We start from the raw sequence: 496050 nt of genomic DNA on the forward strand, positions 1-496050 counted from the left end.
TATGGAACTTCATGAAATTGTCATTGTTTCTTCGAAGTGTGTACAATTTTCTTTATGCATGTTTGTATTTCTCTCAGAAAGGCAACGCTGTTTTCATAAGTATTTTTTCCCTGTCCTACCCTTTATTCTTGAGAAGTCTTTTGTCACTTCCCGAGCTATGCGTGATATATTGTCATGAAGAGTGGTGTTGACGTGGGTCTTTGCTAGGCGTTGCTGGAGACTTATTTTTAACTAGGATCATGCACTGGTTCAATGCACCTCTCAGCAAGTAGTTTCGTCCAAGTCTTTTTACTCTCCCTTTTTTCATTAAATTCCGTTCTGTATATATACCAGGGGAAAAATATGGTTTTCTCCGCAAGTATCACTTTATGAACATCGTCGTTAAATGAAGGGCAGGGAGCACAAGGCGCATAAAAATAGGTTTTGCTATTTCAAGAAATACGTGTTTGAAGTTTTGAGATTACATGCATCCTTATGGCAGAAATATAGTTAAAACTGACACTTTGACGCTTAAAAGTCAGAATTTGAGACCGAATTTTTCAAAGAATATGCATTTCGACTAGTTTTACCTGGAATCATTAATATCTCAATTTTTTCAAAAACTGCACTTATGTGCTTAGTCCTCCAAGCCCCTTTAATAAGTTCCGAGGGGAAGAGTTTTGATGTATTTAATTAAAAAACAAGAAGAAAAAATCCAACATGAATATGTTGGAAAAGCGTGCCGAATAACTGAAATGTTGGTTAAATACCTCTTATTTTCACGTCTTTGCTTTTTGCATCAATTGGTACTTTTTGCTAAATTTGGGAGAAAATATTGATTCATGAACGTTGAATGTACATTAATTTTAAAGATTCCGTCCAATTATCTTGATTTTAAGCTGATATGCGGCATTTGCGCACGACCGTGATTTGGGCGAACTGCCGTGCATCGAAATCGCGTTCAGTTAATTTCTTTGGATTTCGAACTGTAACTTCTCTCCTATTCGGCCGATTTGTACAAATGAGGTCTCTTTTTATTTGTACTTCAACGGAAAGTAAGGAAAAACTCGCTAAATAGACGGAAAACAATTTTTGAGAAAATTTGGTGGATCCTGGCATCACGGTGAATGGTTAATCGGTTAATCGCCTCGCCGTCTTTTATTGCCTTGCTCGAAACCGGACACCCAAAGCTATATCGCGAGATAACTGTAGTGGTTTAAGTGGATTTCGGCAGGGGCCATGGTTAGTACATAGTATAATGAGTCGCGAGGCTCATCACAGATTGCACTTACAGTGCAAGACGCTCATTGGCTATAGAGTTTTGGCGGGAAAGAAGGTTCTAGAGTTGAGTCCTCCGAGCGTAAGAAAGCTCCTATGAGGTTTCTGTCAAATTGAATAATACGGTTTTGACAGAAAAATGTTCTCAAGGGTTTCCAATTAGCAGTTCATTAGATTTTTTGGTAAAAGACCATCAGGGCTTGACAGTGTAATGGTTCAAAGACAAAGAAACGGGTGCGAGGAAAAAAGTATTTGGACGACCCGTTAAATAGCATTGGTTGATCTGTGTGCTGTACTATGGTACATCCGAGTGATTTCAAAAAGCGAGCCCTACTGGCACGCTTAATAAAATATATGGGCTCCTCGCAGAATTGAATACGAGGAAACGTTCGTATTAGAGAAGCACTCAGGTGTTTTCTATGTAGGCGCGTTTTTAAGTTCCCCCGAAAAGATGAGCAATGCTAAAAATTCGCTCACCAAAATTTCAACTATTAATTTTGAGAATATTACGCTACTGCTATACAAAAATAATTATAGAGAGACGATTATCGTCCTTTGTGCTTTGGCACCAGAGACATTAAATCAAGGCTTCACAGATTTATCTATTCTAAGTATTTTAGGTCCCTCTCCGTCATTTTGTTTTGAGGTGGTGCGCCATTCGAACGCGTTGCCGCCAGTATACTAGAATTCTAGAAGCAGGTTGAAATTAAAAAGCGCTCCCTATAGTTCCAGTTATACGATCAAATTGAGCCATCAAATTGGGCCTCTCATTGGTCTTATCCTCACCTCAGGTCTTTTTCCACCAATCAGAGCTTCAGTTTGATGGCTCAATTTGATGGTGTAACTGAACCTTATCGGCTGAGCGCTTCATTAAGGGCTTGTCCTGCACGGTAAAATGACTAGCCATGTGCCCCTGAGGATTCACCTTGAGTCTACCCATAGAGAGACTCAAGTGACACTCAGGCATCGTTTGTGCCTAAGCTCAGGCGCCGGTATTTCCCCCGGTAATTTTATGCTTAGAGAGGATAATGATGGTTCTGATGATCTTCCTTGGATGCTTTGAGCTCAAAGTCGGCACGTCGCACTGTGGAACGACGCTTTGGCAGAAGGTCGGATACGACATTTTCAACCAATTGCGCAAATTTTGATCTTTATTTTGCCACATAATGAATTTTAAGGTGATTCGATGGACGCCATATTTCGTGTCTGAATGGCATGCGATATATCGCATCAATTGGTTCCATTTTTTCAGCTATTCATCATTTTTCTCCAATTTTGAGATCGCAATTCTGTTTTCAGGAGACTAAAGCACTCACTTACCAATTTTAACAAAGAAATTCAACGTAATAAAGGCGTGGTTTTTTCAGGGAGAAAACATCGCATTCGATACTGATATCGAAACTGCACTCGAATGCGATATTTTCTCTCTAAAAAAAAACCACGCCTTTATTACGTTGAATTTCTTTGTTAAAATTGGTAAGTGAGTGCTTAAGTCTCCTGACAACAGAATTGCGATCTTAAAATTGGAGAAAAATGACGAGTAGCTGAAAAAATAGAACCAATTGATGCGATATATCGCATGCCGTTCTGACAAAAAATATGGCGTCCATCGAATCACCTTAAGGAGTGCCACTTACGAGATATTTCATGACAAACCCGATCGAACCACTTTCAAACTTCTACGCTTCGTATTAAAGAAGTTTCCATTCTCCCGAATCATGTCCAAATTTTTTCGTTGACTCGTTCTACTTTGTGCCGGAACGTCGCTTTGTCACTTGCAGGAGTAAAATTTCAGTCCCGCCCAGCGCCGGACGACCCTGTGATGAGCGAGCTGTACTTCTTCCTATTTCTCCTTGCATCCGTGGCAGGGTACGTTTTTGCCAAATGGGGCGGTTGCGAAATCCTTTCTCAAGAGGTGCGTAAAATATAAAAATGCCCGAATTATTTAGGATTTTATTTAATAAATTTAGTTTGTATTTTATTCAATAGAATTTTAGCAGAGAGAGAGGTGTTCAGGTTGACAAGAAACCCAACAGGTTTCGAACGGAAAAAATCTCGCGGCATCAGGTTTCCTGATGTTACGCGAAGTTGCTTGCTATACATCATTCGAACTGGTTTTTGTTGGTTTTTTTCTCTACAAAAAAAAAAAAAAAAAAAAAAAAAAAAAAAAAAAAAAAAAAAATACAATTACACAACAAAAATTTGATGAAAGGGTATATCACACTGAAAAGAAAAATCTCGGTGTATTCACTAAGAAAAGGGTGAAATTACCAAGAATTCAGGGTTATATTTGATCCCAGTTTTTTCTTGGTAAAAGTACCATTCATGGAATTGGTAATTTTACCGAGAAACATCGGTAAAATTATTGAACTTTCTCAGTAATTTTACTGGACCTTGGTAAAAACGCCAATATTTTTTATCGACGGTGGTAGAATTACCGAGAGAAAATGGCAAAGTTAGCGGGCATTGATTACCAATAAAAGTGGTATTCTTACCTAAAAAAAACAGTAAAAATACCGGTATTTAGGTAAGCTTACCGGTCTGTCTTGGTAAAATTACCAATAATTGGTAAAAAACGTGAGATGGTAAAGGTACCAACGGACCTTGGCAAAAACGCCGATTTCAGTGTATCACATGTAAATATGAATGTTGGTTAAAGTGAAAATAACTGGACCACATAATCGAATATAATTACCTACTGCACTTACATTTTTTCTGATTTTAAGTCTCATCAGATTATTTGCATGGCATCTTATTTGGGGTATTCTGTGTGAATCAAGAGCCAACATGACAACATGAGGCTCCAATCTGTTTCCACAGTATTCATTGCTTATGCCGGCCTTCTTTGGCACTGAAGAGGAGTAGAGAAGGTAAGAGGGATAGGAGTGGGGATATAATCATATATGAGCTCAACAAGGAGGTCTCGCTGTGGGTGAGGGGGAAACTACCCTCCCCCCGGGGGGTGAGGAGGGTCGAAATAAAATTAAAGACTGCAGGAGCACAAAGGGCGTGTGTCTTTTTGGAAATGCAGTTGGGCGACTTGAATCAAGTCCTGCGGAGCTATATTAGAGGCGAGCTTGCCAGATTGGAAGAAGGGGTTTATTACGGTAGTATCAGTCAGGAGAAACCATGAAAGTATGTAAATTTTATGTAAAAAGAAACAAAAAAGCAACACCTTTGAAAGTTGGAAAATTTTGCCAAAATCGAAAGGGTTTGCTTGTGTTTGTTTAAAGGGAAGACCTTGCTGATCCCGAATCTCAAGCCATGTCAAGATTTTTTACAAATGAGAAACCTATATTCTGTAACAAGATTCTGATATCTGAGGCTTTGTGAGTCAAAAATTTTAACTGGTCAGAAGCTATGGTTTTGTCATGTAAATTAAAAGTTTTTTCCTTTGGCCAATCAGAAAACAGAATTTTTCACCTTTTTATTATAATTTTTATCGCACGAAGTCTAGTTTTTTGGAGGCATAATTAGAAGAGGAAACGTTCTTTACTATAATATAACCACTACAAATAGCATAAAACTTTGACCTTGCGCATCAACGTAATAAATTCAAATGAAATTGAGCAGAATAATCCCAACCCATATTCTTGCAAAGGAATATTAAAATCAACCGATCATGTATTTTCTTCTATTAGAAAACTACAAAATCGACAAATGAATATTCAGTGCGCGTGAAAAACTTATTGTCAAAACGCATCTTGGTGGTGAAACCATAGGAACGCGTATCATAGTTTGCGACATTGCTTACTGACGAGTTGATACAACTATACGTACTCAATGGACGCGCGTGTTGCATATGCAAAAATGGAAGGCGCTCCGGTCACTCTAGTCCATGAAGCAGAGCTAGCAGCCTCTCGTGGCGTACCATTATGAATAATGTGGCAAGATGAATTTCTCTAATAAATAAAAACTAAAGCAAAAGAACAGAAAAGGGTATTTTCGCACCACTTTCATACGCCAGGATATTATATCCCACGGCATATCAAGTCGAGTTACCAGTGTATCGCTAAAATGAGAGAATTTGAAAAACTGCAAATGTGATACGCGTTCCTGGAGTATCACCGTGAACCTTCATTCTTTCACAAGAATAGAACTTTAGAGACTTTTCTCTTCCATTCACTCGATATGAGTTCCTTTTTTGCCCCTGAATTTGGTCCAAATAAAATATTTACAAAATATTACGACAGATCCCGGGCTTCCTTTCCCTGTAAAATCTTCGACATCCCGATAAAAGGCCTTTCGCAGCATACTGCTCAATAAATGCTGCGGAACGGACGGTGATAGCGGAATTTATTGAATTTTAATGCAACGAACGTCAATATTTCACTTCAAAATGGAGATGTATCTGCTGGAGGCCTTATCTGTATCTACTAAGCGCGGGACTTTTCTGTCTTTATGTCGCGTGCCAACCCATAAATCCTTTTCAAAGGTAGAGCCCCTGGCGTCTAGGATCGGACGGATTCAGATTTCACTCCGCGCTACTCTGCCATGCTAAAGGAAGAACGCCGTATGAGCCTTCAGACGTTGCCAAGTTTCCTCGGATGAAAATCGAATTTACTGGGAAAATTGTTAATAGCTATTTTTGTCCAAAATTTTCAGACATTTTCATGCGCAATTTGATCTATAATACCTAAACATTTCAAAGAGAAATGTGCATGATTGCCGTCAAAAATACGTGTTTTTTCAAGGGAAATTTGGCAACTACCGAAGGTTCATACGGCGCTCTTCCTTAGCACGGCAGTTTTGCTGACTGTTGCAATACGGTAAGGAATTTTTGACCAATCTACCAACCGCGTGCCAGCGGACTTGGACCAGAACGACATCCCTGTTAATTAGAAGCAATTTTAATCGACATCTAATTTATAGCCCGGCCATAACGCGACGACGCGACGCCGCAAAGACTGCAGTCCGCTTCGAGGTTGCTCGAAAAGTGAGGAAAAGTTTCCGGCTTTGAGCCGTCCTCTCTCTCTCTATCTCTCCCCCTGTATATCCTATCTCCCTCTCTCTCCCCCTTCTAATCCTCGCAAGGACAAAAGGACGCCGAAAGAGAACTTCATCAGTGGACGGATCAGGATGATGGGACTGTCTAGTGCTCATGGACTATGCGAGCAAATTGGTATCGACGTGGAGAGAAAACGAAATCTTTTCTGTGTATCTTCAGATTAGATTAGATTAGAGTTTTTCCCAGCTCCAAACGGAGGATTTAATTAGAAATCTAAAACTTTTACCGTTTTTTTTTATTATAAAGAGAAATATTATTTTTTTACGCCGCAAGGTTGCCAACAAGGATTTTTGAACGGGGGTTTCAGTTTCAGACACATTTTTAGGCCAGATCTCGAAGTTGAAGACCGCGCGCAAATTGCAAGAAAGCACCATGCACCATGTACTTATCAAAACGAGGAAAAGGTACATAGAAACACGCTAGTTGATAAAATCCCGTCTTGTTACGTGTGTTTTGGTGGGCTGGTTTTGGCCATGTTGAACATTGTTTAGTGTCTTGGTACGCAGGGGTTGGTTGGAACGGCTCCTCTTACAAAATGCTCGCCTGTCCCGTAGTATCATTTTTGAATGGACAGCTTACAAAACACCTTATAATTATTTGCAAATCGTGAAGTTGGGAGTGTATTTCGAACTTTCCCGATGCGTTCAAAGTGATTTTTCAGCCATTGTCTGTAAGGAACAACTCTTCTTTCGGCTCCAGCTGAAGTTCGCAACAGACCCATTGCTTCCTACGAAAGGTGCCTCCCCTCTCACCCCCCAAAATGGAAATTTGCAGTAACCTTGCAAATAAAATGAAACAAAATGTGCTAAGACGTTGAAGGCCTGGCGACTCTTCATAGCCTCTAATTACACCCTCTTGCGGTAGAATCCGGATATTATCCACCGTTGCCAAATTACCGCAAAATTCTGGTTTTTTTGTTCCCCCCTCATATTTATGGTGGGATATACGCTTCCTGCATGCGAAATTTTAAGGCCTCTTTGTGACAAGAATGCAGTTGACTTTTTGAATCGTGATAATTGAAATTGGGGAGCTTTTAGAGTCTTACAGTTTTAGGTCTTACGGACCATACTTCAGTTCAGGTAACTAAAAACCGGAACTCGGAACTAATTTGGAACTAACTCGGGATAAGAAGACACATTTTTTGTCAGATAGAGGATGAGTTGTCGAGATCGTTTAATTTTTTTAAAGATTTTGTTTCAACTTACTAAGTGTACACTAAGGTTTTGAAATTCACTAAAAATTCATTGTAAAATAAGAAAACAAATATCATCCTGAACACAAAAAGGACATGACTAAAAATTATAGTTTTTGATTACCATCCCTCGCGAGCATTATTCCAAATTCGAGAAAAATGTTATTTTTCATACAGCAAGGATCCGCTTTTCGGCGCCGCATAGCCCTGGTAAAAATTGGCGATAGGAGCTGCGTTTCAAAATGCCATAGAAGTTCTTATAGCCGACTGAAGAGGGCGATAGAAAATCATATAGCTGGCTGTAGAAAGTGGGAAAAATACTACGGCCGGGCTACACGAAGCGATAAAAAATTATACAGCCGGGCTATAGTTCCTATCGCCGGGCTTTACACTCTATCGCCTGGCTGTTGCTTTTTCGCCATCGGCTATAAAAGGCTATAAGAAATTGTGTAGAAATTATTGTGCTTTGTAATCTAAAGTTTGTACGGAATCACCCTAATATTTACAAAACGCACGTTATATTTTCCTTCACTACATATTTTTTTCATCAATTAAAATGAGAATAATTCATACAGAGTGTGCAAACATTTCAAAGTCATGAGTTGAATAACGCTGACTCCGCGAGATTAAATATAAGAGCCCAACACAAAGCGGAGCAGCGGCGCACTGGCGCCTACAAACCTAACTGGGATACTTCACGCATTGCGCAATGCGTGAAGTATCCCTGTTGGGTTTGTAGGCGCCAATGCGCGTTCAGCGCTGGCTGCCCGCCCGCCGCGCTTGAAGCAACTATTTCACACCAGAGGTATTGCACAGTATCATACGAAATTGAAGGCGCTCCAACATATTCGGAATGACAGGCATCCTTCAAAAGTACGGAGCTTTCCTCGCAAAATAAATCAAGATACTGCGGCCCAAAAAGAGAGCGGTAGTCCAACAACTCACCAAGTCCTAGCATCGGTAATAAGTAACGTTTAGCAAACATTTTATCGCCAGGCTGTTGCTTAATCGCCATCGGCTATAAAAGGCGATAAGAAATTGTGTTGCCGGCTATAGAAGCTATTGGAAATCTTACAGCTGGCTGTAGGTCTATGGTATTTTGGAACACAGATTCTACTGCCGATTTTTACCAGGGAGTGGACCGAGTCAATCAGAGAGGTCGGACATGTTTTTTTTTTACTAAAACAGCAAATTTTGATGTTTAGTTCGTCAAATTTTACATTTTAAGGGGTATTTTAAGAGGAAAAATCCCACGAGGAAACCTATGGAACCATTTTTAAAATCTCAAAATTTCGTATGAACGAAGTTATAAGCTTTTAAAGTTTCCAAATTTTGCCCGACCTCTCCTATTGGCTCGATCCACTGTGTGTCGTTAGCGTGCCCAGTCGCCTGAACACTCTTAACCCACTCTCAACCCGAGTAAATTCCCTGAGATTAACCCACCAAAGATAAACAAACCACGTAAGAAGCAGTTTTTTCTGTGCATAAATTTCGAGGGTCCCGAAACGTTGCCGCGTGCTCAGGTCGGGCGCCTCGAGGAAGCTAAGCTACTATCATCGACGATATCGCAGGGACAGAGGCGTAAAATTCCGGGCCATTAACTTGCATCATTGCCAATTCGCTATTTTAATGGAGGATATTCGCATTATTTTAGGTTCTCAGCAATTAACAGGGTGATTCAGATGCTCGTAATGATAGTATCTTATTTTCTTCAAAAAAAGAAAGTGTGTAATATTTTAAAATATTTGTTGCAAAAATTTCAGATTTCTGTGTTATTGTCTAGAGAAGATATATGTATATACGACAACCGAATCATGCACATCACACAAGGTACCATCCTTAAATTACGTAACGCTAAATTTGCGATTTTTGGACACCCCCACTCCCCTGTAACGATCCGTAACGCTGTGCTAAACCCACCCAAAAAGTACGTTATGCTTGCCTGGACCCCCCCCCCCCCCCTGATTTCGATAACAAAAATCTAAATATCGCCTTACATTTACTGTGCGGATTGGCATTTCTTTTTAGCGAGGAAAATTGAAAGTACTGCAGAGAATGTTCTCGAGATTCTTTAAAAATTCCAAAGACAAGCGAACATTTTTTTTTACAGAAACTCGAAACAAAAAGCACTGAAACTTGTCATATAATAGCTTCATCATATTTCACCCGTGAACTTTTTAAAGCTCACAATATTCACTCTGAACTTTTTACCTTTGAGGAAAAACGGTTTTGGGTAAAACACGTGACACTACATTCAGCTATTGACTCTACCGCCTACAGTTGTTGCCTAGGTTTTCACGTCAAGCTGCCCTCTAAGAGCTTATTCACCCTGTATAGTTAAAAATCTTTGCCGCAAAATTGGCAACACCGATATCATAGAGCTTAATGATTTTATTTCCTCAGCCAATTACCGTTTAAGCTTTCTTAACTTGAAGTTTGCCGAGTCGGTGCGCGATAGTAGCGGGTGATCAAGCTTCTTAGTCTCGTAAAATGACTGGAATTGGATTTTGTACTCAACAACTTCGGTTTTAGCGACCGTCTTCAATCGTGTGGTTTCATTGCGGATAAAATTGCTACTATCAACTCAAATCAATGTCGTTTCATGGTTCAATGAATGATCAAGAAAAGTGTCTTAGTAATTACAACGCTTAACAAGATAGTTACCACTTTTACCTATCTATGTATTCACTCGTACCTCAAGACTATTGTCATGCTTCTGACACATTTACACAATCCATCTCCTAAAATAAACAATTTTCCATCGGACAAACGAACTATATCTTCGATTCCAAGACTTCGTTCGGATAAAAAAGAAATTTCGCAATTTTGAATACACTGCAATCGGTTTAATTTCATTTCCATCAAATGGACGTATTTCTACCAAACAGACCTATGTGCAAGTGAGAAATTTGGGGTGTGCTCGTTAGTTCTCTTTGCGTAAGAGTGAATTAAAATAATAAAGCGCCAGTGACGTCAGCGGCAATGATCAACGAGGAGCGCGACGGGGAGATGGTCGTCGGGGCGCTTTAACTCATGAGCCCTGTCCACAACGCTCTCTTGCCATGCCCGCGGCTCATGAGTTCCGCATTCAGTTGCCACATAGGTCTCTTTGATAGAATGTAAAATCCCGCTTTTCCAATTCCTCAAAAGGAATCACGCCCACAGCCACTTTTACATTGCTTCTTATGCAGCTTCCACGAGCATACCCCAAATTTCTCACCTGCACGTAGGTCTGTTTGGTAGAAATACGTCCAAATGCAGTTCACGCATGGGCGGCAGCTATTATTGCTAGTTTGACTTTAGCCTCTTCTTCTTATTGTTCAAAATCAGCGAACATCATAATGCAATGTCTGACGGTAGTAGCACTGAATATATTGGAATTTGGAGTGTAGCCGAGTGCTAGAAATAATGTAAAATTCCTTTAAAAAACTTACGTTTTATTGACAAACTTAAACCGAAACTTTTCGAAGCAAACGCTTCATCGTCAGGGTCACAAAATCGACATCACAGAGGCCATAATTTAAATTTCAAACAAGGTAACAGATTTCATTGATGGTAACAATTGATAACAAGCTATAAGATCAAATTACTCTTAATAATCAAAACATTGTCAATGTGTGCTGTTTCTCATCAGAGATGGCAGCACATTTTATGTGTTCAGCACATAAAATGTTCAACACATTCTTCTCGTTCTCTTTGATTAAAAAAAAGGAAACCTGGTTTATTCCCAATGCAGCATCGTGTCTGTAACTTATCCTAACGACACTCCGCATCCTACAGATGTCGCTGATGGCTTTTATGAAGCTGGCGGTACATTAGGAGCCACAGTCGATAATGTGCGTTGCGATGAATCGATCGATCTGCCGTTTAAACCCATAGAAAATGATCGATTATCTGGTATACCTCAGTATTCGATTTTTTACCACAGTTTCCAATGGCCGAAAATCGATATCCGCTAATTCACGCCTCGCCGTTGAATTAGAAATGCCGAGGGCCGAGTGCTGAGCAGCTGGGGCACTTTAACTTTGACCGCTCTCCATTCGGCCCTGCAAACGCGACTCGCGGGGTCCGCCCGCGGCCTTGGCGAGGGTGTATAAATCAAAGCAACGACCGGATATGCTTCCAACTAGTCATGACGTCATGACCATTTCCGCTCAACACTCTTCCGAAAAGCTCCTCGCCCTGATTTATGCCCCCGCGTTGCCTCGCGAATTCGACCGCGCTTAAAGGGAGGATACTACTCCATTGGGGGAGGGGGACTGCCCAGCCGAAATTGAATGGTTTCTAGTATCTTTTAGGTATATCACCTCATGGAACTTTTAAACCAATGGTTTCAAAATAGTATATTTTTGAAGCATGGACTATGGTTACAATTGGTCTTTCGGCTTTGTTAAAAATTTGACATGCATGTGTGGGTTAGAGTACTGCTTATGGACGGAGTAAACGGACAACGGCGTGATTATTGCAGTGGCGTGGCATGCTTTGCGATATATCGATTATTATGCCATTTAAACCCATGGTAAAGGATCGATTATTAAGGTGTTCACTGCGAACACCCTGTTTATCGATCCTTTTTCATAGGTTTAAATGGCATAATAATCGATTTATCGCAAAGCACACAACGCCACTGGATTATTGCAATGTGTACAACCTGTCGTTTGTTAAGTGCGTATTTGACTTAGTTTCTGCCAGTGGCGTACGGCGTGCTTTGCGATAAATCGATTGATCTGCCATTTAAACCTATGGAAAAATATCGATATACAGGGTGTTCGCAACGAACACCTTAATAATTGATTCTTCAGCATACCTTCAAATAGGGAAATATTGATAATCGATCATTCACGCCACGCCACTGATTTCTGGATAAATTTACTCATTTTTGCGGAAGAACGCTCCTATTAACATTCATGGCCATTTTGACTTGATATTGGAATCTGAGGACCTGGCAGTGACAATTTTCGTTTTCAAAGGTTATGTCTGTTCTTTTGGGCCTATTTTCACAGGTAGTCTACCTACACATACACTCTAGTTTTTGCATGCAATGTACTCATAGTTCAATTACCAATTACGTAGGGCGTTAAAGCATCTCCCCAATTGCAGCTAACATACAACTGTATTCAACTCAGTGACGGTCTTACTTAACGCTATTCTAAACATTAAAAACCGTACTTCCGTTCGAACTGAAAATGTTTGTTGATACATTTTGATATTTTACACGGAGTCGGCAAATATTAAAGGGTGCTTACATTGCGAGCCCGATGCAGTATCAATGACTCTCAGAAGTCAAGGAGAGAGATTTCGTTTGCTAACGGTCCATCTGCACCCTCATAACAATTGAAAGTGGACAAGTCTCATTCTGGAGCAGCGCGAAGTTGTCTCCAATTGCAAAAGTTTCCGCCGAAGCGTTTCATCGTCCCACACTGCTCCTTTTCTACATTCGTCTGCCGACGCGACTGTTCCGAGCGGTGGGATCCGGGTGATTAAACTCCAAATTATTTCTTCCGAACGAGAGTTCAACCTGGGGTCGTTCATTTTTATTACCCTTTAAATTGATTTTCGGGAACCGAGCGTGCAGAGCAATTAGAGTGGCGTCACGTGGCGCTTTAAGACCTCATAAGTTCGTTTCGAATACCGAAGGCGTAATGCCTTGTTTTCTTCTCGATCACTCAAGTGTACACTGAAAAAAAGATTCGTGGATTTTACCATTCCTTCACGCTGTATTTCACACAGCGACAATTCAGAGTCAATTCTGCGAAAAGAAAGGTAAACGTTACTATATACTGGTATACAGGTAACAATTCCTCTGGCAGAATTGACTCAAAGATTGGTAGAATTTACCATTGCTTCACGCTGTGTGAAATACATGAAGCACTGTCAGTGTTTGTAATTGAAAAATAATGACATGATTAAACCATTTGTCACTAATGTTTCCTGTTAATTTTTTGGTTTCAGGTAAGGTATGAATTCATAATCCATATGCTGAAACCGGCCATATCTATAACAACACCACAAATCAATTTGCGTAAGTCCAATCAAATCATCTAACAAATAATAGTGGCTGTCCGAGAAATAATGGACTTTTACAGAAAAAAGCCCAAAATTGAGTTGTTGGCACCACAGCTAGCATGGTCAAATACCCTTCGAAACTAACATGCCAAGAACGCAAAGAAAATCAAATAAAGCTGATCGCGCTAGTAAAAGTGAATCAGACTGACGTCAGGCTATGTTTCATAAACTATCCTGAGTCTGACTAATTCAGACTGACATCAGTCTGACTCAGGGTGATTAATGAAACATAGCCTGACGTCAGGCTAAATCACTTTTACTGGGGGAAACTCTTAATCTAATAATATTTGGAGAAAGCTTTTTAAAATTGTACCATGCTATACTTAAGGGGCAACATCCCAAATTTTAATGCAATTTTACGCCCTCTGTTGACATAAATTAACTAAATCGCTCGTAACTTATTCCGTGGGACATTAAATAATTTTTAAACTCTAATTCCAATTTCTCAAATCACCTTGTTGAAACTAGGGGGCATGCCCTATGGCCACCAAAGAGCGCTAGAAAGCGGCTTTCATGTATGCATGGTTTGTCCATTCTGTGTTGAATTGTTTTGTGTATTTACAATTTGTAAAAAAACTCTAGCGACAAAACCTGTTATCAAAAATCAAAACAAGACTGCATTATTCACCATTTAAATCCGGATCAAAGATACATAAACTGAACGATTTTCATGAGTGCCTTCTCTCGATATATAGCAGAAACTGTCATAAAGAAGAATGCATTCTCTTAATCGAGAATAAATTTCTGCAAAAACCGCGCTTTCTCACTGCCCGGAATAAATGGTTACCCCCGCCTTCTGGCTTCATCGCCTTAAACTAGCGATAAATCAATGGACGTGTGTTGCAGCGGCATTCCATTGCTTCTTCAGGGATGATGCATCGATTCTATGCTCAGCATTCCCATATTCTTTGGTTTATGATACTTTACAGCTATTCATTCCCGCAGCTGCAAAATCTCAAGGAAAGATAGAATTATATATGCTCAAAAAAACTGCTTTCAAATTTCTTCAATCAAAATAAAGAATAATGAGACAAGCAAATATTTTTTGTACTCCTATACTCCGATAATTCATTCTAGTATAGTTCCTTGTAGCTTAAGTACATTCAAATAGAATACATATTGCAATTGAATCAGTGAGCTTGAAAACACACCAACTCTGGCTGCTCAAGGTTGGGAAAATTTGCAAAGTTTCGATCCTCAAAATGTATTTTTTCTTATTGTCTGACGTTATTTTACATGTAAAGTAAGTGAAAGAATCAAGATGGCGGATCTTCTGTCACAGTCTAAAAATGCGTAAACTTATTTGGCGTGAACTTAAAAGTTGTGGTTTCATACAGCCATATTCATAGTCAAATCATACTCCCAATATTTCAACTCGTTCTTTATTTTCGGCAGTGCTGCCATTTTATTTTCTCAAAATATTTACCAAAATAATTCCGATTTCCGGAAATATATTCTGATTTGCCAAAGTTTCAAGAGAAATTCCGATTTTTCGAAAATTCCGGGGAAAAATTCCGAAATACCCCCGGCTTCGTTCCGAAGAACGTTAAATTTGATCAAAAAGTCCCTAAATGCCACTGAAAAAAAAATTATGGTAACATCTACTATTAATATACTTGATTTCTTACACAGTGACGCTATTTAGTTAAAATTACCAGAACTATAGTGGTATTCGCCAGAACTCTAGTGACACTTACTAAAATATGGTAAATGCTACCAAAAAACCTGATGTTTATTACCATACTCGGATCACTGTATCGATTATGGTAAAATCTACTATACTCTTCTTTCAGTATGTGATCAAATAAATGGGCAAACAGGCAAAAAACCGCCAATCTCGAGAAATTCCGAGAATAGCTGAAAATTCCGGAGACTCAGAAGATCCCGGGAAGAGTTCCAATTATTTGAAAAGTTCCGAATTCCGAAATTAATTCCGGGAAATGGCACCACTGATTTTCGGCCTCATCCTATATAGCTGCGGGAGTTGGCATTGTAGGCGCGGCCACCAGTTGCGGAACTTCACAGTTCTCTTCCGCGGGGTTCCACTCCGGAGTCTGAGTCCGCGGGGGGGGGGGGGGCGAAAAGGGCACCGCGTACCCGGCGCAGCGCCCCCCGCTGCTAGCTCCGGAGTTTTGGACCGCGATTTATTTTTATGCACACGTTCTTCCGCGCCATTGACTCCTCCGCTGCAGGTAGCATAAATCTATGGTCGTCCAACCCCCTGTTGCCACGTTGCACCCCGTAGAATCAAATTGAGATGTTGCATGTGCGAGGGATTTTCAATTTGACCATGGTTCCTATGTAAAAGTTTGCGAGAAACACGATGGTGCCACTGATTTTCTCTGAAATCATCTCCCAAGCTCAAAAATAGCACTCAAAGTGAGGCCAAAATGGAGGGGATATCCCACCCTACCCTGAGAGTCCACCTCTACATCAAGACAAACTCTCCATTCAAAGATAGGGAGCAAATACATTGACAGGGCTGCCACTTTATTTGGGGACTCCAAAACTGAAAACACGGCATCACTGCTAATGTATTTGCTCCCTATCTTTGCATGGAGAATTTGTTTTGATGTAGAGGTGGACTCTCAGGGTAGGGTGGGATATCCCCTCCATTTTAGCCTCACTTTGAGAGCTTTTTTTGAGCTTGGGAGATGATTTCAGAGAAAACCAGTGGCACCATCGTGTTTCTCGCAAACTTTTACATAAGAATCAATGGTCAAATCGCAAATCCCTCACACATGCAACATCTCCATTACTATGGGGCCATCCAAGTATTACGTAAAGCATTTTGGCCAACTTTTTTACCTCCCCTCACCCTTGTAAGGTACCCGTAAGAAATCTCTGACCCCCCCCCCCCCTGTTAAATTACGTAAGATTTGCCGGGACCCCCCCACCCATTTTTTTTTTTCAGAAAAAAAACGGAGAGAGCCTAGTAAAATAGCTGGAATAAATTTAAGGATTTTACCTCTCACCTATGGAATAATACCTCTCTGTGTTGTTACAAGCAAGCTTTGAGACCAAACGTGATTATAATCACTGGCGAATCCAGCAAATCGACAACACTGTTTTTCTCCATTTAAACCTATGGCAATGTATCGATTCTCGGAGGGGCCAGGTGCCCCGACAAGAATCGATTATTTAACGTTGGTTTAAAAGGAGGGAATCCGTTGTTGCCAAATCGTTGGATCCGCCCTTGATTATAATCTAGCAAATTCACACTTTTACCTACACGGATTGAGAATGACTGATCAGAATCGACCTAACCAACAAAAACTTAGGCGGGTGTGTTTGTCCTGCAACTGAATTTTCATATTTATCAATCATCAATAATTTCAAATTTGATCTATAAAACAAATACATTAGAATAAGTAGGACTTAAACTGATTTGCCCACCTTCAAAGCATATATCCTGTAAAACTGTAAACGTAAACATTGTTACAATTCGGTCATTCTAATTATAATCAAAAAGGATGTATACTATTTGGAACAAGCTATACAAAAAAATTCCAAGGTATATCGGATCGAATTGAGAATAAAAGACATGTAATTTTAATTCTTTAAGATGCAGAGTTAGAGATACAGTCCTATGCCTATTTTCATGTTCAACACATCTTTTCTTGACTTTCATTTTTCACAAAGGAAAATGCGCGGCTGGTTAAGGTAAAGAATCCTCAAGCTCATTTTCCCCTCAAAATCTGCCCCCGTTCCATTCTGTTAAGTCTAATTGGCATCCCAACGAAAGTTTGCATAATTGATCCTCTTGAAACGTGCATCCAAAGCACGAGGAAGTTCAGTTTTCTGCATCCCTTCATAATAACCTCATTCGAACGTAATCTCCTTTAGATTGACTCTCTCATGTGTCTATTAATTTTTTCCGTGTGACCTCGAAACCGCTCCGAGGGTCGAAAACGAGTGTTCGGATGTGGAACACAAGGCTTAGAGGCATCCCCGCAAAATTGAAAAAGTCAACCCAACGGAAGAGAGCTTTTAAATTATTGAAGGCGTGTTTATGGCTAATTAGATTGCATGAATGGGTTTCTGCTTAGTTTGGACGTTTAATATTCGCCGAGATGATTGTCGGGCCCGAAGCTATCTTGTCTCCGGCATCTATGCCAACATTTACAGCCACAATTAATTTCTAACTATGCTTTCCGAGTTTAAAGGCCATCGGCATGGTGCCAAATTGCATGGCAACGAGCCTCATTAGCCGTGAGTCATTTGACTGAGTGGGAAAGTCTGGCTTGTCACGGAAGTCCTTTGATGGCTGAGTCATAAAAAGTATGAGCATCGAAAAAATAATTTTCAGCTTTAGCACCTAGGATGTCAACAATATATCTAACGAGTCCTTGATGGTGGTTTGGCTGCCACCGCAGTTAAATTAGCATCCTTACGATGTGCAATTAACCCTAGAAGTAACTCAGCAGCATTAAAAGACCGGGGCACACACTTTTAGCATCAAGCATGCTGTAAAATTATTTTATTTTTTCGAGTAAGTTCCGCGTGCAAATATACGAATAAGGTTGTCACGTCTAGAGTCCCTTTATACTGAGAGTTTAGACAATGTGAACCCCTTTCTGCTTGGTTGCCGTATTTTAGGCCTCCACAGCGTCACAAACGGGAATAAAGATTACATTTTCATCAATTTGTAAAGATTATGATCTAGAAAGGACCGAGGAATTAGATTGTAGGACATTTCGTCAATGATTTTTTGTCCGCGCACCTGTTTTTTCCAGTAGTTTACGTCCACGCGTTTTTTCGGAAGGGGAGTTTTGGTCCACTTACCACTTGAGACCCAAAGTTAATTGGTCTACATGTAAAAACAAACGACTATTACTTACGACGTTTTTGGATGAAAATGTTTAGTGTCTTGGAAGAATGAGGGTTTGCTCATTTTTTGTTTTTGGTTAGTTTGCTCCAACGGAGAAAAATATATGATTGAGATTTTTGGTAAAAATGAGGGAGCGTTATTTCCATGAGAGAAAATTTACTAAAACTCCACACCTCTTTGGTGCAACAGGACTTAATTATCTTTCAAGAAAATCAGATATTTTTATACCTGAACTGGAAAACCTTTTGATTTGCCTCAGCTAAAGGATCTCATATTTTTCCTGTGCATGATAACTTCGCTTCGGTACTGGTTTTCCCGCAGCGCTTCGAGCTACAATTTTGCCACGGAGGTGTTGCACAGTATCATATAGCATCGAAGACATCCCAACGTATCATGATTGATGGCATCTTCCAAAAGCACGAAGTTCCCTCGCAAATTAAATCGAGTGACGAGAACAAAAAGAGAGCGGTAGTCGAAAAACTTACTGTCTTAGTGTCTGTATTTAATAACGTTTAGTATGATTTTTAACTTCATTAGAGGAACAAGTGACCTAATTTAAGGAGAAATATCCTCAAATTTACCGCCGAGAAGATTTCCTTATGAGTTAATAAAGTAAATAATGTTTTCTTGAAGGAGAAAAGATGCTTTTATAAAAAGGAAAGTCACTTACATCAAGCAGAAACCCACTTTTGTTCACCTAATTTATTCTTGAAGCAAAAGAAAATCTTCTTGACGGCATAGGTACTCAAGAATGCTCCTTTATCTCTCTTATCTCGACTTATTTTTAAAGGAAAGTTTCGTACTCTTAAAGGATGCCTGTCATTCTTATTGTTGGTTTGTTGGAGTGCCTTCAATTTCGTGTAATACTGTACAACACATCTATTATGAAATAGTGAAGCGCCGTGGCACGTGGCACGCTGCGGCGCGGCCGGCCAGCCAGCCGACACGGAACGCGCATTGGCGCCTACAAACCTAAGGGATACCTCAAGCATTGCGCAATGCGTGAAGTATCTGCTTAGGTTTGTAGGCGCCAGTGCGCGTTTTGTGCTGGCAGCACGTCGCATCACTCCGCTTTATGCTAGGGCCTCTTGTTTAAACTCGCGGAGTCAGCGTATTACAACTCATAATTTTTATATGTTTGCACACTCTGCATGGATTACTTTAATTTAAATTGATAAAAAAAATAGATATATATGAAAGGAAAATTTAATGTGTGTTTTGTAAATATTAAGGTGTTTCTTTGTCGTATTTAATGATTTTCAAAGCACATTAATTTTTTTTTTTTATGTTTTGTGCTTTTGCTATGCTGCAGCGTGGTGTGATCGCAACCAAACACTCAAAATAGGACATATTTGACTCTGAAAGATCGATGTACAAATGGGCTAAAACCGAAGATTGCGTGCTTCTCGGTTTTTCCCCTCTTTTATTCACTTGTGCATAGATTCTCTCGACACAACTACTGCTCATTGACTTTAACATCGTGCCATCGCTTGGAAAAGGGTTTATAAATATTCGCCTTGTTTGAAAAATGTAAATTTTTTTAAAATAAAGTAATATTTTTATTTTAAAAGTAAAAAGTAAAAATAAGGTAATATTTTTATTTTAAAAGAAAAGTATTTATAAGGTTCATATTTCATCGAAAATTGTAAGGATGGAAATAAAACCAAATATTCACCCATGACAATTTAAAAAGATTGATCAAAAGAAGGAAATAACATTTCATTTAAAAAATGAGTTACCACAACAACTCTTCCGTCTCTCTTAATTTTCTCATTTCATTAGTGTCAATATAATTTTACATACGGACTAAAATATGACACTTGGACCAAGCCACTGTTGCTTATTTGACACGTGGACGTAAACTACTGGACAAAACAGGTGTGTGGACAAAAAATAGTTGACGGAATGCCCTGAAACCAGGAATTACGGGTTCGACAAGGAACAAACAGAATGAGAGAAGGAACGGAGATAGGAATTCGGGAATGGGTTGATCAAAGATTTCAGCTGACGTCCGATTTGTGTAATCTTTATTCCCGTTTGTGATGCCCACGAGCCGCGTTGTCTCAACTCTCTCTATAAAGGGACTCTAGTCACGCCAAAAGGGTCTTAGACACGGTATTTACAATAACAAGTCATTGCATAATTTCTATCCGCAAAATCTTAATCGATCTAAATCGATCTATAGTCAATGGGTGCCCTAATAACTTTGTCTGTAAAGTTGGTCTTTTAAGGACGTCAAAAATGTTTTTAAATTAAACGAGCGAGAAAACTATTTTTGTTCTTTTCTAAGTAAAATTTAATTGAACTTAATTTTGAATGAAAAGTTATGAATAATTGAAAGATAATTAAAATAATCTAAGAAAATAGAAATCGGCATCAAAATGTAATTTAATTCTAAAAATCATTCATGCTAAACGCAAAATAAACCGCAATGTACGCCACATAAAAATTAAAATAATTTCAAATATCAGCAAATCTTTTGATAAAAGTTAATTAAAGAAGGCGATGAAAAACTTAAAAGAGCAAGACTGCGTTTTCAATTAAAAAGGACTAAAAAAAATTTCCCAGCTTGGATGTTTCAAAAGTTTTTTTGAGAGACTATTATTTCAAACATTTTTAGTATTTTTTTCTTCTCCTTCTTTTTTTTAACAGTCAATGCTCCTAGGGTGGTTCCGATTTGAGAAACGACCATCAAATACAGCCCCTTGATGAATCGAAATCACTTAGGCTGACTGCTGAACAGACACGAAACGCCCCTCCTGAATATATCCCGATGATTTGGCAGTATGCCAACGAGCAATAATTATGTGCCGGGTAAAGTCATCGCAGCTCCCAGAATCGGTTCAACTGACGAGGATCTCTGTTTTAACCAGAGACCTAATGCAAGAACCACAATCGTAAAACACTGTTGTACTGGGTAAACAATAGTTTTAGAAGATCGTATTCCGAAAATCAGAATAGGGCGTGGCTATCCGTCATAAAGTAGTCCATCCGATGGGACGTGAACAGCAGCCCTATGGTGATTCTCGTAAACTGGGCGTTTTTAAATAAAAAAACATATCTCCGTAAATATCTTCAAATATATCCATTGAATATTTCCTTAACGATCTCCATTGTGATTTGGGTCTTGGAATCCATAAGAATGCATGTACATGTATGACACAGCTAATGTCATTAAGGAAATACTTCCTTTTCATTTAAATTCGTCAAATTTTAAGATTACTGCTAAGCAAATAAAGCATGGGCGGATCCAACCATTTGACAATGACGGATTCCCTCCATTTCAAACTACGTTAAATAATCGATTCTTGTCGGGTCATTCGGCCCCTCCAAGGATACATTGCCTCAGGTTTAAATGGAGAAAAATAGTGTTGGCAATTTTCTGGATCCGCCAACGAGCAAAGGTAAAACGCCGTATGAGCATTTAAATGTTGCAAAATTTCCCGCTATTAATTATTTACTGATGAAAATGATTATCAATATATTTCTTTGAAGTTTTTAGCAACATTTCATAAATTCTTGGGTAAAGTTACCCGTAAATTTTGGATTAAATCGTTCACAAGGTTGACGAAAAATCAATATAATTAATGAAAGAATTTGGTATGATTGGCACGATCGATTAGAATTAACGTGTGATTAAAATTGACCTGAAAAAATTAAAAAAGCGTTTAAATGCCACCATTTCTTATCTCCACAAGCGTTTCAAAGCCTTATTGAGATATTTTTATTATATGCCCCGTTTAAAGATACATCTCTCAAACATATTATTTGTTCTCAGAGATAGTTAAAAAAAATTTGAGCATCATTCTGCTACTGGGGTTATGCATATTATGTGGCAACTTCTATTCCAAACGTGTGATTAAAGGGTGTAAGTCAGTGGTTGTCCTGAATGCGAATCCCCTCTTACCCACTCTCTTTGCAGGTATTATAAACTAAAGGATTTTTTTTTTTTTTTTTTTTTTTTTTTTTTTACCCACACTTAAGTTAGAAAATGCATGAGAATCAGGGCATCCGATTGGAGGGAATACCTGAACGCGACAAGGGTACGGCGCGCCCTACAAATTGTGTTGTCGGACACCCAATTATGTTTCGCATGCAAATAACGCACCAGTTAGCATTTATTTGCAAGCACAAAGAGTTCCGAGAGCTCCCTTTACGGGGACTGCTAACAGCAACATTGCCATGTTTTTTGTTTTTTTTCTCTCTCTCTTTCACTCTTTCCCTTGAATTATTATTCCTCTGCGGCTTTAGAATAATGGCATACACAATTAATGCTTCACTTTTACTCGAAAAATCAACAACCCTAGCAGACATGCAGCTTCGTAGATGTCTACTTATCTAGATCAGGCGGGGTGGGGCCTAGTTTTGGGTACCATGAAATCAGAGACAACAGATCGATGGTTAAAGTTGCACAAAAGGGATATTTCGCTGAAATACGACGGGAAGAGATCAAGAAAGGCGTGGAAAGATTCATTCGGGAAGGGCGGCGTTTCCAATTTTTGCACTTTTTTTTCAAAATCCCCTCCCGGCTCGAATTTGTCACGTAACGCTGGGCTTTACCTCTTTTCTCTCTTAAGTGTGTTACGTTATACTTTAACGGCCCTTCAAAACATATTTGGAAAAAATGAAATTGCTGATTTGACAATTTTGTAGTTAAAAAAAGTGCCCGACATGTTTCAGTGCAGATTGTACAATAAAATAATAATATTTTAACCACCCTGGGGTATTGACTACTACCTTTCCACTTTTGTAAAATGTACGTTTGAAAAATGTTGGACATATTTTTAAACTACAAAATTATTAAATCAGCAATTTCATTTTTCTCCCGTGAAAATGTGTTTTAAAGGGCCGTTCACGTAATACGTAACGCACTTCGGGAGAAAGAGGGGTCACACCTAGCATTATGTAACAAATCAGAGCCAGGGAGAAAAAACTTTGAAAAAAAAGTGCAAAAAATTTAAAATGTCGCCCTTCCCGAATGAATCTTTTCACACCTTTGTTGATATCCTCCCGTCGTATTTCAGCGAAATATCTCGTTTCCGCAATGTAGCCATCGATATGTTGTCTCTGATCTCATTTAATTGTTAAATCAGGAATCCATGTTTTTTTGTATTCTACGATTAAGGTCTCGCAGCAGTCGAAAATCGGTCGCAGGTGATGATCCATTCGTTTGGAGGCCACATCGGGCGCGCCATGTGGAGGCGTTGAATCCACGGAAGGGACGTGCTCTCCCGATGCATCCGCGAGGAGGGGGGAGGGAAGGATGGGGAAGGGATGGGGGATCGGGAAAAGGAAAGGGACAGGCATGAAGAGTGTTTTAAACCGCGGATGGAATGATAAGTCACACCGTATTTCCTCGTACCCTACATTCTCCAATCGGGCTCACACGAGTATCCCCTTCCGAGCTGCCGTGCTAAGTAGGAACACCGTATATGACTTCAAACGTTGCCAAATCCCGTCTATGAAAACATTTATTTTTGAAGGAAGTTTTGAATCTTTCTCCTAGAAATTTTCAGACTTTTTAGATCAAATTACGCACAAAATCCTCTGAAAATTGGAGAGAAAATAGTCACAAATGGAAAAGTTGCATGAGTGAGGAATTTGCGATTTGACTGTTGATTCTTCTTATAAAAGTTCGCTCTATTTGGGGACTCCAAAACTGAAAACACGGCAACCCTGCTAATGTATTTGCTCCCTATGTCTTTGCATGGAGAGTTTGTCTTGATGAGGAGGTGGACTCTCAGGATAGCGTGGGATATCCCCTCCATTTTGGCCTCAACTTGAGACCTTTTTTTAAGCTTAGGAGTTGATTTCAGAAAAAAACCAGTGGCACCTTCGTGTTTCTCGCGAACTTTTACAAAAGAATCAATGGTCAAATCGCAAATTCCTCACACATGCAACATCTCCATTCTCTGAAAAATCGGAGGAGAAATAATCACAAATTGTCTTGAAAATTTGTGATTTGTTGAGGGAATTTTGGCAACGCCTGATGGCTCATACAACGTTCTTCTTTAGCACGGTAGCAAGGATCGACTTCGTGTTAATCGAGGACTCGGATGTGAGAATGTTTCAAGGTGAATCCGAGATTCGTTCGAATGAAAATTGCTGTAACCGATGGCTTTACTTTGCGATATATCGATTGATCTGCCATTTAAACCAATTGGAAAGGATCAATGAACACGGAGTTTGCAAGGGACACGTTACTAATAATCGATTCTTTACCATAGCTTCTAATGGGGAAGTATCGAAAATCGATCAGTCACGCAGGGCCGGATTTACCTTCTTGCCGCCCATGGGCCGCCTGTATTTTTCCGCCCCCTTTCCATTCGTTTTGAAACATCAATGAAAACCATCAAGTGAACGTGCCGGAGGGAGGGGGGGTTGCATATGACGCGTTTATTTGTGTTGGGCACATTTTTTGTGAAAGCCGTGTCAACACTAGCAAAATTTCACGGAGCTTTGCGCGAAAGTTAAGTTCCGTACACTTATTTCTCTGTGGATCAGGCCTTCCATTTATAAGAAATGAACGAAAAAATTATGAAAGAATAAACATAAATGTGATTTAATAATTTTAACCTCCGCCGCCGCAACGCGCTGAATGCACTGGGTTTGATGCAGTCCGTGAAGTATTCATGCAGTCTTGAAGGCGCTATGCGTTTCACGCCGAGGGCCGACGGCTGCTGACCGCACTGTGTTTGACGCAATGCGTGAAGTATTCATGCAGGCTTGTAGGCGCTATGCGTTTCACGCCGACGGCCGACGGCTGCTGACCGCACTGTGTTTGACGCAATGCGTGAAGTATTCATGCAGTCTTGCAGGCGCTAATATGTGTTACGTGCCGACCGCTGCGCCGAGGGTTTCTCCTTTTCATCTCAGAATCTTCGTCATCATTGCTCTCGGCGCCGCGACGCTCCAGGTCAAATTGGGTGTTGGGTTTCTCTTTAAATCGACTAATTTAATGTGCTACCTCTTGTATCACCGAACAACGACAAAATTAGAAATTACTATATACTCTAGAGATGAGAGATTTTGTCGCCTTTTCTACTTTCCTGAATCCGATTTTTTTATACCTATATTTTAAAAAAATACAGAATTTGCCGCCCCATAAATTTGCCGTCATGGGCCGCAGTCCATGTGGCCACCCCCTGTATCCGGCCCTGCAGTCACGCCTCGCCTTTGGCTGTAACTATGAACAAGAAACAACGAGCAACAATGAGTAAGAAATAATTAAAAGAATAATATCTAAAATTCTTTCAAAGAAAGAAATTTTATTTCTTAATAAATATGACGATCAGGATAATCAAAATACCGTCGAGGTATTCTTCCAAGGTCAAGGAAATGTTGAGAAAAAAAATGTTAGTTTCACTCCCATAACTAAGTATAAAATTAAGAGACTAAGCTATAATTATTTAGACTTACATTCAGAATCAAGGGAATTCAATAAATAAATCCGCCTTCAATAGCAAACAGCAAAAATAATTAATATTGATGAAGTATAATGAAACTGAGAAAGAAGAAACAAATAAAGAGACTCAAGAACACAATTCTAGCTTAATTTCTACCGTTTTTTTCTTGTCTTATAATTCTAGATCTGTCAATTTTTTCTCTGCTAAAATCCCTTCTTACAAGATGACTTCATATCATGATCTTCAATTTGTTGTTCATTTCACAAAGAACGTGATTATATTTCAAATTGTATTTGCAAATTGTATTCCCACCAATAGAACCATAGGCATTTCTAACTAAAAATTTCAATGATTTGTACCCGAATCTCATGCAAAAATCAGATCTATTTTGGACTAGCCTTGCACATATGCATTTTTTTAAAAAAATAAATTATTTGAGTCAATTTTGCAACCTCGGATTGGAGTTACGTTCCTTCGTCCCGCAAACGACGAATACATTAAGATTACAAGATTGCACCGCGGAAGAAGGTTGAAAATAGGAGTAATAAGTTTTTGAGTCAAATTTATTTTGCGTTTTCGTCTGAGAGGAGAACTTTTTCTACCTTGAATAGTGGATGTTTAATTTTTTCCACCCCTAAAACTTTAAAATAGTTGCACAGTGCTCTGAGATCTTACGATGTGGTGCGCAACGATTTTCTTTTTTTCCTCCGTAATTTATAGTAACCATTAAGAGTAAATAGCATCACTCGACGTGATAATGACTGGAAATCCTCTCCATTGGTCGCACGGTGGTGGAAATTGTGAATTTGCTGGATTCTTATTTCTGCGTTGCAAAGAAATACCTATCCAGTGATTGTGAGTTTCAACCTTACGTAAGTAGTGACGGAATGTTTCACCGCCAATTACCAATGAAACAAGTATCATAGTTAATCACCTGCGTTTGAAAAGTGCCGAATGTGAAATCTAGACACTTTTTTTCGGCGCTGGCAATTTTAACCATCTGTGTCTAAATGGAATCGTGTTTTCGTCACTGTGGTGCATGTTTCTTTTGGCTACAGTTCAAGTTCATGCTGTTTTGAGATCTATCGTTTTATTTGACAAAGTGAACAAAAATCGAGCATAAATGGTGAAAAGATACTTGTCAAGAAGTCCGAATTGATGAGAATGTTTTCAAAGACTGGTTTATTTACATCAATTTCGGTTATAAAGTTGAATTGGGATTTTAATCATTTCAATGTGTCTGATCAATACTACTTTCCACGAATCGAATTGTTTTAGGAAATCCACGAATCCACGAATCCACGAATTGTTTTAGGAAATTCTTAATATATTAAATTCAATCTTGTGATACTTAGAGCTCTACTCTATCCATCTCACCATAAAAAGACGAATTTTTTACCGAAAGCTGACGATACATACCTGAGTATGGTTCACAGCTCGAGAATCATAAGTTCACCAACCATTATTAGTGGTGTCCTACATGAACCAATAATTGATTTAAAAAGCTAAAGATTTTGCTCCGTGAAAGGTCTGGCATTTTCATTTGGAAAGCCTTGTAGTTGGACTACATTTCACAATTTATTGAACTCCTATGTCTAGCTCAGTTTGAAAATAATGTATGTACCATTAGTTTCCCTATGCGCTGTGTTTTACTGAACTTGCTAAAGACTGTAGTTTTTGATTGAAAAATGTAGTCCTATTGTTCTTCTTTTCATTTTGAATTTTGAGAACAGTCTTTTTTTTGGTTTTCTTTTTTATCACCCTTCTTTATTCAGACAGGCTGGCGACAATTTTGGAACGACAGACAGCAAAATGAACCCACTGTGCTGCGTATCAGTCTCAGCCACAGCATCAAGTGTGCCAAGAGGGTTCGGCAGCTTGTGAGCGTGTGGAGGGGGGGGGGGGGGGGGGCTAGGCCGAGGTCTTTGCGGCCAGCAAATGGGTCGGAAAACGTTTCGCTTTTTCTCGGCCTCGTAAACTTCCCGTTAAGCCCGAAGTCGCTTCCGATTTTTCTCCTCCTTCCGGTTCCGTTTTCTTTGTTCTCGCTCGCGGCCCGCAGCAGACGGGGCGGCATCGAAAGCGAAAGAATTTGGCGTTTCCGGAACTTTCGGAGAAAGTTCGACCGCACCGCGCCCGTCACTGTGTGTCGTCTCATCGCTGAGCGGGGATGAGCTTTTAAGTGACCCACACTGCTGAGTTAAGGAAAAACCCCGTAAGTCCCCGAATATTGGCACTTAAGACTCTAAGAATACGATGTTGTGGGAGTCTGGAGAGTCAGTCCGCCTTCAATTCTGTGAGTATGCAACATGCACATTCAGTCAACACGAATTGTTGTATATCAAGGCGCCAGAAAGTCCCGTTTTATTGATACTTAAGACCTTGATAATAACGATGTTGTGGGGGTCTGGAGAGTCGGTTCGCCTTCAATTCTGTGAGTATGCAACACGCACATTCAGTAAACACGAATTGTTGTATAGCAAGGCGCTGTAAGTCCCGCTCTATTTAGACTTAAGACCTTAATAATACGATGTTGTGGGAGTCTAGAAGGTCAGTCCGCCTTCAATTTTGTGAGTATGCAACACGGACATTCTGTAAACACGAATAGTTGTTTAGCGAAAGGCTTAAAAGAAACGTTTCATTTTCGTCGCTGCGTGGCATGGTCACTGGTCAGACGGTCACCCGTCCTACCAACAACCAGATGCTGCCAATTTTTCACAAATTAAATAAAATCAGTGATTTTTTTTGTAGGTTTAAATCAGTGTCATTGGTATATATTTTAATACTGGCATCTTTCTCAGCGAGTTAGGGCACTCTGCGACACCTAACTGCAACAGAAGTCGGTCATGGTGGAGATTTTCCGGGGGTTGGCATCAGTGGCGCGGCGTGCTTTGCGATATATCGATAGATCCGTCATTCAAACCTATGGAAAAGGATCGATAAACTGGGTGTTAGCATCGAACACCTTAATATTCGATTCTTTACCATCGCTTCAAATGGAGAAATATCGATAATAATCGATCTTTCATGCCACGCCACTGGTTGGCATGTCTCCTCTCTCCATCTCGTTTTGAATGCCTTTTATCAAGCTTTTCGCTGAACGCCTCTTCTGACGCCTGCTTGCTGGCTGATTATTGAAATTGATCGACAAAGTGATAGACAAAGAAGTCAACAAGGATATGGAGGAATCCTATTGGTGGAAACGGGTGGTTGCAATGAACAAAGGAGGTAGCTAATAGACTAACTAACTATAACCCACGAGAGACCCGATAGTAAATCTATCATTTCCTTCCTTAGTCTACAGGAAGCACCCATTTCAACCAATAGGATTGCTCCATACTCCCTATGCCTTCTTAAATGTATAGCTTTGTCAATTAATTTTGAGAATCAGCCCGCTGGAAAGTTTTCCATTTCAGTGATTTATTTGAAGGATTATTTGGATGGAATTTTGTAAAAAGGAACCAAGAGCATTCCGATGTTTCTAGGATTGTGCAACTTGCTATCTCCGCAATGAAATTAATGAAATTATGCAAAAATTAAATTTACGACGGCACTTTTCCTCTTAAATCTATAGTAAATTGGGAGTTACGTCAAAACTTGTTCAAAATGATCAGTTGATTACAGTAAGTTTGCAATAAGGAAGCAATATTTCTGGCCCATTTTAGAAACAACATACATGGCATTGGTTTAACTATGTGAAAATGTGCTTTTATGGTATAGCCCTGTTCCTTATTGCAAAATATAATCAGTTTATATTTGCGAGGTATACAAAGTTGCACAATCGTAGCGACATTAGAATGCTCTTGGCTCCTTTTTGCAAAATGCAATCCATTTTATATTAGCAGTTTAATTTGATATTCCAGCAAGTTTTTAGAGAAAACATTCGTGATTTTTTTAACAAACGCATGCTCTATCGGATTAAATTTGACATCATTCGAATTTTTGCACAGAATTCTTCTCAGAGCTGAGCAATGTATCGGTTATGTGGCTCATTGAATGGTGACATTGCCGCGTATTGAGGCGAAATACACATGAGCAATAACAGTGATTTTCCTGTGCTATCAATGATAATGCATTGATTATTCTTTCAAAGACATCAGATACTTTTCCGTGGCATAATTTTGAGTTAATCTACGTACAAAAAAAAGAAAAAAAACCCTTTGCGATGCGCTTAAATTCTTTACTGCACCAATTGCCTCTGTTTAAATTGGTGAGCTTCATGAGAGCTGGCGCGAAGAGCAATGAAAATGAATTGAACATAGCCGGGGGAAAATAAGTTTACGCGAGAAAATGAGGATAATCTGCTTAAACTTTCCTCGTATAACAATAAAAGATTAGAATGCGAATCGACGTGTGGGAAAAAATGCAATCCAATCAAACTATCTGAACACAGTTTCATGCATTCAAACAACTGCTCCCGTAACGAGTCTTCTACTTCTCTTGAGAAATTTAAAAAGAAGGGTGGAAAATAAAATTTAACTTTCCTTCCGCCCGACGAATGAAACCGCGCCTTCGATCGAATAATAATGATGCGTTCGAATTTGCATACCAATCAAATAAGGAGAAGCGGGTCAGAAAAATGGAAATGAATGTTTCTTTGCCTCTATTCGCAGTCTGATTATATTTTTATAGGGGAAACAATAAAAACGATGGAAATATCTTAACCATACAGTTCAGTCTTTGTTTGCATTGTTTGACATTCTCATTCCATATTCTTGTGTGACATTTTAGAGCAATGATCAAAAAAAAAATCCAAAGTTCAGCATATAAACATTAAATTGTAAATTATAATTTATTGTTGGAGCATTGTTGGCCAATTTTCTGGATCCACCAACGTGTTTTATAGATTTCAATAGGATGGGGTTTCTATAGTTGTTGAAAAATCGTTTCGTCGTCGTGTTGAAATTTGCGGTAGGCCCTTTGAATTTGCTGACGTTTCGGAGCGAAAGACTTATTTGAGCATCATCAAACAATAAGCTAACATCTCAGGCACCCGGGTGCCAGATGAGGAACTGATTCTATGTTCCTTCGAATATTTTATCTAGTAAATGAAATGGAGTCATTAATAATTACCCAAAAGTTAAGTCAGATGAGCTCGGATTTTGGTAAATTGCTCATTTAAACCGTTCTTTAGTCCAGAAGTATTTCCACAGAAATGGACCTGGACCATTCGAAGTATGCGATAGGTCGCGATATTTTTGCTGAGATCAAACGAGTGAGCTATGCTGCCGTGCTAAGGAAGAACGCCGTATGAGCCTCCAGACGTTGCCAAATTTCCTTCGATAAAAACCGAATTTACAAGGAAAATTGTGAATATTTTCCCCAATAATTTTCAGACAATTTTGTACGCAATTTAATAAAAAATATCTGAAAATTTCAAAGAAAAATGTTCATGAATGTTGTCATAAAAACACGTTTTATCAAAGGAAATTTGGCAACTCTTAAATGTTCATACGGTGTTCTTCCTTAGCACGGCAGTATGAATCTTGGTGCAGTATATCGGAAGAAGTGACCATGCTTACGCAATGAATCATTTTACATTACCACCGATCATCGAGGTTTCAATCCCACAATGATTGTATTCTCTCAAAATTTTAAAATAGCCGTTATCCCCCCATGACGTCCCCCAAGAATTGACAGCCAGCCAGTAAGGCAAGCCATTCTCGGTTCCCCAGCCAATTATCCGGGCCGCGTGTCCGCCTATCTTACGACCTTCCGTATGCACGTAGACACCTGAAAAGAAGAGGACAGATTCTTAAGTTTGAACCAAAGGCTCTTCATTGTTGGATCCAGCAATTTGGCAACATTGTTTTCCTCTGTTTTTTAAAATGATAATAAATCGATTCCTGAAGAGGTCGCGCCTCCAGTAAAGCGTCCAGCCCACCTTCAAACTAGGAGCTTCAAAGAGACTCACACCGAAAAAAATAATATGCTGTTTTAGCATCTAGGATGTCAAAAATGAGTCTGGTGATCCCAAGATGCTGCCTTTACTGCCCCCGCAGTTACTTTTACATCCTGTGAATGCAAATTCAACTGCGGGGGCAGTAAAGGCAGCATCTTAGGATCACCAGACACATTTTTGACATCCTAGATGCTACACCAGCATATTATTTTTTTCGGTGCATCGATGGAACTGTTGACTGTTGCCTTTCAAAGATTGTCGGCCCGACGATCTTTGAAGGTAACCGATGTGTTCAAGATACATCACAGATCAGATCTTGAAATTTTCAAGGAATTTTGTGCAGAAATGGCTGAGAAATAGAAGAATTGGTGCCAGTTTGAGAGCCCTAGTTTGTAAGTGGGCTGGACGTTTAAAAATCGATTGCAGGTTTGAACCGAGCGAAGCCAGTGTTACCAACCTAATGGATCCGCCAGTGGTGAGGCGTGAATGATCGATTATCGATATTTTTCCATTTGAAGCTACGGTAAAGAATCTATTGTTGGGACGTTTATTGCGAATACCCGGGTTATCGATACTTTTCCTAAGGTTTAAATGGTAGATCAATTGATGTATTGCAAAGTATGCCGCGCCACTGAGATTCTGAGGTCGGGGTTCCTCACTTGACCGCTATCCGACCGAAGCCTCGAAATATGAACCACATTTTGCAATATGGGACCACTTTTTCTGGCTCATTTCAGAAACAGCATATGAGTCGTTAGTTTCCCTATGCAGAAAGGTGCTTTTATGGAAAGGCCAGAGATAATGGCTCCTTATTGCAAGATGCAGTCCATGTATGATTTTAGCCCTGTTGGGTGCAGCTTTCAATATTTATTCATTTACATAATAAAAAGCTTTTCGATCAAATTTTCCATCCTCAGGACATTCAGTATTTGAGGAAACAATCTGGATAAATGAAATTTACTAACATTATCATACTGTTAAAAATTAGCCTAGGATATAATAAAATATCTTATGATTAAGTGATGAAATCATCGCAGGTTAAAAAGTGGGGGAATTTTAATCAAAATCAGACAGTAAAGTAACAACTGAATGGGGCGGGAGGCTGCTGTAAAGTACGAAAGATGACATCAAGAAAACTGGGAGAATATGAGTATGGATATGGCTAAGGTCTCTTTTTTTCTCCAATACGCTAAAGTAAGGATGCGTTATTGAAACCTTTTCCCATTGTAATATTTGAGCACGGAAAAACATTTACCTGATTTATAAGGTAGAAAGTCAGCGTAAAGAACAAAACTAGCCACTAAAGGTCCATTATGCATTATCTCCCATTGTATATATGGAACATTGTTTTCCATGTAGAAAGCATCAAATGCTGAAAAAACAGAAAATTAGACTGATTATCGCAACGTGAAGGCCAAAAACTGGTTTTGATAAGGGAGTATTTATTGATTGTTGGGACCATTAGACAAAGGGTGAATTTAAGTATTTTGATACTTGTTTTTCTGCAAAATTTCACGTATTAATTAGTTATTAAAAATAAATCTTAACCAAGATATTACAGGTCTTTGATGCGTACATTCAAACTTCCCACTCATGGGGAAAAAAAAAAAAAAAAAAAAAAAAAAAAAAAAAAAAAAAACTATCTACTTGAGAGAAATCGCACACTAAATGTTTACCGTAACAAACTTCGTAGTATGAACAAATGACATCTCAATTTCGGCGTTTTGACCCAACTGCAGCTCGTTGTATACACTTTGAACAACTCAGTAGGGCGAAGAAGAAACAAGGATTTATTATAAAATTCCTCACAATACTATCGTAGTGCGTACCTTGATTCATGTAGGCTTCAGCTTTCCTTATGAGCGAGAAAATTACACTTTTCGAGACAACTGACAAATAAAAGTGTTAGTACTATTGTTAGGAGCTAATTTCAGTAATTTTCGCTGCCTGAATATCGTGCTGTACGAGCAATTTTGAGGAGGAAACTTATATCCGAATGTTTCAACGCTTACCTTTTTTTTCAACCAATTTCAAATAGCCTATCAGCTAATCCCACGCTTATTACCCCATCCCCAGGTGGCCATTGCCTGAGCAGGCCCGCCACAAGGGGGGGGGATACTGGGTCCTTGGTACCGGGGCCCGGGCCCTGGAGGGGCCCGTGACGCAGGTGACAAACCACTACGAATTCATGTGTAACCCTTGTCTCGTAGGGAAAAGTGAAAAAATTACCCTAAAAATTCTGCAAAAGGTGAATAAAGTTTCAAAAACACGCTAGGGCACTATAAAATTTTTCTTACTTTTTTTAAAGATTTTCAAGATTTTGAGTATATGTATAGAATGATATTTTTAGTAACTGTGTTTCATTTTCTTCCGTTGTCGGATGCTAAGAGGCTCCTTTCTGGGCATTCTCGACTTCAATGGCTTAACTCCCTTGCCATAGACGTACGAAAGGGGAGTCTAGGGGGGCCCGGCTCCCCATAGAATTGAAAATTATCATCTGCCCCCTCAAAAAAAAAATTTATAGATGTTTTGAATGCAACAATTCGAAAGTTTTTGGTGCTGAAAGTAAACAAAAAGGCGTAATTATTCTGCAGAAATTGATGGAAAATCTCCATCATAAGAGCTTCATAATGCGTCCAAATAGATTTAAAATTTCAAAAGTTTCCCGGGGGAGGCCCCCCGGACCCCCCCCCCCCCCCCCGCGCTAGGGGCCCGGGCCAGAAAATTGGTACCAGGGCCCGAGATGGGATGTGGCGGGCCTGTGCCTGAGACCATCAAACTCAGGTCACCTGGCCGGGAATCGAACCCGAGACCTCTCGGTTATAGGGCCAGCGCAGTGCCACAGCCACTGCACCACGGAAGGCCAACCTTGCCCATTGAAACATTGTAAGAAACTGGCCTTGATTCGGTATACAACTTAAGCTACACTAAACAAATAATCAAAACCACAACTACACGCCTGGCTGATTTTCTCGCCAGTTATCAGAGTAGTTTTACCAGAACGAGGTATGGTTCATCCAACTATATACTTTCGACTAACTCAACCCCTGGCTGGTGCAACTACTTTTAAAACTGGCTCCAAAATCAGCCAGGAGTATAGTTGGATTGCACTTTGCTAAAATGAACCAAGAGCATTCCAATGTTGCTAAGATTGTGCAACTTCCTTTACCTTGCAAACGTAAACTAAGCAACTAATAAGTTGTATCTTTACTTCCAAGAATTTATAAATTCCAGAAGAAAATTAACCGGGTGATTTTAATTTTTTGCATGATTTTAGTAATTTCATTGCAAAGAACATAAGTTGCACAATCCTAGCAACATTGGGATACTCTTGGTTCCTTTTTGCAAAATGCAATCCAGTTGAGATTGTGATATTTTTTGTAGCCTGAAAAACCTATCAATGAGATTGTCAAATATCATGAGGATACTACCAATCAGAATATTTTTTGAAGTGGAGGACTTACTTGACTGTCTATCATGACTGTACTGAATACGGTAGTATGGATTGGTGCAGAAACGTTTGCATTTTGGCGTTGCGGCTTCTTCTTCCTCGCATTCTGGCTGCCCAATACTGCCACAAGGCATAATTGAGTACGGCTGACATCCCTGAAAAATTTAAAAGTACACTTATGCACTGACTAAATGAAGGTACAGTGAAAAATATTTGTGAAATAGTCCGACTAGAGTTTAAGTCTTTTTACGTAGAGGCAAAATATCAATGTGTCAGTTGCACTGGTCACAGAATCGCGTTTCGGTGCTTGATTTTTTTAGATCACATGTAACCAGTGGTGTGGCGTGAATTGCGATATATCGATTGTTATGCCATTTAAACCTATGGTAAAGAATCGATTATTAAGGTGTTCGCTGCGAACACCCTGTTTATCGATCCTTTCCCATAGGTCTAAACGGCGTAACAATCGATACATCGCAATTCACACCACGCCACTGAATGTAACGAATATGATCCCTCCAAACAGCAACTCTCTACATTGAATATTAACCAAGATATCGCATCGATTTTGAAAAAATTGGTTATGAAGTCATCCACCGCGGTAGTGACACCCTTCGTGTCTTCCACCTTGCTTTCATTCGAGTTTCACACACATCGTATTCGATAATGGTTCGATGTATCGTTTGGGTTAAAACAGTAGAACATAACTTCAAACAAAAAAAGTAGGAAAAGCTGAAAATGAGGAAACTCCTAGCAATTTCACTTTTCATTACCATTTCATACTCATAAGAATCAAACATCTATAACAAGAAACCCGTTCCCTCGGCTTACTCAATTGACTTTTGATGCTATGATTGACATGTTGAACCTATTGATATCGATACAATCTCACCTGTTTGATGCATCGAATACGATCTATAAACGAGAGTTTAAAAAAACAATTAAGATCATATATGTATGAATAATTATGAGGTACTCACATCGAAAGAACCATAATCTCCGCCTGATACCTCCCCGTTCCTCATAAAATGCCTCCAAGTTTTGTCAATAAAACCACCATTGCAGCCGCTACCGCAAGAAGTGCAGCAAGCAATCAAGTCTTCGGCTGACATATTTATTTGGTAAGGTGTTTGGATGCAGAATCGATCAGATAGCGCTGCAGCTGAAGTGACAGCCTGAACCAAAAATTAATCAAGATTATAGCTGTGACTTAACCTATCCCGCAAATATAATGACATTTAGAACATTTATATACTGAGGGAAATGAATTTCGGCCGAAATTCAGGGACAGTCTAAAGATGCTATCACAAAATGTCCACGGAGCCCTGATGATACAACACGAGGCCCCTAAATGTTTTTTTTCTCTATTTTATTGGGTTGTAGTAATTGTTTTTTTACAATGTAAAACCATATTCGTAAAAACGAAACTGATCCAGAGACGGCCATGAATGTAGCTGTCAGGAAATAAAAATTCAATCCTGTCCATCCTGTGTCGCCTTTTTGTATGTATAACACCATAAAAGGTCGGAATCGTAAAGTGTAGGAGGTCGGCAGGAATTTCTAGGAGAGATCGGATCCTTAATGATAGAGTGCGTGTGATTATGGAAGTCGAAAATAACATCGGTTTCGACGTCATGACAAAACAGATTGTCTGGTTCGTCATATTAAACGGATAACAAGCAGAGGCGGATCTAGCAGTTTGGCTACACCGGATTTCCTCCATTTAAACCTATGTTAAATAATTGATTCTTGTCGGAGCTTCTGGCCCCTCCGAAAATCGATAAATTTGCATAGGTCTAAATGGAGAAAAACAACGTTGCTAATTTGCTGGATCCGCGAATGATGACAGGAGATTGGGTTCCTCCTGGGAGGAGACAAAGAAGACGCCCAGTGAAAGGGTGGCGATAGGGGGATGTAAATAAAATGAGGGAGTGCTAACTCCTTGTGTGGCAGGACCGAGTACTGTGGCAGTTAATCATCGCTGAGCGCCAGACAGCGCTGTAAAAGTGACTATTATGCATGTATAAAACGGTAGAAGTTTTCCAAAATACCTTTTAAAACACCAACGGAAAACTTACCCAACATGAGCCGCAGTTGGATTGATCTCTGACTGACGATAAAGACAAACAACGAGAATATTGCTGACGAGCGTCGAAAAATGGAGGAAGGTTTAATAAACCTGTTAAATTGGAAAAAGCCTCGTGGCTTTTTTTGGGAAGGTCAGGTTTATTCAAAATAGTGCTTCCGTACCGCTTTAATTCGCGCATCGAAAGAGGTCTCCCAAAATTGTCGCCAGCCTGTTTAAATAAAGAAGCAAGCCTTTTTAATAAAATAAGAAAGCAAAGAAAAATCCGTTCTCAAAATTCATAATATAAAGAAGAATAATTGGTACATTTAGCGACCAAAAACTACAATATCTAGCATATCCATTAAAAAACGAATGTGCAAAGGGAAACTAATGATACATTTATTATTTTTATTTATTTTTTTTTAAACTGAGCCAGAAATTATAGTTCATAATTGCAAAATGTAGTCCAATTACAAGGGCTCCTGCGTTGAGTTAATTCTTTTGAGCGCAATAAGACATTAGTTCCTGAACGATGTTTTTTTGTTCTAAACCGTTTTAAAGAAGGGATAAGGTTCCTCAAATTCATGTAAAAATAATACATTTAGTTCCTTTAAAATTTAGCATCAATGAGCCTTATTACATTATATGTAATCTACGAAAGTTTCTTCACACGTGTCATCCATCCATGGCCACAAAATATGCCAGCGCTCTTAGAGATGCTCTTGAATTTAATTTTGGGTTTAAAAATACTAAAAATTGAACATGAGTCTAATTTTTTAAAATCTGGCAATTCCACCCTTTCAATTTTACTTTTTTGTGGGTGAAAAAAGATAAACCGCATGACAGTTTCCTCGTAAATTAAATGTACGTCTTTCGGTTGTGACCCGTCGCCGCAATTTGATAAAACAAAAAAAAATATTTTAAAGAATCTTCAAAACTTCATAAAAAACCTTAAAAACGGCTAAATCTTTTCGAAATTTATATACTACGTCACTAATAAGAGCAGATGTAGAATTGTTTTATTCTCTCGATGCAAAAAATGCGTACTCACGACCCATTTGTTTTGCTTAGCGTTGATTTCGTCGGCGAAAAGTTTCTGGTCAATAATTCCGAGATTAGGATCAAACCCTCGCAATGATCCATCGGCAAACGAGATGACAGCCAAGACTAGTGTTAAAACATCTCTGAGAAAATAATCAGCAGTAAATAATATTAGATTACATCTTATGAACCTCAGCAGAGTTTCGAAGCAACGATGGAACACGACTTTCTTATCGTGAGTGTAAACATTATTTATTACCCTCGAGATGTTTACCTTGAATTAATAACAAATACAAATGAGAAAATTAAAGTTCCCTATTAAAATGCTCATCAAAATAAATCATAGAATAATTATAAGAATTAGGAGGCGTAGGATATCTGTGCATTTCAAAAGGAATGAAAACTGCACCCGCCAATCAGTGAATAAAATTGAAATTCAGAGAATTTATAAAATTGGAAACTGAAAATAATATAGGTACCCATTTTACATTTCTTTTAAACATCAAATCGTATTTTTCGCTTTAGTCCATGTAATTTATTCTTCATCCTCAAGGGCCCCTAAAATTGTGGTACTACTATCCCAATTTTTTGATGATATGGACATTTCCCATTGAGCGTTGTAGTGCTGCAACATTTGGGTTAGTAGCCTAATTTATTAGGGTACTGCCACGATTAATTGCGGAATTGTTCTTATCATTTAACCACCCAATGATTTTTGTTTTGTGGAACATCGGTTTAATTTGAGGTTCGCTTATAATGAACGACCCACTGATGATAATAAAAGGAATTTCGAGACTTACATGATTGATATTTTTTCACCTATATTCATTATCACGGTCTTAGAAGGATGACGTGCTGCACAGCTTCAACTTCGGAACGATGAAATATGGTTGGGAACTAACAATTCGAATGAAAACACGAAATTAAGCGCTGGCAGCAAGGAATGTATTTTTAATCTAAATCCGTATGCACTCGTCATTGAGTGTAAATTTACGACCTTTCTCATGGGAAATATACTTGAGAAACGGATGTTGTTCTAGATAAACCGTTCAACCGAGTACTACGTATTTTAAGCTACCACAATTGAGCATACATCGCCGTCCCTCCGACGTAAGGGCGTATCTCTATTTCCACATGAGCCCTGGAAAGCATAGAGTTATACGGAGCACAGGGGTCACGTGGAATTAGAGATACGCCCTTACGTCAGAGGAGCGACGACATGTGGAGAGAGTCATCATAATGAGACGCGATCACTTCCGTGATAGTGACCTGTCGGGAAAAAAAGAAAAAAAAAAGCTTTAAGTTTATTATGCTGTAATATACGAATTTTTGGTGGCAACAAAAAATTACAAGCAACACATCCTGGTGTCTACGGCCATTCTGAGTCGTTAAGGTAAAAAGAGCACAACGCAGAGTACTGTAAAAGCATGGAGCTGTTAAACATTATGTTATTATCATCGAACTATTTGGGGGGGGGGGGGGGGGGGAGCTTGAAAAACGTTCATAAGCACATGGTGGCATGGAAATTGCATATCTTACTGCAGTCTGTTAAGACTTCCCGTGACTCAATGAGACATTACACTGGAAGGAAACAATCATTATTATATTGAGACAATTTTGCTAAATTACTGGGCTTCACTGTAAATTTGGGTCTGATGCTGATCAATGATGCCCCGTAAACACATTTTAACTCCCCCCCCCCCCCAGAGAATCTATTTCTCAAACCCTGAAATAGAACTGAAAGTATGAGAACGTGAAATATTAATATTCCATTCAAATCGCCAAATAGAACAGCTAGATACCGCGTTCGAATACTTTCAGCTATAATTCAGAGTTTAAGAACGATATTTTTTTTAGGGTGAACGGATAAAATGAGCCTCCAGACGTATTTGATCCATTTTGCCAAAAATGTTAAAGAATATCAGAAAAATGAAATTAGCTCTATGTGCTAGTGTAAATTAATGTCAAGCAGTTATCGATTGAGATGGATTATCCGATGAGATTGGGCGCAACTGTGAGATACAATTCGTCATCCACAGGGAGATGGCAGGCCCAGCCTCTGTCATGCTTCACTTTCAGGAATTTTGTTCGCTTCAAATACAAATTGCTCGGATAGAAACGTCCAGATGATTCAAATATCATTATAACTACGGTAAAAGTTTGCAACAACTTCACTCTCACGAAGTTGAAGTGTCGAATGAAGATATCAGCAATGAAGCTGTTGCAAATTAACTGCAGCAAGAGGCCGTTTCCTCCGAAATGATGTTCAACTTTAACTCCATCAGTTGTATGCAACAGGCCGAAAGTTATGAGAATCCCTCTCCTAGCCGCAGCGTAGCAAAAACTCAAATTAAGTCTGTAAATGGACCAAGTTTAGCAGATAGAAAGTAAGCCACAGTAGCTACTGGCAAATTTAATGGAGCAATTTAATTTTTTACATGAAAACGTTTTCGTGGATTTTCGTGCGAATTTCAGTGAATTGTTTGCTTGGTGCGATGGGAAATCATTAAATTTTTCAAAGGAATCCGAACAAGCTCATCGTGTTAAAAATTAAATTTTTCAATTAAATTTGGCAATAGCTCACGTGGCTTGGTTCCTTCCTGTTAAATGCGGTCCAAATACGATCTTCAAATGCAATTCAAATCCACAATTGGGACGAGTTGAACTCAAATCTCATGATGTTGGAGCCAAGAGAATTACACTTGAAGTTTCATTCCTCTCTGAAAGTAAAGGGATAGTGTTCAACTCTCATTTTTACATTCTAGATGTGTTTTAGGGACGATTCTTCGTAAGAATAGCTAGTTCGACATTTTTATTAGAAGCTTTGAGCAACTTACAATGAGGCTGCTTATGTCTTCATAGAAAATCTGAAGGGAGAGTACAAATGCAACAGCTCAGATTCTTAAATTCATGAAAGCAATAAATTTCAACATTTTGCTTACAACACTGAAATCATCGGAGGTTAGTGGATTTGCATCCCTGTTGACTGTTGGAGTGAAATTCTGTGAGCGGAGGTCCCTTAGGGCAAAATAATACCGCAAGGAAGCCTATCTAAGGCCTTTGGGAGTTGGAGTGATCGTTGCTGAGAATCAAAAGTTGCACGAACCTATGATATGATATTTTCTGACTCCGTCGAGTTTCTGGACTGCAGAAATTTTCACGCCCGTCCCAGCATAGAAATCCTCTGATTTCGCTCAACGGGATGGGATAGATAACGTTCCATGTTCCTTCATTGTGCGTGCATTGCACTGAAATCTCCGGCATTGTCTAAATAGTCGATTCTTAAACTTCCCTTCGCGTGACTAGCTTGCCATACACGTACAATTTTCAGGAGGAAACATTAAACGTGGTGCCTTAATTGAAGGAATTTAAGTGAAATAAGCCTAACCACAACAGACGTTGCCTATTTTCTCTTGATATTTATTTTTTCAACAGGAAACTGGACCAAATTCTCGTTTGAAATAATGTGGGTATATTCTTTGTAACCGAGGAGGAGCGACATGCCGTTCGTTTGCTTTCTGTTCAAAAAATTTACCTTGAAAGGAAATTAGGCAGCATGGAATAAGATTAGACTGTTTTCAACTGGAAAAGATAGACTGATCTTGTTTGATTTATACTCTTTTTAGTGATTTTTTGCTTTTTAAGGTAGATAGGGAGTAGGGACCGATATCAATTTGAGTCTTCTTCATTAAGTAAATTTTACATTTTAGGAGTCTGGCCAGGGGCAAAATTATTTGATTTCAAGATTTTCCAACCAGCAGACTGTGGGAAGTTATCCCCTAAAATTGTGGTACTACCCTAATTTGTTGGATGATATGAGAATTTTCAGTTAATTGTGATAGTATATCACAACTTAAGTTGGGGCCGTACCGCAACTTTTGGGCTAGCATCTTTTTGGGTACTGTCAAAATTAATTGGGGTACTACGACAATTAATTGAAAATGCCTCTATCATCCAACAACCCCTATCTCTTTTTTCCCCGTGTAAAAACTTCCTTATGATACAGTTTGACGGAGTGGTCATAGTCAGAGAAGCTTACTTGGTAAGCCGATCATTTGGTCATTGTTATCCGGAGACAAAGTAACTTGCCACAAGGCCTAAAGTACCGTTCATATGGAACTTTAATCATACAGAGTTTTCATCGTTAGACCAAACTTCAGCTCTGATACCCAAAGCTCTCGGTTTACTAATCTTAAAATGCATACTAAAAACTTCAGTTATCTGAACTGAAGTTCGGTTTCTATGACTGAAAACTTTGGTTAAAAAATCGCACATATAAATCGCAGGGAGTTATTACTTCCTGTAGACATTGCTTCCGTAATGGGTAAGTTACGCTGGTCACAGAATCGTGTTTTGATGCTTTATTCTTGCAGATTAACTAAATATAAGAAGATATGTACAAACAGCAACTTTCTGCGTTGAATATTAACCGAGATATCATCCTTTAAAAAGTTGGGGTTTTGACGTTACCTACCGCGGTAGTGCACATCATAGTATGTACTACCGATTTGAATAACGTCATAAATCGAGTTTTTCAAGGCGCGATATCTCAGTTAATATTCACGTAGAAAGTTGCTGTTTAGACAGATCTTATTATTTGTAGCTAATCTACAAGAATCAAGCATCAAAACGAAATTCTCTTACCAGTGCAACTGGCCCATTCTCATCCAGGACATAATTTTCCGAGTATCATTTTGAAAAGAAAGCGCACAACATGGTGCTTTAATACGTAGTTTTTATCGTGCACCATTATAGTAACATCTCAATACTAGGAAATCACTAGAGACACGAAACGCTTATTTTAGAGCACATCAAAGGCCTCGCTTTGAACAATAGAGGGTTGCCAAAAACTCCAAAATATCCAGTTTACGTAGCGTAAACTAACAAATTTTCGACGAAACTTGGCGCGGCTAGCCCCAACGCCCCACCCGCGAGCCCTGGACATAAAATCAGAGGGAGAGAGACGCAAATTGGGGTTGCCGCGGGAAGGAGAGAGAGAGCGCGCCACAGTTCCCGCAGATTTATGGGCAGTTTATCTGCAGTTAGCGAATATCTCAGCGCTCCAAGCGGTGGCCCGGGTTCATTATAATTCCCCTTTTTCCTGCGTTTTTATTTTGTCACCCGACATTCCACCGCCACCCTCTCCACAGTGGAACCAACCCGCCGGATTCTGGACCCGGAACTTCCGGATAGCCTCAAGGCGTTTCGAAGTGCAAAGTCTGTTCGATGGAGATGTTGCATGTGTGAGGAATTTGCGATTTGACTGTCGATTCTTATGTAAAAGTTCGCGAGAAACACGATGGTGCCACTGGTTTTCTCTGAAATCATCTCCCAAGCTCAAAAAAAGCTCAAAAATTGAGGCCAAAATGGAGGGGATATCCCACGCTATCCTGAGAGTCCACCTCTACATCAATACAAACTCTCCATGCAATGATAGGGAGCAAATACATTGACAGGACTGCCACTTTATTTGGGGACTGTAAAACTGAAAACACGGCATCACTGCTATTGTATTTGCTCCCTATCTTTGCATGGAGAGTTTGTTTTGATGTAGACGTGGACTCTCAGGATAGAGTGGGATATCCCCTCCATTTTGGCCTCAACTTGAGAGATTTTTTTGAGCTTGGGAGTTGATTTCAGAGAAAACCAGTGGAACCATAGTGTTTCTCGCAAACTTTTACATAAGAATCAATAGTCAAATCGCAAATTCCTCACACATGCAACATCTCCATTCTGCCGTGATATAGCAAAGAGAGCAGTAAGTGTAAAAATGAAGTTTTGAGAAAACGGGCTCAGAAGCTTCTGATCAGAAAATTTAATGGAAAGAAGCCTCCGTCAATGGTCAAACTGCCACTAATCGACCGGAAGACTCCTAAAAATCGTTTGGATGATTAAAAATCGACTGATTTTATTTTCATTGCGTGAAAAAGGTATTTTTCATTTTTATGCTAAGTTATTGTTAGGCAAGGCAGCCGTAAGTGCTATCTACAGCATGCTTTCGTGGTTGCGTTTTGGACACACAACGAATACATTTTCAGGTTTGCAGAAGAGGGCGGCACTTTACTTTAGAGCACTGTTTTCATTGGCTCTCTGGGAGAATATTGCCACTTCTGCTGTCTTGACTAAAACTACGTTATTTTTTGCACACTGACGGCTTTCTCATACGTCTTGTTTAGATGAAATTAGTATGAATTTCGCAGTTTTAACAATTTCATCTAAAAGAGTTTAGACGAATTTTGAAGAAAACTCGATTTTGAAAATTTGAAACTTACTGCTCTTTTCGCTATCACGGCAGGATTACAAACCGGATTTTGGTGATATCTCGTCGAATTCCGGCCAAAATGTCGCAAGCGCCATTCGACGGTTCAAAATTTCCGCCGCCATTTTATTTTTTTACCGATAAATAGTTCAATGAGGCTGTTACTTCGAAAATTGCTCTGAATTTTTTTCGTGCTGCCGATAAAATTCAGTGGAATTTTCAAACAGATTCAGCCAACAATATCTCTGTAAACTAATTAAGTGGCGGCCGAAATTTTGAAAAGTCGCATGGCGCTTGTGATACTTCGCCGGAAGGTGACGATGTAGTCCATAACATCTTCGAATTAAGCTTTCTTGGACACTTCCGAAAGCTTCTCTGATAGCTGATAGTGTATTGAAGAACCTCACATTCACAGATGTACAAAATTCCTAAAAAATTGCAAAACACTCGTGAGGTAGCCTTATTTCGAATCGTGTGCCAACAAAGCTACCTTGAATTTTTCAAAGCAGTGAATGAAGTGTTCTTCGGTATGTTATCAGCTTTCAGGAAAGTCCAAGGAAACCTAATTCGGAAATGACAGGGACTAAAGGTCACCAAAATCCGATTTCTAATTGAACAGACCTCGTAGAATACCTATTTGGGGAGAGTGAGAGTACGGACCTGTTGAAATATGGAGCTCCTGGGGCCCAAAAGGACAGCCATCCTTCTTACACAAAAAAACTTCTCTGCCAAGCTTCAGTTCCCAATATCAACCAAGATGGCACAAATGTTCATAAATGAGCGTTCTTCCGCAAAAATAAGTGAACTTATGCAAAAAATTAGGTCAGATGTATGCTGAACAAACGCCGCGCGCTGAGTCGTAGAAATTGTAATAATGAATCACTTCGCGGAGAATTTGAATTCATAGAGGGGCTACCCTTTTAGGCCCTATAAGCACCTTCAACCTCAACCTAACCTCAAAATTCTCTAACCGATTTGTCCGTACTCTCCCAATATAGGCTCTGCTTTTCGATGAACATAAATCACGAATAGAGTGTGCCAATAGACATTTTATCGATACTCAGTTCGCCATTTATGTTTATCAAAAAGGAGAGGTACCTCCTAATTTTAATCGGCAACACTAGAGAGTCGCACTGATGCCCCATTTTTTCGTTTTTTGTTTCCTGCACGGAAAAAAATTAAATTGCAGATTCAACAATTCAATTGCTAAATACAGTGAGTGCGATGTTTCAATGTAGATTTTACAACAAAAAAATGCTACTTTAACCACCCCCGTGATTAAATTAGTTTACAATGTGGTTAGAGTAGCATTTTTTTGTTGTAAAATCTACGATGAAACATTGCACTCACTGTTTTTAGTAATTCAATTGTTGAATCAGCAATTAATTTTTTTCCGTGTGTTTAAGAAATCTACCCATTGCTTACCGTCTAAAAGTAGTTTTTAAGATTCACGAATTTCAACAAGGAGCCGAGTTCCCTTGCACTCCGTGCCACAGTGCGCCCTCTTTCGGTGCGCCTCGGATGTAAATTCCCGGCCGGGGGGTTTCAATTACAGGGTCCCGAAGTTGTGAATTTGGAGCCCTGCCATCGGCGTGTCCGATCGGATCGTGGGCAATGCGGGGGTTGGGGGCTCGAGGGGTAGGGCCCAGGGGGTGTGGTATTGGTTCCTCATCTTATCCGTATAATTAATAACACCCTCACCCCCCCCACCCCTCCGAGCGCGCTTTGGAGTTTATAATAACAAAGTGTTGATCGTAAATTACGCTCGGGGGCAGTGACGCAACCCGCCCTACTCGATGTGGTGCGCGGGAAAAATTAAGAGCGAGAAAGGGAGGGAGGGGTGAGCTATGTAAATTGAGTTGAAAATTGAGAGGGAGCCGTGTACAGCAAAATTGGGAGTGGAGAAAATAATCACAGGCATCGAAGTATTTTGAAAATTTATTTGACGCTGAAATAAAACTCATTCAATTTTCAATCAATTAAATTTAGCAATATGAGTACTTGATCTGGCTTGGTTGCTCTCTGCATAACGCGGTACATACGTCACCTTCCGGCAAAATTATCATAAGCGCCATGTAATGTCATAAAAATTTCGCCGCCATTTAATTTTTTTACTGAGAAATTGTTCAACGAAGCTGTCCGAAAATTTTACAGAATTTTCTTCGTGTCGCCGGTAAAATTCGGTAAAATTTTCAAACATATTCAACCAACGAATAGAGAATTTGCAGGTGTCTAAAATTCGATGAATTTCGTGTTTAAGTGGAAACTACTGAGCCAACTGAACACGAGGATACCCTTAGTTTATGAATCAAACAATTATTGGAGAAGATTTGACAAAATTATCTAATCTGCTAAAATACGTGTGCGTTTAAATGGGAAATGCCGCCAGATGACGTCACTAAGCGGTGCATTTTCTCACTTTTACATCTATTTTTACACTATTTCTCATATCAGAAAAAAATTATGAAAAATACTGCGAAATCAACTCTTTAAGCACTTTCAGATGAAGCAATAAAAAATTTGCATGCAATTCTCCATTCTCTGTAAAAAAAAACAGATTGCAGCGGAAATTTTGAAACGTCGCATGGCGCTTGTGATACTTTGACCGGAAGGTGACGGTACGATGCTGTGATGATTAATACTAACAACATTGATTGCAAGTTTGAGCATTGATATCGAGCTTCAACCGAAAAAAACAAACGATGCTTTTAAATTCAACGCTAATGAGTGCACCCCTTGACGACACGTTCGAGACTGCGAGTGCAAAACTGGGAATTGATACATCGCGGGGAATAAGGGAAAAGTGATATGGAACTCTCCGCGGACCGGGGCACGGAGACGCCAAGGCGCGGAACCCAGTTCCATTTTATTTTGCCGAGTTGGAGTAATTGTTGGTGCAGAAGGGAACAGACTCATAAACGACTCCGGAATGATGCGTCGGCATCCTATCGAGTAGCGAGGAATAAAAGAGGTCATGATTCTCATCCTGCTTTTGAATGGTGATAAGTGCAGTGCACTGGTGCCAAGTTCAGTTTCCTTTCACCGAGAAAAATAATATGCTGTTTTAGCATGCTAGGATGTCAAAAATGTGTCTGGTGATCCCGAGATGCTGCCTTTACTGCCCCCGCAGTTGAATTTGCATTCACAGGATGTGAAATTAACTGCGGGGGCAGTAAAGGCAGCACCTTGGGATCACCAGACACATTTTTGACATCCTAGATGCTAAAACAGCATATTATTTTTCTCGGTGTTTTTAAGCGATTCAATGCGTCAGCAGGATCCCATCATCCGACCATAGATTTATGGTTCACCTGTTGGATCCAAGGAAAAATATCCCGATCCATCGCATACCCACTTCAAATTAATCGCATTTAGCAAAAAGGAACCAGCACGATTACAGTGTTTTCAAAATCGTGAAACTTCTCATTTTTTTTAAAAAAAAATACGGAAAACATGTACAATATTAAAATTTACACACTTACTTTCCTTTAAAATTGACAATTCTTTGTTGGGAAGTCAAAACTATTTGCTGTTCTGGGAGATTTTTTAGATATATTTGAAGAAGCAACATTTTTACATTACTCTAATCGCGCTGGTTCCTTTTTGCTAAATGCGATGCAAATGGTCTATTTCTGCAGAATTACTTCTGGACAACTTTGGATCAGTTCAAATGATCAGTTTTCTATTCGAGGATACCATTCCAAGCTCATCTGATATAACTTTTGGGTACTTGGACCGCGTTCAGCACAAAGGAACCAAATCACACCAGATAGTGACGAATCGAATCGGACAATCTAATTTTTTGCATGAACCCGATTGTGAAAATGTTTGTGCAAATCTCAATGAATTTTTTGCACAGTATGAAGCAAATTCCTCAAAACTTTCAAAGGAATCCGTACCGACGTTCTCTTGTAAAAAATTAAATTGCCCAGTGGGCTGATTATTGAAATTGACAGACAAAGCTATTGACGAAAAAGACAAATTGAGAATGAAGCGGCTCTATTGGTAGAAGCGGTTGATGCCAATGGAGAAAGGAGGTAACTAATAGACTAACTAACGGCAACCCACGAGTCCCCCTGCAGTTAGTCCTTCATTTTCCCCTTTAGTCTATAGCAACCACCCGTTTCAACCTATAGGCTCACTCCATGTTCCCTATGTCTTCTATGTCTATCGCTTTGTCTACCAATTTCAACAATCAGCCCGCAGTTAAATTCGGCAATAGCTGATGTGGCTTGGCTCCTTTCTGCTGTATGTATCATGTTCTCTCCGGTTATTAAAACACTGTCGTGTTAAGGATTTCGGGATTTTCGGTTCCAGGTTTCAGATGCCGATGGGCCCCGGTGAAGGATGTACAGTGTAGTTGCCCACCAGAGCTATGGTCGCGGCGATCGGAGGCAGCGAGGGCAGCAGCAGAGCGGGGGCGGGCAGCAGGGACAGCAGCAGGGACAGCAGGACGGCAAGGACGGCGAGGCCTCCCGGAGGCGACGCGCCAAGCACCGCCTCTCCCTCACCGCCAAGATCATCAACTACATCCGAAGACGCTTCAATAATGTCGAAGGTAAGTCCGCAACACCGTTTTCAAACTCATATCCCTCATAGCCATGCCACTCATGAGATGGATCTCTGCACGGAGAAAAAACTTCGTGCGTGGGACCAGAAGTGGACGTATTTATGCGAAATGTAACTATGTGCAAGTGGAAAGATGGGGTGTGCTCGTTAGTGCTCGGGCCATAAGAATGAATGCGATTTTAAAAGCGCCAGTGACGTCAGCGATGAGGACCGGGTACGAGGAGACGCGACACGAGCGACGACGACTAGGTCCTCGATCTTTAACTCATGAGCCCTGTGCGCAACGCTCTTGTGGCATGTCCACGGCTCACGAGTTAGCGCTCAGTTCCTTTTGATTTAATGTCAAATCCCGCTTTTCCATTTTCTCAAAAGGACCTATATCCACTTTTACTTTGTTTCTTATGCGCAGCTCCCACGAGCACACCCCATCTTTCCACTTCCACATAGTTACTTTTAGCATAAATACGTCCAAGTTGAGGTCATCTGAAGTTTTCGGATCACGTATCTAAAAAATTGAGATCTAGCTGCCGAAGTTCGGGTCAGACATCCGTAGTACTTCGATATATACCGAAGGGTTCGGGTCACACATAGGAAGTACTCCGGTACATACCAAAGTGCCTCGATGTCTGACCCGAACTTCGGCAGCTCGACCTCAAGTTTTCGGATGCATGATCAAAAAACTTCAGAGATCCATATGTCCTCAACTTCGGGTGCCATGCACGAAGTTTTTTTTCTCCGTGTGGCGTAGATCCTCTGGTATTTCCATAAAGGGGCCGTTAAAGCATTACATAGCGAATTTAGGGGAAGAGGAGGGTTGGAGTTCAACCAGCGTTACGGTGCGTTATAAAGGGGAGAGGGGGGGGGGGGGGGGGGGTCAAGCCCGGCGTCATTCATTCTAATTTCTTTTAAACAATTCAAAATCGCCAAACTTGTAATTTCAAAATTGTCGAAAACTGGTTCGCCTATCGATGTAGAAAGCTATTACCTACCAAACAAAACCAGAATCGTTTAAAAATCTTCAAAAGTTCCTATGAAAAACGTTCCTATGAAAGTGACATAGATCCACATGCTTTAGCATAGGGCAGGGTACTCCGGGACTCCCCTTAAGCGAACGTCAAAGGGGCAGGGAGGCAGATCAAAGGGAATCGAAAATTTCCCAAAACCCAGCTCAGCATTACTCGACGCACAGCCTTCTCAATGGCGAGGTTTGGGAATGGATTTTAACTCATCAATGATTATAGGTCCTTAATGGGGGAAGGGGGGCGTTTGAAGGCGCTTTCAAGTTCCCACGAAACACCGGCACTGCATTCTGTCGGGAGACACATCATCGCAACCCAAGATCCGTTCCCTGTCGGAATACTTAACCAGCAATTACCATGAAAGCTGCCGTACTAAGGGAAAACACCGTATGAGCCTCCAGACGTTGCCAGATTTCAATAGATACATTGAACATTTTGAAGGAGGTCTGCGAATAATTTCCTTCCAATTTTTTAGAGAATTTAATCCGCGATCAGATCTAAATTATTCGAAAATTTCAAGAGGAAAATATGTATAACTCTCTTTAATGATGAACATTTTACAGGAGAAAATTTGGCAACCGTGGAATGATAATACGCCGTTTTTCTTTATCGCGGCAGCGTGAGGGTAGCCCGCTTGCTTCGCCGCCAAGACGAGGGATTTCAGACGTGGATTTATACTGACGCGCTACCGCCCGCGGCTAAGCCAGAATCGCGTAAGTGCCGTGAGGATCTTATCTGAGATCCGCGGTTTTTCCGCGGGAGGGTAGCGTAATCCTACACCGCGACACGCTTTGAATGCATGCCGCGGTGCGGGTTTTTTTCACTGAGCATCTTGCGCCGACTCACAGTGGAGTGAGCCTTTGGGAGAATTTGGACGTGAAACATTTGAGTAAAGTGAAATTTTAGTGTGTTTTAAGCCACATTTAAACCGCGTTCAATAGAAATGAGCTAAGCCACATCAGCAATTGCCAAATTTAACCGGGAAATTCACTTCCTTACAAAAGAACGTTTTACTAATTATGTTTATACCATTTCCCAAATCGGAAAAAATTATAAAAAATATTGTGAAATCAGCTTTTTAAGCACTTTCTGATGAATCAATAAAAAATTTGCATGCAAATTCGCCATTCGGCGTATATGTATGAAAATTAGACATAAAAATATGAGAACACCATAAGTGTGCAACAATTGACGTTGTTTCGGACAAAACAGCCGTTAGGAGCATTATTCCGTCAGAGTCAATGAGAGCAGTTTTTTTAAAATAACATTGGTAAAATAGTGCTAGGTCCACACTATTTTGCGGGGAAGACAAGGCGTCGTACGTTGTAACTCTTAGTGTAAAAAGAATCAACTATTTTTAAACTTCTTCATTCCGTGTTAACGAAAATATGGATAGCATTTAGCAAAAAGGAACCAGCACGATTACGGTGTTGTGAAAATGTTATTTCTTCATAATATTCTAAAACAAATCCCCAGAATAGCAAATAATTTTTACCTCCCGTAAAAAAATTGTCGATTTTGAAGGAAAACGACTGGGTGAATTTTAATACCGTATGTATATTTAGTATTTTTAAAGGAAAAAAGGTAGTTGCACGATTTTGAAAACACTGTAATCGGGCTGGCTCCTTTTTGCTAAATGGGATCCATACAAGGTTTAGAAGACTCCCCACCATGTTCCGACTTTCTTTAACGGCTTGTTCCCCTGAGCGCCGACAAGGATATCCTAGATTTGACTTGATCGTGATCTCCGCAGTCCCGGGGAGCCGGAACGCCACCCTACATTAAACATTCTTGTGAGGAATGCGAGTGGTCGTAGAAGAGGGATCCATTCGGAGCGGTGCGACTTATTAAAACCGTGATGAACATGATGAAGAATATAAATGTCTTTACCTTTCCCTTTTATTTCGCTGTTTTTTTTTTCTCTCACATACACCCCGTTTTGGATGCAGAGATTTTATTCTATTTGCTTGTAATAATATGGTAAAATAGATTGCATTTTGCAAAAAGGAACCAAGAGCATTCCAATGTTGCTAGGATTGCGCAACATCAGTGGCGAAGCGTGAATGATCGATTATCGATATTTCTCCATTTGAAGCTGTGATAAAGAATCGATTATTAAGGTGTTCGCTGCAAACACCCTGCTTATCGATCCTTTTCCACTGGTTTAAGTGATAGATGAATCGATACATCGCAAAGCGCGCCACGCCACTGCGCAACATGCATTCTTTGCATCAAAATTACTGATATTATGAAAAAAATCATATTTACAAGGATAATTTTCCTCTTGGATTCATAGTATATTGAGAGTAAGATAAAATTTGTTCAGATGAATAGTTTAGACTTGCAGGTTGAAGAAAGTTGCACAATCTTAGCGACATTGGAATTCTCATGGTTCCTTTTTGCAAAATGCAATCCGAAAGTGCTGGGCCAACACTTTTTTCTGGAACAAACAACGACAAAAAGATAAAAAATTTCAATTACAACCAAAAATTGAGAGCTCTAATACGCATCAGCATAAGACTGAGTTGGTTCGTTCATTTCTTCGTTTCAGTCGTTCGTTTGGTTCGTTCTACCTGCTCTTAGTTCTACTTTCTCGTTCATGCCTTTTTTTCCCTTCTTACTATTCCCTCTTTTCCTGCTACCTCAAAAAGAATGATTAGGAAAAATAGTAATGTTCAGGGAGAAGTACGGAATTATTTAAATATCAGGGAAAATTTGTGTTTAAGACAATGACAAATATTTACAAGTCACATCAAAAAATCTTAAAATTATTATTTATCGTCCAATACCGTCTTAAAAGTCGAAAATGTTCTTAAAATTGGTCAGAGAACATACAGGAGTGTCAGAAAAGTCGAATCTTTTTTGGTGACCACTTTTGTTTAAGGAGGTTTCATGTTTCCATGCAAGACCGCAAGTATTCACTCTAGATGATCATAAAGACACATATAGTCACTTACATTAAAACATTATGCAAATGAGTGCTATGATATACTCACTTGTTTGATTTTATATCCAATTTATGACGACAATTGAATCTTGAATCATTAGACGCAGCAGATGGCGCACGAGGTTTCAAAGCGAGCCTTTACGTCCAGCTCACGCGAAGTGCCTGCAATGTAGGATGTAGGCAATTTTAGTCTCTTACGAAGTTGAATAGTTATCTATTCAGCGCCTTGCAAACTTGAATGAATGAATGTTTGCGCGATCTGCAATTCAAAGCGAAAACGCCATACCTCCTTTTGAAAATTCGGCGGATTTTGAATCACCCAAACGATTTCTAAGAATCTTTTGGATGAGTAGTGGCAATTTGATTGATGATTATTTGGCAAGTACAAAATAGTGTATGAAGTTTCCTGGTTTGACGCATCTGAGCCCGTTTTCTCAAAACTTCATTTTTGCACTTGGATCGCATTTTGCAAAAAGGAACCACTAGCATTGCAATGTTGCTGAGATTGTGCAACTTCTTTTGTCTTGGAGGAAAAACCCGATCATCCATTATAGTTTCTATTTTACCCGCTAAAAACTGTGAATTTAAGACAAAAATCACCATCTAAATTTCATAGTTTTTCACGATTACCGCAATATTATTGCAAAAGATGAAGTTGCACAATCTTAGCATCATTGCAATGCTAGTGGTTCCTTTTTGCAAAATGCAATCCACTTACTGCACTCTTCGCCATCTCGGCAGCACTGCTTTCCCGGCAACACGGCAGTATGTAAATATCGCCGTAAGGTTATGGCAACATAGTATCGCCGATACGGCCGAAGCGGCAAACAGAACAAGCTCACTCTTCCAGCTCACATCACGAGTCATTATGAAGTTTCTCCAACCATTCTTGCATTAATAATTTTCAGCGAGGCGCCCCCCTCCCCCCTCCCTCCCCCTCCCCCCCCCCCCCCCTCCCTCCTCCCTCCCCCCACCCGCACACTATGCCCCCACACTCCGCGGCAGCGCACCCCAGGTTTTCCCCTTTTTATCTGCGTCTGTCCCTTTTTTGTCTCTCTCAACTGACGGGGTACGCGGGCGCCGTGCTCCATGCTACAGAAAACAGCAGTAAGTACACTTCACTATGAGCCACGATTACTATGTATTTTATAGTCTTCAAGGCTCATGCCACAATGTGCTTCCGTCGTGCGCCGGGAGACAGCCGTAAGTCCACTTCGGTGTGAGCCGTGGTTAACATTCATCCTTATAGGCTTCAGGACTCACGTCTAAATACACATCTGCCGTACTCCGGGAGATAACAGTAAGTACACTCTAGCTTGAGCCGCGGTTGAGACGCATTCATTCGGGCGTTGGAGCTCACGTTGGAATGTACTTACTGCCGTGCTTTGAAGGACGATCGTAAGTACGCTTCGGCTTGAGTTGCGGTTTACACGCGGCCTTATTCGCTTCTAGGCTCACATCGAGATGGACTTACGGCTGTTTTCCGGAGCGTGGGGTGACTTGAGAGCGCCTTTGTTGCGCTGTCATCGGAGCGCACTCTTGGGTGAGTGACATCCTGATTTGTCCTGGTGAGAGGTTTTTCGCTCGGTAATAGGGCTGTTTTCGCATGCGACAATGCGAGTTTGGTTAGCGTAGTTCTTTGCGGATTCCGGTGGGTGGCTGAGTCCCGTGGGAAATATCATTAACACACTTTGAAAGAGATTGTATAGTCTTTAGGCGATGTTATTTTTTAACAAAACACCCATCGCATTCAATATGTATTCGTGTATGTACGTTTATTTGAGAAATAGCGCAGATGACTAAAACTTTTTGAGTAGAGGTGAAATTCAAAAATTCCAATATAATAATCATATTGCCATCCAGGTTCTTATCTTTCGTGGAATTGCCCTTTGAACTGACAATGAGAGCATAAATGGATTGCATTTTGCAAAAAGGAACCAAGAGCGTTCCAATGTCGCTAAGATTGTAAAACTGTTTTTACCTTGCAAATATGAACTGATCATCAAAATAAGTTTTATATTTACTATTGATTAATAATAAATTCAAGACGAAAACTACTTTTGTAAAATTAATGTTTGCATGGCTTCAGTATTTTGTTGCAAAGAATGTAAGTTGCACAATCCCAGCAACATTGGAATGCTCTTGGTTCGTTTTTGCATAATGTAATCCAAATAAGCTTTGGAGGATTTCCTGAAGTCAATGTCCACATTTTTGAGACTGAATTTGATTGACAATACCAAATAGTGTAAACGCAAACGGGTATTTACACCGAAGGTGGTTTAAATTTATACAACTTGTATTGGCAGCAGTTGGAATGATATTCTCAGTTCTTAGCCAGAATCATCCTCACTGCATTTTTTGTTGCCAAATTAACTCTCAAATTGTATTTTTTCAACGAAGAACTCAACGATAACACGCCTTGAAACTTTCTGTTCAAGATTCTAGCTTATAAAAAAATAAGACTTATCGTCAGTAATAGTTTATGGAGCAAAAATTTGATTCCGAGGTATTCACATTTATTCATTTGAAAACTGCTGTGGCACAGACCACTGGAACTATCCTTTAAGCGTTATACGCATTACTCTAAATTGTAGGTAGGATTCATCTCCTCGTGAAGCCTGATATCCATGCTGTTTAAAACAAATTGCTACGTATAGCTCAAATTTCGATTTTTTTGGAAATTATCCCATTTGATGATAAGTCTTCTAATATACTCACAAGATTTCAGAGAATGTCGATGAACAATCTGTCAGAAAGATGAAAGATGAAAGGAATAAATCAAAGAACATCTGGCGTAAGTAAGCTGCGTGCTGATTATTGAAATGGCTAAACAAAGTGATAGACAAAGAGACAAATGGGAAATGGAGCTATCCCAATGGTGGGAGCGAGTGGTTGCAAGACAAAGAGACAAATGGAAAATGGAGCTATCCCAATGGTGGGAGCGAGTGGTTGCAAGACAAAGAGACAAATGGAAAATGGAGCTATCCCGATGGTGGGAGCGAGTGGTTGCAATCGATAAAGGAAATAATTAGCAGACTAACTGATGGCAACCCGCGAGGCACCCTATACTTGGACGTATTTCTGATAAACAGAACTAGAGACGTGTGGAAAGATGGGGTGTGCTCTGATGAACTGCGTAAGATACAATGTAAAAATGGGCGTGAATTCTTTTCGGGAAATTGAAATGCGGATTTTACATTAAATCAAACGGAACTAAGTGCCAACTGTATGCTGACTCATTAGCCGTGGGCATATGATAAGAGCGTTGTGGACAGGGCTCGGCTCATGAGTTAAAGAGACTCGTCCGTGCGTGTCCCCATTGTTGCGTCGCCGATTACGTCACTGGTGCTTTACAATTCCCATTCATTCTTACGGCCCTCGACTGACGAGCACACCCCTTCTTACCCACCCGTCTCTAGTTCCGTTCAGCAGAAATATGTCCATCAGTCCATCTCCCCCCTTTGTCTTTAACAAGCATCCGTTTCAACCAATAGCATTACTCTGTTTTCCCTTTGTCTTCTTTGTCCATCATCAATTACAATAATCAGCACGCTTGTCCAGGCTAAATCCGTCCAGCAATCCGATTATTGAAATCGATACAAAAAGCTATAGACAAAGAAGACAAAAGAGATATGAAGGGATACTATTTGTGGAAGCGAGTGGTTGCAATGGACAAACGAGCTACACTGGAAGAATTGTTTCTTAAATCAACAATTTTTCTGCTTAATATGAACTACTTTTTTGCTTACCCTAAGCATTATTTTTCTTGTATCAAGAAAAATTTAGCTTAAATCAAGATGAAAAATAATTGTAGGCGGCAAAGTCAAGAATCATCATGCTTGAGACAAGGACATTTTTTTTCAGTATAGGTAATAGACTAACGAACAGCAACCCACGAGAGTCCCGATAGTTAGTCAATCATTTTCTCGCTTGGTCTATAGTAACCACCAATGTCAACCATTAAGATCGCTCCGTCTGCTTTGTCTATCGCTTTGTCTATCATTTTCACTAATCAGTCCGCAGTTATCTCCCATCGACAAATTTCCGGAGCGAGGATACGCGGTGAAATCGCAGCCGTTGAGAGGGAAACACCGTCTCCGCAATCAATCTCGCGAACGGGGGACGCGTGCCCCACGAGGCGAACCTCCCTCCCTTCGCGGGGGGGGGGGGGGTGCAGAAAGGGGGGGCGATGGCACCGCACGCGCACCCGTATCATAAGCGACTCCGTGCACCTCATTAATCGCAACCCCCCCCCCCCCCCCGCCGAGTGCGCGGTGTCTCGAACTCATGCATTCGGGATCATGCGGGGAGTACCCCTGCTCCGTCGCTAATCATGTGTGGAGTTGATTCTTAGTTCGTTGAAACTTTGCCCTCCTGTAGCACCCCCCCCCCCCCCCACCGTTTAACTTTTTTTATCGATGAAGGAGACTTAAGGTGATTCGTCAAGCTCAAGTGACGTGGGCGAACTGGCAAGCGATATATCGCATCGAATAGGTAAAAAATCTCGGCAGATTTTGAATTTGTAGCAAAAAAGGGCGGTAGTCCCTGCTCGTGGGCCTAAAGAATCATTCTGAAGCCAAAAATTGACAAAATTCAGAGAAATTAAAGCAGAGTAGCGTTTGGAAAAAACCTCGAATTCGATTCGGCAATCGTTTTCTGCATAGAATGCGTAAGTATCGAAATGCGCGTAAGTTTGTCATCTTAACCCTAGTCTGCCAAACATGGGTCAAATTGACCCGGCAGGCTCTAAAAACATGCATAACTTTCTTAATTTTCGGCCCACGGACCTGTGCTTCAGATATAGGTCCACAAAAACCCTCATTTATGCAAAACTATCATGATTTTGTGAAAAAAAAAATTTCCGACCCGTGGTGAATTTTTATTCAAGACTACCCCTTAAACGGCAATTGAGGGGTCTATTTGACCCATATGCAATTCTATAGGGAATTTTTGTTTTTCAGTGCATTTGATGTTGGCATCACTGTGTGTTTTGATTCGCACGTTATAGGTTATGTAACCATCAACAAATATTGCATCAGAAAAGTTATCTGTGATAAATATAGTCTGATTTTTGTGTAATGGTCAGCTAAAATCAGGTAAGATTTTGAAGACATGTGTTGGAACTGGAATTCCATTTTTCCTACTTGACTTAGATTTAGTTCTTTATTTTTCTCTTTTTATCTTGTTACCACGTTCCTCTAAGGAAAGTAGTATTCTAAATTTTACCAAATTCAGAGGCAATTTCTAGTTGTATTTGAAGATTTTCGAACTATTGTGACAAAGTTTTTGTACTAATATTAGTAAATTTTTCTATTTTCATGATTATTTGTAGCCTTGAAGCCTTCAAAGCAATATATTATAACTGTTTCTTTCCAAAAATGTGTATGAGTGAGTATTCCAGTCGTCCTACCCAAAATGCGAAGAAAATCCCCAAAAAACCTAAAAATTATCCTTGATTATCGGGCTGTACAAATGATGCTAGATCAAAAACAGTGCAAATTGCATAACCTGAACAGTGCAGGATGTTTTAGGAAAATAAAAAATTCAAAATGTAGGCCCTAACTATCATTAGAATATATAGTTACCAAAAAAAGTGTAAAAAAAAGAAGTAAAATACAGCAAACACATGTAATTCAAATACGGGTCAAAATGACCCGTAATTGGCAGACTTGTAACAAAAATCCGTTTGGCAGACTAGGGTTAAAGATATTTTTAACTCACAATGAAGGTTCATTTGCTAATTTTTCGCCCGAAGTTTGTTCAAATTTGGGTGGAAAATGGACGGAAAATGGGTTGAGAATCACGGTCCATTGATAATACACAAGAAAAAGTCGACAACTTTAAATGAAAATTTCTCGCTTGAAGCGCAAAACGCTCTGAGCGGTTGACATTTTCTTAATCCGCACATATCCATTTTCAATACTACCGAACAGACTTTGCGACTTTTTGCGACTATCAGAGATATTTGAAGTTAAAGTTTGTGTGTTTTACGTTGCTTTTACATTATCAACATAGGGCTAATTCGAGGTTCCCAACCTCAAATCAACGTTTTTCGAAAAATACGCAAAAAATCTCGAGATATACCATTTTCTTATTCCTCGAGTGTTTTACTTCGATAGTTCCAAACGCGTTTCCCATGTCGGTGCTTCTATCTTCATTATTTAAAGTTAAGTGTCTTTTACCGATTTTTGTCCGCATCCTCCATAAGGATGCCGCTATGTGCGGCGCGGCGCGCCGGGCGAGGGTAACAGTAACCAGCGCTACACCCGCATTGGCGCCTACAAACCTAACAGGATACTTACGCATTACGCACAGCGTGAAGTATCCCCGTTAGGTTTGTAGGCGCCAGTGCGCGTGCCGCTCCGCTCTGTGTTCGACTCTAATATTTAAACTCGCGGAGTCACAGTTTTTCATCTCATGATTTTGGGTGTTTCACGTTGCTTTTACATTATTAACATAGGGCTAATTTGAGGTTGCCAACCTGAAATCACGGTATTATATTTAAAGATTTATTTATTTAAAAATCTCCCCAATTTAACAAACTAGCCAAAAAGGGTTAGGTTAATTTGTAAAGTTCTAAAGGGTCTTCTTGTCTTTTGATTTGATTTAAGATTTTTCACTTAAATATTAATTTTTACTATTTAAGGCATATTTTAATCAGGCTATTTAAGGCTGCCTCTGAGATTGCTTTGGGTTTGATCTTAATCGCAAAAAATCTCGAGATATACCATTTTCTTATTCTTCGAGAGTTTTACTTTGATAGTGCCAAGCGCGTTTCCCATGTCGGTGCTTCTATCTTCATTATTTAAAGTTAAGTGTCTTTTACTGATTTTTGTCCGCATCCTCCACAAGGATGCAGCACTGTGCACCGCAGAGGCTCCGTCAAGAGGTCACGGAATGAAAGATTAGAGGAACACAACGACGGAGAGCCGCGGCTGAAACGAGACGAAGGATGGTCCCGGCGGTGGCGAGGAGCTTGAAAAATGCAGGCTTCCTCGCGGCAAATCCCTGAGGGGGGATCTAAAAACGCTCAGAATCACTCGCAAAAACGAGACGGACAGTGTCACAGCGGACGGGACGGCGTCGTGTAGTTTTTTCGCGCGTCCCTTGACCGGTGTCCCACTCATGGTCATCCCTCCTGGATTAATCTAAAGCCGCGGGATCAGAGACCACGAATCTTCATTCGCGGTAAGTGTCAGCTCTTGCGGTGTTGGCGCTGGAGCGCCCTGCGGTTTGCGGCCGTTCATGAATAAGTACACCAGTGCTTCCTTGCTTAGGAAGAACGCCGTATGAGCCGCCAGACGTTGCCAAGTTTCCTTTGATAAAAAAAAGGGAATTTCCTGTTGAACTTATGCATATCCAATTGTACGTATTTCTATCAAACGGACCTAAGCGCCATAGGGTAAGGAAGGTAGAGGGGGGCTTGGATTGGCGGCGGAATCGGGCGTCCGGCTTATTTCATCCTATACTCGCAATGTTTATCCATGGCGCTTAGGTCCGTTTGACAGAACGCGCTATCCGGGATTCTAAATTCCTCAAAAGAAACTCAAATTGGCGCTTAGTTCCGTTTGATGGAAATACGTCCAATTGTTCAGATAATTTTGTTCACAATTTTATCTAAAACTCCTGAAAATTTCAAGGACAAATATTAATTACTTTACTCAAAAGTAAACATTTAATTGAAGGAAATTTGGCAACTCTCGAATCTTCATACAGCGTTCTTCCTTAGCACGGCAGTATGAAGGATGGAGTTAATTCGTCGTTTTGCGGACGAAGAAATGTAACTCTATTGCAGGTTGCAAAATTGACCGGAATGGTTCAATTTTTACATATGGATTACATTTTGCAACAAGGGACCATTATTTTTGGCTCATTTTAGAAACAACATATATGCTTTTGGTTTCCCTATGCAGAACAATGCTATTACAAAAGAGCCAGAGCTAGTGGTTTCTTTTCGCAACATTTAATTTATATGAGTATACCCTGTGCAATTTTGTTTGCCTGTCATCAGAAAACAATCGGTGAAGTTTCAATTTGAAATTCCAATAATTTGTCTGGTGAAAATTCAATTTTGAAGGAGAAAGTTGGCAACATAAAAGGTAATTACATTGTTTTTGTGAGGGAGATGGGTTTCGAAGATGAAGTTAATTCGTCGTTTCCCGGACGAAGAAATGTACCTCCATTCCAGGTTGCAAAATTGACCAAAACGGTTCAATTTTTTACATATCGTCAATACCTACCTCCGGCCAAAGTACCACAAGCAACATACGACGCTTTAAAATTTTCGCCGCCAATTTATTTTTTTACATTGTTGATTGAATAGTGTATTGACTGTTGGTTGAATCTGTCATAGAATTTCACTGAATTTAATCGGCAGCGCAAAGAAAATTCAATGAAATTTTCGAACAGCTTCGTTGAACGATTTCTCGGTGAAAAAAAAAAAAAAAAAAAAATAAAAATAAAAAAAAAATGGTGGCAGAACTTGTTAAACATCGCATGGTGCTTGTCATAATTTGACCGGGAAGTGACGATATGAGTGTACCTGTGCAATTTTGTGCCTGAGATCAGACAAAATCTGTGAAATTTTCAGTTTAAAATGCCTAAGTGAAAAAGTAGATGCTGCAGTGAAAGCAACCTGTCCAGGAGAGGCAACTCCAAAATCAAACTCTGGTTCCCCTGATCGGGGGCTGACTCTCCGATGCTCATAAAAAGTACATTGTCAAAAACCCCAAATCTTCGAGCCTAGGTATCAATGAAAAATGCCGAACATTTTCTGCTAAAAATGCAATTTTAAAGAGTTTGGCATTATAAAATGTAGTTACGTTGTTTCCAGATGGGAAACTGAAAATGTCACCAATTTTTTTCTCATCTCAGGCAAACAAAATTGCAGAGGTATACTCAAATGTAAAAATTTGAATCGTTCCAGTCGATTTTGCAACCTGGGAATGGCGTTCCAACTTCCTCCGAATGCGGCGAATTAACTGCAGCCGAGTTACGCTTTTTTGCAGTTTCACCGTCGGCGTGCGAGGCAACGGCTTTGAATTTCACTATATTTGTGCAGGGCACGACAGCCGTATTACGGAACTCCACCGGATCTCAAACTGCAAAGGCAGGACTGCCGTGCTGAGAAAAAACGCCGGTTGAGCCTTTACACGTTGTCAACTTCCCTTCAATAAAGACCGCATTTACTGGAAAAATTTTGAATATTTTTCTTCACATTTTTCAAACAATTTTGTTCACAGTTCGATCCAAAATATCTGAGAATAGTCGTATTTCGTTCGGAAGCAACACTCCCAACATGTTGTGAAAACAAGCAACACTCGTATTTTGTTCCAAGTTGTTTTGTGTAAGTTGTGGGGACGGGGCTTATTTTCGCGCGCAAAATTTGGGAACCCCCACAGCAACATTGATGTACGACAACTGCAACGTGCTCAAAGCAAGTCGTTTTTATGTTGTCAAAAAAGCAACGCTGTCTTCTAACCTAAAATTGGAAGTTGCTCTCCCATTGGTTGTTCAAAATCGCAAAAAAAAAAAAAAAAAAAGGAAACATTTTGTTGTTTCGAAGCAAATACGACTAATTTCGAAGGAAAATACGTATATTTTTCCCTCAAAAATACACGTTTTATACTGGAAAATTCGGCAACCCCCGAATGTTCATACGGCGTTTTTTTCTTTGCACGGCAGAAGAGATGGAGATACGTGCTGCTCTCAGGAATTTGACATCCCTGGTCTCGATATGAGAGACGCATCACCCACGAGTGACGTCACGGGTAATTCGTCATTGTCAAAATCGTCTTCGCTCTGATGCGCGGCATTAGGCAACATAATCTCCCCCACTCCCCCTCCCCCTCCACCCCTCTTCTGCAGTTTGCAGCCCTTGATCGAGCCACGCGGATACATATCAGGAAGGGGTGTTCTAGCTGGAATACTGACCCTATTCTGCCGTGCTAAGGAAAAACGCCGTATGAGTCTTCAGATGTTGCCAAGTTTCTTTCAATAAAAACCGAAATTACTGGGAAATTTGTGAATATTTTTATCCCAAAATTTTCAGACAATTTTGTGTGCGATTTGATCTAAAATATCTGAGAATGTCGAGGAAAAATGTGCATAAATGTCGTCAAAATTAAATATTTTATAAAGGGAAATTTGGCAACTCTCGAATGTTCCTACGGCGTTCTTCCTTATATCACGGCAATATTGTGCTGCTCCTTATTAGTTACTTGAGATCCGGCCCTTACTTTTACGCGGCCTGACCTCAGCCCCCTCCCCTCTTTCGAGAGCTCTTTATTTTCTGAAAGTAATATGTCCAAGATTCATGATGCATAACTTATGAGTTATAATTCAAAAATTCCGAGAGAGCAAGGTCCTCAAGAGATTATTTTCCGCAGATATTCGAACGATCATCGAGGTTGGGAACGGTAGATTTTTCAGTGAAACCATTAAAATAGATGAAAATTTGGGGCATTAGAGTACTTGCAGGCTTGCTGTAGTAAAAATCATTGGTGCTTGGCTGATAGATATATTTTGTTTTCCATATTTTTTAATCAGTATATCTATCTCTTATACACACAAAAATACTTAAAGTTTTATAGTAACACCATTTTTGGTAAAGGTAAAGGTGAATAAGATCCTCTAATCATTTTCCAGTTACCCGCATACCTTTATTGATATACATTATAATGGTCTATGCTACCAACTTTTCGAGTATCATAAATGGAATATGATGTCAAAATCAAGTAGACTTTACCCCGGAATTGGTCGTCCTTTTTTTCCGCATAAAATATACGGATTATTAGAAGCATTCGGGGCTTAAAGTGTACAAATCTGTACTTAAATCGTAAGTTCCTGACTAATGCAAGAGTTCCATTCCATGGAGATTCCAGGCTCAGGGTGGCAAAATTAAATGAAAAATAAAAACTTGAAATTTCACGTGAAATATTTCATAAAATTTCAAATATTTATGAAATGTATTGAAAAATACCGGTTCTCTTTCATGTTTCGCAAAATCTAAAAATTGCGGCTTTCTTCTGTTTTTGTGTATTTGAGTGCGGGTTGCATACTCTAGCTCCTGAAAATTATGAAATATTTCACAGCCTCGTGAAATTTCCAATCTATCATTTCCCTCTTAAGTTTCATGCCTCCCTGTCCAGGCTATCTCATTTGAGAAACTGACTTGTCTGAGTATGTGATGTCAGATGCTGAAAAGGAGCTCTGAAATGTCCTCTTATCATATTTCAATTATTTGGCCTGAGGCGAACCCTCTGCCCCGTTCCTTTCACGAACCGGAATCTCTCATTACACGCATGAAACCTCGAAATTTATGAAACGTTTCTGTTTGTCACACTTCCTTCCGCCCATTTACCCTCTCAGCGTGGAATCTGTCCACCAAGAGGGGCAAGAGGGTCGTTGAAGATTCGGTGAAAAATTAAAATTTGATGAAGGTCGTGACATTTGGACCGAATGGACCATTAGTCGGCAGGAACACTTAAAAGGCTCATGCTGTGCGAACGCCTCATGCTGATTCCACTAAGCTCACGTCGGCCCGCTTATGACAAATTGAGATTTGATGAAAAGGAGCCCTGACTCTGATGTCAAATCAGCTCGCAATTTCTCCCATCCCTGCCGAATGGAGATGTTGCGAGGAATTTGCGATTTGACTGTTGATTCTTATGTAAAAGTTCGCGAGAAACACGATGCTGCCACTAGTTTCCTCTGAAATTAACTCCCAAGCTCAAAATAGCTCTCAAGTTGAGGCCAAAATGGAGGGGATATCCCACCCTACCCTGACAGTCCACGTCTACATCAAGACACACTCTCCATGCAAAGATAGGGAGCAAATACATTGACAGGGCTGCCACCTTATTTGGGGACTCCAAAACTGAAAACACGGCAACCCTGCTAATGTATTTGCTCCCTATCTTTGCATGGAGAGTTTGTTATGATGTAGAGGTGGACTCTCAGGGTAGGGCGGGACATCCCCTCCATTTTGGCCTTACTTTGAGAGCTTTTTCTGAGCTTGGGGGATGATTTCAGAGAAAACCAGTGGCACCATCGTGTTTCTTGCGAACTTTTACATAAGAGTCAACAGTCAAATCGCAAATTCCTCACAAATGCAACATCTCCATTCTGAAAAGGGCAGCAATGATCGAATTTTCTATATTGTGTATTCTTCAAGAATTGAAGAAGCTAAATTGTCAGTGCTCCTCAGCAAAAAGGCAATCGAAAAATATGGATCGCTGATTTAACAATTCAATTTTTGAAAAATATATCTGACTTGTTTTAAATGCACATTTTACAATACTTCCGTTCTAAAGTAAAACGTCGTATGGAAATTTAATGGTTGCCAAATTCCCCGGATTAAACATGTATTTTTGAGGAAAGTTGAGCATGATTATCCATGAAATTTTCAGATATTACAGATTCAATTGTGGACAATATTGTCTGAAAAATTGGAAGAGAAAAATTTACGAGAAATAATTAAATCCTATCCCGAAAGCATGAATATGAAATTCGTCGATTCTTAACTACTTGCGATTGTTTTTCTACCACAGTCGGACGGAGTCAACTAAGATCAGCCTAACTTCATTTAAGTTTACCTCCCTTGTTCCATCTTTTTAATAAAACACGAAACAAAATGACTCCTGAACATTTTCTAAATATTTTTTTCAAGAGTATGAATGGATGCTTATGGAATTTTGAATTTGAATGTTGCTTCGTTTTCTAGTAAGAAAAAAAATAAAATATGATGAAACATTGGGCAACGTCTGACGTAGTTAGTCTGATTTTAAGTGAATTCATCCACTGAATATGCAATTTGACGTATTTATGCTAAAAGAAACTATAATGCATGCAAACATGCACATAACTCTTTTTAGCATGAACACGTCCAGTTGCTGAAAGGTTCGTCCTAGAAAAGTCCCTATTATTAAAATTTTTTCAAATAAAGTTGACTGATTATGAAATGATAACGAATTTTGAAAGTCATGAAAATGTTTTCACAGAGCTGTATCTCAAAACCAACTAATTTCAAATGAATGAGGTATGCGGTAAATTCACAAAAATAATTTTTAGAGAAGAAAAAAATAAGTATGACTGCATTATGACAAACAGCAGTTGAAAATATGACATTTAGTTAGTTTATTACATTAAAAAACGAAAACTACACTAACACATTACAGTAACGTAATTGTACCTTAAAACTACCATATTTGACTGTGTTGCTCACGTGGCTCTTGAAGCACCTCTACAAATGAGACAAACGGGAAAAGACGTAATATGAAATTGGAGTAAGGGAAAGGAAGCGTGTTGATGACGGCGCAGAGATACAACTATTCATGCTTGATGGATGTCCGTGTTGTATCTACAAAATTGAAGGCGTTATGGCGCCAGGCATGCAATGATTCGCTCTGTGCTGCCAATGAGGTGTTGTTCAGATTCGAGAGGGAAGTTAAAAAAACAAAGAAGCCCGATTGCGTTTCTTCTACCTTCGGTTGTGTTGACTTTTTTTCCCTTTCTATCCGATGCCTGATTCTTTGCGAAAATGCGAATGTCGAAATCGCCCGTTGGTGGTTAATGTGCAAATAATTGTAATTGAACAAAACGATGTTTCAAAGAAAAATTTCCCGCCAAGCGATATTTTAATGACTTTTTCCTCACTCTGAATTTTAATTCCTTTTTCGTACTTTGGTGAAAAGTCAACATTTCCTGATTTTTTTGTGGTTTTCCTCGACGTTGTCAAGTTCGGGTGTATTTCCGAAACTCGATCGCACGAGTCGACTTGGCCCTGTCTTGAGTATATAGGAAAGTTTCCCTGTCGCATGATTTTGAAGTAAACCAAATCATGCGAATTTGAATCAATAACAAGAACGAGGAAGAAGGAAATATAATAGTTATAGAAAAAACCGGTGCCAGCTGTAACTATTCCGAACTATTTATAAGCATCAAAACTTTTTTTAAAGTAAATAAATTCACAGGCTAATATATACATCTACACCAACAGCTTTATTTGGGTTGCATTTAGCAAAAAGGAACCAGTGATATTTCAGTGTTGTAAACATGTTCCTTTTTCATAATTATCAAAAAATTTTCCCAGAATAGCACATTTTTTTTCTTCCCACCAAAAAGTTGTCAATTTTAAAGAAATATAAATGTATATATCTTAATATTGTACATATATTAAGTATTCCTAAAAGAAAAGAAAAGGTTGCAGCGTTTTGAAAACACTGTAATCGCGCTGGTTCTTTTTCGCTAGATGCGATCCATTCGATGAATTAAATAGAGCCAGAATGAAATTGGACGAATGAAGCAAATATCCTCGTAGAGACGAAAATTGCTACACGGATGGGAAAAAAATTAAATACATGGAGCGAAAAAGAGAAAGCACTGATGTATGGTGCATATTATTCATTCATTCCCTTTTCACTTAAAATATTTTTAGATGACGCTTTGGTATTTAGAAGAGGGAATCGTGGGCCTTGCTAGTTGCTTCTTCGCAAATTGAAACAAATCTCTACTAGTCTACAGCTTTAACAGGCGAAAAGGTTGGCTGTGTCATTAGACAAAAAGCTTTGACTAACCGGCTGTTGTTGCGAGGAGAGCGCTGCCAGTTCTGCTCTAGAAATGATTTGCACACTGAAAAAAATCTCGGTGTATTTACTAAGAAAAAGGTAAAATTACCAAGAATTCAGGGTTCTATTTGATCCCAGTTTTTTCTTGGTATAATTATCATTTATGGAATTGGTAATTTTACCGAGAAATCTTGGTAAAATTATTGAACTTTCTCGGTAATTTTATTGGACCTTCGTAAAAACGCCAATATTTTTTATCGACTGTGGTAGAATTACCGAGATAAAATGGCAAAGTTACCGGGAATTGATTACCAATAAAAGTGGTATTCTTGCCTGAAAAAACAGTAAAAATACCGGTTTTTATGTAAGCTTACCAGTCTGTCTTGGTAACATTACGAATAATTGGAAAAAAAAGTGAGATGGTAAAGGTACCAACGGACCTTAGTAAAAACGCCGAGAATTTTTTTTCAGTGAAAGTTCACACTGAGCAAGAAAAAAACTACACAGCCTTGCTCCGAATAATAGGGCTATGTTCCCAGTATGTCAGATCCGAACCTGCCCCTTGAACGTTAACATATTGTCTGTTTTTGATTGAACTACGGTAAAAATTTGAAATTTCTCTGTAAATTGACAACATCGACCGGTTCATGGATCCTCACGCTGCAAAGAAAGTTTTTGATGTTTTTTGATGCTTACAAATTGGAATCTGGGAGCGATTTTTCTTCACAAAATATGCATCAAGACTAGTTTTACTTAAATCATTCATATCTCAATTTTTTTCTAAAAATTCCATTAATGCGCTTTGCAATCCGAGCCCCTCATTGTACCTTTTGTAATTTTTCTTTAAAAAATAAGAAAAGAAAAAAATTACTTACAAAAGTTCTCTAAAACAAATTTTACAGTTTTTAAAAATTTTCTATATTAGTACGTCAAGTAGTTTTCTGTTTAGAAAATTAACCATTAATATGGAGTTTGTAACACCTCAATCTGAGGTACTCTTTTCTGTAGTTTCACTGTCGTCATATGATATGTCACACTAATTTTCCATTTGTTCATTCTTTTTTAAGGGAAATATGTATATCTTTTTCGGTTCAAAAGAATAAAAAATGTAAAAGTATACAGTATAAATAAGTATAAATATAATGCACGTGTATTTATCATCGACCATAACGACGGTAATCGGATCGATACATAATTTTCACGATTACAAAAAGGCGCTAGCAAGCATGGTTTGAACGCAGTTTCAAGAGTTGATCTTCGACGGCAAGGTCAACAGCAAAGTTCAAGCACAGCTCTTGAATTCAAATGGCACAATAAATTGCATTACTTCGCCAACAATTGAACTAATTTAGAAATGTAACACAGACGTGCACTTTCATGCTAAGGCAAAACGACGTATAAAAATTCGAGAGTTGCCGAAATTCTCCAGATAAAACGTGTCTTTTAGAGGATAGTCATGCACATTTTTCCTTAAAATTTGCCGATATTTAAGACTAAATTGCGAACTAAATTGTCCAAAAAATCAGAAAAATGAGATTATCAAATCATACCAGTGAATTAATTTTTTCTCGAAGACAATCTGACAATTCTTGAAGGTTCATACGACGTTTTTCCCTAGCACGGAAGTGTAGGAGTCACATGTTTCACACAGTGGCGTGGCATGCTTTGCGATCTATTGATATTTCCCCATTTGAAGCTGTGGTAAATAATCGATTCTTTAAGTGTTCGCTGCGAACGCCCTATTCATCGATACTTTTCAATAGGTTTAAATGGCCGATCGATCGATGTATCGCAAAACACGCCACGCCGCTAGTTTCACACCAACTCCAACTCTCGTTACGCCATCTGGCGACCATTATTGGATCCCATTTATTTTTATTAGTCTCAAAACGAGCTCTATTTCAGGATGTATATGCAACAAAACCACGTTAAAAACTCGTATTTTTTTTCGGAATCGTCGTCGAGAATTCAGAGATCTAACTCAGTCCCGAAATGCTGTTATTGTCATACCGGGGGAAGGAATGAAAATGACACCCTCAGATTTTAACACTCATTTTGACGTGGATTTTATTTTCCTTATCTTTGTAAAAAGTTCTCGTCGTAAACAGATTCATTTCATCGTTTCGCAAATTAATTAAAAACGAGGGATTAGGCTTCATTTTTTCAACGAGTTTTACTTTGTACGTCTCCAAAAAATAATGTATTTGCACCAGTGCTGCCGACTTAAGGATGAACGCCGTATGAGCATTTGAATGTTGCCAAATTTCTTTTCTTCTTTTTCTTTCCTTTTTCCCCTTGTTCTTGGTCCTTCCTAGAGTCCCTTTATACTGAGATTTAAGACAATTTGAATCCATTTCTGATTGGTTCCCGTATTTTAGGCCTCCACAGTGTCACAAACGGGAATAAAGATTACATTTTCACCAATTGCAAAGATTATAATCTGGAATGGACCAGGGAATTACGGGTTCGGCAAGGAACAAACGGAATGAGAGGAGGAACGGAGAAAGGCATTTGAGAATGGGCCGATCAAAGATTACGAAAAACGTTCAATTTCTGCAATCTTTATTCCCGTTTGTGACATCCATGAGCCGAACTGTCTTGACTCTCAGTATAAAGGTACTCTAGTCCTTCCTCCTCTTTCTTTCTTTTTTATTCCTTTTTTGCTACAAGTTTCCTTTTTGCCTACTATTCGGAAGACCAAGATTCCGCTCGGAAAAACTCCCACTTGTCAGACGACTTGGAGTCCATGAAAAATCAGCTATATCGAGGGAAATCTGGCCCCGGCAAATCCACCGTTCCATTTAGCTTTCCTTTACTCTAACGTCTTCTTGTCGTTATTTTAGCTCACTCGCTCACCCCACGCTGAGAGGCGAACGCCGTATTAATCTTGATAATTTATTAAGAAGATAGGTGCTATATTTTACTCGCGCTAGGCGACCCCTTATTCGCACTCATTTTGAGCCACTGAGTAATTAGTTTAATAATGTTGCTGCAGCTGAGTGCGAAATGAAAGGGCGAATCGTTTCCCCCCACTGTGCGAATCGCGAAACACGACGCGGGGAAAAATTAAAATAAAATATGTAGTTCATACGTTTCGCTAATGACTTCTTTTTTTGGCGAAAGACGGGGAGAGGGAGGGGGTTTACGAGCACTGGCACGGTAAAACACACTGGATGCCCCGTAAATTTTCATGCTCTAATTTTTTGACATTCCTGATGAAGTCGTAAAAATTAAAATTCTGGAGGTCATGCGTTTCTAGTACTATTTCATGGCGGTTTTTGAACGTATACCCTGTAAATCAGGAGCGTTTCCAAAGACATTTTTAAAACATGGTAATTCATTTAAAAAAATCGAGCTACATGCCAAAATGAACAAGTAATATTTCAAACTACACGTACATGAGAAATAATATGGATTACATATTGCAAAAAGGAATCACCATCTCCAGCTCTTCCACAAAAGTACCTTTCTGCATAGGAAAACCAATGGCTCATATTTTGTACCTAAAATGAGCCAGAAATAGTGGTTCCTTATTGCAAAATGTGGTCCATATAAGACTTACAAGAAATAAATGTAACAATGTAATTTTTAAATGTATTACCCACGTTGATAGGATGTTTTTAATGATAAGAGTATTGCCAAAATATTCTTTAAATTATTATTAAATAATTCCAAGACCAATTTACTCAGACGATTTCAGAGAAAGAAAAATAAAGTGACAAACCCTTCAACGGTTCTCTCGACAATACTGTAAGCCTAAGATGGATAGTTGAAAAGTTTACTCGAAAATTATACAACGATTTGACTATTGTCAACAAACAATATATGAGACAGTTCTCGCGGTGAGCACTGTTCGGAAATGTGTGACTTTCCAACGACTTGAGCCACGACTTGCACCGTGGTAAACGCGCGATGCATGAAGTATCCGGCAGACTTGTAAGGCGCTATTATGCGCCGCGATTACGTAGCATGGTGTCAACGATCATGGTGTCAACAAACAGTTTTTCTAAGTTTTTGTTGACACCATGATCATCCAAAAATAAAAAATTCTGACCCTTATGAAAAATGATCACGGCGTCAACGATCACGACGTCAACGAAACTTAAAACTTGCCTCAATAACACCTTTTAAATTTCAAGTCTTGTTTTTCTTGTGTTATTTACTCGAACCTAACCTAACCTAACCTAACCTAACCTAACCTGACCTAACCTAACCTAACCTAACCTAACCTAACCTTACCTAACCTAACCTTACCCACCTTTACCTAACCTTACCCAACTTTACTTAACCTTACCCAACTTTATCTAACCTTACCCAACTTTACCTAACCTTACCCAACTTCACCTTACAAGACCTATCCCACTTTCACAGAGCTTAACTTTCCCCGCCCTTATCCTACATAACTTTAACCTTACCTACTTATTCTAACCGTACATGTCCTGACCTAAACTAACCTAATCCAACTATACGTGACCCAGACCTCTCCTGTACACTTAATTTTTTAATTTTACTCACAAGGAAGAAATTTTTCTGTTTGTTGACACCGTGATCGTTGACACCATGCTCAGGGCCCATTTTTGCGTTTTACTGCCTGATCACGACGTCAACAATCGTTGACTCCATGATCAGATTTTTGGTTTGTTGACACCATGATCGTTGCCACCATGCAACGTTACCTGCGCCGCGGGCACAACAGTACTCTATGCGCAACGCATGAAGTATCCTGCGGTCTTGCAAGGCGCTACTATGCGTTCCGAACCATGTGCGCTAGCCCCGCGCTGGCCGCGCTGTGTTTAACGCGATTATTTCAACTTATGATTGTGAAGTTTTTGTACAGGTTTTGTACATCGGAATTATTGTCATAACCAATGAAAAAACATTACATAAAACCCAACTAATTTTCTTCTCTTCTTTTCAATATTTGTATAAATGATTTTAAACAGAAGCATGCAAGTAAAACGAATTGTACGCATAGACTCCCTCGTTGCTCAGCGATGTAATGGTGTGATGATTTGTACTAAATTTTGCCATTCGGAGCTCAAATTTCGGGCTCATCCGTAAAAATACCTGTGTACAAAAGGAAGCTGTTATTCCTAAACGAGGCAAGATATTTTGGTTCCTAATTGCAAAATGAAGCTCATTGCTGATCAATGAATCCTCTCAAGACATAGGGTATGGATTCGATCGACATTAATCGATTGACGTGATTCGATCGACATGAATCGATTGGCGTGATTCGATCGACATGAACCGATTGACGTGATTCGATCGACATGAACCGATTGACGTGATTCGATCGACATGAACCGATTGACGTGATTCGATCGACATGAATCGATTGACGTGATTCGATCGACATGAATCGATTGGCGTGATTCGATCGACATGAACCGATTGACGTGATTCGATCGACATGAATCGATAGGCGTGATTCGACCGAAAAATTATTCAAAAACCGGCGTCGATTCGATTGACATGGATCGATCGACAAATAAAAACGTTAACCGATCGGCGTGGCCCGAAGTACATCGATTGAATCGACAAAAATTGTCAAAAATTACATGTCCAACTTCCTCCAAAGACTCATTCTGTCGTGTCATGGGATGAATCGTGGAACTAACCGTGGGGTACGATACAGTGGCGAGGCGTGAATGATCGATTATCGATATTTCCCCATTAGAAGCTGTGGTAAAGAATCGATTATGGAGGTGTCCGCTGCGTAGAACCTGTTTTTCGATCTTTTTCCATGGGTTTAAATGGCAGATCAGCCGATTTACCGCAAAGCACGTCACGCCACTGGTACGATACCCGCGCCCAGCGAGCTTTTTCTCCGCGAGAGGCCGGAGCCATAAATCGCACGACGTCAATATTCCGACGCCGGCGAGTGAACCTGACGAGCTAAAATTTCGGGTTCATCCGTAAAAATGCCTGTGCACAAAAGGAAGCTGTTGTTCCTAAACGAGGCCAGAAATTTTGGTTCCTAATTGCAAACTGAAGCTCATCAATGCTGATCAATGAACCCTTTCAAGACGTAGGATATGGAATCGATCGACATTTTTGTCAAAAATTTCATGTCCGACTCCTTCCAAAGACTCATTCTATCGTGTCCAGCGGGTCGATTATTGAAATTGATAGACAAAGCTATAGACAAAGAAGACAAAAGGGATTTGGAGGGATCCTATTGGTGGAAGCGGGTGGTTGCAATGGACAAAGGACGTGGGTGATAGACTAACTAATGGCAACCCACGAGAGACCCGATAGTTAGTCCATCATTTTCTCCCTTAGTCTACAAGACCCACCCGTTTCCACCTATAGGATCGCTTCTTACTCTCTATGTCTTCTTTATCCATCGCTTTGTCTATCAATTTCAATAATCAGTCCGCTGAGGCGGATCGTGAAACTAACCGAGGGGTACGATACAGTGACGAGGCGTGAATGATCGATTATCGATATTTCCCCATTTGAAGCTGGGGTAGAGAATCGATTATGGAGGTGTCCGCTGCGAACACCCTGTGTATCGATCTTATTCAATGGGTTTAAATGGCAGATCAGTCGATATATCGCAATAAGCTTTTTCTCCGCGAGAGGCCCGGGCCATAAATCAAACGACGTCAATATCCCTACGCCGGCGAGCGGACTCGACGAGCCATGCAAAACTGACTGGGACGGAAATAAAACCCGGCGTTCAATCTAATAAAATTAAGTGCTGATCCGACCCAGCTCAGCCCCGGCGCTGTGCAAACAGTCCACACCGCACCGCACCACCGCGGAAAGAACACCGCCTCTCAACGTAAAGGGTCGGATCAAAGGGCGTCGAGGGGCCGGAGGGGGAGGGGGAGGCTGCTAACCATAGAGTAATAAAATTGATACAGCGGCGTTGTCTTCCCGCGTAAACTTTGATACTCCCGTAATGTAAGAAATGTTTCAAAAATAGTTTGAATATATCGTGGAGTTCTGAAAAAAAAAGATTGGTAAAATTTACCATTCCATCACGCTGTATTTCACACAGCGTGAAGAAATGGTAAGTTCTACCAATATTCAAGTCGATTTTGCCAGAGGAATGGTAACCTGTACCAGTATATAGTAACGGTTGCCTTTCTTCAGGCAGAATTGACTCTGAATTGACGCTGTGTGAAATGCAGCGTGAAGGAATGGTAAATTCTACCAAATCTCTTTTTCCAGTGCATGGGCCATCAGGTTATGCAAAATTTCCTTCAACATATCACACATTTTCAGGAAAAATTGTGAGTGTTCTTCCTATGATTTTTCAAAGGATTTCGTTCATAATTTGATCTGAGAAGTCTGAAAATTACAAGGAAAAATATGCATAACTCTCCTCAGAAATAAATATTTTCGAAGAGGAAATTTAGCAACATTCGAATGCTTGCACGGCAGATTTTCGGTTGAGTTGGATTCTAGAATATTTTTTGACTTGTTGACTGTAAAATGCTAAAAATTGTTAAAAATATTTTTTGGAACGTTTGAAATATTATAAAATTGCAAAGCGGGTGTATTTAAGGCGTTGGGGACAGGGAGGCCATTTCTCGTTTGCGGTGTTTCTGAATCTTTGGTGCTAATTTATACTTCAGAGAGGAAACTATCGGGTGAATTTTATGAAATTGTACATTTTCAGCGTGGTAAAATCACAAAGAATATTCAATACAAGTCTATAGGTTTTTTCACAATGATCTTCGCAATATTGTATAAAAAATCTCTAAAATATTGCTGATTTACCAGATACCAACCATCAAAAATTCATACTGGTTTTAGTGTATCGGTAGAAAAGTTGGGAGGTTTGATTGTTAAATGGGCGTATTTCTGCCAAACGGAACTATGTGCATTAAGACATGAGCCCCAAGACGCATAAGAATATATGCGTGACAGGGCTCACGTCATAATTCACATAGTTCTGTTTGGCAGAAATACGTCCAAATGATTTAACAAGTATCCGAGAAGTCACAAAATTCCAGATTTTTCCGGTAACTTTTCTACTTGACAATAGTTTTTTTGCTCTTTATCATTTTCCTACTTTACTCTGTGTCCGATGATTGTGCTGTGGTACGAGAGGAAGTCGTAAAGTTACCAGGCACTAAGGGAAAACAATAATTACCAACAATTGAAAAATTGGACTTATTTAGGCCAAAAGGAACTATGTCTCGCGCAAACCCTATGCACATAGTTCCTTTTAGCATAAATACGTCCAATTAACAGCCCTCAAAGGTTATCCGGGAATTCTAGATGATCGGAGCATATCGAGATAGTGATTGTGATTTTATCTCTTTCTCTCTCGCAGTTACTGGCGTTCAGATAGCTTTGGACGAGAAGGAACTTTGGGCTCTCTCTTTAGAATGCAACAAAATCGATGATCAAAAAGAACTTTAGATGATTGAAACAAACATGATGATCACTCAGAAATATATTTTGTCCGCTTGTTGTAAAGTTGCGGGCACTTTATCACAAGAATAAGTATATATCGCCGTTTCCCCCACGAAAGAACGTAACTAAATTTCAATGTTGCCAAATTTCCTCTCAAAAATTTCAATTTTAACCGTAGAATCTTGGGCATTTCTAACTGAGAATTTCACTGATTTTTCATCTGATCTCATGCAAAACTCTGTTAAATTCTTAAAAAAAATTGCACAGACACATGCTCGTAAAGAATCGAATTACGTGAGTCAATTTGGCAACCTTGGAATGGAGTTACGTTCCTTCGACCAGGAAACGACGATATGAGCGATATTTGTACGATATTCGGCAACTTCTAATGACCATCAAATGATCCGTCCGGAAAAGCTTCCACGAGAACAAACAGAGCGTATACACAGTAAACAACATAGTTCCCATATGCTCCGTTATCCAATAAGGAAACCACATACGAGGATGAAAGCCAATGCATTCACATGAATTAATTCGCTTGCATGTTAGAATGTAGACAAAACGACCTCAAATACGACAAGATTATCCCGGATCTCAGACTAGGTGGAATGTTGCTGTTTCTGACGGATCATTTGACCCAGACAAATTGCGAAGCTTCTAAAAGAATTGCGATTCGTCCATACCGTCGATTTGAAATACCTCGATATGAAAATACAATTTTGCCTTTGTTTAGCTATTGGCAAATTTCTCATAGTCAAATGCCAACATTTATGTTCATTTTTGGTTTTTGTCAGAGCCACTTTGGACCAATTTTAATGCTTTTAACAGTTTTTTCTGAGAGTTACAATTTCGAATTTAAACTGTCACGAAGATTGGCTGCCTCTTCTTCATGCAACGGACCCATTACTTTTGCATTCTTTCATTTATGTGTAGCTCCTTTCAGCATAAATATTTTCGTCCAAATATGAAACATGTTAGATACAAAGGGGAAACAGTCACTGCATGTTTCTAACTTTCAGATTACACCGAACAAATTTAATTTTTTGAGGGCATGATGAAAGATTCTAGCTAAATTTTGCTCCTTTTTCCTGGAACTAGTTGCAACTTTTGAAACTTTCGAGATTTTTCTGACATTTTTTCGGAACCCTTTTTTTCTTTTTTTCTTTTTTTTTGAGAGCTTGCACACTCTAGATGTGAGTCACTTGGCCTTAGTCGTTAGACAAACAGCCACCGCCCCTGGAAGTCTTCACTGAAAAAAAAAACTCCGGCTGTGGGAGCTGCAATTACGGGCTATATAGACATACCGTTCGTTCCGGGCTCAAAGGCCGAAAACTCCGGCTACTGAAGCCGTAGCTTCGGCCTCTGAACCCGGAGCAATCGAAGCTACGCCTCTAGCAACCGGAATTTTCGGCCTTTGAGCCCAGAACGGACGGTATGTCTATATAGCCCGTAATTGCGGCTCCCACAGCCGGAGTTTTCGGAGTTTGTTCAAGTTCCAGAAATGTTCCGGATCTTTTGCATTTACCGGAACTTTCACGGAGCGTTCGAAGAAATCTAAAAGGAATCCCGGAACGTTTAAAGAAATCTACAATGAGTCCCGGAACTTGTGTCAGTCACGGAATGGGAGTAACGGAAGTTTCGGGGTTTTTCCCGTGGACAAGAGGGATCTCGATCGGCATTGCGGGATTTTCCGGAGTTATAAACGGTGATTTGAGTATCGTAGTCACGGCACGTACGCAGCAGTGCAACCTCGTCGGGTCCGCTGGACATGAGGGAACATACCCAGGGGGCACGTCCGTCATTAATCCCCCATGAGCGGGCCGCCCGGTTGTTATTCAATTAGTCATCATTATAGGCTACGCCGTGGGAAAGGGCCCGATTGAAACCTGTCATCACGAGGCAAAGGTTGCCAGGGTGTTGACACAGTTTCCTCCCGCGCGAGGCTCCAGCTTTTGGTTCGATGTCGAACAGGCCGTTAGCATGGCTCTTATTCATTTTGTATAAGGACCGAGGTTTAGGTGATTCGATGGACGCCATATTTTGTGCCAGAATGACATGTGACGTATTGGTTCCATTTTTCCAGCTACTCGTCATGCTTCTCGTATTTGAGATTGCAATTCTGTTGTTAGGAGTCTAAAGAATTCACTTACCAATTTTGACAAACAAATTCAATGAAATGTGGTGTTTTTAAGGAAACAATTGCATTCGATACTGATATCGAAACTGCACGCGAATGCGTTATTTTTCCTCTAAAAAAACCACACCTTTATTACGTTGAATTTTTTTGTCAAAATTGGTAAGTGATTTCTGTAGTCTCTGACAACAGAATTGCAATTTCAAAATTGGAGGAAAATGACGAGTAGCCGAAAAAATGGAACTAATCGATGCAATATAGCGTAGGTCGTTGTGACACAAAATATGGCGTCCATCGAATCACCTTAATCAGGAATCAACGGTAATGGTGAGGGTTGGTTCAAATAACGTTTAACGTTTTTTAAACTTTTCGTCCTTACCGTAGACCCTGAACGGAGACTGAAATTTAAGGTGAATAAAGTCTTAAATGTTTATAACCATTTTTGGCCGTCAAAATTCACGAGACCTCGATATATTCTTGATGAAATTGAAGAACATTGTCGTCAAAATTTGAGTTTCTTTTAGATATAGCACTGTGCAGTTTTTGCTTTTGCGAGAAATACCTGTTTGAAGTTTCGGCATTATATGAATCCTCATGGCAGAAAGAATGTCCAAACTGATTTTTTGATCCTTTAAAATTTGAATTCGGGAGTGAATTTTTCATAGAATATGCATCAATGCTAGTTTTACTTAATATCTTTAATATTTTTATTTATTTCAAAAACTGCACTTATGCACCTTGTTCTCCAAGCCCTTCATATTCTTTTTCCCCCTTTAATGAAACCTTTCTCTTATATACCACCACCAAAAATCGCGTATTGTGAAGTTACGAATTTAACCAATTCCGATTTAAATTCATGGCAGGGTAAAAATACTATCAAAAGGGATTGTTTGATATTTGAAATTGTGCGCCATTGAGATAGGTACATATGGGTAGGGCGAACCTTAAAAGCCACATATACCCTCATAAAACATGAATCATCTCATTGTGTCAAGCTTAAGCTCCCATGCTCACAAAAGTGCCGAAGCATTGAAACGGAGACTTAACGAGCAGAGGCGAAGCGTGACCGATCGATTATCGATACTTCCCCATTGAAGCTATGGTAAAGAATCGATTATAAAATGTTCGTTGCGAACACCCTGTTCATCGATCCTTTTCCATAGGTTTAAACGGCAGATCAATCGATATATCGCAAAACACGCCACGCCACTGTTAACGAGCACAAATTCCCCGACCCCTTATTTCAGTATCTTTTGGTTTGAAGCGCACATTAACACCAATATTTTAAAGTGAGTAGCCCTCTTAGGGTGAAATTATTGTTTTCACGATGCTCTACTAATGTGAATTCAATATTTCTATTAAACGCTGCTGAACAATTCTGCCGTGCTAAGGAAGAATGCCGTATGAACATTCGAGAGTTGCCGAATTTTCCGAAATTTATCGATTTCTATTTATCGATATCGATTTCGAAAATTATCGGAAGGTCATTTCACACACTGGACACTAACCTATCCCGGCCTTCCCAAGCATATCGAAAAATGGGAGCTCCTAATTTTTGTCACGCGTGCTGCAACACCTCACTGAAACGGACATCGTTTTTGGTGGTGGCAGAAGTTTATGAGAGCCCTCTGCTGGCATCTGTGACAACGTGCTTTGCCTCACAAAACGTCGACTCCTGCACCAGAGAGCAAATCTAGGTTGCAATATTTCAGCAGTGTTTCAGCATCTGCTTTTACGGTAGCGTATTCGAAAGCTCAAAATTGCGCAATTTTTTTACGTAAATCGTGATGTTAGGAGAGAATGGGTTTGTTGCGCTGGTTACAGAATTGTGTTTTGATGCTTGATTCTTGCAGATTAGCTAAAAATAATAAGATCTATCCAAATCGCAACTTTATACGTTCAATATTAACCAAGATATCGCTCTTTTAAAAGTCGGGGTTTTGACGTCATCCACCGCGGTAGTGACACCCGTGATTTCTTCCACCTTGCTTTCATTAGAAAGTGACGCACTGGTTACTCAACGTGAAACTTGGATGAAAACAAGGTGGAAGGAACCAAGGGTGTGACTACCGCGGTGGATGACGTAAAAAACCCGAGTTTCCAATGTGTGATATATCGGTTGGTATTGAACGTAGAAAGTTGCTGTTTGGACGGATCTCATTATATTTAGCTAATCTGCAAGAATCAAGCATCAAAACACAATTTTGACCAGCCCAACTGACCCATTCCAGACATTCCCAATGTGCTCATCGTAATGGGTCTGTTGCGCTGGCCACAGAATCGTGTCTTGATGCCTCATCCTTTCGGTGCTGCACGCTCAAATTTCCATTAATTTCCGATCAAATGGTGACTGGTGCGCACCATCTACCATCAAATTTCTTCGGCCTGCAAAAATTTGATGGTAGATGATGGAGCTGTGGGGCTCATCCTTCATCTGATTTCCACACAACCGTGCTTATTTCATGCTTATTTCAATCAACACGCTGCTTTAATTAGTTTTACTCATCAATCTAGATAACTCTCGACCGCCATCTTGGTCATTATTTTGATCGGAATTTGACGGAAATTTGATCGTGTAACCAGGCCATTGCAGATTAGATAAAAATAATGAACCTATCCAAACAACAACTTTCATCGTTCAATATTAACCAAGATATCGCGCTTTGAGAAATTCGGATTATGACGTCATCCATCGGAGTGGTGGCACCCTTGGTTTTTTCACCTATTAATTGGTTTCATTATACACGGAGACTCACATTTGCAGTACATTGTGCATTGACACCCTTGATTTCTTCCATCCTGTTTTTATTTGAGTTTCACGTTGAGCAAGTAGTGTAAATGAGTGCATTACCGGTTAATAAATCCAAGGTGGGAGAAATCATGTCATGCATAATCACCGTGGATGACGTCATAAACCGAATTTGTCGAAGCGCGATAACTCGGATGATATTGAAAGTTGCTGTTCGGACGCTGTGACCAGCGCAGCTTACCCATTTTGGAGGCATATTTCACGAAAAACATTTTAATTTTCGCTCTGGCAAAAATTTTCCTCTGCACTTTCCTGAATGCTCAATCAAACTCACGCAGTTCGATCAGTACAGACCTTATGCATTCCAGTTGAGTATCGAGCTTATGCATTTTTCTTAGGTAGCAAACTTAATCAGCTCTGTGAAGGTAATCGGAATTTTAATGGTGGGATTTGAACGAAACACCACTCTGTATGAATCAAACTGTGACCCAACTTCTGTGTAATGAACGGTCAATGTTACTCCATTTTTGTTTTCTGAGTATGTATGTTGGCACATCATTTGAAGCGGAAGGAATTTAACTCGACAAAGGGTATTTTGCGGTAATTTCGTGTTTAGTCACCCAGTCTGTCAACGGTGGTGAGATCTTGCTTGCATCGGTCGCGAAGTTGGCTCCAGTTCAAAACTGAGGCACTTCGGTTTGAGCTGTTCACAACTTAAATCGAGCCACGCAAAGGTTGCCACAGAATCGAACATTCCATTGATCGATTTTTTTTTCTGAAAATAACTAAAAATCGACGTTTTTCCAAAAGAGAAAACGAACGACAAAAAACTTTCCTTAAAAACATTTATCGGTCGCACTGGGTAAAAAATTGTTGCATCTATGAAACAACCTTTCCCGTTAAATTCTAGTTGCGACACATTTCAAGCACATTTTCATAGCTAGTCAAGCACATTTTTATAGTTTTTTTAACAAAGGGACAGAACATTTCTGCCGTGCTAAGCAAGAGCGCCGTAAAACCATCAAGATTTTCCCTCGCTTTTTGGAACTTAAAACTTTATAACATGGACGTATTTCTATCAAACGGAATTAAGCGCCATTTTGAGTTCCTTTTGAGGAATTTAGAATCCCGGATAGCGCGTTCTGTCAAACGGACCTAAGCGCCATGAAAAAGCATTGCGATTATAGGACGGAATAAGCCGAACGCCCGATTCCGCCGCCAATCCAAGCCCCCCTCTACCTTCCTCACCTTATGGCGCCTAGGTCCGTTTGATAGAAATACGTCCAAATAAAAACTGTTTACCCATGCGCCTCAAATTTTCAGGTTAAGTTCTTGATACAGGCTTAAGACTTTCGAACGCTTATACGTGGTTTGTCTTTTAGACATCGAGGCGCTCCATAGGCGAGGCAGGAACGACCCATTACCGATGCTCCTTATTTGGTGTTTTGGTAAAGAATCGACCGAACACTTTGTTTATCGATCCTTTTGCATAGATTTAAATGATAGATCAATCGATATATCGCAAAACACGCCATGCTTATGATGTTTGATATTGTATCGATATTTTGGAATATCGATATTTTAGACCAAAATATTGATAATATCGTATCGATAAGTCAACGTTTATAAATCTTCCGTATCGATACATTTGTCCCTAGAAATATCGAATCATTTATTCTTTCTTTTTTCTGCTTTGATGTGTATTTTATACCCACAGTTTTGTAAGGAAGGAAACTTTGGAGGATAGAACTTCCATCCTACGGGGATTTGTTCACTACTTTTGTAGCAGCCATTCTCATGAAATAATAATGAAGGTAATCGATATTTTACTTGGAAAAAATGCAAAATTAGTAAAAATTTGCAACGTTGCTTATAAAGATGTGTGATTTTACGCCGTCGATATATCGGAAATTCTAGGGGCCAATATGCAGCAGGGCAAAGTGTTGGTAAAATATCGAGTTTTAGGTTCGGTATTTCGGAGCTTGATATATATCAGTGGCGTGGCGTGCTTTGCAATATATAGATTGCTCTACCATTTAAACTCATAGAAAAGGATCGACAGACAGGGTGTTCGCAACGAACACCTTAATAGTCGATTCTTCACCATATTGCTTCATAGGGGGAAATATCGATTATCGATCATCCACGCCTCGCCACTGATATATATCGGAATTGATTTATTTTAGCAAATAATCGATATATCGGATATCGATACTCCCATGCTAAGTAAAAATGCCGTATGAACCCTCAGGTGTTGCCAACGTTCCTTTGATAAAACACGACTTTCCCAGTAAGCGTAATTATATTTTCTTTCCCATTTCTCGGATAATTTTGTTCGCAACTTCACTGAAAGTTCCTGAAAATTTCAGGGGAATATATTCATATATTTCCTCAAAAATAAACATTTTAGTGAAGGAAATTTGGCGACTCTCGAACGTTCATACGGCGTTTTTCCCTAGCACGGCAGGATACCAACCGTAAATATCGACAACACTATGTACCAAGGCGCACCTGAGCCCGAGGATCGGAATCAGAGCGCACGGCTCATGAATTTTAAACGGACGTCTGGCCCATGGGACGCCGGATTCGTCTCTTGTCCGTCCGGATGGGTTCTTGAGGAGATGAAAGGGGTAATCTACAGCCCCCCCCTCCCGTTGCCACCCCCTTGCATGTCTGAGTCCATCGAGACGAGGGTAATTCAATTTGAGTCGACTCTGTTGCTTCCGCGCTCTTCGGCGTACGTGGCTCCTTCGGCGTGGTTTGTCTTCCCATCGGCTGATTTGGCACGTCCGAGGATTTGTTTTACTCTCATCCTGTCGAGAGGGAGGTATCTGGTATCTTGCAGGCGTCGTGCCGGTCGCCAGTCGCGAGAGCAGGTGTCGCTAAGCAGTGGTGTGGCGTGCTTTGCGATATATCGATTGTTATGTCATTTAAATCTATGAGAAAGGATCGATAATCAGGGTGTTCGTAACAAATACCTTACTAATCGATTCTTTTCCACAGCTTCAAATGGGGAATTATCGATAATCGATCATTCGTGCCTCCCCACTGCCACTAAGATTCCTTCCGCGGCTCAACTTTTCCTCGTGAGTTCTAATTCATCATTACCGCCGTGCCAAGGGAGAAATCCCCTCCCGTTTTCCTGAGGAAAATTTCATCCCATTTCCTGAGGAAAATTCCCTCCCGTTTTCCTGAGAAAATTCCCTCCCATTTCCTGAGAAAAATCCTCCCGTTTTTCTGAGGACAGTTTCTCCCGTTTCCCGGAGGAAAATTGCGGAAACAATAGGGTCAGTTTCCAGATGTTCCTTTTTTGTTGCAGAAAAACTTGCGAAGACCATAGACTTGTTGTGATTCCGAATGTTATCAATGATTTTCGAATCATTAACACTAAATTTATTAAAATAATATGTTCTTGTAGATTAGGGTGTATCATCATGGTAAATACGCCTACGCTAAGCTGGGCGGCCAGAACAACTCATTTTGACAACTCAAGTACAATTCAAACAAACTGATCGCATTCGTTCCGTGTTATTATGGTAAAAGGCCTCGATAGACGATCAAATTCCCGAACCGATTCCGATCAAAGTAGCATCAAAGAGTCGGGAGTCATCAGTCTTAAACTCATTAATTTGCTTCATTTTAAAATGAAAACTTGGCAGAAATGTTTCCTGTGGCAGGAAATGATGAATGGTGGCACTCCGTTCTGATCTTACTTTAAACAAAAAAGTGCGGGCCCGTCAAAATTTGATGGTAGATGGTGACCACCAGTCATCAGCATGTCTATTTTGATCGGAATTGGTTCGGAATTTGATCGTCTATGCAAGGCTATATGCGCCCTTGCTCTGCCAGGCTTTAATAACATAACATGGTTGCAGGATTTTTAACGAATTAAAACTCTAAATTACAGGGGGAATAAGAGTACGTAAGTTCCGCAGGGCACTTTTTTCATGATATTCGATGTCTCCGAGTAGCCCACGGTTTGGGTCAATTTATAATGCATAACTGTGTTGAGCAACCAAGTTCTTTAGGTCGGCCTGACACAAAAGAAAAGTAACACAGAGTGACATCAATCTCGGTCATTTTTATCCGTGTAGTATAACGGGAAGTCTGACTGTCTGCCCGAGTTTCGGGTTTTTGCAGTTTCGCCGTCGATATTTACTTCAGCGCACGACGCACAGTGGATCGAGTCAATCAGAAAGGTCGGACGTGAATATTTTGACTAAAACTGCAAATTTTGTCGTTTGTTTTGTCACATTTTAAATTTCAAAGGGTGCATTCAGAAGGAAATTTTACTAAAAAAACCAATAAAACAGTGGAAAAACAAAGATGAAAAACTTTCTCTCAGATCCCGGCCGCCACCATGTAGGGCTCAGGTTTTTTTCTCGTTTTTTCTTTTAAATTTTTATTGTCTCCGACTGAAAATGACTCAGTTTTGAGTCGAAAAGTCTCGGGTTCATAAATTGTGTATTTCAGCCTTGTTTCCCGTTTTTTCATCTTTATCATTTCTTTTTGTCTTTCCACTGTTATCATTGTCTTGGGCTGCTCTTGAAAATTTGTATCTAAACCAATAAAACCCCTGTTGAAATCTCAAATTGCTGTACACTGAGAAAAAACTATGGTTTATAAACCTATTAGAGGTAAATATGGAACACCTATAATAGTCGTAAATAAACTAATGATTCTCGGTCTGTGAACCATACTAAGGTCTCTGTACCTAATTGAGGTACAGGTACCATAACTAAGGTATATGTGCTATTATTATATGTAGAGGTACTACTATTAGTGGTGTTCCATATTTACCTCTAATAGGTTTATAAGCCATAGTTTTTTCTCAGTGATGAACGGAGTCATGAGCTTTCAAAGTTTCCAAATCTTGTCCAACCTCTACTATCGACTCGGTCCGCTGTGTGACGTAAGAATAAAGCGAGACAGAGGGCACGGAAACAAAGAAGGAATTGGAATAAGAGGAGAAAATAACCGCACTCAGTCATCTATTATTCGCAGTGTATTTGTTTAATAAATTGCTCCGCGAATTACGGGACGCCGGAATTCATTTCGCCGCGCGCGGTTTATTTGTGTGCGGAGAGCGAGGGGGTGGTTCTTGAAATGTGATCCGTGTGCACGGCTCGTAAGTGAGAGTGTAAGTGGCAAAAAACCCCTGAAACCGGGGCTGAACGTAGTAATATCTCATCGCTTGACTGAAGGCAGATTGCCGGGGTTTTTTACGAGAACCTGTCGGCCTTCACGGCGGATTGGAGACTTTGAGTACCGCGGGAAAGCCAGCATGATGAGCTCCGAAGTTGCTAGATTGCGCGATGAAATGTGGCTATTTTGTGTGAACTTAGATGGAAAAAGTGCCGCTTCTCTAGCGCTACTTAGCAACAATGAAGGGCTCCGAGTTAAGAGCGACAAACCTGACCTTACATAATATGTGTTCATGTAGAGAGATCCTCCACTTAGCTGACATTGACGATTCAAATTAACAGTTGGGTCAATCGTTGAAACTAGTGCGCTTATGCTTTACTGTTTTATGAAAACACAGGATAGAGTGATTTTTTCAATGTCTATTTGCGTTTTGATTGGCGCCTTACAAGACCGCAGGATACTTCATGCATTGCGCGTATAGCACTGAGCACGCAGCGCATAGTAGCGCCTTACAAGTCTGCCGGATACTTCATGCATTGCGCATAAACCACGGTGCGCGCTCAAGTCGTTGAAAATCGTATTTTTGAAAATGAAGAAATTATTTTATTCCTCCTTAACTCTCGTATTATTCGTCTTCTTATTCTAGTCTTTCTCTTTCTTACCATCATCCTCGTCCTTCTTTACACTATTCCTCTCTTCTTCATCCTTCTTTGCTCTTCCTCAAAACCCCCTTATTACCCATGATCTTTCATTTACTTCCTATTTTTAACTTCCTTTTCTTCTCATTTTCCTCTTTGCTTCCCTCTCATCTCATGTCTCCTCTTATTTTTCTCTATTTTTAGTAAGAGTTACAGACACATTTTTCACCATAACCAAAACTTTTGCTCCTGCAATAGAAAACCACGATTACCTGGATCAAAAACGGATCAAAAACATATGTGTTCTAAATAAACCAACTTTCTCTATATGCGCGAAGAAAGTACCAAACTGATGAGACATACAAATTAAGTACTCACCGTTATGACACATACATTTTCAATTAGAACAAATATTAAATCCTGCAAACTTTTTCTCAACACTGTCATGCTAAGGAAGAACGTCGTATGAGCCTTTAAATGTTGCCAAGTTTCCTCCGATAAACACCGACTTTATTAGAAAATTGCAAAGATTATTTCCCAAAATTTCCAGAAATTTTTTTACGCAATTCCATCTAAAATATCTGAAAATTTCATGGAAAAATATGAATGAATGTTGTCAAAAATCCATGCTTTATCAAGAGAAATTAGGCAACTCTCGAATGTTCATACGGCGTTCTTCCTTAGCACGGCAGAGCAGGCAAACTTCAGATTTCTCCAAAACCTCACGTTCCCTCGCTCTAAACGCTGCCCTCTTAAATTCACTCCACATTTTCAATTGCAAAACCCGTAAAGCGAAAAACATAAAGGGCTGGTCTCAGGACTCTTCCATTATGAAATGCGACCCTGCTATTCATGGGGATGATAAACAGTACAGTGTGCTCATTCGTACGAGCGACTTTCGTAGCAAATTTTACACGCCCTTGCTTATTCGTTACGAGCGCGACTTGCATAGAACTAACCGGTGGCTTCGGAGTCGTCTGCCAGTGACTGCAGTCAAACTGCGGTACTCGTATTTCAGGGCCTTTCAAAGTTTCGCGCTCTTGAGTAATTCGTCCTGAGTGTTGGCATTTTAAAAGTGTTGCCACGCCAGCATTCTCAGCCCTGATCTTACAGACTCGGATAGTAGGGCTCGTAGGATATTCAGCAGGCTGACTCTGCAGGCTGATTCTTGAAATTGATAGACAAAGCTATGAACAAAGAAGACGAAAGGGTTATGGTATCAATATTCCATGACTTTCGGTATAAAACCGTTGCCAAAAGTCTTAATTTAGTAAAATTGACGATTTTTTGAAACATTTGGGGAATGAGGGGTCACTTGGGTCAGTATGTCGTAGCTTTGGCTGGCGGCTGTTGTGGAAAAAAAATGAGGAAAAACTTTAATCCACAAGGTCAGAGTTACACCAGGTGTTTCAAAATTTGCTGCTGAGACTATTAGGCTGTGACAAAACGTAACGAACAACAGTCATTTCGCACCGTTAGGTTAAAAGACTTACGAAAAAAAGCTGGTTTTAACACTTTTAAACTCGGCAAAGCAGCAACCGCATCAAGATGCTCAATACTGAGGCAAGATCTTGCTAGATGAACCCACATGAGAACAAGGATATGATCGCAGCACATTAGTTGAATCGAAGAAAGAGGCCAGCGCGCTGGCCTTGTAACCTTTTGTAAGGTTTTGTAATCCTTTTCAACATCCCAGACAGTGGGCGTAGAAGAGCATCAAAGCAAGTTAGGTCCAGTTGGGTTAAGCAACTAAACCAACTCCGCGGTGGTGCTTAGAGTATCATGCCCAATTGAAGGCGCTTCGCTGCGTTCTCGCAAATCACTTCAACGATTCCCACAATGTGCTTGATCAAAAAATGAAATGGAAACATCTATTCATGGGGCATTAAGGACCTTGTGGTAGGATACTTTCACTAACACCCTAGCCAAAAATTAAAAAAATCCTATCGGTAAAACATCCTGGAAAATGAAGTCCCTTAGAAGTTTGTAAGGGTCGAATTCAGGAGCGCGACTGGGGGAAAATCCCCAGCACCCCTTTCAATGCTTTGATGGAGTTAAAACTTTTACATTGTATTATTTTTTATCAGAAATGATAGTTTCAAGACCCCCGAAAAATTTTCTCCCCACTACAGCGTTGCCAAGTTGAAAATGTTGAAAAAAAGGAATACATTTATTAAGGTGCGCTTTACGGCAAAAAACCTTTCAGGTACCTATATCCGTGTGTATAATGTTTTAGTGGCCGCAGCCTCTTCAGTACCTTCAGTGTTTAAAAACTTGAAAGAGGAGGTCGCAGCGGGTCGATTTTTGAAATTTATAGACAAAGCTATAGACAAAGAAGACAAGAGTGATATGGAGGGGTCCGATTGGTGGAAGCGGGAGGTTGCAATGGACAAAGCAGGTAGGTAATAAACTAAATAACGGCAACTCACGAGGGACCCTCTAATTAGTTTATCACTTTCTTCCTTAGTCTATAGGAACCAACATTTTCAACCAATAAGATAGCTTACTACTCTCTTTGTTTTCTTTGTCTATCGCTTTGTCTATCAAATCACTTTGTCTGCGTATTCTAAAGTGGTTCAATGTATCGTTTTGTTCAAAACAGAAGCACATGACCTCGAACTAAAATTTTAAGAGTTTAAGTTGGAAAAGCTGAAAAAAAGAAAATTTCCACTAATTCACTTTAGATCACCATGCGGTACTCATGTGGCCTTTTCAGTGTCAAAAATGGGAATAAAGATTACAGTTTCACTAATTTCAAAGATTATAAACTAGAATGGACCGGAGAATAGGAGGTACGGCACGGTACAAGTGGGATTGAAGACAGGAATTCGGGAATAGGTTGATCAAAGATTACAGGAAACATCCGATTTGTGTAATCTTTATTCCCGTTTTTGACACCCATGAGCCGCGTTGTCTCAATTCTCCCTATAAAGGGACTCTGGATTTTAGGTCCCCGGCTTGGTCCAGGCCTTAATTCGTTTCTGCGCCGCTTGGCAAGAGGGCGCTGCGGTAGCAAGTAACAACAGATGCCGGAAGTTGGCGGGGACAGCCGGAAGTGTGAAGATAAGACGCGAGAAAAACCAACCGAGCGGGGTGGAAACCGGTGAGAGAGGGTGTACAACGGATGGGGCGGAGAAAGGTGAATGTGAAATAATGTCGGTGTATTATGCACCTGTTTGATTTATTTCCGGTTCCGGGGGTTGTAACCCCAGTTGCCGCTTGGCGTCTCCGTTGGGATGCGTTCATCCCTCTTACCTTCTTCCTCCTTGACATGATGATATGAGAGTGCTCTTCATCCTATGCTTTCGTTACGTATGGAGTGGATGCATGAGTCTATTTCGTCGTCTCCAAGACGACAAGGCGTAGCTTCATTCTAAGTTTGAACAACTCACTCGAATAATTTGATTCTTTTTACAATAATACGAGACAGCAGTATGTGTCAATGTGTCATTAATTTTGGGTACTGATTTTTTACCTGTGATTAGAGGGAAAATTGCTGGAAGTTTTCGTTAGCATTGCTCTATGGTGTCCTTGTAAAATTGCAATTCACCAAACACTTTTGACGGGACGATGATTCTAACCACCTGATAACAATCGGCATGTTTACATTAACATTTTTCTCGCGTCGATAGATATCCGCTTTAATTGGACTGCATTTTGCAATTTGGACCTATAAATTCTGGGTCATCTGAAAAAACACGTATGTGCATTGGGAAACTAATGGCACATACGTTGTTTTTAAACCGGGCCGGAATTATAGGTCCAAATTGCAAAATGCAGTCCAATTGACCTCGTGCTCTCTTCAGCTTGCGCGCTAAAGCGTCAGCTAAGTCTAACAAGGATTGACTGGAATGACTCCTGTAACGAAATGTTCATCTGTATAATTAGAGGGAAAATTGCTGACATTTTTCGTTAGCATTTTCCAATCGTTTCCTTGTAAAATTGCAATTTCCAATGAAACTACGTGGGATCGAAATGCAATCACGTTCTTTTTTTTCTTCTTCATTTTTGGGATTGCGACGATACGGCGGTCGAGAGTTACCTAAAATGTTATCTAAAATTAATTTAAACACCGTGTTGATGGAAATAAGCATGAAATATGCACGTTTGTGTGGAAATCAGATGACGGATGAGACCCACAGTTCCATCAGCTACCATTAAATTTTTGGTGCGCACCAGTCACATTTTAATCGGAAATTGATGGAAATTTGAGCGTGTATCCAGGCCATAAAACATCACCCCTCTCTTTTCTCCAGCCGAAGTTTGCAGCAGACCCGCACTCCGAGTGACGCGGATTCCTGACGTCACGTTGGCTAGTCACCAACTCGAGTCATCCATTTGAGATCCGAGACGAACTCGACGAAATGCGGGCGAACTGCTTAAACGCGTCCAAACGACTCTCAAAGGAGCATTTGAGTGGAAGCGAACAGATTCCAGATTCCGTAAAGCCCCCGTCAGGGACCGCGGGAATCTTCTGAAGTTAAGCGTGACTTTTTCCGCTACGCGACGTTTGCCGACAATTAATCACAGGCCGAGGATTATGATTTGTGGGAGGCATTGAGATGAGGTCAGCTGCCCTCTTAATCCTAATCCGCCCTCACGCGGCGTTGCCATGCTTCATCACAAAATTTGATCATTAGTTCTAGAGCAGATACCGGTGCCGTGCTATGTGCTGGTTACACGCTCAAATTCCCATCAATTCCCGATCAAATGGTGACTGTTGCGCACCATCTACCATCAAATTTCTGCGGCCTGCAAAAATTTGATGGTAGATGATGGAACTGTGGGGCTCATCCTTCATCTGATTTCCACACAACCGTGCTTATTTCATGCTTATTTCAATCAGCGCGCTGTTTTAATCTAGATAACTCTCGACCGCCATCTTGGTCATCATTTTGATCGGAATTTGACGGAAATTTGAGCGTGTAACCAGGTCACTGGGTAAAAATAGAGTCCCTGTATACTGTGAGTAAAGACAATGCGAATCCATTCCTGATCGGTTCCCGTATTTTAGGCCTTCACAGTGTCACAAACGGGAATAAAGATTACAGTTCCACCAATTGCAAAGATTATAAACTGGAATACCGGGGAATACTGCCGTGCTAAGGGAAAAACGCCGTATGAACGTTCAAGAGTTGCCAAATCTCCCTTGATAAAACGTGTATTTTTGACAACATTCATGCATATTTTTCCTTGGAATTTTCAATTATTTCTGATTAAATTGCGTTAAAAAGTGTCTGAAAATTTTGAACAATAATATTTACAATTTTCCCAATAAATTTGGTTTTTATGGAAGGAAACTTGGCAACGTCGGAAGGCTCATACGGCGTTCTTTCTTAGCGTGGCAGTCTTGGTGTTGCAGAGCGTTTAGGCGCGCTGTAGGGGCGAAATCTATGTATGCGCAATGACTGCAATTCGTCGCTGGGCGGCTGACATAAGGGCGTCATTACACATTGAGATGAGCTCGGAAAAGCATTGAATTGTATGGAAGAAAGGGTTCATCGCAGAGTGTAGTTACGCCCTTATGTCAGGAGGGCGACGAATTACTGTAAAAAAATAATCCTTTCAGCAGCGATAAAAATATTTAGATATTTTTTCCTTTTTTTGAGGGGAGAGGGGTCAAGTTATTTGGATGCTATCCAAATGTCATGTAGGCAAGAAACAGGCATCTACAAACGACTGAAAACTGCACTTCAAGTCTTGAAATCAAACTCTCGCCAGGAACGGCGAACCGTATAGGGAATAAAATAGACGAAGTTTTTTCTCCGTTGCTGGATGTTTCAAGGTGGGAACGGTCTATTCAAGTGTACGTTCTAGAGACTTATTCCAAGCATTCAAGTCTTTCCGGAGTTAGTTTTCAAAAAGCTCCGCATTCATCGAGTTGCATGCATAGTCTTACAGAGAGACGAGATGAAGTTTAAACATCCGATCTGAACTTGACGACGCGTTCAGCTGTGAACATTTGTGGTCAGCGCACAGTAAAGCGAGTCCATGAGAACCAAAGCGAAGCACGAATATTTGACTATAAATCTTTCCCCAATGGAGAATATGCACGAAAAAAAATGTATTCCTTCATCTGAGAGTGCCTTAAGAGTTGAGTTCGCAGTATTTTTCATAATTTTTTCCTGACATGGGGAAATTAGAGAAAAATGGATTCAAAAGTAAGAAAATGTGCCGCCTTATGACGTCATTTGGCGGCATTTTCCATCTAAACACATGTATTTTTGCAGATTAGTTTATTTTGTCATATATTCTTCAATTTAGAAACGAAGGATACCCTCGTACTCAGTTTTCCTAGAGGTATCATTTTGAAGATGAAATTCACAAAATTTCATACACCTGCAAATTCTCTTTTGAGGCTATTCGATTGTTAAAAAGTGCGTTGCGAACACCCTGTTTATCGATCCTTTTTCATGGGTTCGAATGGCAGATCAACCGATGTATCGCAAAGCACGAAACGCTTTTAATGGGAACAGATCGGACATGATGTGGAACGTTAAAAAGCTTCGATCTTCGTTGATGCCAATCTTAGTAGTTCAAAGGTGACATCAGTCTTTAAGAAGCGCAACTTAAAATTTAAAATCTTACGAGATAAACATGAAAATTTCCAGGTTCAGTAAAAATTTCCATATCCGACCACTTCCATAAGACTGTCACACTGTGCGGTGCCCCGAGTGCTCTGAAAGTATCGTCAGCCGTACGACGTAAGATCGTAACTAAATTTTCACGTGAGCCCTGAAAAGCATTGAGCCTTATGGACATTAAAGCTCCTTGCTCATCTTCACGTAGAGTTGCATCCTTAAGTTAAATGAGCGATGGTATATGACATCCCAGTTCGTAGCGAGTTAGTGGCCTGCCCTTGTCGTCTACGTTTGACCTGGTTTCCTTCGCGTCGTTGTGCATGTAAATGGATAGTAAGTGAAATGAAATACGAATGTGTTTGCAATTTTTCGGGCGTTGCAAAGTACCAGGGTGTTGACCTTTTGGACACATCTTCGTCGAAAAACGGAACAAATTTGAATCGTTTGTTCACAAGGCATAATTTTTTCGCAAAATATTGGATTTAGAGCCACACAAATATTTTTCATTGTTTTTCTAATTTTAATTTGTATTTAGTAAGATTTGCAAGGATTTAGTATATTTTGGATGAAAGTTGCACTGCATTATACATCGCTAAGCAACGAGGGAGCCTACACGTAATAGCCGTTTCGCTTGCATACCTCTATTTAAAATTATTTATAAACATATTTAAATGAAGTATATGAAATTAGTTGTGCTCTTCAAAATGGGGTAATCCAGAGAGGCCTCGAGCGTACGTACAAATTTAACTAAAATAAATGTTATGCACGGTATAAAGGTGACTCTTATTTTATAGAAAAATGTAAATACCGCTACCAACATGTTTAAAAATAGAAATTAGTTGGGTTTTATGTAATGTTTTATCACTTGAAATGATAATAATTCCAACAAACTGTACACAAACTTCAAAATCATAAGTGGAAATCCGCTGACGCCGTAAGTTTGAATAATCTCAACTCAATCAAATACAGTGCGGCCGGCGCGGGGCTACCACGCATGACGCATGGCGCAGAACGCATAGTGGCGCCTTGCAAGACCGCAGGATACTTCATGCATTGCGCGTAAAGCGCACTGTTTGCGCGGCGCATAGTAGCGCCTTACAAGTCTGCCGGATACTTCAAGCATTGCGCGTATACCACAGTGCACGCTCAAGTTCTTGGTGTCGAACCTACCCCGGTGTACACAATTTCTAATAGTGCACACTGCGAGTTTGCAATCCTAAGATCACAGGATTCTAGAGATTTTGCTTTATTGTATGTTTCCTGGTGAAAGTAAAATTTACGAGTGGAAATTTTTCAAGTTGGAATACTGTTACTGTTTTCTACGTCATTCACCGTGGTACTGACACCATTGGTTTCTTCCACCTCGCTTTGATCAGTCCGGAAGTCACACATTTGAACTGGTCACTCATTATGAAACTCGGTTGAAAGCAAGATGGAAGAAACCAAGGCGTCATAAATCCAATTTTTCAAAGCACGATATCTCGGTTTATATTGAACGTAGAAAGTTGCTGTTTGGACAGATCTCATTATTTTCAACTGATCTACTAGAATCAAGTATCGAAACACGATTTTGTGACCAGCGCAACTGACCCATTGTTAACAAGGAAGTGTTGAAACACCGAAAGGCTTCCTCGATGCCAAGAGGATCGTGGAGGGTGTCTGGCCTCTGATTGGGAAAGCCACATGGAATGCAAGAATGATGAGGAGCAACAAGTGGGGCCACATGCTGTTGCCGCGGTTGTGGTTATGACCCGCTATTGATTCCCGCCTTATCGTCGCTCTTACCGCGGCCGTCAGAGGAAGCTTTAGTTCACAGGCGCGTCGCCAGAGATCGGGCCCTGTATCGTCAGCCGGCATGACCTATACTGCCGTGATAGCGAAGAGAGCCGTAAGTGCAAAATTTTCAAAATCGAGTTTTCTTCAAAATTCGTCTAAACTCTTTTAGATGAAATTACTAAGACAGCTAAAACAGCAAAATTCGTTAATGAAAACGAGACGTATAAAAAAAGCCGTAAGTGCACAAAAAATGATATAGTTTTTTTCAAGACAGCCGTTGGTGCATGAGAGCCAGTAAAAACAGTGCTTTCAAAAGGAATGCCGCCATCATCTGCCGATTTTTAACCTGAAAATGTGTTTGTTGTGTGTCCAACACGCTACCACAAAAGCACGCAGAAGATAGCACTTACGGCTGTCTTGCCAAATACTAACCTAACATGAAACTGAATTTTATCTTTTTCATGTACTTTAAAATAAAATCGTTCGAGTTTTAATCCCCCAAATGATTTCTAAAAGTCTATCAAATGATTGCTTGCGATTTGACAAAGAAAGGTGGCTTCTTTTAATAAAATGTTTCACTCAGAAGCTTCTAGGACCATTTTCTCAAAACTTCATTTTTGCTCTTACGGCTCTCTTCGCTATCACGGCAGTATACTGCCATGACTGCCGTGATAGGGAAGAGAGTAGTAAGTGTCAAATTTTCGAACTCAAGTTTTCTTCAGAATTTTCCGAATCTCTTTTAGATGAAATCACTGAAATAGCTGAAACAGCAGGATTCATCCTAATTTTATGAACACGAGGCGTACGAGAAGGCCCCGCAAGTTTTTCACCAACCACACATTTCCTCACCTATCACCAAACTAAATTCCTTTCTAACTAACTCATACTTCATATACTCAGCATTATGCTGAGCATAATCTTGTCAAACTTTCTGTGGACGTCTTGGTAAACCCAAATTTAGCCTTTCAATCAAGCACCTCTTAAGTCATCCGATTGGGCTAATCTAATGCGCATTGCTTACAATCTTTTCAATAGTAATTTGCATTGCTGCCGACTTTTGAAAAATCCTATAAACGCGTAGAATTCGAAGGTTTGCTGACTTTTCTGTGGGCCCTGTCAATATGCAGACTGTCGCGGACTTTCGAGGAAAAATGCGGGTCCTTTGGGGATATTTTAGATAATTGCAGATTTGTTTCTAGTTCTGCAAGCGAGCGCTGTAATGACGCTGTAATCATAAAAAAAATTCAATGCGACCATCCACCTGAAGGACCTATTGGTCGAGGACGAATCACTAGGCAAATAGGTGGTAATGTTCCTTCAGTATCGTACACTTATCCTCGTCATCAATACCCAATCTAGTTCATATGGAAATTCGCTGATGCACTGAACACAATTTTTCTTGAGGTAATACTTTAATTTAAATTTCCGTTTCTAATCAACAATTTTTTTTTTTTATATTTTTAAGGTAAACCCGTGCAAATTATACTCAACATCAGTTTTTTTGAATAGAATAAAAGTCGTTTTTTATCGTTAAGTTTAAGTTAAAAGAACAACAACAAAACAACGTTTCTCTAACTCGGAAGAACCAAATTTTGTCGAAAAGAAACGACGCTTTAAGTCGAAGTAATATCTCCAGAAACATTTTGCCCAGTGTGATGCAGCATGCACCTTAACACGCGACAAAACCGACAGCTCGATCTGTTGGGAGCTTTCCCAACGAAGCTCAAGTCCCGTAAACCGACCGCAGATAGCGGCACTTAGTTCGCGCCCTTCGAAAGCTCAAATGCCGCTATAATTTAATCATTCCTGCACGGGAGAGGAGCGCTCAGGAAATGATTTTTTCCCCTTTTTCGCCTTTTTCTTCTTCTTCGTATCGTCGAAAGGAGCATCTGTGACCGACACGTTTCTCCCTGTTGGGCTCCTCGGGTTTTCGTCGTCATCACAATTACATTTGAAGACAGGTGGAGCGGAAATTGCAATTTCCTACATCTAATGCTCCCCATTTGTCAGTCTAATTTTGACTTGAATTTAAGGACTCAATAGGTGAGCCGATATTTTTTACTTTCGCTCATGCGCAAGGGATTGCTTCGTGTTTGGCCCCGTCTAGGGAATGATACAGACTCCCATATTTACATTCCTAACTAATAACATTAAGGTGATTCGACGGACGCCATTTTTTGTGTCAGAGCGACGTGCTATCTATCGCATCGATTCATTCCATAATTTCAGCTACTTGTCATTTTTTTCCGAATTTTGAGATCGCACTTCTGTTGTCGTGAGTCTAAAGAATCTATGTACCAAATTTGACAAATAAATTCAACGTATTAAAAGCCTGACCTGGAACCAAATAACTTACGAATATTTCAACTTCTGATTGGCTCATGATGCATCTTTGACAAACAGAGAAAACTAATCTCAATATACCGCCGTGTTACGACGGAGAGCAGTATCTACGTTTCACGCAATTTGAGCAACGGTATAGTACATATTTTAAGGTGTCTCGAGGCTCATCTGAAACTGCAATTTTTGCAAGGGCAGTCTCTTTTTCGTAACACAGCAGTATAATAGCTACATATCCGTAACAACTCATGCACGACTATTTTGACATTTGCGTGGCAAGTATCGCTTGTCTTCATGCTTATATAATAGACATTGATTTAAATATGCTTATTTGATGTTTCACTCCAACTGGTTTCATATTTTAGACCATATGTCTTTCGTTTGCAACTGCTGCAGGATAGCAAACTGACGTTAATATACTTATTCAAATCTCTGTTTCAGGTCAGTTGCATGAATTCGTACCTCTATAGATGGTGCTGGTGAGGTAAGCATGAACTTTATCCGTAAATTCTTCATATTGTCTTGCATTTTTCATCTTTTATTTGCATTCTTAGTGCTCAGTGCACTTGCAAAAATGAATTGATGTTTTCTTTTAGTGTTCGTTTTCTTCTCCTTTGATCCCTTCTTTGTCGTTTCTGATATTTTACCTTCGAAATACTCACGCAGGCCAGGTAAATATGTAAAGTAAGTATGTGTAGTAAATATGTATAGTCGGGCATGTTTTTGATGTCCAATGATGGTGACATTTTTTATTATTTTGATATAATAATATATGAAAATTTTAATGATATCTTCCGATGCGTCTGGCGATTGGTTGACAGTTATTCAGAGGATAAATCAACGTCAAATCTTGCTCCTTGCAGGTTTCATGTTTCTTACCTAATTTCTCAATTTGCTTTTATGTAGTATCGCGGATTTTAATTCGTCCTGAACTTGTCTAATCCACTTTTATCCTTTTCAGGTCCTAGATTTGAGCTCCAATTAAAAATACTGAATTCTTTCTGCAATTTATCATGGTTTTGCATTTCTGATGCGTCTGCATGGAAATAAGATTTTGCAAAAATTGTTTTTCTTCATTTTGCGCGTGATATTTTTTCATTTTGATTTTGAACTTTAACTTTCTTTGCTACCTTTTGATCTCATTTAATGCAGAGGAGGGTGGGTGTATAAATTTACTGTTAACATCATGTGTTGAGTGTATTTGCGCACCGGGGTCCTTTAAGCGGATTGTTGCATTTGCATCACTAACGGTCAGGTAAGTGAATTTTCACAAGCTTTTATCTTGTATGTGAATGTTTATGCGCCATTGGCATGAACGGACAGAATAAACCAGTTCTGTTGAGAGGACAGAATACGATTGTCTCCCGTGTTGATAAGTTTCTCTTAAAAATGTAATTATTTAAAAATTAAAACAATACTAAGTTTTTAAAGGAATTATTTACAGGAGGACTTAAAATAAATGAGCCTGAAGCATCTAGTCATATGGAATTAAAAGTACGTAAACGGTAATGTAATATGCCTAGAAAGATATAATCCTTCAATGGAGCTGTCTCGAAAAAAATTGCGATTTTAACTGGATTGACGGCAGAATAACTCAGTTTTATACCTGGTATGCTGATTAAGTGAAATAATCACAATATCTCTGCTAACTTTAGAAATAATTTGCAGAAAATGACCAGGTTGGAATAAGTTCGAGATGACATTGCTCACAGTCAGTTTTGAGCTTTGTTGATGTCAATATTTTGTCAATATGAACTTGGTCAAAGAGAGCGCTGTGTTACCAATATTTCATCATGATGTTCCCATAATTATAATACGCTGATCGCAATATGGTGTAACGCTAATGACAAATATTTTATGATCTAAGTCAGAAAAACTAAAAGAGAGGGTATTCCTAACAATTTCACATGTCATTGTCATGTTAAATACATAAGATTCAAAAATCCACCGCGGAAATTTGTTCCTACAGATCATTCGATTGACTTTTTAGGCTATGCTTAAACATGATGAACCAATCAATATCATTACTATCTCAGTGATGGAACGTCTGATTGATGTATCAAATACGATCCATTTACATTTTTTTATCACCATCATTCGGCAGCTAAGTTGAGAGTATAATTTTAATACAACGCAGCAACAATAAAACACAAATAGAGGCAGATGATTTTAAACACTACCGGAATGACAATTGCCCCCGTTAATGTATTTTTTCTTTTTTGAATCACCAGGGTAAAACAAAGCTCCAATGCACTGGCTCACTATGTTGATTCTCATAAAAACAGGGCACTCTTTTTCTCTTAGCTGGATCGAGCAATTTGCTTCATTTGGCGTGACGCGCCATTCTCGGATCACAGTACCAAGTGATGACGGTTTCAGCCGAAATTCGTCAATTTCACAGCACCTCTCATCGGAAATAGGACGATTCTCAGTCTGATTGGCAACACTGCGGAATCCTCAGGTGAGTACGTCGATGGGAAAAAATTTATGCGCATCGTGGAGTTTTCCAATTCGTCACGCTATTGGGTCCGCCTAACGGGCGAGGTGATGAGTCAAACGTGGGGATTGATTACAGTCTGATTAAAAAGTGCGCACTGAAGTATTTGTTGGAAACGTGTTGGCTTGTTTTAAAATAGTTGTCTCAATGAAAATACTAGCGAGTTGCGTACAAACATTTGTTTTCAATGGACTTGTTGTAAACTTTAGCTAAACAACAGGGAGAGTTGAAGTTCATAAGAAATGGCTAAAACATCACAATGAGGGCATCGGGAAAGTCCGAGATACACTCCCAACTTCACAGCCTGACTAAGAAATGTGCCTCGTTTTAAGAGTAAAAGCATCATTACTTCTACCCTAACGTCTTAAATTTGTTGGCGTAAAGTTTAAATAAAGGCTTTCAGGAAATAGTGGACATGACATATAGCTCAGGGTCAACTATCATGATGTGAACAGCCGTATGTGCGAATTTAAATTTACAAACATATGAAAATAAAAAAGAACCATGCACATTAAATTGATGTCAGTGGCAATTCATGAAAACCGGCAAAATTGTTTCCTTGACATTTAAACGTAATTATGTAAAGTAATTGATTCTTGTAAAATCGGTATTTTGAACTGATTTAAATGGAGGAAGAACTATGTTGTCAACTTGCAAAATTGCCACTGATTTCCACGATTAATGTTAATTTACTTTATTGGTAAATATGGCTCTCTCTAAAATACGCTTATCTGGAGCAGGAGAGTGCGAGAGAAGGCAATCACGTAATATTCTTCCTCTTCTCTGTTTTTTTTATTCATTTATTTTTGTAAGAATAATCTGTGTCGCCCTATAGTGATGTAAAAATACCCATATTGCAAATATATTGCCTCTTTTTACCGATCATCCATATTTAAGTGTCCTCACATCACTAAAACCCGCCAATACAGGAATTGTTTCAACCCACGTGTAGTAATCTCTGCCATTTTCTTTCTTTTCACTAGGTGGCCTATAAGTTTGACTGGTCCTCTCATTAAATAAAATTATAGGATGCCTGATAAGATTTTTTACTCGATTTTAACTTGCAAATCGACCAAGAGATTTGACATGTAGCGGCTCTAGAGTTGCGCTGCTAGGACATCTATGACCTGGCATTGCTTGTTGTTGGCAAGATTTGTTTTAAAGGAACGAATGACTCGAAAACCTCCAATCTGGATCATTTTTAGGTATTCAAGATAATTCTTCTGCAAGGATTAGAACGAACGATCGCACCACCAACTCAGATTGCAAAGTAAGTTCCGTAGCTTCATTTTAAAGAACATGGTCGCGAGGAATAAGCAACAAGTAGCCAATGAATTTACTGAAACATACATTTTCAACAGTTTCCTTTCAGACCCCTCCCTTTCCTCCCACCTATCAATAACTGCACTGTTCCATAGAAAGAACACCGGAAAAATATTTGTCCTTCACAGACAAAACGGTTTCAGAGTCCTTCATAAGTGATGACTGCATGGGTTGGGTGTTCATTTTGATTTCCTCTTCACACAAAATTGTGAATTCTGGCATATAATGCGAATAAAAAAGGCGGTCTAGGCCAGGAAGAGATGTAGGTACAATAGTGAAGAAAGTAGATTTACTTAACATTTTTCAAAATGGCAGCGTCTTGATTTTTATTTGCCTTCTTTCAACCATTGTGAAGAGGGGAAATTACGCCGCTTCCAGATGGTAAGTGAAACAACGGTTAATAGTAACATATGTTCTTTAATTGAATAACATCGAGCTTAACGTTTATAAATAACTTTAGTAGAACATTAATAGACTAGAACCAATAAGGGCGTCTTGTGGCGTTTTGCAAGTAATTCTGTTTGTACTGGTATTTTGCAAAATTGCATCACCTTATTCAGTCACTAAAATACTTGATCGTATTAATTATTCGTATTCTAACCAAAGTGTAGAATATTTATGCCTTTGCGATGCTATTGAAAGTATAAGCTACTCGATGAAAAATTAGGAATCACGCGATGGGAGAACCAAACGTCTAAGTTACAGAAATAATTTATACAGGATGAACAAACGCAAGCAACACTTTTCCGTCATAAAAGTCTTTTCGCAATTTCTTTTTCCTTACTTTTTTTCGCCCGTTTCGCCCCATTTTTCCTTTATCTGCCCTCCCTTCCCCGGCGAATGTAAAAGAGAGACGGAGTTCCATGAATTTAAAATAGCAAAATCATTACGAATCCTTGCGTAGCTGTTCTCAATCAAATTCATTCTTCCTATCACCTAATAATCAAAGCTCCTACTTTTTATCCCTAAAGAGCACAAACATTATAATTTGACATTTTTCGATCATTCATCCTGTCACCTTCATAATCTGCGGAAAAATATAACTAGTTTGAAACATAAACATCGAAAGTTGAAGAGGAATGAGGAGCAAACGTTCCTGTTTTTTTTTCCACTTTTTCATTTTTCCCGGATTGATAACGGAACTCAATTGAATCTTTTTTTAATCTTTACCTCAAAAATATTTTCATCGAAGAAAATTCTTCATCTCAAAAATTTGTCTTAAAATCAAAGAGCTTTTTTTCCCCTACACTGGAAAAAAAAAACACATTGGATCTAGAGTCCAGACTCTTGAAAACATTGACAAGAAAAAAAATTCTTGATTCAATCGGATTTTTGTTTGAATCAAAACAAAATCCGCTTAAATTAAGAGGCTTGGTTCTTGATTTAAGCTGGATTCTGATGGAATTAAGAGTGCTTTTTTTGTCGATGTTTTTAAGAGTCTGGACTCTAGATCCAATGTGGTTTTTTTCCATTGTAATTTAATAAACAAAAATTATTTAACCAGTTTTTTGAGAATACACACCGTGCCGCTCAATTTACAATCACTGAATACCCAAAGCACCAGAGGGTAGTTCAAGGAATTTTCTAGCTCCGAATATGAATCGCATTGAGAAACACAAAGGTTTTCGTGGAGCGATTTCATCCTTTTAATTTAATAAAAATGATGCCTTCAACCAGTTTTTTTGATAACATATCCAGTGCCGTTCAATTTACAATCACTGAATACCCAAAGCACCAGAGGGTGGTGCAAGGAATTTTCTACCTCCGAATATGAATCGCATTGTCTCAATGTTTTCGAAGGTTTTCGTGGAGAGATTTCTTTCTTTTAATTTAATGAAAGTTATGTCTTCAACCAGTTTTTGACGATATATCCAGTGCCGTTCGACTCGCAATCACTGAATACCCAAAGCACCAGAGGGCATTTCAAGGAATTTTCTAGCTCCGAATAAGAATCTCATTGAGAAACACAAAGGTTTTCGTGGAGAGATCTCTTCCTTTTAATTTAATTAATGTCCTCAACCAGTTTTTTGAGGCTACATACAAAGCCGTTCAATTTACAATCACTGAATACCCAAAGCATCAGAAAGTAGTTCGAGGAATTTTCCAAAGATGAATCGTATTGAGAAGCGCAAAGGTTTTAGTGGAGAGATTTCTTTCTTTTAATTTAAAAAAAATTATGTCCTCAAACAGTTTTTTGAGGATGCATACAGAGCCGTTCAATTTACAATCACTGAATACCCAAAGCACCAGAGAGCAATTCAAGGAATTTTCTAGCTCCGAATATGAATCGCATTGAGAGGCACAAAGGTTTTCGTGGAGAAGCGCTCGGGGCGTTGAGTGTTCCGTCATTATTCCCCCGCTCGGACTCGGCCGCATCACAGACACCAGAATCGGTATTCGAAGTTGGGTGCGCGACGAGCCTTCGCCACCATTCAATTAATTTCTCGTTGATTAAGTTTGATGGTAACCGCCGAGGTACGTCGGCAGTGGCTTTTCCGCCCATATATCTCTCTTCCGTCGCCTAGTAGCCGCCCGACACACCCACCAGATCGGACGCAGTTATACTGCCGTGCTAAGGAAAAACGCCGTATGAACCTTCAGGCGTTGTCAAGTTTCCTTTGATAAAAACCAAAATTACTGGGTAATTTGTGAATATTTTTCCCCAAAATTTTCAGACAATTTTGTACGCAATTTAATTTAAAATATCTGAAAATGTCAAGGAAAAATGGATTTAGCTTCTAGCGGTGGTGTGGCATGCTTTGCAACATATCGATTTTTATGTCATTTAAAATTTATGAAAAGAATCGGTAATCAGGGTGTTCGCAGCGAACACCTTAATAAGCGATTATTTACCATAGGTTTAAATGACAGAGCAATCGATATATCGCAAAGCACGCCACGCCACTGGCTACTAGTTTTTTTCGAATTTTGAGATCGCACTTATCTTGTTAGGAGACTAAAGAATTCACTTACCAATTTTGACAACATATTCAACGTATTAAAGGCGTGGTTTTTTTTAGAGGAAAATTATCGCAACTGATATCGCGACTGCACTCAAATGCGATAATTTTCATCTGAAAAAACCACGCCTTTATTACGTTGAAACTGTTTGTCAAATTTGGTACATGAATTCTTCAGTCTTACGCCAACAGAAATGCGATCTCAAAATTCGAAAAAATGTCAAGTAGCTGCGGTATTACGGAACGAATCGATGCGATATATCGCACGTCGCTCTGACACAAAGAACGGCGTCCGTCAAATCACCTTAAACATGCGCTCACATGGAAAACAGCCACGCGATTCCCTGATACAAACGTATCAGAGCTTTCCCGCTTTTTTTTATTTTAAGTTCGAATTTGATAAAACGCGAGCATATATTGGCGTGTCGACATCCGCCCCGAAAACCGACGACAAGCGTTGAAGGATTACAGAGTGATGGTGCTGCGAGGGGGGAGGGGGTGGGGGAGAGGGGGGAGAGGGGGGAGAGGGGGGAGAGGGGGGGGCTTTGTGAAAAATGACCGCAAATCATCGGGAGACGGGATGGGCAATCGGGCCAAGTTTTTATGAAATTAATGGTGGAACGGAAGTAACGCTTACGTGATTCGGGCCGTCAGAAGCGGTCACGGCCAACGCGCGCTCATCCGCACGTTGACGTGACGACGAGACAAAAACGTCGTATGAGCCTTTAGACGTTGCCAGATTTACTTGAATAAAAACTACATTTTCTTGGAACATTGTGAGCATTTTTCTTCAAAATCTTTCGATAATTTTGTTCGCAATTTGATCTAAAAGATCTGAATGTCCTGGTTACACGATCAAATTCCCGTCAAATTCCGATCAAATGGTGACTGGTGCTCACCATCTACCATCGAATTTCTGCGGCCTGCAAAAATTCGATGGTAGATGATGGAGCTGTGGGGCTCATCCTTCATCTGATTTCCACATGCACAACCGTGCTTTTTTCATGCTTATTTCAATCAACACGCTGTTTTAATTAATTTTACTCATCAATCTAGAAAACTCTCGACCGCCATCTTGGTCATCATTTTGATCGGAATTTGATGGGAATTTGATCGTGTAACCAGGCCAGAAAATTTCAAGGAGAGATATGGATAACTTTCCTCAAAGAGGCATGTTATACATGTTGAACCAATCTATATCGATGTAATCTAACCTCTTTGATGTTCCGAATACAATCCATATCCCCCTGCGAAAAAAGAGGTTAGAAATCCTTGGTAAAGACTTAAGAATTTTATGGCGAACTGCTGAAACGGGTTAGTGGTTGAAATGAAAAAGACGTGCAAAAATTTCAACATAACTTTAAAGATGCGCACTTGAAAATGAAAGACCGATAAGCATTAGGATTGCCTAAAAGAATAACAAATACTTCACATAACTGGAAGGTGAGAAAGTCTGATTCTGATCTTGATTTACTTAAATTACTCTTAAAATTTGCATTTAAGGTAATCGATTAGTTAGAAAAGCAGCAGAAATAGTCAAAATAAGCGCGGTTATTTTAAAAACTGATGTTCATAGCTTGACATGTCTCATTTGGTAAAGCAGTTTGTTTGAGTTAGGTTCCAACCTAAGAATACAACTATATCAACTTCGGCGTGTTGCACAGTATCAAACACAATTGAAGGCGTTTTATATTGGCCCGATCGTGACGTGCGGCAGTAAGAGTCTTGATGCAGCGATGACTGTGAGTGCTATTTCATCATACGTCGAACATACATCGAATGTGAAATGATGAGTGATTTTACTAGACTGTGTTTCGAAGAGCCTAAAACGGTATCACGAGTTATACCTCGAGTTATCTCTATTCCTACGCCCCTTTGAGGGATTTCGCTGTGACTTGAAGCAAATTCCTGAAAGAATTTAAAATAAATTCTTACACTTGTCCTTCTGTAATTTTTTCCCCTCTCTTTTTCCATAGCAATTGCTTTGTTATTTTTGCTGAATTTTGTAAATTTGACTTCATTTTACCATTTGTGACCCTCATTTACGGCTTATTTTAGAAACAAAAAATGTGCAATTGGTTTCCCCATATCCTCGTTTACCTCACAAAAGAATGTAACTAAACTTCACTGTTTCCAAATTTATCCTCACAAACTGCAGTTTATTGGAAGTATATTGGTCTCTTCTAACTGAAAATTTTGCTGATTTTTTTCTGATCTTAATCGAAAATCAGAAAAATTTTCGACAAAACGTACACAAGTACAATCTTGTAGAAAGTTAAATAGTTTGAGTCAACTTTGCAACCTTGGAATGGAGTTACGTTCCGTGCCGGAAACGACAATATAAGTAGGTTCTCATATAGATTGACCAGAGATAGTGGCTCCATATTGAAAAATATAGAGACCATTAATCATGATGAGTAGAGTCCCTTTACACTGAGAGTAAAGACAATGCGAATCCATTTCTGATTGGTTCCCGTATTTTAGGCCTTCACAGTGTCACAAACGGGAATAAAGATTAAATTTTCACCACTTGCAAACACATATAAACTGGAATGGACCGGGGAATTGAGGGCACGGCTAGGAACAAATGGAATGAGAGAGGGAACGGAGACAGGAATTCGGTAATGAGTTGATCAAAGATTACAAAAAACGTCCGAGTTGTGTAATCTTTATACCCGTTTCTGACACCCATAAGCTGCGTTGTCCCAACTCTCTCTAAATAGGGACTCTAATGATGAGTAGTTCCCTCCTCTTCCACGCCCTTCAACCGGAAAGAAAGTGAAAGTTCATTCTCCAGCTCAAATGGGTGGCCAAAGGCGACTTCCTTCCGGACGAGGCGGAAATTGAAAGCGTGGAATAAAATTAATCCTGACGGACGGTACATTGAGTAAATAGAAAGTTCCATCGTCTGAGTTAAAACAGAAGAAGATCCTACGGATCTAGCTTGGTAGCTGGTAAAACTTAGCAGTGGCGTGACGCGTTTTGCGATATCTCGACTGATCTGCTATTTAAACCTTATTTGGAAAATGATCGATTAACAGGGTGTTTGCAACGAGCATCTTAATAATCGATTCTTTACCATAGTTTCAAATGGAGAAATATCGATCGTCGATCATTCACGCCTCTTCACTGACTCCTCATCAATGACCTGCCACCATCGCATCGTGGAACAAACAATGGACCATTGGACAAGGTACGAATTTCAGTACTCTGTTATATGTTTCTGAACCAAAATTTCACGTAGAACATGATTCTTTTATCGAAAATTACTGGAATTAACTGATAACTAAGATATTAAGGTTTTTATTGTATGTCGGTTTCGGGAAATTTGAATTGCCCGGTCACAAGAAACTCAATACTCTACGCGTGTCAACTTGAGCCTTAAATGGGTCTTGCAAAATCTTCTCAATCGATCATTGTTCCTTTCTCACCTTTTATTGTTCAAAATTTAAACAATGTGCTATAACTGAGCCAAAGCTTCATGATTGAGGCTACTGTATTTTGTATCGCAAAGACTGCCACGGTAAGATTTAGTGTGTGATTTGACTCACGCAGACCCTTGAGTTTTCATGAGCGGAAGGTTTGAATTCACCCGTCAAGAAACATGGTATATCTTCGTTAGGATTTAGTTTCAGTAATTTTCGTTCCTTGATAGTGTTGTACGTGGAATTTCGGTTGAGACACATGTATCAGAATGCTTGATTTTGTACCTTGTCTAGTGATCCATTCCGTATTAAAAAATTCAATAATCAAAACAAAATTATGTGAAACACGACGATGAAGTATTCTGGGAGATGTCACCTCTGATGCTGTTTTTGCGACGACGATTTTTCTTTCTTCTCATTCCGAGCGGTAAAAAGGCTGGACCCCTCACAGGGAGATACGATTCATACCCCAGCCGGACGCTATCGATACGAGACGAAAGGGACACCATGCTTCGGCGCACAAGGGATCGAGTCCAAAGGAGAGGTCGGACAAAATGTGGGAATTACAACGGGTTGCATTTATCGGCACGCAAAAAAATGGTAAATTCACGGAAAAAGTATGTTTATCACGAAATCGAAAATGAATATCACAGTAATTGTAATAATTCACGCAACTAAAAAATAATTCACGCAATGGAAAAAATTTTGCACGAAAAATCAAAGTTGTGAACAGAAAAAATATACTTACACGAAAAATGAAGTGAAGAACAGGAAAATATATCGGACCTCGCACGCAAATTTAAAGTGCAGGAGCGGTAATCAGACGTCTTAAAGCTCATTAAAAATTCATAAAAATTCATAAAAATTCATAAAAACGTATTGTTCGTCGTATTGTTATAATTATGTTTTTAAAAGAAATATACTAAAAATGAAACGTCTTAATCTTGAACCAACAGAGCTTGCTTGGCTTTTGCGGGCCGTCCTCTCTTTCGCTTCTGGCCCAACGGAATTGTTTTGGCCTCTGGTGGTGCATTCACTAATTTCAGCCGGATTTGCATTCCCAATGTATGTTTACAAATGTGTTTTTTCAGAAAGTGAGGGCATGTGCAATCGAAGTCATTAGTATCCTGTTCATTGATCACCTGCAGCAGAATTCTGTGGTATCAAATTAAAATGTCGTGCAAAAAATACCGCGCAATTCAATACATTTTGCGTGCATTCAGACGATTTTTGCAAAAAAAAAATTGCGTGCAAACCTCTTTTTTTGCGTGTGCTTTATTATTCCCCAATTACAACAGCTTATAAATCTGTGTACAAAAATTTGAGGCTCTAAAAAGGGTTCCCTTGGTTTTGTCGTGACATTTTCTGGACGAATCACCTCTTAAAATTTAAAATGTGACAAAATAAAAGTCAAAATTTGCAGTTTTAGTCAAAAATTGTAAGTCCGACCTCTCTGATTGACTCAGTCCACTGTGTGGCCGCTATCGATACGAGGCAAAAGGGACACCAAGCTTCGGCGCACATGGGTTCGAGTCAAAAGAAGAGGTCGGACGAAATTTGGAAATTTTAACAGCTCATAAATCCGCTTATACAAAACTTTGAGGCTCTAAAAAGGGTGCCCTTGGTTTTTTCGTGACATTTTCTGCTGGAAGCACCCCTTAAAATTTAAAATGTGACGAAATAAAAGTAAAAATTTTCAGTTTTAGTCAAAAATTTTATGTCCGACGTCTCTGATTGACTCGATCCAATGTGCGGCAGGAAAAGGCGAACAATGGCTGGCGCAAATATTGCCTCGGGGAACGAGTGAAAGGGTACGGGTTGGATTCATTAAAAAATAGTTTTGAAACAAGATACAGGTTCGTGCGCAGCGAATGACACTCTGTTTGACAAGCCCCGTAGATTATAATGTGACACTGGCAGCATGACGCGGCCTCCCCTCCCCCCACCCCTCCCTTTGCCCGCGACTATTTTGTCCCCCATCAACTCCCTTTTACCCCCTCTTCCTGTCTCGGTTCATGGTTGTTTCGTGAAAAGCCATCTGCCACTTCTTATTTTCTAAACTTTCTCAAGCTTTAAGGACCTCAAAAACGTCCCTTTGCCAGCCTTTTTTTGTGAAATAGAGAATTTGCACGGAAATTTTTTAGTGCTGTATATAAGAATGCTGACTGACCTACGTTCGCAATATTTTTCACAATTTTTTTCTGTTATGGGAAACTATAAATAAAAGATTTATAAAATAAGAAATGCACAACTTTATTCCTTCATCATGCGGGATACCCCTTTGAGACATACGAACTTCAGCAGAGGTCATTTGCTTGTAAATCCTTCAATAGACTGGTTCACTGGCTACGTCACGGTTCAATTGTAAACAAACACATAACCTTGGCTCTGGTTCGCGCCCTTTTCGCCATATTGGCAAAATGCGTCTAAATTGTTCTTGCAATCGAAATTTCTCTTGTATAAAACATTATTGACTGAATGGACCACTAGACAAGGTGCCAATTTAAGCAATCTGATACATGTTACATGTTTCTTAAACAGAATTTCACGTAGAGCACGATTCACACAACGAAAATTACTGAAACCAACCCCTAACGAAAATATTAACGTTTTTATTTCACATTGCTTACGAGGAATTTGAACTGCCCTCTCACAAGAAACTCAAAGCTCTGAGTCAAATCGCGCACTACAACGGTTTCGGCAAGCTTCTTACTCGATCAGTTTTCATGTCCCACCATGTGATGTTTAAACTATGAGCAATTTGCTATGGCTGAGCCAAAGCGTCAAGATTGAGGTTGCCGGATTTGTATATCGTAGAGACTGTCATGATAACGTTTAGCGCGTGATGTGAATCACGTAAGAGCATTAAGTTTGCATGAGCGGGTGGTTTGAATTCACGCATCAAGAATCATTAAATATCCTTCGAAGGAGTTGATTTCGGTAATTTTCGTTGTGCGCATCGTGTTTTACGTGAAATTTTGGTGAAGAAACATGTATCAGAATGCTGAAATTCGTACCTTGTCTAGTGGTCCATTGTAATGCATTATTACAATTAACTCATACAGAATTTGTACATGAGGATAGAATGACGTAGACTAGAATTCTAAAGGCAGGTTGAAATCAAAATGCACTTTCTATCGGCTGAGCGCTTTAAAACCAACCCATATTGACCATAAATACGAACATTTCTAAATGTGTGAGGTTAACGCCGGTTTTTGGAAATCTATGGCATCAGCGACTCCTCTCGCTTCAGAGGGAGGGACATGCAAGTGCAGAATAATGAGGTTACGAGAGGAGAAGGAGGACGTATCGAAGCATGATTTATTGAGTTAAGATTTGGTGCATGGTCGCAACATGCCATTTTTCTTCGCAACCATGTTCAAGCTGTCATCATTCAGTTTTAAACCCTCTGCATTGCTACGGACCTGCCCTCCGTTCTTGCGGTATATCGATTGACGTGCCGTTCAAACCTACGGAAAAAGATCGGTTATCAGGTCGTTCGCGACCAACAGCATAATATTCGATTCTTTACCGTGGCTTCAAATGGGATGATATCGATAGTCGATTATCACGCCTTGCTCGATAACGGGGTCATTGATCGTGCAGGGTGAAACAATGGAATTTGTAAAATTAAAGCTAGAATATAAAAAAAATTATATTTAATTGTAGTTAAAAGACAAATAACTAAACGAGAGTCTATTAATTACACTGATAAAATGATAAAGTTAATTATCTTTGTCTTTAATGTTGAAAATGTTTAATAAGGATATTTACCAATTAACTAACGCTAATTAACTAATGCTGATTAACTATGCTCCCGTGCTAAGGAAAAACGTCGTATAAGTATTTGAGTGTTGCCAAATTTTCTCTCAGAAAATATTAATTTTTTTTACTACTTCAAGTAGCCCACAAGGGCTAATCTTGCGCTTTCTGGAGACAGTAATACATATTTTTTCCTGATATTTTCAGACACTTTAGATCAAATTACGAACAAAATTCTTCAAAAAATCGGAAGAAAAAAATGTAAAAATATCCCCGAAAATTCTTGATTTCTCGAAAGAGATTTGGCAATGACTGAAGGATCAAACGGCGTCCTTCCTTAGCTCGGAAGTGTGTGAATCCGATTGCGCTGTTACGTGCGCTTGCCGTAAACTAACGAAAACGCCTTCAATATTTCGGGTTTGCATCTTGGACATCCGTCAAGCTCGAATAGTTGCATCAAGGCTGAAAAAATTGATGTTTTAACTGAGATTCACGTGCCTTCCGAATGGTTCCTAATTGCACAATTGAATCCATATTTAATTTATGCAAGGAGGTTTCGAAAAGAAAAAAACCGCATTATTTACTCTCTAAATGCTTCAGTTGATTCGTACTTCTTTCCAAAGAAAAGTTTTTGCATAATTTAGTTCTGTTGGATTAAATGCGTTTGAATAACCCCTTGAAAACGGATATTGATGTGAGCAAATACAAGTTTTTACTTGATTTGACAACGTTGCTGTGAACCGCATCGACAACTGAGATGGCAACCTTCCAATGGAGTGAGCTGCTAACTTGCTGAATTCGATTCCTCAAGAAGCTTTGCAGTCACAGGAACTGTAAGAATACCGAAACTTTCTTTTTCTGGAGAAGAGTGCGAGGTGGTGGGAGGCCAAAATGTTTCCCTCTCGTAAGTTTTTGAATAAGCCTTTTGTGGAGATTCTTGGAAGGTAAGCGGGCTTCTTATGTTCTTCAAAGCAGAAGCCATCTCGTAACTGTATGTGAAGGAGCAATGTTGCCATTTTAACGCCTGTAAATGGGCCATTAATAATCTCTAAACGCTTTATTATGGAACAACATGTGTTCCAATGGTTTCTCTCGGCAGATATGTGATTTTGTGGATGAGCTAGAGACAGCGTCTCCTCATTTCAAAATGAAGCACATTTATTTTTTATGCTACTTCGTTTTTATTGTACTCTGCTGAATTTATGGAATCAATCATATTTAACTTCGTAAGTCATAAAAAACGGAAGATCTGGATCTTTCCTCAACTTATCGTTTCAGGATTTTCTTTTGTCATCATTCTCAAAAGCCAAAGATTCAATTTATCGTATCGTCCATTTGACCTTTTTCCCGCAGACGATTCTTTTAATACGGGACAACATCAAGACCAAAGAGCAATAAAATTACAGTTCTGTTGCTTCAGGATCCACTCGACGTTTTCAAGAGGCATTCGACTTCCCATCAACGTTTTCCTTCCGTCACAAGCGCGGCAACACACTTTCTTCGCTTCCAACCGTATCGCCAAGTGCCCTCGGTTAAATAAACGTGTTTCTGCTTAACGAAACTATAGACGCACAATGATGCCATGCTAAGGAAAAACACCGCATGAACCTTCAGGCGTCGCCAAATTTCCTTCCCGATAAAACGAGAATTTTCTGGTAAAATTATGAATATTTCCTTTCCAATTTTTAAGATGATTTTGCTCGCAATTTCACCTAATGTCCCTGAGAATTTCAAAGAAAAATAATCATAACTTTCCTCAAAAATGAACATTTTATCGAAGGAAATTTGGTAACTCTCGAATGTTCATACGGCGTTCTTCCTTAGTACGGCAAAATGGATCGAGTCAATTAGGGAGGTCGGACATGAAACTTTTGACCAAAATTGCAAATTTTGATCCATTTCGTCACGTATTAAATTTTAAGGGGAGCCTCTAGAAGAAAATTCCACGAGGAAACCAATGGAACCACTTTTAGAGCCTCAAAGTTCTGTAAAAACGGAGTTATAAGCTTTTAAATTTTCCAAAGTTGTTCTAACTTCTCTCATTGACTCGGTCCAGTATGATACGATTGGAAAAGATGGGGTGTGCTCGTTGAGGCTGCAAAAGAAACAATGTAAAAGTGGGCGTGAGTCCTTTCGCGGAGATCGAAAAGCGGGATTTTACATTAAAGCAAGCGGAACTAAGCGCCAACTGTATGCGATTTCATGAACTGTGGGCTTATGACAAGAGTGTTGTAGACAGGACTCAAAAGTTAATGCTGCATCGTCGAGCCTGTCGAGTTCGGTTGTTGCCACTGACGTCACTGGCGCTTTATAATTCTCATTCATTCTTACGGTCCTCGACTTACGACCACACCCCTTCTTTCCCACCTGTCTCTGGTTCCGTTTAGCGGAAATACGTTAAAATAAGAGAGGTAATTTAGATTTCAGTAATTCGCAGACTGTCATGTCTCATTTGGTAAAGCAGATAGCTTGAGTTAGGTTCCAACCTGAGAATACAACTATATCAACTTCGGAGTGTTGCACAGTATCAAACGCAATTGAAGGCGTTTTACATTGGTCCGATCGTGACGTGCGGCAAGTAGAATATTAATGCAGTAATGACTCTGAGTGCTATTTGCGCCAACTAAATGCTAACTCATGAGCCGTGGGCATGTGAAAAGAGCGTAGTGGGCAGGGTTCATGAGTGAACGCGGCATCGTTGAGTCCGTCTCTCCCGTCGCCACCACTGACGTCACTGGCGCTTCATAATTCTCACTTATTCTTACGGCCCTCCACTAACGAGCACATCCCTTCTTTCCCACCTATCGTTGGTTCCTTAGCATAAATACGTTCAAATAAGTCTGTTTCGCCTAATAAAACTTAGAGGTATTGAGGTAGTGTTTTAAAATGTAAAATTGCCTGAAAAACATTTTCATCAAAATACCTTCACAAAAACCTTGAATTTATCCCCGCTATTTTACCAGGCTTTCTGAAAAAATGGGGGGAGGGTCCTGGCCAACCTCACGTAATTCAAAAGGGAGGTCAGAGATTTCTTACGGGTGCCTTACAGGGGGAAGGGGGATCGAAAAGTTTGCAAAAATGCCTTACGTAATACTTGAACGACCCCTTACTGCTCTTTGCTATCACGGCAGTATACAGGATTATTCAAAAGTCACACACCACTAGCCATAACTTAAGTTCTAATATCGATATCGATTTGCGGTTTAAGACGGTTTTCCTCATATCGAAGGGGGGATGTTTTTAGGCACTTTCCAGTTTTGATCCCCTCGGGGGGAGGTGGGAGGTGGCAGGGTGCAACTCAAAAATTGCAAATGCGCGGCAAAAATTAAATTTCTTATTTAAAAATTCAATCGCTAAAAAAAGTGACTGCAACGTTTCAACGTAGATTTCACAACAAAAAAATGCTACTTTAACCACTGCTGTGAGCTAATTTAACCACAGCGGTGGTTAAAGTAGCATTTTTTTGTGGGGGTTCTACAATCCACATTGAACCATTGCAGTCACTTTCTTTAGCAATTAATTTGTTAAACCAGCGGTTTAATTTTTTTCATATGGCCACCCACTCACGGCCAGCATTGCGTGACTTTTGAATAACCCTGTACACGCACCCTAGCATAAACGACCCTTACCTCCTGCCTGCGGTGGTTAAAGTAGCATTTTTTTGGTTGTAAAATCTACATTGAAACATTGCAGTCACTTTTTTAGCAATTGAATTGTTAAATCAGCGATTTAATTTTTTCCGTGTGGCCACCCCCCTCATTGGCCAGTGGTGCGTGACTTTTGAACAACCCTGTATACGCACCCTAGCATAAACGACCCTTACCTGGGGCCTGGGCACTAGCACGGAACCGGCGGTAAGCAGCATCGCCACGCAAAACCGCCCGCGGCGAGCGGCGAACGCTCGAAATAAAGTTATTAAACGAAAACGATTCAACCTGTTCCCTCCCCCCCGGCCCCCGCGCCCTGCCCCGCACTGACGCAAGCGTTTGCATCCTTCGCGTCCCTGCGAGCTGCGAGCGAGAGCATCCCTTGCGCGTAGCGCCGGGTATCGTCAGTACTCCAGCGTCCTTCGCTCTGGCGCAACGCGAGTTGCGAGCCGCGAGTCGCGATCCAAACGCGCGTGCGAACACCTGGTGATCAGTGACGGGCGAGTCCCTAGGGATAACAGCTTCGGATCGGTTGTTGGTGGATTCTGGTAAGCCGCTTTTGGGATTCATTCTTCAGGTCTCTATAAGCCCTGCATAGACGATCAAATTCCGAACCAATTCCGATCAAAGTAGACATGCTGATGACCGATGGTCACCATCTACCATCAAATTTTGACGGGCCGCACTTTTTTGTTCAAAGCAAGATCAGACCGGAGTACCACCATTCATCATTTCCTGTCACAGGAAACATTTCTGCCAAGTTTTCTTTTTAAAATGAAGCAAATTAATGAGTTTCAGACACTTTGATGCTACTTTGATCGGAATTGGTTCGGGAATTCGATCGTCTATGCAGGTCTATAGACGATCAAATTCCCGAACCAATTACCATCAAAGTGTCGGGAGTCGTCAGTCTTAAACTCATTAATTTGCTCAGTTTTAAAATGAAAACTTGGCAGAAATGTTTCGTGAGGCAGGAAATGATGAATGGTGGCACTCCATCCTGATCTTACTTTGAACAAAATAGTGCGGCCCGTCAAAATTTGATGGTGGATGGTGACCATCGGTCATCAGCATGTCTACTTTGATCGGAATTGGTTCGGAATTTGATCGTCTATCCAGGGCTTTCCATGTCGATCCCTGGCACTCGTGGGACGTTCAACGTCCAGCAGCCAGTAGCAATTGGATTGCATTTCGCAAAAAGGAACCAAGAGAATTCCAATTTCGCTAAAATGGTGCAACTTTTTTTACCTCGCATCACATTTTGCAAGAAAAGAACCAAAAGCCTTTCAATGTCGATAAAATCGTTCAACTTCTTTTACCTTGCAAATATAAACGGATCATCTAAACAAACTTTATCTTTACTCCCGTTAATCTATGAATTCAAGAGGAGAATTACCTTTGTAAATTTGTTTTTTGCATGAATATAGTAGTTATTTGCAGAGAAAGTAAGTTACACAATCTTAGCAACATTGGGATGCTCTTAGTTCCTTTTTGCAAAATGCAATCCAAATTTAAACTGGATCGCATTTAGCAAGAAGGAACCAGCGCGATTACAGAGTGGTACAAACGTTGTTCCTTCATAATTATCCAACAGAACTCTCAGAAGAGCAAATAGTTTTTGCTTGCCACCAAAAATTGGTCAAATTTAAATGAAAATAAACGTGCAAATTTTAAAAGAATGAAGAAGTCGCACAAATTTGAAAACACTGTAATCGTGCTGGTACATTTTTGCTAAATGCGATCCAACTGATCATCTATACAAGTTTTAGCTTTACTCCCAATAAACTATAAAATCAAATCGAGTCTTACCTTTGTAAATATATTTTTTTGCACTATTTCAATAATTTTATCGCAAAGAATGTACCTTGTACAGTCCTAGCAACATTGAAATGCTCTTGGTTCATTTTTTGCAGTATGTAATCCAATTAATGTCTGATAGGTGGGTATATAGCCAAAGTGGTAAAAAGTGTGCAAGCATTAACTTACATAAAAACGGTTTTATTTAATTATAATATTTGGTCGTAGCTTATCGGCCCAATTTCAATCGTCAAGACAATTAGAGTCAGAAAACTATATTTTAATACATTTCACAGTTAATAATAACAACTTTGGTAGGCTCTTCGTTAACTAGGCAGGAATGTAAGTAAAGTTAAGATGGTTCGAGGAATAATCACAGATTTCAACCAGAGTTCAAACAAAACACAGTTGGCTGAACTCTGTGATTAATACTTATTCTCCCGAAAAGCTTCGACCAAAAATTATAACTATTTAAAACAGTTTTTTTGTAAGTTAATTATCACACATTTTTCAACACTTTGGCTGCATATCCTTCTGTCAAGATAACGAAGTGTTACTATCAGTGTGTGACAAATTAATGAATCAACGTCTGAACTAGAGAGAAATACCGCATGGTTTCTTCTGAAAAACTTACGCATCAGGAAATGATTTGCGCTACGAAATGTGAGATATTACAGGGAAGTAAAAACCAAAAAGTTAGGATGGTAATTTTATTTTTTCCTGTAGCAGCATTGGGAAAAAACATGTTTTGGATGATAAACGGAAACAGTGAAATAATTTATGTTTCCTTTATATCGAAAAAACTGCGAAAAAAAAATGAGATACTATTCTACTGAGATAAACTATTTCAAATAAAACATGTCGTAAAATATATTCTAAAAAAAATTCACTAATAAATTAGAATTTTTCAGTCTCAAAATGTGCATTTCGAGGTGCATTTTAAGGTGCCTTGCATTTCCTATCCACCTTAAGGTTCCAATGTAATTTTGAAACTTTAAACGCGTATTTATCGATAACTGCTTTTATGCGTTTTGTCTTCCCAGCCCTTCGTTCGTATTTTCCAATGAACCAGTTTTGATTGAAACACTCTTTTGTCTAGAAGTTGATTTTGAGACTTCCTGTTGGAAGATTCCTATTTTTCGTAAAGTTTTGAAAATTTGGTTTGATGCGTAAAGCTTCGATTCATCACTTTTCCAGGGATGCATGAAATCAATTTATTACGAGAATGATTTTGACACAGTGTTTTCTCACTCCTTGAGACGAGAGTAATTTTGTTTTGCCGTCGAAAAGGACAGATTTATTAGCCAAAATCAGTCCGAGTGCATTTTCAGAAGTGCATTGAAATTTCAGAAAATATTTTTAACGAATCACGAAGAAAAATCACAAAGAAGTCAACAGAACATTTGCGACCGTTTTTGAGCGAATCATACCATTAGTACATGAAACTTTGCAATGCAATATGTTACGTTTCAGAACCGACGCCAACCCCTCCTGACAATCATTTTACATCATATAATGGTTTTTGTTTAACACCTATCAATATTCCATGACTTTCGGTATAAAACCGTTGCCAAATTTCTTAATTTAGTAAAATTGAAGATTTTTTTTTAAAAATTTAGGGAATGATGGGTCAGTATGTCGTAGCTGCGGCTGGAAGCTGTTTTGGAAAAAAAATGTGGAAAACCTTTAAACCACAAATGCAGCGTTACACCAGGTGTTTCAAAATTTGCTGCAGAAACTAAGACTGAGACAAAACGTAACGAACAACACTTATTTCGCACCGTTAGGTTAAAAGATTTACGAAAAAAGCTTGTTTTAACACTTTAGGACTCGGCAAAAAAGCAAACGCACCAAAGATGCTCGATTTACAGGCAAGATCTTGCTAGATGAACCTACATGAGAAGAAGGGTATGATTGCAGCACATTAGTTGAATAGAAAAAAGGGGCCAGCGCGTTGGCCTCTATTCTTAGTTGTAATCCTTTTTTACATACCGAACAGCGGGCGGTGAGGAGCATCAAAGTGAGTTAGGTTCAGTTGGGTTAAGCAACTAAACCAACTCCGCGGTGGTGCTCAGGGTATCATGCCAAATTGAAGGCGCTTCACTGCGTTCTCGCGAATCACTTCAACGATTCCCACAATGTGCTTTATCAAATTTAAATGAAATGGAAACACCTATGCATGGGGTTTTGAGTACCTTTCAGTAGGATACTTTCACTTACACCCTAACCAAAAATTAAAAAATCCTATTGATAAAACATCCTGGAAAACGAAGTCCCTTTGAAGTTTGTAAGGGTCAAATTCAGGAGCGCGACTGGGGGAAAATCCCCAGCACCCCTTTCAATGCTTTGATGGAGTTAAAACTTTTAATATTGTATTATTTTATTAGATATGATAGTTTCAAGACTGCAAAAATTTTCTCCCCATTAAAGCGTTGCCAAGTTGAAAATGTTTTAAAAAAGGAATACATTTCTTAAGGTGCGCTTTACGGCAAAAAAACGTTCAGGTACCTGTGCCCGTGTGTATAATGTATTAGTGGCCACAGCCTCTCCAGTACCTTCAGTGTTTAAACACTTGAAAGAGGGGGGCGCAGCGGGTCGATTATTGAAATTTATAGACAAAGCTATAGACAAAGAAGACAAGAGTGATATGGAGGGGTCCGATTGGTGAAATCGGGTGGTTGCAATGAACAAAGGAGGTTAACAGACTAACTAACGGCAACCCAAGGGAGTCCTTACAGTTAGTCAATCATGTTCTCCTTTAGTCTACAGGAACCACCCATTTTAACCGTAGTAGGAGCAGAGGTGGAATAAGCAGAACAAAAAAGAGAAGTAAAGAGAAAAGCAGGATAAGAATAAGATGAGTCAGAAGAATGCTAAAAATAAGGAGAAGAGTTTTAAGATGATTCGATGGACGCCATATTTTGTGTCAGAACGACTTGCGATATATCGCAACGATTGGTTCCATTTTTTCAGCTACTCGTAATTTTTCTCGAATTTTGAGATCGCAATTCTGCTGTCAGGAGACTAAGGAATTCACTTACCAATTTTGAAAAAGAAATTCAACGTATTAAATGCGTGGTTATTTCAAAGGAAAATTATCGCATTCGATACTGATATCGAAACTGAACTCGAATGCAATAGTTTTCCTCTGAAAAAACCACGCCTTTCTTTCTTTAAATTTGTTTGTCAAAATCGGCAAGTGAATTATTTAATCTCTTGACCACAGAATTGCGATCTCAAAATTTGAGAAGAATTACAAGTAGCTGAAAAATGGAACCAATCGTTGCGATACACCGCATATCGTTCCGACACAAAATAGTTAGTTAGTTAGTTACTTTATTTTAAGACATTCAGCGTCACAGGCTATTCATGTCTTTACAGAGAATTTTGAAAATGGGAGTATACACGAAAATTTAGATTTTTAAGTTAAAGGAGGTAAAGAGTTTCAGAATTTTGGTAGTAACATTGGGGTCATCGCATCTAAGTGGGTTTGTATTTCTGTTGATTGTAGGGGAGTAGATCTGTGATTGGAGATATCTGAGGGCAGAGCAGTCTATAAGTACGTGTTTGATAGTTAGAGGTGATAAATTACAGAAGTTACAGATGGGTTGATTTTTTTTTCGAGATTGCCGTCCATCGAATCACCTTAAATGGATGAAGAAGGAGGATTTCCTATTTTGACCGCATAGAAAACGCCCCTGCAGTCTGGCGGTTTAACGCGCGGACACCCTGTGTATAGGTACTCGAATATGAACCACTAATTTTTCTCAATACACGGAGAGTCGAACATGCTAATGACACCCTCAAGAGCGGAGGCAAATAAACTGGAAATCGATGAAAATCCAGCTCTCAACAAGGTCCAGCTCACACACTCCGACTGAATTAGAGCGATGAGGGGACAATTTTTAATTCAGCGACCGCACCGCGCCGCGCCAGCGTCTGTCCCGGATCGCGCGGGGGAGGGGGGTGGGGGTTGGGAAAAAAAACGCGTCGGGTTTATCGGTCAAAGGCTCGGACTGTCCACTCCATTTGCCCGGTTTTGATCGGCTTGATCGCATTTTAATGTGCTCCGCTTAATGGAGATTATCAGCCGAGGACGAGCCCGACGCCGCCGCCGGATAAACACTCGCCGTGAAGCCCCGCTCGCGAGTCGCCTGTGATCCGCCGCGCCGGTCGAACTAACCGATACACTTTGACAAATCGGATGAAACGCCGTGGAATAGGTCTTCCGCCGTGTGCACACGAAAGTTACGGTCAAGTCAGCAGGCTGATTATTGAAATTGGTAGACGGTGCGGAAATTTCGGTAGATTTGAGGTTAGGTCGTGGACCCTTTAGGGCCCAAAAAGACAGCCAAACTATGAATGGAGATGTTGCATGTGTGAGGAATTTGCGATTTGACTGTTGATACTTCGGTAAAAGTTTGCGAGAAACATGATGGTGCCACTGGTTTTCTCTAAAATCAACTCCCAAGCTCAAAAAAAGCTCTCAACTTGAGGCCAAAATGGGAGGGATATCCCACGCTATCCTGAAAGACCACCTCTACATCAAGACAAACTCTCCATGCAAATATAGGGAGCAAATGAATTAGCAGTGATGCCGTGTTTTCAGTTGTGGAGTCCCCAAATAAAGTGGCAGCCCTGTCAATGTTTTTGCTACCTATATTTGCGCAAAGAGTTTGTTTTGATGTAGAGGTGGACTCTCAGGGTAGGGTGGGATATCCCCTCCATTTCGGCCTCAACTTGAGAGCTTTTTTGAGCTTGGGAGTTAATTTTAGAGGAAACCAGAGGCACCATCGTGTCTCTCGCGAACTTTTGAGTCAACAGTAAAATCGCAAATTCCTCTCACATGCAACATCTCCATTGGTAGACGGTGCGGAAATTTCGGTAGATATGAAGTTAGGTCGTAGACCCTTTAGGGCCCGAAAAGACAGCCAACCTATGAATTCAAAACATTTAGAGTGCTTTATTATTACAAAAGAGAGTTTGTAGGTGTCTGAAAGTTGATGAATTTCGTGTTGAAGTGGAAACAACTGAGTGAACTGAACACGAGGATACCCTTGGTTTATGAATTGGACAATGATTGGAGAAGATATGGCAAAATGATCTAATCTGCTAAAATACAGAATTTACAGAGCAAAGCAAAATACTCAATATTTACTACGCACTAAAATAAAACGGAAGTTTCTGACGAATTTGAGTCTTATTGTTAGTTATAACAACCCTCAAGCGCATATTTACTGGAGTCGATAAAAAAGAAACAGTACTAAAAAAAAAAAAAAAAAAAAAGATTCAGCGGGGTTACTTTATGAGCAGAGGACAAGGGGTTGGGGGGGGGATCATTTAAAAATCCAAAAGGACGAATCGAAAATAAGACGGATCCACCCTGGGGCTAAATTGACCCCCTCCCCTCGGCTGCAGCCGAGGGCACGATATTCAAGAGTGCTCAACAAAGCGTAGCCAATTATTCACAAAACACTGGGAGCGCTCTCTGAGGGAAACCGGGATAGCACGAACCGGGGAACATATGCCGCGGGTCTAGGAGTGGGCAATGCGTGGGAAGGGGGGAGGGGGAGGATGGAGGGAGGAGGGGGGCGAAAATAAAGGCGCCCGGCTACGGGTCTGAAGCGTCGGAAGTGGGTACTTCCCGTCGGATGGACGATGATGCGGTGAATAAAAAAATCGACTTCCGCTCCCCCCCCCCCCCCCCCCCCCCCCCCGGTCGAATGCCCAGCTTCCTTATATATGCCACTATTGCCTCTCCTAATATATTGTTGTATCATCCCAAGAATTCTTCCGATAGTTTTGCTTAAACGCATAGTGGAGATTCTTAAAGTTGGTGACATTCTCAAGTTAGTGACATTGTTTTTTCTTTATTTAAAAGTATGTAAAACAATCGATTCCAAGAGACTCTACACTTATTCTATCTGTGAAAAATAAGTGTGAATTTAATAGGTGCAAATCGGTCCTGCATTTTTTGGAAATATATATAGCCCAAAACGGGACCGTTTAGATAGAATTGACATGTCGGTTTTCCAGCGTATTCTGGAAATCGCACATCACCATTAATCTTTGAACTTGGAGTAGTCACATTTTCACGACCGTTAACTACGTCCAAGAGGTCGAGCTAGAGGTAAATAAATAACTAAAATATGAGCGCTGCCCTTTTCCGAGTTCATCATCGTAATCCGACTCAACTGTGCCCCCCCCCCCCCCCTTACATCCAAGGGTAATGCAACGCGAATGTCAACTCTTGAGCTGTTTGCGATTTCCTTGGAGTAAGATCCGTCGCAAAAATATGTCCAAATACTCATAAAAATTTTGAATCATGTGATAGACTTAATTTGCCCCCCACAAGCATTCAATTTAGCATGCGTGGATTAGTTTTATGCGTCACATAACTTTTACTATCGCTACGTATTCTTTTCAATGGAGCACCCCTAAAAGGACAGAAACGTTATATGTTTTAAAGTATCACTAGAAACAATGAAATGCTTTAAAGAAATGCCTTAAAAATTACTCTGAAACTTTTAAATGAACAATATTCTAACATTCACTCGTTACCATGAATTTTAAAGTCATTTTTAAATTATGCAAAAAAAGCTTTTAAGAAGGTAAAAACCAATGAAAGTTTTGAAGTTTTCTTTCATTACATGTATTTTGAAAACACTTTTGAAGGATTTTGTTAAATAAGTGTTGGAATTTCATGATAATGATTCGGAAATGAACGTATTTCTGCCAAACGGAACTATATGCGTTGTGACGTGAGCCCTGTTATGCATGTATTCTTACACGCCTCAGGGTTCATGTCTTTATTCACATAGTTCCATTTGGCAGAACTACGTACAAATATTGTCGTAATTATGTACACTTGTTATAAAAAAAATGGGACATTATTTTATGGTGTTAATTTCCCCTTGGGTATGATAACGATATGCCAGTCGGAGCAGCTGGCCAATTATTGAAAATGTAGCACGACGAGACATCGAAATGCGATAATGCATGCAGATTGGCCCATGTCCTGTCTTGTCGTATCGACTTAGTCTCGAAAATCGGGCCGCGGGCAGATCAGGCGTCAACGCGACGCTCTCTAAAAAAATGTTGTTCTCGCGAAAGAAGATCGGACGGTCAATATTTGATAGGAGAATCATGTCCTCAAAGATTGAAAGCGGACAGAGCGAGGATCGTATCATATCGAACCGTGACCTTTCAACTACCAGCATACAGTCGTCGATCCATCGATACCCAAAAAGCTCACTCATGGAGCGTCTGGTCCGCCCAAAAAAACCGATAACGATGTGCAAAAAAGCGTACTTCAATTTCACCCTGAACTCTTCAGCCCTCGCCGCACAGTAGAGCGAGCCAATGGGAGACGTTACGTTGGACATGCTGTGAAAACTTTACGTAAATCTTAATATTTAATTTGAAAAATAGAATGAAATTGTGAATCAACCACTGTACTAATTGCGAGGGGCGTTGGTTCATTTGAAAGGTGTTGTTCTCAATGCTTCGGGAAAACTATAAATTATTTTCTGGGGTTCGTCCCCGATTTTTAAATCCCTAAAAACTCATAAATTGGATGAGGGGAAGTGGGGGTTTTTTGTTTTTTGTTTTTCGGAAAAGTTTTGTTGCTACGCATCTTACTTTACTGTTTGCTGTCTTTTTATCAGCTGTTTTCGTTCAACAATCATCATTAAGTGAGGTTACTTCCAACACTCAACTGCCATCAACTTACATTTTTCTTTTCCCGCGTTCTTTTTTTTTACGGTTTTTCATGATTGGTTCCATCTTTTTATCTTTTTCCTATTGCCAATTTTTCCTCATTAAGGCAATAACCTCCAAGTTTTTTTTCTCATTTCCGATCAGAACTTTTCACGCTGTTTCTTTTCAATGTGTATAAATATGTTTATTATTAATTTCCATTTTCATTTCATCTTTTTTCTTCTGATTTATTTTTTTTAATTTAAAAATTGAACTTTTCAGTTATGATTTTGTTAAAATAATAATAATTTTTACTAATTTTAATTTTAAAAAACAGTTGTTATGAGTGAAATTTTGAATGACCGAGGCGGTCGTCCTCCAAAACGTGGTCGCGTTTTCCACAATTCTTCCCATGTTCGTTTAGTGAAGCAAGAACTTAACTCTGTTATTAGTATAGAAAATCAAAGTTTCATTTCTTCATTTCGGAAGTATAAAATTGATGATCAGAACTTTGATGAAAATTTTGTTACCAAATTTTCAGTCGGTTCAATGAATATAATTTGTCATCATTGTGATGCTCGCCATTTTCAGGGTGAAATGTCCAATGGTCATTTTAATAACTGCTGCCAAAATGGCTTAATTTCTTTACCGAGTATTCGGACAAATACCGATTTGAAATCATTATTTTTATATTCTCCAAATTTCATAAAGCATATCAGAAATTATAATAGTGCTGTTGCTTTTGCCTCTTTCTCTGCAAATCGAATTGATATTCCGGGTGATGGACCTTATTGCTTTAAAGTTCAAGGATCCATATATAGGTAAGTTTATTTAATATTTACCGTTACGTAACGTACTTTTTTCAGTTTCTCAGTCCGTCCCTCCCTCCTTCCCACCCCTTAACGCATCCGGAATGCAGCTGCATTCCGGATACTGCATTTAAATCTTTCCTCCTCTGTTAGTTACTATTTGGACTTTGTCTATTCCGTTTTGTTCTAAACATTTTAAAAATAAACAGTTCAGAGAAAATAATAAGACTTAAAAATCTGTTTAATAGTGTTGTTATTATTTTATTACTCATCTCTAAATTTTATTTTTTGCATTGAAAAACACGTGAAACGATATCGGGACGATCACATGGTTTTTCACCGTTTTTAAGTTCGTTTTTGATTTCCGGCCAGTTGGGATTACAAGATGGGGTAGTAAGATAACGAAACAAGAAAAAGATAACATACCAACAAATACGGAAACCAGAAAGCAGACTGAACATGGAAAAAACGAAGAAGAAAAAGCGGAAAAATTAGATGAAGTTAAAACAGGAGCAGAAAAAGAAGAAGAACCAGAAGGAACAGCTACTGAAGAAGAAAACGAAGAAGCAAAAAAAGAAAAGACAAAAGGAGGAAAGAAGAAGAGCAAAGTTGTAGGAAATATAGGAAGAAAAGCAGGACAGAAATGGCAAAAGAAGAATCAACAATTTAATCGAAAAAAAGCAAAGTATTTAAAAAATAAAAAAAGATCTTCTTTAAAATTTATTTGAGAACAAATGTAAAACCTAAAAAATAATTTTGTATGAAGATTAAAACAAAATTTTAGTTTAAAGCTTACTAAATAAAATTACAATTTTTGAAAACATTTGTTATATTTATTCTCTCAAAGAAATAATTAGACCCGATTCAAAGACAAAACAGAAAATTAAATGAAAATGAATAAATAAAAAAAAAAAAAAAACATGTGAAAGTGAAAAGTGTACAGGAAAAATAAGGGGCTGCGAAGCAGCCCCATAAGCCCCTAGTATTTGTTAATACGAAAGTTATATCTTAGTAAATACGAAAGTTTAAAAAAGGTTTCTCGTCACCTTTGAAGGCACCCTTCAACGTTTATGATGTGACAAAATAAACTTTAAAATCTGATGATAATGGAGATGTTGCATGTGTGAAGAATTTGCGATTTGACTGTTGATTTTTATGTAAAAGTTCGCGAGAAACACGATGGTGCCACTGGTTTTCTCTGAAATCATCTCCCAAGCTCAAAAAACCTTCAAATTGAGGCCAAAATGGAGGGGATATCCCACGCTATCCTGAGAATCCACCTCTACATCAAGTCAAACTCTCCACGCAAAGATAGGGAGCAAATACATTGACAGGGCTGTCGCCTTATTTGGGGACTCCAAAACTGAAATCATGGCAACCCTGTCAATGTATTTGCTCCCTATCTTTGCATGGAGAGTTTGTCTTGATGTAGATGTGGACTCTCAGGATAGCATGGGATATCCCCTCTATCTTGGCCTCAACTTGAAAGCTTTTTTTGAGTTTGGGAGTTGATTTTAGAGAAAGCCAGTGGCACCCTCTTGTTTTTCGCGAACTTTTTCTTAAGAATCAACAGTCAAATCGCAAATTCCTCACACATGCAACATCTCCATTTCAAATCGAATCTCTTCCAATGCTTGGTTCAACTGTGCGCCGATGTCTCTCCGTACCCTTTCCCAACCTTCCCCCCACCCCGCCCTCCTCCGATCGAAGCAATCTCGTTATTTATCACGGGATATTGGAAACGAAAATCCTTATGGACCCTACGCGATGGAAACCTTATCCAGTGCTGGGTTGACCAACGAGCGGTGTAATTTTCGTTTTATCGATAGGATTGTGGAATTTCGTCGCCATCCTAACGTACTGTCCTAACTTACTGTCCTAACGTACTGTCCTAACGTACTGTCCTAAAGTACTGTCCTAACGTACTGTCCTAACGTACTGTCTTAACGTAATCCTAACGTAACTTAATTTTAATATGAGCTCTTAATAACGCAGTGCTTTTGATAATCCACATTAAAATTAATTAACGACTTTATCGTTGTGCTAAGGAAACATATTGGCGGATCCAGGAAATTGGCAACATTGTCTTTTCTCCATTTAAACCTATGGAAATGTATCGATTCTTGTCAGAGCATGCTCCGACAGCATTTAGCGTAGGTTTAGATGGAGGAAATTCGATGTTGCCAAATTGCTGGATCCACCTCTAAGGAAAAACGCCGTGTGAGTATTCAAATATTGCCAAATTTACTTCTTTAGAATATTAACGTCCAAGAAAATCGTAATATATAAATGAGCAGGGCCGCAAATTTCATCACGCATGCTAAACCAATCGAAATTCAAAATTACCGAAGTATCGTTTTTATAGCGGGCGGCTTCAAAAAACGCTTATTTCCTGCGCAGATTCTGAAGTTCAGAGCGTGTATTTGGAGTATTTTAGACTTTCCCGATGCGCTCATCATGATTTTTGAGCCATTATTCATGCGAAAAAACTCTTCTTTTTGCTCCATCTGAAGTTTGCAACAGGTCAATTGGGAAACTCTAAATGCGTCCATCGTATTTTTCGAAAAATATTGAGTCGAAGACAATTCGACGGTGTAAGTCGGCAATCACATAACTCGGTTTGCAACGTCACAAACTTCCTGTCATACTTTATTTTTTGAACGGAAAACTACTCAACGGCAGCTTTTTAAAACTGCCGTGATTTTTCTTCTCTGTGCCAAGAAAATTCTGCAAAAACTTCAAGGAATAAAGTAAATTTGTTCTCCTTTAAAAAAATAACAAAGAGGCGGAGATTTTCAGACACCGCAAACGAGTTGTGTGATTGCCGACTTACACCGTCGAATATATTGAGGTTATTCGCACCTTATTAAGGGGTCCATTAGAAACAATGCGATACGTGTCAAATTTGTCAACACTTGTTGACAAACATTGTCTTACTGTTACATCACGTTTGGAAAAGTCTTCCAAACATCATTAAAAGCTCCCAAATGAAACGGTCAAAGAGGAGGAGAGCTATTTTGATGATGTTGACTCAATGATGCGAACTGAACAATTCTGTACCGACCCGGTGCAATCGAACGCTTTTTATTAACCTTTGGGGAGTCATTGTGCTGATTGCGCGGTTCTTGGCACCGATTTCAACGTGTCTGCTTCGTGTTTCGAATAGTTCTTATTGCAATCGTTGCATTTGTTCTCTGCTTTGAACTTTTACGAATGCTCTACCCCAAGCTGTGGGTATGAAAAGGGATTTAGAATGATCAGAAGTGCTCATTTCAAATAGTTGTTTTTTTCCGAGTATAGGTTCATAACCTGGAGTAGAATCCGTATTTATTGCAGTTTCATTTACAGAGCCCTTGGTTAGAGCCTCACGTGGCAAAAATCGTGAAAATTGGATATTTAAAGAGGTTTTTAGAGTAACATGATTAAATGACGATTTTTACAGAACTTAAGTGAAATTCATGAGGTTGTCCTTGGAAATAGATCCATTTAAAGGAATCACATTGATTTTGCCACTGCAAAATACGCTGAAAAAAGTGCGGTTAGATGTAGTGAAGCTCAGTCCACATGGAACACGGAAAAGTTTGATTTGTATAACCGAAATTTTCTAATAAGAACCTAAGTTTTCGGTAAACAATTACCAAATACGTAGTTTCGCATAACCGAATTTTGTTTCAAAAGAGCGAATTTCCAGGCCGTAACCCGAATTTTTCTGTATTTCATATGGATTGAACTACGGTAAGTACAACCGAACTTTTTGTAGGGATATATATAGTACAAATAAAAGGAGCTCATGTTTTTGACAGGCATCGTTCCTTAAAAAAGGACCAATATACTGAAAAAAAGTTCAATTAGATGTAGCGGAGTTCGGCCAGTATGGAACCGAGAGAAGTTTGGCTTGTAAAACCGACGTATCGGTCTGCTGAACCGAAGTTTTCGGCGGATAAGTACCAAATAAAGGTTATTTAAAGGAAATTAAGGTTCGCATAACCGAATTTTGATTCAGAAAATCGGATACTCGGGTTTGGAAACCGAATTTTTTCGTGTCTCATGTGCGGGCGAAAGTACGATAAGTGCAACCGAACTTTTTAGTTATATATAAAGTAGAAATAAGATGATTATTGTTTTTAACAGGCATCGTTCCTTAAAAAAGGACCAATCAGCAGGCAGCGCAGTTTTCCTACAGTAAAAATTGAAGGGATCCAATACAACTCTACTTAGATTCTCTAGACTCTAGAGTGCTTGCGATCCTTGAATGCTTTCTGTGCCCCTCGAAATTGAAGGAAAATACTAGGCGCAGGATGAGAGACCGATTTTACCGAGAACCGATTGCCGCCACGACGAGAGAAGAAGCAGAGTGAGATAACTAAAATCGAAAACAAACAGGAGGAAATGAGACTGGGCAGCTTTCGGAATGATTTGGGAGGGGGGGGGGGGGGGCTGAGGAACGGTCGACGAAAATGAATCAGTTGTACCGGAGTGAGGTAGGAGGGTGAATGGGCAGAGAAAGCTGAGATGTAGTCATTCCATGGTGACAACACTTATGAACTGCCAAATGAACCGAGTCTAACCGAAAAGAGGGATGTATTAACTTTTGCCGGTTGCCAGACTTTTCGTGATGAAATATTGTATTATATTTTTATTAATTTTAAAGAATTTAATGTGCATACGTCCCTAAAATTTTCAGATACTTCAAATTAAATTGCAAATAGAATCCTCTGAAAAATTAGTGGGAAATTTTTCGCTAAATTTCCTGGAAATCCGAATTCTATCAAGGGAAATTTGGCAATGCCTGAAGTCTCTTACGGCGCTCTTGCTTAGCACTGTAGAATAAAACGTTCAATTTAAGTAATTTTAAATTACATGAGGGAAAATTAATTTCCGCTTCCCCATTTTGTAAACTATGAATCCAGCTCAAAGCTGTCAAACTGCAAAAGGAAGTTCCCGAATCTCACTGCCTGGGGGGAATTTTCGGAATTTCAGCGGGAAAGCATAGACGTGAAGGTATCTTTAAGCCGAAGCTTAAGATAATGTGAGTTGCGGCTCAATACTTATCTTGTTCGAGTTTTGAGGCAGTGGCGTGGCTTGCTTTGAGATATATCGATTGATCCACCAAGGAAACCCATGAATAAGTATCGATGAATAGGGTGTTCGCAGCCAACACCTTAATAATCGATTCTTTACCATGGCTTCAAATGAGGAAATATCGATAATCGATCATTCACGCCTCGCCACTGTTGAGGCCGCGTCGTCAGCAGAGACGGGGGTTGAAGAGCTTTCAAGAGGGCTATGTGTAAAAGGTTCTCGGAATTGAACTATATGAGAATCTCAACTTGCGCTCTTGTTGATGAGGGTTTCAATCGCAGCCGCATTACTAAAATTATCTTCAAAAATTAAATAGATCCTCAAAGTGTACATCAAAAGTCGAGTACCTGCAAGTTCGGTCAAAAGTGCTTCAGTATAAATGAACTTTTAAAAGCTTTCCATTATGTTTGAAGCACAAAGCTCAAATATGATTAAGTAATCTCGTCTGGCAAAGCTTATTGAACAGAACAGTTTCTATATGTCCTATGGGCCCAGCAAGCCACTACGGTAGAAAAATGAACTGATGATTACACGGAAAAAAATAATGTGCGAGATGTTTCAAATGCTGATTTTATATTAAAAAATGCTAACTTTACTTTTGAATATGTTAATTTAACCGTGGCCGCGGTTAAGTTAGCATTTTTTTCATGTAAAAACAGCATTTGAATCTTCTCGCACATTTTTTTAACATTATAAATGCTAAAGCAAGAATTAATGTTTTTCCGTGTACTGCGGTAGTCAGATGATTCTGCGACCAGTTATTTTAAGAATCTTTTAAAAATGTCCTACTAAACGAGAAGATAAGTATTTTCTCTAAAATTAGCAAAACTTAGAATTTCAATTCTGGCAAAAATATATTTGACAAAATGAATAATTCGATTATTCACCTGGGACATTAATATTCAAGCTAGAGCCCTCTGTTTCACTTGAACTGGGTTTCAAATCAAGAAATCCTCCAAATCGGCACCGTGGATCAGTGACGCCGCGTTAATAATCGATTATCGATATCTTCCCATTTGAAGCTATGGTAAAGAATCGATTATTAAGGGGTTCGTTGCAAACATCCTGTTAATCGATTTTTTTCCATACATTCAAGTGGCGCACATCGATCGATTAGTCGCAAAGCACGCCACGCCACTGCCGTGGATCCCGAGGCAATCTCCACCATCGAGGACGGAAATGTAACACTGCCCAAGCGTGAAATAACCGAAGATGCTTATCGCGGAAGCTGTGAACTCCCCCAATGCTAACGTCTCCTTCGGACGAAAACGCTCAGAAATGCGCAATTTGTCTCCGGTGCGGCACGACACGGCAAGGCACGGTGAGTGAAGCGCTCTTTTGAGGCAAGCAGCACGATCTAGCGTCTAAAAAGGAATAAAGAGAGGTTCGTCGGGCCTCTACTCGGTCCTAGCTCGTTTCCCGTTTCCTTCGGGGTGGGGTTGCCAAAGTGCGGGGTGAAATTAACATATTCGTGACCGGCGAAGTGGAAACTGCCCTACTTAGAAAAATCGCTTTATGAGCCTTAGGATGCTGTCTTCCACGTAATTTTTCAGGAAATTAATAAATACTTTTTCATTTAACTTTTGGGATGATTTTCTTCGTGATTCGATCTTAAATGTCTGATTTCAAGAGAAAATATTCAACATTTTCTTCAAAAATGATATTTTTTTAAAGTAAATTTGGCAACGTTCAGATGCTCATACGGTGTTTTCTCTAATCAGGACATGAATTGGGCGCTTAAACCGAGTTTAACGGAAAAATAGCCGCATCAAGTTTGAATTGAGAAAAGCAGGCTCGAATGTGGGTACGTTCTTCCATAAGTCGTATTGTTAAACAAAGTCCAATGCATATTTTCAGTTTCAAAACATTCTTCTGTGACCTATGGATTCTTGACAGAAGAAAAATGTCAAGCTGCTTCTCAAAATGCCTGCAAACTAATTCATTTTCTCCCAAACTGCGACTCAGTAAGTCTTCGTTAAACTCGGTTCATTTCTCCGTTTTCAAAATGAGAGCCTGCCGTTAGGTTGTTATCCTTTTTCACTTCCCGAACAGTGGACGGTAAGGAGTATCGAGGCAGCTAGGTTCGGTTGGGTTAAGCAACTAAACTAACTCCGCGGTGGTGCTTAGGGTATCAAGCCAAATTGAAGGCGCTTCGCTGCGTTTGCGCAGATCACTTTAATAACTCCCACTATGTGCTTGCTCAAATTTGAATTAAATGGGAACACCCTCTTATATGGCCTTGACGACCTTGTAATAGGGTACTTTCACTAACACCATGGTCTAAAATTAAAATATTATAACGATAAAGTATCCTGGAAAATAAAATCCCTTTGAAGTTCGCAAGGGTAAATTCAGTAGAGCGACTGGAGAAAAATCTCCCGTACCCCTTTCCATGCTTTGATGGAGTTACATCTTTCACATGGTATTCTTTGGTATAAGAAATGATTGTTTCAAGACCCCCCCCCCAAAAAAAAAAAAAAAATTCTCCCCACTACAGCGTTGCCAAGTTCATTTTTTTAAAAAATGAAGAAATTTATTGAGGTGCGCTTTACAGAAAAAAACCGTTTAAGTACCCGCGGGTAATGTATCAGTGCCCCTAGCCTTTTTAGTACCTTCAGTGTTTAAAATATTGGGGAAGAGGGGGCTAAAAGCAATTCCGTGACCTCTTCTCTTTGTGCCTTCATCTGATTAATCAAATTATTTGACTGTTTTTTTTTTTCTTACATTTAAATACCTGTCTTTGCTGTTTACTGTTGAAGGAATATGATCATAATTTAAAATTGTAAACATAGCTACAAAGTTTAAAAGTTGTGAAAAAGTCGGATGGCCATTATTATGTCATATTTACTGATACTTACAACGATTTTAGACCGTAAATTGAAATTCAATAACTATTTTCTTTTTGCAAAATTTATTTTCAACATTTTCAACTTGCCAATGCCGTAGCGGGGATAAAATTTTTTGGGTGTCTTGAAACTATAATTTTTTTATACCAAAGAATACCATGTGAAAGATGTAACTCCATCAACGCATGGAAAGGGGTACGGGAAATTTTCCTCCTGCATGTCGCTCTCCTGAATTTACCCTTACGAACTTCAAAGGGATTTAATTTTCCAGGATACTTTATCGATATGATATTTTAATTTTAGACTGGGGTGTTAGTGAAAGTACCCTACTGCAAAGTCTTGAAGGCCATAAAAATAGGTGTTCCCATTTTATTCAAATTTGATTAAGGAGTAGAATCAAATAAGTTTTGCTCTTGGAGCCATCGTTTTGTAAAAAAGTGACTTTAGTTATTTCAAGACTTCAGGATGTTTTCTGAAGTCCTCATACTCTTGGAAAGTCGATTTTAATAGTGGTCAATCTTCTTTTTCAACAGAAAAAAATTTTTGGCCTCTTTTATCGCTGGAAGTTAAGTTTTTTTGTCCGTACCGTAGACCAATTAAACAGGCTTGTTTCTCTATCAATACGGGCGATAATAATACCGTTTTAAGTTTTTTTGCACTCAATGAGATATATTCTTGTAGAAGAATAAAAAAAAATTTCCTTCAAAGTTTTTACTTCCAAAATTTAGCACCCAAATTGCTCTAAAGTCCGATTTATAGAATTTTGCGCCATCATTTTTCTCCTATAAAAACCGGGAAATGTAATTATACGATTAATTTTAATTAATTTCTTTGGAACTAACTTAGAAGATGTGGTAGACAACTTTTTTAAAGAATTTCTACAGGTTTGCTCTTTTTAAAGCTACAAATTGTACAATTTTTTACTGGTCTACGGTACAGGACAATAACGTCACGGTACGGACAAACGGGCTGCGGTAAGGACGAAGAGGCATTCGTAAATATTACTGTATGCAAGGGCCGAATTATAAAGAACTGAAATTCATTGGGGAATAAACTGCTAAGTTATAGCATAGCTTATAAGTGCCACTTTTATAAATAATTACAGGCAATAAAGGTAAAAAGAGTAAGTAAATCAGTTTTTCAAAAATAATGAACTGCTTTTATTTTAAAGTAAACGCATTAAATAATTAGGGACAAATCTTAGAAGCTGAGTTCTTAAAACAAGCTTGACAACGTTAGAACGTTTCAGGTGCACTTTTACAAAATGAGAAAGAAAACAAAAAGGTAAATTTATCGAAAATGTGGTCACAAATCACCTTAAATAAATACTCAAAGGACAATAAGAAAAAAATAAGTTAGATATTAACGAATAAATATTAAACGAATAAATTGCTATGAACTTCAGACGAAAAAGAGGACTCAAAGTTCTAAAAGAAAAAATGAAAAAATGAAAAGATGGCGATCCTTATGCAATCATCGAAAAAAAAGCCTCCTTCTTCTAAGTCGCGTTGTACTAAAAAAAAATACGTCTCTCTTTTTTTTTTAAATTCCAAATTTTGGTGATAGATAAAATAAAGTAAAGTGGGATGATCTATCAAACAGCGCACCGATTTTTGGATGACTTTCGCATTTTGTCCGTACTTACCGTAGACCCGGCCGCATCGCGCGTCAGCTACGGGCTACGGTACCGGACGGCTACGGGCTACGGTACGGACGGCTACGGTGCGGACAAATCGTGTGATTATTGGCAACGGTGCTCGGGCATATTCACGCATGTGGTTGAAATTCTGGATTTGAGGTTAAGATATCAGAGCGTATCAAAAAATACCAAAATTCGAGAGTTTGAAGTGATTTATGCTTTAAAAAGGTAGGTATACGGTAAGGACATCCCAGATGGTCGTTAAACCTAGAAACTCATAAAAAACGGTCAAAATTTACTGTTTCATTGCGGTTTTTTTTCCTCTGCTCGACATCAGCGTGTGATAGTCACGATAACACAAAAAAAGTAAACAAAGTTCATAAGTGCTGCACTGTAACGGACGAAATGATGCTGAAAAAAGGGGGCTACGGTACAGGACGCGAATTCCGCAGACAAGGCTGCATGACGCAAAGACGGTCAATATTTTCACTTATTTGGATGAATATAACTGAAAATAATAAGTTAGGTACAAATTGAGTGTGAATTTACAGCAGAAGTGGAAGTATTTAGATGCAAGATGATGGTTATGAAGCGTTAAAGTTGCGCACTTGAGTCGCAGACAGGCTACGGTACAGGACATTTCAGCTGTTTAGGGCCAAAATTCTGATATTAAATGGCAAAAACTGCCTAAAGCGATGTTGGGACCTGATTAAGCGTAAAATTTTGAACAAATTTGAAAAAAAAAAAGGTCAGATTTTTCCATTTTGAAGGGCTAAAAAGTTGGCAGACATGGTAGAGCAAAACTTATTTGATTCTACTCTAAGCACATAGTGGGAGTTGTTGAAGTGATCTGCGAGAACGCAGCGAAGTGCCTTCAATTTGGCTTGATACCCTAAGCACCACCGCGGAGTTAGTTTAGTTGCTTAACCCAACCGAACCTAACTGTCTCGAGACTCTTCACTGCCCGCTGTTCGGGAAGTTAAAGAGGATAACAAATAGACAGCACATTCTCTGTTACGTCTTGTTTCCGCACCATAAGCTAAATATAGAACAGCAGACGTGTACATTCGAAACCTACAAGCGCGCGGTTCAAACGCCGTTTTAAGCCACCCTAATTTTCGGCACTTTCGAATAAATTTTTCTCGCGTTTGCAGTCATAAAAAAAAAAATTAGGAAAAAAACTGTGAGCTTTCGGTCACTTACTGCTTTAGAATGACACAATAAAAAAATGACTTAACTGACTCATTACTGCGTATTCAATCTGTGCTACTTGAGGAGAGATCTTTTAGCCGAGTCATACGGGAAATTTACCAGTTTCTATCACAATTCGGCAATGATGCTAGGAAATGGATACGTATCGGACGGAAAGGTAGAAACGAGTGAAAGAGGGGGGAGGGGGGAGGGCAAAAGGTGTTTTATCATGGTTGTTATTGGAAATCCACCGAGTAGATGAGAACTTGAGAGCTTGGGCCCTTTCCCAGTCGTTTGCGTCGCGTGGGGCTTTGCCGCGAGTGGAGCAAGACGGCCGACCGTCTACGGACGTTTTCATCTGTTTTTTCGCGCGCGTGTCCCTTTCCGCTCGCCTGCTTGCGATGAAAGCGAACGCCCGCCGCACGGTGGATCGGCAGGGTCCCCCCAAAAAACTAGAGTACCTTTATAGACAGAGTATGGCCATTTCTGTGCCGGTTTTTCATTGCTCGCGTGAAAATAGGCTGGCACGATGTTCTTGCGGCCGTAAATAAACAAACAAGATGACTGTTATCAGCAAGCAAGTTTGAGGTTATGCACATCTTACATCCTCCTGAGATTAAGGCGAAAGGCACTTTAACAGTATTTTCATGTGTTTTTTCAAGTGCGTTATTTCTAGACATGCTGGTTTAAATTGTTACTGCCGTATACTTGGAATTTTTGTCAAATTTTAGCTTCTTATCGATGTTACGGTGAGCCGCCATCTTGTTTGTTTATTTACGGCCGTAAGAGCATCATAAAGCCTAAAACTTGTTGACCAATCAAAAAGCGGCACAGTTTTCCTGTAGTATAAATATACGTATGGCCATACTCTGTCTATAAAGGCACTCAAAAAAAAAAAAAAAAAAAAAAAAAAAAAAAAAAAAAAAAAATTTCAAATTCTTACTTGTCAGGCGCAACCTCGTATCAAAGGGCATCCAAATGGATCGCTGTTTTGCCTAAAACTACGTCATTTTTTGCTCACTTATGGCTTCCATATATGTCTCATGTTGAGCTTTTGTAAGGCAAGATAGCCGTAGGTGCTCTCTTCTGCATATTTGCGTGGTTGCGTTTTGGGTACACAACAAACATATTTTTAGGTTAGAAATCAGCAGGAGAGGGCGGCACTTTGCTTGAAAGCACTGATTTCATTGGCTCTCTGGAGGAATGTTGTCACTTACTCCTGTTTTGTCTGAGGGCTTGGGCTTAAAATTTGATTTTTGCGTATGAAATGTGGTCAGAAGAGAAAGACTCCGTTTTTTTATAAAAAAAAAAAAAAAAAAAAAAAAAAAAAACTTCGGAAAGGCATATCGATGGCCGAAAAGCGAACTACCGCCGAAAACTACCTATCTTAATTACAATGTTTCCAAATGTATTTCCCTATTCATTTCAACTCTCTCTGAATGTATCCGCGATTTTAAGATCAATTTTTAGTGCCCGTGTAAAAAAATTAAGAAGCAGAGAAAGTCAGGCAATATCCTATGCAGTCAGCTTAATTCCAGTTATTATAACTTAATTAATTAAATTTCAGTTGGGCTAACTCTAGACAACACCATCCATTTGTTATATGATGAGTCAAAATGTGTGTCCCGCGATAACGACTTAATCGACCCAAAGTGCGTCGCGCCATAAAGAGGCTTCACGATTTAGTCGTGAACCTTTGAACGCCGATCTGCAGATCAGGCGATATTAAAACCTCATAAGTCAATTTTCTCGTGCGCTTTCAGCTTCATGAGAACGCCTATATCCTGTGGATGATCACGTAATGCACAACCTCGGTTTCAACATCGACTGGCCATGTACGGAGCGGCACGACTACCCTGTGAGAGGGGAGGAATGTTACGAAGGGGAGGGGGTGTAGGAAGAGGGAGGCGGAGGTCATCTGAATTCAAGCAAGCAAAGATTCAACTGTATCTTTCGTCCGCCTTTCAATTGGACGTATTTCTGTCAAACGGAAGTACGTATATTATGACGTGAGCCCTGTAATGCACATGTTCTTATGGATCTCAGGCATCATGTCTTGATGCTCATAGTTCCAATTGGCAGAAACGCGTCCAATTTTCATCCACGACACGCCACCCGGGCGCAATTTGGACGGCCTCGATTTTCATTATCGTTCCTGTGTGTTCCGTTATCGTAGATTCGTGCCCGGGGGCATGAGAGCTGGGGAAATTCAGCAGCGCTATGGATTAACGCCGTATGAGAATTCAAGCATTGTCACGTTTCTCTCAATAAATTACATATTTCCGGGGTATTTCTGGATTAATTTCTTACAAATTTCAAACATATTTCATTTGCAATAGACCACTAGCGGGCGGATTATTGAAACTTATAGACAAAGCTATAGACAAAGACGACAAAAGGGATTTAGAATGATCCTATTGGTGGAAACAGGTGGTGGCAATGGACATAGGAGGCAGGTAATAGACTAACTAACGGCAACCCACTGAAGACCCGACAGTTAGTCCATCATTTTCTTCCTTAGTCTATAAGAACCAACCATGTCAACCAATAGGATCGCTCCATACTTAATATGTCTCCTTTGTCTATCGCTTTGTCCATCAGTTTCAATAATCGGCCCGCTGGCCAGTTTTGGAATCGCTTATCGTCACGTTCCGTCCAAAGTATCGCAAGCGCCATGTGACGTTCCTGAATTCCGGCCGCCGTTTTATTCCTATACAGAGAAATTTTCGGTTGAATCTGTTTAAAAATTTCACTGAATTATGTCGGCAGCACAAAAAAAAAATTAGTGAAATTTTCGGACAAGTCCTCTAAACAGTTTCTCTGTAAAAAAATAAAATGCAGACAGACATTTTTAAACGTCACATGACGCTTGCGATACTTTTTCCGGAAGGTAACGACACCACAATGAGTCCCCAAACCATGAACGAATTTCGACTTGCAAAAACATTTTCTATTGGTAAATCAAGCGCAGAACACGATTCGCAATTTAAAAACGGGAAAAAGTAAACCAGAAAGCGATAAACAATTCGCAACTTTTCTGCAAATTTAAAACGCCCCGGTTTTGCGCCGAACCGAATGTTGTCATCCAAGGCACCAAGCAGAAGCACTTACGAGTTACTATGACTTTTTCTGATAAAGGAAATTGCAGTGAAATAGACTTTAAAGTGATAAAAGCTGCCGCCTTGTGGCGTCATCAGGCGGAATATCCCATTCAAACGAATGCATTCTGGCAGATTAGGTCATTTGGTCATATCCTCTATCTTAATAATCTTTCATTTTAGAATCCAAGGATATTCTCATGATCAGTTCGGTCAGAAGTTCCCTCTAGAACCAAAAATTCACAAACTTTCAGCCACCTGCAAATTCTGTATTTACGCCTAAGTTTTTGTGGGCTAAGAGTTGTTTCTGACATCAGGACACACTTATAAATTTCCGTATTTGATGTCACTCTTTGTTACTTTTCCTTTGTCAACCTAAAGGACTTGGTCGCTCAACACAATTTTGTGTTAGATCAATCCAAACCGTAGGCTACCTTGCGACACAAAATCATGAAAGAAGTGTCTTGCTAAACTTATGTACGCCTGTTTTTCTCCCGATTCTCAGTGGTGACTTTCAAGTGACTAAAGCATTGGTCTACCACTAACGCGATCCACGTTCGATCCTGGAGGCTGTCAACAAATTTTTGACAAACCCGCAGATTTTCAACCAAAATATTTGGTCGATTTGACACAAGAAAAACCAACACCCTTTGTTAATTCGTGTTATACTTCCTATATTAACACAATCTTTTGGTGACTTGTTCTTCATCCTCTGCCGAGGCAAGTTAAGTTTGGTTGGGTTAAGCAACTAAACTAACTCCGTGGTGATGCCCAGGGTATCAAGCCGATTTGAAAGCGCTTCGCTGCACTCTCAAAGATCACTTCAACGACTCCTACAATGTGATTGATTAAATTTGAATAAATTGAATAATTTGTCTATTCATAGGGCCTTGACGACCTTATCTAAAATTGACAACTTCAACACTAAGTATTTCTTATGGGGCAGTTCCTCCTCGATCGAGTTAACCTCCACTTCAAACCCCAAAAACGGGTGTTTGGAGGAATTTCTAAAAAAAAGTATGCCTTTGTGTTAGAGAAATTGAGGAGCTCTCCGGAAAAAGGACACACAGCAAAAAGTTGCGTATGAGAAAAATGCATTTTAAGTTTTCATTATTACTTTCCGGTCACTGATGATAGCTTAGATCGCAGCTTGGACTCCCAATTTTGAACGTAAGTCACAGTCAGTGGCCATAGAGTAATGATGGAAACTTCAAATGCATTCTTCTCAAACGCGATTTTTTGCTATGCGCCCTTTTTCCGGAAAGCTCCTCAATTGTCTTGATCAAGAATATCATAACAATATTTGGAAAATTTGAAAGTTAATTTTATTTTTTGTTCATGGGATTCCACACTGTGCGGCCATGTAAGCTGCAGAATCGCTCTTGATTTTCCTCTCTCCTTGATTTTCAAAATTTGAAATTTAAATCTTAAAAAGTCTTCGAATAGCCTCGACGGACTCGGTGAAACCTGGTTTCAGGCAAATCTAGAACAAGGTGAGAGGAGGCCGGTATGTGCAAACCAAAAGCGGCTTTCCAACCGGGATACAAACGGAAGAACGGCTAAACGAAAGGCCGGAAGGAAAATAAGCAAATGTAACTCTCCCTTGTTGCCGTATCGTCATCTTCACCAACCGGATTGAGTATGTACTTAAGGTGGATCGCATTTAGCAAAAAGGAACCAGGGCGATTACTGTGTTTTCAAAATCGTGCAACTTCTCTTCTTTAAAAAATTCTCAAAATATGTACAGTATTGAAATTTACACAATTAATTGCCCCCAAAATTAACAATTTTTCGGCGGAAAGCAAAAACCATCTGGTATTCTAGGAGATTTTTTTTTAATAATGAAGAAACAACATTTTTACTACACCGTAATCGCGCTGGTTCCTTTTTGCTAAACGCGATCCAGGTTATGTTAGGTCATAGTATTTGTTTTGGTAACATGATGGTATATAACATGATGAATGACGTAGTCACGAATTCAGTCAATAATAGATGCGTTGTTAAACTTGATAATGAATCTGAAGTTTTCAGATTGAGCATCTGAACACTTTAGGTCTAGCTGTCGAGGTTCGGATCACACATCTGAAACTTCAGTTCATACATCTGAAGTACTTCAGTTCATACATCTGAAGTACTTCAGATGTAAGAACCTAAGTTTTTCGGATGTGAAAACCGAAGTACTTCAGATGTAAGAACTGAAGTTTCAGATGTGTGATCCGAACCTCGACAGCTGGACCTTAAGTGTTCAGATGCTCAATCTGAAAACTTCAGAGATCCATATGACCTAAACTTCGGGTCCCACGCACGAAGTTTTTTTCTCCGTGTATAAGTTTGATATTATACCGAACGACGTAGTCACTAAATCAGTCTCTTCCAGAACAGTCTGGCATCATCTGCTCGGCGGTGGTGATGCGAAGTCCATGCGTGGCGTTGCTCGTTTCCAGGGCGGCTCGCGGGGCCGGCTCCCCGTTTTCCGGTTTGGTCAGCGGAATCAAAAGAAATTTCCATGCAAGACGAATCCCGGAGCGGAATTATGAATTCTTTGAGGGTTCCGCGGATCCGTCCGCCGTGGGAGGGGAAAGTAAATACCCAAGCTGATGAGCAGGCAGTCTTCCCCGTTCCGGGCGTCCGGGCGTCCGGGCGTTCTGATCCCCGGGAAAACTTCATTTTTCTACCTGCGTCGTTTTCCCTCTCATATTTTCGCAGCCGGCTTTCCCGAGGACGCGGTGATAGCCGCGCTGGGAATAAAACCGCCGCGCTAAGGAAGAACGCCGTATGAGCTTTCAGACGTTGCCAAGTCTTCTCCGATAAAAACCGAATTCCCTGGGAAAATGGAGATGTTGCATGTGTGAGGAATTTGCGATTTGACTGTTGATTCTTATGTAAAAGTTCGCAAGAAACACGATGGTGCCACTGGTTTTCTCTGAAATCAACTCCGACGCTTAAAAAAGCTCTCAAATTGAGGCCAAAATGGAGGGGATATCCCACCTTACCCTAAGAATCCACGTCTACATCAAGACAAACTCTCCATGCAAAGATAGGGAGCAAATACATTGACAGGGCTTCCACTTTATTTGGGGACTCCAAAACTGAAAACACGGCAACCCTGCTAATGTAATTTCTCCCTATCTTTGCATGGAGAGATTGTCTTGATGTAGAGGTGGACTCTCAGGATTGCGTGGGGTATCTCCTCCATTTTGGCCTCGACGTGAGAGCTTTTTTTTGAGCTTGGTAGTTAATTTCAGAAAAAAACCAGTAGCACCATTGTGTTTCTCGCCAACTTTTACATAAGAATCGATAGTCAGATCGCAAATTCTTCACACATGCAACATCTCTATTCCGAATATTATTTCCCAAAATTTTCAGACAATTTTTTACGCAATTCAATCGAAAATATCTAAAAATGACAAGGAAAAATATGCATGCATGCTGTCAAAAATACATGTTTTATCGAGGAAAATTCGGCAACTCTGGAATGTTCATACGGCGTCCTCCCTTACCAAGGCGGTAAACCCGACACGAATTAGTCTCTTGTTTTCACCTCCTGGTGAAACTTGAAGGACCGCGCTTGATTTACTTACAACTTCGAATGAGTGTATTACCGAGAGCATCAAAGAGAAAACAAGAGCAGCAATATGAATGAGTCGTATTCGACACATCGAACAGGTCGGATTGTATCGAAATCGATTCGTCTAACACGGAGACGTACCCTCAAAAGTCAATTTAGAAATCTGACACATACCCAACACACAAAACACACCCAACAGTTCGACCTTGAATTTTGTATTTGTATGACACCGGGAGCTATTTTCCAAGTTGAAACAGCAAAATTCAAGGTCGAACTGTTCGGTGTGTTGTGGTCCTTAGGGGGTTGGGTCGCGAAGCGGCCAGGGATCACGCCCCCTAGTGTTGTATTATACTGCCGTGCTAAGGAAGAACGCCGTGAGAACATTCGAGAGTTGCCAAATTTCTTTCGATAAAATGGTTATTTTTGAGGAAAGCCATGAATGTTTTTCCTAGAAATTTTCAGGAACAGTAGGAGAGATTACGAGCAAAATTATCTGAAAAATTGGAGGGAAAATATTTACAAATTTCCTAGAAATTTCGTGATTTACCAAAGGAAATTTGGCAACGCCTGAGGGTTCATATGGCGTTTTCCCTTAGCACAGCAGTATAGTCAAGTAAGCAAATCGCACGCAAAACAACTTCAAGAGAGCAGCCTCCGCTCGAAAAACATCGGTTCGCTTTGAAAATCGGTCCATCGCGTGTTTTGAAAACTTGTTCCCTGGTTTAACGCCGCTCTCTTTCACGATAATAAGCTTATACATTTTTTCCCGTAGCTATTATAAGACCCACACGCTAGCTGCTCTCGACCGCGGGGAGCTTTTGATGAGCAAGCACAAGTGTTTGCGTATGGATTTCAGAATTTATATCGCCGGCTCGGATTCCTGGCGATGCTCTTGAGGCACTTAATTATTTTATAAAAAAAGGGACGGGCAGGGAGCGAGGTGCGGCGGGAAAAAGAAGAAAAACCCCAAGTGAAAAACTTCCTACCCTCAAGGCAAACAAGCTGCGAGCTTTTAAAAAGTCCCCGTTGCCACCAGTTCCCATCGTCGGTGTTGCCGGTTTTAATGCTCCCATAGAATTTTACAAGCTGAAGTGGTTTCTTCTTTGAGGTTGAATAAATAATTGCATTATTTATCCAGTCGCGTGTTGTAGGCACCGAGCTTTACTTTATCGACTCACGTTGTATTTATTTATTTTCAAAAGGCCCACCGGGGCTAATACATAGCTGAATACAGATGAGTCACCATAATTCAATCAGCGTGCACCGTACGCACACAGGGTCAGAATGGCATGAAACGTAAGAAACAAATAAAAGATTGGAAATATCTGTGAAATGTTTCATGAAATTTCACGAGGCTGTGAAATATTTCATATTTTTAGGGGTTAGAGTATGCTACCCGCACTTCAACACACACAAATAGAAGAAAGTGACAAATTTTTTACTTTGCGAAACATAAAAAGGAACCTGTGTATTTCAATATCTTTTATTAATTTCTGAAACTTCATGAAATATTTCACGTGAAAAATTTCTCTGTGAAAGATTAAAATGGTGGATACAATTTTTAAACGTCGCTATGAATATGTGTTCCCACTTTGTTCAAATTTGATCAATCACATTGTAGGAGTCGTTGAAGTGATATTTGAGAACGCAGCGAAGCGCCTTCAAATCGGCTTGATGCCCTAGGCATCACCGCGGAGTTAGTTTAGTTGCGTAACCCAACCGAACCTAACATGCCTCGACAGAAGATGAAGAACAGGTAACCAAAATATTGTGTTAATAAAGGAAGTATAACACGAATTAACACAAGCTGTTGGTTGATTTTTTGTGCGTTAGTTTTCTTTGTGTCAAATCGACCAAATATTTTGGTTGAAAATCTGCGGGTTTGTCAAAAATTTTACCACCACTTTTAAGAATCGGGAGAAAAGCAGGCGCACAGAAGTTCGGCAGGACACTTTCTTCATGATCTCATCGCATGTGATACTTTGGCTGGAAAGTGACGATAAGTGGCTCTAACTCTTTTATGCAACAGATGCATTTTTATAACCCACATCGAAAAACGTGCAATCCGATGCGACGATGAATTTAGATTTCTAATGCGTGTCTGAATTATCGCGGAACCCCGCGGTGCACAAAAACGGTTCCAAGACCGTAAATATTGAGGGGGTTCGTTAGGGGCACGACCGCGCGACCCTTTTTATGTTTATTTACAGTGACCTGGCTGTAATCGTGGGGAAGGATCTCGACGACCCTTGTCCTTGTACTTACACATTCATCCCCGTTTTTGCTCGCTCAATTAGCGAACCAACGGGCTCGTGTTTTCAAAGCGTCCAATGAGGGAGCTACAAGCTCACAGCTTGCATCCCAATTTCGCAGCACGCATATTCGAGCCTACTGTTTTAGAATTGTATAGTGCACAGAAGTTGTCAACTTTCGATAAGACGGTCAAGGCCCTATGAATGGGTGTTCCCATTTTATTCAAATTTGATCAAGCACATTGTGAGAGTTGTTGAATTGATCTTCGAGAACGCAGCAAAGCGCCTTCAAATCGTCTTGATACCCTAGGCATCACCGCGGAGTTAGTTTAGTTGCTTAACCCAACCGAACCTAACTTGCCTCGGCAGAAGATTAAGAACAAGTCACCAAAAGCTTGTGTTATTACGAGAAGAAAAACACGAAGTAACACAAGCTGTTGGTTGATTTTTCGTGTGTTGGTTTAGCCTGTGTCAAATCGACCAAATCTTTGTGTTGAAAATCTGTAACTTCGTTTTATTGATTGACTATTTTAATTTATTACCCAGAGCGGTAAGTCCTCAATTTTTCTGACACAAAGGTATACTTCTTCTTTGATTTTCCTCCAAACGCCCGTTTATGGAGTTTGAAGTGAAGGTTAACTCGATCGAAGAGGAACTGTCCCATAATAAATACTTAGTATTGAAGTTGTCAACTTCATATAAGGTCGTCAAGGCCGTATAAATAGACGTTCCCATTTTATTCAAAATTGAGTAAGCACATTGTAGGAGTCGTTGAAGTGATCTTTGAGAACGGAGCGAAGCGCCTTCAATTTGGCTGGATACCCTAAGCATCACCGCGGAGTTAGATTAGTTGCTTAACCCAACCGAACCTAACTTGCCTCGGCAGAAGATGAAGAACAAGTAGCCAAAATATTGTGTTAATATAGGAAGTATAACACGAATTAACAAAGGGTGTTGGTTGATTTTTTGTGCGTGTTAGTTTTCTTTGTGTCAAATCGACCAAATATTTCTGTTGAAAATCTGCGGGCTCGTCAAAAATTTGTCGGCAGCCTCCAGGATCGAAAGTGGATTGCACTAATGCAATCTACCACTAATGGTAGACCAATGCTCTAGTCACTTGGAAGTCACCAGTTCTGAGAATTGGGAGAAAAACAGGCGTACAGGATACTTTCTGCATGATCTCATTTCACAGGATAGCCCATTTAGAAAAACTATTCTCGACAACTTGGGATATCCCTCTGGGTGATTCACATTTTCTCATTCTTTGGACAATCAACTTCAATCCTGCAAAAGCACATTTGCGACTTTCGGAGGTATTTAAGTTCAAATTTTGGTTAAAATCAGGTTAAACTCAGCATTTTTAGTCGCAATGTTGAGTTTCATAACTCCTAATACGTGTATTTAGTGCATAGCCACTTTTGACCTATTGTGCCACCTTCCGAATAGTTGGAAAGTCAAAATTCGTTCGACAAAGGTTCAGTGGGGATCAATTTAATAGCTCATGCCTTATTTGGTACCGTATGTCTATTTTAACGGTATGCCTTTGAGATTTGTCCAAACTACTCATGGGAGCAGTTCCGCACTGTGGGTCGTACTGTGAACAAAGCAATCCGTGTTTTTTCGAACGTTTATCGATATGAATTCACTTTTGTTTAAATCAAAAGAAAAATGCTAATTACTTCTCTGATTCATAAAATACTTTGTTCATTCAGTTAGACGCTTTCATGCAGAAAGGAACTTTGCACACAGTGTTTTCGTGTAACATAATTACTTGTATTATAAATAGGCCTCATTCGATTTCAAACGCCACCGTCTCATCCAAACACACGCACCTGATAACAACGTATTCCGAGCGCGTCCCCCTTCGAAACGTCTCAATTTACATACACTGCCTTCATCTCATAAATGCGCGCGGATGTGGGTTGCATAAGCCTACTTTCGCGGGCGCTGCGACTTTCTCCTCCGCGCTGCTCCGCAGCAGGGAAACAAGACTCGAGCTCTCGCACTCACACCAGCTCGGGGGCTCACGCGCACACTAGCTTGAATGCACAATTACGGCCGACAAAACAGCGGCGTGTTGAACAGAGACGCCGGAAATCTTTTGATGCTAGCGCCGTCGCACGTACGACCGAGTCAGAAGGAGAGGTCGGACAAGATATGGAAACTTTAAAAGCTTATATTTTTTAAATTATGAACGAAAGAGGTTTGAGATTGGCTCTATTGGTTTTGCCGTGAAATTTGTCCTATAAGAAAAACCCTTTGAAATTGAATTTTAGGTGATTCGATGGAGGCCATGTTTTGTGTCAAAGGGACGTACGATATATCGCATCGATTAGCTCCATAATTTCAGCTACTTGTCATTTTTTTCGAATTTTCAGATCGTACTTCTATTGTCATGAGACTTAAGAACTCATATACCAAATTTGACAAAGAAATTCAACGAAATAAAGGCGTGTTTTTTTTTAGAGGAAAAATATCGCTATCGAGTGCAGTTTCGATATCAGTATCGAATGCGATATTTTTCCTCTAAAAAAACCACACCTTTTTTTCGTTGAATTTCTTTGTCAATTTTGGTACATGAGTTCTTAAGTCTCATGACAATAGAAGTGCGATCTGAAAATTCGAAAAAAATGACAAGTAGCTGAAATTATGGAACAAATCGATGCGATATATCGCACGTGGCTCTGACACAAAAAATGGCCTCCATCGAATCACCTTAAGCCAAAATAAACACAAAAGAAATTTTTGCCAAAAATTTCATGTCCGTCCTCTTCTATTAGCCCCTTCTACTGTGCGCCGTACATTGGAATTAGTTAATGAGGGAGGCTGAACACGCATCTATATATTAAGTGGGAACTTAGAAAATATCGTATGTGCGTTTTAACGAAATAGATAAGTTTCAAAAGGAATTCGTTGGTTTTCTCGTATTTCCGGTAAGAATGTAATCCTTCAGAAACCAAGAACGAATTTTGACTAGCGGATGCATTTTTCTAAATATAAATGACATGGAGAACACGGTGCGAACATTCAAAAGCGAAAAATTAAATCAGAAATCGCAAAACGCCCCGGTTTCTCGCCGAACTGAATTATGTCATCCGGCACCAATCAGAAGCAATTGCGGATTCCCACGACCTCCGTCAGGTGTCTTTCTACTCTTTCTACATAGAAACGATAGGAAAGTCTGAACTTTATTTTCAGAACTAAAGAATTGAATCTCATTTATGTTAGCTGTAGTAAACAAGCAACAATAACATTGAAATCCGTTTTATTTTAACAAAAATCAGTGTGGGAATTGAGAGGAGATGACGATTTGACTGCCGTAGCTCATCATTTCCATCATTTTCTCACCATTTCAACAAATTCATTTGAGTCCTTGAACTTTTTGAAAGCGAGCTTGTCCGGAATTTCGGCTTCACAAAACATAAATCACCAAAGAATCTACTATGGTACTTCCAGAATACCAAACGAAAAACGTAAATTTGAGTGACCCATTTATGATGTGTCGCAATGAACATCAACATTTGCAATTTAAGTTGAAAATTTTATGTCTGACGTTCTTCAATGGCTTGTTTTACTGTGCACCGCACAATGGATTGAGTTAACTAGAGCGGTCGGATATGGAATTTTTTACTAAAACTTCAAATTTTGGTGTTTATTTTGTCACATTTAAAATTCCAAGGGTTGTTTATAACAGCAAATTTCATGAGGAAACCAACAGGACCACTTTTAAAACCTCCAAGTTTTGTATAAACAGAGTTATAAGCGTTTAAAGCTCCCAAATTTTGTCCGACTTCTCCCGTTGACTCGGTTCCATGTGCGCCGTGCTAAAAGCTAGGCACAAAGGAGGCGAGAAGGATTTGCGCGGCCGGGCACAAAAATAGGACGACAAAAAGTTGGATTTTTGCACTCGGCTTGTGAGACTAACCGCGTTGTTGTATTCATGCGTTGCAAATGATACTTTTTCTAGTGGAGCAGAAAGTATATCTAAATTAACTCAAACCTTTTAAACATATTAAGACTTGCTCCCAAAGCTTTTCAAAGTATATGAATTTAAAAATCTAACATGCAACCAATGGTTTTAATTGAACTTATTTTCTCCTATCGAGTTGATAGACTTTGAATTTTAATTTACTGGTTCCGTGGACGATTGCGTACAAAACTTTATTTACATTTCCCATTTGAGGCATGGAATGTATCATTCTAAGTAAACAGTTAGAACTTAGGATGCGGCAGTTTTTATGTGACGGAGGGAATGTGCCTAAAGAGTGGTCAATAACTCCTTTCTTTTCAACTGTACTCTACGCCTTCGGAAATGGGCGTATCTCTTATGCAGCCTCCAAGTTTTATTTGCTTTATATGAAAATAAAAAACAAAAAAAACCCCTCGAAAAGAGCAGCGAGCCCAAATTAATCTCCAGGAAGTGGATCAAGTGCTGTGCGAGTGGAAACTTTTATGAAAAAAGTCTTTCGTTCGACGGAAAATTTGTATTGCTCATCCAAAAGACGAAGCAGAAATAATTTCCATTTAAATGCACAATGCGTGTGACATGAGGTACGTAACGAGCCAATCTACAAACATCACTATTTACACGCATGAGAATAACGCAATAGAAATACAGAGGGTGAAATCACAACGCTTTAATATAACTATTCCCGTTCGTAGTCAACTGAGGCTTTAGGTTGCATACATGAATGTTGAAGGCGCTCCAGTTTTTGTGGATTTGTGCTAGTTCCAACAATCGGGGGGCACTTCACCAACCGTGCTAAGGAAAATCGCTGTATGAGCTTCAATCGTTGCCAAATTGCCTCTCAGAAAATATTTTTTCGTAAAGATTTTTATGCATATTTTTCCTTGAAATTTTCAGACACCTCAGATCAAATTACGAGCAGAAATTTTCTTGCAAAATTGGGAGAAAAATATTTACAAATTTTTCCGATAATTTGTGATTTCTCGAATGAGATTTTGTAACGCCTGAAGGTTAACACGGCACTCTTCCTTAGCTCGGGAGAATGTGAATCCTGTTACGCTGCACCGTGCGCTTGCCGTAAGCTTACGAAAACGCCTTCAATATTTCGTGTATGCAGCACGGACATCCGTCAAGCTCGAATAGTTGCATCAAGGCGTTGAAAGAATTGATGTATTAACATAGATGTACGCGTCTTCCAAATGGACCCCGAGGTTTGCGATTTTAAGCATTATGAAGTGTGTTTTTTGATCAAAATTTCATGTAGAACTTGATTTTAATAACGAGAACTATTGAAAATAACTCCTTACCAAGATATTAACGTTTTTTCATGCATCAATTCAAACTTTCCGCTCATAGGGAAAGCAAAGAGTTAAATCGCACGTTAAATCTGGAGTCCCTTTATGCTGACGGTCAAGACAACCCCCCTTATGGAGTCACCAACCGTTCCTTCTCTCATTCCGTTTGTTCCTTGTCGAACCCATTATTCCCCGGTCCATTCAACATTATAATCCTTGCAATCGGTGAAAATGTAATCTTTACCGTTTGTGACACCGTGGAGACCTGAAATACGGGAACCGATCAGAAATTGATTCACACTGTCTTGACTCTCAGTATAAAAAGACTCTAGTTAAATCATTTAGCACTGAACTTAAATGTTACCGTGAGTATCTTTATGCAATGAAAATGTAACACTCTCGTGCAATCTCGGCGCAATTTTTTTCCTCCAAATATCCTCTCAGAGATTTCTTTCTGAAGACAAAAATGCATAGTTTTCCTTTACCTTTTCAGACACTTTAAGTTACAAACGGACTTTTCTTGAAAAATCGGGAGAAAAATAAATACAAGTTTTTCCGATGATTCGTGATTTGTAATGGGAGATTTGGCAATGCTTGGCGGCTCACACAGCGTTCTTCCTCGGAATGGCAGAACCGGGGGCTTCATTCAAACCAAGTCGAGGGTATTATCGAGCAATACCACGACATCAATTACCCAGAACTTATCAATTTAATCAGATATGCATCAATAAAAATAATTCAGTTCAAGTGAACCGAACAGCCTGGCAAAATTTTGTAGCAACTTTTGCTCAAGTTTGCTTAATTTTTCGGTCAGCAACTAAGAATAATGCTAGCTGTATCACGGCATGCCTCCCGTTCAATTAAACTTGATTTTTTGAATGCCGGAAACCGGATACAGTTCTACCGCGCTAAGGAAGAACGCCATATGAACATTCGAGAGTTGCCAAATTTACTTCAAGAAAATGTTTATTTTTGAGCAAAGTTATGAATATTTTTCCTTGAAATTTTCGGGAACTTTAGGCGAAATTGAAAACAATATTATTTGAAAAATTTGAAGAAAAATATTCATACGCTTACCAGGAAATTCATGTTTTATCATTCGAAATTTGGCAACGCCTGAGGGTTCATACGGCGTTTTTCCTCAGCACGGTAGAGTTGGTGTCCGCTTGAAGCTTAAAGAATGGGGTTGTTGAAAAGTTCGCGTATGCATTCGCTAATTTTCGAGTTGTTCCGGAACTCCCTGCATACCCCCCTCCCCATCCCCCCTTCTGCTCCCCGGGCGAGAGAAAGTCGTTAATTAGCAAATAACTCCGCGCTCCCCGCTTCCATCACGACTTGACGCTTGTCACTCTCTTCCGGTCTTGAAATCACCGCCGTTTTTTTATTCCATCCCATATTTTCTCTGCGTCTGTTTGAACAGTGCCTTTTCACAATTTTCGCGTCGGTCGTCCGTTTTAGCGGCTCTGGTGCTTGCACTAGAGCTGCTATTCCGGACGGTCCCAGCTGGGGAGTATCAACGGACCATGTTACATTGGAGAGACCGCGTGTTGGTTGATGGGAATCGGCGCCATTTTCTGCTGTTTAGGGGGGACTGATTTTACTTTAATTGATATCTTTTTCCTGTGAGCGAATGCTATGTTGTGTAGTGTATTTTTGGAATCATGGTGATACTGTCAATAATTCAAAACGGGTCTGTGCTTTAATCTCGCACTGGAAAAAATGTACTTTACGTTTAAAATTTGGAAATTCAAATCTATAAGTTTTCGCACTTTTTTCGAAGAATGCCGTGGTTGGAGCTTCCTAGTCATACTACTCGGCATCAGCTGATAGCAAACAAAGGTTACCAAGGAAACCGTAAACGCGTAACAACTACCTACCGTCGCCAGAGCCGCTTTCCGACGCGAATGCGTTGGAGCTTCCTGCTTGTTTTTTTCTCCGGTTGGCTTCTCTGCGCTTGATATGTGCGAAAGAGGAGGCTCATTGGGTATTGTACGTGCTCGTTTTTATCCGCTTTTCTTGAGACGCCGCATATGGTTTATAATGCACTGGAAAAAAAAAACGCATTGGATCTAGAGTCCAGATTCTTGAAAACATTGACAAGAAAAAGGACTCTTGATTCAATCAGATTTAAGCTTGAATCAAAAGGAAATCCGCTCAAATTAAGAGGCTTGGTTCCTGATTTAAGCTTAAATCTGATTGAATCAAGAGTATTTTTTCTTGTTGATGTTTTTAAGAGTCTGTACTCTAGATCCATTGTGTTTTTTTTCCAGTGTGTGATTACAGAAAACGTGAGGAAATCCTTAACCTAGAATTTTTTTTCTCCTGTTTATTTGGCCTCCATTCCTGACAATTCAGTGACTTAGGAATCTACAGCCATCTGAGTTTTAACGTATATAGAGATGATTTTATTGTCAGAAGACATCAGGGGGATTTTGGCACATCCATGCTCCAGCTTTCAAATTTTCAGGGATTAAGGTCGAGTAGAATCGGTTTCTACAGATCCACTCGTCAATGCCGTATCTAGAATTTGAGAAAGTGTAATGGGTCTGTTGCACGTTTGAGTCGTTTTCTAGCGAGAGTTGAGACAACGCGGCTCATGGATGTCACAAACGGGAATGAATATTATCCAAATTGAACGTTTTTTGTAATCTTTGATTAACCCATTCCCAAATTTCTGTCTCTGTTCCATCTCTCATTCCGTTTGTTCCTTGCCGCGACCATAATCCTCCGGTCCATTCCATTTTATAATCTTTGCAATTGGCGAAAATGTAATCTTTATTCCCGATTGTGACACTGTGGAGGCCTAAAATACGGGAACCAATCAGAATGAATTCGTATCGTCTTTAGTAGCAGCATAAAGGGACTCTATTACATGCATGAGATCCAGCGAACTGAATTCACTTTCTAAGCGTAAGTTCACTAAAAATCGCGTTGGGCACATCAAAAAAGTCTGAAATCCACCCCTTAGCGCACAATCTGCGTAGTTTATAACACGTTTTGTTACATACTTTACCGCGTCTGTGGTCAGTTTTTCTTGGTGACCGGCAGTCAGGTTTGCCCGGAGAGAGACCTTGGTGAGAGTTCCTCAAGAGGGAAAAACGTAAAAAATTGGAAAAGAGGTAAGAACATTGAATCAAGCTCCAGATACAAAATCTAGCTTCGACTGTTTTGCAATGACTGCCAGTCTTTCATTCCTTCAATAGATAAACATTCTTGAGATTCGAATTTGCATTTCTGCACGGCTCTGATTTCGTTTTGTTTCTCTTCCTCTGCATTCTGGGCGAGTCGAATCAAATTAAAAAGTTTCTTGAAGAGCGACAAACTGTTATGCTTCCTTTTACGCATTTTAAGAATTAATTTCAAACTCTGTTGACCAATGTCCTAGTTTTCTCCTTTTATAAATTTATTGATGCTAAAATGTTTTAATGATGTTTTAAAAAGAACTCATGGTAGGATGAAAGATGTGAAATTAAAACAAACTAGAAATGAAACAAAATAGTGAAGAAAAACGAAGATGAATTGACACCCTTCGACTTGCCCCCCTTCCCCCCTAAATGAATTAAGAGGCACACAAATCATTCAAAAAATGAATTTGATTGGATGGCAAACATAACCTAAGGTGCGCGAGTACTGGTAAAAATTGGACCTTGATGCTCTCTCTACTTTTTAAACAGGAAACAAAGGGTCAGCGGCGTGGCGTGCTTTACGATATATCGATTATTCTTCCATTTAAACCTATGGATAAGAGTCTATAAACAGGTTGTTTGCAACAAACACCCTAATAATCGATTCTTTACTTCATCTTCAAGTTGGGAAATATCGATGACTGATCATTCACGTCTCGCCACTGCAAAGGACCGCCTTGGAAAAAAACAAGACCAGAAACATAGGTGTTTTTTATCCCGATCAAATGCAAATTACACTGTATAAATGACGTTATTTGCATTTCCGCTATGTAAGCAATGGACCACTAGACAAGGTACGACTTTAAGCATTCTGATACAGGTTTCTTAACCAAAATTTTACGTAGAACACGATGCGCACGACGAAAATTACCGAAATCAATACCTTACAAAGATATTTAATGAATCTTAATGCGTGAATTCAAACCATACGCTTATGAAAACTAAATGCTCTGCGTCATTCACATCGCGCGCTAAACGTTATCATGATACGCTCTGCGATATAAAAATCTGGCAACCTCAATCTTGACGCTTTGGCTCAGCTGTAGCAAATTGCCAATAGTTTGAACAACACAGGGTGGGAAATGAACATTGCTCGCTTGAGAAGCTTGCTGAAACTGTTGTAGTGCGCGATTTGACTCACGTAGAACTTTGAGTTTTTTGTGAGCGGGCAATTCAAATTCCCCGTAACCAATGTGAAATAAAAACGTTAAATATCTTACTGAGGAGTCGATTTCAGTAATTTTCGTTGCGCGAATCGTGTGTTACGTGAAATTCTGGTTAAGAAACATGTATCAGATTGTTTAAATTCGTGCCTTGTCTAGTGGTCCATTCCATTGGCGCATCTTTACGTTCGATGATGCAATGCTTGAAGTATTCATACGACTTTGAAGGCGCTTTGAATGGTCCTCGGGACGTGATCCGCCCCCGCGCTGCGTCGCTGTGCACGTCTTTGAAAAGCAAAAATGGACGTATTTCTGCTAAAAGGAACTATCTGCATATGGTTTGCATGTAACATAGTTCCTTTTAGCATAAATACGTTCAAATTATCATCATCGTTTTTAAAATTGGGCTATAAAAGCTTCATGACTTAACCTCAAAATCACCGACGTGTCCGCACTCTCCCTGTATAAGTCTGCCGTGCTGAGCTTGAACGCCGTAAATCCATCAAGATTCTCCCTCGTTTTTTGGTGCTTAACACTTTATAAAATAAAAACTGTTTTACCCATGCACCTCAAATTTTCAGGTTAAATTCTTGATAGCATTTGTGAATGAATTGCCCCAAGGCACACAAGTTTATCTGCCATGATACATTGTTTCCAAAAAACGTAAAATTGCGTTTACGGCGTTTTTGCGTTGCACGGCAGTATTGACACCGCCATTTCATTTTTTACAGAGAAATTTTTGTTTGAATCTGTTTGAAAATTTGACTGAATGTTATCGGCAGCGCAAAGAAAATTTAGTGAAATTTTCGGACAGCTTTTTTGAACAATTTCTCTCTAAAAAAAAGAAAATGGCAGCGGAAATTTTGAAACGTAATTTTAATTTTTCTTAAAATTTGTAATGTATTTTTCCCGAATTTTTCGCTCCCGACACTTTGACCGAAAGGTGGCGATAAAGACACTCTAATTTTGGGGCCCACAGCCGATGTTATGCCGTCAGGCGCTCCCGGCTCAACGCACCCTCCATCCTAATCGAGGGGGATAGCGTTTCTCAGCGAATTTTACTAAGCCTAAAGTAAATTTCCTTATTTAGCCTTTATTTACTGTCTAATTTGCAAAACAATGTAGCATTTTGTAATTCATCTGTTGCTGAATAAATAATAAAAAAATTGAGGCTCATTTGGCAACATTGGAAGGTTCATGCGGATTTTCCACGAGAAAGGTTGACGGAGTCGAGTCGAATCCTGGAGTAAGAGTGTCCTGCAGGGCTGTCCCGGCGGAAGAAGTTGGCTTCTGATTGAAAAGACTTTCATCCGCGTGAAAAATAGAGTGCGGACGGCGGGGGGGGGGGGTGGGGGGCGGAGACCCGAGAAGCGGGGGCATTTTTTAATGATGCGCCGGGCTGCACCCGGTCCGGGCTCGGGTCCGGGATGAGGCGGCATAATTAAAAAATCGCGCGTTTGAGCGAGCGGCGCGCGCTGGAGAAAGCACGGCATTCCTGTTGAACGCCGCTACACTGTCTGGGCTCGATCGATCCATCAGAAAAAAAAGAGGAAAAAATTCCACCGCCACGCACAAGGGACCGAGCCGGCCGGAAAAATCGGACGAAACCTGGGAATTTTTAAATCTAACAGTTTTGAAAATATGGAACAAAAATTTTTAAACCTCTCTGCTGTCCGAGTGTTGAAATTTTGTGTTTGTCGGGTGGAAATGGATGACGTAGGTTGAATGGCGAGGCGTGATTGGTCGCACTGAAAAAAAAAAAAACACATTGGATCTAGAGTCCAGACTCATAAAGACATCGACAAGAAAAAATACTCTTGATTCAATCGGATTTTTGCTTAAATCAAGAACCAAGCCTCTTAATTTAAGCGGATTTCCTTTTGATTTAAGCAAAAATCTGATTGAATCAAGAGTATTTTTTCTTGTCAATGTTTTCAAGACTCTGGACTCTAAATCCAATGTGTTTTTTTTTTTTTTTTTTTTTTTTTTTTTCCAGTGCGGCTATGTCTTATCGCTGCTTTGTCGGTTGAAATGGACGACGAACTAAAGGCACCTCTTGAGGACCCGACAGTATGTCGTCCATTCCACCCGAAAAAGCACGACAAAGCAACGGTAAGACATAGCCGACCAATCACGCTTCGCCATTGAGCCTGTGTCATCCATTTCCACCCGACAAACACCAAATTTCAACAATCAGGCTGCAGGCATAGCGTTAAAATTTCGTAACGACAAATTTTGGGGTTTCCTAAAATTAAGTATTTCTTCTGGGGCGTGATTTTGCAGATTTCTACACAGTTTTAAAATTTTGAAAAAAATCGGTACTTAGAGTTATTTAACCGAGTTTTAAAATTGATTAGTGTCCCGCGGAATCTTAGATACAAAATTAATTCATGCCATAGCGGGTTAAAATCGTTTCCACTGGTTTTCCCTTGAAATTTCCTTTCGGAGACACCCCTTGAAATTGAATTTGTGACAAAATTAACATCCAAATTTGAAGTTTTAGCAAAAAATGTCTTGTCCGACATCTTCTATTGGGTGTTCCACCGTGTCACGGGGCGCCGTTTTGCTTCGAAGTTGATTCTCAGAGACGCTAATGCACTTAGGCCCCGAATCACGTCGGGTTTCTGTATACTAAGAAACAGTGTTCAAAGTAAACACTGTCAAGCAAATCCCAATGAATGTTTGCAGAATTTCGAATACCTAACCAAAACCTAACCTAACTTTCATGGGCGTACGAAGGACGCACCCTTCGCATCTTAGAAGTGAAATTACTTTACTACATCGCATGGGAAGAACACTGAACACATTATAACACGTGAATGAAACTAATCGGGCCGCACGGATGTCCGTGTTGCATACCCACAGAAGAGAAGGGGTTTTGACTCTCGAGGCCTTCTCCACTTCACCCGCAGCTCGGCGAAGGTTAATGAACGTATCACAGATGGATTTATTCTAAATACGTTAGGCCCCGCTTCACTATCTCGTTGTCTAGTTGGTGCGTCATTTGAACGCATTGCTACTAGTATACTAGAATTCTAGAGACAGGTTGATATGAAAAATTGCTCCCTATCGGTTGAGCCCTTAAAATCATAATTTTTTCCAGAAAATTGATATTTACCCAGGATGACTCAGGGTTAAATAGCTAGACTGCAGGAGCGTGTTCTATGGGTTAAAATAAGACTCTTCTGTTGTAAAATGTGTTTTACCAAAAGGGTCTCCAAACGGAGCCAAGCCCCCCCCCCCCCCCAAATTTCGGAAAGTAAATCGTTTCTCCTGAATTTCGGCAACGGTTGTGAACCAAATCTCATGAAAAGCACTCTTTAGTACTTGTATGCCCTGAATTCATAAATGATCTTAAAAAAAATCGAAATCTCAATTGAGGCACTGGATGCGAAAAGGGCACTTCTCGATGACATGACGGTGTTTCAGAATCTCTGTTGCTAATTAATCCCTAGGAGAAGCATTACATGGGTAATTTTTCCAGAATTATTTCCGGAGAAAATTGGAAAATCACGAGGTATATTCAGTAAAATTTTTGGTGAAATGGGTACATTCCCTTTCCTTACAAGGAATGAAATATTAGAGGAGACTCTGAAGCACTGCAACCGAGAAGTGTCCTTTTCGCATCCAGTGCCTCAATTTAAAGAGGGGGTTTTGGGTTGTTTCGGCTCTTGCAGTCTGGCTGTTTAAGGTGATTCGATGGATGCCATATTTTATGTCAGAACGGCATGCAATATATCGCATCAATTGGTTCCATTTTGTCAGCTACTCGCCATTTTTTTTCCAATTTTGAGATCGCAATTCTGTTGTCAGGAGACTAAAGCACTCACTTCCCAACTTTAACAAAGAAATTCAACGTAACAAAGGCGTGTTTTTTTTAGAGAGAAAACATTGCATTCGCTACTGATATCGAAACTGCACTCGAATGCGATATTTTCTCTCTAAAAAAACCACGCCTTTATTACGTTGAATTTCATTGTTAAAATTCGTAAGTGAGTGCTTAAGTCTCCTGACAACAGAATTGCGATCTCAAAATTGGAAAAAAATGACGAGTAGCTGAAAAAATGGAACCAATTGATGCGATATATCGCATGCCGTTCTGACACAAAATATGGCGTCCATCGAATCACCTTAACCCTGGATCACCCTGTATATCAGAAGAAACGTGGCAACGTCTACATTTCCTTACGGCATTTTACCATCCGGCGGAGCTCAACACGTGAACTCATGTTCGTGAAAAAAGTGCAGCGGGACCCACGGTGCATTCGTCGCATGTGCAACGAGCTTTCTCATGCAAAGCCGGAATATTACGTCGGGACGCGCGCATTTTCTCAGGCGGGCGAAATTCAATTCTAGCGATCACGTAGCCAGAGAATCCCAAGCCCGACGACAAAAAACGCATATCCAACACAACAATATCATCAGAGCTAAGCGGTTCTTCCCCAACGTAACCGTCGTCCATCCGGGATGTTATTTTTCCGGCACCGGGTGACGTCCAATATTTTCTTTACCTTGTCCCCCCACTCTCGTTCGAATCGACGGTGCACATCGAGGTATCGAATTTCGATCTTTTTGTAGGGGGAGTTAGGGCCGGATCGACCGAGAGTCGGACGACGGGTAGAGCTCTTGTCTCAAAGGATAATAATTCAGGATTTGTAAGGAATAAACGGATTTGAACTGTGACGGGTCGAGAAAACAAAGGGATGAGCGGGGCGACTCAAATCAAAAGAGGACTTTTGTTCTTTCGCGGGTTCCGTGTTTTACTTCCGTCGCGGGAGTGTTTTCGTTTGGCCGCTCCGCCGCCTGATTCGTCTTCTGCCGCCGCTAATTTCGATTTATTTTCAGGTCGATTGATTTTTGGGGACGACTGATGATATTTGTTGAAAGGCCAAGGAAGAAAATAAAAAAAATATATCCGACCAGTTTCTTCACTTATTTTGACAGATACTAGAGTCCCTTTATACTGAGAGTCAAGACAATGTGAATCCATTTCTGATTGGTTCCCGTATTTTAGGCCTTCACAGTGTCACAAACGGGAATAAAGATTACATTTTCACCGATTGCAAAGATTATAATCTGGAATGGACCAGGGAATTACGGGTTCGGCAAGGAACAAACGGAATGAGAGAAGGGACGGAGAAAGGAATTTGAGAATGGGTCGATCAAAGATTACGAAAAACGTTCAATTTATGTAATCTTTATTCCCGTTTGTGACTCCATGAGGGGGTGTTGTCTTGATTCTCAGTATAAAGGGACTCTAACAGATACTAAAGTCTATTGTCGAAACGATAAATAATTCTGCGATGGAGAAACGTTCAATACCAGTGGCTTTGCAATATATCGATTGATGTATCATTTGAACCTATGGGAGGGGATCGATAAACATGGTGTTCACAACGGGCACTTTGGTAATCGACTCTTTACTACAGCTAGAATGGGAAAATATCAATAATTGGTCATTCACGCCTCGCCACTGTTCGTGCGTAACGAACGGACAGGAGACGGGTTGGATTTCTGTTAAATAAGGTTATAAAGAGGCCGGCCAGGTTGGCCTAGTGGTCACCGCGTCTGACTCTGGGTCAATAGGTCCCGGGTTCGTATCCCGGTGGTAACGACAAATTTTCATGAAACATTTGCAGGGAATCTGCAGAAACAGTTTCTATTCGGCCATAATCCCTGAAAATTTGAAAGCCTGGATGTGCACTAACCCTAAACCAATGCTCATTCAAGGTCGCAGAATCCTTAAATGGACGTATTTCTACCAGACAGAACTATAGGTGCAGGTGGGAAAGATGGAGTGCGCTCGTTAGTCGGGGGCCTTAAGAATGAATAGAAAATATAAAGCGCCAGTGACGTCTGCGGCGACGATGAAGCCAGAGAGTGAGGATCTGACTGATTAACTCATAAGCCCTGCCCGCAACGCGCTATGGTCCAAAACTCAAGAATAGGAAGAAGTAAGTCGGTTAATGTCCAAAAGATCACGAAAGTTTTTCTAACAGATGTTTTTTGAGTCACTAATTTCGAATTTGATGTCACATTTCCCTACATTTTAACACCCTGACCTATGAATTGTGGGCAAATTTAAGGCACGCTGCGGCACGACGTGCTGCCAGCTTGAAACGCGCACCGACGCCTACAAACCTAAGTGGATACTTCAAGCATTGCGCAATGCGTGAAGCATCCCCTCAGGTTTGTAGGCGTCAGTGCGCGTTTCGAGCTGGCAGCACTCCGCACGCCGCGCCAACGGTCTGGACACATGCGTACGGTTCAAGCGGCCCATGGCGGCGTCCCGTAAACAGCTGACGGATAGTTCCGTTTGATAGAATGTGAAATCCCGCTTTTCCAATTCAGCAAACGGAGCTGTGTACCAACTGTATGAGGGACTCATGAGCCGTGGGCATGTGTCAATAGCGTTGCGGGCAGGGCTCATGAGTTAATCAGTCGGATCCTTGCTCTCCGGCTTCATCTTCGCCGCTGACGTCACTGGCGCTTCATATTTCTCATTTATTCTTACGGCCTTCGATTAACGAGCACACCCCATCTTTCCCACCTGCACATAGTTCTGTTTGGTAGAAAGACGGCCAAATGGATTTAAGGCCTCAAATAAGACGGATTATCAGCCAAATGACACATTCTGATCTCCCACTCCACCCCCTGCGCCAACCTTTTACTGAACGTCCGAGTTTTATTGTACCATCCTATTATTTAGAGTTATCTTTACCACTCTTCTTCTTCTTCCGATGTTGTATCAATAACTATATTCTGGGTTTTTCCGATACGATCACAAAAATATAATCCCAAGCCATGTTGCAGTGACGCACAGTAGATCGAGTCAATTAGAGTGGTCAAACATGGAATTTTTGACTAAAACTGCAATTTTTATGTTTATTTCGCCAAATTTTAAACTTCAAGGGGCGTCTCTTGAAGGAAATTTAACGTGAAAACCGACGGTACTCCTTTTAGAAGTTCACATTTTTGTATTAACAGAGTAATGGTTTAAAATTTCCAAATTTTGTCCGACTTCGCCTATTAACTCGATCCACTGCGTGACGGTGGGGTCCATTTTCACGTTCCGCGTTTCAAAGCAACTAAGCCAAGCGGGCGGTCTGCAAGAGTATGATCTGGCCAAGGCAGGGTCACTGAAACCTTTCAACATAATCAGAGGAGAATTCGAGAGGCTCCGAGGCTCTCAAAGGCCGACCGCGATGCCAACAAAGAGAGACAAACCCGGAGATGAAACACCCGCGTTGTTGTCGGGTTCCTGTCTGGTAAAAATCAGCTGCTGGAGGATTTTAAAAAAATCTCCCCTCAAGCAAAATTTCAGCGTTGAGGCAGGGTTGTAAGGTTCAAAAGTTTTATTTCTTTGTCTTTCTTCATTTGCAAAAACAAAAGCTGTGAGGGACCGGTCAAGCATTACGTAAGTAAGGCACTTTTGGGGGGGGGGGGGGGGATAAAGCCGAGTCTTACGTAAGCTTTCCGCTGCAAAAAACACCCATGAAAGTCCCCAATTTCGGTTTTTATAACTGGTAAACACCCTACAATTAAATTTGCGATATTAGCGCCTACATGGTCGCTTCGCATTGAGAAATCGATTTTCGGTGAGGTCGTCAACAGCAGTGAGGAATTTGCGATTTGACTGTTGATTTTTATGTAAAAGTTCGCGAGAGACACGATGGTGCCACTGGTTTTCTCTGAAATCAACTCTCAAGCTCGAAAAAGGCTCTCAAGTTGAGGCCTAAATAGAGGGGATATTCCACGTTATCCTGAGAGTCCACCTCTACATCGAGACGAACTCTCCATGCAAAGATAGGGAGCAAATACATTAGCTGTGATGCCGTGTTTTCAGTTTTAGAGTCCCCAAATATAGTGGCAGCCCTGTCAATGTATTTGCTCCCTATCTTTGCTTGGAGAGTTCGTCTCGATGTAGAGGTGGACTCTCAGGATAGCGTGGGATATCCCCTCCATTTAGGCCTCAACTTTGAGAGTGTTTTTTGAGCTTGGGAGTTGATTTCAGGGAAAATCAGTAGCACCATCGTGTTTCTCGCCAACTTTTACACAAGAATCAACAGTCAAATCGCAAATTCCTCACACATGCAACATCTCCATTAGCTATCGGATCCTCACTATTTGGAGATTGGCTCGTCAATGTCGGCAATTGTCGCCGAGCTCCTAAACGTAATATTCTTCTCACCACATGATCTTGGCAACTCCGAGAACGGCTGCGGCTCTAGAAAATTTTACTGAATAAAGAGTTGAACTTCCGCTTTGCAGACGTAATGATGAAAGAGCTTTCGCAACGTCAAGTACTCGAGCGTTTTTGGTCTGAAAGAATAATTTCTGTAACTTCTCCTCACTTCCTTTATTTGGACTGCGTTAAGCATGAAGAACCGAGCCACACCAGCTATTGCCAAATTTAATGGGTCAGTTACTCTGGTCACAGAATCGTATTTTGATACTTGATTAGTCGAAAATAAAAAGAGTGGAGATGTAGCATGTGTGAGGAATTTGCAATTTGACTGTTAATTATTATGAAAAAGTTCGCGAAAAGCACCATGGTGCCACTGGTTTTCTCCGAAATCAACTCCCAAGCTCAAAAAAAGCTCTCGAGTTGAGGCCAAACTGGAGGGGATATCCCACACTATCCTAAGAGTATGAAGCACATTCCCTAAAAATATCAACGGAATCCGCACAAACACTCTCTTGTTTGTGTGTGTATGTCACTTTTCGGCGCGCTAGGATGCTCTGCGACGCCTACCCGCCACAAGAATCTGTCATCGTAGAGATCTCCCGAAAGCTGGCAAAAAATTAAAAAAAAATTAACTCTTAAAAATGTACACTCGTAAAAAATTAAATTGCCCAGTTAAATTTAACAATAGCTAATGTGAGTTGGTTTCTTTGTGCCGCATACGGTCAACTTCTCCTTGACAGCAGTAATGACCGAACAGCATTTCACCATACATTTTTTTTAAACAACAATAGCAATGTTATTTTTTACACAACGATAATGTGGGTTTTTTTCGATGGTTTTTATGTTCACGGACAATGCACAAAATGATACCCACACTTGGCAGCGGGAGGAATCTGTGTCAGTGGGATGAGGAATCATGTCAAAAACATCTGGCGATTCTGTCACACTGCCTCTCTAGCACTCACTTCAGCGTGCCCCTACCCTCCTCCCTCCCTCCCTCTCGCGATCTCGGAGCACAGTGGATCGATTGGACAAAATTTGGGAAATTTAAATGCTTATAACTCCGTTTATGTAAAACTTTGAGGTTCCAAAAGTAGTTTCATTGGTTTCTTCGTGAAATTTCCTTCCAGAGGCACCCCTTTAAATTCAAAATGTGACGAAATGAACAAATCAATTTGCAGTTTTAACCAAAAATTTCATGTCTGATTGACTTAACCCACTGTGCGGGGCCTCGCTGAAGGATAGAGAGAGAACTACATGGGGGGGGGATGCAAAAAGGCTGTCTCCGCAAAGGTCCTCACGGTGATACTTCAGCGGTGCCATGCCGCAATTTCAGCGTCTCTTTGGCGAAACTCCCTCTTAATTTCTTCATCCCTTTTAACACGATACCGTGTGTGTAAGCATGTTTACAAACGAGTTCATACAAGTTTGCCACTTAAAATACACCTCGTACAGACTGCCAGTCTATTTGAATACCTGCCTCGAATGCGGGAGTATTTAGATTGACATCGAATGCGATAACATCCGATTTACGATATCCCGGATGTATTTACGAGTGTTCTCTTTGCGGGCTGTAAGTTTATTTTTACTATACGAAAGAGTGTGAAGTTAGAACCTGGTAATTGCTTTTATGATACTGGGATTGTGAATGATGAAGTTTACGCTGCGTCCTATTCTGCCGTGCTAAGGAAGAAGGCCGTATGAACCTTCAGGCGTTGCCAAATTTCTCATGGCAAATCACTAATTTTCAGGAAATTTTTTGAATATTTGCCTACCAATTTCTCAGATAATTTTGTTTGTAATTTGATCGAAGACTTCTGGAAATTTCAAGGAAAAATATTCAAAATTTTCCTCAAAAATAAACATTTAATTGAAGGAAATTTGGCAACTCTCGAATGTTCATGCGGCGTTTTTCCTTAGCACAGCAGTATTTGCAAACAGTTTGAACCAAATGTCAACCATGTGGCATATTAAAACACCCCGGCTTACGGAAATGTCGCTGGCTGTGAGTATTTGTCGGAATTTGTTAATTGAAATCGATAATTATTCTCGCGAATTTTAGCAAATTATGTTGAACTGAATCAAAATAAATTAGAAAACGTACGGAACTCTTATATTTTATTTACTCAATATAACACCGAAATATCCTAAGGTAAGCCAAGAGCTGGGAACCTGCCCATCCGGCATCACCGCATCGAGTGAATACTGCCGCGATAAGGAAGAACGCCGTATGAACCTTCAGGCGTTGCCAAATTTCCTTTGAAAAAACACGAATTTCCTGGTAAACTTCGAAACATTTTCCTTCGAATTTTTCAGACAATTTTGTTCGCAATTTCACCTGAAGTTCCTGAAAATTTTAGGGAAAAATATACATATCTTTACTCAAAAATAAACATTTTATCGACCGAAATTTGGCAACTCTCGAATGTTCATCCGGCGTTCTTCCTTAGCATGGCAGAATAAGAGAAGTCGGACAAAATCTGGAAACCTCGAAAGCCTATATTTTTGAAAATTTGAGAGAACAAGTTTAAAAGTAATTTAATTGGGTTGTTCGTGAAATTTCCTGTTAGTAACACCCCATGAGATTGAATTTGTGATTAAATAAACAACAAAATTTGAAATTTTAGCCAAAAATATCTCGTCCACATTTTTTTAGGCGTCCATATTTTAGCTCATTCAACTGTGCGCGGCATCAGTCACCGGAGAGTAATGGAGAGTACAAACCGCCTCAAAAAAATTACTTCATCTGCGCTCCAGCACATATTCACTCTATTTAATTCTACGTATATGATGTAAAACTTGGATTTGGACGGATCTCATTATATTTTATCGATCTGAAATCATCGGACTAGCACAACTGACCCCGCTCAACGGTATCGGACGAGACTGTTGTCGAAGTCAAATTTGATTGGGGAATTGGAGAATCATCGACAATGTTATCGAAACTTATTCCATCGAGAAAATGTACCTTTTGATTCGAAAATCGTGCTCCATTCAAAAGTTTTGCGGCATGTTTAGATTAAAATCAGTAGTGGCGGGGCGTCCTTGCGATATATCGATCAATCTATCATTTAAACCTATGGAAAAGGATCGATTAACAGGGTGCCCACAGCGAACACCTCAAATCGATTCTTTACCACGGATTCAAATGGTGAAATATCGATAATCGATCTCTCACGCCACGCCACTGGTGAGGGTCCAAAAGGGGCATGGTTTTGCACCTTTCCCTCCTCTCCGATGATGGGGTGTAGTAGAGTCCCTTTATACTGAGAGTGAAGACAATGCGAATCCATTTCTGATTGGTTCCCGTAGTTCAGGCCTTCACAGTGTCACAAACGGGAATGATGATTACATTTTCATCAATTGCAAAGATTATAAACCGGAATGGACCGAGAAATAGAGGTTACGGCAAGAAAAAAATGGAATGAGGGAACGAAGACAGGAATTCGGCAACGGGTTGATCAAGAATGGACCACTAGATAAGGTACGAATTTCAGCATTCTGATACATGTTTCTTAACCAAAATTTTACTTAAAACACGATGCACACAACGAAAATTACCGAAATTAACTCCTTACGAAGATATTTAATGATTCTTAATGCGTGAATTCAAACCACCCGCTCATGAAAACACAATGCTCTACGTGATTAACATCGCGCGCTAAACGTTATCATGACAGTCTCTGCGATATAAAAATCTGGCAACCTTAATCTTGACGCTTTGGCTCAGTTATAGCAAATTGCTAATAGTTTGAACAACACATGATGGGAAATGAACATTGCTCGATTGAGAAGCTTGCTGAAACCGTTGTAGTGGGCGATTTGACTCACGTAGAGCTTTGAGTTTCTTGTGAGCGGGCAGTTCAAATTCCTCGTAACCAATGTGAAATAAAAACGTTAATATCTTCGTTAGGAGTTGGTTTCCGTAATTTTCGTTGTGTGAATCGTTTTCCACGTGAAATTCTGGTTAAGAAACATGTATCAGATCGCTTAAATTCGTACCTTGTCTAGTGGTCCATTACAAAAAACGTCCGATTTGGGGAATCTTTATTCCCGTTTGTGACATCCATCAGCCACGTTTTCTCAACTCTCAATATAAAGGGAATCTAGGGTATAGTACCCCAGCATTAAAAAAAAAAATAATCCTAATCCAAAAAAACGCCATCAACTTGTTTATGGAGAATTTGCACGCAATTTTTTTATTGCTTCATCTGAAAGTGCCTAATGAGCTGAGTTCGCAATATTTTTCATAATTTTTTTCTGACATGGGGAATTGGAGAAAAATTGATTTAAAAATGAGAAAATGTGCCGCCTTGTGACGTCATCTGGCGGCATTTCCCATTTAAACACATGTATTTTAGCAGAATCGGTTATTTTGTCATATCTCCTCTAATAATTGCTCAATTTATGAATCAAGGATATCTTCGTGTTCAGTTCACTCAGAGGATTCCACTTAAACAGGAAATTCATCAAATTTCAGACCCTTGCATATTCTCCATTGATCGTGTAAAACTAATCACCGTTCATTGAAGAAGTATTCTTTAAGGCAAAGGAGTTTCATGATCCTGAAATGAACACTCTAAATTAGGTTAGTGCCCGTCTGTTAAATGCAGTCCATTTAAAAGCGACTCCTCCAAGATGCTTAGAGCAATGAGTTATGTTCTGCTCGGAGCATTAAACAAGAGCCAACTTCGAGTGAATGAGATTGGAGGCATCAGTAAGTGCCTTTCTGTATGACCCATGATTATTACATGCTTCTATGGGTCTCGAGGCTCATCTCAGCATCCACATACTGCTCTCTTCGCCATCACGGCAGCATTAAATCGCCGACGGAAGTAGTTATTGAGGCCGGGTAGACGCTTTTCAAGTCAGACTTGCTCGTGATTTGCACAACTATTCTGACATTGTAAGGAAGACGCCGTATGAACCTTCGAAAGTGGCCAAATTTCCACCGATTAAATAGGTAATTTCTAGGAATGTTATGCATAGTTTCTCTCGAAATTTTCAGGTAATTACGAGAAAATTGCGTACAAAATTGTCCAAAAATTTGGAGGAATTATATTTCACATATTTTCTTAAAAATTCGTATTCTATCTAAAGATATTTGGCAACTTCTCTGGAGGTTTATACGGTGTTTTTCTTTAGCACGGCAGTATTCTGCCGTGAGAATACCGTATGAGCATTCCAACGTTGTCAAATTTCCTCAGATAAAATATTAATTTTTGAAGAACGTAATGAAGTTTGTCCATAGAATTTTCAGATTCTCTGTATTAAATTACGAACGAAATAGTATGAGACATTTGCAGAAAAACATTCCAAGGTTTTCCGGACAATCCACATTTTATCACAGGAGATTTTGGGACGCCTGAATGATCTTACGGCGCACAGTACACTGTGCGCCGTAAGATTCCTGTAGTGCCCCAACGGCTCGATCCACTACGCAGTGGATCGAGCCGTTGGGAGAGGCTGGACAAAATTGGGAAACTTTAAAAGCCCACAACTCCGTTATTTCGAAACCTTGAGGTCATAAAAGTGGTTTCATAGGTCTCCTCGTTAAATTTTGCGCTAGAAACACCCCTAAAATTTCAAATGTAACGAAGGAAACATCAGAATTTGCAGTCTTAGTGAAAAACTTCATGTCCGACCTTTCTGATTGACTGGATCTACTGTGCGGCGTTCACCCTTAGCAAGGCAATTTCGCCCGAGTTTCCTAACTGAGCTGGAACCATCCGCTCTTCAAAGAGGCAGAGCTATTTGAATCCTCAGTTAATAGTCGTTTTACAGACCAAAGGACGTAAGTCTATTCCAAAGTTGCAAACTTCAATCGAACAATATAAGTCTTTTCACGACTGTAACTGCGCAGGTTTTCTCCGTGATTTTTCTACTCTAATTTCTCGTAAAAATCGGAAGGAATGTCATTGAAATTATCAGAAATGAATGCCATGAAGTTTTCAATAATCAGTACAATTTGCGACAGTGGTGAGGCGTTAATGATCGATACGATATTTCCCAGTTTGAAGCTGTGGTAAGGGATCGATTATCAAAGTGCTCGTTGCAAACGCCCCGTTCGTGGATCCTTTCCCATAGGTTTAAATGGCAGATCAATCGATACACATACGAGGGTCATCCAAAAAGTAAGGTTCATTCCGAACGAAAATAGAGATAAATCAAATCGGTAAATAATCACATATTAGGCATACTTTAAGCTTTATAACAAGCTCAAGTTTTTGAAAATCGGTCAAGGAATTCGCGAGAAAACTTAATTTTACTGAGACGACCTCCTGTCACAGCGGTCGGCATGTAACACATATTAGCGCCTACAAGACTGCATGAATACTTCACGCATTGCGTCGAACACAGTACGGTCAACAGCGGTCGGCGCGGCTTGAAACGCACAGCGCCTACAAGACTACGTGAATACTTCACGCATTGCGCCAAACGCAGTGGGGTCAGCGCGGCACGGCGCGGCGCGAGCGGCGCGTGCCCACCTTCGGGGTCAGGATGCGCGGAAAGTCGATTATTTCAGGCTCGGGAATTCGCCTCTAAACATCACATCAAAAAGGAGTTTAAAAGTTTTCATTGAGTGGGTCTTAACTCACTTTTTGACGTAGTCTTTATATCTTTTTTAACATTTCTGGTATCTTTACAGCAGCTTCTTGATGCCGTCCGCGTAAAAGCTCTCGCCTTGGCTCCGAAACCAGTTATTGACAGCGATCTGTACCTCTGAATCGGTTGGCAATCACTTTTAATCGTAGAAGTTTTCCCACTCGGGAACAGATGAAAGTCACATAAGGCTAATTAAGATAGTATGGAGGTTTGGGGAAACATTTCGCCACGCAAAGCAACTGATTTGGAAGTGCTGATTGCTGTCAATGACTGGTTTCGGAGCCAAGGCGAGAGCTTTTACGCGAACGGCATTAAGAAGCTGCTGTAATGATATCAGAAATGTCAAAAAAGATGTGGAAACTACGAAAAGTAAGTTAAGACCTACTCAATGAAAACTTTTAAATTCCTTTTTGATGTGATGTTTAGGGCATCCTGACCCCGGAGGTGGGCACGCGGCGACAGGAGGTTGTCTCAGTAAAATTAGGTATTCTCGCTAATCCCTTGACCGATTTTCAAAAACGTGGGCTTATTTTAAAGCTTAAAGCATGCCTAATATGTGATTATTTACTGATTTGATTTATCTCTTTTCGTTCGGAAGATACAAGGTAGGGAACCTCACTGTAAATAGGTAGAACCTATTTGTATTATCACCAAAATTCATGTTTAGAACTCCTCGGAAATACCTTGACGGCCGTTAAAAGATCTTAATTTTGATCATGAAAAGCTGCTTTGGACCATGTTGTTTGGTGCGAGACAATCAACCGCAAATTTTTGATCAAACCAAATGTTGACGTAATACTCAAAAACGAAGAAACAGGCTCAGACACAGTTGCACGGCTATAGAGCAAATTGTTCCTTTGTTTTCGTAGGTTAACTATAATCTGGCGGTCGCTGCGAATCCTTGCTTCGTGATTTACGGCAAGATTCAGTTTCAGACGACGTCGAGTATCTATGGCCGTGGCATCGTTGAACGCCTGCTTTATCTACCGAACTAATTCGCTAAAATAAGGGCTCTGCACCAGGACAAAACCAACAGTATGAGTTTATATCCCAGCTCTATCTGCAGATAACCGCACTCTTGGGTTTGAACAACCCTCTTGAAAATATCCTAATCTTGAATGGAACGAAAACTTTTTTTTTACAAATCAGATAAAATACAGGCAAAAACCCCTAAAAGTTCAGTATAACAATGCTAAGACAAGCGAGAAGTGTTCGTCTTAGAGAAACGCTCAGCTGTTCTCTATGTAGGCGCGTTTTGTTTGTAAGTTCCCTCAAAAAGCAGAGCACCGTTGATATGAAAGAACTCGCTCACCAAAATTCCAACTATCAATTTTGAGAAAACTACACTACAGCTTAAACAATAAATTATAGAAAAACGATTATCTTCCTCCGTGCTTTGATGTCAGAGGTATTAAAGAAAGGTATTACAGATTAATCTACACCGAAAAAACGATATAGTGCTGTACACTAACTGTTCAGATTAAGTGGAGCCAGCTAGTATGGCAGGAGTGCTGAGCATAAGGGTGGTTCTTATTTTAGTATCTAAGTAGTGCCGCCGGGGCTGACACGTCTGCACTCTGCAAGCGAGAACTTCAAATTCTGGACAATTACGTTTTTTCGTCATTTCGCGAATTTTTTTCTCTCCTTCTAAACGTGCTGCGGCTTTCAAATTTTTTGAGGTTACACAATTTTTAGGGTCTTTTACGAGAAAAATAACACAATTTACCCCACCATTTTTAAAATACCCCCTACCTCCCCTAAAGTGGCCACATCCTGCGATTTCGCCTATATTTTTCCTAAAAAATCGGCATGTGATCTAAGTTTTTGGTACAAGTTTGTCACGGCAAAAAGGAGCAAAATAAGTCGACATTGACGATTTCACCAAAAAACGTATGCCTTATCGGAGGGATTTGGCATCGACGAACAGAAGTGACAAGAACGAGGTGAAGGATTGGTTCCAACTCGGTTGATTCTTCGCTCCCAAATTTTATCGTAATTCGTCACAATTCAATTAGGTACCTCAGTTTGCTAATCGGATTTTGAATTTCATTAAGGCGAAGCGCGCTGCAACCATTGTTGCCGCTTCTCCTATTAATTCAGCGTACGCCATTTTGCCCTCTCTGAATCGTTTCGTGATTCACTGAAAAAAAATCTCGGTGTATTTACTAAGAAAAGGGTAAAATTACCAAAAATTCAGGGTTCTATTTGATCCCAGTTTTTCCTTGGTAAAATTACCATTTACGGAACTGGTAATTTTACCGAAAAATCTAGGTGAAATTATTGAACTTCCTCGGTAATTTTACTGGACCTTGGTAAAACCGCAATATTTTTTATCGACTGTGGTAGAATTACCGAGATAAAATGGCAAAGTTACCGGGAATTGCGATTACCAATAAAAGTGGTATTCTTACCTGAAAAAAAAAAACAGTAAAAATACCGGTTTTTAGGTAAGCTTACCAGTCTGTCTTGGTAAAATTAACAATAATTGGGGAAAAAAGTGAAATGGTAAAGGTACCAACGGACCTTGGTAAAAACGCCGAGAATTTTTTTCAGTGTTCAGAGTGACGAAGAACAATCTCGGGTTATCGAATAGACCTAAGAAAATGTAGCCTCAAAACAAGTTTACTAACCGCTCAGCCGATAGTGATTTTTTATTTCAAACTGCCTTTTGCATTCTAGTATACCAGTGGCAATGCATTCAAATGGAGCATTCGAGAAACTCGAGGCAATTTCCCTGAAAAATCCTCAGGGGCTGTTCAATATTAAATAGATTAATTTGGCAACACTGGAAACGTGAGACCCTAGAATTCAGTCCTTCCCTCGGCATCATTCAACGGTCTTGTCTCTGAAATTGAAACCTTTTCAATCGTAGAAGTTGTTCCCTCCTAACTTCTGGTGGTAATTGAAATATCTTTTTAGGAAGCCAAAAGAGGGTATAGATCCATGAAAACTTATTGCGCTGTACATGCACTTCAAGGAATATCATCGAAGAGCAGGTTAAGAACCTAAAATATATGTGCCTTTAATTGTAAGTTATTAGTTACGTATCGATGGTGAAAGTGCAGAAACATGCATCTTGCTTTTGCAGCGATGCAGATTTCCCATCGTACAATCGTACATACATATATACTTAATTTCCTTTACCGAGAATTTCTAAAAGTCATTTACTGAAAACTTCGTAGATTTTTTACTCTCTTTGCGAAGAATATTATGCGAGTAAATTTTGAGCTATGATGCTGGTTTGGTCTCTTTAGAAAAAATAAAATGGAGGTGGAAATTACGAAACACCGCAATTCAGGCACGCAGTTTCACAGCTTCGCCGTCACAATGTCCATTTTTAATTACAATCGTATCTTAGCGTTCGTATTTTAGCGATTAATTATCAGCGTACTTAAATAAAATAAACGTGATTTGGAAAAGCCTAATGTTCACCAAGCACGGTTATCTATCAATCAATAACGAATAAAATCGTGGAAAATTAAAGCTCTGTGAAGCACAAACGAATTCGAGTCCAGGTAATGAAAATATTTGTACATTTCAAACATCTGGCAACATCGGACAGCAGCTGAGCAGGACAACAATGCTCTCTCTTTACTGACGCATAACGAACAAGTTGTGGGAGATGGAACTTTTAACTATACTCCTGATCATTTTAAACAAATTTTTGCACTCTTCATGTGCTCAAAAATGGGTTCTACATTCATGTCATTACTTTCTTCCTATCCTCAAAAACTGAAGACATATTCACTAATTTGTTTTAAATATGTCTCATATTTTTCTCGAGTCAGTGTTCGAAACTCACCTTTGAGTTTTAAGAGCCAAGTGGCGCATCAAGGCCGATTTTTAGGCGCCATTGAAGATTTTTTAGGGGCCAAATTAACTTTTTGCCTATATATTACGGCGCATTCAGTGAAAAGTAAGATGCAAGATTTTTTCGTAACGGAACTAGTAAGTATCTGTAACTTGGGGAAGACAGAAGCACGAAGGATGGAATCGTGGAACATAGAAAAAGCTTTCACTTGCAATGCTGAAAATGTCGAATAATTACCTGATATGAAAATTCAGATTTTTAGGGGGCAATCTTTACGGGCCACGTTGGCGCAGAGCCTTCATTTTTTAGGCGCCATGGCCGATTTTTTAGGCGTATTTGGCGCATTGGCGCCTGTGTGTTTCGAATACTATCTGGCAACGCCTGAAAATGCATACGACGTTTCTGCTTAGCACGGCAGAAATCCCGCGCGCAATCATGCTAGCAATCTCCTAACATCATACACACACGCTGTTCACACTCGAACACTGTTCTCGACGTTGCCAAATAGCACAGAAAATTATTTGTGCGGCAATGATAATCAGAAACAAGCAGGAAGCTCCAACGCATTGGCGTCGGAGAGCGGCTCTGGGGGCAGTAGTTGTAGTCAAGAATGAGGGCCTAGACACATTTTGTCATTGATGTACAATCCGACAACTGTCGATTCAATCAACGAAAACGATTCAAACTGTCGAATCGCCCCAATGGCCACGATAGTTGTTAGACGTTTACGGTTTCCCTGGTAACCTTTGTTTGCTATCAGCTGATATCAAGTAATATGACTAGGAAGCTCCAACCCAGTGGTTAAAGCTTCCTTAACCGCGAAAACTTTAAAATTCAAATTTTCAAATTTTGAACGTAAAGTACATTTTTTCCATCACGAGATAAAAGCACAAACAAGTTTTGAATTGTTGACTGTATCACCATGATTCCAAAAATACAATACACAACATAGCATTGACTAACAATAAAACAGTATGCAATAAAATAAAGTCATGACAAGGAACATAGCCGAAAATGGCGCCGATTCCCATCAACCAACGCGCGGTCTCTACAATGTAACATGCTGCATTGATACTCCCCAGCTGGGACCGTCCGGAATAGCAGCTCTAGTGCAAGCACCAGAGCCGCTAAAATAACCACTAATGTACTTTGTGCGGAAAAGATAGTCAGCCGAGATCTGATTTGTGCGGCAACGCTAATCGAAAAAATGTTCACAAATGTACTTTGTGCGGAAAAGATATTCTGCCAGCGTGGCAACAATTCTCTCGAAGAACTATCACAGGGACGCGGCTGCAGGTGCATGTGGCGACAAGTGCAGCCGGAGGTCGATCCGGACCTGGGATGCTCCCGATACTTCCGGGCAATTGGATTTACGCCGAAAGTTAAAGAATCGGACTCAGACCCGCCAACTTTTAATTAAAACATCCTAACGGTACGAGTGCGAGGACGCCCCCGGGCGTCGATTGATGAGCTTTTAAACCCTGTCGACGGAGCTTTCAAACTTCCTCCGAGCCCCGTGATTACATTTTTGCGGTTGGCAACCCCTGGTGTCGGATTTGTCGGCCATCGGAAGGAAAACATATCGATGGGTCAATGCTGAACCACGTATCACGGTTTGCGGTGTTGCGGATTTTAAGCACGATTTTTCTCCTCCTGAAAGGTCACTAAATGAACCGTTAAGCAGAAAGGAACTAAGCCACATCAGCTGGTGCCATATTTAACGGGGAAATTTAAGTTTATTTACAAGAGAGGGTTTGTGCTGATTCCTTCGCAAATTTCGAGGAATTAGCTTCGTACTGTGCAAAAAATTCACTGAAATTTGCACATAAATCCGCACAACAGTTTTGTTATAAAAAAATTAAATTGCTCAATTAAGTTTGACAATAGCTGATGTGGCTTGGTTATTTTCTGCTCAACGCGATCGAGTTCGGAACCTTGTGTCTCGGTTTGGAGATTTTTAGCCCGATGTTTCCGTCTGAAAGGTTACTAAATAATAATTCAAGGCGGAACAACTGGACCACGTTTAGCAGAAAGGAACCAAGCCACATCACCTATTGCCAAAATTAACTGATCAATTACATTTTTTTCAAGAGAACGTTTCTATGAATTCCTTTGAAAATTTTGAGGAATTTGCTTCGGACTGGGCAGAAAATGTGTGAGAATGGGTTTTTTGTGATTAATTTTTTACTCTAATGAGTACCATATCGCCACAAAATGTGTAATTGTTAGGAAATTCTGCTTTTTCTAACTTCAATTAAAATAACTTAACCCACAATTTTTGTTTGAGATTATGCTCTATTGTTTTGAATCAAACGATACATCTAACCGCAATAGGATACGATCCATTTAGTCCACGGAGCAGTTTCCTCACGAAATCTCAAAAAGCAAAACATATTCAGTTAAGGCCTTTCTGCTCCAAGCCACGGATGTCAGAAGCCCGTGGAAAGCGACAACACCGCGATCGAATAATTCATTCCACGATTCGATGAGCACCTGTCCGGCGCGTAGCGTATTCCATAAATTAAAAGTCCCCGCTTTGATCACTTTCCCCCCTGCCGAACCCCCCGCGTCCGCCTTGAACTCTTGGAAACGGTTTTTTTTTCTTTTTTTTCCGGTCCCGATTTGTCAATTCCAACGACGCGACCGGGAGATGGATGAAAAAAATATTCAGAAATATCCTCCTCCGTATGTCGATGCGAAAAGTTGCGCCCAGGATCTCTCCCCCCCCCCACCCGTACCCTTTACCTTCCCGCAGGAGCCGGCTTTTTACAGGGCAGTGATCGATTCAATTTCACACGTGTCCGTTGAACCCCTGCGCTTTATACGCCTTTTGAGACTGGCGCACGGCGGAGGGCGATGGGGAAATTCATCGGTGCATGTAATGTTTTAACAGCAAAAAGTGTGCTTTGTGGGGGATTTTCCGAGCGGTAGGCCAGGTCCACGGATGAAATAGCTCGGAAAATGACCGGAAGGTATTTGTTTTTCGTCGAAACCGCGAAATCGCGTTTTTTTCATCGCTTTGAATAGTGCGCGGGAATTGACTAACTTCGTCGGACAAAAACGGCTACTCAGCTATTCTGCCGTGCTAAGGGAAAACACCGTTTGAAAATTCAAGAGTTGCCAATTTCCTTCCATGAAATGTTAATTTTGGGGAGAGTTACGAACATTTTAACTTGAAATTTTCAGATAATTTAGATCCAATTATGAAGAGAATTCTTTAAGAAATTTAAGGAAAAATATTCCCTAATTATCCCAATTTAATCTAAATAAATTTGGCAACTGAGGAAGTTTCATGCGGCGTTTTTCCTTAGCGTGGCAGTATTGTTGGTTAGTTTATTTTGTTGAAAAAAAGAGAGAAAAAAAATGAAAGGTACTTTGAATACAGAGCAAGTTTCTCGGTATTGAATGAGAAATTAGGTTTTTGAAACACAGATCGATTAGGTTTTGTAGTCAATAACCAATTAATAATGTTGGGACGTTTAAAGGGGCGTGTTTATGTTTCACAACGTACTAACTGAATTTACTTAACTGCAACCTAACCTACTTCCCAAATTTAAATTTATTTACCTTACTGTACCTGATACGCAGAAGTGATATTTAAATGCGCCACGCACTCGCAATTTTAAGTCACAGCATCTCAGTGACTTTTTGAGAGACAAGAGTACATTAGATCAGCAGGACACTTGGACGTATTCCTATCAAACGGAACTAAGCGCCATAGGTGGGGGAATTCATTAGGTTTTATGTAATGTTCTATCATTTGTTATGACAATAATTCCAACAAACTGTGCAAAAACTTCATAATCATAAAATGAAATCCGGTGACGCCTTCAATCGCGTTAAACACAGTTCGGCCGGCGCGGGGCTAGCGCGCATGGTGCGGAACGCATAGTAGCGCCTTACAAGACCGGGGAATACTTCGTGCATTGCGCGTACGGCACTGAACGCGCGGCGCATAGTAGCGCCTTCCAAGTCTGCCGGATACTTCATGCATTGCGCATTTACCACGGTGTAAGTCGTGGCTCAAGTCGTTGAAAAATCGTATTTTCTTGGTGTCGAACCAACTCCGGTGTACACATTTCCAAACAGTGCTCGCCGCGAGGACTGTCTCATATATTTGTTGTTGACAATGGTCAAATCGTTGTACAATTTTCGAGTAAACTTTTCAATTATCCATATTAAGCTTACAGTATTGTCGAGAATACCGTTAGAGGGTTTGTAACTTTTATTTTTTTTCTGAAATTATCCGAGTAAATTTGTCTTGGAATTGTTTAGAAATAATTTTAAGAATATTTTAGAACAATCTTATCATTAAAAATATCCTACCAAAGTTGGTAATTTAAAAAATCACATTGTTATATTTGTTTCTTGTCAGTCTTATGTTATTTGAACGTAATTCTACCAAACGGAACTAAGCGCCTAGAGGGGGGCTTGGATTGGCGGGTGTTGCGGAACGCGATGCTCATTCCGTCCTATACTCGCAATGCTTTTCCATGGCGCTTAGTTCCATTTGACAGAGCGCGCCATCCGGGATTCTAAAATCCTCAAAAGGAACTCAATTTGGCGCTTAGTTCCGTTTATCAGAAATACGTCCACTTTAAATTCATCCCCAGAAGTCTCAGAGTAACCCACGATTTAGGTATCGATTTTACCGAAAATTTGGTCGATCAACCAGGTCATTTTTTTTCTTTTTCTTTTTTTCATCTGGTAAATAAAACGTAATTCTATGTAGCCCAGTAACCAAGGAAACAATAAACGCGGAAATTCTTAAGGGAGTGATATCACGTGTCTTAAACTTAAAAACACACCGAAATGCAAGTCTTGAGGAGCACATGTAATTCCTCGACTTCCAACGTACGAGGAAGGGTTTAAAACGGAAACGTACCGAAAATTTGGTCGATCAACCAGGTCGTTTTTTTGTTTTTTGTTTTTGTTTTTTTTTCTCAATCTAGTTAATAAAACGTAATTCCATGTAACCCACTAGCCCAAGGAAAAAATAAACGCGGAAATTCTTAAGTGAGTAATATCATGTGTCTTAAACCTAAAAACGCCCCGAAATGCAAGTCTTGAGGAGCACATGTAATTCCTCGACTTCCAACACACGAGGAAGGGTTTAAAACGGAAACGTAAATGAGATTATCAAGATTCCTTGGGAGCGTCACAGACCTCGCCCGCCTTTGGCGTAAGGCCGCATCTCGCTTCCCGCATGAGCCGCGGAAAGCATGCATTCATACGCGAAGCAGGGCTCACGTTGAAAATGAGATATGCCCTTACGAGGAGGAGCGACGACCTGCGGGAGAAAGCCCAATCAATCAGCGAAGCGTGCGCGGTGGAAAGATTACGCTTCATCCTATCCACAGTTCATGGACACCACGAACAAAAATCTTAAATTAGTGTGTTCAAACTATCCACGTTCGTGGACTCCACGAACACAAATTTAATTACAAATAACTGAGTAAATTTGGCACCGTGCATAAGCTTGTACAAGTTCCAAGTTTTTAAAAGTTCAAGTTTAAAAGTCTAAAGTTTTCTTCAAAAGTTGCAAGTCCTTATCATAAGTCATGCGTAAGCACAGCTTTGAGTAATTTGTGAAAACTTGGTTCGTGGACTCCACGAACACCTAAAGTAGATTTAAGGTGTTCGTGGATTCCACGAACACCCAGGAGTGTTCGTGGACTCCACGAACACATACTGAGTAGACAGCAAAGCAGACTTTTGATCACTTAGTAAGCCCATTATGAAATGGATGAGCCTCTCCTTATTCCAATAAGTTGTATAAGCTGACGGTAGGCCAAGCATATACTTTGGATTACCTCACATTTGATATGATGCAATTAAAATCACCGCAAAATCAGTGGGTATGTAAACGCATGGTTGTTGTAAAACTCAAGTGATATAAGTAACCCTATCCTATAGTAAACAAGATGACTTACTTGATTCTGGACCAGAAGTTCCCACTGAAAACATAAGTAGGTAACATACCTCACTTCTGAGGTGATATGTGAAGTTGATAAATTCACAGGTCCAAATGAAGAATGCCTCAAACTTAACCTTGTTAAAGCTGCAGGATTCCATACTCAGACTTAAGTGATAAAAAATTTAGGCAAGTATAAATTTCAGCATCTGATTGCTCAACACAGTGAACAGATATATTCCATTTGATACTGTGGAAAAACAATGGGGGAAGAACGGGGCACAAGGCTAAAATACACAATAAATAAAACCGGGACGTTTCGACTCAAAACTGAGTCATTTTCAGTCGGAAACAATTAAAATTTAAAATAAAAACGATGATAAAAGTAAAACCTGAGCCCTACATGGTGGTGGCCGGGATCCAAGAAGTTTGTTTGTTTTTATTTAGGTTGATGTTGTATTTAGGAAAAATTGATAACAATAAAAAGGCACATCGATGCCAGCAACCGATGACCGAAAATGATCGACACGCTAGTTCGCGATCCACTCACAGATGGCAGCACTAATCGGTGAAACAATTAAGTTTGAGGAAAAGCCGATAGGTGTCGCTGGGGTGCCACCTAAACCCGACTTTTAAAAATTGAGTGGTATATCGCGCTAAGCCCGCTGATGTCAGTGCGGTAACTACACAAGGTCAAGGAGTCCCCATGTTTGAGGATTTCGATCATTTCCAGGACCAGCCTCGGAAATAACTTCTCTTCTTTAAATAAAACCACCTTATTAAAATTGAACCGGTGACCAAATTCTGTTTGGTGCCTCTTGAGTGCTGTTACCTCACTGTTGTCATATTTATGACAACCAAGCCTCTTCTTAAGAAAAATAATACTCTTCCTAAATCGTATTATTCTGCCTCGGCAGATTTCGGCTTTAATGCATTCAATTTGATAAAATATGGCAATGGAACATGATAAAATGCATGGTGAATGGCATATGATAGCTAATTCTTGTAAAACGCAAAAACGTCATTTTTGATGAGAAATAACTTATGCTAAGTCAGCTCCTGTTCGATCGATTTTCGTGAAACTCGGTGTTCGGGGGTACTTTTCAATAGGAAACTCGAATTTTTGGTCAGATTATCAAAATTTCGAAATCCAAGATGGCGGCCGTGGCCTAAAATGCAAGTCGGGGCATGATCCATCGATTTTAGTGAAATTCGGTATTAGTAGAGTACCTCCTGTATAGGGAGAGTAGCGACACATCTGTAACTCCGAAAGTCCATCAGGCCTTCACCGATGAGCGTGACCATCTGCAGGAAAGGCCTCGATAGACGATCAAATTCCCGAACTAGAACCGGACAACACGAATGTCAACAAAAACCCATCTCTTGTCGATGATGAATGCGGTGACGGTTTGACGTCCACCAAAAACCTAGCGGGAAATTCGAATAAAGACGAGAACGAATAGTACATTCAGTGAGGCTTAGAGGTGAAATGAGTAATTTTAAAATGTCTTGGGAAGAAACTGATTTTAGAGCCTCTGGAAATTTTATTCACAAGAGCTGATGACCTAACCTAACCTAACCTAACCTAACCTAACCTAACCTAACCTAACCTAACCTAACCTAACCTAACCTAACCTAGCATAACCTAACCTACCCTAACCTAACCTAACCGCTAAGTCAGTAAAACCACCGATGCCTCCGCGAATAAAGTTAGGGCCCAAAAGGGCAGCCAACCTATGAATTTCAATTATCCAGAGCGATTTACTGATACTATTGTTACGAACCGTCCATTATTAAGCACGTGTTTGACTCAGTTTTTGCATAAATATACTCAATTTCGCGGAAGAACGCTCATTTCTGTACATTCTTGGCCATCTCGGTTAGAATTGGAATCTGCAGGCCGGCAGTGAAATTTTGTGCGTTAGAAGTTGGTTAGAAGGGTGGCTGCACTTTTGGGCCCTAAGCCCTCCATGAATCGACGTGTCGCTACTCTCCCTATACAGGTACTCTAGGTATTAGAGGTTACATTTCCACGGCAAACTCGAATGTTCTGTCGGATTTTCAAAATTCAAAAATCCAAGATGGCGGCCGTGGTCTAAATTGCTATCTCAACTTCCGATCCATCGATTCTTGTGAAATTCAGTATTAGGAGGTGTATTTCGACGGGAAACTCGAATTTTTGGTCAGATTTTCAAAATTTCAAACTCCAAGATGGCGGCCCCGCACATATATGCGGTCCCGGCTCCTGGAACATCAATTTCTGTAAAACTTGGTGAAAAAGAAGATTAAGACAAAGATGTTGTCTTCTCATCAATGTTAAAAACTATGCGGGGTGGTGGCGGCTCGCGGAGCGAGTTGCAAGTTCATCGCGAAGCGAAGAACTTGGGTCCAGGGGCACTCCCCGGTAGATGTGTCAGCTCGCAAAGCGAGCTAATCACGAAGACTAGTACTTTAATAATTTTGTTGTCGACGCGTTTCGGGACCACGTCATGCGCCAGGGTCCCTTCTTCAGGACGTGATGCGTGCTGTTCCCCGGTTTGGAAACAGTTAATTTTAACCATTATAGCAAAAACTTTCACGGTTTGTTTAAAATTGTTTTATAATACTTGGGTAAGTATTTGGTAGTGGATTGCCACTATCACTCCAATAAAAAAAAAAAAAAAAAAAAAAAAAAAAAAAAAAAAAAAAAAAAAAATAAAAAAAAAAATAAAAAAAAAATGCTTGAATGTTTTAGGCTTGGAGTGAAAAAAGTGAAAATTGAGAAACACTATTTCTAGGCGATTCTTGGCCTTCTAAATGCATCCCCAAAAGTTTCAACAAATCTCATGAAATTTCACACGATTAAATTTCATAAAATTTTCCATCTCTGCCTGAACACCGTGAGAGACAATGTAAAAATCCCTGTTTAGTTACTGGTATCTCGCGTAAGGATCCTTAAAACTTGACCGACCCCGTAAAACCAAAATTAACATCCCAAAATAGCAACACGTCAGTCCCCGCCAGTCGCCACGATTACCTGGACACTTCGCTGACAATTTGCATTGGACTGGGCAGCAACTAGAGACCAGCAAACAGTATTAGAAAATAATGGACTAACTATAGGGTCTCTCCTGGCTTGCCGTTAGTTGGTCTATTAACTTCCTTCTTTGTCCATTGCAACCACCCGCTTCCACCAATAGAATCCCTACATATCCTTTTTCTCCTCTTTGTCTACAGCTTTGTCTATCAATTCCAACAATCAGCCCGCTGTGCAGAAACCTCGAAAATAGTTCGAAGTTGCGACAATCGAAGTTATTTCTTCCCTTTTTAAAGATACCTAATACACGGACTGTAGTTTTTTAGACATTGAAAATTGCCTACATGGGCGTATAAATTTGGAGTAAAATTTTCATTTTCATTACAAGGAACGAAAATTCCGACCACTTACCTATCATAGTTTGAGGCATATTTACGTTAATTGCGTAAACCGCATATACACCGTTTTTAATCCAGTAATCATGATAGTTGTAAGGCATTTTAGTGAGTTGCAATGATAAATTTGCGCTGGAGCTGAACTTTACTCCAAAATATACTTTTTCAATGATTAAAAATTTCAGTCGAGGTGGTAGAGATCTTCAAAGAGGTATGATATGTAACCATCGTTTATGCAGTCAACCCTGATGATGTTGTTAATAATACTGTTTGCTGGTCTCTACTTGCTGCCCAGTCCAATGCAAATTGTCAGCGAAGTGTCCAGGTAATCGTGGCGGGGACTATGATGTGTTGCCATTTAGGGATGTTAATTTCGGTTTTACGGGATCGGTCAAGTTTTAAGGATCCTTACGCGAGATACTATAGTAGGGCCCACGAACGATGATCCCTGAAAAATAAACGCATGGACCATGTAAATGACAACGCTGCAAGGTCGAGCACGCACATCGACGAGACCGGGTATTGTGAACGCGAAAAGCTACTGTATGCGAACTGCTGATATTCTACCCCTATCTTTAGGTCAAAATTCTTCATAGGAAGCTATTTCGTATTTCGTAAAAGATCAATTTCTTGTAATTTTGCCCCAATCTCTTCGTCCATTACATGATTGGATTGCTCGTAAAATTCTGAGATAAGTCATATAAATTGCAATATACAATTTTTATTTTTTCCTTATTTTTCCTTTTTAAAGCGAAGTCCAATTTTTATTTATAACATCGTATCTCGAACTGTAACCTTGCTGCAATTTGACCGATTTTTATAAACGAGGCCTCTTTTTACTCGTGTTTTAAAGGAGAGTAAGGAAACACTTGCTAAAAAAATGTTACAGAACTTTCAACAAATTTTAGTTTTTTCTAGCGGGAGCGGGAGGGTGAAATTCGAAATTACGCGTAAGTAATTAGAATTAGGGTTCGATCGTGGCTCGGCTCGGCATTGTCCGCGAACTCGAGACTCGGTTCGGGCCGGGGTGTCGCTGTTGCCAGTGTTTGCAAGAAATACCCGCGGCTTAGGGATTACCGTTTGTGGGCCCTACTATAGTAACTACTCAGGGATTTTTACATTGGCTCTCACGGTGTTCAGGCAGAGATGGAAAATTTTATGAAATTTAATCGTGTGAAATTTCATGAGATTTGTTGAAACTTTTGGGGGTGCATTCAGAAGGCCAAGAATCGCCTAGAAATAGTGTTTCTCAATTTTCACTTTTTTCACTCCAAGCCTAAAACATTCAAGCATTTTTTTTTTTTTTTTTTTTTTTTTTTTTTTTTTTTTTTTTTTTTTTTTTTTTTTTTTTTTTTTTTTTTTTTTATTGGAGTGATAGTGGCAATCCACTACCAAATACTTACCCAAGTATTATAAAACAATTTTAAACAAACCGTGAAAGTTTTTGCTATAATGGTTAAAATTAACTGTTTCCAAACCGGGGAACAGCACGCATCACGTCCTGAAGAAGGGACCCTGACGCATGACGTGGTCCCGAAACGCGTCGACAACAAAATTATTAAAGTACTAGTCTTCGTGATTAGCTCGCTTTGCGAGCTGACACATCTACCGGGGAGTGCCCCTGGACCCAAGTTCTTCGCTTCGCGATGAACTTGCAACTCGCTCCGCGAGCCGCCACCAATGACACCTCTTAATACTGAATTTCACAAGAATCGATGGATCGGAAGCCGAGATAGCAATTTAGACCACGGCCGCCATCTTGGATTTGGAAATGTTGAAAATCTGACCAAAAATGCGAGTTTTCTGTCGAAATACACCTCCTAATACCGAATTTTACAAAAATCGTTGGATCGGAAGCCTAGATAGCAATTTAGACCACGTTCGCCATTTTTGATTTTTGAATTTTGAAAATCGGACCTTAAATTCTAATTTCCCGTCGAAATATACCCCCTAATACCGAATTTCACAAAAATCGATCGATATCAGGAAACGATAAAGCATTTTAGGCCACGGCCGCCATCTTGGATTTTGAAATTTTGAAAATCTGACCAAAAATTCGAGTTTCTCGTCGAAAAATACCCCTGGACACCGAGTTTCACGAAAATCGATAGAACAGGAGCCGACTTAGCATTTTAGGCCACGGCCGCCATCTTGGATTTTGAAATTTTGAAAATCTGACCAAAAATTCGAGTTTCCCGTTGAAATAACCCGTGGATACCGAGTTTTACGAAAATCGATATAACAGGAGCCGACTTAGCATTTTAGGCCACGGCCGCCATCTTGGATTTTGAGATTTTTAAAATCCGACCAAAAATTCGAGGTCCCCGTTGAAAAATACCCCCGCTTACCAATTGCCACAAACATTCGTCGAAAAATACCTCCTAAAACCTTAAATTTCGTCTATAAGGCAGTGACGTCACGCAACAGGATTGAACCTGTTCGGCGCGATGCGCGTAAACAACCGCGTATCTCCAATGTAATACTATATGGAGAAAAAACTTTTCGCTCTTGCGGGCGTCCTAGGCAGCGGATTTGAATGGGAATAATTTTGATCAACTCCTCTCTACAATAGCTAAGCGTGTACCAAGTTTAAAGGAAATCGCTTCGGCCAATTTTTCTCTAGGGGGGGGCAGAGTGAGCCCGTACGGCAGCTTTATATAGAGTAACTAGTCGTGATTAGCTCGCTTTGCGAGCTGACACGTCTAGCCGGGGAGTGCCCCTGGACCCCAGTTCTACGCTTCGCGACGAACTTGCGACTCGCTCCGCGAGCCGCCACCGCCCCGCACAGTTTTTAACATTGCTGAGGAGACAACATCTATGTCTTAATCTTCTTTTTCACCAAGTTTTACAGAAATTGATATTATAGGAGTCCGGACCGCGTTTTCGTGCGGGGCCGCCATCTTGGATTTGGAAATGTTGAAAATCCGACCAAAAATGCGAGTTTTCCGTCGAAATACACCTCCTAATACCGAATTTCACAAAATTCGATGGATCGGAAGCGAAGATAGCAATTTAGACCACGTTCGTCATCTTAGATTTTTGAATTTTGAAAATCGGACCCTAAATTCTAATTTCCCGTCGAAATACACCTCCTAATACCGAATTTCACAAAAATCGATGGATCGGGAAGCCAAGATAGCAATTTAGACCACGTTCGTCATCTTCGATTTTTGAATTTTGAAAATCGGACCTTAAATTCTAATTTCCCGTCGAAATATACCTCCTAATACCGAATTTCACAAAAATCGATCGATATTAGGAAGCTATATAGCATTTTAGGCCACGACCGCCATCTTGGATTTTGAAATTTTGAAAATCTAACCAAAAATTCGAGTTCCCCGTCGAAAAGTACCATAGATCTCCGAGTTTCACAAAAATCGATCAAACAGGAGCCGACTTAGCAATTTAGGCCACGGCCGCCATCTTGGATTTGGAAATTTTGAAAATCTAACCAAAAATTCGAGTTTCTCGTCGAAAAATACCCCTGGACACCGAGTTTCACGAAAATCGATAGAACAGGAGCCGACTTAGCATTTTAGGCCACTGCCGCCATCTTGGATTTGGAAATTTTGAAAATCTGACCAAAAATCCGAGTTTCTCGTCGAAAAATACCTGCGGATACCGAGTTTCACGAAAATCGATAGAACAGAAGCCGACTTAGCATTTTAGGCCACGGCCGCCATCTTGGATTTTGAGATTTTGAAAATCCGACCAAAAATTCGAGTTTCTCGTCGAAAAATACCCCTGGATACCGAGTTTCACGAAAATCGATATAACAGGAGCCGACTTAGCATTTTAGGCCACGGCCGCCATCTTGGATTTGGAAATTTTGAAAATCCGACCAAAAATTCGAGTTTCTCGTCGAAAAATACCTGTGGATACCGAGTTTCACGAAAATCGATCAAACAGGAGCCGACTTAGCATTTTAGGCCACGGCCGCCATCTTGGATTTTGAGATTTTGAAAATCCGACGAAAAATTCGAGAGCCCCGTTGAAAAATACCCCCGCTAACCAATTTCCACAAAAATCCGTTGAAAAATACCGCCTAAAACCTTATATTTCGTCTATAAGGCAGTGACGTCACGCAACAGGATTGAACCTGTTCGGCGCGATGCGCGTAAACAACCGCGTATCTCCAATGTAATGCTATATGGAGAAACAACTTTTCGCTCTTGCGGGCGTCCTAAGCAGCGGATTTGAACGGGAATAATTTTAATCAACTCCTCGTTACAATAGCTAAGCGTGTACCAATTTTAAAGGAAATCGCTTCGGCCAATTTTTATCTAGGGGGGGCAGAGTGAGTGGGAACAGCAGCTTTATATAGAGTAATAATAATAAGTGGTGACTTTGAAAACAGGTAATTTTAACTATTATCACTTGGTAAGTGTTCAGCACAATCTATGATTGCAAATGTTTTCATTCAGTTGCTTGAGAGATTAAATTTGGACAAAATTTCTCTCTAAGCTCCCCTTTGTACCCCTTTTCGTGTAAAGCACCTATGCCGAGTAACATAATACTGCTGCATCAACCGGAAGATTATTTGAAACGTTTGCCAGTCTTCCGAGTGTTTACTTCATAATTCCGATAAAAATTTACAAATTTCAAATTTTGTGAAATTATTCAAACCCCTTGAAATTTCATTTTCAGAGTTCACTCAGTTCATAGTTCTATGGGGCCGACCACAAATTACGTAAGGGACTTTTTCCGATTGCTAGACCTCCCCCCCCCCCTCACCCCTAAGGCATCCGTAAGGCTGGCCTGGACGCCCCTAAATAATTACGCAAGGTCGACCAGGCCCTCCCCCCTCCTATCGTTAAAATGCATGATTTAATAAAAAAAAATGGTGTTGAAACAAGTCGGTATTGTTTTAAACATTACTAATCGCTGGTAAGAGATCATGAAGAATAACAGTTGTATTGAGAAAACAGCCAGTTTTTAAATTCAAAAAGTTCAGAAAAAATAACAGTTTAACAAAAGAATCGCGATTAGAAATCAGAATCGCGCCTTGAGCGGTGAACGAATCCCCCCTCCCCCCCTTTAGTGCCTCACGTAATGGACGGCCCCCACAGAACGTAACTGGCCCCTGTTAAGTGGGAAAACACGCACGGCAACTGAACCAGGGTGGCATGAAACCCAAGAAATGAAAGATAAAATTCAGTGAAAAAATTCAGTGAATATCAGTGAAATAATCAACATCATCATCATTAATATTTAATCCGTTGGCAATTTGTCCGATAAATGTGAATATTTTACATGAGTTTGAATGGGGGAGGAATGGAGGATGCAGCTGAAAAAGCAGTATATCTGGCAACAGTTGAGTCTTGCAGGGACGAGGAGCTTCCATCCTGGGAAAACCCATGATTTAGCCGGAAATGTCATTAAGTATGTGATATTGGCTGATCTCTTCTCACTATTAGCGAGCCGAAGGTCACTCACGCGAGTGACCGGGGGTCCAGCGGGCCGATTATTGACATTTAAACCAGCCCGATGAGACATCGAATTGCGATATATTGCATGGTTAAGATAGGGCTATATGTCTTGTCGTGTCGGGCTGACATAGTTTCAATAATCGGGCCGCAGGGGGCGCTGCCCAATGGCTAGTCGCGACGACGGATGCGCGGAGCGCGACCAGACCGGCTAGTATATCATGAAATTCGACGAGCCCGTGAAATATTTCATATATATTTAAGGGGCTACAGTATGCAACCTGCACTCAAACATTCTAAAATAGAGGAAAGTCTCAAGTTTTACATTTTGCGAAACATGAAAAGGAACCGGTATTTTTCAATTTCTTTCACAAATTTCTGAAATTTCAAGATTTTATTTTTTAAGAAAAATTGCCACCCTGACTGGATCCGCCTTTTCGTGTATTTTCGGTCGGCGACGGCAACGCAGCACAGCTCATTGTCAGTGTGCCGTTTCATTTTTTTATTTGAAGATTTGGCACCTCTGTATGATCGACCAACAAATCAACAAATCCCTAGAAATCGCGCTGCTGCCAGATATCTTATAAATCATCTAATTGACGATCAATGACGATGACTGAAATTATTATTCTGTCACTTAGAACTTTCAATATATACTTCCATAACAAAAACATTTGACCATGTGTTGGCAGTGAAGGCATTCAAGTCGTTCTAGCATTATGAACCGAACAAAATATTTCAACAGACTCATCTTGATAAAACCTGAAAGCAGGCAACAGTGTTTGTTGTTTACGAACGCAGCGCAGAATTCATAACCTCTCCTTATCCGCCTTGTCCCAAAGACGACCCTCCCTGCCGAGATACGGCAAACGAGTTTCACCGAAAAACCTTCAATTTTCTGCACAAACCACAAACCGTTGGGAAGCTGTTTGTGAGGTTATAAACACATTTTTGATAACATAGATAAGGGCTGATGCTGATATGCTGATAACAATAGTGCAATCATGAAAGAAATAGACTATTTCTTTCATATTTCATGAAATAATTAATTTTTTCTTAGCCAGATTAGTTCGGTACTAGAAATTCAAATTCAAAGCTATTCACTCGATCCAGGTTCTCTAATTTTCGTGTCATTTTCATAGTTCTGTCGTCAAAAGTTCAAAACTTGGAAAATCTGTTTAAGTTGTACTTATCCCTATTTATCGCATCGTGTTTCTTTTACAGCCAATTAGGATCAATCAATTTTTTGTTCTTTACGCTCAAACTGTATAGTACTTGAATTTTTATCATACTGTTTGATGAGTGGATAAAAATTGAGGAGTTGAATCATCGGATTCTTCAGAAAGAAACATCTTCTAATTGCATTGAGAAAATACCTGTCACACTTCAACTCAACAATCCGCAATGTATAAATTTTTGCTCACTCTTGTTTCGTACTGGAGGTTCGCCTTCTTGGGCCCTAATATTCTGGATCTATATGTTTAGATGAGTGACATCATTATAAGAGCCAAAGATTCAACCAGCAATTCTTGATATTCATTCACCTACAACTCAGTAAAGGATTCAGCCACCCTCAATTAAGAATGAGAGGTCATATTGATGGTGCAAGTGTGTTCACAAGTTTTTAACTTTAATATATCATAATTGTATACAAAAATGTTGAATTTCCTTTCCCTTCTGTAAAGCAATTAATCTTGTATACTGTAAGTGAAACTTTATCTCGCTCAGAAATTTCTTTACAGCCAATAATTGTTTTACTGTTCACAATTTTCTCTTAATGAGTTTCATCCAATGAACTCAGACTCGTCCAAGTGATTGTGAAAATTTTGGAACTAACCAGATATTCTCGTGAATAACGCGAATGACACATTTTTCCTCTGTGTATGGGCATCATTGAAAAAAGCTTATGTTATTTATCATTTTATTTCTTTGATCTCCTGTAAGAAAGTGACACATTAGGCTTTAAATTTTTTCATGACGCTGCTGATCAGCTTCTTACCGTTTTTGCAATTGGGGGAAAATTACAAATCAAATGAGATTTGACTTGCTCTCAGTATGCTTATTGAAGAAGAAAAATAAAAGCGGGGCATCTCGGTTATTTTGTGCAATATGATCGACAGTCTCCTCGTCAAAGACATATAGGCATCCTTGATCAAATCAAGCTATCAAATGGCTAAGGCCGGAAACTTTTTCTTTAAATAAAAATGGCCCACTTGTATTTGATGAGATGAGTGCACACCGATTCACCAGCTTAGCTATATCAATTACCTGCGGGCTGCTGGTAAGTATTTCGAAAAAAAGTCTCTGACCTCGTCCATTTGATTTTAACTCTGAAATCTCTAGTAAGTAGGTAGTACTTGCTCCTGCCAATGCTTTCAAGCAGATGTTACTTACTTATCACTTGGTCGACTTGACTGATTTTAAAGGTAGCTATTGAAATACTCATGCTTTGATTCTAGCATGCCATCATGTTTCGTGATGGGAATGTAGATAGAAATGTGATGTATAGGTAACAATAATCAAGGAAAATGAGGCTCAAGGTGAAAGTACACAATTTTCAATTATCAAAAACAATGACCAAAGTTATCACTCTAAGCCCAATTCACATACACTATCAGTCTTTTTATCCAACATTATCTAATTGGACGAAAAGTTGGATAGTGTGATACTGATGCGATAAAAGACAATTTGATGAAAAACAGAACAGAAGCTTGAATGTGATGTCACATTCAACGTGGCGCCTCCAATTGGATGGAAAGTTGGACGGAAAGTAATCGAATGAAATTTTTATCGCGTTCAACTTTCCATCCTACTTTTAACTTTCCTTTCCTTTTTTTTTTTTTACGTCCAATTATGTTGGATGAAAATTTTGATAGTGTGAATTGGGCTTTACCTATTTTCTGTTCCCCTTCTAAATACCTCCATGAATATACGATTCAAACTTTAGGTCCTTTTCTGCGGAACTCAATTACACATGGACTAAGTATTTAGGTAATGTAGATGCACCAATCTTGAACCGTAGGAATTAGATTCAAAGGTTTATTCCTCTACAATGATGAGGACCAAGTTTGAGGATTTTTTGCAACGTTAAAAATATTTTGACAGAGAAAAATTTAAGGCTCTTGTTTAATGCAAAACTACACCCAAGTCATTTTTTCCACAATGCACCTAGCATTGATAATGATTGCAAGGATCGAAAAGCTTCAGCTATAATTTAATAAATATCGACGGTGAAACTACCAAACCACGTATCCCGGTTTGCGACGTCGCAGACTTCCTGTCATACTTTATTTTTTAAATGAAAACCTACTCAACGTCCAGTCTTGAAAATTTCTGTCCTTTTTACTCTTCGTGCGGAGAAAATTCTGTGAAAATTTCAAGGAATGATAGTGATTTGGTCTACTTCAAAAAAATAAAATGTGAGCGTAGATTTTTAAACACCGCAAACGAGATACGTGGTTTGGTAGTTTCACTGTCGATATCTTTCTTAACACCTTGGTGTCATGTATTCATATATTCCTACTATAAGTAATGCACTTTATTGCATTTCTGTCAAACTATTCGTTCAAATGATGATACTGCGATGTTGCTTACAAGTTTCTAGAAATTTTAAGGAACAATGAGTCAAAATTGCATCACGACATCAAGTCTAATGATATTGAGATCGTGTCAGTAGTTCAGCATCAATATTACTGGATGAAAACCCAGTTTGCTTATGAGGAAAGCATCAGTATTTGCTGCTCTCAATTCGAACTTTATCAGGTACCTATTGCGCAACATGTATGAAATGGTAAGAAAAGAGGAACTAATCTAGCCATCATAACCAGAGACAAATCATGATGGGTGGGTAACATGGCAAAATGTAAAGTATGTAATAGTAGTGTAACAGAATGGTACTATGATCTTCCTGGCTAAGATTCTCACTGATACTTCTTGCATCCTTGGAAGCATTCTGTTTTGACACAAACAGAAGCTTCACGAAAATTCAAATAAGTAGCTCATGTATATAAAGGAAAAATATGTAAAATATATACATTACAAAAATATAGACAAAAATACAATGGCAGTGAGTGATAAGCAAGTGATAAGAAGAAATCAGTTTCAAAAGCGCGGTGTTTACGTTGAGATAGTTGAGAGGTGACACTCCTTGGTGTACGTTGCTTGTCGTTTGCCGCATCTCAGCAGGAAGCAAAAACCTTTGTCCCAGCTGCTGGCGGTGCGGTCGTCGTTGAGTTCTGAGAAATGTCCGAATGTCTTTATTGTTTAATTCCTGATCAGTTTCAGTTTCGTTTCTTCTTCTTGCAGAGTGAGAAAGTGAAAACTGCCTCGGATTTCGTATCATACATTCATAAATTCGTAATTCACACTCTCTTGCCAACCAGTAACTTAGTTATTTACTTGAGTGAAGGCATTGATTCTAGTAAGTTAATGTCCCTCCCGCGTCCCCCTGGTGCGTATCACTTCTGTTAGCTGTCGACTATGTTCGATTTTACCTCTAAATCAGTTCTAAGCATGTTTCACGGATCTTCACTCTGTAATATCTTGAATGTTAGATTCGGCGCGGGTGATCATAAAGGTACCTAGTGATTACTGACGAACTATAACACATATTTTAATCTAGTCGCCGGATTCAAACCCTCAAATCAACAAGTGAGATTTTTTTTCTGTAGCCCCAAGTTTGAGCTAAATATTGATAAGTGCAGATCTTCGTTATTTGTCACTTAAGTCTGAGTATGGAATCCTGCAGCTTTAACAAGGTTAAGTTTGAGGCATTCTTCATTTGGACCTGTGAATTTGTCGACTTCATTCATCGCCTCAAAAGTCAGGTTTGTTAAGTAAATTTTCAGTGGAAACTTCTGGTCCAGAATCAAGTGAGTTACCTATCTAGTTTACTTACCATAGGATAGGCTTATGTCTCTTTGAGTTTTACATCAACCATGCGTTTACATACCTACTGATATAGTGGTGATTTTGATTGCATCACATCAAATGTGAGGTAATCCAAAGTATATGCTTGGCCTACAATCAGCTTATACAACTTATTGGAATAAGGAGAGGCTCATCCATTTCATAATGGGCTTACTAAGTGATCAAAAGTCTGCTTTGCTGTCTACTCAGTATGTGTTCGTGGAGTCCACGAACACTCCTGGGTGTTCGTGGAATCCACGAACACCTTAAATCTACTTTAGGTGTTCGTGGAGTCCACGAACCAAGTTTTCACAAATTACTCTAAGCTGTGCTTACTCATGACTTATGATAAGGACTTGCAACTTTTGAAGAAAACTTTAGACTTTTAAACTTGAACTTTTAAAAACTTGGAACTTGTACAAGCTTATGCACGGTGCCAAATTTACTCAGTTATTTGTAATTAAATTTGTGTTCGTGGAGTCCACGAACGTGGATAGTTTGAACACACTAATTTAAGATTTTTGTTCGTGGTGTCCATGAACTGTGGACAGGATGAAGCGTTACCGGTGGAAAAGCGGCGAGGACTCGGAAGCCGTAATTCTGTTTCTGTTGCGCATAAAGAATCGCTGGCGGCACGTTAGGAAGCTATGTTCCCGGCGAGGAGTTAATCGTGTGCACACCGCCCGCGCGCCCCGCCGCCGTGAATAACTCCCCCGACGACGCCAGACGGCCCCCCGATCTCGGCGGGAAACTGCCGGCCGTGCTGCACCCCACGACTCGCTGGTTTCCAGAGCATATTTTTCGGGAAATTTATTCGTAACGCCGTGGCGGTGCTTTATTGGGGCCTTTTGATGCCAAATCGAGGGACTAATGCACCCGTGCTAAGGAAAAACGATGTATTAGCCCTCTGGCGTTGCCAAATCTTCTTCGGCAAATCGTGAGTTTTTGGGAAAATTAGGGAATATTTTTCGGGAAATTTATTCGAAACGCCAGGGCGCATAATGGATCGAGTCAATTGGAGAGATCGGACATGGATTGGACGTATTTCTGCCAAACGGAACTATGTGCGTTAACACATGAGCCCTGAGACCCATAAGAATATGTGCATAACAGGGCTCACGTCACAATGCACATAGTTCCGTTTGGCAGAAATACGTCCAATGGACCATTAGACAAGGTACGAATTTCAGCATTCTGATACACGTTTCTTAACCAAAATTTTACGTAAAACACGATGCACACAACGAAAATTACCGAAATTAACTCCTTACGTAGATATTTAATGATTCTTGATACGTGAATTCAAACCACCCGCTCATGAAAACTCAATGCTCTACGTGATTCACATCGTGCGCTAAACGCTATCATGACAGTCTCTGCGATATAAAATCTGGCAACCTCAATCTTGACGCTTTGGCTCAGTTATCGCAAATTGCTAATAGTTTGAACAACACATGGTGGGAAATGAACATTGCTCGATTGAGAAGCTTGCTGAAACCGTTGTAGTGTGCAATTTGACTCACGTAGAGCTTTGAGTTTCTTGTGAGCGGGCAGTTCAAATTCCTCGTAACTAATGTGAAATAAAAACGTTAATATCTCCGTTAGGAGTTGGTTTCAGTAATTTTCGTTGTGTGAATCGTTTTCTACGTGAAATTCTGGTTAAGAAACATGTATCAGATCGCTTAAATTCGTACCGTGTCTAGTGGTCCATTCATTTACTGAAATCGCAAATTTTTATGTTTATTTCGTCACATTTTAAACTTTGAGGGGTATCTCTGACAGGAAATTTTACGAGAAAACCAATGAAGCCACCTTCAGAACCTCAAAGTTTCGTGTAAACGGAGTTATAAGCGTTTAAAGTTTCCAAATTCTGTCCGACCTCTCCTTTTGACTCGATCCATTGTGTGGCGGTGCTTTATCGGGGCCTTTTGATGCCAAATCGGGGACTAATACTGCCGTGCTAAGGAAAAACGATGTATTAGCCCTTAAAACGTTGCCAAATCTTCTTCGGCAAATCACGAATTTTCGTTCTTCCTTCGCACTTCAGATCTGGCGAGAGTTTGACGGTGGAACTTCCAAACCGCATATCTCATTGCGGTGTTTAAAAATTCTCACTTCGTATGTTATTTTTCGAAGGGCATATTTTGCGGCAAATTAATTCGCAACGCCATGGCTGTGCTTTATTGGGGCTTTTTGATGCCAAATCGGGGGACTAAGGGAACTAAAGACTCTTGTGTCACGAGACAGTTCCTCGACTAAAAATAAACCATAAAATTACCCCGATGCCCTTATCCTATTTCAAAATATTCAGTTAGAATTTTGCAACAAAAAGTGTTGCCAAAGCCATGCTGATTAAAATTATTTCATCGTTATTAAAGTAGTTTCACTGGCCTTCAACTACATAGCTTGATTATTCTCAAAGCTGAACCTATAGAATTACGTTTAATAATGCCTCCAGCCAGACTTTACGTACTGCCGTTAAAAGGAACATACATCACACCAGAGACACTATTGGCTTAAAGAGGTGTAATGAATAATTAAAGAAGTATTAAAATAAAAGATTAAAGTCACTACTTATTGTTAACCGAGAGGAGCTGACTGTATGCTAAAATATGTTTGAGGGAGAACACCCAATAATGTTCAAATCCCTTAAGACATGTCTTATGGTAAAAGTTGTATCTTTTTAATGATAAATTTGGCAACGCCAGGCTCAATCTATTTGATTTATTCGAGCCCATCACATTTGAATATACGAACCCGGCCGCAAGTTAGTCTTTTCATACGGCTCAAAATATTTTATTGTTTATTTATTCCAATTACCCACCACGGTGCTTTAACAGATGCTAATACGAATTTTGCAGTGAAAAAACGAGCCAGGAAGCTGTTATTACTTTCCATTTTTCTTGGTGATCTTTAACAAAACGTTCCTGCAAAGCATCCCGAGCATTTTCTCCTCCGCATGCAATAATTCGATTTCTGTTTATTTGGATTAGTCACATCTATGGCTAAAGTGCGAGACCTTGGTGTTTCAAAATCTCTGCTCCTATTTTGTTTTTTCGAAGATAAACAAGTCAACCATGTAACTTGAAATTTCTGCGGAATATTCTGCTGAAGGAGATACTTCAATGGAAGTTTTCAAAAAATTATTTTGACTATATTATTTCAATGAAAAAATAAAGTTCATGACAGAAATTTTGCAACGTTGCAAACGGAGATACGTGGATTCGCACGTTGCCTATATGTTGCTCCCTGACTGCTCAATTTTACAGTTTTAGTCATATTTTTTCACAAATTTCTATGATTTTTGGAAATATTAGCTAGTGAAGATGAATGTATTATCTCCATCGCCGTTTCCGACACCGTGTATCATCAAAACTTCCAAAAGGAAGTAGCGCGCGGAAAATATAGCGGTATTTTTCTAAAACATTTAAAACAAGACGATCAGATAAAATCTAAAGAATACGACTTGATCCAAAACTGCTACTGATTATACAATTTCTAGCGGTTAAAGATTTGTGAACTTACTTATAAAATTTAAGAGTTAATACGGAAATATAAACTGAACCTGGAGCCAACCATGAGTCAAAAGCTGCATTCGATGAATGTGCATATCTCTAATAATGTATCAATTCTTTCAACGCCTTGATAAAACTATTCGAGCTCGACGGATGTCCGTGTCGCATACACGAAAAATTGAAGGCGTTTTCGCGCGCCTACGCTGAGCGCACAGAGTAACCGGACCCGCCACTTCATATGCGTATCCTTAATGTATCGTTCACGATGTATTTCAAACACCCCGCGGTGACATTTTATCCATCCTAATATTGACTAAAAACTAAAGAGTTATGCAATTGGTTCAGAAATCCTAACCTAATCTGCTTGAACTCGCCAAGCAAATAACTCTTCCCGACATTAATCAATTGTCATTAGGCGCATTTTATTTGAATTCCTGTTACTCATCAACTACTATCGGGCAAAAAATACCGTTGACCACCAACTTTATCACTTAGATTCTTAGTGACGAATCTTTAATAACAGAAACCAAACAAACGCCTCTCGAGATTGAGGTTATGTTTCCGTTCCGGCAGAAGCCATCGACTTCATCAAACGACTTCCTACTCAACCTTCTACCGGCGAGACAAATCGGATTAGGCGATGAATGGTAGGGGGGGGGGGGGTGAATAGGCGGCAAAGGTGGGTGGGTGGTGCAACAAGAGAGGGGGGAGGGGAAGCGCAATCAGCGTTTCCTCGTGGGGAAATCTGTTGAACATCGTCGATCTATATTTCAGACGTTTTGCACAAGTGGCTTACAGCCGCTTCCTCGCACTTGTTGCTACATTTAAAGTTAATCTGCGCAGTGGTTCGATTGTTGAATCGATTTCGAACGCCAATGATCGATATAAAGCATTACTAAGATAGGGATTTATCGATCAGGGTCATTCGATAAACGATCAATTCGATAAAGCGCCATGTGAGCATTCGAATATTGTCAAATAAGCTCCGGCATTACTCTTTGAATTTTTCAGAGAGGAGCTTCCAGGATCCAGAATATCCTTTATGGAAAATTCAGGAAAAAATATTCTTATAACTCTCCGCAAAAATGAGTAAATTATAGTGGAGAAACCGGCAATAATCAACTGTGAATATATGACGTTCGTCCTTAGCGCAGCAGCTTTGTGAAAATGGAGAATTTGCACACAACAATTGTATTGCTTCATCTGAGAGTTCCTAATGAGCTGAGATCACAGTATTTTTCATAATTTTTTTCTGGCATGGGAAATTGGAGAAAAATAGATTGAAAAGTGAGAAAATACGCCGCCTACGACGTCATCTGGTGGCGCTTACCATTTAAACACATGTATTTTAGCAAATTAGGATATTTTGTCATATTTTCTCTAATACTTGTCCAATTTTGAAACCAAGGGTATCCTCGTACTCAGTTTTCTTATTAGTATCAAGATGAAATTCACAGAATTTAAGACACCTGCAAATTCTCTATTACTTTCGAAGGGTAGAAGACCGGTGGCGAGGCGTCAATGATCGATTATCGATATATCTCTTCATTTGAGGCTTTGGTGAAGAATCGATCATCAAGGTGTTCGTTACCAATTCTTGGCATGAACCACCATTTCAATAAATCCAGCTTGACTTCTTACCGTTATACGGCCAAGGAAGGACTTATGCTTGCGATGAAGCATAACATCGATTAAAAACATTTGAAAATGCGATACAATTTAACATTATTGCGTATTCTTTAGTGTATGAAATACTGTGCGACTTTTCTTACCTGATGATTATTAAACATGTATTGTTCATTAAACACAGTTGTTTTGTGATTGATTTTTTCTAGGTTTGAATCCACTTTTTCTACCATAGTGCTTGGATATAATACGAAAGAATACCAGCGCGGAAAAACTAGCAAAATTTAAATTTCATTAATACATTTGCCAAAATCAATTCTGTTGTCCTGATCGTCTCAAAAATTTACACCGGTAAGTAGAAGTATTTATTAACACGCCTTCATATTAAAGTTTAAATATCAGCAAAAGGTAACGAATGAGCTTGTTGCAATTTTCAGCAAGAGCGAGGAGAAGACTTATTTTTTCACTTTGAATGACTCAAAAATCACGATGAGCTTATCAAAAAAGTCTGAAGTATACTGCCATGCTAAGGGAGAACGCCGTATGAAAATTCGAGAGTTGCCAAATTTCATTGGATAGAATGTTTATTTTTGAGGAAAATTGTGAATATATTTCCTTGAAATTTTCAGACTTTTTAGATCGAATCAATCTGAGAAATTTGCAGAAAAATATTCAAAAATTATCCTGAAAATTATTGATTTGCCAAAGGAAATTTGGCAACGCCTGGGGGCTCATACGACGTTCCTCTTTAGCAGGGCAGTATACTCCTAACTTCACAATCTGCATAGGGCATATTGACAGTGAAACTACCAGACCACGTATCTCGCTTTGCGGCGTTGTAGACTTCCTGTCATACTTTACTTTTTAAATGGAAAACACCTCAATGACAATTTTTGAAAACTCTCTTGTTTTTCCTTCTCTATGCGAAAAAAACTCTGTGAAAATTTCAAGAAATGACATTGATTTTTTCTCCGTCAAAAAAATAAAATGAGAGCGGAGATTTTTAAACACCAGCACAAACGAGATACGTAGTCTGTAGTTTCACCATCGATATGCGTTTTTTCCTTTTATTTCTCGTATCTCCAACAACGAAGATCAACAGAATCGCCGAGGTGGAACCGAGTAATGTGGTAAAAATGAGCATGCTGGTCCGTAAAGTGCAAGTACACTATCATTACTCCTTCATAAAACGAGAGCGGCTCTCGGCCCACGATGACGTGTCATAACGTCTCTATCGTCGTCTTTTACGCCTGTTTTTGAATAGCGACGATTAAAAACGGAAGCGTCGTAAACAAGCCTCCGGCTCCTTGCCAGCTGCCTCAAAGCTCATTAAAGCTCCGCTCAGTGGCTGGACGTTCAAGTACTCGGCTTGGAAAGCATGAGTTAGAAATGAATGAAGGCCTCCTTGAGTCAGTTCCTTCGAGCACTGAAAAAAAAAAACACATTGGATCTAGAGTCCAGACTCTTGAAAACATTAAAAAGAAAAAATCCTCTTGATTCAATCAGATTTAAGCTTAGATCAAAAGAAAATCCGCTCAAATTAAGAGGCTTGGTTCTTGATTTAAGCAAAAATCCGATTGAATCGAGAGTATTTTTTCTTCTTGATGTTTTTAAGAGTCTGGATTCTAGACTAATCCAATATGCTTTTTTTCCAGTGAGTTGAAAGGCTGCACTCCAAGTAGCTTAAGGTCGCGATAAGTATTGCGATTTGATCGAAGAATGTATCTGACGAAGACAATTAGTCAAATCAGGTGTTTTATCAAATGTCTACGCCGGTAGTCAAATTTTGACAGTTTACGGGACTCTGTAAATTTATGGTGACGAGTTCAAAGGTTTTCAATACTTTGCGATGAATAACTCTTCACATCCACAACTGTGCTTGTTCCTCCCTTTTTACATGCCTTTAGTAAGTTTAAATGTTACAATTTTAAAAATTCCATGTTTTATGTCGTGCTGAAAATTTAATGATAAATGTGCATTCAGAATCTTAAAATCGATTAAAACACTCTTGTATGCTGCATATTGTTACAGATACTTATTTTTAACAGGAGCAAAGAATCAGTATGTCTAAAATTAGGGTAAAAACTCAAAATTTCAATCCAAGCAAGAGTATTTGACTGTTTGCCTAGGCATTTGACAAAATGCCTGATATGACTGTTTGCCTTCGACGTATCGATTTTTATCGACACAAATTTAATCACAACATTATCGAAGAAAAAATCGTGATAAATTGATATACAATTTTGATTTATCGAACGCGATTTAATAGATGTCACCAGCGGGGCATCTATATTTAATATTTTGTTAAAAATTTTCTGAAGATATTAAGAAAAATAGAACACCATTTTTGTTGAGTCAAATTTTAGCTTAGAAAACCGATTCAGTGTCATTAGAGATCCAATCTCATTTTAAACGGGATTATACTGTGCCAGCACTTTTCCTGTCGCCGCGGCTTTCGAATAAGATTAGCCTGTTGCTAACTTCAGCAAGAACAAGATGAAGAGTCATAACTAATAGAAAATGGCTTAAAAATTTCAATGAGCGCATTAAGAAGGTCTGTAATTCACTCCTTTTTTTGCAATCTGCGTGAGAAATATGCGTTTTTTTAAGCTTTCCGCTTCAAAAACGATACTACGGCGCGACGTCGTAAACCGAGTTATAGGATTGCCGACTTACACCGTCGATATGGTCTTCATCAACGCAAGGGAAATGTAAATAAACATGCCAGTTAATAAAATCCCGTCCCATCACGTGTGTTTTGCCGGGTTGGCGTCGGCCATGTTGAATATAGCGTAACATCCTAATGCGCAAGTGTTCGATGGAACGACTCCTTACGAAATGTTTACCTGTGCCCAAGGGTCGTTTAGAATTGCATACTTTATGGGCAGATTGTAAAAATAGGAGCGTATTTCAGACTTTTCCGATGCGCAAATCGCAAATTTTAAGCCATTATATATAAGAATTAGGGTGAGTCGATGGACGCCATATTTTGTGTCAGAGCGGCATGCGATATATCGCATCAATTGGTTCCATTTTTTCAGCTACTCGTCATTTTTCTCCAATTTTGAGATCGCAATTCTTTTTTCAGGAGACTGAAGCCCTCACTTACCAATTTTAACAAAGAAATTCATATTTAATAAAGGCGTGGATTTTTTTAGATAGAAAACATCGCATTCGATACTGATATCGAAACTGCACTCGAATGCGATATTAAAAAAAACCACGCCTTTATTACGTTGAATTTCTTTGTTAAAATTGGTAAGTGAGTGCTTAAGACTCCTGACAACAGAATTGCAATCTCAAAATTCAAGAAAATTGACGAGTAGCTAAAAAAATGGAACCAATTGATGCGGTATATCGCATGCCGTTCTGACACAAAATATGGTGTCCATTGAATCGCCTTAACTGAAATTTTTGTTCTAGCTGAAGCTTGCATCAGACCCATTTAGCAGTGAGTTGATTCTCTGTTTCCTTGGAAGAGGCGAGAATTATGATTACTCTAAACTGAACCGGTGAGCGGTGGCTTGGGGGGTTCTTGGCGAAACATCCGTTGCCTCTTGAGCGCAGCGGGCCTGGTGGACTTTTAATTACACAGTTTTTAAGGCCTATTAACGGATTACAACGGCTCCATCTCATGCCGACGATTCCCGCTTTTATTATCTCTCCGTTTCTCATTAACGCGGCGTATGACTTTCGGCAGATAACCGACCGTCTTCTCAGTCGCAAAGTGGTCACACATTCATGTTTCTCTTCCCGAATCGCACATGTTTGTGCAGGAAGCATGTCATTCTATGTACTCGGAAGCAATCACAAAGCGGTGGCTGCATTCGGAGATGTTCATAATTATCCTTGTAAATGCATTGATTTTTTCAACCCATGGATGCAACTATTTGAACTCGACGGATGTCCGTGTTGCATACACAACAAATTGAAGGCGTTTTCGTGTGCTTAGGCGAGAGAGGGCAGCCCAACCGGACTCCCATAATGCGTATCTTCAATGTAATATTCAAAATCTTCACTTACGTTTTATTTTTTACAAGAAAACCAAGCAGAGTATTTTCTGTAAATTATAATCTGTGAATTATTTTGTATTAAAGAAGAGAGCATTTAAAGAAAAAAAAATAGTCTTCCCATAAAAGATTAAACATCAGTAAAAATTGAAAACGTCAGAATCGGAGAGACGCGTATCAAACATTAGCCATCTATATGCACATAACCTCCCTAACTCCCAAAATTATCATTTTATGCCATTGTTGGTTGTAGAGATAAAGTGGGCTAAATTTCAAGATTTTTTTGACTATCGACAGACGATAACATCAAAATAACCTTGCTCACTAAAAATTTCAAAAATATGTTCCAAGTCCCCCCCCCCCCATAAAATGAAAAAAGTGATAAAAGATAAATAAGTGATAAAATTGTGAACAATATGTATTTTAATTTTAGTTTTTCAATGGAAATCTGCATCATTTTTCATCATTCGTTTCATTATTTCATCATTTCTTAATGAAATGTTTACGGTCATCTAGAGTACCTGTATAGGGAGAGTACCGACAGATCTGAAACTCCGAAAGTCCATCAGGCCTTCACCGATGCCTCCGCGAATAAAGTTAGGGCCCAAAAGGGCAGCCAACCTATGAATTTCAATAATCCATGCGATTTACTGATACTATTGTTACGAACCGTCCTTTATTAAGCACGTGTTTGACTCGGTTTTTGCATAAATTTACTCAATTTCGCGGAAGAACGCTCATTTCTGTACATTCTTGGCAAACCTGGTTAGAATTGGAATCTGCAGACTGGCAGTGAAATTTTGTGCGTTAGAAGTTGGTTAGAAGGGTGGCTGCACTTTTGGGCCCTAAGCCCTCCATGAACCGATCCGTCGGTACTCTCCCTATACAGGTACTCTACGGTCATCTATAGATAATTCGTCGCTCCTCTAAAGTATGGGAATCGATTTTCTTATGGGCCCCAATAAGCATATAGTTACACGGAGAATAGGGCTCAGGTGAAAATTGAAGTACGTCCTCACGTCAGAGGACCCTCAGACTACCGAATGTACTAAAGTAAGACCCGGGCAAGCATCCTCTGGAGGTCGGGCCGCATTGTAGTCAGCGGGCATGCCCTTAACATATTATAGAGATCTCGTGGATACATGGCTGAAGACACCACCACAAACTAAAGTTTCTGAGCTGCGCGCTCCCGTGGGCAAACGAAAACGCCTTCAATTGTTCGTGTATGCAACCAGAACAGTCGTTGAGCTCGAATAGTTGCATGCAGGAGTTGAAAGAATTCTCACGTCGCATGCCAAGGTGAGCTATGATGTCTATGCTACGGAGCTGAGAAGAAAAGCAAATTTAACGTCGCGTCACCTTTTTTTCTGATTGATCATTAGCTTACAAGAAAACTTGAGATACCTGTCCTCTATTATTTACGAACAGTTTTGTTAGCACTTTAATGCAGGAAAAAAATCTGAGAAATTAAGCCTAAAATATTTATCGATTTTCTGAAAATTGAATATTAATTTGAGAAAAATCAGCAACAATTCAATACGTGGACTTGATCGTGTTGCGTGTTTTTAGCAGATAATTAAAATGAAATAAGAAGTCATACCTTACACGCATGTAACAAGCGTTTAAGGCAAGACTTGTCATTTCATTTTAAATAAAAATTAAATGTTCACGCACTTATTTTCCACAACATGGCCATAACTCACAATTCTAAATTGCGTTTGATACATTAGTTAGAGAATGGCCATATTTATTTTATCAGTGGGGAAGGTGAATGCTGTAATGCATAGATATCAAGAGGAACCAGTGCTAAGAATTATATTTTCGAAAATTTTAGTGTCTCACAACCTATTCTACCAGGAAGACAAAGAAACAAGAAAGAAAATGAAGAGAACAAGAAAATCCAGAATATGCAGTTCAGTATTGCTTCTACGAGACATAAAATTATAGTAATCTAATCAATTCCGTATTTGAAAGGTACAGAAAAGTAACCTAAACCCATTTTTCCGAGAAAAAAGTTTCCTTAAATATAACAAGGTTTAGCTTTTAAACAAAAGAAAGTTTTAAAAAGGCTAATGGTCTCCCACTGTGCGCTGCACCATCTCTTCGCTTTAATTAGGTTCTCAGCCGGAAATGTTTGAAAAGAACTTTAAGAGCTTTTCGAATGACGTTTTTATTTTCCCATCACTCACTCCTCATTTCTGTATTTTTAAAGGATTTTCCACGCAGAGCACAAAACCGAATGAATCCTTATGTTAATTATCTGACGCTATGGCAGGCTGCTCCTCAAGGTCTTTCAAGTGTTTAAGATGACCTTAATCATTGTAGTTGGCACATAAAAAAAAGCTTGAAATGGCGAAAGCTCTTTATTCAAGTGGCTTTTGTTTAAAATTGGAATGTGCAGTTATTTCATTTACAGAAACGTATTCCAAGTCTAGAATCGTGAAAGAAAATTCTCTCAGGTTGATTTTCACCATAATTGGTATCTTCGTTGATAGAGGTAATTTTTATGGAAGCTTTTTTCAAGGAAGATAACATTCTAGTAAAAATAATACAATACCGTGATTTTCAAATGGACTACATTTTGCAATTTGGAACTATAAATTCTAGCCCGATTTAAAAACAACGCATGTGTCATTAGTTTCCCCATGCACATAAGTGCTTTTTCAGATGAGCCAGAATTTTTATTTCCAAATTGCAAAATCCTCATAGATGGGCTAAGCTCTCAAATGACAATCAAGACAGTATTGCTGGATAGTGAAATGGTCCGTTCTTCTTTATGTATACTTGGAATTCACGTGCCATACAGTGGCGAGGCGTGAATTATCGATTTATCGATAATTTCTCATTTGAAGCAATGGTAAAGAATAGATTTTTAAGGTGTTCGTTTTTTTTTTTTTTTTTTTTTTTTTTTTTTTTTTTAAGTGAATTTACCCTAAGAAAGTATATTCAATTGGCTGTATCTCTTGCTTGCAACCGATCCATTCTACTTTAAATGCTTATTTCTGCACCATGAAGTACAGCAAGCGATCCGAAGACTCCAAATATTGACTTCTTGAGAGTTTAATTGGAGTTTAAGAGTAAACAATAAAAAACAAGCAGTGAACTCCAACACAATGTGTTGATAAGGCGCGTCATTAACTCGCACATATCAACCCCTTTAGTTTTCATTTACAGAGATTTCAAAATAGGCAAACAGCATAAAAAGAGAATTCACGATCCAACACTGCGAGGTCAAAGACGCACCTTGACGAGACCGTGTATTGTGAAAGTAGAAAGCTATTCGATCGAATTTAAGTTTTTTGATCTGCCTCAAGCAAAATCTTATCAGATTCTTGAAGAAAAGTGCTACGGAATAATTTAAGCGAAGAAAGGAAAAATTCTGTCGAACTCCTAGAAGATAAAGTCGATTTAAAGGTATTTTGGGGCTAAAATACCCAAATCACCGGTAGTAAAAATCCCGTTATATTATTGAAAAGAAATTGACTCGATATAAATGCAATTGCATTAAATACGTCTTGATTTTGTTATTTTAAACGTCTTTCCATGCAAAGAAGTTCAACCATGTCGTTGCTTTATTCATTCATGAATTGAAAGTAAGCAATCTACATCCCGAAAATCTACTGATTTGCCGTAAAAAATTGCAGAAACTTGATATACCAGGTCGATGCACCCACTCGTTGAATTTACCAACCAATTTTGTGAGTGCAAATGTGTAAGAATCAATATGCTATAGTCATTTTGGGTGCATTTATTTTTCATGAAACAATAATAATTTCAATCCCGAAAAACCATCAATTTTCCGTATAAAATCGAAAAAATCAAAATATGTCAACTCCCCGACGTGAAAATTAAATTCTACGTATGTAAAATGTAAATACTTATGTATCGATATGCTGAACAGAACTATGTGTGGACAGTCAGAAGCCCGCGGCAACATTAATTCAACAGAAAAAACTGTAAAAATTAGATAGGATTTTAGCCGCTTTGCCCGCCTCTCCTCGCTACTTACAACAAACCGTTCTTATACTCATCTCAAAATTTTTCTCAGAGCTTTGGGTTATTATCAGCTTCCATTTAAACTCCGGTTCGATGGCCGAATCGGCTGCCAAAAAAGCAAGCCACTGTTGAGGGGTTCTATGAGAAATTCGTGATATTATCGGCTCTCAGGAAATCACCCCATGGCTAAAATTGGTGGTATAAATGTTTAAGTGCTTAAAATAATCGTATTCAAGAAACTAAGGAATTAAACTATGGAGTCAATTTCTTTTTAATAATATAACGAATTTACTACCGGTGATTTAGCTATTATAGCCCCAGAATACTTTTAAAGCGCCTTTGCGTTCCAGAATCTCGACGGAATTTTTTTTTTTTTTTTTTTTTTTTTGCTTAAACGATTCAAGAAACATTGTAGTTAAAAATATAAAGATTTTTCGATTTGGACGTATGAAAAATGTTTAACTCGTTCAGGCACACCGTGTATTGTATGGAGTACTGCTGTTATTCGACCGTTGTCTTCAGGTCAAAATTCTTACAAAGAAGCCCCTTGCAAGAGGCAAATTTTTTGTAATTTCTCCCAGTTTTTCAGCGTTAGGTATATAAATGAATTGTTTGTCAAATTTTGAGGTCAATTATATTTAATTGTAATTTATACTTTCTTTTTTCCCCTTCATTTTATTTTTCGTATCGAGGAGTCGAGGTTTTGTTGATTTCTTCGGATTTCGATTACTGTAACTTCTCTTCTATTCGGCCGATTTTTATGAATGAGGTCTCTTTTTATTTGTGTTTTAACGGAGAGTAAGGAAAAAATTGCTAAATACATGCGAAACAATTTTTTTTGAAAATTGGATGAATCCTAGCGTGACGGTGAAATGGTTAATGAAGCGTGAGTAATTGGGGTACGGGTATCGGCCGCGTTGGGACCCAAGGCCCATTGTTCTTCGTGACGCCGACGCAGTGATCAGGAGCGTGGGGACGAGAGGGCTTAGTGGACTCCTGTATGAGCCACGTTTAGCAAATGGTCTAATGAGTCTCGAGGCTCATCACAGATTGCACTTACCACTATCCTGGTGGCCCCGGCTATCAGAGCAAGGAGTACCAACTTTTGAAAAGGATAACAGTGTTGTGGAGATATGTCAAAGCAACGTTGTGAACAAAACGGAGTGAGTGAAATTCTCATTCAAGGAGTGCCGAACTGGTCAGCCATCCTCGAATCAGTTCGCTTGCTTCCGCTTATATATGCATATTTTAAATCAGCGCGCCCCATTCTAAGGTTTTTTTAAAAAAAACCAAGAAACGTAGACTCTTGGTATTCATTACACATAAACTAGCGAGCCCCAGAATGAGAAACAAATTTTAATCATTATTATTGACGGATTAGTAAACTTTTTACACGCTTTGGAAAATCTCAGAAGTTCGCGGTAGTCACTTTTCGGTAAGGAACTAGGGGACTCGGTTATTGTATCGAGGGGGGGGGGGGGGGGGGTCGAAACGATCGCAAAGGCGGTATACTACGTATACGCGCCAAAAGATGTGTAGCTCAAGTTTTGAGACGCTTTCACGAGGAAAAGTCTTGCTTCCGCATCGGCAAGACAGGGTTTCTGATGGAATATCCTGAAAATCGTGTACAAAGTTTGAACTCAAAAAAAAATCTTACTCCTTACTCGAGCGTTTCATCGCTGACACTGCAGTTCCTGAGCCTACAGCTTTTATAAAAATCAGGGTTTCGAATAGGGGCACACATAAGGGTCTGGTCATCTCCCTTTGTAGAGTAGAACATCATTTTAAAGAAGAGGCGCATCAGAAAAGAATTTTAATGCAGTTTTCAAGAAGAGAACGCGCTCCGCAATAACTCAAACAGAAACATAGCTCTTAGGATCACAAATGGACGTATTTCTGCCAAACGGAACTATGTGCAATAAGACATGAGCCGTCATAACAGGGCTCACGTCATAATGCACATAGTTCCGTTTGATAGAATTACTTCCAAATGAACGAAACTAAAACGTCAATGATTGAGACCGTATCCGTCCACTTTGAAAGTAAAAGCATGCCTCAGTGGAGACGACCATTGTAATTTGACCAATCAGTGAAGACTGACGTTAAAGGAATTTTTCACCTGAGTTGAGCTCCATAAAAATGATGTTTGAAACTGTCATTAGTCAGGGCGGCACTATAATTGACATCAGATCAAAAAGGAAGTAATAACCAGCTAGAAATATACAAGCCTTAGGAGCTTATATAACCATACATCATGCAAATTATCCTTGCTACGCTATTGTGCAAGTTCTCCTCTGTCGGTGCCAAGTTGATGCAAAACATTTCTTGCTGTAAATTGTGATGAGTGTAGGCGTAGGCGTTTTGTGCTGCAAGTCTTCTTTTTCATTATTTGAGTTAAACGCACCTAAAAAATCAGACGCAATGGTAGTTTTATTAATAAATGAAATGAATGGTACATTATAAAATTAAGCTGAAAATGATTTCTTAAGAAGAAAAAATGGTCCTTGCCGATTAATGTATGATCCACACATTTTTTTTTTTTTTTTTTTTTTTTTTTTTTTTTTATTTATTTATTTATAATTGTAGACTTGATTGATTCCCTGATTTAGTAATTTCGTTTTTCAGCGATTCCAACTTTTGGTGTTTAAATTCTTCTAAATACTAATATCCTAAAAATAAATTTGTTCTTGGCTGTTACTACACAGTAAAAACTGCACTCCCACCCATGCACTTTAAAGCAAAATTATTTTGTTATCGCATCGTTATATTTACTAAGTATCAGTCAAAAATATTAATTTGTAATTAGGAATATTTAGATTCGCACGTATATTTGGCTCTATTGTTGTGCATCAGTGTGTCGCCTAATAAACAGAATTTAACACATTTCATCAGGTTGCAGAGTGTAGCTGGCTTTCATTTGAAAAACAACTAAATTAAATTAAGGCTCCCAGTTGGATATGAATCTAAAGCGCTCTTTTGTTGCAAGCAATTGCTTTTTAAATCCATTTCCACCACTCTGTGTCTCGATGTAGGACTGAAACAGAAACATCCACGATAAAATGAACCGTTATATCCTGTAGTTTGCAGAGATTTCCAGTCAAAACATTTCCTAGAAACGTAGCTCCGATGTCAAAAAAGAGCCAGATGACGGTGTTTTACTGTGACCATATCGAGTATGTAGCTTTCACAGCAACGAAGCTTAAATTTAGTTTTTTTATTAGCTCACTTTTCTCATGGAATACCGCTTATATTGCTTTTGCACAAAACTTCACGTGATTGTTCTTCATACTTTCGATATTACGTATATTTTATTATAATGTCATTCAAAAACGCTTAGTAACAAAATTCTCTAAAAAAAAAAAAAGAAAAAGAGATGTGATAATTTTGAAGCATCTAAAACAAAATGTGTGCTTAAAATCTCGAAGTTGATCTCTATCAAACCAAAGTAGACAGAACATCGTTTTCCAGACAAAGGAACGTAACTTAATTCTAAGGTTGCAAAACTGGCACAAAAAAATCGATTTTTGACAAGAATGTACCAAATTTTGTCAAACATTGTTCTGATTTTTGTTGGAGATCAGGAGAAAATCAGTGAGATTTTCATTGTGAATTGCCCATGATCATTCTGCTAAAAATGCAATTAGCAAGAGGAAATTTGACAACATTGGAATGGAGTTACGTTTTTTTGTACGGGAGACAACGAAAAGGGCCTAAGGATGAGCTTGGTTTTTTCTCTTTTTATATTGCTCGTCCAAAGCCACGAGATTTATCCATCAAATAATGTTGCTGTGACAGGCGCCAATCCCGTCACTGCCTCACACCAGTTTCACAAACATGAAGTCTCAAAATAAAACACTAAAAATAACCGATATTTCCACGCAGAAAAACACGCGTCTTTCAAGAAAAAAATATCATCAAGGGTACAGCGTCCTCGCCCGTTCCCCTTAATATCAACAGGATTAAACGGTTTCCACCGAATGAGCGTTGTTGCAGGCTAAAACTCGCTTGATTTCCCCCGATGCTCGCCGTGCTAAGGAAGAACGCCCTACGAGCCTTCAGGCGTTGCCAAATCTCCTTCGAAAAATCTCGAATTTTCGGGATTATTTGTAAACATTTGCCCTCCAATTTTTGCGAAGAATTTTATTCGTCATTTAATCTAAAGTTTCTGAAAATTTCACAGCAAAACACGCATAACTGTCTTCAGAAATTAATATTTTCCGAGGGGCAATTTGGCAACATTCAAATGCTCATACGGTGTTTTTCCTTAGCGCGGCAGTACTGCGGGCGAGTTTTCTTTTTTTTTCGATTCGGCGACGCAGCGATGAAACATCAATTAATTTTCCAGCTCGGACAGCCGTTCACCGACTGAGCCACGGTAATGCGACGTTGTTGCCACTTCTCGCGCTATAAACTCGCCTCACAGGAGCAAGAATCACGGATCCCCGTAAGTTTTACATCGGAGGTATGCTGTTTTTACCACCGTTCGGGAAATTGGCAATTTAAGGTCATTATCTGGCGGGAACGGTGCAATTATGCAGCAGATTGCATTTGCCATAACCTCTTTCGGAATCAATAACTCAAACCCGTATTGTTCGGGTTGTAAACGCGTGCGATTCAGTCTTGTCTCCCGGTTTGAGTGCTCGTTCACGCGGGGGTTGATTAGACTTGGCGTTTCGGGTTTATGAGGTGTCACTCGCTATTCTCGCCTGGAGCCGATTATCAAATCTCAATCGACGACCAGGTGTTGATTTATCGCAAAATGTTATACTAACAATAGGGATGTTCATTAATGCATGCTTTAAAATCGATTTTGATCGAAGCAGGCCTTTTTACAAGAATCGATTTCCTATGATGGATTTAAATGGAGAATAAGTTTGATAAAGTGTTCGATTATCGTATGTTGAGAAAAAATAGTCTCGTTCACATAGTAATCTATCAATGTTGTCAGTGGCTCAGGCGTGAATGATCGATTGTCGATATTTCCTCTTTTGCAGCTATGGTAAAGAATCGATTATGACGGTGTTTGCTGCGAACACCCTGTTTATCGATCCTTTTCCATAGGTTTAAATGGCATCAATCGATATATCGCAAAGCTCGCCACGCCACGCCACTGAATGTTGTAATATTTAATTTTAAAACAACTTTGAAAGTACATTCATATATGTAATAAATGAATCTCTTTAAAAAAAATAAAAAAATAAATCACCATTTTCGCTATACATACTTTAGTCCTTTATTTCGTGTAGATTGTAATGTTTACAGTGAAAATGGTGAGCTTTTTTAGCCATTTTTATTTTTACCCATTTTTGCGTTCTTTTTCTCTGATATTTAAATACATAAAGTTTAAAAATGAAGGGAATAAACAGCGTGCATTTTTGCAACGCAGCGTCAGACAATTCCACACGGATCGGAAATTGTTATGTAACACACAGTGAAAGTACAAACATATGTAATAAATCAATCTCTTTGGGGGAAAAAAAAAAACACCACAGTTACCATAAATATTTTAGTCATTTTTTTCATGCACATTGTAATATTTACAGTGAAAGTGGTGCGTTTTTTATTTTAAAAAAAAAAATTGTTTTATTACCCATGTTTGCGTTCTTTTTCTCCTGATATTTAAATAAATCAAGTTTAAAGATGACGGGAATAAACAGCGCGAATTTTTGCAACGCAGCGTCAGAGAATTCAAGAAGGATCGGAAACTTTTATTTTTTCAATTCAGGGAAATCCCTCTCTTCGTCGCTCCTCCGACGTAAGGGCGTATCTCATTTTCCAGGTGAGCCCTGCTCCCCGTATAACCCTACGTTTTCCAAGGCTCATGTTGTGATAGAGATACGCCCTTACGCCAGAGGACCGACATCTTAAGTCCGGAGCCCGGGAGCAATTTCAATCACTGTGTTGCACTACGGAACACGATTCCCTACTTTCCCGCGAAAACTTCCCAGGAATTTCAGCTTCCAACTCGAGGGATTTCAAGCTGGACGGATCAAATTCTTTTAATCAGCGATTGAAATCAGCTTTCCAGGGAATCTTTTTAACTACATTCTGAGCTCTCTTCGTCCCGTTTTTAACCACGGTGTTTCAATACAAAGAATCGCAAAAAATCTGTATGATTGATCGATGTCACTGGAAAAAAAGTCGCTTGGATCCAGAGTCCAGACTCTAAAAAATATTGACAAGAAAAAATACTCTTGGTTCAATCGGACTTTTTGCTTGAAACAAAACTCGACATAAATTCGAAAGGGGAGAGAATAATGACAAAACTAGCTGAATCAGAGGAGCGTGCATATACGTGAGAAGGACAAGGAAGTGTTGGTTAGTTCGTTAGTATATTTTGAGACATTCAGCGTCACAGGCTATTAACGTCTTTACAGAGAATTTTGAAAATGGGAGTATATACGAAAATTTAGATTTTTAAATCAAGAGAGGTGAAGAGTTTCAGAATTTTGGTAGTAATATTGGGTTCATCGCATGTAAGTGGGTTTGTATTTCTGTTGATTGTAGGGGAGTAGATCTGTGATTAGGGATATCTGAGGGCAGAGTAGTCCAAAAGTACGTGTTTGATGGTTAGAGGTGATAAATTACAGAAGTGATAGATGGGTTGATTTTCTTTGGAGATGATATGATTGTGAGTGAAAAAAGTGTGACCTATCCTGAGACGCGCAATTTGGACTTAGATACACACATGAGCAATATACACTATACAGGCGAAATCGCACACCCTGGATTCATTTATCAAAAACGAATCTAAATCTCAATTTAAAAGGGGGTTTTGGGGTGTTTCGGCTCCTGCAGTGTGACCGTGTAACTCTGGATCACCATGTATAAGCACTCAATTCGAAACAAGACTGAAAGCTCACGACCCGTTTCCCAGGGACAAATTAAATTCGTAAGAAAGGAAAGAGTTCTCAGGGGCGGGAAATAATCTCAATAACCGACTGAAGTACTTTTTGGGAATGTAACTGCGTGCGAATTAGCGTGCGATCGAGCCAGGACCGACGGAAAGTAACGGCGAGCGAGGCTGAAAGTTGGGAAAGTTCACGGCCGGGCTAGGGCGCGTGGGCAAGTTCGTTCCCGATTTCGCCCCATTATTACATTTTGAATCACCCCCTTCTCCCCCCCCCACTCCGCGGGGCCCTGGACCGTCTGCCGCTGCGTTGTTACGGGACACCCGGCTTCAACTGAAACCAGGTCGACTCTGGAAAAGACCAATATGCTAAATCTGTAGGCGGCTTTTACACCGGCCTCACCGGCTCTCTGTACTGCCGTGCTAGGGAAGAACGTCGTATGAACCATCAGGCGTTGCCAAATTTCCTCCGATAAAATACGAATTTTTATGGGAAATGTTGGATATTTTTCAGTGGCGTGGCGTGCTTTGCGATATATCGATTGTTATGCCACTTAAACCCATGGTAAAGAATCGATTATTAAGGTGTTCGTTGCGAACACCCTGTTTATCGATCTTTTTCCATAGCGTTAAATGGCATAACAATCGATATATCGCAAAGCACGCCACGCCACTGATATTTTTCTTCCAATTTGTCCGACAATTTTGTACACAATTTAGTCTGAAATGTCACAAAATTTCAAGGGAAACTATATGCAAAACTTTCCTTACAAATTCATGTTTTGTTCGAGGAAGCTTGGCGACTCTCGAATATCCATACGGCGTTCTTCCATAGCACGGCAGTATATACATCGCGATTTCGGAGCCTGATTTATACACTATCGTGTTGGATAAGAACGCCCAAAGAGCCTTCAGATGTTGCCATTTTTTCATGAAAACATATTTTTTTAGGAAACGTTCAAATTTACGCGCTGAAATGTTTCCATTGACAATTTTTTCCCACCGTTAATGTAGTAATCCTGAAAATGGCGTCATTTGCTTTCCTCACTCAGTCCATTCTTATCAACGAACGTGTACTTTATCTCGAAAATAATCAGAACAGAGTTGCCGACTTGTAATTTATTTTGCCCGTTTTCATTGCCTGAGAAAAAGTAAAGCTGCATTGTTGTGCTCGTCTGACAACGTCTTATCTATATCAAATAAAATAAGCAGTGAGTGTTTGAATTAGAAGATGAGAAAGTGTTTGTGTTTTAACCATGTCAGATCGAATATTTTGTCTGGTGCAAAGTTGTAATGAGGTTAGAAACTAACTTGCTCTCAGTGAGTTTTATATCGGATGTATTTTGTGGAATTGTCATCTTGCCTGTAAGTTATTACAAGTCACTCTCAAATTTCCCCGTCTAAAAATGTTTCCTTGCGGACTGCAAAGTAATATTCCGCACACGATTTTTTTAAACAGTGTCTATAATTGATGAGGCACGTGGGAACTACCTTTTGGACCTCTTTGACAATTATTATTAAGAATTTCTTTCGCGCCCTAACCAAGTTTGTCACGTATTTTTGACTGAGCTGATTTAAAAGAACTTAGGAAAGTTATTCAGTACAATCTAAGCATACGGAATCTCACAAATATACGGGAAATCGGGGGACAATCCCCAACATTGTATGTATGTAAATTTCAAAAGCTTCATAAAAGTTAGTTCTTATGCTCACTTAACTGAGAGATGCTACACTAAGTTTCCAAAAGGTGATGTTTTCATCAATATTAGTTAAAAAAAACTTTGGTCTCGCATTACTTTTTTGAAATTTTTTGAATAATCTTCAACCATCAAACTACGATTCTGCGAGAACACATAGATAAAACTCCGGCCGTGGAAGCCGCATTAATGGGCTGTATAAACATAGTGTCCATGGCCTGGGCTTAGAACCCAATAGTTCCGGTCGGAGCACCGGTAGTAGTCGAAGCTACGGCTCCAGCACCCGGAACTTTCGGCCTCAGAGCCCGGAACGGACAATGTGTCTGTACAGCCTGTAACTTTTTTCTTCAGTGTATAGCTTTACTGACCCGTCTCCACCTGTTTGCAGCTATGCTTGTTTACCCTGGTCAACTCCTCGCCACAGACGCATGCTGCAAATGCTTACGTAGAAGCTCTAACAAAGTTCGAAAGTTGTGACAATGTAGGGACTTTCGCCAACTTCCTCTTCGCGATCAAGTCCATGGCGGCAAGTTTCGAGATCTGGCGGCCGGATGAGTTCAGCGCCCTCTTGTGGGCATTTCCTAGCACCAGGCGGGACTTGTTTCCACATTCGCAGTATAAAATGCGTGACAATTTGCTAATTCCAGGCAGATTCGACGTACTGCTGCTCAGTCACAATCAGACGCTCTTCGCGATGACAGTAAGAGGCCGCCATGGGGCGCGCGCATCCCTCCAATGTCTGGTCAAACACTTCGGAAATACATCCACCGTAGACTACCCCTTTAAAAGTGGACGACAGCCCGTCAAGCGAAAGATACTCGTTGGTTTTGGCTACTCACAACTCCAAAAGGCGTGGCAAGTTTCTGGGATGTATTTAAATGATACTTCAGATCTCCTCAGAGCGATTGGACTCACGGTTTAGTTAAGTTAATCCGAGGGCTTATTAACGTGGCCAATACGTCCGTATTGCTACGATAACCGTAGGCACTACAATTCAGGGTCCCGCAAAAAACTTACTGTAATATTGATGATTTATCAATCTAAGACTTTTCATGAAAAACCGCTGGAAATGAAACCTTTCAATGTTGTCTCTGGTATCGGTTTGCAAAAATCAACCATAGATGCTTGAGACAGCTATATAATTACACTTTTAGTGGAAATGGCGAATCGAAAGTTAATACTCTCCTACCTGTAATTTTACGTTAATTTAAAAAGTGATTATAAATCAAATAGATACATTCACTGCATTAATTGATTTGTGTGTTTAGAAAACTGTTTGAAGATTACGATATCGTCAATTGATCGGGTGATCTTAATCAATAATGTGTCAATAATACCAAGACACCGATCTCGATTATTTACCCTCGCTCCCTCGCATTATTAAACAAATTATTTTAAAAATATTCTTCCAAGAATTGACAATGTCAATTCTTCAAACGGGGCAAAAGTTTGAAAGCTCATGAGCCAATGGGACACTAAGCCTTGTGTTTTTAATTCAATATTCCGAAAGTCTCGGGTTAGCAGGTTGCGTCGTGATTCATCGAGTATTTTTGGAGCCAGAATCTCGGACAAGCTGCCCGCTTTTAAAAATTGGAAGCACTCAAAGGAGCTTCAAACGTGCCGGAACGGTGGGCAATTGATGGAAGTGATGCACTACGGCAGTCAAATCGCTATCTCCTCTTATTTTCCACTCAAATGGGTTAAAATAAGACGCATTTCAATGGGGGACGAGTATTGTTTGTTTACTACGGATAACATGAATAAAATTCGATTCTTTATCCGAAGATAAAGTTTCGACTCTTCTATTGTTTTCATTGACAATTAGTAGAGAGAAATTCGACGGAAGTCGTTGAAACCTGAGTTCCCCTCTGATCGGGGTCGGATGACATCCTACGGTTCGGCGCGAAAACGAGTCGTTTTAAATTCGCGGAAAAGTTGCGCTTTTTATCTGCGTATTTCTCAGTTTCTAAGTTACTATTCACGTTTTCAATGTGTGCATCGTGTTCTACACGTCACTTATCTATTCTACCGTGTTAGGGAAGAACGCAGTTTAGGGCCCTCAGACGTTGCCATATTTCCTTCAATAAAAATAGAATTTACTGGGGAAATTTTAAATATTTTTCTTTAAAATTTTCAGACAACATTGTTCGCACTTTAACATAAAATATCTGAGAATTTCTAGAAAAAATATGCATAATTTAGTCAAAAATACCTTTTTTAATCCGGGGGGGGGGGGGGGGGGGTAATTTAGCAACTCCTGAATGTTCATACAGCGTTTGTCCTCTGTATGGCAGTATTGCCAATTCGCCCGGCCGAATCCGAACAAGATCAAACAAATTAAAATCTGAACGAAGCTCCGACGCGTCCGTTGCCCATTACGGAGTCCGTAATAGCCGGGCTTAGGAGCGGCCCGAAAATCCGCATAAACAGGGCTATTAGCCGTGCCGATAATCCGTGGGACGGGCCGAACGGTCCCTTTCGGGAGATAAAATCTTGACGCGGGAGAGAAAATAATTACGGACTCGTTCGTGGCACCTTATTAATCAACGCGCCTGTCGACAAGTTTACCCTTCCAGCGGCGAGGCGAGAATGATCGATTATCGATATTTCCCCATTCGAAGTCGTGGTAATGAATCGATTATTAAGGTACACCCTTTTTATCGATCCTTTTCCATAGGTTTGAATAGAAGATCATTCGATAAATCGCAAAGCACGCCCCGTCACTGTGCCCTTCGGAGATACCGTTTCGCAATAACCCCACCCCCTCCTCCCTCCCGCCATTCCGTTCTCATGGAAGCCCCCCCCCCCCCCCCCCTGAATTCCCTCGGAGATTATCTCGGACGGGAGTTTTTCAATTTCCTCGAATCTGAAGCGCCGAAATCAAAGGAGACAACTTCGTTCTAGAAGAAAAACCAGCGTGAAGTCTTTAAGGTATATTATATGGTCTGCATGTTCGCTAATCGAGCAACGCAAGAAGAGGCCGAATAAAAAATGTTCCCGATGCACCCATGTCAATGGAATTTTAGAAGGGTAACATATCGATGACTGAATTTGGAAAAAACCTTTCTCATTTGTAACTTCTAAAAGTTTCCAGTCGTGTATTTTCTCGAAATAAGACCTACCGGAATTAAAAGATTATAACTGTAACCAGTGCTTAAATTGGATCGCATTTAGCGAAAAGGAACCTGCGTAATTACAGTGTGGTTAAACAATTGCTTTTGATAAATAATCTTTCAAATAGCAAATAGTTTTTGCATCCCACCAAAAATTGCTAATTTTAAAGGGAAACAATTATGTAAATTTTAAAACTCTACATATACATAGTATTTTTAAAAGAAAAAAAAGGATTTGCACGATTTTAAATACACTGAATTGTGCTGGTTCATTTTTGCTTCATGCGATCCAATAGACACCTTGTATAGTGGTCTACTCCTCTCCGAACGCCAGGAATACGTGCACAGTGTTTTCCACCGGCGATGAGTCTACTTAAAAAACGGGATTTAGTGCTAACTGCAGGCGAGCAGCGATCCATTAATTTTTCAAAGCCCAAGTCACGGTATTTAATCTAGCAAAAAGGCCTCGGACAGCGTTGCCGTTTCCGATGGCAATAACCACACATTAACACTAATCTATCTCTATTCTAATAAAAGATGATAATGAATTTATTTAAATCCATTACGAACCATCGATTTTAGGCGAGAGAACCTGCTCCGATGCGTATCAATTTTCTTACTCACCCTTAAAATGATCGGGACCCAATGTTGTCGACCTCTAACTGCTTCGCTCTACTTCACACTGTTTTCCTCCACGAGTGGTGATGGGTATTTTCCATGCAATTTGGCAACCGCGCAAGCTCGCAACTTCATGTTCCCGCGACTTAGTCGGCTCCCGACGCCATTTAATATTCCGTTTGCCCAATCTCTCGCCTCCAATCTCACTGCCATGTTGTGGGAAAACGCCGTATGACCCTTCAAATTTTGCAAAATTTAGCTCGATAAATCATGCATTCCCTGGGAAACATGGAGGTATTTTTCTTCTAATTTTTCGAGAATCTTATGCGTGATTTCGACGATCTTGAATCAAAAGGAATTATATCCATTCTGACATAAGCCGTGCGGTCCATAAGAGTGCATGCATAACAGGGCCCATGTCGAAATGGATATCGACGGCTAACAAAGAATACCGCCTCTTTGCCACTTGACAATTTAGCATATTGGAGGGAAAACTTCGCTATTTTTGTAATTTTAAGGTTAGATTTGCAATTTTTTTCATACACTACAGTGTCATCAAAGCGTTCTCCTGCAGAGTTGGGAAAAAACTGAATCATCAGATTTCGTATTTTATACTGCAGAATGCAGCAAAGTCGCTGACCCTGTTTTGCCATAACTATCAGTTAGGCGATATTTTTCGTTGATTTCTGGACATTCCGTCAAAAATTCCTTGTCCGCGCACCTACTTTGTCTAGTAGTTTACGTCTACGCGTAAAATAAGAATTGTGTTGAAAGAAACTATACAAAAATGAATAAAAAAGGGGAAAAAACCAAGAAACACGCAGTTATTAGTTTTAACCCGTATGTACATAGATCTTTAGAGTCGAATAAATCCAATTTTGAGCGTTTGGTTGCGCGTACATACGCTGCAGCACATTAAAAGCACAAAATCTAAAAAAAAAAAATAATTAAAATGCTTTGGGGATCATTAAATTTGACACGAAACCACCTTAATATTTACAAAACACATTTTATATTTTCCTTAAATACATATGTTCTTTCCATCAATTTAAATGAGGAAAATCCATGCAGAGTGTGCAAAAATTTCAAAATCATGAGCTGAAAAACGCCGACTCCGTGATTTTAAATATTAGAGCTTAACACAGTGCGAAGCGGTGTGCTAGTGATACCGCGGCGGCGCGAAACGCGCACTAACGCCTACAAACCTAAGGGGATACTTCACGCATTGTGCAATGCTTGGAGTATCCTCTTAGGTTTGTAGGCGCCAATGCGCGTTGGGAGTTGGCCAGCCGCCGGGCCGCAGCGTGCCACGGCGCCTCAAGCAACTATTTCACAACAGAGCGCACAGTACCAAACGAAATTGAAGGCGCTCCAACATTTTAAGAATGATATGCATCCTTCAAGAGTATGGAGCTTTTCTCGAAAAATAAATTAAGGTACTACGGCACGAACTCCCCTGCCGGAAAAACGCGTGGACATAAACCACTAGAAGAACCAGGTGTGCGGACAAAACATTGTTGTCGAAATGTCCTTCAACCTTTTCGTTAGCCCTCGATAGAGTTCCTTTTGATGTGAGTGTGTCTATATGAAATGTGGATTCTAGGAATTTCAGGGGAAAATATTCACTACTTTTCACAAAAATGAATGTTTTACCGTCGGAAGTTTGGCAACTTTCATTCTTCATTAGCACGGCAGTATAGGTCTGTGCCCTCGGCACAAACTAGGTTCCCGGTTAACTCATCTAACACCAGAAATAGAGGGCCTATGGGATTTGTGACCCTTAGATTTATTTAAGATTATCAAACGAACAAAGTGCAATGGGTCAGCTGCAATATTAAGGGGCAAAAAGAAGAGTGACATTTTTTGTGTCACGGGTTTATTGGCTGGTCTTTTAAACCTTATAAGTTTCCATTTTTCGTAATTTCCGCACTCCTTCTGTAGGTACTCTAGCAGCACTGCCATTTTCTGAAATTCATTTCGAATTTCAGAACTATGTTGAAATTTCTCGAAATCTTCTAAATTCCAGGAATTTCCAGCTATTTTTGGACTTTCCTTTAAGGACCCTACAACAAAACGGCCAAATCGGCCTAAACACAGAATCGTACGATTTTCTCAGGGATGATAGAGGGTCTTCCTAGAAACTCAAAACTGGTCATATTTTTTGCCTAACCCCCAGGGAAAAGGGGGGGGAGGGGGTCAAAGTCAAAATCTTTAAATTAGCATAACTTCTCAACGGTTTGTCGTAAAAAGATTATCTTGGTGTCAAAATTTCCAGAAAAATGAGAGCTTTTAGAATATATGTATGAAATTAATTAAATTTTAAAATTTAACCCACTTTTAGGGCATTTTACAAGGTCCCCCTTTCGTAAATTTTCGTTTTTTGAGATTTCCGGTTGTTCGGTTCGCACGGATCAAAACAAAAACAATTTCAAATGAAAGTAGAGCGTTTAAGCTTTAAAACAAGTCCAAGATGATCTTGGGGAAACGATTCGAAGCGGAGTTATGAGTCTTCAAAGTTGACGCGGCGCGCGGGAATCTTGTATGTTCCGAGTCTCAAGGTCACCTGCGCGCCCCGGATTGCCTGCAGGTTGCAAGTTTTTGTGTTTTTATGCTCCTGTAGGCCATTTTTAATGTAAATCATTCAATGAAGATAGAATAATCGAAATTTTTTAATTTTACGGGAGGAGCGAGAGGGGGCTTAGAGTATGAACCATTATGTCCATCATCCATCCTGTCCTGTCCATCCCTGGGGGTTAGGCAAAAAATATGACCAGTTTTGAGTTTCTGGGAAGACCCTCTATCATTCCTGAGAAAATCGTACGATTCTGTGTTTAGGCCGATTTGGCCGTTTTGTTGTAGGGTCCTTTCGTGGTTTTCCGTCTAATTGCCCAATTATTTGATCAAATTTGACGATTATTTTTTTAAATCAAATTTGACGGTCTTCGCAACTTAATCTGGCTAACTAACTAAGCTCCGAGAGCTCCATATTTCGAAAAGTTCGTACTCTCCCTATAGGTACTCCAGCAGTGCTGTCATTCCCCGGAATTAACTCCGAACTTCGGAACTTTTGCAAGTTTTTCGGTATCTTCAGAATCCCTGGAATTTCCACCTAATTTTTGGAATTCTCTTGGGATTTCTGGGTGTTCCGCCTGTTTGCCCGATCATTTGATCAAAGTTGATGATTTTTTCACTGAAAAAAAAAAAAAAAAAAAAAAAAAAAAAAACTCCAGCCGTGGGAGCCGCGATTACGGGCTATATAGACATACCGTCCGTTCCGGGCTCAAAGGACGAAAATTCCGGCTGCTGGAGGTGTAGCTTCGATTGCTTCGGGTTCAGAGGCCGAAGCTACGGCTCCAGCAGCCGGAATTTTCGGCATTTGAGCCCGGAACGGACGGTATGTCTATATAGCCCGTAATTATACGGCTCCCACAGCCGGAGTTTTTTTTTTTCAGTATACATCAAATTTGACGGTCTTGGGAACTAAATCCGGGCGTACTTCGGATTTTTTTCCCGGAACTTAGAAAAAGAAGGATCAATTCCGGAATCTTCGGTAAAATAAAATGGCAGCAGGGCACTCTAGAACCCACCCCCTTTCATCTCGCCACTTGAGCGTCAGGCTGGAACGTGGAACGTATGCTCGTCGGAAAGGCGGCAACGGGGGTGGCTAATGAACACTAATCATTAGGTGGCACTTGAGGCTGAGTGAATCCGCCAGGACCGGAACGAGGAAGCGGAAATCCGAGTCGCTCGCATCCCGTATCGTATCGCGGCACAAAGCCGTCCTCTTGACGAATTAACCAGCCCACTATCTTCGCACAGCCACTCTCCCGCGCTCGGGAAAAACGCCGTATCAACATTCCACAGTTGCCGAATTTCCGCCGAAAAATGTTTTATTTTTGAGGAGAGTTATGTAGGGTCAGTGCAGGGTGCCTGTATACAGGAGAGTGTTGCCGTCTGAATCCTTCTACTACAGAAAAAGTGTGAGACTCTCTGATTGGTCGGCTGTCGTGGAGCCCCAAAGTTGGACCAATGTAAACAAACCCCAGCCCCTCCGCTCCTATGTTGGCCCAATGTAAACAAACAAGATGGTGGAAAAGTTCTACAAAGTTCTAACATTCAAGAATTGCCAAATTTCTGCCGAAAAATGTTTAATTTTGAGGATAGAGTTGTGTGGATTACCTGTATACTGGAGAGTATTGCCATCTTAATCCTTTTACGACAGAAAAAGTGTGCTGCTCTCTGATTGGTCGGGAAAACACAATTTTGTGACCAGCACAATTGACATTTAATTACGACCCGTCGTTTGTTATTTTATGTTTTGTTTCTTTTTCAAAAATTGACTTATATTTCCGGAAGAACACTTATTTAGAACATTCTCAGCCATCCTGGTTTGATATGGGAATCTGAAGATTGTCAGTAACATTTTGCGTGTTGTTTGCAGGAGGTTGAATGCCCTTTCGGGCTCTAGGAGCTCCATCTTAACAAGTCCGCTCGCTTCTAGTTGTGCCCATCCAGTTATAAATAGTTCCTTTTGAAATGATCCGATAAATTAGATCTATGACTGCGGATGAAATTCTCTGAAAAATTGGAGGGAAAATAACAACAAATTTTCCTATCAATTTGTATTTAATTCCAGAAAATCTGGCAACGTCTAAAGACTCATACGACGTTCTTCCTCAGTGCGGCAGCACTCCGCACCGGCGACCCGAGTCGGCCTATCGTCGGTCGCCATGTGCGCGACGGATTAAGCAAAATCCCCGGTTCGATTTAAGCCTCAAAGTTTCAAAAGTTACTCGGAATATGCTTAAAATCTCTTCAAATGTTTGTTTGAAACTAAAGTACATACTCGAGGAGAGCATAAACATGTCGAAGTAGAGAGCTCCCAGGGCCAAAAAGGGCAGCCAACCCTTCAACAGAAAAGACGTCACCGCCAATTTTTAGATACCAATATCAAAACAAGATGGCCAAGAATGTTCATTGATGAGCATCTTCAGCAAAAATGAATTTTATGATGAAACTAAGCCAAAAGCGTCCTTTACAATTGACGGATTGTAACAATTCGACGATGAAACTACCAAACTACGTATCTCGTTTGTGGTGTTCGAAAATCTCCGCTCCCTTTTTATTTTTCTGAAGAGGAACAAATCAATATCATTTCTTGAAATTTTTACCGAGTTTTTTCGCATGGAGAGGAAAAAAGCACGCGAGTTTTCAAGAATTGACGTTGAGTGGTTTTTCCATTCAAAAAATGAAGTATGACAGAAAGTCTACGGCGTTGACAACTGAGATGCATGGTTTGGTTGTTCCACCGTCAAATTTTAATATTAAATTACTCTGGATAATTTGAATTCATAGGTCTGCTACCTTTGTGGGCCCTCAAAGCTCCACGATCCAAGCTCAAAATTATTATTTTTCTTCCTTGTTTGAGGGTTTAATGGTTTTATACTCCAGTGAGGAGCTACAGCCAAGGTATAGACATATAACCTCAAAATTACCGACTAAACTTCGAGGATACTGTCTCTAACGGTCTTCTCCTCATCATATTTCTAGATCCACGATTGCATTTTCCCCCAAATCTGGCGTGAAAAATCGTTGCTAGGAGCGGCAATTTCAAGGCAGGGTAGAAGGGTCACCCGTTCCGTTATTGTAAAGGCCCGTCAAAAACTCCGCGAGGAGAGAAAAATGGAAAAAAAGAAGTTACATATACTTACCCCCTCCCTCCTCCACCCCGTTAGCGTGTCGAGGGTGCATTTCACGACGCGTCGGCACGCTATCCTCCGCTAACAATTTCGCAGACATTTATAAATCGTCGGACATCATTGGCCCTTGACACTTGCCGCTCGGAGAAGCGTTTCAAAATCGTGCGACACCCCACTGAATAACCCAATAATTCCCGAGTTTTTCGGTGCGATGCGGCAACGCCGTACGATGTAGGCGCGATTAATCGCGACTCGGTTTCGATATTTTTACCGGTGATGAATGGAGATATCGAGCGAGGTTGAATTTAGCTCTGTTTTGACAGGAGGTTTCGTGAGAAGGAGGCCTAACGAAAAGACGATATCCGCCCTGTTTAGGAAGATCCGCGTATCTGCGCGTGAGGTTCCTATTCGAGTTGGGCGGTTCTTGCACATGCCTCCTCGGCGCATTGGACGGGCGTGTTAGGAGAAGATTGAATTACGGAAGGATTTTTATTGAATTACTTCGCGTAATGCCTCGGATTTTATGGGAGTCCCCGAGTGGGTGTTCCATCGTTGTATCAGCATGAGTTCTCGACTGGATAGAGAATTGGGTTATGGGGAGACGGCATATTCTATGAAGATTAAAGATCTAGAGCCGAGAAGGCATTTCAAATGATGGACGCGGATATTGTCTAAAGTTTAATGCGTTGCTCTCGTATTCTAGGATGGATCCTCTCGAATAAATCTATTTTCCTCTGTGCGATTTGGATGGCTCCTACTTATCCACCAGCCAACGTATTACCATTGGACCGCGTCAAGCAGAAAGGAACCAAGCCACATCAGCTATTACCAAATTTAACTGGGTAGTTTGATTTTTTTACAAGAAAATGTTTGTGCGGATTCCTTTAAAAATTTTAAAGAATTTGCTTCGCACTGTGCAGAAAATTCACTGGAATTCGTTCAGCAATCCTCACAATTGTTTTTACGTTGACAATGGACCACTAGGTACGAATTTCAGCATTCTGTTACATGTTTCTTCACCAAAATTTTACGTAAAACACGATGCGCACAACGAAAATTACCGAAATCAACTCCTTTCGAAGATATTTAATGATTCCTGATGCGTGAATTGAAACCAACCGCTCATGAAAACTCAATGCTCCACGTGATTCACATCGCGCGCTGAACGTTGTCATAACAGTCTCTGCGATATTAAAATCTGGCAACCTCAATCTTGACGCTTTAGCTATCAGCTATAGCAAATTGCTTATAGTTTGAAAAACACATGGTGGGAAATGAACAGTGCTCGATTGAGAAGCTTGCTGAAAATGTTGTAGTGCGCGACTTGACTCAAGTAGAGCTTTGAGTTTCTTGTGAGCGGGCAGTTCAAATTCCTCGTAACCAATGTGATATAAAAATGTTAATATCTCTCGTTAGGTGTTAGTTTCAGTAATTTTCGTTGCGCGAATCGTGCTCTACGTGAAATTCCGGTTAGGAAACATGTATCACATTGGTTAAATTCGTACCTTGTCTAGTGGTCCATTGAATTGCCTAATTAAATTAGCAGTAGCTGATGTGGCTTGACATGTGGCTGATTGTTCCTTCCTGCTTAAGGCGGTTCAATTTATGAATTCCTTATTTTGGTTTTCCTTTTATGATTGGTTTTCATCGTCCTCACAACGGAGATGAGCGTATGCCATCGACCCACTGTGCGGCGGTGGCATACGCTCATCTCCGCTGTGAGGACGATGGGAACCAAAACGCCTTCAATTTTTCGGTATGCAACACGGGCATCCGTTGAACACGAATAGTTGCATCCAGATGTTATGTAGAAAAAGATTGGGAATTCGAACCGGGTTGGTGCGGTTCACGCCTGAAAAATGTATACCCTCGAGAATTTAACTGGATATATTTATGCTAAAAGGAACTATATAACACGCAATCCCTATGCACATACCTTTTAGCATTAATACGTCCTTATGTGAACAACCTATCTGCTGTGATAGCGAAGAGAGCCGTTAGTGCAAAACAGAAGTTTTGAAAACAGGCTCAGATGCGTCTAAGCGGAAGGTTTAATTGAAAGAGGCCTCTATCCTTTGTCAAACTGCCTCGAATCATGCGAAAGGCTCGTAGAAATCGTTTAGATGTGTAAAACTCGACAGATTTTATTTCAAGTACATAAAAAGGGTATTATTCATTTTCATGTACGGCAAAACAGCCGTAAGAGCCACGCTCTGCATGCTTTCGTGTTTGAAGTTTGAACAAACGACAAACACATTTTCAGCTTAGAATTTGACAGAGAAAGGCGGCATTTTACTTGAAAACACTGTTTTCATTGGCTGGGAGGAACAATGCCACTTACGGTTGTTGTGTCTGAAAAACATGTCTCCGACATGTTTTGTGCATTTGCGGCTTTCTCATACGTCTCGTTCTAATAAAGTTCAGACGAATTTCGGAAGAAACTCTATTCTCAATATTCGAGACTCACGGCTCTCTTCTCTATTACGGCAGTCTAGTAAAAGCGCAAGGTGGCAAAATTTCATGAAATAAAATCTTGAAAGCTGTGAAATATTTTATGAAATTTCAGTTTATGAAAGATATTGAAATATACCAGTGCATGGCTTTCAGACGGTTTTTTTGTCACCAAGGGGCTTAAGCAGGGATGTTGTCTGTCACCGACGCTGTTTAAGATATATCTAGAGCACGTTCTGAAGGAATGGAAAAGAAAGTGTGCCGGCATGGGCGTCCCTCTGAATGACCAGGAAACACTGTTAACGCTATGTTTTGCTGACGACCAGGTAGTCATAAGTCAAGATCACGATGACGCGGAGTATATGACCCGGAAGTTGGTGGAGGAGTACCGCAAATGGGGCCCTCGAGGTTAGTGTCCGTAAGACAAAAAAGATGGCAGTTGGAGGTGCTCAGCAAAGCATAGTCCTGGAGGATCGTCAACATATAGAAAGTTGCGAACAATACAAGTACCTGGGGGTGAAGCTGACTTCGGATGGGAAGCTGGATCAGGCCATTCGGGACCGTAATCTTCTAGAAGGAAAGCCATCGCCATGCTTAATGGGATCCTTTGGGACCAAAGGATTTCCAAAGACAACAAGAAGAGGATTTATAACTCGGTTGTCAAGCCTATTATCACCTATGGCAGTGAAGTGTGGCAGTTGAAGAAGCGGACCCAAGAAATGCTCAAGGCGACCGAGATGGATTTCTGGCGAAGATCGGCTGGAATCTCGAGGAGAGAACGTGTCAGGAATGAACGTGTCCGAGAGATAATGGGCGTTGAAGGGACGATTGTGCACGATATCATGACCAAGCAATTGGTATGGTATGGGCATGTGCAGAGAATGGCTGATACCAGGTTGCCGAAGAAGGTGTTGGAGTGGGTCCCCCCAGGTAGGCGACGGAGAGGGCGTCCAGCCAAACGGTGGGTAGAGGGCATCCATGAAGAGATGGAGAGATGCCACCTTCCGGAGGATCTCTATCATGACAGATTCCTGTGGAGAATAGGCGTCGCAGAGCGCCCTAGCGCGCCGTAAAAGCGGCTCGTACATACATACATACCAGTGCATTCTCACGTGTCGTTAATTTAAACAGTTACAGGGTGGCTTCCCTCTATTTTCGTGTGTTTGAGTGCGGGTTGCACACTTTAGCCCCTGTAAATATGAAATATTTCACAGCCTTGTGAAGTTTCATTAATTATTTCCCTGAAATTTCCAATTTTTCATTTCTTTTTCACGTTTCATGCCACACCGAAAAAAAAATAGAGGTTAATTTAACATTCTGGATGTAAAAAAATGTGCGAGAACTCAACCGCTACAGCAGTTACTTTAGCAATGTCAAGATGTAGAACTAAATGCTGTGGCGGGTAACCCAGCGTTTCGTAAGTTTTCGCACACTTTTTTTTTACATCCAGAATGTTAAATCAACTCCACTTTTTTTTCGGTGCACCCTGTGAAAGCGGGATCTGGGGCCAGAGGCGACAACAGCGCACTCTCGCGTGCAGCGCGGTCGTGCCGGCCCGAAATCAGTGTCGGCTAATGAGCATTTCCCGAATTAACAAGCTCAAAAAAGCGCGAGATTAATGGCCAGGGCCCCCGGAGAGCCGGGGAGCGGGGGGGGGGGGGGGGGCACCGGGGACGGAAAGGAAGTCCGACAGGGTGTCGTCCCCGCTGACCGCGTAAACTGTCCTGCGCGACCCGCTAAGACTTTATTTATTGATACCGTACTCATGCCGCGCCGACCCCGGGGCTCTATTGCTTATTTATTAGATCCTGCGGCCGTTGGATAGCGGATTCATTCTCGCCCGCGGTGTTTCCTCCCTTCCGCGCTCATGCGGATTTCAAGATGACTAAACTGGTTTTCGCCAATCTTTGAAAGATATTAACCATAATTTACTTGACTGTATTTCAAGTTAACTGGTTTTCCTCTCATGCATAAATGTTGGGATTATTAAAAACACTGAAAGTTTCAGAAATCATATGCATTGCGGATTGGTCTGCTGCAAAAAGTCCGTGCGAAAATCCCTGAAGGAATTTCCTTTCGCAATATTGAATAAATTGCCTTCAATTACTCGTATATGCAATTTGACTGCTTTGCCGTTCGAATGGTTGCTTTCACATCGCCTTAGCTTTTCACACTGAACTGAGCAGGCGATGGGTCTGTTGCACGCAAGGGACACAACCAAATAAATATAAATAAAGAATAAACAAGATGAGTAAACTAGTTTTCGACAATCTTTAAAAGACATTAACCATAATTTACTTGACCGTATTTCAAGTTAACTGGTTTCCTCTCATGCATAAATGTAAGGATTATCAAAAACGCTGAAAGTTTCGGAAGTTATATTGCGCATTGGTCTGTTGCAAAAAGGCCGTGCTAAAATCCCTAAAGGAGTTTCCTTTCGTGATATCGAATCAATCGCCTTCAATTATTCGTATAGGCAATTTGACTGCTTTGCCGTTCGAATAGTTGCTTTCAAGTTGACTGGTTTTCTCTCATGTATAAATGTTGGGATTATTAAAAATACTAAAAGTTTTAGAAGTCATATTGCGAATTGGTCTGTCGCAAAAGTCCGTGCAAAAATCTCTGAAGGGATTACCTATCGTGATATCGAATAAATCGCCTTCAATTACTCGTATAGGCAATTTGACTGCTTTGCCGATCGAATAGTTGCTTTCAATTTAACTGGTTTTCTAATAGCATTGATTAGTCATATGATTTCAGCTATTTGTCATTTTATGCCCTTTGGCTAAATTTCGTAAAAAAGTGAAGAGAGCAGGTAGAAAAGGGATTTCAGCTCAGTATTACATAATAAATCAAGGGCGATCAAACTTGTCGAGACGATTGCGTAACATGGAGGAATGGATGGGGGTGAAGAATAAGGGAGTAATTGTCTTTTAACACTCAGACGAATATATTTATTTAGACTAAGAACACTTTGAAACGTAAATAATTGAGGAAGTAACTCATTGGGCTTCCGCGTCGCGAGTAGTTCGACTAAGGAGTGTAATTATTATTTGGATGGAGTCTGAATTATTCTCGATGAGAACAAAGCAATACGCCGAAACGGCACGGCATCCAGACTAAAACGGAACAAATGGAGAAAGGCTGGATCATAATTGAAGTTTAATTAGTTCGCGAAAAGCTCGAATCTCGCAAATTTGAGAGTTCAATCTCAGAATGACAATGAGTCATGCTTTTCTTTAAAAACGTAAGCGTGAGTGCCAGATCACTTTGGCCTGTGGTTTTTCCTCCAAGGGATAACATATGAAAATCCAAAGATCGCCAAATTACTTCTGCCAGAATATTTGTTTTTAACGGAAGTTATGAATTTTTTTTTTTTTAAGAAGTTGTTTTATAACCCATATTTACTTTCAACTTTGAAAATTCAACAATAAAATTACTATAACAATTTGATCAATATCAGTCGCTCTACTTCTCTTACATTAACTAAGTAGTTCATTTTATGCCCCCCACCCCAAAAAAAAAGAAAAGGTTTTTCTGTAAAAACACCAGTTGTGGTCTTTTTCAAAATCACTTTTTCTCGTTGATATATGCTTCAAATGTTTTCAAAAGCTCATTGTTTGGAGGAAGATTTGCTCTATAGTAAAATCTTTGACCGGGTCCTATTTGCTGCACAGACATTGAAACGTACAGTTTTGAAAATTTTGAACGCGATTTCCTCAGAACTTAAGAAACACGACATCCGCTGTTCATTAATATAGGGCCTCAAATATGTTCGGATATGTAGATCCATTCGCTCAAACTTCAGTTTTGGACTTAGCGCTCACTTACGTGACAAATACAGTCTAGTTTAATCACCGTTTACCATAAGAGAATGTGAGATGTGACATATATATTTCGTAAAGGCCTGATGCAACTATTCGAACTCGACGGATGTCCGTGTTGCATATACAAAAAACTGAAGGGGTTTTGTGCGCTTATGAAGAAGGCGCAGCAAGTAACATACTTCGGGGTATGCCTCCAATTAATTTGCGTGAGGGATCTAAAATTTTAAACTTGCACTGAAAAAAATGAGTTAGCGTCAGATGACTAAAAATGGTTTCTATACACTAACTCATATTGTGTGATTTGGACACACATGATTTTTGGTTTCTGTACACTAACCACTATTAGTGCTGGGAACTAATTCCGCTACTCTAATTCGCATTCGGTAGGGTTGGGTCAACCTAACCTCAAAACTGAGAGAGGAGAAAACGGCTTAGCGAATGATAACTGGACAATACTTTCAGGAAAAGAAGATTTCTTAAAAGATGAGAGGTAAAAATCAACTGACCGGTTCCAAATGAACGACAGAGGAAAGGAATATCCCATAGGTATGTGCAAGTAGACAGAATTATCCTTTAGAGAGACACACACTCACACATGAAACGGTAGCGAATGTTCACACTGAATAAACATATCTCGTCCGAACACTTGAGATATTCTTTTGAAATTACGGGAGAACACGAACTATAGAAGTAAGCAGTAAGTTCACAGATTTTCGTAAAATATAAACTGAACGCGGAACGCTTTAATCGCAATTTAATACAGAAGATTGACGACTCCAACGAATATCATGCTTGTTTACGTTTTGAATCGAACAGACGATTTCTAACCTTAACAGGTTTATTTATGTTGCTTTCGAACGTTTTTAAGAAAGAGAGGACACTATAAATCATACCGGGAGTATTTACATTGTCAAACGAGCCCGAAATTTCACATTTTAATTGATTTTCACGAGCTGACGCGATTGAGGCTGTTGTACCGACGCCACTTTTTCGAAACTAAATAAATGTAACGGACAATGTGGCAGTTAGTGTTGAGGGCGAATTAGTTTGACCCGAAGGTGAATTTGTCTTACCACAGCGCTAATTTTACAGCTAGTGCTGTTTTCCAATTCTGGTTCGCGCTCTAGTAAAGTCAAGTCAGCGTATGAAGCGAATTGATTGGTGCTTCAGTACAATAAATTAGTTCTGAAGCCTAATTTTGATTCTACTTGGCGAGAACTTACCAAATTAGTTCTCAACGCTAACTACTTTTTTTTCAGTGTGAGGCCGCTAAATCTTCACAATTTATCCCCTGTATCTGAATCCAATATGCAGTGAAGTCTGAGTTCTAAGGCGTTCCTTAAACGGCTTATCTCCTTAGGAAGGCCTCACATGGTTTGCAATGCAACTAAAGGAGGCTTGTGGACGCCTTTAGAGTAACATATGATAAAATGAACGATTGTAACGAATTCCAGGTAAAATTCAACAGAATAACTTTTGACGTAGACCCTCGGTAGCAATGATTTGCCTCTATGAAACGCTATACAGAAAAGCTAAATGGACTACATTTTGCAATTAAGAGCTATAAATTCTGGCCCAGTTTAAAAACAACCTATGTTGCATTAGTTTCCCTATGCTCATAAGTGTTTTTTCTGATGAGCCAGAAATTGTAGTTCCGAATTTCAAAACGCAGTCCAAATAACGTCACGTATACGTTGTCTTCAAAATGAGACATAAATTAGTGGTTCGATGGTGCAAACTGCTGCCCATCATTGTCGTGCTGAGAGGAAAATGCCGTGTGAATATTCGAACATTTGCTAAAATGCCAATAAATCACTAATTTTATGATTGAGTTAGGCATTTTAGTATTTAAACCCTCCAAAAATCTCGTTGTAACCTGGCTCTATTAAAAATTCAAATAAAAAGTATTTCCTTTGGCGCCATTGGCGGGTCCAGCAAATTGGTAACATTTTTTCCATTGAAACCTATGAAAATGTATCGATTCTAGGAGGGGCCAAGTGCTACGACAAGAATCGATTATTTAGCATAGGTTCAAATGGAGGAAATCCAGTGTTGCCGTATTGCTGGACCCGCCTCTGTTTGGCGCTGATGGCGCTTTTTCTAAATAAAATTTTACTGCAACACATGAACCACGAGTGCGACTTTTTCAATGTGCTCAACACTTGGCTCAGCTCTTCAATGCAACAGACTCACTGTTGTATTTAAGTGCAAAATTACGTTTCCTCTATGACCCATGAAGAGGATGCTATGAATTGACAAGTTGCTGATCCTGCAACATATTGGCCGAGGATTGTCGACCATGAGTTTGAGCGTTGAATATAAATTGGAGCATCAGTTATCGAACAATAGTTCCGCGCTTTCCTGCTGTTTCAACGCTTCTTTTAACGACGCAGTCTTTGCAAGCACGCATATTTCTTCCGCGAGACGGCAATAAAAAATGGTACTTTCTGAGGAGAAAAATCATCGGGTCAAACCCTGCAGCGGCGGAGCGTGCAATTATTTTACCAACTACACCACTCTACCTCTTCTAATCTTTCCCTTGTGGTGTGAGCGGGTTTTCCTTTTTCCATCCATCCTCCGCCAAGAATGGGAGAATAAAAAGAAATCCTCGTTGCACTGTCGTCAGAAACAGTCGCCGTTGTGGGTGGGGATAAAAATGGACATATTTATTTTGATCCCCGAACCATCTGTTCTGAAATACCCTTTCCCGTGGTTTCAACCGGAAAGAGTGGCCTGTTTTTCGATTTATCAATTGATCTGCGATTTAAACCTATAGAAAAGGATCGATAAAAACGAATGCCTCGACAATCGACACTTTACCAGCTTCAAATAGGGAAATTTCGATAGTCGATCGTTCACGCCTCGCCACGGTTTTAAAGTTACTACGAACATTAGAATGGTTGTAATACGGTGATACTAGTTGCACGTTGACATTAATAGAATGAAATTATTTGTGTACCTAAGCTCTCTCACTCTTCAACTCTCTAACCCACAAAACTCCTCCTGCAAAAAAGCGTGCAGATGTACTGAATCGCTCTTCACAGCTTAAGGTTGTTTTTCAAGACCTCCATCACAGATATATCCGTTTCCGATGGGCTAAACAAAATCGCCGTGTGAACATTCGAGTGTTGCCAAAAGTACTCCCAGAGAACACTCATTTTGAAGAAACGTTTGAATATTTTTCATTGAAATTTTCAAAAACTTCTCTACAAAATTCTACGAAAAATTGGAAGAAAATATTTACGAATTTGCTCGAGCTTTGACAAAGGAAGTTAAGATATGTCTGGAGGCTCATACTAATATTTCCCTCAGTACGCTACGTTTGGCCTGACGATATTCAACCAGTGAACCGATTCAAAGCTCTTGCCTTGTATGAACATTCGAATGTTGCCACATGTACTCTCAGAAAATACTCGTTTTCTAGAAAAGCTTCACATTTTTTTCATTGATATTTGCAGAAACTCCAGAACAAATTACGAACAAAATTCTATAAGAATTTGGAAGAAAAATATTTACAAATTTTCCCCCAAAAATCTTGATCGGTCGAAGGAGGTTTGGGAACACCAAGAGGCTCATACGGCGTTTTTCCTTACTACGGTGGGTCTGGCCTAACGATGTTTAATCAGTGAACCGATTCAAACTCTGTACACCGCATGAACATTCGAATGTTGCCAAATGTACTCATGAAATACTCATTGAAAATACTCATTTTTGAGAATAGTTATGAATATTTTTTATTGAAAATTTTAGAAACTTAATATCAAATAACGAAAAAATTAGAGGCGAAATCTTTACAAATTTTCTCCAAAAAATCGTCATGGAGATGTTGCATGTGTGAGGAATTTGCGATTTGACTGCTGATTCTTATGTAAAAGTTCGCGAAAAACACGATGGTGCCACTGGTTTTCTCTGAAATCAACAGATACATTGACAGGGCTGCCACTTTATTTGGGGACTCTAAAACTGAAAACACGGCATCACTGCTAATGTATTTGCTCCGTGTCTTTGCATGGAGAGTTTGTCCTGATGCAGAGGTGGACTCTCTGGGATAGTGTGGGATATCCCTTCCATTATGGCCTCAACTTGAGAGCTTTTTTGGGCTTGGGAGTTGATTTCAGAGAAAACCAGTGGCACCATTGTGTTTCTCGCGAACTTTTACATAAGAAGCAACAGTCAAATCGCAAATTCCTCACACATGCAACATCTCCATTGTGGCACTACCCTTTGTTGGATGATATGGACATTTCCAATTAATTTTGGTAGCACCGCAACACAAGTTGGGGTAGTACCGCAACATCTGGGTTAGTAACCTAATTTATCGCATGCAGCATCTCCATTGGTCGAAGGAGGTTCGGCAACGTTTGAAGGCTAATACGGCGTTTTTCCTTACCACGGTGGGTTTGGCCTAACGATGTTCAATCAGTGAACGGATTCAAAGCCCCCGCCTGTAAATCCGTTCACCTTTTTCGTGGAAAATCCCGCGGAAAAGAGAGACACCAGTGCGCTCCAATCACCCCCCCCCCCGCGTTCTCGTTCCGGAATAAATTAATTAATTCGCTCAAATAAACTTCTTAATTAAGTCGCGGAAGTGTTTTCAAGTTGATAAAGGATGAAGCCGCGCACTCTTTCCGTTTCGGCGAGTTGGCGGCGCCAGCTTCCCAGATGGTTGCCGAATCGAGCACCGAAATCCAGCGTTTCTCGCGTTTTTAGTGGGGTTTCGGGGGAATCCGGCAACGCTTTCAATCAAGGCCCCAGTGAGGAGTCACAAAATACTTGAGCCCCGAATGAAAAGTTAGCGTAGTTTATTCGCTTGACTCCCGAGCCGGCTAATCGCTAGATTGAAAATTGAAAGGGCCTTTCCTCGGTAATTTTGACACGTTGGTTCCTCGACGCCAACTTGCCTCCTCGCTTCCAAAATTGAAGCCTTTTAATGCTAGCATTGGCACGTATTAATCAGAAATTACGGAAAAAAGTGTTATCCCTTAAAATTGTGGCGCCACCGCAATGGAGAATTTATCCAAAGATTTTTATCGCTTTATTTGAGCGTGTTTAATGATTTGAGTTCGCCAGAATTTTCATAATGTTTTTCTGATATCGGAAAATTTAGAAACAAGATTTAAAAATTAGAAAGTGTACCACCTCGTTACGTCATCTGGCGGCAGTTCTCATTTAAACATTGATTTTCCCGTCAAATCTCCTAAAAAAATCACTCCAAAATGAAATGTATAATATAATAAAATAAACATTTAACAAAAAAATAAGTATAAGTGAAAAATTTGATGCTTACCTTCTGTAATAAAACACGCATTCCTCATATACGGCGCACGGTGGATCAAGTCACTAGGAGAGGTTGGACACAATTTAAACAAGCAGTTCCAACGCCAAAGCGTTGGAGGGCGCTTCTTTAACACTGCGCATGCGAGGAACGTTTTCATACGGCCAAGCGAGAGTATTGCGGACGGACGATGTATAACAAATTGCCTACGTGAAGGTGGTCCGGCAGCAACATACCCGCCGCTAGTCTCTGGAAAACAATAGAAAATAGTAGTTGCGTACGTTGCCAGCGAGCGCGCTGCGAGCGCATCTATTTCAATTACCTAGCATCGAGTCGGGCCTCTAACTTTCTATTCTCTCTGACATAACCTTAAACCTTCAACCCAGAGCCGCAAACAGCTGACGCTTGACGATGCTGCGCCGAGAAAATGAACCAATCACAAAATAGCACAGTAATACGTCACTAAAATGAAGAGATCACGTGACTGTTCGTGATTTTTTCGAATCAATCTGAAACTACAACCTCGAATATGAGGCATTTAAGCATAACGAAGCCCCAAAATAGTTTAACCAGGTAATACGTCCGTGCGAGATTGTTATGCTTAAAAGCAAAACATTTCACGAAAACTTTTACGAATACCAGATGCAGAAAAAAATAAAATTTTCCCGGGTGTACCAGAATGGCGTCATTACCCATAAGGCAAAACGGTATGTAGTATAGTACATGTTACATCGGGGGAGTCGAACGGCTGGAAAGGGCGCATCTGGTACCCAGAAGCGCCCAAAACGATAAACGCTCATAACTCCGGTTATACAAAACTGTGAGGTTCAAAAAGTGGCTCCATTAGTCTCCTTGTGAAATTGTCCTCTACAACCAATTAACCACCCCTTAAAATGTGACGAAACAAACATCAAAATTTGCGGTTTCAGTCAAAAATTCTACGCCCGACCTCCCTAATTGACTCGATTGTTTGTGCAGCGTTTCCCCAGCATGGGAGTATTCTACCTATAGTGCCACAAAAACATACTGTTTTATTCCAAACCGTCTACAATTTCTCTTGGCCCGAAAGAGAGGTCTTCGGAGCGTATTGGGGTGGATCTCCGTTTTTCGCGTGAGCCCTGTGCTCCATAAGACTCTATGCTTTACGGGGCTCATATGGAAATCGTCAAGATGCGCCCTTACATCAGTGGAGCGACGAAGTGACAGAGCTATTTTGACATGGCCGAGGTGAATTCGAGACGAATGAGAATAGGGTTGCGGGGGAAGAGAAGGGGTGAAATTGAGACGTAGGTCTATTTGTCGTCCCCTGGCGTAAGGGCGTGTCTCAAATTTCACGCAAGCCCTGTTCTCCATATAATCCCACGATTTGTAGAGCTCACGTGGAGAAAGAGGTACGTCCTTACGTCAGGAGGTCGACGTATTCGGCAGACGACGGCGGGCTTTTCACAAATAAAGCGCTTTTAGTTTCCTGCTTCGCCCCCGTTCAAATTGAATTATGCTCGTAAGTTCACGAGCCACGCAGTCCCGGAATATCATGGTCTATGGGCAAATGCACGATGCATTTTTGCAGCGGGTCAGTTGTGCTGGTCACAGAATCGTATTTCGATGTATATTTCTTGCAGATTAACTAAAAATAATGAGATATGCTCAAATCGCAACTTTCCACGTTAAATATTAACCGAAATATAGGTTAGCCTAGCGGTCAGCGCGCGTCTGACTCAAGACCAATAGGTCCCCAGTTCGAATCCTGGTATTGGCAACGCATTTTGACGGAGCTGACGAGTGGATCTGCAGAACTAGATTCTACTCGATCTTAATCCTTGAAAATTTGAAAGCCGCGGCATGGATGTGCCAAAGGATCCCTGATGTCTACTGACAATAAAAATAATAATCTCTACTTTAAACTCTCGTTTGTAGATGGCTGTAGATTCCTAAACTGATATAGAAGCCAAATAAACTGCAAAAATAAATAAAGATATATAGGTTAATACGGCAAAACTCGATTCTTTGACTAGCGCAACTGGTCCATTGAAAATGAAGAAACGTTTGAAAATCAGGCCAAAAAACTATTCGCTCCATAAGATCGAAAAAATAATCCTCGAAACATTAAATTCATCGATGTTGGTAGTAATGACAACCATATCAAAAAGTTCAGACTTACCCAGAGACGATATTTTTGAAGACTTTTTCATCGCCATTTCCCCCATAGCGGGAAGGTTACTTTTGAAAGACAACGCTTAAAATCGTATAATTTCGGCTCTCGACCTGAATGGAGGCGGAATTCTTTTCCCGATCCTAATTTTCGAAAACTCACCTGGCGAAGTGATCACCGCGATATTAATCAGTTATCGTAACATGGAATTTATCTTATTTTTGCCCGAAACGAATTGTTACTCTCAGGGTGCTACATATTTTATAGAGAAGAAAAATACTTGCAAAACTTTAACCAAGTCTGATTACACTCTAATTTTTTTTTTTTTTTTTTTTTTTTTTTTTTTTTTTTTTTTTTTTTTTAAAAAAATCAATCTCTTCATATGGTTCCACAGGTATTCCAAATGAATCTCACAATGTGCCACTAACCGATTTCAACCCTCCTTTATTTCGCTTCGCTACCACAATTGCTGCGTCCACATTTTCCTCGAATTTTTCGCAGCCCTTTCCCTCCTCTGACGTGGCCTCAGGTGAATTTTCACGAACGGAAAGCATATTTATTGAAAAGCGAGGTAAGAGAGTGTGGAATAGAGAACAATACTGCGTTTCATGTACTCGTGCAGATTTTATGAGGATTTAACCTCTGAGTATGAAAGAAATTCCATACATACTGTGGCGCACAACAGACAAAAAACTCAGCCAACAGTAGTGCAAACAACTTAACCGGAGAGTTTTTCCTTTCATTCTTTTCAAAAGTGTTTCATTTAATCATTTGAAAGGAAACTTTTACCACACATGTTGCGTACGCTTTTTGGAGTTGTATCCTGCCTTTTCCATGCTTACACAAGACTTAAGTGTTCCTCGAGATTTTTATAAAGTAAGTTTTGTAATTTTTTCATACATTAAATCGTCATGGAAGCGTTCTCCTATACTACCACGCTGAGAAAAAACGCCGTATGAATCTTCAAGCGTTGCCAAATTTCCATTTATTAAACAAGAATTTTATGGTAAAATTTATTAATGTTTTTCTTGTGAAAAATGTCCAATTTTTCAGATAATGTTGTTTGCAATTTCACCTAAAGCTTCTCAAAATTTAAAAAAAAAAATATTCCTAACCTTCTTCGAGAAAAGACATTTTATTCAAGGAAATTTGGTAACTCTCGAATGTTCGTACGGCGTCCTTCCTTAAAACGGCAGTATAGGATTGGAAAAAAAAAATAAAATCATTATCCTGCGTATTTTATACTGTAGAGTGCGGTAAAGTCGCTAACTCATTTTTACCAATATTGTCAGTTCGGTGGTTTTGCCCTTAAGACGGGGCCTCTAAGGGAAAGGATCCGTTTCAGGAACAACCATGAACCTAAAACCTCTCATTCTACGATACGTACGACATGCAGTGGCGTGGCGTGAATTGCGATGTATCGATTGTTATGCCATTTAAACCCATGGTAAAGAATCAATTATTGAGGTGTTTGCTGCGAACGCCCTGTTTTTCGATCCTTTTCCATAGATTTAAATGGTAAGGAATCGATTATTAAGGGTTCGCTGCGAACGCCTTGTCTATCGATCCTTTTCCATAGGTTTAAATGACATAACAATCGATATATCACAATTCACGCCACGCCACTGACGACACGAGTTATCAAGTCTCGAAGATGGGGCAAGGGCATTTTCTCAGAGATCGGATGAAATTTATGCTCGTATACTTAAATTAGGGTAATGGCGGGGGCCCAAATACCGGGGGCCTACGCTCTCGGGATTGGAAAAGTTGGAGCCATGCGCGGGAGGCCAGGACTTGTGCCGACGCTCCATATTTTCCTGCTAATTGAAGCGATAATAATGTTGTTCGAGGAGGCAACTTTTCATCAATGCCGGGAAAAAAGACCGGGAACTTCTCGAAACTTTTCTTCGGCCGGGTTTTTTCGTCCTGTCGGATTCGCTCTCCTCTCTCTTACTCCGTCGAAGGAGGAAGAGAAAAGACTCCGAGGAAGAAACGGCGTATGAATATGCCGACGTAACGAAATTTATTATAAAATATCTATTTTTTTGGGGGGGGGGGAATTAGGTATATGCGGTACCGAGGATCGAAATCTTTGGAAGAATCCCCCTCCTGAATCTTTGGATCCTTTTTATTCACGGAGGAATGAGAGACGACTCCGACAAAGAAACGGCGTATGATTAAGCCGACGTAGCGAAATTTATTATGAAATATCTATTTTTTTGGGGTAAATTACGTATATGCGGTACCGAGGATCAAAACCAATGGAAGAATCCCCTTCCTGAATATTTGGATCCTCTTTATTCAAGGAGGAATGATAGAGGACTCCGACGAAGAAACGGCGTATGAATATGTCGACGTATCAAAATGTATTATAAAATATCGATTTTTTGGGAAAATTACGTATATGCGGTACCGAGGAACAAAATCTTTAATTTAAGATTATTTTTTTCAAAGACCTTGCGTATTTTGCATATACAGTATCCCCATACTGCCGTGCTAAGGAAGAACGCTGCATAAACATTCAAGAGTTGCCAAAGTTCCCCCGATGGAACATGTATTTTTGACGACATTCGTGCACATTTTTCTTTGAAATATTCAGACATATTAGATTACATTCCGTGCGAAATTATCTGAAAATTTTGGGGGAAATATTCAAAGTTTTCCCTGTGAATTCGGTTTTTTATCGAAAGAAATTTGGCAACGTCTGAAGGCTCATACGGCGTTCTTCCTTAGCATAGCAGTATAGGTCGAAATATCTGCCATGATAGCGAAGAGAGCGGTAACTATCAAATTTGCGAAATCGAGTTTCCCTAAAAATTCGTCTATTTTCTTTTAGATTATATCACTGAAATAGCTAAAACAGCGAAATTCATCTTAATTGTGTCAAAATGAGACATGTAAGAAAGCCATAAGTGCGCAAAAAATGGCGTAGTTTTAGACAAAACAGCAGTAAGTGACAGCATTCCTCCGGAGAGCCAAACAAAACTGTGCTTTCAAGGAAAGTGCCGCCCTCTTCTAACTTGAAAATGTGTTTGTTATGTGTTCAAAACGCAACTTGAAAGCTTGCAGAATATCGCCATTACGGCTGTCTTGCCTAAAACTAACCTAACATGAAAATGATTAAACACCCATGCCATATTCAGTACCCAATACGATTTTGTCTAAAAAAATCGAAGGGAACTTTTCATGAACTTTCAAGAAAATTCGATTTTTGATTGGAAAGGACCCTACAACAAAACGGCCAAATCGGCCTAAACACGGAATCGTACGATTTTCTCAGGGATGATAGAGGGTCTTCCCAGACACTCAAAACTGGTCATATTTTTTGCCTAACCCCCAGGGAAAAGGGGGGAGAGGGGGTCAAAGTCAAAACCTTTAAATTAGCATAACTTCTCAACGGTTTGTCGTAGAAAGATGATCTTGGTGTCAAAATTTCCAGAAAAATGAGAGCTTTCAGAATATATGTATGAAATTAATTAAATTTTAAAATTTGACCCACTTTTGGGGCATTTTACAAGGTCCCCCTTTCGTAAATTTTCGTTTTTTGAGATTTTCGGTTGTTCGGTTCGCACGGATTAAGACAAAAACAATTTCAAATGAAAGTAGAGCGTTTAAGCTTTAAAACAAGCCCAAGATGATCTTGGGGAAACGATTAGAAGCGGAGTTATGAGTCTTCAAAGTTGACGCGGCGCGCGGGAACCTTGTATGTTCCGAGTCTCAAGGTCACCTGCGCGCCCCGGATTGCCTGCAGGTTGCAAGTTTTTGTGTTTTTATGCTTCTGTAGGTCATTTTTAATGTAAATCATTCAATGAAGATAGAATAATCAGAATTTTTTTAATTTTACACAATGGGCCTCGGGCGAGGTACACCTCATTAACGTCAAAAAATTTTAACTGCGTTTCAAGTAGCCCCCTCAAGAATAACTAAGACTTGTTTTGAAGCTCAAAGCTCGTCTGCTTCTACGAGAAACTATTTGGCTTTACCATGTGAGTTCCGTCAAGCGCTGTAGCTTATAGCTCAATTAAAAAAATTTAAAATTAGGGGTACCCCAAAATTTGGCATCAATGGGTTATAATTTCTAAATGGTTCAGTTCTGTATGGAGCATATGTACATTTGAACTGAGGGTCCATGGTTTCCTCTAAATTATAAGAGCAGAATCGTCATCGTCAGCAAATGTTTAATGAGGTATGATGGACATAATGGTTGATACTCTAAGCCCCCTCTCGCTCCTCCCGTAAAATTAAAAAATTTCGATTATTCTATCTTCATTGAATGATTTACATTAAAAATGACCTACAGAAGCATAAAAACACAAAAACTTGCAACCTGCAGGCAATCCGGGGCGCGCAGGTGACCTTGAGACTCGGAACATACAAGGTTCCCGCGCGCCGCGTCAACTTTGAAGACTCATAACTCCGCTTCTAATCGTTTCCCCAAGATCATCTTGGGCTTGTTTTAAAGCTTAAACGCTCTACTTTCATTTAAAATTGTTTTTGTCTTAATCCGTGCGAACCGAACAACCGAAAATCTCAAAAAACGAAAATTTACGAAAGGGGGACCTTGTAAAATGCCCCAAAAGTGGGTCAAATTTTAAAATTTAATTAATTTCATACATATATTCTGAAAGCTCTCATTTTTCTGGAAATTTTGACACCAAGATCATCTTTCTACGACAAACCGTTGAGAAGTTATGCTAATTTAAAGGTTTTGACTTTGACCCCCTCTCCCCCCTTTTCCCTGGGGGTTAGGCAAAAAATATGACCAGTTTTGAGTGTCTGGGAAGACCCTCTATCATCCCTGAGAAAATCGTACGATTCCGTGTTTAGGCCGATTTGGCCGTTTTGTTGTAGGGTCCTTTCCAATCAAAATCGAATTTTCTTGAAAGTTTATGCAAAGTTTTCTTCGATTTTTTTTTGACAAAATTGTATTGAGTAGGTACTGAATCTGGCATGGGTGTTTAATCATTTTCATGTTAGGTTATGTTTTAGGCAAGACAGCCGGTATTGGCGATATTCTGCAAGCTTTCAAGTTGCGTTTTTGAACACATAACAAACACATTTTCAAGTTAGAAGAGGGCGGCACTTTCCTTGAAAGCACAGTTTTGTTTGGCTCTCCGGAGGAATGCTGTCACTTACTGCTGTTTTGTCTAAAACTACGTCATTTTTGCGCACAGTCTGGGAAGACCCTCTATCATCCCTGAGAAAATCGTACGATTCCGTGTTTAGGCCGATTTGGCCGTTTTGTTGTAGGGTCCTTTGGCTACATATTCATAGTCATGAGACTTTTTTTCGTACACTGCAGTATTAAATGCCTGAGTTCCTGAGCTGTATCCAAAACCTGAGATGAAAACTTCGTAGAGGGTTTTAAAAACGATTGTACATAGATTTTAAGGACTGTTGCATCGGAAATAAGTTATCCACTCGACGCCCTTCTCCCCTCCCGGAGTTTAAAAAGTTGTTTTCCCACTTCTGGTGAAAAGAAAATTAATCTGAGTTATAAAATTGGTGGTATTTCTATCAAACGGAAACTATGTGCATTATGACGTGAGCCCTGTTATGAACATATTCTTATGGGTTTCAGGGCTCATATCTTCATGCACATAGCTCCGTTTGAGTAGAAATACGTCCAATTGGTGGTAAAGCATGCACTCGATGCTAAGTATTGACTTTCCAAATGCTTTTCGCTTGGCTCCCATCTGATAAAGGAAAGTCCTTCTCAAGTCAGCACTTAAACCATAAAAATGCAGCAAATATTAAAAAGGCATGAATACCCTAAATAATCCTGTATAAAAAATGTTTACCTCCAATAATCTACAAAGAACTTTACGTGGCAGGGTTTCTTATCTCTTAAGCGTGCGACAGGTCCATTTTCTCCCCGTTTCACTGGTTTATTTCGCCAATTTTCCGTGAAGGCATACTCTTTAAATGAAAAGGAATACAAATTATAAAATTTTGCAGTTTCGGCAAAAAATTTCGTGTCCAACATCTCCCGAAGGCCGGTTCGTCCATCTATTCGTCAATTTTGGTTTTCGACGCACAATGGATCAAAACCCGTGGGAGAGGTCAAATATGAATTTCTTGACTAAAACTGCAAATTATATATCGACAATTGTAAGTCGGCATATCACGTAACTCGGTTTGCGACGTCGATGACTTCCTGTCATACCTTATTTTTTAAACGGAAAACTACTCAATGACAATTCTTTAAAACTGCTGTGATTTGTCTTCTCTGTGCGAAGAAAATTCTGCAAAAACTTCGAGGAATGATGACAATTTGTTCTCTTTTAAAAAATAACATATAGAGGTGGAGATTTTCAGACACCGCAAACGAGTTATGTGATTGCCGACTGACACTGTCGATATTTTCATTTCGTCAAATTTTAAATTTTGATGAGTGCTTTTAACAAAAAATTTTTATGAGAGAACCAATGCGGCCATTTTAAAGGCCTCAATATTTTGTAAAAGCGGAGTTATGAGCTCTTAAATTTTTTACGCAACAAAATTGTCCAAATTTTGTCCAACTGCTCCCATTGACTCATGTTATTGTGCGAAGTCTTGAGACCATCCGTATGAGAACGGGACGATCATTTTAAGCCTTTACAGCCACTGAAGGGGGTATCGGCCGGGTTTATTGCCTGTAAAACGGTTGTTAAACTGCTACACAGCTGTGGCTACATTGTGGTCCACGACTCGTTTGAGAAAGTAACAGGTGGGCGCCAATCTTAATCTGCCGTGCACGGGAAGAACGCCGTATGCACATTCGAGAGTTGCCAAAGTTCCCTCAGTAAAACGTGTATTTTTGGACGAAATTCATACACATTTTTCTTCGAAAATTTTCAGACATATTAGATTACATTGTGCACGAAATTATCTGAAAATTTTGGGGGAAAATATTCAAAATTATCCCTGTGAATTCGATGTTTATCGAAGGAAATTTGGCAACGTCTGAAGGCTGATACGGCGTTTTTTTTCCATGGCATGGCAGTAATGCTCTCACTTCAGATGAATCTACTCGTATGTGTACCTGTGCGACACGGTTAAGAGGTTGGCTTGTTAGACGTTATGCATTGGGTGAGTTTATCATACACAAGTGTGAAAGTAAATGGCTTATAGAAAATTCATAGAGTGCACAGAGTGCATAGAGTGCATTTAGTGCATAGAGTCGTAATGTAAATGGGAGAGCTGCTGGCGCCACTTTTAAGTATTTTCCAGGTCCCAACTGCCGAGAATCTTTTGTCACATCGTGTCACTTTTTCGATGTACACTGGAAAAAAACACATTGGATCTAGAGTCCAGACTCTTAAAAACATCGACAAGAAAAAATATTATTGATTCAATCAGATGTAAGCTTAAATCGAGAATCAAGCCTCTTAATTTGAGTGGATTTCCTTTTGATTTAAGCTTAAATCTGATTGAATCAAGAGTCCTTTTTTCTTGTCAATGTTTTCAAGAGTCTGGACTCTTGATCCAATGTGTGTGTGTGTTTTTTTTTTTTCCAGTGTAGTTTTCGCAATTTTCGAGTTGGCCTGTCTCCAAGGTTTACATTTTTATGACGGGCAATATTAATGCGAGGTAACTTGAAATACGGCAGCTAACAAGTAAACATGCCTTATTTGACGGAGCAGTTTACTTGAGTTAGGTTCCAACCTAAGAATACAACTATATCAACTTCGGTGTGTTCCGCAGTATCACACGCAATTGAAGTCGTTTTATATTGGTCCGACTCATAGAGTACATTGAGTCGTAAGTAAGTGGGAGAGCTGGTGGCGCCACTTTTAAGCATTTTCCAGGTCCCGAATGCCGAGACTCCTGTGTCACGCCGTGTCACTTTTTTTATACAGTTATCGCAATTTTCGAGTTGACCTGTCTCTAAGGCTTACATTTTTAAAACGGGCAATATACCTGCGAGACAACTTAAAATACAGCAGCTAACAAGTTAACATGCCTTATTTGACGGAGCAGTTTACTTGAGGTAGGTTCCAACCTAAGAATACAACTATTTCAACTTCCGGTGTGTTGCGCAGTATCACATCCAATTGAAGGCGTTTTATATTGGTCCGACTCATAGATTACATAGTGTCGAAAGTAAGTGGGAGAGCTGGCGCCACTTTCAAGAATTTTCCAGGTTCCGAATTCCGAGGCTCCTGTGTCACGCCGGGTCACTTCTGCGATACATAATCGATTGTTTTCGATATACGGGGAGCCGGCCATGAGTCACTAACGTATTCCATACCACCATTTTGGACCGAAAATGTATCGAAAAAGTGACCGAAGCTCGGCGTACACTCGTCGACCAGAACATGGCACCAGCTCTCCTCTTTACATTACGACTCTATGTACTCTATGAGAAAATTCCATGCCGTAAAATGTTTGGTTCATTTAAAAATAATGAACAATGAGAGGAATTCAGACACTGTAACATGCAGTAGCAAGTAGAGTGATAAAGAATAGATTTAATAAGATTTAAGTGCTTCACTAATAAATCAGCGCTTAAATAAATATAAATGTATAGACAAACAGAATAGTTTGAATAATAAATGTTAGTAAGTAGAGAGTTAGAGGGATAGATTTAATAATACAGTTTACCTCGGAATATCCGAATTTGGATTATCCGTACTCACTTGTCGAAACAATTCCTCACTTTCACCCCGACGGTATCAAATGAAAATGACGCATCTCAGATATAGCCTTTTCGTTCTTCATTGTACCCAATAAGTATATTAACTATTTTTATACTAATTGTTTGTACTAAAGTATAAAATTAAAGTAGTTTGCATTAAAATCATCGACATTTCATCCATTTTACGTCCGGATTAAACAAACATCCCGTTAACCAAACAGTTTACATTAACCGGTCATTAGCACGGAGGCTAGATAAGGCTCCACTGAGGTTTATCACCTCAAGATATATGAATTTCGAATTAAGGGTTTGAGCCTGTTACTTGAAGATTTCGATTGATTTGAAGCTCAGCGAAGAGTCATATTGAACATCATATTTTGCGTGGCACGCTACCCGATGATTTTATATTGTGGAGTATGATTCCATAATCGCCCCATTTTCGTGAGGAAAGTTCGAAACTTTCGCAAATCTGGGCGGATGCATCGTTAAAGTGGGCGCCCTCGTCGTCGGCAGGCGCCAAAAAACAGGCCGGGTCCCTGACAGGGACAACGCGCCATTAAAGCACAGCAGCGCCCCGCTCGAAGTTTCCGAAGAGCGAGCGTTTTTTGAGCGCGCCAACATCAGCGGATGACGTTTATTAGCGTTTCGAACTCTAATTAAAAGCGCCGAAGAGAATGAGGACCTCCATTGTTGTCTTGCTCCTTTCCACTCACTGCTCGGTTCGGAGGACCCATTGTTACACACTCACGTATTGAAGTATGATGATCTGATCTTTGCGCCCAGAAAATGCGCTTTGCTGTTAAATGGGCCAGTTTCTGCTGGTCACAGAATGGAGATGTTGCATGTGTGAGGGCTTTGCGATTTGACCATTGATGCTTATGTAAAAGTTCGCGAGAAACTCAGATGGTTGCCACCGAAAGTCAACTCCCAAGCTCGAAAAAAAGCCCTCTTAAGTGAGGCTGTAATGGAGAGGATATCCCACCACTATCCTGAGAGTCCACCTCTACGTCAAAACAAACGCTCTATGCAAAGATAGATAGCTTATGCATTAGCAGGGATGCCGTGTTTTCAGTTTTGAGTCCCACAGAAAACACTGGCAGCCCTGTCAATGTATTTTTGCATGGCGAGTTTTTCCTTGTTGTAGAGATGGACTCTTAGGATAGCGTGGGATATCCCCTCCATTACGCCCTCAACTTTGAAAGCTTTTTTTGAGCTTGAAAGTTGATTTCAGGGAAATAACCAGTGGCACACGGTTGTGCCACTGGTTGTGGTTGAGTACGATTGTTTCTCGCGAACTTTCACATAAGTGTAATCAACAGTCAAATCGCAAATTCCTCACATCATATCCATCGATGTCTCAACATCTCCATTTGATGTTTCATTGTGTGGATCAGCTAAAGTAATACAATGGAGGATTAGCACCCAAATATTTTTATGCTTAATGTAAGAGTGCTTAAGAAACTGATTTCGCAGTATTTTTATAATTTTTTTCTGATATCGGAAATAGTGTGAAAATAGATTTAAAAGTGAGAAAATGCACCGCTTAGTAACGTCATCTGGCGGCATTTCCCATTTAAACACATGCATTTTAGCAGATTGGGTATTTTGTCATATCTGGTCCAATAATTGTCCAATTTACGTGTCACGGGTACCGTTGCAATCAGTTCTCTCCATAAATCCACATAAACACAAAATTATCGAATTTTGGCCACCTGCGAAGTCTCCGTCCGTCTAAAAAGCAACTTTCTGTTGTTCAATCTTAACCGAGATATCTCACTTTGAAAAATTCATCTCTGCACTTACGGCTTTCTTCCCTATCACGGCTGATACGGTATCGGACTCCAACGTCCGCTTGGCAGCACTGATCCTCAAATAGTGGTGCAAGAAAGAATATAAATTTAGGTAAGGGGCACCCGGGAGGGGGCGGGCGGGCGGCGGGGGGGGGGGAGAAAAATGAATTACATTTTATTCATTTTTGTCGCGGCGTTTTAAAGTAATTAATGAGCTGATATTTTTCCCCGCCCCGAGTTTCTGGAGCGGAGTCGTTTCCGAAATGATAAATAAAGCGTCCTCAGTCTTTGTCTCTTCAAGTTCCGCCTCTATCAACTCCGCTCGGGGAAAGTTACAGCGTAGTCTCCAATTTCGCCGCTTCTCTGCAGTAAAGACGTATCCCGATCTCAACATGAGCCCTGTTTTACATGTGAATCCGTGGTTTTTTGGGGCTCGTGCTGAGATCGAGATACGCTGTTACGTCGGAGGAGCGAAAATTTAGCTCGCTCGCCGAGGAAGACCCTACTTTTTGGGTTATTTAAACTCTCGCATTGCTCGCTTTGACAAATTTGATGTGCCTCGCCGCGCTGAGTGATCACTGGCCCAAAGTGCCCAGGTGATTATCATTCACCGCTGATGATGCTATTGGACTGCATTTCGTAATAAGGCATTACGATTTCTGGTTCGTTTTTTAAACCACTCGTCTGCATAGGAAAACTGTCGGCGAGTGCGTTGTTTTTCAATATGAGCTATACATAGTATATGTATGAAGAAAAAACACTAAGAAGTGGCCCGAAACCTGTATGTAACAAGGTGGATTATGGTGCTGGGTCCACACCATTTCGTGGAAAAAACAAAGCCAAGAAGTTCCAAAAATTAAAATTAGAGTCAAAAATAATTTTTTGAACTCTAATGCGCACCAGTACGAAACTGACGAGGGAGAGTGTGAGAGTGAGTGTCACTGCCGAGTGTGATCTACTGATGAAGTCCAAAAAGGCCCAAACCAGTGTGGATCTCTCGACGTGACTCCAACTTAATATTCCATTGCAAACTGCCTGAGCTGAACACTCTCCCTCATCAGTTTCGTACTGGTGCGCATTAGAGTTCAAAAAATTATTTTTGACTCTAATTTTAATTTTTGGAACTTCTTGGCTTTGTTTTCCCCAAGAAATGGTGTGGACCCAGCACCATTTCTCCACCTTGTTACATAGTATATGTATATAGTTTAACAAGAGACACAATCCAACAGGGGGGAAAAATGCTAAAAGAACAAAAATAACCGAGGGACGTTTCGGCTGGCGACCCAAGCTATTATCAACAGCTTAAAAGATATACAAATAAAAGTAAGGCGAATATAGAGTATTGTATATGTATGATATAAAGTTCCTATACTTGCAAAATGAGATCCAATTGTGCTCCTCATTTTGTCAAAAATGTACACACAATTTCTCCTGAATATATACAGAGCAGTAGCAATTTTGAAGGTCGGTAACACTGATTTGGTCCATTAAAATCCACTAAAAATATCGATTTAAGCACCGAAAATCGATTGTATTTTATAAATTCAAATGGAGAAAAAACGGATGACATGGTAATTGATTCAAAATCGAACTACATGCAGTTCGCTTTGTTCCTTGTAAGTTTTATATTATTTCTCATCTACATGTGGTTTGAAATATTACTTGTTTACTTGATTTTTTGCTTGTAGCTCAATTTTTAACCAATTACAATGTTTTAAAACCAACGACACCGAGAACCGTCAATTTTAACATACACAAGAAGAAGTTAGTTTGTCAAATTAACGTGTCTTAGTTTTTTAAAAAAAATGTACGAGACGTCTGTCTCAACCACCCCTGCTGCAGTCCACTGAACATTCCGAAAACGTGAAATTAACAACATAGACAGTTTTAACAAAACTTTTGAGGTCACTGCACAGTCATTTAATAACCAGAATGTTGCTTCGAAATACTCCTTTTTTCGACGAGGGCATGAAAATCGCAAAATCGTTTAATCTTTAAGGTGCGGGTACGTTTATTCGCCAAACGCTGCAACTATCCCGAGCGCCCTGCTTTTACTCATTGGATTGAGTGCTTACTTTGGTCTGTTTGAAATTGAACGAATGGAAACATCTTGACAGCTCTCTCTCTTAAAAAGCAGCGGTACGATGTGCGAATGCTCACGGGGGTAGTAAGAAGCGTAGGGGGTGGGGGAAGGAGGGGGAGCTTCCCTTCGCGAAGTGTCTAATTCTGGCCTCACCTCTGATTTTCGAGCAAGCTAAACCCTAATTTTGCTAAGTGTTTCCTATGATTCCATGCGCCCCGGCGCTGGCGCACAGTGTATCGAGTTAAAAGGAGAGGTCGGACAAAATTTGAAAACTTTAAAAGCTTATAACTCCCTTAAACCAATACATTAAACTTTTAAAAGCGTTTCCATTTGTTTATCTCGAGAAATTTACTTCAAAAAGCACCCCTTGAAATTTAAAATGTGACGCGAATTAAACATCAAAAATGGCAGTTTTAGTTAAAATTTCATGTTCAACCTCTCTGATTGACTCGATCCACTGTGCGGCGAGCGTACGGTGGGATGAACGTCAAACTGTCTGAGCCCACGTTTGCTTAGAAGTATCGTAAAACTTGGACCGGGTCCAATATGGTAGGGCTTCTTTCTCAGTAAATTTACAAATAGAAACTCGCCCGTAATACCATGCGGGGTTGAAGCTTTTTTATTCCGGGGTTTGACAATTTCCTATGGTTTCTTATACCTAACTTCTTTCATGCCTCTACGGTACATCTATTCTACTTTCGGGAGTATAATATAGATATTTCTGACTTGCTTGATGTGTCAGTTAAATAGTAAAATCAGACATTTTATCAATGTCTGGGCATGTAATCAAATATTCTTACTAGATTGAAATTCGGCTTTTTCCCCCCGATTTTAACTAAAATAACTCAATGCTTCAGTGAGAAAGAATTCTCTGTAAAAATGTGCATGGCGCAATTGTATTTGAAACGATTTTTAGCTCCTGGACGAACATTTTTCTTGTAAAATGACCATTTCTCCACCTCGTTACATTTTTTCAGCGTTTCATAAAATGCATCATTTTTAAAATTTAAAATTTGACTACATGAGAAGCGTTTGAAGAGGAAGTAAAAAGAAGAAATGGTAGATTTGATCAGTTATTTTTCCCAAAATATTGAAAATTTGTGAGCTTTCTGTCATTAATATATGAAACTCTGTTAACTGCCAAAATTTGACCAGCTACCAAGGCATTTTATTAAAGGCCTGCATTGACTATTTGCCTACGACAGTTGCGATTTTCGTTCGATTCAAGGTGTGAAAATTCTAATTAGTGTCTGGAGCGGACATTATTAACAGGCGATTTTTTTTATTCGCAAGTAAGGGGCAGTTTTGCCGGTCACAGAATCGTGTTTTGATGCTTGACTCTTGTAGAATAGCTAAATATAATAAGAGCTCCAAACTGCAACTTTCTACGTTGAATATTAACATTGATATTAACCTTGATAATTAAAAAACTTGATTTATGACGTCATCCACTGCGGTAGTACATACCATGTGGATTGCATTTTGCAAAAAGAAACCAAGAGCATTCCAATGTTGCTAGGATTGTGCAACTCACATTCTTTGCAACACAATTACTGAAATCAAGCCAAAAATTAAATTTACAAAGGTAATTTTCGTCATGAATTTAAAGTTTATTGAGAGTAAAGATGAATTTTCTCTTATTGATGATCAGTTTATATTTGCAAGGTAAACACTGTTGCACAAGCTTAGCGACATTGGAATGCTCTTGGTTCCTTTTTGCAAAATGCAATCCATGTTATGTACACCCGCTGTGGATAACTTGGATTGCATTTTGCAAAAAGGAACCGAGAGCATTCCATTGTTGCTAAGATTGTGCAACTTACAATCTTTGTAATAAAATCTCTGACATTATGCAAGAGGTTAAATTTTTAAAGGTGATTTTTGTCTTGAATTTATAGTATATTGGGAATAAGGATGAAATTTAGTTAGATGATCAGTCTATAGTTGCAAGGTCAAAAAGTTGCACAATCTTAGAAACATTGGAATTCTTGTGGTTCCTTTTTGCAAAATGCGATCCACTTCAATAGTCCAACTTTTCAAAGGGCGATATCCCGGTTAATATTGAAATTTACTTCGACAGAACTTATAATTTTTGGCTATCCTACAAGAATCTAGCATGAAAACACGATTCTGTCACCAGCGCAACTGGCCCACTCTCCTTGGTGAGTTCGAAAACCGAGGAGAAACACCCACTGAGCGGAACCTCGCAGGACCCTTCCTTCCCGCGTCTCAATTCGCGTCGCGCTCATTTGATGTAAGTCGCATCTTCATTTCCACGTGGTCCCTGGAAAACAGGGAGTTATACGAAGGACAGGGCTCATCCGAAAATAGAGGAACGGCGTCACGTCAGAGGAGCGACGAATTTGGACGGGAGCAGTGCGGTCTAAGAGCTCTCGGCTTGCGGTCCGCGGGACCAACAAACGGGGACGTGCAAGACGGCAGCTTCGCTCGGGTGACGTTTGCATCTGCCAAGCCGACGTTATCCTGTCCGCACAAACTGATCCCGAGCAGAAACACAAGCTTCCTCTCGATTTACGACAGCCCGTTGCCAGTCGACGCGAATTTCGGGACGACCAGACTCCTTGCGATGAACTTAGTGTTGCTGCTTTAGACGCTGTGGATCGTATTCGGTATATTAAATAGGTGAAATTGTACCAGTCGAAGGCGAATAGTCTAAACATGCATTTTGTCAAATGTCTAGGCAAACAGTCAAATATTCTTGCTTAGATTGAAATTTTGATTTTTATATCCTAATTTTAGACAAAATAATTCGTTGTTCCTGGTCATAATTTATCAAATGCCTGGGCATATAGTCAAATATTCTTGTTTAGATCGAAATTCTGATTGTTTTCCTAGCTTTAGAAAAAATAAGTCATTACTTCAGTACGAAAGAATTCTCTGTGAAAATGTGTATCATGCAATGGTATTTTAGAAGATTTTTAGCTCCTGGACGAAGATTTCTCTTGAATGGATATACTGTTGCTGCTATAGATGCTATGGATCGTATTCGATACATCCAACAGGCGAGATTGTATCTGTCGAAAACAAATTGTCTAATCATGCATTTTATCGAATCGACGGTGTAAGTCTGCAATCACATAACTCGGTTTGCGACGTCGCAGACTTCCTGTCATACTTTATTTTTTAAACGGAAAACTACTCAACAGCTATTCTTTATAACTGCCGTGATTTTGCCTCTCTGTGCGAAGAAAATTCTGCAAAAACTGCAAGGAACGACGTCAATTTGTTCTCCTTTAAAAGAATAACACGGAGGCGGAGATTTTCAGACACTGCAAACGAGTTATATGATTGCCGACTTGCACCGTCGATATGCCTTGGCAAACAGTCAAATATTCTTGCTCAGATTGAAATTTTGATTTTTTTTACCCTGATTTTAGGCGAAATAATTCGTTGCTCCTGTAAGAAATAATTCTCTGTAAAAAATATGCGGCATACAATAATGGTACACGGAGAAAAAAACCTCGTGCGTGGGACCCGAAGATTAGGCCATATGGATCTCTGAAGTTTTCAGATTGAGTATCTGAACACTTTAGGTCTAGCTGTCGAGTTTTGGATCACACATCTGAAACTTCAGTTCTTACATCTGAAGTACTTCAGATGTGAGAACCGAAGTTTTTCAGATGTGAGAACCGAAGTTGTTTGGATGTGAAAACCGAAGTACTTCAGATGTAAGAACTGAAGTTTCATATGTGTGATCCAAACCTCAGCAGCTGGACCTTAAGTGTTCGGATGCTCAATCCGAAAACTTTAGAGATCCATATGACCTAAACTTCGGGTCCCACGCACGAAGTTTTTTTCTCCGTGAACTTATAAAAAATACCATAAAAGAATCACTCAGATAATCGCCGTGGAAGATGAAAAACAAAAAGAGCACTAGGTCTCCAGTTTTCAGCACTTGCAGTTTCCAATTCCGGTCTCGAGGGCAACCTGTTGCGCACTTCGGGACTATCGGTGCCAATTACCCCCGCCCCCCTCCCCCCTTAAAGGTCTCCTCGCGGGACTCGTCGGCCAAAGTATCTGGCCAATGTAGCAACTTCGATTGCCTGTCGGTCAGTAATCAATTCCGAGTAAACTAGGAGCTTTGTAAGGGAGGAGGGGGGTAACTCTCGCGCAGTGGCGTGGCGTGCTTTGCGATACATCGATTGATCGGCCATTTAAACCTATGGAAAAGTATCGATAAAAAGGGTGTTCACATGCGAACACCTTAATAATCGATTATTTACCACAGCTTCAAATGGGGAAATATCGATGGATCGAAAAGCACGCCACGCCACTGCTCCCGCGAATTCGACTACGACCGGCTGCCGGTCGGAAACTCTAGCGAACGGGACGTTTTGAATAATTCTCGCGACGTTTAATTGGGGGACGGCGGGGAAATTACGGGGGCGTTGGGCGAGGGGGGTTACTGAAAGTTTCTCCGTTTCCGGGGTCTGCGAAAAAGCCCGTCGACCTCCGTCGGACGGCGGCGCGCGTCAACTTCTCGCCCAACGTTGCCTAATTTTTGTCGCTATTAGTCGTTTTTGAAATTTACAAACGGGTCGTTATACCATGAACGAATGTTGTCACCTTCCGGCCGAAGTATCAAAAGCGCCATGTGACCTTAAAATTTCCGCCGCCATTTTATTTTCTCACAGAGAAATTGTTCAACGAAGCTGTCCAAAAATTTCACTGGATTTTCTTTGTGCTGTTGATAGAATTCGATGAAATTTTCAAAGAGAAACGACTGAAAATTTCTCTGTGAAAAATATAAGGGCGGCGGAAATTGTAAACGTCGCATGGCGCTTGTGATACTTTGACCGGTGTCTGACGATATTGACTTGCGAATACAATTTTCGCAAGGTAGAACACGATACACTGGAAAAAAAAGAATCTTACATTTGCCGCCAAGAAGTATTTCTTCTTAAATCAAGAATTTTTCTGGTTAATACAAGCTACTTTTTGCTTAACCCAAGCATTATTTTTCTTGTATCAAGAAAAAGTCAGCTTAAAGCAAGAAAAAAAATTCTTGGCGGCAAATTCAAGAATCATCATGCTTGATCCAAGCTATTTTTTTTTTCAGTGTACGTACTTTAAGAATGCGGAAACGGAACTTAGAAACCGAGATATACGCAGTTTAAAAAGCGCAACTTTTCCGCAAATCTAAACTCCTCAGTTTCGCGCCGAACCGAATTATGTCATCTGGCACCAATCAGAAGTGAGCTCGGACTTCTACGACTTCCATCTAATGTTTACCTACTCTTCGTACATGACAATAATAGGAAAGTCAAAACTGTATTTTCAGAATCAAAACTGTATACCTAGGGACTGCTTAATCTTCTCTTTCCTCTTCTTTATTTATTTTTTTACGGTAGTCAGAATTTTTCAGTGTCGATACATGGTTAAAATGACGCGCAGAGTGAATAAGCAGAGTTGGGGTTTTTCGCCTTTTTTTCTTCGCGGCATCGTCGAAAGAGACCTTTTCGACGACAAATTCAAATCGAGACCTCGTGTCCGTCTCTGATTTTATTTTGAATGGGGTAATTTATGCGACCCTCCAGACCCCAGAACCCCCGCTTCCCCTCCACTGCCTTCCACTCCTTGTCCCTGTTTCTCATCATTGCTGCACATTTTGCCTTTTCACCCCTGCTTCCATCCCTCCTTGAGCAGCATCGCCACTGAAAAAGGCACCGTTCGTTAGGAATTCATCTCTGGCGAAAACACTCCTAATCGTCAATTTCCCCGTCTGCTAGTTGCCACATTTCGAGCAAAATCACAAAAGAGAAACAGCGCAATAGGCGCTTCAACAATCAAATCCAATTGTTGGTTCTTTTATGGCATACTTAGAAGTGTGAGAGGGATACCTTGAAGCACAAGAGGGTTAATCTAAACTCCTGAGTGCAGAATGCAGATATTCACGACACGCCATCTCATTGTCATCTTATTTAATCCCACTTTTTCTGAATTTTATGAAGCTTCAAAGATCACATGTTCTTTTCTTCTCGGCGTCAACAGGGAAAATTTCCTACTCGTATATATTTTTGCTAAAATTGATAACTCAATTTTTGCATTGACTGATGGACTCATGGCGATCCGCACGAACTCTAAATATAATTTAATACAGACCAATCACTTTTCTTACCCATCCTGATGTATTCTGAATTAAAAGAGCCAAACCGGCAATACCTAGTACCCGTTTATTTTGTGGCAGATCAGCGAAACATCACAGGAAATATGTCGTTCAATAATTTTTCTACTTTCACTAAGCTCTTACAAATTTTTCTTGTGTAGTTTTGTTGATAGGCAAAAAGTTTATACGGATCTGGGTATTTCCTTGAAATTTTGAAAACCACCAAACCACCTAATCTGCCACGCACGCATACAAAAAAAAAAAAAAAAAAAAAAAAAAAAAAAACCACCAGTGACACCCTCTGCGTGAGAAGATTTAAAAATACGAGTCACCAAAGATTCTCATTCAACCGAGTATTTTTAAAACACCTCGCTACTTCTTACTCATTTACTTCTTTTCAAAACGACTGAAATATTCCCAAAGCAAAACAGGACATTTCTCGAGAGGCAATCTAATGAAAATTCTTTGAGATCAAGAAAGAAAAAATTAGTGTATTGAGCTCTATGACGCACGCTTTTACAACTTTTGGATTCAATCCTTGTAAGCTAGTACACGCCGCTTCAAGGAAGCTTCGCCTAATTAAAACGCCGCACCGGGAAGGCTCATCTTCTCTCTTCGGCATACTTATTCGCTCTTACACATCCTCCTCCATATTTGAAAGTCACGCTACATTGAGATCGAAGAGCTTCATCCTAGGAGCTTCCGGCGTCTTTTGACGGGAGATTCAATTAAAATAGTTTAATTGCTCTAAAGGTATTAGCGGCAGTCGTCAAAACTTGGAGGCAAGTCCTAGTCCTTGCACGCGCGCTTTTTCATGTAAGACGCTCGCTCATTTTTGCGCAGGTCTGACAGGGTATGGGAGCGCTAATGCGAGAAAGGATGATAATTTCCTCAAGAATATCTGTACTAACCGCGCAAAAATAATGGGATACCATTTGTAAAACGAATTTGCAAATCGTCACCTCCCGGTCAAAGCATCACAAGCGTCGTGTGACGATTAAAAGTTTCCGCTGCCATTCTATTTTTTTACAGAAAAATTGTTCAACGAAGTTGTTCGAAAAATTTACTGGATTTTTTTGTGCTGTCGATAAAAATTCAGTGAAATTTTCAATCAATCCAAACAATACTTTCTCTGTAAAAAAATAAAGTGGCGGCAGAAATTTTTAGACGTCGCATGGCGCTTGTGATACTTTAGCCGGAAGGTGACAAATTGTGTGCATGTTTGTTTTTTCCCCGCAATGAGACGCTGAACAAAGTCTGAAGTAGAGAGCAAGTCACAGCTTGTCTTATCAAGATTTTACGAATCTTCTTCGTTGGGCGAGGTAGTTTTTCTCGTGGATGGTTGCACATTTTGTGAATAAATAAACATCTTCCTTTTAGTTAAAAAATAAACAAAGAAAATATTGAAGTCAAGTCGACATTTTCAATGAATGGAGAATTTGCAGGTGTCTGAAATGTGATGAATTTAGTGTTTAAGTGGACGCTATCAAGTAAGCTAAACACGTGGATACCCTTGGTTCATAAATTGAACAATTTTTGGCGGAGATGTGACAAAATGATCTAATCTCCTAAAATACATGCGTTTAAATGAGGAATGCCGCCAGATGACGTCACCAGGTCACCATTTTCTCACTTTTGAATCTATTTTCATACTTTTTCTCATAGCCGAAAAAAATTATAAAAAAATACGGTAAAATCAACTCTTTATGCACTTTCAGATGAAGCAATAAAAAATGTGCGTGCAAATTCTCCATTTCCTATGTATGCATTTTATGAGCGAAAGAGTATTCTCTTGCAATTTCCGGTGTCGTTGCATTGAACCGAATTGAAAGTTTCAAACTTTCGCGTTTAAGTCTCCGTTCCATGAACGGATCTTCAGAGAGCGGAAAATTCATACGGTGGAATTTGTGCGAGAATTAGTGACGATGAAAGCGCAGCTGCGGTTTTATGCGCCGAAAATATCGTCCGGATTGCAGTTTCACTACGATAAGAGATTATCAGATACCGCCAAAATGTATCACTTTTTCCTTCGACTCAACGCGAAGTACGGACATTTCATCCTACGATATGGCAACCATGCTGGAATAAGTTTTACTCGCGTCAAACCCACTTTCCTCAACTTCCTTTCTCCGATTGAAGTCATCAGACGAAGTGGAAGATAATCACTCTGACGAGTTTCTGTCCAACGTTTTGATTTATGAATTTTCGAAGGTAAACAGTTTAAGTTTCGGAAGAATTGGACTAAGCAACACCGGTATTACGAAAGTTTCTATAAACATTCATAATATAACGCAGTTACTAGGTTCTGCGCAGCGGGTTGATTGTTGAAATTGATAGACAAAGCTATGAACAAAGGAGACATAGGGATTATGGACCGATCTTATTGGTTGAAATGGGTGGTTCTCATAAGTTAAGCTAAGTTTTTCGAAAAAAAAACTGTATATTATCAAAATAAATTTGGCAACTTCAAATTATCCATACGCGGGTCAGCATAGCTGCTGATACTGTACCGAAAAAGATACCTTAAGAAACTGGGAAGTTCTATTGATGGAAGTTGTAGAAATAGTGCGTAAAAAATGCGGACTGCGAGCGCGTACTGAAGCGCCTTCAATTCGAGTGATACTTCCAGCATCGTCGTTGAGTTAGTTTAGTTGCGTGACCTAACTTAACCCAACCTGACTCCGTTGCAATCGGTTTCCGAGCTTCGTACCCGATCAGAATCATAAAACTGGGGAATTTTCAATTACATCAAGGGTCAAATTTGTTCTGAAGTTCCGGAATCACTTTTTAAGTTTATTTCTTCATTTTTTTCGGGTCTAAGTTCGTAAGGAAGACCGAAACAGCCGATTTTTATTTCAGCTAGTTCAGTTGCGTGACTTAACTAAGCCCAACATTACTATCATGCTTTAGCAGAAGTTTGCAATAGGCCCATTTTGCAGAAATTGGAGAGGAATTTTTAAAAAAAAGTCGAGGATATTCAGGGCACCCAATGTTTAAGTTCCGCCAAGCATTATAGAGTCGCCTTTAAATCTTTTCAGGGGAGGAATAAGCGGACGCACAATGGAACGAATTAATGGAGGAGGCCGGACATGAAATTTTGGGCAAAATTTTCAAATTTTGATGTTTATTTTGTTACAAATTCAATTTCAATAGATGTTTCAAACGAGAAATTTCTTAAAGAAACCAATGAAACCACATTGGAACTTTTTTGTCTCCCTGTTTTGAATTTTTTTTTTTTTTTTTTTTTTTTTTTTTTGGAAAAAAATAGGTATGTTAGATTTTTCTCTACTCTGTCACAGTGATACGAGTATGGTAATGAACACCAGACTCTATGGTAGCATTCACCATATTATGGTAAGAATCACCAGATCTCTAGTGAATACTACTATAATTCTGGTTATTTTTAATAAAAATTACAATTAAAAATTAAATTTATTTGATTTCTTACATAGTGACACTATTTAATGAAAATAACCAGAATTATAGTGGTATTCGCCAGAACTCTAGTGACACTTACTATAAAATGAAAAATTTTACCAAAGAGTCTGGTGTTTATTACTATACTCGGATCACTGTGTCAGATTATGGTAAAATCTTCTATACTCTTTTTTCAGGTATTTCTAAAAACATAAGCCATTAAAGTTTTCGGATTTTGTCCGACTTCTCCTAATAACTCGGTCCAGTGTGGGGCGATCAGCCGTGGAATTCCGAAACTTTTACTCACTGCCCAGCGACTCTCTGGAAATATTAGCAACTGTCAAACTCTCAAAAAGAGACTTGGAGCGAGTTATTCAATGCCCGGAGCGAAGTTATCGTGCGAGTCACGCTTAGGACGTGTTGCGCCCGTTTCCGAAGTTTTAAACGGGACCATAAAATCCTTTGACCGCCCACCACTTGGCTGTTTCGTCGGCAGTTCCTGAAAGGCTACGTTCCAATTCAAAGCTCTAAATTTGAATGAAATACTCTCACGGGGAAAAACCAAGCTTTTACATTGCCGAAGGAAAAACACCGTATGAGACTTCGAATGTTGCCAAATGTTTTCTCAGAAAGTAGTAACTTTTGAATAAAAAGTTTGAATATTTTTTCCTTGAAACTTTTAGACTTTTTCGATCAAATCATGAACGAAATCGACTGACAAATTGGTAGTAAGACCGTCAAAAATTTTCCTGAAAATGTGTGATTTGTTGGAGGAAATTTGGCAAAGTCTGAAGGCTTACACGACGTATTTTTTCTTAGCAGTGTAGTACAGTTGTCGAGAATTTTCTGTGCTGAGGAAAAACGCCGCATGGGAATTCGGAACGTTGTCATTTGATCATTCACCATTTGAACCATTTTAAGGTGAGATTTATATTTTAGTAGAAATATTTTTATGGCCTTTTAGGTTTTTTTCGTGATTAGCTCAGTCATCCTGGCCTTATGGAGCTCTTTAGATCCCGCAAAATGGCGGACGTCAATCATACGGTTAAAAAGAAAATCCAAGTAGAGTCATTTTGCTTTGCTTTTCCAGGCTCTGGAATCATAGGCGGATCAAGTAGGGGGATGTAGGGGCGTAAACCCACCCTCGTTCGTCCGAAAAAGGTGAGAGGAGAGAAGAAGGTAGGAAGGAGGCCCTCGGACCCCCTTTACGGCCCCTTGTTCGAGATGTCTAGATCACTCTATTTCAGGAATACCCTTTCTAGGTGAAATACCCTTACAGTTCTCAAAACGAATTTCTCAGCAGGAAATATTTGGCAACATTCAAATGCTCGAACGATGTTATTTCTTCAGAGTCGGCTGCGTTAGCATGCTCGCCCGGAACGGAAGCCCGATTCGTGAACGCAAATTATAGTTCAGCAACGGTCAGCTAATTGACGAAGTTCCGGTCGATTTTGTCCCGCGGTTGACGTCAGGGCGAATCTATATTCTCACATGAGACTCAACGAGCATCAAAGTAAACAGATGAAAGGACTCATCTCAAAATGACATCATGTTCTCACGTCAGTCAAACGACGCACGGTGAACCGAGTCAATAGGAGAGATCGGACAAAATTTGGAAACTTTAAAAGCTTTTAACTCCGTTTATGCAAAATTTTGAAGTTCTAAAAGTGGTACCATTGGTTTTCTCGGGTAATTTTCTGCTACAAGCTTCTCTTGAAATTTAAAATGTGTCGAAATAAACATCAAACTTTGCAGTTTTAGTCAAAAATTCCATGCCCGACTTCTCTAATTGACTTGGTCCACTGTGCGACGGGTCATTTCCGTTCTCTGGTTAAGTGACTCATCGATCGACGCTGAATACTTTAAACGGAGCTTTTGAAATAGTGGAATTTCCGTATTTCAATTCGTCCATTTTGATCAAAACTTATATAACGCTGCCATGCTAAGGAAAAACGCCTTATAAGCCATCAGGCGTTGCCAAAAATTGCCGTCGTTTTAATCCGAAAACGACGATTTTCGGGGAAATTTGTGAATATTTCACCTCCAAATTGTAGTTCAAAACTGTGTCTAAAAAGTCTGAAAATGTCAAGTAAAAATAATCATAACTTTCTTCGAGAATACATAATTTTGAGAGGAAATTTGGCAACATTCGAATGCTTACATGGCGTTTTTTCTTAGCGCGGCGACCGGGGCTGCACGGTGGTGGGAAATAATTTTCACTGACACATTTTTCCGACGTGACTTAATTTGTTGTTTTGGCAACACTGCCAAACGATGCTTTAAAAGTTCATCCCCAGACTCGCAAGGAGTAGCAAACCGTAACTGCAGGTGTAGGTTTCCTCACTGTGCATATTATGTATGAAGAAGAAAGGAAAAGTAGAGCTAGAAATTTTACGAATCAATATTTGAGAATTAAGTAAGAGGTTTTTAATTTTAAAAACGTCTTTTGCTAACCTTCCCAGGGCTATGAAGATGTTGAGACTAACACGTTTTTAGTTGAAATTGCAGTTTATAAGGGCGGGTTGAAAGTGTTATACCAAACGTTAAAATCTCGCGTGAGCGATTGCATGGCGCGCAACAGGTGTATTAGTTCGTAAGCTCAAACACGGCCTTAACTCGGCTATGCTGTGGACACTCTGAAAAATGCGCTTCGAGTCCGAAAGCCGTAATTAAAGGCTGTATTTACATACCATCCACGGGCCGCATGTCGTAAATTTCAACTTCTGTGGCTGCAAATCTGGGAACTGAACCTGAACCGTGGGCTATACGTCTTTTGAACTGCTCGATGTCGTTCTCAGACCCAGCGCGTTCACTAATCAACTATACCTTTGCGTGTGCTTTTCATGTCATGTCAGTTTGCCTTCAAATTTTAGTGTAGGCAAAACAAGCTCCCACGTGGTCGAATAGTGGTATCATTCCCGAAACAATATCGGTTTAATGCCCCGGTACATTCCGAGGAATTAATCACCATTGTTAAATAAATAACTTTTGGTGAAGCATACAGACCCGTAACTTCAGTCACGGGCTTTCCACTAGTTCTCAATAAGGGATAACGCTAAAGCAAATTAAGCATCGCCTGCTATAGTTAGGTTAAGTCCGGATAAATCTGCTCATATGAACGTCACCAATCATTCGATGCCACAATCTAATATACCCAACAAATCAGATTTTAAAAAATGGAGACAAGGAGATGACTGAAAGAACGAAGTATCGGATTGAGACAAATCTATTCGAAGTTCCCAAGCGAGTGAGCGAACATGACCAAACATGTATGTTAGCGCTTGGATGCAACTATTCGTGTTCGGGGACTGCCCGTGTTGCATATACAGAAATTTGAAGGCGCTTCGGCTAGTACGTGAAATGTAGTAGAGTAATAAACTGTCACAGCATAGGGCAATTCTGTTTTTCTTTCTTATTAATTGATTACAGCTGTTATCCGCACAAAGTATTATTAGAAAGTTATTGTTTAGACAGATTCTTTATTTTTAAGTAATCCACAGGATAATTGGATTGCATTTTGCAAAAGGAACCACTAGCATTGCAATGATGCTAAGATTGTGCAACTTCATCTTTTGCAATAAAATTGCGGACATCGTGAAAAACTATGAAATTTAGATGGTAATTTTTGTCTTAAATTTACAGTTTTTAGCGAGTAAAATAGAAACTATTAATGGATAATCGGGGTTTTCCTCCAAGACAAAAGAAGTTGCACAATCTTAGCAACATTGCAATGCTAGTGGTTCCTTTTTGCAAAATGCAATCCAATTAAGCATCAAAAAAAAAAAAAATTCTGTGAGCAGCACAACCAACCCATCGGCAAATCTCATTTTTAAATTTTTGAAGTTCGGAGTCTCACGATGATGAGTGCGGGTTGGGATGTCGGCGCGCTGAGATACTTGCCCGACTGCACGGAAGTTCAGGATGATCTAACACGCAATTTTTGAACTTGGATCGTCCTGACCCTCGTTCCTCCGTAGACGCGGGTCACGTTTTCTTTCCCCGTCTGCTTTTCAGCAAACTAGATTTCTCTCAAACGAGCTCGAACGTGAGTAAAACGTCTTGAAATACAACCATCGTCCCTCACGCGGCTGCCAAACTATACTTTTTTCCGCGAGATCCTCTGTAATTCCGTCTTCATCTCAGATGATGGGCCCGTTACGAACTTCAGCCAGAGCAAAAAGTTTTCTTATGTGAAGAAAATAGCTCAAAAATTACAATGACGCATCGGAAAAAGTCTAAAATACACTCCTGACTCAACAGCACAGAAAAAAATTAAATGTTGATTTAGCATTTATACTGTTAAAAAGATGTCCGACAAGTTTCAAATGCTGATTCTACAATACAAAAATGCTAACATAACATTTTAATTTGTACGTTTTGCAGTGGGCGTAGTTACCTTAGCATTTGTTAAAACGTAAAATCAGCATTTGAAACTTGTCCAACATCTTTCTAACAGTATAAATGCTAAATCAACATTTCATTTCTTTCCGTGAGTCTGTGTGGGGATTTTGCATTTTTTAAGCCTCCCGCTTTAGAAATGATACTCAGGCACGGGTGAATATTTCACATGCGAAATGTGTGGAAAATCTGTCATTATTTCGCACAACGTAGACTAAATTTTAAAACTTACACTGCCGTGCTAAGGCAAAATGCCGTATGAGCCTTCAAGTATTGCCAAATTTCCTTCGATAAAACACAAATCCCCTGGTAACTTATGAATATTTTCTTTCAATTTGTTTAGATAATTTTGCTCGCAATTTAACCTAATGTTTCTGGAAATTCCAAGGAAAAATATTCATACCTTTCCTCAAAAATGAACTTTTCATCGAAGGAAATTTGGCAAATTTCGAATGTTTATACGACGTTCTTCCTAAGCACGGCAGTGCAAGTCTGAGGTTTTTTCATCGATATTTTTTAATTTATTTTCCCACTAAAAATGGCTCGATTTTGACTCGAAACGACTCAGGTTATTTGGACCGCGTTAAACAGAAATTTAACCGGGGAATTTTATTTTTTACGAGAAAACATTTGTGCGGATTCCTTTGAAAAGTTTAAGGAATTTGCTTTGTATTGTGGAGACAATTCATAGAAATTTGCACAAAAATCCGCACAACCGTTTTCATGTAAAAAATTTAATTGCCCGATTAAATTTGGCAATAGCTGATGTGGCTTGGTTCCTTTCTGTTTAAAGCGGTCCATTTAATGTTGTATTTTAGCCTTGTTCCCCGTTGTTTCCCCTTGTTTTTCTCCTACTCCCTAAAATCAAGAGAAACGCATCCAGGAAGCTCCATCCACACATCACCCATGACTTCCCACTCTTCCCGTACGCACACGGAAATTCGCACCGGGATTTCATTATAAGTCCCGCTAAAATTTGTCGACGCATGGAGCTCGCGCCGCACCGCAGCTCTGCGGGAGGTATCCGCACAGCTTGCAGGCGCGCTCCATCTCCGCTTCCCCCTCCCAGGTATCAATTCGTTCCTTTTGCCGCCGCGATTGTTATTCATACTAACAAACGACAACCCCCCCTCCTTCCTCCTTCACCCACCCCTCACCCAAACGCCACCCTCCATCGCTTATCGTTCCTCCCGCGAAGGTACATAATAATCACGATTTATAATCCGTCCCCTTAAAAGGAATGAGGCTCCGCTCCAGATTGTAACCGCATTATTCGTAATCTACCCCTCCTCCCCCCCCCCGCCCGTCCTCGCTCGGAAAAATCCGAGACCTTCTTCAACGCGGCACTCGAACAACGATTTCTTTCTACTTTTATTCCGGAGCTTCCGTTGATTTCCGGAAAAATAAGTGTGGTGATGAATGAATAATTTTTGCTCGGGTCTCCTATCTACGCCGGGAAAATATTAATCATTAATTTTAAAAGCCATTGGGCGTCGATTTTTTAGTTGGCTCGTTTTATTGCGATAGGAATTGGAAGTCGATTATAATGGCGGCGGTATGTTCTTTTCAAGCACGTAATAGGAGCACTTCATCCTTAAAATAGATTTTGTGAGCGAGTCATTATTTTTTAAATTATTCATTCATTCGTTCATTTATTTACTATTGCAATCGTAAATACTTCATTAGGAAAACCGAATCAGCCAAAAATTGTCAGATTGACGTTTAACATATTTTAGTTTCTGGAAAGATTTACGGATAAGAGAAGACAACAATCATCAAGTAGATGAATGATGCTGCAAGTATGATGTTTTCTGGCCTACTTAAAACATTTAAGGTTAAAAATCAACGTTAAATTAACAACTTCGTGTATATCTTGCTTCCTCTACTTGTCCCAATTGTCCAATATGATTTGGACCGAGTTTAGCAGAAAGGAAACCAACCCGTTTTTGAGTTCCACTAGCCGTATATTTGGACGCATTTCTGCCAAACGGAACAATGTGCATTAAGACATGAGCCCTGAGACCCATTAGGATATGTGCATAACAGGGCTCACGTCATAATGCACAAAGCTCCGTTTGGCAGAAATACGTTCATTTTCTCCTGCCAAAAACTCAAAGTCGAAAAAAAAAATGTTCCGTTAAAAGAGGAGCTAAAGTTTACTTTCTACATTGAGTCTTATGGAGGAATACAACTTCAAACCTCTTTTTCTCAGTTTCAACTTTATATGGGTTGGTTCCTCTCTGTTGAACTCGGTCCATTTCTAAATAAATACGCTGTTTTGTTTTAGGTTTCGTACCGACGAATAATACCACCCTCCCCCCCAAAAGCAAAAGATTTGAAAGCATACAGAGTGTATTTAAGTTAAGCACTTAGCAACGGCATGGAGAAAAAACTTCGTGCGTGGGACCCGAAGTTGAGGTCATATGGATCTCTGAAGTTTTCGGATCACGTATCTAAAAACTTGAGGTCGAGCTGCCGAAGTTTGGGTCAGACATCGAGGCACTTCGGTATGTACCGGAGTACTTCAGATGTGTGACCCAAACCCTTCGGTATGTATCGAAGTACTTCAGATGTCTGACCCGAACTTCGGCTGCTGGACCTCAAGTTTTTAGATACATGATCCGAAAACCTCAGAGATCCATATTACTTCAACTTTGGGTCCCACGCACGAAGTTTTTTCCTCCGTGCACCGGACTATTGGAATTCCTTCCTTTAATTGCTTTGAAAAAACCCATAATTAACGGTTTTCCCGATTAATTCTGCTGATATTACGGATAAAAGTACCAACAATGAAACCGCAAAAACGCGGGAAAACTAGTATAATTTAAGGCTCGCACCCGGAATTATATTCTCGTGCTGGACACCCGGCCGCAGTAATTTACGAAAAACGAATTTGAACAAGCGGAGAAGTCAGGACATGTCATGCTTGTTTGTCGCTCCGGCTCGCCCCGACGGAAAATTAGAGAAGTGACCGCGCTGTCTGCGCTCAAAAACGACAAACGCCGCGACAGGACCCGCGCCTGGTGTCGGCTGGGTATGCAAACCGCTGACATGCATTCCCTCCGAGGATTGATTGCTTTCGTCACAAAGAGGAGGTGAGGGGTCGTATTAGTAACTGACCCGTTACCTACCGCTCGGAGTGTGGCGGGGGGCGGGGGCAGGGGACACGTCCCCCCGGAATTCCGCATTCCTCCGAGTCGACGTTGCCATCTCTTCCTTTGTGCGAATCCTACGCGGGAATCCCTGGAATCCTAAGTGGAATCCTAATGCGCCCTGCAGCGTGCGTGCACAGTGTGCACGCAGCTCCTTTGAATATGACGGTCTACAACCTGCAATACACTGTCGGCGCATGGTGTGTCCACCCAATATCGAATTTTCTCTCGAAGTTAGCAATTATTCTCAGTCGTCTTACATTAGGATTGCGTTAAGCAGAAAAGGTCCAAGCCACATTAGCTATAGCCAAATTTATTTGGGCAATTAAAGTTTTTACAGGGAATCCTTGGAATCCAAAGCCACGGCTTCAATGTGTTCTGCAACCTGCAGTGTCCACGCATATCCTTTGAATATGAAGGTTTGCAATCTGCAGCACATTGTCAATGCGTAATGTGTCCAGCCAGTATTGGACTTTCCTTGGAGTATAAAAAGCATTGGCACTCCTCCATCTTCTTGCGTCTAAAAATTACAAGCAAGCGGTTTTGTGAGTGGAGACATCCATAGACAGTATATTTTAGACACCCCATTCTAAAAAGTTAAGTAATGCAATTAAGTTTGCTATAAATAAGAGATAGTTCATAGGTGAGCTATACATTCAGTGGGTTAATTATTGAAATGTATAGACAAAGGAATTGACAAAGAAGACATAAGGGCCATTGAGCGATCCTATTGGATGAAACAGGTGGTTGTTATAGACTAAGCACTGACAAAATTGTCTTGAGATATTATTTTGACTTGAAGCGTCGTTTTTTGTCGAAAAATTTTAGTTTGGACATCGTTGTAAGGTTGGTTTGGTTCGTTGTTTTGACGTCGTTTTTCTATCTTACGCTTAACTGTAACAGAACGACGCTTTTTTAACTAAAAAATTGACTTTAAGTTACATCCGCCCAGATTTTGTCTACAAGAAACGACGCTTTAAGTCAAAATAATGTCCCAAGAAACATTTTTACAGTGAAGGTGAAAATGATGTACCAACTAAAGGGTATCTCGTGGATTTTGTAAGTTTGACAATTAGGTACTTGCCTCCTTGGTCCATCGAAACCCCCGGCCTCCACCAACAGAATCGCTTTATATCCTTTTTGTCATCTCTATCTATAGCTTTGTCTAGAAATTCCAATAATCAGCCGGCAAATTAACTCGAGGTGGCCCGCAAGGTGGAAGTGTACTTCATCAAGAAAAGTGATGCTGAAATTACATTCAGAATGTAAAAAAGTGTGCGAAAACTAAAAAAACGCTGAATCAACCACCACAGCAGTTAGTTTTACATCTTAGCATTGCTGAAGTAACTGCTGTGGTGGTTATTTCAGCGTTTCGTGAGTTCTCGCACACTTTTTTACACTCAGAATGTTAAATCAGCATTACTTTTTTTCGGTGAGGAGTCGGACCGCGTAGTGGCCAGGGAGCATAGCCCCCGCTTATTTTATACTTTATACAAGATGATTAACCTGTCTCGATTCATTTTCTGATTCTAGCGGCGTGATACAATTATGCCGGATACTGTGACGGTGCGACCGGACATCAGGTGACACGGAAGCGTCTCGAAACCATCGGAAGAAGTCACAGCGGAGAAATAAACGGACAAGAGACCGTGCCAACCACGATGCTATGAGTCTTCGATCGCGGGTTTTGTTTTTGCCCAGTCCGCGGATTAAGAAAGTGGTGTCGCCGTCACCCTTAAACGAGTGAAGTGATGGACCGCGCCAAGATGGGGTTGGCAGTCCTGCTAGCGCTGGCGTAAATCCACCCGCCTTCTGAGAATGTCTATGTTTAGCAAAAAAAAAGGTATGGTCCATCGAGTTTTCTTTGCACGTTTTATGTTTCAGATGGAGTCGTAGGTGGATCCAGGGGGGCGTGGGGGCTTACGCCTCAGCCCTGTTTGTCCGGAAAAAAGGAGAGAGACAAAGGAAAGAAAGAAAGTGGAAAGGTATTGAGGGATACTGCCGTGCTAAGGAAAACCGCCGTATGAACATTCGAGTATTGCCTTTCATTTGATAAAACATGTGTCTTTGACGACATTTATGCATATTCGTCATTGAAATTTTCGGATATTTTAGATAAAATTACGTACCAAATTGACTGAAAATTTAAGGGAAAAATATTCAAAATTTTCCCACTAGATTCGGTTTTTATCGAAGGAAACTTGGCAACGTCTTAAGGCTCATACGGCGTTCTTCCTTAGCGCGGCAGAGCAGTGCCCTCATTCCATGCCTGTCAAACATTTCGGGATTAGGAACTTTTTTGTTCCGATTTTTCCCACTTCATGACCGTCGAAAGCTGCGGGATTCCTTAAAGATTTTCTCAAAAGTGGCGAGAAAGTCCCGAAAAATGAATAGGATTCTTAACATTTCGGGAATTTCGAAAGTTCCGGGACGCAAATCCAGGGAAGATCCGGAATTTGGAGCTGTGTCCGGGAAGTGGGAGCACTGGAGGGAAGGAGAAGGAAGATCGCTTATATTTTCTGAATATTCATGACGAAATTGGCTCAAACAACATTTTCGATGCCTTAAGATTTTGAAAATTTTCGGGGAAGGAGGGGGGGGAGGTTAGTGAAGGATTATACTCGAAATTGAAGAATACCTGAAATTATTCACACCAAAAAGAGCAGAGTGCATGATGTTTTCACCAAATAGCTTTTTCGGTGTGGTCACGTATGCCAAGATCGCCTAAACGACGAGTTGCAGGCAGATGTTGTGAATACGAAAGTCACAACCCCTGCAATTTTTGTGCATGCAACTCGGACATCTTCCGAGTGAGAATACTTACATTAAGGTGTGACCAGAAAAAAAAAAAAAAAAAAACTAAAGCTACCTCATTTTTTTTCACTTGTGACAATGGAATATATTCCGTCATTGCATACGTAGATCACAAATTAGGGGCATAAAACAAAGTCTGGCATTTAAGCATCACATGATATGCATCCATTGAAACACCTTTAACAAGTTCAGAATATCCACAATCAACGAAACTGAGAGACAGGCGTGTTACTTTCATTGGAATATCAGAGAGTGTAAATTCCCTGCTCTCAAAAAACGAAATTTGATGAAGTTGGGGGGGGGGGGGAGCAAATGTTCCCGTCGTGAAGAGGGATACCCGTTTAAACAAGCGAAACTTCTCTCAAAGATCAAGACAAGGAAATAAAAGCATCGTCAATATGCATTCGAAAATGGAGACTTGAAGGAAAACGGGTGTTTTGCCATGAAAATGTCCTTAACCTTCATGCATAAATAATTTATTCAATTTTTGTAACACGTGCTAGCAACTCGTGTCAGCGAGGTGAAACTCAAGGTCAACTTCAACGTGTCTTTTGAAGTAATATGGGAAACACGCGTTCGCCAGGCTTTGAAAATATTTCACACACCTAAACTTCCACAGCAGGAGTGATTTTCAAAAATTCACATATTTCGCTATCTTCTCTGTTTTGAAAAGATTTTGTGTAGTTTTTAGTGATTTTTAGTGCAGAAAATTGCAAAAAGTGTAAAAACAAACCCGTCCATTTATTAAAATGATTCTGGACCCGATGCTACGCGTCGTGACATTAATTTACGCATTCTTTGCGCCGTTTTTTGAAATAATTCAAGACCAAAATGAACCAGACTGGATATTGCGAAACATCGGCAAATTTTGTCTCCTCTAATCGAAGATATTTTAGTTGTGCACAAATCGATAGAAGCGCTAACAGTAGAGCAAAATTTTTAAAAGTTTTGTTCGCTTGTTCTCGATTGGTAATAAGTGTTAAAATATACCTATTATTTTATATGTTAAGATTTTGTTTAATATTTCTTATTGTGCTTTTTACCACCCAGTAGGTAGATCAACAGCCGGAAAAGGGGTAATGCCTGTTCTTACCTTATAATTTTCCATAGGGAAGTGTTGAATATCCAAAAGTAAAAGCCTCACCTGTCGTCAAGAGATTAGTTTAGGGGCCCTCTTTTTCTCTGCCCTCTCTGGTCCTATTCTGCTGCGCTAAGGAAGAACGACGCATGAACATTCGATATTTAAGATTTAAGGAAAAATGTTACCAATTTTCCCGTTAAATGGGCCTGTTGCATGCAAGAGATACAGCCGTGCGAATAGACTTTTTAGAGGTTAAATGACACGAAAATTACGATGGTCACATTAAAAAAGTCTGAAATACACTCCTTACTGCGCAATTTGTGTTGTTAGGAACGCGCTTTTTCAAATTTCCCGCGTCTGGGGGCAGTTTTCTAACGGAAGCAATTAACGGCAACTTGCGGCTATTTCCGGTCAACTAAAACTGACAACATAACCTAAAAATCGGAGCTCGTGACATCGTGAAAGAAGGATTGCGTTGGATATTTAAAAGTTGATCGATTTGGTTACCGCATAAAGCGTATATGGACCACTATAGGAGATCACGTTGGGTTTGTAAACAAACTGAAGGAAAAAATAACAACAACAACAACGACTCGGCATCTTCCGGAAATCACCGAGCTCGCCGTTTGCTCGTTTCCGGTGATTAGAAAACTGCCCCCAGACGCGGGAAATTTGAAAAAGCGCGTTCCTAACAACGCAAATTGCGCAGTGAGGAGTGTATTTCAGACTTTTTTAATGTGACCATCGTAATTTTCGTGTCATTTAACCTCTAAAAAGTCTAATCGCGCGGCTGTATCTCTTGCATGCAACAGGCCCATTAATTATTTATGAAGAAGATATGGCAACGTCTGGCGGCTCATACGCCGTTCTTCCTTAGCGACGTGTAGAAGTTGTAGAATTAGTGCGTAAAAATTGGGTATTAGAGCGCCTTCAATTCGAGTGATACTTTCCGCTTCGTCGTTGAGTTAGTTTAGTTGCGTGACCTAACTTAACCCAACACGACTCCGTTGTGATCGGTTTCCAAGCTTCGTCACCGATCGAAATCATAAAAGTGGGGAATTTTCAAGTACATCTGGGGCAATATTGGTTCTAAATTTCCGAAATTACTTTTCAGGGTCATTTTTTTTATTTTTCTGGGGTCAAAGTTTGTTAAGAATATCGAAAAGGCCGGTTTCCATGATTTTTACGGCTACTGATGAGAGTCTCTGGGTAATCCCACTCCATTCAGATCTAGTTGAAAGGCCCGGAAAGGGCCTTGCGGGGGTTGAACCGCGCAGCCGCCATCTTACTAATTCTTCAAGCCTACTAATTGCAAAGTAGAAATTTCGTGACTCTCCTCAAAAATAAACATTTTTGGGGAAACTTCGTCACCTTCCTGACAAAAGAATTTAACGGAAGTAAATTTCAACGCTGCAATGTTACCACTTACTGATTAAATTTTTATCAGGAAACATCTACAGTTGGGCATTGCTGACTGAAAATTATTGTAAAAAATGGTGATGGACTAAGTGAAAAAAATTAAAAGTGAAGAAACACAACGGACAAAATAAGATAGAATGAAACACAGGCAGTTTCAGAGGCTGACGCCACGACTTCATTTGACCTTTGCTACAACTTCTTTTTGTCTTAATTAATTCCGGACTCCTCTCGGGGTGTTGGATTTAACCCGCTGTCGGGTGTTAAGTTGTAGCCCGTAGTGAATTAAAATATTCCTCCGTAACCAAATTAACCTTGTCTTAGTCACAACTCGCTTTGCTATCCTCAGCTTTCGCTATTCTCTTGATCCGCTTCTCCAACTGCGAACGGAAGCTTTCGCTGGATGAGTTACGCTTTTAATTCAATTAAGTTGCATTTCACTAGTTTAATTATTTTATCTGCATGCGATTACGAGCACGAGAGCGCTCTTCCACTTTATTGGCATACTGTGCGAAGAGTTCCGGGGCATGGTTTGAATATTCCTTGTGAGTCAATATTTTCTAAGTTCATAACTATGATTATTTTGTTACGTGGACTACTTTTTGCAAACTAAAATTTTCGGCTAATTTCAACATACCTGCCATTACTTCCCCTAGGTAGATAAGTGTTTTATGGATTAGGTAAACATAGTATATTGACGGTTTTAACTCGATAAAACTCGATTTCGAAAATTTGACCCTCACTACACTCTTCAGTATCACGGCAAAAAGGGGATCTTGTCTCAGATTTAGCATAAGTACGTCCATGTTTAAATATTTAACGTAACTAGCCTAAAAACTAAGTCATGAAACAAGCAAAGAGAGAAAGAAAGAACAGTATAAGAAATCAAGCTATGCACCTTTTTGCCCGTGTTTTTAACTTCATTAATTAACAATTTAAATAAATAAAGTGAATGAATAAAATGAATTTAAATGAAGATTGAATGCGAATTAGATATCAATTTAACACCAAACACTATAATAAAAGAAATGATTAGGATTACGTTTCATTTAGCCACGGCTCATTTAGCCACGTGGCAAAATGCAACAAAAAATGTTGCATGTTGCCACAGATTTTAGGTGCTATGTGGCTAAACGAAACAAGAAAAATTAGTGTGGCAAACGTGGCAAAGTGCAACAAAATTTGTTGCAGTTAGCCACATGGCCAAAGGATAAAACCAAGTATCTACATTGCAGCGTTACCGAACCTAATCGAAACGAACTTGACCTAGCCTAACCTAACCTAACTTAACATAACCTAACCTAACATAATATAACCTAACCTAACCTAACCTAACATAATATAACCTAACCTAACCTTACCTAACCTAACCTTACCTAACCTAACCTAACCTAACCTAACCTTACCTAACCTAACATAACATAACCTAACCTAACCTAACCGAACCGAACCTAACTTAACCTTACCCAACCTAGCATAACCTTACCTTACCTAGTGATCTAATCTAAGGAAGGAGACCTGGACGCATGTGTTCAATAATTCCTCTGGATACAAAGACTGTGGCTAAATGCAACAAAAATTGTTGCATTTAGCCACACTAATTTTTCTTGTTTCATTTAGCCACACAGCATCCAGAGTTTGTGGCAATTTGCAACAATTTTTGTTGCAGTTTGCCACGTGGCTAAATGAGCCGTGGCTAAATGAACAGATACCAATGATTAGTAGTAAGGCAAAATGGAAATGTATAAACGAGTTTAAAGAACATTGTAATTGTCAAAAGAAACATATCGACGGTGTAAGTTGGTAATCACATAACTCGGATTGCGACGTTGTAGACTTCCTGTCATAATTTACTTTTATACGGCAAACTACTCAACGACAATTCTTTCAAACTGCCGTGATTTTTCTTCTCTGTGCGAAGAAAATTCTGCAAAAACTTCAAGGAATGATGTCAATCTGTTCTATTTTAAAAAGATAACATAAAGGTGGAGATTATCAGACACCGCAAACGAGATATCGACGGTGAAACTACCAAACCACGTATCTCGGTTTGCGACGTCGCAGACTTCCTGTCATACTTTATTTTTTAAATGAAAAACTACTTAACGTCCAGTCTTAAACATTTCTGTGATTTTTCCTCTTCGTGCGGAGAAAATTCTGTGAAAATTTCAAGGAATGATATTGATTTGGTCTACTTCAAAAAAATAAAATGTGAGCGTAGATTTTTAAACACCGCAAACGAGATACGTGGTTTGGTAGTTTCACCGTCAATATGTGATGGCGGACTCACGCCGTCGATATATAGTTTCTCATTGCAAAATGCACTTAATAATAACTGTCCTTGTTGAATAAACTACATGGCATGACATATGCCCGCAAGGAGAGCTTGGAACAATTTGGACTTTTGGTAACAAGAAAATACTATTTAAGACTCATCTACATATATAAGCACCTGTTTGCGTATGGGGCTATAAGGTATTAAGTAATGAGACATCCGCTGTATCAAAAATGCGGTGAGAATAGTAGGGCCTCATAAAAAATATGGTTTGAATAATTTTTTTTTCCTCAATCAGCTCCTTCTCCACGAGGGTCATTTATGAAGCCGTGCTAAGGAAGAACGCCGTATGAGCCTTTAGGCGTTGCCAAGTTTCCCTCTATTAAATGTGAATTTTCTTGAATGCTTGTGGACATTTTCTTCCCAATTTTTCACAGAATTTCATCCGCAACATTATCTAAAGCTTCTGAAAATTTAAAGGATGAATATTCATAACTCTCCTCAAAAACTAGCAATCCATCGGAGGAAACTCCTTTATTTCGAATGTTAATATGGCGTTTTTCCTTAACATATTATTCAATTTGTTCATTAATTCCGACCATATTCAAAATTTTAAACATCGATCCTGAAAATTGATAGATCTTTGATCAGACTGTGACAAAAAATACTCGTTTATATGAAACAATTCACAACGCACGTTTTATTAAAAGAAAATGTGAGTCATCCATCTAGGATTCAGCAAATTGGCAACATTGTATCCTCTCCGTTTAAAATATGGAAGTCTATCGATCCTTGGAATGAGCAGGTGCTCCAACAAGAATCGATTATTTAGCAAAGTTTAAAATAAAAGCAATCCGATGTTGCTAAATCGCTGGATCCGCCTCTGCAGGCCGATTATTGAAATTGATAGACAAAGCTATAGACAAAGAAGACAAAATGGGTTTAGAGGGATCCTATTGGTGGAAGCGCGTAGTTGCAATGGACAAATGAGGTAGGCAAAAGACTAACTAAAGGCAACTCACGAGAGAGACCCTTTGGTTAGTCCAGCATTTTCTCCCTTAGTCTATAGGAACCACCCATTTCGTCCAATAGAATTGCTCTATACTCCCTATGTCTTCCTTGTCTATAGCTTTGTCTATACTATCAATTTCAAAAATTTGCCCGGTGGAATAGAGCGGGCTCATGTGAGGACTTATATGTAACAATGAAAAAATGATGTGAAAAATTACCTTTTCGAAACAAGCTTAAAAAACTGTTGTGTTCACACAAAAATTTAATATGTTTGGCTCTAGCATAATGTGCAGATCTCGAAGATCTCGAAGATCACATCTCAACTATTTTCTCAAAATTTTCTCAATACCAAAACAGTTTTTTGAATGTGTTTCAAAAGGGTAATTTTTCACATCCGCCATTGTTACATATAAGTCCTCATATACGGATTATTACCTGGCGATCAGTGTGATTAGATTAATTTGTGCTTGAGCGAGCTCTCCGCAACAAAAAGTTCGAAATTTTTCAGATGACGTAACAGTAACACAGGCGTTCCGTGCTGCACGCTCGAACTGACGCAGATTAAGGGAAGACCGTCGATCGAACTCCCGATCGCAATCAACGGAGTTTCCGTATCTCAAAGGAGTTAAGCTCGCAATATAGCGGTTGCCTGTCAAACGTTCAGTTGCGAGTTGGGAAGAGCCGCTTACTGCCTCCCGGGGCTCGGGCCCGCAGATCCCTTTAAGTGAAGTGCGGATTTGAGCTCGAACGGAAACATCACTGACCGGGAGTGAGGTTAAATAACGTTTTATTTGAGCGGTGTGAAAGATCGAATTCAACACAACGGAGAAAACCGGCTTATTGATTGTTAATCGTCGTGCGGAAGGGAGAAAAATGCTCGTGGTGGAGAATTTGCTGGTTTCTGAATATTGATGAATTTCGTGTCTGAGGGGAAGCACTATGTGAACTGAACACGAGGACATCCTTGGTTTATACATTGAAAATTAACCCAAAAATTACATCCAAATACATTGAAAAATTAATCCATCGAAAATTGATCTAATCTGCTAAAATGCATGTGTTTAAATGGGAAATGCCGCCAGATGACGTCACTAGGCGGAGCATTTTCTCATTTATAAATGACTTTTTGCACTGTTTCCCATGTTAGAAATTTGTTTTGAAAAATATTGCGAATTCAGCTCTTTAAGCACTTTTAGATGAAGCGATTAAAAATTTGCGTGCAAATTCTCCGTTGTAATTATGGCAAGTGAAATTTTAGTTGCGGAAAATGCCGTCAGATGACGTCACTAGGCTTTGCATTTTCTCACTTTAAATGACTTTTTATACTGTTTAACATAACACACATTTGTTTTGAAAAATACTGCGAATTCAGCTCTTTATAAGCACTCTTAGATGAAGTGAAAAAAAAAATTGCGTGCACATTCTCCATTGTAATTATGCCAAGTGAAATTTTCATCCCTGAAAATATTCCCGTTGTTTCTCAGACGAGGACATTTGGCTACATTTCAACGTTTTAAAATCTCTGCTCACTGATTAATGTACACAAACTAACCAGGAGGCTGTGAAGGAATTCGCCAGTGTGGATTATCGTGCATGTAGAGGATATATTTCTAAATAGACATGGATCTGGCTGGCAACGATGATTCATCTCTAGGTATAAGATTTGGGTTCGTTTTCCCGTTTTTCCTCTTCATTTCAGATTATTAATTTTCCTATTTGGACGTATTTCTGTCAAACGGAACTATGTGCATTAGGGCATAAGCCCTTAGACCCATTAAAATATATGCATAAAAGGGCTCAACTCATAATGCACATAGTTCCGTTTGACAGAAATACGTCCATTTCATTCGGAATGTAATTCAGGAATCTGCTATACACTCAAATGGGCTGGGGTTTTTAACAGATCATCGGTGCTATTCAACTATTAGCTTTTTTATGAGCGTCTACGATCGCAATAACGGTGCGATGCCTTTCGAAAATTCGCTGAGAATCCTTTTTGAGGAAAGTTAAGGCATCGTTTTTTGTGATAATCTTCGCTTAACTCATTCCCGAATTCCTTTCCTCCAACCCTTTCTTATCCCGTTCCTCGTTAGTTTTTCGGTCCATTCCAGGCCATTTGGGGCGTTCGTGAAAAGTTCCGTAAGTAGTAGTAGTAGTAGTAGTAGTAGTAGTAGTAGTAGTAGTAGTAGTAGTAGTATAGTAGTAGTAGTAGTAGTAGTAGTAGTAGTAGTAGTAGTAGTAGTAGTAGTAGTAGTAGTAGTGGTAGTAGTGGTAGTAGTAGTAGTAGTAGTAGTAGTAGTAGTTGTATTAGTTAAGTAAATATACGAGGAGTTTTTTAAGGAGACACTTGACGGAAGTTGTAGAAACCCGTGCTCGCCTCTGTTTAGTGCCAGATGATATCATTCGGTTCGGTGCGAAACCGGGGCGTTGAGATTTGCAGAAAAATTGCGCTGTTTAAACTTGCGTATCTCTCAGTTTTTTAGAAGTTATTCGCGTTTTTAATGTGCTAATCGTGTTCTACGCGTCATTTACCTTTGAAAATCAGAATTCGCGAGTCAAAATCCGTTCACGGCTTAGTGACCCATCCAAAGTAAGCCACGGCTAGAACTCACTCTTGTGCACTTTGAAGCTCACTCGCAAATGTCCGTACTGCTATCTCCCGTAACACGACGAAGAATGTTGTGGAAGAGAGCAGTAAGTGTGACTAATTTCAGGGTGCACTTACTGCTTTCTTGTTAAGTACAGTTTAGAACGCGAAGGGGTGATGAGGGGGAGGGGGCAAAGATTGTGAAAGACCTGAATGGAGGTTCCCTGCTCGCTCGAGCGTGGCCGGGTTTGGGAATCTACGGCTCATCGCACTCTGGTATGATCCGAAGCTTTTAGGCAAATGGTTTAATGCGCAATCAAGAGCAGTGGCGTGGCGCGCTTTGCGCTGTGTCGGTTGATATGCCATTTAAACCTATGGAAAAGGATCGATAAACGGGGTGTTCGCGACGAATACCTGAATAATCGATTCTTTACCAAGGCTACATATTGGGGAATATCGATAATCGATCATTCACGCCTCGCCGTTAATCAAGAGGATGATTACTCCGTTGCCGATTTTCTGAGAGTACCCTCTTAGAAAGTGTGAACATGACTCCATTGCAAAGATGAGGTATAGCCAACAGAGTGAACTTGTTTAGGAAGAATTCAGAGAAAAAGATGTGACGCAGGTAAGAAAATGAAAAGGCCCTCAATTTGGGAACTTGAACATAGTTCAGTGAAGTAGAACACTCAATTTAGGTTAAAATTCGTCGTTTACATTGGCGGATGGAGCAAATTTATTATCAGATCCAACAATAATCGAGAATAAAACTTCTTGTAAAATTATACAAGTTTCTCGGAGAATCTATTTTTTATCAGAAGAAATTTGGCAACCTCTAATTATCCATAAGCTGATTCTTCGCAGCATGGCTGCTGAGAGTATACGAAAAGAGATAAAGAGCCTGGGAGATTCCATTGATGGAAGTTGTAGAATTAGTGCGTACAAATTGGGTATTAGAGCGCCTTCAATTCGAGGGATACTTCCCGCATCGTCGTTGAGTTAGTTTAGTTGCGTGACCTGACTTAACCCAACCTGACTCCGTTGCTTTGTGACGGATGTGATGGAAGTTGTGTAATTGGTGCGTAATCATTGGGTATTAAAGCGCCTTCAATTCGAGTGATACTTCCCGCGTCGTCGTTGAGTTAGGATAGTTGCGTGACCTAACTAAACCCAACCTGACTTCATTGCAATCGGTTCTCGAGTTTTGTGACCGATCGAAATCATAAAACTGGGGAATTTTTAATCACATAATAGCCAAAATTGGTTCGAAATTTCCAAAATTACTTTTCAGGGTCATTTTTCTTTCTCATTTTTTTGGGGTCAAAGTTTGTTAGGAATAGCCTAAAGGCCGATTTCCATGATTTTTACGGCTACTGATGAGAGTCTCTAAGTAATTCCAATTTACTCGGATCAAGTCACACGGCTCGTAAAGGGCCTCGCGGGGGTCGGACCGCGTTGCCGCCATCATCCCTTAGGCCTATTGATTGAGAAATTTCGTGACTCTCCTCAAATATAAATATTTTTGGCGAAACTTTATCAACAAAAAAACTTGGGGGGAACAAAAGAATATAACGTAAGGAAATTTCAACACCTTAGTATTTCGATAGTGAAATCACAGAAATGCGTATCTCGGTTTGCGGCGTTACAGACTTCCTGTCGTACTTTATTTTCTGCATGGAAAACGGATGAACGACTTTTTTTGAAAATTTAAATGACTTTTTTTCTCTTCCTAAAGGAATAGTCTGTGAAAACTTCAAGCAATGACGTTGCTTCGGTCTCCTTTTTAAAAATAAAACAGGAGCGGAGATTTCCAAACACCGCAACTGAGATCGTCGTTCTCCTCACGAAAGAACGTAACTCCATTCCAACGTTGCCAAACATCCCCTCGCAAATTGCATCTTAATCAGGAGGATCTTTGGCAATTCTACTTGAGAATTTCACTGATTTTGCCTCAAATTGCTTACAAAAATCAAACAAATTTTAGATAAAAATTACACAGGTACATTTTTGCAAAATTAATTAATTGTTTGAGACAATGTTGCAACCGTGGATTGTAGTTACGTTCCTTCTTGAGGGAAACGACGAGATGAGCATTTTTGCAGCTTCACCGTCGATTTTCTAGGTTGGTGCGTTTTTTTTCTAGTTTAAATACAAATCTCACATTATAAGAATGAGCTCTAAAATTTCAAAGTTAGGAACTTCTTTGGAGGTTTCTGTGTGATTTGGTCCCATTGATCATTCATAGATACTCGACGTAGAAATTTTGCGTTGGTATATTTTTTCTTTTTAAGGGGGGGTGGGCGTAATATAGTCTGAAATCATGAAAACATGATTTTGTGACCAGCGCAACTGATTCATCAAACGGTCCAGTATATAAAAATGTAAAAAAAAAAAAAAAAAACATTCTCGTCAACCCAAGAAGGGCGGTTTTAGGTCGAGTGAAATTCTCGTAGATCTTAAGGACTTCATACAAGATGAAACTTACAATATTCAAGTGAAAATTGAGTTCGTAGTCTTCTTTAAAGCTGTTTGCTGGCAGAATCTCGGATGGAAAATATAGTATTTGACATCGAAATATATCCTTCTCTAATTAATGATGAGTAAAATACTATTGATTCAAGAGCATATAATTGGGGGTAGTAAAATTTTTATTTCAGCCCTTTATTAATGTGAGCGCGTCGATTAATTGTTTGTTCGGGCAGGAAAAATGAACGGAAAAATGAACGGCACGGCAGAAAAACTGCCGTGCCGAGTGAAAACGTCGTATGGACATCGAATGTTGCCAAATTTCCTCGCAGAATATGATTATTTCTGAAAGAATTTACGACTATTTTTCTTTGAGATTTTAAGACTTTTTAGATCAAATTACGAACGATATCATCTGAAAAAATGGAAGCGAAAGATTTACCCATTTGTCTGAAAATTCGTGATCTGTCGAAGAAAATTTGGCAACACCTGTTGGCTCTTACAGCATTTTTATTTAGCGTAGCAGAGATGTCGTCAACAGACTTGAGCGTTGAGGCGTGGAGCGAGGAACTTCACCTGGGGGGAAGGGAGGGCTGTCAATCAGTTGATGGCAAATCAACTCGCTTGCACACTCACCGCCCGTAATAAATTACAATGGCTGTCCGGCTTAAAAAACTGACCCCGGTCAATGAATGCCTCGCGTAACATCACGGTGACTACACAGCTGTCAGATTTTAATCGAAAACCAGGTATATTAATTTTCATTAAGAGGATGGCCATTAAAAGGACTGCGAATGGAGATGTTGCATGTGTGAGGAATTTGCGATTTAACTATTGGTTCTTTTGTAAAGTTCGCGAGAAACACTATGGTGTCCCTGGTTTTCTCTGAAATCAACTCCCAAGCTCAAAAAAAGCTCTCAAGTTGAGGCCAAAATGGAGGGAATACCCCACGCTATCCTGAGAGTCCACCTCTACATCAAGAGAAACTCTCCATGGAAAGATAGGGAGCAAATACATTGACAGGACTGCCCGCTGCCACTTTATTTGGGGACTCTAACACGGCATCACTGCTAATGTATTTGCTCCCTATCTTTGCATGGAGAGTTTGTCTCGATGTAGAGGTGGACTCTCAGGAAAGCGTGGGATATCCCCTCCAATTTGGCCTCAATTTGAGAGCTGTTTTTGAGCTTGGGAGTTGATTTCAGAGAAAACCAGTGTCACCATCGTGTTTTTCGCAAACTTTTACATAAGGATGAGGTATTTCAATTTTTGTTAAAATTCATCAGACTAAAATTTATATTAAATCTATATTTATAATATTAACACTATTAATATTGACTTTTTACAGACGGAATTTAATAATATTCTACTTCACAGCGTGAAGGAATGGTATATTCTACCAATCTTTTCTTTCACTGCAAAAAAAAACCAAACAGAAGCGTCCTTCATTCTTTATTCCTCCATTCCTTCCTTCTTCATTCCTCCCTTCTTCATTCCTCCATTCCTTCCTCCTTTTCCTGCCTTTTTCCCCTTCTTTTTTTCCCGGCGAGTTCTCACCCTGTGCGGCTGTGTTTCACACAGCGTGAGGGAATGGTAAATTCTACTACCTATATCTGGAATCTTTTTTTTCAGTGTAGGCAACATAGTCAGCGCCGTTTACTTCGGAGCAGCGGTAAAACCGCTGACTCTTCGGACGCTCCGCAGAGTGTGCATAATTTACACATAATGAAAAGGGATCAACGAAAATTTCTCACCTCCTCGTTTGAATGCTTCCATGACGTCATGTTAAGGGAGAAAGCGGTGATTGCCACCGCTGTGAACCAACCATGAAAGCGGTGACTCCATAAATCAGACCGGCGCGGAAACGCCCCTGTCGCTGCCCGCGGAATTCCACACTTCCACCCCTCGCCCCCTCACCCTCATTTGCGGGGTTGAGAGAGCGGAGGGGGGGGGCTAAAAATTGTGTGCACTTCATTTCCATTTGGGCGTATTTCAATAAAAAAGGGCTACCTCCATTGTGACAAGAGCACTGTGGATATAGTTCCTTTCGGCTTTAAATACGTTCATTTCACTCGACTATGAAATCGCACAGGCGGCTGGAATTTCGGATCAAAGAAAGGGGTGTTGTCGGATGGAATTCGTCACTTATTTGGACGTATCTCTGCCAAATGAAACTATGTGCATGAAGAAATGAGCCCTGAGACCCATAAGAAAATGTGAATAACACGGCTCACGTCAAAATGCACATAGTTCCGTTTGATAGAAATAAGTCCATTTGGACGTATTTCTACCAAACAGACCTATGTGGCGATGAGAAATGTGGGGTGTGCTCTTGGAAGCTGCATAAGAAGCAATGTAAAAGTGGGCGTGGTTCCTTTTGAAGAATTGGCAAAGCGGGATATTGCATTCTATCAAAGAGACCTATGTGCAACTGAATGCGGAACTCATGAGCCGCGGGCATGGCAAGAGAGCGTTGTGGACAGGGCTCATGAGTTAATGACCACGACTACCGCAACCACGAGGAACGTGACGCGGCGTCCTCCTCCGTTGACGTCACTGGCGCTTTATTATCCTCATTCACTCTTACGGCCAGAGACTAACGAGCACACCCCATATTTCTCACTTCTACATAGGTCTCTTTGGTAGAACTACGTCCATTTAATCGTTTCCCAAATAAAAGAACCTAACTATATTGCGTCGTGTGGGTCCGGCCAAAGTGTCACAAGCGCCACGCGACGTTTAAAAATTCCCGCCACCATTTCATTTTTTCGCAGAGAAATCGCTCAACGAAGCTGTCTGAAAATTGCACTGAAAAAAGGATAAGGAGGAATCCTTTTGGTGGAAGCGAATGGTTGCAATGGACAACGGAGATATCGACGGTGAAACTACCAAACCACGTATCTCGGTTTGCGACGTCGCAGACTTCCTGTCATACTATATTTTTTAAATGAAAAACTACTTAACGTCCAGTCTTGAAAATTTCTGTGATTTTTCCTCTTTGTGCGGAGAAAATTCTGTGAAAATTTCAAGGAATGATATTGATTTGGTCTTCTTCAAAAAAATAAAATGTGAGCGTAGATTTTTAAACACCGCAAACGAGATACGTGGTTTGGTAGTTTCACCGTCGATAGGTAACAGACTAACCGACGGCAATCCACAGGAGACCCGACAGTTTCTCCATCATTTACCCCCGTTATCTAAAAGGACCTAGAATTTTAACCAACAGAATCGCTCCATACTTCCCATGTCTTCTTTGTCTATCGCTTTGTCTATCAATTGCAACAAATAGCCCGCATATTTTTTGGTTGAAAATATACAGCCTCGTTAAAAGTCAGGCGCGGGCCGCGAGGATCGAACCTGCGGCCGTATTGTTGAATCGATATCGAACGATCTTGATCGATTTGCAGCATTGTAAAGATTGAGCGTTATCGATCAAGGTCATTCGATAATGCTTTAATAATCGACCCACAGGTTCGCATCAGTCGAAGTCCAATGTGCCAGCCACTCGCATGTCGCTCTCTTCGAGTGACATCTAGAGAAACCAGGGTATATTAGCGAAGCCAGCTTCATCCCCAGATATCCCAGATGAGTGACTTACGATTTCGGTCGATTTAACCAAAAATTTGGTCGTTCAACCAAATCCTCTTGGTTGACCCGAACAAAAATCGTGAAGCGACCTAAAGTAATCCTAAACAGGGAAATTTTCAACCAAAAGTTTGATTTTGGCTGTCATTTTGTCGTCTTTCTGACATAAGGGCGTAACTACACTCGACAATGAGCCCTGCTCTCTATATAACGCAATGCTTTCTCGGGCTCATCTCAAATTGTAGTTACGGCCTTTTTTCAGGCAGGCGACGATTTATACAATGCGATTTTTTCTAGGGTATCGGCCATGGATTTTTTGTATGGATTTTCCCATGCTAGCAAGTAAGCCATTTGAGAAGATTTGGGTGTGGGTATAGAACACACATGGGTTTCATGGTGGGCTAGTATGGAAAAATCCATGCAAAAAAAATCCATAGCTGATACCTCGGAAAAAACTGCATTGATATTTTTAACTGTGTCGTATCGCGCGGTGAGACCATTATTTTCCACCACATGGCAACCATTTATGTTGCAATAAAGGTGGCTGTGTCACAGATACTTTCCCGACAGAGGGGGAGTTTCATTCACTCCCGGAATTAATTATGTGACTGTTACCCTTGGGCTTGAACCACGGCCCCGCTCCCCTGGTCCGATCGTAATTTTTGAATAAATTGTTCCCAACTCCCGGTGAAACAATGCGCTTGTGAAAAACTTATAATAACGCGTCGGCATCCATTCACCTGGAATTCCTTCGTCTTTCGTCGCCTGTTTCCAACGGATCTTAAACCGTGGTCAAACATGTTGCCAGATCGATCTAAAAAACATGAACAAATGCTCACGTTGAAAACCGTTTACGGGAGTCAGTGTATCGATGCCTTCTGAAACCCTCTTTACTATTGCGTATGATTTCAAACTTGATGGACCTCTATAAGAAAACTAGGGGAGGGGGGGGGGGGTGTTCATCTGGCTGTCACGCGGCCCAACCCGTAGGGAGTGCTTCGCGCCCTCTAAAGCCCGCTTCAACGATCCTTCGTAACTTAATCGAATTAAGGTGGGATTATGCAGGGGCATGTCTCCCATTAGTAGCCGCAAAAATCATTGAAATCGGCCCCGTATATTTTCCGAACGAACTCAGACAAAAAAAAACGTATTAATTTTTTTAAATGGAAGAAACCACAACTTTATCACCGTAAGTGGACCGAAAGATTAAGTAGGACAGGGGTTCGTAAGAATTATGCTAAATGCTCTCCCTCCAACAGCGGTCACCAGGACTGAAGACAAATAGCCACCAGTGGCGTGGCGTGTTTTGCGATATGTCGACTGATCTGATCTGCCACTCAAACCTATGGAAAAGTATCGATAAACAGAGTGTTTGCAACGAACACCTTAATTACAGATTCTTTACCATAGCCTAAAATGGAGAAATATGGGAAATATCGATATTCGATCATCTACGCCTTGCCACTGATAGCCAAGTGCGGCGAATAAAAGGTTTCACCGTGTTCATCATCATCTGCAAAAATATTTAGATTTAAACGACGAGCAAATTTGACACAAAAGTGTATACGAACACGCTCATATCGAGGTTTAAATTGGACTGCATTTTGCAATTTGGAGCTATAAATTCTGGCTCATCTGAAAATACACTTAAGTGCATAGGGAAACTAATGGCACATATGCTGTTTTTAAATCGGACCGGAATTTATAGTTCCCAATTGCAAAATGAAGTCCAATTAACCGAGGGTAAGTGTGTTTTGAAAATTAGCGGGAAAATAATACATACCCTGATTGCAAGGTTGAATGATTTTGAAGGAGCAATGATAGCATTTTAAGCTACACCTGCCATCTTAGATTTTCAAATTTTGTAAACTTAACAAAAAATTTAAGTTTTCGGTAAAAAAATACCCAATAGTATGAAGTACCAAAAAATCGATCAAGCAGGAGCCGGAGGTAGCATTTTAAACCACTTGAATTTTAATATTAAGAAAATGTTTCTGAATATTCGAGTTTAGCCCCAAAAGTACCCGACTGTAACCAAGTTTCATGAAGACCGATGCATACATGAGCCGAAGTAGCATTTGCGAACCAAACCCAATAACTGGCAAAAATTCGCTGAGTATCTCGAGAAAAACATTTTGATGAATTACCTTCTAAAAACTAATATACCAAATGAAATTCCGGAAAGTTGAAACCAATTTTGTCTGTTGGAATACGTCCGGTATTGTATTGAACATATGATTCTGATATATCACAAAGCTCAAAAACCAATCACACCTCATACCAAACAAAGTTGGGTTAAGTTAGGTCACGCAACTAAACTAACTTATCGGCGAAGCGGGAAGTATCACTGGAGTTGAAGGCGCCCCGGCCCAGGATTCGTTTACACTAGTTAAGCAACTTCGATCAATGACATTTTTTACGCTCTTTATCTTTTTCAGCACACCATATGCAGCCATGCTGCAAAGAAACTCGTTTTTGTTTAATTTGACGTTGGCAAACTTCGGATAAAATATAGACTCTCCGATAAACGTGTGGAATTTTACAGGAAGGTTTATTATCAATCACTTAGCGTACCTATACAACTTTTAGAGAAATATTCGTGATTTTTCTCGAGTATAAATGTTGCATATTAAATATTATAAATATTACTATATCAGTATAGTCATCCCTCGGATGCCCGATTTTCGTGTGAGTTATAGTCTCATATGTAAGTAAAGCTGAATAATCTAGGGACTTTCTCCCTTCATTAGTCACAAGAATCACGAAAATCGATCGAGTAGATCTTTCGTAAGAAATCCATCCAACCTTCGCGGGCTAGGATGCTGCGCAATATCCAACAAGCGGGAAGCTTAAAATAATGCATATTTCTTATGCAGATTGTGAAATTTGGATTGTATTCCAAATTTCCCCGATGCGCTCATCGTGATTTTTAAGCCATCTATTCCAGAAACAACTCCTCGTTTTGCTCCACGTGAAGTTTGCAGCACGCCCATAGTATAGCTCCATTCACCCTTCATATTCCTCGTCTATTTTGCAGCCTGATTCAATGGCTACGTCATTCGATATAATATCGAACCTTTGGTCCTTTGGAACTTTTGGACCTTTGCCTTTGGTTCAAATGTAAACAAACACAGAACCCAACGAACTTCGTTGACAGAACCTTGTTTCTGACTCGTGGCCTTCGCTCCATGTTGGTAAAATTTGTCCAAGTGCTCCTTACAATCGAAAGTTCTCGTGTTTCATCAGTCTTCAATTTTTTTTAAGACCGGTAAATGACTAAATTTTAATAAAGTTACACAATTCATGGAGATGATGCATGTGTGAGGAATTTGCGATATGACTATTGATTCTTCTGTAAAAATTCACGAGAAACACGACGGTGCCACTGGTTTTCTCTGAAATCAACTTCCAAGCTCAAAAAAAGCTCTCAAGCTGAGGGCGTAATAGAGGGGATATCCCACGCTATCCTGAGAGTCTACCTCTACATCAAGACAATCTCTCCATTCAATGATAGGGAGCAAATACATTGATAGAGCTGCCCGCTGCCACTTTATTTGGGGACTCTAAAACTGGAAACACGGCATCACAGCTAATGTATTTGCTCCCTATCTTTGCATGGAGAGTTTGTCTTGATGTAGACGTGGACTCTCAGGGTAGGGTGGGATATTCCCTCCATTTTGGCCTCAACTTGGGAGCTTTTTTTGAGCTTGGGAGTTGATTTTAGAGAAACCCACCATCGTGTTTCTCGCGAACTTTTACATAAGAATCAATAGTCAAATTGAAAATTCCTCACACATGCAACATCCCCATTATTTTAAAAATTGGAAAGAAAATATTCATAAGTTTACCAAGAAATTCGTGTTTTATCAAAGGAAATTTGGCAACGCCTGGAGGTTCATACGGCGTTTTTCCTTAGCACGGCAGTATTATCTATCAATTTCAAAAATCTTTCCGCTTGGCTCCTTCGAACCTCGATCCCGCCCCATCTGAGCAAACCATCCGTTTCGGCACCAACGCCAAGCTGAGAGATGGAGTGTTGAGGGGCGCCTCGTTACGGTAGGTTAGCGCCGGAGTAATGCCGGTTGCGTCAATTCTAATCAGGCGCTGTCGATTTATCCCGCCCGGTAATTGGGTTGCGTCCGTTATGTTTTCTCCGCGAGTCCGACTCCATTTATCTTGCTCGGCTCGCTCCTCCCGCCGCACGGTGGGTCAAGTCAATCAGACACGAAAACTATTACTAAAACTACAAATTTCGATGTTTATTCCGTCACATTTTAAATATCAAGCGGTGCCTCTAGTCGAAAATTTGACGAGGAAGCCAATAAAACCACTTTGAAAACCACAAAGTTGTGTATGAACGGAGTTACAAGCGTTTAAAGTTTCCGAATTTTGTCCGAAATCTTTCATTGACGCGAACCACTGTGCGGAGTCCCGGGGCCGCACTTGTTTGCCCCGAAACCGCCGATCGTCGCACCCACTGCAGCTTCACTCCGGCTCCCTTTCAATCTCCACTTCTTGATCCGCATTTACATTTAGGACTCTTGGTCGATGAAAGGAGCTCTCGACGTCTAATCCTGCGTTGCGACTCCGTCTCATCCAAGAGAGGTATCCACCAATCATCCGAAAGACTCTTAGAGATTGCGTGGATGAATAAAAATCCAAAAAAATTGGATGAAACCTAGCGTGATATCGTCAACTTTCGGCCAAAGTATCACAAGCTCCATGCGAAGTTCCAAAATTTCCGCCATTTTATGTTTTTACAGAGCAATGTCTCAACGAAGCTTCCCGAAAATTTCACTGAATTTTCGGATACGTGTCGCGAATTGGATAAAATTGGATGAAACTTAGCGTTGTATTTTCCGACTTGGAATCATTTTAAAGTCGGTGCAAACGATTAAGTTGGTCGAAAAATATGTTTGAGTAACTTAAAAATCTGGTTCTTCTATCATTGAAGTGTGACACGGGTTGTATAAATTGGAAAACATATCAGTAAACGTGACACGTGTTGCGTAACCTAAAAGCTTCTAAACGCGTTCAAGAGGCACCATTCTTTCACCTGATCGGAAAATGATTAGAAGTGTACAGGTATTCTATAATGTAGTATCAAAATCAGGGTTCAAAAAATAGAACATAACCGCATACAAAAACTTTAGGTTCTAATTTGGAAAAGCTGGAAATGAGAAAATTCCAAACACTTTCACTCTTCATCAGAGTCGCATAGACCTTTATAGACTCACAGAACTTTCCAAGACACTCTTTCTTTGATCCACGCCTGAATAGAATCGGCAACGGCACGGCAAAAGCCCTCTAAAGGTGGAATAGGGGTGGTAGGGGCGAAGGAGGGTGTCTGATACTAGCACTCTCAATGAAGCTGCCATCGGTGCAGTTAGCCGACTGCCGAGGGGTGCATAAATCCTGCACGAAATTTTCGGTCAATTCCGATGGGTGATCACTTTGATTAATGTCACTTGCAATTTGGGAGTCCGTTATTGTTGTCGACCGATACTGGGATCACAGCTCCAGCGTTGCATATCTCACGCTTAATTCCATCGTTCCGAGCTGAGCTCGTACAGACAAAATGAGCAATATACTATCCAATCTCTCGGACATGGAAGCAAAAGTGCCTTCATTTTTGGGGTAGGCAATATAGATATCCGGAAAGCACGAATAGTTGCATCCGATAATGAATCACTGATGTTGATTGTGAGAACGTCTCCATACTCCCGTTAATTTCGCAGAAACGCATAAGGCAATACGACGTTGCGGACATACTGTCAGATTGCACTTTCTGAATTGAGAGCTACACAACGTAATTTTGTGAAAATATCGATAATTTTCCTCCTCTGTGTAAAACACATGCTTTGGAAATTACAAGCCATAATCTTGCTTCGGTCTCTGTTTAAAAACTAGAATAGGAGCCAAGATTTCAGAAATTATAATCTAAATACGCGGATTTGCAGCAGAAACTGGGCAAGGTTGCAAAATTGGCGCGAATAATTCATTATTTTACAAAAATGTACCCGTGAAAGTTTTGTCTTAAATTTGTCTAAATGTTGCATGAGATCAGGAGAAAAATCAGAAAATCAGTGAAATTTTCGATTACACTAAAAAATTAAAAAAAAGAATCACAAGCTCAATTATACTCCTGGCTGATTTTGATGGCACTTTTAGGATTAGTTACATCGGGCAGAGGTATATTTGATTCAACCACACTTTCAACTGACTCAACCGTGAGCTCTGGCAGGTGCAACTACTGTTATAACTGGCGCCAAAATTAGGCAGGAGTATCGTTAGGCTCGATTATTCTTTCAATCTCTTAACTAATATATTTAGGATTGTGATATTTTTTTCCGCATAAATGTCCAAGATTATCCTTTTAAAAATACAATTTTTGGGGGCAATTTGGCAACATCAAAGTATAGTTACGTCCTTTCGTGAAAGGGAACGACGACTGTTTTCTTATCGTAAGTCGTAACGTATCAGGCTAGCCGAGAGTGATGTAACCGATGTAAGCGCACCCGTAAATAAGAGGCTCAAGAAAACTACCCACCATTCAGTGTAACGCACATAAAACGCGCGTCAAAATCCTCTTGTGCCTTCAGTAAAATATGAAAAGTCGACTTTTGCTTGCCCATAATTCCTGGTGGGGAAAATCAATTAAATAACGGAGCGCCCCTTATTGGCTCGTTTAAAATGCTTATAGGGGCTCCAGGCGCTCTTCTTAAAGTGCGTTACGCAACTGATAAACGGTCTTCCCTCCTCGCCGTGACAAGGTGCCCGATTTTAACCTCAGGAAGCTGCGCGATTATTTTTATGGGGCGGAAGCGATGAAGGTCTCTAAAAATTGATGAGATTGACTACTGTTTACTATCTACTTCATAGGGATACTCTGTTGCCAGGTTTCTGGGATAAATATGAGAAATATGCGCATATGAGTTCAGGCTGTGAAGGGTCGTCCCCCAAGTGCATTACGTAATACTTGAACGACCCCTAAAGAGGGTGGGGAATTAGGCTTGGCTTACGGAGCCTTTCATTTTTTAAAATTAATAATTATATTCCGATAGAAAGAATTTTCACAGCGATTTTTTTAAGGTTTGTTGCGTTATTTTTTGAAAGGAAATGTTGAGAAATGGGGGTCAAACCAATCTTAGGTAGAAAGTGACGAGTGTGACCTACCGATTAGGTCTAAGAAAACCCAAAACGTTATAGATCTCTCGGCGTGACCTCAACTTAAAATTGCAATGTAAACTGCCCTCAGTTTTGTACTGGCACTGATAAGAGTTAAAATTTGTTGACTCTAATTGTAATTTTTGGAATTTCTTGGCTTTGATTTTCCGGCGAAATAGTGTGGACCCAGTAACATTTCTCCACCTTGTTACTTGCAAGTAGCTTGCAGGGTAAATAGAGGGGTCAACTAAAATGTCTTACAGAATACTTAAACGGCTCCTAACATCGCTTTGAACCTTTGAATCCTATCGAAAAGGAGAAGACACTTCAACCTGGTGCATTCGGGGCGTATTTTAGTTCAGATCTATACCCTTACTTTACTTTTTACTGTAATTTATTTTAAATTTCAATGCTGTTAAACACTTTCAATGGATTACCGATAGCCTAAACTTGTAGTCTGCGGATTATTCTCATAAGTCACAACACCGCTGATAACCGATGTGACTTAACTTCTCTCTCCGCCTGGTTCTCAAGAACCGGAATCCGAGGAAGTTGCCGCGCCGCGGCCGCGCCTGTTCGGGAGAGCCCTTCGGAGTAGAATGAAGAGGGGGCGGCGAGGGGCTCGACATGCGGAATATCCCGAGACGCGGCAAGTTCTCATAAGGGTTGCACCCACTAAAACTTTTACGGCGATTGAGTAAAGAGCTCCCTAATCTGGATGATTGCTCTCATGCATCTATTTTTCATATTTTATCGGCGGGCGCATCCTGATTGCCTCCGCCCTCTTCGCAACCCTTCACTCTTTTCCACCTTCTTTGTTGTCGGATCGCTTCCTCGCGCCTTCGTCTCTCGTAGGCTTTCATGTAACTCGCGTGAGAATTTCTCGTGAGTAAAATTGCCTACGATTTTGGAGATTGATCTCCACCATCACTACTACTAAATCTACCACCACCACTACTACTACCACCACTACTATTACCACTACTACCACTACCACTATCATCACTACTACTTCTATTAGCACTGGAACTACTTCTACAACTCCTACAACGACGACGACTACTACTACTTCAACTACTACTACTACTACTACCACTAATACTACTACTACGGCGAAGAAGACTACTACTGCTACTACTACTACTACTACTACTACAACTACTACTACCACCACTACTATCGACTAACTTATACTACGCCTCCTATGCCGGCCTCCTATATGGTGTAGTGGTTGTAGCGCTACCTCTACGATTGGGAGGTCCCAGGTTCGATTCCCGGCCAGGCGACCCGAGTTTGATGGTCTCAAACTAGGGTACACTGAGAAAAAACTATGGCTTATAAACCTATTAGAGGTAAATATGGAACACCACTAATAGTAGTACCTCTACATATAATAATAGCACATATACCTTAGTTATGGTACGGGGTACCTTAATTAGGTACAGAGACCTTAGTATGGTTCACAGACCGAGAATCATTAGTTTATTTACGACTATTATAGGTGTTCCATATTTACCTCTAATAGGTTTATAAACCATAGTTTTTTCTCAGTGTAGCATGGGACTGGTTCAGTAAGGACGGAGGGGACGGAGGGGACGGAGGGTGGTGGGACTTAAAGTGCAGGATTAGCCCTTCTGGACTACTTAAAATAGTAATAAAAAGTACTACTACCACAACTATCACTACTTATACTTTACTACATATATCACCACTCATACTACTACTACTACTACTACTATCACCACTCATACTACTATCACTACTTGTCCTCCTACTACAACTCTACCTACTACAACTGCAATATTTCTGGTGTTTCTTATTTTCTCTTTTGAAAAATTATTGGGGCTTTGCCATTAAGGTGAAAATAGCCAAAGTTTTCAGGAGAACGATTGGTAAAAAGTGTAAAAATTTGTAAATCATTAGCGTTTTACCTGAAAGAATGATTTCACTCACTAATGTCTCCCATATCAAAGAAGGACAAGGAAAAGAGGCGGAGGAATCCCAAATATTAAGATACTTTTTGTTTTACCAAGCAGGAAATTAATAATTTGGATTTGAAATATACTCTAAAAATTTAATTTTATCGACCAATCAAAATAATAAATTTTAAATAGTAAGCTCTTCATGTTGAGTGTCTTTCGTGTAGCTTATCTATTAATTTGCTTTATTTTCGAGACATTTAATGAAATACAATCAAAGTTTATACCAAGCAAGGGGTGACGGTAAAATAACGATTCTGAGTATTCAATCCATTAAAAAAATCGCAGCAGCAGGGGTTTCCGAAAAATCAGAGGAGTTTGAAAGTCTTATTTCATTGCGATCATTAAGAGGCAATAATTTTTCATTATTCTGAAAAGTTTTTTAAGAAGTATTATATCTTTAATCTTTAAGCGTTGAAATTCAAAAGCCTTGCCAGATGTGACTCTTTTGTCCTCAGCTCCTTTTTTGACGATGACAGCCACGCTCCCCTTTCTTATAAGAAATTCATATTTATAACTTCAAAATTAGCAGTGTTGCAACACATAAATTAATCGCGATTTTTATACGATGCAAACATGAGGGTCTCCACAAGTATTAGAAATCCAAATAGTATTATATTATAGCGATTTATTCAAAAATAATCTTTCTGAGCCAACTTTTTCTGCCGCCAAATACTTTAGAAGAATTACTCAAATTCACTCCAGTTCGTCAATTATTTATCCGGTACAAGTCCAATGCCTTTCTTTTTCACTCGAAGGAACCAATCGGACAAGAATTTGGATAAGAACTTGAATAACATTTGCATTTGCGTTCAATTTTTGGTGAAATAATTTCGGTCATCTTAAATTTAATTACTGCTCTACATTATCAAATGAAATATCACCCAATGTTGCCTCAACAATTCAGATTGTAAGGAACGGGTTTCACTGTAATTGGGATCTGCTCTTTGCATGAGGCCTATCGACTTTTCAATAGAATACATTCTCTGATGTTTCTTGATAAGAAACATTTTAAGTTGTTTTTGACAGCAAGGGAAGATTGAAAAAAATCAAAAGGGATAATTTTGAAATCAAGTAACCGTACTGAAAAGCTTCTCCCTCCTCGTATTTTAAATATGTGTGGAAATTAGGTTGAGGTGCTGGGTTGATTAATTATTCTTAAGATAATTCACTCAGTGATTCATTTCCCCTTTTCCTAATTTTCTCCCAGAATTAATGACTTTCTGCGTCGAATCCCTTTGTGTCGGACCTATAATAAACTTTTTATGTCTCCATTCTACGATGAAATAATTTTTTCTCTTTTATATCTTTGGATCACAAGCATAAATTACAATGAAAAAGGAAAAGAATAATCTTTAGAAAAAAAGCGAACCCGCCTCCACGCTCCAAAATGTCCCTTTCGGAGGTGTGATCAAAGAGTACGTCTTTCAACTTGCGGCGTTTTAAATTTATTTCTTTTTGGGGGGAAGGGGGTGTTGTTATTGATGATTATAATTTTACAAAATTTTAACTGATTCCTTTTTACTCGATCAAGAATATTCCCTGAGAATGTTTATGAATACTATAGAAAAATTAGGTATGGAAACACCGCAAACTTGTTGAGTGAGTCCGTAAATTCTCCCTTCTTATCTCCGAAGACATCCGTATTTTTTTTGCCAGAAGGTAATTAAAATACCCAAGTATATACAGAGAGTTTCGGAAGGCAAGAACAGGTAGATCTTTCCTAAAATACTTCGTGAACACATTGTAAAAATTGGTCGGGATCAAGTTTCTGGTACCCCCAATAATGAAAATATATGGCGCTACTTTCATCCCTTAAAAATTGGACTGGTGCCACTTCAGCGTAGATATTCTTAATTTTTACCTCGAGAACCAAAATACTTTACACGAAGTTGCTGTTTGGGCAGATGTCATTATTCTAAACTTATTTACAAGAATCGTGCATCAAAAAATCGATTCCGTGACAAGCGCATTTGACCCGTTCTCGCTGCCATGCTTGTTCTTGAACGATAGCCTCAAGTCAGGTGGATAAAATATGGATAAAGTGACTGAGTGACAGGAGAGAAAGTACGAAAGAGCCTTGTTAAAAATGGGTCAAAATTCGCCCCTTTTTAGGCCCTCGATTTTGCAAACGGGACTTGCGCCAAATTGTTGCATATGATGCCCCAAGTCTCAGGTAAAAATTTCAGCTTGAGTTAAAAAGCGGTCTCGGAGATACAGGGGGGTGAAGTGGGGGAGTTGAGCGGCTGGCGTGCGCTCTTTCCGCGGCTGTTCCTCGCCAAATCTTCGTTTTGATGTCACCCATTACATGTTTTCTTATGCAATTTTTTGCGTACTTTCCATTTCTGACCTTAAAAATTACTTACAACCACTTTTCAAGGCGCTAGGGGGTGAAAATAGGGGTTGAACGGCTGGCGGCGCGCTCTTCCGCGGCTGTTCCTCGCCTAATCATCGTTTAGTTGTCACCCATTACATGTTTTTCTATGTAATTTTCCGCGTACTTTTCATTTCTGACCTTAAAAATTACTTACAACCACTTTTGAAGGCGCTACGGGGTGAAGATGAGGGTTGAACGGCTGGCGGCGCGCTCTTTCCGCGGCTGTTCCTCGCCAAATCCTCGATTTGATGTCATCCATTACATGTTTTCTTATGTAATTTTCCACGTACTTTCCATTTCTGACCTCAAAAATTACTTAAAACCACTTTTCAAGGGGCTACGGATTTTTTCACAGTTTTTTTTTTTGGGGGGGGGGGGGTTCTTTCAATTTGGGGGTGAGGGGGGGTGCTTGGGTGAGGGATGGTTTCAAACTAATAAATTACGAACTAAAGGACAGCATTTTTATTTATCAGATTAATATACTACGCGAGACATATCTCAGATTTGTTCTCATATTTGCCATATCATTTTTGCGTGTAAATATTTATGTTCGGATGAAATCATGCGTATATATTTTCTCGTAAGGCATGTGAGGTACACTGAAAAAACTTGAAAATATACGGCAACAATAGATCTTAAGGAATAATACGAAATGAATTGAAAGAACTAAAAAAAATAAAAAACTGTGAAAAAATCCGTAGCCCCTTGAAAAGTGGTTTTAAGTAATTTTTGAGGTCAGAAATGGAAAGTACGTGGAAAATTACATAAGAAAACATGTAATGGATGACATCAAATCGAGGATTTGGCGAGGAACAGCCGCGGAAAGAGCGCGCCGCCAGCCGTTCAACCCTCATCTTCACCCCGTAGCGCCTTCAAAAGTGGTTGTAAGTAATTTTTAAGGTCAGAAATGAAAAGTACGCGGAAAATTACATAGAAAAACATGTAATGGGTGACAACTAAACGATGATTAGGCGAGGAACAGCCGCGGAAGAGCGCGCCGCCAGCCGTTCAACCCCTATTTTCACCCCCTAGCGCCTTGAAAAGTGGTTGTAAGTAATTTTTAAGGTCAGAAATGGAAAGTACGCAAAAAATTGCATAAGAAAACATGTAATGGGTGACATCAAAACGAAGATTTGGCGAGGAACAGCCGCGGAAAGAGCGCACGCCAGCCGCTCAACTCCCCCACTTCACCCCCCTGTATCTCCGAAACCGCTTTTTAACTCAAGCTGAAATTTTTACCTGAGACTTGGGGCATCATATGCAACAATTTGGCGCAAGTCCCGTTTGCAAAATTGAGGGCCTAAAAAGGGGCGAATTTTGACCCATTTTTAACAAGGCTCTTTAAAATATCTGATTTTAATGCAAAGAGCAGTTCTAGGGGAGAACGATAAACTGAAGCTCCTGGCAAAATGCCTCTCACCTAGAACGCTCGACGAAGTTAGGCGCGAGTTTGCGGCAATAAACCTGTTGGAGTGTTGGTTGGCTCAGCTACCGTGGGACCTAGAATGAAACTAAAAGCCGACTTACAGGTGTCTCTCATCGTTAAATCCCTAACTGGGCGTATTTCTGCCAAATGGATGTATATGCATTTTGGCGTGAGCCCAGTTAAACATTCATTCTTATGAGTCTCAGGGCTCATGTCTCAATGCACATAGTGCCGTTTGGTAGAAATACGTCCAATTGCTCTCATCCACTTTGTTTTCCCATACCATTTTCCCTGATTTCTTGCGGAGGTGAATGTGAGCTAAGAGACAATGTTGTCAATTTGCTTCAATTCAATTTATTCTTTGAATTTTTTTCGGGGGAACGGACTATATTTTGAAACACGAGGCTAGTATCTCCGACTCATCCATAAAATTAATTTCCTGCTCGGAAACACTACTGGTACTCTCAGTGTTTTCTGCTAGGAATAATGGCTCCTTTTTGCAAAATTCGGTCAAAACATTTACTTGGTTGGCTTTAGCTTTCGTATGAAGCACACCTATTCTGCTATGCCTATATAGCTAAGTGCTGTAAGAGCAGTCAAATGTAATAGCAAATTTTCTAAATTATCAATTTTTACGGAAAGTTACTGATATTCTTCCTTGAAATTTTCAGATAATCCAAATTACATTATGAAAAATTTTGTTCCAATATATATTAATACTTAAGGAAAATTGTTAATATTTCTCCTTAATACTCTCAAACTCTCTAGATACAACTGCAATGGATATTGTGTAAAATGTATACCAATTTCAGAGAATGTGTATTCTAAAATTTGGCATCGTCCGAAGGCTCTCAAAGCGCATTTCTTTGACAAAGTAAGGCAGGATTTGTAAGTGTTAAGGTCGGATTTATATAGTTTGATCTAAAAAATTTCATTCCCTAAGGTCGATTCTGTGTGGGGTACTTTATAAATTAGCGGGCCTTTCACATTCCATTGGACGAATGGAAATTTTCTGAATCTCCAGTAAAATTCATCCGTTTTACTGTGGAAATGGATCCTTGCAAGGAGTGACAATGATTTGCCTGAATGGAAAAGTAAATCACAACCAAAATATATCGCAAATTTTTAAAATTTTAAGGTAAGTCCGCACATAAAATTGGTCAAATTCATAAAATTGTCTCCTATTTTGGTTCAACTTTCTTAGTTGGAGGAGCTTTTGAAGGAAGTGGTCATGAAAAGTTCTCTCAAAAGTGTATCGGCGCAGTCGGGAAACGGCGTTTTTCCTCAGTACGGCAGTATCGGTTATCGATGGAGAGGCCTCTTCCTCATCCTCCCAAAACTGCGTGATGGGCTGACAACATGGGAGCCATTATAGGCGGCATACCTCTGCGCATGGACCGGACAAGAGGATCAAAGGGGTGGTACTGCATAACAGCCTGCGGTGGGCTGTTTCGCCCTCAATCAAGCACGGCGCCAGTTTCCGAGAACCCACCCCAAACAACCGTCCAACTCCGGCCGCTAATGAGCCAGCTAGGCATGGTCAAGTTATTGAAGTCCACGTTACCGGGTTGTTTGTTGCGGAATCTGTCATTTTCACATTTCTGCCGTCCTAAGCAAGAACGCCGTACATGGACCGCGTTAAACAGAAAGGAACCAAGCCACATCAGCCATTGCCAAATATAATGGAGATGTTGCATGTGCGAGGAATTTGCGATTTGACTGTTGATTCTAACGTAAAAGTTCGCGAGAAACACGATGGTGCCACTGGTTTTCTCGGAAATCAACTCCCAAGCTCAAAAAAAGCTCTCAAGTTGAGGCCAAATTGGAGGGGATATCCCACGCTATCCTGAGAGTCCACCTCTACATCGAGACAAACTCTCCATGCAAAGATAGGGAGCAAATACATTAGCAGGGTTGCCGTGTTTTCAGTTTTGGAGTCCCCAAATAAAGTGGCACCCCTGTCAATGTATTTGCTCCCTATCCTTGCATGGAGAGTTTGTCTTGATGTAGACGTGGACTCTCAGGGTAGCGTGGGATATCCCCTCCATTTTGGCCTCAACTTGAGAGCTTTTTTTGAGCTTGGAAGTTGATTTCAGAGAAAACCAGTGGCACCATCGTGTTTCTCATGAACTTTTACATAATAATCAACAATCAAATCGCAAATTTCTCACACATACAACATCTCTATTAACTAGACATTATTTGAATGCTTTGTTTCAAATTTTTCGAACGATTTTGTTCCTAATTTGATCTTAAATACCTGTAAATTTCAAGAGAGTATAGGGGGAATATATTCTAAAAAATACATGATTAATCTGGAGAAATATAGCGATTCTTGAATACTCATACGAGTTCAGCATACGAACATTGTATAAATGATCATTAAGACCAATATCATGGACGCAATGCTAAATTACCGTTTCACAAAATTCAACCGAACAGCAGCCGAGATGGCATTTTAGGCCAAATGAGCCATGTTAGATTTTCAAATTTTGAAAATATCACTGAAAATTCGAGTTCCCTGTCATAAAATACCTCTCGAAACAAAGAGAGGACGCTCAAAAACTACCAAAAGTTCAAGATCAGGATTTCCTTCAGGTGAGCCTCTATCGTTGGCCACTCTAATAACGGTAGTTCTTATTTCTTAAATCAAATGACGCTTAAATTTTGTTACAGGCAATAATGGGCATAAAATATACGAGGTAACTTGAAATACAGCATTGAGGTGCAGGTTTTCATGCCTCATTTGGCAGAGCAGTTCACTCAAGTTAGGTTCTAACCTAAGAATACAACTATATCAACTTCGGTGTGTTGCACAGTATCTTGCGCATTTGAAGGCGTTTTTATTGGTCCGACCTCGACGCACGGAGAGTAGTCTTGATGTGTTGACTTCGAGTGCTGTTTGCGCTGCATATGTCGAATGCGAAATGATGAGTAATTGTCAGATCGATGGCGAAAGTGTGAAACCACGTACCTCCGTTTGCGGCGTTGTAAACTTCCTGTCTTACTTTATATTTTCTTTTGGAACTTAGTCAACCTAATTTCTTGAAAACTTCCTTAATATGTCTCCTCTTTTAGCAGATTATTTTGGACGAATGGACTAAATTTCACAATTCAAAACTACAATTCCTGGCTCAATTTAGAAAAACGTATGTACATACGTGTTTTTACAGATGAGCCAGAAACTGTGATTCCTAACTTGCAAAATGTAATCCAAATTTCAAGCTTTAAAATTTGCTAATTTCTCAATGAAAAAATAAAGTAGGAGCGCAAAGTTTGAAATGTCTTAATGGAGATACGTGGTGTAACAATTAAGCCATCGACGTAAGCTTTCGAATTATGAAATCAAAACGAATACCACTGCATAGGCTGTGACACAATTATTGCATTCGATCGATTTTCCACCCTAAGTAGCCCTCTTTTCCGCCGTTATATGAATGACTTTACCGTAGGCTCAAATAGGTTCCAAACCTCCAATTATATCAGAGCACTGAAATTTGAGAATGAAGGTAATAAAAACCTTAGAATAAAGAGTGGCTTGATGTAGAGGTGGACTCTCAGGGTAGCGTGGGATATCCCCTCTATTTTGGCCTCAACTTGAGAGCTTTTTTTGAGCTTGGGAGTTGATTTCAAGGAAAATCATTGGCATCATCGTGTTTCATAAGAATCAATAGTCATATCGCAAATTCCTCACACCTGCAACATCTCCATTGTGCAATTTAATTTTTGGCATGAAAACGGTTGTGCGGATTCTTGTACAAATTTCAGTGAATTTTCTCCATAATACGAAGCAAATTCCTTAAGCATTTCAAAGAAATCCGTATAAACGTTCTGTCACAAAAATTACATTTCCTAGTTATATTTCGCAACAGCTGATGTGGCTTGGTTCCTTTCTGTTAAACGCGGTCCATAAGTCGCAGGCAAATAGTAAAATCAGGCATTTTGTCAAATGCCTAGGCAAATAGTCAAATATTCCAGCTAAGATTGAAATTCTGATTCTTTTCTAATTTTAGACTAAATGATTAATTGACCCCGTAAGAAAAATTCTCAGTAGAAATTTTCATCACAAAATGGTATTTTAAACGAGGTGTAGATCCTGAGTAAACACTTACCTTGAAATTTTCAGCATGACGGAAAATACAGCATTTTTTGAATTTCTATGTTTATAAATATGAGAAGCAATTTAAGAGGAAGAGACGAAAAGAGTTAGGGTTTGATGAGATATTTTTCCACAAATATTGAAAACTCGTGAGCTCCCGTGAGACTTATAATGCTCCCCAAAAATAATTTCTTGCTTTGATTCAATTTAATACTCCAGCATGGAAATGAAGCTGAAAACCATTTGTTGCTTTCATGCAACGCCATGCAATTAAGGGTGACATTTTGTTGTTGTTGCGTAAGTCACATTTCCACCACAACTCTTCAGAGGAAGTCTTCAAGAAATTCATACTATATATAGACCCGTTTCACTGGTGGAAAACCGATATTCCTCTTGAAATAATTGACATCTTTCAGCGAAAGTTGAAAAATAAACGCCCCACTTGATTCCAGAGGAAATGTATTTCACTGCAGCGAAAACGATCGGATTATCCGGAGAGAATCCGGTCCCACTCAATCCTGCAATCGAGCGTTCTTTTGTCACGGCACTTGAAAATTCGATCTCGATTATTCCGACGCGCGCCAAAAAAGTTGCGAAAGAGGTTATTAGTCCAGTCGTTAGTCTGACGCGCTGCAGAATTAGCTGCAAAGAAACACGCCCGACGTTGCTGAATCGTGCATTAAATCGCAATTTCCCCGTCTCATTACAGGAGCTCGAAATCGTTTTTACAAGTTGGCAACACCGGTCGGACTTGAAAAGTTCGGTGGTGAAACTCTTCTCGCCGTCTCACTATCAACCTTTTTGCAATTTTGTCGACTTTTTCATTAGACCGCCGAGTTCGTGATGCCCTGACGCGATCGATTGTGAAAAAGGGATCACTAAATCGCTTAATATAAAATAAAGAGGGACCGAGGTTTTGTAAAGGAGCTTATTGCCTTTGAAATTAAAACGTTGAGGTCACGTATAATTACGAAAAATTTGATTGACGTTTGAATCGTTAAGTTTGGGGCTGGTTTTTAAAAATCTAAATTTTAAAAACTGCGTAATAGCTAGCTTAAAGAGGAGAGGACCGTTTTAAGTTATTGAAAGTCTTTGATATTGGCAGAATAAAAACCTCATTATGAAGCAGGAAGTAACGGTTTGAAATTTCAGAGTTGGGTCAAATCAAACTGGACGATTTTAAGAATTGAAAATATGTTTTTGTCATGGGAACGGAGTTCCCCCATGATATTACAATCGTTCCGTTGCTATCGCTATGGGATTCCCTATGCCTCTGCGACCTTGAGCGTTTCGCCCAGTCTTCGATTTTTGGTTGATTTTCCGATGTATCAAAAACCGTTGTATTTTTTAGCCAATCATGTCTCTACGTCAAGTTGTGTTGATTTCTAAAATTCGCTTTCAGCGAGTTTTTTCCACCTTGAGATGTCGTGTCTGACTGGTAAATCTGCGCAGAACCACGAAGTTCCGATTTTGGGCAAATTCTTTTTTTTGGGAGGTTCTGATTGGTTATTTTTCGCCATCAGTTTTCTGTTCGTTGGTGCAAAAGATCGCCTACCTCGGTGCTCTTGAGAAGCCGCCATTATCCCACCTCAAATTTGAAAAATAGAAGTAAAGAAATAATAACCATCGTACAAGGTGGAAAATTGTTCTGGAGGACTCGTTACGGACAAAGAAGTCAAAATAAGAGCTCGATTGATTGATTTAATTCTTGGATAAGCAAATATCGCCTCAGCTTACTGCCGCGATGGCAAATGCATGATGAGATGAACCGTGAGAGACATGAAAACAGTGCGAACCATGGCTCCTACAGCAATGCGCTTACCTCATTTCTCAAAGCGTCAAGGTCTCTTGTGATAAGTCCCGCCCATTGCCCGAGTCTTTTGTATGCTATTTTTACGCTCCCACGCACCGACGCGTTATAGCCTAGTTGACTAAACCGCCTCATATTTTTGATTAGGTGCGGGCAATAGGCGATCGGGAGTTCGATACCCGACGATGGGTGTTACTTTTTAATGGTTGTATTGAATGTTTTAGACTAATCATCAAAAAATAATTAATACTAGATGATAAATGTACGAACATTTTCTCGTGAGTTAATATGTTAAACAAAAATACTGGAATATACCTCCTTCATATAATCAGCCACATGTTCCCCCAAATTAATGACGTTATTTTCTTTTTTCAATAAAGTTAATTTGCATTCAACGTTCGTAAGTTAAGCAAAAAGTACCTATTGATACAAATAGAAATACATGAAAATAGTATGTCTAACATTGCAGTTTTTTTTTATTTATTTTTTGTTTTTTTTTTGTTTTTTCAATAAAACAAATTGACTGGGACTAGAATCATTGTATCTCTGAAGACAAAAGCTAAGTTTTTTGATACAGAAATACTAATATATTCATCCTTTATATAATCAGGGAGATGTTGACCCAAATATTGATGTATATTTTCTCTGTTCGCCCAAATTAATGATGGTATTTTCTTTTTTTCAATAAAATTAATTTACATTCCACGTTCTCAAAGCAATATTTTCTCCAAAATTCAGCAAAAAATAACAATTTATACCTACGCAAAAAGTAAATAAATAAAGCAATGACATGAAAGTAGTATAGGTAGTACACAACTAACATTTCAGTTACATCTATTTGAATGAAAAAAATGGCAACTTAGGAAGCACATAGGTCACTTATGATGCGTATTCGGGCATATGCGTAGAGTAAAAATATCATACTTTACGCCAAAAAAACGAAACTGAAAGTTAAATACGTTAACTTCCGAAAACCATACATAATCCAACGAAAATAAATAATTGGTAAATAACAGCTTTCTTGTATGCAAAGAAAAAAAACTAAAAATGTTAAAAAAGAGATGTCAATTCTGAAGATACTACAAACGAACTGTACCTTAACATTTTCATATCCCAGAAGCAAAAGTTCCCATGACGAATATTGCTATCGCTAGCGATTGCAAAAACCAACTTGTTCTCTTTTGTTTTTGTCAATGTCGATTTATTGCCAATTTATCAGATCAAAAATTGCACTAAAATGCAATTTCATTGCATAAAGCAAAATAATCGCGACTTTATTGACATCGATTCATTTCATCACCATCGGACGAAAAATTGTGACAAATTGAGATAAAATTTCGATTTTATCGTACGCGATTTCATAGAGATAATATTGCGACAAGATTGAAGATAATCTCTTGGATTTGAATAATCCTAGCGATTTGTCACTGAAAAATCTCAGAAAAATCGCAATTTAATTTCAAAATATCGTGATTTTTCCGTTGAAAAATGCTGCTTAAGATTACTCTATTTTCCTTTTTCCAGCCGCACCTTTTCTACCATCCCCAACAAATTCCCCTGACGAAAGAACGTAAATTAATTTTAATGTTGCCAAATTTCTCCTTGAGTATTAACCAGGAGGATTTTAGGCACTTTTCACCGTATATTTCACTGATTTCTCATCAGATTCAATGGAAAAACCGGGAAAATTTTTGATACAAATAGCATTGGTACGTTTTCATAAAATAAATTAATTGTTTAGGCCGATTTGACAACCTCGGAATGGAGTTCAGTTCCTTCGCCCGGGAGAAAACGCGCAGTGGGTCGAGCCAATAGGAGAGGTAGAACAAAATTTCGAAAATTTAGACACTTATAACTCCGTTTATATACAGCTCTAACGTTCTAAAAGTGGTTCCAATAGTTTCCTCTTGAAATTTTCTTTTGGAAGCACCCTTTTTAGTTTCAAATGTGACGAAATAATCATCAAAATTTGCAATATTAGTAAACAACTTCACGACCAACCTCGCTAAATGACTCAATCCACTGTGCGACGCACAGTGGAACGAGTCTTTGGAGGAAGTTGAAAATGAAATTGTTCACAAAAATTGGAAATTTTGATGTTTATTTCATCGCATTATAAATTTTCAGGGGTGCTTCCAGAAGAAAATTTCACGAGGAAACTACTGGAACCACTTTTAGAACGTTAAAACTGTGTATAAACGGAGATATATAAGCGTCTAAATTTTCCAAATTTTGTCCTACCTCTCCTATTGGCTCGACCCACTGTGCGTCGTGTCCCGAGCGAAGGAACTTAACTCCATTCCGAGGTTGCCAAATCGGCCCAAGCAATTAATTATTTTATAAAAACGTATTTTTGTATGAACGGAGTTACAAGCCTTTAAAGTTTCCGAATTTTGCCCGACCTCTCAGATTGACTCGATCCACTGTGCGACGATTTGAGAGCCCGACAAATTCATCCCTCGGAGCATTCCGAAACGTCTCTCACCTCCACGAAAAGTCATCCGGAAACTTTGGGAAAGTTCTCACGCCTTTTTCCCGGGCTGTAATGCGGGTCGGGCGAGCTTTTGAATCGGGTCCCGGAGTAACTTTTCAGGACCCCCGTGAATGGTGGTGTCAACTTTTATTACTCGTTTTAAAAAGCTCCGCCGGCCCTTTGATCCCTTTTTCTCCGGGCAGGGTTGAGCGACGCGTCGGCGGATTCAAAGTCCGGCCCGGCCCTAAACCCGCGGCTGCGGCATCAAAACTTTGATTCTTCATTGGGATCATGCGACATGGGTATTGTTCTTCGAGCTCGCATGAGGTCTGTCGCCAAGTTGACCTTGAAATGTAATGTATTAATGCTGAAAAACAACTTATTAATGCGAATTAAGTCAAACATAAAGAACTAAGAACCAGTGGCGTGACGTGTTTTGCGATCTATCAATATTTCCCCATTTGAAGCTGTGGTAAATAATCGATTATTAAGGTATTCGCCGCGAACACCCTCACTGGAAAAAAAACACATTTGATCTAGAGTCCAGAGTCTTAAAAACATCGACAAGAAAAAATACTCTTGATTCAATCAGAATTAAGCTTAAATCAAGAACCAAGCCTTTTAATTTGAGCGGATTTCCTTTTAATTTAAGCTTGAATCTGATTGAATCAAGAGTCCTTTTTGTTTTCAATGTTTTCAAGAGTCTGAACTCTAGATCCAATGTGTTTCTCTTTCCAGTGCTGCATATTGATACTTTTCCACTTCGGTTTAAATTGTCGACCAATCGATACATCGCAAAGCACGCCACGCCACTGCTAAGAACCGGGGTGTCTACAAGTCCGGAATTTCCGGAGAGTCCGGATATAGTACACATTTTTTAAGGGCGGTCCGGAAGTACTGAAAAAAGTGCGGAATTTTGCGAGAAAGTCCGGAATTTTTGCCATTTTTGTCGCAATTCGAGCATTTCAAATTTTTGAAAATGATCGAATTTCGTCGATAGGAGTTACTGAAAAAGTACTGAATTTCTCGTATGAGGAGGCACTGATTTCTTGGGAATGGACTGGAAAAGTACTGTAAAAGTACTGATTTTTGGCCAGCCTATGTAGTAGACACCCCGAAGAACTGATGAAGATTTTTGAGTTCTTGTGTTTCTTTTAGTTAATATAGGAAGAGAACATACATTTTGTGTTGGTTTTGGTTCAGTTTTTGGTGAATTTAACGCCAAATTCAATGAGGAGACTGATCATGCTGAGACAACATGATTTAACGTCACTTTTTTTATCATCCAAAAAACGGGTTTAAAATGTTTGAAAATCTTTACAATGTAACACAAGTGTCAGTGTTTAAAATATTGAACACTTCTAACATTTTCCAGCAAATGTTTTTCTGCAATAAACATGTTAATAATTGTTAAATATTTTTGACGCGTTGACATGTCTTAAAAGCAGGTATATGTTCAGAGAAATTTTTAAAAATATTCTAATTTCTTATTTAAAAAAGCAAACACAAAAAAATGTAGGTACCTAATAATTTGAAAAGGTCTAGGTACCAGAAATAAGATTGTCTAAATAGTTTTCTAAATTTGGTCATACGCGATTTCTCATCATTTCCTAAAAATTTGCTCCTTAGAAATTAAAATTAAACGTTTCTGAAAGGGACCTTTCTTCGGTGCAATAATTAGGTATCGTTGACATCAATAAAGATGCACACCATTGAGACAATTGCAAAAAACAGAACTTTTATCACAGAATGTAGAAACCCAGCCGGTTGGTTCGAATGGAGTGAAATAATTCTACCTGGAAGTTTTTGTTTTTACAGAAGAATATATTCAATACCACATTAGAGGATGGGAAGTAAAGGAATAGCACGAAAAATCCAATCTCGTTTTATCTGATCTTTCTACCTCGCGAAATTGTCGGCTAAAACAAAACTTGGGTTGATTTGAACAATCCATTTCGCCTGTTTTTCTACCTATCTCGAAACGATTTCCTCAGGAAACCAAACCTATATGAGAGACCGTTCGGTATCTGAGCCTTGATAAATTGGAGGAAGGAATTACGATGTTTCAATTCCGGCTTCCATCACCACCTTTTCAGGCCAGTCCACGGGGTCCAGGGCACCGCTCTGAGAAGTGAGTCCCTTTTCAAAACCTCCATTCACAGCCCCCCACCCCACACCACGACTCGACACACACTCACGTGTTTTTGAGCCCCCGCCGCGCCAAACCCCCCTTTCGACCCACTCCCCTCCTTGTGGCCCTTACATTACCCTTTTAGAACATAACAGAGCTGTAATTAATAACACGGTGCTCATTCCGTGGAGCAAACCGCCTGACTGCCTAGTTTCAAGGAAATGTACTCCTATTCGACTATCGGTTACCTTACGTCAAAAATTCGGTTAAAATACTTTGAGAATACAGTACTCTCTCGCTATAACGAATCGGCAAGGGATCAGGCGATTCCTTCGCAAACGAGAGATTTTCGTTATAATCGGTGTCGTTGTAGCGAGAGAATACTGTATATCACAAGTAGGAATTCAACTGTTGAGCAACGACACTCAGATCTCATGTTCAGCTGCCAATCGCTGCGTGTGATTTCTGCATATTAGTTTTTGCTAACCCACATTTGATTCTATCAGTGGCACAATTGACTCATTACGGACCGTTCCTGAATTGCGTAACACTCTTGGGGGAGGGGGAGGGGTGAGAAGAGCGTTACGCTCTTTTTTAATGTGTTAAAGGATAGTAACCTAAGTCACAAAAGCGTTCCAAGGGGGAGTCAAAAATGCCGAAAACAAGGCTCCCAATGTCAAAACTAAATTATCCGGGAAAGTGACCGAAATTTTCCGAAATGTTCTTCAAACTCTTCCCGCGGGAAAATTATCGATTTTAAAAATCTTCCGGAAAATTCTCGAGTGCAAATCTTCCGGAAAAATTCTCGATTTTAAAAATCTTCCGGAGAAATTTTCGATTTGCAAATCTTCCGGTAGAATATCTCGGAAGGGAGAAGTCTCCCAATTCCGGATAATTATCCGGAAATTGGAAAACCTGGTCGAAAAAATGTGTTACGTAATGTAGGGACGGCCCCTCACACAATCTTTATGACACCTGATGACATTTTCCAGGTTTTGAATTCCTATTGCTCACTTAGCGGCAATAATGTTAAAATTCGAGTCCTTGCTATCAGGGAGGATTCCATTTCCAGTTGAAAATGAACAAGATCAACTCAATTCATCACACCCTGATGAGCCACGTCCCATTCGGCGTCGAAGCTGAAATATACAGGGCCAGTGAGTAATCCGTTGAATAAACCTTGGACGGCAGCGTTGCTTTATCATACATAATTAAGCTGATTCCCATCCACCACAGAATATAAATTGGCCAATTTTCTTCGCGAGATTTGGCAAGCAAGCATTGCGGTCCGGCCGGGGCTGCCTAGCCCCCGTAGCTCGCACCGCTGCGCCGCGCCGCACAGTGGAAAGAGCTATTGTCAGAACTGGAATTTCGTAATTAAATCGCAAATTTTGATGTTTATTTTATTGTATTAATACTTGTAAGAGACGTTTCGTGAATGCATTTGTTTGAGAAACCCATTGGAACGATTTTAAAAATGTCTACTATTTGTATGAATGGAGATAAAAGCGTTTGAAGTTTTCACAGCCAACTAGAGTACCTTTTTAGGGAGAGTATGGACAACTCGAATTATGTAGCTCTTACGGCCCAAAAAGGCGACAGCGTGAAAAACGAAAATCACTCGAAAAGTGCCGCTGCCAATCTATGCATTTGAAGGATTACTCAATATTGCCGACAGCGCATTACGAACAAGCGTTTTTAGGGATTAAAACTTTGGAACCGAGAAAATGTAAGCGAAATCAAAGTGTTATACAAGTTTTTATAATTTTTTATCAGTGTTAATGGTTGAAATGCGAAAATTAGTACCACTGGATAATTTGAGTTCATAAGTTGGCTCCACTTTTGGGCCCCAAGAGGTACATGACCTGATCAAACCTAACCTCCAAATTTTCGAGTTGTTCCACTCTCCCTATAAAGGTACTCTAGCGCCAACTCTCCCATCGAATCGTTGCACTGTGCGCCGTGGCGCAATTCCCGCGGCAATGATTATTCGGGTCGGCACAAAACCGCACATCTGACCCTATTTTGATTGGGCTCGAAAAACACCTCTCTGCGCTTCGCCGACCGTTGCAAAACACCCGTGAAGTGGGAATGGTGGTTGGTAGTCGGAGTCCGAACCAGTGCGGTGGGTTTTAGCTCGAATTCGGCATGAGTTCCGCTTTGCTTGCTAAGTCACATTTGTATGCCGTTTCGTGGGAGAGATAGATCTGCAGCAAGTGCTCGGAGACAATATATTTTAGAGCCCCAGCGTCCTATGCAATGTGATCGCAATTCGTGCAAATGTTAAATTCGGAAGTCAACGCTGATGTTTTTTGCCCAGTGATGGTTGGTGAACGATTTTTTGAGCAACAAATAAAAAAATTCGCCCAACGATGGGGCACGTATCAAGATGCCAAAGGAAATTTCCCACGAAGTATCCCTTTGCTTGTATTGGCTACATATTTTTGAATGTTTATGTTGTGTATTTGCGTCCCAGAAAGTTTAAAATTTGTAATATTATGCTATTTTTCATCTTCTTGAGCTCGTATGATAAATTTGTTTTTTCTTTTACGTCTTTTGTCACGCTAATCGAGTACATTCAATGATAATGTATCACAACAACTTTAAAAAGCCCTTGCGTCTCTAATTCTAGTACTGATTCTAGTATTATTTCTGTTACAGGTAAGTTGAAAAAAAAATCAATTCCATCAATCACCAAGACTCCAGGTAAGAAAATTGAACATTGGCTCATTGAAGCATAAATTGTGATAAAGGAATCGTTCATAATCGCAAATCGGAACATACGCTGATTTTTGGACAACTTTTCACACGGTCAAATCAAAGGTCCCTACAATGCGTGATCGAAACCTAAGACTTGCACTATTGTCCAATCAAAACACTGCCGAAAAAAAGGAAGACAGTGATTGGCCATTCCAAGACCTGAATATCAGGTGAAACAGCATTAACGATGAATACCACTCTTTGTGCTCCTGAGCCGCCATGTGTGGTATCGTCTCCAGTTGAAGGCGAAATATGAGTCGTGAATCTTAGTGGACCAGATAGAGACAGAGGAATATCCGACGCAGTAAGACAAAAGAAGAAAACAAAGCAAATGGACCTCTACCTCCTCACGCTTTGCAGCTAAAATCACATTGTTGGTTTTACTTGTGCTGAGAAAAAACGCCGTGTAAACATTCGAATGTTGCCAAAGTTTCGCTGATCAAATATGTACATATTAATAAGGAGAGTCATGTATGTTTTTCTTGAAATTTGCAGTTACGGTTCATAGCAAAAATACGAGTAACATTCGGCATTTAATACATCTATTTTGTATTCTGGCGTCAATAAATTCTATCTTCGTTAACAAACGTGTTAATGTTTGAATGTAGGGAGCCAAGTGCTAAAAAATAAAAAAAGGTCTATGATATAAAAAAACCTACATTTTATCGCAAAATGTGAAAGGCCAAAGCTATTCAAAACCTAAGCTTCATCGTCAGGGCCGTCACAAAGTTTATGCATAAGGCCATAACTTAATTTATAAAAAACTATAAACAGGCAATATTTAAATCAGATGGTAATAAAAAATGATGCAATTGATAATGCAATTATCATTATTTGTTATAACCATTATGATAGACGTTCAGACATTTTTTGTCAAGAAATTTTTTATAGAATATTTGCTGAACTTGAAACCTGTTTCTATAACGTCCGAGGGTTGATTTCCAAACCCACCCTTGTAAGATTTGTTTTAAAAAATATTCAAAAAACACATCACGTTTTTCCTACATTACGAGTATACTTTGTGTGGTAACCCATCGTCGCTTGTAAACTATTTGACCTATGATTACTCGTTTTTTCCGAAACTAACCACCAATATGTCGTTATCCTTACTAAAGCTGCATAACCACACCACACAGTGGCGTGGCGTGAATTACGATATATCGATCGTTATGCCATTTAAACCTATGGAAAAGGATCGATAAATAGGGTGTTCGCAGCGAACACCTTAATAATCGATTCTTTACCATAGGATTAAATGGCATAACAATCGATATATTGCAATTTACGCCACGCCACTGACACCACAATACCTGTTGCTCCGAATAAAGTGAGTGCTACTCCGCCGTTCCAGACCAGAAAGTTTCCAACTGAAAAAGTAGGGTTGAAAGCTTAGCGAAGGGGGATTTAGAGGCGACCGCAGGGGCGGGGGGGAGCAGGGGGAGGATTACAGAGCCGTAAAGGAGAGGTGGTGCGTCGACACCACACGCGTATCGTAGAGGATCCCACTTCCGAACCACACGCTAGAAAAAAAAAAGACAAATCCACGATGGATCTTTTCGAGATATTTCACGCAAGTGGCAACACCGGGATGAAGTTTCTCACGGCGGGGTAATTGCTCTCCGGGGGGTCCCAGGGAGCCTGGTTGTCGCTTGGTGAGCTCCCCGTGATAGGGTAGAACGCCGCAAGAACGTCCGAATGTTGCCGAATTTTGCGGGAATCGGTCATCATTTAGAGACGTTATGCGTGTTTTTTCCAGAGACATGAGACCCTCTACGAGTATCTCGGCCATGGTGGAAGCTTTTACTTGCGGGACTTCAGCATTCTACTGTCTGACGTCACCCGAAGCTCATCATCCAGCATGTAGGCAGATCAAAAGCCGAAATTAAGGTGATGACTGTTGCTCCCTTGTAACTGTCCATAAGGAATTGTTGGATCCCCAAAAGTAAAATCTTCCACCTGTCGCCAAGAGGTCAGTGGAGGGTCTCGTGTCTCTGGTTTTCTTAGAGTTCTCAAAATTAAACGAAGCCTTTAATATGAAGAAAGCTAGTGCCGTGATTTCAGTTTTAAAGTCCCCAAATAAAGTGGCAGCCTTGTCAATGTATTTGCTCCCAATCTTTGCATTGAGAGTTCGTCTTGATGTAGAGGTGGACTCTTGAGATAGCGTGGGATATCCCCTGCATTTTGGCCTCAACTTGGGAGCTGTTTTTGAGCTTGGGAGTTGATTTCAGAGGAAACCAGTGGCACCATTGTGGTTCTCGCAAACTTTTACATAGGAAGCAACGGTCAAATTGAAAATTCCTCACACATGCAGCATCTCCATTGACTCTAAATTGACGCTGTGTGAAATACAGCGTGATGGAATGGTAAATTCTACCAATCTTTTTTTTCAGTGTTTCATGACGAAATTGACTCAAACTACTTGTTGGATGCTTTAAAATCCCAAATATTTTGACTTAGCCATCTTAGCCATCTAATGACTTCAGCCACTAAATCAGACCCTTAAATTAAAAACGCCTTCAAATCATCTTGATACTGTGCAACACACCGAAGTTAAAATATTGGTATCACAAGATTGAACCCAACTTCAGTAGAATCACGCATTCACTACATGGCTGAAATTCTTTTGACTGAAATTCTTTTGGCAGGATTGTTTTTGAGCAAGTGTAGTATGCAATGAGCCTCCCCATTATTTAAACAATTAAACTTATAGAAGAGACCGATTCAACGACGCAAATAAGAGTCAATCTGGCAAAGATCGATTGTTCCAAACACTCCGATCGGTGCATGGTAGGCGCGGTTTTTTCCAGTGAGAATTGGCAACCGGTTCGGAGTGAGGAGGACAAATGTTTGCTGAGGTAGCGAAAGACGAGTGTCTTTGAGTGTTTTGTCTTCATCAGTCGTCCGGAAGTTCACTCTTGTCACTCGAGAAACACCAGGAAGCCCTTAAGCCTCGCACGGACACCCATCGAGCGTAAGCAAATTTTTGCTTTTTGCGCCTGACTCCTTCACCGAGTCTTGCCTAGAGTACCTATGTACGGGAGAGTGTTGCCATCTTTGTGCCGCACTCTGATTGGTTCATCAGTTTCAGGCTATCATGGAGCTCCGAAGTTGGTCCGATGTAAACGACCCAGAGGAAAACGTATTATCGGCTGAGAAATAAACGAAAATCACACTCAAAGCTTAATTTTCGGCAAAACTGTCCATCAAAGTTCAATACGAATGCAATTCAGAAGTTGATCATAGAAAAAAATTCTATCACATCCAAAATCATGTCTAGAACTTTGTAGAACTTTTTCGCCATCTTGCTTGTTTACATTGGGCAAAACTATGAGCGGAGGGGCTGGAGTATGTTTACATTGGTTCAACTTTGGGGCTCCCTGATAGCCGACCAATTAGAGAGCACATGATGATTTTCATGAGGACATAATGTGCGATTTTTTAATTGCTTGGTCATACGCACTGTTCCTCCCTTTTCAGTCAGATTATACCACGGTACGGCCCTTTCTATCACGTTGCGTTCTCTTGTCGTATAATGTCATTTGCCAACTTTTGGGTCCTTTTGAGCCTTTTCGTGCACCTAAAACACCGGTTATTCGAGACGCGTCGATTTGATTTGTCGGCGTGAAACGTCAGCGAAAGGTCGGAACATATTGTGCTGCGATATTGTCGGTTGCAACAATCACGTGCCTGGAAACTACCTCGTGAATCTGGGAACTCACCGCTGCGAAGCCGCGGCAAACAGCTATTTTATATTCAGCATTCGGCGGGGGCATAAAACAGCCTCCGCCACGTTTCCACGCCCCAACGCTTCGTATTTCCGTTATAATTCGGGGTCGGATTGCTCCCACCTAACCTTGCAGTGAGTGCAGCCATAGTGCCGTGATAGCGAAGAGAGCCGCAAGTGCAAAAATGAAGTTTTGAGAAAATGGGCCTAGAAGCTTCCGAGTGGAACTTTTTGTTGAAAGAAGCCCCCAAAAACAGTGGCACCATGGTGTTTCTCGAGAAGTTTTACATAAGAATCAATAGTCAACTTGCAAAAAACTCACAATTAAACGACAATATTTCAATTCCAATAGAAAGCGCTTTTTGATTTCCACCTGCCTGTAGAATTTTAGTGTATTAGTCTGCCGTGATAGCGAAGAGAGCAGTAAGTGCTTCTGGCTTTGTGAAATTTTTGTGATGAGCCACATATCAGAGTGCTTAAGTTCGTATCTTGTTTAATGGTCCAGTCAATCTAAAAAAGCGGTCACGGAGAACTTCCCTAACTTTTCAAGGGAAACATATTTTATCCTGAAACGAGGCAACGTTTGAATGATCATACGACGTAAAAACACAAAACGGGCTTTTCAAGACCCGATTATTAGTAGCCACTATTATTGTAACGCGAGTTCAAATAGTTGCGCAAAACACAGTGCGGCCGGCGCGACGTTAAACGCGTATTAGCCCCTGCAAGACTGCATGGATACTTCTCGCAAACGCAGTGCAGTCGGTCAGTTGGCGGGAAACGCATATTAGCGTTTACAAGACTGTAAGGAATACTTCAAGCATTGCGCCTAGCGATTATTTCCGCTTAGTAAGATATAAGATAAGATATATATTTATTCAAAATGTAAAACATGAAAGAGATGCAACGTTAATCTGCCCGTAAAATGGACCGCTAGACAAGGTACGAATTTCAGCATTCTGATACATGTTTCTTAACCAAAATTTTGCATAGAACACGATGCGCACAACGAAAATTACTGATATCAACTCCTTACGAAGATATTTAATGATTATTGATGCGTAAATTCAAACCACCCGCTCATGAAAACTCAATGCTCTACGTGACTCACATCGCGCGCTAAACGTTATCATGACAGTATCTACAATTTAAAAATCTGGCAACCTCAATTTTGACGCTTTGGCTCAGCTGCAGCAAATTGCTTATAGTTAGAACAACACAGGGTGGGAAATGAACATTACTCGATTGTGCTAATCGTGTTCTACGTGAAATTCTGGTTAAGAAACATGTATCAGATTGCTTAAATTCGTACCTTGTCTTGTGGTCCATTGGGATACCGAATTATTCTGAATCCCCCTTCTCCGTTTCCCCAAAAGGAATCACGCCCACTTTTACATTGTTTCCTATGCAGCTCACCACGAGCACACCCCATCTTTCCCAGACGTCCCTAGTTCCGTGTAGCAGAAATACGTCCAGATTGGCGTTCCCTTGGAGGGCCCTCGAGGGTTGGGCTGTGTAGTGGCTGTGGCCCCTTTGCACCCTGATAAAAGAGCCAAACCCTTGTCGCAAGCAATGAATGAAGTCTCCTGTTTGCATTTCCTCCGAGTATTGTCAAAATATTCCATCTGATTCTATATTAAGAGCCTCCGCCAACCACTCATCACAATTTAAACTCTCTGGTATTCTGCCGTGCTAAGGAAAAACGCCGTATGAACCTTCGAGCGTTGCCGAATTTTCTCCGATAAAATTTTCATTTTTAGGGCGATTTAGGGATACTTTGCCTTGCAATTTTCAGGAACTGTCAGTGAAATTGCGAACAAAATCATCAGAAAAATTGGAAAGAAAATGATTATAAGCTTTATCGAAAATTTGCGCTTTATCGAGGGAAATTTGCCAACGCCTGAAGGCTCATACGGCGTTCTTCCTTGGCACGGCAGTCGTAGAGTCGGCAGAGGTAGAGGAACTGAGGTAGAAATTCGACTGTGAGCATATCCCTGAATTTCAGCCTGGTTGATTTCAGCTCAAAGCCGAGCAGTGGCGTGGCGTGCTTTGCGAGATATCGATTGATCGGTCATTTAAACCTACGAAAAAGTATCGATAAACAGGGCGTTCGCAGCGAACACCTTAATAATCGATTATTTATCACAGCTTCAAATGGGGAAATATCGATAGATCGCAAAGCACGAGCCAAAACTGAGCCTGAAAGAAGCTGCATCATCCGGGTAGGGCCGTACTGTCGTGCTAAGGAAAAACGCCGTATAAACCTTGAGTCGTTGCCAAATTTCTTCCAATAAAAAGCTAAATTTATGAGGAAGTTTTAAGTGTCTGTTTTTCGAATTTTCTGACGATTTTCTGCGCAATTTAATCTACAACATCTGAAAATTTCAAGGGAAAATATCTATATCTTTCTTCTAAAATACATGTTTTATCGGGGGGAATTCGGCAACTCTAGAATATTTATACGGCGTTCTTCCTTAGCACAGGAGCGCACCCGTTCTTCCTCGCTCGTGGGCTCATGCAGCCAGTGAGCAAACAGAATTGATTTTCCTTCGATGCATTTCGCGGAAAGATAAACACGCGGAAAGCCAGCTGCAGCGGTCTCGGGTTGCCAAAATATGCAGTGTTGCATAATGCGTCGTTTTCGAACATTGAGAATACCCAAGGGTGAGCCAGAGTACCTACGTAGGGGGAGCAGGGTGGCAAAATTTCATGGAAAATAAAATCTTGAAATTTCACGTGAAATGTCTCATGAAATTTCAGAAATTTATAAAAATACCGGTTTCTCTTCATGTTTCACCGAGTGTGAAAATGACTTTCTTATATTTCTGTGTGTTTGAATGCGGGTTGTATACTCTAGCCCCTGAAAAATATGAGATATTTCATTGAAATTTCCAATCTTTCATTTCTTCCTTGCGCTTAATGCCACCCTAAGGGAGAGTCAGAGTCAGAATTTTGGGGGTTGGAGTAACTCCCCAAGTAACACTTTCCAACGGACGAATCGTGATTGTTTTTATGATTTTTGGGCGACAAAATCGCTGGGATCATCAACATCTCGCTCAGCGATTATCTCCAAGCTTGTCAAAATTTTATCTCTTTGAAATCGCCTTCGAGAAAGTCGAAATTTTAACTCAATTTATCGTGATTTCTGGTTCGATTATATTGTGATAAATCGCGGTCGATAAAATCGCAAATCCATCGCAAATTTATGCGATGAAATCGTTACGCACCGCATTTTTTTATCCGATGATATTTCAATGAATAGACTTTGATAAAATCGTGATACAGTCACCGATCAAATCGCAACTTGTCACGATCACTGCTGCTTGGGTCCCCTCTCTCTGATCCCAAACATTTATTTTCGGAACTTCTTCATTTTCCCTCTCTTCCTTACGTCGTTTTATTCGGATTATTTCTTATTCGGATACGCCTTGCTAGCATTTTTGATCAATTATTCTACCACTTCAATTTCGTCAAAAGTAGATCAATCCTTAATGCCTCAAAAGGAAACCTATAAAAATACCCCCCTACTTTCCTCGAGTGACTCCGGACGAATAGTCAGGCTTTCCGACACAAAACATCAATCGAGTTTTTAAAAGCACTCACATCCTCGGTAACGGCCGAAAGTCCTTCCCAGCGGGCGAGGCCTGGCGTGTTTTGCGATATATCGATTGATCTTTCATTTGAACCTACGTGAAAGGATCGATATACAGAGTGTTCGCAACAAACACCTCAATAATCGATTCTTCACCATAGCTTTGAATGGGGAACATCGATAATCGGTCGCTCGCGGCTCGCCACGGCCGAGAAACCGCACCGACAGAAAACCATTTCACCGAGCAGTTAGTTCCGCTCGAACCCCGCGCACAAAAGATAAACCCCGGCCCCCGAGATAGCCCCCCCCCCCTCCCCTCTCGGTCCCCGGATGAAAATTTTCCGACTCCATGAAACGTGCGCCCGTTTCCGTCAACCCCGAATTTCGCCCCGTGATAAATCATGGCATCATTGCACGCGTAATTTGAAAAGCAGGTTTTTTTCCGGGATAAGAAGGGGGGTCGCGATGGGGAGGGGGGGGTTGTGATGCGGCGGTGGGGTCGTGCGAGGGCGGATGAGTTAGGGAATGCGTTAAATGCGTTTCCGGGTCCAAGCGCGGACCGTAAATTGTGTTTTCCAAGCTCGGCCTACGACCAAACCGCTGCCATACTGGCGTGTTTCGTGGAATATTTCAATAAATGGCACATTTAACTAAATAATATTTTCAACAAAACATACATTTCTTTACCTTTTTTCAGTGCTCCTTCTTCCCGGAACTAGTACCAAATTCCGGAACTTTGGATATCCCCGAATTTTTGCCGGAACTTTTGGGATTTCCTCGAATTTTTCCGGAAACTTTTCCAAAGTCCCGAAATGTTCCGGATCTTTCTTGGAACTTTTGAAAAAATCTAAAAAGAATCCCGTAACTTTTGACGGACATGGAATGGGAGCTTTAACTTTTTCTCATTTTTAATGCATTTCTTTATCAGAAAATTAATTCGTTTTAATATGGTTTTATTTCGACTGTTAAGGAGGAAATTCACCTTCCCCTCGCGTAAAAACATTTCAACGTTGCCACATTTTCATTCGGATTTTAACCCGGGGAATCGTGGGCATTTCAAACCGGAAATTTCACTGATTTTTCCTCTAATCTCATGCAAAAATTCGAAGAGTTTTGGGCAGAAGTTGGACCATTCCAAGAATACCGCCATGCTAACGGTAAACGACACATGAACATTAAATGTTGCCAATTATTATACATTGTGAACAATGTATCTCAGGATATTTTTCCATGAAATTTTCAGGAGTGCCACTTGAATAGAGAATTTGCAGGGGTCTGAAATTTTGTAAATTCCATCTTTAAAATGATACTGCTGGGATAACTGAGTACGAGGATACCCGCGGTCTCTCAAGTGGACAGTCATAGGAGAAAATATGACGAAATAACCTAATCTGCTAAAACGCACGTGTTTAAATGGAAAAAACCGCCGGATGACGTCATTAGACGACACATTTTCTTATTTTTATATACTTTTTCCTCCAATTTCCCATTTCAGAAAAAAATTATGAAAAATACTGTGATCTCAGCTCATTAAGCACTCTTAGATGAAGGAATGCAATTTTTGTGTGCAAATTCTCCATTCCGAAAAAAATACTCCAAAAAGTAAAAATAAATTCCCTTAAATTCTCACTTTATCGAAATAAATCTGGCAACGTCAGAATTTTAATACGGGGTTCTTCCCTAGCACGGTAGAGTGGAACTAATCATCACGCTCCGATGGTTTGATTTTGTTTTAAATTAAATCCTTTCATCCACGGTGTACCGACCTATTGGAGCGTTCATTTTTCAACTGAGACATATACTGGTATCGCATGGTCACTAACTGAATGAGCCTCAACCAACTAGCCAGTCCGTACAAACCCTCATGATGCAGTCCAATATACACATGAGCGTGCATAATCAAATGAAAACGGAACCCAAAAATTCAAGTAAATAAGGGATAATAAATCGATCTGCAAAATGTTGAGCACCATGCGTGTCTTGTCAAACGCGAGCATTGGCGCGGATCCAGCAAATTGCCAACATTGCCTTCTCTCCATTTAAACCTATGGAAATGTATCGATTTTCGGAGGAGCCAGGTGCTCCGACAAGAATTGATCATTTAGCATAGATTTAAATGGAGGAAATCCGGTGTTGCCAAATTGCTGGATCTGCCTCTGAGCGCGAGATAATCACTATGTGTAGTTAGACGAATTTTAAATTGGAAAATTTTTAGAACTGCATCGAGTTTAAGGTGATTCTATTTGATCTAGGGACAAGATTCGCCACTGCTACGTTTTGCTGCTATGCAATTTGTGTCTTTGAGAAGTGATAATTATCGTTACGTACAAGTTAATGGAAGAAACTGATCCATAAAGTGTAGCTACTCATACAGTGGACTCTCGATAGTTCAAACCTCGAAAATTTGAAAACCTTGTTAATTCGAAGGAAAGTCTGTTTCCCTTGAAAATATCTCGATAATTCGAAGAGAATCGATATATTTTTCTCCCCTCATTATTTCGAAATTTAGCCCTCTATAATTCGAAATTGCGACAAAAATTCTCTCTGTAATTCGAAGAGATTCCCTTTAATTTCGAATTATCGAGAGTTCTCTGTACTGAGTAGAATGAGATCAATTTTTTTATGGTTCATTGTAAATTTATACCTGAAAGTAATAACGGACGTCACCCTTTGATTCAATGTGTAAGAGATAGATAGCGCTGTAGTGACTCTCTCTCACAATGATACAATCTCGCCTGTTTGATGTATCGAATACGATCCATATTCTCATTCTATCAAAGCAAGTATCTGAAATCACACATTTTGTTTTGGCACTCACGACAATATTGAACACACCATGAGCAAAGTGGCATCACAGTCTTTTCAACTAAAACGGGACATTCATATCACGACGTCTTTAAGAGGCGGCTGGTCTCCAAAAATGTAGAAAAGTGTAGCAGCGCCTTTCTATTGCCCCATGAAATGATGGATGAGTCTACCAATTTCATTTCATTGTAATGCGAAAGAAGGAGCACTTTACTGAGATCCCTAACTTGGTGACACCATATAGTTAAAACTCAGAGTTTTTTCCAACGATGTTAATATTATATTCTTGAATATTAAAATAATGGCCCACGCTCGAAAATATAAGAAAGAAACGGTGAAATCTAAAACAAAATACTTCTAATAGGTGCCATGGATTTACTCACTATAACAATAACTATTATCTTTTAGAAATTGTAGGGTGTTTCTTGGCTTTTAGATTCTTGAGCAATCTATATAATAATCGAGTTGTCCGTCAAAAAGTGCCACCGGGTTACATATTTCACAAGAATCGATCGAATAGAAGCCGCGATAGCATTTTAGAGCACATCCGTCCATCATATTGCATTTTCCAATTTTAAAATTTTGACAAAAAATTTGCGTTTCCAGTCAAAATATACTGCCTTGTACCAAGTTACACAAAAATCCATCAATCAGTCTGAGACGACGTAGAACATGATTTTCTCTGTTCATGTATGAATTTTACTCGATTATTTTTAACGTCAGCCCAGAGCCGAAACTACAGAGTTCTTAAACAAACTGCACCATCGCTAACTAAAATCTACACCCAAGTGATCGGGAGAAATGAAGGTAAAATCCAAAATCCAAAATGCATCCCGATTAAAAGAGCTGAAACTTCAAACTAAACTGCATCTCTCTCTGTTCTCACTAATATCATCTCCATTTTTCGATCAATAATATTCTAGAAGAAAATTAGACCAAGCCGATAAGACCAGATAAGGCGAGACGATGCAGGAAAAACTGTAAGTCCGGAGCAGTTTCAATCCGGGCGGGCCGCACAAATTAAAAACGCCTTCAAATCATCTTGATACTGTGCAACACACCGAAGTTAAAATATTTGTATCACATGATTGAACCCAACTCCAGTAGAATCATATTGGCAGGATTGTTTTTGAGCAAGTGTAGTATGCAATGAGCCTCCCCATTATTTAAACAATCAAACTTACAGAAGAGCCTTGGAAAAAAAAGGGGTTTTAGCAAAGGACTTGTGGGGGCAATTAAATCATTTTATAACGGGACGATAGCAAGAATTAAATGTCGTGGAGAGTTGTCCAGAGGTTTCTTCGTCACAAAAGGGTTAAAACAAGCCTGTTGTTTGTCACCAACGCTATTTAAGGTATACCTAGAGCACGTGTTAAAGGAATGGAAAAATAAGGTTGCGGGAATGGGCGTTCCACTCCTTGATGGGCACACCCTTTATACTCTATGCTTTGCCGATGACCAGATCGTTGTAGCTCAAGATGGAGAAGATGCAGATTACATGACGCGGAAGTTGGTCGAAGAATATAGGAAATGGGGCATGGATGTTAGTGTGTCCAAGACAGAGAAGCTGGTCGTGGGAGCAGCGCATCAACGGCAAAGCATAGAGCTTGAAGATGGACGGCGCATCAAAGAGTGTGACGAGTATAAGTATCTCGGTGTGTGGCTAGATCAGGATGGAAGAATGGATAGAGTAATTAAGGACAGGATCATCCAGGGTAGGAGAGCCATCGCGATGCTGAACGGGGTGCTCTGGGATCAGAGCATCTCAAAGGCAAACAAGCACCGAATATATGACTCCATCGTTAAACGTATCGTGCTCTATGGTAGTGAAGTGTGGCCTTTGACGAAAAGAACGCAAGAAATGTTGAGGGCAACTGAAATGGATTTTTGGCGGCGATCTGCCGGCATTTCGAGACGGGACCGGGTCCGTAATGAGAGAATTCGCCAGGTGATGAAGGTTAAGAAAGATATCGTGCACGACGTCATGTCCAGGCAGTTATGCTGGTATGGACATGTGCAAAGAATGTCGGAGGAGAGGTTGCCCAAACAGGTTTTGTATTGGGTTCCACCTGGGAAGAGGCGACGGGGACGTCCCGTAAAGGGTTGGCGGCAGGGCGTTGACGAAGAGATGTTGCGGTGTCAGTTGCCCGATAACCTCTGGGAAGACAGGCATATGTGGCGTTTGGGTGTCGTAGAACGCCAGAGTGCGTTATAAAGCGACTTTATATATATCGACGGTGAAACTACCAAACCACGTATCTCGGTTTGCGACGTCGCAGACTTCCTGTCATACTTTCTTTTTTAAATGAAAAACTACTTAACACCCAGTCTTGAAAATTTCTGTGATTTTTCCTCTTTGTGCGGAGAAAATTACGTGAAAATTTCAAGGAGTGATATTGATTTGGTTTACCTCAAAAAAATAAAATGTGAGCGTAGATTTTTAAACACCGCAAACGAGATACGTGGTTTGGTAGTTTCACCGTCGATATATACTTACAGAAGAGACCAATCCAACGCCGCAAATAGCAGTTATCGCGATAAGTTGCGATTTTATCGGAGAATGTGTCGAGATTTTATTGACACCGATCTGTTGCAAATTTATCGGATAAAAAAGTGCGATTAATTGCGATAAAATTGTGATTTTATCTCATTGAATTGCAATGAAATAGCGATTTCATCGACGAAAATTTATCGCAATATTATGGAACAGATAATCGTCGTACATTGAGATTAAATTTCAATTTTATGAAACGCAATTTTACAGAGATAAAATTGCGACAAAATTGATGATAATCGCTCAGATGTGATTGCGGGGTGGGAGGACAGTGCTTATATTATATTAAAGTCCCTTTTTAGGGGTTGCCCTATATAATAAGGATATAAAAAATTTACGCTATTTTTTTTAAAAATAAAATAAAAGATGGAATTTAATGCTAAATCACATAAGTTAAAATCCAATGGCACAAACATAATCTAGAATAACACTGAGATTGAAATAAACTTGCACTCATGTTACGTTTTAAATTTAGTAAACAAATTATTAATAAGTAATATATCGCCAAAAAATTATAAAAAAAATCTTAGCCTGGTTTCAAAATATCACAATTTTTCCGTTGAATAATGCTACTTCGGGAAGCAAAGTTGAGGCAGTACGATGTAAGATGAACTGTAAGTTCGGTCCGACTGTGCAACCTGACTCCCGTCGCGTCGCGTGAGCCGCACTAATAAAAACGCCTTCAATTCCGCTTGATACTGGGCAACATACTCGAGTTGAAATATTTGCAATCGACTCACTCGCTCAATGAACGGCTGTGCTATGACTAACATTGGAGGGTTTCCTCACCCGTCGGCTTCTTTGTAAGTAGAAAATGGACCACCAGACAAGGTAGGAATTTAAGCAATATGATACACGTTTCCTAACCAGAATTTCACGTAAAACACAATTCGCGCGACGAAAATTACTGAAACCAACTCCAACGAAGATATCATCATTTTTATTTCACATTGGTTACGGGCAATTCGAACTGCCCGCTCACAAGAAACTCAAAGCTCTACGTGAGTCAAATCGAGCACTACAACGGTTTCAGCAAGCTTCTCAATCGAGTAATGCTCATTTCCCACCATGTGTTCTTCAAACTATGAATGATTCGCTATAGCTGATCGAAAGCGTAAAGATTGAGGTTGCCATATTTTTTTATCGCAGAGACTGTTTTAGCGCACGATGTGAATCACGTAGAGCATTGAGTTTTCATGAGCGTGTGGTTTCAATTCCCATCAAGAATCATTAAATATCCTCGTTAGGAGTTGATATCGGTAATTTTGCTTGTTTGCATCATGTTTTACGTGAAATTTTGGTGATGAAACATGTATCAGAATACTGAAATTCGTACCCTGTCTAGTGGTCCATTATATAATGTACGTTTCCAACTGGCTAACTAATAATATATATCATGATAAATAATGATACAGAAACATAGAATGTGGTCTTTCATTTCGTACCCTGCCTAGTGGTCTATCCTGAAAAAGTGGATGGATCGTTGCACGAGTAAAACAGCTACAGGATGGACGAATGCCTAAATCTACCTATTTCCTCTTATGTCACGATCGTGGCAACTGTGCACATTTCTGAAGTTGCTGACTTAGCCCGGGCGAATATTTGAATGTTCCCTATCAAGATGGTATGCTAAAGGGAAAACTCCAAGTATGTTCGAATCACGCAATGCCAATATAGTAACTTCGGTCAAATATCTTACTCGATGGAATCTGACCGCAGCCCTGTTTTGACGGCATTGACGAAAATAAACCCAACTACTTTTGACGTTGCCTAATGTCCTCACGGGAAAAATCATGTTGCTGAATGAACAATCTTGTAGTTAAAAATAGTGTGCGACATGTTTCAATGTAGATTTTAAAATACAAAAATGCTGATTTAACAACCACCGTGGTGAACTACTATTTCTACTATTGTAATGCACGTTTGAAACATGTCTGACATATATTTTAATATTTTAATTGTAAAATCAGCAATCCATTTTTTCAGTTCTCTCTTAGTAAAATTTTTCACAAAGAAACCAAATTACATTTCAACATGTTTAAAAGGACTTTAAAAGAAAGAAAATAAAATTGGTGTTGGTTAAATTTCGATAGCAACAAATATTATGTTCCTGACGACCTCCTGAGCACAATGTTTGAGTCGATTTTTCAACCAAAGAGTAGAATTACGTTCTTTTGTTGCATGGATCACACCAGCAAAGAAACGCCTTCAATTGCGATCGATACCTCGCACTACTTTTAAATATTTCGTATTAAAGTTTTGTATTAAGGATTGTGTTTTTTGTCGTCTCACGCATTTGTATTAAAGTAAATTTTATGACACATTTTTTTGCTGTTTTTTTCAACTACAAACAACGATAAATTTTTTTAAAATAGAAATTCAAAGAAAAAATTAATTTTGTCGAAGAAAAGCCTAATTGCATAAAGTGGCAAAAAGTTACCAAAAACGAAAGCAATATTAACAAGTAAATAAGCAAAAATAAAATATCTTTCTATCGCAAAAAATGGGAATCCCCATACAGCAAAGCGGGGATGATACTTTATAGCATGCTACAATTTTAACGTACAGCTTCAAAAACTTGCCGGAAAAAGCGTCAATTACACGTGGCGTGATGAATATTCTCAAAACGAGGAATTGATTTAAAAAAAAAATTGCAGAAGTCTGAAACGCTAACCAGTTAGAGATCACAATTTAATGTTACCTTAATGTTACCCACTAGTTAACACAATTTACAGATGGTCAATGTACCTGTCATGAAATCTCTCAATTTTTCTCTGTGCTAAGTCAATTTTGACTTGAGGTTTGTGGTAATAAGATGTGATAAAACGCTCTTTCCCCGTTTATCATCTTGTCAAATTTCACCAGCAGTTTGACCAGAGGTGATAGAAGTGGCCCTAATTCATAGATCTGGCAGCGTTTGTGTCTAATGAAGTATGTAAAAATAATCGCTTGAACATTCAGTGAATCCCAAATAAAAACAAACACGCCGGGTGCTAGTGGCGTGGCGAGCTTTGCGATTTATCGATTGATCTTCCATTTAAATGTATGGAAAAGGATCGAAAACAGAGTGCTCCCAACGAACAATTAATTAATCGATTCTTTACCACAGATTCAAATAGGGAGATATCGATAATCGATCATTCACAATCCGCCACTGCTGGGTGCCGAGAAAAAATCCAGAGGCGTCACCTATCAGTCAAAGAAAACTCGTCGGTGAGTGATGAATGGAAAGTTGCCTCGTCATAAACTCACTGTCATCCACCGTTGTCAATTTGAGACACTATTTTGAGAAAAAAATATGCAAACCGCTCCCTTTTTCTTCATTACTCTTTGTTTCTTTATCACTGAAATCTCTTTAAACGAATATCGACGGTGCAAGTCGGCAATCGCATTACTCGGTTTGCGACGTCGTAGACTTCCTGTCATACTTTATTTTTTAAACGGAAAACTACTCAACGGCAATTCTTTAAAACTGCCTTAATGTTTCTTCTCTGTGCAAAGAAAATTCTGCACAAACTTCAAGGAATGATGTCAATTTGTTCTCCTTTAAAAAAAATGACATAGAGGCGGAGATTTTCAGACACCGCGAACGAGTCATGTGACTGCTTACTTACACCGTCGATATGTACTTTCAAGTGTACTCTCAGGAGATTCGGACGTGTTTATGCTAAAAGGAACTATATTGCATGCAATCCCTATGCACATAGTTCCTTTTTAATTATCGCGTCACAGCGCGGGGCAACGAGGGAGCCTACACGTGAAAGTCGTTTCACTTGCATGCTGATATTTAAAATTCTTTATAAAAATTCGTAAATGAAGAGAAGAAAATTAGGTGGGTTTTAAGTTATGTTTTATCATTTGAAATGACAATAATTCTAACGAACTGTGAAAAAACTTCGAAATCATAAGTTGGAAACCGCTGACGCCGTAATTTTGAATTATCGTGTCACAGCGCGGCCGGCGCGGGGTTAGCGCGCACGGCGCTGAACGCATAGTGGCGCCTTACAAGACCGAAGGATACTTCATGCATTGCGCGCGCGGCGCATAGCAGCGCCTTACAAGTCTGCCGGATACTTCAAGCATTGCGCGTGTAGTACGCGCAAGTATAGTGCGCGTATAGTACGGTGTCGGTGCGCGCTCAAATCTTTGAAACGTCGTATTTTCTTGGTGTCGAACTTACACCGGTGTATACACTTTCGAACCTTGCACACCACAAGCTTGCAATCCTAGGATCAGAGGATCGTAGAGATTTTGTTATTTTGTATGTTTTCCGGTGAAAATATTCACGAGTAGACATTTTTAATGTTGGAATGCTGATACGCTCTATCGTCCGGTTCGGGTTCGGTTGATATAAAGTTCCCACATAACAAAAACCGTTTGACGGAGATCAAGAGAGGCTCGTCATATACTTTAAAACAAATAATCCAAGGTTTAAAAGGCCCTTTCGTCACGGTAGTTTCACTTGAAAAATTACTTTTTTACTGGCAAAAAATGTTTGCTGCTGCTTTTTTTACAGAGTTGCTGACTTTCTGTCTCGTCTAAACGTTATCGTCAAGTTTTTCGGTGATTGTGCTTCGTATTAGATTCAATAATTTCGCCTTCGATACCAACTTTTACAAAACACCGGCAATTTTTCGCTGAACAAGCCCGATCATCATCGATTGACATCACTTTTCATATGCGATGTTGCCACCTTCCCGATATATGCGGCGGACGAAATTCGGATAGAGCTCGGGACACAATTCGGAATGGCCAGGGACGCAATTGAATCATTGAGAACGAAAACACACCAACTCGAAAAAATGAAAATAATGAGGACACACACAAAACTGCACGGTAAGTGTTGTTTAAGAAAAAGATATTTGGTGTCGAAAGACAAGTACTTAAGGACACTTTAAAGGTCCGAGTTTGAACATATGCCCTAATGCCGCAATCACACGCTGAATAAGGGAGCGGAATGTGGCTTGAAGGAAGTCATCTGCCCGATGCCTGAATTTTGCGCGTCACGCGCATAATTCAGCAACGATTCACATTAACCATCGGACCAATTTTGAATTTGTCTGAACTAATCGAGTAGATTTGATGCACATCTGGATGAAAATAACTCGAATTCGCTAAATTTCAGCCGTTGGGCGATGACTGTTAACTTCCACATTCAGCTGCTAAATTCAGCGTGTGATTGCGGCATAACTTCAATGACACTTATTGAAATTGATCGCCTTTAACGAAAATTGAGTATTTTCGAGTTACCGAGTTGGTGTGTTTTCGTTCTCACTGATTCAATTCGGATAAAGCTGATTTTGGAGCCAGATTTCAACAGCGCAACCTGGTGGGTTTTTTTGAAACTGCAGCTGAAAATTCACCTTAAAGAAACCGTAGGAGATTCCTGATTCCCGACTCGCTTAGCAAAAGCTCAAAACGCAGCCTTTGAGCGTGAAATGAGTACTACTTCCCGCGGATATTTTTGCACTGGTCGTTTCCAGTCAAACACCCGCGCGATGCTGGTCTCCAAGCTTTCCCGTTTTCCGTTTTCCTCCAGCCTCCTCATCGACGGCGGCGGCGGTCGCGTGTTGCAGCTCGCTTACAATAGTGGTTAAAGTAGCATTTTTTTGTTGTGAAATCTACGTTGAAATATTGCAGTCACTTTTTTTAGCAATTTAATTTTTTCCGTGTTGTATCACTTTTTTTGGTGTGTTTTCGTTCTCACTGATTCAATTCGGATAAAGCTGATTTTGGAGCCAGATTTCAGCAGCGCAACCTGGGGGGATTTTTTGAAACTGCAGCTGAAGACCCACCTTAAAGAAACCGTAGGAGATTTCTGATTCCTGACTCGCCTAGCAAAAGCTCAAAATGCAGCCTCCAAGCGTGAAATGAGTCTCTTTTCCCGCGGATATTTTTGCACGGATCGTTTCCAGTCAATCACCCGCGCGATGCTGGCCTCCAAGCTTTCCCGTTTTCCGTTTTCCTCCAGCCTCCTCATCGACGGCGGCGGCGGTCGCGTGTTGGAGCGGGAGCGAACTGCGAACGAAGCAGTAAACTCGAGAGCGCAGTACTGCCATGCTAAGGAAAAACGACGTACGAACCTTCAGGCGTTGCCAAATTTCCTTTGATAAAAGACGAATTTCCTGATAAATTTATGAATATTTTTCTCCCGATTTTTCACATAATTTTGTTCGCAATATCACCTAAAGCTCTTGAAACTTTCAAAGCAAAATTGTCATAACTTTTCTCAAAAATGAACATTTTATCGAAGGAAATTTGGCAACTCTCGAATGTTCGTACGGCGTTCTTCCTTAGCACGGCAGAGTATACGCCGCCCCCGCGTCGCGTCGCGGCCGCGGTCGGGAACTCGAGGCGTCTTCGAGAGCTAACGAAATCTATTAGGAGCAACCACTTTTGCACGCTTGCCTCGTCACCGCCGCCAAGCCGCCCTCGTAATTTCATCATCAGCACTTTTCCAGCCGAAAATCCCTCCGCCAAGCGCGGTTGCCGGTCGGACGTACTCTGAAAAAAAGTATGGTAGCATCTTCTGTGAGACTTGATTGTTTACAAAGGTGATACCATTTAGTGAAAATAACCAGAGGTACGGTATCGTTTGCCAGAACTCTGGTGATTCTTACTTTAATGGAGATGTTGCATGTGTAAGGAATTTTCACCCATACTACCGTGCTTCGGAAAAACGCAGTATGAACCTTCAGGCATTGCCAAATTTCCTTTGGTAAATCAGGAATTTTCCGGAAAATGTTTAAATATTTTTCCTCCAATTTTTCAGATAATGGAGATGTTGCATGTGTGAGGAATTTGCGATTTGACCACTGATTTTTATGTAAAAGTTCGCGAGAAACACGATGGTGCCACTGGTTTTCTCTGAAATCAACTCCCAAGCTCAAAAAAAGCTCTCGAGTTGAGGCCAAAATGGAGGGGATATCCCGCTATCCTGAGAGTCCCCCTCTACATCAAGACAAACTCTCTATGCAAAGATAGAGGGCAAATACATTGACAGGGCTGCCACTTTATTTAGGTACTCCACAACCGAAAACACGGCAACCCTGCTAATGTATTTGCTCCCTATCTTTGCATGGAGAGTCTGCCTTCATGTTGAGGTGGACTCTCAGGATAGCGTGGGATATCCCCTCCATTTTGGCCTCAACTTGAGAGCTTTTTTTTGAGCTTGGGATTTGATTTCAGAGAAAACCAGTGGCACCATCGAGTTTCTTGCGAACTTTTACATAAGAATTAGTCGTCAAATCGCAAATTTCTCACACATGCAACATCTCCATTATGGTAAGAATCACCAGAGTTCTGGCAAACACTACTACAAATTCTCTTTTTCTCTATTTCCTCCTCCTCCTCGTTTCTCTGCCCTTGTCCTCTCTTTCTCTATTAGCAATCCTAATTTTTCTCTACTTCTTCCCCTCCTCCTTTTTTCCTATTTACCCTAGTTTTATTAGTTTTTTCTCTATTTCCTCCATCGGAATACTGCATCATCATTACGGTGCTCATGCTGGCAACATGGGTCAGTCACTGGGACTAAAAATTATGTCAGAAATGAGGCCCTAACGCGCTGAAAAACTGCCGAGGTAACAGCGCGGTGACTCCAATTTCAGTGACTACACACAGTGGTCTCTGATCAGTGAGAAAGTAAGACAAAATTAAGAGCGACATATGGATTGCATTTTGCATCACTATCTATGGCTTTTCCATAAAAGCACCTCTCTGCAAGGGGAAACCAATGGCATATGTTGTTTCCAAAATGAACCAGGAATGGTGGTTTCTAATCGCAACACGTGGTCCACATGTCGTTGCGCTGTGACAGTTCCTTTTGTTTAAGAAAGGCCATTCCTACGTATACCGGGATATTTCTGCGAGGACCCTTAACGCAGCTACGAGCGTCAATGCTTTCGGAAAACGTCCATTAAAATTTAACAAAGTAAGTTTGAGGACGGCAGAGGATACGATGTTCAATCCAGAAGTTATCAATCTGACTAATGTGAGAAGTCCTTAACCACTGCATATGCGTTTTCTGAGATTCCTAACGTAGGCACGAGTCTATTCTTTATTTTCCTCCAATCGTAGCTAGAGTCCCTGCATACTGAGAGTTAGGACAATGAGAATCGATTTCCGATTGGTTCTCGTATTTTAGGCCTTCACAATGTCACAAATGGGAATAAAGATTACATTTTCACCAATTGCCAATTGATTATAATCTGGGATGGACTGGGGAAGGGGGGTTGCGGCAAGGAACAAATGAGAGAAGGAACGGAGACCGGAATACGGGAATGGGTTGATCAAATATTACAAAAAACGTCCGATTTGCGTAATCTTTGTTCCCATTTGTGACCATAGGCAAATTTTCGCGAACGAATATCATAGGCTTTCGTATCATATTCGACGGTTGTGCATTTTATTTTCATAATATTCGATCAGTTCGGGGGTCTCATCGGAGACCGGTGAGTTCCAACAATTGGAAAAATTGAATCCCGCTCCGGAGCAGAATTCGAAAACGAACTGATGCAATCGGTGGCAGAATTTCATCAAATAGGTAACCTCTTTCAAGTAATGTAAAATGTAAGAAAAATTTAATACTTCTGTAACAATAGGGCAAAATTGAATTAATAATAATAAAAGAATACGTTAAATCAGAAATAACATTCAATTTATTTCTTAAATAAATTGAATGTTAATTTCGCGTTTTTTGTATGACATTCGTTCGCGAAAATTTGCCTCATGAGCCGCGTTGTCTCAACTCTTTGTAAAAAGGGACTCTAATCGTAGCATGATGAGGGTGAATTGCGCCCTGCTAGGTATACATCCCCATGTGCGCTGCTCGGGTCGGAGAAAAGATTTGGAGCTCATCGGAAGTAAAGATGAGGTGACGCTCAGCAGAAAGTTACCGATTTTTTACTTCGTGTGCACTCGAGGCAGCCGAGGCAGGTCTGAAATTGGAAAACATTGCCATCTCGAGAGGCAGCATGGAAAATTGGTTTTCCTCAGGAGCAGCTTTCCAGCAGAAGCGCCCTCGTTAAGCCTCATATATTGATTTTCGCTCCGTGAAAATGAATGGGTTTTAACAAGAAAGTGAAAATAAGATGACGTTACTTTTTATGCATGCACATAATTTCGGAGCTTCCTGAGACACAGAATTTTCCAATTTCAATGTACTGAAATAATGACGAGAAGTGTTCGAATTTTTCAAACTTTAGTTTGAAAAATTTGAACAGAAACGCACCCGGTACGCTGAAAAAAAGTATGGTAACATTTACTATGCGTCTAATTGATTTTTTACACAGTGCTACTATTCATTGAAAATAACCATATTTATAGTAGTATTCACCAGAACTCGAGTGATTCTTACCATAATGCAGTTATTGTTACCATAGAATCTGCTGTTTATTACCGTACTCGTATCACTGTGGCAGAGTGTAGTAAAATTTACCATTTTTTATGCAGTGTGGGAACGGAGATTTTGAAACACCACAACCGGGTTACGCATTTTTGCAGTTTCACCACGTTATGCATACATTTTTTTTTTTTTTTTAATTATGCCTTTCACGTTGAAACCTTAAAACTGTTGATGTAATATCAATGTGCTACACTTATGCCTGCAAATCCAAACCTAGAAGAAACAAATCTTCACATGCATTGAAATATCGTCTAGTCATTTGAAAACATAACCTTGAACAGTGCGGTTTACAGTGCATTTAAATTTAATTGCTAGCAAACCTTTGCATATCGTGTTAAACAAAGGATCTCAGGTTCAGCTGCAGTAGCGTTTGGACTGCCATGCTAAGTAAAAACGCATTGTGAGCACCCAGCGTTGCCGGCCTCACCTTGGCAAATCGCAAGTTTTTCGGAAAATTTGTAAAAAGAAAAAAAAAAATCAAATTTTCCCTAGAATTGTGTTCATAATTCGGTCTAAAGTTTTTGAAAATTTCATTGAAAAATATTCATACCTTTTTTCAAAATTAAATATTATCTTGAGTACATTTGGCGACATTCGAATGCTCCTACGACGTTTTTCCTCTGAACGCCAGAAGAGCGCCCCTGAGAAATAGCGGTGGTGTCCCGCAACAATTCTTGAAACAAGGTCTCTCTCCAGCGCTTAATCAACGTCACATGATCATTTTGGCGCTGATGCCAATTGTATGTACGCATACTCCTCCTTGCTAAAGAACGACACCGTATGGACATTCGAATGTTGCCAAGTTGTTTCCAATAAAATATTTACTTAAATGTGAAGTTACCCATGGATATTTTGCCTGGGTATTTTCCGATAGTCCATCATCCATCTACAAATAGGGACAGGGTGTCTACAAGACCGGAATTTCCGGAAAGTCCGGAAATAGTACTAATTTTTTTTTAGAGCGGTCCGGAAGTACTGAAAAAGTGCGGAAATTCCGCAGAAAGGTCCGGAATTTTTTTAATTTTTCGTCATTTTTGTCGCAATTTCAAATGTTTGAAATTTCTCGAATTTCGTCAAATGGAGGTACTGAAAAAGTACGAAAGTTTTCAGGTGGAGGAGGTACTAAATTTCTTGAGAATGCACCAAAAAGCACTGTAAAAGTACTTATTTTTGACCAGCCTGTTTAAGTACACACCCTGAGGGAGAATTACAAATGAAAATTTATGAGAGTTCCTACAAGAAAAATTCAAAAGTTTTTATTTCGTTTATTTATTTATTTATTCATTTATTTTGGCGCGTATACGTATTGTATACCACCTTTGCAATGGGTTCGACCCCCGACTCAATATAATCTATACAGACACAAATATTTTATCAGTGTATACCTACTATGTCGATGGTTAACAAAGTGTTGGGAGTTTCATTTTGCAAACGAACCAAAGTTCTGGAAACTTGTTTGGCTCATGACGTCACCCGAAACTCATTATCCACCTAATATGTAAGATGACTGTTGCTTCCTTAGAGTTGTCCACAAGAAAGCGTTGAATCTCCGAAAGTAAAAGCTTCCACCTGTCGTCAAGAACTCAGTGGATGGGTCTCTCGTCCCTGGTCTTTATCGATGGGCTAAAAATTTTAGTTCTGACTTGCAAAATGAAGTTAAACTAATTTTACCATAACTGTAAAAGGGTTGGAGCCTCCTTGAAAATCACATCTGTGAAAAATTTCAAAAAAGGAAAACGTCTCATTTTGACCCATAAAGCATGCTTCTGCAGTATGGTGCACAGTGGATCGAGTCAATTAAAGAAGTCGGACATTACATTTTCACAAAAATCGTAAACGTTGATGTTTATTTTGTCACATTTTGAATTTCAAGAGGTGTTTGTAGAAGAAAATTCCACGAAGAAACCAATAAAACCAGTTCTAGAACCTCAAAGTTGTGTATAAACCGAGTTATAAGCGTTTAAAGTTTCCAAATGTTGTCCGACCTCTCTTATTGACTCGATCCAGTGTCTGGCGGTTTAATCGTGGAACATCCTGTATTATGTTTGAAAAAATCACAGATTTCACATCAATCACAAAAAATTCCACCAGGAAACCATTGTAACCACCCTTAGAACCTCAAAATTGTGTATAAACCGAGTTATAAACGTTTAAAGTTTCCAAATGTTGTCCGACCTCTCTTATTGACTCGATCCAGTGTCTGGCGGTTTAAGCGTGGAACATCCTGTATTATGTTTGAAAACATCACGGATTTCCAGCATGACTCAGCGATTCTGAGGTCCAGTTCTCGGTGGCGAGAAGACAAAGAGTCGGTGGCGGTAAATGAGAGGTTAATGGTGATGCGAGCGAATTTGATGAAGGCTCCAGGAACGAACGAGGACCGGTAGCATCTGGCGCGGCGGTGACTTCGGCGCCGAAAACTTTCTTTTATTCGAATCGATGGTCCCAAAAGCAGATTACGATTAGGGGAAAAAACCCCTACCGCTGATGGATGATGCTCCGACGACGGTGGAGTCGACTTTCGGCTGCGTCGTTAACGGAGTCGCTGGAGCTGTGAAAGAAAAATTACATGCCTCAGTGAGATGTTCAAAATAGGGCTGTTGCAAGATCCAGGAAATGACTTGGAAGTCTTTAATTTTTTAATTCATTTATTTAAATTTCTTTTTATTTATTTGTGCACTGGAAAAAAAACACATTGGATCTAGAGTCCAGCCTCTTGAAAACATTGACAAGAAAAAATAATCTTGATTCAATCGGATTTTTGCTTGAATGAAAACAAAATCCGCTTAAATTAAGAGGCTTGGTTCTTGATTTAAGGTAGATTCTGATTGGATCAAGAGTACTTTTTCTTGTCGATGTTTTTAAGAGTCTGGACTCTAGATCCATTATTTTTTTTTCCAGTTTGTCTCAGAAAATACATAATTTTATACAGATTCTTAAAGTTTTATCATTTATATATCAATATTATAAATAGATCATGTAACTGTTACTTCAATTAAGTATTTGTGTCCCGAGACAAACCGGAATTACCTACCGGTATATCATCGGCCGGGGTAGTAGTAGCTACTTCTACTGTTATACTTCTGTTATTATTAGAGCTGTATATGTTTCTTTTGACAATTACAATATTCTTTATATACTCGTTTATACGTTCCCATTTCGCCTTACTACTAATCATTTCTTTTATTATAGTGTTCGGTGTTAAATTTATATCTAATTCGCATTCAATCTTCATTTAAATTCAGTTTATTCATTCACTTAATTTATTTAAATTGTTAATTAATGAAGTTAAAAACACGGGCAAAAAAGTGCATCGCTTGATTTCGTATATTGATCTCTCTCTCTCTGTATTTGCTTGTTTCATGACTTGGTTTTTAGGCTAGTTACCTTAAATACTTAAACATGGACGAATTTATGCTAAATCTGAGACAAGAGACCCTTTCTGCCGTGATAGCGAAGAGAGCAGTAAGGGTCAAATTCGAAATCGAGTTTCCTTCAAAATGCCTCTAATCTCTCTCAGGTGAAATCGCTGAAATAGCTGAAACAGCAAAATTCATCTCATTTTCATGAAGACGAGACGTACATGAGAAGGCCGTAAGTGCGCAAAAAATTATGCAGTTTCAGACAAGACAGCAGTTAGTGACAATATTCCTCCAAAGAGCCAATGAAAACGGTGCTTTCAAGTAAAGTGCCGCCCTCTTCTCTCAATTTCTAACCTGAAAATGCGTTTGTGATCGTGTGTCCAAAACGCAACCACGAAAGCAGGCAGAAAATAGCACTTACGGCTGTCATGCCTAAGCATGAAAATGAAAACTACCCTTTTTATGTAATTGTAATAAAACCAGTCGATTTTTAATCGCCCAAACGATTTCTAGGAGTCTTTCGGACGATTAGTGATAATTTGAGAAAGGACGGAAGCGTCTTTCAATAAAATTTTCCCGTCAGATGCCTCTCAGGCAGCCCGTTTTCTCAAAACTTCATTTTTACACTTATAGCTCTCTTCGCTTTCATGGCAGCTTTGAGCACTCACAGTGACCACTATCCATAGTCCGAAGAATTATTTTCCATTCATCAGCTCCAAAGTTTAGTCCCGCATCAACGGTGAAAATCCCTACGGATTTTTTAATTGCTCCACGGAAAAAAGTAGGGTAAAAACGGGGCATAAAAAAAGATGCAAAAGAAAAAGTCTAAAACAACAAGGATTCGCCGTGAAAGTAAATGGCTATTAAAAGTGCACTGAAAGTACTCTCAAGGAATCACGTCTAAAAGGACTGTCTAAATGCAAAAGTTGGATGAAAAAGGGAAGAACGTTCAACAAGGACCAATGGGCAGAAACAACCTATCCCCGTTGCATTTTAAAGGGAGTTACGCGGTGGCTGCTGTATAATTAGGGCCATGTGAAGAATACAGAGTGCCGTTGCCACGCTGGGCAAAATACCTTGCATTCGGGTGGTTCATCGATAGGAGAAAACATCGGTTTTTAGGTGCAAAGCGGCAACGATGTTATGGGTACGTATGCACGGAGGCAGGAGTAACTTAAAACAACCCCCAACTCAGCAACTCAAAGTTCAGCCGATGAGCTCGTCTTAATAACCCAAGCTTTCTCGCCCTAGTGGAAGTCCAAGCCAATCAATGGTTGCCACGTTGTGCTAAATCAATAAATAAGGTGATTCGAATTTTCACTTACTGTTGAGAATATATTTCAAAATGTCACAATCCTTTATACCTGAAAAATTAATGTTATTCTTCGACAAAAGGACTGTTTCAAAAATTAAATTTTGAAGTTATAGGAGGGAATTTGATCCCCCAAAATATTCAGAATTTTACGATAATGGACAATTACTGAGAGACATGAATTCAGTCATAAATCAATAATATTTTTCCTTCCACATTAATCGTTTCCTCCAAAAACTGTCTCAAGGTACAGCAATAATGTGTCAGGATCAAAAATCATGAGTCCAAATGGGATCTATAATGTAGAAACAATGTTGGAACAATGAGAATTCTAACAGAATATTCGCAGGAATATATTGGAAGATTTTACGTTTAAAATTTTTAAGTTCAACCCCACTCATTGGTCATAAGCTATAATTTACGTCAAAAAAGTATAGTGTCAAAAAGAGTTAGGTTTTTGTAGTTCTTCAAAAATTGGAAGAAGTGGATGTTTGCTTCCTCTATCCTACTGACTCTAATACAAATTCACCTAACCCCCAACTTCAGAGTAGCCCCTATCACTAGCAGTATTTGGATTGCAATTGGATCACATTTGGACGTATTTTTGCCGAACGGAACTATGCGCATTATGACGTGAGCCGTGAGCCCTGTTGTGCATGTATTCAAATTGGTCTCAGGGCTCATGTCATGTGTTGATAGTCTATTTAACAGAAGTAAACCATTTGATTACATTTTTTTTTTTTTTTTTTTTTTTTTTTTTTTTTTTTTTTTTTTAACTGTGCAACTTCTCCCTTGCTCTTAGGTATGATACACATCATGCATACAGTCAGATCTCATTGCAATGTTTCCTGGGTACCTATCCACGAACCTTTTTTCAAGTCCCGGCCAGCCATCTCTCAAATCACGTTTTTCCGAAAACAACTCCTTTTATTCCCCCTCAAATTGTCCTCACGAGGTACGACAGTTTTCTCAAAAATAAAATGTACACAATCCCGCTCCTTTAAAAATAAAACTTTTTAGTGTAAAAACAAGAACTTGTTGCTATTTCAGGCAAATTTGTCTAGATTATGTTGAAGCTGCAAAATTTAAAACTGCACCAAATTGGTTCCCCTCTGTTCTATGCAACATTTTTCAAGTGTTTTCCCCCCGTCAATTAATAACTGACCATGGGAATCGGTTTTATTTGAAACGCAGCTGGATTTAACCGGAAGAGGTCAAGACTTGACCATCGGATAGATCATTTAATGAAAAAAAAAAATAAATAAAATGTACACAATCGGGATCCTTAAAAAATAAGACTTTTTAGTAGAAAAACAAGAACTCGATGCTGTTTCAGGCAAATTTGTCTAGATTATGTTGAAGCTGCAAAATTTTATAACTGCATACCAAATTGGTTCCCCTCTGTTCTATGCAACGTTTTTCAAGTGTTTTCTCCCGTCAATTTAATAACTGACCATGGGAATCGGTTTTATTCGAAGCGCAGCTGGATTTAACCGGAAGAGGTCAAGACTGGACCATCGGATAAATCATTTAATGTGTCTCTGAGGAGCATCTGGCGGGCAGCGGGGTGGAGGGTTGGCTTTAAGCAAACACGATCCTCGAGAGCACAGCGTCCCTGAGGTGAGGTGATCCGACTAGCGTGGGGCTTGAGGGAGGGGGAGGTTGTAAAGTTCCCGTTCCCACATAATGTCCCTCCCCTAACGCAAGGCGTAACTTTATTTCCACATGAACCCTGAAAAGCATAGATTTATACGGAGATCAAGGCTCATGTTGGGGTTTAGATACGCTCTCACATCGGAGGAGCGACGATAAACAGCAGCCAACAGTCAGAAAGATATACAGGCGAAGTTGAGGCGGAGTTTATTTGCTGATGCTGGCCAGAGGAGCTCTAATTGACACGATTGATTCCTTATTTGCTTAAAAGCTGAAAACTCGTTCCCTGCACAGTCGCGGACAACATGATTCCGGAGTTTTTTTTTGTTTTTTTTTTTTTTTTGTATTTTTTCTAAAAAGTCACTGTTGATTCACTCTCTGGTTTATCTTTGGGGTCGTTCCGAAATGTACCAGCGTTGATTAATTTGATAGCTCGGAGGGATTCAATTTTTCGGGAAGACAGGGAATGGATGAATGAACTTTTTTGTTTTTTAATATCCTGAAAGTGTCAGGTGAGTAGATTACGTTGTAATTTATTGCATATTTTTGGAGCCAAAATCCCGGACAAGCTCGCTTTTAAAATTTTCAAAGAATGTATGAATTTTAAACGCGCCAGAATGGCGGGAAAATTATGGCAGTGAAGTACTAGGGCAGTCAAATGAATCCTTATCTCCTCTTATTTTTTACTGATGCTCGTTAACGCATCAGTTTATCATAATACGCATGCATTTTCCTTTTATGTTTTTTTTTTTTTTTTTTTTTTTTTTTTTTTTTTTTTTTTTTTTTTTTTTTTAAATATTTGTAGTGAAAAAAAGATACGTATTGTCTGATCCTATATTAAAGTAAAATGAGTCAATTGACGCTTAGATGAAGTCAAATTGGTCTCCAACGATGGGAGAATTAAACTCACACAGACTGAAATGGAGTGATTTCAGTGACAATTAAAGTCATTCAAAGTAAGGTAAAGTCTAATGAGTGAACCACCAGACAATGTAGGAATTCGAGCATTTTAATATATTTTTCAGCCATTTTTTAGGTTTCTGAAAAATTTTGGAAGGGGAGTCAGACCACTATTACATGATCCAAAAGGGAGGGGGGTGGTGAAAAATTGGCTCACTTTTACTATAAAAAGGAGAGGGGGTCCAAAAAATGGATAAAAGCCTCGCGTAATGTTTGAACGGAATGATCCTTAATTTCGTGCAAGCTAAAACCGAAGAAAACACTTTAACATATGGACCTATTTGTGCTAAAAGGAGCTACGTGCAGAGGGATTGCGTGAAACATAGTTCCTTTTGGCTTAAATACGTTCATATATTCTCTTCCGTTCTTCTTCAGGCTTCAAACCGATCAAGATAAAGAAGAAATGTGTCCCTGAACGTTAAAATATTGAGACTTCGTCATTTTTTACGATGTGCAACATTCTGCGTACGTGCGCATTTTCACAAGGGAACAACTTCATTTTAACATGAGCCTTGGTTTGCATAAAAGGACATGCCAACGAGGACTCATTGAGGAATGGCCCTGTTCCTTTTTGAAAACAACCGATTCACTTACTTGCGCGACACTTTGCCACCCTTCACAGCCGTCGGTTGCATATGCATATTTTCGAGTCATGTCAGGAAACTGGGTGACAGGGTAGAAGATGAGGTGAAATATTGACTGGAGGGATGACCAGGGTAAGGGAGGAGGGAACGCAGGGGGTGGTTGGGAGGGGTGGGTGAAGGTGGTCTTTCGTTGCAGCACATTGTTGCCACTTGTCATGTATTCGCCTAGAGACAACGAGTATCCGAGTTTATATTTTATTGGAGCACCACAGTGCAATATTTTGACGCATGACAACAGAGTCCGCTTAACTGCAATTAATGATGCCTAATGGAAAATACGCACACACAAATTCACAGAAAAAATGCTCACTTGCTCAAAAACAATCCTGGCAATATCAGTCAAAGGGATTTCAGCCATGTAGTGAATGAAAATTCTACTGGAGTTGGGTTCAATCATGTGATACAAATATTTTAACTTCGGCGTGTTGCACAGTATCAAGATGATTTGAAGGCGTTTTTAATTTGTGCGGCCCACCCGAATTGAAACTGCACCAGTACACGGAGAGAATTAACTTTCTGATTTAACAATTCCATTGCCAAAAAAAAGTGACTACAATATATCAACGTAGATTTCACAACACAAAAATGCTTCTTTATCCACCCCCGTGGTTGAATTCGCTTACAATAGTGGTTAAAGTAGCATTTTTGTGTTGTGAAATCTACGTTGAAATATTGCATCCACTTTTTTTTTAGCAATTTAATTTTTTCCGTGTCGTATCGCTTTATCTGACAGTGCTTAATGAGCTGAGTTCGCAGTATTTTTCTTGTTTTTTTTCTAGAATGCGAAATTTGTGAATAATAGAGTTTAAAGTGAGAAAATGTGCCATCTTGTGACGTCATCTGGCTATATTTTCCATTTAAACAATTTTTTTTTTGGTATAGTAGGTTATTTTGTCATTTTTTTATAATAATTGTTCAATTTAGGAACCAAGGATGTCCTGTTGCGCAGTTTCCCCAGTGTTTTCATTTTACTTATGAAATTTACAAAATTTCAGACACGTGCAAATTCTCCAATGGATGTATTTAAATCGGAAAGAACTATATCCCATCTGAGTGAGTTTTAAAGATCCATAAACATATAATATGTATCATGCGGCTCATATGTCACAATTGATATAGTTTCATTTGATTTAAGTGCGTCAAATTTAGTCTTATGTTGTCATTTCTTTTAAGAAGGAGATTGTAGGCCATTTGGCAAAAAAATCGAATTGTTAATAAAATGAATTAAACATATTTCTGACAATTTCCAAACATTTTGGAAAAATGGTCAGCTTTCAAAATGCGTAGTTTGTGGGTACTTCAAAAAATATTAAAAAACTGATGACACAAATTATAGAGATTTTTAAAATTTGGACATGATTTTCAATACTAATTTGAAGTCATTTTGAAAGCATCCGGAAATTTTGTGAGAATATTTGGAGCAACATTCTCCTGGGGGCGTTTGAAAATATGTGCGAGATAGTAATTTCATCACGAATACCCTAACGATTTTATGAACGAAATACTGCTAAATATGACACATTTTCTGGATCTCATTCCACAATTTCTATAGTAATCGAAGTAAATATCAAGAAATGAAGTGAAAAACAAACCATCAAAATCAAGTTTTTCTGTAATTAAATTCGTGAACCGGAAATTTCTTTCCAGCCTCAGCAACTGTTCGTGACGGTACGGTCTTTGAATTTCATGTCAGCACGGTAAGACATCAAAACGCGATAAGTTGTAAGGCTAAGGCATAGAGCTTCTAGATAGAAGACGCCAGGTAATGAGGGTTAAAAGTGATGAAGTGCACGACGTCATGTCCACGCAGTTAGTGCGGTATGGATATGTGCAAAGAATATCGGAAAAGATATTGCCCAAACAAGTTTCGGATTGAGTACCATCTACGAGCTAATTGTTGAAATTGGTAGACAAAGCTGTAGACAAAGATGACAAAAAGGATATGGAAGGATCCTATTGGTGTAAGCGGGTGGTTAAAATGGACGAAGGAGGTAGGTACACAAGAGACCCTATAATTAGTACATTATTTTCTCCTTTAATGTATGAGAACCACTCATTTTAACCAATAGGATCGCTCCACACTCCTTCTTTCTTCTTTGTCTATCGCTTTGTCTATCAATTTCAACAATCAGCCCGCTGGAAAAAGACAGCGGGGGCGTCTCATGAATGGATGCCAGCAGGGCGTTGCTGGGTAAATGTTGCGTTGATCGTTTCCTGATAATCTTTGGAAACATAGGGACATTTGACGTTCGGGTGTCGCAGAGCGCCAAAGTGCGTTGTAGGAGCGACTATCATGTGGATTGCAATTTACAAAAAGGAACCAAGAGCATTCCAATGTTGCTATGATTGTTCAACTTAAATTCTTTGCAAAAAAATTACTGGAAACATAAACAATTAAATTTACAAAGGTAATTTTCGTCTAGAATTTATCGGTTATTAGGAGTGAAGATAAAATTTGTTCAGACGATCTGTTTATATTTGCAAGGTGAAAAACGGTGCACAACCTTACCGACATTGAAATGCTCCTGGTTCCTTTTTGCAAAATGCAATCCAAATAATGCAAGTTGCACAATCTTAGCAACATTGGAGTGCTCCTGGTTCCTTTTTGCAAAATGCAATCCATGTACGTTACATATATGTAAGATAGAGCTTCCTCGTGTGCGGTATCGACGTAAAGTCAATGATCGGGTCGCAGGAGCCCCACGAGGCAACGTGGATCGCGAAAACCATCGATCATGCACGGGCACTTTATTAATGTCAGATTTGACAGGTCCAAACTGGAGCATCGTTTAATCTGCATCCATAATGCACCCCCTCCCCCCGCACCCTACAATACACCCCCGGCGACACAGGACGGCCAGTAAACTATCCTAGACCTTGATCTGAACTCGGCGGGGGTTGATGGGCCTATTGTTCGCTGCATCAAAGATGTCAAGAATAACCCTGGCTCTCGTGCGTTCCCCCCCCCCCCCACTCAGTGGCGTGGCGTGAATTGCGATGTATCGATTGTTATGTCATTTAAAACTATGGTAAAGAATCGATCATTAAGGTGTTCGCTGCGAACACCCTGTTTATCGATCCTTTTCCATAGGTTTAAATGGCATAACAATCGATATATCGCAATTCACGCCACGCCACTGCCCCCCCCCCACTGTGCGGGGGGGGGGGGTGGACCCTGTGGGCTGCGGTTGAAGGGGACGCTCGGAATTGGCGATGACATTTTGAGACCCGGCGAGTGTGGCACGTCGATGCGTTCGGCGCGGACAAAGGCTTGTCATCTCTCGTTTTGGTTACAGACAATGCCCGGCGAATCGCGGCCCCGCGGATGTTTCGATCGAGCTTTGTGCCCGAAGTTTGTTTGTTTATTTAGAGCCGAGCGTGAGTTGAGTCAATGTAACCTTCAAATGGTACGAGTTACGGATAAATGAATAGATGCATTGGCACAACACTGCCGTGCTACGGAAAAACGACGTATGAAACTTCAGACGTTTGCGAATTTCCTTTGCGGAAACACGACTTTCCCGGTAAACATATGATTGTTTCTCTTTCAATTTTTCAGGAAATTTTGTTCGCAATTTCACCCAATGTTCCTGAACGTTTCTGAGAAAAATATTCCCAAATTTCCTCAAAAATTAACATTTTAGTAAAGGAAATTTGCTCGAATGTTCACACGACATTTTTCCTTAGCACGGCAGAGCATTAAACTAACAGCTCATTTGGACCGAGTTCATCAGAAAGGAATCGACCTACGTTAAGTTGAAGCTAAGAAACAGAGGGTTGAAGTTTTATTCCTGCAAAGGCTCAATGTCAAAAATAACCTTTAACTCTTTTTTCCACACAAAAAAATTGTTTTTAGGTTTTCTGTTTTTAAGAGGAGAAAATATTTGGCTAGTAAATTCAAAAACATTCTTAACTCAATTTTTTCGAAAATATGGGTTGGCTCCTTCTGATAAACTCAATTCATGTATTCTTTGAAATACTACCAGATATGGTATTCGAGTACTTAAGAGACACCGCGCTAGACATTTAAGCACTTTAATTAGTTGAGGCAAAAGTTAAACTAGGAAGTCAGCGCTATTCCTCGCCTAATCATGATCGCTAGACATTTAAGCACTTTAATTAGTTGAGGCAAAAGTTAAACTAGGAAGTCAGCGCTATTCCTCGCCTAATCATGATTGATAGATAGACATCGTGAAACATGCACAAAATTCGCCTAAAACTGATCGCGATGAATTTTGTAGTGATCTATTTTCTGAGATAGTTTTTAGAACATTAGGTCAAGATTGCCAAGCTAATTTCTCATCTTAGGTCATTAGATCAGACGAATTTGAACGGTGATTTCTGAGATTTGATTTGTGATTAAATTTGGAGATTAATTTGTGTAAAATAGATATGGATTTGGTAAACATTTGTCGAAAGTGTGATATATGGGTTGTGAGATTAGAATGTGGAGAGAAAATTTTGGATTTTAATTGTTGGAAGGTAGAAAAGAATATTAAAGCCTAAGTACAGACAATGCAAGATTGGGAAGTTGGAGGAGAACTTTCTTTAAAAAAGTGTGACCTCAAATATAAAGTTGTTAAAAACAATCACGATGAGCTCCACGACGTTTTGGCAAAATATCCAAGAAGATACGAATTGGATTGCATTTTGCGAAAAGGAACCACCCACTAGCATTGCAATGTTGCTAAGATTGTGCAACTTCTTTTGTCTTGGAGGAAAAACGCGTTTATCCATTATTAGTTTCTATTTTACTCGCTAAAAACTGTGAATTTAAGACAAAAATTACCATCTTCATTTCACAGTTTTTCACGATTTCCGCAATTTTATTGCAAAGGATAAAGTTGCACAATCTTAGCATCATTGCAATGCTAGTGGTTCCTCTTTGCAAAATGCAATCCAATTGATGCCTACAACTGGATGAAAAATGTATTATGTTTAACTGATGGACTGCGCGATTTTCTCGTCAAACTGGCACAAGCTTGAAGCCCTTTTCGAAATCATAACGAGACCTGCTTATCTGCACTCGAACATTAAACCGCGGTATTTAAAAACCCCACTTCAGCGGCATTGATTCTTCTGCGCCATTCACTTTCCTCTGCTTTCATCATCCCCTCTTCGTATTTTTTCCGGGATGAATGCAAGGAGACGGAAAGTATTTAAAATGTCCCCTTTCCCTCTGTTAACACTCAAAACTTCACACCTGCAAGCAATCCCATCAGCAGAAAAAATAAGGGGTGTCGTTAAATATTTGAGCGTATCCATGAAATGAAATCTCCCATTAATACCCCTGTAGATTTTCCTAAAAAAGACAAATTTCTCATCGTTACTTAAAAACGCATTAAGAGAACGTTTGAAAAATTGTTAGGTCGTGAAAGAATTAACGTCAATCGGTCATAAGGTCATTACGGAGGATAACCTCCGTAGGTTATCTAAGGCTCAATGCTAAAAATATTTAAAAAGTATGTATATGTTGCATGTATGTATATGCGCATATTTCTCGTCGATAATAATTTTTATTCATCTCTTTTCTGAAAACTTTCTATCTTTTTTCATTGATTTAATATTTGACTTTCCTTTTTCTGATTTCAGGTAAGAACTCATTTCCATCAAAAAATGCATCATATTTCCAATGAAAGAATCCGTGAAAGGTATGCTAGCATATTTTCCCCACGCAAAATTTTCGTTCAGCGCCAGACATTTATATCTGTATATCATGGATGTGGCTATCTTTATTATTCATGAAATTCGCGGATTATTTGTGTGGCACCATGGTAGCGCTTCTGATTGGTGATAATTTTTGAAAATCATCTGCCGAAAACATGCCCAAAAAGGCATCGAGGATGTCAATCTCGCAAATCGCAACGGGTGAAATTTTCGCAATTTGCGCTTCACGCTCAAAATTGTTTGTGATTATAATGTGTATTACCAACGCCCCCCCCCCTTTAATAAAATAGCACTGTAGAGCCGGAAAATTTTAAAATTCAAGAAAAATTGTGTTCGTCGAATAGTCGTATCATTGCGCCTGCCGTGGATGAACCGAAATACCGACGGCTGCGCGCGAATAAACGCGTATTTATCTCCGGTTGTAACGTTGCACACATCTACTGGTGTTTTATTTTTAATGGATGTGTTTTACAAAGCTTCCTCTAGTTTTCTGAAGGTTTTCCGGAAATTTTCTGCAAAAAATAAAAATCACAGAAAGTTTCGACGCGGTACTCTCGTTTTTCCATTTTCTTCAATCCAAAAACGAATCAACGAACAACGAACGCGTGGGAACACAAAACTATCGTTTCACAGAATAGGCAATTCAAAACCTACCAAGGCCTATAGTTGCATGCAAACTTACGAGATATATGTTAGACCTCACACCCCCCGCTTTTCTCGGAATGAATACTGGTTGCAAGAGGCATACTCGAGCGAAGCGAAAAGAGAAAAAAATACACAATTTTATGTAAATTATGACACCAGATCTTGGCCGACGTCAGGGATCGATGAGACGCCGGCAACTGAAATGGGCCGACAAAAATATTACTGAGGTCACATTTGGGCACTGTTGTCGCATCTCTTAGCTTTTCCTCCATTGTCTTAATTCTTGTTAAAACTTTGATTACTTTACTGCCGTGCCAAGAAAAAACGCCGTATGAACATTGTATTGGAGTTGGGTTACATTTTGTGATACAACTCTATCGACTCGAGTGTGTTGCACAGTATCAATCGGAATTGAAGGCGTTTTTAATTGGTGTGGCCCAGTAGCACTCGCGTTCAACGTGCGGTGCAAATGAAATTAAGCGCTGCCGTGCTAAGGAAGAACGCCGTATGAACATTCGAGAGTTGCCAAATTTCCTTCAAATAAATGTTTGTTTTTGAAGAAAGTTATAAATAATTTTCCTTGAAATTTTCAGTAACTTTAGGTGAAGTTGCGAACAAAATTATCTGAAAAACTGGGAGGAAAATATTCATAAATTTACCAGGAAATTTGCGTTTTATCAAAGAAAATTTGGCAACGCTAGGGAATCATACGGGGTTTTTCCTTAGCACGGCAGCATACTTGGATGAAGAATACTATAGATTTTTCTTTTCTTTTAAATTTGAATAATCAGTTGAAGTAAATAAATTAGCCAAAATGTGGCATATGTACTACCTTTTGGAATCCAATTATGTTTCACGAGAGACTGCAAGAAAAGGTAGTCGTTATTTTCCTTTATGAGACAAACTTTCAGAGCAAAATTTCACAAAGAACAAGACATTTTAAAAATTTCCAAAATCACTCCATGAGGGAGAAATCAACGTTCGTTTACTTTACATTATAAACACTATATTCAAAATTGCCACTCGCTTGAAACAGAATTAAGAGTCGTCTCATTTAATTTCAGAGTCTCGATGATGGATTGAACCCTTTTTTCGGCATGATTAAATTATATGTGCAAAGAACTTTCACTGTGAAGAAAAGAGAACAAAATTCAACAGATGGGTGGGAAAATGAATTTTGGCAACGCGAATATCTTGTTCGTTTTAACTGAAGCAAGACCACCATCGGCTTTGTGCCAACTCCGGTTGAGTTTCCACAATAATTTTTCCGTTCCCATGTTTGTTTCTATTTTTTCGACGATTTTTTTTACGACGGAACTTTCTGATACTCCATATACTAAGTAATTTTTTTTCATCAATGGCACGGTCGGAGTACCTAATTGAAATGTAAGCAAGTTTAAGGTCTTCAACTTTATAAAACAAGAAAAGTTCTGACAATGTTTTCATATTTTGTGTCCATGCAATAAATGTGAGGCAGACCTCATGATCGCAGTGATTTCATAATGAACCATAAATCTCAGATATTTCCCAACCAAAATTTCATGTAGAGCACGATTCGAAGTATCCATGCAGTTTTGCACGCGCTTATACAGGGTGTACCAAAAGTCCGTCCCACCCCTGCTAACTTTTGAACGAATTGAGCTAGGGTAATGAAACTTTGGGAATGTTCCTATCTCAAAGGAGACCATCTTTTAGGGGGGTCAAAAATTTGGTCCCCCCTCAGGGGGGGGCGCGGGGGGCCCCCAACTTTTTTTTTCAAATGGCAACCCCTATCTTGTGATACATCATTCGAAAGAGCATAAAAAACTAAGAATTTTGGCGCAAACCGCAGATCAATATCTTAATTTTTGACCGAGTTATGATAGGTCAAAGGTCAAATTTGACCTATTTTCAAAAAATCATAACTCCTGTTCAAATTATCGCAAAGAAAAAAATAAAACGGGAACATTTACCAAATTGTGTCCGCTTTTAAGTAAAAATTGCAGAAATCACTTCGATGTAATTTTAAGGGGGGGCTCGGACCCCCAAATGCGTCAATTCAAAAGTCATTCAATTTTCCCGCGAAAAAAGGCGATTTCCCCCAGATTTGCCTCCACATTATCTCAGTAAGGTCAAAATCAGTTCAACATTACGTTGGCAAGTCCCCAAATTTCAGGAAAAGTTAAAAAAAACGAAATTTAAACGGTCTAATTTAATGGCCTTAAATTTCGTTTTTTTTAACTTTTCCCGAAATTTGGGGACTTGCCAACGTAATGTTGAACTGATTTTGACCTTACTGAGATAATGTGGAGGCAAATCTGGGAGAAATTGCCTTTTTTCGCGGGAAAATTGAATGACCTTTGAATTGACGCATTTGGGGGTCCGAGCCCCCCCTTAAAATTACATCGAAGTGATTTCTGCAATTTTTACTTAAAAGCGGACACAATTTGGTAAATGTTCCCGTTTTATTTTTTTCTTTGCGATAATTTGAACAGGAGTTATGATTTTTTGAAAATAGGTCAAATTTGACCTTAGACCTATCATAACTCGGTCAAAAATTAAGATATTGATCTGCGGTTTGGGCCAAAATTCTTAGTTTTTTATGTTCTTTCGAATGATGTATCACAAGATAGGGGTTGCCATTTGAAAAAAAAAGTTGGGGGCCCCCCGCGCCCCCCCCTGAGGGGGGACCAAATTTTTGACCCCCCTAAAAGATGGTCTCCTTTGAGATAGGAACATTCCCAAAGTTTCATTACCCTAGCTCAATTCGTTCAAAAGTTAGCAGGGGTGGGACGGACTTTTGGTACACCCTGTATGCGTCTCACGCCAACCGCACTGTTTAGCGCAATGCGTGAAGTATTCCTCCAGTCTTGCAGGCCCTAATATGCGTTTAACGTCGGCCGCACTGTGTTTGGCGCGATTATTCGCACTCGCGTTAGAATAATCGTGGCATCAAATAATGGGGCTTAAAAGGCCCATGCAATTTCGAAACCGTATGAACATTCCAACGCTCCCTCGTTTCTCCCGATAAAATAGTTTTTCCGTGGATCGCTAGGAAAGTTCTATGAGTCTCTAAGATTGAATGGACCATTAAACAAGGTACGAACTTAAGCACTCTGATACATGATTCTCATCAAAATTTCACGTGGAACACGATTCGCATAACGAAAAGTACTGAAATCGACTTTTAAGACATTAACGTTTCTAGTTTACATCAAATACGGGGAATTTGAATTCCCTGTTCACAAGAAAAACAATTGTTTACTTAAATCAAATTGCGCCTTACAGCTGTGATAGTAGGCAGCCTTATCGAGAAAGTTTCAATGGCGTGGCGTGCATTGCGATACATCAATTTATCTGCCATTTAAATCCATGGAAAAGGATCGATAAACAGAGTGTTTGCAACGGACTCCTTAATAATTGATTCTGTAATATAGCTTCAAATGGAGAAATACCGATAATCGATCATTCACGCTTTGCCACTGAAAAGTTCCACTCACCGCCTTGCATTGTTTCAAGTTCAAAGTTTGGTCTAATCGACCAAATCTTTGTGTTGAAGCGACTAAATTTTTGTGTTGGAAATCTACAACTTCGTTTAAATCAGGCGCTAGCCGTCAGGTTCGAACCTGGATCGCTTTGGCAATAATCCAGTGCGTTAGTCACTCGCAAGTGACAACTTCTGAATGACGGTAAGAAAAAGAAGAGCACATAAGTTCCGCAGGACACTTTCTTCATGATCCAATGTCTTAGAGTAGCCTTCAGTTCGGGTTAATTTACCACACAATTGTGTTGAGCAACCAAGTCTATTGCGTTGATCTGACATGAAGAAAAATACCAAAAAGTGACACTGAGTAACAACGACAACGGAAATCTTTAGTGCTCTCATTTCCCGGAACCAGTTCTGAATTCCAGAACTTTTGAGATTTTTCTGAATTTTTCGCGGAACTTTGAAAACTCCCGAAATTTTCCGGATCTTTCTCGGAATTTTTGAACACATCCAGGGTATGAGAAAGAAAAGGATTTTAGCCAAGGTGTTATGGTTATCACTGCTTTATTTATTTTATAAACATTTTAAACGCTAAAGCTTTTCGGCTCGCGGCCATCATCAGAGCATAAAAAAGGGTCAAAACCACAAAACTACAACAACTTTAACAAAGACTTAAAAAACATTATGCTGGTCACTATTATTGACAACTTGCCGCTGTGCGATTATCGGCATTAATTTAGGTGTGCTGAAGTCTACACCACACTGACTTTGGTGTAGACACAGCACACCTAAATTAATGCCGATAATCGCACAGCGGCAAGTTGTCAATAATAGTGACCAGCATAATGTTTTTTAAGTCTTTGTTAAAGTTGTAGTTTTGTGGTTTTGACCCTTTTTTATGCTCTGATGATGGCCGCGAGCCGAAAAGCTTTAGCGTTTAAAATGTTTATAATATAAATAATGCAGTGATAACCATAACACCTTGGCTAAAATCCTTTTCTTTCTCATACTGCAAATGGTGTTACTAAGCATGAACGATTTCATAAATACATCCAGGGTTGCAAAATTTGATGAAAAATGAAATCCTGTAATTTCACGTGAAATATTTCATGAAATTTTAGAAACTTATGAAAGATATTGAAAAATACCGGTTCCTTCTCATGTTTCGCAAAATGTAAAAATTCTGATTTTCTTTATTTTAGTGTGTTTGAGTGCGGGTTGTATACTCTACCCCTAAAAATGATGAAATATTTCACAGCCTCGTGAAATTTCATGAAACATTTCACTGAAATTTCCAATCTTTCATTTTTCCTTACGTTTCATGCCACCCTAAACATATCTACAATGAATCCCGGACACGTTGAACACATCTACTGAGAATTCCGGAACGTTTGACGGTCATGAAGTGAGAGAAATCGGAACAAAAAAGTTCCGGAACCCGGACATTTTGACGGACGTGGAATGGGAGCAATGGAAATTTTTAACCTTGTAAATACATGCAGTCCGACTTTACCCATGGACCCGTGGTAATGTAGCATCGCGTCCATGATATTGGACTCCATGCTCGGCTATATATGTTCGGTTGCTCATCACGTCCAAGATCTTGGACTCCATGCTCACTTTAATGAGGGATAATTTTTTTAGAAAAATCGAAGCGAGCATAGCATCCAAAATTGTGGGATGCAGGTATTCTCTGACAACGCACGAGCATATGGTCCAAAAATGTATTAGGACAATTTTTGTGGAATAAAGGCGAAAAAATGTACCCTCGAAAAAAATTGTGCATTGCTTAGGTTGAGTTAGGTAAGGTTAGGTTAGGTTAGGTTAGGTTAGGTTAGGTTAGGTAAGGTTAGTTTAGGTTAGGTTAAGTTAGTTTAAGTTAGATTAGATGAGCGAAGTATACGATGTTCTATCATGATGAACTTTAAAACCAAAAGAGGTCTGCTTGCTTTTGGACCCCATGCTCAAGCGAAGAAGTGAGAAGTTTAGCGATGAGCATGGAGTCCAAGATCTTGGACGAGATGAGCAGGCAAGTATATCAAGGATGAGCATGGAGTCCAATATCTTGGACGCGATGCTACATAATCGGACCCGTATCCGTCTAAAATCAGAAGACGACAATCTGGCAACATCGAGTCGCTCGAAATATAATTGGCCCATGACCAACTGCCACCACACTGCCCTCCAATCCCCCACCCCAAGTTTGCGGACAGCGGCTGCTGTGATTGCGTTATAATTATTTTAAAATTCACCTGTTGCATCCGCCTGCGCGGGTTCAGATGAAGGTGTGACATATTTTATTCGACGCCTTCCCGTGCCCTGGCTTCCAGCCCTCTCTTCTCGGTTATTGTTTGTTGCCCGATCGCATTCTTGTCACACAAATTCCGAAAATATCAGCTTTGGTCAACCAAGCATTACTTCCTCGTACACATACTTTCTATGCTCTATGTGTGCACGGTATGTACTAAAGTCCTTTATACTGAGAGTAAAGACAATACGAATCCATTTCTGATTGGTTCCCGTATTTTAGGCCTTCACAGAGTCACAGACTAAAGTGCCTTTTTACTGAGAGTCAAGACAACCCCCCCCCCCCCCTCCCCTGATAGAGTCACAAACGGGAATAAAGATTACACAAATTGAACGTTTTGCGTAATCTTTGATCGGCACACTCTCAAATTCCTCTCTCCGTTCCTTCTCGCATTCCGTTTGTTCCTTGCCGAACCCGTAATATCCCGGTCCATTCCAGCTTATAATCTTTGCAACTGGTGAAAATGTAATGGAGGCCTAAAAGATGGGAACCGATCCGAAATTGATTCACATTGTCTTAACTCTCAGTATGAAGGGACTTTATCACAGACTGGAATTGAGATTACATTTTCACCAACTGGAAGAGACCGGGGAATTGGGACACTAGTATGTACCAGGATACATTACTGCCAACTTAAGAGAGAACGCCGTATGAGCCTTTCAAAAGTTGCCGAATTTCTTTCGATAAAACGCACATTTTCTGGTAAATTTTTTTTCCAATTTTTCAGGTAATTATGTTATCAATTTCATCAAAGGTTCCTGAAACTTTCAAAGAAAAATATTCATAACTTTCCTCAAAATTTGACATTTTATGGAGGAAAATTTGGCAACTCTCGAATGTTCATGTGACGTTGTTCCATAGCACGGCGGATAAGTTCACTGTATCTTGAGGACAATGGATGGAGGGCCAGAGAAAATGTTGGGCATACAGACTTTTTAACCCTTCAGTCAGTCTGACAGACTCAATTTAGGATCCCTAACTCGTGACGAAGTAATAATCGGGAGGAGGAGGTAATGAAAATTAACGGGAAGAGAAGACAAAGAATAGAAAAAGAACAGGGGAGCAAAAACGACGGCGAGACAGAATCAGACCATACATGGCAGAAATTACGTCTATCCTAATATCGGATATTAAGCGCTCAGCCGATAGGCGGCGCTTTTTGATTTCGACCTGCCACTAGAGCTCTAGTATTCTAGGGCGCTCAAGCGACCAAATGGCGCACCAACTCATCGATGCACGAAACGCCATTTTTACTTTTGGCGCGTATACGTAGTATACCGCCTTTGCGATCGTTTCGAACCCTGCTCGATACAATAACCGAGTCCCTTAGTTCCTTACCGAAAAGTGACTACCGCGAACTTCTGAGATTTTCCAAAGCGTGTAAAAAGTTTATTTATCCGTCAATAATTATGATTTAAAGTTGTTTCTCATTCTGGGGCTCATTAGTTTATGTACAGTGAATACCAAGAGTCTACGTTACTTGGTTTTTTTAAAAAAAGCCTAAGAATGCGACGCGCTGATTTAAAATATGCATATATAAGCGGAAGCAAGCGAACTGATTCGAGGATGGCTGACCAGTTCGGCACTCCATGAATGAGAATTTCACTGATTCCGTTTTGTTCTAAACGTTGCTTTGACAGATCTCCATAACCCTGCTATGCTTTTCAAAAGTTGGTACCCCTTGCTCTGATAGCCACGGCCAGCAGGATAGTGGTAAGTGCAATCTGTGATGAGCCTCGAGACTCTTTAGACCATGTGCTAACCGTGGCCCATACAGAAATTCACTCCCCTATCAGGCCAAAACAGTGCACAGGCAGGCAGAAACCCCAGGTAGTGTCCCGATCGTGGCTCGGTTCGCCGCGTGGCCTCCCAGCTGAAGAAAAATAGGGCGACCCTCGTGGCCCTCGCCGCAGTCAGACCTAATTACTTCCACTCGATTACCCATTTCACCGTCAAGCTGGAATCCAGCAAATTTTCGAAAAAATTGTTTCGCGAGTACCTAGCAATTTTTTCCTTACTCTCCGTTCAAAGACAAATTGAAAGAGGTCTCATTCATTAAAATCGGCCGAATAGAAGAGAGGTTACAGTAATCGAAATCCGAAGAAATCAACAAAACCTCGACTTCTCGATACAAAAAATGAAATGAAGGGGAAAAAAAGAAATGTATAAATTACAATTAAATATAATTGACCTCAGAATTTGACAAGCAATTCTATTATATACCTAACGGTGAAAAAACTGGGAGAAATTCCAAAAAAATTCGCCTCTTGCAAGGAATTCCTCTACGCATGGAAAGACGTTTAAAATAACAAAATCAAGACGTATTTAAAGCAATTGCATTTATATCGAGTCATTTCTTTTCAATAATATGACGGGATTTATACTACCGATGATTTGGGTATTTTAGCCCCAAAATACCTTTAAATCGACTTTATCTTCTAGGAGTTCGACAGAATTTTTCCTTTCTTCGCTTCAATTATTCCGTAGCACTTTTCTTCAAGAATCTGATAAGATTTTGCTTGAGGCAGATCAAAAAACTTAAATTCGATCGAATAGCTTTCTACATTCACAATACACGGTCTCGTCAAGGTGCGTCTTTGACCTCGCAGTGTTGGATCGTGAATTCTCTTGTTGTGCTGTTTGCCTATTTTGAAATCTCTGTAAATGAAAACTCAAGGGGTTGATATGTGCGAGTTAATGACGCGCCTTATCAACACATTGTGTTGGAGTTCACTGCTTGTTTTTTTTTTGATTACCTCATTATGCCTCTGTGAATACGATTAAATGCAAATTAGCGTAAGAAATAAATAACAGTCCTAAAACTCTCTTTGCTATGCGGTTTATAGTTATCCTATAATTACTTCTGAAAGTTCAAGATTCGCGTTCTGTTTTCCGAAAACTTCTCCACCGGTGATAACCTTATTCGGAGACCTTAGTAGAATTCGCCTACATCTAGGTTATGTGTCTTTGACCTAGGTACTGGAGAATATTGCCATCCTTTTGCCCTTCTCTGATTGGTTCATGAGTTTTGGCGTCTTTGGCCCTCTGTAGGTACATAGCCGCGATTCAGATTCACATGACACTACTCTCCCGTATTTGCTTCTCGCGTCTCGCTTACTCCTTTGTGTTTTCATATTTCGTCCATCTCCCTCCATCCATAATTAATTCCATAATCCATCCGCCTCGTTTAAGATTGTGTTGTGAAATTTAAGATTGTGAAATTGTCTGAAATTTGAAGCATAATATTTTGGAATTATTCAACGTATGTCGTGTCTTGTCTTCAGACTCGTTCTGCCCACCTCGTGAAGTTTGTGAAAGTTTCTGAAGTATAATGCTGTGAAATTATTTGACCAATTATCATGCTACCTCAGAGACTGTTTTAGTGTTTTTTGGTTAATTAAAGTATGTCAGGTAGGAGATCTGCCATTTGCGATACATGCAAAATGCTTCATTATACTAGTGTACCACAGTTGTTCTCAAGCACCAATTACAACACGGTTTGCATTTTTATGCTGAATAGCATAGATAAACGACTGGAGCATTTTGCGCAGCTCAAGCGCAGGGATTTGTACCTTCGTAATTGTCACCACCTCATCGCTGCAAATTATGAAAAGGACCGCTCGAGTGTATCCTTGATCATAGAATATCTGTTATTCTCAAAGCGATGTCGTCATCACATCCCTGTCAGTTCACAACTTCTAATTATTGAGTTTAACTAGGTGTCAAAAAATCTGAGATATCTGAAGTAGCAGAAAATTGTGTACTTTCAAAGTCTAAGATTTTTTGCGGCACCGACAGTTTCATAAATCTTCCTTATAACACTCTACTCTGAAACCGCTACATTCTACCTCTCACATTGCTCCATAACAAAGGTATGTGTTAGCCTCTTATTTGTACTAAAAATTCTAGGTTTCATGACTCATTTACTCATTCACTCTCTGGTGAATTTGGTTCCGTCAGATTCATTGCAAGACACCTTATGTGTTATCTCCGCAGACCTAACACAGGCATTTGAACGCTCAATGAGAGCAAAATTTCAACTGGCCTGTTGTCTACTTTTCAGTAAAGAAGGTAAATAACCTTCCTTAAGGACTCGCTTTGAGACGATAAAACAAGGTTTCTCCATTACTTACCGTAAGACGATAATAAGTGTTCCACCAGACTATGTAGGAGATGAGGTTGAAAGTTACATCACCTCCATGTGTGAGGAAGTTTTCTTACCTACAACCTGATTTTATGACTTACAATAACAAAAGATACTGCTTTCGCCTGGCATTTTTTCATGCGTCGCATCGTCTAATAAACGGGGACCTACATTTACTTGATTCCATGAATAGGTAAAATGGCTCAGAGAGAATTTCGTCGAATGATCACTACGGCCATCTCTCATCCAGTTGGAGAACTTTTACTTACCTTTGATTAAAAAATTCATGAACCATAGAGTTTTTGGAAATTGAGTACACAATATTATTGTGAAAGATTTTTGAGGTTGAGTCTTTGTTTACATTCTCAAAGTATCAAAAGTTCTACAGTTTCATCGTGTTTCCTCCTAACTTTATCAGCTTATGAGCAATGGCTCCTAATTTACTCAACTCCTCAGCAGGCCAAAACTCTATACCTCTACAGATACATATGAGAATCATGCGTTTCAACGAAACCTACGAGACCTGCTTATCATCACTCAGGAACCACCGATCTTTTCTGCAGGTGTCATGGACCATTCATGACAAATACTGTTGCAACCACCCTTATCCTAGGTACATATCTATGCATAGTAATTCTAGTGATCAGCTCCATACTCACAATGTAATTTCTGTAAAATACAGTTGGACGGTGGAATTACCAGACCCCGTATCTCGGTTTGCGACGTTGTAGACTTCCTTTCATACTTTCTTCTTTACACGGAAAACCAACCAACATCAATTTATAAAAACTTCTGCAAATTTTCTTCTCTGTGCGAAGAAAACTCTGTGAAAACCAAGGAGGAAAAATGATTTGTTCTCTGTCAAAAGAATAAAATGGGAGCGGAGATTTTTAAGCACCGCAAACGAGATACATGGTCTGCTAGTTTCACTGTTGACTTGTTACGATATACCTATACCTACAATATCCCTACAGATTACATTGAAGATATTACTGTCCCTGTAACAGTGACTGATTCGAATGTTATCACAGTAGAGGGTTTCAGATATTTGGGCCAGCATGGTTTATTAATTACACAGAACGTAAGTTACCTTTATAAATTAAGGCGTAGAGGCAACAACTGCCTTTGGTTGCCCAGAAATTTCTGTAAACGCATTTAAATTCCTAAAATTTATGAGAAATTCCGAATCTACTAAATGAAAGCAAGGATTTCAGGAGAACATGATTAACAATTTGCTGTCAGAAGGAAAACTGCGGAAGGAAAGTGGGAAAGATTTTTCACTAAGGCTCAACATAATATGAGGAGGAAAAAATGAATGTAATTTCCGTTTACCCTGGTTATAATTCTGGTATTGTAAGAATTCTCTTTCTCTATTTACGTAATTACCTATTAGATTATTGTATTGTATGAAATCCTGTTATCACGAAGACAGAGTATCATAGAGCATAAACAATAAACATAGGAAAGGTTGTGTCTGATCATGAGTCATTAGAAGGTTTTAGCGTAGTGTGCTGCAACCTAGCGGACACATGGTGCCTTCGATTCGCGAAAAGTTACCTTCAGTACTCACAATCAGTTGCAGTTGATTGATTTCGTTTATTGTCTCATCATTTACCTATTAATATTTATATTTCGTTCATTTATTTACCTATAATATTTTTTACGTGTCCAATTAGGGCATCATTAAAATAATTAATTTGGCCTCGTTAAGTGATACGTTCATCTTTGATACATTTTCTTCAAATAATCTAGAAAAGTTATTTTTTTGGAGCCGTAATAGTTTTCTCTGTTTTTATGAGAAATCGAGGATTTTTTATGTATTAATATTTCGGTACTTAAGTAATGGATCATTATTTTTCTTATGGATCTTGGATTTTTTTTTCGGGGGGGGGGGGAGGAAGCACAATTTTAGATGTTTTAATTATTGCAAATTTTAAAATACTCAGTTAATAGGTAGTAGGTAAATTAAATCTGGGACTCATTAAAATTGCGCTCACCGCTGAGCGCTTCTCTAATACCCACGTATTAGAGCTTTCCCGCTTGTAGATCTTTACTTTTATTAGAGACCCGGCACTTTCAAAATGTAAAAGTATCTTTCGGAAGTCAACTTCCAGATTCGTGTAGCATTGGCGGATCCAGCAAATTGGCAACATTGTATTCTCTCCATTAAACCTATGAAAATATATAGATTCTTGGAGGGGCCAGGTGCTCCGACAAGAATCGATTATTTGACATAGGTATCCAGTGTTGCCAAATTGCTGGATCCTTGGTGGTGTAATGATAACTGATGACCAGCAGCAGTTAGAGTGCAGACTGCGACGAGCAGTTAGTTCAAACTTCTAAATTACAAAAGCTCACCAAGAAAAGAGCTTACTCCAACTTTCACCAAAAGAGCATTTTTCAACGGAAAAAATCGCGATATTTTTAAATTAAGTTGCTATTCCAAACGATTTTTTTGCGATAAATCCCTAAGAACTACAACATCTGAGCGATTAGCTTCGATCTTTTTGCAATTTTATCTCAATAATTCGCGTCCGATAAAATCTCAATTTTATCTCAATTTATCACGAATTTTCGTTCGATAATATTGCTATATCACCATCTATGAAATCGCGATTTTATTGCAAATTTATGCGATGAAATTGCAATTTTCATCCGACAATATTGCAACAAATTGACGTCAATTAAATTGCAATACATTATCCGATCAAATCGCAATTTATCGCGACCGCTGTTACTTGAGCATCAATCGCTTCTCGACGAATTTGATTTGATTTATTTCTCAACAAATTTCTGCAATCAATCATCATTACACTATTAAAAGCACCGTTGATCTCTGTCTTTCACTTCAGATCCATCCGACTACTTTGCTTTGATTGTTGGTGTATGAACTTTAAAATGTATGGCTGTCTAGTAGGATAAAATTGAAGCAACCATAAACCCCCTAGCGTGAAGTCTAAAAAAGCACAGGAAAAATGAAATGATAGCCTTGAAAAGTTCCCGAGGAAAGGGTTGTCAGAAGAAAATTGTTCCCCAACCGTAATGCATTTACGACTTACAGCGATTTCGCGAGGAAGCAACTGAAAAGTGCAAACGCCTCCATTCTTCATTGCGAATCCTCTCCTCTACGATAAAACGGAAAATTGGAGGGCTCTCATTTTGCACAGCTAGACAACGTTGTAACTCAGTTTGCTCTCATAAAAATTCATCTGGCTGTCTCGTTGTATGAATTCACGAAAATTCACTTTTACGACATGCTGGATTGTTTCGCAGCAACGAGACGCATCTTGAGGCATCCCGAGGGTGGGGGAGGGGGCAGGTGAGGCAAAAGGGGATTACAAGGGGGTTGTAGGGGGGTTGCAGGGGGGTTTAAGTTTCGTTTCCCTCAGGGAGGGATGGGTTCGAGTGAGAGCGTTAGAGCGGCGTCGAAAATTGGAGGGAGTCGAGGAGTTAGCGTGTCGTGCTCCAGAAGCGCTACTGTTTCGCAAGTGCCAAAACGTCATTTTCTCTAAGTTTAGAACCGCAAAAACTATAATTTAGTTTGCAATGGTGAATTTTTTTGAGCCGAAGCTTTTACAGAGAAAAATTGATTGCTGATTTGACAATTAAATTGTTAAAACATTTTTCTGACATGTTCCGAATGTACGTTTTACAATGGTCGAAAGCTAGTTTTACTACCAGGGTGATTAAAGTAGCATTTTTGATTGTAGAATCTACATCGAAACATGCAGGACACTTGTTTTGAATTAAATCAGTAATATCCGTTTTTTTTAAGTAATATTTTCAATTTTAATCAGTATGTAAATTACACTTTAGGACCAGTGTAGATTTCTTTTCGACGGTGCAATAGAAAAGGGAGATGATCACTTCTGAAGTCGGACATGTCAATGGTCGATCCCCAGGTAGGCACTCCGAGAAAGTTTAGAATACCTCTGAAGGGGAACATATTTCCGTTTTTGTGCCGCTTTCTAATCGGTTTATTGATTGAACCAAGAAAATTTAGCTCATTTTAATTCTAGAGAAATACCTCAATATTTTCTATATCACAGAATGATTTACATATGTTATTAGTGTTACCCCGTTCACGGGCTTTGTCCATTACAAAGGAAATTTCTTTTTAGTTCTTGAAAATCACGTTGAATCAAAGGAATTGTTATGGTTTGTTGTCTTCACCTTCATGCTTTTGGCGAGAAGTTAACGATCGATTGTCGATATTTCCCCATTTGGAGCTGTTGTAATGAATCGATCATAAAGGTGTTTGTTGCAAACACCCTGTTTATTGATCCTTTTCCATAGGTTTAAGTGAAACATCAATCGATACATCGCAAAACACGCCTCTGCCTTCATCGAGAAAAGTCGTGGTGGAACTTCAGTGAAAACTTAGGGCTTGCCAACCAATAAGAGACCAGTATGACTATTTCTGCTATAGAATCATTGAGATAACAATACTCGTATCATACAGATACTATAGGAAAGTTATCAGGTTCAATCTTGAAAGAAAGGTTAGGGCTTTTGTAGAAGAAAAGCCCTACCACAGTATTTTTGTCGAACAAATTTCGATACACCCGGTCGAAGCTCCAAGCAAACTCTATCCACGGTGGGGGGAGGGGTCATTTAAACCAAACTAACCCAAACCAACCTAACCTAACTTAACCAAGCCAAACAAAACCAATAAACTTAACCTGAAATAACCAAAAAATCGCTTAATTGCTTTTAGCACGCCGTCCGAAATCAAATACTAGGTAGAGACAGTAATCAGAGGTTTGGGTTAGTTTGGTTTAAATTACCCCCTCCAATCATGGATCGAGTTTGCTGGGAGCTTCGATCGGGTGTCTCGAAAGTTGCTCGACAAAAATGCCATGGTAGGGCACTTCGACAGAAGACCCGGAAGGGTAGCTAAGTTGGGAAGGTCGACTTAGATTTTCCGTTTTAGAGGGGCCGCAATTAATTTAAACGCTCTCAGCCTGAAATATGAACATTCCTGCACGCTTTAAGGGAGGCCGAGGTAGGGCTCCGTTGGGCCATCGCCTCGCAAAGTCCTCTGGTGATGAAAGTGGTGAGAAAGTTCCTTCATCGATTTGAGAATTTGTTGGTGACTCAGCGTTGAAAGCCATAATCGTCATCTCTAGCAATTTTCGAATAAACCTTTAGACCTTGCTCTAATGCCTTTTTGCTTCTCCCATGACCTACATAAATGACCCGTGTGATTAGACGTGAAAGTTTTGAAAGTTGAAGTGCGCATTCTTTTGAAAATGTCAATGTATTTGCGTCCTACTATGCAGAAAATACACTGAAATTTGTAAAAAAATCCGGGCAACCGTTTTCATGGAAACAATTTTAAAAAAAATTAAAAAAATATTAAATTAAAATCAAAAATTGAATTAAAATGTTTAATTTTCGAAAATATAAGCTTTTAAAGTCTCCAGCTTTTCGCTGACCTCTCCCATTGACTCAGTCCGGCATGCGCTTCTCTAATACGAACGTATTGGAATGTTCCCGCTTGTTAATTGGTTATAGCTGAGCCCAATGAGCTGAGTTCGCAGTATTTTTCATCATTTTTTCTGACATGGGAAATTGGAGGATAATTGATTTAAAAGTGAGAAAATGTGCCACCTTATGACGTTAACTGGCGGCATTTTCCATTTAAACACGTGTATTTTAGCAGATTAGGTTATTTTGTCATATTTTCATCAATAATTGTCCAATTTAGAAACCAAGGATACCCTCGCACTCAGTTTTTCTGATAGTATCATTTTAAAGATGAAATTCACAACATTTAAGACACCTAAAAATTCTCCATTCGTATATCAGTATTTTAAACTATAGATTGGTGGTGGCCTACGAAAAAACGTAACAGACGTGAAGCGGTCGTTCGATAGGCGGGCGGGAAGTGGAAATGGCCGATTGCTATCTTCGTTATAACCTCAAATAGATGGAATCTTACGGGAGTTTTTAGAATAAATAATTTAGCGTTGAAATTTTCATCGTAAACGCACTTGATGAATGACTAAATTCCATATCTGGACACAGATGTTCGAATAGTTGGTTCTAAATTTGATTAAGTCCGTATTCAGCAACAGTCCCCTAAGAAGCCATAGACACCGACTATCTTCGTCCTAACCTAATTGTCGCTCCTGTTGTGTTACGAATTTCACTGTTGGCTTACCATAGGAACCCCCTATCTATGGTTTCTACAAATAGATCGTTGGTATTTTATTATGATATTGGTAATATTTTTGGCAACAGTTGATGGTTTGCACTTTTCAAATGAAATCGGGGCCTTCCGCGTCAATTTCGACGGGAGTTATTCGAGCCGGCGAGAGACAAAGGGAGCCCGCGACACGACGTCAGCTCCGAGTTTTGCTTTCCGCTTCATTTTTCCCGTTCGCACATACCGACATGCATGTCTCCCCGCTCACGTATGCATATTATTCTCCTTTCCGTGTGTGTGTATTATTCATTTTGGCGCAGTGCCGATGAGCGCATTTTCGGCCGCGTTGCCGCCCTTGAGAGAGCGGCGGATGGGCCACCAAGGAATCTGAATGCGTGGGGAATTCGACAATACGTTAATTAGGAAAAACCTTGCGTGTTTTCTTTGAGAAATCTCACGTGAAAAATAACTCATATAACGGGAATTTACATGACGGAAATCAGCTCGTTAATGATGTATTGTACTCGTTTTATTAAGACTGATCAAAATAAACCGCAATCAATAGTAAAAGTATCGTAATAGCTACTATAAGTCTACTTGATTTTTTACAGTGATCCTATTCGCTAAAATAATCAGAATTTTAGAAGTATTCATCAGACCTCTGGCGATACTTACCATCATATGGTAAATGCAACGATAGAGTTTGGTGTTCATTACCATACTCGTATAATTGTGACAAAGTATCGTAGAATCTACCATGTTTTTTTTTTTTTTTCCGGGGCTGCAGAAAGGAACCAAGCCATATCAGTTACTGCCACATTTAACTGGGCAATTTAATCTCTTACAAGAGAGCATTTGTACGGATTCCTTAGAAAATTATAAATCCCTTGCCTCGTGCTAAGTAGGAAATTCTCTGAAATTTTCACTAGAATCCGCCCAACCGTTTTACTTTCAAAAAATTAAAAATTACTTAACAGGCTTGTTGTATTCTTGAGCACCGGAGATTGACACCCAGATGAGGCAAAAACAAGAAACCAAAAATACAGTTAGTGATCGCCATACTTGTATGATCCGCTTACTTTTTTAATTCAGGCTACAATGCGGCGTTGCCAACTCTCTTCCGCTCACGCACCCTATACACAGTGATCCAAATACGACGAATAAACGTGTCAACCACGCCGCAAAACAGTCATGGTAAAGAGATTAAGGGAATCACTATTAACAGAGCACGACCTGGAGAAAAACATGAAACCTCTCCTCGTCGCGCTATCCCTGTTGCCCTTGGCAGGGAGCGCATCGTTAGAAAACACCGCCCGGGCGAGAGCGGAGCGAAATTTATTCTTCGGTCGAGGGAACGAAATAGAAATACCTCGGGAAAAGTATCAAAGTTAACAAGCAATGGGGATGTTTCGTCGTTGTGAAGGTGGGAGACGGAGGGAGAGCGGGCGGGAAACCTAATGCGCCTTAATTCCCATAAACAGCAATTATTTGCTGAAGAGGTAATTTCCCGGGATTTTTGCGCCAGGCGCTGCCAACCACGACCGGAGGCTGAGTTCAAGGGTCGAGTTAGGATATCCAGCAAACACCGCGCAACAATTTTTCCGGAGCGCTCGTGGCTTCTTGATGCAAATCCACGTAGAGCACCCAAATATTCGCAGAAGGTAAATGTTATCCACTGAAAAAAAATTCTCGGCGTTTTTACCACGGTCCGTTGGTACCTTTACCATCTCACTTTTTTACCTATTATTGGTAATTTTACCAAGACAGACTGGTAAGCTTACCTAAAAACTGGTATTTTCACTGTTTTTTTCAGGTATAAGAATAACACTTTTATTGGTAATCAATTCCCGGTAACTTTGCCATTTTATCTCGGTAATTCTACCACAGTCGATAAAAAATATTGGCGTATTTACCAAGGTCCAGTAAAATTACCGAGAAAGTTCAATCATTTTACCGAGATTTCTCGGTAAAATTACCAATTCCATAAATGGTAATTTTACCAAGAAAAACTGGGATCAAATAGAACCCTGAATTCTTGGTAATTTTACCCTTTTCTTAGTAAATACACCGAGAGATTTTTTTTCAGTGTCAAATCAGGCCTTTTGTTAAATCGTCGCCTTCTGGCCAAAGTATCACAAGCGCCATGCGATGTTTCAACATTTTCGCCGCCAATTTATTTTTTTACAGAGAAATTGCCGGTTTAATGTGTTTGAAAATTTCACTGCATTTTATCGGTAGCACAAAGAAAATTCAATGAAATTTTCGGATAACTTTTTTTAACGATTTCTCTGCAAAAAATCAAAATGGCGGCGGAAATTTTGAAATGTCGCATGGTGTTTGTGATACATTAGCTGGAAGGTAACGAAATGCCTTCATACCAGATTTTTAATTTTCAAAGATTTGCTCAATTTTTCTAATTATCACGAATGGGTCTACCGCGCTGGTTACAGAATTTTGCCTTGATGCTTTGATTTTTGTGGATCAGCTAATAATAACAGGGTCCGCCTAAGCCGCAACTTTCTACGTTCAGTATTAACGGAGGTATCGCGGTTTGAAAAATTTGATTTGAAAATTTGATATTTGATCATCCACCGCCGTAATGGCACAATTTGTTTCTCTCACCTTGCTTTCATCCGAGGTTTTTCGTTTCAAATGTGTGTCTCAGTGATTGATAAGAGAAAGGTGAAAGAGACCAATGGTGTCACTGCTACGGTGAATGACAACATAAACCGAATTATTCAAAGCGCGATATTTCACAAACATTTACCAAATGAGGGCAAAGATAGAATATCAGACAGCATTCGGCATCTTTGATTGAGTTTTCCGTCAAAAAAATCCTCCTGGTATTGAGTTCCATACAAATCTATCAACCAGAAGTCGAAATAATCTTAGAATTTGTTTTATCCTTTTCCCATATGAATTTTGCTCAATTTTTATGAACGTCAGCCCCAAACTCCAGAATTCTTAAACCAACTACATTTCTCTCCTCTATAATAAATCATGTTTTTCAATCAATTCAATCGATTTTTTAAGCTACAGAAATTCCATAACAACAAGAGATCAAGTCGATAAGATTAGACGATGCGAGACGAGACAAGACAAGACAAACTATAAATTTGGCCATACTGATGCAGTCTCACTTCGCGTGAGCCGCGGCCATTTAAAAACGCCTTCAAATCCGCTTGATACTGTGCAACACACTGAAGTTAGAATATTTGTATCATTAGATTGAACCCAACTCCAATAGAATCACATGAGCAAGAAACACAGCCACAACGTTTTGACGCTTTGAATTCGCGTTTTTCAAAGGAGGTCTATCGGTATTAGCCAATTAGCATATGTTTCTGGGAGTAGGATCTCTACTTTTTTCTAAATTTTAAAAATATGTATGTGGGACGGTATTTTGGACCCAATCTTAACAAACATTTCTCTCTCACAAAATATGTCTCTGTGCATTCAGGAAAGTCAGTTTTACCGCGGAAAACAAACATTTCTTATCGTCACTGGAGAAAATATTTATAGATTACGAGTATTTTAGTTATTAAGCGCTCAGCCGATAGGCAGCGCTTTTTGATTTCGACTTGCCTCTGGAGTACTAGTATACTAGTGCTAATTTGTTTAAATGGCGCACTAGCTCATTGATGTGTAGGCTTTTTTTTTTGGGGGGGGGGGGGTGTCCAGTTTTAAAATAAATAAAGTTATTGAAACCGTATTTTACGCTTTTAACGTAATGCGCAGGTAGTTTCGATCGTTTGTCTATGAGAAAATTTCTTAGCGGTAGAGTAATTCTTATCGAAATTGATCGTTGAACTCAAATGAAGCCTAAAAAAAACGCGCCTGATGAGCTCAACGGTGACTATCATTTTCGGGAAATGAAAAAACGCGTTTACGGTTTCCTTGGTAACCTTTGTTTGCTGTCAGCTGATGTTTTATTTCCATTACCCAGCCAAGTCGACGGAGTTTATACTTCCTTTCTTCACTAAATACATTGACTAACACCTGAGCGCTTTTCTAATACGACAGTTTTAGAACTTTCCCGCTTGTTTTAAATTTTTTTAATTTTTTTAAAAAAAAAACCTGGTCAACCGATTGCATGCCTCGTTTTGTCTATTGTTAATAATCCAATGACCTTTCAAAGCATTCGAGTATACTTCACGAACTTTTAATCACAATCCAGCAATATGCATAAGGGCGAGGAGCAAAAGCTCATTTCTAAAATACTCATTTTTACATAAGATACTTTTCAAGGATTCTTGCAATATAAATTACGAGAGTGCATCGAAAAATGAGTCTGGCGAAGGAAATTGAATAATCTCTCGGGTCTTCTTATTTTCAGCGGCTCGGAAAACAATGGAAGATTTCCATAATTTAGCAGCGGCATTTTGACTAACAGGCGAGACCGCAGAATTTCGGTCGGCATTTTCCCTCGAATGAGGAATTCACGGTTGCCTTTTGCCTCTGTTTGTTCGGTTTACTGAAATAATGCGCATAAAATGAAAATATATATGTTTTCAACGAAGATTTTACATTAACCTTGAATTAGATGATATAATATGAATCGTTCACTGGAAAAAAACACATTGTACCTAGGGTCCAGACTCTTAAAAACATCGACAAGAAAAAGTACTCTTGATTCAATCAGAAACTAGCTTAAATCAAGAACCAAGCCTCTTAATTTAAGCGAATTTCGTTTTGATTCAATCAAAAATCCGATTGAATCAAAAGTATTATTTCTTGTCAATGTTTTCAAGAGTCTGGACTCTAGATCCAATATGTTTTTTTTTCCAGTGTTTGGGGAAAATTCTCTCTGAAATAAAGTTTCTTTTTTTGGTCAAAATCCGAGCTTTTTTAGAGACTTACCGTTCTGTAACAGATATTACACAAGAATATGGTTCATGGCACCTGCTGATCTTTGGTTACCTTGGCACTCAATTGTCTACCTGAGTAGTAATATAAATTTGGCAACATTTGTGAGCTGAGCTTTGGAAATTAGCACGAATTGTTCCAGACAAATGGGAGGTGAATGTTATTTGCAAGTATTTGTTTCTGTTCAAACAAATTAAGCTCATACCCTAAGCTCAAATAACCTACGTCTTTCTCTTTTCTCCTATTTTCGTTAAAGTTCACCTGAAATCGAAATACTTTCAGCTTTGTGATTGTGTGCAACGGACTTTGCTCGTCAAAACGATTCCGATTGGTACGCTCTCTTTTGTTTCAGCTCAGAGTCATAAAACTATTTACATTTTAATTTAAAAGACGATCCCCTCTTTCTGAATGGAGCATCAGCGACGGGTGAAATTTCAAAATCAAATTTATTTCAATATTCAATATATACTAGCCGTTCTGGACGCGCTTTGCGCGTCCGTCACGGCCAGCCAAGGGGCTGTACTCCCTGGACCCCCGATCACTCGCTACGCGAGTGACATTCGGCTCGCTCCGCGAGCCATTTTTCTCAGTGATTGGACATTTGATCACTAAGATGTATACATTTTGGAGACTCTGGAGGCAAAAATGATTTCGTCACAGAACCTTGTTGCCAGAGCGAGCGTGCTATCATTTGCACATGAATAGATGTGTGGAGATGAAGCGATGATGGGGATCGATCATTTCTTCAAAAACGCATTTGACTGGGACGTCATCCCTTCGGGTGGCGGAAAAAGACAATCCATGGATCTCCTTCCGTGATTTGACTCGCTGAAGTAGCAAAAATTCATCTTAACCTCTTAAAAAGATTATAGGTGGCGTAGGGGTCTAAAAACTGCTCAACGATAGTATAGTTCGAGTTCCGAATCGCAATGAGCCCACTCGTGTTTTTTTTTCTTATATTTTCATCGCATTTAAATTTATCTGATGTTTTTGTTTTATTCTCTCTGATTGCATATTAGTTATCATATTCTCATTTCATTTCCTTTCCCTTTCCTTTTTCCTTTTCTGTAGCATCTTGGTCCATTTACAATTATTATATTTTAAAATAGCTTTCCCCTAGTATACAATTGATGCTTCAAACGGAATCAATTGTTTTAATGACATTTCCGGCTAAATCATGGGTTTTCCCAGGAAGGTAGCCTCTCGTCCCTCCCGGACTCTACTCTTGCCAGATAAGTTGTTTTTTTAACACTTTTCCCAATTCAAATCCATGTAAAATATTCACATTTATCGCACAATCTGGCAACCTCTCGAGTGAAATAGAAAAAGGTAGAATCGCTGAAAGTCTGAATCCTTCGAAGTTCATATTAATGATGGATACATTCTTTGCCCATGGGTATAAATTACACAGACAAATTGATTCATCGCAAAACGCGATCAGTGCCGTGGCTTGCTCTGCGATGTATCGATTAATGTGCCATTTGAACATATGGACTCATTTCACTATCAATTTCACCATGTAACGCCGTTTGCTGGTTTTTATTTTAATTTCTTTTTTAGTTTTAATTTTATTTTAGCAGTTGATAATGGTGCCGTAAGGTACCGAAACGTCCTGCCTTTGTACTTTGTATTTTAGCCTTGTTTCCGCATTTTCCTGTGTTTTCGATTGTCGTTTCCGTTTCGGACTGCTTTCACATTCTTTTTGTTTTCCATATGGAAAAGGATTGATAAGCAGGGTGTTTGCAACGAACACCTTAAAAATCGATTCTTTACCATCGCCTCAATTGGGCAATAATCAATCAATAATCAATGGCAATCAATAATCGATCATTCACGCCTCGCCACTATACTAAACTGCTGCACCTAAGATACCTTTACTCCACCTATAGAGGTACCCCAAGCTTTTCTATGGCGCGAACGAAAATGAAATGGCTTCCAATTTGGGCTGAAATCAGGTTCAACAATCTTTAAACCCATCCAGGGGCAAGATTATTCGATAAATTGTAGTTTAGGAGCCTCAATGTCGCACACTATGGGGGCATCGTGCATATTCAACGGTGGAAAGCCGACGGGAGGAGAGGGTTCAGGCTCGTAATTAACAAGCCAACCGCACGATTCAACTGGGAATGTAAACAAAACGTCGCTACCGCCACCCGGCGATCAACTGCTCCTCCATCGTGAACTCAACAATAAATTAGACTTGGAGCGATATTGCATAGTCACATGAAATTCCTATGGTGTATGGATTATTCTCAGTATTTCATGACGAAAAATGCATTTTGGTAGACTCTTAAAGCAACGGGAATATCATCTAAGACAGAGTAATTGTCTGTAGTCACAGAATCACGTTTTGACGGTTTAAGCTTACAGGTTACCAAAAAAATTATAACATCCGACCAGTCTCTACATCTACTGTAAACGGAGATATCGGCCCTCGAAAAATACGGCATACAACGTTATCCACCCCGACGCCCAACTTGTGGTTTCTACTACACTGGGTTCATCAATTGGATGAATTTCTGCCAAACGGAACTATGTGCATTAAGACATACACCCTGAGGCCCATAATAATGTATGCATTACAGGGCTCACGTCGTAATGCACATGGTTCCGTTTGTAGAAATACGTCCAGTTAGCGATAAGCAAATTGTCTACTTCCGCTCGGAGAAACGAATCTACATATCTACGTTGCAAAATATCCACTCGTAAATTGTATTTCAAGTAGAAAACTTTTGAAGGTTTTTATCTGAAAATTTCAAGAATTTTCCCTAAAAAGGCACCTAAAAATCAGCAAAACTCTGTAAAATTGCTGAATGATTCTTGTAGAAATCGAATTGTTTGAGTCAATTTTGCAACCTTGCAACCCTTAAGGGATAAATCTTATTTTTACCCAGAGAGCATGCTCCTGCAGTCTGGCACAAAGTGGATCGAGTCAATGAGAGAGATCGGAAAAGAAATTTTTAACTAAAACTGCAAATTTTAATGTTTATTTCGTCACATTTTAAATTTCAAGGGGTGCTTGCAGCAGACAATTTTACGAGGAAACCAATAGAACCACTTTTAGAACCTCAAAGTTTCGTATGAACGGAGTTATAAGCGTTTAAAGTTTCCAAATTTTGTCCGACCTCTCCTATCGCCTCGATCCACTGTGCGACGCATGATGGGAAATCACCGGGAGCCGAGTGACTAGTGAGCCACCTCATTTGTTTCTCTTAGATCCGCGCCAAATCTATTCCGACTCCTTTGAATGCGCACCGTATCTGGGTCCATTAATCGAAGGCAGGTGCGCGGAGGGGTTGAAAAGGGGGGCGGCGGCGGCCCCGGATTGAAAATCGGGCCGCCAACGCACACAGCGAGATCAGTTTTCGTCGCCAGGATCCCCCTCGAATTACAGCCCCACGCTCCCCCCCCTCCCCCCGATAATAAATATCAATCAAAGAATTTTTCCTTGACGCTACACGGAATTGCTTTCCCACCTGCCTCGGTGGCTCCGTAATCAACGCTGCTGCCAGCTCGAGCCATTGTGACGCACCGACGAGGGTTTTACGCAGATCTAGCTTTGTTTGTAATTAGAAGTAGAGTCCCTTCATACTGAGGGTCAAGAAACCCCCCCCCCCCTCATAAAGTCACAAACGGGAATAAAGATTACACAAATTAACAGTTTTTTGTAATCTTTGATCGGCCCATTCACAAATTCCTATCCCCGTATCTTCTCCCATTCCGTTTGATCCTTGTCGAACCCGTTACTCCCCGGTCCATTCTAGATTACAATATTTGCAATCGGTGAAAATGTAATCTTTATTACCGTTTGTGACACTTTGGAGGCCTAAAATACGGGGACCAATCAGAAATGGATTCACATTGTCTTGACTCTCAGTATAAAAGGACTCTAAGTAGGGGGCGTCCGTGTACCGTCGTATAAGTTTATATAAGTTTCACTTCCCGGCTGCACCAATTAAAAACGCCTTCAAATCCTCTTGATACTGTGCAACACACTGAAGTTCAAATATTTGTATCACAAGATTGAACCCAACTCCAATAGAATCGCATAAGTAAGAATCACAGCCAGGACGTTTTAAACGATTTCGTCACCTTCTGACCAAAGGATCACAAGTGCCATGCGACGTTTCTATATTTCCGCCTCCATTTTCATTTTTTCACACATACATTGTCGGTTGAATCTGTTTGAAAATTCCATTGAATTTTATAGGCAGCACAAAGACAATTCGGTGATATTTTTGGACAGCACGCCGGCTATTCACTCAGAGTAAATCATTTAATTTTAACAGTGTATCGATCATTTTCCATGAGTTCAAATGACCGATAAATCGATAAATTGCAAAGCACGCTACGCCATTGCTCGACGCGTCGACAAGAGGGCTGATTCCCAATTCGAAACCGCACCCCACCGCCCTACCAATCAGGATTGATGGAGCCGGTGACGGTGAGACTCGGTGCGCGGTGAGAGAAGTCGCTCGGAACGGAGTGGATTGGGCGCGGATCTAAGAGAAACAAATGAGCCGGCTCATCTCAATCGTCTGACGCTAAATCCCGGCGCGAGATCAATGCAACGAAGACGGCGGAATGGGGAATGGGGTCGGTGCAGTCAGTGGATTGACTCCTTTTCGGGACCCGGTTGGCAAATTAGGGCTCAGAAAACGCAATGCCAAAAATGAGCTCCTACGAGAGCTCGGGATTCCCGATTTAGCCAATCATTTCTTCTGTATATATGGACGTATTTCTGTCAAATGGAACTTTGTGCATTATGACGTGAGCCCTGTTGTACATGTATTCTTATCCGTCTAAAGGCTCATGGCTATATGCACATAGTTCCGTTTGGCAGAAATGTTCCATATACCTATATGACGAGAAATAGCGTAGTACTATTTTCAAAGGATTTGTCCAGAATCAGCTCACCTGTATTTTATAGAGGACTTAGACAGTGTGTAATCAGTGATACAAACTGAACTAGTTACTTGACGTAAAACGCCGATGGAACCAAGATGAAAGAAACCACTACCTACTTTATGGACTATCGCGGTGGATGACGTCGTGCCCAACTTTTTCGCTAGCTAAATCTACGCTAATATTCACAAGGGAAAAAGTGTCACACGGAGAAAAAAACTTCGTGCGTGGGACCCGAGGTTGAGGTCATATGGATCTCTGAAGTTTTCGGGTCACGTATCTAAAAACTTGAGGTCCAGATGCCGAAGTTCGGGTGAGACATCTGAAGTACTTCGATATACCGAAGGGTTCGAGTCACATATCTGAAGTACTCCGGTACATACCGAAGTGCATCGATGTCTGACCCGAACTTCGGCAGCTGGACCTCAAGTTTTCGGATGCGTGATCAGAAAACTTCAGAGATACACATGACCTCAACTTTGGGTCCCATGCACGAAGTTTTTTTCTCCGTGCAGGGTTAATCCCCTAAAATTTTGGTACTACCCTAATTTTTGGATGATGCGGACATTTTCAATTAATGTTTGTAGTACTGCAATATTTGGGTTAGTAACCTAACTCATTGGGGGGTAATACTGCCGTGCTAAGGAAGAACGCCGTATGAACCTCCAAGCGTTACCACATTTCTTTTGATAAAACGCAAATTTCCAGGTACATTTACGAATATTTTCCTCCCAATTTTTCAGATAATTTAGTTCGCAATTTTACCGAAAGATTCTGAAAATGTAATGGAAAAATATTCATAACTTTTGTAAAAAAAGTAAACATTTTATCGAGGGAAATTTGGCATCTCTCGAATGTTCATACGGCGTTTTCCTTAGCACGGCAGAATACAATGCATCGGGGTGGTATAGCACGATTAATTGGAAATGTACATGTCATTCAACAATTTGGACTTAACCCTCACCTTTCATTTTTCCGTGTTGGGCGTGAAAAAATGGCGTTTGGATGGTTTTCATTACTTTCCACTATAGTTTATAATGTTTTACCATCAAAACACGATCTGCTACCAGCGCGAGTGTCACAGTTTTGTGTCTGTTCCAAAAAAAAGCTCTTCACTTTTTTTGTCCCCTATATAGCGATGATCAGAAGTCTCACCAAAAGTAATCGTAGCTCAAAGTTTTGTCTCCATAGCCCGATAGCGCAAGTCCCTCCTGCGTGAGGCGGGACCCAGAGGCCTCGGTTTAATAACGGCCATACTTCACCTGAAACTATCTTTCGCACGTCATTTGATGAAGATTTACTCGCTTGATTTTCCGTCGCCCGACCGATAACATCTTGGCGCGATTACCCCATTTGCTCACCCTTTTGGTTTCAACCGCCCGCGCCCGATCATTTCCTTCAACGTGCTGGAAAATAACCTTCCCCGACCTCTCTTCTTTTACTCCTTCAATTAATAAAAAATGAATTTTATTTGGTACACGTGAGACATATGGACGTATTTCTATCAAACGGAACTATGTGCATTAAAACATGAGCCCTGAGACCCATAAGAATATATGGATAACAGGGCTCACGTCATAATGCACATAGTTCCGTTTGATAGAAATACGTCCATATGTGAAACTGTACAAGGAAAGAAGGATGCTAATCCCAACAATATAATTGGAGTCATTGATACAATGGCAAAGAGGAGGATTCAACTAATGTTTTGAACTGAGAAACACTAAAAAATCGTCGTTACCCGTACAAAAGAGAGTAAATCCAGTCCATGGTTGCAAAATTGACCTATAGCATTTGACTTTTAACAAGACTGTACATTACATTCTCAAGTAATAAGGTACACTGGGAAAACCCACATTGGATCTAGAGTCCGGACTCTTAAAAACATCGACAAGAAAAAGTACTCTTGATTCAATCAGAATTTAGCCTAAATCAAGAACCAAGCCTCTTATTTTAAGCGGATTTCGTTTTGATTCAAGCAAAAATCCGATTGAATCAAGAGTATTTTTCTTTGTCAATGTTTTCAAGAGTCTGGACTCTAGATCCCATGTGTTTTTTTTTTTTTTTTTTTTTTAAGCGCTCAGCCGATAGGCGGCGCTTTTTGATTTCGATTTGCCACTAGAGCTCTAGTATAGTAGGGCGCTCAAGCGATCAAATGGCGCACCAACTCATCGATGCACGAAACGCCATTTTTACTTTTTTTTTTTTTTGATTACCTCATTATGCCTCTGTGAATACGATTAAATGCAAATTAGCGTAAGAAATAAATAACAGTCCTAAAACTCTCTTTGCTATGCGGTTTATAGTTATCCTATAATTACTTCTGAAAGTTCAAGATTCGCGTTCTGTTTTCCGAAAACTTTTCCACCGGTGATAACCTTATTCGGAGACCTTAGTAGAATTCGCCTACATCTAGGTTATGTGTCTTTGACCTAGGTACTGGAGAGTATTGCCATCCTTTTGCCCTTCTCTGATTGGTTCATGAGTTTTGGCGTCTTTGGCCCTCTTCTGGCTTAATAAGATCAATGTTCATTTTCTGTAGGTACATAGCCGCGATTCAGATTCAGATGACACTACTCTCCCGTATTTGCTTCTCGCGTCTCGCTTACTCCTTTGTGTTTTCATATTTCGTCCATCTCCCTCCATCCATAATTAATTCCATAATCCATCCGCCTCGTTTAAGATTGTGTTGTGAAATTTAAGATTGTGAAATTGTCTGAAATTTGAAGCATAATATTTTGGAATTATTCAACGTATGTCGTGTCTTGTCTTCAGACTCGTTCTGCCCACCTCGTGAAGTTTGTGAAAGTTTCTGAAGTATAATGCTGTGAAATTATTTGACCAATTATCATGCTACCTCAGAGACTGTTTTAGTGTTTTTGGGTTAATTAAAGTATGTCAGGTAGGAGATCTGCCATTTGCGATACATGCAAAATGCTTCATTATACTAGTGTACCACAGTTGTTCTCAAGCACCAATTACAACACGGTTTGCATTTTTATGCTGAATAGCATAGATAAACGACTGGAGCATTTTGCGCAGCTCAAGCGCAGGGATTTGTACCTTCGTAATTGTCACCACCTCATCGCTGCAAATTATGAAAAGGACCGCTCGAGTGTATCCTTGATCATAGAATATCTGTTATTCTCAAAGCGATGTCGTCATCACATCCCTGTCAGTTCACAACTTCTAATTATTGAGTTTAACTAGGTGTCAAAAAATCTGAGATATCTGAAGTAGCAGAAAATTGTGTACTTTCAAAGTCTAAGATTTTTTGCGGCACTGACAGTTTCATAAATCTTCCTTATAACACTCTACTCTGAAACCGCTACATTCTACCTCTCACATTGCTCCATAACAAAGGTATGTGTTAGCCTCTTATTTGTACTAAAAATTCTAGGTTTCATGACTCATTTACTCATTCACTCTCTGGTGAATTTGGTTCCGTCAGATTCATTGCAAGACACCTTATGTGTTATCTCCGCAGACCTAACACAGACATTTGAACGCTCAATGAGAGCAAAATTTCAACTGGCCTGTTGTCTACTTTTCAGTAAAGAGGGTAAATAACCTTCCTTAAGGACTCGCTTTGAGACGATAAAACAAGGTTTCTCCATTACTTACCGTAAGACGATAATAAGTGTTCCACCAGACTATGTAGGAGATGAGGTTGAAAGTTACATCACCTCCATGTGTGAGGAAGTTTTCTTACCTACAACCTGATTTTATGACTTACAATAACAAAAGATACTGCTTTCGCCTGGCATTTTTTCATGCGTCACATCGTCTAATAAACGGGGACCTACATTTGATTCCATGAATAGGTAAAATGGCTCAGAGAGAATTTCGTCGAATGATCACTACGGCCATCTCTCATCCAGTTGGAGAACTTTTACTTACCTTTGATTAAAAAATTCATGAACCATAGAGTTTTTGGAAATTGAGTACACAATATTATTGTGAAAGATTTTTGAGGTTGAGTCTTTGTTTACATTCTCAAAGTATCAAAAGTTCTACAGTTTCATCGTGTTTCCTCCTAACTTTATCAGCTTATGAGCAATGGCTCCTAATTTACTCAACTCCTCAGCAGGCCAAAACTCTATACCTCTACAGATACATATGAGAATCATGCGTTTCAACGAAACCTACGAGTCCTCTTATCATCACTCAGGAACCACCGATCTTTTCTGCAGGTGTCATGGACCATTCATGACAAATACTGTTGCAACCACCCTTATCCTAGGTACATATCTATGCATAGTAATTCTAGTGATCAGCTCCATACTCACAATGTAATTTCTGTAAAATACAGTTGGACGGTGGAATTACCAGACCCCGTATCTCGGTTTGCGACGTTGTAGACTTCCTTTCATACTTTCTTCTTTACACGGAAAACCAACCAACATCAATTTATAAAAACTTCTGCAATTTTTCTTCTCTGTGCAAAGAAAACTCTGTGAAAACCAAGGAGGAAAAATGATTTGTTCTCTGTCAAAAGAATAAAATGGGAGCGGAGATTTTTAAGCACCGCAAACGAGATACATGGTCTGCTAGTTTCACTGTTGACTTGTTACGATATACCTATACCTACAATATCCCTATAGATTATATTGAAGATATTACTGTCCCTGTAACAGTGACTGATTCGAATGTTATCACAGTATAGAGGGTTTCAGATAATTGGGCCAGCATGGTTTATTAATTACACAGAACGTAAGTTACCTTTATAAATTAAGGCGTAGAGGCAACTTCTGCCTTTGGTTGGCCAGAAATTTCTGTAAACGCATTTAAATTCCTGAAATTTATGAGAAATTCCGAATCTACTAAATGAAAGCAAGGATTTCAGGAGAACATGATTAACAATTTGCTGTCAGAAGGAAAACTGCGGAAGGAAAGTGGGAAAGATTTTTCACCAAGGCTCAACATAATATGAGGAGGAAAAAATGAATGTAATTTCCGTTTACCCTGGTTATAATTCTGGTATTGCAAGAATTCTCTTTCTCTATTTACGCAATTACGTATTATTGTTTTGTATGAAATCCTGTTATCACGAAGACAGAGTATCATAGAGCATAAACAATAAACATAGGAAAGGAAAGGTTGTGTCTGATCATGAGTCATTAGAAGGTTTTAGCGTAGTGTGCTGCAACCTAGCGGACACATGGTGCCTTCGATTCGCGAAAAGTTACCTTCAGTACTCACAATCAGTTGCAGTTGATCGATTTCGTTTATTGTCTCATCATTTACCTATTAATATTTATATTTCGTTCATTTATTTACCTATAATATTTTTTACGTGTCCAATTAGGGCATCATTAAAACAATTAATTTGGCCTCGTTAAGTGATACGTTCATCTTTGATACATTTTCTTCAAATGATCTAGAAAAGTTATTTTTTTGGAGCCGTAATAGTTTTCTCTGTTTTTATGAGAAATCGAGGATTTTTTATGTATTAATATTTCGGTACTTAAGTAATGGATCATCATTTTTCTTATGGATCTTAGATTTTTTTTCGGGGGGTGGGGGAGGAAGCACAATTTTAGATGTTTTAATTATTGCAAATTTTAAAATACTCAGTTAATAGGTAGTAAATTAAATCTGGGACTCATTAAAATTGCGCTCACCGCTGAGCGCTTCTCTAATACCCACGTATTAGAGCTTTCCCGCTTGTTTTTTTTTTTTTTTTTTCCAGTGTACGTACATACTTAAGTCTCCTTTCGAAGTGTTTTACATTACTGCGGAGCGGAATCTACTCTTTTCGCGGAATGTCACACGCTTTTTTGGTACTAATTGGGCCGCGTTAAGCAGGAAGGAACCAAGTCACATTAGCTATTGCCAAATTTAATCGAGCTATTACAATTTTTCTGTGAAAATGGTTGTGCGGATTGTTTAGCAAATTTCAGAGAATACTCGTATTCTAAATAGTATGAAGCAAAATCCTTAAAATTTTCAAAGGAATTCGCACAAACATTTTCTTGTAACAAATTAAATCGCCCAGTTAAATTTGGCAACAGATGACGTGGTTTGGTTCCTTTCTGCTAAACGGGCACCATATGATCCCCATATTTACTCGAATTTATTTTCTTACATGAAAACGATTGTACGAATTTTTGTGCTAACAGTGAATTTTCTGTATATTATGAAGCAAATCCCTTAAAATTTTCAAAAGAGTCCGCACAAACGTTCTCTCGTAAAAAATCACAGTGCCCTGTAAAATTTGGCGATAGCTGATATGGCTTGGTTCCTTTTCCCTGAACGCAGTCCGAATCTCCTTTTGATGTGACTCACACTATTGCGAAGCAAAATCTGTTCTTTTGCCGGAGTGCCATACGTTTTTATCGTGCCGACTTCACTTCGCATTCTTGTTAATCGGGATTTTCGGGCGCTTTACAGATCCCGACCCCAAAATTCACGCCTCGATTTCGAACACGTTTTTTTAAATGCCTTGCGGATAAAACAATTCGAACCCCTGAACCTGACAACCCGAAAACGAGCGTCCCTTTTTGGGAGCGTCGCGCACACCTGTCGAATCGCAGGCCCCGGGAATTGGGCCGTCGTAAATCATGCCGGATTTCAATATTTCCGTGCCGCCCCCGAATCTAACGCGCCTAACGCCTAACGCCTAACGCCGACGGCGACCGCAAAAGCGAGCCGTGTCACCGGGCAAAAAGGCCACGCGGCCGCGGCCAAAAAGGCGGGGGGGGGTGGAGGGCCGGGGGCGCCAGGTGAGAAAAAATCGAGGGCTCCGAGGCTCGGCTGTCCCTGCCTGGCCCTGGCCAGCAAACGATGATAAATGACCTCCGGGAGCACTGATCCGCACCGCCGGACCGCTTTGCCGGATTTCCGGATCATTCGCGGTTTTTTCTAGCGTACCTTTATAAGGAGAGTATGGAAAATTCGAAAATTTGGAGGTTGATAAAAATAGATATGAAATGAAAAAATAGATATTGAGAGGACATTTGGCAACATTCGAATGCTCATTCTGCGTTCTTCTTTAGCACTGTAGAACAGGCCTGCTGCAAACTGCAGCTATAGTAAAACGAAGAGTTGTTCCCGTACCAACGAACTTTGACCCCAAAAAAATAAAAAAATTATCTTAAAAAGTAATTTCGGAACTTTAGAATAAATATTGCCCCTTTCGTAATTGAAAATTATCCAGTTTCACGATTCTGATCAGTCACGAAGCTCGGGAAACGGTCGCAACAGGACAAGGCTGGGTCAAGTTAGGTCACGCAACTAAACGAACTTGGTCGCAAAGCGGGAGGTATCACTCGAATTGAAGGCGCTTCAATTTTTCATTTTTACACGCTGATTCTACAACTTCGATCAATAGAACTCTCCGGACTCTGTATCTTTGTTGGTGCTCTATCAGCAGCTATGCTGAAAAAAAATCGATTATGAATAATTTGAAGTTGCCAAATTTGTTCTGATAAAACATAAATATACCGAGAAACTTGTATAATGTTACAAACATATTTATTCTCAATTATGTAGCTAAATTTTATAACCTTACTTAGCTCCTCAATATACTTGAATACAAAGAAGTGGGGCATATCATCAAATGTAAATAGGGCGAACTCTTCTAGAGACTATCTCTCTTTGATAATACCTCCCAGCCGGAAATAAAACATGGGAATCGGTCCAGCAGAACAATCTAGAACGACTGTGACAAAAAACGAACATTTAAATTTTTTAAAGGAGAAAAGTGACCTGTTATAAATTTCAGCGAGCGCAAAAAGAAGAGTCATTTCTGACAGAAAGTTACTCAAAAATCATTATGGAAAAGTCTGAAACGCATTCCTACGTTCACAATCTGCGTGCGAAATATGCGTTTTTCCAAGCTCCTCGCTTTTGAAAAACGACACTACGGCACAGGTGAACATTTTGGAGGAGGAATCGCTCCATCCAACCCTTGCGCCTACCATGCTCCATTGCCGTGCCAAGAAAAAGCGTCATGTGAATATTCGACATTTGCCAAATTTCTTCCGGTAAAATGTTCATTTTTAAGGACATTTACACATATTTTCTCTTGAAATCTTTAGATGATTTAGATCTGATTGCGAATAAAGCTCCCTAAAAAATTGAAGGAAAATTACTCACAGATTTGCCCGAAAATTCGAAATTTATCAAAGGAAATTTCGCAACGTCTGAATACTCATACGGCGTTCTTCCTGAGCACGGCAGCATACCAAGTGGGTTAGAGAGGCCCCTAAAATATGCAAATGCCCAAACGCGCAACAACGTGTTCGTTTGGGTGCTGCTCTGGGATTTGTGACGTACGGTTGCGGTGGCGAGGTAGCAAGGATTTATATTATTAGGCTAGTTAATGCGATAAAGGCCACTTGGCGGGTTCACGCCCGAAACGTCCCTGCTCCCATCCCTTCACCCCGTTTTTAATCAAACCCTTTCTCTCCACGCAACCAAAAATTTGAACGTACCTATATTTTTCTCAAGAGTACCTATATAGGGAGAGTATGGACATCTCGAAAATTTGGAGGTTAGGTTTGATCAGGTCGTATAGCTTTTAGGGCCCAGAAGGGTAGCCAACCTACAAACTCAAATTATCCGGTGGCATTAATTTTTACATTTCAACCATTTACACACGGAGAAAAAAGAAACGGTTATTCGACGGTTACCACGGTAATAAAGTCACACGGAATTCCACGGTACTGGAACCGTGGATTTTGAGAAATATTATTGATGAGCATAGTAGCAGGACCATGCTCATAATATTATATCTGTGCCCACATGCAGTTATATTACGGTGAACAAGGTCATATCACAATGCTCATCGTTACTAGAATCAAAATCCATGGATCTACTACCGTGGAATCCCGTGTGACATTACTACCGTTGTAACGGCAGAATAACAGTTTTCTGCTATTGAGGAACAGAATTTTAGTAAATATACTGAAGATGGGCTGCAAAACTGCTTTATATTTGCAGACCAGTTTTGGTTGACGCCAATCTATGCGACGCAAGGATCTTGATTTGGAAAGTTGGCAGTTTCGGAAACGCCTTCAAATGTGGCGTGATACCTCACGCGTTCCGGAGAGTACGAATAGTTGTATCATTGCGCCTTAGCAATGCGTTGGAATATTAATATTAAATCAGCCTCCACGCTTCGGCCTGGTCAATTTTCCTTTACCGCTTTTGCAGTTTTGACCGCAAAGTTTAAGTTTGTTCAAGCTAGGCTTGTATTAAGCAATAATTAGATAGGTTTTTAGAAGAATCAAAAATAAACAAGCGCGGGAAGAAATATTACTAAATAATAGGAACTCAAATTAATAGTAAACTTTCTAAATTTCTACTATGAGAGCTAAGTTATCATGATTCTAACTCGGTGGCACACTCAGAGGACACGCAATTTTAGAGGGCATAAGCTCATAAGTAAATCAGTGCAGCTCTGACAGGGTGTCTAATAAAACTGACCCGCAAAAATCAAGTAATCTTACAGTACTTTTTAAGCACCTTTGCAAAAAAATCAGTACATTAGATGAAAAATAATTCAGTACTTTTTCGGTGCCTTTAAAGTTATTGTTAATTTGAGTTCCTATTATTTAGTTTAGTTCTTTCCATTTTTTTGGTGCCCTGATCAAATATTATAAAAGCACGTATAAAATTTTGATTTCGCATAAATTTTCTCAGTTTGAAAGTTTTAATCCTGAAAGACGCTTGTTTGCAAAGCGCTGTCGGCCATATTGAGTGATCTTCCAAACGCATGGGTTGGCAGTGGCACTTTTCAAATGACTTTCATTTTCACGTTGTCGCCTTTTTAGGTCCTACGAGCTACATAAATCGACATATCCATACCCTCCCTATATTGGTACTCTATTTTTCTCGCCAGCTTCGCAGGTGAGTGTCCTTGACTTTTCCATTTTATATTCACGGTTGCTGTCCACAATTCGTCGACTTCCGGCCCTAGTGACACGAGCGCCATGCGACATTTAATAATAAAAATGTCCGCCATTTTATTATTTTACAGAGAAATTGTTGGTTGAATCTTGTGAAAACTTGTGAACAGATGGAAATTTAACAGAATGTTCTTCGTAATTTAAAGATATTTCTAGCATCAATCCTAAGTTCAATGATCTACAAGAGTCTTCGCTAGGAAACAAATTATCGGTAGAAATTCTGGAATACTATTACGAAAAAAGTCCTTTTCACACTGAAGTCTTCCTCAGCTTCAATCCATCGAAGCTCAGGTTTTGGTCAATATTTTTTGGCGTTTCTTTGTGGCGTAATGTTTCCACTAGTATTTTCTAAACAAGAGCTACAACAGTAAAATTTTGAGAATTTCAGTTTTAAAATCTCAGTTTTCGAGGGCAGTCACACCAAAAACTTTACATTTTGCTCAACATTTTTTAGCGTTTTTTTGTGCCTCCCAGTATTACACTGGTAAAAAAACCTCTTGGACCAATGCCGTGGTGCATTGACTTAAGAGTGCAGTTTCTTGTCGCCGGATTTAAGAGTCTTGAAATCTTGTTTCAAGCGGATTTTGCATTGATTCAAGCCGTTTTTACATTGAAACAAGAGTCCAAACTCTTAAATCCGGCGACAAGAAACTGCACTCTTGAACCAAGAGGTTTTTTTTACCAGTGTAGTTTCAATATTTAAATTGTGATATTTTTGTGATTAAATTTTTAGTTTTTGAGGACACTCAAATATTAAAAACTACCAATTTTGCAAAGGCCTTTAATGAAATGTGGCATTATCACGCACAGGGCACAGCTGCACTACAAACACATATCCTTTATTTTCACGTGATCTCCAAAGAGCACAGAGTTAAGCGGCCAATAAGGACCATCTCATGTCGCAGATACGCTCTTGCTCCAGCGACGCGGCGGGACGTCGGACACAGGAAACGAGTGTCCTGACACAGTCATTAGCTCGTATGCGCGGGAAATAATTGGAATATTACTGGAGCTTGTTTAGCCTGCATGCGAATTTACATATTCATCCCGTGATTTGACTCCCCGAACACTGTTAAATGTTAACTAAATATTAACGATGCTTCTAGCGTGGCGCGCAATCAAAGAGGGCCCGAATTCCCTCCAGAATTGATTTTACGCTCAGTCATTGAATTTTAATTCGAGACGATGAATGGATGACGGCGTTATATAAAAAATGGGTTTCGACGCGAGGGGTTATTTTTTCTGATTCGAGGAGGAAAACACGTGGATTCTAAACTAAAAGACAAATTTTCTCCTCAGATAAGCTCATATTTAGTAAGTATCACAAGACGGTAGTGAACAATAAGTATTTTGAAAAGCTTTGTATTAGCTATGTAAGTAAAATGTCATCTGTCATTTAAAGAGTTTTTAATGACGTCTTCCCATCTTAAATAAAATAGGCATTCTTAGCGCCAGATTTTCTGCTTTTCATTGGGGTTTTTCCTGTTTATTTTCTTCTTCTTTTTCTTTTTTGGACACCTTTGCCTCTTTACTTAAATTCTATTTAGACGAAGGGAACTTCGCTACTTTTGAGATTCAATTGTGACGGAACGGACATAAAAATTTGAAGTTAAACTCAAAAATTTTATGTCCGACATTTCTGATTGACTCGATCCACTGTGCGACACAACGCGTGTCGTGTCGTGAAACATCTTCCTCTCAAAGAAGCCCAAATTTTTTTCAAGCTGTATTCTCAGCGTTTTCTTGATTCTTTGAAAATTAGGAGTGGGCACGAAATCGTAAAAAGAGCGTTACATAATACTGGAACGGTCAATAATGTGTTTTCGGCACAATTTGACATCGTGTAAATACACCGTTGATAACTTGAACCAGCTTTCGGTTTCGATTGATTATCGAGAAAGTAGTGAGGTCAGGCCCCTATCATAAATTGCAATAACTGCCCATTTGAAATGATATTCGCTCCCTTCGCTTTCGATAGATTGGACGCCTTGAGAGCAAGGTTACCAGATTTCGTGAGAAGATATGGATATTTAACATTGAGTTTAATGGAGATATGCTAAAATTTCAGTGCAATCTGGCAACATTGCTTGAGAGTTAGTAGCGATGACGGAATTTCGCGACATCACGAACTGCTGCTGGCCGTGTTTTCGTGGGAGGATGTATGTTCTCAGTTTCAACCAGAAATTTACAAGCGCGACCCATGTTTATCAGAGAAAGTCTTTCTGAGTGACTATTTTTTTTTCGCGAACGAATCTTGATTTTGAACCGGCTCCCTCTGTATATTGCACAGTGTTCCAATCTCTATAAATAAACGGCCGAAAAATTTATCGATACATCCGTCGAACTTAAACTGAGCTGCGACGAGCAATCGTTCGGTTTTAAAACTTTCAAAGTCGGTACCGTGAATTTTGGGCGTGATCCAGCTGATTCGGGTTTCGGTACAATTTCGGCTCGGACGGTTTCACTATATTTGAAAAATGATTGTATTATTACGACGTTACTGCCTCCCTCCGAAGATTTTAGAAAGATTAAAATACTCTTCGGTTCAGTGAAAATTCATGTCTGAGCTTCAGATGACTACGAATGAGGATTTTAAAAAAAAAAATCAAAATTATTGAATGCACTAAACATGCTCTGAAAGGATTTGCATAAAAACTCAAACTTTTAAACAGGATTATTTACAAAACTTAATGGGTTAGTTGCGCTGGTCAAAGGACCGTGTTTTGATGCTTGATTTTTGTAGATTAGCTAAAAATTGTAACATCTGACCAAACAGCAGCAAATTTCTCTATAAACCGAGATATCGCCCTTTGAAAAGACTCATTTTTGACGTCATCCACCGCGGGAGTGACACCCTTGGTTTCTTCTACCCTGCTTTCATCACAGTATCACGTCGAATAACCAGGACAAATGTGCGTCGCACCGACTGATGCAAGCAAGGTGGAAGAAAACAAGGATGTCAATACCGCGGTGGATGACGTCAAAAACCTGACTTTTCAAAGAACGATATATCGGTTAATATTGAACGTAGAAAGTTGCTGTTTCTACAGATCTGATTATTTTTTAGCTAATCTGAAAGAATGGAACATCAAAACACGATTCTGTAGCCAGCGCAGTTGACCCAATTATCTACAAGATCACAAAGCTCTGAACATACACACAAATGAACTAATGTATCAAATTACTCAAAATTTCTTAAGGTGATTCGACGGTTGCCATTTTATGTGTCAAAGCGACGTGCGATATATCGCATCAATTTGTTCCATAATTTCAGCTACTTGTCATTTTTTTCGAATTTTAAGATCGCACTTCTGTTGCCACGAGACTGAAGAATTCATGTACCAAATTTGACGAAGAAATTCAACGTAGTAAAGGCAGGGTTTTTATAGAGGAAAAATATTGCACCGATATTGACATCGAAAGTGCACTGGAATGAAATATTTTTCCTCCGAAAAAACCCTGCCTTTAATACGTTTAATTTCTTTGTCAAATTTGGCACATGAATTTTTTAGTCTCAAAATTCGAAAAAAATGACAGGTGGCTGAAATCATGGATCGAATTGATGCGATACATCGCACGTCGCTCTGACACAAATAATGACAACCGTCGAATCACCTTAATGAAAGTATACCATTAAGAGTTTCATCCAGAAATTAATTATTATTCTGAAATGCCCAGACCACGCAAGGATTCGCGATTACTTGATATATTCTCCGGGGGTGAAATAATTAAATGGCTTATTGAAGGGGAACATGTTTGCATGTTTGCTCTCGGCTCTGGGAGTGGATATCCGTGGGTTAGGGATGGGCTTCGATGTTTGCATTGCAAGCCGCAGCTAAAGACGTATTACGGAGGTTATTACGAGCGGTTATGTAACTGGTGTCGTGACCTCAAGTGCGGTCTATGCTAACCGTCGGTTATTACATCTTCATCTTGGTTAGCATTCTCATTTTGTGGATTTTTCAAGGAACCGAAGGTATGCGCCTGAAATATTTAAGTAAATGTATGCATCTACGGGAAAGGGCCTTCAGACCACGAAGGTAAACTTTCCAGGGGACCGATTATTAAAATTTAGGAACAAAGCTGTGGACAAAGAGGACAAACGGGGTATAAAGGGATCCTATTGGTTGAAGCGGGTGGTTGCAATGGGCATAGGAGGTAGTTTATAGACTAAGAAACGGTAACCCACGAGGGAATTCACAGTCAGTCAATCATTTTCTCCCTTAGTCTATAGGAACCACCCTCTTCAATGAATCAATAGGATCGCTTCACACTCCCAATGTCTATTTCGGCAATCGGCATTCTGTCATTTCAATTATCAGCCGGCAGTTGAGCTTTTTCTTAAAATGGGTCTAAAATGGGTTTTTCTTAAAATCTCAGCGATAAGACTTGGCCGACCAATCTCGCTTGGCCATTTAATCTATGTCTTTCATGTCCACCGTACAAACACAAAATTTCAACAAAATTTCAACTGCAGGCTTGCTTTGTGCACTGGTCGGAAATTGTTTACATCGCAGGAGGTCCGGCACAGAAAAATAACGACTATAGCGCGCACCGTAGTGATACGCAATGCGTGAAGTATTCGCACGATCTTGTAGGCACTGATATGCGCCTGGCGCCGCGCCGCGCGCCGACTGCACTGAAGGCGCAATGCGTGAAGTATTCCTACTGTCTTGTAGGCACTAATCAGCGTCACGCAACGGCCGTACTATGTATGGCGTGAGTAGTTAAACTCGTGGAGTCAGCGTTTTTATTCAAAAGTATGTGTATATGAATTTAAAACAATTTTTTCTCCGATGTAAAACCTTTTTTTGATAGTTGGATGTAGGGTGATAATTTTGTAGCATAAAGTCCTAACATTTCTAGCTATTTGTAATTTTTACGCTCTTGAGTAGGTATCGTCTGCATCTGTACCACCGTTTAAATCAGTAATGAGGCGTTAATGATCGAGTATTATCGATATTTCCCCATTTGAAGCTGTGCTGAAGAATCGATTATTTTGGTGTTCGTTGCGAACACCCTTTTTATCGATCATTTTTCATAGGTTTAAATGGCAGATCAATCGATATATCGCAGAGCACACCAAGCCACCGGTTCAAGTATAGATTGATTTTTACAAATATTGTATCAAGAGTTAAATTTTGAATGACGACCTTTAATTCAACACATATATCATATTTTTCTCTCATAAAAATCACTCAAAATCTCCTACTCTTTTGTTTGTTTCAGGTGAGCAAAAAGGAGGTTTCCGATTTACTGTCATTGCATCATCATATTCTCACTCTTTTCAAGGTCAATGTTGAGTAAGTTTTACACTATTACGTAGAGTGAATTCTCAACAATCCGTTCTCTCTTACTATTGGCTTTATTTTGATGCTAATATTCCGACTTTTTTAGGATCTGCCTCTGCTTGTTTCATAAATTGAAGGTAGTCTTACAAATAGATCATTTGGCAGGGTCAGAAAAGATGCATCACATTAGATACCCTCCGTCAAAACTTTACTCAGAACTAAAGGTTTTGACTTGATTCATTTGTTGCTTCGCAATTTTCTGAAGGACGCACTGAGAAAGAGTTCAACACTTCTTATCGCAACGACAGCGACAGTTGCATTGAAAATGGAACCCTACACAAAGTAATAATTTACCGTAGTTTGACCTTCTCTCTCCATATTATCTCCAACGGCGTTTTATTCTCTTGGTCCATGTTTTGACCAACTGGCATCTTAAGTTCTGAGGCTTAACAGAACTACGTTGTTGTTAGTGTTGTTGTTTTATACATTTAAGGTGTTTTAGCAAACTTGGGCCATTAACACCTGGAGCAGAGCTCAATAAAAGAGAACTACAAAAAATTGAAAGAAATGACAAAGAAGAAATAAATTAGATTTGGATATTAAGTCCTTTGAGAAAGGAAGGGATTTGATGAGAAAACTTTGAAAGTATGGTATTGAGATCAGAAAGAGGAGGGAAATTTTTTGACTGCCGGACAGAGGTACGCAATATAGTCTTTTCGTTGGGTGTGGATACGACTATATTGCCTACTTCTGTCCAGTAGTCCATAGCCTCGGAACTTAAGATTCGAGTTGGTCAAACTACGGTATACTACTACCTTGTCTAGCATCTCATTTCGAATGCAACTATCGTTGTGATAAGAAGTGTCGAACTCTCTCTCAGTTCGTCGTTCAGCAAATTGCGAATCAAGCGTTCTAAAATTTTGATTACATGCGACTTGCCGCGTTCTGGGTAGGCCGCAAACTTCCCCTCTGTACTCAGCTCTTTTATCTGAGTCGTAAAATCATTCGAGTCTTCCGTGGCTCTCGTGTGTCCACCGACGGCTGTTTTACGACCACTTACCCGCGTCACAACGCACATTTGCAACTTTTATGCGATTTTATTTTTTTAAAAAAAATACCACGTATGACAGGAAAAGTGGACTTAGTTCATGATGGCAGGATTTCAGTTCCAAAACCAATTTTTGTAGAATACAGAGTTTACAAGTGTCTGAAATTTGATGAATTTCGTGTTTAAGTGGAAACTACTGAGTGAACTGAATACGAGGATACCCCTGGTTCTTGAATTGATCAATTATTGGAGAAAATATGAAAAAAATGATCTAATCTGATAAAATACGTGTGTTTAAATGGGAAATGCCGTCAGATCACGTCACTGGGCGGTGCATTTTATCACTTTTACATATATTTTTATACTATTTCCTACATCAGAAAAAAATTATAAAAAATACTGTGAAATCAGCTCTTCAAGCACTTTTAGGTAAAGCAAAACAAAATCTGCGTGCAAATTCTCCATTGGTTGACAAAAGCTGATTTTGAGTTTTTGATAGAAAACTCTCTCAAGTGTCCTCAGAAATAGAGTTTATTGAGCTGAATCATAATATGTGCGCTGAAAATGACGAATTAGAATTTCAAACAAATTCTTTCCTAGGGTTGAATTTTGTAACCACACATTGAAGACACTCTGACTGTGGTTTGATTTGACATTTTTTGGCGTGCTTCGTCCGTCGAGACACTTTCCTATGCTCTGATATGAACCAATCAATGTGTATTTCTTCTGAACTATGTTTCTTTACTCCGTGGATGGTTAAAAATGAAAAAAAAAAAAAAATCTCAAAGACCCTCATCAACAGAAAGCACTTGTGAGAATCGTAAAAAACCTACATGATTATCTCTAAGTCTACTTTATTAAGTTTATGGCAAGTTTAGATATCATGGCTTCTGATTGGTCGCGTTTTTTAAAACAAAATGGACCGCGTTACACAGAAAGGAACCAAGCCACATCAGCTATTGCCAAATTTAATTGGCTAATTTAATTTTTTACATGAAAACAGTTGTGCGGATTTTAGTGCAAATTTCAGTGAATTTTCTCCATAGTACGAAGCAAATTCCTTAACAATTTCAAAGGGATCCGCACAAACGTTTTCTCGTAAAAAATTAAATTGCCCAGTTAAAATTGGCAATAGCTGATGTGGCTTGGTTCCTTTCTGTTAAACGCGGTCCAAATGTACCTCCATCATAACTATAGATGAGATACGCATTTTGATCATGCTACATTCTAAATGAAGTTTTCCGTGCCATCTTGCAACATAGCGTTGATCCTGCGGTGCATTTACTGCACTCGGCGGAGCACCTGGCCCGGTTTTTAAATCAACCGAGTCCTTACGAGCGTTTTAGGAAGATTGTCACCAATCCACACGCTTCAGCATAGAAATGTTACCCACTTGGGATGTCCGAGATTTATGGTCAACGTTGCCGGATTTGAAATCTATTCGTATTTTCCAAAAGGGACCTCGGCAAGTGGCAATTTTAAATCTAACATTCAAACCCAATTTTTGTCACCGAATCTGTCAAAAGGAGGCATCGACCCCCCCCCCCCCCCCTCACGTTTTTAAGTCAAAATTGTTTGAAGGAAATGTTGGTTAGTTATGCATAATATGAAACTATGCAGTAGGATTATACTTACATAAGGAGTTTTACATTTTTGAAATTCTAACGTTTTAAATGTCAAGAATCAACTTTGGCCTCTAGCCCCCCCTCTCCAACTTTTAGAGTACCCCAAAATTATTTGATGTGCATGAGGAGACCACATATATGGTCTTCTCTGCAAATTTAGAATGAAATTGAGCAGATAGATTCTGAGATATGGCTGTACACAGATTTGAGGGACGCCGCCAGGCGGACGGACACATATTTTTTAAAGTATGATTATTTTAACTCCAAGGACCTCGAACGTCTAGAAATGATGAAATTTCAACTCTTTTTTCTTTTTTTCCTTGGAGAATGGCAATGATTCCTCTACTCTAAGGGAGCGAGGTAGTAAAAATAAGAGAAATCTAGGAAAAGGAAGAAAAATCGGGTGGAGAGAGAACACGACGATATTTTCCACGAACCATAATAATTTGATTGTCATTTTTGAATGTAAGGAATGGGAAAGCCTACCTATCTCATTTCTTCTTCAGGAAGTTAGTGCATTTTTTCCATCTCACACTTGGACGTATTTCTATCGAACGGAACTATGTGCATTATGACGTGAGCCCTGTTGTATGTGTATTATTATGGATCTCAAGGCTCATGTCTTAATGCACTTAGTTCCGTTTGATAGAAATACGTCCGACGTACGATACGTACGTTGGTCTTGTGTAAACAGTTATCCATTTTTAAGGTATTTTGGGAGAGAAATAGTGGAAAGTATCTTATCATTCTTCATGACTGGAATTGTAAAACAGTGGGGTTTTACGGGGTTAAAATTATGGAAATTATCGGGGGCAGGTGGTAGGCCCTTCGGACCCCCCGGTGGGAGGTTTGCCCCTCCCCCCCCCCAGAACCTTTTCCTGCATGCGCCACTGTCCTCGTCTAGCACATGCTATCCAACGGTCTGACTAAGAAACACGTAACGCTATGCATCGATTCCTGCTCGTTGAGTGGCCTCACGACGAGACGGTAATGTAGCATCGCGTCCATGATATTGGACTCCATGCTCAGCTATATGATATTCGGTTGCTCATCATGTCCAAGATCTTGGACTCCATGCTCACTTTAATTAGGGATAATTTTTTCGAAAAATCGAAGTGAGCATAGCGTCCAAAATTGTGGGACGCAGGTATTCTCTGACAATATAGGAGCATGGGGTCCAAAAATGTATTAAGACAATTTTGGTGAAATAAAAACAAAAAAATGTGTTCTCGAAAAAAACTGTGCATTGCTTAGGTTGGGTTAGGTTAGGTTAGGTTAGGTTAGGTTAGGTTAGTTTAGTTCAGGTTAGATTGGATAAGCGAAGTATACGATTTTTTATCATGATGAACTTTAAAACTAAGAGAGGTCTACTTGCTTTTGGACTCCATGCTCAAGCAAAGAAGTGAGACGTTTAGCGATGAGCATGGAGTCCAAGATCTTGGACGAGATGAGCAGGTAAGTATATCAAGGATGAGCATGGAGTCCAATATCTTGGACGCGATGCTACATAATCGACGAGACCTCGTGCTTGATTTCCGGAAATCGAGGACCCGGAGTGCCGCGACTGGAGTCATCCAGGGTCGAAAACTTGGCTCCGGAGTGCTCCCTCGGCTCCGCACACCGCCTCGCGGCTCCGCAAACACTCCACTGGCACACTTCCAGCCCGTTTAACAACCCCCTCTAATGCTCAAGCTCAGCTGCGTTGCCACCAGAAGACCACCGCATCAACGGCATTCATCCACAGTCTATAAATTTCGCTGTTAATTAATTTTTTAGCCAAGTGTTTGAACGGATTTCACTAGGATTAGCTATTATTAGAGTCCCTTTATACCCAGAGTTAAGACAACTCACTTTTGGTTGGGCTGAAAGTGGCCTAAAAAAAAATCCAATTCTGATTGGTTCTCGCTCATGGAGGCCGAAACGAGTGCACCAAGATGGCGGTACCTCGAATGTGAACAAGAATAATGAAAATATTACCTAATTGTGGTTTTTCAAGAGTAAATTGTTATTTCCATCGGTCCAAAATGAAAATAGATTAAGAAATTATTCACAAACCAATCTCATTTTCTTTTTAATTGATCAATTTGTTGATGTTGTTGTTTTTGTTTGACAGACATCGCAGGATTCCTGATCCTTATCCCTCAATATCGTTCGTTTGGGTGCACTCGTTTCGGCCTCCATGGCCAGCCAAGGCCGGCTGCCAGTCAGCTGATAATCGAGTTGTCTTAACTCTGGGTATAAAGGGACTCTAGCTATTATTAAAATTGATAGACAAAGAAGACAAAGGAGATATTGAGGAATCCTATTGGTAGAAACGGGTGGTTGCAATTGACAAATAAGGTAGGTAATAGACTAAGTAACGGCAACCCACGAGGGATCCGATAGTTAGTCCATCATTCTCTTCCTTAGTCTACAGAAACCACCCATTTCAACCAATAGGATCACTCTATACTCCCTATGTCTTCTGTGTCTATGGCTTTGTCTATCAGTTTCAATAATCGGCCCGCTGACTAAGCATTAAGCATTGCTTTATTTATCGTCACGTTTTTATTTTTTTACATGCATACATACATAAATAAAAGGCGCTTTCATAGCGCTCTTTTGCGCTCTGCGACACCCAGCCACCAAAGTCCCCTATCCTCCTAATGGCCTTCAGACAGTTGGCACTCCCTCATTTACTCTAAATCTTCTATCGCCACCCTTCACTTGGGCATTTTTATTATTTCTTTAAAGCAAGGATATTAAAGCAAGATTCAAACGTGTGAGGCATCAAGTGTAGTTTGATTATCATGGGAGAATTTGACTACATTTTGTAAGTTTTGAACTTCAATTTTTGTTTTCTTTCTTTGCACTTCAAGTATCCCGGAGGTATAATCTCGAGCAATTCCAGAAGAAAGTCTAAACTTTTTTTCTAGTTTCAGACGAGATGATTTTTAAAAAAATTCTTTAAATTGATAAATTCACGGGTATTGTTTTGAAGAAGTTTTAAAAAATTATTTTTGTCATTGTAGTTTAATTTTTTTCCGGTATGAACATGTGCGAAGAATGGCAGACGAGTGGTTGCCCAAGCAGGTTTTTGATTGGGTTCCTCCCGGAAGGCGACGGTGCGGACACCCTGTAAAAGGTTGGCGACAGGGAGTGGAGGAGGACATCAGCAGATGCCTGATGATCTCTAGGAGGATAGTGGGCAATGGCGATTGGACGTCGCAGAGCGCGAGGCTGCGCTATAAAAACGGCTTAATGTATGTATGTATGAAACAAATTTCACCCAAAGGGCTCTTAACATTGATTTTTTTTCTTGAGGCGTAATTAGAGAAAACACTCACGTCTGTATAGTTATAGAGAAAAAAGTAAGAAAAAAACAAAAACATTTTTTAAAAGAATCCATCCGGTCTATCCTGAAAAAAGTATCCCAAAAGGCAGGGAAAAGCTATTTGGACTGCATTTTGCAATTTGGACCTATAAATTCTGGCTCTTCTGGAAAACACTTATGTGCATAGGGAAACTAATGGTACATACGTTGTTTTTAAACCGGGCTAGAATTTATAGTTCCAAATTGCAAAATGTAGTCCATTTGATCTCCCACTTCTGAAAAGAAAGAAAACCAATTCAATTCATGGAGAAAACCCAGGCACAAAGTTCGCTTTCTCTTTTAGATTTTTGAGTGGTAAAATCAAGAGGAAGAAACAATTGCATAATGATTCTTATGGAGTTCTTTAATTTTCTTGCGAACGTGAGCTTTGCAATGATTGACAACTTATGAGGAAAATTTTAGGTGATTAAAGAAAACGTCTTTTCACTCTCTGCATTCTAAAATATCACGAGACAATCTAAATCTTCACCAGTCGGAAACTGCTATTAGAGGCTATTGAACAAAGCTCTCTGGAGAATGAATTTCTATTAACAGTGCGGTGACTGGTCTTATCTGTTCCAGTGATGAGCACTTAGCTTTTGAATATGGATTTACAGAATCAATTACGTTGGTCTCACTTCATTTTCCGGATGCAAAGGGATTTTAAAAGAGGATTGCGAATGAAAACTTCCGTCACTTTATTGTCGGCGCTTCTGTTTCTCTTTCTTTGTTCTCTCTTTTGATGCAGTCGAGACTTTAAGTCTTACCTTTAGTTGGATTGCATTTCGCAAAAAAGAACCAGGAGCAATGCCATGTTGCTAAAATTGTGCAACTTCACCCTTTGCAATAAAAGCACTGTAATCATGTAAAAATATGAAATTTATATGGTAATTTTTGTCTTAAATTTACAGATTTTAGCGAGTAGAATAGGAAATGTTTACAAATGATCAGGGTTTTTCTTCCGAGACAAAAGAAATTGCACAATCTTAGCACCATTGCAATGCTCTTGGTTCCTTTTTGCAAAATGCAATCCAGTTTAAACTTTGAAAAGTCTTGAAATACCTCACCGAAAAGGTATTTTTGCCAACTAGTCTACTGCTAGGATGATCAACTTTTGACAAACATACTTGAAAATTGACTTCATATCTGACAAAATTTTAAGACTAGTGTGATGTAAGTTGACTCAGCTTTGACAGAAAACGGTACTGATACCATCAACTGTGCTGTCAAGTGAAGTTCTGCTCGTACTTGAGGTTTTAAAGTGCATGTCAATTTCACAGAAGTTTCACAAATGAGCTTTTCAAATGTCAATAAAAAATGTCCACTTTAAAGTATCAACACACAACATGTACTTAAAAAAAGTTCCGGTTGAAAAGTTGGACTTGAAAACGATGAGGAACTACATTTCTGGCTCACACCTGAAAAGACCTATCTGCAGAGGAGACTGAATGACACGTATGTTGTTTCTTCAGTGTGCCACAAATTGTGGTTAATTCTTTAAAAAGTCAGTCCAGTGGAAAATATACTCTGTAACGGTGGCAATTCAGCTTGTTACAAACTATGTTTTTCCTCTACCCAGTTTTGAAATGAATAGTCAATTATGATGGAACAGATTACCTCAAATGGAATCGACAGGTATGGATTATTTTACATTAATCAAAATGAGCCGAAATTTATCAACTTTTCAGAATAACTTTTGTTCTGCGATGTTAAAAAAAACAAATAATAAAAATTCGAAAGCTCCACAGAAAATCTGCGCTTTAGTAGAAAGAATTTAACAATGTCGCAATTTGCATGCGGCGCACAGTGGACCGAGTCAACAGGAGAAGTCATACAAAATTTGGAAACTTTTAAAGCTTATATTTTTGAAAATATGAGACAAAAAAGTTTAAGAGTGGCTCCATTGGGTTTTTCGTGAAATTTCGTATCAAAACCACCCTTTGAAATCGAATTTGTGACAAAATAAACATAACAATTTGAAATTTTAGCCAAAAATTTCATGTCCGACCTCTTGTTTTCTGCCGTGCTAAGGAAAAGCGCCGTATGAGCCAGCAGGCGTTGCCAAGTTTCCTTTGATAAGATACGAATTCACTGGGGAGATTGTGAATATTTTATTATATAATTCCAATTTTTGAGACTATTTTGTACGCAATTAATCTAAAATGTCTGAGAATTTTGAGGACAAGTATACATAGATCTCGTCAAAAATACATGATTTTTCCGGGGAAATTTGGCTACTCTCGCGTGTTTATACGACGTTCTTCCTTAGCACGGCAATATTAGTTCGCTCTACTTAGAGTCCCTTTATACTGAGAGTCAAGACAATGTGAATCCATTTCTGATTGGTTCCCGTATTTTAGGCCTTCACAGTGCCACAAACGGGAATAAAGATTACATTTTCACCGATTGCAAAGATTATAATCTGGAATGGACCAGGGAATTACGGGTTCGGCAAGGAACAAACGGAATGAGAGGAGGAACGGAGAAAGGCATTTGAGAATGGGCCGATCAAAGATTACGAAAAACGTCCAATTTCTGTAATCTTTATTCCCGTTTGTGACTCCATGAGGGGTTTTGTCTTGACTCTCAGTATAAAGGGACTCTAGCTCTACTCTGCGGCGCTTTTCCTTAGCTCGGCAGTCTTATCGGGTCGACATGGCAACTCCGCCTGAGCCTCGAGTATCGGATGGCGGGAGGGAGGGTGGTGGAGAGGGCGGACGAGGAGGGGGAGGGGGAGCGGTTTAGGCGGGAAATTTCCGCGCGGGACCCGAATTGGTTCTGTGTATCAATCGACCACTTAAAGGAGGGAAGACGGCTGCAGGGGATGAGCCAATCAATGGCATAATTACCCTCTGTTATCCTGACTGCGCGGTGCATTTAATCACCCCCAGTCACGTTCAACCCCCAACGGACGGGGAGGGGGGGGGGACGCAGGCCTAGCGCCACTCCCGGCCCCCTTTTCTCTGCTTAGCCCCGGAAATCAGTTCAAATTAGAGTTCAGAAATCGTCGCTCTGGAGATGTAACCGCGTAACCACTCATTAAGAAAAAAGGGAGTTACGTCTTTAAGCCAATGGGATTGCGGAATGAGGGCGGAATAATGCCGTCATTGACTCTTGTTTCGACGAAGCCGTGGGGCGTTTGAGGAGCACATAACGCACTGTGAGACGGAATGCTGCCGTGTTAAGGAAGAACGCCGTATGAACATTCGGGAGTTGTCACATTTCCTGTGATAAAACCTGTATTTTTTGTAAAGTTTACGCACATTTTTCCTTGAAATTTTTAGATACTTTCGCTTAAATTGTGTACAAAACTGCCTGAAAATTTGAGAAAATAATATTTAACATCCTCCCAGTAATGTTGGTTTTTATCGGATGAAACTAGGCAACGTCTGAAGGCGCATACGGCGTTCTTCCTTAGCACGGCAAAATAGGGGTAGGAAGAGGGTTAATTGGACAGCATTTTGCAATTTGGAATTATAAATTTTAGCTCTTCTGGAAAAACACTTATGTGCATAGGGAATGGCACGTATACGTTGTTTTTAAACCGGACCAAAATTTATAGTTCCAAATTGCAAAATGTAGTCCAATTGTGTCAAGGTGCGTACTACCATGCTTAGGAAGAACATGACAAACCATTCACAGTTTTCCAAATTTTTGCTCGATTTTTTGGGAAAGCTATGAGTCTATTTATTTCAAGTTTCCGTACAATCCTGCACTCCAAAATTTATGTCTCCGAGCATTTAACGATAAACATTTTTAAAAAAAATTAATAATAGTAAAATAATTCAAACTATAATCCGACTTTGAGGAAAAATAAAGTATAATTCGGAAGACGACATAACATTCGGACACTCAAATCGAAGGTGAAACTACCAGACCACGTATCTCATTTGCGGGTGTTTAAAAATCTCCGCTCCCATTTTATTTGTTTAGAGAAGTACAAATAAATATCATTTCTTGAAATTTTTACAGAGTTTTCTTCGCATAAGGAGGAAAAAATACGGAAGTTTTCAATAATTTACTTTGAGTAGTTCTCCATTTAAAAAAGAAAGAATGACAGGAAATCTACAACGTCGCAAATCGGCGTTCTTCCTCATAGCACGGCAGCTTACAAGTACAAACTTTTGTTCAAAAACTAAATGCAACTTAGTTCCGATCATCAAAATTGGTTATTATTCGATAGCTTGGTTTTTCTGCTAATTCAGTACCCCCACCAGGAAATTGAACGATTCACGAACAAATTATCATCAATTATAGAATGAAAGTGGACGAAATCAAGATAAAAAATCTGGAGGATAGCGAATTCATTCACCGGAAATTAGCGATGAAAATTGGAGAAGACAAACGTGGTTGAGCCGAGCCGGAAATTTGCTGCTGAAGGGTTAAGTGCTATTATTTCCACCGTTGAATTTTTATCGTCACGATAGTCCATGCGCAGTTGCCAGATAGCCTTAAATGTATTTATTTATTTATTTGTTTAATTATTTTATACAAAATATACGGGACCACAAGGGCCCCAAAACATACCTTAATGACACAGTTTCTACTTGACTAAATTATGGGTCTGGGTCCAATTACAATTTAAAAAGAACAAAAAGCAAAAACAATAATACCAAACAATTGTTCATAAAATAAGTATGAATGATTTTAGGAATGAAATATTTACGTGTACCTATGGAAATCAAAACTGAATAGAATTAAAAATTGAAATTTTGCAAAAAGTCCCATAAAGAAACTCATGTTAAAAAACTTTCCGCACAACTAATGTTAGCAAATAAGGTACACTCCGAACTACTACAACTACTAAACTTATCAGGGAGAGAGCAAAGTCACACGTCCTCACCCACCGGCTATCAGATCCAGACGGATCAATTTGACGGATATACAGAAAAGTCGAAGCGACATGGATTTGAGGCGAAGAAAAAATGTTGGAAGTTGCATCCCTTTATGAGACTCATTGCATTTAAATAATCTAATGGGCCTGTTTCAAGGTGCGAAGGTTTGCAAATGGATAAGAGCTGTTTTAGGAACCGACTCATTCAAAATGGTCACTTTTCCGCGGGACCGGATCCGGTACACTCGAGACGTCACCGTACATGGCAAACCTTATCTCTTTATCAAGCGGCTGCCAATACTGCTGTGCCAAGAAAGAACGCCGTTAGTTTATTTTTTTTCTCGTTTGTTATTTTGATAGTTTGAGACATAAATAATGACCTACTTTCACAGTAATCGACCGATGAAAAAAACACTCCCTGTACCTCTCTAAACTCAGCCAGAGCATGCTCAGCTATCGAGTGAATGAAACATACCATTTGAGTTGGGTTACATTTCGTGATACAACTCTATCGACTCGAGTGTGTTGCACAGTATCAATCGGAATTGAAGGCGTTTTTAATTGACGTGGCCCACTAGCACTCGCGTTCAACGTGGTACAAATGAAATTGAGCGCTGCCAACGAGCGCTGCTATGCTAAGGAAGAACGCCACATGAACATTCAAGAGTTGCCAAATTTCCTTGGATAAAATGTTTATTTCTGAAGGAAGTCATGGATATTTTTCCTTGAAATTTTCAGGAACTGTAGGTGAAATCGCGAACAAAATTATCAGAAAAATTAGAAGGAAAATATTCATAAGTTTACCAGGAAATTCATATTTTATCGAAAGATTTTTGGCAACGCCGGAAGGTTCATACGGCGTTTTTCCTTGGCACGGCAGCCGCACCAACAAAAGCACGAAGTGAGGAAAGCGAAAGCGTAAGCTTCCTCGATCGTCCCGAACAGCTATAAGTGATTCATGAGTGTCGTTTCGCCGCCTTTCTGACGTAAGGGCGTATCTCAATTTTGGCGTGAACCCTGTTTTATATATAAATACACGCTATTTGGGGCTCATGCAGAAATCAAGATAGGCCCTTACGTCAGAGGGGCGACGAATTGGCTGGGTGAGGGCTCAACACGACGCACAGCGAATCGGTTTTTGAGAGAGGTCGGATTTAAATTTCTTGCAGACTGAAACTGAAAATTTTGATGTTTATTACGTCGTATTATAGGTTGCAAGGGGTGTTTTTTGAAGGAAATTTTACTAGAAAACCTAATACACCACTTAAAAATATCTAAGTTTGGTATTAACGAAGGTATAAGCATTTAAAGTATCATTATCATCTCCGACTTCTTCGATTAACTCGCGTCACTGTGCGACGGCCAGAAAAGCTGTCATAAGCAGATTCGCCCAAGTGAATGTGCTCCAATCCTCCTCCACTCTCTTTGCATGGTTAAGCAAGAACCACGGATTGACATACTGCTTCCGAAGGATTTGCGTAGTTACTGCTGCACAATGAATTAATGTGCTTCGGAAGTAAACAAGAACCGTCTATCAACAAGGGATATTTCATTAAAATGACGCGTTTCTTGCCTAGTGGGGGAGATGTTGCTCTTCGTCGGTGAACTCCAATCGTCAGTTTGGTCGGATCCGATTATGACCACTATCAAATCCAGTGGCGTGCTTTGCGATATATATGTATTAATCTGCCATTTAAACCTATTGGAATGGGTCGATTTACAAGGTTTACACCTTATTAATCGATTCTTTATCATAGTCTCAAACGGGGAAATATCGATAATCGATCATTCACGCCACGCCACTGATCAGGTCATATGTTGACGGTGAAACGGCCAAACCACGTATCTTGATTATGCGATGTTTGGAGATTTACGCTTCTTTTCTATTTTTTGAGAGAAGAATAATTCAACATCATTCCGCGATTTCTCAAAAACTTTTCTTCGCATTGAGAACCTGAAACGGTAGCCTTTTTTTGAAAAATGTATTCTATTAGAGGATTCACCTTATCTGGACTGCATTGTGCAATTAGGAACTACCTTTTCTCGCTCATCTTTGAAAATACCTATCTTCTTAACTAATGACACATGAAAAGTATTGTAATAAAGTCTAAGTACTAAACTGTTGTGATATAGAGAAAAGTCGTATGAACATCCGGAGGTTCTCAAATCTGAAGTGAAATATGAAGTTTCTAGAAAACGTAGGAATATTAGGACTACATTTTGCAATTTAGAACTATAAATTCTGGCCCAGTTTAAAAACAACGTATGTGCCATTAGTTTCCCTATGCATATAAGTGTTTTTCCAGAAGAGCCAGAATTTATAGTTCCAAATTGCAAAATGCAGTCCATTCTTCTTACATTTCTAGAAACGCCGGGTAAAATCTTGCTTAGTACTCTCTGCAAAATTCGAAAAAAAATTCCCTTCTTTTTCAGGAAACCCATGTTTTAACGAAGCAAATTTGGCGACGTCTGAGGCATCATGCGGACTTTTGCTCATCTGGCAGTGGCTTTGTGCTTGATCCAGCATCGCACCGTATCAGTTTGTTTTGATAGGGTGTACTGAACTTAATTTACTCCCACATCATGAACGCCAGCGTGCTGAACAGAAATTATTAGGCTTAAACACGTCAAAACCAGTCATATTTAAGTCATCGTCACGTGTAAAGCTTTTCCATCCTGGATAACGTCAGACGTTATTTTCTACGAGGATTTAACTATTTCTCAATTTATTTTTTCTCAGAACGCGATGGAAGAAAGACGTCGAGATGGTCTTACCATGTTTTCAAATTGTTCCCAAATGTACACAAATTTTCGGGAGGATCGTAAAGAGTAAAATCATGAATGTTTGAAAATTTGTCAACGGGTTTGCCAACTCCGATTTAAGTGAAGCCCATTTCAATAGCCGCGCGTTTCGCCGAGACTCGGAAGGGGTTGCCAAATTAGTATTATTTTTATTATGATTTTGTGTGCTGAGGTGTGACTATCTCCTCGCGGTGGTCAACCCCCGTTTGTCATGAGTGCCGCGATTCAGAACTTTAAAGAAGATGCTGTAACTTTTGCAAAAAGAAATTCTTAAAAAAGAAAAAGAAAACCACTTAATTTCTATCTTTCATAAACTCTAAAGTTCCATACATGTTTCTTCCATTTGACCCTTTAATGTCAACAAATTACAAATATAATTTTTTTTTTTTTTTTTTTTTTTTTTTTTTTTTTTTTTTTAAGGCGGACCTTTGAGGTGGATTTTATCCCACCAGAGCAAGTAGAAAACGAGAGGACAATCTCAATTTTCACAGAATATTAAATATTTCGAATAGAAATCTGGAGTACATTGTACTCGGACAACACACTTATTTACATTTATTTAGTTCTGATTCGCACCCTTCGCGCTACGGTGGTAAAATGAGTTTAAGTGTTTCTTACAATCAAAATTGTTCATGTCTAATGAGTCTTTAATTGAGTTACAACCGGACGAATAACTAAATTTAAATAAATTAACACAATCAACTCTTGAGAAATCCGTAAATGAGTTTATGTTATTTTGTTTTCGATTGAACTAGAGTCCCTTTATACTGAGAGTAAAGACAATGTGAATTCATTTCTGATTGGCTCCCGTATTTTAGGCCCTAACAGTGTCACAAACGGGAATATAGATTATAGTTTCACCAATTGCAAAGATTATAAACTGGAATGGACCGGGACATTGGCGATACGGCAAGGAACAAATGGAATGAAAGAGGGAACGGAGATAGGAATTTGGGAATGGCTTGATCAAAGATTACAAAAAACGTCCGATTTTGTATGATTTTTACTCCCATTAGTGACATCCAAAAGCTGCGTTGTCTCAACTCTCTCTCTATGAAAGGACTCTAGATTGAACCAAGAGTTCGATATTATATCGAAAGTCTTTAAATCAGTATATTTGTACCGCAACGCGGCAACTCCACGTGTACCTGGTCGGATCTCTAAGCGTCCGCAAAAAGGGCCCAGGAAGGAACTGTGTCTCAGAGCTTCCTTTCCAACCCCCGCCCTAGCGTCCCACCCACGCGCGCCGTTATATTAGTTTCCAGCTAAAACCCTTTCAATTTTAGGGCCTCCTTCGGCTCAAAGCAAATTTGAGACTACAGCCGAGCGCGAATTGGGTCAGCGACTCCGAAAGGGTTATAACGACCCTCCCTCTCCCATCCCCCGGCACCACCAAGCCCCCCCCCCCCCTCCTCCCGCGGGCCGGGAAGGTTTTAAATTGCTAGAAAAGAAGAAAATATTAATCTTGGCGCGAGAAGTCGTTGAGCAAAGCAGGTGGAAATAACAAGCTAGACGCGGGAAAAAAGCAAAAAAGTGTAGACTCGGAAGGTAGGGGGGGGGGGGGAGGCACACTGTGGGGCTAAGGAAAAACACCGCATGAGCGTTCAGGTTTTGCCAAATCTCGTCGATTCTAATTTTTATTTAAATTGAGTATCATACGATTAAAATATAATATGATGAAATGTGCAGACCTACATGTTTGGTCATTTTACAATAGTTATTAGCAATGAATAGAGGAATAGTTGGAGCGCATTTCGCAAAAAGGAACCAGAAGCATTGAAATCTTGTTAAGACCGTGCAACCTCTTTTGCCTTAGAAGAAAACCTTGATAATCTATAAGCAGTTTTTATTTTACGCGCTAAAAACTGTAAATTTAGGACAAAAATTATCATGTAAACTTCATATTTTTTCAGGATTTCTAAACTTGTATTGCAAAGGATGAACTTGCACAATCTTCGCAACATTGCAATGCCCCTGATTCATTTTTGCAAACTGTAATCCAGTTATAATTATACAGGCATTTTTGGAAAACAGAAGTACAATAAAGATGGAATTACCTACAAGAAGGAACAAGTTAAGATTTGAAATTTGAAGATTGAAACAGAATGAAATTGTCAGAAATGGAGAATATGATTGGAAATTGAAATTAGAATCGATACAGTAAGGGGAAAAGTCATGATAATAAATTGAAGTTAGAATAGATGCAGTAACAAGAGGCGTTTCAATATAACTGTTAAAAAGGAGTGTTGCAAATATTTTCCTTACGTATTTTCAGAATAATCACGCGATTCAATTAGACACACAGGTGGTTGCTGAAAGTATTAAACCACGAAGGTCAGTTTGAGACGTTGTAAAACTCAATGTCATATCTAACCTTTTTAGAGAAGGCTTTTTTCTCCGTGCAGTCTCTCCACTGTTTCTTGTGCTGAATTCACCCGAAACCGTAAAAAAATCAATACAACATTTTGTTGGTTTGTGTTTCACCTGCTACATTAACCAAAAGTGAGCTAAGAACACACATATTTTTATCAAAGTAAACACGTTTTCATTATTTTACAAAACTCTTAAAATAAACGGACCTACTTCATTAAAGTGCAACCAGTTATGAATAACTATCCGATATATCCGCAGGTAAATATTCGCCAACATACCAGAAAATTCATATTTGACTCGCTGAAAAAAAAGTATGGTAACATTTGCTATTAGTTTACTTACGTTTTACACAGTGATGCTTTTTGATGAAAATAACCAGGATAATAGTCGTGTTCACCAGAAGTCTGGTGATTCTTAACATAGTATGGTAAATGTCAGCGTAGAGTCTTGTGTTTATTATCCTATTCGTATCACTGTGTCAGAGTATAGTAAAATCTACCAAATTTTTTTTCTTTCAGCGTAGACCACTAGACAAGGTACGAATTTCCACATTCTGAAACATGTTTCTTCATCAAAATTTCACGTAAAACACGATGCGCACAACGAAAATTACCGAAATCAACTCCTTGCAAAGATATTTAATGATTCTTGATGCGTAAAGTCAAACCACCCGCTCATGAAAACTCAATGCTCTACGTGATTCACATCGCGCGCTAAACGTTATCATGAACGTCTCTGCGATAAAAAAAAATCTGGCAACCTCAATCTTGACGCTTTGGCTCAGCTATAGCAAATCACTTATAGTTTGAAAAACACATGGTGGGAAACGAACATTGCTCGATTGAGAAGCTTGCTGAAACCGTTGTAGTGCGCGATTTGACTCACGTAGAGCTTTGAGTTTCTTGTGAGCAGGCAGTTCAAATTCCTCGTAACCAGTGTGAAATAAAAATGATGATATCTTCGTTAGGAGTTGGTTTCAGTAATTTTCGTTGCGCGAATCGTGTTCTGCGTGAAATTCTGGTTGAGGAACATGTATCAGATTGCTTATTCGTACCTTGTCTACACTGGAAAAAAATTCTCGGCGTTTTTACCAAGGTCCGTTGGTACCTTTACCATCTCACTTTTTTCACCAATTATTGGTAATTTTACCAAGACAGACTGGTAAGCTTACCTAAAAACCGGTATTTTTACTGTTTTTTTCAGGTAAGAACACCACTTTTATTGGTAATCAATTCCCGGTAACTTTGCCATTTTATCTCGGTAATTCTACCACAGTCGATAACAAATATTGGCGTTTTTACCGAGGATCAGTAAAATTACCGAGAAAGTCGATAATTTTACCGAGATTTCTCGGTAAAATTACCAATTCCATAAATGGTAATATTACCAAGAAAAAACTGGAATCAAATAGAGCCCTGAATTCTTGGTAATTGTACCCTTTTCTTGGTAAATACATCGAGATTTTTTTTCAGTGCAGTGTGAAATAAAAATGTTAATATCTTCGTTAGGGGTTGGTTTCAGTAATTTTCGTTGCGTGAATCGTGCTCTGCGTGAAATTCTGATAAAGGAGCATGTATCAGATTGCTTAAATTCGTACCTTGTCTAGTGGTCCATTTGGCAATGCTTGAATGCCCATACGATGTTCTTCCTCAGTGCAGCGCCGCGGAGGGTTGGTTGGTGGAGGGTGTGAAAAGAGGGGTGTGGGAGGAGAAAAATGGCGGAAAAAACCCGGGTCAGACGCAAGACGTGCACGTTTGTCGTTAGGCTGAGATTAAACGGCGGGTAATGTTTCGTTAGTAAATTAATTAGAGATGTGGGAAGGAGCCGTGGAGACGGGACAATGGGGCGAGAGGGGCGGAGAAGGGGGTTGCGGCGGTGCTCTAAGTCGCGTGGAGTGAAGGGTGTGAAATGCAACCGCCCGTATAGTCAAGGCCCGTCCTTGTTGCGGTTCCTCGGAGCGTTAGAAGCAGACTTCGGCTTTCTGTTCGGTGTTAGGTACTGTGGGATTTTTTTCTAGAAGCAAGTCGTGTTTATATCGTTGGTCCTTTTGTCATATTTCATAAAGATTTCACATCAGGAAAGAAATTAAAAAGCCTGATACCGGCTTCGAGCGCCTTCAGTTCTTTCAGATACTGCACGCTTTGCTTTGTACTTGCAGTCAGTGCAGTTAAAACGGCGTAGTGCAGATAACGTTGGTCCTTGTTTCATATTTTAAGAAATGTCATGGGTTATTAGCAATTACAGGCGATTTTAAAAATTTCACATCAGGAAAGAAATTAGGAAGCCTGAAACCGACTTGGAACGCCTTCATTTCTCTCAGATACTGCACGCTTTGCTATTCAGTCAGTGCAGTTAAAACGGTGTAGTACAGATAACGTTGATTTCATATTTTGGGAAGTTGAAGAAATAGAAATGTCGTGAGTTATTAGCAATTAATGGCGATTTTGAAGATTTCACTCCAGGAGAGAGGTTAGAGAGCCTGATACCAGCCTGGAGTGCCTTCATTTTTCTCTGATACTGCACGCTTTGCTATTCAGTTAGTGCAGTTAAAACGGCGTAGTGCAGATAATGTTGGTCCTTTTTTCATATTTTGGGAAGTTGAGTAAATAGAAATTGAATTTATAGAGAAATGTCGTGGTTTATTAGCAAATACAGGCGATTTTGAAGATTTCACATCAGGAAAGAAATTAGAAAGCCTGATACCAGCTTAGAGTGCCTTCATTTCTCTCTGATACTGCACGCCTTGTTATGCAATTAGTGCAGTTAAAACGGTGTAGTGCGGATAACGGGGGTCCTTTTTTCATATTTTTGGAAGTTGAAGAAATAGGAATGCCGTAGGTAATAAATTATCAATCACTGGCAATTTGGAACTATCTTTCGGTGTTCACTAATAATAAAAAAAAAGAATATCTTGGATTTCAGAAGAAAATTATTCACAGATGTCAACTTTACGAAAAAGATTTATGAGCCATAAATTATTTTCACTCCAAGGCTGTCGATCAATTTTAAACTTTATGATCATCACTATTTTGCAACTTTTATTACCATGAGAAAGTTCCGTCACGACGGATAAAGTGAGAAATTTATGAGCTCTGAGCAGCTTGCATGAGTGCCAGCGCCTAGCAGAAAAATGTTCAGTTTTACAGGGATTGTTTTCAGCTTTTACTATGAAGAAGCTTTTTACACGAATAACTATGCGGGCATGGATATCTTTTAAAAACTGTCAAACTTTTTACGCTAGACCGAGAGAAAAATAACGCAAGTCCAATCAATATGTAAAGCAAGAAGTAAAGCACAAAAACATCCAAGCTACAAATTGATTTTGGGTTTCCCAGGTTTATTTATTGTTTCTTGTACTAAATTTAACAGTAATTCAACCGAAGTAAATCCAAACGTTGGATTGGTTTGTATTTAGAATACAGATCTTTTTCTAGGTGCGTTTGAAGTTTATTCGACTTTGGGGCTTGAAAAAATACATTAGTAGAGTATGAAAAAGGAAGGGTTATTTACTTTATGAGGAAGTTTGGCATTTCAGTGCTTCAGAATATTTGTTCGACAGATAACGATCCCTAAAAAAATACCAACAAACATAAATAAAACGGCTCCGGGTGAATGAAACTATCCTTCGAACGTGACTAGAACCTCTCATTACTGGCGCATTTGCAAGAAACGAAAAAAAAAGAGATAAAAATGAAAAAATCAGGGGGAAATTAAGGGAATACTTAAATTTTTCATGGTCCTGAGTGCGAAATTAATTGCCGGACGCCTGCTGCATAATTGAGAGCTTTATCATCATGAACTTTTTGTCGCTGTGGCCGTATTTTTGCCGGACACTCGCTCTGGTTTTTCGACGATAAAAATCAGTCACGAGGCAACTTTGGTGCGCCATTACAGTGTTGCAAGAAGACGACACTTCAAAATGGATTGTTTTAATCAAACCTTAAAGATAAGATCTTGTTTTTAATTTAATTTCACTTTATTTCGTATATTTATTTTATAAAAAAATATATATTGCCAATTTATCTACTTTATGTTTTGATGCTGAAATCAATTTTGAAATATAATTAGATCGGTTCTGTCATAACACATTTTATGACAATTTTTTTCGACTAAATTGAATGCAGCATTACAGTGTTGCAAAAAGACAACACCTCATAAAGGGTTTTTTTAATCGAGCCCTAAAACTAGTCCCTTATTTTTAATTTTATTTTATTTCATTTAATTATTTTTAAAAGAAATACATGCATATTGCCGAAAATCTATTTTATGTTTCATTGCGGGAATCAATGTTGAAATATCTGTTGGTTTTATCTGTCGACTAAGTTTAATTGGCTGGAACGTGTGAATACAATTTTTGTTAAATTTCAATAAAATTCTTATCATATGTAAAAACATTGACTTTTAGTTAAAGGCTCAAATCTCTGATTTTGAATGATTAAAGGTGAAAATGACCGGCTAAAGTCTATACTTGCTAACATGTACCTAAGGTACATCTTGAACTTAATTATCGACCAAATAGTCACGTGTGGGAAAATAAAGCCAATCTGTTCTCCAATTATAAAAAATTTACGTAATTTTAATCCGAACTACTGGAGTGACGAGTGCATGAACCGTTAAAAGAATCAGAATCTTTCAAATAATTTGTATCTCCCGTACCAGCACGAGGAAATAAGAGGAAGTGAGAGAAAAATTTGAGACATTTATTGAGACTTGGCAACGATGGTAATTTACTGTATTTATTTCATGTCAGCGTGCATGACTGAGATTCTTTCGACATGCCACGTAAATTATGAAAAAATTCCTAAACTCTTGTAAAGCGCTGTATGTTTCAGCTAAATTATTAAGCCACGTGCCGCCGCTCTTACATCATTGAGTTATCTTTCAAACATTAAGATTGACACGAAAACTTTTTACAGACGTCCATTCAAGCATATACCCTCCCTATACATCCACTGGACATTCCTTCAATAAAACAGAATCCTAACATTTAGAGAAACCTCCAACGTTACGAAGTATCTCAAGGAAAATTATGAATATTTTTCCTTGAAATTTTCAGAAGTTTTAGATCAGATTACAAACAAAATTATCTGAGAAATTGGCAGACAAATATTCAACAATTTATCTGAAAATTAGTGATTAGCCAGGGGAAATTTGGCAACGCCTGAGGGCTCATACGGCATGTTTCTTTAGCACGGCAGAATGGAGATGTTGCATGTGTGAGGGATTTGCGATTTGACCATTGATTCTTATGTAAAAGTTCGGGAGAAACACGATGGTGCCACTGGTTTTCTCTGAAATCATCTTCCAAGCTCAAAAAAAGCTCCCAAGTTGAGGCCAAAATGGAGGGGATATCTCAACCTACCCTGAGAGTCCACCTCTACATCAAGACAAACTCTCCATGCAAAGATAGGGAGCAAATACATTAGCAGAGTTATGCCGTTTTTTTCAGTTTTGGAGTCCCAAAATGAAGTAGCAGCCCTGCTAATGTATTTGCTCCCTATCTTTGCATGGAGAGTTTGTCGTGATGTAGAGGTGGACTCTCAGGATAGCGTGGGATATCCCCTCCATTTTGGCCTCAACTTGAGAGCTGTTTTTGAGCTTGGAAGTTGATTTCATAGAAAACCAGTGGCACCATCGTGTTTCTCGCGAACTTTTACATGAGAATCAACAGTCAAATCGCAAATTCCTCACACATGCAACATCTCCATTTCCTAAAAATAATTACTCTACAAGACGAAATCCGGCAACCCCTAATTTTCATACGACGTTTTTTTCTTAGCCGGGGCGAACACCTGTGGTTACGGGGTGGATCGAAGCCGCTGAGTCAGCACGCTGTATTCTCCTCCTCGTGCGAGAGTGTCGCTACTGATAATCATTGTGTTGGAACCTCGCCCCCCTCTCCCTCCCGCGGGTGTAAGCCTCCTCCCTCGGCTCCCCAAAGTCGAACGCAAATGAATGATGGGACATTAATCACGCGCCACTCCGATGCTGCGTGCATTGTTGTCGGATCGCATCGGAGATTTGTCCAAATGGAGAGTGAGTCAGCCACATTTGAGAGACACAGCCCAGGGAATAGATTTTCTAGGGGTAAAAACGCACGGAAGTAACAGTGAGAGTCCCGAAAAAGTCTAAAATCCACTTTTCAGCGCCCAATATTTGGACGTATTCCTAATGCTGTATCATCGTTTCTAATCGCGCCAAAGATAGTGCGGCCGCCCGCCAGCGCAAAACGCATGTTAGCGCCTACAAGACTGCAGAATACCTCACGCATTGCACCGAACATAGTACTATCGCCGGTCGGCGCGGAAAGCATATTAGCGCCTACATGACTGTAGGAATACTTCACGCATTGCGCCAAACACAGTGCTGTCGCCGGTCGACGCGGAAAGCATATTAGTGCCTACAAGACTGTAGGAATACCTCACGCATCGCGCCAAACACAATGCGGTCGCTGATCAGCGCGAAACGCACATGGGCAATGCAACGATAACCATCCAATTTTAACTCAATGAACCTAAAAATTCAACTTGATTATTTTGGATCGATGGTTTGTTTTCCTTGTCAAGTATTGTATCAGGCTTAAAGATTTAATACGGGTACCTTTTTTATCAGGCATTTTTCCTCCTTCTTTTTACACACAGAATAACCTTTGCAGTATTTCGTGATGTCCATAAGTATTATGCAATACTTTCCATTCGAACTCGAATTTGTACCTTTGTAGAGCATCATTTGAACGCACACAGAAAATGAAGTCTTTCTAATGAAATATTCATTTATTGTACAGGAATATTGTAAAATCGCATCATTGACACTGCGTACTTTGCTAAACAGATATTACACATTTTTAAAACCTTTCAATATTTGATGTAGGAGGTTTACTTCTAATCTCATATTGAGAAGAAAAAAAAAGTACCGACAAAAAAGTCAGTTTCCGTCTGTTCTTAACAAGAATGTTAGAACTCTGTCGTTCTTAACAAGAATGTTAATCACGTAATTTAAAACTATTGTATAGTGTTGAAAATATTGAAATAGCGTTTTACTTTTCTTAACAACCTAATTTTGTAGAGATATTTTAAAATTTTTTGTTCACAAATTCAAACCTAAAAGTCTGGCTACCAACTATATAATAATGAGAATCAGGTAAAAGAAAAAGATGAGGAAAAAATACGGGGAAATAGTGATGATTCTCGTTTCTCTTTCTCTTCTCTTTTTCTTCCCTTCTCTTATTCCTTTGCTTTTTCCTGTTTCTTGTAAACATCCCTCTGCTTCTTCGTCATCCTTTACATTCTCTCCTCCGATCATCATTCTTTGTTTTATCTCCCACCTCCTCTTCTTCATCTCCTTCCTGATTTTCTTCGTTTTCCTTGATTCTTCCCCCAATGTCTGCTGCGTCCTAATATGATTTGCGATTGGGGTTGTATCAGACTAGCATTAGAAAAACTCTTTTCTTGTACGTTTTGTTGTTTTCTCATGATGCCTGCAAATCATATACCATATAAACTTTGCTGCTATTCAACTTTTCAATGTCCTCCCACTTACATTGAGACTATATCTTTCAAGAAAGATCATCCCGGAGCATTTCGAAAACTTCTACAAAATTCTGTCAAAATTCCGCATTCTACCACCTAAATTAGTTCCTTGAAAAAGTTAATGAAACCTATAGGTATGTGTCATGAAATATCACTGTTTCTGATGATTTTATGAAGAAACTAAAAACCAATCTATGATGTTTTATTTAAATTTCTATTTACAATTTGTAACAATTTAGTTTTCCTGTTCAACCACACGTCTAACTTGTACCATAAGCTTAATTAAGCTTCTTATGTACTAAAAGTGTAAAATAAAGAAAATAAAATAATACCATGTCTCTTTTTTAAAAGCTTTAGGCTCTTGAAATCTGTCTCCATCGAGGGACATTGATCCGCCTGAAAAAATTCACATGGACAGAGATCCGAAAGAAATCGATCAAAAGTTCTCCTATGAAGGATAGAAAACTTAAGAATAAGCCTATAATCAGGGCGATGAAAGCTGATTGTAAGTCATTAATATCGTAGGCCCGTGGTGCAGGGTCACTCTTTGTCTGAGATGAATTTCCCCACCTCACGAAATCGTCCGAAGTGTTTTCCAAAATTCTTTCGGCATGTCCAGTCTCCAGCAAATGAGCGATGACCTGATTAAGTTTATCATAAACGAATGAATTTTTCAGCGTCGGCAGTGTTAAAGGGTACGTCAACAGACATTCTTTCACCAAATGGTACTCTAACGCTTCCTCTTCAGCACGATAATGTATGAGAACATTTTCTCTAGGATTCGACATGAAAGGCAGGCCCACAAGGAAAGCATTTGAAGCGACTTGTAAAAGTAAAATATTTGAAACATTTTGCCAAAAATGATCATTATCAAATTCAATTGTTTTTGAAAAATTCATCCTCTCCTCGGACATAACAAAAGTAAAGAAATCAGTATTATAGACAAGGTAATTGTTTACTAATTTAGCTTTCAATGATTCAGAACAGTCATGCTGCTCAAAGAAATTAACGTCCTGCTCCCGACGGGCGGATAATGTTTCTATTAGAAGGTGAGACTCGCCTAGTGTCCTCAAAGAGTCGATTTCAGGATACAACACCCGGTTGCTGAGTAACGTTGTCATGCTACTCAAAAAAGCTGTTGAAATGATGAGAGTTGAGAAACTGAATATCGAAAAAAGGATCTTTCCCGTGACCAAATGGCCCATATTCAGGGATGGTGGACTCCCACAGACAAAATATGCGTAGACAATTAAGATCGATGGCGTACCCCTGAAATTATTCCTCCGCGCTTCGGAGTAGAGTCGATCGAAAAATTCACATTGTGAGTACTGAAAAAAGTATTGAACTAGGCTAAAAATAAAAATAGTAATTAAAGTAAAAATCCAAACAATCGGAGTAAAACTTTTAAAAATAACCAATCCTTGGGACATAAAGCCGCTGTGTGGTACGGCAATGCATACAGCGCTAGATTCAACACTGACAAAAAAGTCAATTTTCGAGAGATCAGATCTACTTACATTCATTCCTACATCATATAAGTGCAAGTCGACGTCATATCTTAAACCTGCTTCTTCCTCAAAAAAATACTTATGAATTGCACCTGCGTCTACTTTGTTGTAGTTTAAACTGCAGTTCACAGATTTAGCCAGGTTTTCAACGGCAATCTTATGAAATAACATCAAGTTTTCCCAGGAAACCAGGTCTCCAACCCTCAATTGAGTTGTGTCGGAATAATCTACAAAAACATTCAAAGGTTTTCTGTGCATATTTTCCCAAGAAAAGTCGAAAAAATCCTCATCATTTTCATCTGTAAAGGAGATAAGGTTTTCTGTAAATGGATCATACTTTTCACAACCTTGGGGATGGCAAATTATCGCTTTTCGACCTCTGAAAAAGCGCCAAAAAAATCTAAAGCAAAAAATGACACTTCCCAATGGATCAATTTCACAGTTATTGATAGTTTTATTTGCAAATTGACGATATTTCGTATTGTGCTGAGGGTCGGCGATTGGCACACTGCAATTACGGCAGAAATTGTTCATATAGAAAATCATGTGACTTCGGGAATTCCAAATTTTATTCACGTAGAGACCACGGGTAGCATTAAAAACTGAATCACTGAGAACAGAGCCGTCCATTAGGTCAGCGGATGATATATCTATTGTTTTATCACAGGTTTCCCCATCTCTTGACCAGAGAAAACATGTGTCAACTCTAATACAAAATCGTGAAAAGAAACTTTCTGTATGTGACCCTCCATCAGTTTGACGATCCGCAGACTCTGTTGAAATTCTGCTGTTTAACCCGATCGGTTCTTGCTGAGAGGCTGTATACAAAATAAAACTCAGTAATGTATCGACATCATTGACGATGAAGATCATGTTTTTGGTGTGATAAGAGACTGACCTTGTAAATTCGCTGCTATCATATATCACAATAGTTTGAATGTTCGCCTGATGCAAGTGTTGAATAAAATGCAAGAACAAGGGATCCGAATTCAGTTCTACCGCATAGAGTAACTTCTGCTCTGATCTGTCAACTATATTTTGGCATGCGCGCAAGGCAAATGAATATGAAGGGTACCATTCATCAGCGGTAATTTGCTTAAGATGGGAACAACTGTGCATTTTGAATCCCACCCAGTAAGAAAGCAAGATGGTCTGAAGAAAAAACTTGAATATTGACATTATAAAATAGTCGGCAGTGAATTAAAGACGTCAATGATAGAATTTGTGATCACTTTTAAAAGTAGCGATTTTGAGTAGATGTCTACAACTTTGCACAACTATTCACTTTAATAATAATCACTGTACCTGTTATTAGGCCGAACGGCATCACAATTTGGGAACTCAGTAATCTATACCCGCCGTCAAATATTCCATAGCACGAGATAAAACAGCTTACACTAATAAACTGGTATTCACTAATTTTCACTCAATTGTTGCTGTTTTACGGTTAAAACAACCCATCAGAGAGAAGGAAAAGCATTTAAAACGCAAATACCGTAAAACTGCGCAAATTGAGCATGTGTGGAGGATGAGGGCTTGGCCCACTCTTCCCTTGAGCTTAACCGTAAGTGTCAACATCAGAGACACAGTGAATGTGTAAGATATACATTAGACATATATACTCACTTTTTTGTATGATTAAAAACATTTTTTTTTTCTGTGCAAAGCAAACTTAGCTGTTGCACGTGACAAAAATGTTGATTGTTTACAATTTTTTTTTCTTCTTTTTTAAGCAGAATGCTACAAGGCATCAAACTTGCAAAAGTGTATTATTTTCAAGGCTTTGCCAGAAATGTTGAGCAAATATTTACATCGTAAATGGACGGCATTCAGCAGAAAGGAACCAAGCCACAACAGAAATTGCCAAATTTAATTGGGCATTTTAATTTTTTACATAAAAATGGTTGTGGGGCTTTCGCTGCAAATTTCAGGGAATTTTCTACATGGTGTGAAGCAAATTCCTTAAAATTTTCAAAGGAATCGCACAAACGTTCTCTTGTCAAAAAATAAATCACCCAGTTAAATTTGGCAATAGCTGATGTGGCTTGGTTCCTTTCTGCTAAACGCAGTCTAAATGTTAAAATTTTTTGAAGGACAGTGAATAAACAAAGTGAATGATACAAAACAAATTTAGATGTAGGTCAAAAGAAGGTCGGTGCATTATTTACAGTCACAAAATGTTTCGCGACCAAAATTCAAACAAGGTGTCAAATTGATCGATAGGACGACAACTTAAAGTGCTTCAAAAAGTCAAACTTGGCTAAAAGACATTCACAAACGAAAAACACTCGTCTCGCTTCATGCATTTCAAATTGATCGAATACATTCAAAAGTTATAACTCATCACTAGAATATTCCTCTTTACCTATGAAGTGCCCGCAATTCTGATTTTTTAGTCGACACACTAAATCTATCAATGGCTCATTTTGAAAATTGTGCCATTAAACATATATTAATGGCTTAGACTTGTTGTTTCAATACACGTGCCTGACCCAAACACTCTCTCCTCTCAGCCTTGCATTGATATTTTTTTCGACTTCATATTTTTGACTCTAAAATGAAAAAGTTTTAACCTAATTTCTCCGTTGACACTGCACTTTATTATTTCGTTAATTGATATTAATTTTATAAAATCCACTAACACGCAATTTTTCGGCTTTTTTTTAAACAAAAATACAATAAATATTAAATAGTTCCTTCACCGTATGAACTTCTCCATAATGTTCACAGACAGTTTTGAAATCACGGGTGGGTTATCTATGTTTCATGTAGATTAACGTTTAAGTTTCCTTGTTGGCTTATTGCATTGTTTCATATTTCCCTCTTATGTTATTTTCAATCCGGTTTGTCATTTTTTGTTCCAGGTAAAATGTTTCTACGCATCTCTTATTTCTGAATGTACTGACAATTTTGTCGTGAGTAAAATTTTTTTTTCACATTTTTTGAGAGGTTGCGGTTGGTCAAACCTCGAGTTAGGTTGATGGTTTTCATTCCATATCGACCTAGGTTTTTTGCAGGTTCGTTGAACCAAGCCTTCGAATTATTTATCTGGATTGAGTTTAGTATAAACGCTCAAGTTTTTTGAGAAACAAGAGGCTTCAAACTTTTTAAAATAGAGATGTTTTTACAATAAAATCCGTGATATTTTGTCAAGCAATAAGTATTAAGCATCAAACATTTGTTGCTTGATATTTATTGCTTGGCAGAATATAATGGAATTTATTGTAAAAACATTTTTATTTTAAAAAGTTGTATGTTGATCAACAAAATCATGTTTGTCTGTTTAATTCTCGCCAACGGAATGCAATCTGGGCGAGAATCGTTATCATTAGTGTTTTTGGTGATATTTTTCTACAGTTGATGGATCTGAAAATTCATTGACGTCCGCACAGAATTCAGGGAAAAAATCAAGCCAAATTCCACCCACCACCTAACAAGCGAGTAAAGTTTCGCAAAAACTAAGTCAAATGCGGGCTTTACAAACGAGACGGGTCGTAAAAATTGTAATAATAAATCACTCTGGATAATTTGAATTCATAGGTTGGCTGCTCTTTTGGGCCCTAAAAGCTCCATGAATTAACCTCAAAATTACCCATAGGTGGATCCAGATATCTCGAACGGGAGAGATGGATAAGGGGGGGTCCGAGGCTTCCCCCAGAAAATTTTTGAATTTTGAAGCATATAATAATGTAGTTAGAGTCAATTTTGTCATGAATAATTACCAAATGTAAGCGTCTTTCATTCTTCTTTCCTGCGTTGCTTCCCTGCTTCTTCCCTCTTTCTTCCTTCTCTTCCTCCTCCTCCTTCTTTCGGGCAAACAGGGGGGAGGAGGGGGGTGTGCGTCTATTACGCCTAAGGTTGACATGTCCATTGTCCATACTCTCCCTATATAGATACTTTAACTTAGTCTATCTGAAACTCGGTTCTACCAACCAATAAGCGGATCGTCCGGAGTTCATACCTCTGATTCAAAAATAGACTACTTAACTTATTGGTTCATAAAACCGAGGTTTAGGTAATATACTTTGCATTAATGCTGCCGTGCTAAGGAGAAACGACGTATGAGCATCCAGGCGTTGTCATATCTCCTTGAATAAAAATCGACTTTACCGGGAAAATGCTGAATATTTTCCTTCCAATTTTTTAGAGAATTTTGTTACACAATTGGATCTAAAATATCTGAAAATTTCAAGGAAAAACGTGCAAAATCTCCTCAAAAATACGCGTTTTACTCCGGAAAATTTGGCAACCCTCGAAGGTCCATACGGCGTTCTTCCTCAACACGGTAGAATATACGCTCTGGCAACTGCGAGCCGAGGGACTTGAGGCGGAGCCATGTACACACCTGTCAATTTAGTTAGGGAACGGAATGTGACCTAGAAAGACTATGGAGACGACTTCATCCCTCACATCATAGCTGCTTTGTCACAACCACGCAACCGCTTTTTAAGATGACCCCCGTCGTGTATAAGACCCCGTTCGTTTTAGGGCTCACGTCGGAATGGAATCACGCCTCGCGACGACTTGTCAAAACCCGGGCCGCCACGAGTAAAGCGTCCCCCAGCGCGTGAGTTACATGCAAGTTCCACGAAATTAATTTCACGGCTGTCGAAAACTTTGACGGTTCATACTTGTACATCATCCTCGTTAAATTCTTACACCGTGCTTATGAAAATAATGACGGGAGTGCGCTGCATGGGATAAGGGGAGAGGCAAGTGTGCTAATGAGGAAGTGAAGGAACAATGTAATGGAATCAATGAGAATGGTTTGTTTCTCCTATGTGTTTTGGAAGTTGCATTTTCTGAGGTTGATCGCATTAAGAGTTAACCATGGAAAAAAGAACCGAGTCTCGTCTGGAAGAAAGAATGATGCATAAATATTTATAAAATATAAAGAAACTAAATAAATAATAATAATAATAAAATATATAAATAATATAAACAAAGGGACTCTAGTCAATAGGACAGGTCGGACAAAATTTGGAAACTATAAACGCTCAGAACTCCGTTCAAACAATACTTTGAGGTTTTACAGGTGGTTTCACTGGTTCTCTCGAGAAATTTTCTGCTAGAAGCACCCCTTAAACTTCAAAATTTGACGAATTAAACATCAAAATTTGCAATTTTAGTTAAGAATGCCATGACCGACCTTTCTAATTGAATCGATCCACTGTGCGCCGTGTCGCACAACTGCAACGGTTGAAATGGCGCACATAAAAAGATCACGCCTTTTAATGCCCTCCGCGATCCCTGCATTCGACACTCCGGGGAACGGCCACCAAGATGCCACCCTCTTCACATTTCCGCCAGGACAACGAAAGACAGCAGTTCCCAAACTTTTTAGCAGAAAGGCTAACTGAAAGTTGAGTCTTATGACCATCGTAAAAAATAATGTGCTTCAAGGTGGCGAAGTGTGTAGCGGCGAGGCGTGAAAAATCGACTATCGATATTTGCCCTCTTAAGCTGTGGTATAGAATCGATTATTAAGGTGCTCGTTGCGAACATCCTGTTTACCGACGCTTTCCCCTGGGTTGAAATGGTAGAGCAATCGATGTATTGCGAAGCAAGCCATGTCACTGGAAGTGTAGCCATTCACGAAGCGAACCCAAGAAATAGTAAGAGCAACCAAAATGGATTTCTGGCGGCAACTCAAAGAGATACCTTGTCCATAATGTAATAATTAGGGATACTTGAAAAAATCACATTGGATCTAGAGTCCAGGCTCTTGGAAACATTGACAAGAAAAAGGACTCTTGATTCAATCAGATTTAAGCTTAAATCAAAAGGAAATCCTCTCAAATTAAGAGGCTTGGTTCTTGGTTTAAGCTTAAATCTGATTGAATCAAGAGTACTTTTTCTTGTCGATGTTTTTAAGAGTCTGGACTGTAGATCCAATGTGTTTTTTTTTCCAGTGAAGTGATGGAAGTTGAAAGTATTCTTTTGGTTGTGTATCTCTGTTTGTCTATACTTTGATTTCTGACGTTTGATTTTGCTCCGCTATTTTCACCTAATTTCGCAGAGTTCTACGAGTTCTTAGACCACAGTTTAGGAGTCACTGCCATAAGAAAAACAAATAAATTCTGACTAAGTCGACAAACAATGTTGGTTAGATACCCTCAAGACGGTTGCATCTTGTTTGTGGGCGCTCGACCTGTTTTAATTGGCCCTTGAAAATCAAAGCCGCTCCTTTTATAATACCCACGGTATCTCATCGCTGCAACAGCTTAGGTTGTCAGACGGTATGATTTTTTTATCTCAGTGATTAGCATTAAAGAAAGAAAAATCAGACAGAGGATTTTAAACATTATTTGGGGGAGAGCTGCCCTTGTTAAAATTGTAAAGTCTCAGAGTCATTCTTTTCACTGAAGGTTTCCCAAACTTGTCATCTGGGGCGGCAAAACTTTAAAGCACTTTTTATTAGATATCTAAACCTCATATTATGTGTAGCTTCTTTTGTCATGGGAACGGAGTTCCCCATGATATTAGAATCGTTCCGTTGCTTTCGCTATGGGATTCCCTATACCTCTGCGACCTTGAGCGTTTCGCCCAGTCTCCGATTTTTGGTTGATTTTCCGATGTATCAAAAACCGTTGTATGGGATTCCCTATACCTCTGCGACCTTGAGCGTTTCGCCCAGTCTCCGATTTTTGGTTGATTTTCCGATGTATCAAAAACCGTTGTATTTTTTAGCCAATCATGTCTCTACGTCAAGTTGTGTTGATTGCTAAAATTCGCTTTCAGCGAGTTTTTTTCCACCTTGAGATGTCGTGTCTGACTGGTAAATCTGCGCAGATCCACGAAGTTCCGTTTTTAGGCAAATTCTTTTTTTTGGGAGGTTCTGATTGGTTATTTTTCGCCATCAGTTTTCTGTTCGTTGGTGCAAAAGATCGCCTACCTCGTTGCTCTTGAGAAGCCGCCATTATCCCACCTCAAATTTTACAAATAGAAATAAAGAAATTATAACTATTGTGCAAGGTGGAAAACTGCTCTGGAGGACCCGTTACGGATATATGAGCCAAAATCGGAACTCGATTGATTGATTTATTCCATGAATACAGAAATATTGCCTCAGCTTACTGCCGCGATGGCAAATGCCTGCTGATATGAACCTTGAGACACATGATAGCATAGGCAAACAATGTCTCACAGAGAAAGGCGCTTAGCTCATTTCTCCAGAAGCTACGAAGACGCGAATCGCCGAATCGCTCAAGGACAACTCTTGTGATAAGTCCCGCCCATCGTCCGAGTCTTTTAAATGCTATTTTTTCTCGCGTCGCCGTTGATCTGTGATAGCCTAGTTGACTGAGGCGCCCCATATTTTTGATAAGGTGCGGGCAATAGGTGATCGGGAGTTCGATACCCGGCGATGGGAGTTAATTTTTAATGGTTGTATTGAATGTTTTAGACCAATCATCAAAAAATAATTAATACTAGATGATAAATGTACGAACATTTTCTCGTGAGTTAATATGTTAAACAAAAATACTGGAATATACCTCCTTCATATAATCAGCCACATGTTCCCCCAAATTAATGACGTTATTTTCTTTTTTCAATAAAGTTAATTTGCATTCAACGTTCGTAAGTTAAGCAAAAAGTACCTATTGATACAAATAGAAAGACATGAAAATAGTATGTCTAACATTTCAGTTGTTTTTTTTTTTATTATTTATTTTTTGTTTTTTTGTTTTTTCAATAAAACAAATTGACTGGGACTAGAATCATCGTATCTCTGAAGACAAAAGCTAAGTTTTTTGATACAGAAATACTAATATATTCATCCTTTATATAATCAGGGAGATGTTGACCCAAATATTGATGTATATTTTCTCTGTTCGCCCAAATTAATGATGGTATTTTCTTTTTTCAATAAAATTAATTTACATTCCACGTTCTTAAAGCAATATTTTCTCCAAAATTCAGCAAAAAATAACAATATATACCTACGCAAAAAGTAAATAAATAAATAAAGCAATGACATGAAAGTAGTATAGGTAGTACACATCTAACATTTCGGTTACATCTATTTGAATGAAAAAAATGGCAACTTAGGAAGCACATAGGTCACTTATCGACGGTGAAACTACCAAACCACGTATCTCGGTTTGCGACGTCGCAGACTTCCTGTCATACTTTATTTTTTAAATGAAAAGCTACTTAACGTCCAGTCTTGAAAATTTCCGTGATTTTTCCTCTTCGTGCGGAGAAAATTCTGTGAAAATTTCAAGGAATGATATGGATTTGGTCTACTTCAAAAAAATAAAATGTGAGCGGAGATTTTTAAACACCGCAAACGAGATACGTGGTTTGGTAGTTTCACCGTCGTTATGATGCGTATTCGGGCATATGCGTAGAGTAAAAATATCATACTTTACGCCGAAAAAACGAAACTGAAAGTTAAATGCGTTAACTTCCAAAAACCATACATAATCCAACGAAAATAAATAATTGGTAAATAACAGCTTTCTTGTATGCAAAGAAAAAAAATTAAAAATGTTAAAAAAGAGATGTCGACACAAAATTACATAGCCCCTTCAATTCTGAAGATACTACAAACGAACTGTACCTTAAAATTTTCATATCCCAGAAGCAAAAGTTCCCATGACGAATATTGCTATCGCTAGCGATTGCAAAAACCAACTTGTTTAGACTTTAAAACCACTCGTGGATTTTCTGGAACACAATCTGAATGAAAAACTCAATCGAGGACTAGTATTTTATGTATCGGTGGTTAAACTACCAACGGATCTCGTTTGCGATGTACAAAAATCTCCGCTCCAATTTTATTTTTTGAGGGAGCGACCAGATCAATATCATTCCTTGAAATGTTCACAGAGAATCCTCTTCACAAAGAGGAAAAATCACAGAAGTTTTCAAGAGCTTACGTTCAGTGTTTTTCCATTTAATAAAGAAAGTATGACAGGACGTCTGCAACGTCATTAACTGAAATACGTGTATGATAGTTTCATCGCCGATATATTTAAAAAGTTTGTTACATTTTAATCAGTTGATAGCCAAGCAAAGAGAGTGAAGCGCTGGCTTACAGAAAAACAATTCCGTAGTATAAACGCTTATCTAGTAGAATTTTGGAAATTTTAAATCTAATCTGACTTGTTTCAAAATGTATTACGCATTTATTGCAAAGGGAGATACGGTTGCTGGAATAGAATGGGGAGTGAACCAAAATGGTTGTACGTGTGATCCAAAATTTCTGGCAAGATTTGCGGGATTATTCGAATCTTGAGCCACAAAAAAGTCAGAAGAGTATCGACAAACTGAAAATAATAATTCTGTTTTTTTTGTCAAAAAAATCTACCTTCTTCCGGCTGCAAATTTTCCACTGTTAGAAAATTAAGAAATTTTAATCTTTGCATTCTTGCATCTCTTTGCATTGAAAAAAAAATTGGTCACACGATTACCTAATGCTTTCGTATTTGTTTCATTCCAACAATTAAGATTGCAAAATCAAGTTCGGTTTATAAAAAACGAACTTTGAGAAGAATGTTTTGGCAACGCCGGCTATGAGCTTGGAGTAAAATGGGGTAATTTGGCGTAAGATGTTTCTCAGAGATTCTTCGCCGTGAGATTTGCAACGAGGTTGTAAAAGTTGATGACGTCTGGGCCAAAGCATAAAGATGACTTAAAACAAAGCAAAATCAGGTACTTTGCAGTTAAATTTAACAATTGTGGTCAGCTGCGCATGCACAAAAGGAAAACATACAAATTCTATTTAAGCCTTGACTTTTTCTCCAGCAATGAAAAGTCCAATGCAATCCAGTTGGGTATTTTAAGTTCAAAGATTTCAAAACTACGTTTATAGATTACGTAACACCATAAGAAAAAGAAACACAAAAACAAGAAGGAACGGAAAAACTTGTTTTAAAAAAAACGCAAGGAAACAGGGGGATTCGGGGAAAATAAACTTTTTTTTTTTTTTTTTTTTTTTTTTTTTTTTGAAGAGTGTCCTATATCCTAGCCTCAATAACCATCTGCGAAACGCGTTCTCCTGAGGAAGATCTATTCGCGTTGACCGCTTCTCGACAGCACCTTATCTGACTACGAGCTGGGGCGTGAAAAGCGATTTCCGCGGATGGTGGAAAATCCACCAGTCACGACGCAACTCCCAGTCATGCCATTAATCTTCCAGGCGCCTTCGACGCAATTTTTTCGCCCAACTTGTGAGATAAAAACAAGCTCCTCCAGCCAACACCTCACGCAAAAGTCCCCTTCAATTTGACAACAATGAAAAACCAAGAGTCAGTAAGAGCGATTCCAAGATTACTCACTCATGAACTCATCGCTTATGCATTTTCGCGTACCTTGTATCTATATTCTACATGACTCTTTGCCGAGGAAGAGTTTTTCACCTACATGTATATTACACCTCCTGCTGAGGTCATATACTGATACAAATATTTGTGCTTTTGCGTTACTTTTGGTTAATAAAGGATGTGAAAGACAAATGAACACAAATTTTGTGTCGATTTTGGTACAGTTAGCGGTGAATTTAGCGCAGAAAAGAAGGGAGAGACTTGTAAAATGATTTCCTCCGATTGCAACGTTGATGGTATTCACCACTTGTTTTTTATTAAATTTCTTCATAAAAACTAGCTGGCATTTTCACTTGAAACTGTCAACTGAAGGACAGGGTTACTTCGTATTTTACTTATTGTATTAATCAACTCGTATGTGTTGAAAATTCTCTCTCTGTGTGTAAGGCCCTACTACAGCAACCATTCCATAATGCTTTTTTGCTAGGAGCAGTTGATGCAATCGGCCTGTTGCAAACTTCAGCTAAAGGTAAAAGTAGAGTGGTTTCTTGTAAAACATGGTTTCAAAGATCACGATTTGCGCGCGGAAGCGTCAGTCATATTGAAAATTGTTTAGGCTAGAATGTAAACGCGCAAAGGCTGGATCGAACAACTTCTCTTGCGAAATTTTCTTCTGTGCCGTGGCATCGTTTTTGAAGGAGAAAGCTCAAAAGAAACTCAAATTTCTCATGTAGATTGTGAAGTTAGGAGCGGATTTCAAACCAATGCGCTCATCGTGATAATTTAGCCATTTTCTATGAGAAGTAACTCCTCTGTGCTCAAGCGGAAGTTTGCAACAGGCCCTTTGAATTAAATTTATTTATATCGCGGTATTAACTCAACCAAAACTCTAATCTAAATTCTTGTGAAGTCCTAAATAAAAATTAAAAGTCACCGAGAAGTCTCACCTTGAACTCCACCAGTTAGTAAGTAGTTGGTTTTTAATTGCCCGCATCCGCGGGCAGTCCTCTTAGTGGTCAGCAGTTGAGTTCACCCAAGTGGCAACGTAAGATAACCTAAACTGAGTAAGCAAACTATCTCGCAAATTCTGCCGTGCTATGGAAGAACTCCTTATAATCCTTCAGACGTTGCGAAATTTCATTTGATAAAACACAAATTTATTGAATAAGTTATTATTGCACAATCCAATCTTCAATATATGAAACTTCTAAGGGAAACTATACATAACTTCTCTCCAAAATAAACATTTTATCGGAGAAAATTTGGCAATTCTCGAATGTTCATACGGCGTTTTTCCTTATAGCACGGGAGAGTTGTTGCAAAGGTTCATTTGCATTGTTTGCGCATGCAACAGCGGTCCCATTCATAACACAATTACGTTCAATGATGACTTTTTTGGAAGTCTCGAGGAACTTTAACGAAGACCTTCCAACAATGAACCAGCGTCATAATTCATCTCCTCTTTTTTTTGGTGTGAGGTCGAGACTACTTCAGCCGTGCTAAGGAAAAACGCGGTATGGACCTTCATGCGTTGCCAAATTTCCTTTGATAAAACACGGATCTCTTGGTAAACTTATGCATATTTTTCTTTCACTTTTTCAGATAATTTTGTTCGCAGTTTCACTTAAAGTCCCTGAAAATTTCACGGAAAAATATTCATAACATTCTTCAAAAATAACCATTTTTCGAGAGAGAATTTGACAACTCTCGAATGTTCATACGGCGTTCTTCCTTAGCATGGCAGCGCTCAATTTCATCTGCACCACGTTGAACGCGAGTGCTAGTGGGCCACACCAATTAAAAACGCCTTCAATTCCGATTGATACTGTGCAACACACTCGAGTTGATAGAGTTGTATCACAAAATGTAACCCAACTCCAATGGTATCTTTCATTCACTCGATAGCTGAGCATGCTCTCACTGAGTTTAAATACAACGAAACCGCAAATTTGAAGCAGATCCGCTTATAGGTTGTCTTGCTATGATGGTTTTTTGCTATTTTGAACTTGGAACGGCCATCATTTTGAAAATGTGATACATAGATACTAGAGTTCTGTGCCAAAAATTTTCCTTTTCTACCTTTTTTTACTCTAGAACAAAAATAGACAATTATCGGAAAGAAACAGATTAAACGAGACGATAAAAGGAAAGCGAAAAGTTCAGCCCCACTGATGCAACTTTACGTCGAGTGGGCCAAACCAATTAAAACGCCTTCAATTCCGATTGATAATGTGCAACACACTCAAGTCGATAGAGTAGTATCACAAAATGTAACCCAACTCCAATAATGGCACCTTTCATTCACTCGATAGCTGAGCATGCTCTGGCTGAGCTCAGAGGTACAAGGAGTGTTTTTTCATCGGTCGGTTACTTTGTAAGTAGATCAATGTCTCAGACTTTCAAAATAATAAACGAGAAAAAAAAATAAACCTACGAAACAAGTATTTATGATAGCATTTACGCTGCACATTTATTTAAAACAAAAATTCCAGACCAATTCCAGACTCAAAAATATACATATTATATAAGGAAATTTGGCAATTCTCGAATGTTCATACGGCGTTTTTCCTTAACACGGCAGCCTCGACCGGAGGGCTGAGGAAAACTGGCAACAGGGGTCAGTGGTCGATCCATCTCAATAAATTCCTCGGATCGAAAAGCGTTAATTTTTTGCTCGAGAGCTTCCTCCGGGCGTGACTACTCGAGCTTCCGCCTCCGCGCGGGAAATTGATCATTCGGTCGTCGCTGCGCCACCGTGTCAATCAATAGCAACTCTAACACACAAAAAATACGTGTTAAAAACTGAGCGCGCCTTGGTATTAGCGGTTATGCAATTTCAGTCGCACGGGAGTTGATATAGTTGCATCGCTGGCTCCTCGTCATCGCAAAGTGGATCGAGGCAGTGGGAGAGTTTGAATACAATTTGAAAACTTTAAAAGTTTATAACTCCGTTGAATCAAAATTTTTAGATTTTGAAAAATGGTTATACTGGTTTCTCCGCAGAATTTTCCTCTAGAGACACCCCTCAAAATTTGAACAAGTTGGATTTTGCAATCGCTAGCGATAGCAATATTCGTCATGGGAACGTTAGCTTCTGGGATATGAAAATGTTAAGGTACAGTTCGTTTGTAGTATCTTCTGAATTGAAGGGGCTATGTAATTTTGTGTTGACATCTCTTTTTTAACATTTTTAATTATTTTCTTTGCATACAAGAAAGCTGTTATGTACCAATTATTTATTTTCGTTGGATTATTTATGGTTTTCGGAAGTTACCGCATTTAAGTTTCAGGTTCGCTTATTCGGCGTAAAGTATACAAAAGGTGTCCCAAAAGCACCGGGACTTGTTCTGTAACTTCGAAAGTAAGATGGATACAGACATGATCTTGATCTCATTTTAAAGATCAACTCAATACCTATCGATTAAAACCAAGATCAGCTCAATCGGATAAAAATTGACCAAGTTATGGCACTTTGAAATCAGCGAGGAAAGTTTACGCCTACGGTTTTTAAGGAAGATTCTTCATCGCCGTAAATCGAAAAGTCGGCCTATAAAGTGATGCTTATTGTGTTTTTTTTCATTTTCGAGGTGTCATTTATCAACATTTTGTACCACCAAACACAACAGTTGACAGTGCGTATTATTGCAAAGTGCTAAAGGAGTTGAGAATGCACATTTCCCGGAAACGGTCGGACTTGAAAGCTTCGTGGATACTCCATCAAGACAAGCGCGGCCTCACACATCGAGCTTAACACGTGAATTTATGAGTAAAAATGGAGTTGAAACAATCCCTCATCCCCCTTACAGCCCTGACTTGGCTCCATGTGATTTTTGGATGTTTCCTACACTTAAAAAGGAGCTTCGTGGACGAAGATTCGAATCGAAGACCGAAATCCAGAATGCAATTCAAAACTTTTTCAACGCCATCCCAGAGGAAGAATTCAGGAAAACAATGTTGGATAAGTGGCAAGAGCGCATGAAAAAGTGCATCCGGTTTGATGGACGGTACTTTGAAAAGCAAAAGGAAGTTATGGAAGATTCGGAGGAAAGTGGATACGAATATTAACTTTTTGAATCCTGGTAAGCGAAAAATCTTCCTAAAAACCGTAGGGGTAAACTTTCCTCACTAATTTCAAATTGTCATAACTCGGTCAATTTTTATCCGATTGAGCTGATCTTGGTTTTAATCGATAGGTATTGAGTTGATCTTTAAAATGAGACCAAAATCATGTCTGTATCTATCTTACTTTTGAAGTTACAGAACCAGTCCCGGTACTTTTGGGACACCCTACGTATGATATTTTTACTCTACACATATGCCTGAATACGCATCATAAGGGACCTATGTGCTTCCTAAGTTGCCAAGTATTAATTATTGTTTGATGATTGGTCTAAAACATTCAATACAACCAGTAAAAATTAACTGTCCCCTGCGAGATTCGAACCCCCGCTCGCACAAAAAGTGACATTTACCCGACGTCAGAATGGTGTCTCTGCTGACTGAGCCATCTCGCCGTATGAGAGCGATGGGAGAAAATAGCACAGTTAAGTGATCTCGGACGCTGAGCGGGGCTTCACAAAAGACGACCTTGAGATTTCGGCAGTTCGGCCACTGGCGTCATAAGAGACATCGGATTAAAGCGCATTACTCTGTGAGACATTGTTTACCTATGCTGTCATATGTCACAAGGTTCATCTCAGTATGGATTTGCGATCGCGGCAGTAAGCTGAGGCAATATTTCTGTATTCATGGATTAAATCCATCAATCGAGTTCTGATTTTGGCTCATATATCCGTAACGGGTCCTCCAGAGCAATTTTCCACCTTGTACGATGGTTATTATTTCTTTATATCTATGTTTAAAATTTGAGGTGGGATAATGGCGGCTTCTCAAGAACACCGAGGTAGGCGATCTTTTGCACCAACGAACAGAAAACTGATGGCGAAAAATAACCAATCAGAACCTCCCAAAAAAAAGAATTTGCCTAAAAACGGAACTTCGTGGTTCTGCGCAGATTTACCAGTCAGACACGACATCTTAAGGTGGAAAAAAACTCGCTGAAAGCGAATTTTAGCAATCAACACAACTTGACGTAGAGACATGATTGGCTAAAAAATACAACGGTTTTTGATACATCGGAAAATCAACCAAAAATCGGAGACTGGGCGAAACGCTCAAGGTCGCAGAGGTATAGGGAATCCCATAGCGAAAGCAACGGAACGATTCTAATATCATGGGGAACTCCGTTCCCATGACAAAATAGTGAAGTATTCCTACACTTCTGTAGGCGCTAAAATGCTCTCCGCGCTGACCGGCGACAGCATTGTGTTTGGCGCAATGCGTGAGGTATTCCTCCAGTCTTGTAGGCGCTAATATGCGGCTCGCACTGATCAGCGACCGCAATGTGTTTGGCGCAATGCGTGAGGTATTCCTACAGTCATGTAGGCGCTAATATGCTTTCCGCGCCGACTGGCGCACAGTGGATCGAGTCAATGGGAGAGGTTGGACAAAATTTGGAAATTTTAAAAGTGTATAACTCCGTTTATACAAAACTTTGAGGCTCTGCAAGTGGTTTCATTGCTTTTCTCGTGAAATTCGCTTTAAAAAGTACCCCATTAAGTTTAAAATGTGACGTATTAAACATCAAAATTTGCAGTTTCAGTCAAAAACTTCATGTCCGACCTCTCTGTTTGACTCGATCCACTGTGCAGCGTGTTGGTCATCGTGAGTGTTTCCGTGATCAAAATGGGACATCAATGCGACTGTTGAGCATTCTGGTGTGCTGAAAAAGAATGCCGCATGGGTTATCGGGTGTTGCCAAATTTACCTCGATAAATCACGAATTTTTAGGAAATTATTTTGAATATTTCTCTTCCAATTTTTCGGAGGATTTCTTTCGTAAATCCTTCGAAACAGTTTGAAAATTTCAAGGAAAAATATTCATAACTCTTTTCAATGATAAATATTTTCTGAAAAAAAATTTGGCAGCATTCGAGTACTCGTTCGGTGTTTATACGTAGCACAGCAGTATTGCCTCGATTAAAGTGTTGTAGAAAGCTTGCATTTTCAACCAATTTTGAGAAAACGCCTACGATAGCAGTTGGTTTTCGTTTTTCTAGCAAAACGGTATTATTTTACAGAAAAAGGGCAGTTCAATCGTTTTGCTACAAATATAAACAGTTGGTTTTTTTTTAAAAGCGGCGATGAAGTTACACGATTTTGAGAAGACTGTACTCGAATTAATTCCCTTTCCTCAAGTGCAGCTCGATTCTTATTCAAGTAGAAGTAAAACTTTCTGAGAGAAGATTTTACAAATTACGCAACTGGTGGATCCTCAAAATGCCCCTCTCGATGTTTAATCAACGACTAAAAGATTCAACTAAACTTTTGGAAAAGCTCTTCTAAGCGATCGCATCAAGGAGAGAGCTTTTTTATCTACTTAACCCACTCCATAAATTCAACACTTCATACCATCACACGATCAAACTCGATTTTTAGGTTTTTACAGCGGCTACAGCTGAGGTCCGTTGCTCACCTGCTGACGCAGGCCGTAAAAAGGCTTCTTTAAACCCTTTGGCCGGCCGTGAAGTAGTTTGAACATGAACCAAGTGCTCGTGAGAGGTATCCTTGGTTGCCAAATTTGTGGAAAAATGATCTAATTTTCGTTTAAAACAGAGGGTACTTAGTGAAATCTGACACTTCAGCCTCACCTGTTCCTCCGACCCCGCTTTTACGCAGCTAATTTTAACGGGTGGAATTTCACCAGCCCGTAGCGCGACAGGCGTAAAGACATAAAGTGGAGTATCAATGCGCCGTAAACACTACATGGTAACGCAAAAATTTGCGTCTAGGGGTTTGGCACATAGTTGCATAACTCGTTGTCGAAATGACAGAGGTTCGGAGGAAATGATCTTGTTTCCGTGGGGAAATGGAGTTCGGTGTGTACTTTAACTGCAAATTTGATGCACAAACTCTTCATACGGTGGCTGTCTCGCTATTTGACACCTGCCGCGCTTCGCGACGTGTCTATACACTATAGAATTTCAAGGTGTCTGTGATAATTTCATCATGTCGCTGATCGATTCTCCAACTTCTCCGATTTTACGGAAGATTTTGGCAATATTTTCGTTCATTGAAAAGAGGCAGTGCCCTCTGGCCCTCTGCGACGCCTAACCGCCACAGTGCTCGGTCCTTCCAACCCGTCAGGGAGTTGGCACTTCCTCATTTAATCTGAAACCACCTATCGCCCCTCTTTCACTGGGCATCCCCTTTGTCTCCTCATGGGAGGAACTCAATCAAGCACCTTCTTTGGCAGACTCTCTTCCGTCATCCTATTTAACATGACCGCCATTCTGCCATTGAACAAATGTAAATTGTGAACACTTATATCTTGTTCAAGAATTGATTTTATGACTTCCCGTCGTGTGATTCGTTTTCCGTGTGGAATTTTGAAGAGAAAACTCGCATCGTTGTGCTTCAATTAGACTACATTTTGCAATTTGGAGCTGTAATTTCTGGCGCAGTTTAGAAACAACGTATGAACCATTAGTTTTCTTTTGCACATACGTAAGTTTACAGATAAGCCAGAAATTATAGTTCCGAATGGCAAAATGTAGTCCGATTCATACCTTGTCAAGAGTCTCATGTCTCTTGTACTTCCAAGAAACTTATCGTCACCTTCCGCCCTAAGGATCACAAACGCCATGCGACCCTCCCAAATTTCCGTTGCCATTTTATTTTTTTACAGAAAAATTTCTGGTTGAATCTGTTTGAAAATTTCACTGAATTTTATCAGCAGCACAAAAAAAAATTCAGTGAAATTTTCGGACCGATTCGACCAACGATTTTTGTGTGAAAAAATAAAGTGGAGGCAGAAACTTTTTACACTTTTTTCTGTATAAATTAAAATTTTATCAACAACCGATTATACTTACATTACTTACTTTTTTATTATTTTTTACGCACAGTGGATATTTCGGGCAGGCCGCCCATCTTCAGGTGACTGAACTGTGTAAAAAAAATGGTTCATAGTGCCGATAAAGTTTTAAAAAAATCGTGCAGTATGCTACAACATAGTGAGAAACTTTTTAAACTTCGCATGTTACCTGTGATACTTTGGCCAAAATTTGATGATATTAAATTAGACAGTAATCATGTGGTGTTTTCAACGCAACTTGACACCATTGCAGTTGTGTCGAGTCGTAAACGCGCCGTGTTTTTGGCGGCATCCCGCGCGCGCGAGGAAGGCAGTTAACATACTTTAAGACCGGCACAATGTCAGCTCTTCGGAGGAGCTTGAAACAAAAAGCGAGCTTTCTTTCCGCCTCGCGCCCTTTTTAATTTGTATCGCGTCATTTCCTGTCCTCCGCGCTTCCGGTTTCCGGTTTCCGGTTCTCCGCCTGCCTCCCAAGAACACGCCCGAGATTTTCCTCTCTCTTTTCTCGTTCACTCGTGGATCCACCGCGAATAAACATGTATAGGGAGAGAGAATCATTTTATTTAAGAAAATAATCAGCCGATAGCTGGAGTACCTACGGGAGAGAATGGAGATGTTGCATGTGTGAGGAATTTGCGATTTGACTGTTGATTTTTATGTAAGAGTTGGCGAGAAACACGATGATGCCACTGGTTTTCTCTGAAATAAACTCCCAAGCTCCAACAAAGCTCTCAAGTTGAGGCCAGAATGGAGGGGATATTCCACGCTATCTTGAGAGTCCACCTCTACATCAAGACAAACTCTCCATACAAAGATAGGGAGCAAATACATTAGCATGGTTGCCGTGTGTTTTCGGTTTTGGAGTCTTCAAATAAAGTGACAGCCCTGTGAATGTATTTGCTCCCTATTTTTGCATTGGGAGTTTGTCTTGATGTACAGGTGCACGGAAAAAAAAATAATTGCTGATTCAGCAATTCAATTACTAAAAACAGTGAGTGCAATGTTTCAACGCAGATTATACAACAAAAAAATGCAACTTTAACCACCCCCGTGGTTAAATTAGTTTACAATGTGGTTAAAGTAGCATTTTTTTGTTGTAAAATCTGCGTTGAAACATTGCACTCACTGTTTTTAGCAATTGAATTGCTGAATCGGCAATTCTTTTTTTCCGTGTGGACTCTCAGGATAGGGTGGGATATCCCCTCCATTTTGGCCTCAACTTGAGAGCTTTTTTTTAGCTTGGGAGTTGATTTCAGAGAAAACCAATGGCACCATCGTGTTTCTCGCCAACTTTTACATAGGAATGAACGGTCAAATCACAAATTCTTCACACACGCAACATCTCCATTGCTGCAGTAAAAGTGTGCCACTCTCTGATTCGTCGGCGAGTTTTAGGATATATTGGAGCCCCAAAAGTTGACCCATTGTAACGAGGATTGAGGTTGTGGAAGTTAGGTCCATGAGGAATATTTTAGAACATACAAGCCGCAATAGGAGAGAAAAATTAACCTAATATTCATCTCATGCGAATATAAGAGATTGTGAAGCCAGAAGTGTATTTGGAACTTTCCCGATGCGCTCATCGTGATTTTTGAGCCAATTTCTGTAAGCTAATTTTTCCTCTTTTCCCTCTAGCTGAAGCTTTAACAGACCCATAATTGTAAATGGGAAATTATTCTTCTCATTTTGGCTGCGGTCGCTATCGACCTAGTTTTCAAGTTGTAACTATCTAATAAAATGTTACCGCATCAAAAAAATAAAATAAATAAAAAATAAAACAGATGTTACTCGTGGGCGAGTGGATGGAGACAAGGACACTTGAATGTGCATGGGAGTTTGCAGCGGCTGCAAATTCAAGGACGCTGCAGGAAAATAATGAAATAACGCCAGATGAGAGAGGATTATTATTTCGCAACGGGCCACCGATACCACCAATTTGTGCGCAAAAATATTTCGCAGTGCCGCTGGTGGAAGAATCCGAAGTTTTTCAATTCAGTGGCGACAATGTTAGGGACCGCAGATACTTGACACTTGACAGGTCTGCATGCACGCACAGAATAATGCGCTTTGTTAACATTTGCTCGTTTGTTATGCGGGATGCAGAGCACAAGAATTGAAGGGGCTCTGTGCTCTCGTCTTCATCTTCAAACATCGCGAATAAAACTGCAACCTTAAATACATTTAAGGCGATTCGTTACTGTTCCTGGCGTAGTCGAACTGGCGTGCGATACATCGTTTCATTTGTTTCAAAAATCTTGGCAGATTTTGAATTTTTAGCCAAAAAAAGGACGCCCCTGCGCATGCATGAGTCTAAAAAATCGCTCAAAACCAAAAAATTGGCCAAACTCAGAGAAATGAGGGCAGAATAGTTATCGATTTTTTCATTTAGTGCGATTTTTTTTTCTTACCATGATTCTGCTTTCATTTCTCTGAATTTTGCCAGTTTTTTGGTTCTGCGTAATTTTCAAGGCTCATAAGGGTATCATCCTTTTAAGCGCTCAGCCGATAGGCGGCGCTTTTTGATTTCGATTTGCCACTAGAGCTCTAGTATAGTAGGGCGCTCAAGCGATCAAATGGCGCACCAACTCATCGATGCACGAAACGCCATTTTTACTTTTTTTTTTTTGATTACCTCATTATGCCTCTGTGAATACGATTAAATGCAAATTAGCGTAAGAAATAAATAACAGTCCTAAAACTCTCTTTGCTATGCGGTTTATAGTTATCCTATAATTACTTCTGAAAGTTCAAGATTCGCGTTCTGTTTTCCGAAAACTTTTCCACCGGTGATAACCTTATTCGGAGACCTTAGTAGAATTCGCCTACATCTAGGTTATGTGTCTTTGACCTAGGTACTGGAGAGTATTTGCCATCCTTTTGCCCTTCTCTAATTGGTTCATGAGTTTTGGCGTCTTTGGCCCTCTTCTGGCTTAATAAGATCAATGTTCATTTTCTGTAGGTACATAGCCGCGATTCAGATTCAGATCAGATGACACTACTCTCCCGTATTTGCTTCTCGCGTCTCGCTTACTCCTTTGTGTTTTCATATTTCGTCCATCTCCCTCCATCCATAATTAATTCCATAATCCATCCGCCTCGTTTAAGATTGTGTTGTGAAATTTAAGATTGTGAAATTGTCTGAAATTTGAAGCATAATATTTTGGAATTATTCAAAGTATGTCGTGTCTTGTCTTCAGACTCGTTCTGCCCACCTCGTGAAGTTTGTGAAAGTTTCTGAAGTATAATGCTGTGAAATTATTTGACCAATTATCATGCTACCTCAGAGACTGTTTTAGTGTTTTTGGGTTAATTAAAGTATGTCAGGTAGGAGATCTGCCATTTGCGATACATGCAAAATGCTTCATTATACTAGTGTACCACAGTTGTTCTCAAGCACCAATTACAACACGGTTTGCATTTTTATGCTGAATAGCATAGATAAACGACTGGAGCATTTTGCGCAGCTCAAGCGCAGGGATTTGTACCTTCGTAATTGTCACCACCTCATCGCTGCAAATTATGAAAAGGACCGCTCGAGTGTATCCTTGATCATAGAATATCTGTTATTCTCAAAGCGATGTCGTCATCACATCCCTGTCAGTTCACAACTTCTAATTATTGAGTTTAACTAGGTGTCAAAAAATCTGAGATATCTGAAGTAGCAGAAAATTGTGTACTTTCAAAGTCTAAGATTTTTTGCGGCACCGACAGTTTCATAAATCTTCCTTATAACACTCTACTCTGAAACCGCTACATTCTACCTCTCACATTGCTCCATAACAAAGGTATGTGTTAGCCTTCTTATTTGTACTAAAAATTCTAGGTTTCATGACTCATTTACTCATTCACTCTCTGGTGAATTTGGTTCCGTCAGATTCATTGCAAGACACCTTATGTGTTATCTCCGCAGACCTAACACAGACATTTGAACGCTCAATGAGAGCAAAATTTCAACTGGCCTGTTGTCTACTTTTCAGTAAAGAGGGTAAATAACCTTCCTTAAGGACTCGCTTTGAGACGAATAAAACAAGGTTTCTCCATTACTTACCGTAAGACGATAATAAGTGTTCCACCAGACTATGTAGGAGATGAGGTTGAAAGTTACATCACCTCCATGTGTGAGGAAGTTTTCTTACCTACAACCTGATTTTATGACTTACAATAACAAAAGATACTGCTTTCGCCTGGCATTTTTTCATGCGTCGCATCGTCTAATAAACGGGGACCTACATTTACTTGATTCCATGAATAGGTAAAATGGCCAGAGAGAATTTCGTCGAATGATCACTACGGCCATCTCTCAGCCAGTTGGAGAACTTTTACTTACCTTTGATTAAAAAATTCATGAACCATAGAGTTTTTGGAAATTGAGTACACAATATTATTGTGAAAGATTTTTGAGGTTGAGTCTTTGTTTACATTCTCAAAGTATCAAAAGTTCTACAGTTTCATCGTGTTTCCTCCTAACTTTGTCAGCTTATGAGCAATGGCTCCTAATTTACTCAACTCCTCAGCAGGCCAAAACTCTATACCTCTACAGATACATATGAGAATCATGCGTTTCAACGAAACCTACGAGTCCTCTTATCATCACTCAGGAACCACCGATCTTTTCTGCAGGTGTCATGGACCATTCATGACAAATACTGTTGCAACCACCCTTATCCTAGGTACATATCTATGCATAGTAATTCTAGTGATCAGCTCCATACTCACAATGTAATTTCTGTAAAATACAGTTGGACGGTGGAATTACCAGACCCCGTATCTCGGTTTGCGACGTTGTAGACTTCCTTTCATACTTTCTTCTTTACACGGAAAACCAACCAACATCAATTTATAAAAACTTCTGCAATTTTTCTTCTCTGTGCAAAGAAAACTCTGTGAAAACCAAGGAGGAAAAATGATTTGTTCTCTGTCAAAAGAATAAAATGGGAGCGGAGATTTTTAAGCACCGCAAACGAGATACATGGTCTGCTAGTTTCACTGTTGACTTGTTACGATATACCTATACCTACAATATCCCTATAGATTACATTGAAGATATTACTGTCCCAGTAACAGTGACTGATTCGAATGTTATCACAGTAGAGGGTTTCAGATATTTGGGCCAGCATGGTTTATTAATTACACAGAACGTAAGTTACCTTTATAAATTAAGGCGTAGAGGCAACTTCTGCCTTTGGTTGGCCAGAAATTTCTGTAAACGCATTTAAATTCCTAAAATTTATGAGAAATTCCGAATCTACTAAATGAAAGCAAGGATTTCAGGAGAACATGATTAACAATTTGCTGTCAGAAGGAAAACTGCGGAAGGAAAGTGGGAAAGATTTTTCACTAAGGCTCAACATAATATGAGGAGGAAAAAATGAATGTAATTTCCGTTTACCCTGGTTGTAATTCTGGTATTGCAAGAATTCTCTTTCTCTATTTACGTAATTACGTATTAGATTATTGTATTGTATGAAATCCTGTTATCACGAAGACAGAGTATCATAGAGCATAAACAATAAACATAGGAAAGGTTGTGTCTGATCATGAGTCATTAGAAGGTTTTAGCGTAGTGTGCTGCAACCTAGCGGACACGTGGTGCCTTCGATTCGCGAAAAGTTACCTTCAATACTCACAATCAGTTGCAGTTAATTGATTTCGTTTATTGTCTCATCATTTACCTATTAATATTTATATTTCGTTCATTTATTTACCTAATATTTTTTACGTGTCCAATTAGGGCATCATTAAAACAATTAATTTGGCCTCGTTAAGTGATACGTTCATCTTTGATACATTTTCTTCAAATGATCTAAAAAAGTTATTTTTTTGGAGCCGTAATAGTTTTCTCTGTTTTTATGAGAAATCGAGGATTTTTTATGTATTAATATTTCGGTACTTAAGTAATGGATCATTATTTTTCTTATGGATCTTGGATTTTTTTCGGGGGGGGGGGGGAGGAAGCACAATTTTAGATGTTTTAATTATTGCAAATTTTAACATACTCAGTTAATAGGTAGTAAATTAAATCTGGAACTCATTAAAATTGCGCTCACCGCTGAGCGCTTCTCTAATACCCACGTATTAGAACTTTCCCGCTTGTTTTCACTTTTTTTTAGCATAACGGACATATCTCCAAATAGAGTTTTAAAAGAACAAATGTGTAATATTCTAGATATAAGTATACTTATTTTATTTCTCAAGTTCAGCGAACAGTCGAACATTGTATTACACAATGTCTAAAGTGTAGTAGCATTGCATATATTGGTATCTAGAGTGTAGCCAAGTGCTAGAAATAATGTAACATTTTCCGTTAAGAAAACTTACGTTTTATTAAAAAACTTTGACCGATCGAAGCTTTTCGAAGCAAGCGCTTCATCCTCAGGGTCACAAAGTATAAATCACAAAGGCCATAATTAAATTTCAGATGAGGTAACAGATTTCAGTGGTAACACTTGATAACAAATTAACAGATGTTAATTTGTAATATTTTATTTCTATAAAACTATGTTTTTTCATGGATTGGTTCTCAGTGGTTAAGTTCGAAATGAAGTTGCCTCAAACAAATCAATTAAAATTGATATTGAATTTCTGTTGCAGAAGAGGAGCTGGACGAATTCAATATTCACGTGTCGAGGTACAGGGTCGAGGAACTTGGTAAACTCACCAAAAGCACGAAATTCACGAAAAAGGAAATCCAGCTTATTTACAGAGGATTTAAACAGGTGAGTCTCACAGCGTTAATCAAATCTCACCAACATCGTAGTGTATCACTTTGATACGTGAAAATGCCAACTTTTATTGGGATGGAAATAATATTTGTTCCTACTCAAGCTTTGGAGGGACAACCAAAAATCTTGTTTGATATTTTTTAGACACCCCAATCACATACTTACTGCAAGTTCAACGGCAATCCAATATAACTTGAATATTCTCTTCTTGACAGTAAAATTGTATCCCGTAAGTTAGTGGCGTGGCGTGCTTTGCGATATATCGATTGTTATACCATTTAAACATATGGAAAAGGATCGGTAGACAGGGTGTTCGCAGCGAACACCTTAATAATCGAGTCTTTACCATACGTTTAAATGTTAGAACGTTCGATACATCGCAATTCACGCCACGCCACTGTTAAATATATTTGAGTCACTTTATTCTGCACGATACTGTTGTTCGGTTATCAAACCGTTTGTATCAAGAGCAACGCATCGTGTGCAAAAGTAGTCATTTTTGGGAGCATAATCATCAGCATCAGATATTTTTATATCCTTTCCTCCTTTGAAATGCAGTGACTTTTTTACAAGTCCATTAGAATTATTAACTAAGGGCATAGTTAATTTATTCCTCTTTACTCCCTCTTTATTCCTCCCTACTCCCGTCTTTAACAATAAATGAACCAAACAAGAGACCATATGTAAAACCTGCATTTGTCAAAAATTGTTGGATGAATTGAAAAATGCTTGTGTGCAAGTTTTGAATTTTAGTGAGTTTTGAAATATAGAATATATATTCCTCTCAACAAGGAACGACTATTTCTGGCTCATTTTTGAAAGCATCTAGCTGCTTAAGGAAACTAACAGCCTTTATTTCCCTTTGAAATAAGCCAGAATGAGTAGTTTCTGTAAATATAATCGGAAATATAATCCATTAGGTTCCTCCTATCTGTAGAGAAGCAAAAATATTCTTCCTTTCTCAAGAGACCGTCTAAAATCATGAAACAAGGAGTTTCAACACATCAGTGTTAAAAAGCACGTCTTCATCAAGGTTTATATTAGTTGAAGGTAAATTGATTTCGAAAATGAACAAAAAACAAGCAGTGAACTCCAACACAATGTGTTGATAAGGCGCGTCATTAACTCGCACATATCAACCCCTTTAGTTTTCATTTACAGAGATTTCAAAACAGGCAAACAGCACAACAAGAGAATTCACGATCCAACACTGCGAGGTCAAAGACGCACCTTGACGAGACCGTGTATTGTGAATGTAGAAAGCTATTCGATCGAATTTAAGTTTTTTGATCTGCCTCAAGCAAAATCTTATCAGATTCTTGAAGAAAAGTGCTACGGAATAATTTAAGCGAAGAAAGGAAAAATTCTGTCGAACTCCTAGAAGATAAAGTCGATTTAAAGGTTTTCTGGGGCTAAAATACCCAAATCACCGGTAGTAAAAATCCCGTTATATTATTGAAAAGAAATTGACTCGATATAAATGCAATTGCATTAAAGACGTCTTGATTTTGTTATTTTAAACGTCTTTCCATGCAAAGAAGTTCAACCATGTCGTTGCTTTATTCATTCATGAATTGAAAGTAAGCAATCTACATCCCGAAAATCTACTGATTTGCCGTAAAAAATTGCAGAAACTTGATATACCAGGTCGATGCACCCACTCGTTGAATTTACCAACCAATTTCGTGAGTGCAAATGTGTAAAAATCAATATGCTATAGTCATTTTGGGTGCATTTATTTTTCATGAAACAATAATAATTTCAATCCCGAAAAACCATCAATTTTCCGTATAAAATCGAAAAAATCAAAATATGTCGACTCCCCGACGTGAAAATTAGATTCTACGTGTGTAAATACTTATGTATCGATATGCTGAACAGAAACTATGTGTGGACACAGTCAGAAGCCCGCGGCAACATTAATTCAACAGAAAAACTGTAAAAATTAGATCGGATTTTAGCCGCTTTGCCCGCCTCTCCTCGTTACTTACAACAAACCGTTCTTATACTCATCTCAAAATTTTTCTCAGAGCTTTGGGTTATTATCAGCTTCCATTTAAACTCCGGTTCGATGGCCGAATCGGCTGCCAAAAAAGCAAGCCACTGTTGAAGGGTTCTATGAGAAATTCGTGATATTATCGGCTCTCAGGAAATCACCCCATGGCTAAAATTGGTGGTATAAATGTTTAAGTTCTTAAAATAATCGTATTCAAGAAACTAAGGAATTAAACTATGGAGTCAATTTCTTTTTAATAATATAACGGGATTTACTACCGGTGATTTAGCTATTATAGCCCCAGAATACTTTTAAAGCGGCTTTGCGTTCCAGAATCTCGACGGAATTTTTTTTTTTTTTTTTTTTGGCTTAAACGATTCAAGAGACATTGTAGTTAAAAATATAACGATTTTTCGATTTGGACGTATAAAAAATGTTTAACTCGTTCAGGCACACCGTGTATTGTATGGAGTACTGCTGTTATTCGACCGTTGTCTTCAGGTCAAAATTCTTACAAAGAAGCCCCTTGCAAGAGGCGAATTTTTTGTAATTTCTCCCAGTTTTTTCAGCGTTAGGTATATAAATGAATTGCTTGTCAAATTCTGAGGTCAATTATATTTAATTGTAATTTATACTTTCTTTTTTTCCCCTTCATTTTATTTTTCGTATCGAGAAGTCGAGGTTTTGTTGATTTCTTCGGATTTCGATTACTGTAACTTCTCTTCTATTCGGCCGATTTTTATGAATGAGGTCTCTTTTTATTTGTGTTTTAACGGAGAGTAAGGAAAAAATTGCTAAATACACGCGAAACAATTTTTTTTGAAAATTGGACGAATCCTAGCGTGACGGTGAAATGGTTAATGAAGCGTGAGTAATTGGGGTACGGGTATCGGCCGCGTTGGGACCCAAGGCCCATTGTTCTTCGTGACGCCGACGCAGTGATCAGGAGCGTGGGGACGAGAGGGCTGAGTGGACTCCTGTATGAGCCAGGTTTAGCAAATGGTCTAATGAGTCTCGAGGCTCATCACAGATTGCACTTACCACTATCCTGCTGGCCCCGGCTATCAGAGCAAGGAGTACCAACTTTTGAAAAGGATAACAGTGGTGTGGAGATATGTCAAAGCAACGTTTTGAACAAAACGGAGTGAGTGAAATTCTCATTCAAGGAGTGCCGAACTGGTCAGCCATCCTCGAATCAGTTCGCTTGCTTCCGCTTATATATGCATATTTTAAATCAGCGCGTCGTACTCTTAGGCTTTTTTTAAAAAAACCAAGTAACGTAGACTCTTGGTATTCACTGCACATAAACTAGCGAGCCCCAGAATGAGAAACAACTTTAAATCATAATTATTGACGGATAAATAAACTTTTTACACGCTTTGGAAAATCTCAGAAGTTCGCGGTAGTCACTTTTCGGTAAGGAACTAAGGGACTCGGTTATTGTATCGAGCAGGGTTCGAAACGATCGCAAAGGCGGTATACTACGTATACGCGCCAAAAATACGTATCTTGATTGCAAGTCAGATTAGGTTGGTTCAGTTAGGTCACGCAACTAAACGAACTCTCCGGCAAAGCTGGAAGTATCACTCGAATTGAAGGCGTTTCAATCCTCCTGGACAATACAGCAGATTTAACTTTGAGACAAAGTTTTAATTTATCTCAACATTCAATGTTTCGGTGTTAAGAGCATGTAAGTGGCTCCTCCCAGATGAGGAAATAGTAATAAAAAGTTAGAGGGAACAAAATCGAATTTCAAAACTGAAACGAGTAAGGGAGAAATACTAAGTATGAATCAAAATTTTCACCTTGCGGTTTAATATTTTCAGGAATGCCCGACAGGAATGGTCGACGAGGAGTCATTCAAGCATATTTTCTCTCAATTTTTTCCACAAGGAGGTAGGTACCATTTATTTAGCCATAACTACTAAAAATATCCTCATGTCCCTTTTTATTGTGTAATGCTTGGAAGTGAAAGCCGATAAGGGGTCATTCAGTTTTTCATTCACACAGGACGTACTTTTGACATCGCCGTGAGCAGTGACAATTTTGCAAGTTGACCGCGCTGTTTTCCTCCGTTTAAATCCATTAAAAATATTAATTTAGGTCAGGCAAGCTGCCTCACCGAGAATCGATTACTTTACGTACATTTAAATGGAGGATAACACACTGAAAAAAATTATCGGCGTTTTTACCAAGGTCCGTTGGTACCTTTACCATCTTACTTTTTTACCAATTATTGGTAATTTTACCAAGACAGACTGGTGAGCTTACCTAAATACCGGTATTTTTACTGTTTTTTTCAGGTAAGAATACCACTTTTATTGGTAATCAATTCTCGGTAACTTTGCCATTTTATCTCGGTAATTTACCACAGTCGATAAAAAATATTGGCGTTTTTACCAAGGTCCAGTAAAATTACCGAGAAAGTTCAATAATTTTACAGAGATTTCTCGGTAAAATTACCAATTCCACAAATGGTAATTTTACCAAGAAAAAACTGGGATCAAATAGAATCCTGAATTCCTTGGTAATTTTACCGTTTTCTTGGTAAATACACCGAAATTTTTCTTCAGTGCAAGATATCGATCCGGTCAATATTCCGCTCTCTCGATTCGAAGCGAAGTTCCAACCTGCGGGTCGATCGTTGAATCGTTATCGAATGCTTCCGATCGATAAATCCCTATCTTAACAATGCTATATCTCGATCAAGGTCATTCGATATCGATTCAACAATCGAGGAGCAGGAGCCGTTGCCCGGGCATTCGTGGAGCCCGGGGCTTGATTGGCTCCGCTTTTATTTGATAGGAGATAAATAAAGCGTGGAGCGTGTTCGGCTTTTGTTTGCATCTTGTTTGAATAACCCAATGAGTCGCTACCGCTGGCGAATTATAAGGACGCGGCGCACGCTGCGTCTTGAGAGCCCCCGGCTATACCTGCCCCCCTGCCCCCTGCCCCCCTGCCCCCCTGCCCCCCCCGCTGCCCCTTCCCCCGACCCTCGTTCCATCCCTGATCCCGCGGGATTCCCGGATATGTGCAGGTGCTGCGCCAGGTCTCAAGGCTCAGATTGAATGCAGATTATGAGAGGAGCCCGCGTTGCCTTTCTCCCGGAGAAATGCAGTGCTTTGCGATAGATCGATTAATCTGTCATTTAAACATATGGAAGAGGATTGATTAACAGGGTGCTTGCAGTGATCATCTTAATGATCGATTCTTTACCACGGATTCAAATAGGAACAAGTTGGTTTTTGCAATCGCTAGCGATAGCAATATTCGTCATGGGAACTTTTGCTTCTGGGATATGAAAATTTTAAGGTACAGTTCGTTTGTAGTATCTTCAGAATTGAAGGGGCTATGTAATTTTGTGTCGACATCTCTTTTTTAACATTTTTAATTTTTTTACTTTCTCGCTCCCCTAGGGTAGAGAGGAAGTATTGTCATCCTCCAAGAAAAAAAAAAAAAAAAAGTTGAAATTTCATCATTTCTAGACGTTTTAAGGTCCCAGGAGTCAAAATAACCATACTTGAAAAAATGTGTGTCCGTCCGTCCGGCGTCCCCCAAATCTGTCTACAGCGATATCTCAGAATCTATCTGTTCGATTTCATTCAAAATTCTCACAGAACACCATATTTATGGTCTCCTTATGCACGTCCAACGATTTTGGGGTACGCTAAAATTTGGGGGGGCTAGGGTCAAATTGGGTTAAAGGTCCATTTTCAGCAAAATCACACGGAAAGCTCATTTTGAGGGACCGTAAATTTTGAAAAATGCCTTTAATTCTTTAAAAGTGGGCATCAAGCACATCACCTGGGTCATTAATTTAAGTTCCTACAAGATCTTTGGACTAATCTCAAAATTCAAGGGATTACGAGGCCCAAAAGTAGGGCACTTTGCTCTGCGACATCACACAAACAACTCATTTTCAAAGACTGTAAATTTGAAAAAAAAATGCCTTTCATTTCTTCGAAAGTTGGCATAAGAGCACCACCTGGTTCAATAATGTAAGTTCCTATGAGGTCTTTGGACTAAACTAAAAATTGAAGGGTTACGCGTCATATAGCGAGGAGAGCACTTCGGTCACACGGAGAGCTCATGGACTGTAGATTTTGAAAAAATGCCTTTAATTCTTTGAAAGTTGGCTCAAAAGCACCATCTGAGTCATTAATTTAAGTTCCTAAAGGATTCTTGGACTAATCTCATAATTGCAGAGGGGCCGATAGGAAACGCTCAATTCTCTGATAAATGAGTCGGAACGCTTCTAGATAATAGCAGCAAACGCTTTGAGTCAGGTGAAACCTAGGAATTCAAATGCATTATATAATGCATCATATACTATTTCCAAAATTACTCCGTAGGTATACACCAAGCAAAATTAGACAACTAATTAGGTAGGTAAGTACTTACAATATACATATAGTTACTATTAGTCATCAAGCTGACGCAAGAACTGACACTTACATCTTTATTAAATACTAATATGTTTGTTGTTAATGAATTTAGAATCCCGGCAGATTCCATCTTTCGCGGTTCCTTTTTACGAGGTACTAAGCACAAATATAATATAATAATACGGCACAAATATGACTGATTTAATGCTTGTTACTTAATAAAGGAGGTTATAAATTGTTAGAACCCGAGGTTTGGTTGAAGGAGATGGCGCTCTCAGCGCTCTCTATTGTTTTCGCTTTGAATTACAGGGATACGCGGTAAGGAGATGGCGCTCCTGGCGGGCGTGTGGTGAACCTTCCAGCAGGTAGATTCGCCCGCCAAATTTAAAATTTGGGAGATGCTAAGCGAAAACCGTTTAGATTTAAGACTATTTGAACATCGAATAGTCATTCTACCCATTCAAGTAGATATTTGATGGCTTTTGACCGTGCTTAAGGAGAGATTATAATATAAAATCGTATCTGAAGTATGATGTCAATGAATCTAATGGATCCTAATGAATCGTAGAAAAGCTAAGATTTTTACGGATCGCCATCTTTGACAGGAGACTTTGTTAACCAATTACATATTTAATTGAAGATGCCTCATAAAATCAACAAGTTGAGGCCGAATATATGAATTCATCACATATCGCGAAGACATTTACAATAAAGTTCAGTGGTTTGAATAAAAATTTCATAACTATTATCCTGTGATCAAAATTCCAATCAAACTTTATGATTTTGTAAAATTGGCAGTATTTTTCTAAATATTCCAGTAAAAGTGTCTATGCCGGCGCGAAGCGCCGGCTCGAGCGAGAAAGTCCCGTGCGGTCCCCGCACCAATCCGCTAAGCGGATGGGGGGGGCGAAGCCCCCCAAATGCCGGCGCGTAGCGCCGGTACGCGGCGCGAAGCGCCGCGCATAAATTGGCCGGAGGCCAATTTTTTTTTCTTTGCATACAAGAAAGCTGTTATTAACCAATTATTTATTTTCGTTGGATTATGTATGGTTTTTGGAAGTTAACGCATTTAACTTTCAGTTTCGTTTTTTCGACGTAAAGTATGATATTTTTACTCTACGCATATGCCCAAATACGCATCTTAAGTGACCTATGTGCTTCCTAAGTTCCCATTTTTTTCATTCAAATAGATGTAACTGAAATGTTAGATGTGGACTACCTATACTACTTTCATGTCATTGCTTTATTTATTTATTTATTTATTTATTTATTTATTTATTAATTTATTTATTTACTTTTTGCGTAGGTATAAATTGTTATTTTTTGCTGAATTTTGGAAAAAATATTGCTTTAAGAACGTGGAATGTAAATTAATTTTATTGAAAAAAGAAAATACCATCATTAATTTGGGCGAACAGAGAAAATATACATCAATATTTGGGTCAACATCTCCCTGATTATATAAAGGATGAATATATTAGTATTTCTGTATCAAAAAACTTAGCTTTTGTCTTCAGAGATACAATGATTCTAGTCTCAGTCAATTTGTTTTATTGAAAAAACAAAAAAACAAACAATAAAAAAAAAAAAAAAAAAAAAACAACTGAAATGTTAGACATACTATTTTCATGTCTTTCTATTTGTATCAACTATTTTTGCTTAACTTACGAACGTTGAATGCAAATTAACTTTATTGAAAAAAGAAAATAACGTCATTAATTTGGGGGAACATGTGGCTGATTATATGAAGGAGGTATATTCCAGTATTTTTGTTTAACATATTAACTCACGAGAAAAAGTTCGTACATTTATCATCTAGTATTAATTATTTTTTGATGATTAGTCTAAAACATTCAACACAACCATTAAAAAGTAACACCTATCGTCGGGTATCGAACTCCCGATCGCCTATTGCCCGCACTTTAACAAAAAATTGCGGCGGTTTAGTCAACTAGGCGATAACGGATCGACGTGAGACGGAGTAAAAATAGCATACAAAAGACTCGAGCAATGGGCGGGACTTATCAGAAGAGACCTTCACGCATTGTTGCTTATAAGAGAAATGAGCTAAGCGCATTTCTCTGTGAGACATTGTTTGCCTATGCTTTCATGTGTCACAAGGTTCATCTCACCATGCATTTGCTATCGCGGCAGTAAACTGAGGCAATATTTCTGTATTCATGGATTAAATCCATCAATCGAGTTCTGATTTTGGCTCATATATCCGTAACGGGTCCTCCAGAGCAATTTTCCACCTTGTACGATGGTTATTATTTCTTTATTTCTATTTGTAAAATTTGAGGTGGGATAATGGCGGCTTCTCAAGAGCAACGAGGTAGGCGATCTTTTGCACCAACGAACAGAAAACTGATGGCGAAAAATAACCAATCGAAACCTCCCAAAAAAAAGAATTTGCCTAAAAACGGAACTTCGTGGTTCTGCGCAGATTTACCAGTCAGACACGACATCTCAAGGTGGAAAAAAACTCGCTGAAAGCGAATTTTAGCAATCAACACAACTTGACGTAGAGACATGATTGGCTAAAAAATACAACGGTTTTTGATACATCGGAAAATCAACCAAAAATCGGAGACTGGGCGAAACGCTCAAGGTCGCAGAGGTATAGGGAATCCCATAGCGAAAGCAACGGAACGATTGTAATATCATGGGGAACTCCGTTCCCATGACAAAATATCGATAATCGATCATTCGCGCCACGCTCCTGCCTGAGACCTCTCATTCTGCGGTCATTCATAAGGAAGAACGCCATATGAACATTCGAGAGTTGCCAAATTTCCCTGAATAAAATGTTTCTTTTTAAGGAAATTTATGAATATTTTTCCTTGAAATTTTCAGGAACTTTAGTGAAATTGCAAACACAATGGAGATGTTGCATGTGTGAGGAATTTGCAATTTGACTATTGATTCTTTCGTAAAAGTTTGCGAGAAACACGATGGTGCCAATGGTTATCACTGAAATCAACTCCCAAGCTCAAAAAAAGCTTCCGAGTTGAGGCCAAAATTGAGGGTATATCCCACGCTATCCTGAGAGTCCACCTCTACATCAAGACAAACTCTCCATGCAAAGATAGGGAGCAAATACATTGACAGGGCTGCCACTTTATTTGGGGACTCTAAAACTGAAAACACGGCAACCCTGCTAATTTAAATGCTCCCTATCTTTGCATAGGGAGTTTGATATCGGACTTTCAGGAAAGAGTGGGATATTCCCTCCATTGTGGCCTCAACTTGAAAGCTTTTTTTTGAGCTTGGAAGTTGATTTCAGAGAAAACCAGTGGCACCATCGTGTTTTTCGCGAACTTTTACGTAAGAATCAACAGTTAAATCGCAAAATCCTCACACATGCAAAATCTCCATTATCTGAAAAATTGAAAGAAAAATGTTTATATGTTTACCAGAAAATTCGTGTTTGGGAAATGTAAATTTGGCAACGTTTGAAGGTTCATACGGCGTTTTCCCGTAGAATGGCAGCATAGTTCCGTTTGGTAGAATGTAAAATCTCGCTTTCACAGTTCCACAAAAGGAGTCCCGCCCATTTTTGCATCGTTTCATATACATTTTTTCAGAGCACACCCCATCTTTCTCACTCGTCTAAAGTTCCGTTTAGCTGAAATACGTCCAACCAGAATTTCTCATGTCCTTCAGCGCACTGCTGTTTAATTGATCTAACCGTCCTCCAAATAGCCCTAAAGGACTCTCACACAAGATCAATTAAGTCGGACATGTCCCAGGAGGATGGAATCCTGTCCAACCATTCTTTTGATTTCCTCGGCGATCTCTGACCCGGCACGGACGATAATTCTCCCCCCCTCCCCGCCCCCTCGCCATCTCATCCGCCATGTAGCGCCGGAGGGGAAAATATGACAAATTGGTTGGCTATCAGTTTGCGAGCTGCTTCATTACAAGGCATCAACGTGGAGACATACATTCCATCTTCCGGAATGCCCCAAGGCAAGGCAGGAGTGCACTACAGTGCTTAGGAAGATCGCCGTATGAACATCCGAGGGTTGCCAAATTTCCTCCAATGAAATGTTCATTTTGGAAGGAAGTTATGCATATTTTTCCTTCAAATTTCCAGAAATTTGAGGAGAGTGCGAACAAAATTTTCGGAAAAATTTGTATGAAAATATTCACAATTTGTCTGTAAATTTGAATTTTATTGAAGGAAATATGGCAACATCCGAAGGCTTGTACGGCGTTTTTTCTTAGCGCGGCAGTGTAGTCTGAGCTCTATGTGACGGGAGGGGTGGGGGATTACTATGATATGAGGAATGGAGTTATTAAAGATGGGAACAGTCAGTATGTTCGCCATGTGTCTTCCTTGTAGACTTGCCTCCCTTATGCGTCTTTATCTTGTTACGGTTTTAGTTCTCTCTGAAGGACCTCCATAAGGAAGTTAAAGAAGAAACTACATTGGTACAAGATTGTATGCCTCCGTGCTGAGGAAAAACGTCGTATGAGCCTCTAGACGTTGCTGAACTTCCTTTGGCAAATCAGGAGTTTTTGGAATAATTCTTAAATATTTTTCTCTTGTTTTTTTTTTTTTTTTTGTTTTTTGTTTTTTTCTTTATAACAAATTTTATCAGCGGACCATCGATAGCTAGGAGCATTATATGGATTGCATTTTGCAAAAAGGAACCAAGAACATTCCAATCTCGCTAAGATTGTGCATCCATGTTTACCTTGCAAATATTAATTGATCACCTAAAGAAGTTTTATCTTTACTCCCAATCAGCTATAAATTCACGACGAAAATTTCCTCGGTAAATTTAATTTTTTGCATGATTTCAGTAACTGTATTGCAAAAAATGTAAGTTGCACAATCCTAGCAACATTGAAATGCTCTTGGTTCCTTTTTGGAAAGTGCAGTTCATGTAAATCTATGAAATTTTGCCGCAAATTTCAAATCTCATTAAGATCACTGACAATATGTTTTAATGAAAGCGGGGAAAAAAACTGAAAGATGCATCTAGATTCTGCGTGTAGGAATTGCATAGCGGGTTTTTTGAAGGAGATTCGTGCGGGTTTCATTTTTTCAAGCCAAATACAACTACGGCTATGCATAAAGGTTACAAGCCAGAATACTATCATGTATGTACCGCGTTTAGCAGAAAGGAACCAAGGCACATCAGCTATTGCCAAATTTAACAGGGCAATTTCATTTTTCACAAGAGAACGTTTGTGCGGATTCCTTTGAAAATTTTAAGGAATTTGCTTCATACTATGCAGGAAACTCACGGAGAATTGCACAAAAATCCGCCCAACCGGTTACATGTACGGAATTTAACTGCCCAATTAAATTTGGCAATAGCTGATATGTCTTGGCTCCTCTCTGCTTAATGCGGTCCTTATTATCTTGAAAGCGAGATACATATAACAGGCTTAAAGAAGGATTGAATATCGTTAAACGATAAAGTCTCAGGAGAGAATTCCGTATAAAAGGACTATGTAATATTGATATCTAAAGAGGGATAAAGGTATTGTGGTCATAACGTTATTGCGCGTATCGAAACCAAAAAGAGCCGAAATTCTATATTGATCTACATCACATATCCCCAATCAAAATTCATTTCCCTCGTATTCCTTTTACGAACACGCAATCTGACCCTAATAAAAGCTTCCCATCAAAAAATGCTTCTTACGTTTCCAATGGCGAGGCGTAATAATTGACTATCGATACATTCCCATTTGCAGCTATAGGAAAGAATCGATAATCATGGTGTTCGTTATGAACGATCTCGTGATCGATCCTTTATCATAGGTTTGAATGGCGCATTAATCGATTCATCGCAAAGCACGCCACGCTACTGTTGTACGTTTCTCTAACTCTTTCCCGCCGGCCGTAGAAACAAATAGAAAGCAAAGAATAAGAGAGGGCATCTATTGCAACACTTCGATTAATTTTACTTCCCTTGTGATTCCTAATTTTATACCGCTACGTGCTCCCTCGTTTATTTTCCCTCTCTAATGGTTTCATATATACGGGTAAAACGGTTGCAATATCTCATAAAAAATACTGCTCACAGGAAATTGATCTGATTTTGATGTAACTGGAACCGTGCTGTAAAATCATGGAGAATGAACCACACTATATGGACGTAACTAAGTAATTTGTTTCAACTCTATAGTTTTTACTAAAAGATAAATATTTTCAATGATGCTCTTGCATTTTTGGGAGATTTGCGATTTTAAATGTGATTCCAAAGAAAAATTTTCAGGAGGGTGAATCCGGTTTTCTCTGAAACGAACTCCAAAGCTCAAAAAAAGCTCTAAAATTGAGGCTGTAAGCTAGCGGATATCCCACTCTTTCCTGATAGTCCAATATCAAACTCCCTATGCAAAGAAAGGAAGTATTTAAATTAGCTGGGTTGCCATTTTTTCAGTTTTTAAGTCCCCAAGCATAGTGGCAACCCTTTTAATGTATTAGCTCCCTATCTTTGCATGGAGGGTTTGACTTGATATTAATGGACTCTCAGGATAGCGTGGGATATCCCCTCCATTACGGCCTCAACTTCCAGAGCGTTTTGCGATACATAGATACAATATGCGAGTAAACAACTTTCCAAATTTATTTTTTATTTAATTAAAATTACCTGAACATTTTAATGAAACATAGCCACAAGTATCTCCAAAAATATCGTATTTTATCGCATTAAATTTGGCAATGTCCGGAAGTTCATATGATGTTTTTCCCTAGCAGCATCCCTCGAAGTGTTCTTTAATTTATAATCGCTCCTTATATAGCCTATTGCTCTACCCTTCTTCATCGTCTTCGATCATCGCGTCAGTGGTTTCCAGTGGCGTGGCGTGCTTTGCGATATATCGATTGATCTACCATTTAAACCTACGTAAAAGGATCGATAAACACGGTCATCTTACTAATCGATACTTTACTATAGCTTCAAATGGGATAATATCGATAATCGATCATCACCACTGGCGGTCTCCGGGATTTCAGCCAGCGTAGCGAGCTTTTAAAAATGTATCGAACTTTTGCGAAAGTTCCTGCGGTCAGCGCAGCTTCCGGGTGCATCTCGCCACCAATGTTGTAAAATTTTGAATGAAACCTCATTAGCTCAAATGAGAGTCCCTCTTGGAACTCTTCGGAGATTGGCAGCGTTACTGACCGCAAGCTGCGGCTTGAATAATAAACGAAACATTCAATTATTTCCGCATTGTTGCCGATTTTAGTTCGGAGACTCACAGCCTTGAAAGGTTTTAATAACGTCTCGCCAACCCCGGGGGGTTTAATGCACGAAGGGAAAATGGACCACATTTTGCAATAAGGAACCAGTATTTCCGGCTCATTTTAGAAACAACATATCGATTGAATTTTGCAAAAAGGAACTAAGAGCATTCGAATGTTGTTAAGATTGTGTATCTTATTTTCATTCAATAAAATTACTGAAATCACGCAAAAATTTTAAAGGTAATTTTCGTCTTTAAGTTGGATTGCATTTTGCAAAAAGGAACCACTAGCATTGCAATGATGCTAAGATTGTGCAGCTGCATCTTTTGCAATGAAATTTCGGAAATCGTGAAAAACTATGAAATTTAGATGGTAATTTTTGTCTTAAATTTACAGTTTTTAGCGAGTAAAATAGGAACTATGAATGAATAATCGGGTGTTTCCTCCAAGACAAAAGAAGTTGCACAATCTTAGCAACATTGCAATGCTAGTGGTTCCTTTTTGCAAAATGCAATCCAGTTATAGTTAATAGGAGTAAGGATAAAACAAGTTGGATTTTGCAATCGCTAGCGATGGCAATATTCATCATGGGAACGTTAGCTTCTGGGATATGAAAATGTTAAGGTACAGTTCGTTTGTAGTATCTTCTGAATTGAAGGGGCTATGTAATTTTGGGTTGACATCTCTTTTTTAACATTTTTAATTATTTTCTTTGCATACAAGAAAGCTGTTATGTACTAATTATTTATTTTCGTTGGATTATATATGGTTTTCGGAAGTTAACGCATTTAAGTTTCAGGTTCGCTTTTTCGGCGTAAAGTATACATAAGGTGTCCCAAAAGCACCGGGACTTGTTCTGTAACTTCGAAAGTAAGATAGACACAGACATGATCTTGATCTCATTTTAAAGATCAACTCAATACCCATCGATTAAAACCAAGATCAGCGCAATTGAATAAAAATTGACCGAGTTATGGCAATTTGAAATCAGCGAGGAAAGTTTACGCCTACGGTTTTTAAGGAAGATTCTTCATCGCCGTAAATCGAAAAGTCGGCCGATAAAGTGATGCTTATTGTGTTTTTTTATTTTCGAGGTGTCATTTATCAACATTTTGTACCATCAAACACAACAGTTGACAGTGCGTATTATTGCAAAGTACTAAAGGAGTTGAGAATGCACATTTCCCGGAAACGGTCGGACTTGAAAGCTTCGTGGATACTCCATCAAGACAATGCGCGGCCTCACACATCGAGCTTAACACGTGAATTTAAGAGTAAAAATGGAGTTGAAACAATCCCTCATCCCCCTTATAGCCCTGACTTGGCTCCATGTGATTTTTGGATGTTTCCTACGCTTAAAAAGGAGCTTCGCGGACGAAGATTCGTATCAAAGACAAAAATCCAGAATGCAATTCAAAACTTCTTCAACTCCATCCCAGAGGAAGAATTCAGGAAAACAATGTTGGATAAGTGGCAAGAGCGCATGAAAAAGTGCATCCGGTTTGATGGACGGTACTTTGAAAAGCAAAAGGAAGTTATGGAAGATTCGGAGGAAAGTGGATACGAATATTAACTTTTTGAATCCTGGTAAGCGAAAAATCTTCCTAAAAACCGTAGGGGTAAACTTTCCTCACTAATTTCAAATTGTCAGAACTCGGTCGATTTTTATTCGATTGAGCTGATCTAGGTTTTAATCGATAGGTATTGAGTTGATCTTCAAAATGAGACCAAAATCATGTCTGTATCTATCTTACTTTTGAAGTTACAGAACCAGTCCCGGTACTTTTGGGACACCCTACGTATGATATTTTTACTCTATACACATATGCCCGAATACGCATCATAAGGGACCTTTGTGCTTCCTAAGTTGCCAAGTATTAATTATTGTTAGATAATTGGTCTAAAACATTCAATACAACCAGTAAAAATTAACTGTCGTCTACGAGATTCGAACCCCCGCTCGCAACAAAAAGGATATGAAGGAGGCGCTAACTTGGCGTCTCAAGCATCTGAGCTATCTCGTCACTCCTTCTCGGTAGGAGAAAATATAACAGTTAAGTGATCTCGAACGCTGAGCGGGGCTTCACAAAAGACGACCTTGACATCCGGCCACTGCTGTTAACAGACAACGGATTAAGCGCATTTCTCTGTGAGACATTGTTTGCCTATGCTTTCATGTGTCACAAGGTTCATCCGTGCATGCATTTACGATCGAGGCAGTAAACTGAGGCAATATTTCTGTATTCATGGATTAAATCCATCAATCGAGTTCTGATTTTGGCTCATATATCCGTAACGGGTCGTCTAGAACAATTTTCCGCCTTGTACGATGGTTATTATTTCTTTATATCTATGTTTAAAATTTGAGGTGGGATAATAGCGGCTTCTCAAGAGCAACGAGGTAGGCGATCTTTTGCACCAACGAACAGAAAACTGATGGCGGAAAATAGCCAATGAAAACCTCCCAAAAAAAAGAATTTGCCTAAAAACGGAACTTCGTGGTTCTGCGCAGATTTACCAGTCAGACACGACATCTCAAAGTGGAAAAAAACTCGCTGAAAGCGAATTTTAGAAATCAACACAACTTGACGTAGAGACATGATTGGCTAAAAAATACAACGGTTTTTGATACATCGGAAAATCAACCAAAAATCGGAGACTGGGCGAAACGCTCAAGGTCGCAGAGGTATAGGGAATCCCATAGCGAAAGCAACGGAACGATTCTAATATCATGGGGAACTACGTTCCCATGACAATTAGTTCAGATAATCTAATAAGTATGAAGTATAATAATAAGTAAGTATATAATAATAAGTATGAAGAAAAACTAGTAATCCAGCGTGTATCTTCTCATTGAAATGCAAAACATAATAGCGTCTATATCGATGGTGGAACTGCAGAAATGCATATCTCACTTTGCGGCGTTGCATACTTCCAGTCACGTTTTATCTTTTACATGGAGAAATACTGACCGTCAATTTTTAAACATTTCAGTGATTTTTCTTCTCTTCATGAAGAAAATTCTGTGAAGACTTCAAGCCGTACATTTGTTTCGGTCTCCGTCTAAAAAATAAAATTGGAGCGGAGATTTCAAAACACCGATAGCGAGATACGCCTTTTTGCAGTTTCACCGTCAATAAGGCGCCTTCAAACCTAACGGGATACTTCACGCGTTGCGCAATGCGTGAAGTATCCCGTTAGGTTTGTAGGCGCCAGTGCGCGTTCTGCGCTGCTAACACATATTGTGTGTGCCTTTTGCATGGAAAATAATAATTGCACGGACAGACTCTGCGGCAGATCGACTTTTAGAGTTTAATATTTTATCGGAGAAGTGGTATGTACTTGAAACTCAATCATTCATGACCAAAATTTCGTTTTAATATTTCATTTTTTTCCCACAGATGCGACGCAGTATGCGCATTACGTGTTCAATACCATTAAACACTCTCAAAGTAACAAGATAAGTTTCGAGGTGAGTTCATATTTTATTCCTGCTGCTTTATAATTCGTTTCTTTATTTATTTTCGGTACATTAGCCGTACTCGTAAAGCCATACGTTCAGTACAGTATGTCCTACATGCCCCGTATCTACTCACGCCAGACTTTGGGCACGATAAACTTTCTGATTAAGGGTAAACATGAACCCTGAGAATACACGCTCGAATTGTGAACTTCCGCTAGACTTCCGAATGTTTAACTTTTTAAAATTTATCGCTTACTCGCAACTTTTCTCCGGACTAATCCTTGGCGATCCTCCGCACGAAGAAACATTTATATTTAAATTTCGCAACACTAGTCATCAGATAATGAGATTTTCCTTCTAAGTTTACCTACCAACTTTTTTTTCATCCGAATTCAACTGCAGTCTTGTTGTGAGAACCTATTTTAAAAACTCTGCTCCTGACAATGAAAGCTTCGAGTGAATCGAAATCATCACAGCTGCGCCCTCTGGATTGAAAAAAGTGAAACTTTTTTGCGATAATAAAGGAGTTCACCTGCAAATCCCATTTCCCTCCGTCAATTTTTCTAAGTAGGTTTTAACATTTAAAAGTGGACGCCGCGCTGCCATGAGCGAGGAAGATTCTATTTAAAAAAAGAATCTTGATGAAAAAGAACGTTTGCTCCTTCGAATTTTTTCACAGGATACGCGTTTTTTCAAAACTCTTTTTGCACATACCCACGCAGTGACCGCGACAAGTTGCGATTCGATCGGAGAATGTATTGCGATTTTATCGACGGCGATTTATCGCGATAAATTTTTATAAAACTCCTATTTTATCGAGCGCGATTTTCTAAAGATAAAATTGCGACAAGATTGAGGATAATTGCTCAAATGAGTTACACCTTCTTATGGGTCGCGTTTGAAAAAATGAACCAAGCCACATTAGGTATTGCCAAACTTAATTGCTCAATTTATTGTTTTACAAGAGAAAGTATTTGCGGATTCTTTTGAAAATGTTAAGGAACTTGCCTCGCACTCTGTAGAAAATTCACTGGAATTCGCACAATAATCCGCACAGACGTTTTCATGTAAAAAAATGAATGTGCCCGATTGAATTTGTCAATAGCTGAGGTGGCTTGGTTCCTTTCTGATTAGCGCGGTACACATCACTGCCGTGCTAAGCAAAAACGCCGTATGAATATTCGAGAGTTGCCAAATTTCCTCCGATAAAATGTTAATTTTGGAAGGAAGTGGACAACAAAGAGAATGTAAAAGCAGCCCGAAACGAAAACGACAATCGAAAACACAGGAAAATGCGGAAACAAGGCTAAAATACAAAATACAAGGCAGGACGTTTTGGTACCTTACGGCACCATTATCAACTGCTAAAAAATTAAAAATAAAAAAGAAATTAAAATAAAAATAAAAACCAGCAAACGGCGTTACATGGTGAAATTGGTAATTAATGAGACCTAGGACGTAGGAGACCTTTTGGAAGGAAGTTGCGCACATTTTTCCTTCAAATTTTTAGATATTTGAGAATAAAGTGCAAACAATATCACCAACTTCACCAGGAAATTCGTACTTTATCGAAGGAAATTTGGCAGCGCCTGAAGGTACATGCGGCGTTTTTCCTTAGCACAGCAGATCAGCTCAGCATGTTTCCAAGTCAAGCCAGAAGAGATAAAGAAGTGAAAGGGCCAGGGGGAGGGGGTGGGTTCCTGGCAATGGTTGTGATTGAAACCCAAATGTGGGACAAGCGTGATGCAGTGAAAATTGGCACTCTGACAGGAAGGAAGTGGCTCAAATGTTATGGACGGACATCACAGCCTAAGCTTGCACGAGGAGAACGACATGAGGGCGGTAACTTGTTTCGCACCGCTTGAGTGGCAGCGATTTTTGCAAGCAACTATCCCGAATCGGCACTTTCGCTCCTGTGCTTTCGATAAAATGTAATCGGTAGACAAACACTGAAGTAGAATTTAGGTAGAATGAAGGTAGATTTAGTATTAAGATCTAGTAGATAAGGAATGTAGATTAAATAGCATAGGAGAAAATATTTGCTTAAATGACGTGTACATATCAAAATTATGTATAAAGAAGTAGATATTTAATAAAGTGATAAAAAAAAGATAGTATCATTTAAACAGAATTTTTATTCTGAGTTCATCTTAAAATTTTCGGCATGTTCTAAACCACAGAATTGTTCATAATTTTAACATTTTAAATAATGAAACATCTGAAGAGGAAGGAACAAAGAGAATCCGTAGATTTCATAAGTAATTTTTTCTAAAATATCGAAAACTCCCGAGCTTTTCGTCTTGAATTTACAAAATTTCGTCGCATCTTTGCTCATAGCATATTGCATTATGTACAGGAACTTTTTCAAACTCTAATTATAGCTGTTGATGTTTCAGGATTTCCTTGGGATCCTGTCAAAGGTGTCCCGTGGGAGTGTACAGGAGAAGCTGCAGTGGATCTTCGGGCTCTACGACCTGAACGGAGACGGTCTCATTACGAAGAAGGAGATGGAAATGGTGGCCGTGTCCATTTACGACATGCTCGGCCGCAACACCGAGCCGCAGATAGACGAGAATACCGCCAAAGAGCACGTCGAGAGGGTATTCCAGGTCCGTTACTCGCGAATACCACTATTGCGGCTCCTAAGGGTCCGCTTTTGCCTATCCGAGGGATTTAAGGCGCTTTATTGCGCCGTGCTCACTGCTCACAGCCATTTTTTAACCCTCTTCTACATATCGACACCTCCCGAGTTTCAAAATCGAGTTTCCCGTCCAAAAATACCTCCTGGTATATTTTGGGCACGCTTAAAAACTATAAAAGTTTCAAGAACAGGTTTTTCCTATGGTGACCCTTTCTCTTTGGCCACATGTATGTGTTAATTCTATTTTTTTTAAGATCAATTTAACCTTAAATTTTTTTCATAGGCAATTAAGGCAAAAATCATTCGAGGTAACTTGAAATACAGCAGTTAAAAGGTTAACATGCCTTATTTGGTAGAGCAATTCACTCGAGTTAGGTTGCAACCTAAGAATACAACTATATCAACTCTGATGTGTTGCACAGTATCACACGCATTTGAAGGCGTTTTATGATGGTCCGACCGTGACCTACGAAGAGTTGATGTGGTAACTTTGAGTACTATTTGCGCTGCATATTTCCACCTTCCGGTCAAAATATCACAAACGCCATGCGACGTTTAACAATTTACGCCGCGATTTTATTTTTTCACAGGGAAATTGTTCAACGAGGCAGTCCGAAAATTTTGCTGAATTTTCTTTGTGCTGCCGTTAAGACTCAGTGGGATTTTCAAACAGATTTAACCAATGATTTGTCAGTAAAAAAATAAAGTGGTGGCGGAAATTTTGAAACGTCGCATGGTGCTTGTAATACTTTGGCCGGAAGGGGACGATATAAGGAGCCTCAGGTCTCCTATTTCAGAACTGGAAGACTTATTATTAGAAAAATTAGAGGAAGAAAAAGAGCAGAAGGAAGAGGAGGGATAGGAGGAGACAGGAAAAAGATGGTGGTCGTGTCCATTCAGCAGAACGGCCTACTTCATTTTTCATATTGGCAACAATGACGATCATATATAAAATTCTCGACCCACCTCATTAAAAAACGGATACATGCGGATACACGTTGGAAAAAATACATACATCAACTGCAGAGTTTAGTTCTTGACCTCAGCATAGCATGTTTCTCTTTTGATTTGCAACCTCTGCCGATTTGGTTGAAAAAGTTAGAGTCCCTTTATACTGAGAGTCAAGACAACGTGAATCCATTTCTGATTGGTTCCCGTGTTTTAGGCCTTCGCAGTGTCACAAACGGGAATGAAGATTACATTTTCACCGATTGCAAAGATTATAATCTAGAATGGACCGGGGAATTACGGGTTTGGCAAGGAACGAACGGAATGAGAGAAGGAACGGAGAAAGGAATCTGAGAACGGGCCGATAAAAGATTACAAGAAACGTTCAATTTCTGTAATCTTTATTCCCGTTTGTGACTCCATGAGGGGGTGTTGTCTTGACTCTCAGTATAAAGGGACTCTAGAAAAAGTTGAACACATCCCTCGATCCCGCGGAAATTCACTTGTTGCTTTGATTGTTAATGCAAGCGGGTTTCTTAAATATATTGTCACTGTACGTTACTAGAGTCCCTTCATACCCAGAGTTAAGACAACTCGATTATCAGCTGACTGGCAGCCGGCCTTGGCTGGCCATGGAGGCCGAAACGAGTGCACCTAAACGAACGATATTGAGGGATAAGGATCAGGAATCCTGCGATGTCTGTCACACAAAAACAACAACATAAACAAATTGATCAATTAAAACGAAAATCTATTTTCTCATTTTAGACCGATGGAAATAACAATTTACTCTTAATAAACCACAGTTAGGTAATATTTTCATTATTCTTGTTCACATTCGAGGTACCGCCATCTTGGTGCACTCGTTTCGGCCTCCATGAACGAGAACCAATCAGAATTGGGGTTTTTTTAGGCCACTTTCAGCCCAACCAAAAGTGAGTTGTCTTAACTCTGGGTATACAGGGACTCTATACGTAACTGATAAGTCCATTTCTGGGTTCACTTGTATCAAAAGAATGTTTCCCTGTTTCAGCTGATAGACACAAACAAAGATGGGGTGGTGACGATAGACGAGCTAGTGGAATGGTGTTCGCGGGACGAGCGGGTGCTGCAATCCTTAGAAACTCTGGACACGGTCCTGTGATTCACCGGTTGGAGACCTTCCGAGGAGCCCAGAAAACTTGCCGCGTGATGCGCCGACGCAGTTGATGCCTTCGCTGCGTGCTGCCGTGAGAAGCGAAAACGGCGTATGATCGGCGTGTTCGAATATTGCCAAATCACGTCTTGGAAAATAATTATTTTTGAAGAGAGTTATGAGTTTCTTGATCTTTTCATATTTTTTAGATTGAATGGACTACATTTTGCAAGTTGGAACTATAAATTCTGGCCCGGTTTAAAAACAACTTATGTGCCATTAGTTTCTCTACGCACATGAGTGGTTTTCCAGAAGAGTCAGAATTTATAGTTCCAAATTGCAAAATGCAGTCCAAATTACGAACGGAATCCTCTGAAAAATCAGGAGAGAAATACTCACAAATTTTATTGAGAATTCTTGATTTTTTGAAGGAAATTTGGCAACGTCTGATGTGTCATACGGCGTTTTTCCTAAGCAGGGCAGCGTGCAGGCTCGATCTCCGGCCCAAGTGCTCACCCGTAGAAAAAATACAGAGAGTGGTGGCGAGGCGGTCATTTTGGGGTTTTGTCCTCACAAAGACGTCTCGTCGTTTCCTAAATGAAGGAACGTATCTTCATTTCATTGTTGCCAAAGTTTCACTCTTAAATTACAATTTTACAGGGAGACCTTAGAGAATATTTACCTGAAAATGTTACCGGTTCCTCTACTGATTACACATAGAAATCAGTAAAATTTTGAAGACAATTGCAATGTTTTATCCGTGCAGAGACAAAAGACCTTTCACTGGCCTCACTGAGAGAAAAAAATAAGGTAGATTTTACTATACTCTGACACAGTGATACGAATAGGATAAAAAACACAAGACTCTATGGTGACATTTACCATACTATGTTAAGAATCACCTGAGTTCTGGTGAATACTAATATTATCCTGGTTATTTTCACCAAGAAGCATCACTGTGTGAAACGTAAGTAAACTAATTGTAAATGTTACCATATTTTTTTTTCAGTTCTTTTCGCGACAGGTGGAAACTTTTACTTTCGGAGATTCAGCACCTCCTAATGGACAATTATAAGGGAGAAACAGTCATCATACTTACTAAGTGGATGATTAGCTTATGGTGACGTACTGAGCAAAACAAGCTTGCCAAAATTACGGTATGTTTGCAAAACTAAATACCCAAATTATTATTCAACATCCATCTTGTAGTTAGGTCAACAGGTGGGTGTTGCAGTCCCGAAAAGTTAAAGCTTCCACCATTACCAATATAACAATGGAGGGTCTCTCGTCTCTGTATCCATGTGTAAAATTAAAATTGGTTGAGTCAATATACATCATTGGAATGATTTACGTTCCTTTGTCTGAGAACAACGATATATGTATAGTATTATGCCAAGGAAACCGAGTTTGTAAGGAAAATGGAGGTCACCTTTTCAGCTGCTGATAGAACGTATTGTCTCGAATGATATTCGAAGTTACACTGTAAGAAATAAAATCGTTTAAGTACACGCTATGAGTTGTCAAAATAAACGTCTTGCAAAATTCGGAAGAATAGGCCCTAATTTTTTGCCTCAAATTTTGGAACAATTTCGCAGGCGGCGATTTAAAATGTCTAAAGTTTCAGGGAAATCTGATCTAAATGAGTGGCATACATCGTCTGAGCTACTTTTTTTTACAGGGCACGCTCCTTCTAATTTACCAACAAACTCTGGTTCCTTTTTGCATATTGCCATCATCATCCACATCGGCCTATTAGACATTGAGATCTAGAGATGGAGCAGCACGTACTACTTCATGCCGAACAAGACCCAACTTTGGAAACATCCGATCGATACGACGCGAAAATGTACATTTATCTGTTCGTCACCACCATCTGTACCTCTATGGTGCTCATTTGGCACTCTCTTGGTAGCACCCATTCTTCAACTAAACCGGGCAGCTCATAATATTCACATCACCAGTAGGCCGTCCAGCACATGGCTGCGTTTTAGATTTCAAAACATGTGACCAACCACGTGAAAGTAATCATACTCTATAAAAATTAAATACTGAAGAAACGATACCAGAGAATGGGGGTTTATTCCACGAATATGTTGGTGCGAAAAACGCTGGAAAGCCGATTAAAAATCTCAAACCGAACTTTCGGTTCGATGAATACACTTCAGGAAATGTAGTTGTGAGTTAATTAAAGCTAAGCGGGTTGGTCCATACTCTGTCAAACTGCATTTGACGTTGCCCATTTCTTTTCATATTTTGACTATTCATAAAATTTATAAGCAAGTAAATGCATTGAAATGATTTTGAAATACCTTCTATAATTCTAAGAAGTTTTTCTCAAAATGTCAAGGCAAAATTACCCTGATAAAATCATAAAAAAACCTCAAAAATAAAATTGGAGAGAAAATCTGACAATGTGAACTGCAGTTAGAATAATTCTTATTAGAGCTGTTCACCTGTAATCCGTCTTACCCGGGCCACTAAATTGCCAGATTAAAATGCATATATGCTCCTCGTAATCAACCCCTCACAAATTTTACTAAAGGTAGGGCTTTAGGCGGGGTCTCCGTCCAAATCTCAAAATCCAACTGCCACACAGTGGATCGAAACAATCAGAGAGGTCAAGCATGAAATTCTTGACTAAAACTGCAAATTTCGACGTCTAATGCGTCACATTGTAAATTTTGATGGAAGCCTCCAGAAGGAAAGTTCACGAAGAAAGCAGTGGAACCAGTTTTAAAATCTAAATGTTTTGATTCAACGGAATTATAAGCTTTTAAAGTTTCAAATTTTTGTCCGATCTCTCCCACTAACTCGATCCACTGTGTGACGTATACAACTCAACTCGAAGGACTTGGCATAAAATGTTGCCTTTGTGGAATAGAATTTCCCTTCTCGTGGATCGTCATGATTTAAAATTCGGAAGTAAATAAGTAAGAAGGAATCAAGCCAGATTTTAGAACAAAACTGAGCTGGTGAGAGTTATTTATTCAATTTTCGAGGAAGAAAATGCTGTTTTCAATCATTGAAATCTAGTAAAATGATCAGTATGAGAAAAGGGGGGATTAAAATTGAGTTTTACATCCAAATTTATGGAATAATGAATCCTCAAACCAAGTTTTCTAATTCAAACTTGATGAGGTGTTGGCTTCTTCCTTTAGAAATTCGTCGAAATGATTCTACCAATCCCCAAGTTTTAAACACAGGGCAATCATCCCAGTAGATCTCTGGAAATAGTTCCGACAAAATAAATAAAAAAGGCCCAGAAAATGCCATTGAAGTATTTCATAGTTTAATTTTTTCGAGAAGATTCGGTTGATTTTTTGGACCCACAAGAGGGGGGATAAAATGGCATTACTGAACTTCACTGTTTCACAACTGGACTTATTTCTGTTAAACGGAACTATCGTATGTGCATTAAGATATGAGCCCTGAGACCCATAAGAATATATGAATAACAGGAGTCACGTCACATTGTACAAAGTTCCGTTTGGCAGAAATGCGTCCAGCTGATGCCGATCTAGAATTGAAACCCAGCATGGATTTTTTTCAAAGCGGGTGGAGGTTTGTCTCACACCGGTGGGTGTGAAGCGTAGAGAAAATTAAGTGACGTCATTTTACCTACCCTGCCTGTTTTTGAAACAAAAATGTTTTTTTTCTTTCTCCATGATATTGACGAGATATTAGGTAGTTCTCAACCTCATTTAAAAACATAGGTACCATCAATACAAATAGGGATTAAGTATATTAAAGTATTAGGTAAGTAGTGGACAATATAGCGCTGGTCTATAGATACTCTTAGTTCTCGATCTACGACTTTCAAAGTGCTGGTCAATTTCAGAAAAACATGATCAGATCTCTAGCGAAAGATAGAGAGAGATGAAAAATAGTGGAAGTGACTGTGGAAGTAATAGCTGCCTGGTTATGTGGAAGACACAGTTGTGAATGGTCTCAAAGGAAGTGAAGAATGGGTTTTTTTTAGGTTTTTCAAATTGTTATGCTAAGTGATACATATACTCCAATCTTTAAACAGTGTACATTTTCAATTTTCCATAAGATTTAGTTCTGTTTGATCACCTATCACTTTTGTCCAATTCCAAAATAGAATCTCCAACAGTTATATTTTTCAAGTTATCTTATTCATAGGTATTTTGGAAGTAATTCGTAGTACAAACACCTGCTATAGTTACTCCGTTAAATTTGGGTGTCAGCTGTTTTGATTTATATTTAGATTTAAGTACAGATGCATGCATTATTAATTCGCACTTGATTCTATCGCAGTGGCATATTCTGAAGTGTGAACGCTAAGAAAGCATTGCTTTCATTCAGAGGTTAAAGAGAAAATTGTTTTTAGAACCTACTTAAATTTTAAAAATGAAAAATTTTGGTGACGTTCGAGGAAGTCGAAACATCTGAATTATTATCATGGTACCTTAAGGGATGTTATTAAAATCCATGACTTTAACTAAGGAATTTTCTTGAACATGTAAAATGTAACTCAACATTAGTTACTTACAAGAACGAAGATGACATTCTTTGACATACTGCGTTGGAATAAAAACCCTGTCAAACAAATTTGAAATTTTTTAGACTTCATGGAATAAACTTTCCCATTCCGTAAACTGATAATGGTGTGAGAATGAAGCGGAAAAACCTAAAACATCCCTGTAATTTTTTTTGAAAGAAAGAGATGATTTCTTCAGTGTCACAAATTCACAAACAGCCTTTTTTAATTTTGAAAAAACACATGATTTCAACCCCTGCTCCTTATGAAATTCAAATAAATTCGTTAACGGAAGAGTTAGGTACCTGAATTGAACGTATTATTAATGAAGTTAAAATGGAACCCTCAAGCCATAAGATAACACACGAAAAAACAAAACAAAACACATGTGGCTAGGATCTAGGTGGAAAATTTTGCTTGTTAATGGTGAAAGTAACTCGTCCAGTCAATCTGAGACTGTGATCAGTAGTGTGGCGTGCTTGCGATATTTTGATTTATCTGGCATTTAAATCTATGAAAAAGGATCGATATACAGGACGTTTGCAACAAACACCCTCTTAATCAATTCTTTACTTAAATGGAGAAATACCGATCATGATCATTCACGCCTCGCCACTGTCTGTAATATGAGAAGATACCTTCAAAAGACAAAGACACTTATCAAAATTTTTTGACTGTATATTCTAGCTTTGGCACATATTTTTAGTGTGAAATTCCAATTGTTACAGAAGTTACATCTTCAGGAAGGAGTTAACGTAATTCCGTCGTGACTTTAAAGATTTATTTATATGAAGGTTCTCAAACCTCATTCACCCTCTGAAGGTAAATTAATTTTTGCCACTTTGTAAAATCTTCATAGACGTCTTCACGCACGCAAATAAAATAATTCTAAAGTATTCTTGATTCCGGGTTGTATATGATCATCACGAAAACTTTTTTTGCCAGTAACAGATGTCTAAAAGTATTATTCATTGTCTAGTAAGTGAACACAATCAAAATTATTTCTAGATGCAATGACTGTAAATTTGTTTTTGTAAGAATCGTTAATTTTAAAAAACACCTCATAAAAAACTGTTTAATTAGTTTTCCAGGAAATCCTTTTGCGGCATTTACTTTAAAGAGAAATGAGTAAAAGTAAAGGGAAAAGTGGTTTTGCGATTTCATAACGATCCTCCTACATTTTTCAAAGCTTAAATTGGTAGTTGTAGTACATGAATTTATTTGCCTCAAAAGCATTCTTTGGTTATAAAGCACCTTCAGTGAGGTGGAGCATAAACATTTGGGAAGTCAAGGAAAGAAGAAAGGTACACACATTAAATGTCAGGGAAATAATTCTAAAGAAATTGTGGGTAAAGTAGGATAAGAGGAGAAATTTAATTTTAGCTTTAGAGTAATATTTGAAAAAATCTTGATTTACTCTTTAAAAATACACGTTTGCTAAAAAACCTTTTTCTTGAAAATTTTACGGAAATCAATATTGAAGAATTTTCCTGAAATATAGTGTCTAACAGTTTTTTTAGAGTTTCTGAATACTTATCTGAAACGGTCTCTATCACCATTAATGGTCAACATCGCCAGAAAACTAAGCACCACTTCCCATTAGACTTTCTGATGATTATATGTGATCCGGAATTCAGTAATCATTACCATTATAAATGATTCGTGACATCAATCAAGTAAAAGTCATAGTGATAAGAGGTTATTTAGTAAAAATGTAGACGATGGTCCTTCACCGAAAATATTTTTATATACCAGAGAAAATGAGAAATCTCTTGGTAACTATTTACGACTACAACTGGACTATGCAGCGATCTCAGATTAATTATTGATAAGCCTTTTTCATTAAAGGTGCTGTTGATATATAAAGGGAAAAATTGCGCGGCAAACGTCGTCAAATGCAAAGCAGCAAAATGTATGATCACATGATGATTTAATGGGTGATGTATGTGAAATAATTCATGATTCTTAATGCGTTTTTAGCATTGTGCATCTTTGTTGAATCCCACCCTACTGATTAACCACTATTCATATTATAAAATTGAATATTTTATTTTTTCACAGAAATAAAAATGTAATTTATGGGTCTTTTACTTTTATAACGGAATAAAATTTCTAAACAAGTCAAATTTGTTAGAAGGACTCGGTAACACATTAAATACGTTTTTTAGAGGCTATGACTAATTCAAAGGAAGAATGATGGTAAGGTCGTTCAAAAAGTAGTGAAACAAATGCTATGACTTCAAAAGTACGCTTGGTAAAGGCCTTTTCCCGTTAAAATGTCGTCAAGAAGTTTTCAGGGTCTCTAACTGGTTTCAGGCGTGACATCGCATCGGACAGCAGTTTCGAAGACCAATTTTGGTGAGCAAAAATCCTTGTTAATAGTCGTAGGTGGTCACTCGACACTCGCTTTTCAAACCGTCATAACTTTTAAATTTTCTACCAAATGAGTTGATACTGGTCTCTGGTCTCAGTAGAATGCTAATGAACAAAAAATAAGCCCCTATCTTACTTTTGAAGTTATAGCATGTCTCAATATTTTTTCAAACAGCCTGTGTAAATACCCCGACACAAATAAACGGAGCCTTTCATGCAACTTAAATTCCATATTAAACTTCTGTTGCGACACGGTTTTGTTTGAATATTTTGATATTAAATATTTATGGATGTGTTTAAAGACAAAAACTCTGTGTCATAATTAGCACGAGTTTACAATGCTCAATCGATCCATTGTTTTCTTTAGATATTTTGTCACTAAATTGAAATTTCAAACTCTGCTAAAAATTTGACTTGTTCAGAAAACGTTCGACAAAACAGACGCTCGTTAAAGTGGACGAAGCTGTAGTTACAATTGGATTCTAAAATTAGTTGTTCAAAATGTTTGAACCGTTGCCAATTCTTTCAATTCTATGAAAGAAATATTCACTGGACTTTGCTTGGAGAGCATATAAGCAAAGACAGTTTCTTGGTACCTTTAAAAAAGTGTACTTTAAGATTGATCATTTCGAAATTTAGAAGAAATCAAACAGGTATTGCTTGCTGTTGTGGCACATGCACATTAGTTTGATCATTTGAGAAAATTTTACTTGAATCATGCATATTCTCATTTGTGTACTTTTCTCTATCGATTTATGGCTACACTTTATACCCGTGAAAATATAGTTTCATATCAATAGGTTGTATCGATACATCGAACGAGTGAGATTGCATCGATGACGATTGGTTCAAAACATAAACATAGTCAATTGATTAATCTGACGGAACAGGTTTTTTGTGATAGATTTTTGATACGTATGAGTTCTAATTGGCCAAGAGTAGTGAACTTATTTCTAAATTTCTCATTTTCAGCTTTCCTGATTATTATCCTAAAATTTTGGTCTGAGGTTATGTTCTATTGTTTTGAACCAAACGACACATAGATCCAATATCAAATACGATCCATAATCCTTCTCGTGTGAGTGACCTCTGCTTTAAAGTAAATATTAACACTCTAGTTGAATGTATTCACAAATAAATATATTGTTAAATTATAGAGGAATGGGCAAATTTGTTTTTCAGCAAACTGTTCAATATCCCGGAAATTTTAATGTTAATTTAGAGAAAATTAAACAATCGCAGATACGTACGGAGATGTTGCATGGATGATATTGGCTTTACAGCATTTTGGCATATAAAATAGTCCCCAGCTGTATGCATTATACAGCGAGCAGAGTCTGTTTGAGATCTAGCTTCAAGAGTAAAATGTGAGAACATCCTGTGTGTTTTCCTTTTCATCTATTTCAAGGATACGGAAAAAGTATGCACACTAAGTTGGAAATGCATCCAACTTGCGTTAAAAAAATCCATAAACATACAAAAAAGCTTGAGCTTTTCATTTTATAATTTTAAAAATGTCTCTCAGCAATGCGTCCGTTTTAATTGAAATACTTTTTAATCCTCTCTCTATAAACCCAGTCCACAGAGTAAGATGTTACGGCAACATATCCTTTGGTATTAAAGTTATGTGACCTTAAAGAAAAAACTCAGTTTGAATACACACTTATCATTTCTCCCAAACCCTCATCAAACTTGTAGATTAAATATTGTATAAATGTACTATAAAATTACTTGAATTGAGTTCTCATTGTAAATACTGTTTGATAACCTGCTGAACAGATCAATGGCAGTTCAAAAATAAAGTTGAAATCCCGTTACGACACCTTGTTCCTTTGTTAATTATTTCATTTTAATCCTGTTAAAGGGAGTCAAAAGTTTATTGAGAGACACCATTCTTGCTTATGTTTCATGATTAGCATGAAGAAAGTAACAGGTAAAATATTTTCTTACTAACGAGTGATATATTATGACTATACTTTTTTTTCATCGAATACAGGAATTAAATATCTGCACGCCATATACTTGCCAAGAAGTGCTTGCGAAATAGGTTTTAAGCGCAACTGTAAGCTTACAACTTATTTTGCAAATTATTAAAAAAAATTTTCAACGATTCTTTGACCTTCTTTCCCTTAATGGACCAGATGTGCATGCATCGAAACATAAATGGGGAATCAGCATGATCAATGATCACATAAAAAGCGAGAACCATCATTCTATCGATCTGGTGACAACAGCTAATCTAAAGCCGTGATACAGATAAGATGTCAGCAGATTTGAAAACGCCTTCAATTGTGGCGTGATACCTCCCGCATTCCGGAGAGTACGAAGAGTTGTATCATTGCGCCTTACCGACGCGACGGAAGATTAACATTGAAGATGCCCTCACGCTGGTCGGGGCGGTTTTTCTTTGTGGACCCATACTTAAAGTGTTCTCAAGTTGGGATTCATGGACTGAATTTTTAGGGTCAAATTCTCCGATCGAGCCGAAACCAAGCTACTCCGCTTGGAAATGACCCGCTGAGTCCGACTTTCTGGTCGAAAAAGCTCCACGAGTCCGCGGTACCGACCAAAAGCGCACTTTTGCAACAGGGCCAGAAACACTCGTTTTTGACCGTTCCTCGGCTCAGGGAGCTCCGGCGAGTCTCGGGACCGGGCACAATCGATTCTACACCTCAAACTACGTAGGATTCGACACTAATCTAGACATTTTTTCCCCCCTCCAAAATCGAGAAAAATCCACAGGGGTACCATGGACTAAATTTTTAGGGTCAAAATCGAAAGTTCTCCGATCGAGCCGAAACCAAGCTAGTCCGCTTGGAAATGACCCGCTGAGTCGAATTTTTTGGTCTATGTTAGTTCAAACCGCGATTCAAAGCTCAATTCTAATGTCACCTATGGAATTGTCATGTTTCCAAGCTGGCAACGCTGTCGCGAGCGAGGAGGATTCTTTCCGAACTTACAGTTGCAGAAGAAGGCGTGTCTTGTGATGTGGAACAATATATCCAACTCTGGACCAAATCCGTGAGTTTCGCAATCTGATCATCCTGATCCGAGCAAGAAATTAATTAATGATTTGAATCTTCCCGGGCAGATTTCTATCGCCCGGAATCGGGATCAGCCCGTAGTATTAAAAAAAACCCGTAACCGTGCAATTAAGACAGCAAAAATGATAAAGAAAATCCATCACGACCAGCGTGGAGGATTTCTCAATGATAATCTCCCGTCTAGTTGGTAAGGCGCAATGATACAACTATTCGTACTCTCCGGAATGCGGGAGGTATCACGCCTCAATTGAAGGCGTTTTCAAATCTGCCAAATTCCGATACCGGGACTGTCCTGCCGCCCGTAGTTTGGAGCACAAGATCGATGGAATGACGGATTTTAGGAGGTAATTCAATATTCCTGCACACACATTCTTGTTTCAAATTTGTGTTTACAGCTTTTGTTCCCTTTGAGAATGAGCGTTTTGTCCCCCTCCGAAATCAAGAAATATCCACAGGGGATTGTATTTAGCAAATTTGTAATTTTCATAGGAGGATTAAAAATAAACAAGTGGCTAAATATGAAACGAAATAATGGGAACTCCAATAAACAATATGAGGCATTGTCCACACGAGCAGGGTTCGAGGGGCTTCCGGTGACTTTGTTCCATTAATTTGTTATAACTCACCTTCAACTTGTCCCTGGATCATCCAGTTCGTCGAAATTAGTCGTTTTAATTTGTGCCAGGTTGTTCAAGATCTATAACAAGAAGACACAATAAAAAATGAATATTAAACACTTAAATAAGAAGAAAGCACATTCAGGACGTTTCCTGCAAATTACACGGTCACTCTCAATGGGAAAAAAGCTATATAAAATAAAATTTGAAACACGGATATGTGTGTACAGGAATGTTGCATTACTGCAGCCACTTTAGCCATCGTAACCACATAGTCAAAGTTTGTTCAAGTTAGGATCGTAAATTTGTAATTTTCCGGGAGGATTAAAAATGATCAATTGGCTTAATGTAGAAATAAGTAATGGAAACTCCAATCAACAATATAAGAAAATAAGCACTGCGAAACATAAGTATAAATGGCTTAAATAGATGGAAAACACATTCAAAACGTTTCCCGCGAAGTACGCGCTCATTCTCAAAGGGAGCAAAAGCTATAAACACAGATTTGAAACAAGAATGTGTGTGCAAGAATATTGTGTTAACTCCTAAAATCCGTCATTCCATCGATCTTGTGCTCCATACTAGGTGCGGCAGGACAGTCCCGGTATCGGAACTTGACAGATTTGAAAACGCCTTCAATTGTGGCGTGATACCTCCCGCATTCCGGAGAGTACGAATAGTTGTATCGTTGCGCCTTACCAACTAGACGGAACATTATCATTGAGGAAACCTCCGCGCTGGTCCTGATGGATTTTCTTTGTCATTTTTGCTGTCTTAATTGCACGGTTACGGGTTTTAAGCGTGCCTATAGGGCTCGCTTTTTGAAATCAGTCGGATGTACTGGAGTACAGCACACCGATCGACCAATGCTTTTCAAGGGGCGGTCCGAATTTTTTTTCCGTCGGATCCGTTCTTTAGTTTTTGAACCGTTATAGTGTCAAGCCCTGAAGGTCATTCATCGAGAAACCGAATTATCCTGTTACTGGAAACCCTTGAGAACATTTTCCCGTGGAAACCGTATTATTTTCTTTCATAGGTACGTCAAATAAGCTTTTTAACGCTCGGAGGACTTACTTTAGAAGTTTAAATGCCGCCATAACTATTTAGCGAATCAGCGTCTTTTCAAAAGCGGTTAAACCCAAGTTGGCTGCATGTCGAGTTTCCAATGACGTCATACCCATCGGCCATTGACGGGTTCATATCACTCAGCAGGCAAACCAATGTACCCCTTCTCCGTCACTACTCTCTAAGATGGCGCTTCTAACCTTCTCTACTCTCTGCCAGATAGTACGGTGGGTACGATCAAAATCGACGATTTTTTGATTGGAAATTGCCACTTCGGGAGGTCATACTAGATGAAAAAATAAAAGTTTTTGTCCGTAGAACCACTTTCAAATCCGTGCAGGATCCAAGATGGCGGCCGTTAAAGATGGCGGCCAAGCGCTTTTTTGAAGTGCTATATCTCTGTTGCTAAGTGTCCGATTTTGATTTTCTTTTTTTAAAGGAGAGTTAAAAGGGCCTAGAATATGAATAAATTATAACAAAGTCAATTTGGCCAACAATTTGTCCAAAATGTTACAAAAAATTTTTTCCTTGAAAATTCCTGAAATTTCAAAGCAAAATAACTATTAACTGAGCAGGAAAATTGATATTTTCTCTTCAGTAAAAGAGATGGGCCTTGATCTCGCGTATAATTTGATACCAAACCATTTTTGTGCTACGAGTAGTTAGCCCGCGAGAGCCATTTAAGTATCGCGCGATCGGCCGCGGCGCGCGATTTCCACCCCGCGTTCATGGCCACGGGCGCGCTTCACACGTGTAAAAGGCGCTGTATCTCTCCAACCGTTCGTTCGATTTTCAAACTTTTGGTCTCGTTTGAAAGCTACTATAAAGACCTTTTCAAATAATGTGCATTTTTACATTTACTTTTAAATAATTTGCCATATTATGAAAAAATACGTGAATTTTTCAATTTCGATCATCTTAACAGCCATTGATTTTGGGCGCTTCTGGGTACCAGATGCGCCCTTTCCAACCGTTCGACTCCCCCGATGTAACATGTACTATACTACATGCCCTTTTGCCTTATGGGTAATGACGCCATTCTGGTACACCCGGGAAAATTTGATTTTTTCCTGCATCTGGTATTCGTAAAAGTTTTCGTGAAATGTTTTGCTTTTAAGCATAACAATCTCGCATGGACGTATTACCTGGTTAAAGTATTTTAGGGCCTCCTTATGCTTTAAATACTATATCCGAGGCAGTACTTTCAGATCGATTTGAAAATATTACGAACAGTCACGTGATCTCTTCATTTTAGTGACGTACTACTGTGCTACTTTGTGATTGGTTCATTTTCTTGGCGCAGCATCGACACGTCAGCTGTTTGCGGCATTGAGCGGAAGGATTAAGGTTATGTCATGGACCAAGAGAATGAATAAGGACCCCCAAATCCAGTTAGCGGAGACATTAGCGCTGCCTTTATTTTCATCCATGGCCGATGTCACCGCCAGCCAGCCGGTCCCTCTCTTCCCCGCGACCCGCGCTTCCCCTCCCCACTGCTGAACTCCTCTTCACGCGGCCCCGCTCCCCCGCGACCTACCTCGCGGCGTCGCGACGCCGCTGTCCGCTAGATCGCGTTGACGCACCAGCTTTAGAGGTTCCGCCGCTCTTTCCCGTCGTCTGATTTACAGTGCATCCTTTATGTTTCCATTCCCCACCAATTTAAATTCATCACAAAGTACTTATGGAAAGTTCCAGATCTACGCGGTCGATTTGAAGCAAGGCGGATAAAGAATGGTGGTCGCATTTCGATTTTGGCTGCCATCTTGAAGATGTGTGACGTGCAGAGGGTACCGGCTTTTACCGCGCGATTTGAAATGTACCCGAAGTGTACCCGATGCGATGCCGCGGCGCGAGGCTCATACAACTTCCAAACGGAATTATGAGTTTTCCTTCCTAATGAAACGCTTTCAGATCGTAGTCTGAGTTAATTTTTACTGAGAATTTGCAAGGAAGTTACAATCATTCTAATGTTTAATATTTCTGGCTGAAATTTGTGTTTAAAGAAATGTACCCGATGGGCTTTCTGACGAAACTGGACCTATCATTTTGGACTTAGTATATTTCGGATTTTTGAGAGCTGTATAATGCGGTAGTTTTTCCTTAGAAATTTGGAAATAACGTCCAATCATTCTTCTTTTTGATGCTTCCAGGAGAAATTTGTACTTTCGGAAAGAGCCTCCCAAAAAAAGGGCCTTTTTTGGCCCCTTTTGTGAAACTCGGGGATTTCATTCAAATGTGGCCTAAACGAAACCTTATGATGACCCAAGACTCCAGTAAAAATTTTAGCTTGAGTATACGTCTGGTTTCGGAGATACAACGTTGCAAAGTTTGCATATTTAAGCTTTAAAAATCTTCATATTTTCAAATATTATCTTCCTAAAACTAACATGAGAGTGAACTTAACAATACTGAAACAAAGCGTAAATGAAGCATAATGATAAAGCAAGTCTCCAGTAAAAGTTTCAGCTTATGTATGACCCCTGTTTAGGTAGTGCAACGTTGCAAAGTTTACCTTTCTGAGCTTTAAAAATACTCATATTTTTTTGAGTTTCTTATTTAAAACCAATTTTAGTGAATGTCCAATTGTATTTTGTGGCACGAAATTAACCCCTAGTGGTACTCGTGGATGCATAGTGCATTGATGTAAGGCTACAATAATTTCAAGTAACACAGCGTTGCGAAGTTTACACCTTATACCTCTGAACATGTCTTTTCTATTGTTTTTTTATTAAAAAAAAACTTCGATCAAACATGTCTCGGTATTTTAAAGCAAAATGTTAGGACTCTAGTTAGAACTAGATGACAATTGGTATAAAAAAGTACACTGTTGCCTAATTTTTTGTTTTCCTTCAACATTTATACATAAAATAATTTTAAAATTAGGATACTTCCAAAAATAATAATCTGATTTCAAAATCAAATTCAAGAGACTTTGTCATGCTTAATGGAATACTCATCATCAGCGTTTCTTTCAAAATCCAACAAATTCTGCCTCGCCATAGTTGCCAATTCGACCTTTTGTTGAGAAAAATTAAAAAATAAACATAGAATACGGAATATTTTGAGTTTTTTTAAGTATAAATTAATCTTGATCTAGAGAATACATTTATTACGCCTTGAAACAATAATGCGTTCATCCACTGCATCCGTTCTTGTTTCTTTAGTGTTCATTTAATCATTTATTTCTTTTTTCTTTTTTTTCTTAATGTTAAAGTTTAAGATTAGCAACAGTGTCAAGAGTGTCAAGACATTGTCCATAGATTTGCAGGCAGAACTTGTACCGATGTGTGATAAATTCATGCAAAAAAAAAAAAGTATAAATATAAAAAATAAAAAAAAAATGAAGAAAAAAATAAAAAAAAATTAAAATTGATATTTAAAAAATGTAAAAACATTAAACATGTAAAAAAATAAAATAAATAAAATAAAAATTAAAAAAGTAAAGCAAAGTTATAAAAAACAAAAATCAAATATCAATTCTTAGAGGATTCCTTATTTTAATTTCTCATTTATTTATCGTTTTAAAAGAAGTATTAATGAACTTGATCATAGTATTTTTGCCAATACCAATTGTCACTCGGAACTGACATCAACCCTCGATATTTTGCCTTGATATCAGGTATTACATTCATAGACGTCATCTTTAACTACCATAAATAATAATTTCAAGAGTTTAACGTTGTTAGCTTGGCAACGCTGTACCACCACCAATCAAAGTATCCCTGTTTATTCGAATATACATCTACAAATGACACGTGGGTAGATTTTACTCCTCAAATTCGAAAACAAGATCCACGAAAATCGCTCTTTAAACGCGGAACTTCAAAATATAAACATTTTTAAAGCTCAAATAAATAAACTTTGCAACGCTGTATCATTGAATCTGTGCTTACGCTCGCGGTAAGGCCTATATGGAAGACGTATCTTATTATAAAATTACACCTAAACCCCATAAACATATATTTTGGTGATCAGTAAGTTCGTCTTTTTATAAAAAAAACTAACCAAAATGAGCATTTTTTATAGGTCTTTGGTGTCAACTTTGCAACGTTGTATCAAGAGAATTAGCAGTATTATTGTATCAATAGATGTATGCATTCAATAATAAGACTAACTGTTGGTTAAATGTCACAAAATATCATAAAATGTCCGATGGAGGTGTTATCGAAAATAAGATACTTGAAAATATGCGAATTTTTAAAGCTTAAATATGCAAACTTTGCAACGCTGTATCTCGGAAACTAGACGTATACTCAAGCTAAAATTTTTACTGGAGGCTTGTCTCACCATAAGGTTTCATTTCAGCCACATACGAATGAAATCCCCGAGTTTCAAAAAAGGGGCCACTTTTTGGGAGGCTCTTTGGGAGACAAGTGTGAAAATTGGAAAAACGGAGAGGGGGTTGGGGATTTCTGAAAAACAAAGGGAGGACTCCCCCCAGACAAGGGGGTTCGGGGGATCCCCCGAAAAATTATATTGATAATCAGGTACCCATGGAGAAAATAAGAAATATTAAAAAAAAATTAAAAAAAAAAAAAAAAAAAACCTCTCACGGTTTTTAAATTATTTACTGATAAAGATAGCAAAATAAAATACACCGCAGTAATTTCACTTTAAATTCGGGCTATCAACGCCAGAAATACTTACAATGATAAGTGACTATACAATACCTTGTAGCGTTATTACAGTGCAGCGTAAACCTCAAACCCCCTAACTCAGCAGTTGGGTTTGTTTACAATCGTGACGTCAAGAGGGTACGAGATGCGACCACCATTCTTTATCCGCCTTGGATTTGAAGTATTGAAGGGTTTTGCGGTTAAAGAATCCCACTGTAAATTCCATCTTCGTCAGTCTTCGGGTACATAAGTTGGTAGTAATATGCTTTGTCAAAGAAACGCCCTCCTACGCTTGGGCGTTGGAACTGCTTGTTTTGTTTCTGGGCGCAATTAGAGCCCTTTATTTTCTTGAGGTGGATAGAAGATTTTCTGACCTTCAAAACGATACCAAAACCTTTTTTGTGTGACGAGTAGAAAACGCGTGAGGACGGTTTTGGTCGCGCGCTCGGGTAGAGGTTCGCCACTTATGCGCCGTGCAACCTCGCGTCGGCCCACGTTCATACGCTACAGAACTGGAATATTCGCTGTTTTTTGATCATTCATCGCAAAATTTTCATGAAAATTGTTAATTTTGGAAAATCCTTTCATACCCTCTTGAGACGAAGTGAATACCTATAATAAAAAAATAAATACTCTGGTTAACATGATAAATATGAAAAAATGTATAACGAACTGATTCCTTAAGTTTTTATGAGATGGAGATGGATGAAACCGCAACAAATTTTATTCTCATCACTTTTAAACGACGATATATTGCCGATAATCAGCATTCTCATGGAATTTTAGGAGCGATTTCTACAATTTTCTCGCTTAGAGGTGAACTCTACTATTTAATTAAAATTGATCGCAAAATGATCAGCGGGCTTAGAATCCTTCCCTACAACCAAGCGCATAGTGCACGTGGAAAACTTTTCCGATGCAACAGCGGCGTTTTTCCCTCTTTCGTCCTCAAAGGCACTTCCAGATGCCTGTTTTCAAACCCTGGAAAAATATACCTGCATGTCGCCTCTATTTTTGGCGGTAAATAGAGGTTTTCTTAGCAGGCGCAGGGGCGGATATCGGTTTTCTTAAATTACGCTGGTAGATATGATATGAATGATAAACCGCAACAAACTTGATTCATTATGTAATTTATCTCGATTTTAAATGGGGATAAAACGGCGATTATCGGCATTCTCGTGGAATATTAGCTATGGTTTAGGTATACAAATTTCTTGCTTAGATCAGTCGAGCTGGTCACAGAAATGTGTTCTGATGCTTGAATCTTGTAAAGCAGCTAAAAATAGTAGGATCTGTACCAACAGCAACTCTGAAAGTTCAATGTTAACTGAGATATCGACGGTGAAACTACCAAACCACGTATCTCGGTTTGCGACGTCGCAGACTTCCTGTCATACTTTATTTTTTAAATGAAAAACTACTGAACGTCCAGTCTTAAAAATTTCTGTGATTTTTCCTCTTCGTGCGGAGAAAATTCTGTGAAAATTTCAAGGAATGATATTGATTTGGTCTACTTTAAAAAAATAAAATGTGAGCATAGATTTTTAAACACCGCAACCGAGATACGTGGTTTGGTAGTTTCACCGTCGATATCGTGCTTTGAAAAATTCGATTCATGCAGTTACCCGCCAAGGAAGTGAAACCCTCCAAATTGCTTTTATCCGAGTTTCACGCATGTTTCAATTTTGTTTCACGTTGAGTAACCAGTAAAATTGCGTGTCAGCCTGAAAAATGAGAGCAAGGTGGAAGAAACCAAGGGTGTCACTATAGTAGTGTCACTATAGTACGTCATCAACCGGATTTTTCAAAGTTGGATTTCTTGGTTAATATTGAACGAAGAAAGCTTTTGTTCGTACAAATCGTTTTGTATTCAGCTGATCCACAAGAATCAAATGTCAAAACATGATTCTGTAACCATCGCAACTGAATCATTGAAATTGATCGCTAAAAGGTCAATGTGTTTAGAATCCTTCCCAACAACGAATCTGGGAACTCCAAAAAGTTCACGTAGTAGAGTTTCTTCGGACTTTCAATTTTTAGGAAACTCTCCATATCCGAGCATCATATCAGCCACGATAAACCCCCCCCCCCCCCCCGTCTTTGACAATGTGCCAGATAACCGCCCTGCATGACATTTAAGGCACACTAAGGGGGCATCGACGATGTCTTCCGCGTTAGTAGGATTTTTTTAAAATTGGATCAATTTATAATAAATTTTGTTAAACTATTATTACAATGACTAATACGAGCACCTCCAGAACATTGCGTGCAGATAAAAGTGCATTGAACTTGAGCTTTAACATAGGAGCATCTCTTTATGCAGGCAGACTTGCAATTGCATTTAACAATCTCCCGACAGTCGTTCCAAATGGAAAGAAGATTTGACCAGATGAGTGACCAGCTTCTTCTCTTTTCGATCAACTCGTACTCCTCACGGCCAGGAATTTCTTGTTCTGGAGACAAAGCGCGTTCCCAAACATACCTTACCTGGTCAGCAGTGTAAAGGGTGTGCTGCTTTAATGCACCTTTTGTGGGGGGCAAATTATGAAGTTCCCTATTTTTGGTGTAAGTAGAAATTTGCTCAGCAGATGCAGGGGCTTATTTCCTGATTTTTCGTACTGAGGACGGCTTAATTAAAGAAAACCGATATCCGCCCCTGCGCCTGCTAAGAAAACCTCTATTTACCGCCAAAAATAGAGGCGACATGCAGGTATATTTTTCCAGGGTTTGAAAACAGGCATCTGGAAGTGCCTTTGAGGACGAAAGAGGGAAAAACGCCGCTGTTGCATCGGAAAAGTTTTCCACGTGCACTATGCGCTTGGTTGTAGGGAAGGATTCTAAGCCCGCTGATCATTTTGCGATCAATTTTAATTAAATAGTAGAGTTCACCTCTAAGCGAGAAAATTGTAGAAATCGTTCCTAAAATTCCATGAGAATGCTGATTATCGGCAATATATCGTCGTTTAAAAGTGTAATGAATCAAAATTTGTTGCGGTTTCATCCATCTCCATCTCATAAAAACTTAAGGAATCAGTTCGTTATACATTTTTTCATATTTATCATGTTAACCAGAGTATTTATTTTTTTATTATAGGTATTCACTTCGTCTCAAGAGGGTATGAAAGGATTTTCCAAAATTAACAATTTTCATGAAAATTTTGCGATGAATGATCAAAAAACAGCGAATATTCCAGTTCTGTAGCGTATGAACGTGGGCCGACGCGAGGTTGCACGGCGCATAAGTGGCGAACCTCTACCCGAGCGCGCGACCAAAACCGTCCTCACGCGTTTTCTACTCGTCACACAAAAAAGGTTTTGGTATCGTTTTGAAGGTCAGAAAATCTTCTATCCACCTCAAGAAAATAAAGGGCTCTAATTGCGCCCAGAAACAAAAAATCAATGGCTGTTAAGATGATCGAAATTGAAAAATTCACGTATTTTTTCATAATATGGCAAATTATTTAAAGGTAAATGTAAAAATGCACATTATTTGAAAAGGTCTTTATAGTAGCTTTCAAACGAGACCAAAAGTTTGAAAATCGAACGAACGGTTGGAGAGATACAGCGCCTTTTACACGTGTGAAGCGCGCCCGTGGCCATGAACGCGGGGTGGAAATCGCGCGCCGCGGCCGATCGCGCGATACTTAAATGGCTCTCGCGGGCTAACTACTCGTAGCACAAAAATGGTTTTGGTATCAAATTAAACGCGAGATCAAGACCCATCTCTTTTACTGAAGAGAAAATATCAATTTTCCTGCTCAGTTAAAAGTTATTTTGCTTTGAAATATCAGGAATTTTCAAGGAAAAAAATTTTTGTAACATTATGGACAAATTGTTGGCCAAATTGACTTTGTTATAATTTATTCATATTTTAGGCCCTTTTAACTCTCCTTTAAAAAAAAGAAAATCAAAATCGGACACTTAGCAACAGAGATATAGCACTTCAAAAAAGCGCTTGGCCGCCATCTTTAACGGCCGCCATCTTGGATCCTGCACGGATTTGAAAGTGGTTCTACGGATAAAAACTTTTATTTTTTCATCTAGTATGACCTCCCGAAGTGGCAATTTCCAATCAAAACAAGTTGGTTTTTGCAATCGCTAGCGATAGCAATATTCGTCATGGGAACTTTTGCTTCTGGGATATGAAAATGTTAAGGTACAGTTCGTTTGTAGTATCTTCAGAATTGAAGGGGCTATGTAATTTTGTGTCGACATCTCTTTTTTAACATTTTTAATTTTTTTTCTTTGCATACAAGAAAGCTGTTATTTACCAATTATTTATTTTCGTTGGATTATGTATGGTTTTCGGAAGTTAACGCATTTAACTTTCAGTTTCGTTTTTTCGGCGTAAAGTATGATATTTTTACTCTACGCATATGCCCGAATACGCATCATAAGTGACCTATGTGCTTCCTAAGTTGCCATTTTTTTCATTCAAATAGATGTAACTGAAATGTTAGATGTGTACTACCTATACTACTTTCATGTCATTGCTTTATTTATTTATTTATTTATTTATTTTTTGCGTAGGTATAAATTGTCATTTTTTGCTGAGTTTTGGAGAAAATATTGCTACAAGAACGTGGAATGTAAATTAATTTTATTGAAAAAAGAAAATACCATCATTAATTTGGGCGAACAGAGAAAATATACATCAATATTTGGGTCAACATCTCCCTGATTATATGAAGGATGAATATATTAGTATTTCTGTATCAAAAAACTTAGCTTTTGTCTTCAGAGACACAATGATTCTAGTCCCAGTCAATTTGTTTTATTGAAAAAAAAAAAAACAAAAAAAGAATAAAAAAAACCACTGAAATGTTAGACATACTATTTTCATGTCTTTCTATTTGTATCAATAGGTACTTTTTGCTTAACTTACGAACGTTGAATGCAAATTAACTTTATTGAAAAAAGAAAATAACGTCATTAATTTGGGGGAACATGTGGCTGATTATATGAAGGAGGTATATTCCAGTATTTATGTTTAACATATTAACTCACGAGAAAATGTTCGTACATTTATCATCTAATATTAATTATTTTTTGATGATTAGTCTAAAACATTCAATACAACCATTAAAAAGTAACACCCATCGTCGGGTATCGAACTCCCGATTGCTTATTGCCCGCTCCTTTTCATAAAAATGTGGCGATTTAGTCAACCAGGCTATCACGGCTCCGCGGTCTAGAGTGTAAAAATAGCATACAAAAGACTCTGACGGTGGGCGGGGCTTATCACAAGAGTTGTTTTCGACGCTTTGTACCTCCTGGGATATGAAAGAAATGAGCTAAGCGCCTTTCTCTGTGAGACATTGTTTACCTATGCTATCATGTGTCTCAAGGTTCATCTGAGCATGCATTTACTATCGCGGCAGTAAGCTGAGGCAATATTTCTGTATTCATGGATTAAATCAATCAATCGAGTTCTGATTTTGGCTCATATATCCGTAACGAGTCCTCCAGAACAATTTTCCACCTTGTACGATGGTTATTATTTCTTTACTTCTATTTTTCAAATTTGAGGTGGGATAATGGCGGCTTCTCAAGAGCACCGAGGTAGGCGATCTTTTGCACCAACGAACAGAAAACTGATGGCGAAAAATAACCAATCAGAACCTCCCAAAAAAAAGAATTTGCCCAAAAACGGAACTTCGTGGTTCTGCGCAGATTTACCAGTCAGACACGACATCTCAAGGTGGAAAAAAAACTCGCTGAAAGCGAATTTTAGCAATCAACACAACTTGACGTAGAGACATGATTGGCTAAAAAATACAACGGTTTTTGATACATCGGAAAATCAACCAAAAATCGGAGACTGGGCGAAACGCTCAAGGTCGCAGAGGTATAGGGAATCCCATAGCGAAAGCAACGGAACGATTCTAATATCATGGGGAACTACGTTCCCATGACAAAATCGTCGATTTTGATCGTACCCACCGTACTAAGAGAGTATGGAAGGTTAGAGGCCCGACTCACAATCAATGCTAGGTAATTGAAACAGAAGTTGGAGCCGTGAGCAAGCAGTTGCGTACGTTGGCGCGAGAGTGCGCGGCAAGCAGAATCCCATACCACTGCGCTGATTGGCTAAGCGAGATTTGCGGACGGACGTAATTTATACACATCTCGTTGAAATGGAAATAGTGCACAAACAAGATTTCAGTTCTTCGGCACGCTTTTCCAACATATTCATGTTGGATGTTTCTTCTTGTTTTTTATTACTACGGGCCGGTCCCGATTCCGGGCGATAGTAATGTGCCCGGGAAGATTCAATAAATCATTAACAAATTTTTCACGCGGATCAGGATACTGCCGTGCTAAGGAAGAACGCCGTATGAAAATTCGGGAGTTGCCAAATTTCCTTTGATAAAACATGTATATCTGGCGAAATTCATGCATATTTTTCCCTGAAATTTTCAGATATTTTAGGTTGAATTGCCTACAAAAGTGTCTAAAAATTTTGAAAAATAATATTTGCAAATTTCCTAGTAAATTCGGTTTTAATCGAAGGAAACTTGGCAACGCCTGAAGGCTCATACGGCGTATTTCCTTAGCACGGCAGAATATGAAATTAAAAATTGAGTCAAATGTCAAATTTTCTAATGATTTACGGAATAAACTACACACTGGACCTCGCAGATAAATTATTAAATGAAAAAAAAAAAAAAAAAAAAAAAAAAAAAAAAAAAAAATTGAGTCGAATCATCAGTAGTTTACTTTTTAGTGGCAAAACATTTTCAATACAAGGAAAACAAAAATACGGAATGAATCATACTACAGTAAAAGATCGTTAGGACGAAAAGCCGCTTATTTTATTTCGGTCCCTTCAATTTTCGTCTTAACGAGCTTTTTTTGTATTTACAGAAGGAATTTGGAAAAATAAAAAAAGTGTTTGATGCCTCACGAAACATTACACGTGTGCTAGATTTTGCAGACAGAATCAAAGTCTTCGGGTTATTTTATGCGTCATAAATCTCAATTTAACAGTACGGCAGGACACTTCCGATATCGGAACTTGGCAGATTTGAAAACGCCTTCAATTGTGGCGTGATACCTCCCGCATTCCGGAGAGTACGACTAGTTGTATCATTGCGCCTTACCAACTAGACGGGAGATTATCATTGAGAAAACCTCCACGCTGGTCGTGATGGATTTTCTTTGTAATTTTTGCTGTCTTAATTACACGGTTACGGTTTTTGGGCGCTTCTGGGTACCAGATGCGCCCTTTCCAGCCGTTCGACTCCCCCGATGTAACATGTACTATACTACATACCGTTTTGCCTTATGGGTAATGACGCCATTCTGGTACACCCGGGAAAATTTGATTTTTTTCTGCATCTGGTATTCGTAAAAGTTTTCGTGAAATGTTTTGCTTTTAAGCATAACAATCTGGCACGGACGTATTACCTGGTTAAACTATTTTGAGGCTTCGTTATGCTTAAATGCCTCATATTCGAGGTTGTAGTTTCAGATTGATTCGAAAAAATCACGAACAGTCACGTGATCTCTTCATTTTAGTGACGTATTATTGTGCTATTTTGTGATTGGTTCATTTTCTCGGCGCAGCATCGTCAAGCGTCAGCTGTTTGCGGCTCTCAGAGACAAATAGAGACCGAGCACGCCCTATTCCGCCAATGTATTTTGAGTGAGGCACATCTAATTCTCGCGGATTCAACAAAACAACGGTCATCATTTTTCTGATTTCGCCTAAAGTTGACTGGTGCTAGTCGCATCTGGTGAGCTTTTGGCAATATGGCGATTTGTTTACATTCTTCCTTATCACTTGCAAAGCGGAAAATTTTCCAATTTTTCCTTTGAAACTCTCCGAATTTGTCATAAAATGACTTTTTACCAAGTAAATAATTAATTCACCCCTTCTACTCAACATTTGTGATACTTTCGGTGGTTTCACTTCTTGCAGTGAGAAACAGATTCCTCGAGACAGCCTGGTCCTCAGATTGTTCAACTTCCATATGGATAATTATTTTAGCAATCGAAATGTTCTTTGACTGTAAATGGTGTATAATTTTTTCAAGATAATTCTCTGTAAATAATTCTGTTTCCAAAATCCTATCCCGAAGCCTGATGTAATGCATTGAATGCGGAGCATTTCGACTGAAGAGTCGATATGTGTCTTTAAGGAGCTGTGTAAATGAAACGGTTGGATAAGCCTGTAAGCAGTACAATTTCTTTTGTGTGTGAAAAATAACTGAATGTCCAGAATTCTAAACATCTGACCGTATCTCAAGTACCTGAAGGAAATGTTGGTCAGGTCAGAGTTTGTGAATCCTTGGCAGCAGTTACTGAAATTCTCCTACGTACTTAACAACTTTGCTCATTAAAGTTTGGTAAGTGAGAAATGTAAACCAACAATAAGTAGTGCGCGGTTTGAATCTTCGCCTGTTCTCGTCAAGAGGTAGATTTGACGCATTATGAAAAAGCTAAAAACTGCAAATAAGCTGTCACATTTCTTTCTTGAAAGATGCCTGTTCAAACTAAATTTAGTTTCTTTATTTCTGAATGATGAAAGAACCTTTAAGGGCCGAAATATCACGAATTTTGATCTATAAGTTGTAAGAGAGCACTCTGGTGAGATCCTCTTTCCTTTTTTCGAGTTACACATTTTCCAATTTTACAGGAAGTAGTATTAGTTGCATCCAGTATCACAATTTATATGTATTCAATGTGTTTCCTCATCGAAATGAGCGAAGAAAAAACATTTACTTTTATTTTCACCGAATTAATGAGAGTTTTACTGCCAACTAAGCTAGCAAATGTTTACGGTGAAGCTACTTTATTTGTTTCACGACTCCCAATTTTAGGAATTCTAAGGCGAAGTTGATAGCGTATACATCATTTCTCATTTAATGCAAGGTTGAAATACTTTATGATGGTGGTGGAAGAGACAATTCTGGTAAAATTGAGAGAATAATCAGGAAGAAAAGTTCTTAAACAAATCTCAGGAACTCCATCAGATGATGGGCACTTCACCCTCCAAGGATTTTTACACTATGGAGTTATGGACTAATACTGACAAGCATAATATGATGGATCTGAGCGGTCTCTTACTTACCTAACTTTGATGAGCGAAGGCCTTAAATATGTAGAAGAATTGCATTAACTGCTGCCAAGGATTCACAAACTCTGACCTGACCAACATTTCTTTTAGGTACTTGAGATACAGTCAGATGTTTAGAATTCTGGACATTCAGTTATTTTCCACACACAAAAGAATTCGTACAGCTTGCGAGCTTATCCAAACGTTTCATTTACACGCCTCCTTAACAACAAATATCGACGCTTCGCAGCCATAACACTCCGCTTTCAACGCACTACATCAGGCTTAGAGATAGGATGTTGGAGACATCAAGCATTTGATCCACGATTAATACTTATCATAGTGAGCAGCTTATGACATAGACAGTAAATTTTTTTTCGTCAAATTTCAATACAGTGTATCTGTAAGACTGGCAGTGCTGCTGTGATCAGGTTCTTGACAGATCTCAAATAGCTAAAATATCTCTATCCTGCGACATGATATGGAGGTTAATAGATTGAGAATTTGATCACAAGGTATTGATACAGTCTAGAAAAAATTATACACCATTTAAAGTCAAAAGAAAGTTCGATAACTAAAATTATCCATTATGAAGTTGAACAATCTGCGGACCAGGCTCAGAGTCTCGAGGAATCTGCTTCTCACTACATAAAGTGAAACCACCGAAAGTATCACAAATGTTGATTAAAAGGGGCGAATTAATTTTTTACCTTCTAATAGGTCATTTTATGACAATTTGGAAGAGTTTCAAATGAAAAATTGGAAAATTTTCCGCTTTGCAATTGATTAGGAAGAATGTAAACAAGCCGCCATAATGCCAACAGCCGAGTAGCATCAGTCAACTTTAGGCGAAATCAGAAAATACATGACTGTTGTTCCGTTGGATCCCCGAGAATTAGATGTGCCTCACTGAAAACCCAACGTGCTCGGTCTCTATTTGTCTCTGGCGGCTCTGAGTTGAAGGTTTAAGGTTATGTCAGAGAGAATAGAAAGTTAGAGGCCCGACTCGATGCTAGGTAATTGAAACAGATGCGCTCGCAGCGCGCTCGCTGGCAACGTACGCAACTACTATTTTCTATTGTTTTCCAGAGACTAGCGGCGGGTATGTTGCTGCCGGACCACCTTCACGTAGGCAATTTGTTATACATCGTCCGTCCGCAATACTCTCGCTTGGCCGTATGAAAACGTTCCTCGCATGCGCAGTGTTAAAGAAGCGCCCTCCAACGCTTTGGCGTTGGAACTGCTTGTTTTTTAATACTACGGGCCGATCCCGATTCCGAAGCGATAGTAATGTGCCCGGGAAGATTCAAATCATTAATTAATTTCTCACTCGGATCAGGATGAGACCGGGCAGATTGCGAAACTCATGGATTTGGTCCAGAGTTGGATATATTGTTCCTTATCACAAGACACGCCTCCTTCTGGCAACGGTAAGTTCGGAAAGAATTTTCCTCGCTCGCAACAGCGTTGCCAGCTTGGAAACGTGACAATTCCATGTGTGACATTAGAATTGTTGCATCTCCATAACAACGTCAATGAGACATGAAGAAGTTCAATATGACAGAATTACCCTCTCTGTATTCCGGCTGTTTAGCTCATGTAATTAATTATTTTAAATAATATTCTATCTTCATTGAAAATATAATTTCTTTTTATTGTAGACTCGACTCAAGATATTGTATTTTAAATGAAGATAGAATATTATTTAAAACAATTAATTACATGAGCTAAACAGCTGGAATACAGAGAGCGTGATTTTGTTATATTGAACTTCTTCATGTCTCATTGACGTTTTTATGGAGATGCAACAAGAATTGAGCTTTGAAGTCGCGGTTTGAAGTAACATTTTCTAAAAAGTGCGCTATTTAAAGATATTTTCAGGTTTTTTTTTGGTTTTTGTGTGCATTGTTGTCATTTTTTCAATGTTCAAATTCGTCAATCTCCACAAATCCGTAATTATCACAAAAGAGTTTTTAATTGATTCAGATTAAAAATCGTGTCATTGGTAATTTTTTTGATTCCGCTCTCATCAATATATTATTCTCCGATTGCAAATTTTTCGTCTACGAGGTATGACCATTTTTAAAAGCGCACGGAAAAAAAAAAGAATTGCTGATTCAAAAATTCATTGCGAAAAACAGTGAGTGCAATGTTTCAACGCTTTTACAACAAAAAATGCTACTTTAACCACATTGTAAACTAATTTAACCACGGGGGTGGTTGAAGTAGCATTTTTGTTGTTGTAAAATCTGCGTTGAAACATTGCACTCACTGTTTTTAGCAATGAATTGTTGAATCAGCAATTCTTTTTTTCCATGCGGTTTTTTGGAGCGCCGACGCTTGGTGAGTCCAGGCAGATAGGAAAAGATCTTATCTTTGAAAAACACCAGATAGCATGAACCACTGAGGCGACTTGTATGGTTTTTGACGCTGAGTTCAAATTTTAACTTTTCGTCAACAGGTTTTTGCCCGGAAGTTACGAAATTTAGGAAAAATGGCTTAAAGTTAGCCTATTTTGCAGGTTGCGGCCTGTAACTTGCCAAGGGTTGATCAAACCACAAAATTTGTTTCAAAGTCAGTTTTCTATACAATTGATTCAATATTTTTTCTCATGGGAACACTATACGCGCTGATACGTCAAACTGCAACTGCGTCAACTGCAAACGTTTAAAATAGTTTTATTTTCAAAATATACTAATCAATTTTTTCTCCATCAAGTTTGTACTCATTTTTACATGTAAATCATTGAAGTGATCAAAATGCAAGTGCAATGCAAATGCAATTGCAGGAAACGTCTCGGGTGTGTTTTTGTTCTATTTATGCTTCTTATATACATATTTTTCAATGTGCTTTCTTTTATAATATTGTCGATTGAATTTGCCATTATTTTGTTTTATTTTTTAGCATTTGTACATTGTGAATCCTTCTATGCAAATTAAAAATTTGCTAAATACAATCCTAGCTTAATTACTCTTTAACAGTGCAGTTAAGACAGCAAAAATGACAAATAAAATCCAACACGACCAGCGTGGAGGCTTTTTCAATGTTAATCTTCCGAGTCGTTGGTAAGGCGCAATGATACAACTATTCGTGCTCTCTGGAATGCGGGAGGTATCACGCCACGATTGAAGGCGTTTTCAAATCCGCCAAGTTCCGATACCGGGACTGTCCCGCCACACCTAGTTTGGAGCACAAGATCGATGGAATGACGGATTTTAGGAGTTAATGCAACATTCCTGCACACACATCCTTGTTCCAAATTATTGTTTATAGCTTTTGTTCCCTTTAAAATGAGCGTGTAATTCTCTGGAAACGTTTTGAATGTGTTCTCCCTCTATTTAAGCTATTCATACTTATGTTTCGCAGTACTTTATTTCCTTATATAGTTGATTGGAGTTTCCATTACTTATTTCTATATTAAGCCAATTGTTCATTTTTAATCCGCCCAGAAAATTACAAATTTACGATCCTAACTTGAACAAACTTTGACTATGCGGTTACGATGGTAAAAGTGACTGCAGTAGTGCAACAATTCTGCATACACATATCCGTGTTTCAAATTTTTTTAAAGCTATTGTTCCCATTGAGAATGGCCGAGTAATTTGCAGGAAATGTCCTGAATGTGTTTTCCTCCTCCTTACGTTTTTTATATTCATTTTTTACGCACTTTCTTGTATAAGTCCCTGTACACCCGGGCGCAAATTAAAACTACTTATTTCGACGAACTGGATGATCCAGGGACAAGTTGAAGGTGAGTTATAACAAATTAATGGAACAAAGTCACCGGAAGACCCTCAGACCCTGCTCGTGTGGACAAAGCCTTATATTGTTGATTGGAGTTCCCAATATTTTGTTTTAAATTTAGCCACTTGTTTGTTTTGAATCCTCCTATGAAAATTACAAATTTGCTTAATACAATCCCAATTTGAGAACACTAACTATGCGATTGACAAAGAAAAACCGACACGACCAGCGTGGAGGCTTTTTCAATGGTAATCTTCCGAGACGTTGGCAAGGCGCAATGATACAACTATTCGTGCTCTCCGGAATGCGGGAGGTATCACGCCACATTTGAAGGCGTTTTCAAATCTGCCAAGTTCTGTCCTGCCGCACTGTTAAATTGAGATTTATGGCTCATAATATTACCCGAAAACTTTGATTCTGTCTGCAAAATCTAGCACACGTGTAATGTTTCATGAGGTATCAAACACTTTTTTTTTTATTTGTCCAAACTCCTCCTGTAAATAGTATGATTCATTCCGGTTTTTTATTTTCCTTGCATTAAAAATGTTTTGCCACTAAAAAGTAAACTGCTGATAATAATTCGACTCAATTTTTTTTTTTTTTTTTTTTTTTTTTTTTTTTTTTTTTTCATTTAATAATTTATCTGCGAGGTCCAGTGTGTAGTTTATTCCGTAAATCATGAGAAAATACTATATTTGACTCAATTTTTAATTTCGTATACTGCCGTGCTAAGGAAAAACGCCGTATGAGCCTTCAGATGTTGCCAAGTTTCCTTCGATTAAAACCGACTTTACTGGGAAAATTGAAAATATTATTTTTCAAAATTTTCAGACACTTTTGTAGGCAATTTAACCTAAAATATCTGAAAATTTCAGGGAAAAATATGCATGAATTTTGCCTGAAATACATGTTTTATCGAGGGAAATTTGGCAACTCCAGAATGTTCATACGGCGTTCTTCCTTAGCACGGCAGTATACAGGTCCACCCGGATGAAAAAGAATGTTAGTGATTATTACATTCCTGTTTTCGTGGTCATACTGCTGCAAGCATTTATTACCGCCACTAAGCCATTCACATTGCCTTCTTTTGTAATTGAAGGCAAACTGATCAGAGTGAGAACACTACAATGAAGTCATATTGATATGATTAAATCATGCTGGAAACGAGTGAAAATGAAGCTTCAGGACGTCCTTTTACTTGAACTTCGCTACTTTGTTGCGAAGGGCCATCCTGGAAAGTTTGATGGGAGGTTTTCAATGGAAAAGGAGAGGGCCCAATTCCCTTAGGAACAGGAGGACAAAAACCGCAAAAAGCCATGATTTTGATCACACTTGTGATTCAGACACTTAAGATCGAAAAACGAAAAAATTGGAAGAAAAATGTTCCCAATTTCTTCTGAAAATGAGTGGATTGTTGAAGGAAATTTGGTAACGTCTGTACGATCAAACTTTTTTTTATTTAGATAGAAGTAATGCCATGCCACTCTGTTTGTGTAGAAGTGCATCTACACGTTCCTTAATTTTCTTGAAGAAATTTCTTAAAAATACATGTTTTCATTTTTTTATCTACTTTTTTCAATTGGCAGATCTAAGGAAAATTTTACTCAACATTTTATCTGAATAACTGAAAGAAAAATATTCAGATTAATTCATCAAAGTCAATTCGTTATTTAACTACCAAAAATATCACAAAAAAAACTACGGGTGTATGATACTAACTGTTAAGAAAAGGAGTATTGGGCATGATACCTCTATTATTAGACCTCCCAACAGCTTGATGTGCTAATTCCTTGAAGGAGTTTTTTTTTACTATAGCGTTGCTTCAAACCATAATCCTATGAATGAATTAATGCTACGTGGTGAAAAGAAGATTCTATTTTAAACTGTTTCCCCTTCAATGAGCTTTTTGCAAAAAGGTGTCTAAACTGTCGTGCTAAGGAAAAACAACGTCCGAGCATTCGAATGAACCTAACTCAGAAGCACGCCACGTCACAGATCAGTGGACAAATTCTTGTTCATCTGCATACAATCCTCGTTGCTGCAAACTACGGAAGTCTGGCTTTTTTACTCGTGGAAAATTTTAGATAGGCCAATCGGTCAAAAATTGACCCAAATACAAAAAAATTTACAATGAAAACAGTTGTGTTAACTAGTGCATTTAATTCGAAACGCAATTTAACTCGAATCTTAAGCAGTTCAAAAGTTATTGTCAAAAAACTGTTTTTCATATGACTCTCCTTTCCCTCCTTAAGAGAAGACCAGATAAAGAATCGACCATTTTTGAGCGTCTCAAACCATACCCTGTAACGTGACGGTTGCGATGATTTAGCTTTGGGCCCAGTCTCGATGGCAGATGGAACAACCTCTTAATGGATGAGGTGACCTGAGAATTCTAAAAATTACTATTGTACTTACTTGAGAGCAAAAAAAATGTATTTTTCATATTGATAATTTGGTATGTATTGTTTAAATTGTACTTTATGAAATATTTGATTGTTTAACTCATGAGGAGTCCCAGGAGGAATCTTACATCCTTAAAAACCAGCAAGATCTCTCAAACTGTGTGAAGGAAATACGTAATCACTCTGAACACAAAACGCCTTCAGTCTTTACGATATGCAATTTCAACGGAGGAGGTAAAGTTGCGTCTGCAGTGTTTGAAGGCGCTTTAACGCTCTGCAGTGAAACATAGAAGCTAACTTCTAAACAATCGAGGCTGTTGATTCTTTGAAAATAAATAAATAAATTAATCGATGGAATTTATAATTGTTGTGGTAAATTGCACGTCGTTCTGACAAAAAATATAGCCTCCATCGAATCTTCTTCTCATAAAAGAGAAATAAACGTTCTTTGTTTTCATTAAATAATTAATGATTAAAACTTTTTACTTACGAAAAGTTTGACCCTACTGGGCACAAAAATGATACAGATTACGTTTAAACTTGTTCTTCAAAAAATTATAGAGCAATTTCCATCAAGGTATCTAAATCCGATTTTTTTATACTGTTTTATGTAAAAGAAATACGTAATCACTCTGAATATAAAAGGCGTTCAGTCTTTACGATATGCAATTTCAACGAAGGTAATGGAGTTGCGTCTTCTGTATTTGAAGGCGTTTTAACGCTCAACAAGAGTGGCTCTAATCTTCACCGAAAATAAAACTAATCGATGACAACTGAACTTTTTCTCGTGGATAGTCATATTCAGTGAGAGAGGTTCAACTCAATTCTACAAAGAGTACTTCGATTACGCCGAGTATTCGAAGGAAGTACAAGAGTTTCCTTTAAATCGCGACGTATGCAACACGTCTATAATGATGCTAGAATAGTCATCTCCATACGCCTTGCGCAGAAAATGATCACCCGACTAGACGCAGTGACAATCACGCACCACACTGCCTTTCGAAGCAAAAACGCCGCATGAGCCTTCAGACGCTGCCAAGTCTTTCTCATTAAAATATTTATTTTTGAGGAAAGTTGTGCATATTTTTCTTTGAAATTTTCAGCTATTTTAAATTAAAGTGGAAACAACTTTGAAAAAATTGGTAGAAAAATATTTAGACTTTCAACAGTCAATTAGTTTTTATTGAAGGAAATTTGGCAACTTCTAAAAGCTCATGCGGCGTTCTTTCTTAGCGCACGGAAATACAGTCCACGTTTTTTGTCAAGTTTACACGCAGAATCAGTGGCGACTCTCACAAGTTGGCATCATTGTTTTCCCCCAATTAAATGTATGTAAAACAATCGATTCTCAGTGAGGTAGCTTGCCTCACCTAAAATGAATTAAAATAATTACCACAGGCCAAAATAGGCATTGGAATCAATATTTACGCTGGGCAAATAACGAGAGCCTAGTTCCGCACACTTTTTATTCCTCTTTTGATACAGGTACATTTAATTTTGTCACTAAGAGTTAGTACGTGAGAAAATTCTCCCATCGTAAAATACACCAAAATATCAATGATTAATTTGACTCAAGTTATTTCGATTTTCTGTAAGCGGAAAGTGTAAATTAACGTCTGTAGACAGAAAGCTCATTTCTCTAACTTATGAGCTAAATTGGGAAATTTTTAATGCGCCCCATGTATATTTTCAATAAAACTTCGATAATAGAGCAGATACTGTTGTGTTTAATTTCACGACCTGCAAGTCCGTTTTAATCGTAGATTAATTTTTTTAAAAAACTAGGCATTTGAGAATTGTGTTCCCGCACAGCATAATAAAGATAGATAGATGGATAGAATTTTATTGATGCATACAGCCTATAGTAAAAAGCCCCGGCACAAGTCAAATTTCAAATTTATACATCAATTACAACAATTTAAACGAAATTAGTTATACAGGTTCTTCGAAAAATTCCCTAATAGGCCTTATTTTTTATTTTTATTTTCAATTTGTTAACCCTTACCTGCTCAGTGGTCAGTTATACTGACCACCTTTTTAAATAATTATTCATGGCCGTTTTGGCGCGACATACCCTTACCAACCATGTAGTTATACTTGGGATATGGTCCAGAATATGAAAAAAAATATTTCCGGGCGATGTTATGGTGGCAATATTGTTTTATCATCTATTGTTTACCTCCGATTCGTTGGAGGTTTGGTGCCGCCGGTGTTATCTCCAGTTTTGCGGTTGTCAGTTGCTTGTGCGACGCAAATGGTTCTGATTTAGTAGTAAAATATTAAGTCAGACTATAATGCTGTGAGAATGTCATTTGGCAAGTGAAAAATTCAAAAGTTTTGATTATTTAATTCATGCTGGAACATGGTGGTTAGTATAACTGACCACCGAGCAGGCGGCTAGGAGCTGGAACTGGATACTTGTTGCTGAGTGGATTCATCCTCTCCTCATTTTGACGATTTATTTCATTTAATTGTTTCAAACGTATTAAACAAATAATTAAATGACCTCGAGGTAATCAAACTTTCAGTCTGATTATTTCATTTTTTTTTTTAATTTATTATTTTTCTATTATTTTTTTATCGGTAATTTTAATGATTATGTTCATATTACTTTTAATTATTGACCAAAATTATTATTTTAAAATTGCTAGTCTCATGTGGGAAAGGACCATTATCGTTACATTTTGAAAAAATGAATTTATTTCATTGCGACTAGTCTTTGATTGCCTTCTTACTTATTCCAGTTACGCTCATATGTTCCTCACTTCAAGTTTTTTTTATATATTTCTGCTCTTTTTATACTCTTTTATAATAAATTATACATTTTTCTAAGACTAGCTTCACTCAATTTCCAAAAACAGAGACTCTATCACTTACAAACATGTAAGAAAAAGTGAAAAACTTACAAAATCTACGTAGTCAACATTTATAATTCACTGGTAAAGTTAGTATGGAAGGTAAGGGGAGGTCTGCGGGGAAGGGGGTGGGGGCTTGGAGGGCAGAAAGTGAATGTCTTGCGCGGATAGGTAGAGACAAGGATCATTTTTTACACAAAAATAAAAAAAAAACACGAAAATTATATCAACATAGGTGAATAGGGAATTTGCGTATTCCTATCCTGCTCAGTGGTCAGTCATACTGACCACCCTTTTTTGTCAAAATTTTTGGGTAAAAAAAAGTCAAAAAAATTTTTTTTCACTAATTTTGAGTTATTTAGACCCGAGAGGCCTTAGAAAACTCGAAATTTCAAAACCCATAATGTGTGCAGGTAAGGGTTAAGGAATATGTTGACGGTACTTTCCTTGTACATCACTTTCAATTCGCTGCTCAAGGTGTTGAAAAACGTTATCGCTTGATTTTTCGTTAATTTACTCTTCCTAGTTTTTACAATATTATTGTCTATGAAGCAATGTCTGGTGCCATATCCATGATTAAGGGTCAAGAACACATCAATTAGTACATTTCAACATTTACAAATTATCGCACATACTTGGCAACACTCACCATTTTGCCACCTACACATATCAGGCACAAATCTGGTCAAAATAATGTCAGCTTAAAATACGCAACGGAGACAATTTTATCAATGGTAACTACTTTCGAACTTATTTTTCCCTCTATTATTTGTCAAAATAGGTGGTTGCTTTGACCGAGTCTAAAACCCCTGGGGCCGTAAATCTGCGTGTTCGTATTTTTTGACGAATGCGTTTTGAATAACAACCACCTAAACTCAGGCGAGGATCGCGTATAGATATGTGATTTTTGCTTCACACAGCAGGATTGTGTACGTATTCGATAGCGACTCACATGAAGACAAGGCGGTTCACATTACATTTAGGTAAATTGAAAGGGAAAACGTAAAAGATCTTGGAACACGTCTCTCTGAGATCAAATGACAGGGAAGCGCGCGTCAGGATGACAGGAATTCAGACCCATCACTGAACAAATGAGGAGGTATTCATACATCCTATACCTCATTATGCTTCGCTGCTATTTCCAGCCGAAATATCTACCTAGGTAATGTTTAGTTACTGTTCCCTTTAATAATGCCAATTTCATTTTGACGTCACCTTGGTCACGACTGACGATGAGCAGTGGCGTAGCGTGAATGATCAGGGTGTCTACTGAAACAGGCTGGCCAAAAGTCAGTACTTTAACAATACTTTTACAGTACGTTCCCAAGAAATTCAGTACCTCCTCAACAGAAAAATTCAGTACTTTTTCAATACCTCCATTTGACGAAATTATAAAAATTTCAAAAATTTGAATTTCTCGTTCAAATTGCGAAAAAATGACAAAAATTCCAGACCCTCTTACGGAATTTCCGCACCTTTTCAGTACTTCTGGACCCAACTTAAAAAATCAGTACTGCTCCCGGACTTTTCGGGAATTCCTGACTTGTAGACACTCTGATGATCGATTATCGATATTTCTCCATTTGAAGCTATGGTAAAGAATCGATTATCAAGGTGTTCGCTACAAACACCCTGTTTATCGATCATTTTCCATAGGTTTGAATGACAGATCAATCGATATATCGCTTAACACACCACGCCACAGACGATAAAGAGGAAAAATGGAGGAGAAGAGAATGGTCCCGGGATTTTCATGATTCGATATAAACCAGAAAAAATGAATAAACTGATCCAAATCCAAAATTTGTAGTTCCTTGTATCGCCACATTTCCCATGCACGACTAATCACAAATTGAATGAGAGTTATTTTAAAAAAAAAATTGCTGACACAAGACTTTATACTGAAGAGTATGGATCTTCACAAAATAAATGCACAAACATTTTGTTTCAACGAGGCAAACCATGCGC

At 39.4% G+C, this 496050-nt stretch overlaps 3 protein-coding genes across 4 annotated transcripts; 2 read left to right on the plus strand and 1 right to left on the minus strand.

Annotated features, from left to right (window-relative positions):
- Positions 1-3263: 3263 nt before the first annotated feature.
- On the minus strand, positions 3264-39248 carry LOC109037765 (cathepsin B-like cysteine proteinase 4). Of its 2 annotated transcripts, none has more exons than XM_072304132.1 (7): positions 39020-39248; positions 38230-38362; positions 37189-37407; positions 36091-36285; positions 35124-35265; positions 32915-33031; positions 3264-3391 (listed from the first exon to the last, which is right to left on the minus strand). In XM_072304132.1, the coding sequence occupies exons 1-7, from the start codon at positions 39046-39048 to the stop codon at positions 3360-3362; spliced, it is 867 nt and encodes a 288-aa protein (XP_072160233.1). In that variant the 5' UTR covers positions 39049-39248; the 3' UTR covers positions 3264-3359. The 2 variants fall into 2 exon arrangements, with proteins under 2 accessions (XP_072160233.1, XP_018908133.2); XM_019052588.2 differs by lacking the exon at positions 3264-3391 and adding an exon at positions 30350-31490 and having other exon boundaries at positions 39020-39240.
- Positions 39249-48799: 9551 nt separating this feature from the next.
- On the plus strand, positions 48800-468498 carry LOC109037734 (A-type potassium channel modulatory protein KCNIP1). The gene is made up of 6 exons (XM_019052540.2): positions 48800-49036; positions 437896-438020; positions 441849-441918; positions 455019-455089; positions 457477-457689; positions 459703-468498. Exons 1-6 carry the CDS (start codon positions 48826-48828, stop codon positions 459811-459813), a joined length of 801 nt encoding a protein of 266 aa, XP_018908085.1. The 5' UTR covers positions 48800-48825; the 3' UTR covers positions 459814-468498.
- LOC140225356 (uncharacterized) lies at positions 213992-216271 on the plus strand. Its single transcript, XM_072303925.1, has 2 exons — positions 213992-214149; positions 214870-216271. The coding sequence occupies exons 1-2, from the start codon at positions 214078-214080 to the stop codon at positions 215401-215403; spliced, it is 606 nt and encodes a 201-aa protein (XP_072160026.1). The 5' UTR covers positions 213992-214077; the 3' UTR covers positions 215404-216271.
- Positions 468499-496050: the final 27552 nt, after the last annotated feature.

Source organism: Bemisia tabaci, chromosome 9 (assembly GCF_918797505.1).
Source record: "Bemisia tabaci chromosome 9, PGI_BMITA_v3".
Classification (NCBI taxonomy): Eukaryota; Metazoa; Arthropoda; class Insecta; order Hemiptera; family Aleyrodidae; genus Bemisia; species Bemisia tabaci.

Bases quoted from the DNA above. Each gene is read 5' to 3' on its own strand.
- LOC109037765 (XM_019052588.2), bottom strand. From the start codon at position 39,048: ATGAATATAGGTGAAAAAATATCAATCAT. The intron at 33,032-35,123 runs GTAAGTCCTCCA...CTGTTTTTTCAG, and splicing joins CAGTCATGATAGACAGTCAA to CATTTGATGCTTTCTACATG. The intron at 31,491-32,914 runs GTAAATGTTTTT...TCTTCTTTTCAG, and splicing joins CTTTCTACCTTATAAATCAG to GTGTCTACGTGCATACGGAA.
- LOC109037734 (XM_019052540.2), top strand. From the start codon at position 48,826: ATGTACAGTGTAGTTGCCCACCAGAGCTATGGTCGCGGCGATCGGAGG. The intron at 49,037-437,895 runs GTAAGTCCGCAA...TTTCTGTTGCAG, and splicing joins ACGCTTCAATAATGTCGAAG to AAGAGGAGCTGGACGAATTC. The intron at 457,690-459,702 runs GTCCGTTACTCG...TCCCTGTTTCAG, and splicing joins ACGTCGAGAGGGTATTCCAG to CTGATAGACACAAACAAAGA.
- LOC140225356 (XM_072303925.1), top strand. From the start codon at position 214,078: ATGAGGTTAGAAACTAACTTGCTCTCAGTGAGTTTTATATCGGATGTA. The intron at 214,150-214,869 runs GTAAGTTATTAC...ACCTGTTTGCAG, and splicing joins GTGGAATTGTCATCTTGCCT to CTATGCTTGTTTACCCTGGT.